Here is a 509,607-nt window from a genome sequence, read left to right as displayed (position 1 = left end):
TTGGTTTACCCATGTGTAAGGTATATCTTGTTTACATTTGTGTAAGGTTTACCTGGTTTACTCATGAGTAAGGAGGCAGTAGGGGTTGTGATACCAGCGTGAAGGAAAAACATTGGGGTGAAGGTTGGGGAGACAGAAGGGAGGTCACCACCCTTTTTTTCCCTGCCCTTCGGCTCTGCTGGGGCTGCACAGCCCTGTGGAGGAAGAAGGTCTTGTTGTGTTTAGTGGCCTCTTAGGCATAGGCAATGAGAGGTGGGGGGTTTTCAGGCCAGATGAGCAAACTGTACCCAAAATGACCTCAATTTTTAATTATCATTGTTTTAAAAATGGCTTAGAAAGTCCATGTGTGCCTTCTAGGTGCTGTGGGAGGCAATTTTGGGATGTTTGCCTCTCCAGCACCACTGAGCTCCCCACAGCCCAGAATAGATGCAGAATAGAATATGGATTTCTTTAATCTCACGAAGAGTAAGATTTGTATGAATCACAATTTGGTTAAAAAGATCAGTGAATACAGTTATTTTAGATACAGCACTGCTGCTGAGCTTGACAGGATTGGCTCTGTATGTTGTCTCCCTGGGACCACTCACTGGATGAATAGAAGCAGCTGTCTCTTCTTCTTCTTAGAGAGGCCATATATATTTCTTGCTCCCTTAAAGGCAATATCTCTCCACGGTTCCCAGAGAGACATTTTCCATTTCCCCTGTGCAAGACCTTTCAATCAAAATGCCAGGGACAGAGTCTGGAGTATATGTGACCCTTTGCACAACAGGAAGAGCAGATACAGATGTAATTAACACATAAAAGTACCTCTCACTCACTGGATGCCTCATGAAGACTGTAACCCTATTGAGTCTTTACTTTACCCAGTTCCCTTCCAGCACGTTTAGATGGGAGAGCCTAGCCCCTGCCCTTTCTGTCACTGCTTTCTCTGAGTGTAGAGCAATATGTCTGCTAAGAGGCTTCTGCTTATATGTAAGTTCTCTGTGCAAGCAGGAACGCTGGAGAATTTGGATAGCAGCTTACCTGGAGAGCCTGTGAACGGGAATCCCTTCTCCACAGATGTTGCTCCAGATGTGAGGGGAAAATAACTACAGAGGGCCCTTCCCTCTCAGCATGTTGAAGAGCAATTGATTATAGTTAATGGGTTAAAAAGGGACGTGGTGGCGCTGCGGGCTAAACCGCAGAAGCCTTTGTGTGCTGCAGGGTCAGAAGACCAGCAGTCGTAAGATCAAATCCACGCGACAGAGTGAGCTCTCGTCGCTTTGTCCCAGCTCCTCGCCAACCTAGCAGTTCGAAAGCATGCAAATGCAAGTAGATAAACAGGTACATCTCGGTGGGAAGGTAAACAGCGTTCCGTGTATAGCCACGCTGGCCATGTGACAACGGAAACTGTCTTCGGACAAACGCTGGCTCTACGGCTTGGAAACGGGGATGAGCACCGCCCTCTAGAGTCGGACACGACTGACTAAATGTCAAGGGGAACCTTTACCTTTACCTAATGGGTTAAAAGTATATGGGTGCATCTGACTTTATCTATTTAACCATCCATGTAGATCAGCAGTTCCCAGCTACTCAGTAGCCCAAGTATTTGTGGATTGCAACTCCCAGAAACCCTGGCCAACACAGCTAATGGGAATTGCATTCCAAGAACACTTGGATTACAGAAGATTGTGAACCACTGATGTAGATCTCACCTTTATAGGTAAAATACATATTGAGAAGCAGTTGGAGGCCTCATCCCCATGGAGAAAAAGAAAATATAAGGGAGTGTGTGCGGATAAGTTGTCTTTGAAACCTCCTACAGTTATGCAACACACTTTACTAATCTAACATTGGGCTTGCAAAGCTGCAGTTAAAATGTCCAAAACCATCTTGTGTAGCTACACAAATGGTTACACTTTCAGAGACAAACTGCTCCAAGTTAAGATATTGCTGCAGCCATTATCAATTGCATGCTGAGTCACACAACTGAGTACTGTATGTGCAACTGACATGTTCTGTGATGACTTGTTAACTTTAGGCCACTGTTTCTTAACCTGTGTTACTCGAATGCTTTTGAACTGCAACTCCCAGAAACCCCAGTCAGGACAGCTGGTGGTGAAGGCTTCTGGGAGTTGCAGTCCAAAACTCCTGAGTAACCCAAGGTTAAGAACCAGTGCTTTAGGCAATTAGTTTCCAAATTGATACCAATGAATCTGACATAAATATGCAAGCAATGTTATTTAAAAAATGAACAAGGATATAGGTGTAGTATCTTGAGTTCTACTGTCCTCTGACCTCATGCTTTTTTCCCTTACAGTGGTCATTTATAACTGTTAATATAGAGTGTTGCTTGTTTTAATTCATGTTTTACATTTGCTGTCTAGTTTCAACAATTCAATCCACATTGCCTCTCTTTTTTTCAATGAGGAATTCGGTCAGTTAGCAGCAAAGAAATCTTTGCTGGAGTTCTTCTGCCTGCATGTTTCTTCCTGGAATATACTCAGCATGGCCATGAATCTCTGCAAGATGTTATTTATACCTTGCAAAGATTGTTGTTTCTTTTACTTAAAATGAACTGCATTCAGCACAATTAATTTGATGTATTAAAGTGTGCAGCTCACACTCTCCCCCTGGCTCTGAAAGAGGTCAGGATGTTTTGTGTCAGACATCTGTCATTATGCAAGTAGGAGCAAACAACACTAGCCTTGATTTTGTGGCAGGCTGAACTCTTTTGGGCTTCCCACACCAAACTGTCACCCGGGGAAGGAATTTTCAGGACTGGCAGCGCTTTGACATAAAGGATAACTCTGGTAACTGGAGCTGGCCATTTATAGCCTTTGGCCTTCAACATTTTTACTAGCGATGTGCCATTTGGTTTGTTTCTTTAAGAGCCTTGTGGCGCAGTGGTTAAGCTGCTGTACTGCAACCAAAATGTGCTCACGACCTGGGGTTCAATCCCAGGTAGCTGGCTCAAGGTTGACTCAGCCTTCTATCCTTCCGAGGTCGGTAAATGAGTACCCAGCTCACTGGGGGGGGGGGGTCAATGTGTAGCCTGCATAATTAAATTGTAAGCTGCCCAGTGAGTGCTTGAAGTACTATGGGGTGGTATATAAGCAGCATGCTTTTTGCTTTAAATCCCAAGTTTCAGAATTCCCAGCAAGCATCAATCAATGCAACTTCCTTTCCATGATGACTTCTAGCCAGACCATTCTCCTAGGTGTGGGTCTGGCAGTGGAACTTCCTGAGAATTCTGGGACCTAGAGTCTCTCCCCCTTAATAAAGGATCAAATATGCTACCTGAATTTAGAGGGATGCAATAATAGCTGTTCAACATATTTCTTCTGTTAAATGGAAAGGAAAATATGAGCCAAACAGAAAGCATGGGGTAGAGATAAGCTTTATTATAATGGCCAAATTTTTAAATAACATTAAGTTAGAATAAAGTGTGTGTGGACCAAAATTCTGGAGACATCAGCTTTGACACTGCCACTGTGAATAAGTGTTGCATGAGCTCCAAAATGCTCACATACCAAATGACATCCTCTAGAATCCTCCCAGAAAGGTTCTTTTAAATTCCTTTCCAGGAGTGATCTGATTTTTAAAAAAAATTATATTGCATCACTGCTCAGTCTTAACAAGAAGAAGGATCACAGTGAAATAAATACAATTTAGAGGAACATCCCCCCACCGCAACTGGAGGGTGTTTTATGAGAAAGAGCAGTTTGTCGTTCCTATAAAGGACATGACAAAATCTTTGGAAAGAAGATCTCTAGGGAAGACACGTTCTTCTCTTGATTTCCTCAACAAGTTTTCCTCTGCAAATATCCACCTGTAAAACAGAAATGAGATTAAACATAGCAAAACATTCCTTTCAACTCCCTTACTGAAATATATTTCACTCTCCTAGAACCTCTGAATATTGCACACCACATTTTTTCTCTGTGTCATTAAAGTTACTCCTCTAACTGCCTTTTCTGATTTTCATCTAAAAGGACACTTGCAGTGTTTTGACCAATTTAAAGCAGATCCCTTTAATTTTGAAAGGATGATAAATCCATAGTTACATATGTCATATGAGATACCATTCAAAGCTACACATGACTTTTACTACACAAGTGTTTTTTCAATATTTTTTTGAATGTGGTCAGATAAGAGCCACAAAGAGGAAGCTGCCAGCCCTGTTCATATTTTTCAAAAATTTATTTACTATTCCAGTTTGTACAGTATACTCTCTGGGCAGTTTACAACACCATGAAGGTTTTTACACCTGGGTTACACAGAGGGGTCCTCTCATCACTTAGTCACACAGCCCTTCTTCACTGACTCCCTGGATGGGTTACATCCAGGGGGTCAGTGCACTGCTGGTTGGGAAATGCCTCCTGTGGCCTGTTCTACCCTAGCATACTTTGAGTCACTTACTCCTGGGTGTTCAGGGAAGATACACACAAGTAGGTTGTTGCTCCTGGTTGCAAACCAACCCTACATAAAACTCAAAGAACCCAAAAATGTTTCAAAACTTGTGAGCACCTTCCAACACTGGATTAGTACATTCAACCTCCCACACCTGTTTAAATGAATCACAGCTTAAGTAAAATATTAGAAGTTTATTAAAAAGCAGAAAATGGTAAAGCATAAGAAAAGTTCCAATAATTCAGCAGTGATTAGAAAAAGCATCATCAGATAAGACATGCAGACTTCACCGAGCTCAAGGCATGACGGGACTTTTCCCACTTAAAACAATAAAGACTAATCTACCTACACTATACTTGCATGCACATAGAGAGTTCTCGATAGCAGATAAAATACAGCACAGTGTGAGCATGCTAAGTCATGATGACCATCCACAACAATGGTGATTCTAACTAGCTACCTTCCTTAAATCCCATCATCCTGCCGTTCACAGTTCCAAGGGCTCTACCAATCACTTTGCATATTTTTTAATTGGCCCTAGCTATACTAATTGTTTAAATTAGCTCCATTCCAAGCTCAACCAAGGTCATCATGCCTTCTCTAATGCTATCTCAAGACAGATAACAGCGGGGGCTGTTTTCCACCGTTCCCAAAATATGCAAGCTCATCTGGTTCAGCTTAGACATTTTAAAAGTTTTAAGAACTTGATATTACCTCCATAGCTGCTGTTCCCTTCACAAACACATTAAAAACACACAAATACAACAAATACCCAACAACTGATACTTAGATAGATAAAACTCTGGCCCTAGCTAAAACCCAACTTTCAATAACATGAAACAAGCTAAAATAGATTTGTGCATCTCAGGAAGTTAATAAAGTGCAGCTTTCAATAATACAGTTTTTACTAATTTCCTAAAAACAAGCCTCTGCTAGAAGTTTATTCCAAAGGGAAAGGGCTATGGCAGTCATCTGAAGTTGATGGAAGGCACTTTTGGCCACAGCAGGTATTCATGCCACCAGAGAGAGAGCTGGGTCCAACAGATCACCCAAGCTGTGTACCTGATCCTTACCTGTATATCTAAAAGTTAGGTAGTTCATATAGGTCAGAGTCCTAGAGGTTGCTTCTTCCATACTCAAGCAAATGGAACTTGTACCATTCTTTAGATCTTGGCCATACATTGTAGGATAAGAGAAAAAACCCCAATGCATATTGACACCTACACTTTTTCCTTTCATGAAGCTTTTCGATTTCCTTCCTTTAATTCAGCTGCTGCCCAAAGGAGAATGCAATCTGAAGCTACTATAAAAACTACTACAAGGAAAAGGAGGGTGATTAAAGTACCTCTTTCAACTACTAAATTAGATACACACCTTATTCCAGACTTCCCTAACCCTAGACATCTTGGCTCCTGTATCTGAAACCTTGAGCACAAACAAGCAGCACTAGCCCTCCTGATAGTGCAAAAATCAACAAGAGCTATCAGCTTAAATCAAGGGTAAATATTATGGTGCACTGGCTGGGTTATGAACTAGATTTAAGAACTAGTAAGGCTTACTGAGGATGTTCACTGTCTCTCAGCCTCACTTAGCAGAACTGCTATGAAAAGAAAATGAAATCAGTAGAACCGTGTTGGAAAAAATAAAGGGGGAGGAGAAAAAGACACAGCCTTGTGTCTGAAGTAGTGGTTTTTGATTCACAAGAGATCACAGTGAAATAAATCTGACAGCCAAGATTCCTTTCTATTACCTCTGAATAGTGCACACCAATGTTTATGCTGAACTAGTATAAAAAGGCATTGATTTTCAACATTTGAACTGTTCTATGCATGTGTATTGTTTTATGCTATTCAGTTTAGACCGCTCCTGTTCTTAACGGAACAATTATTAAATTTCTCCCCTCTACAATATTTTATCTATCTATCTATCTATTTATTTTAAAAAGTAATGTCCACACCTCTTCTCTTGTAACAACATCACGCAGTTTGACTACTCCATCCTTCAACTCTTGCTCTCCTATAATGGCAACAAGAGGGATTCCTGTTTCTTCACAGTACTGGAACTGGCTCAGTAACTTGGGATTTTTCTTATACAGCATTTCTGCCTAGAAAACAAAGCACAAAGCAAAGAAAAGGTTAGCAGGCAGAGGCAGAGATAAAACCCTACTATCCCTTTGCAGTGGTTCATGGAAATGTATGAGTTTCTTAAAAGGAGAAGAATGGTAAGGGTCGAATCTTCTGTGCAAGTTAAGTCTGTCCCCTCCCAATTCAGTCCAGTAATCCACCAGGACACACTGTCAGTTCATGAGACACATCAGGCCCACCCAATGTGCTGCCTTTACCCCAGAATCCTGGATATCAATGGCAGGCATCTATAATGTTACTTTTTGCTGGCAGATGGACTGATGCTCCTAAGTGCCAGGAATATGGCATGACTAGTGCAATGCCCACAGAGGCTGGACTTCCAAGACCATCTTTCCAAAACATGGTGGTCCCTTAACATTTAAATTTAATTTAGATTATGCTAAATCCAGGCTCCTGCCATCTCTGAAGGCTGTATGTATGTCTCTGTAGCTGCTGGGTGCTATGTTTTCAAATAAGGTGGGACAGAATTAGTCATGGTGTGTTGAAATGAGGTGGTCCTTGAATATTCTGGCCCCAAACTATTTAGGACTTAACAGATCAAAATCAGGGTCTCCGAATTAGCCCAGAAACAATCTGGAAGCCAATATAGTTGCTTCAGGACTGGTGCTGTGCAACAGTTCAGTGTGTCCTAAAGAAAGCAGGGCTGGGCAACAGTGGCCCTCCAGATGCTGTTGGCTTACTAACCCCGCCCCCATCTTCACCACTGGAGTTATACCAATCTTGCATAAATTAAATTAATGCTAGCAGTATAATAAGGAAGACCAAAGTGGTACCTAACAGTTTGGGTTCAGTTATTTGAAGACTGGGACCAAATGGCCCTTATTGCTCTTCCTCTTTCCTACTGAACTGCAAAGATAGAGTAAGACCCAGTCTATGTAGCACCATTCCCGGCATGACCCTGATATAATGGAGTTGCACCTTGATCCCTGAATCCCACAGCTCAGACACAAGTTTCAGCCTCTCTTCAAGGAGTTTCTTCTGGGCAGATGCCACAAGGACTTGGGTCTCTGTTGTCCGGATCTTCTCCTCAGAAGCCTGAAGGCAGAAATAAAAGTTTTGGGAAAGAACACAGAATGATAGAAAAGTGAAGCTGGAAGGGGCCTACAGGGCCATCAAGTTCAACCCCCTGCTCAGCATAGGAATACAATCAAAGCATATCTGCCAGGTGATTATCTAAGTTTTTCTTGAATGCCTCCAGTGTTGGAGCACTCACCAACTCCCAAGGTAACTGGTTCCACTGTCTTACTGCTCTAACAGTTAGGAAACTTTTCCTGATATTCAACCAAAATCTGGATTGCTTTAACTTGAGCCCATTGTTGCATGTCCTGCACTCTGGGATGATCGAGAACAGATCTTGTCCCTCTTCTGTAGGACACTCTTTCAAGTATTTGAAAAGTACTATCATATCACCCTTTAGCCTTCTTTTCTCAAGGCTAAACATGCACAGTTCTTTCAGCCTTTCCTCTTGGTTTCCAGCCCCGATCATCCTTGTAGCCCTCCTCTGCACTTGTTCCAACTTGTTAGCATCCTCCTTGAAGTGTGGTGTCCAGAACTGGACACAGGAATCAAGGTGAGGCCTAATCAGTGCTGAATAGAGGGGGAAGATGACTGGAAAGGCAATCATTCTTCTGATACAAGAGCCCAACAATGTGTCTATTACACAAAAGGAGAAGTCTGAGGAGCTGGCTGGTTTTCTGTCTCCATCCAAAGGCATTGCCTCCCTTTTCATAGCTCTTGATGAGAGGAAGAAGACAATACATCCTTAGTACTAGTTTCCATCTTGGGCTTGGGACCTAGATATATGCAATTTCATGTGGTAACTTATTCTACCCCCTTTGACAATACAGCAGCCTTTCTCAACAGATACTACCTGATTCAGACTTTGTATCTGCTGATAACATTATACCACAAGTTCTCACTTCCATTGGAAAACAGAAGCTTAATTTGGCTCCCAGCCCCACTAACATGGATCTAAAGGAAGAATTTTCATGGTTATGCAACTGTTACTTTTTATTCGTATTAAATTTCAATGTACCAACTATGGTTACGAGGTAACCTCAGACAGTTTGAATTATGGACGTACTTATCAACACCTTAGGTGAGTAGGCTATTGAGTTACATGGTTGCTGCTGACCTAAAAAGTCTCTCTAATGGAATGAAACAGAGCAGTTACAAAACTACGAAAGTTATAGCCACATAAAATAAAATCCGGTGGAGTCAGTAACTATTGGTAGTAACTATTGGTTATGAGCAGCTGAATATCTGACTGCAAGCAGCCCTTGGAAAGGGGGGGGGGACAAACAACGGTCCTTACCTCTACTTTTTGTTCCATGATGGAGAAAATCCGCTCAATGCCAATGCTGACTCCCACACAAGGCACCTTCCGCCCCTTGGGGTCAAACATTCCTACCAGTCCATCATAGCGGCCTCCTCCAGCTACACTGCCCACACCAACAGACTCCTCCATATGGTCATTCTTTTGCTGCTGGAGGAGGACAGCTTCATAGATTACCCCAGTGTAGTAATCCAGACCACGAGCCAGGCTCAAGTCAAAAGATGTCTGTGAAAAAGTTTGGGAAGGTACTTAGCAAACAGAAATACTGAAATCCATATGATGAAAAGGGCAAGGAATAGCCTATGCCTCACTTACCTGATCTGAAATGCCAAAAAGGGCCAAGTACTCAAACAGCTGCTTCATTTCTCCCAGGCCTTCCTTAGCCAACTTGTTCTGTGATAGCTTAGGATCCTGGAGCAACTGTTCAATCAGACTCAGCCCACCTAAACAGATGGCAAAAGCAGGACATAAGCCCTTTGTGAAAATGCATCCGTGACACTCCTTGAAGACCTCTTCCATCTAACATCCGGCTACAATTTCCATTCCCTTTTCCTCAGCCAATGCAATTCTCTGTGTGTTGTTTTTAAAGGTATATACTTGATGCTAAATGCTGAATAGGAAAACTGGAGTAGATATTTTTATATCCAAACAGTGAGTGATTAAAGGAGCTGCAGTCCAGAAATGTCTATAGGGCTGCAGTTGCCCCTCTTTCCCATACAAATACAACCTGCGGTCCAAAAATTTATTACACTAACACAGTAAAAAAAAGATTCGACAACTATTATAAATCAGACTACTGAGAAGACAGACCAGCTACTTTTTCCTCATCCCGCAACTTTTCCCGCAAATGCTCCTAGGAAGGTATTTGCTTCAGCACGAAAGGCCAAGACAATGCCAGGGAAAACATGTGGAGCGTCCAATCAGTATTAGAGACCAATGGCGATGTCAGACATTGTGGTCTTAAAGGAAACAACCTGGAAACCTGTCTGCTTCCGGACTCCACATTCTGCCTAGTTTGTGAATGTTCACTTTTAAATACATAAAAAGTGAGAAAATGGGAAGCATATCTACATCCTCTCTCCCTGTGGAAATGCACAACTTCTGCAACAGAAGAACAATTGGTATGGAAAGGCATCCCATTCCATGCCACTTACTATACATGGCATCTTTGTTAGTAGCTAAATGCACAGCATACACATGAGATATCTCAGCCTGACTGCCTTAGCACAGGGCTGGCACCTGCTGTCCTACTCACCATGGAGCTTTACATATTCACCAATACTATCTGCAATCTCTGGCGCGAGTCCTTTCTCTCCAACCATCTCACTTTTCACATCCTCCCAACTCACCTGTAGACAGGATGAGAACTATGTTGACTCATGTGCTTTCATGAGACATAATTTACACAATGTTTTTACCATCTGTAGCATCTTGGGACACATCAGCATCATTTCCCTCCGCTCTAGTTTTACTCTGGCTCCATGGAATCTCTCTCTCCATATTTATAAACCATTTGGCCCCAAATGAAGAGGCAGAATATACTGCACAATCCTTGAAGGTTTCAGTCAAGCTTGTTTCAACAAGATGCAATTAAAAGGCAAGAGAAGACGGGTGCATGATACCTTTATAAGACCATTAAAATCTTACAAACAGATGCTATCTGTTAATTCCATAGAAGTCTTCATTAGGTTAGCATTACAGAGCTGGCAAAAAAACAAACAAACCTAAAACCATACTTCCAGAATTGATGGCCAGATAGGCAAGTCAGATTTCCTTGTTTAAAGAGAGTTCCAAAATGGAAGGCTATAGAATCAACTCAGAGGTTTCAGATTTTCACCTTTGGCTGGGTGGATTAGAGTAACTGTCCCAAACTCATTAGTTGAAGAGATGGCAGGTGGCTTTAACAACACATGCACATCTAATTTCCTTAACTATTAATTTCAAAAAGGATGTGTGTGGAGGGGGAGGGATGTAATGTAATGGGTCAACTAGAGAGTAAATTTACAATTTATTAACAGCAGCAAGGTTAATGATAACTAACTATTGGAAAATAAAATGATTTTTATGAAATTGAATGGTATAAAGGAGCATGGACTATAGCTATTAACAATAAGCTAATGTGTAATGTTAAAGTAATGAAGAGATTTTTAAAAAGGTATACATCCTCTTCAATAGCACAATTTATGACTCATCATTTTGTGCTTGGAAAATTGCCAGCATCCAGATTAAAAATCAAGAGCAGCAGCAAAGATCAAGTTCAGCTGGTACCATGATTCAGCAAAGAAAAGGAAGGTACTTGATGCAGATGAGAAGAAAGAGGAAAGACCTCCACCCTCTGAATCTGCAAAATCCAAGATCTGAAATTTGAAATCAAAGCCACCTCTTTCCAACAATTCTCTTTCAAGATGAGCAAGACTGGTCTTTTTCAATTTGTGTGAGCTATTTTAAATCTGAAGTAGCTGGAATTGCCTATTTAAAACATCATAAATAAAAAAATCTTTGCCCAAACTTCCCTAAATTTGCCACAAAGCAAGAGCAGACTGTTGGCTACAACTGTGTCAAATTTGGTGCGGATCAGAACACTTTATATAAAAGAATGTTGATTTGCTATCCCACATAACACACTATGATTCACAGCAATTACATGGTTTATAGACAATAGATTTAGATACTGTACATCTATTGGAAACTGACAGATGCACGTAAATCTGTTATCTAAAAATCATGTACAGTGGTGCCTCAACTTACAAACTTAATTGGTTCCGGAACTCCGGTCATAACGCGGAATGGTTGTTAAGTCGAAGCACTATTTCCCATAGGAATGCATTGAAATGCAATTTTTTCTGGCCGAAGAAAAAAACACACCAAAAAACCCAAACACTGCAAGACCCATCGGAAAGGCGATTAATCCGTTCCGGTTAAGGGAAAAAAAAGAGAAAAGTAAAGCAAACAAACTGTGCAAGACCCATTGGAAATGCAAAAAGTAAACAAACCATGCAAGACCCATTGGAAATGCAAAAAAAGCAAAGCAAAAAGCAAACAAACAGTGCAAGATTCTTCAGAAATGCAAAAAAGCAAAGCAGAAAGCAAATAAACCCTGCAAGATCCATCGGAAATGGGGGGGGGGGTAAGCAAACAAACCGTCCAAGACCCATTGGAAAGGGGGGGGGAACACCAAAAAACAAGCAAACCCTGCAAGACCCATCACAGCATAGAAACATATTCCCACCACCCAGCCCAAAACCACCTTGCAAAACCCACCCAGAACAGTTTTTTAAAAGCAGAAAGCAGCACCTTAGCTTACCAGGCAGTCCGAAGCCTCCTCCCATCACACTAACTCTAACCGTTGGGGCGAAAGAGCTACAAAGCAGCAGCTTCTTCGCCTACCAACGGTTAGCAATTTGAATTCCCCACATTTTTCCCTGCCTTTTTCTGTTCGTAACTGTAACTTCCAGTCGCAAGTCGAAGCAAAATTTTGCAGCCGGAGCTGGTCGTAACTCAAAATGGTCATATGTTGGGACATTAGTAAGTCGAGGCACTACTGTAGTTGCCATCTGATTCATAGTGTGTTATAGTTATTGCTGCACAAGCGAAACACTGAAAAGGGTCACAAATTGACTTGATAGCACATCATCATCATTATTGACTAATACATAGTCATAATTTTCTAAGGTTGAGCTCACCGAGAAGATGAAAACAATGTTTGCACAAAACGTCTTGAGTTCAGTATTTGATTTCTTACAGATACACAAATTCAAACCTGAGTGTAAATATATCCCCTGCATTTTCTCCGTGTTCTCTTACCTTAGTTGCAGTGGTCAACAACACAGAAAAAGCCTCACCCTCCCCATCCAGAACTGCCAAACCATCTTTGACGTAGGTTTGGAGGGAAGACAGCAATGTAAGTTTGTTTACTTCACCTCTGAGGCGGAGGCAAAACATTCAGGCAGTGTAGCACAACACTGTCACAAAAGTTGGGCATTCTCTCTCTCTTTGTGTTTGTGTGTGCGTGTCAGAGAGAGAGAGAGAGAGAGAGAGAGAGCACAATATAGCTATGTTCTGTTCTTGCTTTTAATGCATCCACATGATCTGCTTCTGGGGATGCCATTTTCATGCTTGGTCCTTACTTTGTCTAGCTTGTCCACAGTAGAGCAAATGGTCCGGAATTTGCTATCTGGAACACCACAAACCGCAAACATCCCATCAAGGATACGTCTGTCATTGACCTACAAGAAAGTGGAATTGTTTTCAGATGTGTTCTCTTGTTTCGTCCTTCTACCACCTTTGAGGTGTAATGGAAGGAAGAGGCAGAGGAAGTCTTCCTAGTTTTCATTTCTTGCTTCAAGAAAGCAATGTAAGCCTTTGTGCATAAAAGGGAGTATCTGACTAAAGCTGTACATGCCATTTGTTTTTTAGAATTTTGAAACCACAGAAAGAAATCAGTTTTTTTTAAGCGCAGAGAGGGAGGATTATGGGAATGATGAATATATAAGCAATACTTATTTTCAAACCAAACATGAACTTATGAACGTCTTTTACAATTGTCGTAATATGAAATGTTTCATTCATAACTGAGCATATAAAAATATTTGGCCTATTTATGAAATTTTAAAATATAAAATATTTGTAAGAATAGCCTACACTAAAAAGAGAGCTGTTTAAAAAAAAAGAAAAGCAAAGTGTGATGCTTATACAGCACCCTACAGCTCAAAGAACCCTCTGGGCAGTTTGCAGTTTAATTATGCAGATTATACATTGCCCCTTTCCTGATCTGGGTTCTCAATTTACCGAACTCACAAGGATGGAAAGCTGAGTCTGGCTACCTGAGATTAAACCCAGATTGTGATCAGAGTTTTGGCTGCAGTACCGCAGTTTAACCATTGTGCCACGAGGCTGTACCCTGTGCTACCTATGCACATCTGTCTTACTTTTTGCGATCTGAGAAGACGGAAAAGAAATGAAAACAGAGGATAGCTTTATGTTTTCTGTTGTTCCTCTACTCAAACTCTTATTTCAGAAATATTTGCCTGGCATATGTTACCTTACCTTGGAGATAAAAACAGGACTGGGAAGAAACACTGTATTTTCATGGAAATGTCAATCACATGCCTATACTATTAAGCACCATGTTTAGAAAATCAAATGAAGGCAATTAACAAACTCTCATTCATAAAAATACATGACAAATGCAAAAACAACAGCATGACTCCAATGAATGAATGAATGAATGACAAATGTATAAAACATCCTGATTAGAAGCAGTACACTATCAGGAAAACTTTCAGCACTTGATTAGCCTGAACTATCCATGTTTTATTAACTAGCTTCCTAGAAACAGGCAAAGCATCTGTGACATGGGAAAGTTTGCTCACACCCATTCTCTGGAATCTTCTGATAAGAGGGCTTAAAGTATGGAGGATCCAGTCTTTGGAAGAGATTGGATAAAGTGTGGGTTCCTTCCAGCCCAACGACTCAGAAGAACTGGACATTTTAACCTATATCACAATGCATTTATTTATGTATTTTATTTTATTTTATTTATATCCTGTACCATCTGGCAACCAAACCACTCTGGGCGGCTAAGGGGGGGGGATTAAAAACACGATAAAAATAAATTAATACATGACAGATAGGGAAATTAAAACAGATGGCAGTAAAGGTGGTAAAAGGGTGATGGAGTGGATGGCAAAAAGAATGGTAAAAGGTAAAAAGGTAAATGTGTGTTCTGGAGGAAATCTAAACATGCCCTAACAAAGGCCTTCACTTTCCTCCCAAACCATGGAAATTCCCATCTCCTTCACCAGGAGGAGAAGGCAGACAGTAACAATGTAACTTTCTGTGGAACATGTTTTTGAAGTAGAGAAGCAGTTGCCAGTCTTTAAAGGCAAAGGGGCAAGTAATTACAATTCACTCTTGCCAGGCATCCCAATCACAAAAAAGGGAACAAATGGAAACTAAACACTCTAGAGACCAGATCTAGGAAAAAAAATGATGATCTAAATTATGAACTCAACTTTGTTTTATACGTTCATGTTCACTGCAAGAAAAAAATTACTAAATGAAAGTGTAGTTCATTTTTAATAAGCAGCTCTAGCTTTATCTTTCTTACCTTGATACAAAAATCTCCTATTTGTAGGGCACTCAGAATCTCATGCACAATCTTCAGACATTCTGCATCAGGAATCATGGCATCATACTGGCCAGCAATGTCAAAATCCTGGGATACAAGTGGCAGAAATGAAAATCTAGACAGCATAAATTATTCTATGAGAATTCTTCATGCACATATTGCCATATTTTGGTTTTCATGGAGTAGGGGGAAGGAAATGACAGTGTAGTATAAGAAAGCCAAGGTCTTTATTACTTTATTTAGTCGATTGCTATCACACTTTTCTCCCTTGTGGCTGCTGAGAGTATAACCCTAATATCATTAAATCAGATTCCAAACTTTTTGGGTGAGTGGGCATACTTTGACATTTGTGGCACTCTCAGAAGCTGGCCACCCTGTAGACTTGCCCATTCAAACAGCACCTGCTTCCTAGAAAGAAAATTTGTGAGTTTGCCCAAGAACTTAACATGCCAGAACATCTCTCTGGCCAATCTGGCTTTCCCACCTGACTAATTTCTACCTTGGTTTCTCTCAGCAGAGATCCATCGACCCTTCAGGAAACTCCAGACTGAGTGGCAGAAAACCTTTCACCTTCCATTCAGTGTTTCTTCAGATTCTGTACAGCTGTGGCACTATCCTTCATTCCAATAAAACTAACCTTCTGTATACAGCCTGACAAGTATAGTGCCTGGGTTTTGTTTTTGTTTTGGTAGCTGGTCCAAGTCCACTCCGAGTGGTGACTCCACTTTGAGTTTGTGCTATCTCTTCATGGTATTTCTAACTGGCTTTCACTGAGACGAGGAAAAGATTCCTTCACTGGCTGAAATCACAGAGGACAGGAATTGGAAGAGGTGCCAAGCTCTCTGGCTGCTGCACTGCTCTCAACTCTGGAATCAGTTCAGTCAGAGGGAAAAGATAATGGACAAATAGATGAGAGCACCTGCTGGCAGGAAAGGCCTTAAGGACTGGCAGATACAAGTGGAGTTTAAGAAGGAAAGAAAGCCAAGTACAACAGATGCCGTTGTAGCACCCTGCATATACTTACACACTGATAGAATTCTCTGTAACGCCCCCTTGTCATTGCTGGATTGTCCCGCCTGTAGACTTTAGCAATATGGTAACGTTTAATATTAGTGATTTTGTTCATAGCCAAATAGCGAGCAAATGGCACCTGAGAAGAGAAGGCTAAGGAAAAACATTGCCTGAGCCCAGCCACAACTGTAAATTAGGAGAAAGGGAGTACAGAAATGAAATGAAATGAAAAAATAAATAAATTTACCCAGCAACAGCTATCAAATACTTCTGACCAAAAACTTTTACAATATGCAGTACAATACATAAAAAGGGGAAAAGATTTTTTTTTCTAGTTTAAAACAGGTAATTATAATAGTTCATTAGGACACTTGTCACCCAACCAATTACAGCATCCTTCAAGACCAGACTTGCTGCATAGAATGCAACTTCTTGGCTGCCAGTGCAAATTGAGCTACAGACTAAGTGATAAATAACTGATTGTCAGCAAGCAGACGCCATACTGCTTCCTCAGAGGTGCAATTGGCAAATGACTGGATGACAGGTGACAGGAATCTTTTTCTAGGATCCATATAAAGGAGACCAAACAACAAACAGTGAGTTCTATCATCCATCTGATTGCAGCCATGGACGCATATTTGTTCCACGGTAGATGCAGAGGGCATCTGTTGGAATCTGAACTCTTTAAAACCTCTCTGGAGCTGTGGTATAGATAGTGCTTCCAAGTAGTATGCCCTTGCATGATTAACTTGAAGCTGAGGATACCGAATAGAGAACTATGACCTGACAACAGCAGCCCTTTCCTGACTGGCATCAGAGTCAAAGATCCAATGCCTAAGAGCTTGAGGACTAAAACAAAGAAACATTTCCATCGATAGATAGTAAACCTTTAACTTATCTGGACACCACTGTGCCCATCCTCCCATATGCAGTTGCTCCAGCCAAGAACACTTAGTTCAGGGAGTATTCATCCATGGTATTTAGCATATGCCAGTATCTAAAATAGGCCGAATCAATTCTGGCCATAATTGAAGGGAGACCCAGCTCAGCCCTAATATGAGCAGGAGTCCCTTGACGGAGCTCCAGTGTCAGCCTTGTGAATTTATTTTGCACAACCTCCAAACTGAACTTGACTTCCTTTCCCTATATTTTTGCCTCATAAAGCATTTATCAACAAAAATCTTGAGGGCAGGATTTGATGATTTCTATAATTCTATGATTTATTAGCTGGCCTCCTCTGACATTTAAAACCCCCTCTTCAGCTGCCCAATAGATCTGGCACTCAATTAGGTTACAATATTTAGGTGGTGCTTCCAATAAAGTTTCTCACTGAAATGCAGGCCCAGATATTTAAATGATTGCATCTGCTCAATTGTATGTCTATCAATTGACCACCAATCTTAAGTTTTTGAATAGTTGATTGTTAATCATTCATTTTTGCAGAGATGGCAAAATTTAATTAAGATTCTTTTAAGGCCAATTTTGTTCTGGGATAACAAAATCAAATCATCAGCATAGAGCACCATCGGATCTTATGACTGCCAACACCTGGAGGGAAAAATGAAGGGGAAGCTATTCCAGGAATCAGGTCGCTAATATAAAAATTAAATAGGGAAGGTGCTAGCATGCAGCCTTGTTTCACCCCTTGGTTGATACAAATTTGTTCTGACACAGCACCTTGTAGGCCAGTTTTCACCCCTGCAGTGTATTGTTTTGATGTAGCTGCTGTATAATCCAGAGGAGTCTTTTATCAATATTTGCTTGGGCCACAGGTCCCCACAATCTTGATAATTAATATAACCTATGAGGATCAATCAAAAATCAATACAGGCATTAGAACTCAAGGGAACAGGTCCAACCTCTCAGAGGAGTGAACAAGAGGTGCAGTGAAAGTTCCACAAATCCTTAAATGAGATCCATTGTTTTGAGAATAGTTTTCATTTTTAGGAGGAAATACTCCTCAGAAGCAGAGTGCAATAGTAACACATCCTTAGCTGCAATGTCTACTGCATTCTTCTGTCTAACAGAAGTTTTAACTATTGTCTTCGTCGTTGTTTAGTCGTGTCCGACTCTTCGTGACCCCATGGACCAGAGCACGCCAGGCCCTCCTATCTTCTACTGCCTCCCGGAGTTCTTTCACTATTGTCTTACAGTCATGCCATCTCTTCCTTCTTTCTATGTGACAACATAACTGACATAAGAAATTACAAATTTTTAAGGAAGGCAGTTGTCCCATCAAAATAATGCTACAAAATATTGCAAACTTGCTTTGCTTCAATAGCTTATCAAATACAGCAACTGAGGTTTCAACTTAATTAGGAGCACCATTTGGCTAAGCTAGGACCACAAGGTGGAAGGATACAGTCAAATCATACCGAAGAGACAGGAGCTCTCCCCCCTGATCTTTCAGATCATAAATGAGCTTTGAATCTTCTCCATATTTCCCTGTCAATGTTTCCTTAAAAAAAAAAAAAAAAAAAGGGGGGGGGAGAGGAGAAGCAAGTGACAGAAAAGAGAGTAAAACAGAAGATAATATGTAAATGTAAGCATCTTAGGAGAAGGCAAACAAAGGTTCAGCAATAATGTTTTTGCACAGTCCTAAACTCTGATAAATTACAAAGATATCTACATTACTGGTATTATTACAGTAGGACCCCTGTATCCACGGGATCAATATCTGCAGATTCACTTATCCACAGTCTGAAAATATTAAAAATACATAGAAATATGGATTTTCTTACACAATACAAGTTAAACTTCTGCACCTGTGCCACCTTCAACCTCAGGACTAGGTAACCAAAGGTATCATTTTAAAACTTTTCATCCCGTTTCACTCCAAAAATACATTGATTCTTCTGATGGATTATAACCTTTCCCTTAAAAAAATATACTCCAAATATAAATTCCATACATCTTTAAAAGAACTATACTTTGTCTTGTCATTCCCCTTATTTTCATTTCACATGTCAACTTATCATTGATTGCTAAACTCCACATTTCTTTGTACCAGTCTTCAAGATTCATTTGTTTGTCACTTTTCCAATTTTTTGCAAATATCAATCTTTCTACTGTGACTATTATATCTTATTCCAATCCTCTACTTTAATCTCTTTCTTAAAGTCCTCTTGCCACTGGTTTTTCATCATAATATCCGGAATATGTCTAATCTGGTTTGTGATGAAATATAATTTAATATTAGATAGTCCAAGTCTTCCTTCTTTTTATGGAACATACCATAGTTTGTTATTAATAATTGTTTGTTTCCATTACAGTAGTTATTTATCAGCTTCTGCCAATCTTTTAAATATGTTTCTCTAATCTCTCTCCAGATCAAATTCCAACAAATTTAGTTGAGGGGTTATTTTGTTTAATCAATTAATTTTGATAAATCTTTTTCTTGTTTGTTTTCTGATAATCCTTTAATTCTTATATTTGACCTTCATGAAAAGTCCTATTGAGTAATTAACTGGCTCTTTAGGTCTGTGATGTCTCTTTCTTGGTCCATGAGTCTGGAGGCATTCCATTTCACCAATACTTTTACTCCCACCAGCTGTTCATCTGTACGTTGCATATGAGACTCGAATTTGTCACTTAATTTTTTACGATCTTCTTGCATTATATCAACTTCCTTATCAAGGTTCTATATTCTTTGGCCTGTAGCTCTGATACTTTCATTAACTTTTGCTATAGCTTCTAGTAACATCTTTGTATCAATAGGCTCTGGGCCAGCCCTGGGTCCACCTTGTGTTTTTTGCAATTTCTGTGCTATATTTTTTTTCTGTTGAAACTTCTGATAACTTCTATAAATTGTGACCAGAGGGTTTAAATACTTTGGATCTCGATCTGGATGTTGATCCTGATTCAGAGGTTTCTCTTTTCCAAACAACTCTACTTTCTCTTATATTTCTCTTCCTTGTCTCATTAATACCTTATTTTATCCAGTGTTATACACAGTCCCATTTATTTTAAGAGTCTCCAGCAATTATTTAAAACAGAAGAGCAATTGAAATGATTCTAGTCATAATCATACGAATCCCCAGCATATAGAGCTCAAGAGCAGTTTAACAGTCCTGCACAAGTCCACCAAATCTTACTGCACCTGTCAGTTTCTCTAGTTTCACTTTTGATTCAGCCTGTTTATCTCTTCTTTTCTTTTCTGTTTATTCATTTTTCAAACATCAAGGAATATTCTGGGATCAGGAAAGAGGCAGTAATCCATGTGTTATAGGCAGTTCATCTATGCATTTCATTGAAACTTCTGGTCAGTATTTCGATCCGTGACTTTCCTCCCTGGTATTCGTAAGAGGTTTTTTAAATGATTTATTACATTCCATTGGGCTTTGTCAGCTTAATCAGCTCTCATCAACTAGAGGGATGTTACTCTTTTAGCCTCGAAGGCACTAATCAGGGGATAGGGGTGTGGTTTCTCTCCTCTTTTTCCTCTTCCACTTTGTTACCGAATCTCCCTCCTCCCAATCACTGCTGTGGGCATTCCACTCTCTCTTTATTTCATTTCTGCTTCTCTCCTACTGCCCCCAGATAACTATACTTTATAAAACATAAAATGTTATTTATGTATAAGTCATTGGATCGTCCTTTTTTCTGCCTTCTATTTCCACTGAGCAGGAGCTCTAGGGAACTTCAGCCTTTTACCATTTTGTTCCAGGCCACGCCTGCGATAAAAATCATGTACTTTTATGTTAGTTGTGTTACTGTTATTTTAACAGTAATTTAAAAATTATATATTAAAAAAAGAAATATGAATTTTCAAGATGTAATTATCAAATCTGGCCACGAGAAGGAACCAAACACTATGCTATATAGGTAATCCACCACCATTTTACTTCGTCCTCCACCAGCTTGAGGCAGCTTCCTCTACCTTCTAGAGCAGCGTTGTAAAACTCAGAGCTGGATTGGCTGGCAAAGCCAGAGGACGGACGCTAACCTAAGTCAAATTGCCTCCTGGGAGAGGTTTCCCACCTTCCACCCTTCCTGCTTTCCAGCCAGCCCCTTCCTCAGCACTCCCAAGCAAACAAGAATATGAATTAGAGAGAGAGAGAGAGAGAGAGAGAGACAGAGATGGTTGTCTTCAGCATGTTGAGGAATGAGAGATTTCAATTTGGTTCCATCGAGATAAAAATTACAGGTATATGATAGTCCTGGGTCCACAGATTATCTTAGCTATAACACAGTATCCACGGAGGGGGGTGGGCTTGGAGCTGATCCCCCATATACATGGGGGTCCTACTGTATTTCTCTTCCACTCTTCCACTTCGTATCAAGAACAGATTACCAATGCTCAAATATAAGCCAATAAGTTTCTGTGGCCGGCATCTTTAGAGCACAGGAGTCCGAACTCTGTCTGTTCTCTGGTGCAGTTTGTGGGATAGTTGATTATTTATAGCTGTGGGATCAGCTTCTTGTCCTTTTCAGGACACTGGATGATTATGGTGATCAGTGTGTTTTTTGTTGTGGGTGTATTGTTGTGATAAAGGGGAGAGATGATCTGTCACTGTGATTGATGGGTGTCATTAGCTGGTCTTTTGTGTACAGTGATCACTGGTCCTTGTGGTTGGGTAGACTTCATTGACCTTTTGCAGGCTGTGTTTTTCAGTACTGGGAGAAACGTTAGGAAGACAAACTTCAAGAACACGGCCAGACAGCTCGAAAAACCTACAACAACCATCAGAACCCTTCCATGAAAGCCTTCAAGAATATATCACCATTTAAGTCTATATCTTCAAAAGACAGATCACACATACAGAAAATGTTACTCACAAAACTGTATCACCCAGAGGGTGTTGGTGAGTTGCTCAAAGAGTTCCTATGGGAAACACATTCCATAACCAGATATGTTCTACCGAAATCTAGTCCTACCCAAAAAGGAGATGGGTTAGAAAAGCATAATTGCCACTGTGTTTAGTCCACGTGGGTAAACACACTAGAAACTTCAGTCTTTCAGAAGTGGGCAGGATCAAGAGGTAGATATTTTTCAATTCCATGTATATAGGGTATCATTTTTTTTACAAGAAAAATCAAAAAGAAATTAATGTAGAGTAACTGGTAAAGATAAGGTAACTCAAGCATCATAAAAATGTTAACATGGAAGTAAACCCCACTTCATTTATGGGATTTACAACCAGGTAAGTAGCTATGTGACTGCAGCCTCAGTGTATAATTTGATAGGAAATATATTCACTGCGGGTACCAGCTGCTTCTGACGTTTCCAACGTTTGCCTTGATTTGCTAGAAAATTACTGATGTGAAGACAAGGTCTGATATATGGACCAGCATGTGACACTTCTATCAGCACCTCCTCTCACCACTACTCTACTGATCCAACCTCACCTTTAGTTCAAACACTGGTGTATCTATTGTCTCAGCTCCGTGGCGCTTGAAGCAATTGATGATGGTGGTGAAGACTTTCTCTCGGATGGCCATCTGCTTGGGACTATAGTCCCTAGTGCCCTAAAAGGATAAAACAAAAGCCATGAAATTAGAAAATGACCATTGCCTATCTACATGTTAAGTTCAGTAAAAGCAAATGGGGATGTCGTACATAGTAAAGTACCAGCCCTGCAGCAGGTACCAACAGAAAGGAATTTGTGATAGCATTTCCAGAATACAGTTTGGGGGTTACTTACGCATAAAGTCTAAAGCATGTGGGACTTTTGTTTTTAAAAAATGAGGTAGTTAAGGAGGGGTAAACATGATACATGTTTTAAAGTTATGACTTGTATACGCATTTTTCAGTTTTGTAACTCTATGCCTGTGATTGCTTGTTTAAATAATCTAATGGTAGATTTAGGACAGTCCACAGAAAATTCTTCACATAATGCATGACAGAGTTGGCAAGAGGGTATGTGGAGAAAGGAAATACCAGACCTCTGGGCCTGCTCTAACTGGAGTGTTTTCACCCACCCACATCTAAGGCTACATACTACCTGTGGGAAGTATCCCAGTGAATTTTTAAAATAATATTAAAACCCAGCAGTTAAGTTACAATAAACCTATTTGGATTTCATTACTAATTCTCTATTCAGTCTGACTTAGGAGAATCTGTATCATTAAAAATGAGATAACTGATCAGAAAGTAAGAGCACATGTGGTGATGGCCACCAGGATACCCAATTGTATGTCAATTGTTCTAACAGCCTGCTCTCGTTATAGTAATAGGTTATCTACGAAAATAGAGTTTTCACACCAAGACAGTCTATGATGAGTGCAAACAATATATTCTATGCCCTCGACATAGATTTTGGAAGATTTTATGTTACCTGTCCCAATTGCTCTTGATGTTGCCCGTTATTGGGCAATAAATATCTGATACATTTATTAATTGTACTGTGGTGTTTGTGGCACCAAGGAAGGAAGGAACCATTGAACTGCCAACTATGAATAGGCAAATTGCTACTGTACATTGGTTGTTAAATAATTCAGTAGAAGCTTCAGTTTTTGATCTGCAAAAACTTATAGGAACAGAAAACTTTACCAACACCCACAGATATCTGCTCTACTATTACCCACCCTAGATTTGGTCTGTGGAATGGATGCTTCCGAGATGGAGCTGCTTTTTGCACTCCGCATAGCCAAAATCGGAACAGATATTTGAGGGAAGAAATGTGCCATTTTGCTATACAGCAGGACCACCGTATCCATAGGATTCGAACCTGCCGTTTCACTTACCCATTGGCTGAAAATATTAAATAACACCCCCAGATAGATGCATTTCTGAAGCGTATTACCAGAAATGACCACAAGAGGGAAACAGAGACTACACTATCGCAGTTCTGTGCCCACACTTTTTAGCATCTGAAGGGGAGGGAGCCTTGGAACTAATCCCCTGTGGATATCAAGGTGAAACTATACAGTGAAACCCTACAACTGCATACAACGTAAATAAGTGTAAGTCACCTTGTAGTACACAACCCATTTGGAAAATTGTATACAGTATAAATAATTTACAATTTTTCCTTTTTGGAAAATCATTAATAATTTACAAAAATAAATCATCGTCGTTTAGTCGTGTCCGACTCTTTGTGACCCCATGGACCACAGCATGCCAGGCCCTCCTGTCTTCCACTGCCTCCCGTAATTGTGTCAAAAATAAATGTAGCCTGCTAAAATAAATGTAGCCTGCTAAATCAACTTGCATGGAGAATTCATAGGCTAAGGCACTGTGTCATATTTTGGATCAGCCTGGTACTGGGCCGGGGCCTTGGCAGGACCGGATGTGGAACTCCCAGCCCCACATGTACGCACCCCCACTCACACATGCAAGCACGCACTGCCCACCACACATGCATGTGTGCCCCACCCACCCTATGTATGTGTACGGGTAAATTTCACTGATTCAGGTGGCCTACCCCAGTTGTGACTTGCCATGCTAAGTGAAAGGATTTCAGCCAAGTCTAAAATTTGATTAAAGGATGCACACAAATGCACTCAAACATTCTACAAATAAAAATGTTAACACTCTAAATAAAGCTATGGCTGTGTCACTCTCCACAGATGACACAAATTCAAAGCCAAGGATTGCTGTGCAGTCGTTAGATCTTACTCACTTTTAAGCAAGCAAGTTGTCATTTCCATTTAGTACAAAAAAAGTTTGTGGATGAAAGTGAGATTTGTTTTCTTCTAAAGAAGCCTTATCAGAATTTCATGTTGTATCACTGACCCCAAATACTTAAGAGCCGCAGAGTGATCATTCTGACACAGTACAATGCCCTCCCTGACAACACCACTGAGAATATCAGGTTGTCACTAGGATCAAGCAGACATTGACGGTGAAGAGTGCCACCCAGTACACCCTACTTACTGGAGCTATACTGAATTTGCATGACTCTGATTTTGGGATGTGTGCTACTTAAAGCTTAGAAGGGCAGCTTTGATCTGGAACTGATAGGCTGCATATGAAGAATGAGTTCTTCTAATACGCCACAAGAACATCTACACCAAAACTCTGTTACATAACCATTTTATTGCCCCATCAAAATAAGGCATAGTCAGACATTCAGAATGTAACAAAAAAACAGTGCACGAGGCAGGGAGCACACTCACTCCATCTGCCTTGATCATGTAGAGAAATGCTCTGCATAGCTGAGGCTTTCCTCTTCAGAGCATCATTTTTAACAAAACGAGAGTGGTGATGAGGGTGGGAAGCTAGCCCTTTCCTTTGCTTGCAAGTTGATGTTTATGTCTGTGCATCTGGAATGCCTGAGGAGGGCTACAGAGAGTAGGTACAAGATGCTTGTATAACCCATTCATTCATTCATTCATTCATTCATTCATTCATTCATATTCATTCATATTCATTCATATTCATTCATTCAGCCCATCTAGCTACCAGAGCTACTCTGGGCAGTTCACAACAGAAAGAACAAATATTAAGTCATGATTACATAAACATAACAACTACTCAAAATTAAGTAAACATAATCAATTAACTAAAACAACAGCAATTCATAAAAGCAAGAAAGCAGAACTGGTGACTTAAGTGCTGAGTTATTTATGTTGTTTAGAACTCCAAGATGTACCAACCAGTCAGGCAGAAAGGTGTACATTTAGAATTAAGCAGTTCGGAGACTAGAAATTTGTTGTATTGTTTCTCTTGCTCTAGAACTAAGTAGAACCGTAAGCAGAGCTCATATTCCTGCCAAAATTTTATCCCTGGTTAAAAACCTCAAGCTTTCTTTATGCCAGTGGCACCAGGTGTTTAATCGTGGTGATTATTTTGTGGTTGCCACTGTTAAAGCAACTAGGAGTCAGAAATCCTTGCTGATACATTGCAAATTACTCAGATCAATCAGAATTTTTCAATCCACCTTCCATCTACACCTGCTGTAGAAATAACAAAGAAATCCCTGTAGTATTTTTGTGTAGTAATGGGAGTAAGTATTTCATCCCAGCAGAACAAACCTGAGTCATCAGAATGGGAATCACATAACAGTGTTTTCAAAGCTGTCAAATTCTCTTTCAGCTCCCGTATGTCTAAAATTAAGCTGAATATGCAAAATAACAAAACTGTCTGCAGAAAAAGTCGCCAATATGCTTTTGCTTGTCACTGCTGGCAAGAAGAAGCAGAGGGCAGTTTACCTTTGGTGTCTTGAGGACAAATTTATGCTTCCCTTCCTCAGGGGACAACACTGCCTTCATTTCCAACAGCTTTGCGACCTGCTCTGCAATCTGAAGGAGAAAAATATTAAACAGTGTAGGTTACACACGCTTGATACTTATTTATCTGACACTTCTGCTTAAAGCAGCCCATGGCTACAACTCTCTGACCCAACTCTCTGTTGCCATTGTCCTCCTATGGATTTTATCATTTTCCTTAAAAACCAATATAATAGCTTTACATGTTATTTTGTAAAGATACAAACCTCCCATCAAGATGCCAAGTAACTTTCCCACAAAGCATAAGATGTGAGTAAAACATAAGGCTCCATGTTCCATCTCCTCAGAGGCATTGGTCAAATCCCACTGTTGACAGCACAGCTTTCATGCCCAGTGTGGAGTGGAGTGGATAGAGTGATGGAAATCTGAGTTCACATCCCTGCTGAGTCATGTAAACTAACTGAGGGAACAGAACTGATTAAGTCACTCATTTAAATATCTTATTTACCTAGAAAGCCCTATTTTGGGTCATTTTTTTCAGTTCTGACTTTACAGCATATAAGACACACACAGACAACAAGGTGTCTACATAATGTGGCTATTTCATTCATTTTACTAAATCCTCCCAAAAAGGAGGTAAAATGACTCCAAAAGTCTGAGGTGCAGAATCCTCATTTCTGAACTAGAAATAAAAGGAAACCAGATTATTTATGAAGTTGTGTTCAGGGCCACTCCTACTAAGTCTTCAAAAAAAAAAAGATGTGTCAGTCTGTCTCAGCAAGCTGGCACCCCCCCCCCCCTTATTTTGGTCAATACCCTCTTAAATCTGATATGATAGATTCATATCTCTGAGATACTTATAACACCCCAGCAAACTACGCCGGACTGTGAATGCCAATTCAGTCAACCAATGATATGCACTCACCATGTAAGCAAGCAAGATGGCAAACATTTTCCTGTGAGACAGGGGATCCTGAACATGAGTTACAACAGATAACAACAGGAAGGCTGAAGTAGCTAATATTACTCAGCAGAGAGAAGGCATGCTTACACTGTGTGCTGAGGATGTAGTCTCTCCCCCACTCCATCTTCCAGATTCTCTCATACTATATGACATACAACATAATAGGGATTTCAAATATTTATGATCTACCCACTGATTGCTCACTTTATCTGTCACATGCTACAAAAGAACCCAGTTTTTTAAAAAGTAACATTTTGATTTGTACTTGACTGGTTATTGAAATGACTGCAGTACAACCTTGCTATGTACAATATAAGGAATACTGAGTGTTGAACGTTTGAAGATTGGTCTGGCTATTATTAAGAAGCTTATGGTGGTATCCTGTCACATTAAAAGGAACCTCTTTCAGTCTCCACACAGGAGATTAAACTAATAATTGAACATGTGAGGGTAGAGAAGGAGACAGGCGTGTTGGAATGCAGCTGGGACTACTGCTGCAAATATTCATTGTTGTATTCCACCAAATTTCTTCTGCTTATGGCAGCCCTAGTAAGGTTTATTTATTTATTTGATTTATATCCCGCCCATCTGGTATATTCTACCACTCTGGGCGGCTTACAGCATAACATATACACAGCAACATAACACAAGAGCATCACAGCTGTATGAGATGTTCAAAGAGTGGTTTACCACCACCATTCCTTTCAGTGCATCTTCAAAGATGAGTGAGGATTTGGACTCAAATCTCCCAAGTGCTAAGCCAACACTCTATCCAGTACACCAGTGGTTCCCAGAAGCCATCACCATTAACTGTACTTGCCAGGGTTTCTGGGAATTACGGTCTAGAGTTGGGAACCACTGCATTACACCACACTGTATCTTGCTGCAATAATAGGAAAAGATTAATTGAACTGGTTTCCCAGTGCCAGAGCTTACCATCAGCAGAACAGCAAACACCGTAACAGCAATTTGCAGCCTGCATTTTTGTATCCACCTTTTAGAAACAGACCTGGCACAGGCATCTGCCATAATTTTGGGGACTCTCTTTTTTTAAACGCACTACAGTACTCATAATATATTGTGCAAAGGCTGATAGAAGACTAGTTTACAATGAAAGCTATTTTTAAAATTGTTTAGTAGTCTAATAAAGATATCACCTACGCTTTTGCATTGTTTGAGAATCACACAATTTTATTTATCGAAATAAACAATTTTCGTTTTGGATTTTATCCGAGATCTCCATTTGACAGCAACATGACGGTAGGTTTATTAACAGAGCACAAATCTCTCCCCACATTACTCAGTGCTGCCTTTGGAGGGGATGAAGGGAGCTGTTTAACTGGCTCAATTTCCAAAATTTCTAGAAGCAAGCGATCTTTCGCATATGTATTTTCTGCAGCTGCCCTGTGTATTGTATAGGTTTGTTTGTTTTTAAATCATTTGGAATTATGGGCGATGCAGGCAACATCCAAACATCCAACTATTTGAATACATTTACTGTTCTGCCCCGAGCTGACAGCCTCGGGAGGTCCCCTCAGCGCATCGACGACGTTATACGGCCACCCATACAGAGCACATGAATGACAGCTGCCGCTCAAGTCCATGCAGGTCGGGTCAGCTTCGGAGCCTTTTACCTGAACCCCTGTTTTGGCAACCCCACGGCCGGCCTCACCTCCTCCGAGCTGGCCTTCTCCTGCTTCAGGCGGCGCACCAAGTCCGCCTGCTTCTTCAGCGCGTCTTCCTCGGCCATCATCGCCGCCACCGCCGCCGCCGCCACCTTCCTCCTTCTCCACCGGCAGCAAAAAGAAACACGAAAGGAAACACCGCCTTCGCCTGCCTTCGCCTCAGCGCGCACGCGCCAAGCATGCGCAGAGGATTACACCGAAGCCGCTGGATCTGCCCGGACGCCCTATTTGCGTCACGTCAAAAGCGCTGGGCCAGGCGACGAATGATGCAAGAGGGGCTTAGGGTGGCGAAAAGGGGAGACTAGAGAGGAAGTGACGTTAACCGCGCGGTATTTTCTGTTCCTTCCCCTCCCTTACCCGCCCACGTGCATCTTCCAGTCAACGGAAACCGATCGGTAACAGCAGAATCCTCTTCACCCCTAGTTAGAAGTGACGTTCGGCTGAGTTGAGGAACGCTTACCGTGCCACCTGCAGTCCTTTGCCCACTTGCTTGGGAGTAACTCCTGTTGAGCTCAGATTCACTTATTTCTGCATCGAAATCTGTAGGGTTGGATCGTTTTGTTGCAACAAGCTAATAAGACCACGCTTTCGGCACCTGTTCTAAAATGACAACGAGGTCTGTCAGTTTGTACCTGAATTAAAAGCATGACTTCTTGTCTCTCGTTTCCCATAGAATTTATTCTCAAGCCTGTTCTGTGGAACTCAAAAGGAGCATCCTGCAGTCACAAGGCTGGCCCGCCGGATCTTAGTGCATACTTACCAGGAAATAAGGACGGGAGATTCCAGTGAGGTTTTCTCCGGAAACCGAAGACTTCCTCTTATTTAATTCTGAGTTGCCTAAGGCAGTGGTTCTTAACGTGGGCGATAATGCCCCCCAGGGGGCGATTTCATTTTTCAGGGGGGCGGTAGAACGAAAAGGGGCGGCGTGGGGGCGCTGGAACAGAAGGGGGCGGTAGGGGGCCCTGGAGCAAGCCAAACCTGTTAAGATGGCTGCAGCCTTTTTACAGTGTGCATGAATATATATTTTCCTCCAATCTTAATTTAGTTTCAGAGTTTTCATCTTGAACTTTTTAGTTCCTGCATTGCGGTTTGTTTTTATGCCCTTTTTATATTTCTTTTTGTGTCTTAAAATTCGCTTGCAACTAAATCATTAAATGTTACTTTTTGGGGGCATTTCATTTTCTTGGAATTGAATTTTGTTTTCAGGGGTCATTGGATTTAAGTGTCTTAAATAAATAAATAGACAGACAGACAGACAGACAGATAGGATATCATCACTACGGGGAGGGGGGGGCGATGATAACTTCTCAATGGCTCAAGGGGGCGTTTCTTTCAAAAAGGTTAAGAACCACTGGCCTAAGGGATGAGGTTAGCATCCCTGCTCTGTCTGACCCCAACTCTTCCAAGAATATGTTTCAGTCAGTAACCAAACCTAACAGTAGTTTATCTTTACACATTTAAAATACCTTTCTCTTAAAAAAAGACCCAGGGTGGCTTACAACAATTAATACAGTATTTAAGTTAGCAACAATGAGTATACAATAATAAAAAGATCATAATATAAATAAAGAATAACAATGAATATAAAAGTGACACATCAGAGGTGTTATTCACAAATATATGCACATTAGACTTTAAATTAAAACAAACACCACTGGGTTCAATAGGACCTGCCTAGGATTGTTATTTTAAACAGGCATGGGGCCGTCTAGCTGCTTTGGTGAGCTCCCAAAAGTAATCCAAAACAGCTGGAATGCAAAAGGTTTCACACACATGCTCTAAAACAGCAATATTTTTTGTAACTCACTGTAAGTCTCTACAAGAGGCCCACTGAATCAACTGCTGAATGGTAAATAGACACCTAATGTATATCTCACTGAGCCAGTGGATCTGCTATGAGCCGCCCAGAGTGGTAGAATATACCAGATGGGTGGGATAGAAATAAAATAAAAAAATAAAAAATATGATTTGGCTTAGCATTATAATTGCTGTGGTTTTCTATCTTTATGCAAGCTATCCTGCAAATAGTTTTATTCTGTGGGATAGGAAACATAAATAAACATGCACAAATACATTCTTTGTTAAAGTCCCAGTTGCTTTATATGGATTACCATGCCGGTTGGGGGTGATGAGAGTTGTAGTCTAACACAGTGGTTCTTAACCTTTGTTACTCGGATGTTTTTGAACTGCAACTCCCAGAAACCCCAGCCAGCACAGTTGGTGGTGAAGGCTTCTGGGAGTTGCAGTCCAAAACTCCTGAGTAACCCAAGGTTAAGAACCAGTGGTCTAACACATCTGCAATGCATCACGTTCTGGAAGATGGCACATCCCCCCCCAGTAGTTTTCAGTTATAAAGATTAAACCCTTCTCGCACAAGCCAGAGATTCTTGATTTCAAGGAACCCAAAAATAAGCGTATGTTCTGAGATGAAGGTCTCAGAATTAAATGGGGCTTATGCTCTAATAAATTAGCACAGCAAAACATAACTTTAACAGATGGTAGTACAGTACCAGTAAACGGCTAGGTACAGCCAAAAGAACAGAAATGATGAAGCTGCAGTTTTCCACAAGTACCAACTAGGGCAGAACTAGTATAAGCTGCTGCAAAAGTAAGGATATGGCAGAGATTTGTGGAAGAAATAGAACTCCTCCCATCTCAGATTATGGATAAGGAAGGTATCTGACTGCTCTGGCAATGCAAAGTCACAGTGGCTGTCTCATTATAGCAAAAGTGTTTAGCAGACACATATAAAACTGTTAGAAAGTAGAGTATTGGATAGATATAAAGACAAATATAGACATACAAAACCACATGGAGGCACTCAGTACTAGAGGAAGATGTTATGATTAAACAACATATGCAGATTTGGATTCTAATTTCTCCCTGATGTGTGAAAATGTAAGGAAGAAACCTAAAGTGCGTATCTAGTTTCTGTATTTAGGAGACTAAATTAAACTGGCTGTGTGGAATAAACATAAAAATTTGACAACTTACTCTGTGACAACTGGGAACAATCCACCATTAGAGAAATACTTGTTATTACGTGCCTTCAAGTCAGAACCAACTTATATCAATCTTAATGGGGTTTTTAAGATAAGTGAAATATCTAAGCTATTTTGCAAGTTCTACACCCCTATAGAGTTTCTGTGGCTAAGCAGCGATTCAAACCCAAGCCTCCTGAGTCGTAGTCAATTACTCTGTCCACTACACCACCACACTGGCTACCCCTAGAGCAAAGAAACTGGCTTTAAATTTACTGGCTTTAAGTCTAGGTGACCTGGGTTTTGTTTTTCTTTAGCCAAGGCTGAATATTGCACAAAGCAGTACTTACAGTGTACAAAACTGTATACAGGATAAGTTTGCACTAGTTAAATTATCAGATACACAGTGTGTGTTGTACACCTGCTATATTACACCGTGGAAAATAATGGACAACTCCTCTTTATGGCACAGAGGATTGCCAATGCCACACAAAGTTTTAGAAAAATTATTCCCACCCTTAGGTCTTCAGTGTGTAAGTTCTAAGGCAGTCATTCCCAACCTTGGATCCCCAGATGTTCTTGGACTACAACTGCCAGAAATCTTGGTGAGCATAGATAGTGGTGAGGGTTTCTGGGAGTTTTAGTCCAAGAGTATCTGGAGACCCAGGGTTGGGAACCACTGTTTTAGAACTTCCACACTGAAGACCAGTAAGTTTACTTGAGAGATTGATTGTTTTGAGTTTCTAACATCCTTTTCTAAATAACATTACAATCATATACTGTAATGCTAAATCTTTTCATTACACTTTTTACCTTATAGTAGCTGTGTTTAGGAATGGGACAAAACATTAGAGACTCCAATGCTTTAAACCAAATAATTTATTAACCAATTATTTAATTATAAATAGGGATTATTAAATATGTTTTAAAACATTTATAACCACTGAAGACATCACTGTACTTCTGAACAAACTGCCTATATTAGGAAGCTAATTCCTCTCGCTAATCAAACTTTGCCCAGTTCACTGTACTCCATTCCCACTTAATTCATACTGACATATGACAATTCCTTGGTTTGGTTACTGTATGCTTTAGTGTACACTTCATTTCTCTCAAGAAAGCTTCTTCAGTCTTCCCTTTGGTCCAAACGGTGCTGTTCCCTAAAGTTCTTCGTCTCCTGTTTGACACTCTGGCCACATGTCTCTCAGAGGTTTCCCTCGCCACATGGTATTATCTTCTCTAAGTGCTTTTTTGAATGACTGTAGCCTTGCCTTGCAGTCCTTCCTTAGCCACCAACCTCTGTTGCTGCTATGAAGTCTTCAGATCTTCCCAAGCACTTCTGGCTGCTTCTCCTGTTGCTCTTCCTGATGGCTTGTAACCAGCTGTTCCATCTTCATCAATTGCTTTTTTCCCTCAGCTTCTGCTCCCAACAGACTAATTCTTGCTCTCCAGCAACAAACTATTGACTACATTCTCAATGAATCTAGTTCCATCACTGCTCTGTTTTAGTGTTATTACTTTTTCAAAGCAGTTATATTCCACCTTTTAGCCAAAAAGGCCCCCAGAGCAGTTTTCTAGATAAGCAGTACACCCTAACAATTTAAAATTTAAGATTAATATTTGCAATCTAAAGTTGTAACACACACAAGAAATAAAAATGGAGGGGGGCAAAGAGAGAAATTAAATTCAGTGCTTATTATGACAGCTGGATGGAATGGTTGAGACAACTTGCTGGAAAAGCTGTAGCTGATTGACAAGTGAAGGCAGAAGTATCTTCCTCCAGTTAGTCTCCTCTCAGAGCCACCACTGTGTGTCAGTAGTCAGATGGTAAATTGCTTCCTCAAGCTGCTGTTCAAATCATCAGCTGGTCTTTCTGTGTTGTACATTCAGCTGAACTATGCATAGTAAGAAAGAATGCCATGTGCAGACTGATGACTAGAAGGAGGGGTTCTCAGCACCAGGTGGCTCAGGCATCTTGAAGTCAAACCCGAGAACGAACAGAAGATCATGGAATGTTCACATTACAGCCAACCAGATTTTGCCAATTTGGATTGCTTCACTATGAACAAATACCTTTGCATTTGGCATAAAGGACTGGATGAGCAGTGAGCAACCATCCATGAAAGCTCATGCCAAATGTGTCAGTGCTTATATCACAGGATTGTTTTTGCCAGAACAGACTAATATGCTCCCCCTTTCACTAAATATATAAGCAAAAACTTGTCTCATACATAGTCAGTTTTACCGCAAAGTAAAAAAGTAGCAGTTGTTTATTCAGTCTGCCAATTTGACTCTCTAAAGCAGTGGCTCCCATCCTTGGGTCTACAGATGTTCTTGGACTGTAATTCCCAGAAATCCTGGCCAGCACAGGTGTGAAGGCTTCTGGGAGGTTTCATCCAAGAACACCTGGGGTCCCAAGGTTAGGAACCACTGCTGTAAAGGTAAAGGTTCCCTTTGACATTTAGTTCAGTCGTGTCCAATTCTAGGGCGTGGTGCTCATCCTCATCTCCAAGCCATAGAGCCAGCATTTGTCCACAGACAGTTCCCGCGGTCATGTGGCCAACGCGACTCGACACGGAACGCCATTACCTTCCCACTGTGGTGGTACCTATTAATCCACTCGCATTTACATGCTTTCGAACTACTAGGTTGGCAGGAGCTGGGACAAGCGACGGGAGCTCACTCTGTTGCGTGGATTCAGTCTTATGACTGCTGGTCTTCTGACCTTGCAGCACCGAGGCTTCTGTGGTTTAACCATGTAACCACTGCTTTAAAGACCGCAAACTTCTCTGGTCCTCAGCAAAAGATATGGTTTCCATATTTTTACAATTCTAGTTTAAAAACAGAAGCTCAGTAATCAATTAAGCTTTATTTCACACACATATTTAGTTTTCTCACTGTGTCCAAATGCAGTAGGTTGAGTCTAAGTAGAAAACACTACAGCAGCCTGTACTTCCCAGGATAGTTTTAAGCATTCTCTATGACAATGAAAAAATTGAAACAGTTAAGAGATTTTGTATATCTTGATTCAATCATCAATCCAAATGGAGACTGCAGCTAAGAAATAAGAAGACTGACATTCGGAAGGCAGCAATGAAGAAATTAGAAAATACAGTATCAAGTATATAAGGATGTGTCACTGGAGACCAAGACCAGCTGCACTCTTGCATTTCCAATCACCATGGGTATGAAAACTAAACAGTTAAGAAAGCTGACAAAAAATTGATTTGTTTGAAATGTGGTGCTGGAGGAGAACTTTGTGGATACCCAGGACTGCCAGAAAGACAAACTAAGCCTGAACTATCTCTGGGGGTAAAAATGTTGAGGCTGAAGCTTTTGGCACAGAAGGCAGGATTCTCTGGCAAAGGCAATCATGCTGGGAAAGGTGGCAGGCAGCAGGGAAATAAGATGACCATATACAAGATGGACTGACTCCGTAAAGGAATCCACAGGCTTTAGTTTGCACAAACTGAGCAGGGCAGTTAAGGGCAGGATATTTTGGAGATCGTTCATTCACAGGGTTGCCATCGGTTGGAGGCGATTTGGTAACACACAACACCAAATTGTGTTGTGACTATCAGAACAGACTGCTGGCAGGAATGAAAGATTGTTCTTGCTTGCAAAGGAGGGAGTAAAGGGGAGAAAAACAAGGGAAGCACCACTACCGGTAATGTCTGCCCCATCTGCTATTAAGTGCATTTCCCCACATCCCCCTCAAAGACCCTTCCCTTTCTTTCTTTATTTGTATCAGAGCATCAAACAATATAAAATTATGGACTTATGAATTGAAAAGTTAGGAAAGGAATGTTGAAAGTAAATTATTTTAAGGATATATGGAATGTTTCTCCAATACATGCATTTGGGAAAAGAATCATTATACTTTTGGAGAGAAATAGGGCATATGAATTAAAAAGGAGGAGGGGAAAATCCCAAGGGTGGTGGGGAGCACTGGGTGCATTATGTATTATGAGTTTTTATTTTAAATTGAGTTTGTTTTTATTACTTGTTTTTATTTTGTTTTCTTTCTTGTATCTGTCACATTATGGTTTATTATTAATTTAAAATAAAAAATGGACATATATGAAATATATATAAAATAAAAATATTTAAATGTTAAGATATTTAGACTATTTTTAACCAAAAGTGGATTATTTCAACAGTGTTATCTTAGCCATTTGCTAGATCTTCTTTTGTACACATGGTAGGGCATACATTGTATGCATGTAAGTGCCACATGGACTGAATTTTATCCTGGTAACCCCATTTTAGCTTCCCTTTATAATGTATTTTGTAACAGAAATATTTCAAGAACCTAATACTAGAATTAATTATGACAGCAATGGCAAAACGTCCCCACTAGGGAGAGCTTTCCCTTAATTCAGTGCAATTGAGAACCTCCACCTTCTCTACATAAAATATACAAACTGGTACATCCCACTACTGATGTTAACCATCATCATAATCATCTTAGAACTGCAGAGCAAGAAGGAAACCTATGGATCATCGAGCCCAACCCGTATCAGGGAGAAATAGTGGGGAATCAAACTTCAAATCTCTGGCTCCGCCGCCAGATACAGTGGTGCCTCGCATAGCGATCACTCCGTTTAGCGATGAAATCACTTTGCGACACATTTTTTGCAGCCCTCTAATTTAAAGACACCTGGCTTAAAATTGCCTGTGTGGTATTTTCTTTTGTTCTGCTCTATGGACATCTGGGGACAAATCCTATGCAGTTGGATTTCCATTTTTTTTTAATTGGCTCTATTCCTATGCAATTTTTCAAGTAAAGCTGTCCCACAGATGCTTTCTTCATGCCAGAAGACACTTTACTTACTTAAATACAGTACACTAGATTGTAATAGTGGAAAGATTTCCAAGTTAAAACTAGGTTTTTGCATTATTCATAAAATCAATGATGGCAGTCAAAATGGGTTATGCCACAACTAGCTATATTTTTACTATTTCTTTTCAATGGCATTGGGTCACTTTAGTATTTTTTAAAAAAATCCAGCAACATGAAAATAGAAACTATGAGAGCTCGCTCCATCAGAGGTTTTCGATTATTATTGGCAATGAAAGTAACCTTGCTGTTGAAGCCATTCTGATCTAAAACAACATTGAATTACCATCTGTAACATGTATAGACATGCAGCTGAAAACGAAAGAGAAAAATGGTTTTGGCTTTTTAAAGTAATATATCATAACTTCCAAATGAATTGGCTACACCCTTTCTTTCACTTCAACTCAACCTTCAGTTGATGCCAGGGTGGAACTCTGAGTTGTCTAATATAGGTGGTTAAGCAAGCGTGAATACCTGAAATAGCTGAGCATCCTTATCATCAAAAGAGCAAAGCTATTTGTTCCAGCTTAAGGAAGTTTTCAGAAGACAATGTACATAGATGGTCACATATTTAGAGTACTAAATAAGAAATAGCCAAAATACAACAGTTTTCCCGTAGAATGCAGTTAGCATGTTTTTGTCCTTTTGGGGGGGGGGCATTCATAAAATATAAGCTTTTCCTTTCAGCAGTTTATATTTTAATAAATCTCACAGAATGTTAGGTTTTGTTCCTGTCAAAAGGAATTAAACCTTGTTCCTTTTTTTTGGTTGCTTCTCCCATATCCACCATTTAATATAAAAGTCGAGGTAATGAAAAATTAGACATTTTAAGCAGTTGTTCTAAGAGAGGCATTTGTTTTCTTTATTACAAAAGAGAAACAACACTGAACAAGCCCAAGTGGCTTTATAGGACGGTGGCATTTCATAAGCTTAGCACAAAGGTGCCAGTTTCCTTTAAAAAATAAATAAACAAACAAACATGAAATGAATGGGTCTATTTCTCCAATCTTCTCTTTATCTCTTCAATGATTTTCTCCTTAGGAATATTTGTCTAGAAGCCAAAAAGAACACTGGATTAGTACAATTCATCAAAATAATGTACCCCCTCTACTGCAGGAAATTTAAATTATTAATGTCTATCTGATACTTCTTTTGTTTAAAGTCCTCTAAGAGAAATATTGCTGATGGACCCTTTAAAAATACCAACCTCTTCCCTGGTAGGGACATCCCGAAGTTTCACAACTCCGTTATTCAGTTCTTCTTCCCCAACAATGGCAACAAGCGGGATGCCTCTTTCTTCACAATAGTGCAACTGCTTCAGTATCTTAGGATTCTTCTTATAAAACATCTCTGCCTGGAAGATGTTCACACCAAAGATAGAAACCAGACATTCACACCCCACGTAGCTTGACACAGAATGCCGGAGAATTATTTCGGTCATTAATGCTATCAGAAAAACCCTAAAGAGAGGCTTTTCACCAAGTCAGGGACTAATGTGGTCCTGAGTACTCAACTCTGCTTCCAATATTGAACAGAATGAAGAATCTGTTTATTCTTCAGATATCTATTTTCTACTAAGCGAATTCCTGTCTTCTTTAAAGTTTGGGCAGGCTCAGAAGCACAACATTACAGTGGTGCCTCGCTTGACGATGTTAATTCGTTCCAGCGAAATCCCTGTAGAGCGAAAACATTGTAAAGCGAAATAAGAAAGCCCACTGAAATGCATTGAAACCCATTCAATGCATTCCAATGGGCTGAAAACTCACCGTCCAGCAAAGGTCCTCCATAGGGGCGGCTATTTTTGGGTGCCTGTATAGTGAAAAATGGCTCCTAAAAACAGCAGGGAGCCATTTTGTACACCCGGCGGCCATTTTGAAACCGACGATCAGCTGTTTTTAGATCGTTGTAATGCGAAAATCGGTTCTCGAGGCAGAGAACGGATCATCGTGAAGCAGATTTTTCCCATTTAGACCATCGTTTTACAATCATCAAGTTATTTCCTCATTAAGTGAGGCAATCATTAAGCGAGGCACCACTGCAGTTTCTAATATATATAAAGGGTAACTTTAACTTTTCAGTGTTACCTTTATGCCAGCATTCCATAATTTGGTGATTAGCTTCATCCTCTCAGCAAGGAAGTCCCGTTGAGCAGCTGCCACTAGCACTTCTGTTTCTGTTGCGCTGAAGTTCTCCATTAACTTTTCAGAACACAAAGAGAAAATATTCCAAAGCAATGAGAATGTAATACCATGTTTATCAACCATGCCATCATTTAACTAGGTGTAATCACTTTTGGCAAGAAAAATCTTCCATAGGTAATTCAACAGTTGAGTCACACATTTTCCTGAGCCAGGTTACTATAACAGACATGTTTGCCAACAATCAGTGACTTGGACTGCAAATCTGCACACACCGGCCTTGGAATAAACCCCATCAAATACAGTGCAACTTAACTGGGAGTAAACATGCACTGTCTTCATATATCCATTTATCCAGAGACAGCTCAAGTCCTTCTGCTGACTGAGCAAGAACAGCAAATGGCATCTCTAATTCACCTAGTCAAGGTGTGCTGTAACCTAAAGTAGCCCTTGGAACCCCTCCCAGTCCCTGGAACTAAAAATGCAAAGAAATCAAGTAATTGACAATCTGCTACCTTTTCCTGATATCAAAATCAGATACCCAGAGTGGATGCCACACTGCTTAATGGTAGGAATGGAGGCTCTGCATTTCTCTCATTGTTTATACCAATTCTGTCCTGATGATAGTCTCTCACTTGGTTTCTTTCTCTTTATAAATACAAACACTCCCTATTATTAGATTCTTCCTACTCGGAACAAAAAAGTACAGAACAGAAGAAGAGAAAAGCAAGGTTGCTTAGCAAAGCAGAAGGTTGGCTTTAGATAAAAACCAACAAAGTTCCTCCTTATATTATTTTTACTGTACATAACCTTTACTGGCAGAAGACAGCCAAAATGAGCAAAGCACAGTCAGTTTACATCTAATGAACTTCTTGACAATGAACTGGCAAAATTTATTGAAAGCCAGCATAATCCCAATAGCATTTTTATTTTGCTTTTGAATAATATTTTAAAAATAAATATGAAAGCAAATGAAACTCAGGTCCAAGGAGAGCCTTGGGACGAGGGCAAGGGGCTGTAATAGCAAAATAAATTGCTACTGGAGTATTGCCACTGCAAGGTTTAGGACTGCTGGTAACAATGTGGCAGCAATTTATTATTATTATTATTATTATTATTATTATTATTATTATTATTATTATTATTATTATTATTATTATTATTATTATTATTATTATTATTATTATTATTATTATTATTATCATTATCATTATCATTATCATCATCATCATCATCATCATCATCATCATCATCATCATCATCATCAAACACTTTCCTTCCTCCTGAAGTTACCAAAGGCTTCTTCAGGGCAAAAGGGAGCCCTAGGGTGTCTCAGGAACTGAAAGGGGTAGGATAGGAAACCGTCCATGAGTTTACATTAAATATTTCCAGTGTCCAATCTGGGTAGTGCCAGCATGATGTTATGCCAACAGGATTTTCCCCTGCTATCACACTAAGTCAAATGCCTGCTTTAAAAAAAGTTTACTTTATTGCTAAAAGGTTCTGAACTCAGATATTAATAGGGATGGCTGGAATAGAATGTCACAGTTAAAATGCTTAGGTTGTGTTAGGCTGCAGCTGACAGGCATAACAAATTAAATATTGGGTTAAATGCCAATTGGGTAATCTTCAGTCCTCTAGATATTGGTGAGTTACTATTCTTATCATCCTCACTAGCAATCACACTAGTGAAATCTGATGGGAATTGCAGTCTAGCAATATCTAGTGGGCTACAGGTTCCTAAGCCCTGGTTTAAATAATTCACACAGTTAATATCCATTACTAATAAGTCAAAATAAATAGTCTATGAGTACAAGCCTCTGCTCCTTCTATAGTATAAACTGCACCCCTTTCATTTTCTGCACATGTGTTAATCAGTATTCAAAATCCCTGATAGTATCATTCCCTTAATGCCATCTGACAGTACATTAAGAACACACCTTACCTCAGTATTCCTCTCTAAGACAGTGAAGATCCTTTCAACACCAATGCTGACTCCTACACAGGGTACTTTTTTCCAATTTGGAATAAATGAAGTTACAAGTCCATCATAGCGCCCACCTCCTGCTATGCTGCCCACATTTAAATGTTCATCTTGGTGCAGCAATACTGCCTCATAGATTACTCCACTGTAGTAATCTAGACCGCGAGCCAAACTCAGGTCCAAGGAGATCTGTGAAACAAGCCAAAGCTCCTGTTAGTATACAAAAGCTAGGGCATCCCAGGTTGCTCAGAAAGACCTAATGCAGTACAATCCCAGCACACCTTGTCTAAGATGTCAAACAGGGTAAGGTATTCAAATAGCAGCTTCATGTCCTCCAGCCCTTCCGTGGCCTGCTTATTCTGAGATAGCTTTGGATCCTGTACCAGCTTCTCAATCAGAGGCGCTCCTCCTGCAGAAAAGACATGGTCAAGTTGGAAGATACATGAGCACTAGTGCACTTTTCAGAGTATATAATCCATCCACCTCAGTGTAGCTCAAAACTAGCATTTCTTGTCCAGTGTAAAAAGCTATGTCAACATACTTTGAATTTTAAACAAACTTGGGTGGAACACAGTAAACACCAGTAGGAAGCGATGTTTCCAAGAAAACATGCGCGGGATTACAGCCAGCCTGGTGGTATGCAATTAGAGACTAAGTATTGGCACTCTATATTTTACCTCCACTGAAACTCACCACAGAGCTGAACATATTCACCAATACGATCTGCAACTTCTGGACAAATTCCCTTCTCATTGACCATCTCATTTTTCACTTCCTTCCATGTTATCTAAGGAGGATAGGTAGTCTTCAATCTTCAAATAAATTTGTTAGTAATACATTATATTCCAAAATCACTACGTACTACAAATAGCTTCATTGGTATATATATGTGCTGTCCTCTGAAGATGCCGGCCACAGAGACTGGCGAAACGTTAGAAAGAACAACCTTCAGAACATGGCCAAAGAGCCCGAAAAACCCACAACAACCATTAGATCCCAGCCGTAAGAGCCTTCGCGAATACATTAAATAGGGTCACTTTGAGGTGTGGCAGAGCATCTTGACCTAGAACCACCAATCCCTGTGTGTGGATGCAAGGATCTTTCTAAATATTAGTCTGCAGTTTCAAGTGGCCCTGTTCAGCTCAATCCAATCTTGGATAACATCATTGTGGAGTTGCTTCCTTGTTTAGCATATATTCTACTAAATCATAGCTGAGCAATAGAAAAAAAATGTATTCCTCCTTTTGCTAGTATGGTTTAATGGTTTACCTTGCCCAGTTTGTCAAGAGTGGAGCAAACTGTTTTAACCTTGGTTTCAGAAAGACCGCATACTGTAAAGATCCCGTCCAATATTCGCCTGTCATTGATCTATAAGAAAAGAAGAAACATTCAGTGGAAATTCAGTAGTTTCTTATAAAATAAGGGCACCTTATAGATAAGGCTCCCAAAATTTTCAGGAGCCCTAATCTAATCACAAGCCGCCACTACTTGGAAATAAATGCACTTACTACAACGTATCATTCCCTATGAAGATTCTTTTCCCATTCCTAATTTTTCATAGGCAGGAGCCTGCATCATGTATCTCACCTGGCCTGCTTAGAAGGGTATCAAATTCTCTTACTCTGATTAGAAAATCTCCAATCTTCAGGGCACTTAGAATCTCATGAATAATCTTCAGACACTCAGCATCAGGAATCATGGAATCATACTTGCCAGCAATGTCAAAATCCTATACCACAGAAGAACAGTTGTCAAAATTCAAAAGCACTACCCTGTACAGTAACTGCAATAGCAGAAATAATTAGCAACCTCCATATCCTTAAGTGGGAACAGAGTTAAAATGTATTCAACCCCACTCCCTCTGACATTTCAGATGAAGAACCCTTTGGTGCTGTCCATGCTGTTGTTTTAAGGGTTATGATTGCATAGCCCTACCTCTCTCTTCAACAGGAGATGAATAGTCTGCAAATACTCACACACTGGTAGAACTCTCTGTAGCGCCCCTTGGTCGTGATTATCTGGTCACGCCTGTAAACTTTCGCAATATGGTAACGCTTCAAATTCGTAATTTTGTTCATAGCCAAATAACGAGCGAATGGCACCTGTCAGATTTTTGTTAAGAAAAATCACAGGCAACTGGGTTTGCTTAGCATATCCTAATTTCACAGCCCTGCCAAGTGAATGTCAATACCCTATGAAGTAAAACTTTTGACAGGATACAGTCAAATCATAGCGAAGAGATAGCAGTTCTCCTCCGTGATCTTTCAGGTCATATATAAGCTTTGAATCTTCTCCCCAGTTGTCCGACAAAAGCTCCTTGGGAAAAAAAACAACAAGTTATGGCAAGGGTTTTAACTTTTAAGCAAGTTATTCTGATTTATGTGTCTGATCACAATTATTTATGCTTTAATCCAAGCAGATGAAGTGGTGTCCTTCAGATGTTATTAAGGTGCAAGCCCCTTGCTCCCTTACCACTAACTATACCAGGCCAGCACTAAAAGGAGTTAGTTCTAAATTCCAAAGGCTATCTACACACTTCTCTACATGTTTAATCTTTGAGAAGAAGTAAAATGTGTGGACAAATTGCCAGCAATGGCAAACGTATGGCACGTGTGCCATAGCGGGCACACAGAGCCCTCTCTGCAGGCACACGAGCCATTAAGTTGCCAGATCCCTAACAAGCCCCCCCCCCCGGCAGCCAAACCTGCAGAGGTGGCTGCTGCCATGGCGCTGGAGCCCTGACAGGCGGCGGGCCAGGATGCGGCGCAGCTGGCGCTGGCAGCAGATCTGGAGTGAGGTCTTGAGGCACCTCGGTGCCTGGGATTCCCCCTTCTGCCACCACTTCCAGTTCCGTTATTTCCAGTTTCGCTGCTGCCCACCAGTCCCCCCCGCCCCTTTTAGGTACTCAGGCCCAAAAAGGTTTGCAGTCACTGGCTTAGCCTATAAGAATGGGCCATGCTTTCCAGCAGAGCTAAGCACAGCTGCTAAAGAAAGCAGAAAGAACCCTTCAAGGAGCTGAAATGAATATCAGTGATGCTCAGCACCCTAATAGGGCTTTTAGGGTGAGTGAGATATTTAAAGAGTGGGCTTTACCAGTCTCCACCCCCACCCTTAGTTTTTATGGCCAAGAGGGCGTTCAAACCCACGTTTTCTGACTAGTCCATCACTCTGTCCACTAGCCCACACTGGCTATTATTATGCTTCTAGTTTCCGAGAAATGATGCATACTTTGTACCAACAGTTGCTGTAAGCATTTGAACTAGTTCTGAGTTCTCTTACTTAATGAAATAAAAATCCTTCCATGCCAAGTTCAAAGTGCTCATGTTGACTTATACAGCCCTTCACAAAGCTGGGACCTCATTACATGTCAGAGTGTCTCTCCTTAACATCATCTACCTGGGCAATGTCTACCTGGATCCATCTATCCAGGCTTTGTGACTGCCAGTGGTCACCCCTAGAGAGATCTGGAAAATAACCACCAGGAACTGGGCTGTTTCAGTGGTGGCTGCAACACTATGGAATGCCTTGCCTGTTGATGTTCTCCAGGCGCCCTCCCTTCTGACCTTCAGGAAATGGGCGAAAGGTGAGCTTTTCAAGGAGGCCTTTGGCAGTATCTCCTCTCCTAAATATTTTTGCAGACCCAGGTGTTTTTAAGTGAGTTTTATTTGCCTTTGGAGTCTTTTTGTCTGCATTTTTAATTGGGGGTATGTTCTGGTGGATGGTTTTTTTTAAAATCAGTGTTAGCCACCCAGAGTAGCACTTTGTTACTAGATGGTCGAGATAAAAGTGCAATCAATCAGTCAACCAACCAACCCCCAATTCTGCATCCAAGAACAATTTGTTTAGTTAGCCAGGGCACAGAATTGTAGATAAGGCCTCTATTATGTTTTCAGTGTCCCTGCACATATAAGGGGCATGGCTCAGATCTGCTGTTCTATGAGAAAAGAGAGAAAACATACTGGAAGTGATAACAGTGGAATCCAGTACTTATTTTACCAAGTATAGGAATTCCAGTGCAGAATTAGTTTCTGTGCCATTTAGCCCAATGTTAAACAGGTCTGTGTCAATGTAATTTAGACAAAATGCATGAACCATTCAAGTAGTTAGCCATGTCCTGCTACGTAAAGTTAAAGAAACCACTCCCAAGGTGATCTTGGGAATGGTTCATCCAGCTTGATGCTGGGGAACGTGTTGGAGCTAACTCCCAACATTATCATCCTGAGTATAAGATGTATATTGTAAACAAAATATTTCATTGGAAGTAAGGGACTATGGATCCACATTTTAGGTTTACTGCAGAACTGCAGTTTTTATGGAAACAACACTAAGATCAACAAGGTCAACATTACACATATTTTCTGCCATCTTACAAGGGTCAGTTTTGCAACACAGTTTGCTGCTTCCATTTTACAAAAGTCAATAACATCCAAGCAGTCTGAGTGCAGAATTTTAGCTTTAAGGAGAAACGGGCCACAGATATGAAGAACTTGTCAGACATAGGGATCAGTTGCACTTTCAAGCACACAAGTAACACAGATTTGCCCTCACCTTCAACTCAAACACAGGGGTATCTATCGTCACAGCTCCATGACGCTTGAAGCAGCTGATAATGGTGGAGAAGATTTTTTCGCGGATAGCCATCTGCTCTGGGCTAAAATCCCTGGTTCCCTGAAAGTCCATACAGAGGAAAAGGTACAGATTTAGAAAAATGTGTCTGTAATTTTTTAAATAAGGACTTGATAAAAATTACATAGCCGAAACAGGAATAGCAGCCAACAGCTGAAGGGCTTCCAGATGCTTCAACTGCATAATACCAAGTATTTGGATCTATGCCAAGTACAAGAATCATGTACAGAAAAATAATAGAAAGTGATTGGAAGAGAGCACAAAATTGAAAAAAGCAGCAGATTAAGCCTGTGAAAAACAAGGCAGAACATTGTTTGTGTTAAACTAAAAGATCATCTGCAATGAAAATAATGCAGCTTGCTCCAATGAAGGGAGAACCAGAGCCAAGTAATGTTTGAAGGGGACTCTGGGAGAGGAAGCTAAACACAGATGGGTGACTGAAGAGAAGCATTACCTTGGGGAGTCTGAGAATTAGTGTTTCTCTTCTTGCAGCAACTTCTACCTGTGATGATGCCTGATCTATCCCTTCATCAGTCACCTGGGAAACAATAAAGCAGATCTGATAAAGGAAAGTCAACACTGAACTTTGTGAGAATTTGATACTGTCATGGAATACAAAGGTCTGCAAGGCAGCTGTTCAACTAGTGAATTTACAGTAACAGATCTCTTGCTCTGTGATGCCCAAGTAATTTATGTTTGTGATTATTTTAGTGGTATAACAAAGGTACCATCCAATCTTGATTTCACATTGCCAATGACTCCTCTTCACTGTTAGAGGGCAAAATATTCAGCATTGTCTGTTCATGTATTTGTATACTGCTACAGAAATTTCACTAAAGCCACTCTAGATCTTATCGACAAATGAGGAGTTTTAAATGAAAATCATCACTGTGTTTAAGGGTAATATTTTGGAATAGATTTATTCCATTTGCTCAAAATCCTGAAAATGTTATCTTGGACATCATCACTGAGCCATGCAACATTTTCAGTCTATGAACAACACATGAAATTGCCATGTACACTCAGCCATTGGTAGATTTTATACAGTTTTATGTATCAATAGATCTCCGAGGCTATCAGGCAGAGAGATCCATCTAAGCCTGGCTAGGTCAAATATTTTTAACCAGAACAGTGATTCCCAACTTTTGGTAACCCAGGTGTTTGTGGAGGGTAACTCCCAGAAGCCTTCACCACTAGCTGTGCAGGCTGGGGTTTCTGGGAGCTGCAATACAAGAATACCTGGCTTACCCGAGGTTGGGAACCACTGAACTAGAGGAAAAAAAGTGAACACTAATTCAACCTGGTACTACATGTATGTATCCAAAGCATATGCTCTACCAACAGCTGATGAGGTTCTCCCATAAGTAGAGCATTACAGACAATGGGAGTGTGTTGTAGAAAACAATACAGTGACTGTGAAGATATCCAAAATAAATATTCCATTAATAACAAAGAGTCATAAGATCAACACTCTCATAGCACAGCACTTGACTTCCCTCACTGTCTATAATCTCTTTGTCCCCAACCCCAGCCTAAATACGTCCCAAATTCTGGATAACATTTCTTGCATCTGATTTAATGGGGTTACGTCTTCAAAGTGCCAAAGAACCTACATACCTGTAGCAAATGAAATAGCAAAGAGGAAAATGCACCAATTGAAACACACCTGGTTTGGAAAATGACTGGAAAATGCCCGTTGGATGCAAAACTGCCATATAGGCTGGTGCTGCCTTCTGCAGGAAATCTTTGGGAGGAAGAGCTTGATCCAATGCATGGTAGGGACTCTACACAATGGAGATCAAGAACTGATGTTTCCTAGTGTGCATGTATCAGATCTTCATGGCCCCAGATATGAGAAGCTGCTTGCATTCTAGTCAGTAGGAGGCATCACTACTGTGTAGACAACATGAAGAAGAACTTGACAAAAACAAAAACTTTAGTGGGGTAGTTACACAGTCATGTTACTCTCATGCCTTGTAAACAATGACTGTATTGCTCAGAGACTGTGATGTCACAGATGTCCTCACATGCCCTGGAGAGTGTATTTGAATCCAGGGACAAAGTGCACATAGCTGACGAGTCTGCAAAGTTCACAGGATGCTTAATGACAGTGCTTTTTGATACAGTGTTTTACTTTTCATACATTGTTACTTTGGTTTATTACATTATTATACAGTACTACTCTTCCTCCATAGACATCAAGGCAATTTATTCCCCCACCCTCTTTTACCTTTTTGCAGTGTAGTCCAGTGGTTCTTAACCTTGGGTTACCCAGGAGTTTTTGGACTATAACTCCCAGAAGCCTTTACCACCAGCTGTGCTGGCTGGGGTTTCTGGGAGTTGCAGTTCAAAAGCACTTGGGTAACCCAAGGTTAAGAACCACTGGTGTAGTCCTCCATAGGTTGTTGGCCTGCATATTTCAGCATCCCTTATTCTAGCAATGCCGGCTAGCTTTGATGCGAGTTGCAATCCACAGCATCTAAAGGGCTGCACGTTACCCACCTCCAGTTTAAGCCGACCGACGTAGCTAGCTAAGAACAACCTAAGCTTTGTGGCAGTGCAACATTTGAAACCCAGGTCTAATTCCATCACTTTGTCCTCTAGAAGAGACCTCCTAATACTGTACCTGAATTATTCTCACCGCTCTGCTCTGCAGATGAGATATTGACCCCATTAGATAGTTTCATTAAAATCAAAAGCTTTGAGCCCATATCGCAGCTGAAACGGCTGAGAGACTAAAGATTCTTAACCGAGGAGAAAACCAGAATCTTTCATTGTGAGAAACCATAGACAAAACTTTCCTACGGAAGAATTTCCGGCTAGAGAAGACACACCTTTATGTGTAGAGAGCGATTCCCTCACCGGCAGTGGGCTTTCTCACTCTGCGGCCCTAGACTTCAATATAGACTAACCACTTTGACTAGGGACGAAGCGTCCTAGTTACTCACATACTGTACCATGTTCTTTTCTCATCAAAGGGATAAAACTGACTGTTGCTCACTAGAAACCGAGCCTTTTGTTTTAGCTGTGATTTAGGATCACCTTACAGTAATTACCTCACTTTCCCACCAAGAATTGTGTGGAAGAAAATACTTTTTCATACTCAGGTCTTAAGAAGCAGTTTTAAAAGTTTTTTTTTTCTAAAAATGTAAATACAGCTTATAATAACACACGTTTACAAATAACATTTATCAATTAATAAAAGTAAGCAGAGTTGAGAATATGTTTATGATCACCTGCAATACAGTTAAGGTAGGGAGAGAACTCGGGGAGAGGCTGAGAGCAGGTGTATGAAGTGGGTAGTGTCGGATTAGGGTTGAAGAGTGTCTGCTCGGCCACAAAAAGACAGTAGGATGGGGGTGGAAACCACTTTCCAACTAGTTCACATATCAGCCCTGTTAAGGTCGCCCCCTACGTCGGAAATGGCTTGACGACACATAGCAGTCCTACCTCCGGAGGACAGTTTACAACCACCCCACATTAAGATATCCCTGTTTCAGATTAGAGCGCTGAAGCTGACAGGAAGGAATTTGCACCCCCTACGATCTGAAAAGCTCCCACTTGGTGTTTCTAGATCACATGCAGCTTCACAACTCTTTGCAGTGCTTCCTAAGGTAGATGCAGACAGCCGTCAAAAAAAAAGGTCACCTATTAAGATAATCAAATATTTCAAGAGGGATCGATTTGCTAATTGTGGATCCAAATGACTCGGATTCTTTGCACAACCATATTAAAAACACACAGGACACCGACAGAAAATGCACTGTGCAGTGCATGCAAAAGACCTCTGCTTCCAGGAATTCTGGAAAGCTGAGGAGAGCTGTGCTCCATTCACAGGCGTGCGAGAATATCGCTATTCCATGGCACATCGTGGTGAAATGAAGGTCTCAGACGAACCGGGAAGCGAAGGCTTACTCTACCTCTTTTGGTCATTCCCCTCCATTCACGTGCCTCCATCCCCGGGCGAAGGAGAGGCGCTCCTCCCCGACCTCTATGGTTCTGGTCCTTCCTGGGGAGCTTCGCGATTGGTCGGAGAGGGCGCGACGTTGGTCGGCTTCCGGGACGCTTCGCAGGCAAGATGGCGTCAGGCAGCGGGGTAGGTGACGGGCTGGCTTTTCTAAAGGAAGCGAGAGCTCTTTCGTCTTCTCTCTTGAGAAATTGTAATGTTCCGGAGAAATGAGGGGTTCCAGGTCGGTTGCCGGAACGGAGATGAGGGACTCTCGCCCCTTCAGGGTGGGATGGGACAGGGATCCTGGCTTCTCGCCCCGAGGAGCCGGCAGATATTTGTCGCTCCAAGACGCGCCAGGAAGCAGATTTTTCTATATCTGCAGCTCAAGTTTATTTACTCAGAAATATTTTTTGTCATTACATGTTAAAAGTCCCGACAGATTCTGGAGGGGTATTCGTGATAGTCTGCTCTGTGCCCGACAAGAGAAGAATCCTGTACAGAGTGCGGCCCAGGCATAGCCACTTTCCATTTTAGGTTGTTGTCAGTTCCTCACATGCCTTGCTTTTTGTCTTCTGGGATAATAGTATGTGCTTGTCTTGCCTCTTTTAACGTAAGGGAGATGACATCTTAAAAATTAGGTGAATTGTGGACCAGGGAACCCACAGTACAACAGTATGGAGAATGAGGTGGATTTAAGATTATTGGACTCAATGAGCTCAGGCAATCTAACTCTGCTTAAGGTGTGATGGCTAGCTGATTTATATGCTTGCAACTGGAGGTATGTGTAGGATGTTCCTGGAGACTATAAAGGCGTGGGTACAGAAAAACTAAGATAAAGATGAATGCTGTAATGTTTTCAGTGTTCATGATCTTAATTTGTATGGGTGTCAGTAAAAAACATTTCCAAAACTATGAACTGGACACTCACGGAAATTACAGGCTTTGCTTTATGGGGAATTGTTGCTATATTAAGTCAGATAAAGTTATTCCACCATAGTGAAAAGACTCCCCAGGATACCAGTGAACATGTTAACTTTGCCTCCCCCCAAAAAGCCTCCTAACTTCAGTGTCAGCATCTGTTTTGTTACATTCTCAATGAAATTCTTTAACATTGAACCCAGTGAGTGCATCTTCTCTATCAAAAAAGGCTATCGTGTTTGGAACTTTATAGTTTAGAAAAAAGGTAAACTTTGTGGGATTCACAGCTACAAATTATGGCGATAGTACTAACTTAGGATGGTCTCAACAGTCATAAATATATTTAGATTCTTAAATTGAATTTGCACCATACGAAGACATGGATTTTTATGCCCATTTATATAATCTAACAATGGAAGCAACATTTGTTGTGGAAGTTCAACAGAACCTTTGTTATAAGACCTGTGTTTGTCTCATAAGCTTGGTCCTTATTTCTACCTTCTGGACTTTTTAACTCTTGCAGATAAAGAAAGAACAATATAAATTTATTCCTGTTTTTTCATAGAATGTATGGGAGACTGTATTAGATTGCAACAATGCATGCTTAAATGATTTATTTCAGTGTTTTTGGTGAATGTGTGTCTTGCACATATGTGGGTGGCTAAGATACAACATTGCAGGGTGCAATTCTCTGATTAAACAAAGCAGTTCTCCACTTGGCAATAAATGGGTTCAGGTTTAATTGGAAGTCTTCTGAACAGTGGGGATGTATTGCTTCAGCCTGGCAAATAATAGTCCTGTGAGTATGTGGACAGCATCAGAAATCAATTGGTGAGCATTGTTCCCTTTTCAGCTTGGATTGGTTCAAATCCTTCCAGGTAATCAGTGAAACTCTGAATGTTATTACTGTATAACCTGATTTTGATAGCCAGTCCTTTATAACTGAGAAGATTTCATTCATAAACAATGTTTGAGCAGGTACTAAAAGGGACATATGAGAAAACTGTTCAGAGTTTGTAGACCTCTGAATTGTGGCTCATATTCACACACTACCTTGTATGACTCTCCTGAGCAATGCTAGAGTTTGTATTGACACCTGTACCTCCACTTTGCAAATCTTTGAGACCAAACACCACAGTCCCTTATGTGAAGATTCTCAGTCATCCTGGTGTGGTCATCTGGACTAAAGAAGCTGCTTGGATGAGTAGCAAAACGTTTCAACCTAACAAGAAAGAAGTCCAGTTGCTATGGCTCAGTTTCCAGATAACCACAGTCCCTTGTTGAGAAGTAGTAGGTAAGGGGGAAAACATCCCTAAACATTTTCCATAAGCCCAATTGAAGCCTGCATGATATCACAGATGGCTGAGATCAGCTCCACTTGGTTTTGCCTTACATCACCCTATTTCTGTTGCCATCTTATGTTGCTCGAGTTGTGCAGGAGCCCCTTTCTACTCTCAGTTCAAAGTAATAATCTGTTGCTGACACCACCAATGAGATAGCCTGAGATTTCCAGTGTCCAAAGGCAGACTGGCACAAAGAGGTAGTCTAGTATACATTATGTCCTGTTTATATGTGAATATAAAGTGATGGGGAAACCATTATTCCCATTTCCAAACATTTCAATATCAGGGTCTCTTTTTGGTTTTTGAAAAATCCTCATTCCTCCTGACGCTGCATCACCCAATTAAGAATAAGCATAAATAGTGAATAATTACTAATTTACTTCTAAAAATCAGTTATTGTTTCAAAAAATGTCCCAAAGGTTATTGGCATATTATTATTTTAATTTTCAAAGTTTTAGTCTTTTTCTGGAAATGGAAATAAAAAAGCTGTGACCCCTTAAAGAAGACTATAATTTTCATTTCATTGTGAGCTTTCATGTTTTAAAAATTCACTTCCTCAGAAACAAAAGTGAGACACACTGAAAGAAGTCTTGGTCTTTAGGGTGCCATAACTCTTTTGCTTTTATTTTGGGCAGAGCTTTTATTAAAATAACTCCACTTTTTAATTTTCTTCTTCTTATTATTTTTATTATTTACAAAGTCTGTCCATACTTGTTTAACATTGTGTCCCCTGGGTTCCACTTATAGTCATTTTTGATACATCTACAATACATATTAAGTCCAACTCTCCACTTTCTTAATATTCAAGAGTAGCTAAATTATTACTTTTAATTACTATTTTAAAACAAACAGAAGAATATTGCAAATCCTTGGTCTGTGGTACAGGCACATAAAATAAGTAGAATTCTTGTAACTATAAGGGGAGCTAAAATAGTTCATAGTTGCATTGCAGAACTGGGTGACATCATTCCTTAGTGTGTTACAGGTATATTTTCACTTAGTTACGCCTTAGATATTGCAACAAGGAATTAATAAAAGTACATTTGTAATTAGTTACTTCTGAGCTCTGCTAGGTGTAGGGACAGGGTAGATATCTGGATTTGTTGTGGGATCATGTCCACATATCCATGCTTCTATTAGGTTAATGGGTAGCAATTTTAGTCCAGGGACTTTTGTATAAAGAACAGTGTGCCTTCTACAGGGTACTGTACATGGCAGATTATGCACTGAAGTACAGTGGGGTCTCTACTTAAGAACTTAATCCGTATTGGAAGGTGGTTCTCAAGTTGAAAAGTTCTTATGTTGAATCTGCATTTCCCATAGGAATGCATTGAAAACCATTTAATCCGTATCTGCTCTTTTCCGTCCATAGAAACTACTGTAGCTTAATTGGCACTATAGGTGACAAGAAATGAAGTTTTATCACTTTCACTTTGAGGTCTGTCCTGTAGTAGATTGTTCTTTTGTGCTATTCTGGGCTTGTTGATCTTTTTCACTTAATTGTAGCCTAAGAAATGGCTGGTGGAAGCCCGTTAGATTCTTTATGATAAGTCAGAGTAGACCTGGTTTGCTCAATGAATTTGATTTAAATTTTTAAAAATCAGTTTTTTGTTGATTTAAATCAAACATTGATTTTTAAAATTTAAGTCGTGATTTAAATCACGATTTAAATTATGATTTAAATTAATTTGATATATATATTTTTAAAATCATTGATTTTTATCCACTCTGCATGGCTGTGCAATATAGCTTAGCTTCAGATGGTGCATTTTACAGTTCTGATTGGAAAGTGAAAACATATGGGTTGTAATGGTTCAGTTTTTTTCTAAAGCAAAATAGGGTTTAGGGTTTATGTATCAATTGTGTAATGCACAGTAGTATCCAGAATCTGAATCTGCTGTTTGGAATGGTATAGTTTCCTCTTTATGATGGAATGAAGATTTGTGAAGTCTGAATGGAATATCTCATCTGTTTCCAATCTGTGGCTCCATATAATAAAGGTGTTATGAGTTTTATCTCAGGTGAAAGAACATATTATGGGAGCAGGGACTAAGGTATCCTTGTAACATTTTAGCCATGAATTTTTTTGCATATTGTAGCACATCATGACATTTTTGGTGTTTCTTCTTTTTAATTCAACGAGCCATATGACCAAAAAATAAATAGCAAGGATATACTACAGTATTTCATTGCAGGATGGTGGAAGTATGCTTGTTTCCTCTGATAGCAACTTGTCTATCAAGTTTCTTATCCTGGTGATGAAGTATCTTTCTGATTACAAGTGAAAAAAGTGAAATAAGGAAGGGAATATTTTGGGGGGCTGGGTTGGGGTGGGACTCACATGTAGCTAGAAGTATATACATTTATAAATACTAAGAAAAAAGAACTGAACTTTGGGAGTATGATTCGCCACAGTGACTCTCAGGAAAAGATCTAGCCTGTGTAGCCTTAGGCAGGCTGCACAATCCCAGAGCATTCCAGAAGAAAGGAGTGGTAGACCACTTCTGAGTACAGTGGTGCCTCGAATTACGAACTTCATTGGTTCTGGAACTCCAGTTGTAACTCGAAATGGTCGTAAGTCGAAGCACCATTTCCCATAGGAATTTATTGAAATGCAATTAATCTGTTCTGTCCGAAGAAAAAAATCACCACCACCCCCCACGAAAAAAAAAAAAACCCACTGCAAGACCCATTGGAAACGTGATTAATCCATTCCAGCCGAAGCAGGGGAGGAAGAAAAGCAAGCAAACCTTGCAAGATCCATCGGAAATGGGGGAAAAGGAAAGCAGAAAGCAAGCAAACCATACAAGACCCATCAGAAATGGGGGGGGGACACACAAAAAAAACAAACAAACCCCTGCAAGACCTATTGGAAATGGGGGGGGAGACCCAAAAAGCAAACAAACCCTGCAAGACCCATTGGAAATGGAAAAAAAATAACAAACAAAACCTGCAAAACCCATCACAGCGTAGAAACATAATCCCATCACCCAGCCCAAAACCGCGATGCAAAACCTCCCCAGAACAGTTTTTAAAAAGCAGAAAGCAGCATTGCACACTCTCTAACCGCTGGGGCAAAAGAGCTACAAAGAAGCAGCGTCTTTGCCTACCAAGGCTTAGCAATTCGAATTCCCTGCCTTTTTCCCCTGACTTTTTCTGGTTGTAACTCGAACCTCTGTTACAAGTACTGTACTGTAGAAGCAAAATTTTGCGGACGGAGCTGGTTGTAACTCAAAATGATCGTATGTCGGGACGTTTGTAAGCTGAGGCACCACTGAACTCACTATCTAGAAACCATAGGAAATGTGGTCATGAGTTAGAATTGACTTAATGGCATACCATTGCCACTACCACGGCCCTAAGATTTTCTTAGAGCCATGGTCCCCAGCCTTGGTTCCCCTTTTAATCCAAGAACATCCAGGAACCCAAGGTTGGGAATCACTGGTCTAGATCTTAAGACTGGTGAGAGAGACAGAGGTAAGAAAAAGAAAGCTTATCATTGGGTGAAGTTCAGGTGGAATGCCAAGCATGGAAATTCCCCTTTTTGCTGTTGTGTTTTGGAAAGCTGTATCTTATCCATCCCAATAAATAAATAAGTAAATAAATAAATAAATAAATAAAATCAAGCTATGCTAAAATTCTGTTACCCCACTGAATCTCATATAAAAAAATGAAAGCTGACCAGATTAGCCTTCCCAATTGTGGAAGTCACAGAGGGAAATCTCTGTTTTGCCTAATCAGAGCTAAGAGATAATGAGGGTTCCTTCCCCCCTAGGTAGACATTCATGCAGCTGGTATTTGCTGTGGAGGGAAAAGGACAAAAGCCAACTACCTGCTTTGCTGCCACTTGCAGGAACCAGCTGACTCCCAGTCTCAGGACTTACCTGGTTCCTTATGAGCATCAGCTGGGTGTGTATCACTTCTCATCCTCATGTTTGTGAGGAAGGATAGAGAGGAGTGGCACTTGGGCCTGTGCCAGCAGCTGAGTGTTACCTTCAGTATTAGAAACAGGACACCTCTGTATATTAGTTTTTTGGGAAATAGGGCTGGCTACTCTGTGAGTAGTATGTTGAACTAGATGGGCTTTATCTTCTTGAAGCACTAGAACCACCATGTTCCTGCTTCTGATCCCATCCAGCCTTCAAAGGCTTGTGGGGAGGATCTCACCTTACCGTGGTGTCACCATTCCTCTTAGATTTCTTCTTCTTCTGTATGTTACCAGCACTAGATTACAGAAGAAAGCTCCTATTCCAAATTGTCTGGAGCTCCAAACTGTGGTACATATAGTAGGAATTTGGGATAAATGGCAATATTTTGTTGGAGCTGGGGTAGATTTGATTTAAATCATGATCTAAATTTTTTTAAATTGATTTTTTTACAGTTTAAATCAAGAACATTGATTTTTTAAAATATAAATCATGATTTAAATAAATTAGACATTTTTAAAAAAAACATTGATTTTTATCCACGCTGGTTGGAGTCCTCCATTTGTCAAATACTGATGGAATATGTTTAATACAGTACATTAAGTTAGCTGGCACAACAAACATATATTTACTGTTAATTACAACAAATGCAATGTTAACACAGACGTTTACATTTAGCATTTCAGTAACTACAGTGTTATATAGGATTTCCATAAATGTGAACATTTTACTGCATTGTTCTTCTCTTGGAACAATCAGAATATATCCAAAGTTGTAATGAAAAGGAAAAAAAAGAAATTTATTTATTTATTTATTTATTGATTTATTGATTGATTGATTGATTGATTGATTGATTGATTGATTGAATTTATATCCCCCCCATCTAGTCAATAGACTACAAAATAAAATGTCAGCAAGTATTAAACTATTAACACAAGGAAAGAGTTGTCTGGTTCTAAAAGTGATATGATGGTGTCATCAGGTAGTTACTGCTGGTTGGTTAGTATACCCCAGAATGAAGGAGCCTCATCTGGATCTGGAAGCAGGGTCCTACCTGGAATGAATGTGTGTGGGGGGGGCAGGGGGGGTAGAGAGAGAGAGAGTTGGCAGTGGTGAGAGATCTCAGTTTTACTTTGCTATGAAGGATTGTCGGGGATCAGCAGCATAGTTACTTGGGGACAATGGCAACTCAGTCACTGGAAGTGATGGGCAAGACATACCATCTTTGGATTGCCCAAATTTTACCTTTATTTTCTGTTCCTGATCTCTGTTGTAAAATCACATCATCTGGCCCACTTTACTTACAGACCTAAGAAACAGGGCTGGGCCCTGGTAAGCCTCTGTGTGCAAAGTACCATTTCTGTGTGGGTACAATGAGAATGTTTTGACCAAGAACCAGATGGCTTTGGCTGCTGTAATTGTCTTGCTGTCACAACAAGTTGATTCTCTCAGGTTTGGAGGTGGAGATTGAAATGGCATGCTCTTTGGGGTTAAGAGTGATTAAAATTGATTTAAGTCAAATTGGTGGAAATCATGATTTTAAATCACTACTCAGAAAATCTTGATTTCATCAGGTGAATCCCTTCCAAAAGTCCACTCTTCGTTGCTGTCATCTTATTTTTTTTCTCAGTAGGTATTTTTCACAATCTGTTCACAGTGCTGACTGCAATAATCTTCTGTAGACAGTATCTGAAAATGTGCACTAGGCAAGAAGATAGTGAAAAACACAAATTAAGGTTATAGTGAGCACAGGTACATTTTTTTTGAGGAAAACACCTGTTTAAACCCGAATGCATTCTGTTCGGTGCCAAAGCATGCACTTTGAGAGAGTGTGATAAGGACTTCATCTTCTGTACACAAAGTAGCAAGACAATCTCTGTGGTTGCCATTTTAAAGGATTTTAATCAGGTTCCCAACTACATCATGTTGAGAGAAAGGAAAAATTCTAGGAATAACTTCAGTGAGAGCTGGAAAATAGGGACGATAGAATCTGTTATTTCTCATTTCCATATACTGTATTGCTCATAACAAGTGCATTTCTTTGGAGAAATGCTAATTCTGATATCTACAGGACTGAATAGGAGGGCAGACAGAATTATTAATTTTACATATGTTGTACAGTTTTGAATTTCTGGTTAAATTCTCTAGCTGTGCAGTAGACGTACAGGAATTCACAGAGGAGAATAGTTTCAAGTTCCCCAGTGTAGTCTACCCTTTTTTTCTCATCAACTGGCACTTACAGTCTCTATAACTCACTTTGAGTCATTAGTAAGAGAAAGAAGAAAAGGTCTCATTTAGTTATACATACTTGAACAGATCAAACAACCAGCTGACAAACAGAACCTCTTTTGCTTCAACACTCTAGAAAGGGGGGTGGAGACAGTGAAAAGAGGGGCAATGCTCTCTTTGGATTCAGAGGCAGGAAGGAACAACAACTCATTAGTGTGGGATAGATTGACAGTCACTCCAGTCAGCCGAGAAAGGTCCCTGGCAGCCACAGGTTCTACTGTCAGCATGTGAGATTGCAGAAAACCCCAAGAACATAAAGGAACCTGTTTAACCCCATAAAATTGAAGCTCTAACTAAAGAACTGATGAACTATAGTTACTAAACTTTTTAAAAAATGTGAATCAGTTGCCCATAAAGTAGAATTATAATGTACAGTATCTTTCCTATTTATTCTACAGTGAGGCCTTTGAGCTATAATATTATACTTTTTTTAAAAGGAAAAGCATTATAACAGAAACAGTAGAAAATCTGATTTTAAAAAACCCAATTAAAAAACACATTGGCTTTTATCCACACTTGTCAGAAGTGTATTGTTGCCTCCTTCCCCCACCCCTGATTAATAATCAAACCTATTTTTTCTTTTCTGTACTTTAACTTTAATGTAAATAATGTTCTTGTTTATTGAAATACTTTGTGGCCCAAATGTACTTTTTAAAAATATATCCACTTGTGCAACTGTTACGGGCAGAGGTCTTGGATTAGAAGTCCATTTTTATGCTGGTAGCTTTTGAGTGCAGCTTGTTTTATGAAGCCGAACACATTCCTGCCTTTTTGTGCCCTGTGATGAATGCGGGGCCTGAGGTCCTTTTTTCTCTCCTTAGCTTATGTCATCTCTTGGGGAGAGATTCACTGTAGCTGCTAAGCACTTGTTAAAAGATGCTGGGGCTTCCAGCAAATCCCTCGTTTGATCACATTGGAAAAGTTTCTTTGGAATCACAAGCCAAGCCTTATTACAGTAAGATCAGAAGTTGAATTTGATTCATTTCTCTCTGCCTGTCCTAGGGACACGGCTAAAAGATCTTCAAAAGGCTACAGCTTCTTTTTATTATCAAGGAGAAAAGTGAAGCAGCTCATAAATTGCCTTCTCTCCAGGCGCAGGCCAACTTTGATTTGCGATAGCAGTGCTTCAGTGCAGTTGAATCTGGAAAATACCCCCCCCCATATTAATTTCTGCCTTGTAAATCTCCTTTCTTCTTTTACCTGAGAAGTGGCTAATGATCTTAGTCATGACATGTTTAAACTGCTTCACAGACTCTGGGAATAAATGAATCAAGGTTTCAACTTGTCTCTGGGGGGGGGGAACTTCCTATTATTTTTTTTACTGCAGTTTGGACAGGTTTCATTTTAAGAATTTGATTCTAGTACTGCACTTACTTTAAATTAGTCTTTCGTTATTTGCGTGGTGGTGTTTTTAAGCTGTTATGAGATCATTCATTTGGCTAAATAAAGAAAAAGATGACAAGAGGATGTCAAGGCATTTCCTGTTTCCCCCAAAGACATAATTAGAGAGAAGAGAGAAGGAGAAAACATGATGTTCACAGACCACTCTTTTCCCCAGCTGCTTTATCAACACAAATTTTAAAACATGTATTTGAATCCACCCTGGGGTGAATCACCACCCACATTCATGTCTTGTAGTATTTCTTTGTACTATTAAGCAGGCTGTGTTGGACTGGCCATAACTCAAGTGCACAGCAGGCCTTTCTGAAAACCTAGTTCTCTGTTCTGAAAGCAGGCTCAGTTCTAGCTGACAATGGTCATCTGTAAGTTTTGTTTTCAGTTCCTGAGTGCTCCTGATTGGCTATCCTTGAAGACTAGATATATTGGGGTATTGCAGCAAGCCAGAATTTCGTGGGACCTTGGCTTACAATAGATGAACTAGTGTGCTGGCTCCCCTTTTCTAGTTGTTCCCACTTGTAATAGGAGCAGCAAAGCTAAACATGGACTTCAGTCTGTATTTAATGTGATATGCGAATGTGATTCCAGCTGGTTCTCTGGTGTGTATCTCATCAGATGCAGAACAATTGCTTCATGTGTTTTTAGCTGTTTTCTTTGGCCTGTTGCAGGAACTGCAGGATCCCACAGGCTGGATTAAAAGTTCTTGGTTTGTTTAGGTACCCATGTTCCAAAAGGGAGTGCCTGGGCAAAAAGTAGCAGCATGTTACTCTTCTATGGTAAGGCACCTGCCAAGGCCTAGCTTGCCAAACAGGCCACTATTTGGATTACTCAGAACAAGACACTGATATGGGAATTCTCTTGTATTTGCAACAAGATTATTGTGTGGCGTGATATGGCATGGCTCTTGCTGTATCATAAAGGTCAACGTACCTGTTTGTCTAAATTTGGCACATCATAGAATTCCCGAATAGAATGGGAGAATACCTTGCCCAAAGCAAATTTTAATGTGTAAACCAGGGACACAGTACTACTGTTTTCTGGCAAGCAAACAGCAGACATATAACATAGATGTAACTTTGCTGAGAATCTTGTATTCTCATCATAAAAACCGAGGGAAATAACATACATGCACAACACAGACATCATCCACTCAACTAGCTCATACAGCAAGTGTGGAAAATTAATGCTTAAAGGTCTTACTGCCAGTAGGTAACCTTTAGGAGAGGGTTTTCAACCTTTTGGAAAGGGGAAAGGTCTTTAGGAAGACTGGGAAACCACTGAATCATGTTGTAATAAAGAAGGGGGCGTGGCTATCTGGGGAACACTGGAAGGTTGACTTAAGACAGGAGTTAACATTCTGCCCAGGACTTGACATTTGCCACCTCTCTCATAGAGCAGTTACCATGCCTTAGTTGCCTGTCTTCCCAGAAACGCAGCTGTGTATATCCAGGTGGAGCCATGGGCTGTGTAGAAAGCAGTAGCCAGAAGGATAAGCGGTCCAAATTCAAGCTCTCGATACCATCTCCCAAAAGACAAAGTATCATACTAGCTAATCAAATAAAGTATTGGGTCGTTCAGCCTACTGGCTGCCTACTGCAAATTTCACTTCACACCAAGCATTGAGGATGCACTTTATTTGTTTGTCTTTGAGTTGTAACTCCCAGAATTCCCTGGGCAGAATTTTGGGAGGTGCAGTTCAGAAATACAAGTTTATAGACCAAATATATTTACCTCCATTAATGCTGACTTCAGCTTTTTTTCTGATTTCAAAAACAAGTAGACTGCCCCAGTGCTACCTGGGAATCCTAGTGTGACAAACCCAGACCTACTGGGATATACCACAGTTTCACTAAGCTGCCACCAACCATTCCCTATAAGAAGTCACACAGACCAGGGATGGATTTTTAAACAAATAAAGGAATAAGGTTTATTTAAACAACACACAGGGAAAATAAAATGATCAAGTGAATAAGATACAGTAACGTGGCTTAGTCTCAATCATGCATACACCAGTTTGGTTCACTCAGAACACTTTTAAATAAAGCACAGACCCTGAACCTATCAGTTCTGGCTAACCATACAGACACCTGAACCTATCAGGTTGGTACTGACTGACACACAGTAGTACCCTGTCTGACACACAGACTCCCACTCCAGCTTCTTCTCTCAGCTCTCCTTCAGCTTCTCCTTCAGCTCTCCTAACTTCTCCACACAGACTCCACATATATATACAGTACAGCCCCTCCTCCTGATGTCCCGCCTTCCACTCCCCATAGGATGGAACTTTCCCTCCAAACCCATGACAGACAGGTAACATCAGTGCTGTATGTAACACCTAGGTCCTCTTGGGATGTATACTTTGGGAGGTGTCCATTCTGTAGTGCCTAATGGGCAGTGGCAGTACACCTCCCAAGAAGACCTAGGACTCCCATGTTGCATTAGGGTGTTTCCTTATTTCTGAAAGCAGAAACAGTTGTAAGAGCACCCATGCAGGTAAATATGCTAGATTGAATTTATGGGGTACACCTCCCAGAATTTTGCCTGGGAGGTGTGCCTTCTTGTTGAATTCTGTGAGATGCAGTCCAAAAATTAAAAATGGCAGTCTCATACCTACCATCCATCCTATCTAGTGCCATTTCAACCCCAGTGATTTGCTTGGTTACATAGGTCTGGTGCTTATTGACTCCATCTCTTTCACCAAATGGCTTCCTTCTCCATCAGCATAGTAACTATACGCAAGTTCTTGAGATTATGCATATCTGTGAATTGAGATTGGAGGACATGGTCTGGCCCATCAGCTAATAATGCTCATACCAGGGGGAAAAAAAACTTTCAGTAAATGATCACATGTTTTGAGCTCCATCTCCAAGAACATTATTCCCTTCTTTTCTGGTTTGTAAATTTATATGAAAATCCTTTTTATTCCAGCAAGCTTTCTGAAAAAATATATTGCTGTATCACTGTGTTTTTAATCTTATGGTATTCTATAGATTATCTTTATTGAAATGTCCCAAATCTTGTAAAATGTTTTATGACAAGCTTGACCCTGAAGGTGAATATAAAGAGTAGGATAACTTAATTTGTTGTTGTTTAGCCGTTAAGCCGTGTCCGACTCTTTGTGACCCCATGGACCAGAGCATGCCAGGCCCTCCTGTCTTCCACTGCCTCCCAGAGTTTGGTCAAATTCCTGTTGGTAGTCCCCTTCTCCTCTTGCCTTCACACTTTCCCAACATCAGGGTCTTTTCCAGGGAGTCTTCTCATGAGATGGCCAAAGTATTGAAGCCTCAGCTTCAGGATCTGTCCTTCCAGTGAGCACTCAGGGTTGATTTCCTTCAAAATGGATAGGTTTCTTCTCTTTGCAGTTCAGGGGACTTTCAAGAATTGCCTCCAGCACACAATTCAAATAACGTAATAAACAATTCAAATAATGCTGTAAGTTGCATTCAGTGAAAAAGTGTGATCAATTTATACTTTAAAATATGAAATGTTCCAGTGTGGAAAACCCTTTTAATTCATTTCCAAAGGAAATAAATTAAGAGATACATAAACATTTTGCTTACAGTTGATATAATATTTGTTGATCTTGATGACCATGACTTTTATAAAGGAGTTCAGGAGTGATAGTTGCTTCTGTTGGTTATCATGCGTATTTGCTTTATTCATAGCACAGAATTATAATGCTTTTATTACCTCCTAATGCACAACTGAAAACTTTGATCCAGAGATTCTTCCGTGCTGCTGTACTAAGCACTACAGAGGGTGTGTGTGTGTGTGTGTGTGTGTGTGTGTGTGTGTGTGTGTGTGTGTGTGTGTGTGTGTGTGTGTGTGTGTGTGTGTGTCCATGCTCATTCTCCTCTTTGTATGTGTGTGTGTGTGTATGCTCATTCTCCTGTTTACTGTGTTTGATAGGCTTCCCTAAAGGTCTCCTCCCCTTGTACCAGTTTGTGTGTGGTATGCCATCCAGGAATTAAATCCAAGTGTGGAAACCTATTTCTTGGAGGATGAGGGTATAATATTGACATTAGCAGAGAGAGAGAGAAATGTCTGTCTGAGATTCTAGGCTCCCACAGAAACGTAAGACTTACAATATATCTGGAAAAGGATGAAAAAAGAAAAAAGAATAAGCACTAAAATTAAAATGCTTGTGTATAAATGCTTGACTAATTTTATTTTAGATTTCTCATTCTATCTATCCCTTAGGCTCAGGCTTAGTAACAATTTAAAAATGTAAAACTTAACATAATTTAAATTTAAAGCTCTTCTCTCTCCTGAATACTCTGGACAGGCAACAATAATTTAAAACAGACGTGGTATTTTTTAAAGCAGATTTTGAAAAAACATAAGAAATGTTAAAACTGTCCCTCTTTCCTTTTTTAAAGCTAAAAACTACAACTAAAGTACTTAATATTATTCTCAAGCACCATATGCTCACTTGATTATAAGTCCAATTGGCCTCCAGTGAGATGGCTTTTCAGAACCAGGTTTGCCGCTGTCTAACAATAGCCCATGCTATGCCTTTGCTGTTTACTGGTTGGCACATAAAGGACAGAATCCAGAGATTAGTCTGTATTGGCTGGTGAGGAGGCAATGGCAACACTGGTGAAGGTTGGGGAATTCCCCCCAGCAAAGACCACAGGAGGCGTACACAGCCAGCTCTAGCTAATGAATGGTTGTAGTTGTAGCCCTGTGCACTAGCTAAGCATGTCAAATGACCCAGTTCTTTTACTTCCGACACTGATGCCAGTGAGAACCTTGCTGTGGTATGAGTATTATGGACTCCACCTGGTCCAAAATGTGGCTGCCAGACTGACTGCAGGTCCTATGAACTCATATCGTGGCTCACCTTCATTGGCTCTCTGTTAGTTTCTCTGCCCCATTCAAGGGGCTGGCCTTGACCTACAAAGCCCTTAACAGGTTAGGGCCTCAATACTTGTTGGAATATCTCTCCTGCAAAACAGTGACCCATCCCACCCACTCCTCGCAGTCCTTGATGTTAAAAATGATAACATGTAAGGAGGCCGAAAGAGATAATGTCAGGACCTGTGTATTTTGGGTTGTGGCCCCTTCTATCTGGAATAAGTTTCCTGCAGAACATTGTCTGACACTGTATAAAGCTGGCTTTACTAGTATTTTAACTAATTGACCTGGGCAGTTCAGATTTGTTTAATTCATTTGAATGCAGGTTTTATTGATCCAGCTAGAGACAGTTTTTTTCATTGCAGTTGTTGCATTTTGTGGGTTTCTTTATATGATTGAAATTTATGGCTTGTGAACCAGCCACACAGACAGACAGACAGATAGATAACCATATAAGAGCAAGATCTCCCAGCCAAGACACCTTTATCATAGTTTAAATCTCTCAGATATAACTCTGTTTTCCCCCTTCTCCTCTTGGCTGTTGCACTCATTTCATAGAGTTATACCACGAGTCTGCCTGCTTGCTGTAGCTACACAGATTTTTAAGTGGTGGCTCCTGCCTTTATTTTGCTACAGTTAATATTGAATAAGCTATATGAGAGTCTTGGTCCATGTGACTTCTGTTTGTTTCACTCAGAAATCAGTCATTATATCTTTTAAAAATACTTTCAGGATAATAATATTGTTTTAAAGTCTTCATCCAATTGACTGCACTCATTAGTATGTTTGAGTGGAAGTAAATCCTACTGTAATCAATGGGACTCTCTTATAATAGTGCCTAGTGTTGCAGCCTGAATCACTTCTGTGACTTTGAAATCCATTGGTTTTGTCTGCTGGTTTATTGTAGTTAAAACTTTATTTTCCTATATGTGCATTTCCTGTTCATAGCCTTCTTCATGTCAGGAAATTTGGGAATTGAACTGAGTGATATGTTGGTCACTAGTACCTTGCAAAAGTATTCTTTAACTCCTAATATTTTGAAGACTCGAACTGTCTTTCTTTGGAAACTGAATGATGAATTCCTGTATTCTTCTGTTGTTTGTAGGCGAAAAACCTGGACTTCCGTAGGAAGTGGGACAAAGATGAGTATGAGAAACTTGCAGAGAAACGACTCACGGAAGAGAGAGAGAAGAAAGATGGTTGGTAACATGTGAACTATGGGACGGCATGATTTGTTTCATTAAGAGTCACTGAATTAGTTTGTAGAAAGTAGAAGTGCATGCAGAGGAAAAATGCAAACAGTGACAGTTGCTGAATATTTAATTCACTGTTCCTCTTCATTTCAAAAAGGAGTAAGAACCATACTACTTTCCTGATACTCATATTCCTGTTTAGCAAATAAAATGATGAAGAAAGGGTTGATCGGCTTTTAGAAAGTAAGGAGTTGGAAGAGCTAGACTTCTTAAGGAGAAGAAAAATAGTGTTTTGCAATTAAAAAGGCAATTTAAAATTTCTAGTGTTTAAAAACATTTTTAAAATCTTTCTGATTGCTCTTAAGAGATTAAATAGTTTTATGGGGAAATATATTGAAAAAGATCAAAATGGATTCATACAAGGTAGACAAATGTCAGATTTAATGAGAAGGGTGCTTAACCTAATGCATTTAGCTAAAGAAACTAACTCTAAAGCCGGAGTAATATCATTAGGCATATTTAAAGCATTTGATTCAGTGGAATGGGCCTCGTTAAAGATATTAATTAAACACTTAGGATTTGGACCTAATTTTAGGCAGGTAATTCACCAACTATACTCACAGAACACAGCCAGAGTTATAGTTAATGATGTATAACTGAGACAATATACCTAAGGCCGAGGAACAAGGGGTTGCCCCTTATCTCCAGTATTATTCATGATGATAATAGAATTATTGGCACAGAAAATCAGAGATGATAAACAGATTATAGAGATAGAAAATAAAGAAAACCTTGTTTGCTGATGGTACATTATTAATGGTTAAAAATCCAATAGAAAAAGAAAGGCTTAAACTACATTTAAATGAACTTGAGAGTATAACTGAGTTAAAGGTAAACTGGGAAAAGTCAGAATGTTTATTGTTGAATCACTTGGATGAGGAGAAAAGAAAAATGAAAATAATATCTGAAGGTCAAATGGGAAATGTTATGAAATACTTAGGGATTAATATTACTTGGAATTTATAGGAAATAAAATAAATTTGGATAGACTGAAAAGAGATAATTAGAAAGATAAAAGAATATCATAAATTAAAGATTTCATGGCTTGGTAGAGTAGCATTATGTAAAATGAAAATAATTCCTAAATTGAATTTTATATTTTGGATGCTTCCTATGAAAATTACAGAAAAACAACTGAAAGAATGGCAGATAATAAATTGCTATTGTAATGGAAATAAACGAGTGAAGATTAATAAAAAATCATGGTATGTAACACAAAAAAGGGAAGTCTTGGATTACCCAATATAAAATTACAGTGGTGCCCCGCATAGCAACGATAATCCGTTCTGGATATATTGTCGCTATCTGGAAACGTCGCTATATGGGGCAGAAAACCCCGTAGGAAAATACTATCAGTTTAATGCGTTCCTATGGGGGGAAAACTCACCATTAAGTGAAGATTCCCCATCCGGCCGCCATTTTCACCGCCTCAGTAAGCGAGGGCATGGCGCGAAAACGGAGCTGGTGGCCATTTTCTTCATCCAGCGGCCATTTTGGAACCGCCGATCAGCGGTTCTGCAAACATCGCAATGCGATGTTTTGCCTATTAAAACATCGCAATGCGATCGCAAAAGCGATCGCAAAATCCGCATCGCTATGCGGATTCGTCGTTAAACGGTGCGCTCGTTATGCAAGGCACCACTGTATATTATATAGCAAATCAGCTTAGACATATCCCAGATATTATTAAAGGTAATAACAATTTAATCTGGACAGAAATAGAAATGGAGGGTAAAGAAGAAATAGTGGAAAGTATCTTGTTTAAACAAAAAATTGGAGAAGAGATTAAAAATATTATTAATCCTTTCCTTAAAAATATGTTAGAAAATTTGAAAAAAAATTAGAGCCTTATTGAGTCCACCAATCTCCCCTTTATCTCAGGTAGTGGAGTTAAAGAATTTCCCTGAAAATCTTTTTTTTTAAAAAAAAAATTAAGAATACTGTATATTAAAAAGTAAAGGGAAAAATAGGTTAAAAGACTGGATGGAGAAGATGAGAGATGAAGAAAATATAAAAGAGGTCTTAGGAGGAGAGTGGATTTCATGGTTAAATATGATTCAATTAGAAAGGTGGACAAGGAAATGGAATAGCAAGGAAGGGAAAAGTAGAAAAATGACAACATTTGAAGAGATTATTGAAAAAAGATTGAAATTAGAGGAAAAGATAGAAAAGGAACTGTAAGTCAAATATATAAATTATTAATGCAAGCTGAACAGGGCACACAAGGATTAAAAATGCAATGGCAATATGATTTAGATGAAGTAATAGGTAAAGAATGGGATAAAATATGAGATCAAAGAATTATGAAGAACATGTCAGTAAGGATAAAAGAAAACTTAGAAGGTAATATGAAGGTGGTATTTAACACAGGTAAAAATGAACATAATAAATAAAAATGTATTGTCACTATGTTGGAGGTGTAAAAAAGAGAAGGGGACGTATATACATATGTGGTGGTCACGTGAAGTAAGAAAGCAAGAATGGAATCAAGTCTTTAAAGAAATAACTGAAATAACTGGATTAAATATTCAAATGTCCCCGTTAATTGTTTTATTGAATTTGGTTAAGAAGGATCAATTGTTGAAAGAAAATAGGGATTTAATAGTAATAATGATTACGGCAGCAAGATTAATTTTTGCAAGAAACTGGAGAAATGATAATCAATTTAGAGAAATGGTACAGAGAATTATGGGATATGGCAATTAATGATAAACTGACATGTGATATGAAAATAAGAAGAGGCCAATCAAAAAATAATGATTTTAAGAAAATATGGAATGTATTTTTGGAATATGTATTTTGGAGAGGGGAGAGGTATACACCGAGAAAAGAAACAATGAATTTTTGGAGAGAAAATGGATAGAATGAAGTTTAATGCTAGCCCTGAAGGTGATGGTGGCACTGTGTGATATGTAATTGTATTTTATTTTGTTTTTTTTTCTGTGTGGTAGTAGGTTTATATTTTGTAATTTAATAAAATTATTTTTAAAAAACAAAATCTTTCTGATTAATGTTTCAGGCAAACCTGTACAACCTGTCAAGCGTGAACTTCTTCGGCACCGAGATTACAAGGTGGACCTGGAATCTAAATTGGGAAAAACCATTGTTATCACCAAAACAACTCCTCAGTCTGAGATGGGCGGGTGAGTTATTTAGAACTTTTACTATACTAGTTCATGTGTCAATTTGGAAGAGAAGATACAACAACAGAAACATTCTGGTGTTGCTCCCTGTGTCTGGAAGTTGTGGGCAGGGGCCTGAGTGGCATCACATTACAATTGAGTCCAGACACGTTAAAGGTGATGGTAGTGGAATTGTGTCAGGGCAAGGAAAGGATAAAGGTTGTGATTGGTGTGGTGGTGATTTCCTTTCCAGAAGAGGTGAAGAACTTGGGAGACCTTTTGATTCTTCTTTTCAATAAGTAGATTGAACAGATACCACTAGTGCAGGGATGAATGAAATTGCAATCTCCAAAATCCCTGCCTTGCCAGCACCCTGCAGCCCAGGAAGGATGGATCAATCAATAAATCAATAAATACAGATCAATTAATCTGTATCTATATCTGTCTATTTAAAAAGTGGGCTGAAAAATCTCCAGGGGAGGTAGGAGATAAATTTGCCATGTTTTGAAGGGGCTTCAACAGTCTTATCATACTCTTATTCTTCATCATCCTGTTGGAATTGTAGAGTTGGAAGAGATGCACTTTTTGACCACTAGAGGGCTTTTTAAGTATCTTTTCCATTTTTGTAAAATATAGCGGGGGGAGCGGTAGATGAGACTGGGAATGGACGCAGTTATCTCCATGTGTGAGGATATGTATCCACAGTCCTCTGGCGTTCACCCACCTCTTTATCAGTGCCTTCTTGCTTTATACACTGCTGTAAGAGAACCTTGCAGTGTTCATTTGCATTTCTTTATCTTCAAGCTTGACTATTGCAACATGCTATATGTGAGACTGCCCTTGAAAATAACATGGAAGCTTTTGCTAGTGCAAATGACAGCTGTGTCCCTCCTTGTAGAGGTGAGGTGTTTGCAAACATATGCAACTGTTTCCCCCCCCCCTCTAAATTCAGTCACTGTCAGTATGCCTCTAGAGTTTGATTCAAGACACCATATAAAATCCTACATGACATTGGTCCTACATGTGTCAGAAAGCACCTCTCTTTGTGGTGACCTCACCATGAGTTTTGACTGGCAACTTCATGCTAGTTGTGAACTCTTTTAACTAGAAGTAGGCGTTTTATATCAACGGCTCTGAGAATGTGACATGAACCTCCTCCTTTTAGAGAATGTATGAAAAGCAGCTCTTCCAGTTAATCTTCAGTATAAGCTGGCTAGTTAATTTTGTGGGTGATCTTTGTTCTAGTTTTTGCACATTTTTGGTAATTTTTATATATTTTTAAAGAATATTTAATGACCGGTTACAGTTTTAAAAGCCCAAATTTTGCTGATTATATAGAGACTGCTTACAGATCAACAGCAGAATCTCTTTAGCTGCCAAAGGAGAAATGTTTTTCAAGGTCTTAGTTAATGCTGTTGTATTTTATTAACCTTAGACAATGTGATTCTTCACATTGCTGGCACAGTGCCTTCATGTACAGTGAACTGATGAGAGGGAGGAAGGGAACAGGTATTGCCAGGAAAAAAAAAGTGTCTGGATGTTTTCCTTTCTGGCCAGTTGCCAGAAAAAGGAATGAGATGCCCTCAATTTTGTACCAGATTTTGCATTTTAGAAGCATGCCCTCATTCAGGAAACGTACTTGACCTTGACCCTCTGTACAGGCTTTGTACTGATGAACAAATCTAAAGAGCAAGAGAGAGGAATGAGCTATGACACTGAAACGTGTTGGTGCTTAAAGCTTGATTCTTCATCTTTCTTCATCTTTATATTCTCCAAGGATATTTCCTGAGTCTCAAGCCATTCCTGGTGCTTGCTTCTCTGGTTACCATAAAGAGGGCAGGGGTGAGAAAGAAGTGAATATTTTAAAAAGGTGACATCATGCCACTACCACTCTTGAGACATTTGCACAAATCTGGGTATGTCTTTTACACAGGTAGCTGATAAGAAAATAGAAGTATTTTAGCTCAGCAGGAGTGTGTGCTGCACACTAAGTACTTGGTTGTATTTAATGGAGGAGTACAAGGATGGGGTGGGGTGGCACTGTGGGTTAAACTGCAGAAGCCTCTGTGCTGCAGGGTCAGAAGACCAGCAGTCGTAAGATCAAATCCACGCAACGGAGTGAGCTCCTGTCGCTTGTCCCAGCTCCTGCCAATCTAGCAGTTCGAAAGCATGTACTGTAAATGCAAGTAGATAAAAAGATACCACCTTGGTGGGAAAGTAACAGCGTTCCGTGTCTAGTTGTGCTGGCCACGTGACCACGGAAACTATCTTCAGACAAATGCTGGCTCTATGGCTTGGAAATGGGGCTGAGCATCGCGCCCTAGAGTCAGACACAACTAGATTCAATGTCAAGGGGAACCTTTACCTTTACCTTACAGGTACAGGTGTGGCAGAGACTGAGGATCCAGAAACCCTGATCCTTTTTGGGAGCATGCAAGTTCCAAGCTGAGATGGGCTTTGTGAGAGTCATTTCTATGGGCAATAATGATAAGCAATGCCTGCAAAGACAGTTGTACTTGTTCTTGATCACTTCTTGAAAGTTCAGTAATATCAACAAATGCCCTTCAGTAATATACAGCTTAAATACAGTATGTGTGGGACAGACATCTAAATTCATGTAGAATGTTTCACATGTCAAATTTAGGAACTGATCATTCATTTTGTTTATTCCAGATATTACTGTAATGTCTGTGACTGTGTAGTGAAAGATTCCATCAACTTCTTGGATCATATCAATGGCAAAAAACGTAAGAATAACTTTGTTTTTCTTTGGCAATCTGTAGAAATAGAATTTGGCTCAAATTAGAAATGGGGAAGGGAGTGAGAAAGGAGACCTTGGTTTTGTGTTAGGAAGGCAGCTGTCACAAGTTGGAAATGTGGCAGCCAACCAGGTTTATTGTGGAAAAAACAGTGTTTCCTTTGTGTGGTGAGTCATTATGTATCTAATATAATCTCATTTCTGTGCTAAGCTTTATTCTTTCTCCTGTTTGCTTCTACCTGCTGGATTAAGTTAGTTGATTTATATTTTATTCAATATTGTGAGGTTTGGTATTTTATTAAGTATTTACCAAGTGGTGCAGTTATTAGTTGTACAGTGGTGCCTCGCTTGACGAGGATAATTCGTTCCATTGAAATCACTGTTAAGTGAAATCCTTGTCAAGCAAAATAAAAAAACCCATTGAAATGCATTGAAACCAGTTCAATGTGTTCCAATGGGCTAAATACCTCAGCGTCCAGTGAAGATCCTCCATAGGGTGGCCATTTTCGGTTCCTGTAAAGCGAGGAATCTGTCCTGAAAACACAGCAGGGAGCCATTTTGCACAGCGGGCGGCCATTTTAGAGCCGCTGATCAGCTGTTTCAAATTGTTGTTTAGCGAAAAATCGATTCCCAAAGCAGGGAATCGATCATCGTTAAACGATTTTTTACCATTAAAACATTGTTTTGCAATCGCAAAAGCGATCGCAAAAACTTCATCATCAAGTGGTTTCGTCGTTTAAGGGTGTCTGTGAATTTCGTTGTATGGTATACTGTGTATATACTTACAATGACAATAAATTATATTATTATTATTATTATTATTATTATTAATAATCGTTAAGCGAGGCACCACTGTAATTGTTTCTATTGCATTTTGAAAGGGTAGATTTGATTGTTGACTGGTATTCTGTGAGATACTTTTGGCACACTTTTGTAGGAAATTGATATGTGAATAATGGACGAGGAAGAGGAAGAATGAAATATCATTTGTAATTTTGGTGAACAAATGAAATTACTTTATTGCCATTTCTGCAGGCTCTTGTCCTGTGGGACTTGCTTGGCACACATTAATGGGTCCTTTCATTCTGTTCAATCTTGGATGAGACATGCCAGAGGATAAGCAGATATGTTTTGTCTTTTTGAGAGCTTCCTGACTCTTTAAGTGTGGAGATGATGCTCCTGGACAGCTGGTGTGAAGATCAAAAGTAGTATGCCATGAGTATTCCTCATAATACTCAGGCACAACTTCCCCTGGCCTTATGTCTTTCTCAAATACTGGAAGCAAACAAACCAGTTGCAAGCGGATCAAAAAAGACTCGCGATAGCCCAGACTGTTCCGTCACATGGCCTGTCACTGATGTGCTTCTGGTTTTCTCTATGTCTGAAAAAGATACCTGTGGATGAACTGCTATGCATTCACCCTAACAGAATGATGGAAATTACAGTTTTCACAAAGTCTAATACTGTACAGTGATGGCGAACCTATGGCACATGTGCCACAGCTGGCATGCAGAGCCCTCTGTGGGCACATGAGCCATAAGTCGCTGGATCGCTACCCCCGTCAGCCAAACCTGAGGAGGCAGCTGCAGCCGCAGTGCTAGCGCCCTGATAGGTGACGGGCCAGGATCCGCAGAAGCTGGTGCTGGCGGTGGCGGGCTGGCCGGTAGTGGCAGGGTTGGACATGACTGGAAGCGTATGCAGAGTGGGGAATCCCATGCCCGGGATTCCTGCTTCCACAGTTGGTGCTGCTGCCATCCACCGCCCACTGGGTTGTGTGGTTGTTTTTTGTTTTTTGCAGTTTGGGCACTCAGGCTCAAAAAGGTTCACCATCTAATAGAAGGGCTGCAGTGTTTCTTTTGGATTGCAGCTGAGCAACCTTCTTCCATATTTTCATAGTCCCAAGATTTGAGAACTGCAGTGCACTGTTCATGGGCTTTCTGTGGGAGCATATCAGTAGCAGCACATTCAATCAGTCTTCATTGGATATGTGCATCCTTGATTCTGAGGCTGTCCATAGATGTCTCTTGTTGAGTACATTTTTCTCTGAGTCTCGTCACTCCCCCAGGGCATTAGGTAAATGCGCCCAACCTATCCCTCCCTTCCTTTGATTATTTCACAGAAGACACCAAGGGACTCCTGCATTCAAAGCAAGGATTCTACTCCTGAGTTATGGCCCTTCCCTTCTGGTTTCCTGCAATGTTTCAGGCACAATTTATGGTTTAGGTTTTAAAGGATAAAGGTGCCTTGCAGCTCTTTGTTGAACAAGTGGTTCTTTGCTCCTTTCCTCCCCTCTACCACTGTAGCTGCTTTTCCTATACCCAAAAGGACTCATTCCCCTTCACCCAAGTGGAAAGCTGAGCATACGTACATACCTCTCTTTGCTTGCTTTTCTTAGGCTAGGAAAGAAGCAGCAGTTATTGAATTGCGTTTTAAATACATTGCTTTGATCCTTTGTTTAATGAGGAAAGTGCATTCTTTGTTGACTTTATCTTTCGGTTCTCCTTATCAGCCATACTGAAAAGGTAATGGCTGTTTCCTTGGGACACTCGATAACCAACTAGAAGTTTGGAAGCTATACTGGCTTTTGTTTTATGCCCTTGTCATCAACACCACCTTGCTTTTAAGAGTTCTAAAATCTTGATAGCCATAACAAAGTGAAATGTCACTGAGTTCCCTGGTTCATTCATCCTCCTTATCTAAACTCCCTTTCTTACTTGATCTTACAGTGGTTGTGTATGACAACCAGGCAGATAGTGGTTGCTTAAACTGCTATGAAGGGAATCTTCTTCTGTGTGGCTTTCTTAATTTGCTGCACTTCACTGTCTGCATAAAACTGGGCTGTAGTTCCTCTGAACTCCCCTGAATACGATGCTGTGTTATTGGCTGTTGCACATGAGCAGCATGGCTTGTAAAAACCAACTTCATGTAATGTTTTGAAAGCACACACCAAGTGGTGGTGGTGGTGAACTGTAGCACTCCCCTGGGAAACTAGAAAACCAAAAACGTTTTTCCCAAACAGCGGAACTCTTAATAGTATTTTTTCCCAACCAGCGGAACTCTTAATAGTATTTTTGCTGGTGTTAGTTGCTTTCTGTTGTATGTGTTCAATTGTTATCTTGGATACAGTTTAGGATGATTGGATGATACTTCTCACCAATCCCTTTCATTCCTCTCTCTTTATAAAGTCATGCAAGGCCTCTTGCCTGCGCTGCTCACCTTGCAAAGAGGGCCTGTACGACCACAGCATGTACATGCCAAGCAACAAGTTAGATGACTGGAGTCCTGACTTCATCTCAGCAGCATCTTCCGGTTTCCCTCCTGCGCCAGCCTTTACTCCTGTCTGGATCCGTTAGCCAGGATCCAGACGGATTCTTTCTCCACATAACCACATAACACCACATAACCTGGATGATGAATACAATTTTCTATTTTTTTTAAGTTTTTTATGTGCTTGCCTTTGTTTTGCTTTTTCCTAAATAAATCTTTTTATGCAATTCTGTTTTCCTTTAGATGTACTGAAGGCTCCATCCCTTACAAAACCTGCCAGTTACATATTTTGTATTACTTCCATAAACATACAGTGGAGTTTCATTCAGTGCAGTTAAACTTCCTTTTCTCTATTAAGGAGGACACAAATGCAGATTTTATATCCTGATCCTTTTTCTCTTTTTTCTAGTCATTTTTTTCTAGTACATTTGCAGATTATAGCAGAGGTGGGGAGCATCATTGGGAGTAGTATTTAATAACTCCTTTCCCAGAAAGTCCTCTTTGAGTTTGGTTGGTGTCAGGGAGTGTTATTCCTCATGAGCCGTTTTTGCTCTTTCTTTCTCCAGAGAGCTCTGTGTTTAAAGCCACACTGACTCAAGTACAAGCTGCAGATGTATCCTTGTGATATAAAGCAGACTAGGTGAACGTTGTCTATATGGCTACCTTTGATTGCTGGTTTTTTGCATCTCCTCAGTTGTGCCACTGGTCCTGTTTGGCATGGGGAGGATAATCAAGCTGTTTTCTCTGGTCAGTGATTGAAAATAAGAATGAGATCCCCTGCCCACACCTTGTCTTTTCATTTATTGCTCCCTGCAGAGCAATTTCCCTGCTTTGAAGCAGCTTGACAAAGGGTCAAGGAGCCTCCTTAGGCATCCAGCAGATTGGATGGAAAATCTCCCAAGGCTGTAATAGGCCAGAGGTTCCCTTCTCCTTGAGTAAAGGCTGATGCCCTAACGTTGCTCTCAGCATGAAAGGCAAAGCATCTAACAAAAAAAGGAAGAATCAAGAAGGCCTACGTGATTATACCTCATGCTTAGATGGCGTAGCATGCATATCATAATTAGCTTCATCAGATTCCGACAGACCTAGAGGGAAGAAGCAGATAGAGTATGAGTTGTTCATTACCAGTTTCTGAGAGTTACAAGTCCAGCAGGCAAGGTTGGCCTCATACCACTTCAGGCATGCAGCATATGAATTTCTTCATTGTTATCACTCAGAGTGTTCTGAGATGCTTCTTTTTACGGAAGTCCTCCCTGCAGATTTGGAAAGGATGTCATTGCTAGTCCAAGAGGCTTAGAGATGGTCCTGAAATGTTACAAGCACCAGTCACTAGGGACACAATCTTAATTTGTTATGCATGGTTAAATATTGGCTAGGCTGATGATGGAAGTAATCAGGAAGAGAGAAAGGCAGAAGATACTTATTTCGCTTCTTCCCTGCTGTGTCAGTCAAGCCTCAACACTGAATAGACTATTAATTAAGAGCTTGGTGATCATGATTACTTATTCCTTTGAAATTAACTCTTTCTCAGAGTAACCTCCGGAGTAAGCCTTATCTGTCCCTACAAAAATGTGCCTGGGCTTTGGTTCAAAAAACTGACAATGTCATTGTACAGAAGAGCATATTTCAAAAAATCATTTCCCACATTGTCTGTCACAATAGCCTAGCGATGAAAATGGTTTCCAACAAATAGCTGCTGCACTGCCTGTAGGCGTTGGAAATTGGGACTGTTGTGAAGAGAGATGTTGAGATAATATGAAGCTAAGGATCCATAGAAATATAGTATGTGCTCCAAAACAGAACAAAGGGTTCAGTTTGGCTGCTGAAAATGCTGGGAAAATTTCTGAGGCTACACTAAAACATTCTTGCTGGTCCCCACCTTTTCTAGATCAGAGGAACCTGGGCATGTCCATGAGAGTAGAGCGCTCCACGCTGGATCAAGTGAAAAAACGCTTTGAGGTGAACAAGAAAAAGATGGAGGAGAAACAGAAGGATTATGACTTTGAGGAAAGGATGAAGGAACTCAGAGAAGAGGTAAAGTGCTGCTGAGAACTGAAACAATTGGATATGGCTTAAAAGAAGCAGCACTTAAAGTTCGTAAGCATTCTGTGGTAATGAAGTTGCTAGGGCATTTTGCCTGGTAAAAAATGGGAGCCCTGCAGGTTCTTTTTTCACTGGTCCAGCATCTCTGAAATGGTATCTGCCTGTGATCCCACATCTTGGTGCCAAAATCATTTTGTCCATTGTCGTGAAATGGTATCTTGCCTGGCTGCTCTTGAGTACTTAGACAGATCTAAACTGCTTGGGAAATATTTCCTTGTGCTGATCTCTTCAGTGCCAAACTGGCCTGCAGGTGGCATTAAAGTTTTTTCCTATTGTTGTTCATTCCATCTGCAGCAACTTTATGAGGGTGTTTAGGAAGAATTTCCAGTAGTTGTGGGAAACACGGTAGTGCTTTCCTTAGCTACATGCGGTTTTCAGAATCAGAATGAATCATTTGTTTATTTTAATTATTAAATGCATGTATATTTGCATATTTTATTCAGGTTATAGAGAACTACCCTTTTTTAAACAAACAAAAAAAAAAAACCTAACATTTTGTCCATGTCCTAGTGAAGGACACAGAAATATTCTCCTCAGTCTTACAGTATTAATATTCCACCTTTAGCCATATGTACTCTCTGTGTATATCTATACATATTTGAACCCAAAAAAGTTCAAGCTGTGCATCTGGGGAATATGTGTCCATGAAAGCTGGTGCTATAAGAAGTCTGTTAAAGGTGTTACACTCTTCCACAGATATGAAACTTGTATAGACATGACAGACCACCTTTTGTAGGAGAGGCAGTCTGGGGAGCTATCATACTCCTAGCAATACTCCCAGAAGAATAACTGGGCAATGCCTGGTTTTGGTAGCAATTCTTGATGAAATCCCCACAGCTTTCCTTCCATACTTATTGTCTGTCCGGTTGTAGGTGAGGACAACTCATTGCTCACCAGCTTTGGAAAAAGAAATGGCAGTTTCACATGGGGAAGCCAGACGCAGTTTTTAAAATGCTCAATAGATTTTTCTCATATCAAGTCAAGGTTTGGATTTCTCAACATTTGTGGATGGCGGCTGTGGAGGAGACCTCTGATGCCCCTGCATGTTGAGCGGGTGTGCAAACAGAAGAGTCCTTTCAGCTGTAGCAGCCTCAGCAGCTGCCAAAGAGTCAGTAGCTGAAGTCACACTTCTGCATCCCCCAACACAAGCCTGGCACCATTCCAGGCCTCGCAATCTCACAGAACGAAACATTTTGATTAGAGCTGTGGAAACCCTTTGATGCCAAAAACCCCCAAAGCCACTAGGAACACAGCTTATGTTCCACTGAGCAGCTGTCACTCGGCTGTTCCAACAGCCATCAGATACTGACATTGTCTGTCGCCATCGTTCAGCACCACAGTTGTTGAATCAGGGCATCAGAATTTGTGTCTATTGCTTTAAAAGCAAAGCTGCATTTTTACCACTGTTAATTTCTAATGAAGTCTTTGGCATTTGTTTCATGGCAGATGCTGATAGTTGTTGGATGATCTAGTACAATCTTTTTTTTGTTTGTTTTGTTTTTTGCATGGTGTGTGTGTGTGTGTGTGTGTGTGTGTGTGTGTGTGTGTGTGTGTGTGTGTGTGTGTGTGTGTGTGTGTGTGTGTGTGTCTCTCTCTCTCTCTCTCTCTCTCTCTCTCTCTCTCTCTCTCTCTCTCTCTCTCTCTCTCTCTTTGGACTGCTGCCTTTCCACTGTTCCTCCGGGATAAAGCAGAGGAGCCAGCAGCCATTTCTCTTCTACCCATTGTTTGTTCTTTAGACCAGAAAGAATGTCGTCTCTGTGGCCTGATTTCTGAGGTTGTGTCTTGCCATTCTAAGACTTCAGTTCTGCAGGTCGGGTTGATTCATTTGGCAGTTGTTTTCCTTTGTTGCAGGAAGAAAAAGCTAAAGCATACAAAAAAGAAAAACAGAGGGAGAAGAAAAGAAGGGCCGAGGAAGACTTGGCATTTGAGGAGGAGGATGAAATGGCAGCTGTAATGGGCTTCTCTGGCTTTGGCTCAACCAAGAAAAGCCACTGATTAGCCTGGAACTTTCCTGTGGATGTCTGTTGTTTCTGCCCAAGTGATGCGTGGAAAAACCCTTGGAAGACTTTACAGAGAATTTGTATCTGAAAGTCCTGGTAGAAGTTGACTCTGAGAGTCAGGCAGCAAGTCCACAACTCCTGTGTGGGGCTGTACTGGGCTTTTCCATCTCTAGTATCCTGCCTGCCTGCCTGCACAGATAGGATCACATTTGCCTGTATGGTGGTAAACCTGAATATCAAATAAAGAACTTTGTATTAGCATCTTCCCTCCCTTAATCTCCTTACAGTACTTTGAGATAAACCAATTTTCAGGATTTCTTATTTGTGTTTTTTAAATCTGTTTCTTTAATGGAGCATGAAGCTGAATGTCCTTTCAGAACTCCACATTTCTTGGCCTCACTTGCTGCTGTCGCTGCCATTTCTTTCTTTACCCTTAGTCCTGCTTGCTTCTCATTTTGTGTCCTTGTGTGCATGAGGGACTTTCTATTGGGTAATTTTTTTTCTCTTAATAAAGTGATAAAAATCTGATGTGTGTGTTTCTTTGGGAATTGTTCTTTCACCGATAAAATGGCTGTGGAGTGGGTCATTCAGTTACATTGAGCTGGAGCATGTTATCTTTGAAGAACCATGGGAGTTTATTATAACTCCGATAGCTGAGCATGGAGCTGTTTGCAGTCTGAACTCGTTGAAATGTCTCCAGTGGATTATTTACAAGGGTGAGAGTCCTGCTTTCCCCACCCCCCTCTCAGAGATACAGGCAGGGGATGAATTTTGCCAGTACAGTATCCTATTGAGCTTCTGATTAGCACAAAGTCCCACCAGTGTTCTAATGGAGGATTGTGCTGCTTTCACAAGGCTTGTCATTGTGCAACTGATCGGTGGGGTTTTTTCCCCCATGGAGATTGCCCATGGTGCAACACTTGGGCAAGCAGCATCTTATATCATTACATTGGTGGGACTTTCAACTCAGCAGAAGTGCAATAGGATGTTGGCTGTTGAGTTGCTGGGGAGGGGAAGGGATGTTTCTGTCTGGTCCTGCTAATGTGGGAAAATGGATGATGGATATGATAATTGTAAGAAGTAGAAAACAGGTATTCTACATGGAGAACCAGGATCCTCTCAACAGGAGTACATGACCTTGGTGGATGTGCATGCTTCCTTGCCGAAAATCTCCAGTTTAAAAACAATTTCCAAGGTTAAAACAATGAATTCTTTTGGCTTAACACCCATATTGAGAATGAATCCCTGATGAGCCTTTCTCTGCCTCCCCTGCTTTCCTTCTGCTAAACTAGGAATGATCTCTTAGTATCTAACTGTAATGAATGCACATCCCTAAATTTTATTGAAGCAGGTAAGAGCTTGGTAGAGAGGGGCGGAGCTGCCTTCCCATCGTGATTCAGGTTGGCGGAGTATTATCTGTACTGCTCCAGCTGCTCTTTGTGCCCCGTGTCATTTTCATTGCTTTCTTGATTTAGTTCTGCCAAACCCGCCGTGACTCATTCATTGCCTTTCTCGGTTTAGGACGATTTACATCTGGTGTGGCTGATTTTCATAGTGCCTTCCTTTTTATATTGATGGGATCATTGTTCTTGCCTTTCTCTGTACCTTTATGGAATATTGAGCCTTCTTTCAAATACATGTAGAATAAATCCTATCGTGCTTTGCTGCTGTTTTAATTCCTTAATCTTAGACTGCTGACAGCTTCATTGCCTCAGATATTTCCACTTGAATTCAGATTATAATCCCCATTGAAGATGCCATTGAAATGATACATAGCCTGTAGCTCTGCCAGCTGAGATACAAATGTCCTTGGAGAGTTGACCCTTTAAACTAAAAAAAATCCTTTTAATGTGCCTTAGATTCCTTCTGTGCACCAAATAGAAATGAGCATTTAATTCCAACCACGTACCTGTCCCTGTTCAAACCAAAAGAGTAAACTCCATTTGAATGTGTGAGAGAAATGAAGCCAGTGACTAAATATCCTACAAGATTTGAAGAGAGGAGGGGGTGCAGAGAATGAAGTGAGATTACAGTGCCGCATAGCTCCTTTCATGGCCATTAAAAGTTTGGTACATTTTAGATTATTTTACCCTAGGTAGCAGCTTTGTAGCTGCTGAAAATCCCCAGTTAAGGAATGTGCATTCCTAGCCCTCTTATCCTGTATAGACATATTTACAAATTGCTCATTATTGCACATTGAACTAATTGAGTTTGGTTAGTGTTGATGAGAAATGGTATGGTCCAATGGATCCCTGATGGAAGTGGGCACTGGGACCTGCTGTGCCCTAATCACAAGTTCTTAGTGTGATCTTGCCAATGTGATCTTTGGAGTTAGTCGCTCCCATTTTACTTTCTCTTCTAGAGCTGTAAGCTACTGTTGCTGGGGGCATGCCTAGGACTGCTGCAATGATAGGCAGTCTTCAGTTCCCCCCTCGCCCTTATGCTATGAGGGCGTGAAATGTGCTGTCTTTAGTGAAGATGTGATGGGGTTTTTATCAATGGCTACTTGCCAAGATGACTGTATATGACAATGGTTCCCAACCTTGGGTCCCCAGATATTCTTGGATTCGAACTCCCAGAAACCTTCACCACTAGCTATGCTGACCAGGATTTCTGGGAGTTGTAGTCCAAGAACATCTGCGGACCCAAAGTTGGGAAGCATTGGCAGATGACCTCCAGTATAAAGCAATATGCCTCTGTATGTCAGTTACTGGAGAATAGGAGCAAGAGGGTGCTACTGTACTCCTGTCCTGCTGGGAGACTTCTCATAGCCATCTCGTTGACCACTTTAGGAACAGAATGCTAGAATAGGTTTACAACATAATTATACAAACAACAACTTGCCCCTTAGCATAGAAGGCTGAGTCAATCTTGAACTGGTTACTTGAACCCATCAGGATCGAATTCAGATTGTGAGCAGAGGCCTGATGGCAGTACCGCAATTTAACCACTGTGCCATGGGGCTCCATCATTGCCTTTTAGTCATAGTACATGGCCCCTGTACTAGGACAAAGCATAAGCACCAAATACTGTAGCATAGCAGGTTTTTGATTAGTTACATTTATATCCCTTCTAGTTTTAGCTGCATTTATATCCCACTTTTTCTTGAGTGAGCTCCAAATGGCTTTCCTCACAACAACGCTGTGAATGTGGTTGAGTGAACATGGCTGGCCAAGGTCGCCCAAGGAGTTCGTGGGGATTTGAAGCCAGGTCTCCAGAGTTCTCATCCAACATTTGAACTACTATACTGTGCTGGCTTTCTTGATGATTTGGTTTCTTGATAGTCAGTTGGATTAGAGGAAACATTTGCATCTCATACAGTATAATCATGTTGGCATTTAGTAAGAATACTGGTTTAATGGGAAGGAATGTACTTGTTCAACAAACTACAGCTTCATGGTAGCTGCAGCACACGTGCGCACGCACACACACACACACTCCCAATTCTTCATTAAAAGCCTTTTACCTAAATTCCAGCCTAAGGGCATCTTCCTCCATGGGGCTTCCTCAGCATCCGCCTGTACATGCCAATATTTCCGCCTGCCTCTCCTGTCCCAGTACAGGGGCCTTGCTTTCCGGGGTGGGGCAAGGAGAGGGGGGAGTCTCTTTGTCTTGGTTACTTGCTGGGAGCAGTGGAGTGTGTAGTGGCAGAGATACAGACTCCTGCTGGATTCCCAGCAGCAGGAGCTGCCTCCAGCCAAGGATGAAAAGCCAGTTTCATGGGAGGAAATAATATTTAGAAAAGAGAGCAAGAGAGAGAATGCTTCCTGCAAAGAGCATTAACCCTTTGCTCCCCTGTGCAGATCGACAGAAGTGTTAACTCTGTTTTCTATTCCTGAAACACAGCCTTTTGTTCTCTGCTGTCCCCAGCTTTATTGCATATACTGAACACGGCTAGTAGCACTGCTGTTTGGTGTCCTTGGCATGCCTGTGCCCCTATGCTGCCCCTTCCCAATTTTGGCCCAGCATTCTTCAAAGACTAGCGGGGTGGTCACCCTATGCCTGCAATTCTGGCTGAATTGATCCTGTCCCATGTATTCTAAATGTTACTGTGGGTCTCCCCCTGCTTTCGTTAGCTGTGCACGAGGCACAATGGGGGTCCTGGGCATGGCATACTGTCTCAGTTGTAGGGACAACGTTTTGCTGTAAAATCTCCAGATCACATAAAGTCAGCATGTGCTGGTGGTGTTGCTCAGCAGGCAGTTGAAGACAGGTTGCATCTGAATATGGAAGTCATTATGGTCATTCATTATACCAAGGACAGCTGGCTCGATAGCTCAGTGGTTTAGGTATGGAGCCAGAGGCTGGGAGTTCAATTTTCCACTGTGCATCCCAAAAGAGCCAGCTTGTGCAGCCCATGGGCAAGCTGCATAGTCCCAGGATGCCTCCAGAAGAAGGGAATGGTAATCCACTTTTGAATGTTCTCTTCCTGGAAAATCCTGGAAAAGGTCACCGTAAGTCAAAATTGATGTGTCACCACATGATTATTATTATTGTATCAAGGAAGGTGTTCAGTGCTGTCCCTGCAGTCTAGCACATGTGTGTGATGTGCGCCATCAAGTCGTACATGGCTTATAGTGACCCAAATAGGGCTTTCAAGGTAAGTTAGATGTTCAAGGTGTGCTTTTACTAGTTCCATCCGCCACCCATGTGAGTTTCCATGGCTAAAAGGAGATTTGAATCCAGGTCTCCTGAATCCTAGACCATCAATCTGTCCTTTATACCCCACTGGGTATCCCATCCTGGTATAAAGGCAAGAAATAACTTCCAAGTTTCAGGCAGTGGCCTGCTAAGCTGAGATCGTGGGCCCACTCCTCTCTCACAGGTACACAAAGCTTTGCATCTGAGCCATAGACCTCTTCCCAGAGGATAGTCTGAACTCTGTCCTTTCCTTTCACCTGTCTCACTCAGCCTTATCTACCCACATTGGTGCCTCTACTCCCAGTGCTGGTCCAGAGGTCCTTTTTTCCAGCTGTTGTGCCTGAAATGCTTTAGCTCCAGAAATGGGGTTATAGAAAGGCTTGGTGGGTGATTTTGAGAGCCTGTAGACATTTTCATTTCTTCTGGAAGTTCAGCTTTCTTTACTGTAAGTAATGGTAGTGTTGAGTTAGCTATCATCCCTCCTGGGGAAAAATAAATAAACAGGGAAATCTATACTTTAGAAACAAAACATTTAACTAGGTTGTGATTTGTTGTTATGTTGGGGCCCAGTCCTGCTTTTACATAGAAAAGACAATTGTTTGGTGACTGGTTCAGCTTTAGAGAGTAACATTGTGGTATCCATGGTCTAGAGAGCAATGCAGGGAACAGACTTTGGAGGCATGAGGATGGAGCAGACCCTAGTGTAAGCAGCCAAAGACTTAAGATTGCTCAGTGCAGCTGAGGGATTTCGGTGGGATGCAAGAGTCAATTGCATAAGCCAATTGCCCGCAGCCGGGTGGGAGGCTGTTGCAAAAATGATTAATTTTGCCTTCTCAATCTATGATGCCTCTGACTGGCCAGCGTGGGATATAAGAGTGGGGTAGCGCCATTTCAGTAGATCCCAGTGGTTAAGGAACATAGAAATGTTGATCTGACCTTTTCTTATAGCTGCATGAAAATGTAACTATAGCTTCTTCAACGTGGTTCTCCATGAATCCACACTAGTGGGTTTAGACAGCGCCTGCGCTGGCCTCTCGGAATTTTCTAGAGCTGTAAGAGAAAAGTAACAATGTTTTAGGCTACCCCTTACCGCGCATGTCTAGCCCGCCAACGGCTCAGTTCCTTTTTTCCGCCAGTGAGTTGGGACCTCTCGTTAGAGCTTTGCTTCTTGGTTCGTTCTAGCGAACTATTTTGCTTCTATTTTCTGGCTACCCTGACTTCGGACCGTTTCTTTGACACCGCTTCTGCCTCTGGTGATTTTGTTTCGGTGAATTGTGCCTTCATCCGGCGTTAATTACCTCAGAAGGCTTCCCGCTGAGGCCTAATAGGCCTTTACGGGCCCCCTGCGGAGGCGCCACGCGCCTACAGGAATCTTTCAATTTTCCCTCATTGGACCTCCTTTCGTGCTCCGGTCGACGCGGCTCTGCTCTCAGTTAATCGGACCCTCCGCTACGGTTGGTTTTTTCCCCCTTTTCTCTTGGTCTATGCCTCCTAAAGAGAAGCCATCCCCCAGGAGAGGACCCTTTCGCCTCTGCACCGCGTGCTCCAGAAAACTTCCCTTCCAGGACGGACATTCCCTCTGTTTGTACTGCCTGGGGGAATCGCACGCGGTGTCCCATTGCAGGCATTGCAAGCAATTCACAAAAGTCACACTCAAGGCGCGCCAGCAACGCCTGAAGTATTTTTTGTGGAAACAGACTTTGTCCGCTTCCCAACCTTCTCAAATGGAGGCTGTACCTTCTACCTCCTCCGTGCGCTCCGAAGTGAAAGTAGTCTCGGCGCCGGAACCATCTAAGGGAAAGGGACCTAAGCAGTCTTCTAAAGACAAGTCTAAGAAAAGAAAGACCCCGTCAGCACTTACCTCCGCATCGGTCTCCCTTTTTTCATCGACCGAGTCCTCGGTTCCACCGGTGTCGGAACATCTGAAAAAGAAAAAGGTGTCGACAAAGTCATCAGCGAGGGCTAAGGAGCTTACCCTCGTTGTCCCATCTATCTCGACTTCGGTGCCCTCTCCTTTGCTCGAGGATTCATCTAGAGACCGGGAATCGGTGTCGGACTTGGCTCCTTCTTTACCTCCTCATCAAGAGCCACCGTCCGTTGTCGAGAAGTCACCGACGACGAGCCACTTAGAGAAGATAGTAGCGGATCTACCGGGCGTCCCTCGCAGCCCCATTCTAACCGGGCTAGGGACGGGATCGCGATCCTCGACACCGGGATCCCCAGGCTCCAAGTCTCCATCTACACCAGTGAGACCTGCTAAGCCTGTTCCGGCCCCCTCTCCTCGGCTTCCAGCATCCGAGTTAGAGGAGGAGCCTGTACCTAAGAAGCCCCGGCGCCACCGCAAACATAAACGCGGTTCTGGCGCCGATAGGCATAAGAGACATCGACGCCGAGACTACTCCTCCTCTGACTCTGAGGATAGCAGAGATAGGAAACGGTCCCGGCGTCGTCGTCGTCGTCGCGACGATTCCACTGAGTCCTCGTCATCGACTTCCCGCGACCGACGTCGACGGCGAAAGAGGTCCCGATACACCTCTTCCTCCTCGTCGTCGATCTCACCCCCTAAGAAGGGTCGACATGGCAAGCGCCCGATCGTGGATGGAAGACATCAAAGCTAGGATTAAAAATCTGCCTTTTGATGCTACGGGCCTGTTTAATGGCTCCACGGATGAGAATCTTGAGAACTTACACAAGAGCAAAAAGACGGCAAAATCCTATGCAGTGCAACAGCAGCCTAGACCCTCCAAATCTCAGTGGAGGCCTAGACCCCAGCAACAACCCTATCAACAGCAGACCTATCAACAATCCGGTCCTTCCACTTACCATTCGTTCCGATCTCAAGCTGCTCCACGCTCTTCACAGGCTTCTTCATCGGCTTCCAGCTTCAAGCCTCAGGCGTACAAAAGGCAGTCCTTCAAACCTGGGGGGAAAAGGTCAAAACAATATCTTTGACTCTCATCATCCCATCCGGTCCATCAGGTCACGCACAAGACTTTCTCCTTACCTTCTGAACTGGAACAAGATTACCCAAGACACCTGGGTCTTGAACATTATAAGCTCCGGCTACCGCCTGGAGTTTATAGAGTTACCTCCTCTAGGCTGGATCAAGCCTACCTCGTTCGATCCCATCCTAGAGGACGAGATTCTCACCCTTCTGGAGAAACAGGCTGTGGGATAGACCTACTGGGATCTATCACACAGTTACTAAGCTGCCACCAACCATTCCCTATAATAAGTCACACAGACCAGGGATGGATTTTTAAACAACAAAAAGAATAAGGTTTATTTTAAATACAAACAGGGTAAATAAAACAATCAGGTGAATAAAATAAAGTAACGTGGCTTATTCTCACACACACAAGCATACAGTTTGGTTCACCTAGAACCTTTAACTTAAAGCACAGACCCTGAACCCATCAGTTCTGGCTAACCAACAGACCCCTGAACCTATCAGGGTGGTACTCTGACCCACAGTAGTACCCTGTCAGACACACAGACTCCCACAACAGCTTCTTCTTCCCAGCTGCTGCTTCGTCCCAACCCAGTGTCTCACAGTTTGTCTCAGCATCTCACTCTCACCACACAGGCATCACATATTTATACAGTACAGCCCCTCCTCCTGATGTCCCGCCTTCCACTCCCCATAGGATGGAACTTTCCCTCCAAACCCATGACAGACAGGTAACATCAGTGCTGTTATGTAACACCTCCCCTCTTTATAAGTTGTTTTGTAGGGGGAAAGCTAAGGTGCTTTTCACCAAAAAAACAACCTGTATAAAACATACAACAACAGTTATACATACCCTATAATACTTACATATACTTACACTCCAAGTTAAACATAGCAAATAGGCATTTCAAACATTTACCATATGCATTACATCAATTTTACCTTTATTAATACAAACCAATTTAAAACCAGGTACATTTTAACTTTTTGTCTTCATTATATACATATAGTCCATGTTCTTTCGCCGTCTTCAGTCTTCAGGTCTTCTTGATAAGGCGTCAGCAACACAGTTCACTGACCCTCTGACCACCTTCACTTCAAAGTCATAGTCCTGTAAGTTCAAAGCCCACCTCATAAGTTTGCTATTGTGGGTTTTCATTGTCTTTAACCATTGCAATGGTGAATGGTCAGTACACAGAACAAAATGTCTTCCCCAGATGTAAGGCTTGGCCTTCTGGATCGCGTAGACTATGGGCAAACACTCCTTCTCCACGGTTGCCAAATGTCTCTCACCTTTTTGAAGTTTCCTACTCAGGTAGGACACTGGATGTTGGTCACCATTCTCATCCTCCTGGCACAGAACTGCTCCTACCCCGCTGTTAGACGCATCGGTGTAGATGATGAACTCCCGGTCGAAGTCTGGAGCACGCAGGACAGGATAGTTGATTAACGCCTCCTTCAACCTCTGGAACGCCGCCTCACAGTCGCTGGTCCACGGGATGCGGTCATCAGCCTTCTTCCTCGTCAGATCGGTCAGCGGAGCCGCAATCTCGCTAAACCTCGGGATGAACTTTCTGTAGTAGCCCACCAACCCAAGAAATGATTTGACTTTTCTCTTGGTGGTGGGTCTAGGCCAATCTCGAACAGCTTCTATTTTGGCCTCCAGGGGTTTTATCATTCCTCCCCCTACCATGTGACCTAAGTATTTTATTTCTGGGCTACCCAGCTGACACTTGCTGGCCTTTACTGTTAGCCCTGCTGCACTTAACCTCTGCAGCACTAACTCCAGGTGTATCAGGTGATCTTCCCAGGTATTACTGAAGATCCCTATGTCATCAATGTAGGTCACTGTAAAGTCACTGAGCCCTGCCAAGGTCTGGTCCATCAGCCTTTGGAATGTGGCTGGTGCATTTCTGAGACCAAAGCTCAGGACTCGAAACTCATAGAGACCAAAAGGGCTGCAAAAGGCAGTTTTTTCTTGATCCCTGGGATCAATTCTTAATTGCCAATATCCCTTTACCAGGTCCAATGATGAGATGAACCGACAACCCCCTATGGTTTCAATCAGGTTGTCTAGCCTGGGCATTGGGTAGGCATCAGGAGTGGTTACACGGTTTAATTTCCTGTAATCGACACAAAACCTAATGCTCCCATCAGGCTTGTCCACAAGGACTATCGGAGAGGACCAAGGACTAGAAGAGGGGACGATTATGTTCTCCCTCAGCAGGGTGCATCCCCTGTGTGGATCCGATGCATCACTCCCTTCACTATCCCCGGCTTGTTGGAAAACACCTGTTGATATTTGCTAAGCAGCATTTTTAGTTCTTGCTGCTGGTCTTGGGTGAGTGCAGGACTGATCTTTACCTCCTCTGGGTTGTATTTTACTTCCCCTCTACCCTCCCAGAAGGGTAATTCAGCTTCCTCACTCTCCGCTGCTTTTATAGCAAATAGAACCCTCTGTTCCCCTCTGTAGTAGGGTTTTAGGGCATTCACATGAACCACCCTCCTTGCTTGGTTCTCCTCCTGCTCTATTAGGTAGTTCAGATCTGACATCTTGGAAATGACCCTATATGGTCCTGCCCATTTGAGCTGCAGCTTATTCTCTCTGCAGGGCCTAAGCCAAAGCACTTCCTCCCCTGGGTCAAAGTGCCTCTCTCTAGCTTTGCGGTCATACCATGTTTTCTGTTTGACCTTCTGCGCTTGCAGGTTTTCTGCTGCCAGCTCTAGATTTCGCTTTAGGTCATTCATCAAGGTGTCTATGTAAGTCACAACGTCTTGTGGGTCATCCTGGGTGATCTGCTCCCAATTTTGTTTTATCAAATCAAGGGGCCCTTTCACCCTTCTCCCAAATAAAAGTTCGAATGGACTGAACCCGGTACTGGCTTGTGGCACTGATCGATAAGCAAACAAAAGGGATTGCAGCTTCTGGTCCCAATTGTTTGGATTCTCTGCCAAGTAAGCCCTAATCATGCGCATTAGAGTCCCATTGAACTTCTCAGTTAACCCATTACTTTCCGGATGATAAGCAGTGGTTTCCTTGTGCTTTATTCCACAGATTTGCCATAAGCGTTTCATGAGCTTTGACGTGAACGATGCCCCCAAATCTGTGATTATCTCTGAGGCAAATCCCATCCTGGACATGTACCCCACCAAAGCATCTGCCACTGTGTTAGTTTCAATATTAGTCAAGGGTATGGCTTCAGGATACCTTGTGGCATGGTCCACAATTGTTAGGATGAACCTGTTCCCCCTCTTTGTGGCCTTGGGCAAAGGTCCCACAATATCCACCCCTATGCATTTGAACGGAGTGTCAATCACAGGCAAAGGGCACAGCTTTGCTTTGGTCCTGTCGCGGTTATTCCCCTGCCTTTGACACACATCGCATTGTTTACAGAACTCCCTGATCTGCTTCCCTATGTCAGGCCAGTAGAAATTCTGTGTGATTCTCTGCTGTGTTTTGTTGACCCCTAAGTGTGCAGCAAACATGTCAGAGTGCCCCCTTTGTAAGATCATGGGGCGATACTTTTCAGGTACCACCAGTTGACTTCTGATCCCATCTCCCCCTTTTGAGATGTTCCTCAGGGTTTCTCTATATAAAATCCCCTGCTTCTCCAGAAATCTCACTGGGGTTTCAGGTGTTATCTGGGCGTCAGTCACCTGTTCAAAGCACTTTTGGAGAGTGGCGTCTGCCTTTTGCTCCTGTCCAAATCTGCTGTCTGTGGTTAAGGTTTCCACCACAGCTTCTGAACTCCCCTCTGCTACCGTCTCTGGCTCATCATTACCCCCCTGAACTGTCCCTGTGGTGGCTTGTGAGCGTGTAATCACTAGCACCCGTTTCACATGTTCAGCCAGGTCATTTCCCACGAGCACGGCTGCTGGCAGAGTCGATGAAATCGCTATCCGCCAATCTCCCCTCCAGCCTTGAAAGTTGACAGGTACCTCTGCTACTGGCAGAGAGATTATCTGCCCCTCAATCCCTGCCACCTTTATGCTCTCATTTGGGATTATAAACTCCCGAGGAATAATATCTGGATGGCACAGGGTTACCTGGGAACAAGTGTCCCGCAGCCCCCTATACTGACGGTCAAGTATTCCTACGTCCACCCCGGCTGTCTCAAACAACTGAGAATCTGTTTTTATCAGCAAGCAGCGCTTTACCTCCACCAGAGGACCATTTTCCTCAGCCTGATCAGCAGAGGTAGCTGTTCCAGACTGAGTCGCTATGGCAACAGGCTCCCTCTGTGACACTGAGCCTTGCTCTTTCTGGACACAGAACACAGCTTTTGGCTTGGTCCCACTAGAATTCTGAAGCACCATTCCTTTTAGCTGCTTCAATTTCTCACACTCTGAGATTAGATGACCCTTTCCCTGACAGAAATAGCATTTTCTGGTGTATTTTGATTCTCTCTCCTCTTGTTTGGGTTTTCCCTCCAAATTCTGAGGGCTTGGTTTCATGCCTGAGGGCTTCCCTTCACCATGGGCCCCTCCCCCTTGCTGGCTTTTCCCTGGTCCCTGAGAGTACTTGCTGTAGGTTTCTTTGGGTTTACCTACAGATTTCCCCTCACCCAAGGGCTTTCTTATTTGGGAGATAAAATCCGCGATCTCTGCGGCTGCTGCCACAGATTTCGGTTTCCTTTCCCTCACCTGGAATTTCAATTCCCCATGCAGGACTGAATAGAACTGTTCCAGGGCTATCAAGTCTTTAAGCTGTTCATAGGTCTCTGTTCCCTCCTGCGACAGCCATTTCTCAAGCAGCCTCACCAATTGGGCCCCCACTTGGGTAAAAGTCTGTTCTGGCTTCTTGGTGAGGGACCTGAACCTTTGTCTCAGCTGCTCTGCATTTATCCCATGTCTTGCAAACACCAGTTTTTTAAACTCTGCGAAATCTTTCATCCGTTCCTCAGGCATCTCGGCATAAACCTCAGCCAGGCTACCACTGATTAAAGACCGCATGATGGTCATCTTCTCAGTTTCCCTCACTGAGAAGTCCACAAACGCTCTTTCCACTAAGGAAAAGAACACCTCAGGACAATCTCCCTTGTGGTACACAGGGAATTTCTTCAGGTCAGCTTTAGACAGTTGGCCTCCCTCAGAATCCCTATTGTTATTATTGTTCTGGTTCATCATTTCCAGTTTCCTTAATTCAAACGCCATTCTTTCTCTCTCCAATCTTTCCTCCCTCTCCATTCTCTCTCTCTCTAATTCAAATTGCCGCTGTTTCTCTCTTTCCCTTTCCTCCATTTCCCTCACCCTCAGTTCATGCTGTTGGGCTATGAGTATTTTTCTGAGTTCTGGGTCTTGCTCTCCTGTGCTGTCACCTTGCACTGAGCCAAATTCATCCTCAGAACCTTGGTCAATCTGGGGGTCTTTCACTTCACTCATGTCTGCTATCTTGCTTCGAGTCAAGGGCATAATCCCCCCTCTCAGAACAGGCTGCTTTAAAAAGTCAAGCCTCAAAATAAAACGACCACTTTTTTCCTTTTACCTCAGAACTAGCTCTCCCTAGAGATTGCTGCTGTTCTTCAGCACTAAACTTGCAACAGTATCGAGTCAGAGCCTACCCCCCTCTGCTGGGCCTCTCAGCTGGCAAGCTAGCTCACTGTTGCTACGCAGTTTTGCCTCAGCGTTTTCCCGCCAAAATCAGGCTGCCTCAGAGCACCTTAATCTAAGTCTCCCCAGTTGGCACGTTCTTCTACTAGTGCACCTCCCCGTGAGGTACACCTAGAAGATTACCTACGCGCCTCAGACTGTCCCTGACTAGACCCCCCTTGCTCTGGGCACACGTGCCAAGGCTTTGCTGGACCGCTGGACAACTGGACCAGTCGTATCCCACACGCTGGACACCAATCAATGTGACAAACCCAGACCTACTGGGATCTATCACACAGTTACTAAGCTGCCACCAACCATTCCCTATAATAAGTCACACAGACCAGGGATGGATTTTTAAACAACAAAAAGAATAAGGTTTATTTTAAATACAAACAGGGTAAATAAAACAATCAGGTGAATAAAATAAAGTAACGTGGCTTATTCTCACACACACAAGCATACAGTTTGGTTCACCTAGAACCTTTAACTTAAAGCACAGACCCTGAACCCATCAGTTCTGGCTAACCAACAGACCCCTGAACCTATCAGGGTGGTACTCTGACCCACAGTAGTACCCTGTCAGACACACAGACTCCCACAACAGCTTCTTCTTCCCAGCTGCTGCTTCGTCCCAACCCAGTGTCTCACAGTTTGTCTCAGCATCTCACTCTCACCACACAGGCATCACATATTTATACAGTACAGCCCCTCCTCCTGATGTCCCGCCTTCCACTCCCCATAGGATGGAACTTTCCCTCCAAACCCATGACAGACAGGTAACATCAGTGCTGTTATGTAACACAGGCCATCCAGGTAGTACCTCAGCGGGACATCCTGAACGGGTTTTACTCCCGGTACTTCACGGTTCCGAAGAAGGACGGCGGTCTGCGTCCCATACTAGATCTGCGGGACCTCAACTCTTACCTCAGGCCTCGTCGCTTCAGGATGGTCACTTTGGAAGGGATCCTTCACCTGCTGAGGAAAGGAGACTGGTTTGTGGTGGTGGACCTCAAGGATGCCTACTTTCACATAACGATACACCGAAGATTCAGAAAATATCTCCGGCTCATGTTCAACGACACGGTATACCAGTTCGTGGCTCTTCCCTTCGGTCTAGCCTCGGCACCGAGGACCTTCACCAAATGTATGGCCCCGGTAGCGGCTTACCTGAGATTGCAGGGCGTCCAAATTTACCCCTACATCGACGATTGGCTCATCGTCTCCAAATCCAAACCAAGGGCGTATCGGGACACTCAATTTGTCCTCAGCACTCTTCAAGCCCTGGGACTATCCATCAATCTCGAGAAGTCTCATCTAGAGCCCTCTCAAACGATGGACTACATAGGGGCACATCTCGATGCAGTGCAAGGCCGCATGTTCCTTCCTCTAGAACGCGTTCACAAGATCAGAAGAGCGGTTCGCAAGTTCAAACCACGACGCACGGTGTCGGCCAGGCTGGCTCAACATCTGCTTGGCCTCATGGCATCGACAACAGCCACCTTGTCTCATGCACGGTTAAAGATGCGCTCCCTACAGATTTGGCTCCTCACCTTGTTCGACCCAGAGACAGACAGCCAAAGAAAGCGCCTCAGGGTCACACCAGAGCTGGCAAGTCAACTACAGTGGTGGACGTTCCTTCCCCATCTTTTGGTCGGCAGGCCGTTCAGACCCATTCTACTTACCAGACAGGTCACCACAGATGCCAGTCCGACGGGTTGGGGAGCCCACTGCGAGGGTCATCAGATCAATGCCCTCTGGACTCCGGAGGAATCCACGCTACACATCAACCAATTGGAGATGTTAGCGGTCATAAAAGCCCTCAGGGCCTTTCTTCCCCTAGTAAGGGGCAGAGCCATACAACTAGTCACGGACAACACCACCACGATGTTCTACGTAAACAAACAGGGAGGCACAAGATCAAAGTCTCTTCTGTTCCTCACTATCCAACTGTGGGAGTGGTGCTACCAGCAACACATCTTTCCGGTAGCCATCCACATTGCTACAACGGACAACCAGCTCGCGGACGACTTGAGTCGACGCTCTGCTCAGACCCACGAGTGGGAATTAGATCAGCAGGTGTTCCTCAAACTCTGTCGGATGTGGGGTCAACCTCAAGTAGATATGTTTGCAACTCCCAGCAACAAGAAGTGTCTGCATTACGCTTCTCGAGCCGGGAAAGGAAAGGACTCCCTCGGGGATGCTTTTATGATCCCTTGGGACGTGAGACTGATCTACCTGTTTCCTCCGCTACCTCTTCTGCAGAGAACTATCATCAGAGCCTTGCGAATGAAAGCGGAGGCAATCCTGATCGCCCCTTGGTGGCCACGTCGACCGTGGTTCTCCACACTGTTTCAGAATGCAGTGGACTACATGACACTACCATTACATCCACATCTTCTCACTCTGGACGACGGGAAGATTCTACATCCCGACCTGGAAACCCTCCATTTGACAGCGTGGAGGATTTCCCATCACTAATTGAAGTCATTGATAAGGCTCGTAAACCAGCAACAAAGTTGCTTTATCAATATAAATGGAGGAATTTCCTGAAGTTTGCCAGGGAACGTAACTTACAGTCATCCCCAGTATCCTTGTCTACCCTCCTGCTCTACCTCAGACATCTTTTTGACTTTGGACTGTCCAAATCTACTCTGAAGGTTTACACTGCGGCTATTGTGGCCTTTCAACCTCAGGGTTCTGAGTCGTCTCGCTGGTTTTCACACCCAACGCTTAAGGCCTTCCTCAAGGGTTTGAGCAACATGAGGCCTCCGTTGAAGAAGCCAGTGCCACAATGGTCTTTGCAGACTGTTTTACATAGCCTCACCAGACCTCCTTTTGAGCCTATGGCCTCTTGTGACCTTAAGTTCCTGTCCTTCAAAACCTTGTTCCTGGTAGCCATCACTTCGGCTAGGAGGGCTAGTGAACTTGCAGCTTTGCGTGCGGATTCTCCCTATCTTCAGTTTTACAAGGATAAAGTTGTTTTGCATCCTGATGTTTCCTTTCTTCCTAAGGTGGTTTCTGAGTTCCACGTTAACCAACCTTTGGTTTTACCAACGTTGTTTCCTGAAGCAGTGACAGATGTTGAGCGCATGCTTCATTCTTTGGACGTTCGAAGGGCACTTGCCTATTATGTCTCAAGGACTAAAGACTTTAGGAAGTCTCCTAGGCTGTTTCTTTGCTTCTATGGTCAGCAAAAGGGTTCAGCTGCTTCGTCGTCCTCTCTTTCTAGATGGTTGGTCTCCACTATTTCGTTGGCCTATGAACTGCAACACAGACCTATTCCTGAGGGTCTTAAAGCACATTCAACTAGGGCTGTGGCCACGTCTACAGCTTTGCTGCGAGGAGTCGATATTCAAGAAATTTGCAGATCGGCTACCTGGTCCAATGTGTCCACGTTTGTCACCCATTACAAGTTGGACCTTCGGGCCAAAAATGAGACCAAGTTTGGAAGGGCTGTCCTTACGTCATTGCTACAATGACGGCCCACCATCCAGTAAGTTTGCTTGCTAATCACCCACTAGTGTGGATTCATGGAGAACCACGTTGAAGAAGGACAGGTTACTTACCTGTAAACATGGTTCTTCAAGTGGATTCTCCATGAATACACACGTCCCGCCCGGCCTCCCCACATGTCCGTCATTGGAATCGAGTCCCAACTCTTCTTTGTGGCGGGCATATGGAACTGAGCCGTTGGCGGGCTAGACATGCGCGGTAAGGGGTAGCCTAAAACATTGTTACTTTTCTCTTACAGCTCTAGAAAATTCCGAGAGGCCAGCGCAGGCGCTGTCTAAACCCACTAGTGTGTATTCATGGAGAATCCACTTGAAGAACCATGTTTACAGGTAAGTAACCTGTCCTTGTGGTGGGGTTTGCAATCATTTTGACTCTTTATGCAGCTAGGCTCCTGCATTCAGACGTTTGCATTTTGACACTTCCTTCGAATACAGCTCTGGATCAAGGACAAGATGACCGAAACACCACTACCCCATGGCAAGCAGCCTCTTGAGCTTCCCAGGTAATAAAAGATCTTAATCTTCATTTGCAGTTTTACGTACAAAAGGCTATATTTTAGTTTTAGCCCATTTTCAAAAATCTGCTGAGCTGGGGTGCTGAGCTCTTCGGTAGGAACATTCTTCTCCATTAGAGAGCATATATGCTAATAGAACGATGCCCCAGTTAGCAGCGGCTGCCATTCATTGTCATTAGGGGCAAATCACTTTCAGAGAGACATCCCAGTCAGAGGCAGCCTGATTTACTTAGCTGTGCCTCAGGAGCATCAAGAGTACACCTTCCCATCTGAGCCATTTAAGAATTGCTGGTGTGCAGCAGCTGGAAATTGGAGAGGCGTTGCAAAATGTTTCTTTACAGAGGCAGCAGGTGTGCCTGCACTGTTAAGGCATCTCCCCATTTCTGGGAGGCTTGGAAGGGAAATGGCAAACCACTCCTGAGAATTTTGTACCTAGAAAACCCTGGCAAGGGTTGTCGCAGGTCAGAATCAGTGACACACAGAAACAAAGGAGGAGGCGGCATTCCTGATTCTGACAGGGCGAGGGAAAACACAGACAGTGCAAGTTCATTTAATTGGGGGGGGGAACTCTGAGAAACAATATTTGACATGATACCTCTGTTAATACTCAATGAAAATTCACAGAGTAGGGAGCAAGCTTCTGAGTACACCAGAACTCTTCTTCAGGCTGGATGTTAAACAAAACTGCTAGGACCAAGACTCTGAGAAAATGTGTGGCTAATTGTGTGCTATTACCTATGCAATATATGAATATTTAGTCTCATCATTTACGTACGAGAGAAACAATAGATGCCCAGGCATGCTTGCTTGGAAGGTAACTCCCATTGTGTTCAGCCCAATCTTTCTTCCAGAGAAAGGTGCAAAGGGTTGCAGCCTTAATTAGGTTAGACGTTGCTTGGTGGAAAGTAATCTCAGGTTGCAGCAAGGCATGCTGGGGTGAAGGAGCAATAACTGCTCTCCCATTGAAAATATAAAAGCTGGCGGTTATTTAAATGTGCCAGAAACAGAACCGAATAACTGCCGGCTTTTATATTTTCAAAGGGAGAGCAATTATGGCTCTTTCGCCCCAGTGTGTCTTGCTGCAACCTGAGATTATTTTGCACCAAGCACCGTCTAACCTAATTAATGTTGCATCGTGCTGCCTCCTTTCCAAACTGTAGTCTGGAGCTCTTCAGCATGCCTAGCAACACATTTTTTTCAACTCTCTCTCCTTTTTGTTTCATTACAAAAATGCAATATTTAGCTGATTAATCATTTATATGAATCAATTTAAAATAATGTGATTGTCCTAAAACATACCCTGATTAATACGGAAGCAGATTCCCCCCATCCATAAAATAGTCTGTTGATTAGTTAGTGAAAACACATTGTTAATCATCAGTTGTGGAGCATCAGTCCTAGTTCTTTTGCTTAACACCCAGGCAAAAGCGGAGTTCTCACAAACTTGAAAGGTTGTTTACTGCTACGTGGTATTTTGGCTGGACCTTGCTGCCAAGGGAATGTCATGCATCTAGGCAGCATACAATGGGTAGATGAATAATAATTTTAACAGTCAAACGATGCATAAGATCCATGAGTACAAACAAAATTCGAGGATGGATAATGCCTTTACTGGATCATTTAAAGGTTATAGATACACTGAGCTTTCAGGTCCTGGTGAACCCATTTTCAATCATAGATGTTAAAAAAAACCCTGAGGTGTTGGGAATGAAGCAAAAGGCTTCTGTAATATGGAATAATAATCATACAAAGTCTTATAGTGTGTCTTGTATTATGCTGTTTTTCAGGCAACATGTTCAAAAAAATGGGGAGGTGAAAGAAGAGGACACTGGATAAAAATTCCAGTAGATATCAGTCTGGTCTAAGATGTGTGCATGATGAAAATTTTCATATTTCTTTAGTTTCAGGTTCTTTCATGGGGTGTCTCTTTCAATTTCTTTTGTTTTTAAGTTTCATTCTACTGCCCCTTTTATACACAAAAGGGAAAACCTCTTTTGAGTTTCCCATTTGTGTTTCACTGTTCATCTCTTTTGGCATCAAGAAATCCATTAGGAATCTTTAAAACTACTCCAAAAAAGCTGGGGCATACTAACAGAGAATCAATCTACTCCAAAAGCAGGCAACACAGTATAAGAAAGAAACATCCTTATCATTAGACTTACCTAGACACTAAGTTATATTATAATATTCTCATATCCCAGTGGCACACTGTCACAGTCACAAAGTTCTCTCTTCTCGGCCCACAACCCACCATTACAGAAGCAACCAAAAAAGTCTGAAACAACACATTGAAAGGCACACCTTTAGAAGAATAACCACAGTAAATTAACCAAATATTTTTTAAAAAACAGTTAAACAGGGAAAGCATTCCTCACACACAGGGGAGAAATAGCAAAACAAAATAAGCACAGAGATGTCTCCCAAAAACCATGAAAAGCAAGCAGGGAAATAAAGGCAAAAATTGCAATTAACTTCCCTGATCTAAAGCTCCTAGAATACGGGGAAATTTCCCTAAACCATTCACTTTTTTTTGAGTCCAGCAGGCAGCAGCAGAAAGGCTAGATAGCATCAAACATAACCAAGAAAGGAAAGGAACCCCCCCCCCCAAAAGGGGAGGGAATCTACAAAAATTGAGGTTGGGAAAAATAATTCCAAGGAAGCATGCTGGTATAGAAGGGCTGCCCAGCACCAGAAAAGAAATCCAAAGAAATGGACAGAAATCCCTCATATAAAATAGGCAAAATAAAGAGAGGAAAGGATCCAAGGTGGCAGCACAGCAGTCAGTGAGGCTGCAACCTAAGATGGAGGGCACTAGGAGCTAGCTCAGTGCACAATAAATCCCACCCAGAGAGAATGACTGAAGCAAAGAGTACACCTCACTAGCTTCCAAGCCCTTTTACAGATTCATAATTCCCACTTCACCTCCAAACATTCTGATTGGCTGCTGACAAGCCCTCACGTTGCTATTTGAATAAAATATTTCTCAGGGGAGTTGACATACAAAAAGACCATGAAAGGTTACATGAAAGAGGGAACACAAAAGAAACATGAAACGTTCATGTATCCCTCTTTCATAAACAATCATCATTAGTGTTTTAGAGGCTGCTTTTGGCATTCACTGCAAGAACTCCAAATACATGAAAGAGTGCCTCTTGTGTTAGAATATAAAAGGTCCATCCTTATTTGGTGTACATGTGAAGGAGAACCAGTTCTGCTGCCTACTTCAAAACACTGCCACTCTATTTTGCTGCATTTTTAAATGTTGCTTTAATTCCACTTCACTTTGGATGGACTCTATACCAAATCTGTACAGCAATATATGCTCTTTATAAAATAAAGTTATATTTTCATAGATAATTTAAGTATTCTGTGTTTTGTACCAAACTGAAGAGAGATTCTTATTTTCTACTCCACTTAGTATGTTTAAAATGGAAATTACCTTTCCTGTTCCTCTTTTTCATTTTCTTTCTTTCTTTCTTTCTTTCTTTCTTTCTTTCTTTCTTTCTTTCTTTCTTTCTTTCTTTCTTTCTTTCTTTCTTTCTTTCTTTCTTTCTTTCTTTCTTTCTTTTCTTTTCTTTTCTTTTCTTTTCTTTTCTTTCTTTCAGTGGTGGCCATCAAGATAAAGTAGAAATCAGCCTTCACTGGGTTGTAGAAATGCCATGGACATAATTCATCTTGATTTTGGAAAACATCTGACAGAATTCACCACAATCTTTTCATAATAAGGACTAGATGCCAGTACCATACCATTGAGTGGATTCACAGCTGATTGGATAACTGTATTTAATGCAGAAATGGCCCAGGATGTTTTGCAGTCTGAAGTGAAGAATAAGATGGAATTTTGTTCCATGCCATGTAAAGGATCTGAATGGACTGGCAGTGGATCCTTTCCTCATTTCTGACGAGACTATCCTTCTCAGTAAGCCCAAAAGAAGCAGGCTAGCATAGAGGATATGCAGCAGGCCATGTGGCACACAGCTCCTTTAATTACTGCCTCCCTACATTTGTCTCCTGAAGCAAACGTCTCCCTTTGCCTAATGGTAGGGCTGGCCCTGTTTCAGTAGCTCTTCCTCAAACTGAAGAGCCATTCTGAGTGGGATGATGAAGGCCCCTGTCACAAACCCAGGACTCTTAGACATTTTTGCCAGTGGTCAAGAGCAGAAACTAGGGCCTTCCAGATTTTGACCATCTCTGATCAATAGCAATGCCAGATTGGTTAGTGAGAGTCCAATACAGGATCTGCATCCCTGCTCTATGGTAAAGCTTGGAGGCAATGAATGATGGTCTATTTGGTCAGATGAGGTCCTGCCACATCTCAGCTTATCCCCAGCCCTCTCATTGCCTCCTGCCTCCTTACCAGAAGCAGAGGAGTATTAGGGCTTCGTTTGTGTTCCTGCCTGCTGAACCTCCAACCTCACATGGGCGGGGACGGTGGGGAAGAGAAGCAGTAGCATGTAGGAATATTTCTAATTTGGGGGCAAGATGTATTTCTTTGCTCTCCAGCTGACTTGTGTAGTGAATTAATTTTTTGGGGGGGTTGTCAGTCAGTATTTGAGTGAATGCCTGCCTTTGGGTTTCTGTGAGAGAATGAAATTACCTGCTTTTGCCTTGGTTTTTGTATGGCATCCTTGGCACTGCCCACCATGGACTGATGGACCTTCTGCCCCATCAGCCACAGTGGGCACTGCTGACTAGAGAGTATCCTTATGAAGTCTCCTGGTGACACACAATTACGTTATGCCAAATGAAGTTGGCTTTGTCATTGATGTTGCTATTGTCATTGTTTCTCTGTCCTGTACATAATACAACTCCATACAGTATGTGGTCTCTTACCTGCAGAGCACATGCTGAGAAGAAAATATAAGGCCCCGACAGCTTCCTAAATACTGTCATTTTGTGTCCTTCACAAAGTTACTGTTGGACTCTCAACAACCCAAACATTTGGCCAGAATTCATAAACAGTCTTCCGGTTTACCCTGTTTTGTCCATGACCTCTGCTGTTTCTCTCTCTTCTTTTTTTGTTTTTGATATTTCCAAAGACAGATTGCATCTGCCTCTATCGGAGATCATCCTCTCCACTTCATGGAGGCAAATGATTGAAGGCTGGAAGAGGTGAGAAAGTGCCCAAAACTGTTCGAAACATATCTGGCCCATACAGTGGTGGGTAGCAAACTACTTGATGGAGTACTAGAGTGAGGTTGCTTTGTTTTTAGCAGGTTCGGGAGAGGGTCTGAAAACGGTGGCTCTCTTCTTTAACCTTCTTCTGCTTAGAAGACGAGGGAAGCAGCAGAGCTGAACGCTGAGCTGGATTAAGCCTTCCAGAATGGGATTAAGCCACCGTCTTTGTCCCTCCTGCCCATCTGCAACCTCTTGGCCTTGTGGTTCTTCATACGGGCCACAGATCTGCAGTTCTTTTGTGGTATGGAAAAGTTCTAAAAGAGAGGGATCCAAATTAAAATTATCCTGGAAGGTAGACACTCTCTGCCCAACCTCCTGAAGACGCATGCTCTCTGTCCTGACCTTCTCACTCCTGGGTCTAAGCATACTCTAGCTATAGCCCTAATTATTCTGTGCAGAGAGGGAAAGAGGCTGTTCTTCTCCGGTTAACCTGTTGTTCAGTGTAACAAAGGTCTTTCTCTGTAAACAGAATAATAATTATGGATGTGGCGGTTGGCTTTCTGCTTCCAGAGGAGTTTGCCCCTCCTACCCATCTGAGTTTGGCACCCCATGCCTTGGTAGCTAGCCAGAGAAAGAGCTACTGCCGCCACATCCGGGCAGGTTCTCTTGGTGGGGTGGCAGAAAGTCAAGGTCCTGTCCTTGTCGACCAGTCTGGGGGGACCAGGGTGTTGTGTCAATACTCTCACAGCCCTCAAACGGAAAGCTAAATGTTCCTACACAGTTAGGAGTTCTGAATGTCAGTTGTGAACTTGAAAAGCTCTGTTCATCTCAGCCTTAGACATAAAGATTAATGAGCCGGTTGCAGAGTGCTTTGTTTGCTGATGAAGCACAATATAACTTAATAACTTCTTTTCTAGCTCTCATTGCTGAGAGAAAAAAAATGATGCAGAATCAAATCTTTTGCTCCATTTTCTTAGTCACCTCTTCCCAGGAGTCAGCTGCCTCACCTCTTCCCAGCTGACACCGTCTCTTTTCCTCTTTTCCCTTCTTTTTATATCATTTGCCACCTGCTTTCGCTTTTGTCCTTCCTTCTTTCTGCTCTTAGCTCCTGCTTCCCTCTGGGCCGTTCTCTCTCCTCAGTTCCTTTCTGAACATTTCCCCTTTCTTTCTCTTTTCTCCAGTTTGTTGCTCCTGCTCCGTCTATTAAATTCTGCTTCCCACCCACGCATACACACACTTGCGCATAATGATGCAATAACATGCTCAGATAGGTCAAGAGAGTGCTATCTCCATAGGTACTTGATCATTTATTCCTTAGAGAATCATCATTCTCTTTTCTCAGAGGTTAGCATTAGATCTTAACCCACAGTTCCTGTACATGATCCTCTCCCTCGGCACAGTTATTCCCCTGAGAAGACTCTATAGAAGGCTTTCGTCATAAGTATCTGTTGTTCTTCTATTCTCATTCTTACTCCTGTTTTGTTTTAGTTTCTGCTCGGTTTTCACACTTTGATATTCTTAAAATTCCAGGAATTTCAGTATTCCTGACTGTTTTTCTTGTTGGTATCATGCTGAAATTACTGTCCAAGCTGAGCCTTATATGCTGTCAGGTTACCAGGTATAGAGTAATCAGAAATGAATTAGCATTCAAAGATTGTGCAGCTTGCCCAAAGCTACACGGGTTGGCTCTTCTTCCAAGAGACACAGAAGGGAACCAAACTTCCACCCTCTTGGTCCACAGGCAGGTCCTCAGCCAGCACTTAACCCAATAGTGAACAGAAAAATCACCTTTGAACTTCAGAATCCAGGGTCCATGCTAGAGGGCTTTGTCAATCTGTCCTCCTGAAGGCGGCCCCATGGCATCCAGAGACATGTCCTACCAAGCATTATTTGCTACAATGTCCCCCTTCCCTCAGCAGTAACTACAGATTCCACCCCCCCCCCACCTGTGTAAGATTCTAATAAGTGTCAAAGAAAGTATCTATGAAACCCAACTCTTGTTTTCTGGAAATACTTTCTCTGACATAGGTATGTGGTGATTAGGGGAAGGTTAGTTCTGTTTGTTAACCAATTTGTAGTTGAAGGGCCAGCCACTTTGGACAGTGTTTTCATCTAGTAACTCAGTGAAAGAGACAGCACCAAGGCTTCTTGATCAAGTATTGGTCCCTCTTGCCCCTTTCTGTAGAGCCTACTTCTCTCTTCACAAGGTCCTTGTAAGACGTTGGACTGGATGGACTCCAGCGAAAAGCGGAGGGCAAATCCTTTCTGAAGAAGAAAGAGACAGGAGGAACCTGAGGAGGCGTTTAGCCTGAGTGAATTGACTTTCTCAATTGTCCTGCCTTCCCCTTTTGCCAGTGCAACCTAGCCCAAGGACTAGACTCTGTTCTCCATTTACTTTGCAGCAAATTGCTTGGAATACTTTCTCTTTGCTTTGGTCTTGGAATGTCTTCTTGCAGCCTCTTTCCTTCTGCTCCTTCCAGCCCCATAACATTCTAGAACTAAAACCCAGCCCACCATAGACTGTAACTTTACAAGCGTTGCTTTTGCAGCATATTCGCGTTGATTTCCCCCACTTTGAACAAAGCCCAGTCATGGAACTGGGTTTTTTGTTTGTTTGTTTGTTTGTTTGTTCCATTGCTTATTAACTTCTTTGGCCTCTCAGGTAACAGACTTTCATTTTAGCTAATGAACTCCTTATTAGAACTTCAACAGCAATCATTACTTTTCTCCAATCCTGCAATTATCTATCTATCTGTCTGTCTGTCTGTCTGTCTATCTATCTATCTATCTATCTATCTATCTATCTATCTATCTATCTATCTATCTATCTATCTATCTATCTATCTATCTATCTATCTATCTATCTATCTATCTATCTATCTATCTATCTATCTATCTATCATATATGTATGCATATATGTATATGTATATATGTGTGTGTGTGTGTGTGTGTGTATACACACTCCTGTATGCTTTGCACTCCCTCCCCTAAGAAATATCTCTGTATGAGTCATAGGCACGATCTGCTGGGATGCATACATGCAAATTCTCAGAGTATGTGTGAGAGAGTTCATATTAGCGTCTGGAGAGCACGCCCAGAACAAACACACCACCAAAGTCCCTGTTAACACAATATGTCCACTAGACGGGAAACCATAGCCAGCCTCCTGGTAAATATGCTTGCATGACGTCGACAAAGCCACACTTCCCCTTTTTAATTTTATACACATGAAGGACTCTACCTTAAGAACAATTTTTGCTAGCTGGGATCGGCAGGTTCTTTTGCTGTAAGTAAATGGAAAGGCAGTCTCCAGAAAGTTTTCAGTGCAGCCCTCTGGCTAGTGGCTGTGACTGAGACCCTCCCAGGCACAATGGAAGACATACTTATTTCCTTTTGCACTTGGCTGCTCTTCATCCCTGACTAGAATGGTTTATTAGAAAATTTTGGCGGGGTGCTGCTAGCCGCGTGCAATGTGCAGGATTTTAATATTTTCTATCCTATCGCAAGGAGACCCGCAGTCCATCTTGTGAGTTAATAAATACAAATACCTCATTGACATCGCCCCCTCGCTCCCCTAAAGGCACCTCTGTTTATCTCACCCAATTTAATGCGAAGAGCGGAAGCTTCTCAAGGGAAGGATGGATGATTAACTCGCGGAGGTACACACACATATCACAGAAACACCTCCACCTAATACTCGTCCCTCTGCGCTCCCCACCTCCACCCGGAAAAGACACTGGAGAAATGTAGGAATGTAACTTGCTGCAATTGACTCTCCACATTAACAGCAGCGCTGTGCATTTCATTCCTATTCCATGCCCTTTCTAATCTTCATATAGATGTTCCCCAGGGTAGCATCAGCCTTTCAGGCATGTCTCAGCTTTAAGCAGTAGATGCCTCCACAAGAAAATAGTAGTACATGAAGTACGTGTGTGTGTGATGGAGTGTGTGTGTATGTGTGTGTGGAATGTAATAAAACATACAAAAAAAAAATCAGGAACGGAAGTGCTTATTCCCCAAACAGATATTGCAATAAAGGTATTTCCCTTACCCCCTAATCATCCGGCATTTGTTTAAATTCCTCTGTGAGTGCTTTCGAGCACATTATTGTTTTAACAATCTTAAGGATTTGGTGTGCATGAAAGTGGAATAATAATATTGGCCAGGCCAGGCTGGGAGCCAGGAGGCAGCTGTGCCAAGGCATCTCAGCTGTAACCTGCAGCACCCCCTGCTATTTCCAGGGCTGGTCCTTTTCCCAGTGCTGCCAATATGCATCAATGCTGACCAGCAACATCCCTGCTTATTCTTGCCCTGGCCACCCGCATGACTCTGCCTGAGTGCATCCGTTCTGACCTACCATAACCCCTCCCTGGGAGGAACATGCAGCATTGCCAGTGCACCGCACAGCGCCATGGCCTGGTGCGCAGGGCTTTTCGCTGATCCAGCCTGGGGCTTCTTCAATTGCAGGGGGCCAGCTGGGCGGTATTTGTGGAAGAGGGGCCCTCCCCGGAAGGAGAGGCTCAGCAGAAAAGGCCAAGTGTGTCTCTCTTCATAAGTCAGTCTTTCACTTAGCAGTTCAGCTCAACCCAGCCTTCATTCAGGATTATGCCATGCTCCAATTTTCTCCTATTTATAGGGCACACCTATTTTTCTGGCTCAAGGAATACATCTTTTTCTTTCTCTCTCTGAGTTATCCTGTAGAGCCATGCAATGTTCAGGATTGTTCTTCACATTTGTTTCAAACGTGTCTCTGTGTGTACCTGATTATGGGATTTAGATCTCCGTTAAAGCATGTGGGCAAGAAGGGTCATGGCACCAATTGATTGGCCTTACAAGAATGCAAGGGCAAAGCGAGGCACTGGCAAGCTCTCTTTTTCCTTCTGGCTGTCATGGACGCTTGCTGTAATATAGTGCAGTGAGCCATTGTTCCTAAATTCCATATTTCTTAGTCCCTCATTTTTGTTCCTTCTGCTGTTTGCCAGACACAGCAACCCTTTTGTGGATGTGCATATGTGTGCATGCACATGGGTGAAGGAGAAAGGGAAAGAATACCTATGTAACAGGCAATGCCAGAATTTCCTCTCTCATTTTGGGATGTCTGAATACAATTTCATTGCTTCTTACAGAGAACCTGTGAGAAGTTAAAAGACTGGCCTGCCTCCTATGAGTCCAGTTGCTGTATTTGAAGCACTTCACACAGAACTAATCCAATTTCTGCTCTACAGATCAGCTCCAGCTCATATCCACAAATGGGCTGCCCCTTTTTAAGTCTGCTTAAAAGAAGATGGAAATGCTTTGTGTCTGGTGTGGAGACAGGATTGTAGATATACACAGACAAAGGTTCGTCAAGAAGAAGAACATGCTTATTTTCAGAGAAAATGCCACCATATCATAGGAAGAACACTTCTCCCCCTTCATCTGTGTAAAAATGCATACCTAGAACTATATTTTAAATTATTTTCCTGTCATAATCCAGAATTAAAAGCCTCTTGGCCTGACCGACATCACAAAGCCAGTAATAGGCAGAAAATGGGGTTGTCATTTGTTGATCTTTCTTCTTGTTCAGAGAAAGCTGAAAGTTCTAAACTCTTATTTTCTTATAAAAACATCATTTATTGTCATTTATGTTGAACAAAGTTGTTGAACAAATTTAATTTTGTGAAGAAAACACAGTGATCGGTGGGGAAATAACTTCCTTGTGAGAAAAAGAAATCAGTGTGTTGGTCTCGTCTTTATTTTTTGGTGGGGAGGGTGTTGAAAGGTGAGCTGGTTTGGCCGTGGAAATCATGTATTTGACATATTCTATCACATAGAGCAGTGGTTCCCAAGCTTGAGTAAGCCATGTCTTCTTTGACTGCAGTTCTCAGAAGCCTCACCACCAAGCTGTACTGGCTAGGGTCTCTGGGAGCTGCCATCGAAGCACACTTGGGTTACCAAGATTGGGAAACCACTGACTTAGAGAGATGCATAGGTCAAATGTCACAAATATCCTAGGTATGGATCACTTCCAGAAAGGAACAGCTTCAGGTGCTCAGAGATCATACAGTAATGACCAAAAATATTGGCACCCTTGGTACTCGCATGTTCAGCTCTTTGGTTTGTGATGGAACAACACACACACACAAAACAGAGAAGAAAAGTCAACTCTGATACAATCCCTCACAGAAATCCAAAAATGCACTGGCCAAAATTATTGGCACCATCTAAATTGTAAGAAATAATTGCTTTTCAAACATGTGATGCTCCTTTAATTTGTATTTAGACACACCTGTTGCAAGTAAGAGGTGTGGGCAATATAGTAATCACACTTGCAACAAGTTAAGATGGAGAAAAGTTGACTCAACCTTTGTGTTGTGTGTGATACCGAGCACGGAGAAAATAATGAAGTGTAAAGAGTTGTCTGTGGATCTGAGAGAAAAGATTGTGGAAAAACATAGAAAATCTCAAGGCTACAAGTCCATCTCCAGACATCTTAATGTTCCTCTGTTCACTGTGCGCAATATCATCAAGAGGTTTATAGCCCATGGCACTGTAGCTAACCTCCCTGGACGTGGACGGAAGAGAAAAATTACTGAAAAATTACAACAAAGGGTTGTTCGAATGGTGGATACAGAACCCAGATTAACTTCCAAACATATTCAAGCTGATCTGCAGACACAGGACAGAACAGTGTCAGCTTGCACTATCCGTCGCCATCTGAATTAAAAGGGACACTATGGAAGGAGACCCAGGAGGACACCACTGCTTTCACAAAGGCATAAAAAAAGCAAGACTGGAGTATGCCAAAACTTATGTGACAAAACCACAATCCTTCTGGGAGAAGATACTGTGGACAGATGAGTCAGAAAGAGAGCTTTTTGGTCAAGGATATCATGGTACTGTTTACAGAAAAAGAAATGAGGCATTTAAAGAAAAGAACCCAGTCCCTACAGTCAAACATGGTGGAGGTAGAGAGGTGAGTACTCATAGTCACAAGAGGTGATTGATTTTAGTTATTTTTTTTTCAAAGGGGGTGCTACCAAATTATTAAATGAAGGGTGCCAATAATTTTGGCCAGTGCATTTTTGGGTTTCTGTGTGGGATTGTATCCGATTTGACTTTTCTTCTGTTGTTTTGTGTTGTTCCAGTGCAAACCAAAGAAATGAACACGTGAGTACCAAAACATTTGCAACTGTAACAATTTTCTGAGAGAAGGGTTGCATTTTCTGACATAATTGCAAGGGTGCCAATATTTTTGGCCATGACTGTATACAGTTTGTGCCTTTTGCTGGGGTATGGTAAAGTTGCGTATGTTTTTTAAAATGTCAGTGAATTTTTTCTTATCCTGGCGTGACCCTAACATGAACCTGGCTAACTGTTGTGGTTGTGATCCATCTGCTTGCTGTAGGATTGAAGACAAGAGATTGAAACCTGAATACTCTCGCCCAGATGTTTAGTTTTTCAGTGAAGCTAATTAATAATGATAGCCAGATGTTTTGCTTCTTGGGTCCCACCTATAATCAGAAAATGAATGGCTCTTCAGAATTCTCCCAGGAGTATAGATTTATATAATTCATATATCTCCCCCATCTTTTTGAGAGGAGTTACAGTATATTCTGTTAATCTCATACTATTATTTATACACCTGGACATTCTTAAGTCTCCACTGTTGTCATTAGGAAGAGATAGATATACTATTTCTATACCATCTATCTATATACTTTTGCATCAGGGAGCAAAAGAAAAGAGGTACTCCAGTAGAGTGCAAGGACATTTTCCTGTTTTAAGCTGCAAGCTGAATGGGGCACTAGTCCTGCTCAACTGCTTTTCACTGGACCACTGAATTGGGAGTCCCCCCCCCCACTGACAAACAGATGACATACACTCACAAAAAGCAAAAAATGAAAAAAGAGATAACCCCTCGCAGTGTAAGCACCCAAAAGCAAACAATGCCTTTTTACTGTATGATTCTAGAAACAATAGTAAAGAAACAGACTGAGATTCCCATGGCCTAAATGCAGTTGCCCGTCTCTATTAGTGTAGACCCAATCTGTGGCTGAATACTGAGTCGACAGCCAATAGACCTGCTCCCGGGACGACCCCCTGGATTTCTGCAACGAGCAGGACCGGGTGGCGGCCAGCAGCCATTGCCAAGTCTCCCGATCCCCACCATAGCCTCACCCAGCTGGAGTGGCAAGGGCTGCTTTTGCGTAGGTGACTTGCAGTTAACTCTGGCGTCTGGCCCTCCCCAATCACCAGGCCAGAGTTGCCTGTTGAGGGCTTGGCTTTACGGGAGAGGGCCACAGGTGGAGCCGGTCAGGAAACACCAGCAACAAGGAGCAAGAAACGGGGAGGAAGGGGCGGGGCGTATCGCACGGGGGGGGGGATCTGCGGCCACTTGGGCCACAAACAGCCAAACGATCACAGAACAGCTACTACTAAGCGAACAATGTCATCGTTTCCGGCAATGGAAAGGAGACAAGCCAAGAAAGAGGGAGAGTGAGGCAGCGGGCCCAGGGACAGGGAGGACTCGCCCTCTGCCAGGAGTGGGCCAAGGTTGTGGGCGCAAAGAGTCTAGAGGGCTTTATAGTCAATGAACTTGAAGTCTGGGGGAGGCCTCCCGCCCGTGTTCCCCCTCCTGGCCCAGAGTCAGGCTTCAAGCCACGCAAAGCCAGTCAATATGGCAGCGGGTCGGTGCGAGGCCTCCTGGTGGAGAGAGATTTCCCCATGGGGGAGGCCAATTTGCAGAGAGGCTGGCTTCGGAGTTGCCCCAAAGAAGGTTGTTGGTGATAGAGATTTGGCCCCGTTGGCTCGGCGAAATACACGCCTCATTCCGTCCTTCGGAGGCAGCGCTGCAACTTGGCCACCATTCCTTTGATCTCTACCCAGATATAAGTGACTTCTGCTTTGGAAGGGACAATCTGCCCAACATTGCAGGATTGGGAGGTGCCAGTTGGGGACCATTGCATGGGAAGCCTCCCCTCAACTACTTGTTCATGGCCTGTGGCTACTGGTCAAGTGAACTTAGGAGTAGTCTCTGATCTGCACTCATGTAAGCTGAAGTACCCTGGCCCTTGCTTCTCTTGTGGGGCAAATGGTGTGACCTCCATCATCTCATTCCCTGGCGACAAAAAGCAGGTGCCTAGGACTTGTGTTCAGATTGCGCCTATGCAGGGTGCATCTCATGTCACTGATGGCTTGTTCTCAGTCGTTTGGGAAGTTAGCTGTTTCCTTCTTCTCCTTGTGTTGATCTCTCTCAACCCTCTGCCCATCAAGACTCTCCTATACTTTCAAAAGAAATGGGACAATGAAAGAGAGGAAAGGAGGCCCAGAGGAGCCTGAATGGGAAGGCATTTGGGAAGATTCAAGCCAAGGAGTGGAGAAGGGTGAGCCTGGCACAGGGCTGCTCAAAGCTCATTACCATGAAGGGAAACTTAACAGTGAAGAATATTTATGGAAACTTCTATCTTGTGATGCTTACCGGATTCAGAATGGAGCAATGCTGGAGCACCCTGAACAAGCAGCTTTCTGTGTGCAGCTGCAAGAACAGCTGCTGTTGCTGTCACTGCTGCAGGCCCTCCTCCAGAACAGAGATTTTTTGGCTAGGGTTGGGAGCTGGGTTTTCAGCTTTCAAGCCTGCTCCTGTGCAACAGAGGAAGAATGCCTTTTCCCAACAAGCCTATGCAGCCTTACTCCCTTCCTGATACATATATACACGCACACCAGGATGATAGAAGAGTTCATGGGACAGATGGGAAGGCTTTCCCCTTCCCCTCTTACCTGCACTTCTCTTTTCTGAAATTAAACACTGTGTTCCAGCTCCCTTGTATGCTGTGCACAATGAGACCACAAGTTCTGTCTCTTTCATACACACAAAATCCCTCTCTCCAAAGTGCTAAGTTTCTACTTCTCCACCCTTCCACCCACAATTAAGTGAGGACTTGCTCCCCATAGTGGCTTTCCTTTTGCCTGCACTCCTTATCAAAGAGTGCTGTGCTTTTCTTTTTCTCATCAGGTCTAGTTGCAATAGAATAAAGACTTCTTTAAAATGGAAAGCTGCTCTTCCAGTGGAGAGCAGAAGCAATGCCACCACAGCTACAAAGGCAGCTTGCCAGAGCTAAGCCACAACCATCCACACATCCTGGGCACCGCATGCAAGTCCACTGGTTAGTCTATGATGGGTCATGAGAGTTCACTCACATGAGAGTTCACTCTCTTCCATGAGAGTTCACTCACAGTGCCTTCAATCTTTCTTTCCCTCCTTCTTTGGCTCTTTCTCCCATTATAGCTTTTTAATAGACTCTCCTATGCCTTTAAAAGAAGTAGGGCTGTGAAAGAGAGTCACTGCTGAATTTACTATACTGAGGCTGACTAAAGAAGCAATGCTGCCCTCTGGAATGATGTGAAAGAGGCATGTAGACAGGGCCTGGCTGGGGTACTTCAACCTGCTTGTGCTTGTGGGCCAGTCTCCCAGGCTTTTCTGACCTTCCCTTTGCATACACCTGGGAGGCAGGAAAGTTTTAAGGGATGGATCATACTTCCACACTATTAGAGAGCAGGCTGGGTAGGTGGGGCTTGTGAGCCATGGAAGGCAGCCCATCTAGGAGAAGGAAAACTCCAATTTCAAACCTCCACTGCCTTGTGGCTATATCCACTGATGGAAAAGGCTTCAGGAGTTAACCTAGAGGCAAAATGCGGAGCTGGAGTTGGCTCTTGCCTTTCCATTGGACCATTTCAGCAATGTGGAGAGGGGGGATTTGCTGCTTGGGTAACAGCCTATCCTCCATACTACTTTACCCAGGCTTCATGCTCTGGAGAGAACACTTCTCGATACAGAGCATGTTACCATAGTCTCTCGAGACTGAAGGATGCCTATGATGATGATGCTTTGCTCCCTTGTCTAAAGTCCATAGTGTCCTCAGTAGATCCCTCAGGGCTTAGCTTTCCTTTTCTACTTGCAAAAGAGGCATATATGTCTTTCTGTCTAACCCCGAGCCCAGCTCCAACACAGTAAGATCTCAGCCTAACTTGTTGCACTGCTTAGTAACTGCACCCTGTGTTTGGGGAGAGAAAGCTGCTCAGGAAGGAGCCCTTCATCTCAGCCAATGCATCACGGCACCCCACCATTCTTCACCTGTTAACCTTCCCCAGCAGTGACATACTGGAGCCAGGGCTTCCTGGTGGAAGATCCAGGACTTTATAAGTAGCAGGAACCATTACATCATGTTTCCTACCAGGCTTCCTAACTCCCTCTGAGCTTGCCTGAATCCTCATCATAGCTGTGTGAAAACAACAGTGTGTTGCTGCAGGTAATTCCTCTTGTAAGGCAAAATATGTGAGGGCGGTTTGATCTTCAATAGGCAATTAAGAACCATTCACTTTTTTAAAAGAGACCGTCTCATTTGCTGACATTGACCATTCCAGCTACCTGCATTTTGGTCTCCCTCTCATGATGAGCACTTGTACTTTCAAATTTACCCCTCTACCGCGCGATATCCTATACCGTATATGGAAGACAAAGAAAGGGCCCCTGCCACATCCTTAGTCCCAGTGTGCTGTGCAAGTCTGGCAAAACGTTGCTTATTTGATTGCTTATCTGCTTTTGCTGCCTGGGTTAGGGAAGAGGCGTTTGCAGAGCGTTGTGCATTGGATACTCTCAAATAACTTGACATGCCTCGGGTACTGTGCACACTGACTTACTGCCTATGGGTGGGAGAGGCATAGATGATGACAGAGGTGGTGCTGTATTTGTCGTCCGGCTCAGGTATCACCGGTCTGGAACCAGCTGCCTCCCACTCTTCCAAGATGCGTTTAGAGAAGGCGGTACGGCGACAGAAGGAACGCATCTCTCCCTTTATCCCTCGGTTGATATCAGTACATAGCTCAATCTCCTCCGAAATCTGCGCCTCTCCGAAATCCCTTAAGTAGATTGTTAACGGATTAGACCCCCCACTCCTTTAATGAAATCTGACTTGGAAAGGTTTTGCTGGGAAAGCTCCGCTGGCTTCCACAATATCCCCTAATTAACGCCAGGAGAAGCTCAGACACCCCCCCCCCCCCATGCCGTTTTCATCCGCCTAAATGCTGGCGAGAAGGAGAAATGCGCAGCCTCGGCGAAGAGGACCCATGGATGGCGGCAGGGTTGTGTTCTGGGCGAAGTGGAGAGGACCGCCACCAGGGTTTCTGCCCTGAACACATCAGGTCTCCGTGAATTTAGGAAGCTAATCATGGTCGGGGCAGGATTACACCTGAAGGAATAAATACCGCGGTTCTCCAAGCACAGCTGAGAAAGAATCCTTTCTAACAGCCTGGAGGTTGCTAGCAGTCAGAGTTGGTGCTCTTGGCCTGGATGGACCAAATACCTTTTGCTCCCTGGGACTGCATGGCAGCTCCAACGCCCTTGTGATTTCTACCCAAGCGTTCTTAGCGAAATAGTTCCTATTTCTTAAATGCAGTAATTCAGATGAATTGGGGTTGGGTGGGATGGTGGGCTGAAAGGCAACTGCTTTCATATGGGGACAAAGAAGGAGAGGGCATTTAAAACGGTTGGCACCTCTTGTCACAACGAGACCGGAAGGCAGTCGAAGTTCTCTGACCCTGTTCGAATCGTATGAACGCTGCTGATTTCCAAATATAAGCTTAAAGGACGACTTGAAAATCGGGATGTTAAGGCTAACCATGGAAGGATCCTTACTCCTCTTCCTCTCCCAGCCTACTGGCATTTCTGCACACCCGGGGAAATCCCCTCTGGGCGCCCGGCACCCAGCAGGAGGCAAGCTCGCAAAAACTGTTTCCTGACCCCGGAGAAGGGAATGGACTCAGCCTACATTTCTGAGCTAGTCCTGAGCAGTCATTTGGACTGCAGTCAATTTATTTCCTCCGCCCGCCCACCTACGTCTGTGGCTGGCGCTTCAGCCCGCGTGGACCACTACTCTGCGGAAAGGTTAATGTAAAACCTGTAGAGCTGCGAGCGACGGGGTGGAAGAAAGAAGGCGCTTCTCTCCTTCGGGCGCTTTTCGCTGTTCTGTACTCGCGCTGTCGGAGTCCGCGCGATTAGCGGCGGCACTTGTGAACTCCTGCGACCCAAAAGCAGAGAAGAACAGTGTTGGGGAAGCGGGAGGTGGGATGCTGGGCGGGAAGCGGGGATCGGTGTTTGTGTGGTGGGGAGGGGAGGGGGGAGGAAGGCAGAGCGCTTTCTCTATGACTCCGCGCCGATGGAATCAGCCTTGATCCGGCTGTCTGGGATGTAATCCCCTTCTCCAGTAATTAAAAAAATATCAGCATTACAAGGCAAACGGTGTGCAGTAAAATGTAATCAGTTCTGTAGGAGCTTAACCATCTGTTAAAGGTTAAATCCATGCACGGAGTCTGATGTCAGGATTCGAAGGATTTGGCTTCCGATGTGTTTGGGGGCTCTTTAATCTACCCCAGTGATGAGGCGGAAGCCATCTGGGAAGCGGGGAATTCCTGGAATCCACAGGCGAAATGAACTTTTGTTTCTCTGGGCAGAGAACCGAGGCTCCCTCAGAGTCCTTTCTTAGAGCGACGATGAAGAGGGAGAGCTAGCTTTGGCACCAGCCCCAACGCGGGTTGTTGTTTGTCAGTATCACCAAATGCTCCGTCACAATCACTTTGTTTCATTAGGGAGCTGGAAGCCAGGCTTGGCTTTGCTGAAAATACCTCGCCTCACAGCTAGGAAGGTATCGCTGACCTTTTCCAGCATGGAAATGATTGCAGTCTCTCTGGTGTAAGAATTAAAAGCGTCCTTCCCTCCCTCTCTTTTATTCTCCCCGACTCTCTCTCCCTGCCTCCCCTCCTTTCCCCACTCCTGGTCTCCCCACCTCTTCATTTTCCTCCGCCTTTGGCCACCAAGGGGTTAACCTTTCCGCCAGTCCTCGGCGCAGCCGCTCGGGCTCGGGCTCGACGGCGCTGTCCACCAATGCGGTGGTGCTGAAGTGGCAGGCGGGTCTTCCCTTGCCGGCTCCCCCTGCCAGCCGAAAGTAGTTGGAAGTCCAAGTCCATTGAGGATGAAGACGCGCGAGGGCAGGAGCGGACGAGGCTGCAGCTGCGGCGCTGCCAGTGCCGCCGCCGCTGCCCAGCTGCGTCCCCACTAAGCCCGCCCATGCTTTCTGCCGATGGTGGCGGCGGGACTCCCCGCTGGCTGGAGGGTTCTGCCGACCTCGGGCGCCGCAGGAGCCTGCCGGGCTGCGCAGGGAGTTGGGGGCGAGGCGGGCTGGCGCTGTTGCTCCTGTTGCTAACTTCTGGCTTGGCTCTGGTTCCGGCCCCGGCGGCTGGCCAGCTCCGCTACTCGGTGCCGGAGGAGCTGGAGCACGGAGCCTTCGTGGCCAACATCGCCGAGGATCTGGGGCTGGATGTGGCTAAGCTGTCGGCTCGGCGGTTCCGCATCGTGTCTCGGGCGGGCAGCAAGCAGCACCTGGAGGTGAACCTGGAAAACGGTATCCTCTTCGTGAACGAGAAGATCGACCGTGAGGAAGTGTGCGAGGCCAGCGGGGCCTGCCTCCTTCACCTGCAGCTGGTGATCGAGAACCCCCTGGAGCTGTACCGGGTGGAAGTGGAGGTGCTCGACATCAACGATAACGCGCCCAGCTTCCCCTGGCAGGAGTACGTGTTGGAAGTGACCGAGTCGGCGCTACCAGGCGCCCGATTTCCCCTAGAGAGTGCTCAGGATCCCGACGTCGGCACCAACTCCTTGCGTACTTACCGGCTGAGCCCCAACGGCTTTTTCTCGCTGGAGGTTCAGACCCGTAGCGATGGCAGCAAGTTCGCGGAGCTGGTGCTGGAGCGAAGCCTGGACCGGGAACAGCAGCGGAGCCACCGGGTCTTGCTCACGGCTTTGGACGGTGGCATCCCCGAACGATCGGGCACAGCCAGGGTGGTAGTCACGGTGCTGGACGCCAACGACAACGTGCCCGTCTTCGACCAGGCCTCCTACAGCGTGAGCCTGCCGGAGGATGCGCCCAAAGGGACGTTGGTCATCCGCCTCAATGCTACCGATTTGGATGAGGGCCCCAACGGAGAGATTGAGTACTCCTTCAGCGGGCACGCTCCGCTGCGCGTGCGGGAGCTGTTCAGCGTGGAGCCTCGCAGTGGGCAGGTACGCCTGAAAGGCCAGCTGGACTATGAGCGAGCCAGCCTCCACGAGCTGTATGTGCAGGCCAAGGACCGCGGGCCCTCTGCCGTGGCCGTCCACTGCCGAGTGCTGGTGCATCTCTTGGACGTCAACGACAATGCGCCCGAGGTGACTCTCACCTCGGTCTCTACGCCGGTGTTGGAGGACGCCCCGCCGGGCACGGTCATTGCCGTGATCAGCGTGCTGGACCGGGACTCGGGCGACAATGGCAAGGTGAGCTGCGAGATCCCCACCGACGTACCATTCCAGCTTCAATCCTCCTTCCACAACTACTACACCCTGGTGACCACAGAGCCTCTGGACCGCGAGGCGGTGGCCGAGTACAATCTCAGCATCACAGCGCGGGATCTGGGCTCCCCCGCGCTGGCCACCAGGAAGACTCTGACCGTCCAGGTGTCAGACATCAACGACAATGCGCCCCGCTTCCTCCAGCCATCCTACAGCGTCTATGTGATGGAGAATAACGCCCCGGGGGCCTCCATCTGCTCGGTCAGCGCTCTGGACCCGGACTGCAAGCAGAACGCCTACCTGTCTTACTCCATCGCGGACGGCCAGATCCAGGGCATGCCGGTGGCCACCTACGTCTCCATCAACTCGGACAGCGGGCACATGTATGCGCTGCGCTCGCTGGACTATGAACAGATCCGCAACTTCCAGGTTCAGGTACTGGCGCAGGATGCCGGCTTCCCGCCGCTCAGCAGCAACGTCACCGTCCACGTTTTCGTGCTGGACCAGAACGACAACGCGCCCATCATCGTGGCCCCGGTGCCCCGCAACGGCTCGGTGGCGACGGAGGTGGTGCCCCGCTCGGCCGACCCGGGCTACCTGGTGGGCAAAGTCTCGGCAGTGGACGCGGATGCCGGGCAGAATTCTCGGCTCTCTTATCAGATCGTCCAGGCCACGGACGCCAGCCTTTTCAGCGTGGCCCTCTACACCGGCGAGATACGCACCATTCGAGCCTTCCTGGAGAAGGACGCCCCGCGGCACCGCCTCTTAGTCCAGGTGCGGGACAACGGCCAGCCGCCGCTGTCGGCCTCCGTCGCCCTGCTGCTCTCGGTGGTGGACAGTGTGCCCGAGGTGCTGTCGGACTTCAGCGAGTTCCCGCTGGGAGCTGAGGCCGGCTCCTCCACCGTCACGCTCTACCTGATTGTCTCTCTGGGCTCGATCTCCTTCACCTTCCTGGTGGCCATTCTCATCCTTACGGCTATCAAATGCCACAAAGACCGGCTCAACCTGCAGGACTACGGCTGCTCGCTCCCGCCGTGCCGGGGCGGCGGAGGCAGTAGCTCCGGCAGCAGCTGCTGCTGCTCGTGCGACCACTCGGGGCCCCCCTCGGACCTCTTCAAGAACTCCAACAACGCCAACCCGCAGCTCTCATCGGGTCACAAAGGGGCCCCCAACGGTGGCGAGGGCGGGGCTGCGGCTGGCCCTCCGGGTTACTGCTACAAAGTCTGTCTCACCCCTGAGTCGGCCAAGAGCGACTTCATGTTCCTGAAGCCCTACAGCCCGGCGCCGCCCAGGAACAACGAGAAGGGTCCCGAGAGTTGGCCCTCAGCGGCCGGGAAGACTTCCCCGCGGGTGACAAAAAACTCTTTGCAATCCTCCAGCCAGGTAACAGGGCGGGGGGGGGGAGGAAGGGGTCTCTCTCTCTCTCTCTCTCGGTGATGTATATGGCGAGGGAAGGAGAGGGGGACTGTGGGGGAGGCTCCCCCGGAGAAAGTGTCGGGAAAGTCTCTGGAAAATGACGAGGAAACTCCCTCCCTCCTTGCCTTTCTGAAAAAATAAAACGACAAGACATTCAATCCGAGCCAGAGCGAAATCTTTTCATTCCCCAACAACTTTTTAAAGATAATTACCCAGCTCTTTGATCAAGTGGCGGCGTCGACATGAGTAACCATCAGACAGCAAAAGAAGGGGGGCAAAACCTCCACCAGGCTTCTTGCCGTTTTAGTTAATTATTTTGAAAACGTCAGGCTCGTTTTAAATTAGTGGGACGAGCGGAAAGCGCTCAGAAGCGCGACTCGAGCGCCCATTAAGGCTGGAGCGACGAGCGCGCCGCGAAGCTGGGACCGGCCCTGTCGGAAAAGATGACAGCTCCCCTTGCCTGACGCCGCCAGCGCCGCCTCCCCGCTCGCTCCCTGCCTGCCTGCCTGCCTCGCCCCTCCTCTCGCGGCTCGAGGTGGAGGTTTGCCGCCCTCCGGGCCACTGGAGACACGCGAGCTCACCTCGTGGGTTCCTCCAGGGCTCTCAGGTCGGGCCTCCAGCTGCTCTGTCTCCTTGGGCCCAGAACAAAAATCTAGGCAGGGGCACCATCAAGGCTCTGCGCGCTGGCTTGAGAGTGAGCCCTCCTGGAACTAGGGGGACGACTCGCGTCATGCACGTCGGGAAAAGCTGCCCAGGCATGGCATCTCCATAAGGGACCTTTCGAGCGTTATTCTTGCCAGGCGTGGAAGCCGCGGGAAATTCTCCCCATCAGCTAACTCGAAATACATGAGCTGGCCCCATTTCTTTCCATGTGCTTGTGCCGGAGAATTTCGCAGGGTAGGGCAGGGGGCACCAGGCGCGACATCCCACCCTGCCCTATCCGGAATGGGTTAAGGCGCAGCGCTGCTCTTGCAGCTGTTGTTGTAGCATTGGCCTGGCCGGGTCGAATCCTTTCCAGGGTAAAGAAGGAGGCCCAGCTGTGTTTGGTCCTGCGCCGGGTTCCTTTAGAAGAGTCTCTTCTACCCTTTGCCATCATTCTCCCGTTTCCTGAGGACCCCCTCCTCCTCTTTTCCTGGCATCGCCTGAAATTCATGCTGAGCTACTGTCAGTGCTGAAGAAAGAGGAGGGAGAGATGCTTTGTGGGGGAGACAAGCGTGTTGTCATTTCAAAGAGCTGATCGGTGGAAGGGTGTAAAAAGAATAGAATAGATTGGCTTCTCCGGGGGTAAGAAGGAAAATATGACAGACTGAAAGAAGAGTTTTTTTATGTCAACATTTGTTAAGCGTATAAATGAATAACGTCTAATTTTCCCGATGAAATACCCTTTCAATAACGCGATTACCCAGAATGGATGAGGATGAAAAGTATAATCCACTTACAAATATATATATAAAAACCACTTTAAACCACAGAACCCTTTTAAAACGAGCACAAGACATTTCTGTAGACAGGTCTTCTTTTTACATTTTCTCTTGGATCGTTGGACACAGTTGTCTAAAATGTTAATGCGATTTCCCTCTAGTCAGTTACAGACTCCCCCTAGTGACTTGATAGACCGCGCTGATTTCCACACCTCTCCCCTTCGGGCGGGGCGAGAAGAGAGCAGCCAGCTCCGATAAGCTGCCTCCCTTACCCGGGTGGCGGGGGCGAGGGGGGAAACAGGGGCAATAATAAACCCCGCCTGGCAGAGATAATAGCGTTCTGAGCAGGAGACAAACAAGCGGTCATGTCTCAGGAAGAGAGCTGAAATGCAACTGTGTTGGTGGAATCTCTGGGGAACGATTTGGAGGAGGAAGCATTGTGTTAATTCATTCCTCTGGAGCTAAAGACAGGCTTTTAGGGAGGGGGGAAGATAGAGGCATGTTTGCACAGTGGGGACGCGCAGAAAGAGGCATTGAGTTTCTCTCTGCTCAGGTTTGCCCCCGGCTTTATTCCTGCAGAAAAACTCCCAAGCCCCCCCCCCCCGCCCCCGTGGAGCGGCTGTCTGAGAAAAAGTTCCCAGGAGAAAAGGGCTTTGCTCCGTCCTGTGGGCCCTTGGTGTGTCAGAGGGACAGGGCCTTTAGTCAGAGCGAGGAAGCCGCCCAGGCAGAAGATCGGAGGCAGCTAAGGAAGGAGAAGCCAAGCGACTTGTTACTTTAAGCCGGTATCCTCATAGCAATAGCTAGACCCAGCATAGAGTAGCCCCATTCAGAAAGGTGAGTCAGTCGGTCTACTCTAGTCGGTTTGACAATAGGGTTGTGGCCTTTCTACTAGGTTACACTTCTGTACTGCTAGAGCCGGAGAGAAATGCTTGAGGTTTTCTTATTTCAGGCGCTCCTCTCCTAAACCTGGATGGGTGAGAATCAGTTCCCATTCCACCCAAAGCGACAAAATGTCTTGGGCCGGTCTTGGCGTCCTTCCGCAGCAAGGGCCAAACCCTCCTCCTTCTCTCCCTCATTTCTGCCCTCTTCTTTCCGCAGCCGAAGCGCCTCCCAAGGCTTCGGAAGACGAAGCCGCGCCAGCGGCGCCTGAGCGCCCCCCCCCCACGGTCTCGGGTCTCCAGTGGCCCGGAACCCGTCGGAGCGTGGCCCTGTCGAGCTGGACCTTGGCTGAGGCGGCCCCTCCGAGCTCGCCTCGCCCTTTCTTCGTATGAGCCCTGGCCTGGTCTCCTGCCCTCAGCGGCGGGAGGGCTTGAGCCTGGCTGCCCTCCCCCCCCGGCCTAGGCCTCGTCATCCCAACCAGGGCGCCACGCTGACAGGCAGGGAGCGAGGGCGGGGAGGAAGGAGCGAGGGTTTTTTTTTCCAGTACGTGACCCCCATACTAACGAGGCCGGCATATTAAGTCAAAGCGCATAACAATAGGCCAATAATTGGGGATTTTCAAAGTAAGCCGAAGCGAGCGGCGCTTCCATTTCACAATCCAGCGAGTCTGACACTGAGAGTTAAAAATCAGAAAGAAAGAAATCACTCCGGCAAAAGCCAACTCGGAAAAAAAAAGGAATACCAATGAAGGCCCTCTGAAAAGAGCGCCCCGCCGCCCCGCGCCTTGGACGGGGCTTTTCGAGGCCTCCCCCGGGCGCTCCCGACCCGGTGAAGCGGGAGGGTGAAGGCGGCCCCGCCAGGTCTTTACAGGCTCTCCGGGCGGCAGTCAGGCTGGACCCGGCGAGTGACTCCCGAGCAATCGAGTTCAAGCCCCAGCCTCGCAGAAACCTGACGGAAGGAGAGGGTGCGCGGGACGTCCTGGCTTTGCCTCCAGGAAAGAGCTTGAGAGACGAGCCACAGGCGAGCGGGCACACAAGCCAGCAGGAGACGTGGCAAACCCAGAACTCTTGAAACCCTTCTGACCGCTAACTAGTAAAAGTCGTGTTTTCTAGTAAAGGAATACATCCCTGGCGTCGTAAGAAGGGGTGCGGCCTGGTCATGGAAGGCCCCTCCTGGAAGTTCCAGGGAGACTCTCCGAAGTCTGAGGCAGGGAGATCTCCGTTTTCCCCCCAATTCTGCTGTATAGTTTAACTGGAGACTCCAGCCTCAAGAGACCAGGTTGCTGCCCTTCCCTGCTATTAAAGCTGTAACTAGACATTTTGACATTCCAGACAGGCTTGATAAAGGAGGAGGACGTTGCGTCCCTCAAAGGAAAGAGAATGGTTATGTCTGTTCTTTTTTAAAGGAAAGCAATAGGGGCGAGAGGTCTTGCACTCATGTTCTACTCACCCACTGGGTTGGCCTCTAAATTTCGCTGCAAAGTTTTGGTGCTCAGAGCAAAAGCCCCAGTTGCTCCTCCCTAGTTACAGCCTTGTCTGCCCTGTTTACTTTCCATAATCCTGGAGGAAAGTTTATGAAAGGTGTATAAATCTGAAATTTAGGAGCCCAGTTAGAGAGTTCCACATAATTGTACAGGGCCATGAGTTGATAACAGACACAAGCTATAATGATGACTGCAGCATCAACAGATAATGGAGCCCTTTGAAAATATTCCCCTGTAGCTAGCAGGTGTACAGTAATCAAATGTGGAGTGGCTGTCAAGTGAGCTGCTTGCATGTCTGAATCAAGCCACTCAGAGCTACTTAGTTTAATCTGTACCTTTAGATTCTACCAGGGTGCTTTGAAAAACACCTGAGATATTTAGAGATCTGGGTTGTTCCTGGACTTACAGCTTGGCCTTTTTATTGACCAGGTCACTGATGCATGTTCAGCCACCGAATGTGATAACTTGCATATGTGAACAAATCATAATAGACAAACCATCAGAGGTAGAATGTTTGTATATTTCAACCCTGGCTCAGACACATCACTCTTCATTGGAGACAGTTCAGATGAAAGACTGAGTCAAGAAGTGAGATCATGTGAGGTGTTATATATATACAAAGTATACCTCTTGGGCATATCAGTGGAGTCTTTTTAATGTCAGTCTGTTGAGCTCTAACATAACTGGCTTTGCTTCAGAGCAAGTGCATCAAACCCAGATGGATTTTAGAATCAAAATTTCCAACAGAGACCACACTGTGAAGAAGTGGATCATAATCCACAAAAGCTCACAGTGAAATAAATTGGTTAGTTTTAAAGGCACCTCAGTACTTTTGTTTTTGTGCACATATATGGTATTTTAACTAAATGAAGAACTACAGTAATAATTTTAAAAGAGCCTTTATGCCATAGCAAATCACAAATCCTATCTGAATCACAATTAACTTTTTTTGAAAGAAAACTCCAAGCCCTACCTTTCCCCAACTCTAGCCAATTATCTGTTCTTTCTTTCAAGTTATAAGCTGCCTTTTAGGGTCAACACATAGTGATAAGAAAAATGATAAAAATTAATGGTAAAAGGTAGCAGTACCATATGCACAAGGGCTCAAGTAGACTTCCAACTCAATTATAGCAAATGTAAGGCTCAGTAGGTAAGTCTTTTGAGCAGATTTGAAAACCAGTAATCATTGATCCAGGTGGACATGAATTTCAATAGTTACTTATACTGGGGGTGGATGGGTCTGTGAAGAAGGTCCTATCCTTTGTGTCCCCCATCCCAGCTGCTCATAATTAAGGCCACTTTATCCCAGTGGCTTCATGTAGTTTTAAAAAGCATGGGGAACAAGATAGAACCTTACAGCATGCCAGTGGGCTTAGGGTACAGCAACACTGTCATAGCACCACCACCTGACACGTCTTCCAGAAAGGACTGCAGCTATTTAATATTATGCCTCTGTGAGGGGGTGCAGGTGCACATTTCTACTGAGCCATCTGGCCTCAGCACACAGGTAGCAGCCAGCCAGGAGGAGGGTGACTTTCCTCAGGATCGGGCCAGCTGGAGGGAGTCTGCAGAAGAGACAGTGTCCTAATGAGAGAGCATTAGAGGAGACGGGGTCAAGGAAAATAAAGGCGGAACAGGGAAGGCAAGGGTTGGAAGAAGAGGAGATGTGGGAGGAGGCCAGACACTGTCTACCCTTGCCAGTTTATAGGCTTGCAACAGGAGTCAGACACTGGAGAATCCAGCCATGCACTTGGACAAAGCTATATTAGCCTGGATACTGCTGAGGCTCTGGAGAGGCAAGTAAGGGAAAGAACCATAAAACAAAAAAAAGCAAACTGCAGAGACTGAGTTTTTATGCTCATTTATACAAGCCTTCTCGAAAAGGAGTGTGTCTTGGACCTAAACTCTCTCCTCCTTCCAGAACCTGGACTTCTGAGGAATTCCAGTGAAACTAACTGGGCCTCCAAGCTGACAAGTAGTTTAGAGATACGTGGGACAGGAAGCAACAGTTAGAACTGGATATGGAACAACTGATTGGTTCAAAATTGAGAAAGGAGTACAACGAGGCTGGATATTGTCCCCTGGCTTATTTAACTTATATGCAGAATACACCATACGAAAGGCAGGACTGGATGAATCCCAAGGCAGAGTTAAGAGTGCCGGAAGAAATATCAACAACCTCCGATATGCAAATGATACCACTCTGATGGCAGAAAGTGAGGAGAAATCAAAGAACCTCTTAATGAGGGTGAAAGAGGAGAGCACCAAAAATGGTCTCAACATCAAAAAAAGCTACAATCATGGCCACTGGTCCCATCACCTCCTGGGAAATAGAAGGGGAAGATATAGAGGCAGTGACAGATTTTACTTTCTTGGGCTCCATGATCACTGCAGATGGAGACAGCAGCCACGAAATTAAAAGACGCCTGCTTCTTGGGGGGGGGAAGTGATGACAAACCTTGACAACATTTTAAAAAGCAGAGACATCACCTTGCCAAGAAAAGTCCAAATAGTCAAAGCAATGGTTTTTCCAGTATTGATGTATGGAAGTGAGAGCTGGACCATAAAGAAAGCTGACCACCGAAGAATTGATGCCTTTGAATTGTGGTGCTGGAGGAGGCTCTTGAGAGTCCCCTGGACTGCAAGGAGAACAAACGTATCCATTTTGAAGGAAATCAACCCTGAGTGCTCACTGGAAGGACAAATCCCGAAGCTGAGGCTCCAATACTTTGGTCATCTCATGAGGAGAGAAGACTCTGTGGAAAAGATCCTGATGTTGGGGAAGTGTGAAGGGAAGAGGAGAAAAGGATGACAGAGGATGAGATGGCTGGACAGTGTCATTGAAGCTACCAACATGAATTTGACCAAACTCTGGGAGGCAGTGGAAGACATGAGGGCCTGGCGTGCTCTGGTCCATGGGGTCACGAAGAGTCGGACATGACTAAATGACGAATTTGACCCTGTAGGACTTGGGGTGGGGGAGAAGGTGGAGGGAACTGCCACTGTAACTCTAATAAAAACTGATTTGAGTCAAGAAGCTGACTCCTGGAGCCTGTGGAGTTATTAACACGGGACCCTGGCTGTGCCAGTGAGAAGGCTGGTGAGAGCACAGCCTCCCATGTTCAATTGTAGACCAACCATGTGGTAGTAAAGAGTCCCTCTGATCATGCATAATGTTCAGCTTCTTCACTGTAGTGGATATGATATTAAGGAGTAATGCTTTCAGGCAATGTTATCTTTGCCACTTTTTCAAAGTTGGCTGTACATCCTCCCACTGATTCTTTCTCAGTTCAAGCCTATGAGAAGGACAGGGCAGTGAGTCTCCCTGTCAGTGTGGCATCTCCCCCTTTGACAGCATAGGGATCTCAAACTATAACTCTGGGGATAGCTAGACTACAACAGGTGGGATTTGGAGCTCCTGCAGAAAAGGAAGAGGTGGGGGACCAATGGCTGCATGGGAAAGAAGGAGAAGGAGGTATCAAGAGAAGAGGAGAAAGAGATAAAAGGGAAGGAGGAAGAAGAAGGGGGGAGAAAAGCAAGTGACATGGAAGAGGAGAAGAACAAGCAGAGGACTAGGAGAGAAAGAGAGCAGAGGAAGGAGACCATTCAATCAATCAATCAATCAATCAACCAATCAATCAATCAATCAACCAACCAACCAACCAACCAACCAACCAACCAACCAACCAACCAACCAACCAACCAACCAACCAACCAACCAACCAACCAACCAACCAACCAACCAACCAACCAACCAACCAACCAACCAACCAACCAACCAACCAACCAACCAATCAATTTTTAAAATAAAAGAGATTTACTGGCCAGTTGGGAGTGGGACCGAGAGAGACTCCTTTACTGGTAGGGAAGTTGGATTCATGTTCCCCAAAGGGGAGGCAACCCTTCAGTGTATACACTAAACCTCAAGGAAGGCCCTTTTCTGGGGAGAGAAGATTTAGAGAAAGGGCAGGTAGACGGCTGGCCAAGGAAAAAGCCTGTTCAGCCAAATTGAAATCTGGAGGTACAGGATCCAAAGGAAGGGGACCACAATCTGACCACAGATCTCTACCAAGTAAATCGACTGGGAGTGTGCTTGTCATCTCAGCTGTGGAAGCCGCTGTCAGGGACACCAGGAGGGCCACCTTACTTAAAGGAAGAAACTGACCTGTGGGACAGTCCTAAAATGGGAACCCTTGAGCTCTGGAGTGAGGGAAGAATATTAACTGATAGGAAAGTTGAAAAGGGGAGGGGAGTTCAGGTTGTTAGAAATTGTGGTTGAGAAGATACCTGTTGTATTGAATTAAAAAAAATGTGCTGAAGCAACAAGAGGTTCTTGCCATCAGTGGGGAAGCTGGTCAGGGCAACCTGGCCCAAACAGAGTCCATTCACAATGGCACCCAATGTGGGGCCTCCTCCATTTGTTATCTTCAGCGTCCCACACTGTCCTTCTCTTTTCCTTATATGCCAGTGTGGCAAAAAGTCAGTATGAGAGAGCCTCGTGGCGCAGTGGTTAAAACGCTGTACTGCAGCTAAAACTGTGCTCACGACCTGGGGTTCAAATCCCAGGTAGCCGGCTCAAGGTTGACTCAGCCTTCCATCCTTCCGAGGTCGGTAAAATGAGTACCCAGCTTGCTGGGGGGGCAATGTGTAGCCTGTATAATTAAAAATTGTAAACCGCCCGGAGAGTGCTTGTAGCACTATGGGGCGGTATATAAGTCCAATAAATAAATAAATAAATAAATAAATAAATAAATATGATTTAGTGGTTAGACCAAAACTGGAGAGATATGGTTTCAAGTCACCACTCAGCCTTAAAGCTCATTGGGTGACCTTTGGCCAGCTGCTCTCTCTTAAGACAACCTACCTGGCAAAGTTGTTGTGAGGATCATGTATGCTGTTCTACATGCCAAGAAAGGATAGAAATGTAATGTACATATTCGTGTGACACCATTCTGTCATGATGCTTGCCCAAATGCCTTCCTAAGCATAGACTTTCCTGCATCAACTTCTTCACCATTAATCTTCAAAATTTTCACATGTAAACCTTATGCTTCCAGTATTTTCCACCATATTGTGTTACCTTTTCCAGCTCCCCAGATTTTTCTGCCAATATAAACCATTGCACTTTTTTGGTTGTTGCTTCCTGACTGTGGCTCCCTCTTTGTCAGCTACCTTCTCACCCAATCTTACATGTCACTGCTTATCCACTAAGATTTTTCTAAGCTGCCAAAACAGATCATCTTAATCCTGCTTGTTTAATAGACCTGTCTCCATCTCTGCGCCCCCCCCCCAACCACCACCACTACTGTCATTAATGCTGGTGCTTATTGTCATCTGCAACAGTGGATATATAGTAAAGTCCATGCTCTGCTCTGTACTGCGTGCTATTCCTCTCTTGTTTCCACAAGCCTGCACATTTTCAATGATTTGGAGGGGATGGTGGGGCTCAGAGTAGGTCACAGCAGCAACAGCAGTGGTAAATAGTTTCACTATTAAAGTGACTGGCTTTGTAGTGCTAAAAGTAGTTCAACTATTTCCTGGAAGCAGTATAGGAGAGGCCTCAGAAGGGCTATATACTCCTCCTGCTGCATTGTTACCACCTGTTGTAGCTGTAACTGCAAACAGCTGGTAGCAAAACTCAAAAGCTGTTTGAACTAGCATTGACCTGCAATCCAGTTCACTGAGGATGAATATTATATCAACATTTCTATTTTCTCTCATTTACAGGCAAAACAAGCCAATACAGATTGGTTACCGTCTAAGCAATCAACATTAAAGAGGTACTGGGCCATTTGGGATAATTTAAGTTTAGAACTATTGTTGCTGAACTTTTTAGGAATATTCACCCTAATCCAGGATATCTTTTTTTTGTCTCCCCCTTTTTTAGTTCACAAAGTCTAGAAGATGTAGGGGGAGTTCGTCGAGGGGCCCAGAAAGAACACGATAGACTGCGCACTTTGGTCACTCCAGTCTCTGGTGAGTGAGCTCAGATGTATCAAGTCCTATAACAGCTGAGCTGATGATAAATGCCAATCAAACATACCTCTCTTTGGTGTGCCATTCTTGCTGTATCTGTATTGGTGGAAGACAACTGTAGTAGGTTTATGTACAGAGACAGGATTGGGCTCATAAAAGCAAGGCCATAGAAATCCTATGGAAACTATGTGGGGCATACTCACTAGAATATTGGACTAGGTCTAACTGGGGAGATAGTTCAGTCCCCATCCAACCATGAAGCATGCTGGGTCATTATCACCCAGTTACTCCACCTAATCCACTTTGTAACATTTTTTGGTGAAGATGAAATGACAGTGGGGGTGGGAGGAATCTGTATGCTAAATTGAGTTCCTTGGTGGAAATATGGCATATAAATGTGATAGAATAAATGTTTCTCATCCCCAGAGGTTTATTTCTCTCATTTGGGTGTTTTTTTACACAACCCAACTATGCCCTAGGGAATAGGATGCACCATTTGTCAAGCCATTGTGTACCATAACATGGTACAAGCCTTTGTTACCACCAAGGCTTTCCTTCTGTCATTTGATACTTTTTTTTTTTTACAGAGCTCCAGAAATCATCTGGGGTCTCCAACAGCGTCTGGACCCCTCGGTATCCTCCCCTCTACCCACAGCACATGTCACCTCTGGATTACCAACACAATGTATATATCCCAGGGACCCCAACTATGCCTGCTAATAAGGATGGGTCCCTCTTCCTGGATCAAGAGGCAAAGAACAGCTTCTCTACTTTTGGGAAGAGGAAGAAAATGACCACCTATTGTGATATACATGACAACATGGTTATTAACAATAACCTGAAATAATCCTTTCTCCATGTGAGTAGGGGAAGCAGGAGATGCCTGGGTGCTGCCCATGGTGCTGATGAGGCTATAGTGAGATTTCTGGCCCTAAGGCACCTGCACTGTTCTGCCTAGCACAAGCTGCCAAGAAGTCTTCACTGTCATTTGCCTTTTCTGAAAACTCAGTGAATTGAGAAGAATCATGCCATTAAGACACCAACAGGGATTTGTAGCAAAACTGGAGGTAACTCCCAGCAGCCTGCAACTGGTTGGTAGTTATTGGAATGAGAGAAGGAATGAAAAGCAAACCAAAATAATGCAGATGAAATTCTTCCTGTTTTATCTGAAAGGACAGGTAGTTGTTTTGAGTGGAAATACCACGTGGCTGGCCACTCAACGTCAAATGACCACACTGTCTTGCATTATGGAACAAAGTAAGCCTGGGTGCTATTGGGGTTAGAGGCTGTGTGTTTGGAAGTCAAAACAACCACGTCCTGGGCACCTCTGTAAGTCTCTTAGCAAGAGCTCCATTTTGTAAATGGTGTAGTTTTATTTCCTTCTTGGCCTGTATGAAAGTATCAAGTGCACCTCCATGTGTTTCTCATCTTATTAGCATACCAGAATGGCTACAGTGTGGAAAATCACAGAAAGCTTAGAAAATACTTGAGCTAAGCCCACAGGGATTTATTATACTCCCATAAGAAGCAGGTTTTGCTTCTTTAGAATTTGTGAATAACTTCTTATGCGCGGATGACGGTAATTCCTAGCATGCAAAAACCAATCCATTTATTTTGTCTTTCACCTGAAGAGAAAAATATTACCTGGTGGTTTATTTTTTGATCACACACATTTGGGTGCAAAGCACAATGTAATGCGTGGATAGGAAGTTTATTCAATTGACCTTAACATTGTGATTGGAAATGAGCACCTTCTAATCTAAAAGGTTTTGTTGTCGTTTTGTGTTGTTAAGAATGGGGTTTGGTGATTGACCTTTTGGAAAGAAAGAGTGTTAACAATGTTTTCTTGCTCACCCTCTCCCTCCATCCTCCTTTCAGTCAGGTTCAGTCAGTGGGCGAAAGAGACTGGCAGAGATCTTACAGAGGCAGCCCATTGGAGGCATGTAGGGATATCTTTCTCTAGAAGGGGGCTGTATTATCCTGTGAGTCAAAACCCCATCAGCCGAGAAAAAGAACAACTGTGGTCTGGCAGGTTAGGGCAGCATGTATACACTGAGCCATAAAAAAAAAAATTCTAACCATAAACAGATCTGAATCTTGCACAAAGAAAAATGTGATCTGCACAAATGATGCATATTTCTGCACTTGTTCTCTTCTTGCACAATTTACTTTGCAATACAGGGGGCGGACCTCTGCCTTCCACCCAAACACTGGGGAACTTATCCCAGCTTCTGAAAATTTCAAGAAGCATTTCTGTCTTCATAGTCACAAGCTATAGCAACTTGTTTTAAAAATCGTGCATCTCAGGAAGCCACATTCTGTATCCATTACCACACAAGTACGATGTTCCTGCATGAAACTGTCCTCATACTTCCAAATTTTTGTAGCCATCATTGGCTGATTTTGTTTTAAATAAAAAGATAGAAACAACGGTAAATACAGAGATTTTTTTTAGGAGACCCAGTTCTGCAGCCAGCAGTGCATTCTGTGCTTTTTCCAGAGCTCTCATGGAAACCAGGTTTGCACAGAGCCCTGAATGATTTTAAAATCCAGTTTTGCTGCCCCTTAAAGGAGCACCATGAAAGACCTAACTAGAATGGACACTTTTGCTCTCTGAAAACTACCAGAGCAAAGCTGGGTTATCTCCCTTTTGTTGGCAACCTTATGTGGGTGGATCTCAGTACAGTTTCTGTGGGAGGTGGCGTTACAGATTTTTAATATGGCTAAATAGGCCAAGCATCTTCTCCTTTGCTTTCCCAACCATAGCTAATTTGAAAGGGAAAAGAGATCTTGAACACAAAGCCGTCACTTATAGAAAATGCATGGCTAAAATAACAGAAAAGCGGGGAAAGGCTCACTTTGAAGGGAAGACCAAAATCACTGTTATCTGAAAGGGGCAGGACTAGACCGCTGGGAGCCTTGGCCTCAGCTATCAGAAGCTTTGCATCCGCCTTTCCCATTCCAGACCATCATTCCTCACTACTACTGTCTTCTGTACTACTGCAGACAATGTGACAGTTGCTGTTTCCCTCCTGTAGATCTGTTGCATATTGCCCTTCATTCTCTTTGTCTGTGGGCTGTGATCTCTGCTATTTGGGGCTTACACTGCAGTTGTCTTTTGCACATGTCTCAGGATTATCACTTGCAACTGGGTTGAGTATAGGGAGTAGGGACGAGTAGGGCTTATTAAGTGCTAGATGTTCCTGTTAGTAGTACACAAAGGCTTATATCCAGTAATAAGTTACAACTTATTTTAATTGTATATTTTAATTGTATTTAAATTGTTTAATCTTTTTTACTGTATTTTAATTGTTGAAAGCCGCCCAGAGACCTTGGGTAGTGTGGGCAGCATATAAGTTAAATAAATAAATAAATAAACTAGAGTAGGCCAATTGAATCAGTAGCACTTATGGACTCAGCAAATCCTCACTGATTCAATGTGCCTACTTCTAGTTGTAACTTACTCCTGGATTTTAGCCATCGTAAGCTAAGACTTGAATGGTGCTACCTTTTGCCCAGAGCAATGGTGTTGCAGACTGCTCAATAGCCAACAGGGCATGATAAGTGAGGGATGACTGAAATAAGCAGTAACCCGAGAGTGCGTTTACATTACATAGTGTATTTTTCCGTGTATAAAACGACCCTTTTTCCTAAAACAAAGGAAAAATTGAGGGTCGTTTTATACATGGAAGGAGGGGGGAGGGGTCAAAGCACTTTGATCCCTGCTTTCCCCCTCCGTGTTTTGTAAAGAAAATGGAGGGGGAAATAATTCCTGCTTTCCCCCTACATTTTTTGTTGCAAAAAGCTGCTTTCCCTCTCCACGTTTTGCAAAAATATGGAGGGGGAAAGCGTCCTGCTTTCCCCCTACATTTTCATTGCAAAACGTGGAGGGGGAAAGTAGCTTTTTGCAAAGAAAGTGGAGGGGGAAAGGAGGAATCACTTTTCACCTCCACTTTCTTGCAAAGAAAGAAATTTGGGTGTGTCTTATACACAGAAAAATACGATAGTTATAAGAATTTAAACCACTGTCATTTTGTGAGGCACTTAGGATTGTGGGATAGAGGGCTCGAATGACTGCAGTGTGCTGAACCATAGCACTAGAGCTTTCAACATTTTTTAGTTTCTCACCAAACTACAAATCCCAAGATTCTATAGAATGAAGGCCCAACAACTAAAGTGGTATCAAATTTACCAACTCTGTAGTGGAAAAACACCTTCAGTCTTCCTGTGTGCGCAGTGGCAAGTCAGGGGACCTTGCTTGTACTTTCCACCAGCGTTGTTACTTTATTGCCCTGTTGGAGAGGGAGCAAAGGTGACTGAAGAAGTTTCTACCCATCAGCTTTTGACAGATCGTATGATAAGTTATTGGATACATGCACAACTTTAGCCTGTGGGATGGGGTGGGGATGAGGGGAGAAAGGGACTCTTTGGGCTCCCAGCTTGTTCCCAGAGTTTCCTCGGTACAGGAACTCAACGGTAGAATGTCTGGGAGGCTATGACGTTAAGACAGCAATTGGTCTACAGCTCAAGGTATTTTCTGTGCATTCAACAGTGTGTGCTTGTAGTAACTACTTCACATATAGATGTTTGTGACTCCACACTCATCTTTCCCACAATTGGCCTTCTTGAGCAGCAGATTCTTTGTTGAACACTTCAAACTGACAGGCCGATTTAAGATAATGCACAGGTGGGAATAATCTTTCTTACAAGATACGGTTTGGCCTGCATGCATGGAGACTGTCTTGACAAGTCTGCCGGATCACAGAAAGAAAATGGCTAGTATTTTTGTTTGAATTATAGCTTACTGCCTTTTGAACAATACATGCAGTGCATGAACAATTCTTTTCAACAAGTACAAGTTTATTACACAGTGTTTGGTTTCTACCAATAAAAATGTTCTTTACTAGTCCAAAATGAAAGCCTGATTATTTATGATGATGATGATGATGATGATGATGATGATGATGATGATGATGATGATGATGATGATGGAAAAGCTGGATCATGAGATGGCAGACCTGGCTGCTGAGGCAATGTTTGCTTTGGGGTTATGGCGAGAGAGCCCCCGAGCTGCAGCTCAGCCAAAGTTTTCCATAAGCACTCTTTTGAAGTGCCGTTACTTGTTGCAATCACAGTCTCAAATGTGAGCAATATTAAACTACTTCATCTTGTAGTTTTCAGTGAAGAGGAAATGGAATCTTCTCCTGCAATCCCCGCTGAGCAACTTTATTGCAGAACGATGGACCTTGAATGCTTAACTTTCACTATGGGTGAAGTTATCTCTGTGCAGATCTGGGAATGGCTGTGGATTGAAAGCCTGTTTATACTCACAGCCCAAGGGCTTTTTGAATAAAAGGGGGAATGCTGTGCTCCTGTGGGCTTTCTCTTCCTGTCTGATACAAAAAAAATTCCAGGAGCAAGATGTCCCCGCTGGAGGTGGACTACATATTGGGTAAAATGTATCCATCAAGATTTTCTTGCCGAACCGGTCCCCAAATTTCTGGACAGGTAGCTGTGAACTTCTAAACCTGCTCTTTAACTACAAAGAGAGAGGCACATCGTAAATCCAATCAGGCAAATGCTGACAATTATTAGTCTTCACGTTATAGTTTTCAAATATTCCGTGGGGCAGAAACATTTTCACTCAACAGAAAGCAAATAGTGATAGGGAGGTTACTTTTGCCTACAATCGGAGTTCAAGGTGGGGCAGGAGGTTGAGAGGGGCACCTGCCATTTGAGAGCCATGTGGGGTTCCTGGGAAGGTGTGTCAACTGTACACTTGCTACCTTGTATGGCTCAGTGTCTCCTTTAGGGCTGGACTTTGGGGCACAAACCTGGAGTAGGGCTCACACTCCTTAAACTAGCACTGGAAAAGAGAGAAGCAGCAGAGGACTGAGATGGTGAGGTCAGGAAATAGGTCCAGCACCAGTACTGGCATAAGGCCTGTCATCATGCAACCTCCTTTTGTCCTTTTTACATCTTTATTGCACCAAAGTGGTTTTGGGTTAGCAATTTATATATTAAAAATATTTTCACCTCACCTTTCTCCATAAAAAGACCCAAGGCAACTTACATTATCAAAAAAGATAGCTAAAAACAAATTATTCACACATTAAAACAGAATTAAACATTGTATAAAAATGTTAAAGAAAAGCATTATTAAAACAGATTAAAAGCAACAAAATACTAACCATCCTGATTTTCAAACACCTCTTAGACAGCCAGTCACTAAAGGAAAACCTGCCTGAAGAAAAATGTTTTCACCTTCTTGTGGAAGGATGGCAAAGATGGGGCCAGCAGCAACATGATGATCAAAACACATGGGCAGGCTCATAATGGCAGATACAATCTTTTAAATAGCTTGCACCCAAACTGTTTGGGCTTTATAGGTTAAAACTAGAGCTTTGAACTGTACCCAGAAATGGATTGGCAGCCAATGGAGCTGCTATAACTAGGGTTATGCAATCCCTGTTCAGTTGTTTGGATACATTGAAGTTTCTTAACACTTTCCAAAGGCAGCTCCATGACAGCATGTTACAGTTACCCAGCTGGGATGTAAATAAGGTTTGTGCCACTATGGCCAGACCAGATTTCTCCAGGAACAGCTGGATAAATGGAGATGGAGGGCACATCTGGATTCTTCATTGCAGGCACTCCACTAGACTCTAGACAAGAGAACCTGGTGAAAATTTTATGCAGAATACATAACTACATGAGAAAATAACCACTTCCTCTAATGGGCTGGTAAGGAGAGGAGGTGAAAGGGTAGGGGAGTGGAGTGACCAGGGTATGAGAAATGTGGGGAGAGGACAGCAGAGCACTGGGGAGAGAAAGCAGAGCACCAAATTCAAAGTACCTAGAGGGATGGGTGGATAGCTCCATATCCAAAGGCACTTGCCCAGGGTCTCACTAAAAGAGAGAAGTATTTTGAGTGTCACTCCAGTTCTTCATTGAAGTGAATGCCTTTAATGTTCATATTTTCCAGTCTGCCTGCTTCCTCCATATCACAAGGGTGGAGAAACCTTGAATTTGGCCCACAAGGTTAACCTATCCAGGTAATGTCCCTCCCAGAAGCCCCACCCACTCAGAAGGAAGAGGGGGTGGGAGAACAAGGAAGTCTCACTAAGGAAAAGGAAGCAGGGAGAAAGGAGGCTTAGGATGAAGCTGTAGCTTCAAAGAGCACTTCCCAAGATCACATTGGTGAGTTCATCCAACATGAGACGCGTGGCTTGAATTGGAGTGTGATGGAATAATAGCCCTCTCCCCCATGGATCTGGAACCACTCATTCCAAGCTTTCACACCTGTTTTATTTTTTTCCTTGAATGCAATCCAGATTCCTCTTCTTTGAATTTCCCTCCTCTCCCTCTTTACATCTCATGCCTTCCCCATTCTCAACCCGATCTCCAGCCCTTGTCTTTCCTGTACCACAGGGGGGAGATAGAGGTAAGGCACTCCCACATATGACATTGCAGCCAATGGCAATGGAGTTCAAATTGTGCAGGACAAAGAAACAGACAAGGCTGACACATCTGGAATGAAGCAGCTGCAAGAACCCAAAGCAAACCATGTTAAAAAAACCCCCCACCCACAACCAGTTCCCAAATGAAGGAAAATAATGATGAAGTAGAAAGGATTGATTCGCGTCTGAAATAACATCATGTAGATCTGTTAGACTAATCTGAATTGATGGACAGTGGAATCACCTCTTTAACTGGAGAAAATTGGATGTGCAAGGAGCCCAGAATCAGTTTCACTCACCTGTATGGGGAAGGCACAGAAGAGGCAAAGTTGGTTTGCACTTCAGCCAACTCCTAGGATTGCTGCTGCTCCCAGCACTGGCTGAGTTCCATTGCCTTCCTGTCCGTATCCTGACTGGGTTGAGTGGTGCGGAAAGTCAACACATGACTAGGCTGGTGTTGGAGGAAGTGCTCTTTCAGGCGCCAGCCAAGTCCAAGTCTCTCTGCCTATTGGAAAATGAGGAAGTAAACAAAGCCTGGTGCGGGACTTGGCTGGCTCCCACAGAAGTCATTTCTTCAATTGCTGGCTGAGTATTTTGTGTGGAGAAAGGAAACATAGATTGGTTGATTCCAAGGGCTTTGGAGTGTCCATAACTGGCAAAACCGGGCCATCCTAACTGGGCCTGGAGGCAGGTTGGTTTCTAGGACCTTGCCTTTCTCCTATCCTAGCAACTGACCATCAAGGATACTTCATGAAAATAGATTTCTTCCCAGTGATAGTCACCACACTTTCGTGGAATATTCTCTGTAGTTCTTTTATAGTTTATCGATTAGGTCTTGTTACTTATTTCACAGCTAGTTCCACTGGAGCCTGATTCATGATCCACCATCTCTGGAACTCTTGGATCCAAGTGATGTGAAAAATTCAAGACAGAACCCTCTTTGTCTTTATTGCACAGTGCCACAGTCTGTTGTGAATGTGTTCTTTGTCAACATTTATGCCAGGGCATTTTCACCATTCTCTGGCACATCTCAAAGACCTGAGTACAACTGTGAGTGGGTAATCACATGATCTGCAGTGTCTGTGGAGCATTACATGGCACTTTTCCTCAACAGGATTCTGACCTAAATGCTAAATGTTAAAACCTAGCTGTAATCAGCACTAGCCACTATCACGAAATGGCAGTCGAAATAAGTTGGTCTTAGCCGGTTTGTGCTTGGGCTGCAGTGAATTTTCATAACAGGGATTCTGAGAGCTGCAAGGAAGCTGTTCAGAACATCTCTCTATGGTATTGTAACATGGCACTGCAGCTATTGGTAGGAGAGCACTATCCTTCAGAAACTGGAAAAAAAAAAGACCCCAAGGGAAATGGCTCCCTTTGAGGTATGTTGGGCACAAGCTGTATTTAGATTTCCTTCTTTGACCTTCTGCCTAATTCCGTGCTTGATGATCTATCCAGTAATTTTAGAACCCTGTATGGAGCATTCCCATGTGTAAACTGCAGACTAAGTACAATGGAATACTTTTTTTAAAAAGATCAGCTGTAATCTTTGGCTGAGCTTTGCATGATTTAACAGCAACGTGTTGGCAATAGAGGGAATATAGAAATGCCCTCCTTTTCTGTAAAAATGCTAACAACGATCTGCATAGCAAAACCAAGTGGAACACCACTAAGAAAACAAAAGAGAGAACTTTCGATCCAGAGGATGAGATGACTATCTTGACAGCAGTCGAGTGTGCATACTTTTCTTGAAACTATTGAAAGCAATTCCAACTGAAGTTGCAGATAAAAGTTCAGACACCTAAATCCTGGGAAAACGTCTGCTTGCCAACATCTAGATGTCAGAGCTAATCTCAGTTGTTCTGATCTGAGCATAAATTGCTCTGAAGGCATCAGTAGCCCCAGGTATGGAAGCCTGGAACATGAGTTATTACCAAATAGCTGCAAAACAGTGGAAAGAGACAATGACAATTTTGAGGGAGAAAACAACATACAGTAAATAGACTGGTAAGGGTTGTGTGTGAGAAAGGTAAACATCGAGGCACTTCTAGCTGAAACTGTATGATCTGCTGATACAGGGTGTGCTACAACTATTTTAACAAAGGAACACATGGATACAGTCCACATTAACCAGGATTACCTAGGAAAAACATTGCAGAAATCACTGTGGAAAGCTCACAAAAATATCAGCCAAATGTGCTTCAGATATGGAAAAAAGCAGAAAAACACAAGTGCAGGGATTATTATGAAAGGGACTGAAATCGGAATTGTAAGTATGGCAGTCTTGTTATGTATACGATGCAGAAACATTTAGAAGAGTGTGTGCTGTTTGTTTCCTTGATTGGGTATCATGGAAAAAAAAGGTTGCTAAAATGATCCATGAGAGGTTGGAGGGCCATTCAGAAAAAAGCTAATCAGGTCAAGGATTTTTAGTGTTACAAAAAATGCACAAGTGACTATGGAAGAACTTGCAAAATTATGAATATGATACAGGTGTTTGAATTGATCAATGATGTGGAGAATGTGAATGAAAAAAAATCATTTCCTGGTTCGTGTGTAATGCTAGAATGTAGGGTTGCTTAATGAACATATCAAGACACTCTTGGCTCACACCAAAGGCTCGTCTTTAGCCCACCTTCCAGTTTTCAGCTGTGGCCTCTCAGATGACCCAAGCGGACGACAAACAAGGCAAGGAAGCAATAACTTGCTTTGTTTGCAAGCTATGAGGAAACTCTCTTGGTTTTCTCATGGCTTGTTTATCTAAAGAAGTACTTCCCTGCATGACACCCAATGATTGTCATGTGGAATTCACTGCCACAAGACAGAGTGATCATAATGACGTTTTTGTTGTTTTGTGCTTTCAAGAGGCTTCTGACTTATGGTGACCCTAATAGGGTTTTTGAGGTATGTGAGATGCTGAAGGAGTGGTTTTACCACTGCTACTCCCCTAGTGAATTTATTTGGCCAAGTGGAGATTAGAACCCAGGGCTCCTGGGTGCAAGTCTAACAGTCTATCCTCTCTATACCATGTTGATTCTCACCACTACATCATACAACTTTAAAAATGATTAGCAGTCAGGGATAAAGTCTACACTTGAAGTCCAGACACTTAGAGTCACACATACGTATAAAGAAATAATTTTTAGAACCAACTGTGTTCAAGGGCTTTCTTTTTCATGCATTTAAAAAAAAAACACCTCTGGGTTGGAGAGTAAAATATTGACAGAACCGGAGACTAGAATGGTTACTGTTTGGAATGCGGTTACCAGAAGCCTCTAGCTAGCAGTCATACTTGCTGGGGGAAGGGAGGGAGGGAGGGATTTAATCACCATTATCTTAGAACTGCAGAGCTGGAAGAGACCCTATGGATCATCAAGTCCAGCCCCTGTCAAGGAGGCAAAGTGGGGAATCTAACTCCAAACTTCTGGCTCCGTAGCCAGGTACCCTAACCACTGAGCTATCCAGCAGGATCTGAAACCGGTTGTCCAAAAAAAAAAAAAAAAAAACCTGGTGTGATGTAATGGATAGAGTGATGGACTAGGACTCAGAAGACCTGAATTTATGTCCTTGCTTAGCCATAGACACTCACTTGGTTGTGTGTGTGGAACTGGTAAAAACAGTCCTTAAATACCTCATTTACCTTGAAAACCCTACTAGGGTTCCTATAAGTCCTAAATTGAGATAATGGGTGGGTGGGTGGGTTATTGAGACTGCAGAAAAAGGACTTCTGAAAAGGTGGAAGGGGAGGAAGTGAGAGGTATTTTCTGGGCTGGGAAGGTCTGTTGCCAGTTGAAGGAAGCAGGATGAGAGGCAAGGAGATGGGAGCAGGATTCGAAGAAGAGGCTTTCTTTTTTTTTTCTTTTTTTTTCTTTTTAAAATAGCTTTTAGGATGCTCACGTCTGGCATCTTCAATGTTTTGTACCTTTGCAGGTTGTAAAGCCTAAAGGAACACATAAAAACATATTATGTTTATCGTCTGAGTGGTGGCTTCTAAAATAATTTGCTCAGAGACTTTGGGAGAGGATGAGATGACTTTCATAAACAAAGAAAGAAGGGAAGATGAAAGGGAGCTTTGCCTAATTACGTAGAACTGTAACTTGTACAAACTCCTAGAACCAATTTGCTCTGAACTTGGGTTTTTGTGTGTGTTTGTGTGTGTTGTCCTACTGACTATTACAAGGTGTAGGGGAGGCTGCATCCTTAATTGTCCCTACTCCTTTTGATAATGACTAGACTCTTATGAAGTCAAATGCCACTGAAATGAACATCATATATCAAAAGCATTTCCAGCCTAGCATTCAACAACAGAGCCATGATTCTTTTTTAAGACACCCTGGCAGCTCTGTCTTAAATGTCTTGCTACACCACGTCTTCATCTTTTTTGAAAGACAACCAAGGGTTAGGCGTGTTTTTCTAAAATATCTCTGTGTTTGAAGACCTCCCAGAGGGGAAAAGTATGATTAAAAATGTAACATGTTAGCCCTACGATCCATTTATTTTTATATCCCTCCCCAAAGCAAGTGCTGAAATGCGTTCCATATGCACTTGCTCTTAGTACCTGGGCTATACAAAACTCATGAGGCTACTCTGAAATATTGTCAGGATGGATGGAAATTAAATATAGAGTGATCCTGCAATGTGCATTTGCTGAATCACATGCCTGAAAACACCATGGAGAACTGAAGCAGACTGATGCTTTCGTCCCATGGATATTCATAAGCCGGGATAGCACACAAACAGCATTGGTGCACTCTGTGTAGGCATTCCACCATTATATAAATCTCAAGGGGGGGCACATCCCTCCTGTGATGCTTCTGGTCATTCATATGTTATGATGACTCAACCCCCCACCAGTGGAGGTTCTGGTCATGTGGTTTACTTGGACATCACTTGCTTTGCCTGGTCAAAACACATATCCAAATGCTGTTTCTTCCTATACCTTCTCCATGTGCAACTCCTGCATCCTGTCTTGCCGTAGTTGTGGCCGGGGAATAAAAGAGAGTTATGCTGGAGGACATTTTTGGTGGGGCCCCTTTGCTGTGTGCTATGCAACCCCTATGCTACCAACCAGGTATGCTGCTATGGAGTTGACATGGTTTTCAGCGCTGGGCTTGGCAGTTACTTTTCTGTGGACTCATTTCTTTAGGCAATGATCCACGGGAAACTATAACTCATATATCTTTAGTTTCCTAGGTCATCATCAGCTGCAACTCCCCAAGCAGTTTTACTCAACAGACAGCTCAATTGTGATAATAGCTGGAGGACATGGAGAAGGGAATTTACTAGCTCCTGCCAATATTTCAGCACGTTGTCTAGCAAGGAGAGACAAGAGTCCCAGGATGTAAAAAAGGTATCAGTATTTTTATTCAAAGATAAGAGCCCAACGTGTTTCAGTGTTTCAGCTAATATATTTTCAGCCATCTTCAGGGGCTATAATGTAAGAGATAAAACAGAAAAAGCATATATGTGAGCTTCTTATTTACAAGGAACAACATATACACATTAATTTAAAATTTAAAACATTTACTACAGGCATTGGTGTGTAATTGTTATAGTTTATAATAAGTATTTAAAATAATTCACAGGAAGAATAGAACCAATTCATGAATGAACATAAGAAGCCAAGGTACATATCACCAATATGGCACTTGTATTGAATATGTCTCTGAGGAATTTTTAGGGGCCGTTTTCCACTCGTTTTTGGATAAATGGTGCCATAGTGGCAGGGGTAGAACAGTTTTATAGATAAAAGTTTATACACTGTCTCTCTTTGCTAGACAGCTTCAGTGGATGTACCAGTCCTTTTTTGTTTTTGTAATATTTCAGCAAGTGCAATGAAGGATGATCCATTAGGGCAAATGGGGCACTGCCCCATCCCTGCCAGTCTACTCCAACCTCATCTGCCCCCATTCTGAGGTGGAGAAGGAGGGCTCTCTACTGAATTCTGAACCTGGTCATACTCCCACCAGAAGGTAGGAACATTTCTAAACCCGGGAGAAGATGCCTTCTTCTGCTTCTCAGATGACTTGTGGGGTGAAAGAAGAAAATTGCCTCCTTGCCTCTCTGTTTATGAATGTGTGGATGCTGGCTTGTCTGCTTGAATGTGGATGAATGCTTTTTTGGATCAAGGTTGAAGACTCTCCCAGTCAGTATAGTCAGCTAGAGGATTCTGGAAGTCAGTGATTTAAAAAGTCACCTTTTAAAACTCACCCTGCAGCAAAATAATGGTTTCTCCAGACAAATGTGTTGATCATTGACCAGGACCATACTGGCTGGAGAATTCTGGAAGTTGTAGTCAAAAATTTATTAAGCTTCCCTGCCTCTGATGAATACGTAGGTTGGTGACTGGCTCTCCCCACCATTGACTGCTGTGCCTTCTGCCCCAGTGACCACAATGGGCATCATTTATCGCTTTATGAGTATCTCTTCATCCATAGGAAGCTGGATGCTGACTACTTGGCAGTCACATAAGCAATTAGCATGCCAGAGTCTTGTTCATTAATGGAATTAATCAGACAAATCACTCTTCCATGTTCACCTGAAGGATGACATTCCTGTAAAGCCAGGGTGATGTGGGACAGAGGTGGTTCACCTCCCCTTGGCATTTTGGCCATGACTGCCATAAAGATTTAGATCCTCAGTTAAGTCAATCTAAATGTCTCTAGGACCCAATCCTGTATTGCCTAAGAAGGCTCACACATTTCCTTTCATAAATACCAATACTCAGTGTCAGAGATTTGCTGGGTAAGAATACTGTGCAAAGATGTCATCTCAAAAGAGAAGATTTGTCCGGGTCTGCATCAGTTCCTATATAAAAAATGGAAAGTAACTCATGGCTTACTCCAATGTACACACATGGAAAGAAAGCACTGCCCATTTTCCTCCCCACACGAGGAGAGAGTTACACAGAGATCAGAAATTAAATCTGAATTTAATTACCAGGGAGTGCTGTTTTCCATCACGGCAACATTTGAGTCTAAGGCACCCTTCCCCAACTATCTTTTCTCTATAATTAATTGAGATTTTTAGGTTTCTGCCAATAATAGTTTTCTTCCTGATAAGTTTAGGTTTATATATAAGAACAGGAAAATTGTAAGGTATGATTGCTCCACACTGCTATTTCTCTTCCTTTTCTTATTTTTTTTTTAATACTCAGCTACAAATATCACATCCCACGTTGTCTACAAAGATAAAATGTTGAAAGCGGCCTTTGTTGGAGCTGATCTTATAACTCCCAGTTTGCCTATAATGCATTTTCAGTCTAAAGTGGTGGAAATGTCACAGGTTCTGTCGGCAGCATTTGCTCTGCTGGAATGAATGTTTCTTGTTAGTGATAATACGAATTAATCAGTCTAATTATTGTGAGATGAAAGTAGACACCTTTGTGTATTGAATAACTTATGACATTTTTGTTCAAAGAGCACAAATCAAGCCCCAGAAAATAAATTAAACATGACCTCCAGTGCAGGCTTCGCTTTGCCTAATGATTCTTCTCCCATGAAATTCAATGATGTACAAATCTCACAGTTAAATAAATGATAGATTTTAAACATGCTTTAAACAATAGCAGCCTTTTTATTGCAGCGATTGGAATTCAAAGAGCTGCGCCAGTCAGTCCCAAGAAGCAGGGCAAACAAGTTCATGCGAAATGAATGGAAAATAAAATATTTGTGCAACCAGCCATCAGAAATACATTCAAAGGGTCTGGAGGCTTCTGTGATAGGGCTCTCCCCCCGACCCCCTTCCCTGCTTCTTCTAGTTTGCTGCTTGGAACATCTACAGCACATTTTTTTTGGGGGGGGAGGGAGGAAACCCAAAGAAGAAATAAAAAGAGAGAGGAATCTAGGAAAGGTCAGGATATAAGTATTCTGATCATATCAGAGCTGCTCATTTGAATAATGCGTACAATAGGGAAACGGCATAAAATGGTTACAGCAATTCTTTATCATACATTTTACTTATTCGGGAAAAAATGTTATTATATATAAAGGAGAGATGAGGGCAGAGAACCAGGAGAAGCAAGTGAGAGTGGAAGGAAACATTAAAAGTGCCAGCAGTGTTTCTGATAGGCTGGGTTGCCTCGGTTGGAAGAATGGCAGTTCTATCTGGAAACAGAGGAATTGGGGTTAAATTGCAGCCTGAACCTGAAGGAAATGATAGGCTGTCTGTATTTGCTCCGGTTGTCTACATGCTATACAAGAATAATCAGACTTGAAATATTTTTTAGCTACTGTGAAATAGTTCAGCTCTGAATTTTTTTTTTTTTTACTCTGGCCCAGAGTAAATGGACAGCCTACCATTTCTCTTCATGATTTACAGAAGGGCTTCCCTTCCCCAGTACCTTCCCTGTAGCCGGCGTGAAATGTAGGGTCAGCTTGTGCCTCTCTGGTGATTGCCAAACCTGGCTGCTTCAGGAGATGTGTCCTGAGAGGCAGTGCTGAGAACTGGGCCACCCGCCCCCACCTTCTTTCCTTTCTCAAAGTAAATGGCACAGCACAACCTACAGAAGTGCTGCCTTGTCCCTTCAGGCCCTCTTCTTTTCCATGCCAACCCCATCCCATTCTGTGAGGGGAGCTCCAGTCTCACAGAATCATAAAATCATAGAATAATTGAGTTGGAAGGGGCCTATAAGGCCATCGAGTCCAAACCCCACTCAACACAGGAATCCAAATTAAAGCAGATCTTAGAGATGGTAGTCTAATTTTCTCTTGAATGCCTCCAGTGTTGGAGCACTCACAACCCCCTGAAGTAATTGGTTGCAACAGTTAGGATGTTTTTCCTGATATTCAGCTGAAATCTGGCTTCCTGTAGCCCATTATTATGTGTCCTGCACTCTGGAATGATCAAAAACAGATCCTGCCCCTTCTCTCTTTTTCAAGTATTTGAAAAGTGATATCACATCTCCCCTCAGTCTTCTTTTCTCAAGACTAATCATGCCCAGTTCTTTCAGTCTTTCCTCACAAGACTTGGTTTCCAGTCCCCTGATCCTCCTTGTTGCCCTCCTCTGAACTTGCTCTAGTTTGTCAGCATCCTTCTTCAAGTTTGGTGTCCAGAATTGGGCACAGCACTCAAGATGAGGCCTAACCAGTGCCAAATAGAGGGGGACTAATACCTCATGGGATTTGAAGACTACTTTTGGTAATGCAGCCTAGAACAGCATTTCTCTTTTTTGCAGCAATATCGCACTGTTGCCTTGTATTCAGCTTCTGATCTACAATAATTCCAAGATCTTTCTCACTTATAGTATAAAATGGTATTCCCCATTTTGTAATTGTGCATTAAGTATTTTTCCCCCAGGTGTAGAATTTTGCACTTCTCCTTGTTAAAGTTAATTCTGTGTTTTTGGCCCAGTGCTCAAGCCTATCAAGATCTTTTTGAATGTTGTTTCTGTCTTCCAAGGTATTAGCTATTCCACCCACATTTGTGTCATTCACAAATTTGATAGGCATTCCCTTCACCACCTAATCCAAGTCATTAATAAAAATTTGAAGAACACTAGGCTCAGGACTGATCGTTGTGATATCCCACTTGTTACCAATTTGAGAAGGAGCCACTGATAAGCACTCACTGAGTATGATTCTGTAACCAATTGTGCATCCACCTGGCACTTGATCTATCCAGTCCACATCTAGTTAGTTTATAAATCAGAATATCATGAGACACTTTGTCAAAGGCTTTGCTGAAGTCAAGATATATTGGTTCTGCATCATTCCTGTTGTCTACCAGGGAGGTTACCCAATCAAAAAATGAGATAAGGTTAGTCTGGCAAGATTTGTTCTTGACAAATCTATGTTGGCTTCTAGTTATTACTGCATTGTTTTCAAGGTGCTTGCAGAGTGATGGTTCTGTATGATATGCTCCAGAATTTTCCCTGGGTTTGATGTTAGGCTGGCCAGTCCCCAGTTCCTCCTGTTTGCCTTTTCTGAAGATAGGGCTAAATTTAATTCTTTTCCAATGATCTGGCATTTCACCCAGATCATTTTTTTTCTCACTCCATCATTTCAAGAAAATTATAGAAAGTGGTTCTGCAATCTCATCAGCCAATTCCTTCAATATCTTTGGGTGCAGTTCATCCAGCTCTGGGGATGTGAACTCATTCAAAGTAGTAAGGTATTCCTGAACTAACCTTGACCAGCACAGCCGGTGGTGAAAAATTCTGAGAACTGCAGTCCAAGAACACCTGGCAACTGATGAAGAAAATAAAATTGAGAGGAGAAGGAATGGACTCACTCATTGAGGACTGTGGAGGGTTGTGGATGCTTTTCAGGAAGCTCTCACACAGGTTTTGTCTGAACACCAATCCATAATGTATACCTTAATTCCCTCTCCTTCTGCTTCCCTAGGCCTTTTCCCACCATTATGCTTTTTTTTTTTTGCATACCACAAATGTCCTGGTTTATACTCCTAGAAGTACACATACCTCAGGTTGGATACCAGTGGTGTATTAGGTAGAGTGTTGGAATACCTACCTAGAACTAGAATTTCAAGAACTGGAAATATCCGACCTGTGGACAAAGAAAGAAAGGTTATTACATATAAATCATCTTGAACTGTTAGCGATAATAAAAGCCTTTCGAGCCTTCTTACCACACATCGAAGGACAAGCAGCACAGCTAGTCACAGATAACACCACGGCTATGTACTATGTAAGCAAACAGGGAGGCACACATTCCCTTTCACTTCTATACTTCACCATAGACCTATGGGGATGGTGCTACCTCCACCACATTTCCCCAGTGGCTATTCACATTTCTACAGAAGAAAATTACATAGCGGATCAACTAAGCTGACTCCCTACATGAGCACACGAATGGACTTTAGATGATCACATCTTCCAGACCATTTGTTATCAATAGGGATACCCAACCATAGACCTCTTTGCATCGGAACACAACACGAAGTGTCAGAGATATGGCTCCCGAGCCGGCATCAATGCCAAATCACTGGGCGATGCTTTCATGATAGACTGGACACGAGAACTACTATACATGTTCCCTCCAATCCCTCTAATCCAAAGATCAATCATTCGAATCCGTCAGTGCCAAACAGATGCCATAATCATTGATCCATGGTGGCCATGACAACCGTGGTTCACCCATCTGAGGTCGATGGCGACAGACATATTCCACCTACCGGCAATACCCAACCTTCTATCTCAGAACAACGGAGCGATCTTCCATTCCGAGATCCAGTCTCTGAATCTGATGGCCTGGAGGATACTCTCACCTTCCAAAACATATTAGACCGGGCTCGAAAGCCATCTACACAAAAACTCTATGAAAATAAACGGAAATCGTTCAAGACATTTACAGAATCATGAAACTTGCCTGCAACACCAATCTCTCTTAAGACAATGCTTACCTTCATTCTCCACCTCTTCGATTTAGGACTCCTCATACTCAACACTGAAAGTGTATATATTGGCTATCGTAGCTCATCAACCTTCTCATTCACAATCAGCAAAACTTTTTCACACTTGAGTTTAAAAAGATTTCTAGGAGGTCTTCAAAATATTCGACCCCCAAGACAACAAATTGTACCTCAATGGTCATTACAATTAGTTCTAATTTCTCTCACTAAACCACCTTTTGAACCAATGGCTACATGTAATGAAAAAATATTGTCCCTAAAGACAGTGTTTCGTGTGGCAATAACACCTGCCAAGTGAGCTAGTGAATTAGCAGCTCTCCGATCAGACCCACCATATCTGCAGTTTCACCCAGACAAGGTTACCATGTACTTTGATGCATCATTCCTTCCCAAGATTGTCTCAGAATTTCATTTGAATCAGCCTTTAATCTTACCAAACTTATTTCCATCTCCCTCTACATCCATTGAGCGCATGCTCCATATGCTGGACGTCCGAAGGTCTTTGGATTTTTACACTAACAGGACAAATACATTCAGGAAGTCCCCAAGATGATTTGTATGCTTCCAAGGTCCTCACAAGGGCGCTCCAGCATCACCACAAACCATCTCTTGCTGCATTGTACAGACTATATCAGTGGCATACGAGCTTTCAGGCAAAACACCTCCTGAACATTTAAAGGCCCATTGCACTAAAACATTATCAACATCTACTGCTCTTCATCATGGAATACAACTACCAAACATCTGCCAAGCAGCAACCTGGTCCAATCCATTGACATTTGTCAAGCATTATCTCCTCAATGTGAGAGCAAAGAATGATGCTGCTTTCGGCAGGGCGATTTTGACATCTCTGCTATCGTGACATCCCACCATCCAGTAAGTGAGCTTGTCAGTCACCCACTTGTGTGCATTCACAGAGGCCATGAAGAAGAAAGAGAGGTTACCTACCTGTAACCATGGTCCTCTGTGAATTCACACAATCCTTCCCTTCCTCCCCTCTGTCCATCACGTTGTCTCTTAATACACTACCTTGACAGCAGTGGGCTATGGAAGAAACTGATGGGATGTCTGGAGAGTGGAGCTTACGCTCCACAGGAGGATGTCTCATTGTCAAATGTTTTTTAAGCTCTAGAAACTTCCAAAACGTCCTGCGCAGGTACAGAACAACCACTTGTGTGACTTTGCAGAGGACCACTAGAAGAACCATGGTTACAGGTCGGTAACTTCTCTTTCTTAGGGTTGCTGATATTCCTTCCTTCCTTCCTTCTCACCGCTTCTCTTGTCCAACCAAGGAGAAGGCATCTTGCCTTTGTACTCTACAGATGAAAAGGGCAGCCATGGTTCCTGACATCTCCAACTTAGTTAAACAAGGACTTTTATATCATTTCCTATTACAAGTGTACATCTCCAATACACACAACCTTTCTTATTTGCTCAGATAGAAGGGTCAATGTAATTCCTTTATAGAGGGGGAAAGTATACTCAGGCAATCCTTCTGAGTTTCAAAGGGCTGAATCCATCAGTTGACTTTGCTCCTGTGCTGCTGCTTGCACTCTCTCCGACAAAAGCAACCTGCCATGCTCGTCAGAACAACTTCCATCACTATTCTTATTTTCAAGAATGCACAATGGCTTCATGCAAGTGCCGGCAGCCTTCCTGGAAAATAAAAATGGGAGAAGCTGGAGCCAAGCCCTTTTTTTGAAGCATGCCCAGCCACAAAGAGAAAGAAAAATGTAAATTGGGGGTGGGGAGAGGTGGGAACATCCTGGAAAGGTGAGGCCTAGATTATGTGACCGGGAGCAAAGGGGGTGTTTAGTTTCTGCTGTGCTCTCTCTCTCTCTCTCTCTCTCTCTCTCTCTCTGTGTTTGTTTGTGTGTGTGTGTTTGTGCATTGTCTGTGTTTTGTGGAAGTAGATTAGTTGATTTTGGTGCTGTGTATGTTTCACCTGGGGTCATGCTTGTGTGTCCTGAAGGGGGCAGAAACAATGCTTTTTGTTTTTGCTCTGCATGGTGTTTTTTGTGGAGAGAGGTGATATGATTATATGGTTTTTTTCCTGCTTTATGTATGTCTCTGAAGTGAAACAACAACAGCAACAACCAGATCTACTGCAAGACAGATCCAACAAAGTAAGAAACCACCACCAGTTTTCACCTTATATCTCCCAAACTGAACTATTTCAACAGCTGACATCCTGTTTGTGCAAGTTATACCACTTAAGGCTGATAATGTTATTAAATGGGTGATTTTTTTGGATATTAAACATTTCTTACTTCTGCCCCAAGATATCTTTACCAGTGGTGGTGATTTAAGGTAGTTAAAGACTTCCTCCTCCTGTCCTGCAATCCCCACTGGTTTCTGATGATGAGGGGGATTGCATGGGACCTATGGTTGCCTTGAGACAGAAATAGGGAATGTTTAATTTACAAAATAGCATCCCAATTGATGGCTTCATCAGCCTAACGTGGTGTAACTTGCACAAACAGGGTTTTAGCCACTGCACCATCCATGATGCGTGGTCCATCTGGACAATGGTACTTAGTGCTCACTGGCCATGAGTGGTAGGCTTGTCCTTTTGCATTAACAACCCTCTAACTAAAACAGCTACTCACCGACAGCAATGCATATAACAGAAGTAAAAACACACTGAAAAGACTCTTGTGACAAATTTGTGGCCAGACATAATACTGTCAGAGTTTCTTGTGTTGTCTTAGTGGCTAGACAGATGCACGTGCTTCAGTGGGAGATTAATCTGTGGGGTACAAAATAATTCAAATGCATAAACTACAAGTATTGATCATCATCTGAGCAGTGCCCACTAGCAAATGGTAGATAAGTGTAAACACAACGATACTTGCACTGATGAGCTGATTAAAACACATGGTGAGAAAGAAAGCATTTGTTCCTCTTCAGGGCACAAGACGTGGAGCCGAGCCTCTCAGCAGATCCCTGTTCAGTTGTTCTCCATGGGAAGAAAATATGGCTGTTGTTAAGGTGTCACAAAATTCTTTGTTGGTTTTGCTGCAACTGATCAAAACAGCTATTTGCCAGCCCCATCCCAACAGAAATAAGAAGAATGAGGGGATTCCAGGGAAGCAAATTGTGACCAGGAAATCCAAAAAACATCTATAGATTTGGGGTTCAGAACGAAACCACAGTATCCCTTGAAAGGCATGAATGTTCATTCTTTCCCAGCAAAGCCAAGAGAAGGAGAAGCCTTGGAAACTCTAAGTGATGTGGCAGGAGAAAGGAAGTGTGAGAGACTGTGATCCATCTCCTCATATCTCCTTGTCTCCTAGTCTGGACAAGGTGTTTCATATAGTTGCTGCTTGAGGTAACGAAGACAGCTCCTTTTGTGTGTTTTTCCCCTCTCCAAAACACTCTCCACCTTTCCACTTCCTAGATAATGTGTTCCTGGCTTACAGAATTGGCTTTCCTGGATGCTAACTGCTTCCTCTTTAGCTACTTGTTGTTATTGTTGTCCTGCTACTCTGTTCTGTCACACTCCACTGAATTGAACTACCTTAGAAGACAGCTGCAGAAGAATGCATCCATTCCTCATTGCTCCTCTTATTCTTGGGAACCAATCTGGCCTTGTGAGCTGCTTTTCCACTTCACTATCCTCACTCAAGCCTAAGAAATGCCTAAAGGAAATTCTTTAGCTGAGAGTCTGTACCTGATGAATCAGAACAGATGTGTTTGCATTGTAAGAGTTGGCTGTAGACAGTTTAGCTTGTGGTGTGTTCTGGGTCAAAGCTGGACGCATATAGCTATGCAGAGAGATTTATGGGCTTCTGACACAAGATGGTTCACATGTTGTTCACTAATGAACCTTCTATGGGGACTGGCCTGGGCTCAGCTTGACCATGTGTGTGTGTGTGTGTGTGTGTGTGTGTGTGTGTAGAAGAGAGACAGACTTGTTGATATGTGGGTGAAAATATCTCAAGTGTCTTCTTTCTGTGGGTCCATGTAATAGAGATGTCCTCAGCGTATCTCAGGTGTAGAGGAACCTTTGGGAGCAACAGCTAAAAAAGCTTGTTCTAAGTGAGCCATGAAAGGTGTTGGGATACTGTGAGGCCACGTGATTCCCCATGACAGTGTCACTTACTGGAAATTGCATGTTTTCTCCAAAGCTGAAGTTCTTATTAGTAAGCATCAAGCTGATCTGAGTAGTTAGATGTGTTCTAGGTCATTCAGGAATGATATTCCTGTTGGGGTGGGGATATTGGGAATAATGCCTGAGTTAAGACAGTGTCCACCTAGGAAGTCAACCTTTTTCTGTCAAGGGCCACATTTTCTCTGGGTCCAAAAGGGTGGGCAATACCTTTATTAAACCAGTAAAATCTAAAATACAGATGAGCTTTAGAGTCCACTATGACCCTTCAACAAGCTAGGCATTGCAATGTTTTAGGGGTTGGGATGAGGAAAAGAAGGTGGGGTGGAATACCTGAACTATAGATCAGCAGACTTGCCCTCCAGGAATTTCTGTTTGTTTTTGAATGGAGCTTATAATTCATGTCTCCCCACCCCACCCCCAGTTTTCTTATTTTAGCAAATTAAGTGATTGAGTCCTTTTTTTCCTGAACAATTGAGAGTTAGAAATCTTTGCTGTTCTACTGAAAACAATCCAGAGATTTACCAGTAGACCCCAATCTGGCTTTTGCTTGCCTCTTCTTTACCGCAATAACTGAGTTATTCGTTCTATTATAACCACTCTATCGAAGCAAAAAGGAAGTCAGCATTATCCTGCTAGACAAGGGTTAAACAACACAGTTCCGTTAAATACCTATTATGCAGCTGCTGATCCTTACTTGTTCAGCTTTCTAGTAAGCCTGCTAACTCGATTTCCTTTTTAAAAAAACCCTACATGGGTTTGGGAGAATGGGAGAAAGAGGGATTTGTACATAAAGAGTGGATAGTTTAAACTTTTTTCCCGCCATCCTGGTTCCAATCTGGGTCAGGGTCTATGCAAACTTACTAGGGAGTAAAAAGGAGGCAGTTTTTAAACCATGCAGTACACATTTAATGTATCATGTAGTTTAACCCTCAGTGACTGCAGATGCAAGGCTATGCTCACCCACGCTAATCAACACTGACATGCATAGCCTGCATCGATGTGATACGCTCCATCTTAGTATTCACTCCAGATGTCCTGGGCACTGGAACTGACTTAAATGTGGCTATTCTTGAACAAAAGAACTTCAAAGAGAGTCATGGACATGAAACTTCTGAATTAATCAAAGCCTTCAGTTCTATTGCCTGTGACTTGAATTGGAATAATGATGTTTTTAAGTTGCACTGCATGTATGGATTAGCTTGCCAATGACTGGACATTTGTGTTATCGTCAACAATAATAGTCTGTGAATGGTCTCCGCTAATAGCATAACTCTTTCTAGCTGTATTTCTTGAGTTTCCTTTATCTTCCTGTTTACAGTCCTCTCACAAAGCATCTGTATACATATACACCCCCACACAACAGTATGTGTGCACATGTGCACACATGCTTTTTTATGGACAGCTCTAGGGTACTGGGAGAGAGAGACAGACAGAAAGAGAGAGAGAGAATCTGAAAAGTAAAATAGTCTAACATCCTGTTGGTCCCCAGCTTTGACCAAGTATAACCATTTCACTTCTTCTTGCCCAAGAAAATCCACAGAGATGCCTCTGGGTGCTCCCAACTTGTACTCAATGGAGCATTCACGTGTCTTTTCTAGATCAAGACAGTCAATCTAGAGGAGACCCTTTTCTGGGAAATTCTTACAAACTCATCAGTTTTATTAGAACAGTTGTGATGCCCAAATTCCCCACAACCAGTACCGTATGTGTTCATCTGGACCCATGTTTTTTAAAAAATGACTCTTCCTTCATATAAATGTTTGGTGTTTGTGATGATGATTCTCGTACCTCTTACATTAATTCTGTGAAATTCCAAGAATTTTCTCTTACTGTATGTAGTCTTTTCTGTGCCACAATGAATGAAATTGCACATATTTCTATGCAGCTACTCCCCAACATCACAAAATCCCTGCAGGTGCCCTTGAGAACACCTACCTAGGTCCTGTAAGCATTCCAGGAAACACCAATGCCACTAGGAATTGTTCCACACCATTGAAAAGCTATCTTCTCCTGAACAATTTTGTCCTTATGGGAGGTAGAATGGTGTTGTTCAAAAGAGAAGAGGATAGGGAATGCTCAGCTCTGGAAAGTAGCAGCCTCTTATGAGGCTGATGGAGCCCATTGCCAAGGTGGTTGTTCATTAAGACAAACTGCAGTATTTCTTATTTGAAGAATAATACATTTGGTTGTTCTGGGTTTTTTGGGCTCTTTGGCCTTGTTCTGAAGGTTGTTCTTCCTGACATTTCGCCAGTCTCTGTGGCCCGCATCTTCAGAGGACAGCACTCTGAAAACTCTTTGGGTTTACAAAATTGTTTCAGGGTTGAATGATTTGATATAAGATGTTAGAAGATTTGTTAAAAGATGAAAGCACATTAAGAATTTTAGGGCATAGTCATAGTCTATTTATTTTTATACCACATTTTTCATAACACATTGTGGTAACATCATAACCTATATATAATACATCACAACATTGCAATTCATATAAAATAATTCAAATATGGACCACATACCAATAGATGAACTAACATAATTGAACATAATTATATCCTTTCTGTCCGAGTAATCAATGCAATCAAACACCTTATTTAACTTCTATTGAGCAATCACAAAGTAAACCATGTTAATTTAGCTATAAGGAAAAAATGTTTGCATGATCACAATCAAATGCCTTTTAATCCCTTAAGGAACTAGTAGTCCTAATAATGAGCTCCCTGTAGCATCTTCTTCAACTCTGTATAGAATCTAGTATTTTCCTGTTTGTTTTCCTGTGTTTTCCTGGGCATCACTGCAGCACGAGATTGCAAATGTTCAACTTTACACAGTCATACAAACACTCATTGTCTAGCAGCTGAGAGAGAAGCTTCAGTGGGTTCCTCTCTGACCTGTTCACAAAGTAGCGGCCATCTTAGCAAGTGGCAAATGTGTTGAATGACCTGCTCCACCAGGCACTTCCGTCATCTATTTCTATCCAGCTGGTCATCCTCAGAACAACTTTTAAAGAACCTGGACTGGATTTTCCCTCCCCCCTTCCTCCCCACTCCCCTTGTGGTGCTATGGACAGAGTGACAAACCAGAACCCTAGGAGACCTGAACTGAAATATTCACTTGTCCATGGAAACACATGGGGAGGATGTGACATTGGTTAAACCATTCCCTCACATATCTCACAAGCTTGCAATCCCTGGTAGGGTCACCACAAACAACAAAGCAACACTAAGGTGGGGGGTTGGACATGGGCTTGGAAAGGAAGAAGTAAAGGTTAATAGTGTTTGCTCAAACTTTTAAAGAAAATTAGGTGTGTGTGTTGTGTGTGTGTTTAGTCGTTTAGTCGTGTCCGACTCTTCGTGACCCCATGGACCAGAGCACGCCAGGCCCTCCTGTCTTCTACTGCCTCCCGGAGTTGTGTCAGGTTCATGTTGGTTGCTTCGCAGACACTGTCCATCCATCTCATCCTTGGTCGTCCCCTTCTCCTCTTGCCATCACACCTTCCTAACATCAAGGTTTTTTCCAAGGACTCTTTTCTTCTCATGAGATGGCCAAAGTACTGGAGCCTCAGCTTCAGGATCTGTCCTTCCAGTGAGCACTCAGGGTTGATTTCCTTTAGAACTGATAGGTTTGTTCTCCTTGCAGTCCAGGGGATTCTCAAGAGCCTCCTCCAGCACCACAATTCAAAGGCATCAATTCTTCGGCGGTCAGCTTTCTTTATGGTCCAGCTCTCACTTCCATACATCACGACAGGAAAAACCATAGCTTTGACTATTCAGACTTTTGTTGGCAAGGTGATGTCTCTGCTTTTCAAGATGCTGTCAAGATTTGTCATCACTTTCCTCCCAAGAAGAAGGCGCCTTTTAATTTCAGGGCTGCTGTCTCCATCTGAAGTAATCATGGAGCCCAGGAAGATAAAATTTGACACTGCCTCCATATCTTCCCCTTCTATTTCCCAGGAGGTGATGGGACCAGTGGCCATGATCTTAGTTTTTTTGATGTTGAGTTTCAGACCGTTTTTTGCACTCTCCTCTTTCACTCTCATTACAAGGTTCTTTAATTCCTCCTCACTTTCTGCCATCAGAGTGGTATCATCTGCATATCGGAGGTTGTTGATATTTCTTCCGGCAATCTTAATTCTGGCTTGGGTTTCTTCCAGTCCAGCCTTCCGCATGATGTATTCTGCATATAAGTTAAATAAGCTGGGGGACAATATACAGCCTTGCCGTACTCCTTTCCCAATTTTGAACCACTCAGTTGTTCCATGACCAGTTCTAACTGTTGCTTCCTGTCCTGCATATAGGTTTCTCAGGAGACAGATAAAGTGGTCAGGCACTCCCATTTCTTTAAGAACTTGCCATAGTTTGCTGTGGTCCACACAGTCAAAGGCTTTGGCATAGTCAATGAAGCAGAAGTAGATATTTTTCTGGAACTCTCTGGCTTTCTCCATAATCCAGCGCAAGTTAGCAATTTGGTCTCGAGTTCCTCTGCCTCTTCGGAATCCAGCTTGTACTTCTGGGAGTTCTCGGTCCACATACTGCTGAAGCCTACCTTGCAGGATTTTGAGCATAACCTTGCTAGCGTGTGAAATGAGTGCAATTGTACGGTAGTTGGAGCATTCTTTGGCACTGCCTTTCTTTGGGATTGGGATGTAGACTGATCTTTTCCAATCCTCTGGCCACTGTTGAGTTTTCCAAACTTGCTGGCATATTGAATGTAGCACCTTAACAGCATCATCTTTCAAGATTTTAAATAGTTCGACTGGAATGCCATCACCTCCACTGGCCTTGTTGTTAGCCAGGCTTTCTAAGGCCCACTTGACTTCGCTCTCCAGGATGTCTGGCTCTAGGTCAGCAACTACATTGTCTGCGTTGTCCGGGATATCCAAATCTTTCCGATATAATTCCTCTGTGTATTCTTGCCACCTCTTCTTGACGTCTTCTGCTTCTGTTAGGTCCCTCCCATTTTTGTCTTTTATCATGTTCATTTTTGCGCAGAATGTTCCTCTAATATCTCCAATTTTCCTGAACAGATCTCTGGTCTTTCCTTTTCTGTTATCTTCCTCTATTTCTTTGCATTGTTCATTTAAGAAGGCCCTCTTGTCTCTCCTTGCTATTCTTTGGAAGTCTGCATTCAATTTTCTGTAGCTTTCCCTATCTCCCTTGCATTTTGCTTCCCTTCTCCTCTCTGCTATTTCTAAGGCCTCGTTGGACAGCCACTTTGCTTTCTTGCATTTCCTTTTCTTTGGGATGGTTTTCGTTGCTGCCTCCTGGACAATGTTACGAGCCTCTATCCAAAGTTCTTCAGGCACTCTGTCCACCAAATCTAGTTCCTTAAATCTGTTCTTTACTTCCACTGTGTATTCATAAGGGATTTGGTTTAGATTATACCTGAGTGGCCCAGTGGTTTTTCCTAATCTCTTCAGTCTAAGCTTGAATTTTGCTATGAGAAGCTGATGATCAGAACCGCAGTCAGCTCCAGGTCTTGTTTTTGCTGACTGTATAGAGCTTCTCCATCTTTGGCTGCAGAGAATATAATCAATCTGATTTCGATATTGCCCATCTGGTGATTTCCATGTATAGAGTCGCCTCTTGTGTTGTTGGAAAAGAGTGTTTGTGATGACCAGCTTATTCTCTTGACAAAACTCTATTAGCCTTTGTCCTGCTTCGTTCTGAACTCCAAGGCCAAACTTCCCTGTTGTTCCTTTTATCTCTTGGCTCCCTACTTTTGCATTCCAGTCCCCTAGAATGAGAAGAACATCTTTCTTTGGTGTCAGTTCTAGAAGGTGTTGTAAATCTTCATAGAATTGTTCAATTTCAGTCTCCTCAGCAATGCTGGTTGGTGCATAAACTTGGATTATTGTGATGTTGAATGGTCTGCCTTGGATTCGTATTGACATCATTCTATCATTTTTGAGATTGTATCCCATTACAGCTTTTCCCACTCTTTTGTTGACTATGAGGGCTACTCCATTCCTTCTATGGGATTCTTGCCCACAGTAGTAGATATGATAATCATCTGAGCTGAATTCGCCCATTCCTGTCCATTTTAGTTCACTGATGCCCAGGATGTCAATGTTTATTCTTGCCATCTCCTGTTTGACCACCTCCAGCTTCCCAAGGTTCATAGATCTTACATTCCAGGTTCCTATGCAGTATTTTTCTTTACAGCATTGGACTTTCCTTTCACTTCCAGGCACGTCCACAGCTGAGCGTCCTTTCGGCTTTGGCCCAACCACTTCATTAGCTCTGGAGCTACTTGTACTTGTCCTCCACTCTTCCTCAGTAGCATGTTGGACGCCTTCCGACCTGAGGGGCCCATCTTCCAGCGTCATATCTTTTAGCCTTTTGTTTCTGATCATGGGGCGTTCTTGGCAAAGATACTGGAGTGGCTTGCCATTTCCTACTCCAGGTGGATTGCGTTTAGTCGGAACTCTCCACTATGTCCTGTCTGTCTTGGGTGTCCCTGCACGGCATAGCCCATAGCTTCTCTGAGTTACTCAAGCCCCTTCGCCACGACAAGGCAGCAATCCATGAAGGAGAAGAAAGAAAATTAGGTAAAATTACAATTTTCCCAGTACACCATCTGTCTGTCTGTCTGTCTGTCTGTCTGTCTGTCTGTCTGTCTGTCTGTCTGTCTGTCTGTCTGTCTGTCTGTCTGTCTGTCTGTCTGTTTCTATCCATCCATCCATCCATCCATCCATCCATCCATCCATCCATCCATCCATCCATCCATCCATCCATCCATCCATCCATTTATTTATTTATTTATATATTTATATATTTATATATTTATTTATTTATTTATTTATTTATTTATTTATTTATTTATTTATTTATTTATTTATTTATTTATTTATTTATTTATTTATTTATTTATTTATTTAAAAATTATACCCCACCTTTCTAGTGGAAAAGCCACTACTCTGGGCAGGTTCTAAGAATGTAACATAAATATACAAACAAAGTTGAAACAATAAACATACAACAGCAAAAACCCATCTTAAAGCCCTCCAGATTAACTAAGTTTGCAAAATTCAAGACAGCGATATGCACGCTAAATAACAGTGATTAAGGCATCAAATGTCAGACACAGACTTCACACTTATTTTTATTTACAGACATTTAATACTGTTTCCGCACCCAAATCAGTGCTCAAGACAGCTACCAACATCAATAAAAACAAATTGAAACAGTAGAATGTTAACATCATTATAATAGATTGGTCTGAGTTCATGTGCAGTTACTGAGGTTTATTGGAAGGAGACTGTGAGAGAATAAGGGACACAACTAGGTATATTGCGTAACCCATGAAAGTATAATTGGGATACTGGAAAAGGGTGGGAAGAAGACCTTGAATGTCTAATATTCGTATTATGAACAGGGTTTGTGTTCTTGCATGCTGAATATAGAGGATTCCAACTCTGCTGGATGGGTTAAGGAGATTCAGTTGATCCTATTATTTGTTGCACTGCTCCATTACAGACAAAGTAGAGTGTTTCAGCACATTGATCTTTGGAATAATGGATCCTTTTGGTGAACATGAGCTATCTGTGATTTCATTCATATGTATTGTTTTAATTATAGCATTATATGTTTGTATCTTTTCCATTTCGTTCTATAATTTTTTAAAAAATGAACTAACTGTTCTGTGGCTGCCTATCAATAACACACTACACCTGCTTCCCACCTTATTTTCATCCATGGTGTGTGGTTGGCCTTGTCACAAGTATTTTGCTACCCCCTGTGCCTAGTTCAGTCTTCTTAGAACTTCACTTAAATCTTATCTGGCATTCTCAGCTTTCTTTATCTGTTCTAATAAAACTGCTTTCATCTCAGCATTTTTTTTTCTCGTCATTCATTGTTTCTGATGCCTCCTCTAATACTTGGAATCACTCCCATATGTTGTACTTTTCTTATTCAATATTTCTATTTCTTGTTTCAATGACACCACTACAGAAAATAGACACCTTTGATGAATGCTAATCAAATCTACCTCAGTCAAATCTATAACTGTACATATACATTTAGATGAGATTCAAAGCACTCTATACCTGATTGTAGTGGGTTGTATTTGTTTTCAGAAGGACTTGGGGGGGATATGGAACTGGTCTTCCCTAAATGCCTATTTTCTTGAGGGAAACAGGTAATTCCCAGAAGCAGGAAAAAAACCTAACCCACCATATGCACAACTTACAGGTTCTCTTTCTGCAAGATTCCAACCAGGAGTGTTAAAAAAAGTACGCTTTGAGTTGCCAGCATTTATCTTGTCACTTTCAGGCTGGCCAGGGGCCTGGTAAGTGTGTGCTTTATAGCTGCCTTCTCCCTACTATCAAGGAGATGAGAAGAGGCTCATGCTTGTGCCTTGACATGGAAAGCCTCTCTGACCTGTTAGGGGAGGCTGATAGAGGGAGGTAAGATGGCTCTAGTGGGCAATCCTCCTCTAAAACCTCCTCAGCTGGTCAGATGGAAAACATGTGTGACCTTGGGGAAGCCAGTTGAGAGAGCAATGGTCCTGGCTGGTCTGAAGATGGAGAAGCTATTATCTTCCTCAAGAGTTAAGAGTGTTGTCCAAAATAGAGCTTTTTGTTACAGAAACACTCCCTAATAAAAACAAATAACACAAGAAAGAAGGAGGAGGAAGAGATCTTGTGGCAGGGTTAAGACTGAGAGACTGACTATATGAGTGCTTAGTCCTCTGTTTGGTTCACTGTGGAGACAGGTTGGTTCACTCCTAAAAACAGCAGTCAGATGATGCCTTTACTGAAGCAAACCAGCACACACGCAGAGTGGTCCTACTCACAGCCCTGTCAGGGCTTCTACATTTTTCATGCAGGTAGAATCACTTTGTTTTGGTCCGTTTTCAGTGTATGTCATATCTGGGAATGAACCAAAGCAAGCCTTCCTCCTTTTATTTGCCAACATGCTTATGCTGTGAACTGCCCAGTGAGTGCTTTGCACTATGGGGCAGTATATAAGTTGAAGTAATATTCAAACAAACCAATACATATCATGAAGTGGCTTAGAAAGAGAGCCATTTCAAAATACTGGCAAATTAATTACTTCCTCGGCTCTGTGGAGAAACTGTGGAAGCATATTTTTTTAAAGTGTGTATTAGAGCCTTTTTTTTTTGCCACGGCCATAAACACAATATGAAAGAATGGCCTTGTAGCCACATGGGTGGTTTCAAAGTCAAACAAACAAATAAATAAATATAGGCCAAATCAGGATTGTATAAGTTGCATAACAAACCTTATAAAGTGGTATGTGAAGAATTGTTTCTGGTCTGTGGCCCTCTTCAAATGTGCCAGGGCCCCCGGGGGTCATATGGTCCCCAATGAGAATGACTATATTTGAGCAGTGAATATGCGCTGCATCAGTTTAAAAACAACATTAGGTATATGTATCACAAGTTAGGTATGTGTAGTAGGTATGTACATATCTGCCTCTGTAATACACACTTAGATTTTTTTTCATTTCTTCCACAGAGCGGAGGAAGTGTTTAAGTTGTCAATATCAGGAAATGGCTCACTTCACCATATTGGCAAAGTGATAGCAAACTGCTTAGGACCAAACAAGGTCACTTGAGGTCCGTATGCCATTTGGATATAAGGATTGCACCAAATGGCACACCAGACCTCCCAGTGACCCTCTTTGATTCATTCATTCATGCATTCATTCATGCATTCATTCATGCATTCATTCATGCATTTTCTTTCTTTCTTTCTTTCTTTCTTTCTTTCTTTCTTTCTTTCTTTCTTTCTTTCTTTCTTTCTTTCTTTCTTTCTTTCTTTCTTTCTTTCTTTCTTTCTTTCTTTCTTTCTTTCTTTCTTTCTTTCCCACCCATCTAACACCAAGCTAGAAAATCATAGGGAAAGGATGTTTCTGAAGGCCTCCTTAAAAGCCTTGGATTTCATGTGTTTCCTGAAGGTCAAGAGGGAGGGAACCGGGCATATATTTGCAGACAACACATTCCACAATGTTGTGGCCACTACTGAAAAAGCCTGGTTCCTAGTAGTGGATTTCCAGGCTTCTCTTGGGTAACCACCCATAACAGCAAAGCCTCAAAAGACTGGGTAAACCGAGTAGATGATTTTAGGGAAAGCTGCTCTGACAGGTTGTTGCTGTTTAGTCATCAAGTCGTGTCCGACACTTTATGAACCCATGGATCAGAGCATGCCAGGCCCTCCTATCTTCCACTGCCTCCCGGAGTTGTGCCAAATTCATTCTGGTAGCTTCGATGACATTGTCCAACCATCTCATCCTCTGTCGTCCCCTTCTCCTCTTGCCTTCACACTTTCCTAACATCAAGGTCTTTTCCAAGGAGTTTTCTCTTCTCATGAGATGGCCAAAGTATTGGAGCCTCAGCTTCAGGATCTGTCCGTCTAGTGAGCACTCAGGGTTGATTTCCTTTATTTATTTATTTATTTATTTAATTTATATGCCGCCCACTCTACCCAAAGGTCTCTGGGCGGCCAAAGGATAGGTTTGTTCTCCTTGCAGTACAGGGGACTCTCAAGAGCGTCCTCCAACACCACAATTCAAAAGCATCAATTCTTCGGCGGTCAGCTGTCTTTATGGTCCAGCTCTCACTTCCATACATCACTACAGGAAAAACCATAGCTTTGACTATGCGGACTTTCATTGGCAAGGTGATGTCTCTGCTTTTTAGGATGCTGTCAAGGTTTGTCATCGCTTTCCTCCCAAGAAGCAAGCGTCTTTTAATTTCGTGGCAGCTGTCTCCATCTGCAGTGATCACGGAGCCCAAGAAAGTAAAATTTGTCACTGCCTCCATGTCTTCCCCTTCTATTTCCCAGGAGGTGATGGGACCAGTGGCCATGATCTTAGTTTTTCTGATGTTGAGCTTCAGACCATTTTTTGCACTCTCCTCTTTCACCCTCATTACAAGGTTCCTTAATTCCTCCTCACTTTCTGCCATCAGAGTGGTATCATCTGCATATCGGAGGTTGTTGATATTTCTTCCAGCAATCTTGATTCCGGCTTGGGATTCCTCCAGTCTAGCCTTTCGCATGATGTATTCTGCATATAAGTTGAATAAGCAGGGGGACAATATACAGCCTTGGCGTACTCCTTTCCCAATTTTGAACCAATCAGTTGTTCCATATCCAGTTCTAACTGTTGCTTCCTGTCCCACATATAGTTTTCTCAGGAGACAGATAAGGTGGTGAGGCACTCCCATTTCTTTAAGGAGTTGCCATAGTTTGTTGTGGTCCACACAGTCAAAGGCTTTTGCATAGTCAATGAAGCAGAAGTAGATATTTTTCTGGAACTCTCTGGCTTTCTCTGTAATCCAGTGCATGTTAGCAATTTGGTCTCTAGTTCCACTGCCCCTTCGGAATCCAGCTTGTACCTCTGGGAGTTCTTGGTCCACATACTGTTGAAGCCTACCTTGGAGGATTATGAGCATAACCTTGCTAGCATGTGAAATGAGTGCAATTGTACGGTAGTTGGAGCATTCTTTGGCACTGCCCTTCTTTGGGATTGGGATGTAGATTGATCTTTTCCAGTCTTCTGGCCACTGTTGAGTTTTCCAAACTTGCTGGCATATTGAATGTAGCACCTTAACAGCGTCATCTTTTAAGATTTTAAATAGTTCGACTGGAATACCATCACCTCCACTGGCCTTTTTGTTAGACAAGCTTTCTAAGGCCCACTTGACTTCACTCTCCAGGATGTCTGGCTCAAGGTCAGCAACTACATTGTCTGGGTTGTCTGGGATATCCAGATCTTTCTGGTATAATTCCTCTGTGTATTCTTGCCACCTCTTCTTGATGTCTTCTGCTTCTGTGAGGTCTTTCCCATTTTTGTCCTTTATCATGTTCATCTTTGCACAAAACATTCCTCTAATATCTCCAATGTTCCTGAACAGATCTCTGGTTTTTCCTTTTCTATTATTTTCCTCTACTTCTTTACATTGTTGATTTAAGAAGGCCCTCTTGTCTCTCCTTGCTATTCTTTGGAAGTCTGCATTCAATTTTCTGTAACTTCCCCTATCTCCCTTGCATTTTGTTTCCCTTCTCCTCTCTGCTATTTCTAAGGCCTCGTTGGACAGCCACTTTGCTTTCTTGCATTTCCTTTTCTTTGGGATGATTCTTGTTGCTGCCTCCTGTACAATGTTACGAGCCTCTATCCAAAGTTCTTCAGGCACTCTGTCCACCAAATCGAGTTCCTTAAATCTGTTCTTCACTTCCACTGTGTATTCATAAGGGATGTGGTTTAGATTATATCTGGCTAGCCCAGTGGTTTTTTCTACTCTCTTCAGTTTAAGCTTATGATGTCGGCGATATACAATTTGGATTTGATTTAATAAAATGTGGCCCATATTTAATCCATATTACTGTCTTGCATCTTTATTCCGGGATTGGGAAGCTGGGGGTGTGCTACAGTAATGTAGCACTAAACCCATGGACATCAGATCCTTAGACGATGGCTAAAACCAAGGAAACGTTTTCTGCACATATCTGAAGATCTAAATATGAAACTAGAAGAAGCTAGGCTAAACCTACAGAGAACAAAAACAACATATCCTGCCAAGTAGATGAATGCTGAAGAGTGTTTCCCACTAAGACAAGATTCTAGCGGGACCATCTGGAAGTCACTTAATAGACTTCAAAGCAAAATAGGATGATTTTAAAAAATCAAGTAAAATAGGGCTACTTGGACACAGGACAAATTTTCAGTGGCTGTGGAGAAATACAGTCAACGCAGCACTTATGTGAATGCAATTTATGCCCCACCATATGTACAAAAGAGGATCTAGCAGTGTAGGCATCCTTCAGTCTCGAGAGACTATGGTAACGTGCTCTGTATGGAGGTCTTCGAACAGTGTCTAGTGTGACTGAGAAGGCCAATTCGAGAGTGACAGTCTCTTCCACATTGATGACAAATACAATCTGTCCCCTGTCCAGCTCCCTGGTTTTGCTTGTTTCGGGACTGCTTCTTTGCCTCAGCCTGCTGGACAAGTGTCTATTCAAATTGGGAGAGGCCATGATGCACTGCGGGCCTCCAGGATGAAAACTCAGACGGCAAGGTTTCCCATCTGTTGAGGTCCATTCCTAAGGCCTTCAGATCCCACTTGCAGATATCCTTGTATCACAGTTGTGGTCTCTCTCTGGGGCAGTTTCCCTGCACTAATTCTCCATACAGGAGATCTTCTGGAATCCGACCATCAGCCATTCTCACAACATGCCCAAGCCAACGTAGACGGCGCTGTTTCAGTAATGTATACATGCTAAAAATTCCAGCTTGATCTAGGACTACTCTATTTGGAACTTTGTCCTTCCAGGTGATACCAAAAATGCATCGGAGACAACACATATGGAAGGTATTCAGTTTCCTCTCCTGCCATGCACAGAGGGTCCAGGACTTGCTGCACTACAGGAGTGTGCTCAGGACACAGGCTCTATAGACCTGGATTTGGCAAATAGCCAACATAATGCTATTGAAGTAGCCTCCTTCTGGTAAAAAAAATATTAGTCTATCTTAACATTTTAATTTGTTTTTAATTTTACCTTTATTTCATATACAGGGTATGTCCATAATTTTAAATTGTGCAACACTCTGATAAGAATAAATAAATAAATAAATAAATAAATAAATAAATAAATAAATAAATAAATAAATAAATAAATAAATAAATAAAGAAAGAAAGAAAGAAAGAAAGAAAGAAAGAAAGAAAGAAAGAAAGAAAGAAAGAAGTCTGATGTAGACCTTGGAAGCATCATCTGATCAATGCAGACCTTGCATGTGGTAGGGGACATTGACCTCAGTTGACCCCAGGTAGCTGTGCAAAAAAGAAATTCATGGTGAACAAGGCCTGAGTCGCTGCAGAATAGAAGCAAGAGAGAGGGATAATCTTAGTGGATGAGCTGTATAGGTGGACATCCTTGGTCCAGCACAGGTGGATCCCACTTTGCCCCTCTGTGTCCCACTCTGGGGAAAAAATGACTGCCAACCTGTATACAGTATCCTGCAGGCAGGAAGGACACCTGAAGCATGACAACTAGTTATGGAGTCCACATGAATTTTGGCCCAGGTAGGCAGAGGCCCAGGTGAGGAGCAACTGGCATTCACTCTGGTGGGAGGGAAGTTGGTATGGGCCTAGATGAGTATGAAGAAGGTGATCTGGGCTCAGATGGATCCATTGGGGATCTCAAAGTCGGCATTTGGGTTTGTGCATGCATTGCTCTTGTACTACCCAGTTGTTCCTCTTGTAAACAACACAGCTGTTTAAGGGTAGGGAGCTACTTGTAAGCTATGTCTGCAGAGAGTCTGTGCAAGAAAAGTATTGTTCAGAATAGACTGTAAGAAGGAGCCTTGTGGCACAGTGGTTAAACTGCTGCACTGCAGCCAAAACTGTGCTCACAACCCGGGGTTGAATCCCAGGGAGGCACGTCAAGATTGACTCAGCCTTCTATCCTTCTGAGGTCTGTAAAATGAGTACCCAGCTCACTGGGTGGGGTGGGGGGGCAATGTATAGCCTGCTTAAGTTAAATTATGAGAGTGCTTTAAGTCCTGTGTGGTGGTATATAAGAAGCACAGTTTGCTTATTTTTTTAAATAAAGAAAATTAATGTGGTATTGGCCAGAAGCTTTATGGTAGTGTTCTATTGATTCTTTTCAAGACCCATCCTGCTGTAGCTTGCTCCTTAGTGCCAGTCCTGCCCTGTCACCTATGTATTACTTTTTTCACCTCATGGAGTGGGTATTGCAATTCATGGAATTCCTGTCTGGAGTCTGTGTGCTTCGGAGTCTCTATGTCATGATTCTGAGCGGACACAGCTCAATCAGAGATCTTGGCTCTAGACAACATTTTGTGGTGTGTTCTGGGTAGAAGCTAAAAGAATGTAAATGTATATAATGATTGGTGGGTTTCCAATATGACATGTTGCTTATAAGGTCATTATGAGGCTACACTGTAGAATCAAGACCGTGAATGTACTGGGTAGACTGGACTGGACTCAGGCTGAAGGCAGGTTGAAAGCAGTTCTTTTCTATGAGTGTAGACTATAAAAGTGTCATTGATTTATCTCACATAGAGGAAAAGCTTTATGACACTACAACACTGGGAGTCTGGGAACCATAGTTTCAAAAATAATTATCTAAGCTCTGTTATCATCTCCCAGTGACTCTATTAAGCTCAGGGAGACATGTCCAATTTTACTGATGTTGAGATATACATGGACAACAGTTGGTGGGGAGAGTTATGGGCAAAGTTACCTTTATTAGAAGATCTTGATGGGCTTCCTTAGCAACAGTGGCAGCCAGCTGCAGAGGCCTGAGCAGCACCGAGTGGCTGAAAGCTGCCATTTCACTTTTCTACAAGTGAAGCTTTCCCACTTGCTTGTACTACTAGAAACCTGGAGAACCCACAAAAAGCTGGATGACAGGGCTTGTGGGGGAAGGACATGGTGCAGTGATGGTTGCCCCTTGGATACCTCTTTAAATCTGTCCAATCCCTAATAGGGATTAGGCAGATTTATGGGGGAGAATGAGTCTCTCAATGAATGCTGGTATCAGAATAGCAATATGCCTCTAGATAGGAGTTGCTTGGGCTACAGAGACAGGAAGGTACTATTGTACTCTACCCTCTTTGTGGGCTTCCTCTGAGCAATTGGTTGATCCCTTTGGGAAGGGAATGCTGGACTAGAAAGACTTTTGGTCTGAACCAGGGCAGCTCTTCATACGTCCACAGTTCATGTGAATGTGGTTGAGAGCAGGCACCGCAGAAACTAAAAACAACAGCTAGATCCGGCATGTGGAGTATCAGACAGAATACTTTTGAAATGGGCCACACTCCCCATTTCCACATATGGATCTTGCCAATGTTCCAGGATTCTGGCAGTTTCTAATGGCTGCCAGATCAACTTCGATGCATTCTATACTGTACAAGTACATGTTCACCTGTGTCAACTTACCTGCAGAACATAATGGTCCCAATTAAATGTTTGTATATGGTCAGCTCCTGAGATAGTCTTGTCTACAAAGATAACATTGTCTATCGCACAATTGCAGCAATGTGTGGTGATCTGCAAAGCGAATGGGTTTGGCTAAGTAGTGCAATTGTGTATGGTTGTCTGGATAGCATAATATTTAAGCTCAAATAGGGAATGTTTTGACCAAAATAGATGCACCAGACCCTGCATATCCAATCCATCATAAGCTATTGCAAAAGGTTAAAGTACACAGTTTGTATTAGCTGATTAGCTGGGTTCACCTTTCATACTGGTTTCTATCAGCACAATTAATGGGGTAGATTTATTTGTTAACAGAAAGATGCTCCTCCATTTCAACAAATCAAGCCAGAGAGAGAGAGAGAGAGAGAGAGAGAAAGAGAAAGAGAGAGAGACAGAGAGAAAGAAAAGAGCATAATTTTAGTAAGCCATGGTGTTTGGCTTTTCATTCAATCACTGCCATGGAATTTGAGTGCCGTCTAGTGGTGAGGGATTTTGCTTACAAATATTATTTTCCCCCTCAATATTGCTTTCTCCCAGTAGTCAGTTATGCATAGCCCTGAATTGCTTGAAAAAGCAAGAACCTACCAAAAAAAAAAGGGGGGGAACTGAAGGTAGGTTTAGCAGCTCATAGCAGTGGTGCTGGAGGAGACTCTTGAGACTCCCCTGGACTGCAAAGAAAACAAACCTATCCATTTTGAAGGAAATCAACCCTGAGTGCTCACTGGAAGGACAGATCCTGAAGCTGAGGCTCCAGTACTTTGGCCATCTCATGAGACGGGAAGACTCCCTGGAAAAGACCCTGATGTTGGGAAAGTGTGAGGGCAAAAGGAGAAGGGGACGACAGAGGATGAGATGGATGGACATTGTCACCAAAGCTACCAACATGAATTTGACCAAACTCCGGGAAGCAGTGGAAGACAGGAGGGCCTGGCGTGCGCTGGTCCATGGAGTCACGAAGAGTCGGACATGACTAAACGACTAAACAACAACAACAAGCAGTGGAAAGTTGTACTATCACATATATTGGCAGCTTGGGAAGTTTCTGAATGCTTGGGCAGCTACAAGTTACTGGTCTCTTTGGTAAATAAAATATGCTTGATGAGAATGACCATCTAAATTGCAAGGGGGTGGTGGTTTAAGTGCTGATGATCTTCCTAAGTACTGCCAAGAAAACAACGGGTTTTACAAAATTAATAAAAATTACCATCTTACTGCTGGACAGAGACAGTCGTCTTCAAGGGGAAGACAGATGTAACCTTTTAGCAGGGCTCACAGCTAGTCCATACACAGGATCAGTCTGACCTCAAGACCTGCCACATGAGCATACAAACCAACCATCAGTTTTGACCCCCAGCTCATGCTTTAGCCACTCTACCTAAAGTACAAGAAATAGTGGCATTTATATGTTTACAGGCATACACTCATGTGAAAAAGAAAGTGCACCCTCTTTGAGTCCTCTGGTTTTATGTATCAGGACATAATAAAAATCATCTGGTCCTTCCTTAGCAGGTTTGAAAATTAGGTACATACAATCTCAGCTGAACAATAACACATGACAGATTACTCTGTGTCGTGATTTATTCTACAAAAATAAACCCAAAATGGAGAAGTCATGTGTGAAAAACTAAATGCACTTTATGATTCAATAGTCTGTAGAACTACCTTGAGCAATAATAACTTGAAGTAATTATTTCCTGTATGACTTTATCAGTCTCTCACGTTGTTGTGGAGGAATTTTGGCCCACTGTTTTTTACAACGTTGCTTCAGTTTATCGAGGTTTGTGGGCACTTTTTTATGCACAGCTCTCATAAGGTACTGCCACAGCATTTCAATTGGGTTGAGGTCTGGAGTTTGACTGGGCCATTGCAGCACCCTGATTCTTTTCTTTTTCAGCCATTCTGTTGTAGAATTTTTTTTGGTATGCTTGGGATCATCATCCAGTAGCATGATCCAATTTTGACCAAGCTTTAGCTATCGGATAGATGGCCTTACATTTGACTCTAGAATACTTTGGTATACAGAGGAGTTCATGGTTGACTCAATGCAAAACAAGCCCAAATTATCACCCCTCTGCCTCTGTGCTTGACAGTTGGTATGAGGTGTTTGTGCTGATATGCTGTGTTTGGTTTTTGCCAAACACGGCACTGTGCATTATGGCCAGACACTTCCACTTTGGTCTTGTCTGTCCAAAGGACATTGCTCCAGAAGTCCTGTGGTTTGTCCAGGTGCAGCTTTGCAAATCTAAGCTATGGTGCCATGTTCTTTTGAGAGAGAAGAGGCTTTCTCCTGGCAACCCTTCCAAAGAAGCCATACTTGTTCAGTCTTTTTCTAAGTGTACTGTGATGAACATTAACATTTAATATGCTGAGGCCTGTAGAATCTGAGATATTACTCTTTGGTTTTTTGCAATTTCTCTAAACATTGCACGATCTGTCCTTGTGGTGAATTTGCTTGGATGTCACTCCTGGGAAGATTAGCAACTTTCTTAAATGTTTTCCACTTGTGAATAATCTTCCTCGCTGTAGAATGATGGATTTAAAATTGTTTGGAAATAGTCTTATAACTCTTTAGATTGATGGGCAGCAACAATTTCTTCCGTACAATCATTGCTGATGTGTTTCCTCCTTGGCATTGTGTTAACACACACCTGAATGCTGCAGACCAGCAAACTGCTAACACTATGGCTTTTATAGAAGTGGGCACACTTGCTGATGGTGAATTACTCCAGGGCATTTGGTTAGCAGCACCTGGCTGCTACTTAGCCTCTTAATTCCTATGGAAGCAGTAAGGGTGTATTCATTTTTCACACATGGCTTCTTCATTTTGGCTTTATTTTTGTACAAGTTCACCCCTTGTCCTATATTTTTAAAATGCTCCCCCCCCGGCAAAACAACTAAGTGAGACAAGGGGAAATATTTTTCATGTTATTGTTCTTATGTATTGTCAAGTTGTTACCAACATTATGAATTAATGACCCCCAAAAGTCCTGTCACTGACAGCCTTTGTCAAGTCTTTCAAATCAAAAGCTGTAGCTTCCTTTACTCCACTTTCCCTAACTTTATTGTGTTTTCCAGTGAGAGATGTCCAAATACAATAACCTCAGTTTAGTCATTTTGGCTTCTAGTGAAAGTTTAGCCTTGATTTGATCGAGAATCCACTAGCTGAAATCTTGCTGCACTGCCCCATGTGCACAACAGAAATGATGTCACCAACCACAGAAGATTACTGCTGATTAAAAGCTTCCTTTGGTGATTTTGGGGTGTATGTGCCATCCCTGTATTGTGCATTAATTGCATGCCCCTTGAAATCACCATAGGAATATATTAATCAATGGCAATTTGCCATTACTGATGACATCATTCCCATGGTGCCCAACAAGTTTTTAGCCACTTATTTATCTATCCAGCAGGCTCGGGTATCTGTAAAGCTCTCCTCAAACACCACATTTTTTAATTAATGAATATTTTCCTGTCAGCTTTCGTCATTGTTTAGCTTTCACCTCTGTACATAATGATAGGGAACATCACTGTATGGATGACCTTGTCTTTGGTCTCCAAGAACATATATTTACAAATAAGGATCTTTTCTAGTTACTTTGCAGGTACTCTTCCAAGTCTAAGTTTTCTTTCTGATTGTAATCTCCATTTTGATTGATGATTGAACCAAAATATAGATAATACCATGTCACTGGTACAGGCCAATAGTTTCCTACATAGCAGGTGTTCCTCTGGTTTGCAATGAACAATGTCGAAAACATGAAGAATGGTTTTTTTGAAGATCTCCTTTTGGGGCAGAAAAGCTTACATTTGTATTGAGGAACAACAAAAATCAAAACAACTTGTTCTCCTAAGTTTTATTAGTTCTGCCACTTTTTTCCATTAACTAATATGAGGAAAGTGACTTAGAAAAAAAGAGTAAGATATATGAGTAGTATAGATATTGTGCTGTGTGTAAGTTAAAAAACTGAGGCCTGGTCTGCAACTGGGTTTCATATTGATTCCTGTACTCTATTTCTACTGCCAGAGATCCTTACTAGGTCTTTTGGCATTTCTTAGACATTCACAAGTGACTTGTGGCCAGAATAGGGGGGATTTTTCTGTGAAATTTTGGGGTGGAGGGCCTCCATGGGATATTCCTAAAAGCACTGTGTTTATATAATTATGTAGAAGTAGTCTTTAAACTAGCATAAAGTAACACTTAATTGTGTGCTCTTTTCACCATTAAAACTCCCATTCTCAAGAACAAGATCATAATATAAGTTTATCTAAAGTGTTCTATTCACCTTTGGAATGGACCTTTTAGAAAGTGTGAGGGCAGAATTTCCCCATTTGAAATAATTTAAAGCAAAAAGTGTGCTGCTTATATACCACCCCATAGTGCTTCAAGTACTCTGTGTGGTTTACAAGTTAATTATGCAGGCTACACATTGCCCCCTCCCCCCAGCAAGCTGGGTACTCATTTTACCGACCTCGGAAGGATAGAAGGCTGAGTCAACCTTGAGCCAGCTACCTGGGATTGAACCCCAGGTTATGAGCACAGTTTCAGCGACAGTACAGCAGTTTAACCACTGCGCTACGAGGCTTTCTCTTGTATAACCTGACTATGCAAATGCCTTTGACTGTGTGGGCCACAGCAAACTATGGCAAGTCCTTAAAGAAATGGGAGTGCCTGACCACCTTATCTACCTCCTGAGGAACCTATACGTAGCACAGGAAGCAACAGTTCGAACTGGATATGGAACAACTGATTGGTTCAAAATTGGGAAAGGAGTTAGACAAGGCTGTATATTATCCCCCTGCTTATTTAACTTATATGCAGAATACATCATGCGAAAGGCTGGACTGGAGGAATCCCAAGATGGAATTAAGATTGCCAGGAGAAATATCAACAACCTTAGATATGCAGAATTGATGCTTTTGAATTCTGGTGCTGGAGGAGGCTCTTGAGAGTCTCCTGGACTGCAAGGAGAACAAACCTATCCATTCTAAATGAAATCAACCCTGAGTGCTCACTGGAAGGACAGATGAGGCTGAAGTTGAGGGTCGAATACTTTGGCCACCTCATGAGAAGAGAAGACTCCCTGGAAAAGACCCTGATGTTGGGAGAGTGTGAAGGAAAGAGGAGAAGGGGACGACAGAGGGCGAGATGGTTGGACAGTGTCATTGAAGCTACCAACATGAATTTGACCCAGCTCCGGGAGGCAGTGGAAGACAGGAGGGCCTGGCGTGCTCTGGTCCATGGGGTCATGAAGAGTCGGACATGACTAAAAGACTAAACAACAACAAACAAACCAGCTCCTGTTTCTCTTGTTCATTACATTATTCACCTATTTCTTTTTTTTCATCCCAGCCACAATAGGGAGCCTAATTAACAATTTTGTTTTTGCAGCTACAGCAATCAAAACACTCGAATGGGGGGAAAAAGCAGTTTAATTAGTGCAATTTATTCCATTGGAAAAAAAAGTCTGCTAATTCTTCAATGTAGACATAAAAACATGTTGGGGAGGGAAGCAAAATTTTGGGATGATGGAAAGAGCAACACGGTAGGGCAGGATAAATGGCATTGTAACCAGATGAACTGGCCACAACAGGGCAGGCAGAGATGGCAGCAATGCATTTCATCAGGTGCATCTATATGATTTAGGTTTCTCCATAACATAAAAACACACATGCACAATGGCCTGCCATAGTTCATCAGAATTGTTTTTATTTCACATCAATTTTTACTTTTTATTTTGTGTCTGCAGAGGTGATCTAGTGCTAAATTAGTACACCAATGCAAGGAGAAAGATCGTCCCCAGTGTAAGGGGGAAAATCTTCACTATGGGAAAAAAAATGGCCAGCCTGATTCAAATTGGCCTTTCTGACCCGTTTTTTTAAAAAATAAAATCACATCTAGCAGTTTCACTTCCATAGCAAATCTTGTACTATTTATTCTTATAGTTGCAGCCGGAGTCTGAGGGTCAAATTCCTTTTCTGGAATAGACTGAAACCGTAATATGGTAGGGGGTGAGTTTTAAATATATTGATTTTAATATTATATGATGTGAAATGTTTCACTGTACTTTTTCATCAGTCATTTGGAAAAGAACATCCAGTCTTACCCTGATAGAGAAAGTGAGAGACAAGAGACGCAAAGGGCAATTTAAGATGTTAAATTCAATTTAACATCTTGTGGACTGGGGGTGTTAGTTGAACACTGGAAAGAGATGGGAGAGGTGGCACAATCGTGATATTCTGGGAGGATCTGCTTATCGTACCCTACTTTTCCCTAAAACAACCATCCTAGTATTAATTCTTACCCTAAAGGCATTATGAGGGTGGATTTTCTTGGTTTTAGTATCTTCCTGTGACATAATATAATCTTGGATTTGGGGGCATTTATGAAACTGAATAACGAAGATCTTTCTCAGTGGACCAGATTACCCTACAATGGATTGCAGATTTCTCTGGACTCTCCAGGTATGTGGATCTGAGTTAATGTTACTTGTGGAAGCACTTGCTTCTAACATTTTTCTCCCAATCAAGCAGAATGCTTTCTTATTATGACGAATTTCAATGGACCCTTTAAAGACATAGTTGCTGAAATAACGCAGAATCTGGTATCCTGATATATGTGGATAACTAGGCACTGGAGGATGGTAACATGGATGGCATATTTTAGGTTACAGTCCTGTGCACAGTTACCAGCATGTACCTTGCATCACAAGTTTGAAATGAGCACACAGAGGTAACCATGTTGAAGGATTGCAAAACTATTCGTCCAATTTCTTCTACTTCGCACATAAAAAAAGAGTTTTATATCCAGAAAACTGCCAAGGTACAGATGTTGCCATGCATATTTGGTTTCTGTTAATGCCACCCTCATTGTTGTACAACACTCTGGAATTGTAGGAAGTTGCACATTTCATCAGGTTGACAAGTATACACTTCCAAATGTTATGATCCAGGACTTTATGCCATCATAAGCATCTGTGCAATAGGATGCTGAAGCGGTAGCTAAATGAGTACAGAAGGTTGTTGATGGAGCCTTTGCAAATCACTGGCAAGGTAAGTATGCACTGTAGGAAACTATACCCTTCATGGACTATTGCTTATGCCTCTTCTATATTTCTGTAGGAGCATTCTCTGTCTGTGCATACTATTTCATATTCCTTTTATTTTTCACTTGCACTTTCAAATGAACATTCATATTCATGTAACTTTGATCTGTATAACAGGCATCTATTTGCACAGAAATGTGCGGCACGCAGATCTTTCTTCTTCTCTTTTCCTTTTGTGAAGTGGTGGCACCAATAAATACATTTGCAACTTTGTGTTTTGTTGTCTCCCTTGCCGCACAGAACCAGGGCAAAATCAGGAGGAGCACTCTCCGGGTTTGTGGCTTTGTAATCTTTGATGCACTTTGTTGAGAATAAGAAATCAGTGAAGTTTAATTTCAAGCTGTTCTGTTCAGTTCTGTCATGCTAGGAGGATCTGCACATTTCGTGCAGACTATTTGTGATCATGTCAAATTGGACTACTCCAAAGTATTCTAGAAATTGGATTTAAATTAGTGCACTTGCTACACAAACTCAGATTTGATATAAGGGTTATTGTAATCTGTGTGAACAAAGCAGATCAAAGAGAAGTATATTGATCAGGAAGAGCTCAACCAGACAAAGCCAATTTGGAATCCAGAAGATATTACTAATAAGGAATATGGAGAGTTCGACAAGAGCCTGACCAATGACTGGGAAGATCATGTAGTGGTCAAACATTTCTCGGGGCTGGGCATAGATGAAGATGAAGTTGCAATAGAGGACACCAGTCCAGCAATTGCTGAAGAGATGCTGGTACTTGAAGGGGATGATGATACATCACGTATGGAAGACGTGGATTAAATGTCTGACTGCTCAAGCAGTTTGGATGTTTCTGTTGTCCTAGGCTTTGAATAAGTTATAGTTTGTATATTATGAATGTTAACCTGCCAAAAATATTTCAACACTTATCTATATTCCCTCTTTATATTTATTTTTGAAGATTTTATACCTTTATTTTTGTTACATTTGCTATTTTTTTCCGTAATGTGAGATGCCATTGTGTCATTTCTTGATACATAACACTATACAATCTTATCTATACTGGCAAGTGAACAAAGCATTGTTTCCTCTCTTCAAACACTTATGAAAGTTCTTATACATATTATATCTTTCAACTCATACACGCCACCTGTGAAAACAAGAGAGGAAGAAACCAGTTTAGAAGCCATTTGTTAGAGACCTGTTTTATGTTGGCCTTACATTTTTTTTTCAAATCAGGTTGAGGAACCACGTTGAGAATGAGAGCAGGTCTTCTCTTCCTCCCCCTCCCCTTCATCTCTTTGATGCTTAGAGCTAGAATTTAAAATGGTCCAGGAAAAACATTCAGGTCTCCCCACTGTTTAAGACCTTCAGAAGCTAAAAGCACATCCACCCTTCATATGATGGAGCTTGTCTTGGATCTATCTGTCTATTTATTCCTGAATGCCAACATCCCCGTAACACATGCAGATACACATAGAATTATTAGTTTAATTTTCTAGAAGGAAGCAGAGAGAACAAGGAGAGCAGGAGGAGAGAGTGTTTTTTTTGTTTTGTTTTACAGTTGTCATGTTGCAAATGAAGCCATTAATTCAGGTCAATGTCAAGGGGAAAATATTCCCAGGGTTTCTGAGCTAATTGGGAACTGGTGAGCAGTGATTTGTAAATATGATGACACAGGGGAAGGAAATAAATTGTTGGTTGATGGGCCAAGCTGTTCCCTAGCTTTGTGTATCTGTTTATACCCCATTTCTTCCATCTGAAACCGAAAACTCATAGAAAACTCAAGGTGAGAGCGGGTTTGGACATTATACAATGCAGTGTGTATATGTGTATTTTTATTTATTTATTTATTTATTTATTTATTTATTTATTTATTTATTTATTTATTTATTTATTTATTTATTATATTTATAATTTATAATTTATTATAATTTATATGCTGCCCACTCTACCCAGAGGTCTCTGGGCAGCTTACAACAATTAAAATTCAATTAAGATACAATAAAAGATAAAATGATTAAAATACAATTAAAATTGCCATCAGGACCCACAGTTGATGTTATTTCAATTAAAAGCCTTCTGGAACAGGAAGGTTTTGACCTGGCGCCGAAATGTCATCAACGTCGGCACCAGACAAATTTCAGTCAGGAGGGCATTCCATAGTCTGGGGGCAGCTGCCGAAAAGGCCCTTTGCCTACAAGCCATCCCTCTTACCTCCTTGAGGGATGGCTCTTTCAGAAGGGCCTCCTGGCTAGATCTTAACTGCCGGGTAGGCTCATATGGAAGGAGGCGGTCCTTCAAGTATCCAGGGCCCAAGCCGTTTAGGGCTTTATATGTCAAAACAAGCACTTTGAATTGGGCCCGGGCAGCAACTGGTAACCAATGTAAATTAAACAGAATTGGCTTGATGTGTTCTCTAGCGGCCCTACCACTCACCAGCCACGCAGCTCGATTCTGGACCAGTTGCAGTCGCCGGACCATCTTCAAAGGCAGCCCCACGTAGAGCGCATTGCAATAATCTATAAGAGATGTTACCAGTGCGTGTGGAACTGTCATGAGTCTCTGCTCGTCCAGGTAGGGCCATAGCTGGTATAATTTCCACAGCTGAAGGAAGGCGCCCCTGGCCACTGAGTCCACCTGGGCTTCCAGAGTTAGACTGGGATCCAGGAGCATCCCCAGGCTGTGGACCCTGTCCCTTAGCGGGAGTGTAACCCCATTCAGGGCAGGGAAATGGTCCTCCAATCTGTCCGGTGAAGCACCTACTAACAGGACTTCCATCTTGTCTGGGTTGTTTCAGTTTATTAACCCTCATCCATTCCATTATCAGGTCCAGACACGAGTTCAGCACAGAAACCGCCTCACCTGGATTGGTGGAAAACGAGAGGTAGATCTGAGTATCGTCAGCATATTGCTGACTCCTCAGCCCAAACCTCCTGATGACCTCTCCCAGCAGTTTCATGTAGATGTTAAACAGCATGAGGGACAGTATCGAGCCCTGCAGAGCAGCTGTCCCCCAGCACCACCCTCTGGACATGGTCAGCCAGGAAGGAGCGTAACCACCGTAAAACAGTGCCCCCGACTCCCAACCCAGGTAGCCTATCCAGAAGGACACCATGGTCGATGGCATCAAAAGCTGCTGAGAGGTCCAGGAGTATTAACAGGGTCACATTCCCCCTGTCTCTCTCCCGGCAAAGGTCATCCTACAGGGCAACCAAGGCAGCCTCTGTACCAAAACCCGGCCTGAAACCCAATTGAAATGGATCCAGAAAATCCGTTTCATCCAGCAGCACCTGATGTGTCCAAATGTTCAAGTTGCTTAATGCAAGGGCAGTTTGTGTTTAGTACTAACCAGATATGAAAGCTCAATGCTGGGTACTACAAAAACAGGTACAGCAAATATGCACAACCTACGCTTTCTGTCTTTAAGCTTCCTTTCCACTACATGATCAGTATAACAGTAAGAAGTATCAGGCCCACCACTATTGTGTCCCTTTTTGAGGTTGCTGTACCAGCTGCTGTGTACTTGACCAAAGAGTTAAGGAATATAAGCAACCCTGGGACCACAACAAGGCAAGGCATGACATGTGGAGCACCAGTGTTGTAATTTATGAGCCTTGCACAAATCTTGTTAGCAGTGGTGCTGGATCTGACAAAAATGCCCCATGGGTGGACACCTGGCAGTGAGCCTACCGTGAGCCCCAACAAGGCCTAGAAAAACTCCCCACGTGTCCCATATGCTCCAGGCAAGACTGCAGAGGATGTGAGACCTAGTGAGAATAGCATTAATGGCTACAGCTGCTGGGCATGCTGTGCCACTGAGCAAGCTGCCCAAAAATCCTCCTCAGCATTAGGTTGCAATAGTTGGGATTATTGCACCTTCCTACGATGCCTTTAAGAGGTTTTGGCTGAGACAGACTTTTCTGGACTAGGATAAATATCAATCAACCCAGTAGCAGCCAGTTGTCCCCCCCTCTGCCTCTCTACTCAAGTCTTCTTTTCTTGTGTGTGTTTTTTTCCAGTCAGAAGACAATTAGAGCTATGTCGTCTGTCAGAAGTATTCAGTCGGCAGGTCATATAGTTATTCATGAAGCTTTATAGTTAGTTAAGCTCTGTTAATGTAACCAGTCATTATTTTTCTACAGAATTCTGTTTGTTTCGATCCATGATGAGTACTGTGAGTAAATGGAACATTTTAATTTTTTTTTCTCTTACCAATATCTCTAAGTGAATTATGGAGACAGTAAGTGTCAGTTGACGAGAACAAAACAAAAAGGGATGGTCTACGGAACAGAGACTTGAAGCTAATTCTCTGTAGGTCCCTGATCTTTTATCCACTGTGTAGTTAAAGGTTTTAAACCAATACACTTCCACAGTCTGCCAATGCTAATATTATCTTGTTCGTGGTGTTTTGCTCAGACTTTGAATGCATTTTCCTAGTTTTCTCTTGTTCCCATTTGCATAACCAGCTGGCCCACAAGTATTTCTGGCCCCTCCCAACCCTTGCTAGGTCTGCTCCTGCTCTATCAGAAGGACTTACCCTCTAATCCTAGGTTTTGGCCCTGAAATATCAGAGAACAGGGTGGTGCTGCTTACCTGGCAACCTCCACCCCCCTGCTTCCAGTTCCCCCCTCATGGTGAGCCACCAGTTGCCAACACCACTACTGAAATCCAGTAATACATTCTGGGGGGGGGGGAACCCTTAACAAATCTTCACACCAAGCTTTTTATGCTGAATCAAAAGCAAGCTCTTATTTCAAATGCATCTGCAACAATAGGAAACATGAATTTTGCAATGCTCCTTGAAGATGTAAAACATTAAGAAGATACCGAGGCTTCCCCTGAAGCCAGTCCCCCATGTGGGATTATTTTCCAAGATAAAGTCATTTACATAGCATCCCTCTGTGAGACATCTTTGGTTTATTCAGTAGGATAAATAAAAGCCTTGCAGGTACTCTCCTTTATACTGCAATATGTGTAGTCGACGGGAAAGCTTACTCAATTTGTTAATATTTAATATGATGCTGGGGGAGGCAAAGGTTGCTGAGAAGGTAACTTGGAGCCTCAAATCTTATTGTCCACTTCAAAGACATTTGTGACATGGAGAAAATATCCTTTACTTACACTGAACAACCTCTTCCTCCCCTTGGTCTCACAAATAGCATTTAGCTGAATCTTTTTATTCATCCCCTCTGTCCTCACCTTTGGAGTTTGCCAAGGAAGGTCTAATTATATATATATATATATATAAAAGAAAAAGGCGACAGTTGTGGTGATGAACTACTTTAATTTTCGTTTGTTTCTCTCCCCAGTAGGAAACACGGGTTAGGAAAAAAGAATGTGCTGAAAAGGCTCCTCAGTCTCATTATTTTGCAACAGAATTAGGTAGGTTCGGATAATAAGAATCCATGTACAAATAAATCCCAAACTTCATAATGTTGGGGTTTTTTTTAATGGCAGGTCAAGCAAAGCTGTGCAGCCCCACTGTGTGTACAGGGCAGAATTCCATTTTAGCTGTCAGAGATGAAATCTCGATCATACCATCATATCTACAAACTAACCTGTGTGTCTGTGTCTGTTTCTCTCTTTTACACACATGTATTTACGTATGCCATATTAATGGACAAGGAATGAATCCCATCTCCAGCATGACAGGGAGAAATGTCTGCTGTTTTTTCAGCACAAATCAGGATTTTCTCCTCTCATGTGCTTTCTTTCAGGTTCAAATAGACAAGAAATGGTCATATTAAACAGGGTGAGAAAAGTATAAGTGGCTGACAAGGTTGTTTTTGTGGGGCGCAGCTCTCTTTTGTCACCACACACCCACCCTGGCAACAAAAGTAATTTCTTGTCCCGGAAGGTGTAGTTTCCTTCAAAATAGGATGCATGTCTTCCAGGCACTGTTTAGCATCTCACAAAAAATATTTTTAAAACATTACTGTATGAGTGGACTTCCAAACACCATTGCTTCCTCATCCTCCTCCATCATCTGCATTTTGGGGTATTTTGTATGGTTTGTGAGGCCCTTGATGGTTCCAGGAAGAGAAAATTCGTCTTGGACCCATCTAAGTTACCCACTCCTCACGTTAAAGGTAGGATGAAGTAACTCTCTGCCCTAAAGCCTTTGTAGTGAATTAACCAAAATGAATATATGGCTCTGTGGTAGGGAGTTAGGACTAGCACCATCACCCAGAAAACTTGGGCAGTAACTAAGACTTCCAGTCCTTTGACAGCATAGAGCCCACCATTAATACCTGCCTTTAAACAAAAAAGCCAAGCATTGTCACAGTGTGAGAACTGGGTCTACCTATCATTTAAATGTCTCATATTGTAGCTCTGGCTTTCTGAAAACTGTGTATGGCTACTAACCCTAGCAACTCAGTGATGCTCCATGATGCAGCCCATTTTAACCATTAAGGGCCTCAAGAGTGTAGAAACTGGGTACAAATAGATGTAGCTAGTAATCTGAGCCAGTTGTGATGGGCATTAGGCAGATCAAAGGCTGGATGGGTTTTTCCTCTTATCTTTTCTAGATCTATATGCATATCAGTACTCTGAGGTTTTTGACTTCCCTCCCACTGAGGCTACTTTGTGTTTCTTCTCCTCATTTTTTAGTTTTATGAAGCATATAATGGTTGCCAACAGATCATGCATGCATGGAAGCAGTACTAGGAGCTTTTCTAAGAAGTTTACTGATTATTTTCTCCTGCATTAGCTATAAATAGATCCCAATAAGAAACAAATAGGATCCTTTCTCTTTTCTCTAATATCAGTATTTTGGATATTTTTCCTCTTCAATAACAGTAAGCTCAATGTCAGGCTACTGTACTCTGCCAATGTAAAATACCAAATAAACTTAGTCAAGACGTCATTTTGCCTAAAGTACTGCCAAAAAGGAGGAATTGGGCTAAAGTAAATCTGCCAAGGAAATTTTCCGGAGAAGGACGAAGGATAACTATACAGCTACCCATTTTGCATCCGTGAGGGTACTTTTCCTGTTGTTTGTTATCTTAGATTCTAAGCTTGAAGGCAGGGCCTGTAGTTCTCATGTGGGTTCACAAACAGCACCCATAGTTTTCTGGGGGGTGAGTGGGAGGTGTTTGCTCTCTGCTAAAATTTACATTTATTTATGTATTATTGTAATGTGCTGTATGCAGACAAACATCCAGCTAGTCAGCAAGAGGTTTAGAGTGACCACTCCTACAGACCATCCAGCTGACTGAGACTCATAGTGCTGTTTGGTGGAACAGCCTGCAGGCAGCTCAGACAGATTCTGATCCTACAATGCTGTTTCTATAGCATTTTGGCATCCAAGAAATGACAATGAGAGACTATAATGTTGCATAAATGGGATCCTAGTTTTTTTTTTTAAAAAAACTTACACTTTCATTACAAGAGGTAAGGTTGTGGCTATGAGAGTCTGTGTTATGCCTACCTGGTAAAGTACCTCAGTGTTACTACACTGATTTTTTACCATGACAATTCAGAACCCACCACAAAATTAGAAAGCAAGCAAAGGAACGTTGAAGATAGCAATACTGGGTGTGAGTGAACTTAAGAGGGCTGGAAAAGGACATGTTACTCTGAAGCTAATAAACTTATAACGAACAGTGTGGTTGCAGCAGTGAGGCAGAACATACAACAAGCACTTGGGGGCTATAATGCAAAGGCTGACTTTTATAATATCAGGTAAAGGTAAAGGTAAAGGTTCCCCTTGACAATTTTTGTCCAGTCGTGTCCGACCCTAGGGGGCGGCGCTCATCCCGCTCTTCAAGCCATAGAGCCAGCGTTTGTCCGAAGACAATCTTTCCGTGGTCACATGGCCAGTGTGATTTAGACACGGAACGCTGTTTACCTTCCCACCGAGATGGTACCTATTTATCTACTTGCATTTGCATGCTTTCGAACCGCTAGGTTGGTGGGAGCTGGGACAAGCGACAGGCGCTCACTCTGTCGCGTGGATTCGATCTTACAACTGCTTGGTCTTCTGACCCTGCAGCACAGGCTTCTGCGGTTTAGCCCACAGCGCCACCACGTCCCCACACGCCATATCAGACTTTTCTGAAAATCTGTTAACATAACCATTATTCAAGTCTATTGTCCAACTACAGATGTTAAGGGGAAGAAACCCAAAGCTATTGTACAAGTATTCAGTAGGAAATTGATTAAACACTGTTCTTTTGTCTGCAGGTACTTCTGTAGGTTGGAGTGGTTATATCATTCACAAGATTGCTAAACTTTGAATAAAGCTGTGTCCCTAATTAAAACTCAGTGTTTTTATCTATCTGGTGAAGAGCAATGGAAAAAGACTGAAAAAAAAAAGAAAGGAGAGGAGAGGAAAAGCCTAGATGGATGATTGATTACACCCTTTAACTTATTAATGACAGATGGGCTTTAAAAGTTAAAGATTTCTGTAGGGTCAGAATCCTATATGCAGCTTCTCAGCAACTGGCATATAGAGAGAACTATTATAATAACCAGTTCAAAGCCATAGAAAGACAAAAAAGATGAAAAACATGATATCTCTTCTGGAAGATTCAGGAAAGCAGAAGAGTTTAAATTAAGAGTAGGAATGCCAAAAAGTCAAATGGAGAATAAAGACTATGGAAACAGTATACTGATGAACCATGCACAAGAAATGCAAGGTTCTTTGAAGAAGAATCCTGCAATTAAGAACTTGTAATTTTGGAAAGTATACCTACCATGAAAGCAATTGGGAGAACTACCGTATTTTTCGCTCTATAAGACGCACCTTTCCATAAGACGCACCGATTTTTTAGGAGAAGAAAACAGGAAAATATAATCTGTTTTCTTTGCTCCATAAGATGCACAGACTTTCCACCCCCCTGTTTTGTGGGAAAAAAGTGAGTCTTATGGTGCAAAAAATACAGTAAATTACCAGGTGTAGATGGGATACTGAGAGAACTGTTCCAAGCTACGGTGACTGAATCTGTCAAAATCCCAAGAAGAATATGTCAACAAATATGGAAACAATGGCCAACAGACTGCAAACATTCTATATACATTCCAACCCCAAAGAAAGGAGATGCCAACAGTATAGTAACTATAGAACTAGTACATTAATTTCACTGTAATGTGATGCTCAAGGTTATGTAATAAAGTATTTTACATATATGGAGCGAGAAATGACATTTGTTCAAGCGTGATTCATAAAAGGAAGAGGTTTTATTTATTTATTTATTTATTTATTTATTTATTTATTTATTTATTTATTTATTTATTTATTTATTTATTCGTTTGTTTATTCGTTTGTTTGTTTGTTTGTTTATATGCCACCCACACTACCCAAAGGTCTCTGGGTGGCTTACAACATTTAAAATACATTTAAAAAGATCTAACAATTAAAATACAATGAAAATATATACTCTAAAAATTGCCATCAGGACCCACAGTTGATATTATTTCAATTAAAAGCCTTCTGGAACAGGAAGGTTTAGACCTGGCGCTGAAATGTCATCGGCATCAGTGCCAGACAAATCTTGCTCAGGAGGGCATTCCATAGCCTTGGGGGCACCTGCTGAAAAGGCCCTTTGTCTACAAGCCATCCCTCTTACCTCCTTGAGGGACGGCTCTTTCAGAAGGGCCTCCTGGCTAGACCTTAGCTGCCGGGTAGTTTCATATGGAAGGTTCATATGGAAGGAGGCGATCCTTCAGGTATTCAGGGCCCAAGCTGTTTAGGGCTTTATATGTCAAAACAAGCACTTTGAATTGGGCCTGGGCAGCAACTGGTAGCCAATGTAATTTAAACAGAATCACCTTGATGTGTCCCATAGCGGCCCCACCACTCACCAGCTGCGCAGCTCGATTCTGGACCAGTTGCAGTCACCGGACCGTCTTCTAAGGAAGCCCCACATAGAGCGCATTGCAATAATCTATATGAAATTTTACCAGCGTATGTGTTACTATCACGAGACTCCACTCATACAGGCAGGGCCGTAGCTGGTATAATTTCCACAGCTGAAGGAAGGCACCCCTGGCCACCTGAGCTTCCAGAGTTAGATTGGGGTCCAGGAGCACCCCCAGGCTGTGGACCCTTTCCCTTAAGAGGACTGTAACCCCATTCAGGGCAGTGAAATGGCCCTACAGCCTGTCCGGCGAAGCACCCACTAACAGCATTTCTGTCTTGTCAAGATTGAGTTTCAATTTATTAACCCTCATCCAGTCCATTATCAGGTCCAGACACGAGTTCAGCACAGAAACCACCTCACCTGGATTGGTGGAAAACGAGAGGTAGAGCTGAGTATCATCAGCATATTGCTGACTCCTCAGCCCAAATCTCCTGATGACCTCTCCCAGCGGTTCCATGTAGATGTCAAACAGCATGGGGGACAGTATCGAGCCCTGAGGAACTCCATGACATAAACACCATGGGACAGAGGAAGTGTCCCCCGGCACCACCCTCTGGACACAGTCAGCCAGGGAGTGAAACCACTGTAAAGCGGTGCCCCTACCTCCCAACCCAGCCAGCTATCCAGAAGGATACTATGGCTGATGGTGTCGAAAGCTTCTGAGAGGTCCAGGAGTATCAACAGGGTCACACTCCCCCTGTCTCTCTCCCGGCAAAGGTCATCGTAGAGGGCGACTAAGGCAGTCTCCGTACCAAAACTCGGCCTGAAACCCGATTGAAATGGATCCAGAAAATCCGTTTAATCCAGTAGTTGCCCTGCCACAACCCGCTCCAACACTTTGTCCAAATAAGGAAGGTTCACCACTGGTTGGTAGTTAACCACCAGCCTTGGGTCCAGGTTAGGCTTTTTTGTATTAGAAATCATACTACAAATATACATTGGCTGCGGGAATGTAGGGACTCGGGAGGCCCAGATTCAAATCCCCGCTCAACCCTGGAAACTCACTAGTTGGGGCGGTGGTGGTATGGAGCTGGTTATTAAATAGCCCACTTACCTTGAAAGTCCTGTTGGGGTCACTCTAAATCAGTTCTGACTTGAAGGCACAGAACCACAAACTAGAGTGTAACAACAAATTTCAAAAGAAAATCACTCTGTGCTTTCTAGATTACAGCAAAGCCTTTGACATTGTAGATTATGAAAAAGTGGATAATTCTAAAATAAATGGCTGTGCCAAAAAAAGAGATTTTTCTGATGTATAATCTATGCTCTGCAGTAGATAAGGGCCTATTGTTAGGACAGAATATGGAGAAACAGAGTGGTGTCATATTGTCAGACAGGGATATATTATGGGCAAAATACTGTTGCATAAAGTTACTTTGGTATAAATTGGATTTGGTGCTGGAAATTATTAATTTAAATGAATTTAAAGTTTCCTGTCTCCCCTTCAGGTTCCGAGGCTCCCTTTCACCCTGGGGAAGCCTATGGGAGCCTTTGGATGAGCTGACGGCAGGGGTGGGGCTTTAATCATAAAAGAAAAAAAACCACTGCTGGATTACTGTTGCTAGGATTGGGTCTCCCGGGGCAATCTAGTAGCTATTTTTGACTATTAAAGGCTCCCCACAATCTGAAGGCTCCCAAAGTTTTCTTCAGAGTAAAAAGAAGCCCTAGGGATCCTTGCAACAGGAAAGAGGGGCATCACATTCCCGCATGGCCCTTGGTTGTTTCACCAGGCAAAGGTGCATGCTACGTGTCTTTCAGCTGCCACCAGTTGATTACATCAACTTTGGTCACTATTAATGACAGAGGTCCAGGCAATGTATCATTTAAGAACCAAGTAGAAATTGTTTATTGTTACAGGTGATCAAAGTCCAGTCAATGCCATTAACTCTCAATTGAAACAACCTTCTCCCTTCTCATCTCCACTCTCTTCTCTCTCCCTCCCTTCTTTTCTTCTCTCCACTTAACTCCACCCTCGCCAACTACTATTGGTGCATGCCAATCTTTGCATAAATATTCATTAGCAGGGTGAATGCTACATCCCTGCCTCCTTAATTAGCTTGTTTTAGGAGGGGAAACTTAATAGTTTGCCCTCATAAACAAATGAAGGTTCATGGAAGAATGCAAATATTAGCCTCCTACATTACTAAGGATACATACTATTTTTACTGTCACTTTACATACCTCTTAGTTTATTAACATCCTAGCAAATTTTGCACTTTAAGTATATCCCATAATTATTACACAAACAGAACAGTTAATACTGAACTCAGATAAAAAAGATTTTTTTCTAGTCATCTGACCTTCTAGACAAAGTGTCCACGACCACAATCTGAGATCCTTTTACACTGTGGATTTCAAAATCAAAGTCTTGCAAAATCAACACCCATCTTGTAAATTTACTGCTGTTAGATTTCATAGTTCTTAGCCACACCAAAGGGGAATGGTCAGTGCAGAGGATGAATTTCCTTCCCCAAATGTAGAGCTTTAGTTTTTGCAGTGTCCATATGATAGCTAGACATTCTTTTTCTTTTCTTTTCTTTTTTCTTTTTTACTTTTTAATTTTCCTTATCAGGGTAGGGTAAGGTAAAGGACAGCTGGGATAGGGGTACCCTTGGAGGGGATGGATTTGAACGGATAGATTACAGATCAATATTTTTCATAGTAATTCTGTACATTCTCTTCTAGTAATAGTTCTATATATCAGAAAATATATATAAACAGTGAGTGAGAGAGAAAAATCAAATTCAGACAAATACATTGTTATTCTAATTATTGATTATGTTGCTGATAGTCTTTATCCATCATTTATTCTGACTCTTCTGTAGCCATACATATAACTATGTATCAGTCAACTACACTGGTGCCTTGACTTATGAATGTCCCGACTCACTACCAATTCGAGTTACGACCATCTCCGGCTGCAAAATTTTGCTTCGACTTGTGACCGGAGCTTTGAGTTACAATCAGAAAAGAGGTGGGGAAAAGGCAGGGAATTTAAATTGCTCATCATTGGTTGGTGAAGAGGCTGCTTATTTGTAGCTCTTTTGCCCCAATGGTTAGTGTGTGCATTCGGAGGAAGCTTGGGACTGCCTGGGACTGCTTTCTGCTTCTGAGTGAGTACATACAGGGTTTTGCAGTGTGGGTCTGGGCTAGGGGGGGGGTATGTTTCTGTGCCATTATTTTTTTTGGTGTGTTCTTTAAAGCCCCAGTGCATTCTGATGAGGCTTGCAGTGTTGGGGGGGGGGTTGGTGATTATTTTCCGGCCCCAGCGTGTTCTGACAGGACTTGCTGAGGTTTTCTTTGTGTGTTTATGATTCCCCCCCCCAGCCCCAGTGCATTCTGATGGGGCTTGCAGTATTGTGTGTGTGGGTCTTTGGGGGATTTTTTTCAGCCCCAGCATATTCCAAAAGGGCTTGCTGAGGTTTTTGTGTGTGTGTGATTTTTCCCCCCAGCCCCAGCGCATTCCGATAGGGCTTGCTGTGTTGTTTTGTTTTTTGTGGGTTTTTTTCTGGCCTGAACAGATTAATGGGGTTTCAGTGCATTCCTATTGGGAAATGGTGCTTCGACTTGCAACCAATTTGTGTTACGACCATCTTCTGGAACATATTAAGTTCATAAGTCAAAGCACCACTGTATTCTATCTGCCTTGTAACCATGTATATAATTGTAACCAAATTTTCCAATGGTCTTTTTTCTTTTTTGCATCTAGCCAATCTGATGGTATGTCCATTTCAGCAGTTTCAAGTATTTTATCTATCACTTCATCTATTTGCAGTGTTCTAGGTTCCTTCCAGTGTTTCACAAAAACTATTCTTGCTGCTGTTATAATATGAATAGTTAAATGTGATTTTTCAGAATCTAGTATATCTGGCAAGATATTTAATAGGAATAGTTCTGGTACCATCGGTATTGAAATTTCTAATATCTCTTGTAGCATCTGATTCACTCCAGTCCACTATCTTTGGACATCTTTGCACATCCACCACATGTGATAAAATGTTCCTTCTTTCTGTTTACATTTCCAACATATATTTGAAGTCTGGGTGCTTATTTTAGTCAATCTTGTGGGGGTCATGTACCATCTATAGAACATTTTGTATATGTTCTTTTTAAATATAAAATATTTAAATACAAAATACAAAATATTGATTTATTGAATGATTGATTAGATTTGTATCCCAACCATCTAGACTACACCTACTCTGGGCGGCTTACAGCAAAACCATGAAAAACAACATATAAACAATTAAAACAACAATTTAAATCAATAATGTTAGTGGCTTTCAAGATGGAAAAAGATAAAAAGATAAAAAGATAAAAAGATAAAAAAGAAAATCAAGTAATGACTGGAGGGAAGGCCTGCCTAAAGAGCCAGGTCTTGTTGCCTCTTAAAAACACCCAGTGAGGTTGCCAGGTGAATTTCCGATGGGAATTTGTTCCAAAGTTGAGGGGCGACTGCCGAGAAGGCCCGGTTTCTTGTTCTTTCTTTCTGGGCCTCCCTCGGCGTTAGGCCACTCAACCACCTTTCCTGGATGTATCGAGTGATGCGAGTAGATCTAGGTGGGAGAAGGTGTTCTGTTAAGTATCGAGGTACTAAACTGTTTAGAGTTTTATATGTCAACATTAACACTTTGAAATCAATGCGGAAATGAATGGGCAGCCAATGCAAGGCAGCCAGAGTGGGAGAAATATGCTGATGTCTTCTCATCCCACTAAGAAGTCTGGCTGTCGTGTTCTGCAGCATCTGGAGCTTCTGCATCAATCTCAAAGGTAGCCCCACGTAGAGTGCATTACAGTGGTCTAATCTTGAGATTACAAGTGCATGGACGAGAGTGGTGAGGGCCCCACCATCAAGATAGGGATGCAGCTGGGCAATCTGCCACAGATGGAAATAGGTGGAGTGGACCACAGACATCACCTGGGTTTCCATGGTAAGCGCTGGATCCAGATGGACCCCCAAGCTGCAAACCTTACTCTTCCAGGTGAGAGTCATCCCCCCAAAGAGAGGGAGTTTCCCAAACCACCTCTGTCTTGTCCTGAGGTCCTGAGGGTGGACTTAAAGACAAGACAAGACTTAAACCTCACTGTATCTTACTATTTTCTTGTTCTCTCTCAGATATGGTAGAGCAAATGCTTGAATTGGCATCACCCAGTGTGGTATGTTGATATACATTTGGTTTTTCACTTTATTCTACATAGACAGAAGTGCCTTCCTTAGTACATGGTTGTTAAATTGTTTAAAATCCTCAGTCGTGTTATACCATAAGAATGCATGCCAGCCCCATTTCAAATCATATCCTTTGAAACATGGCTGCTGCATTTTTAAAGCCAAAACTCGATTCGATTTTGAAACCTTTATTGGCATATATAAAGCCAAAACTCATAACTTGGAATTTGTATAATCCTAAAGGACTGCAAAAAGCTGGTTTCTCTTGGTCTTTCATATCCATGGGCATTTGCCAAAACCCTTTAGTCAGATCCAAACTGAAGATATATGGACATTTCCTTATTGTTTCAATAAGGTCGTCCATACGAGGCATTGGGTAGGCATCTGCCTTGGTAATATGATTTAAAGGTAAAGGTAAAGGTTCCCCTTGACAATTTTTGTCCAGTCATGTCCGACTCTAGGGGGCAGCGCTCATCCCGCTCTTCAAGCCATAGAGCCAGCGTTTGTCCGAAGACAATCTTTCCGTGGTCACATGGCCAGTGTGATTTAGACACGGAACGCTGTTTACCTTCCCACCGAGATGGTACCTATTTATCTACTTGCATTTGCATGCTTTCGAACCGCTAGGTTGGCGGGAGCTGGGACAAGCAATGGGCGCTCACTCCGTCGCGTGGATTCGATCTTACGACTGCTTGGTCTTCTGACCCTGCAGCACAGGCTTCTGCGGTTTAGCTCACAGCGCCACCACGTTTAGTTTTTGAAATTTTTAAAAAGTTTTCTGTCTTAATGATAAAGCTGGGCTAAGGACCACATCTTTCAGGGTTATTTTTAAGTTCTCCCCTGCCTTCCCAGCATAGTAAGTTTTGCTTCTCTTCTGGGTTTTCCTTGACAGTATATAGAACCCAGTTTTCTTTTTTATAGTAGGGTTTTAATGTGTCGACATGGACTACTTTACGGCCATCATCTCCCCTTTGAAGAACATAATTGACATCATTCATTTTGGAGACCACTGTGTATGGTCCAATCCACGCTAACTGCAATTTATTTCCTTTTGTGGGTCTCAACATTAATACTTCTCCAGGATTGAATGTTCTTTCACTGGGTTTTTTGTTGGACCAACTTGTCTACCTTGGGTCCCCTTTAATTTTTCCCCAGCTACATCTAGGGATCTTTGCAAGGTATTCATTAAATTATTCATGTATTCTACAATTGATTTAGGGTCCCTTTCTTTATAATATTCCCAGTTCTGTCCTAACAAATCTAAAGGCCCTCTTACTTTATGACCAAACAAAAGTTCACAGAAACCTGTGCTTTCTTGGGGAATATCTTGATAAGCATATAGCAGTTGTTGTAATTTATTGTCCCAATCATTTGGGTTCTCTGTCATATGCACACATATCATTCTAATTAATGTTCTGTCAAATTTTTCCATGTTTGGGGGTGGTAAGGAGACGACATCACGTGGGAAATTCCACAGACCTGCCCTAATCTCTTCATTAGTTTGGAAGTAAAGGAAGTTCCTAAATCTGTTATTATTTCGGATGCAAAACCCATTCGGCACATATAACTAATTAATGAATCTGCCACAGTTTCCATCTCTAAGTTTGTCAGGGGGACTGCTTCTGGGTATCTGGTGGTAAAATCAATAATGGATAAAATATACTTATTTCCTTGTCTAGTTGCCCTGGGTAGGGGTCCCACCAGGTCCAGACCTAAACATTGGAAAGGAGTTGAGATAACAGGCAATGGGCATAGTTTAGCTCTAGTTTTTTCATTTCCAGTACCTCGCTTCTGGCAAGTATCACAGGTTTGGCAATACTGCTTAATTTGCTGCTGCATCCGTGGCCAATAAAAATTCTGTGCAACCCTTTGCTTAGTACGAGAGATGCCTATGTGTGCTCCAAATACATCTTTGTGTGCTTTTTCCAGAATCTTTTCTTGGTTTTTAACAGGGACAATTCGCTGTTCATGGGGCCCTTCACCACCTGTACAAGGTGCCATTAAAACCTCCCTATACAATAGGTCTTGGTCCACACAATATCTCTCTGGATGTTCAGGGGACAGTGGAATGGGATTCTCCTTAACTTTTTCAAAGCAATCATTTAAGGTGCTATCTTCCCTTTGGTTCCTTAATAAAGGCGGAATTATTAGGATTTTTCATCAGCACCAAGTCAACAGTATCTGTTATTTCAGGGTGTTCCCCTAAACCGGGTCTTTCAATGAGAGTTTCAGTGGTTGGGATTCCCATGCTTCCCTCAGTGGCTACAATCTGTCTCCCCTGAGAGTGGGTTACCATGCAAACACTCTGCACATGCTTTGAGAGATCCAAACCAATCAGGCAAGGATCTGGTATTTGATTTGACACAACTATTTTCCATATGCCAGGCCACCCATGGTAATTCAAGGCTACTCTAGTCATTGGCAATACTACAGAATCAGAACTTATGACTTTGAGGGTGATTCTCTCCTGTTTCATTATATTATCTTTAGGAATTATGTCCAAGTGATAGATAGTTACTTGGAAACATGAGTCCCTAATATCTAGATACTTTTTACCATTGATTAACATCATTTCTCCAGAGCTTTCCAGTAAGTTTTGATCACACTTGATTAAATAACATTGTATCACTCTGCCCTCAGGAAACTCTGGGCTCTCTGCCAAGTCCATTCCCTTAGCAACAGTGCAGCCGTTAGAGGCTTCAACTGCCAATGGCTGAAGGCAAAAGATGAAATTTCTATTTTTATGAGTTTCACATTGGGACCAAAATGTCCGTCTTTACCACAAGCATAACATTGTTTCTTTGCCCTATGTTCAGAGTGAAGGGATTTAGTAGTTTTTCCCTCACGGTTATTCAATCTCAGAGAACGAAGGTCTTGCTTTAAAATGGCTTTCTTTAACTTGAGTATAACTAAGGTTATTTTTACTGAATTGGGATGTTCTCTTATTGACGTCCCAACCTTTTCGGTCAATTTTTACCTCAGAGAATCGAGCATCTTTGATCCTACTAAAAGAATCAGCATATTCAGACACCTGTTGCACATTTTTAGGATCCTTGTCCTTGGCAAGATAACGCAACTTCCCTGGTAAAATTGAATACAATTGTTCTAATCCAAACATGTTTCTCATTTGGAGATGACCCATTCCTGTTCTAGCCACTTCCTAAGATACTGATTTAAACATGCCCCAAGTTGAGCAAAAATACTCCTTAGGTTTCTTTGAAATAGATCAAAATTTTCTCCTGAGATGCTCTGAATTAATCCCAAATCGGGAATACATCATCTTTTGTTAACCCTCAAAATGTCTAGCTTGTTCAAGAGGCATCTGTGAATAGATCTCAGATGAAATTCCTCCTATCTGTTACCTTAAAATTATCATCCTCTCATCTTTAATCCCAAAGTCCCAACAAGTTCTCTCAAAGGAAATCAGGAAAGATTCAGGACAATCTCCTTTCCAATATTGGGGAAATTTCTTTAGATCAATATTGGAGGGATTTCCCTCACTGGAATTATTATTATTATTATTATTATTATTATTATTATTATTATTATTATTATTATTATTATTATTATTATTGTTGTTGTTGTTGTTGTTGTTGTTGTTGTTGTTGTTGTTGTTGTTGTTGTTATGGGCAGCTGTTTCCAATTTCTTCATCTCAATTTGGAACTGTATTTCTCTTTCCCTTTTCTGTTCAAGTTCTCTGATTTTTTCTTTTTCCAATACTAATTGTTTTTTCATAGCTAACACCTTCAGTTTAAATTCTTGTTCTAGCTTCCACTTTTCAAAATCTTGGGAGATTTGGATATTTTCTCCTTCTGAGGCAATTATTATTGGTCCCTCAGTTTCTTTGTCACTTTGAATTTGAGGGTTTCCATTTCCCTCAGCACCCTGGAGCTTAAGCTGTGCATCCATAACCAACTTTTTACTTCGTTTGGGTGGCATAAACAATACAATTTCTTATTAAATTGGACTGGTTCTTTTCCTTCACAAGAGCCAAAAGGACCTCTTCTTGGGATTCCCCAGACCTGGATTCAGAAGCCCCCAAGTTATGTCTTCAACAAGACTGTAACAGGTAATCAGTTCTTATGGCACAGATCCTAACCCCTTTACCCTCCAGACCAAAGAAAATTCAATTTCACACTGGATTATTTCAGATCCAACCACTATGCTTCCCGTGTAGCCTTGGTTGTTTCACCAAGCAAAGTGTCTTTCAACTGTCATCAGTTGATTACATCAACACTGTTTACTATTAATGACAGAGGTCCAGGCAACGTATCATTTAAGAAACAAGTAGAAATTGTTTATTGTTATAGGTGATAAAAGTCCAGTCAATGTCGTTAACTCTCAACTGAAACAACCTTCTCCCTTCTCATCTCCACTCACTCTCTTCTCTCTCTCCCCCTCCTTTTCTTCTCTCCCACTTCACTCCACCCCCAGCAACTCCTATTGGTGCATGCAAATCTTAATATAAATATTCATGAGCAGGGTGAACGCTACAAGGGGAAAGGAAAATATTTGAATTAAATTAAATATTTCCAGTGCTGGGTCTGATTTATGCCAGTTTACTTAACACTACAGGATGTTGCCCTGTATATTTGATCTACTTGTAGAACAAATTGTATGAAAAACTAGACTAAATTCAGGTGAATAAGGAGTGAAAATTGGCAGAAAAGATGCCACCAATTTTAGATATGCAGATGACACCATGTTACTGTCAGACAGTGACAATTATTTGAAACAACTACTGAGGAAGATGAAAAAGGAAGGTGCAAAAGTGGAATTACAGTTGAACATTCAGAAGACAACAACATGGCTAGGGAAGAATTATATAAGTTTAATGTTTACACTGAAGAAATTTAAATTGTTAAAGATGTTTTAAAACATTAATTCAATCATCAACTCAAAATGAAGTTGCAACTAAGAATTCAGAAGACAAATATTTCAAAGGGTAGTTATGAAGTAGAAAATATCTTTGACAGTGATAATGTGTTGGTGGAGACCAAGGTCAAGATCATCCAGGCTATAGAATAGCTGACTGGTGTGCAGAGATGTGAAAGCTGGATAGTGAAGGATATTGACAGGAAAGAAACTGATTCATCTGAAACGTGGTGATGGAGGAGAGCTTTATGGATGTCATGAACTGTCAGAAAAAATGATATAAGTGGGTGGTAGTTTAATAAACCCTGAATATACTCTAGAAACAATAAATGACGATGGCTATCGTGGACACATTGTGAGAAGACAGCACTCACTGGAAAAGGCAATAGTGCTCAGAAAAGTTGAAAACAGCAGCAAAAGAGGAAGTTCAAATGAGACGGATTCACTCAATAAAGGAAGCTGCAGACTTATGTTTACAAGATTTATGTTTACCCTTGATAGGGTTGCCGTACATTGGAAGCAAATTGGCAGCACACAGCAACAATGACAGTCCCTTCCCAATATTCCAGTGTCAGCCGTCAGCTGTGGGTAGAACAATGTATTCCAGACATTTTCTACATCTTGGGAAAGAATAGAGAAGTAAACCTAGTATAGATTTCTTAACAACCATGTTTGTCAGTCTTGGACATATTTACCAGGCCAATTCACTGAAACCATCAAGTATCAAATAATGAAAACTTTTAAAAAAGAGCAAGATATCTGACATAAAAAGGGAGAGAGAGACAGAGAGAGAGAGAGAGAGAATCTGAAAAGTAAAATAGTCTAACATCCTGTTGGTCCCCAGCTTTGACCAAGTATAACCATTTCACTTCTTCTTGCCCAAGAAAATCCACAGAGATGCCTCTGGTGCTCCCAACTTGTACTCAATGGAGCATTCACGTGTCTTTTCTAGATGAAGGCAGTCACTCTAGAGGAGACCCTTTTCTGGGAAATTCTTACAAACTGGAAGATCAGCCAAGGGGGTTCGCACCTGGGTCCAGGAGGCCGTGAACGCCTCCCTGAGAGAGGGAGTGATCCCTACCGCCTTGAAAGAGGCGGTAATTCGACCACTCCTTAAAAACCCTAACCTGGACCCAAGGCTGGTGGTCAACTACCGACCAGTGGCGAACCTCCCTTATTTGGGCAAGGTGCTGGAGCGGGTTGTGGCCGGGCAACTCCAGGCGCTGCTGGATGAAACGGATTTTCTGGATCCATTTCAATCGGGTTTCAGGCCGGGTTTTGGTACAGAGACTGCCTTGGTTGCCCTGTATGATGACCTTTGCCGGGAGAGAGACAGGGGGAGTGTGACCCTGTTGATACTCCTGGACCTCTCAGCGGCTTTCGACACCATCAACCATGGTGTCCTTCTGGATAGGCTGGCTGGGTTGGGAGTTGGGGGCACCGTTTTACGATGGTTCCGCTCCTTCCTGGCTGACCGTGTCCAGAGGGTGGTGCTGGGGGACAGTTACTCTGCCCCATGGCATTTATGTCATGGGGTTCCTCAGGGCTCGATACTGGCCCCATGCTGTTTAACATCTACATGAAACCGCTGGGAGAGGTCATCAGGAGGTTTGGGCTGAGGAGTCAGCAATATGCTGACGATACTCAGCTCTACCTCTCGTTTTCCACCAATCCAGGTGAGGCAGTTTCTGTGCTGAACTCGTGTCTGGACCTGATAATAGACTGGATGAGGGTTAATAAATTGAAACTCAATCCAGACAAGACGGAAGTGCTGTTAGTGGGTGCTTCACCAGACAGGCTGGAGGGCCATTTCCCCACCCTGAATGGGGTTACACTCCCCCTAAGGGACAGGGTCCGCAGCTTGGGGGTGCTCCTGTACCCTAGTCTAACACTGGAAGCCCAGGTGGACTCGGTGGCCAGGGGCGCCTTCCTTCAGCTGCAGAAATTATACCAGCTACGGCCCTACCTGGACGAGCGGAGTCTCATGACAGTCACACATGCACTGGTAACATCCCGCATAGATTACTGCAATGCGCTTTACGTGGGGCTGCCTTTGAAGACGGTCCGGCAACTGCAACTGGTCCAGAATCGAGCTGCGTGGCTGGTGAGTGGTGCAGCCGCCAGGGAACATATCAAGCCGATTCTGTTTGGCTACCTGTTGCTGCCTGGGCCCAATTCAAAGTGCTTGTTTTGACATATAAAGCCCTAAACGGCTTGGGCCCTGGATACCTGAAGGACTGCCTCCTTCCATATGAACCTACCCGGCAGTTAAGATCTAGCCAGGGGGCCCTTTTGAAAGAGCCGTCCCTTAAGGAGGTAAGAGGGACGGTTTGTAGACAAAGGGCCTTTTCGGCAGCTGCCCCCAGACTATGGAATGCCCTCCCGACTGAGATTCGTCTGGCGCCGACGCTGATGACATTTCGGCGCCAGGTCAAAACCTTCCTGTTCCAGAAGGCTTTTAATTGAAATAATATTAGCTGTGGGTCTGATGGCAATTTTAATTGTATTTTAATTGTATTTTAATTATTTTATCTTTTACTGTGTTAAATTTTAATTATTGTAAGCCGCCCAGAGACCTCTGGGTAGTGTGGGCGGCATATAAATTGAAAAAAAAAACTCATCAGTTTTATTAGAACAGTTGTGATGCCCAGACTCCCCACAACCAGTACCGTATGTGTTCATCTGGACCCATTGGTTTTTTTAAAATGACTCTTACTTCATATAAATGTTTGGTGTTTGTGATGATTCTTGTACCTCTTACATTAATTCTGTGAAATTCCAAGAATTTTCTCTTACTGTATGTAGTCTTTTCTGTGCTACACTGAATGAAATTGCACATATTTCTATGCAGCTACTCCCCAACACCACAAAATGCCTGCAGGTGCCCTTGAGAACACCTACCTAGGTCCTGTAAGCATTCTAGGAAACACCAATGGCACTAAGAATTGTTCCACACCATTGAAAGGCTATCGTCTCCTGAACAATTTTGTCCTTATGGGAGGTAGAATGGTGCTGTTCAAACGAGAAGAGGATAGGGAATGCTCAGCTCTGGAAAGTAGCAGCCTCTTATGAGGCTGACAGAGACCATTGCCAAGGTGGTTGTTCATTAAGACAAACTGCAGTATTTCTTGGTTGTTGTGGGTTTTTCGGGCTTCTTGGCCGTGTTCTGAAGGTGGTTCTTCCTAACGTTTTGCCAGTCTCTGTGGCCGGCATCTTCAGAGGACAGCAACCATCATTGCACATAATCTGTGCACAGGAAAATGCCCCAGCATCTGGCAGGTTATTAATAAATTGCATGCAATCTGTGAGAAAGGGGAATCCAAAGGGGTGAGTAAACCATCTGCTCTGCAGCATTAATCCTAATGGTGCCTGGAATATTTTGGCAATGTGATTTACATGGAGAGAGCAAGAGCTTAGCACTCACAGAGAACTGACCTGCCAAGCAGCAAAATATATACATGGGCCAAGTCTGCAATTATTATATGTGTGGAATATTCTGTGAAATACTGGGTGATGGAACATAGTTCATACTAGTACTATAACTGGTTGTCAAAACACAAAGGAATGTTCACTCTTGAAGGGATTAGTTAGCTGCTGCTATTGTTTTGTGGTTCAATTTGATTGGGCCTGGCAAGTTTCCACGTAGTGAACGTGGCTGCTTGTAAAGGGCTTAAAGAGCCATCCGGTGGCAATGGCCCCATTAGAACCGTGTATCTAGATAATGAAGCATAGAGAAATCTCCACATATGGCCCTTTGCCCAGTTGCTGGCTATTAACAGCGCAACTAGATTGGATGTTACATTCGTTTTTGAATTTAAAACATGTAGGTTTTTTAAAAAGATACAACTAGCCCAAGCTGTGGGCAGAGACCAATGGTTGTTTGGATTGCAGGAGGTATGTGTCTGTGTTTATGGGGAGTTTAATCAGTTCTTCCCTTGTCGCCATATTGAGGAAACATCTTCTCCCTGAAGCAATTTTCATGCAGAGGAAGACCTTGACCCCCTGCCACACTGGTCTGATCATATTATGGTGTCAGAGGTCAAGTTATGCATGCACTGAACTCCAAGTTGAGGAAAACGACCAGAAGCCATCAGACAGAATAAACTTGCTCAGCATCCCACTCTCATCTGAAGTGGACTTTCTGAGCAGAGGAGCCAAAAATCCTTTCTTTGGGTGGGATCTCTGGCTCTTCTTCCAATGTTAAAGACAGTTACAAAAATGGATCTTTTAAAATATGTGTTCAATCTTGCTTAAATTTGGAGGCTTTGAAATGCTGCGCTTGTTTTCTACAAACTGATTTAAAATTAAATGCATTTTTAAAAATGTTCAATTTTGATTTACTGATTTTATAATTTTTTTCTCTGTTACTATGAGAGGTCTTTTTCAGAGCTGGAAAATGGCATGGAAGGGAGAGGTTTGAGGCTACCTGCAGGTGAATGACTTAAATCAGCTCCTCCTAACATTTCACCCTTCTGAAAAATTATGAAGAAGTTGATCTGCAACCACATTTTCTTTTTCAGATTTGTATTTTACTGGTGGTATTCATCGTCGTCGTTTAGTTGTATCCGACTCTTCGTGACCCCATTGACTAGAGCAATCCAGGCCGTTCTATCCCCCACTGCCTCGCGGGGTTGTGTCAATTTCATGTTGGTTGCTTCCATGACACTGTCCAGCCATCTCATCCTCTGTTGTCCCCTTCTCCTCTTCCCTTCACACTTTTCCAACATCAGCGTCTTTTCCAGGGAGTCTTCTCTTCTCATGAGATGGCCAAAGTATTGGAGCCTCAGCTTCAGGATCTGTCCTTCCAGTGAGCACTCAGGGTTGATTTCCTTTAGAATTGATAGGTTTGTTCTCCTTGCAGTCCAGGGGACTCTCAAGAGCCTCCTCGAGCACCACAATTCAAAGGCATCAATTCTTTGGCGGTCAACTTTCTTTATGGTCCAGAACTCATTTCCATACATCACTACAGGAAAAACCATAGTTTTTGACTATTCGGACTTTTGTTGGAAGGTGATGTCTCTGCTTTTTTAAGATGCTGTCTAGGTTTGTCGTCGCTTTCTCCCCAGGAAGCAGGAGTCTTTTAATTTCATAGCTGCTGTCACCATCTGCAGTGATCATGGAGCCCAAGAAAGTAAAATCTGTCACTGCCTCCATATCTTCCCCTTCTCTTTCCCAGGAGGTGATGGGACCAGTGGCCATGATCTTAGTTTTTTGATGTTGAGCTTCAGACCATTTCTTGCACTCTCCTCTTTTACCCTCATTACAAGGATCTTTAATTCTGCCTCACTTTCTGCGATCAGAGTGGTATCATTTGCATATCGGAGATTGTTGATATTTCTTTAAGGACTTGCCATAGTTTGCTGTGGTCCACACAGTCAAAGGCTTTTGCGTAGTCAATGAAGCGGAAGCAGATATTTTTCTGGAACTCTCTGGCTTTCTCCATAATCCAGCGCATGTTAGCAATTTGGTCTCGAGTTCCTCTGCCCCTTCGGAATCCAGCTTGTAGTTCTGGGAGTTCTCAGTCCACATACTACTGAAGCCTACCGTGTAGGATTTTGATCATAACCTTGCTAGCGTGTGAAATGAGTGCAATTATACGGTAGTTGGGGCATTCTTTGGCACTGCCCTTCTTTGGGATTGGGATGTAGACCGATCTTTTCCAGTCCTCTGGCCGCTATTGAGTTTTCCCAACTTGCTGGCATATTGAATGTAGCACCTTAACAGTGTTATCTTTTAAGATTTTAAATCAACTGGAATGCCATCACCTCCACTGGCCTTGTTGTTAGCCAAGCTTTCTAAGGCCCACTTGACTTCACTCTCCAGGATGTCTGGCTCAAGGTCAGCAACTACATTGTCTGGGTTGTCCGGGATGTCCAACTCTTTCTGGTATAATTCCTCTGTGTATTCTTGCCACCTCTTCTTGATGTCTTCTGCTTCTGTTAGGTCCCTCCCATTTTTGTCCTTTATCATGTTCATCTTTGCACGAAATGTTCCTCTAATACCTCCAATTTTCCTGAACAGATCTCTGGTTTTTCCTTTTCTGTTATTTTCCTGTATTTCTTTGCATTGTTCATTTAAGAAAGCCCTCTTGTCTCTCCTTGCTATTCTTTGGAATTCTGCATTCAATTTTCTGTAACTTTCCCTGTCTCCCTTGCATCTTGCTTCCCTTCTCTTCTCTGCTATTTGTAAGGCCTCGTTGGACAGCCACTTTGTTTTCTTGCATTTTCTTTTCTTTGGGATGGTTTTTGTTGCTGCTTCCTCTACAAAGTTACGAGCCTCCATGCATAGTTCTTCAGGCACTCTGGCCACCAAATCGAGTTCCTTAAATCTGTCCTTCATTTCCACTGTGTATTCTTAAGGGATTTGGTTTAGATTATACTTGACTAGCCCAGTGGTTTTTCCTACTTTCTTTAGTTCAAGCTTGAATTTTGCTATTAGAAGCTGATGATCAGAGCCACAATCAGCTCCAGGTCTTGTTTTTGCTGACTGTATTGAGCTTCTCCATCTTTGGCTGCAGAGAATATAATCAATCTGATATCAGTATTGCCCATCTGGTGATGTCCATGTGTAGAATCGCCTATTGTGTTGTTGGAAAAGAGTGTTTGTGATGACTAGCTTGTTCTCTTGACAAAACTCTATTAGCCGTTGCCCTGCTTCGTTTTGAACTCTAAGGCCAAACTTTCCTGTTGTTCCTTTTATCTCTTGACTCCCGACTTTAGCATTCCAGTCCCCTATAATGAGAAGAACATCTTTCTTTGGTGTCAGTTCCAGAAGGTGTTGTAAGTCTTCATAGAAGTGGTAAATTTCAGCCTCTTCAGCATTGGTGGTTGGTGCATAAACTTGGATGACTGTGATGTTGAAAGGTCTGCCTTGGATTCATATTGAAATCATTCTATCATTTTTGGGATTGTATCCCAATTCAGCTTTTCCCACTCTTTTGTTGACTATGAGGGCTACTCCATTTCTTCTACAGGATTCTTGCCTACAATAGTAGATATGATAATCGTCTGAATTGAATTCGCCCATTCCCGTCCATTTTAGTTCACTGACGCCCAGGATGTCGATGTTTATTCTTGCCATCTCCTGTTTGACCACATGCAGCTTACAAAGGTTCATGGATCTTACATTCCAGGTTCCTATGCAGTATTTGCAGTGTTGGAGTTTCCTTTCATTTCCAGGCACGTTCGCAGCTGAACGTCCTTTTGGCGTTGGCTCAACCACTTCATTAGCTCTGGAGCTACTTGTACTGTACTTGTCCTCCACTCTTCCTCAGACCGGAGAGGCCCATCTTCCAACATCATATCTTTTAGCCTTTTGTTTCTGTCCATGGAGTTTTCTTGGCAACGATACTGGAGTGGCTTGCCAGTTCCTGCTCCAGGTGGATTGCAGAACTCTCCACTATGACCTGTCCATCTTGGGTGTCCCTGCACAGCATAACCCATAGCTTCTCTGAATTACTCAAGCCCCTTCACCACGACAAGGCAGCAATCCATGAAGGGGGTATATGGTATTCATATTTCACAAAGAACACAAAAAGCAGACAGCAGCCAAACAGAACCAACACAGGGAAGAGGTACATCCCAAGAGCTATGTTTTATTGTTAAAATGCCCAAGTTTAACAACAGACATTACTGCATAGCATCTTAAAATGTGTCTCATCCATGTGTGGGCTGAGATTGCACAGTCAAATGCTGATGTTTTGGTAGCACTGGGGGTCGAATAGCATGTTAAGAGAATCTGTATTTGTGGTGCTTATAATGTTGTCCTTCCAGGCACTTAAAGTTTCATGTCTGAGCAACGCAAATGATGCCTAGGTTACCTTGCAATGACCAGTCAGAAAACAAAAGCCAGCTTCAAACAGGTATCCACGATTCCACAGTTAATTATATGTAATTAGTCCAAAGCGCAGCTTCAAAAATCAAAAAGATTAAAAAAGAAAAAACTTGGAGGCTTTAACTGTCCCAAGGTCACCACCGACAATATCTGCTGCTCTTTAACTGGGCACACTGCCCATTAGATTAGACACCAGACAGTTTCAAGTTTCAAGGTTTCGAGGTTTGCCTCCATTCTTTTGTGCCTGGCAAGGCATTAGTTTCAGTCTATTCAGTCTATCAGCTCTTTTTTTACAAAGTTTTGCTGCTGCTTTCCCCTTTCCAGCTGGGGGATGGATTAGGGCTCCTTGATTTCCTTTTCAAGGGTTTGTGGGGTAATAAATAAGTAATCTCACCCAAGTTGATATCACGGTGCAAAGTTGATATTTACATCTCTTGTAGCCAATGATTTGGACAAGCTGGAAGCTTGTTTTTTCACCTGCTAGTTTGGGGGATTTTTCCACATCAACCACGACACCTGCCAATATCTTCATGAATATGGGTATCTTCCCATTCTTTTGCCGCCTCTCCGGGGTGGCTTAAGCCCTTGGGACTCCCTCACAGGCCGAAAACGCAGTCTCAGGGAGACAAGCGCTGTCTCCCTATGACTGTTCTATTGCTACGTCAAACTGGAATTAATTAGGAAAATATATAGATAAAGGTAAAGGTTCCCCCTAACATTTAGTCCAGTTGTGTCCAACTCCAGGATGTGGTGCTCATCCCCATTTCCAAGCTGTAGAGTCAGCATTTGTCTGAAGACAGTTTCCATGGTCACGTGGCCAGCACGACTAGACACGGAACATCGTTACCTTCCCACCGAGGTGGTACCTATCTACTTGCATTTTACATGCTTTCGAACGGCTAGGTTGGCAGAAGCTGGGACAAGCAACGGGAGCTCACTCCGTCGCATGGATTTGATCTGGTGGATGAACAAGTCAAAGAAACAATGGTACAATGGGAAAAAAACTTTGGATATAATATTGATCTTGAAAAATGGCAAAAGCTGTGGGCTAGAAACTATTAAATGGCAATGGCATCTTATAAAGAGAATTTATACAAAATGTTTTATGAATAGCATTTACCACCTGACAGACTAGCTAAAATGGTCTCTAATTGGTCAAGTAAATGCTGGAAATGTCATAAAAATTGGAACTTACTATTACCTTTGGTGGACATATGATAAAGCAAAATCGTTTTGGATAAAAATACATATATGGCTTGTTAAAATATATAAAAAGTAGATTTTAAGCCAGAAGTGTTTCTATTAGGTATAATACCAGAAAGTATTGTTAAACAAAATGTATATTTAATACTGCATATTTTAACAGCCGCGAGGATTATATTTGCACAGTACTGGAAGAATGAAGAAACACATCCAGGTGAAGAAACAATTGAAAAGATATTGGACTGCGCAGAAATGGGCAGACTGACATCAAAAATCAAAGGAAAAGAAGATTCAGAATACTATTAAGCTTGGCACCTGTTTTATCAATGGCTAGAAGCACGTTGTGTAGATTAAGGGCTTAATATATACTGCAGTTGTATTAACAAATGACTGTAAACGGAACCCAGGTGACACAATGTTAAATAAGCACGGATGGACTTTATAAATAATAATAATAAAAAGAAAACAAAAGCCAGCTAATTTGCAGTATATAGAGGCAAGCTCTTGCTAGATAGACATATTTTATTACTTAAGGGAGCTCCGCTTCTAATAACATGCTAACTACTATCTAGTCTCAGTTGAGAAATTTAGACTCTTACTGCTGTGACCTGACAGCCATTTGGATGGTGGTAAAAACTGTGATGTCCTATCACAATGAAGAGCATCTGCTTCTTTTTGTTTGCATAGCTTTGTTCAGTTAGCGCCAACAATTTTGGGGTATTTACCACTGTAGCTTCTTCTTGATTGGGGCTGCTCCCATTGCTGTTGTTGGTTCCCATTTCTGTTTGCTACTTGCTCTTCAGATATTTCTGCTGCTTGGATCAGTTTGGATCGGAGAAGGACAAGGTTTCAGACTGCAAACTCTGACTCTGGCCCAATGGAGTAGTAGTAGTAGTAGTAGTAGTAGTAGTAGTAGTAGTAGTAGTAGTAGTAGTAGTAGTAGTAGTAGCAGCAGCAGCAGCAGCAGCAGCAGCAGCAGGAGCAGCAGTAACAACAACAACAACAACAACAACAACAACAACAACAACAACAACAACAACAACAATAATAATAATAATACATTGGCTGTCTTCTTGCAGTCTGGTTTTCTGAAGCAGTGCCACTTTCACAATAATAGGAGGCTACAGCTGGTGTGGAGACTCTCCTTTTCTGATGCCATATGTTGTCAATTTAACCTTCACAACTATAGCCTAGCCCCCTCCATTTGCAGGTCACAAGAAGACTTTGTTGGATCTGACCAAAAGTCAGACCAGTCCAGCATAATGTCTCCTTCCCCCCCAAAGACAGGAGACACAGATGATGAAGTACAGCCGGCCACAACTTTGTTGAACATTAAGTCCCTAGCCTGCAGAGGGGCCTCTCTGTAGTGAGGATCAGAACCAGAGAAGCGGGAGAACCACTTGTTCTTCTCTCTTAACATATAAGGGTGAGCTCCTGCCTCAGGGTCATTTTGTCAGCTACAGAAAAGTCCCAGCCAGTTCAAGCTGAGAAGAGCTTTTTGATTCCATCTTTCTCCTGTCCCAAAGGTTGGTCATGTGTAGGGTCAGGCTCTAAGGTTAAACCTCTCTAGAGTGCTTGTACTGTATTCCATAATCTAAAACATATTAGTGTGGGTACCCCAATTGCCAACTGGTGCCCTATGGAACTCACTGGTATTTGCCCTCTCTTCTGCATGATGTGTCATGATTGTGACCACCTATTTCATAATTGAGCCACCTGTAATCAGAGTGGGAAGGGCAAAAAAGTCCTGATCCTCTTTCTTTCAATATGACAGTCAGGAAATCCAGGCCAAAAATCCAGCCCCTAGATATAATCAGCAGACTCAGTCTGGACAAAAAAAGGGCAGTTGAGTGGGCTAAGTAGTAAGTGAAAGAGCGGGAAGGAACATATAATATATAACTTCAGCTCCACCCCAACACAGGCTAGCATTCACAACTGCATTGTCATGCTGGCCTCATCTCTTCCTGCTGGTTGGCAATGCTCTATCTCCCTTCTAGCTGCATCCACAGTGTCACTCAGAGTTTTCATTTCCAAAGTAGCCAACCAGATGCCTTCAAGATGCCTTGGGCAGAGAATCAAGGCAAGCCATTGATCCCAGCGTTGCACCCAGCAGTTGGAATTTCATGGTATATTAACTCTGAACGTGAAAGATGCATGTTGCTATGGTGCCTGGTAGCCACTGACAGACTTCCTCCCTTGCTTTGTTTATTCATCTTCTAAAGCCATCTAAGTTAGTAAACACTGAAAGAGGCAGTGTGTACTGTAGAGGTGATGGGTGCCTTATGTTACCACTGTGGAATGAGTCCTCCTGTCTGCTGCCTATTACAGCAGTAAACTTCGTAAGTTAATTATATGTCCAGAACCTACTGACAACTAATAGCATTTGGTGAACCATGGTTTGGATATAATAGGGCTTGAGATAGTTGGACAGTGTCATCGAGGCTACCAACATGAATTTGACCCAACACCGGGAGGCAGTGGAAGACAGGAGGGCCTGGCGTGCTCCGGTCCATGGGGTCACGGAGAGATGGACACGACTTAACGACTAAACAACAACAACAAGGGCTTGAGAGAAGGAAATGAAAATATATCTATGCATTCACTTCCTACATCATCCATGCCTTTAAATAATGTTATCACAGTTCCCATCCGTCACCCATTTTCCTAAACTAAGAAGCCCCAAATGTTCTCTCTCTCTCTCTCTCTCTCTTTCTCTCTCTCTGTTTTGTAGGAAAGGTGACCCACATTTTTGATCAGACTGGTTGCTCTTTTCCTGCACTTTGTCCAATGTGATATTCTTTCTGAGATGGGGCAACCAAACGTTTACACAGTATAACCATTGTGGCTAAATAAAAAATGTATATTATTATTCTTATATGCCATCAAGTTGTTTGCAACTTATGATGACCCTATGAATTAGTGACCTTCAAAAAGGCCTCTCATTAACAGTCCAGCTTAGATTTTACAAACTCAAGGTTGTGGGCTTCCATTATTGAGTCAATCCATCTTGCATTTGGTCTTCTTTTTTTTCCTGTTGCCTCCAGTTTTCCTTATCATTTTTGTTTTTTTATTGTGAGGCTTGTCTTATGAAGACAACATTCTTGAAGACAATATTTATATTTGGTATCAATATGCTAAATTTATATTCGTTATGTGGCAATTTTATTTTTGATCCATTCCCCACTCCTAATGTGGAATTGTTACATGCCTCTGCTTACTTCTCTTACAAATTCAGTATATGTTTTTATTCATCTGTCCATCATGACAGCAAACCTCTTTTCCTCATTTATTAATGCCTGATCAGCCCCCATGAATGATTGTGCAGGGTTTGTACAGTGGTACCTCGCTAGACGATGACCCTGCTGTACGACAAATCCGCAGGCCATTGACTTTTTTGCGGTCGCTATAGCGATCAAAAACAATGTTTCCTATGGGGGATTTTCGTTTGACGACGATTAGGTCCATGCTTCACGAACTGTTTGTTCTCAAGACAATGATGTTTTCCGGCTCCGCAAAATGGCTGCCCTGTGTTTTCTGGACCCATGCTTCGCAGGGCAGCCATTTTAACAGCTGATCGGTGCTCAGAAAATGGCTTCCCCTATGGGCAATCTTCGCTGGACGACAAGGTAATTTCCCCACTGGAACGCATTAAATGGGTTTCAATGCATTCCAGTGGGGAAACTGTTTTCGCTGGACGATGTTTTCGCTTAACAGCGATTTCAGAGGAATGGATTATTGCGGGTCCCACTGTGCACCACATTTAAAACACTGGAATAATATTTAACTGAATTCAAATTATCTCAATACTAATAAAAATGGTAACATATCCAAGATCATTTGCTGTATTAATGCCACCAGTGTAAGTACACCATCCCTTATGAAGAAAAATTAAAATTCTCCTTATGAGATCCATATGAGTACATTATTTTAAAAATAGCTATAATATTTCATATATTGTTGTATGAATAAATCTGGTTTGGTATAATATATTGGCTCAAGCAGTTCTCATACAAAGTAAATGCTATGTCAAACATTGTAGGTGCATGCGTGACCTAAGCTGAAAAAAAGTTTATAAGGCTACCTTCACATGAGATCCTGTTTACATTAGCTTCACTTCAAGATTGCTCACCACAAAATTTTAGCACAGGAAATCCAGATAGGTAATTATTATATTACATAACTAGGTCAGAGGGTTAGCGCTGGGAATCACTAAGGACATAGCAGAAAGATATTTAAATTAATGTGCCAGTGATAATGGGGTAATGACTAGTTATTAAATAAACCCAGCATGATTTGTAAAAGTGAATCACAAATTATGGTTCCCAGTCATATTAGCGCTCATCCACATTAGCTTAAATCCTGTGATGTGATACAAACAAGGAGGAATTGTGCACCACTATGTGCAACCTGTGGCGCACAGTGGTGATATAGACGCTAGGTGTTGCTGTTGTCCATGACTAGAAAGAAAGACCTGGTAACTCTACCAAAGTGCATTTTCTAGCAGCTCAAGATTCAAGCTGAAAGAAGAGCAAAACAGTTCTGTTCTAGAATTTTACTGCAAATTCAGTGTTCCCAGGTATTTGTTTCTTTTTCTGGATAGCAGTGCTAGAGAACCACGGTTACCACAGGAGGAATGTATTATATTCCAAATCATTTATTTTGCTGCTGATGGAGTGTGCCTTTACCCAGAGAAGGTTGCTGATTGATCTTGAAGGATTTGGAATGCCAAGGATGCTGCTGAGTCTACTGAAGAAGACTGATCTTTAAAAAAAAAAAAGGGGGGGGGACAGCTCGCAGCCAGGCCATTGTGTTGTTAAATATTCTAAAATGTCCGGATGTGTGTTACAGAGCACAATAGTGGACGATCGAGGAGCTGCATGTGCAGACAGTAAGTTGAGCTTTTGGTCTTGTATTCTGTTATCTGACTACAGAAATCCTCAATATTAATGGTAATCCCCCCTTTTTTCTGCTAAAGAGCTAAGAGCTATATTAGTAAGAATGAATCCCTGAATTCCAGATATTGATATAACCCTTTTGCCACTTTGAGTTAACCTCAGACGGTTGAAGGAGGATATAATCTGCTAAACTAGAAAGTACAGGAGTGAGCAGTAGTGAATAAGAGAGCGTGCTTAGCTTTTGAAAAATCATTAGTCAAGGAGAGAAGTTCCATTCACGATTTCTCGTGAACCACAAAAGACAATAAATCTCCTCAGAGATCTGGCATACCACAACGTTCTTGCATTTTACTGAAACATCTATCTACATTGTCAGTTTACCTGAGAACTTGGAGAAAAGTTTCATCATTAGTCAGGTAAGTGAAATGGATATGAACAAAGAACATAGGTGAGATTGGTGGAACATGGTGTCAATCAAGCTTGTAAATATTTCATTGTAGTCCAGAAGGCTGGAGATGCAAAGGCTTAAGGTGTCTGGATTTTAAAACTGGAAACAGCTTCAGTAACTGAGCTTCCACTGACATCCTTTGCATTTCACACCTAAAGATGGATGTTGTGAATGAAAACCATCTTTTCATGTGATAAATTTGCTTACATATCTTTATAGTTTGTCTTGTTGGTACCATGGTAGACTTTGTGGAACTGGACGACGGTGGGGGGAGGGAGAAGGCACAGAGAAGGGGCACTTCCTGATATCTATTCTGTGAGCAATGGAAATCAACCATTAACATTCTTTCATTTAGGAAGGGGCATTTCTGGATCAACAGAAGAGTGTCCAGGGAGAGTGGGTTCTCCCTTTTCCTGGAATGTTGCTATTCAGATCTGGGATGAATGGCAGAAAATACCTACTTATCTAGAAGCCCAAAATGAGCTGTTTTGGATGAAGACATTGAATTAAAACTCTCCATGAATGGGGATGTGACTCTCTCAGACAGGATATTCACCATTTAGCGCAACCAGCATTGCTAAGAGGATCTGAGTTACAACATCCCACAACAGACACAATATTCTGATCATTGACCTGGGCACTGGCCTACACAGGCTAGCTCAAAATTCTATCATATTGTCTTGAATACTATCTTCTCATTCCCAGGATCAGATTTAAATTAAAGCTCAGCCATGAAGCTCATCTACTGCAAGCTGTATTCACAAACGAGACAATGTCTTTAATTTAGGGAATGTTTTAATGTTACATTCCCAAAGCGAAGCGATGATGGCTGAAAAGGATACCATCCAGATAAGAACAGCCATTGTTTGACAGCCTATGAAGAAAATGCAAAAAGAGTCGTTGAACTGTGTGCCTCGAAGAACTGGTCTTGGATGTACCTCTCTCCACCACTCCAGCTCTCAAAGTTTTTTAAAGCAGAACCTAACTCAATTCAAGTTTTCAACAACATCAAGAAAACCTTAGGTGAGACCCCATGGTTAGAAATACTCTAAAGTTAATTTGGTTTGCAACTTTTAGGAGTTTTTTCAAGGTGGGATACTGAAGGCATAACCACAAACATTTCCTTTGAAAAGGAAAAGTAGGAGGCATCTAAAGAATTGCACTGATTACCTAAGGAGGATTTGGATGAGTTGAAATTTACAAAGATTGTTTTCTATAGCTTCAGATGGCACAATCCAGTGCATGAAAGCTATAAGAAAGGAAATACTAGCATTGGTATAACTTCCTGATGGCAGTGGCTGTTCAATACTGGAATCGACTATCTCAGAAGTTGATCGGGATCTCCTGCCTTGGAGCCTTTGAAACAGAGGTTGGATAGCCAATTGTCAGGGACACTTTAGCTGCTTCTTACATTGTCAGAGGATAGACTAGATGACCCCTGGAATCATAGCCATCAGTTCAATTCTATGATTCAGTTATTCGAATACAGTACGTTTCAAAACATGCCCAAGAGAAGCCAGTTTGTACATCCTTCTACACTCATCCTTAAGGAGGAAAGGAGCACATGATAAATCTAGTGGTGTTTTGATTTGAATGTATTTTTTAAAAAACTAGGACATACTGTAGATATTTTAATAAATGGCTGGAATGGTGGCTTCCCAGACCCACTGTGACACTCACAACTAAGACAAAGTCTCAGTCCAGTAGCACTAGCAGCTACAGGATCTCATCGAAGTGGTCAGGCTCATGGTGATCAAGGGATGCAAAATGATGGCTCATCCTAATCCTTTACCCTGACTATTAATTTGGGGATTTCAGAATAAACATTTCTTTTCAGAATCTATTTAGTTTGTGGGCAGGGGAAGGGACACAAGTAAAGGGAGATGACAGAGAATTGAATAGCTCAGTGGTTTAGCTGTCCAATTACACAGCCAGAGGTTGGGAGTTCAATTCCCCACTGTGCCTCCTACAAATAGATCTAATCTGTGTGGCCTTGGGCAAACTGCTTAATCCCAAGGTGCTCCCATAAGAAGGGAATGGTAAACCATTTCGGAGTACTCTTTCCCTAGAAAACCTTGAAAAGGGTTGCCATTAGTTGATTATTGCTATTATTGTTAAATCAAATTATATGTCATTTGCCAGTTTATTCTTTTCTACATGTTTGCTAATAATGCCAGAGTTCTTCTATAGATGGTGAGGAAGGACTTTCTTTTTGTAGAAGCCATGTGATTTCTTCCAGCAAACTTGTTTTTCTGTGTGCTTGGTAATTCCAGCTCTAACAGAGTTTTTCACCAATTCCCCTGTCAGGGAAAGAGATGGGTGCAGAAGGTGAATTAGTATTCAGACCTAAAATGTAGAATGTATTCTGAATGTGCATACCAATGTTCATTCATTCAATTGCAGTTTTCAGGCAGGACATTGCTTTTTTCGCCATCTACTCCCCCACATCAACATTTTAAATGCTTGGCTACTGTTTGAACCTGAAACATGGGATTATGCCCTGAGCATTAATGTCAGTTTTCATTCAGGTACCTCAGAACCCAAAGGATAGAAACAAACATGTGACCATAAAAACATCAAGTGCCCAACTGGTAGATTGAATCCAACCTCTCCCTTTAATTTGGCCAGTTATGGCCAAATAGATATAAAAAGATTCATATTGCAAGGGACACATGCAAATTGGCCTAACAAAACGGAGACTAGATTGCACATATTAAAAAAGGATCCCCCCAACCCCTCCTGGTACAAAGCTAACATGCCAACTCAAAGAGAAAGTTGTGCCAATTTGAAAGGAGAAAAGGAGCAATCTGGGGTCTTCAGCACAATATCAGCCACCACAGCAGGTGATTCAGAACAGGATTAAAGGAGAAAAAATGTAGGTAATTTATTATACTTGGTATATTTCTTTTCTGCTTTTCTTCCTTCAAGTTGCTTAAGGTGGTGTATAGAGGGTCCCCAGGAAGTCTTCCACCCAGACACTGATCGGCCACAAAATTGTTTAGCATCATCAAACTTCTAAATGCCAGTGTGATGTTAAATACAGTGACTGTTCACACAACTTTATAAATACATATGACAACTCAAGAGATTGGTTCATCTAGCTCAGTATCATCTAGACTAACACTGGACTTCGATTTGCTATGGATGAACCTGTTGGCAGGGATGTTTTCTACCATTGACCTAGGCCGTAAGGGAAATACACTGGGGCTTGTATTGAGTTACTTTCCATCTGCAGAATGCATGTGCATGATGGGTGGTGGTGGATTACAATTGACCTCCCATCAATTTCAAAATGGGACCTGGGAGGTATCCCGCATACACCTGGGGAGAATTTGAGCTGGATGCAGGGGTTATGGGACAGTGGTGGAAAGGAAGTGAGTACTGATTTTTCCTTGGTCTTGGTGACAGGATCCCTTGCTTTTGTTTCCTTCACAGCAAGATAATCACAGGACATGGGGAAGGTGAACTGGTAAGTATGAATGAATTTCCTCAGCAGGTCATGATGAGGGGAGCGCATGTGTTCTGAAAAACAAGAACGGACAAATCTCAGAAGGACTAGGGACAACTTTTCAGACATTTAGTGATCCCAGAGAGGTTACATGCAGATTGTGCAGCTTGGAAACAACGAACAGTAGACGAGCCACGCGGACTGCAATGGTGAAGAGGAGGAGCCTAAAGCAGGTTCAGGGCAAAGTCAAGCCCTTGATACTGCCTCTGCTTATAGGTAGTGACAAGGCAGCACTGCCAGAACCATACTGCATCTCCCTGTCAGGGATGGAGGCAAGGGCACATACAACGAGGCCAAAGATCCCCATGTATTGTCAGGGGTTAGGTTAGATGATCCTGGAGATCCCATCCAAGTCTACAATTCTATGATTCAGTTCTATGATTCCAAGAGTATTAAAGAAGTGCAACTAAATTTTCATACAGGTTTCACCTGGGAACGTGCTTAATTCACAATGACCTGGAATTAACAGAATCATCAAACTAGGACTGGTATGACACAAGTTGAAATTCTTACTCAGCCTCGGAGTTCCCTTGGTGACCTTGGAGTTGCTAGCTCTGGTGGTTGTGAGGAGGGGGCCGGAGGGGACCATGCATACCACCCAAAGCTCTTTGGGCACTTTCTCTCCAATGCCCTTGGAGAAATGGCGGAATATGAAACCTGTAAATATAAATAAACAGGGGAAAAAAGAGAGAATCTATTTGCCCTCGGTTCTCACAGCAACAAAGAAAACAACAACAACCCCACACTTCATTCCTAAAGACCATATAAACAGAATATTTTGACACAGTTACTGAACATCCTGAGGGGAAAAAAGCTTGGAATATCAGATTTCCAACAGCCCAAGCAACAGAAGTAAAATGAAGAAGAAAATAATCTATATCATCTACTGGCATATCATACTGACCCTTCAACATAAAGACAGTTGAATTGTTATAATCACCTTCAAAAATACGTATGTGGAATCCAGTAACACATATTCCAGTAAATGTTGTAGCATGATTATGATCAATCTAAATATGAATTTCTGTTCATTCAAAAGGAGGTGACATCAAAACTACTCAGAAATCCTAAAACCTACACATGTTAGGTAAAGGAACTGTACTTATCCATCTAGTCGCATGATGTCGCTCTCTGCTTAAATATCTTGTCAAAAATAAAAGGGGGACGAAAGGGTTTTCCTGTGCTTTGTGATGAGAGATCATTTGGTTCCTTTAAATGGAAGAACAAAAGGGACATGAGCTGCCTGGATGCATTCTTTGAAATTTGTTTTACAAAAATCTTCCACAAAATAAGGGAATTATACAAAACATTTCTGAGATAATTTATCCATGTGGAGACTCTGCAATGGGGAATAGGCAGCTGCTGCAGCTGATTCTGCTCCACACTGCCTGGAAAATGGGGAGCTCCCAGCTCCATTACTCTGTGCCGGAGGAATCCCAGCATGGCACATTTGTGGGCCGCATCGCTCAGGACCTGGGGCTGGAGGTGGGAGAGCTCATGCCTCGGATGTTCCGGATGGAATCTCAAGGAGATGGGGACTATTTCAAGGTAAATCTGCAGAACGGGATTTTATTTGTGAATTCACGGATAGACAGAGAGGAGCTGTGTGGCAAGAGCTCTTTTTGCACCATTCATTTAGAGATTATTATTGATAAACCATTGAGAGTTTTCCATGTGGAGGTGGAAATCAAGGACATAAATGACAATGCTCCTGTTTTCTCAGCAAGTGAACAGTCTCTAAGTGTTGCAGAATCCATACTTGCCAGCACACGTTTCCCTCTGAATGGAGCATCTGACGCAGATATTGGTTCCAATGCTCAGCTCAAGTACAAACTGAGTTCCACAGAATATTTTGCTGTTGAAGGAAAAATAAATGACCAGCACAGTGGATCACTGATGCTCATTTTAAACAAACCTCTGGACAGAGAGAAAATCCCAGTACACCGTTTAGTGTTAACAGCCACGGATGGGGGCCAACCAGAACTCACAGGAACGGTTCGCCTTGAGATCAACGTGATGGATGCAAATGATAATGCACCAGTGTTTAACCAGTCAGTTTATAAAGTGAATTTATTAGAAAATGTGATGGAGGGAATACTGGTTGTTAAACTCAATGCAACAGACTCAGATGAGGGAACGAATAAAGAAATTTTCTATTCCTTCAGCAACAACATTCCTGACAATATTTTTAGCATACAGTCCGACACAGGAGAGATCAGGGTGACAGGGAAGGTTGACTTTGAAGATATCAGTGTGTATACTATTGAGGTGGAGGCAAAAGATAAAGGTAACCTTCCTTTGTCTGGACACTGCACTGTCTTTGTTGAAATTTTAGACATAAATGACAATGCCCCTGAGATGTCAGTGAAACCCATGCTGCTGCCGATACCCGAGGACTCCTCGCCAGGGGCTGTGGTCGCCCTGATCAGCATCTCAGACAGGGACTCTGGATCCAACGGGCAGGTGAGCTGCTCCCTTTGGCCCACTGGCCTTCCTTTCAAACTTGAATCTACATTCAAAAATTATTATTCACTGGTACTAGCGCACCCACTGGATCGAGAGCAGGTAGCTGAGTTTGAAGTGGTGATTGTAGCCCAGGATCAAGGGATTCCATCATTATCAGCTAGCAGCAGTTTAGTGGTACCCGTCAGTGATGTGAATGACAATGCACCTGCTTTTGCGCAACCCTCCTACACGGTCTTTGTGAAGGAGAACAACCCACCAGGAGCTCATATCTTCACAGTGTCTGCTTCAGATCCGGATATGGCGGAGAATGCCCTGATCAGTTACTGGCTGGACGAGAAGCTCTGGCCACTTTCGAGCTACATTTCCGTGCATTCTGAGAGTGGGAAGCTGTATGCTTTGCAGCCCTTGGATTATGAGAAGCTGAAGCTTCTGGAGTTCCAAGTGAGTGTCAAGGACGCTGGGATGCCCCCCTTGTGCAGCAATGTGACCATTCAAGTCTTTGTGTTGGATGAGAACGACAACGCCCCAACAGTATCTGGATCGGAGGAGCCCCCTGTTATGGTGGTAGTCCCTGTCACGGCTGGGTATTTAGTGGGCAAGGTCCGTGCTTTGGATGCTGATTCAGGATACAATGCATGGTTGCGGTATGAGCTGCATGAGATGACCAGCGGGCCATGGCAAGTAGGACTGTATAGTGGTGAGATCAGTACTAAACGTGCTCTGGATGAAGCAGAGGGCAGTAGCAGCCAAACCCTGCTGGTGTTGGTAAAAGACCATGGGAAGCCACCACAGTCAGCTACCACCACACTGAGTGTATCTCTTGTGATGAACACCCAGGCAGCCCAATCTGATGCCCGTCTTCCCAGGATGGGAATCAGTCCAGGACTCCTGGTGGACAATGTCAACATCTACTTAGTTATTGCCATATGCTCAGTCTCTAGTTTGTTCCTGCTTGCGGTTGTCTTGTATGTGGCACAGAAATGCCAGAGGCAGAGAGAGGAGCCTATGGTGTATGGTCCTGGCACAGCCACACTGGTGTGCACCAGTGAAGTGGGCAGCTGGTCGTATTCAAATCGTCACAGCCATATATTGGCAGGAGTGAGTGGTGAGGTTGGTACTAAAAGTGACCTGATGGTTTTCACCCCCAACATACCTATCTTTGCCGAAAATGGGGATGTGGGAAACATGACAGAACTGGTCCCTGATGTATCTGAAGAGGTAAGTCCCTAATATTACCCACTTAAGTTTGTCATGTAATGAAGCACTCTTAACAGTACTAGACATGTCTGAATAATTGCTGGGAGATGATATAATGTCAGTTTTTGAAAATATATTTTAGTTAGAGAAGTTTTTGTCTTTTGGTACTAGGTGAATAACCTTGTTTCGGCTATAAATCAACCATGTCAGACAGAGAGTTCCAACACTGAACAAAACTTGATGAAAGAATCTTTACTGATTACAAACTTTCTTAGCTTATACCAATGTCAGTTATCTATGTCTACATCTATTTATCTCACTATAGATAAGACTGCAGAATATAAACCAGGTCTGACTGACAGATGCAGCATGTGCTACAGAGGTGGTGGGTGCCTTATGTTACCACTGTGGAATGAATCCTCCTGATTGCTACTTGTTGTTTCTATATCAAAGTAGGAAAAAGCTATTAGAATTTCAATGCCTTCATTGTCAACGTTAAAGTTGTGTAATTTGTATGTAGTCATGATTTTTGTCTTAATGTTTGACTGCAGTCCTGCTTTGGGACTTTCATCAAGTCATTGCTGCTTTCTGTCAGTAACATGGTGCCATCCGCATATCTTAAATTACTGATGTTTCTTCCACAACTTTTCTGCTCCCCTTTCATCTGAATCCTCTATGATATGTTCTGCATACAGCTTAACAATGATAGGGACATAAAATGCACCCATGTCTAATATCCTTGCTTATTGGAAATCCTTCTGTTTCTCCATATTCTGTCCTATCAGTAGCTTCTTGTCCACAATACATATTGTGCATCAGGGCAATGAAATGCTGAGGCACACCCATTTCTTTCAGCACCATCCGTAGCTTCTCATGATCCACAGTCAAAGGTTATGCTGTAGTCCATAAAGCACATATCTTCTAAAATTCCTTGTTATGCTCGACAGCTGGTGGATATTTGCAATGTGACCCTGAGTGCCTCTTCCCTTTTGGAATCCAGCTTGGACATCAGGCATTTCTTGCTCCATAATAGGTAAACACCTTCATTGCAGCACCTTGAGCATTACTTTGGTTGCATGAGAATTTAAAGCAATGATCCAATAGTTACTACATTCCTTGGCATCCACTTTCTTGGGATCTGGAATATGTACTGAGTGTTTCCAGGGTATGGGCCGTTGTTTCCTTTTTCATGTTGGCAAATTCTTGTTAAAATTTTGACAGTCTCAATGGAATGAAATAGTTCTATCAGTATTCAATCTACCCTGGTAATTTATTTCTTCCCAGGGCTTTCAGAGCAGCTTCAACTTCACTTTCTAGACTTGCAGGTTCTTCACCATGGGATTTCTCTTCAAAGGAATTTGTCATTCCTTCCTCTCTTCTGTATAGATCTTCAGTGTACTATTCCCACCTTCACATTATTTTCTCCTGGACAGATAATGGTCTTCCCTGTTGCTCATTCAACATTCCTAATCTAGGCTTAAATTACCCTTTGATTCCTTGGATCTTCTGGAAGAGATCTGTTGTTTTTCCAATTTTGTAGTTTGTTTCTATTTTTTCACACTGGCCATTGTAATAGTTCTGTTTGTCTGTATCTGAAAAGTGGCATTCTGGACTCATACCTTGCTTTTGTCACTTTTGCTTCTCACCTATCCTTAACAATTTTGTTTCTTCTGTCATCCATGTAGGCTTTTTTGTTTTTAATAGAAGAATCATCCTTCTACATCCTTCCTTAATTATATATCTGGTTTCAATCCACAGTTCTTCTGGCTTATATCCTATTAAATTTAGTAATGCAAATCTGTTCTTTATGTGGAGTGTATTCCTGAGAAATGTTATTTAAATTATATTTTGGCACTAGGATTCTTTCATTGTTCTTCTTCAGCTTTACTCTCATGTCTGATATTATCAGTTCATGATCACTACCACAATCTGCTCCTGGTCTTGTTTTGGCAAAGAGAACATAACTTATCCATTTCCTGCTACCAATTAAGTAGTCTTTTGATTTCTATATTGGCCATCTGACAATGTCCACATTTACAGTCATCTGTCCAGGTCCTCGAAGCATCTATTTGCAATAAACAGATTTGTTGGCTCCCACAACTCTATGAATTGATCTGTGACTATTAAGAAACACTAATAAAAGAGAGTGAAATTTACCGGGTTTCAGTATAATCTGAAATAATCTCTTAACAAAAAAAGTATGGCATTGCTTCTTAAACTCAAGGCATTTTGTTTATTCATGAGTCTGTTTTCATATGAATTGGCCCATGTAATGGGTAATAATAGATATTAAATATAGAAAAAACTCTAATAACTCTTACTCACAGCCATCCAGAGGTGATTGTGGACAACCCCCCGAGGGTCTTCCACGTGGAAGTGGAGATTGCAGACATAAATGACAATGCTCCCCTTTTCAGAACAAAGGAGGAAAACCTGTTCATTCTAGAATCCAGACTTGTAGGATCTGTTTTCCCTCTAGAGGGAGCTTTAGATGCTGATGTTGGTACAAATGCAGTGTTAACTTATCACCTCAGCCCCAGTGAACATTTCACATTAGATTTCCAGATGAATGGTGATGACAACTCCTTAGACCTGATAATAAAAAAGTCTTTAGGCAGGGAAGAGATTTCTGTGCATCACTCACAGTTACAGATGGTGACCAGCCTGTGCTATCAGGCTCATTTCAGCTCCTGATCACAATTCTCGATGTGAACGACAACCCTCCAGTCTTTAACCAGTCAGTGTACAAAGTACAAATGTTAGAAAATGCCTCCAAGGGGACCTCCGTGGTTAAGCTCAGTGCCACTGATTTGGATGACGGCATGAATAAAGACATGACGTATTCTATTCGTAGTGTAACTCCACCCAAATCAAATTCCATGTTTAGGATAGACGCCAATACTGGACAGATTACACTGAATAGTGAACTGGATTATGAGGACACTAATTTATATGAAATTCGAGCAGAAGCAACAGATAGAGGTGCTTACCCCTTGTCTGGACACTGCAAAGTTTTAATAGAAATTCTGGATGTGAACGATAACATTCCTGAGGTGTCAGTGACTTTCTTATTGACCCCAGTGGCAGAGGATTCTTCACTGGGGACAGTAGTTGCCTCAATCAGTGTTTCAGACAAAGATGCTGGAGTTAATGTGCAAGTGAGCTGCTCCCTTTGGCCTTCTATACTCCCTTTTGAGCTGGTGTCTACTTTCAAAAATTACTATTCACTGACATTTTCCAAGCCCCTGGATCGAGAGAAGGTGGCAGAGTACAGGGTGATAGTGACAGTTCAGGATCAAGGGGTTCCAACACTTTCAGCTACCAGCAGCCTGGTGGTGCCCATTGGTGATGTACATGACAATGCACCAACTTTTGCTCAGTCTTTCTACGCAGTTTTTGTGAAGGAGAACAACCCACCTGGTGCTCACATCTTCACATTGTCTGCCTCAGGCCCAGATGTGGCTGAGAATGCCTTGGTCAGCTATTGGCTGGATAAGAAGCTCTGGTCACTGTCAAGTTACATCTCAGTGCACTCAGAGAGTGGGAAGCTCTATGCTTTGCAGCCTTTGGACTATGAGGAGACGAAGCTCCTGGAGTTTCAGGTGAATGCTAAAGACACTGGAGTACCCTTCTTGTGTGGCAATGTGACAGTGCAGGTTTTTGTGCTGGATGAGAATGACAATGTGCCCGTGGTATCTGGGTCAGAAGATATGACACTTGTCCTGTTGATGGTCCCAGTCCCAGCTGGACATGTGGTGGACAAGATCCATGCTCTGGATGCTGACTCAGGCTATAATACATGACTTCACTATGAGCTGCATGAGACCACTAGAGGACCTTGGCGAGTGGGACTATACAGTGGTGAGATCAGCATTACACGTGCCTTGGAGGAGATGGAGGGCGGCTGCAGCCACAGTCTTCTAGTGCTGGTGGAAGATCATGGCAGGCCAGTATTGTCTACTACTGCCACTCTGAGTTTGTCATTAGTGGCAAGTGTCCAGGGCACCCACACTGTTCATCTTCCTGGAACAGGAGACAACCCTAAGCCCATGGGAAACAATGTCAACATATATCTGATCATAGCCATTTGCTTAGTATCCAGCTTGTTTCTGCTGGTGGCTATAGTATACATGGCTATTAGGTGCCAATGCCAGCTCCAGGAGCCAATGGTATATGGCCCTGGCACAGCTACACTGGTATGTGCTAGGCAAGTGGGCAGCTGGTCCTATTCAAATCACCACAGCCACATCCTAGCACACACAACTGGGGAGGCTGGTGCCAAAAATGATCTGACGGCTTTCAGTCCTGGCATGCCTGTCACTGTGGAGAATGGCACACAGCAGGATCTGCTCTCTGCAATGATTCTCTCTTACAGTTCTATGTATATATTTCTGTAACAATATTTCCACTCCTATTTTAATATCAACATCAATTTTCCTCCAAATATTTTAATGATGGCTTGTGTCTGTTTATTTTGTTTTGGTCTTTCCAAGGTGTCCTAATATATACTTGGGATTTTTCTTTTTCCATCTTATACAAGCTTATAATTGAGATATATATTCTGATTTCAGTATCTATCCAAAGTTTAAGTTCAGTTTTTATAGATTTTTAAATTATTTGAGCCTTCAGTTTTTTCTTCACAACTTTAACACTGTTTCTGATATTTTTTGGATTAGCTATTTTTAAGTATGGAACCTAGAAATTATGCAAATATATAGAACTTGTACAGAATTAACAAGTTTTGAAGTTGCCTGGAATTATTGCAACAAAAGAAAGTCTTATAATGAGATACCCAGATGAATTTAGAAAAGCTTGTCACTGATCGTCTGGCTTCATTCTGGGATTAACCCTTCACTGGTATAATTTCAGCTACGACAAATCACAGATTTCTGTTCTTTACCTGGTAGGTCTATAAATCTCTGTAAGACTCCTGGGGGAGTCAGGTGTCCTTATAAGGTTTTGAAAGCACTGAATCAGAGAAAGAGTAGCTTGTCTGAGGCCATTTGCTGAACTCATGGTAGAGATGTGATGTACTTAGAAATATCCTACTTCAACGTGAGCTCCTTAACCAATATAATATTCTATGTCTTAGGGTCTAAGAAATTTATTGAAGCCTTCTAATAAGCAGTGACAAGCATAATTAAGCAACCACTGGCCATTCTGTTTTTCAACAACCTCAGCTTTTGGTAATGGATGCCCCCCCAAAAAAATACTCAATTTCTATCTTAAAAACTAGGGACTGGGTCATTTTTATGCATTTATTCGACTCTTATTAAAAGCATGCCCAGGAAGATGTTGAATTATATATATTTTGAGGCTGTAGACTTGTGCAGTGCTGCAAAAAGTTTCCATTTTGTACTCTGCACTGTTTAAGATCTACATAAAATAGCTGAAGAAGGCCAGTCAGAAATCTGGCTGAAGTTTCACCTATCTGTGATAGTCCCCATCTTTTTGTTTCTCTTTTCTGTTGGATCATAGGGAAGGAATGAAAATTTGAATTTGGAAGTTCTCGAGGCTGTGATGATGGATTGAATGTGGTTGACCCAACACAAAACTGAAGTGCGTTTCGAACCAGCAAAAGTATTATGTCTTGCAAATATTTTTGATTCCAGTGTAGTTGTATTACCTGTTTTTGATTTCAGGGTCTTTGTACATTCTGACAGCAGAATTGGGTGATGATCTGGGGGCATTAAAGAGTTTCCCCTCATTCCACAGCTCCTAAAGGCATCTCCAAGATGGAAGAGATCTCTAGGAATCCCCAGAACTTGAAGGTGGAAGAAAAAGAAGATTTTAATCCCCCCTAAATAGTTACAGTTGATGACATCATCCCAATTGTACAACATAAAGTTGCACAATAGGATTCTGGCCTTAGGAAAAGTTGGGAAGGACAAAAATATGGTTGCTTCTGTTTTGTGCAGTTGTTCTGGCATGGTTGCTAAGAGTTTTATAGGCTGACCCCTTGATTTGCGTGAATGTCAACGTGGGTTCATGTGATGGAAATTGACTCTCATGTCACTAATATGAAGTGTGAATTGGGCCAGAGTGGACCAGTCCCAAGCAATTCAGACAACACATAGAACACATCACAGTCTAAGATAAAAAGCTCTGGTACATTCTGGAATGAGGCAATGCTGGAACAGAGGAAAAATCTCCACCCTGTACTCAATAGTAAGGAGTAATGAGGGTAATATACTAAGACACATAATACTGGCATGCTCCTTCAATTAAATATGTCAATGCCATGTGCCAAATGTCTACAAATACTCCTCTTCAAGAACAGCTGGTTTGAGAAAACACCACAAAACACTCCACGTTTAATTACCTGAAAATTTTCCGTGAACCCTATGTTACAATATACTGTACTGTACATTAAAACAGAAAGCCTAGGCTCAGGTAACTTCAGTGTAGCCGTTTCAATCTTTTCATCGCATGGTGTCGCTGTGTAATAAAGAATAGTGTCAGAGGCCTGGATAAGTCAGCTCCTCCTTCCTTTGTGCAGAAAATCTGCAGCAAGCGATTGAACCACCATGACTGCTTGACACAGGGACAGAATGGAATATTTAAAACAGAATTAATAGAAATAACTATTTGTATCTATTTGAGGGCCAGGAGGAAATAAGAGTGTCTATCCCTTTGTGTTCTGGCTGGAAACTATTTACAATGGATGCTTGGCAACAACGCTCCTTGATGAAAAGGCAGCTGCTGCAGCTGGTTCTTCTCCACACTGCATGGGAGATGGGGAGCGGCCAGCTCCAGTATTCTGTGCCAGAGGAATCCCAGCATGGCACCTTTGTGGGTCGCATTGCCCAAGACCTGGGGCTGGAGGTGGAGGAGCTGGTGCCTCGGATGTTCCGGATGGAGTCAGAAGACCAGAAGGACTATTTTGAGGTAAATGTTCAGAATGGGATTTTATTTGTGAATTCCCGGATAGACAGGGAGGAGATATGTGGCAAGAGCCCTTTGTGTGCCATTCATTTGCAGCTCATTGTAGATAAGCCCCTGGAAGTCTTTCATGTAGAGGTGGAAATCAAAGATATAAATGACAATGCTCCCAGTTTCTCTGTGAATCAATTAAATCTCTTTCTATCAGAAACAACAGCATATGGTTCTCGCTTCCCACTAAAGAGTGCATCTGATGCAGATATTGGGAAAAATGCCCTTATTGAGTACAAGATTAGTTCAAATGAATATTTTGTTTTGGACACTCAAAATAAACAGGGCAAAAACGTGTTGTTGGAGCTTGTTTTAAAAAAGACTTTGGACAGAGAAGACACTTCTTTTCATCTTTTATTGGTCACAGCAACAGATGGGGGTCAACCACAACTCACAGGTACAGTACAGCTGATGATAACTGTGGTGGACGCAAATGACAACAGACCTGTTTTTAATCAGTCAGTTTATGAAGTGAGTATACCAGAAAATTCAGCTAATGGGACTCTTGTTGCTAAATTAGAAGCAACAGATCTTGATGAGGGCATTAATAAAGACATTTCCTATAGCTTTAAAACACCTTTGCCTTCTAGTGTTCAAACAACATTTGAAATTAATCACAGTACTGGGGAGATCAGGTTGAAGAGAAAACTGGACTTTGAAGAAGTCAGTCTATATGAAATCCAAGTACAGGCCACTGACAAAGGCCATCCACCAATGGAAGGGAATTGTAACCTTTTGATAAATGTTTTAGATGTGAACGACAATAGCCCTGAAATATTATTGAAGTCACTTTCCGTGCCGGTTCCAGAGGACTCCCCACCAGGGACAGTGGTGGCACTAATCAGCATATCAGACAGAGACTCTGGGGCAAATGGACAAGTCAGTTGCTCGGTGGGACCTCCTGGGCTCCCCTTTAAGCTGACCTCCACCTTCAAGAATTACTACTCTCTGGTGGTGGCTGAGCCCCTGGATCGAGAAAGAGAAGCAGAATACCAGCTGGTTGTGATGGCCCAGGACCAAGGGGTTCCAGCACTGTCCACCAGCAGCAGCCTGGTCGTGCCCATTGGGGATGTGAACGACAACGCTCCTGCTTTTGCTCAACCCTCCTACACGGTGTTTGTGAAGGAGAACAACCCTCCAGGTGCCCACATCTTCACCGTGTCTGCCTCAGACCCAGACGCGGGCGAGAACGCCCTCCTCAGCTACTGGCTGGATGAGAAACTCTGGTCTCTGTCCAGCTACATCTCTGTGCACTCCGAGAGTGGGAAGCTCTATGCCTTGCAGTCCTTGGACTATGAGGTGCTGAAGCTGCTGGAGTTCCAGGTGAGAGCCAAGGATGCCGGGATGCCTTCACTGTGTGGCAATGTGACCGTGCAAGTCTTTGTGGTGGATGAAAACGACAATGCGCCTGCAGTGACCGTGCCAGCAGAGGAGACGCCCACCCGGGTGGTGGTTCCCATCACAGCTGGGCACATGGTGGGGAAGATCCGTGCCCTGGATGCCGATTCAGGCTACAACGCATGGCTGCGCTATGAGCTGCCTGAGGGGACCGATGGGCCTTGGCGGGTGGGCCTGTACAGTGGTGAGATCAGCACAGCCCGTGCCTTGGAGGAGGCAGAGAGCAGCAACAGCCATAGTTTGCTAGTGCTGGTGAAGGACCATGGGAAGCCAGCTCTGTCAGCCACAGCGACATTGAGCATTTCACTTGTAGTCAATGCCCTGGCCATTCAGGCTGAAACTCGGTTTTCTGGATCTGGAGGGAGCCCAAAACCGCTGGTGGACAACGTCAATGTCTATCTTATCTTAGCTATCTGCTCAGTATCCAGCTTGTTCTTGCTGGCCATCATTATGTATGTGGCTTTGAGATGTCATTGTCAGGCCAAGGAATCCATGGTGTATGGTCCTGGAACAGCCACATTGGTTTGTGCCAGTGAAGTGGGAAGCTGGTCCTATTCGAATCGCCACAGCCACATCTTAGCAGGTGTGGCAGCGGAATCTGGTGCCAAAAGTGATCTCATGGTTTTCAGCCCCAACATCCCTGTTTTTGCAGAACATGGGGAGGTAGGAAATATGAAGGAGCTAATTCAAGATTCATCTGGACAGGTGAGTTCTTCTAAGAGCTTTAACTACAGGGTTCAATGCTTTTCAGGTAATATGTTAATTTTCTCAACATGAAAATATAAAACTGCACTGGTAATTGTTTTTAGCATGTTTTTGCTTCCTTGTTTCTTTTGTTTATGGGTTTCTCTCATTTGTAGAGTGCCCTTGCTGTCTTTCAGGAATCAGGACAATTGATGTATTTTAAAATGAATCAAAATGAATCATACCATACAAAGTGCATGTCATCAAGTAAAGAAATTATTCATTTCCCAAGCCAATTAATTGTAGTTAACCAGATCTGCTTGGATGTTAGCCGATTTGTGCAAGCTGAAGAAAATTTTAAAAGGGGGTGAGGGCAGAGAAGAACAGAATATTTCATAGCTGAAGATTGTTAGTACAGTTCTTGGCCAGTAATAAAAAGTGTGTGAAGGGGTGAACAGACTACACAATTGTGAGGTCTACTTTGTTTTTAGTAGAACCCCCCATGTCCATTGACTGGAAGCAGGTCGAAATAGACTTTTCCGTTTCAATTGCCTATTTGACAACCCACTCCCATTTGCACACACTTAGGAGAATCACTGAACCCAGTGGGACTAAGTAAACACATAGGTAAAGATTCCCCTTGACATTTACTCCAGTCATGTCCGACTCTAGGGCATGGTGCTCATTCCCGTTTCCAAACCATAGAACCAGCATTTATCCGAAGACAGTTTCCGTGGTCATGTAAGTAAACACATACAAGATGACTAAGTGAATGCCTTATTGTAATTGCTGTTTGAAATGTTGTGGATCAGAAGATTTCCCATTCTCCATTAAAGCAGAGACCTACCATAGCATTAGCAGTAAATAAAAGGGGTGTTATAAATCTGCTGAAATGTTAACAGAAGCACCCATCTTATTCATGCTTTTTTCTGAACAACTGTTATACTGAGGTCTACTGCCCCTGGTTCCAAAGGGGGACATATATCTATCACAACTAGTAGACGTTGATACTCCAATTATGAATCAGTCCAGTCCTCTTTAAAGCTGTTCAGGTTGGGCATTATCATTGCTTCTAGCTATAGGAAATTCCACAATTTAATAAAGTGCTACTTGAAAAGACTGAATAACTCAGCAATTAAATATCTAGCTGTGGATGTTTCCATAATTTCTGCCTCTGGATCTTTAACGAGTTTCCAACCCATAAGACAATGTATCCTATGATCTCATGACTGCTGTGATGATTGCTCAAAAGTCATCTGTTGTAAAAAGAAGAGTCATTGTAAAAAGAATTTTTGAAGTCCTAGTAAACAATGACTACCAGACCACTATTGTCTATGTATTTTTGACACTTGCAAGGAAATTTTAAAGCTCCTTATTCTACCCTCTTGAAAATTTCACTTCAGTTCAGCGAAAATATCTGCCTTGTATCTTCAGCAAAGAAGAGAGATGAAAATAATTAAAGCATCTTTTGAATAATTTCGGTATCCCTGCAATCTTTCAATGTTTCAACTGCCTTCATAACTGATTTTCTGCTCTGAGTGTACTGGGAGACTTCTTTTCTAAATGGACCGGATGCTATTAGCACTGTGCTCCTCCAATCCTTTTCTCCATCCTTAATTGTCTCCTTGAATGTTCTTTGTACAAGTTTATGTCACTTTAGATTTTTCTCATTTGGGCATGTCTCACAGTCTGAAACAAGCCTTTCAAAAATGATGAGAAAACTTAATTTGAAAAAAAGTTTGAGATGAAAAAAGATATTTGACTATGTAAACTTCACAGTGTTTGAAAAAAGGTAGCACAAGTCCTTGATACAATTTAAGAAATGCTGTTCATGAAGGATATTAGTAAAAAACCAATCTCATTTTGTGCCCTTGTACAGTGTTGGATGACAGTGCTAATACATGTAGCAAGTAGTGGTGCAACAGGCAGGGAGCTGGACTGTGTTTTGCCCCTTCTGTCTTTTCTACAGATTGGTAGTCTTAGTCTTCCTTCCCTCTTTCTTGTTTCTTCTTGCTCCTCCACTTTACTGAGAGATCCAGAAGGCAGCTCTAGGCACTTGCATAATAACTCTTCAAAGACTTTCTTCAGCATGATCCAAAAATGGCCTCCTCAGGAAATAATTCCCCCTCCCTCTTGCATTACTGTCAGTCTGAAGACTATTCATTTCTATTTGGCAGTCTTAGGCTGAGTACTAGGCCACTGCATTTTGCCAGAAAAAGTACACATCAACTTCACACATTGAGTTTTGATGGCCAAAATCCCGTAAAAAGAACTGCAACTAGAACAGGCTTATTAAATCAATGGAACTTACATAGGTGTTGACTCATCAAACCCCCACTGGTTCAATGGACCTAGTCTAGTTGTGGCTTACTACTGCATTTCAGGCATTGACATTGATGAGACATTTTCCCAAACAAACATATAGGTTCAGTACAATGTCAGTTATGGCCCATCAGATTAAAGTTGCCATGCCATGCTATGCACACTAGGATCACTGTGGGGGTAGTGATTCAGTCTTGTGAGAATTGACAGCAACATACCCAGCAGGTGAGTGCCCCCACGCCACACGATCACTCTGGATTTCATGCATTTATGTTTCCTTCTGAATTTAGGCGAGTCTGCTGGATTTAGAGAGAAGAAATAAGATTTCCTCAGTTCAACATGGTATTCCTGTCATACTGTTGAATGCAGTAACCAAGAGCTGCGTTGTAGGAGGGTGTAGCTTTGTATTTTCCAAACTTATAGGTTTTATTATGAGATGATTTTTTTAAAATGTTTACTTCACCTATGAAGTAGTACTACGTAAGAACAGAGCAATTACATTAGGTATGAGTATTTACTTCTGTTTTGAACATGGTGATCGTAAGGGAACCACTGACAAAGAATTAGAGTGTATCAGGCAAAAAAGAATTAGATTGTCTTTGTTTCACACATCCTTTTGAATAACAAACAAATTACTGACCTGTGCAGTGCTCTATGTTATATATCTACATCTTCTTCTATATCTATATATCTGGGTAGAGGTAACAGACATTTGGGATTGCCAACATTACCACACATTAAATGTTAACACTTAACATGGTGAAGATCTTGAATTAATTTTGCAGATTTCCTATAACATATATTTCTCCTGCTTTTGGAGGAATGGACTGAATTCCTCTGTATTTCTTATGAGCTATATGGATGGTGTTTTATTGACTTCACAAGACATGGAATATGAATTCTGAGAAAAAGTCTTCCTAAGAATTTTTAAACCTACACATATCAATCAAACGGAAATTGTAAATAAAATATGAAAAATTAAGATGAGGGTGTAATGTCTCAGATCTTAAGAGACTGTTCTTTCTAAATTATTTCTCTTTGCATTCTGTAACCACACCCACTCTGGGCCCATCAATCTAGGGAGACACCTACGGTGTATCTTAAAATACATGTAAAAGTTCATCTAAATGCTTACACAGTCCCCAGCTGAAAAATATGTAGAAACTGGAACAATGATATGGATCAATTTCCACAGAGCTTCTTTCTCACATACCTCAGCCTTCTTCCCTCTACTTTCCATGATTATACATTCTTTATTCTCAGTCTCAAATTTGATTTATAGGATTATGGATCTGTTTTTAAAATTAATTAATCAAAGATGCAAAACAATGCCAGAGACAGTGTTCTTTATCTCAAGATCTTGAGGATAGGATAGAAAATCCTGTCCCCATCAGCACTATTTTGGTGATGGAGATTACTGAAACAAAATAAACTTTTCACATTCTTAAATAAATGTGAAACCTATGAATGATATTATTTCTGCCATTGACAATACAAGATAGAAGCTGCTGGGTACATAATGCATTAAATGAAGTGATCATGGTAACTTCTTCATGTAAATGTAAATAACGAATAATTTGAAGACATTTCCCAATAAATATGTTGTCGTGATTATCATTTAATATGAATTAAAACTGATGACATCAACTGGAGTTTAAAAAAAGTTCTATAGCCAAAATATATGGCAACTGTACTTACCTATCTAGACACATGATGTCGCTCTCTACTTAAATATCTTGCAAAGCATAAAAGGAGGGGAGAAAAGGCTCTTCCTGTGCTTTGTCATCAGAGATCATTTACTTCTTGTTACTAGATGAAGAAAAGGGATGTTACTAGGCTATATTAAGCTGTTTTTAGTTTATAGCTTTGTAAAAAACCCACAGATCCCACGAAATAGATGAATTAAATACACTATTTTGGAGAAGATTTTTCCATGTGGATACTCTGCAATGGGAAGAAGGCAGCTGCTGCAGTTGATTCTGCTCCATACCGCTTGGAAAATAGGGAGCGGCCAGCTCCATTATTCTGTGCCGGAGGAATCCCAGCATGGCACCTTTGTGGGCCGCATTGCCCAGGATCTGGGGCTGGAGGTGGGAGAGCTCATGCCTCGGATGTTCCGGATGGAATCCCAAGGAGATGAGGACTATTTCAAGGTAAATGAGCAGAATGGGATTTTGTTTGTGAATTCACGGATAGACAGGGAGGAGCTGTGTGGCAAAAACATCATCTGTACCATTCATCTAGAGGTAATTGTAGATAAACCCTTGGGGGTCTTTCATGTGGAAGTAGAGATTACAGACATAAATGACAATGACCCTGTTTTTTCTGTCAGACAGCAGAATTTGTCTGTTCTAGAATCAAGGGTTCCAGGTTCCCATTTTCCAGTAGAGGAAGCTTCTGATGCAGACATTGGCATCAATGGTCAGGTGACATATAAGCTCAGCCCCAATGAATATTTCTCTGTGGAAGAGATAAAGAATTATGAACACAGTAAATCTTTGGTTCTGACGTTAAAGAAACCTCTTGATCGTGAAGCATCCACTGAGCATCACTTGTTACTTTCAGCAATAGATAGTGGGCAGCCACCACTCACTGGCACCATCCTACTTGTGATCACTGTGGTGGATGTCAATGACAACCCACCCTCATTTAACCAGTCGGTTTACAAAGTCAAATTACTGGAAAACTCTGCAGTTGGAACACTCATTATTAAACTGGAGGCAACAGATATGGATGAAGGAATTAATAAGGAGGTTTCATACTCCTTTAGTAACCTTGTTGCTCCTCATATAAAGGAAAAATTTAGCATAGATAGTAATAATGGAGAACTTAGGGTGAAAAGAAATGTGGATTTTGAAGAGAGTATAGCATATGATATTCAAATTGAAGCAACAGATAAAGGTGGTTACCCCTTGTCAGGACATTGCAAAGTTCTCATCGAGATTTTGGATGTGAATGACAACAGCCCCGAAATGTCACTCAAGTCACTTTCAGTGCCGGTTCCAGAGGACTCCCCACCAGGGACAGTGGTGGCACTAATCAGCATATCAGACAGAGACTCTGGGGCAAATGGACAAGTCAGTTGCTCGGTGGGACCTCCTGGGCTCCCCTTTAAGCTGACCTCCACCTTCAAGAATTACTACTCTCTGGTGGTGGCTGAGCCCCTGGATCGAGAAAGAGAAGCAGAATACCAGCTGGTTGTGATGGCCCAGGACCAAGGGGTTCCAGCACTGTCCACCAGCAGCAGCCTGGTCGTGCCCATTGGGGATGTGAACGACAACACTCCTGCTTTTGCTCAACCCTCCTACACGGTGTTTGTGAAGGAGAACAACCCTCCAGGTGCCCATATCTTCACCGTGTCTGCCTCAGACCCAGACGTGGGTGAGAACGCTCTCCTCAGCTACTGGCTGGATGAGAAACTCTGGTCTCTGTCCAGCTACATCTCTGTGCACTCCGAGAGTGGGAAGCTCTACGCCTTGCAGTCCTTGGACTATGAGGTGCTGAAGCTGCTGGAGTTCCAGGTGAGAGCCAAGGATGCCGGGATGCCTTCACTGTGTGGCAATGTGACCGTGCAAGTCTTTGTGGTGGATGAGAACGACAATGCGCCTGCAGTGACCGTGCCAGTAGAGGAGACGCCCACCCGGGTGGTGGTTCCCATCACAGCTGGGCACATGGTGGGGAAGATCCGTGCTCTGGATGCTGATTCAGGCTACAACGCATGGCTGCGCTATGAGCTGCTGGAGGGGACGGATGGGCCTTGGCGGGTGGGCCTGTACAGTGGTGAGATCAGCACAGCCCGTGCCTTGGAGGAGGCAGAGAGCAGCAACAGCCATAGTTTGCTAGTGCTGGTGAAGGACCATGGGAAGCCAGCTCTGTCAGCCACCGCGACATTGAGCATTTCACTCGTAGCCAGTGCCCAGGCCATTCAGGCTGATGCGCGCCTTCATGGAGCAGGAGGGAGCCCTAAGCCGCTGGGGGATGATGTCAATATCTATCTCATCACAGCCATATGCTCAGTGTCCAGCTTGTTCTTGCTGGCCATCATTACTTACGTGGCCTTGCGTTGCCGTTGTCAGGCCAAGGAATCCATGGTATATGGTCCTGGAACAGCTACATTGGTTTGTGCCAGTGAAGTGGGAAGCTGGTCCTATTCCAATCGCCACAGCCACATCTTAGCAGGTGTGGCAGCGGAATCTGGTGCCAAAAGTGATCTCATGGTTTTCAGCCCCAACATCCCTGTTTTTGCAGAAAATGGGAAACAGCAGGATCTGCTCTGTGCAACGGTTAGTGACCTCTCTTTCAATGTGCATCTTGTTCTAAATATTTGCTTAGTAATCCTTTTCTTTAGATATATTCATATATTTTCAAAGATTTTGCAGTTCATTATGAAGCTCCGGAAAACAGTAATTCATCTTTCACCCTAGTGATTTTTAAGAAGTTGTGTATGTGTGTTTGTTTGTGTTTTCTTAGAACGTTTCTTGTTTCAGACAATGACTTGGTCCATATTGAGTATCCATGTTGAGAATAATGGAAATATCATTTGTAATATAGTACCAATAACCACAGTATGAACAACTCAGACCATCTAATTGTAGTTTGTTGCTGTTGAAGATATTACGCATAATGTTCTCCTTCTGAACTGTAAATCAACACTCTAGCATTTCTCAGAAACAATGCAGTTATCCTCCATCATGTGTGGTTTAGAAAGCAGCACAAGAATTCTTTTCTAAGTGTTCACATAGGATACATATTTTTCCAAGCTCATCCCATCTTCTTGACTTTTCACCACCATTTAGCAATAAAGTGATGTTCTCTTTCCTGTCATGATATTACTCTGGTTTTTACCACTTATGGAAGGACCCTCTGAAGTTGGGTGTGGAACATACATTTTACCGGCCCAGCAGTGGCTGTGCTGGCTGGAGGATTCTAAGAGTTGTAGTCCGAATAAATCTCTGTATCTGGCCACTACTCCAGGAGTAGTCAGATGAACATCTCCTGCTTGCACCACGGATGGCCACTGGAACCCACGTACGGATCAGAAGAGCAGCCCTACGTAAAGCACATCACAGTCACTAAGCCTTGCAGTCTGGAAGAAAGGAAGAGGGGAATTGTCTTTTCTTCATCAGAGTTGGTGGCATTACCTGTGGATGGCGGTCCCAGCTTTGGGAAAGTGACACAATTCTTAACTATGTCAGCTACCAAACTGACATCCATGTGTTTCATGAGTTTATATAGTAATGGTCTCTCCTAGTAGCACCAGTTATTTTCACCTCCTTCTGCAATGGGCCTCTGACATCCAAAGTTCCCATAGGAAATACGATTTTTGAGGTAATTTCCTATATCCTGCAACACACCAGAATCCCTTCTGGGGGTTTCCAGGTTTCATATAAAATGTTTCATGTACTTTTACTTAAAAGTTGTGAAGGAAAATCTCGAGACCCTAAATTTTAGGGAGCATTCTATCTAGTTTTACCTAGGAGTTGTCATGGTGGGATGGTGGGAGAGGTAGGAACAGGGTAAGTACAGCTTTTGGATTGGCTCATCTTCTGAATTAATTAACCCTTTAGTGAATGAATCTCACAAGTTGTCTGTGATAGCAGTCTCTCTCTTTATTCTTTATTTCTCATCGGTATGCTTCATTCCTCTCAACCCAAAGTCAGCTGACAGCAGTGAAAACAGCAGAAAGAAGAACTTAAATGAGACCCACACCAGTTTTGGAGTGCCTCCTCTCTTTATATGATGCATAGAGGAGATCAGAAGGTGAAAAGCAAGCATCCAGATGTACTCAGCTTGTTGTCTTTTTTCAGTAATTCTTTATAACTTACTTTGTAAATTAACATCCTGCAGTATGCTTCTGTGACTGAATGAATATGTGTCTCTGGGCATATATAGAAAGTCTTTCATCAATCAGTGAATAACAACTGCCAGGCACCTTTTTGTACCTCCTCCATTTACGATTGGGAGTAAATACCTGGAGGATATAATGCCAAGGCAAACTTAGTTCCCTTTGGAAAACAGAAAAGTAGTGTTTGGGAACCCTAACCTTTAGTCAAAGCGACCAACATGAATTTGACCCAACTCTGAGAGGCAGGGGAAGACAGGAGGACCTGGTGATCTGGTCCATGGGGTCATGAAGAGTTGGACATGACTAAATGACTGAATAACAACAACAACCTTTAGTACAGGGTCACAGTAGAGCACATTTTTTGTATGCAAAAGATCCAAGCTTCAACTTATGCCCAGTTAGGAGAACTATAAGATACCTGGTAATGTAAAAGATACCTGGATAGTTGCCACAGTCAGTGTAAATATTATCAGCCTGCCTGATATAAAAAAGTTTGCTTTCAATTCCTTACAAAAAAGGCAAACAGATGAAAAAAAGAATTCCTGAGTTTGTGAAGGATGCTTTCTTCTCTCTACATAGTAGTCATACACTACTACATTAGAGATGCATTAGTGAGGTCATAACTTGCTTTAGGCAGGACTCTTAACCTCTCCCATTTCAATAATTCTAGCAACAAAAAAATCAGTTTAGCTTCTTCTCCCTATCCCTCTCTCCTGACACAATTTAGAATCTGCTTACACCATTATATCAGTGATATTTACATATCGGACTTATTTATACCACAGTTAGAGAAAAATGCCATTCTTGCTTTCTTAGTAAGGGTTTGGTTGTAGTATTGTTAAAGGCAAGAATTATTAGTTGAATTAATCTTCCATTGGATGAATCTTCTCTTTTGAATTGGTCAAAACAGAAGGGACAGTTAAATTATAATAAATTAAGGCTGTAATCCCTTTCAAACTTATTGGAAAGTAAATTTTATTGAACTCAGCTGGGTTACTTCTGAATTAGAATGCGTATGTTTACACAGTTGTTCTTGTTGTTCTGTTCTGTCAAATCAGAACCAACATATAGTGACCCTAACAACATTCTCAACATAAGTGAGATATTAAAAGAGCAGTTTTACCAGTTTCACTTCCTCATCAGTTTCTATGTCTGAGTAAGGATTTGAACCCTTTTCTCCAGAGTCTTAGTCTATCACATTAAACATATCACACATTTGCTTTTTCAAGTCATGATGAAATGATCTATTTTGTATTCATAGCTTTGGGACTTTCGTAATGTACAAATCTAGACTTAATTGTTTTGTAGAGTTTTATGTTTTAGCTTCTCTTTTGTATTTAGCCAAAAGGCGACCACTTCCTGGCAACAAGTTGACCCCCATTTTTCCTTTCAACATCCCCCTTGCCTTGCCAATGTACCGTAAGTCCTGAGGTGAAGGTTGGATGGTGGCTAGGGTGGTTGGTGGGGCCGAAATTACTGTAGCGAGTGGAAGATGTTGACAGGCAGAGCCAGAAGTGGTATTCATGCACACAGGCACATACAGATATTTATACAGAGAGGGAAGCATATTTTCATAGATGTACATCCACATACTGATAGTCAGGTAAGGAAGGGAATTTTCTGACCCCCATTGGAAGGAAGGGGATAGGGAGGCATGGTAACCAGAGTCTGGGGTCAGGTTATGTCTCATTTGCCATAATGGATTAGCCTCCATTGCTGAAGTGAAATCACCTATAATTAAAACAGGGCATTCTGAAATTCAGGTCTGGATTGAGGGATGTGTCTACCACAAACAGTACAGTCCTTTCAAGATAACAATTCTGGCTGTGAGCCTGTGCCTTATTTTCCTGTGCTCCACAAAGCTTTTAATCCTATGTAGTCCATAATGATTTTATGAATTAGGAATTGCTCTGCATGAGAGACAAAGTGTTCAACATGTGTATGTTACTAACATCAGTCCACATTATAGTATTTTCTCCAGCATGAGAATGGAGATTTCATGAAGCTTCAATCCAATACCTATTTTTTTTAGTTTAATACTCCTCATGTAATGTAATGGAAACACATGGAACTAAGGTCCTGAAAGTGTAACTCTCTTCCCCCTTCTCTCCCTCCCTGTATTCCTTCTCTCCTGTACAAGAAAAGTAAATTCTATATACATAGGTACACTTCTAGTCATCACTGGTAATCTCCACTTCTTCAGATAAAGGAGTAGTAAAACAGATGGAGGTATACTTCTGAATATAAAGTTGTTTGGATGTATAGGAAGCAGGCATGATGTGGTCAACCATAGGCGGTTTAGTTGACAACTATATGCTTACTGGTATCCTTGCAGCTAGATTAGATAAAGTGATAAACAAGTATTCAAAGCTTGATAAGACAGGTTTCATAAAAGATGAATGATTATATGTAAATGTAAGAAAAGTTTAAATATAATTCTCAGTTTACATGATGATAAAATATAAATTACATGGTTAGGGATGCCAAAAGGCATTTGATAGACTAGAATGGCCTTTTTTGGTTTAAAATCATGGATGCATTTAATAGCTTTCTTTGATTATAGTTTGTTAAGATTAAGGTTCCACAATATCATAGGCAAAGAAAGTAGTCCACAGCCAACTAATGTAAAAGACAAGAATATCACTCCCTTTAAAAAAAGTTTTAAATCTAATATACAAATCACAAGATGAAGTACCACATTAAATCTTAATCATGTTATACTATGTATAGTCACTGAGAAGCAAACATCATTTCATTTAGCTGGGCATACTGCTTTTCATAATAGGCATAAGATTTTAGCTTTACTGATTTTTATTCAATGGGATGGAATCTAATCTACCAGGAATACTGAAGTTACTAGTTCTGAACGTGTTAACTTTAATGAAAATAAATCATGGAAAATATCTTAGTCTCCCACAACTGAGGATTGGTTATTGGGATGTTTTATGTGGCTGAGATGGGCAGATTAATGAAGTCCATGTAAGGAATTTACCAAAATGCACTTTGTTTAGAATATGATCAATGGATAAAGACTGAAGTAAAATTTTGACTCTGAATCTCTTCAGTTGTACTTAGTTTAAAGAATGTCCCCATAGAGCCAGAAGTCTATATAAATGGCTTGTGTGCCCCTGATTCAAAATGTATTCAGTTTCATATAGCATTGATTTTTTTTGGCATTGTGTGATTCAGGTAAGAAGACTTCATATATTCCTGTTCCCAACAGGCACATCACACACCATGCATTAAAAAATAAAATAAAAGTACCTGGATGATCTAGTTATGTATTTATGATTTGAATTTACAATTCAAGAACTAAAGTAAGGAGCTACAATAACAATCCACAATCATCAGAGGGTATCTGTATTTTTGCTTTTTACCAAAAGTGGAGAGCTTTGAGAAGACAATTTCTGTAAATCAATTGTGTTAACTGAGATTTCCCATTTTGGGACTACAATGACTGATTTTTTAAACAGTGGATAGCAAGAACAAGCTCTCTTCTGAAGGCAGGAGATGGTAAAAGACAAACGTATATTTTGCCAATTCATACCATCATCTGAAGTAAAATGCATAACCAGCACAAACAGGCAATACAAACAAGTACATTCTGAAACATTTGGGGTAGTTTAAAAGTCCAGCATGAATTTGACCAAACTCCAGGAGGCAGTGGAAGACAGGAGGGCCTGGTGTGCTCTGGTCCACGAGGTCATGAAGAGTCAGACATGACTTAACGACTAAACAACAACAACAAAAAGTCCAGCCCTGCATAGACCTTGTTACGGTAGATCATTTGTGAGATTATATATTAGGACATTGATGGCTGTAGTAACAACACAATTTTCCAGGAACAAGACAGCTAGTATATTAATTTTAATTAGTAAAAAGCACACGTGGTCAAAGGTAATGAGGAACACAAACCTGGCAGTACTGTTACATAATGAACCAGTTCTGTTGGGATGGATAATCTCATCTACATTAGGTAAATCCAATTCTAGTCAGTCGGATTACTAACTACCAACTCCATTTTCTCTGGATCCATCTTCAGTTTATGAACTTTTGTCCAGTCCACCAAAACATTCAGTCATGGGCACACACAACTGAAATTCTTGTTTCCAGGCTGAGGTGAATGAAGGAAACAAGACATGACATGACGTATGTATAATGCATCCTCAAAATGTCCTCAGCTTTCAGATGACCTGCAAGTGGTACTACTATCAAGATGGAGTAATCCTACAAGACAACTTCTGAGAGTAGAGCAGAAGTCAGCCAGCACCACCTGATAATGGACTGGATGAGGGTTAATAAATTGAAACTCAATCCAGACAAGACGGAAGTGCTGTTAGTGGGTGCTTCGCCGGACAGGTTGGAGGGCCACTTCCCTGTCCTGAATGGGGTTACACTCCCCCTAAGGGACAGGGTCCGCAGCTTGGGGGTGCTCCTGGACCCCAGTCTAACACTGGAAGCCCAGGTGGACTCGGTGGCCAGGGGCGCCTTCCTCCAGCTGCGGAAACTATACCAGCTACAGCCCTACCTGGACGAGCGGAGTCTCATGACAGTTACACATGCACTGGTAACATCTGGTATTGATTATTGCAATGTGCTCTACGTGGGGCTGCCTTTGAAGACGGTCCGGCGACTGCAACTGGTCCAGAATCGAGCTGCGCGGCTGGTGAGTGGTGGGGCCGCCAGAGAGCACATCAAGCCGATTCTGTACAATTTACACTGGTTACCAGTTGCTGTCCGGGCCCAATTCAAAGTGCTTGTTTTGACATATAAAGCCCTAAACGGCTTGGGCCCTGGATACTTGAAGGACTGCCTCCTTCCATATGAGCCTACCCGGCAGTTAAGATCTAGCCAGGGGGCCCTTTTGAAAGAGCCATCCCTCAAGGAGGTAAGAGGGATGGCTTGTAGACAAAGGGCCTTCTTGGCAGCTGCCCCCAGACTATGGAATGCCCTCCTGACTGAAATTCGTCTGGTGCCGACGTTGATGACATTTCGGCGCCAGGTCAAAACCTTCCTGTTCCAGAAGGCTTTTAATTGAAATAACATTAACTGTGGGTCTTGATGATGGCAATTTAAATTTTAATTTGTATTTTAATCGTATTTTAATCATTTTATATTTTATTGTGTTGAATTTTAATTGTTGTAAGCCGCCCAGAGACCTTTGGGTAGAGTGGGCGGCATATAAATTAAATAAATAAATAAATAAATAAATAAATAAATAAATAAATAAATAAATAAATAAATAAATAAATAAATAAAATCTTCTGAGTACCCAGGTTAGATCAGAACAACTGCAAAACAGAAACCTGCCTACTTGATGTGTCTTGTAACCCACAGGGATCTACATCTCAGGTCTTCTGAAACTCAGGACCTAGTGCACTAAAGGTAAAAGCCAGCAGTGTCTGGCAGGGAGAGAAGATGCACAGTGCTCATCAGCATGAAGAAGGGATGGACATGTATTGGAATACAACACTGTCTTGATCTGGCCCTTACTCTGAGATTTTGTTTTCACGCAATACACACTCTGAAGGTCTACATCCAGGTCAAACTTTGGCAATTATAAAAGGATCGGAAAAAATGGAAAAATTATGAAAGCCACTGAGAGGTCTAGCCAGATTGAATCGTGGTCATAATTGCTTCCTTCTATGTTTGTCATTCCCCTCAGTTTAGTTGGGTTTCAAGGAGGTACATGGTTTTGAGGCTCTCTATTCCAAATTCTGTAACAGTAACTCCACTAGTCATTCAGTCTTCTCATCTAGTTTTCTTAGCTTGGCCTATATCAGTTTTGGGTAGGTGATGACCAGAGAGCAGAATGTGCCTCAGCTTCAGGGTGATTCCTGCATTTTGACTTCATAACCATAACGTCTGGTCTGTGCCCTCAGTAAGTTCCCAAGTGTCTGTGCACCTTCCCCTTATCCTGGAATTAGGTAAATATATGTGTCAGAAATCTATTTCTTTCCCTTCCTCCCCCCCCCCCCCGAGAATTGTTCCAAATCTGTCCATATTGCCTCTCAGAAGGCCTACTCTGTGCTGTGTCTTAGATTAGGCATCCTTCAGTCTCGAGAGACTATGGTAACGTGTTCTGAAGAGAGGACTTGGAACAGCATCTAGTGTGGCTGAGAAGGTCAATTCGAGAGTGACAATCCCTTCCACACTGAAGACAAATACAGTCTGTCCCCTGTCCAGCTCCCTGATTTTGCTGCTTTCGGGACTGCCTCTTCGCCTCGGCCTGCCGGACAAGGGTCTCTTCAAATTGGGAGAGGCCGTGATGCAACACCTGCCTCCAGGCTGAACGCTCAGATGTCAGGGTTTCCCATCTGTTGAGGTCCATTCCTAAGGCCTTCAGATCCTGACCATCAGCCATTCTCACGACACGCCCGAGCCAACATAGACGTCGCTGTTTCTGTAATGTATGTGCTATCAGAAATCAAAATAATGCATAACCTCCCAAGCCCTCTCCTGGGATTTCCCTGGATGCCTCGTTCTTTACTGGACAATCACTAATTTCCAGCCCGAGTCTTTCTGTTACCGACACTGAAAAAAGTTTGAAGAATTCCATTTCCATCCAAATCAGAGCCTAGTGTTCCATCTACAGTACATACAAGCCACACGGATCAAAATGTTGATGGAAAAAAAGCACACACAAAATATCAAAATTACCTTGTTGATCCATCCTCCTATTTCAGCACTGACTTTTAAACAAAAGGCCGTTGAGTTTCCCACATTTGGGGAAAACAAAGAGATCAACATACCTGAAATGCAATGAATAAGCCTTACTCTAAAAACCCATGTCCATCATCATGGTATCTCCATTGCGAACATCAGCTTTTTAGCAGTACTCTCATGTTCTTATGTATATATGTTCTGTTAAGGTAACTACAGTATATTTTAAGCTCTACTCAATGGGAAACAAGCAGAAAAGAATTCCCAGGACCAGAAAACAGGCTGGATTTACCTTTACCTCAGAGATGTGTCCAGAAGTCCAAGATGTCTGGAAAGCTTTAGTAGATAAAATGAAACCATTGGATTAAACCCAATGTTAGTCCTAATTAGAGCAAACTTATTTGAATAAATCAGAATTGTTAGTCACAGGTAACATGCATTGCACAGATTTCAGTGGATGCATTCTAGTTAACGTTTTATTTAGTCAATGCATGTGTATTTGTTTAGACAAAGTAGGATACAGATTTTTCCTTACATTTCTTCTTCTGATCATCTTATACATAATCATTCTGTACTTCTTTGAACATATCATATACATGCTATTAAAGAGATGCTGACTTTTTCACTAAATTGGTTATCTAGTAGAAAAGCAGATTTCAAAGTAGTTCAGGGACTACTTCAACAATCAAGGTAAATCAAACCAACATTATTAAACAGTATCTACGAGAAAAGAAATAGCCTCAAACTAGTAATAAAGTAATTATATTTAAAGGTGAAGTATGGATTTCAAAACACTGGAACAATCTGCAGATAAACAATTCTGTGAAATACCTGCACCCCACCCAAACCATTCGTGCTTCTGAATTCGAACACATGATGTCGCCCTTGCCTGAAAAATCTGTTCAGAAAAGCACGAGAAATGCCTCATTCCACCGCCCATTGAAAACCCAATCATTTGATGGAAGAGCACAGAGGGGGGAAAAATCCAGATGCAACCTTACCGAACATGACAAGATGCAACCTTTGTGTTGTAACAAACCAGATTCCAGAGCCGTTTTCATTTACCAAAGCATGGATTCATAACATCAAGGAACCTTACATGTTTGGCTTCTTTTGACTCGATGGAGAGAAGGGAGCTGCTACAGCTGGTTTTGCTCCACACAGCCTGGTTGATGGGGAGTGGCCAGCTCCATTATTCTGTGCCAGAGGAAGCCCAGCATGGCACCTTTGTGGGCCGTATCGCTCAGGACTTGGGGCTGGAGGTCAATGAGCTGGTACCTCGGATGTTCCGGATGGTTTCCAAAGACCCAGAGGACTATTTTGAGGTAAATCTGCAGAATGGGATCTTGTTTGTGAATTCTCGGATAGACAGGGAGAAGCTCTGTGCCCAAAATCCCATCTGTACCATTCATTTAGAGATGATTGTGGAGAAACCTCTGAGGATCTTTCATGCAGAGGTCGAGATCAGGGACATAAACGACAACGCTCCGATTTTTCCAGTAAATGAACAACAGCTATTTATTTTAGAGTCTAGGCTGCCGGGATCCTATTTCCCACTAGAGGGCGCTTCAGACGCAGATATCGGTTCGAACGGTCTGCTAACCTATATCCTTAGTCCAGACGATTATTTTCAGCTACGTGAGGAGAAGCATGGTGGCCTCAGAAAATCGTTAGCGCTAGTGATCCAGAATGCCCTAGATCGAGAAAAATCGCCTGCCCACCATCTATTGCTCACTGCCACCGACGGGGGACAGCCTGCCCTAAGTGGCACATTACACCTGGAAATAATTGTCCTAGATGCAAATGACAATGTCCCCTTGTTTAACCAGTCAGTGTATGAGGCGACTCTGCTGGAAAACATCACAGAAGGAACCACAGTCTTGACATTAACGGCCTATGATCTGGACGAAGGAACAAATAAAGAAATACTTTATTCATTTAGCAACATGATGCCTTCTCATTACGGACGTATTTTTTCTATAGATGCCAACACGGGAGAAATCAAAATGAAAGGAGAGGTAGACTTTGAGGAAAATAATTTATTTGAATTACAAATTGAAGCTGTTGATCAAGGTTCGTATCCTCTGGTTGGACACTGCAAAGTTCTCATCCACGTTCTGGATGTGAATGACAACGTTCCAGAACTGTCGGTGACCTCTCTGTCTGTGCCAGTGCCGGAGGATTCATCCCTAGGGACAGTGGTGGCCCTTATGAGCATCTCAGACAGGGATGCAGGCATTAATGCTCAAGTCAGTTGCTCACTGCGGCCCCCTGGGCTCCCCTTCAAGCTAGTGTCCACCTTCAAGAATTATTATTCCCTTGTGGTGGCAGAGTCTTTGGATCGCGAGCAGACGGCAGAATACAGGGTGCTCGTGATGGTCCAAGACCAAGGCGCCCCCTCATTGTCATCCTCTAGTAGCCTGGTGGTACCTATTGGTGATGTAAATGACAATGCACCATCTTTTGTACAGCCTTCTTACATGGTCTTTGTGAAGGAGAACAACCCTCCTGGGGCTCACATCTTCACTGTGTCTGCCTCCGACCCAGATGTGGCTGAGAACAGCCTCATCAGCTACTGGCTGGACGAGAAGCTCTGGCCACTCTCCAGCTACATCTCTGTGCACTCGGAGAGCGGGAAGCTCTATGCCTTACAGCCCTTGGACTACGAGGAGATGAAGCTTTTGGAGTTCCAAGTGAGTGCCAAGGACGCTGGGCTGCCTTCCTTGTGTGGCAATGTGACCATTCAAGTCTTTGTGGTGGATGAGAACGACAATGCCCCTGTGGTATCTGGGGAAGCAGAGGCCCCCTTTCCATTGATGCTTCCCATAGCTGCTGGGCACACAGTGGGCAAAATCCATGCCATAGATGCTGATTCTGGATACAATGCATGGCTGCATTATGAACTGCATGAAAGAAATACCGGCTCCTGGCGAGTGGGGCTGTACAGTGGTGAGATTAGCACCAAGCATGCCCTAGATGAAGCAGAAAGTGTAGGCAGTAGCACAACTCTGTTGGTGACAGTGAAGGACCATGGCAAGCCTGTGCTCTCAACCACAGCCACACTGAGTATATCTCTGGTGACAAACACCCAGGCTATTAAGACTGATGCCCACCTTCGTAGGATGGCTGGGAGTCCAAAACCTCTGGAGGACAGTACAAACATCTACTTGATCATTGCCATCTGCTCAGTATCCAGTTTGTTCATTCTTGCAGTTGTTGTGTATGTGGCCCTACGTTGCCAGTCTCTGCTTGCGGATGATGCAACATGTGGCCCTGGCACAGCCACATTAGTCTGTGCCAGTGAAGTGGGAAGCTGGTCCTATTCACACCGTCATAGCCGCAACCTGGCATGTGTACCTGGGGAAGCTGGTGTCAAGAGTGACCTCATGGTCTTCAGTCCCAATATTCCTGTCTTTGCTGTGAATCCAGGGATGGGGAATTCAAAAGAGGTTGTTCCAAATTCATCTGGAGAGGTGAGTCATGCAGAATAATTAAGATACTGATTACCAACAGTCCTCTGTTCCTTTCCAATCTGAGCTGATTTAACTGTAGTATGATACTCCTGCTGCACACCAATGGGGCTAATGGCTTTGTATACTTCAGTTATTTACTGATGATAAGCTATATAAATTGGTTTATTTGAGTAAAGGAAAAGATTTTGAAACCACGTGTTTTTGAACTAAAATTCATGTTGATCATCTCACAAATTAATCAGTGCTAGAAGCAAACTGACTGGTGCTTTGTTTTGGACAACAGTGGGAGGTGAATTGTAGGCTAAAAGCAGTGATACAGCAGGTATGTATACTGGTTTATGATCTGCATACACCCAACCATTGAAAACGTATTGTATAAGGGAACTTTGGGTGTGATTAAATAGCAAGAAATGATTGCTTCTGATTGCACCGGAAAGGGTTGCTTTGCTGGGAGTGAACTCCCACCACCCGTTTTTTTACTTGTAAATTTTTATCAAGTTTCATCAATAAAGATAAAAGAAACGTATGATGATAACAGTCTCAAACAAAATTCTGTATCTTTTCACACAATTATATATCTTTAGATTTTCATCTTTCAATTTCTGTTATGCAAGGCGGATCTTTAATTTAACTTATAATGTTGACCTAGGAATTTCTTCATAGTCCTCATAATGGTTTTTCTAAAAGGCATGGAAAATTAAAGACTGTAAGAAGATATTAACGTTGGAAAACCTGTGGGTAACACCCGACTTTTTCATTTCTTCTTATAATGATACAGTAATGTAAAACTAAAGAATAGAAAGGACTGAATGGCATAAACAAGCAGTTGTGCTCCCATACCCCATATTGCCTCTACTAGTTACTTGGCCTGTGTCCTTGCTGAACATGGTTATGCTAACAGAGGCTTGGTGATGCATTTTGAAATGCAAGAGCTCATCATGAAAGCCCTTGTAGCCTTGCTCCCATCTGTCTCTCTATCTCTGTCTGTCTGTCTCCTGCTTTTCTGTTATTTCTATTCAAAGAAGCTTGTATTGTGATTTTAAAATACTTCAAATAAAAAAATCCCGTTAAAGTCTGCATGAATATCCAGTCTTGCACTTAGTTACTTGGGAGAAAGATCCACTAAATTCAGTAAAGTGTAGTTTTTGCCTTCATAGGTTCAATTTCTTTCCTGTAAAATCATATTGCCATCATTATTATTATTATTATTATTATTATTATTATTATTATTATTATTATTATTATTATTATTATTATTATTATTATTATTATTATTATTATTATTATTATTATTATTATTATTATTATTATTATTAATTCCATTTATATGCCGCCCACACTACCCAGAGGTCTCTGGGCAAAATAATGAAGGAGGAAACATGTGGCCTGGTCAGAACACTTTGGCTGAGGGGTTGGACTGGGACATTGCAAATGAAAGGAGACTTTTAAGGAAAGAGTTACAACTCCAGACAATTATCTGGTTTAATTTATCAAAGGGGGAGGGGTTTAGGGGAGATTTCAAAAGAATTTCTTAATATGGTTTAATACTTTCAGTGTTTATGCACTGAAAGATGATGCTATTATAAAAATACATTTTTTTTTCAGAATCTTTCCATGGCATAGAAAAGTTTGGCTACCCTTGTGGCTGTTGTTTTTCTATTCCCTTGAAAACACCTCCCCCCCCTTCTTCTTTGTCTTTTACTGCCATGAATTACATGAGCTCCTTCCACTGAACCTGCTATCTTTTTCCAGCACGTTGCAGGTTGGATCGCAGCTTATGCTTTTTATTATATAAAGCAATTTGCTTCATAGTACTGAGTTAAAACAGAAAACTCTCCTTCCTATGGAAAACTCAGAAATGATAGGAGAGAAACATTTTTATACTGAATGCCATTTTCAGATGCTTAGCTTGACACCATGTTTTTCTCAGAAAACCCCCATGTTGAATAGACGTGAGGAAATATTGAATATGTCGGGAAAACTGAAGTTATCCCTAGATATTTTAAAGGAGATTACACTTCTATGTAAAGGTAAAGGTTCCCCTTGACAATTTTTGTCCAGTTGTGTCCGACTCTAGGGGACGGCGCTCATCCCGCTCTTCAAGCCATAGAGCCAGCGTTTGTCCGAAGACAATCTTTCCGTGGTCATATGGCCAGTGTGATTTAGACACGGAACGCTGTTTACCTTCCCACCGAGATGGTACCTATTTATCTACTTGCATTTGCATGCTTTCGAACCGCTAGGTTGGCGGGAGCTGGGACAAGCAACGGGCGCTCACTCCGTCGCGTGGATTCGATCTTACGACTGCTTGGTCTTCTGACCCTGCAGCACAGGCTTCTGCGGTTTAGCCCACAGCGCCACCACGTCCACACTTCTAGGTACAAGGATAATGATGATGTCAGCCACACACTACGATGACCTGCTCATGGAGAATGAAATCTACATCAGAGATGCAATAGTTCAGTGGTCCTCAACCTTGGGCCTCCAGTTGTTCTTGGACTGCAACTCCCAGAAGCCTTCACCACCATCTCCCCTGGCCAGGATTTCTGGGAGCTGAAGTTCAAGAACCTCTGGAGGCCCAAGGTTGGGGACCATTGCAATAGTTCATCGATTCCTAATAGATCTAAACTTAAAAATGATTTTTGTTAAAGAGCTGGAAGTTAAAGACTCTGAGCACAGGTTGCTATCCTCTGAAGATACCGGCCACAGAGACTGGCGAAACGTCGGGAAGAACAACCTTCAGAACACGGCCAAAGAGCCCAAAAAACCCATAACAACCATTAAGGACTCTTGTGGATCATTTAGTGTCTTGCCAATAGATCCTGATCTACTTTCTGCCCACCCATATTGTGTCATCAACATGAATGGTGCTTTACAGCATACAAGAGAACACAACTCTGCTCCAAGCCTGACACAAAGGAAACGCGTTCTAAAGGAGGAAAGCAACGTCATTTTTAAGGAGAAAAATGGGATAGAAATAAATAAATAAATAAATAAATAAATAAATAAATAAATAAATAAATAAATAAATAAATAAATAAAGTGTGTAAGCAAGCAAGCAAGCAAGTAAGTAAGTAAGTAAGTAAGTTCACAGGGTGCAAGACAAAGTCCAGAATATTTTGAAACTACATGGTGCAGTGTTCATCTTCCCAATTCATCAGTTGTCATCTTTTCCTTTCTTCTGGAACCACAGTAATTCCACTGACTAGGGTGTGGGTCCCTTCCTTTCTTTTTCTTTCCTGACATGGCAGGTAGCTTCACTCAAAGAGGTTTTTGTACCTTGTTGAGGGTCCGAAAAGAATATTCTTCTGTTCCAGACAATTAAAATGCCTCTTCTTCCAGTGTGGAATGTGTCTTGCTTTGCGCAACATGTAGTTCCTTCTTTTGCAATAACATTTAGCAATGTGTCTGCTCTTTTCTGTGTGTTGTGCAAGTGACCTTCTTAATGTAGGCTGATGGTTAAAAGAAAAGTGCCTTTGGATCAGGCTCTTTTGGCCCAGTCCAGAATTCAGGGAAAGAAAGATGACCAGGTTCATCTGAATCCCTAGAACTGGAATTTCTAAATGGACAGTAAAGTATCTTGAACCAATTTTGACCTATATGTGGTCACTTTAAGTCAATATGTATTCCATCTGGCCAAGAGATGAGTTTCTCATAATTTTTAAAAAGAAAATACTAATATTATACATTTAAGATGTGTGCGATAACTTCTCAAGGAACAATAACAGAGTATATTATAAAGAATTTACATATGAATTACAAGATGCAATTAATTACTGAGTCTAAGAAACAGAAAAAAAAATGAAAAGGAGGACAAAGCTATATGCCATTTATACCAGTTGTCACAAGATGTCGCTGCCCACTGAAAAGCAAAAAGGCTTTCTTGATACAATGCTCCCCTCCCAGCTCTACAGCAAGAAAAGAGACTGAAAGACAACAGGATGGAATCAGCAGCATAAGAACTGGATGTTTCCCAGCTTTTAATGGCAACTCCCAACAGTGGATTTAATTTTAAAAACCAGGAATAAAACCTACCATAGCTATGATTGTTTTCTTCCAGTGCTGCCTAGCAAGACGTCGCCTGCTCCAGCTGTTTTTTCTCAGCATGGCTTGGGGGCTGGGGAAGGGCCAGCTCCATTATTCGGTGCCGGAGGAATCCCAGCATGGCACCTTTGTGGGCCGCATCACTCAGGATCTGGGGCTGGAAGTGGAGGAGCTGATGCCTCGGATGTTCCGGATGGAATCCCAAAGCCACGGAGATTATTTAGAGGTAAATGTCCAGAATGGAATTTTGTTTGTCAATTCCCGAATAGACAGGGAGGAGCTGTGTGCCAAGAGCCCTTTGTGTTCCATTCATCTGGAGGTGATTGTAGACAAACCTCTGAAGGTCTTCCATGTAGAGGTGGAAATTAAGGATATAAATGACAATGCTCCTATGTTCCCTCAGAAGGAACAACATGTCTTTGTTTCAGAAATGAGGATGCCTGGATCATTTTTCCCACTGCAGGGAGCTTCCGATGCAGATATTGGTCCAAACTCTCTCCTCACTTATGCACTCAGTCCTAGTGAATACTTTGCTTTAGATGTTCAGAGGAAACATGATGAAAGCCAGTCACTAGGACTCCTTTTAAAGGCCCCTTTAGACAGAGAGGTCAAGGCTATGTATCGTTTGCTGCTGACAGCCACAGATGCAGGGAAACCAGCACTCAGTGGCACAGCGCAGCTGGTGATTTCTGTGCTCGATGAAAATGACAATGCACCTGCCTTTAATCAATCCATTTACAAAGTCCAGATGGCAGAGGATGTGCCAAGTGGGACATTAGTAATGAAATTAAATGCTACAGATTTGGATGAGGGAACCAATCAAGATGTTATATATTCATTCCAAAACCATGTGCCTGTTAAATTAAAAAATACATTTACTCTAGATTCCATAACTGGGGAAATAAGGACCAAAGAGCAATTAGATTTTGAGGAAAACCATCAATATGAAATCCAGGTACAAGCTAGTGATAAAGGAAGCAACCCGATGACGGGATATTGTACCCTTGTGATTGAAGTGCTGGATGTCAATGACAATGCCCCAGAGATGTCACTGAAGTCTCTGTCAGTACCAGTGCCAGAGGATTCCTTGCCTGGGATGGTGGTAGCCCTGATCAGTGTGTCAGATAGGGACTCTGGGGCCAATGGCCAGATAAACTGCTCCCTGTACCCTGCTGGGCTTCCCTTCAAGTTAACATCCACTTTCAAGAATTACCACTCTTTGGTTGTGGCTGAGCCCTTGGATCGGGAGAAGGTGGCAGAATACAAACTGATTGTAAAAGCCCAAGACCATGGGGCACCATCCATGTCAGTCACCAACAGCCTGGTGGTACCCATTGGGGATGTGAACGACAACACACCAACTTTCCCCCAATCTTCTTATACTGTCTTTGTGAAGGAGAACAACCCACCTGGTGCTCACATCTTCACGGTGTCTGCCTCGGACCCTGATGTGGCTGAGAATGCCCTGGTCACCTACTGGATAGATCAGAAGCTCTGGCCACTCTCCAGCTACATCTCTGTGCACTCAGAGAGTGGGAAACTCTATGCCTTGCAGCCTTTTGACTATGAGGAGCTGAAGCTACTGGAGTTCCAAGTGATTGCCAAGGATGCTGGATTGCCTTCCTTGTATGGCAATGTGACCATTCAAGTCTTTGTGATGGATGAAAATGACAATGCACCGGCTGTATCTGGGCAGTCGGAGGAAGCTCCCATTCTTCTAGTGTTTCCTGTGACAGCTGGGCATGTGGTGGGCAAAATCCGTGCCCTGGATGCTGATTCAGGCTATAATGCATGGCTGCGCTATGAAATACATGAGGGAGCCAATGGTCCTTGGCGAGTAGGACAATACAGTGGTGAGGTCAGCACCACACGTGTCCTTGACGAGGGAGACGTTAGAGGCAACAGTCACTGTGTGCTAGTGGTGGTGAAGGATCATGGAAAGCCGGTGTTGTCAGCTACAGCTACTCTGAGCATGTCACTCATGGCAAGTACCCAGCGTGTCCACACCGATGTTCACCTTCCTCAAATGGGGGGCAGCTCAAAGCCCTTGGGGGGCAATGTCAACATCTACCTCATCATAGCCATCTGCTCTATATCCAGCTTTTTCCTCCTTGCAATCATAGCATACATTGTCCTACGATGCCAATCCCAGGTAAAGGAGGCCATGATGTATGGCCCTGGCACTGCCACACTGGTATGTGCCAGTGAAGTTGGGAGCTGGTCCTATTCAAACCGTCACAGTCACATCCTGGCAGGTGTGAGTAGTGAGGCTGGCCTCAAGAGTGACCTCATGGTTTTCAGCCCCAACATTCCTCCTCCCTCTGGCACTGAAAAGCCAGATCAAATGCTTTGTGATTCATCAGCACAGGTGAGTCATACATTTTAGAGAATTTTGAGGTGGTTTATTATATATAACCGTAGTCATTGTACATTCAGTTCCTATCTTTACAGAAAACGGCTGGTATAATGATAGGAACACAAGGATTTCCTAACGTCAATATGTTTTTTTCTTTGATTGAGTGACTGATTTAAGATCAGTTCAGTTTAAAAACTCCTGGGGCAGCCGCTCACAGGTGTATAAAAGAAGAAGTATATAAAAACGATTATATCAAAACAATTACAGCTAACAATAACTGACAGAAGACAGCAGACTGAAAAAGATTTAGGCAGTAAATAACAACCAGATAGATAGCGTGTTGGAAAATATTGTCAGGAAACAATACTATATGATATTTCTCTGGTACAAGAAGGATATCCGGTTCAGCAGTGGGTGGGTTCTCTGGAAAGGGCATTCCCTAGGCAAGAGCCAAAACTATAAAGCTCCAGGATCAATTCCCCTCACTTCTGAAGGCAGAGGAAGTTGGAAGAAGATAGCTGAGAGGCTCAAAAGAAGGTGGTAGGTAACACCGACAGCTTAAGTATATATTTAAGATTTCTTGCTGGACTAAAAGATGGGGTTGTCTTTAATAATGATTGTGTGCTGTCATAAATTCTGACCTGTGGTGACCCTTTCCAGGGTTTTCTAGTAGAGAGTACTGAGAAGTGGTTTACCCTTCCCATCTTCTGGGGGCATCCTGGGGCTGTGCAGCTTGCCCAAGGCCACACAGGCTGGCTCTTCTGGGAGGCAGAGTGGGAAACTGAGCTCCCATCCTCTGAGTCTGCAGCCAGAAACCCGACTCACTGAGCTATCCGGTCAGCGAGCCACATTTAGATTAGAGATAAATAAATGAGACAAACATCTTTCTCTGCAATTAGCACTTCAATGCCTCACTTATTTTGTGGCATATGTTTATGTTGGTCATTTAGTTTTAGAAGTATTCCCCAGTTGCAAAAATTGAGCAGCCAAGGACTTCAGCAGTGATTCATCTTGTCAACTTTACTAATATATGCTGCTTTTCTAGAAACATAAGATTATAAACTGCTGCCCCTCAATGTGGTATAGTCATATTTGGGGTCTAGTGACTGGGGGCCTCAAATAGGGATGAACTTTCCCAAGTACTTCAGATACACCTATTAAATTGGTTTATACGTTTTTACTGTATATTAATTGTTGTAAGCCGCCCAGAGACCTTTGGGTAGTATGGGTGGCATATAAGTTAAATAAAATAAAATAAATAAATAATCAGATGAGCATTTCATGCACATCCCTATGCAAATCCACATAAGCTGCACTTGTGTATTTCCTTTGTTGGTCTGGGCTACTGGTATTTAATCTAGACATGGTACAACAGAGCTCTTTAAATGTAAGCATGTCTGTTTATCTGTTTGGTCAACCTTTTTCCTCCAGAAGCTATTCACATACTTAATCATCATTGTTATTCTTCACTATAAGGACTGCTGCTATACATGATCAGCAGACATGTGCTGAAGCTAGGCCGTAGCCCTTCCGAGTCCACATGTTTGATTGCATTCTGTTCTAAAATTAAACAACAGGCACCACCACCTCAACAACTGGCAAATATAAGCCATACAAGACTAATATGTAATGTAGAATGTCCTTGCTCAGGCTTTTCTTTGACATATCTCTCTTCATTACATATAAGAGAGCATTCAGGCTTTGATTCCCACATCTCAGGTGGTACAGCCCATCAACAGATCACTTGACAGCCTACTTTTATAATGTCTTTTCAATTTGTTATGCAATCTTCTGTTCTATTCAGTATTTGTGATTTCAGTTATATTTGTGCACAGTTGTTGCTACTGCACAGTCAAAGATGGGGTTTTGTTGGGGGAAGGGGTGTAGAATTGGGGCAATCAGGGAGGACTCCCTCAGTGCACAGATGGTGAAGAAGAGAGCAGACGGATGCAGCTAGACAAAGAGGTAAGCATACAAATATGTAATGATAACAAGCTAGAACAATAGCTATCATTACAGCCTTCTTCTAAAAGGGGTGGAAAAAGTACTTTCTAGTGGGGCAATAATCTTCTTAAGAGCCCTCAAGTCCCTGTAGACATAGGAAAACATATTTTCTTCATATTCGTGAAGTAGATCAGATGATATATTTTAAAACTTTTTTTAAAAATAGTAATACACCTAATAAGATGTGGAAAGTAATAAAATGACAAGAGATCGTTATCATTTAAAAATAAAGAAATACTAATATCTGTTATAATATAACAATGGAAAGTTTAAATTTCTTTTTACTTTTATTGTATACATTAAGGTCCCCCCACCTAAAAGAAATTTTCTGAAAAGGTCATGCCCCTATGAACTATTCACTTAAGACTCTGAAAAATAATAAATCCTCTGGTCCAGTCCAATGGGTTTTATAAAAGAATACCACTAATTATTTAATGTGTCATTCATGGTACTATGTAAGTTTCTGACTGCTTGAAATGATGTCTACTTGATACTTTTATATAAATTATAAAGAGAAATGATACTCTAAATTCTTATTTGCACATTCTGGATTGTTGTCATTACTCTTAATGTTACCAATTATCTCTTGCTTCTAATGAATTGTTTTAATTTATATTATTGTTTTAACTGTATTAACATTATGTTATGTATAGCTGCTGATTTGAATTTTTTTTCAATATAAGCTATACTGAGACTTCAAGAATGAATAGTAATATAGAAGTTATCTAAAGTAAATAAAATGTTACTCTTTGTACAAATTCAACATGTATTATTCATATGACCAGGACTGTATGAGAAGATGTAAAAGCATACATATAACAGAAATTAGGAATGTTAGAATCCTTACTGTAATTTTGAAACAATCAATAGGATGAAATAGCATCATTTTGATTTTCCCTTATGCTCAGAAAGCCTTTGATAAACTAGAAAAGCAATTTTTGGGAGAAAAATCTGGTAAAATCTGGGGGGGGGGGAATATCTAATTGTTGTTATAGAATATTACAATTGGCGAGCACATGATAATAATTTTGATAAGTGATAATTGTTTTTAACTTCATGAAGGCAATTGCAAGAAGTCTCTTTTTCCTATCTATGTAGTGTATCAAGAAAACAGAGTTAAGCTAATAATCAATATAGTACAAAACAGTCATACAGTTAGATTATTTTAGGAGTTAGTGTTCTTCCCATTATTGACTGCATTAATGCAATTCAGGAAATACAAAGCATAATATTTAGCTGTAGTATGGTATCTGAATACACATTTGGAATAATCACTCTATATATGTCTATAGCACAGCAAATCTGAACTCAGCTTGTCTTTATAAATACTAATGCTATGTGAGATTCTGGCTCACATTGGGATGATCTAGAAAGAAATCAACCTACCTACCTCTAGTTCAAGAAATCAAATGGCTTGCTTTGCAGTCAGTTTAATCTTTAATGCAACCTAATGTCTTCACTCTGCACCTCAAACTCAAACCTTTACTCCCGGTCACTTATTCATGTACTCTTTCTCCTCTGCTCCATGTACAGGGGTTTGATGGTGGGGCCATGCTCCAACTGCTAAAGAGAGCAAAAGGAGACAAACCTTTTGCTCACCCCATTTCTGCTCACCATAGGTTGCAGCTGTTGCCTGTGAAGTGGAAAGTGAAGGAGGGAGCTCTTGGTGGAAAGGCAGGAAGCAGCGTGGTTGGGAGAGAGGTGACAGTAGGATACCTTTTCTTTGCCTTGGTAAAAATGAGAGGCAGAACATAATGCTGGAGTTACAGTTATTGTCTTGTATTTGACAGAAGCATTATGAGTTTTTTTCCCCTGTCAATGTTCTTAGCTATCCAGTTTTGACATCCATACATGGTGACCAGAAATACAAGAATGTGGATGATCTTGGTCTTGGTCTCCTTACATTTGATTATCTTTTCTAATTTATTCATTGCTGCCCTTCCTAGTCCCAGTCTTCTGATTTCTTGTCTGCAGTCTCTGTTTGTATTGATGGACCAAAGTATACAAAAACTCTGACTATTTCAATTTCGTCATTGTCAATGCTAAAGTTGTGTAGTTCTGTAGACATGATTTTTGTCTTATTAGCATTCAACTGCAGTCCTGCTTTGGAATGTTCGTTTTTCACTTTCTTTAAATGTTGTTTCAAGTTATTGCTGCTTTCTACCAATAAGATGGTGTCATCTGGATATCTAAAATTATTGGTGTTTCTTCCACCAAATTTCATTCCTCCTTCATCTGAATATAGTCTGGATTTCTGTATATGTTCTCCCTACAGATAAGGGGATAAAATACACCCTTGTCTGGCATCTCTGCCTATAGGAAACCGTTCTGTCTCTGCATATTCTTTCCTAATGGTAGCCTCTGTCCACAATACAAGTTATCCATCAGGATAATCAAGTATGATAATAGCACTTAGCTGATATGGACAGATCATAGACTCTGGTTCTGGCGAAAACCTGGTTCTACTGGTTCAACTCTGGTGAAGACCTGGTTCTACTGGAAGATGATTTTAGTATTACAGTAGTAATTTTACATAAAGGTCAGTAATACATTAACAACTTTCTCTTAATAGGAAGCTGCAGTGAGAACTGCTGAGAATTGGGGTCACTGGAAAACAATGGGCGGCATATGAGCATAGTCAGGAATACTGTGATATGTAAAGAAGCAGTAGAAATCAAAAAAAGCAAAAACAAACTGATGGTGCAAATTTTCTTCTGTGAATGCTGACCATCGGGCCATGGAATGGTTGTCTGTCAGGAAACAAAATGTGAGGATAAAATGGTCTGCAGGAGAAGGACATGGTTGGCTAACATCCTACAGCCCTGGTGTGAGAGTACGTTGCAACATTTTCTTGCAGGCCCCACTTGTAAGGAAATAATACACAACCCTATTTGGCTGTAATGTAGCAACAACAACAAAAAGGGGAGGCTTCCAGTAGCTTATGTTTAACGCTGAACATGCAGAATGCATTCTTGATCTGGAAGTCCCTGGTTGGAAAGTGATCATTATTTTTATATACAGATTTTCCAAAAGATCGGTACAGTACAAGGAAAATAATCAGGTAGTTCAGAGCTTTCTTAATGAATGAAACACTGGCAACAGAAATAATAGACACAGAAACGGCCAACGATTAAGCACTGGTAGCTCCTGTAAGTATTTAGTCCATTTCAGACCTGACTGGAGCACACAGAAAAAGGTCAACATTGGCAAGTGGCTCACCTGTGGATGCCTGTCACCTTTGTTTTTAGTTGCAGCAGAGGTTAACTTGTTATTTCTTTAGTTGTTGAGTGTTGAAAACAATGGAGTGATGATGGTACCTCAAACCTACAAACTGAATCTCAAGAAGAAACATCTGCCAATAACTACTTGTGTTTGTACTTAATAGAAGCATGAGAATATAACACCAGAAGAAAATTACCATATGCATAATGGGATTTCTTAGCACACTGGTGTCCCCTTCTCATCATCATCAGGAATCTCAAGATATAGCATGGGACCACTCTGTACATCCACGCTTCAATGGATCACATTACAAATAATCGACTGGTACAGAAGGTGCTGGAAGATGCTTGATCCACAGATGTATTTATCAGTTTTTGTTCTTTCAGCCCACACTTCTTCTTGTCATCATCACAACAACCCTGTGGAGTAGGTAGGATTGAGAGGACGGTCTGAAGGTCTCCCATAAAAGCTTCATGGTTGAGGAGGAATTTCAACCCAGGTTTTCTCAGTCCAAACCTGAAGCTCTAACTATGATACCACATTTATTATAAAGATTTTTAGTCACCTTAACCATCCTATGTTACTGGTTTTGGATGGCAGTGTCCATTATGAAAGGAAAAGAAAGTACTTGAAAACCACTTACTTGAAGTAATCCATTATCTTAGGTCACACCCTTTCCCATTAACTGGTTAATTGGAAGATTCTCTTGAAAAGTTTACAAATTTCTGTATTTTTCTGAATTATGTTTCTGAGCCATCTTCTCGTGAATTTATTAATAACACCGTAGATCAGATTAGGCATCCTTCAGTCTCGAGAGACTATGGTAACGTGCTTTGAATAGAGGACTTGGAACAGTGTCTAGTGTGGCTGAGAAGGTCAATTCAAGAGTGACAATCCCTTCCACACTGAAGACAAATACAGTCTGTCCCCTGTCCAGCTCCCTGATTTTGCTGGTTTTGGGACAGCCTCTTTGCCTCAGCCTGCTGAACAAGTGTCTCTTCAAATTGGGAGAGGCCGTGATGCATTTCCTGCCTCCAGGCTGAAAGCTCAGATGTTAAGGTTTCCCATCTGTTGAGGTCCATTCCTAAGGCCTTCAGATCCCACTTGCAGATATCCTTGTATCGCAGCTGTGGTCTCCCTCTGGGATGATTTCCCTGCACTAATTCTTCATACAGGAGATCTTTTGGAATCCAACCATCAGCCATTCTAATGACATACTCGACATCAGATCCCTTTGACATCTGAAGTAGAGTGAAACAGGGCTGTGTCCTCGCACCAACCCTGTTTGGGATCTTTTTTGCTGTCATGCTGAAGCACGCCTTTGGAATTGGAACAGAAGGTGTCCATCTCCAGACTAGATCAGATGGAAAGCTCTTTAATGTCTCTAGATTAGAATGATCTCTGACACTCTCTTCCTATATGTCAAGCTGGATGCATTGGCAAATGCATTGGCAAAGCAGCTACCATGTTCTATAGACTCACAAAGAGAGTATGGCTTAATAAGAAGCTGACGGATATACCAAGATCCAGGTCTATAGAGCCTGTGTCCTGAGCACACTCCTGTACTGCAGTGAGTCCTGTACCCTTTGTGCACGGCAGGAGAGGAAGCTCAACACCTTCCATATGTGTTGTCTCCGATGAATTTTTGATATCACCTGGCAGGACAAAGTTCCAAACAGAGTAGTCCTAGAATGAGCTGGAATTTTTAGCATGTATACATTACTGAAACAGCAACATTTAAGTTGGCTTGGGCATGTCATGGGAATAACGCTGTAGGCTAAGAGATTTATTTGATAAAAAGTTTAATAATGCTGAAAATACATAGGAAAACCCATATTGCATAAGATGTTTAAAGGCAGAGCAAACTCCTGCCTCTAGAACTTTTGAGATCTTCAATTTCATTATGAGTTTTAATATATTTGCTTAATGCTTTTTAAATATTGTAATAATTTATTATTTGGTTTTTATCTTTGTTTCTTTTAATACTGTAAGCTGCCTTGGATCGTCTTGGAAAAAGGCAGCATATAAATATTTTAAATAATAGAAAGAAAGAAAGAAAGAAAGAAAGAAAGAAAGAAAGAAAGAAAGAAAGAAAGAAAGAAAGAAAGAAAGAAAGAAAGAAAGAAAGAAAGAAAAAATACATTTGGTTAGTTTTGACAAGGATATAAACTGAATGCCATGAAAGTATACTTCACTGCATATTGAAACAGCAAGAAAAAGGTTAAAGTATGGCTTTGTCTGCACTTCATATAGTCAGTCACATGGTGTCACCATTGCCTCAGTAATCTTCTTGAAAACTACAGCCCTCTTCCTTTAAAAAAAGCATTTGGGGAAATTGTCAGAAGACATCCAGCTGGAATTACAGGATCTGGAGAGAATTCTATCAATGATGCTACATCCTGGATTTCCAAAACACATATGTTAACTACTTTTACAACAAATACTTTAGAAGGATCCTCATTGCAAATCGTTGCAGTTATTATGCAGACGGATTCCTTGAAGCAGCTGCTGCAGCTGGTTCTGCTCCACACCGCCTGGGAAATAGGGAGCGGCCAGCTCCATTACTCTGTGCCGGAGGAATCCCAGCATGGCACCTTTGTGGGCCGCGTCGCTCAGGACCTGGGGCTGGAGGTGAGTGAACTGGTGCCTCGGATGTTCCGGATGGAATCTCAAGATGATGGGGATTATTTCAGGGTCAGTCTGCAGAATGGGGTTTTGTTTGTGAATTCACGGATAGACAGGGAGGAGCTGTGTGGCAAGAGCCCTTTGTGTGCCGTTCACCTGGAGGTGATTGTGGACAAACCCCTAAAGGTCTTCCATGTGGAAGTAGAGATTGCAGACATAAATGACAATGCCCCTGTTTTTTCTGTTGCTGAGCAAACATTGATGATTGCAGAATCAAGATTGCCACACTCTCCCTTCCCACTAGAGAGTGCTTCTGATGCAGATATTGGCACCAATGCTCTGTTAACTTATAAAATCAGTCCAAATGATTATTTCAGGCTCAATGTAGTAACAAATGAAGATGATACCAAATCTGCTGGGCTTGAATTAAAGAAACCATTGGACAGAGAAGATACCTCTGTGCATCATTTGCTACTGACAGCCACAGATGGGGGCAAACCAGAACTCACCGGAACACTCCAATTGATGATCCATGTCTTGGATGTAAACGATAATGCTCCATTATTTAGTCAATCTGTTTACAAAATTAGACTGCCTGAGAATCAAGTTAATGGGACACTGATAATTACACTCAATGCCACTGACTTAGATGATGGGATTTCTAAGGACATTTCTTATTCTTTTAGTAGTCTTGTTTCTTCTAAAGTTAAGCGTATCTTCCAAATAAACGAGAGGACAGGTGAAATCAGGGTTGCAGGACCATTAGATTATGAAGATGTTAATCTGTGGGAAATTCAGGTTGTAGCAGAAGATAAAGGTAACCCTCCTTTGGCTGGGCACTGCAAAGTTGTGGTTGAGATTTTAGACATGAATGACAATGCGCCTCAGCTGTCACTGAAGTCTCTGTCAGTTCCAGTGCCAGAGGACTCTCCATTGGGTATGACAGTGGCTCTCATTAGCATCTCGGACAGAGATTCTGGAGCCAACGGGCGAGTGAGCTGCTCTTTGTGGCCTTTGGGGCTTCCCTTCAAACTGATGTCCACTTTTAAGAATTACTACTCACTTGTGCTGGAAGAACCTTTAGATCGAGAGCAGTTGGCAGAGTATGTACTAGTGGTCATGGCTCATGATGAAGGAACTCCACCACTGTCAGCTTCCAGCACCTTGTTGGTGCCCATTGGTGACATCAATGATAACGCACCTGCTTTTTCCCAGCCCACCTACACTGTGTTTGTGAAAGAGAACAACCCACCGGGTGCTCACATCTTCACAGTGTCTGCCTCAGACCCCGATGTGGAGGAGAACAGCCTGATCAGCTACTGGCTGGACGAGAAGCTCTGGACCCTATCTAGTTATATCTCGGTGCACTCAGAGAGTGGGAAGCTCTACGCCTTACAGCCTTTGGACTATGAGGAGATGAAGCTTCTGGAATTTCAGGTGAGGGCCAAAGATGCAGGGATGCCCTCCTTATGTGGCAATGTGACGGTGCAAGTCTTTGTGATAGATGAGAATGATAATGCTCCAACAGTATCTGGGCTAATGGAAGTTCCTGTTCTGCTGGTGGTTCCCATAGCAGCTGGGCATGTGGTGGGCAAAATCCATGCCCTGGATGCTGATTCAGGCTACAATGCATGGCTGCGCTACGAACTGCACGAAGCCACCAATGGACCTTGGCGAGTGGGGCTGTACACTGGTGAGATCAGCACTACACATGCCATGGATGAAGCAGGGGATGGTGGCAACAGCCGGATTCTGTTGGTGCTGGTGAAAGACCATGGAAGACCCATGCTGTCTGCCACAGCCACACTGAGCATGTCAATTGTGGCTAGCACCCAAGCCATTCATGCTGATGCCCACCTTATCAGAATGGGAGGGAACTCAAAGCCTCAGGAGGAAAATGTCAATATCTACCTGATCATAGCAATTTGCTCAGTGTCCAGCTTGTTTGTGCTGGGGATTACTGTATACATTGTGTTGAGATGCCAATGCCAGGCAAAGGAGCCAATGGTGTATGGTCCTGGCACGGCCACACTGGTGTGTGCCAGTGAAGTGGGCAGCTGGTCCTATTCCAATCGCCACAGCCATATCCTGGCAGGAGTGAGCGGGGATGGTGGTGCCAAAAGTGACCTTATGGTTTTCAGTCCCAACATTCCTGTTTTTGCAACAAATGGGGACACAGAAAATACAAAGGAGATAGTTCCAAATTCATCTGAACAGGTGAGTTATATGGGATCCTTCAGATAACTGAAAGTAGCTCTCTGCTTTTCTTTTTTTTTTATGAACATATTGAAGGAAAACATTGGAGCTTCCCAATATAATGGGGTTTGGTAGTTAGGTCTGCATGAACTATTTATTCATTTTAATATTTGTGGCTTCCTTTCTCACTTACAGACCTTCTCATAAGCTAACCAAGTTAAAACAACAGTAGCAACAAACGAAGATGAGCTAGTAGTGCTAGTGCTTGTGTCACATCTAGGAGACTTGCAACTTTCACTATAAGCAAGACATAGTCAACTACACTTTGTTGTCCAACACCCTGTTACGCAGGTTGTGGAACAGCTAGCCCCATTGCGAAACAGCCTGTACTGCACAAGCTGTAAATTGTCATGCCTCTTGGCTGCTATAAGGGGAATTGGATATTGGGCTTGATAGCTATACAAGGAAGAAAATAAGGTTTCTGAAAAGTACTGGAAGCTTTGTGCTAGCAGAATGGCAGCACTGGCTGTAATTCAGTTTAACTGCACATTAACAGAAGATCTGTAGTGGGGAGCCTTAGACCACACCAGAGTCTGATGGTTTTACAACACAAGCATTGCGTTGCAATGCAAAGGACTGCTTGCAATGGATTTCTTCACTACTTGAATATCTTGCCATCAGTATTTCCAGACCAGTTGGCAGATACAGCATCTTTTCATTTCGTTTCATTTTAAATGTCTTGTCTGCTTTTCAAAGTAGTAGTCATGGTCTTTGATGATCTTCCATCAGTGAAAATAGTGCAGAGGCAAGAGAGGAAGCTCTCCTTTTAGTTTGACCAATGAAGGAATTTTCTCAAACAAAAGTTCCTTGGTTATGTTTAGTTGCATTGTTCGGTGTTTCATGGCATTGGAGAGAAGAGGCATTGTTATTATCTCTTCAATGGTGAGCAAATGGATCTGGCTGAAGTAACTTTTTTTTCAGTATATGGGAAGGCTTCTAGTTCTGTCATGCCATTTAAGGGAATGAGTAAAATGGTTTTCATCAGTGTTCTCTTCCCCAATGTTAGTATGCTCTGCATCACATCCCATTCAGTTTAGGGGTATGACTGTCTTTGAACCCTCCATAACAGATTCGGGATTAAAGAGTACTGAAGGAGATGGAAGAGGATGCGGGTGGGGTAGAATCAATGAGACTTGTGCCCTGCTTTCACTTCCTGGATCAAGATATTGTCTGCTAATAGAAGGACCCTGTCCAGGTGCAGAATGGAAATGTTGGATGCAACTTTGTACATGGAACTTTAGTTCAGATCAGAACTCTTGGATACAGCATAATATAAACAAATATTATTATTAAATAATATTAATATTATTATTCAGCTAATTAGCTCTAATAATACACTTACTGTAATATATGTTCCAAAATGTTCATCCTGGGGAACTTCCACTTTGTATAAATTCAAGGGAGCAACCACATTGATAAAAACGCAGAAAATATTACGGGTTTGGAGTGACCTAATTCACATTTTTTTCCATTGACCACATAACACAAAGGGACATGCGAATCAGTCCAGAGTCTGCCATGCTCTGCAAATCTGTAATTTCCCCCCTCTGTTGCTGGGATCTTTCTTTCTTTCTTTCTTTCTTTCTTTCTTTCTTTCTTTCTTTCTTTCTTTCTTTCTTTCTTTCTTTCTTTCTTTCTTTCTTTCTTTCTTTCTTTCTTTCTTTCTTTCGGCAAGATAACAAGATGAGGAAGGGAAGCCTTGTTCATAATTTATTAGGTTGTTCCTTTGTAATGGTGCCATCTGCAGGGCTTATATATAGAATGGCAAGCAATCAACAAACAAGGTTTTTCCTTTTCTCTGCTTGCGTGGTCAGTTAATGTGAAGAGGCCTGGGGAAACCTGAATTACCCAGTGCAACTTCACAGAAAATGAATTTGAATTTTTCTCACTGGTTAGTCTCAACTTGAGATGGAAATGCCTCTGGGTCCAGATTGTTACAGATGAACAATTACTGCAATGCTTTGTATTTTTTTTTTAATTCCATAGGCACAGAAGAAATATTTTGAAGCAAATTTGTCCTAATTCAAATTTATATAGCATAGGGATTATTTTATTCATAATTAGGTAAAAGTAAAGGTTCCCCTTGACAATTTTTGTCCAGTCGTGTTCGACTCTAGGGGGCGGTGCTCATCCCCGTTTCCTTGCCATAGAGCCAGCGTTTGTCCGAAGACAATCTTCCGTGGTCACATGGCCATTGCGACTTAGACATGGAACGCTGTTACCTTCCCACCGAAGTGGTCCCTATTTATCTACTTGCATTTGCATGCTTTCGAACCGCTAGGTTGGCGGGAGCTGGGACAAGCAACAGGAGTTCACTCCGTCGCATGGATTCGATCTTACGACTGCTTGGTCTTCTGACCCTGCAGCACAGGCTTCTGCGGTTTAGCCCGCAGCGCCACCACGTCCCCTATTCATAATTGGCAAATTATTAATTACCAAAAATGATTTACTCACAATAAATATTTTTTCCTAAGAATGAAGATATTCACGATATTCCCAAAGATGGGGGGGGGGGGACTCTTTTAAAGCAAGAAGTTATTGTTGAAGCTATGCCCATTCAAAAGAAAGAAATTCTAGCAACAGATCAATTCCTTTCTTCACTCAAACAGAAGGGGTGAACTCTACTCTTTGATTCTCCAAAGAGGAAAAAAAAACATTCTTTTCCTGGATTAAGTTTCATAAACACAATGAGACTTCTTTCCCCCAGCAGAATGGTGGGACTAGACTAGTAAAGGTTATGTAGTCATAACCTAGATGTAAGTTAGCAGAGTTTTTGTTTCAGTCCAGGCAGTCCAGTTGAATGACACAGACAAAGACAGCTTCTTCTAACACCAAGTGTATTTACAGTATATGCAGAAGTTCAGCAGTACAAACCAGCAGCCTGACATTAATTAGAAGAGATCCTACATCTTCTCCACATGTCCCCACAGTTATACACATGCATATTTACATACATCCAATCAGTGTGGACATTGCATCATCCCAGACTGCATGATTCAGCACTTTGCACACCTGTCAAGTATGGCTGCTGATTATCCTAGGCCTTGTCCTGCGTCAGTGTGGAAATTATCCTTGACACCCCTCCTAATTTACACCTGAGCAGAATGTATTCCCAATTCATCAGTTAGTTCTCTGTGTCTTTGCACATTCAGTGGTTTTGTTAGAATGTCTGCTACACTCTTTTCTGTTTCACAATACTGCAGTTGAATTAGTTTTTCCTTTACTGCCTCAGTAACATTGTGATATTTAATATCAATGTGTTTGCTTCTGCTTCTCATTTTTTCTGTTGTTGCCATGTGTATACATGTGGTGTTGTCCTCAAACAATGTTATGGTGTGATCCACTTTAATTTTCAGATCTATAAGCAATTCTTTATACCACACCAGCTCTGAACACACTTCTGAAAGAGCAGCGAACTCTGCCTCAGCAGAGGATGAGGCAATGGAACTTTGCTTTCTTGATTTCCATCCCAACAATGTCTCAACAAACTTTGTTGTGAAACCTGGTACTGATTTCCTGTCAGCTATGTCGTTGGCCCAATCACTATCTACATAAACCTTTAATTTTAAATAACTAGAGGGCTGTACGAATAAACATGTGTCAAGGGTACGTTTTAAGTATCTAAATATTCTTTTCTTCCCCAACCAGTGTTTTTGTGTTGGCTTTGCAGTATGCCTACTCAGAATATTGACTCCTACAGCAATATCTGGCCTTGTCCAGTTTGCTAGATGTTGTAAACTTCCAGTTGCTGATTGGTACACTTCTTGTTCTTCAAACTCTTTGCTTTCATCCTCTGACTTTTGAAAATCTGCTGTCATGGGTGGGTGTCTGTATACTTTTGCAGTCCTGCATATTGTATTTTATTAGCATTTCCTCTATCTTTAATCTCTGATTTAGGACATAATCTTTGTCTTTTTTCTGAATTTGAACCCCCACATAATTCTGCATTTGGCCTAGGTTCTTTAGTTTGAACTCTTTTTTTCAATTGTTTTTCAAACAGATCAATTTGAGCTTGTTTTTTTTTTACATAAAGCATATGTCATCAACGTATGCTAGCAAAATATTTTGTTCTTTTCCATTTTCTTGGACATAAAGGCAAGGGTCTGCCTTGGCTATTCTTAAACTTCAGTATTTTCAATGCTAAGTCAAGACACTGGTTCCAATATTATGTAGACTGTTTAAACCCATAAATTGCCTTATTTAACCTATACACCATTCCTGGTTGAGAACTCTCAAACCCAGGTGCCTGAGCCATGTATAGTTCTTCTTGCAGATCTGCATTCAAGTATGCTGTAGTTATGTCAAAGTGACAAATTAGGTAATTTCTTGAAGCAGCCAGAGTTAACCTCAAAGATTCTGCCTTTACTGTTGGGGAAAAAAACCCTCATCATAGTGTACATTTTTTGTTTGTGTGTATCCCTGAGCCACAAGTCTGGCTTTGTACCTATATTCCCCATTGATCTGCATTTTTTCTTTTGTAGACCCATTTACTTCCAGCTGCTTTATGGTCTGGTGGCAATGTGGTTTCTGTAAACACTCCATGGTCATCCATGGATTTTAACTCTTCTTTCATGGCTTGTTGCCATTTCCTTTTCTCTGCCTCAGGCAGAAGCAACACCTCTTCATCATTCTTAGATTCTTGGAACACGTGACAAACTGTTATTCCCCCCCCATGAAACCTTGATGGAGGTATTCCTTTGTTAGATCTTTATGACCTTCTGAGAACCTCTGGTTCTTCTTTAACAGGCTGACTTTCTGCCTCACTACATTCCTCCTCCTCCGAGCTGCTTGGACTTGAGCTTCCTTCAGCTTCTTGCTTTGGAACCACCTCTATTTCCTGAGATTTTCCACCATTGTTTATGTGTATGAACACTTCTCAGTTTGCATGAACCTTGTCCCAATTTTCCTGTTCACAGAAATGGGCTGATCTGGAAATAACCACATTTCTATTTCCATCTAAGAATCTATATGCTTTAGACCCTTTTTCATACCTCAGAAACCTCATTTTTTTGGTTTTGTTCTCCCTTTTCTCCTTGATTCTTTTGGAATGTGCACTCAGGCACTGCATCCAAACACTCTAATATGTTGCAGGGAAGGTTCTTTGCCATATAACATGAAATATGGGGTCTGTTCTACGGCTGAAGACCAAATTCTATTAACTATGTAGCTAGCCACCTGAAACGTCTCTCCTCAGTACAAATTACTCATTTTAACATCCACTAACAGAGCCTGTTTAATGTTTTGCAGGACTCCATTCCTGCGTTCTGCCACACCACTTGAAATGGAGACTAGGGACTTGTTTTTCTGTGATGTATCCGTATCTTTGTCAGCCACATCTGGAACTTTCCAGACATGAATTCAGATCCTCTATCTGTCTGCAGCTGGTCCACCTTTTGGCCATAATGTCTTTTCACAAAGTTCACCCATGCCCTGAAATGATAAAACACTTCTGCCTTATTTTTCATGAGAAAGCAGAATGAGAAACGTGTGTGGTCATTGACCAAGACTAAAACATATTTAGCTTCCCCCATAGATGGCGCTAGAGGCCTTATTATATCTGCATGGACCAACTGGAAAGGCCTCTGTGTTTGTCTGTTACTTTCCTTGCTTATTCTTTGGACCTTTGATTTTGCAACTGTGCATACACTGCAATCCAGAAAATTCTTACAGGGTTTCATTTTCAAACCTTTTGCCATCTTTTGCATTTTTTCTACTACCCTGAAATTAGCATGACCCAATCTCCTGTGCATGAAATGAGCGCACTGGTCATGTGGTGGTGTGTTTTTGACTACAGCATGTGTTACTTTGTTTTGTGTTCTTCCCTTCAGTACATATAAATTATTTTCAAGTTTTGCTGTGGCACACACCCTGTTCCCTTTCTTAATTGTACATGTGCTATCAGCAAATGTAACTGTAAACCCTTCCTTGTCCAAACATGAGACACTTAGGATATTGCAGTCTAAATTGAGCACAAGCAAAACACCATGTAAAGTAGTTTCCTTTCCAAACCTGGAACGTAAATTGTTCCCTCTCCCTCTACTGACCATTTCCTCCCCTTTTGCCAGGCTCAATAGTTGTGATTCAAAGCACCCAGGGAAAAAAAACAGATCTGATTTATGAGTTAAATGACAAACAGCTCCACTGTCAAGAATCCAGGTGTTGACCTTAGAGTCCTTATCAGAAGCCTGTACAAGAGAAATCTTCCCTTGCTTCTTGCCTCCGCTTCTCTGGCTAGTTTCTTTTTCTCTGCAGCTCCTTTGCAAATGCTTTTTCGATCTGCACTTGAAACAGTGTCATACAGCAAGAGCCTCTCCCGTCTGTTCTCTGTCACTCCTGGAAGCAGCTCTCCTCTGCTGTGGGATGTCATTTCTCATTCTGACTTGGGACCTCTCATTCTGTCTTGGGACCTCTCATTCCTTTTTTCCTCTTCCTTCAACAATCCCACTCTGGCATGGATTCAAGGCTTGTTACTAGCACATCATAGTCTTCTGGAAGACTGCTCAGTATCACACAGACTTTGTGATTCTCTGTGAGCTGCATGCCCCTCTGCTCAAGCTCCACAAACAGATTTCTCATCTGCTGTAAGTGTTCTGACATGCTTCCATCACAGTCAAGCGTTGCTCTGTATAATTTACGTGTCAGAGCAACTTTGCTGCCAGCAGAGTCCTAAACATAGACATGGTGCAGAGCTTGCCAACATTGCCTAGCTGAGGTCAGTCCATCATGTGTATTAATTGGATGTCCTCTAAGCACAGAACTATTGTTGTTAAAGGCTTCTAATTTTGCTTTATCTTTTCCTCATTCAGGGCAGTGGGGGGGATTGAAAACAATCTTCCACAAATCCTCCCTTCTCAGCAACATTTCGGCTTTAACTGACCAAGTCAGATAGTTCCGTTCATTTAGCTTTGTGAGAGGGAATCCTCCCATTCCTGCTGCCCCAACTGCATTTTACTGCCTTTTTATCTCTGTCCTCCATCCTTTACCCCTCCTGGGCTCTAAATGGCAGGACGCTCACTTTACTGGACTTTCTCCACTTCTGGACTGATTCCTCTGGCCTCTGTGGTACCCTCAGGCACTCACCGGCTTCTCTGGTGCAAGGCAGATGTCTCTGGGAGCATAACCCCTTGTTGGTGCAAATTAGCAGAGTTTCTGTTTCAGTCCAGGCAGTCCAGTTGAATGACACAGACAAAGACAGCTTCTTCCAACACCAAGTATATTTACAGTATATACAGAAGTTCAGCAGTACAAACCAGGAGCATGACAGCATGACATTCATTAGAAGAGATCCTACATCTTCTCCACATGTCCCCACAGTTATACGCATGCACATTACATACATCCAATCAGTGTAGACATTGCATCATCCCGGACTGCATGATGCAGCATTTTGCACACCTGTCAAGTATGACTGCTGATTTTCATAGGCCTTGTTCTGCCTCAGTGTGGAAATTATCCTTGACAGACTATATTGCAAATTTGCTGTTTTAGATTGAAAGCCTATTGAATTCTATATTTCATTTTGGCTCTTCCACACCACTAGCAATGTGCTGTAGCTGGAGTGCTGGTGTTGGTGGTATATAACACTATACTTTAGTGTTAATTGAAGTGAAGATACAGTATAAGAGAATGCTCCCCCCCCCATTGAAGACAGGTCCTGTATATTGCAGGATGCTATCCACAAGTCTTTCCTTATAGGGTTCTGATATGCTTCTCAAAGTGTTTCACCAGGAAATACATACTAGATGCAGACATGTCCCATCAATAGCTAGTTCTACCGCTAGGGAGGCAGGAGAGGGAAGGTATCAAAAACACAGTTTTTGTATTGTATTCTCCATTTCAGGAAAGACACACATAGAGACTTCATCCTTTCAGAATGTGGCTAGTACAAGTTTCTTTAGTTTTTTTAGAGGTACAAGTGAGAGATACAAATGCAGAATCAGTAACATTATTTGTAATAACAGACATAAAAAAAAGTTTGCCAAAAAGAAAAAAGTGCAAACTTCCCAAGTTGCCAAAAAACTAAAAAAGCACATTGGTTTCTCCAACAGAGGTGACAGAAATCTCTTATCAACTCTAACTGTACAGCAGTTAGAGCCACTATAACAAATTAAATTACATTATGATAAGGATAATATCATTTCTTTTCTGGTGTTACTCTAACTTTTGTTACTTTTATCAACTTGGGGTGCAGTTGTGATCTTAAGGTATTTGATTTATTTTATTTCCCTGTGTAATTAGATGGAAAAAGGAATAATAAAAATGAATCTTGTAACAATTTCCTCCACTTTGATTTTGTAGTTATGGCTGTATCTGTTTAATTCAGATTTTATAAAAAAAAACCAAATAAGATTATTTTAGTTTCTTTTGAGAACCAAGGAAATAAGGAATTACTTAAATCCAGCATCATGTAAATCATGTAAATCCAACATCATGCTAGCAAAATGAACATACCCACTAGTATGGTTGTGCTGAATTACACAAGTTGTGAAAGTGATAGAGTGAACTGAACTGCAAGCATGCAGTCTAATTAACAGACTGCAAGCATATTCACTTGCACCAGAGAATGCACTGGACACCACCCTTATGCAAACTCTCTCTAATGAGTACTCAATAGTGCAACTGATCCTGGGCAAGCATGGTGAGACTACTGGTTACAAGGTCTAACCTCCAACTATTATGGTAACTAACTACTTTTTAAGAGGAATTGGTTCTGAAATTACTTTTTAACTCCACCTCTTCAAGCCCTGGTTTTATATCCAAAGTTTGAAATTAGTGCTGGTGGTTTGTCAGATTCTGTTCACTCTGGATCTTATCATTCTATTACCATATTTAATTGACTGAAAATTCATGAAAGTTTTAGATTCTATATGATACTGAAGATATTTCTAAAATCTTAGTATTTGTGGTCCTTCTTCAGGTCCATAAGTTTATGACTCAGATGTCAAAGATGGTTTGCTGACAAATGCAGGGTTCTTTTCAACACAGTTATCTTGTTTAAATTAATTGACCCTGCTCCAAAACTGTGCAAGGCAGTGCTGGTATTTCAATAAAAAATTGAAAGTTTAAGATTTTAAGGACTTACTAAAGCTACCTGTTTTTAAAAAAAGAGAGGTGGGTGGCTTGAAGACACTCATCTGTGTGTGATAGGGAAAATGCACTGTAGTGGTGGGCAACTAGTGAACAACTTCTTCAACCAGCAACTGAAGCCAAGAAAAATTATAAATTTAATAGACTCCCTTTCTCAAAATAAGGTACACTAGAGTTAGATTCAGAGAAAGCAATTGATAGAATTGAAAGGAAATGTCAAAAATGTTTTATTGCTTATAGAACTTTGACATATTGTAATTGGAATGTATCATTGGAGAGATCTCATATTATAGCTGGAGTTTTCTTTCCTTCTGCTTGTGTCAGACAAAGTCACAACACTGTACTGTAGAAAGTATATTGCAGAAATGCATTGTTTTATAAATGAATTATTATATTTCACCATCCTTCTGTCATTACTGTCTTCTATCCATATTATAAAAACATAGTAATAGGCTGACGACATTCCATAAGGTAAAATTGTGCTGCTGATAGTAGGTTTTTCTGTGTAATGTAGTACTATATATCTAGATTTTTGCAGTGATGTAAACACAGAGATCCAAATTCAGAGCACAAACATGTAGATTAATAGGCAGGACAATAATACACGTTTTATGAAGGAAGTGCAGTACTTTCCAAGCCCAATTCATGAGACAGGTGAGACATTAAATGAGACACTTAAAGTCCTAAATGGTTTAGGACCTAAATAGCTGCCCAGACAACAAGAGTACCTTCACATACTTTTTAAAACAGATTTTTGCCCAAAGAGTGGAATTCCAATTTGAGAAAATTGTTAGTGTTGTTTCTGTCAACAACAATGCAATTACAGTGGGGTCTTGACTTGAGAACTTAATCTGTATTGGAAGGCGGTTCTCAAGTCAAAATGTTCTCAAGTCAAATCTGCATTTCCCATAGGAATGCATTGAAAACCATTTGATCCGTATGTGCTCTTTTCCGTCTATAGAAACTAATGGGAAGCTGCTATTCTGCCTACGACCACTAGAGGGGGATATTTTGTTTCTTTTTTTCTTAGGTCAAGAAAGGTTCAGGGAAGGCAGGGAAAATACAGTCCAGGCAGTACCAGGCAGTCTGAAGACTCCCAATCCACTCTCTAAATGCTGGGAGGAGTGAGGAAGCAGACAGGCACCCTTTTTCACTGGCCAACAGTTAACTGAAAGTTCAAATTTTGCACTTTCCCTGCCTCCCACGTGGGTTTTTTTCAGTTCTTAACTCAAATCTAAGTACTTAAGTCAAGTCAATATTTTCCTATGAGAGTGGTTCTTAAGTCAAAATGTTCTTAACTCAAGGCGTTCTTAAGTCAAGACCCCACTGTATTTTGGTTTCAGCTCGAACATTTGTTTATCCAGGCATTGGCTTCAAGGCCCTGGTGGACAAAGAATTGAGATATAAATATTTAAAACAAATAAATATAACAACAATAGTTTTGTAAATAAATCTGTTTATATGTTATAATAATTGGCTCAAGGGAGTAAGACCTGAAGTGATGGATTCAAACTACAAGACAGGAGGTTTTCACTGCATAGCAGTAAGAGCCATTTGACAATGTGGTGGAGTACCTTGGAGGAGAATGGCTTCTCATTCACTCCAGATTCTTAAATAGACATTGCATAGTCATTTCTTAGGGAGGTTTAGTTGTGGCTTTTCTGTTTCAGGAGAAGGCTGGACTCTCTTCAAGCACTAGGATTTTAATATATTTTAATCACACTTTTTAAACCAGTGTTATGAGAACTATCATTATTATAAAGAAATTGTTAAGGAAGATAAAATATTTTTTCAGTGTCTCACTACAGCGGGACAAAAGCATCTTTAAATTTTATTGTTAGAGTTACTGAAAATTCCTAAAATATGCCCATGGCAATTGAGAAAAAGGACTTCCACAGTTATTTAGTTCTCAAAAACTTTGAATGTTACATGTGTCATCTTATTACATTCAGTAATGTTACTGATTATTAATACTTTATAATATTTCAACATAATGTTCCTCTTTGGGTGTTCAGTATTATTAAAACTATTCTGGATTTCTGTCTTTTTTTGCCATGAAGTTATTTATTATTTTATCTCAGCTGGAAAATTTTCATAAACAAACAGATCTAGGTAACTGCAGTTTTAACATGGGGTTTTTACCAATCTAGAAAGCGCTTTAGATTATGTTCTCTTTTTAAATGTCTTGTCATACTCTTCCACGGTGTAAAATTGTTTGCCTCTCTCCATTTCATCAAATTATTTGACAAAACAATTCCCAGATTGCTGACCATTTAAATTATATTATTATGCAGTTTAGTTACTTTCTTGAACATGTATTCCCATTATTTTCTGTCTTTAATATACAGTGGTGCCTCTCTTAACGAGCGCCCCATTTAACGAAGAATCCGCATAGCAATTTGTTTTTTGTGATCGCAAAAGTGATCGCATTGCGATCTTTTTAATGGCAAAAAATCGCTTTGCGATGATCGGTAAGCATTTCGCTTATCGATTTTCGCATAGCGATGTTTTAAAAAACAGCTGATCAGCCGTTCCAAAATGGCCACCGAGAACAAAATGGCCACCCGCAGTGTTTCCGTGCCCTTTTCTCGCATACCGGGCAGCGAAAATGGCGGCCGCATGGAGGATTTCCGCATAACTGTGAGTTTTTTGCCCATAGGAACGCATTAAACGTGTTTTAATGCGTTCCTATGGGCTTTTTTGCCCCGCATAGCGATGAAACCACATAGCAACAATTTTTTTCAGAATGGATTATTGTCGCTCTGCGGGGCACCACTGTATATAATATATATGTAGAAATTCCTCTTCTGTTCCCTCCAATGTCCCTCTCATATTGCCCTCAAAAAAAGTCAGGCTGCTTGAAGTTGCTGTCAAATTGCCTGACCTCCTTCAGAAATGGAAAGGCTCTAAATACACCAGACTTACCATGCAATATACTCTATGATTATATTGAACAAGTATTTAATTACAAAAATGGCAAAAAGAAATAGATGTGTACTTGTATAGGATGAAAAGGCTTCTGACTGAGTGGAGTGGATTTTTAAAAATTATATATTACTATTGCTGCTGCTGCTGCTGCTGCTGCTACTACTACTACTACTACTACTACTACTACTAACAACAACAACAACAACAACAACAATAATAATTTAATCATCACTAGCATCAGCATTATCAATGGGAAATCTTTTACAACAAGGTAGTAGAAACAATTAGCCTATCTGTGCTTTACTGAACCAATAGACGCTTTTGTAAAAGTTCTATTCCAACGATGTTTGAAATAGGACAATAACTTCTTTCAAAACTCTCTGCCTGGATTACAATATGCCATGGTATTTAACAAATTGAACTGAATTAGTTTGAAAATGTTGATCTGTATACAATAATGCAATACATTTTCTGTGTAAGTATTATCAGAAAAACAGGACTGTATATTAAAGCTGTAATCCAACACACATCTTTTCAGATGTAACTTTCAGATTAATGTATACAGTATAACACCCCAACTTGATTAAAAACAGCAATCAGAAAATGAAATTGTAAAATGCTCATGTATTCAGGAAAATGTTTTCATTTAATACTTATTAGTCTTCATTTATGGATTATTTACATGCAAGTATTTATCACTAACAAGTATTATACTGTTAGATTTGGAAAAATGGTTTGAATTAAATGTATTTTGGATAATCACCACCATTTTAAATATTACAATTAGTCTAAGACTGTTGTTCATATGGAAAATATACCAGTTTTTCTGGCAGTGTTGAGACTTTACCAAAAATGTTGATGAAAATGAGAAAACTATTGTTATTTATTTAAAATATTTTTAGACTGCCTTTTAGGTGAAATCCTTCCCAGGGAACTCCCAACATAGAATTTTACAATATATGAACAGGAAATAACTTTAAAAAGCATTAAACATTAGAGTGATAGGATGAATAGCTAACAAGAACTAGCAGTAACACTGAATGCTATTTAGTCCTAAAACACTCCTTGATCACATTTCTTCCTCTTCCTGATCTTACTGTCCTGCCTTCCCACACTTCCAACCCAGAGAGACATTATGCTGTAGTAGAAAAAGAGACTTTGCCTCTTTTGTGTGTGAACAAATACATGCATTTCTGTACAGAAAGCCATTCACTACTGAAACAGATTGTAGGACAGTAATTACTGTTTTAAGGGGAAATTATGAGCTACATGTCTGTGTTTTAAGCAATCATTTTCTTCAGCTGCAGTTTTGTTTTCATATTGCTTTAGGCACCCTGAAGGCAACAGGTAATGTGTTGATATTTTAATGTTACACACAGGCAACTAATATTGAACTTGGGATGGTTGTTTGGGCATGGAATAGATAGAAAAGAAAAACAAGATGTTTTGAACTGAGTACACATTAATGGAAATGAAGGAGGAATATAGAATGTATTAAAAACAAACAAACAAAAGAACCTCTAGACAACTAGGATCCATTTTTAAAATACCAAATTCATATAAAAATGATAATTTGGATGTATATACTCTAACAAAATTTGTCTTAGATTTTCTAAAGTAAACTGGATATTTGGTATTTGTGGTTTCTTTCTTTCTTTCTTTCTTTCTTTCTTTCTTTCTTTCTTTCTTTCTTTCTTTCTTTCTTTCTTTCCTTCCTTCCTTCCTTCCTTCCTTCCTTCCTTCCTTCCTTCCTTCCTTCCTTCCTTCCTTCCTTCCTTCCTTCCTTCCTTCCTTCCTTCCTTCCTTCCTTCCTTCCTTCCTTCCTTCCTTCCTTCCTTCCTTCCTTTTAATGTTTGGGTATTTTTAGCATGACTTTTCCAAGGGACATAAGATTTATTTATGTTTGCATGGGGAGATTCCCTCTTCTCTACAGCAGACCCATTTGAACCCCTGACTGTTGAGGAATCCCCAGGATGAAGAGGGCATGTGGGGCAGAAAGAGGGAGGACATCAATCAGAGAAAGTCTTCTTGTACAAGTAGCTCAGAGTACACAAATACCTGTACCTTTAGTTCAGGTAACTTAAGTTCATCTTCCAGGTGTAAACATCCTTGGTCACTATGAAATGTTTTTTCCTGTAGGAATTCCAGTAAAAACAGAATCCAGAAATGACTTCTCTGATGTTACAATGTACATCCATTCTCCTCACAGTTTTACATGCTTCACAAAATCGCATTGCACAAAGCAGTGGTTTACTGTGAACTGTCATTGTTTTGGTACTTGGGGAATGAAAGTGGAGGACCTGCAAGGCTGAAAATTGACCCTTGCCAAAGGGTACAGAGTGAATTCAGCACAGAAAACTGACTCAGTTTTTCCAGCTATGTTCTCCTGCCCCACACCTGGTGTCACTGCCGACTATATTCCAAGTCCTGCTCTGAAGTTCCCTGATTTCCAGTATTAAGGATAAAAAATACGCATGCAAGCCCCACTGCACTAAAGAGAAAATTTAACCTAACTCTTTGTACTGCTTCCAGTTCAACTTGTTTTATCTATGCATTAGGTGTGTTTGGGAGTCCTGTGTCTGTCCTATAGCACGTGTTCTGTTCTCAAGACTTCATGTGAGGAGACAATATTTTTCCTTTATTGAATTCAGTTTTATTCTCTCTGATCAAAACGTTAAAGTTGTATAAAATTTATACTAAGGACAAATACAGCTGTCAAAATCCTGTTGCTGATCTTAGTAAATTACGCTAGGTTAAGCCCATTGAACCAATGGCAATTGGCAAGCCAACTGCTCTGTAGGTGCCATTGATTCCAACTTATTATGTTAAGTGAATCATAGGCCCTTTAAAATAGGTCTATTTGAATCAATAGAACTTATGGAAAAGTTGAGTCATCAAATCCCAACTGATTCAATGGGCTCACTCTGGTGAAATTCACTAAGCTAAGCAACAGGATTTGGGCCAATAACAGTTATATTAAAACAGTAAAATCAAGCTTTAAAATTCAGATTAAACAATAAAAGTCAATTTGACTTAGCATAGACGTAGAATAGAAAATAAAAACACAGTGCCTGAGAGCTGACACTTTCTGGCATGGTAGGCCAGAACAGTCAACATGCTGCATATAAAATCAAGTAGAGTACACAGCCACAACTAAACTAAAAACAACTATAATATATCCATAAATATGCCCACTCCATAATTTTAAATCCTTAATCCATACTAGCTGCTTTTGTGCAATGTGAAGTTTACTGGTGTTTATTTTTTCATCCTGTACCTCATTTGAAAGAACATTCACATTATCCTTCTTAATGATTCTCAGCAGTAAGTTTAAATTCTTGATTATAGGTGTTTATGTTTTTCAAATGTGGCAAATCATTTAGTGAAGGGTGTGAAAAAGTTATAGGAAAATTATTACCTACCCCATTATATTGTTACTTTCAGCAAGAAAAAAGTTTTACCTCAACTTGGATTGTAAGACATGCAGTCCGTTCCTATATATGCCAACTCGGGGGGGGGGGGGGGAGATTTCAGAGCTCTTACTTTAAAACCTGGACTGTTTAAGACCTTCCATTGTATGGCCTAAATTGCAACCCTGAATGACTTTTTTCTTGGCTTCTTAAAAAACAACATATGAAACAACAACTACTGTACCTTTTCCCTCTTGTTTTCAAGCAAAGGACCTGTAGAAGCCATTTTTGTGCTAAAAATTGCTTCCAAGTGGCTCTTTCACTATTAAGAAAAAGACTACCTGTGTCTTTTCTGTGTGGAGATGAGGAAAAATTACTGAGGTGATTTTAAGCTGAAAAGTAGTCAGAAGATAGCAGTTCCTCTACTCATGATCACATCAGAACTGTTCTAAAAATAAATGCAGGATTGTTACAACTTCTATGTAATGTCCATTGTGTATCAGAGAGACTAGTAGCTCAGCATTTGGGGGCTACTCATTCCCACATTCCCAAGGAGTGCAGTATGAAGAAGCTTATTGTAAAAGAAAGAAGCTGGATGAGAAAAAGAGGGCCTTGTGCTCTCATAAATAGCAAGGTGTATTAACATAAAAAAAATGCTTTGTACCAGCAACTGAGAGAATTTACAAAATGCCACATCACTCTTGGACATTGACTGCTGAATAAAGTATCACAGCTCTAATAGTGCAGACAGAACTTTCAAGTCACTTCACACCATCACAAATACACAGCTGCTTAACTGCAGTCGCCACACACAATCACATCCATATTTTGGCTGTAGACCAGTGTTGTAGGGTATTTCTTAGAACTAACTGATTAGAACAAGGAATGGGAGTTAAGAGCTGAGCTTGAAACTGAAAAAGCATAAGCACCATATAGAAGTGCAAAATATTTTAACACATGTTTTTACTCAACCGCTTGTCTATTTCAAGATCCACTCACAAGGGGTCACTGTTGTCTAAGGAAAGGTACTCACAGGATGAAAAACGGAGAGCTCCTCCCTCGGAAAGACTGGAAACCTTTCCTGTCAGCTTCACAATAGCGACTCCAAGGACCAAATGCAACAAGCCCTGGTGTCTATTGACATGATAATGTCAGCAGCGATTTGGAAGAATTCCTAGGATCCTCCTGATCTTCATTCTGCCCAAAAAAAGTGGTTTTTCCCCCTGAAAAGAAGAAGAGACTGCAAGGCGTTGTGTCTCGGTCTGCAATGGTTGCCTGGAAAGATGATTCCCTGGCAAAGCGGCTGCTGCAGCTGATGCTGCTCCACACCGCCTGGGAGATGGGGAAGGGCCAGCTCCATTATTCTGTGCCGGAGGAATCCCAGCATGGCACCTTTGTGGGCCGCGTCGCTCAGGACCTGGGGCTGGAGGTGGAGGAGCTGGTGCCTCGGATGTTCCGGATGGTGTCAAAAGGACGCAAAGACCACTTTGAGGTAAATGTGCAGAACGGGATCTTGTTTGTCAATTCCCGGATAGACAGGGAGGAGCTGTGTGGCAAGAATGCTGAGTGTGCCATTCACCTGGAGATGATTGTAGATAAACCTCTGAGGGTCTTCCACGTGGAGGTAGAAATCAGGGACATAAATGACAATGCTCCAGTTTTCTCTGCAGGTGAGCAGGTTTTGAGCATAGCTGAAATTATAACAGCCCCTGGCACAAGATTCCCCTTAGAGGGAGCTTCTGATGCTGATATTGGTACGAATGCTCTGCTCACTTACAAGCTTAGGCCCAATGAATATTTTAGTGTAGAGCAGAGATCGGAGGACCAGCACAACAAGCCCTTGGCCATTGTTTTAAAGAAGCCTTTGGATCGAGAAGAAAACCCTGTGCACCGCTTATTACTCACAGCCACCGATGGGGGCAAACCTGAACTCACAGGCACAGTCCAGCTGGTGATTCATGTGCTGGATATAAATGACAACCCTCCTGTGTTTAACCAGTCAGTTTACAAAGTGAAATTATGGGAAAATGCAGCTAATGGAACATTAATGTTGAAACTGAATGCCACAGATTTAGATGAAGGGGTTAACAGTGAAATATCCTATTCTTTTACTAGTCATGTACCACCAAATTTTTTGAAGATTTTTAGCATAAATGCCAATACAGGAGAAATCAGAGTGGTTGGAAAAGTGGATTTTGAAGATATGAATGTATATGATCTACATGTTTCGGCTGAAGATAAAGGCAATCCATCTTTGTCTGGGCACTGCCAAGTGATCGTTGAAGTGTTGGATGTGAACGACAATGCTCCGGAGGTCTCTCTCTCATCCCTTTCTGTGCCAGTGCCAGAGGACTCCCCACTGGGGACTGTGGTGGCCCTCATCAGTGTCTCAGACAAGGACTCTGAGGCCAACGGGCAAGTGAGCTGCTCTCTCTGGCCTCCTGGGCTCCCTTTCAAACTGGTGCCCACCTTCAAAAATTACTATTCCTTAGTAGTAGCTGAGCTCTTGGATCGGGAGCAGGTGGCCGAGTATGAGTTGGTGGTGATGGCACAGGACCATGGGGACCCATTGTTGTCAGCCAGCAGTAGTGTGGTAGTGCCAGTGAGTGACATCAATGACAATGCACCCACCTTCCTGCAGCCTTCCTACACGGTCTTTGTGAAGGAGAACAACCCACCTGGGGCTCACATCTTCACTGTGTCTGCCTCTGACCCAGACGTGGCTGAGAACAGCCTCATCAGCTACTGGCTGGACGAGAAGCTCTGGCCCCTCTCCAGCTACATCTCTGTGCACTCGGAGAGTGGGAAGCTCTATGCTCTGCAGCCCTTGGACTACGAGGAGATGAAGCTTTTGGAGTTCCAAGTGAGTGCCAAGGACGCTGGGCTGCCTTCCTTGTGTGGCAATGTGACCATTCAAGTCTTTGTGGTAGATGAGAACGACAATGCCCCTGCAGTGTCTTGGCAGATGGAGGAGAAGCCTGTTCTTCTTGTGATTCCTGTGTCTGTTGGGCACATGGTGAATAAGATCCATGCTCTGGATGCCGACTCAGGATACAACGCATGGCTGCGATATGAACTACATGAGGGCACTAGCGGTCCGTGGCGTGTGAGCCCATATAGTGGTGAGATCAGTACCATCCGCCCTCTGGATGAGGCAGAGGGCAGCAGAAGTTATAACCTGGTAGTTCTGGTGAAGGACCATGGCAAGCCTCCGCTTTCGGCCACAGCCACTGTGAGTGTGTCCCTGGTGACAAGTGCCCAGGCCATCCACACTGATATCCGCCTCCCTAGGACAAGTGAGGGTTCGAAGCCCCTGGGCGACACTGTCAATGTCTACCTGATCATTGCCATCTGCTCAGTGTCCAGCTTGTTCCTACTGGCAGTTGTCTTCTATGTTGCCCTGCGATGCCCGTGTCGGGCCAAGGAGGCCATGGTGTATGGTCCTGGCACTGCCACATTGGTATGTGCCAGTGAAGTGGGCAGCTGGTCCTATTCCAATCGTCACAGCCACATCTTAGCTAGTGTGGCAGGGGAGTCTGGTGCCAAGAGTGATCTCATGGTCTTCAGTCCCAGTATCCCTGCGTCGTCTGAGAATGGGAAACAACAGGACCTGCTCTGTGCAACGGTTAGTATTACTGAGGGTATGTTTTCCTTTCTGTCCTTATATACATTATATAATTGTAAAAAATAAATGATCTTAGTTATTCAGTGCTAAACTGGTAATCTAATATCAGTAAGAACCCATTATGAGTCATCAGTCAACCAAGTAATATATGTTACTACATTTTTAGTTCAGTTTTATTGCTACTTTCTTTCTAAAAAATCATATTGAATATGACAGAGCATGTTTTTGCTACCAATTTATATTGAAATGGTATGCATTTGTTCAAGAATCCTAGGAATCAAAGTGACAGTGTTGTAAACTGTTGGAGAATCCTAACCCTTTCACGGAAACATAATTTATTATATCTTACATTGTAATTGAAGATTATAGCTTCTTTTTGTTTCTAACTGTAGTCCCTAAAACATGAGAAATCCTTATTTTATATAACGAATCTGCATGAGCCACTCACCAATCATTTCATTACAAAGATATTTGGGCATGTCTCTTAAAGATATGTTGGTGAGATTTTTCCTTCCCACTATGTGGGGTAATGTGGGGTAATTTCAAAGGGTCTGGGGCACTCTAACCACATAATTACTTTGAAGTCTTACAATAGTGCTTTGTAGTAGATAAGATCACATGAACTCTACAGTTGCACACGTTTGCAGTAAGGAAGAGCTTGCTCCCCCTTGCTCTCTCTCTGTGCTTTCCAGATTTCATATTTAAGTTTTGAATTACAATCTGGAAGATTTAAGTAGTTATTTGAAATATTAAAACCGTAATTTGAAAGATATAAGTATTTGAGGTACTAGGGATTTTGGCCCCGTTGAGGTTTTTCTTGCTCAGAAACTGCTGGCGTATTTCTGAAACCAACATTCTGTGGCTTGTTTGGCTAAAATAAGCAGCGTGTGCTTATACAGTAGAACCCTCCTATTCGCTGGACCAGCATACATGGATTCCCTTATATGCTCCCTGAAAATATTAAATTAAAAAACACAGAAATAAGTTTTTATACTTATTTCACTTCACATTTACCAGAGCAAGCCACTAGAGGGAGCCAGAGAAATTTTATGTATAGTGTTGACTATCTCCACATTTTTCCATGTCCACAGGGGCAGGGCTTTGAACTGCTCCTCCATGGATACCACGGTCCTACTGTATGATTGATCTTGATGCCAAGCTACAAATTGAAAATTAGAAGATATAGATTTGGTTATTTCATTATTTTGCAGCTGCGGTATAAAGAAAAATAAATACAAAATATACCTGTGTAATCTATGAGGTTAAATAGCAATGCAAGAGATTCTTAAGAGGGCCTTAAAGCAAGGCAATCATCTTCTTTCTTTTAATGACTGATATATATTTTTTGTTGGGGGGGGGAGGTTTCCTGAGAAAGAAAATGGCTCTAAAGAGAAGGGAAAACATTTTATTGAACTCTTTGGGACAGTAGGGCTACCAGTGTGAGTAAACTTTTAAGATGGTGAGATCAGAATATATAATTACTTTCCCTAAATAAAGAAGCAGGAGGTAAAGACAGGCACAGCAGCAGTGCATGGTGGGTCAGGTTTGCTCATAGCAGCAAAGCTATGAAGTAGCCGATGGACCTACAGCAGTCTCAAAGTGGGATAAAGAGAGGCAGCCAAGGTTACTTTCCCAACTAATCATTGTCACGTCTTACAGAAGAAAGCTTCAAAGGTAGTCAAGGGTTCTTAACTCATTGCCAACTGTGCAATGCCACAACAATTACGTTGTATCTGCTGTTGTTATCTATGGCCTGGGTGTCCTTTACCTACTAACCATTGCCACTTTCCATGAAACAAAGCTTCAAAGGAAAATAATTGGATATCAAACAGAACTCTTAAGTCATTTTATAACTGTGTGTCCTCAAGTCAATTCTGACTTATGGCAAACGCTTTTTCAGAGTTTTCTAGTTAGTGCACTCAGTAGTGATTTAGATTCCCTTCTTCTGGGGGCATCCTGGGATTGTGCCCAAGGCTATACAGGTGGGCTCCGCTTGCAGGAGGCATGCAGTGGAGAATTGAACTTCCAGCCTCTCACTCAATGAGCTATCTAGGCAGCTCTTAAGTCATTGCCAAGTGTGGAAGGCCACAATGATTCACACAATTTGCAACTTGTGTTTACGAACTAACTATTGTCATGGTATCTTGGAAAAATTTGTATAAATGATTGTCATAAAGTCTCATTCTTATGTCTGAGGAAATGGACTGGATCCACAAAAGCTCGTAGTAAAATAGAGCAGTTAGTCTATAAGGTGCCAGAACATTCTTGTCTTCCTTATTTTTTGTTTTGTTTTGTTTCTTGTCTGTAATACAGGTATAGTTTCTGTTGAATTTCAAGAAATTTAGCACACTTAAACAGTGAGTTAGCCAGCTTATTCACACTAACCTTGCAGACAGTGAGTTGTCTGTTTTCACCCACTATCTCTGGAACGGACAGTCCAGTTCAGCAGGTATATCCTGAAAGTGAGTAAGCTCTAACCATAGTGGGGCAGGGTAGTATGTGTGAGTCCTAGCCCTAACATGACCTTCCTCTGTTGTCTATTAAGCCTTACCTTGTTCAACTGAATGTTCTTATACTATGAAGTTTCTTCACACCATTGCTCCAAATACAATGAAGTTTGAATGACACCCAGATATGAGTGACATTGGAGAGTTGGGACTTTAAACTTGCCGACATGTCCCCACCAGAGTTAGAGCCCTACCTCTTTTTTGGAATTTATTGTAGCCAGAAGGATTAAGAAGAACACTGTGTTGCTGCATTGATTGTGCTTCCCTGGGAAATGAAAAAGTGGCTTAGAAGTATAAAATTAAATGAAATAATAAAAATCTTGAAAAATCTTTGTGCTAAAATGGTTTTAAATCATAATTTTTACATATTTAACATGAACTATTCTGGATTTCTTAGAAATTTAGCCAGGCTTTCTTAGAAAGCTTGGCTAACAACAAGGCCAGTGGAGGTGATGACATTCAAGTTGAACTATTTAAAATCTTAAAAGATGATGCTGTTAAGGTACTACATTCAATATGCCAGCAAGTTTGGAAAACTCAACAGTGGCCAGAGGATTGGAAAAGATCGGTCTACATCCAAATCCCAAAGAAAGGCAGTGCCAAAGAATGCTCCAACTACCGTACAATTGCACTCATTTCACACACTAGCAAGGTTATGATCAAAATCCTACAAGATGGGCTTCAGCAGTATGTGGACCGAGAATTCCCAGAAGTACAAGCTGGATTCCGAAGGGGCAGAGGAACTAGAGACCAAATTGCTAACATGTGCTGGATTATGGAAAAAGCCAGAGAGTTCCAGGAAAATACTTCTGCTTCATTGACTATGCAAAAGCCTTTGACTGTGTGGACCACAGTAAACTATGGCAAGTCCTTAAAGAAATGGGAGTGTCTGACCACCTTGTCTATCTCCTGAGAAACCTATATGTGGGACAGGAAGCAACAGTTAGAACTGGATATGGAACAACTGATTGGTTCAAAATTGGGAAAGGAGTACGACAAGGCTGTATATTGTCCCCCGGCTTATTTAACTTATATGCAGAATACATCATGCAGAAGGCTGGACTGGAGGAATCCCAAGCCGGAATTAAAATTGCCGGAAGAAATATCAACAACCTCCGATATGCAGATGATACCACGCTGATGGCAGAAAGTGAGGAGGAATTAAAGAACCTTGTAATGAGGGTGAAAGAGGAGAGCACCAAAAACGGTCTGAAACTCAATATCAAAAAAACTAAGATCATGGCCACTGGTCCCATCACCTCCTGGGAAATAGAAGGGGAAGATATGGAGGCAATAACAGATTTTACTTTCTTGGGCTCCATGATCACTGCAGATGGAGACAGCAGCCATGAAATTAAAAGACGCCTGCTACTAGGGAGGAAAGCGATGACAAACCTTGGCAGCATCTTAAAAAGCAGAGACATCACCTTGACAACAAAAGGCCGAATAGTCAAAGCTATGGTTTTTCCTGTTGTGATGTACGGAAGTGAGAGCTGGACCATAAAGAAAGGAAACCGCCGAAGAATTGATGCCTTTGAATTGTGGTGCTGGAGGAGGCTCTTGAGAGTCCCCTGGACTGCAAGGAGAACAAACCTATCCATTCTAAAGGAAATCAACCCTGAGTGCTCACTGGAAGGACAAATCCTGAAGCTGAGGCTCCAGTACTTTGGCCATCTCATGAGAAGAGAAGACTCCCTGGAAAAGACCCTGATATTGGGAAAGTGTGGAGGCAAGAGGAGAAGGGGACGACAGAGGATGAGATGGCTGGACAGTGTCTGCAAAGCAACCAACATGAAATTGACAGAACTATGGGAGGCAGTGGAAGATAGGAGGGCCTGGCGTGCTCTGGTTCATGGGGTCACAAAGAGTCGGACACGACTAAATGACTAAACAATGACGATTCTGAATTTCATAGTGACAGCTATATTTGTTTGATATATATGGGATGTAACTACAACAGATAAGTTACGTTCTCATCATGAGATGCAATCTTGCAAAGAAAGAACTTACCACCCTATCCTACAACACCACTGAACTTCCCTTTTTAAAAGACTTCCAAATATAAATATTTGGCAGATGTCCTTGATGCAGATGAACGTCAACATTTGAGAAATATGCACTGACTTATTAAAGCCAAGCAAAGAAGGAGTCTTTCAGAAATGTTTCTTTGTGCACATACTGAAAAATAATTACAGAAGAGAAGACTGCTTGAAGTTTCAACAATCTGCTTTGAAACGTCAGTGTGCTGGAAGGATTTGAGTGACTATGTTCCAGAAATGCTGGTATTGTACTCAAAGTATGATGCAGTCCAAAACAAATGATACAAAGATTTCAATGTCAGATATCTCTGAGAATCGCTGGCTTACTGAAGGTCCTGTTCTGAAACCAGTTTTAGACTCTTTTAAGAATACATTATTGCATATTTAGAAATTCTCGTACTTACATTTGCATACACACTTACATACATTTCATTCTGAGAATACAAAAGCCAAGCATCTTAAAGTTCCTTGATGATTATGAAAATGTACATTGTTTTGATTGGTAAGAATGAAGAATCTTCCATCTACTAGTAAAAATTACAATAGACCCCCCAAACAACAGCAAGCAAATGTTTTTAACACAAGGGGGAGCCATTGACTAAAAAGTCAGATTCTGACAGAGCATGCTCCTCCTTCCAACAGAGTAAAAAATTTGCTCATTGTTGCTTCGGGGGAATCCTGATCCTCAGTAAAAAAAAAGGACCAGCATTAACTGCATTCCAGCCAGGTCAGTCAACATTAATTTTCTTACTAGATAATTTAATAGAGATCATCAGTACTTGCATTTGCCATGTCTCTCCTGCAAAGAAACAGCCAGGTGTTGATGCGATTGCTGCAGCTGGTTCTGCTTCACACCGCCTGGGAGATGGGGAGCGGCCAGCTCCATTATTCTGTGCCGGAGGAAGCCCAGCATGGCACCTTTGTGGGCCGTGTCGCTCAGGACCTGGGGCTGGAGGTGGGCGAGCTGGTGCCTCGGATGTTCCGGATGGTTTCCAAAGAGCATAAGGATTATTTTGATGTCAATACACAAAATGGGATCTTGTTTGTCAATTCCCGGATAGACAGGGAGGAGCTGTGTGCCCAGAGCCCCTTGTGCACCGTTCATCTGGAAGTGATCTTGGACAAACCCCTGAGGGTCTTCCATGTGGAAGTGGAGATCAGGGATGTAAATGACAATGCTCCTGTTTTCTCGGAGCGTGAGGAAATTTTGAGTGTCGCAGAGTCCATGCTGCCAGGTACTCAGTTCCCTCTAGAGGGAGCCTCTGATGCAGATGTTGGTGCTAATGCCCAGCTGAAGTACAAGCTCAGTTCCACAGAGTATTTTGCTGTTGAAGAAAAAATCAGTGAAAGACACAGGAAGTCATTGGTGCTTCTGCTAAAGAAGCCTCTGGACAGAGAGAAAATCCCAGTGCATCATTTACTGCTAACAGCCACTGATGGGGGCCAACCAGAACTCACAGGCACCGTCTACCTTGAGATCACTGTAATGGATGCAAATGATAATGCACCAGCATTTAACCAATCTGTTTATATGGTGAAATTATTAGAAAATGTGATGGTGGGAACATTAGTTATCAATCTCAATGCAACAGACCTGGATGAGGGAATGAATAAAGAAATCTCCTACTCCTTCAGTAAGCATGTTTCTCCTAGCATAAAAAATATGTTTAGCATAGATTCAGGTACAGGTGACATTAGGGTGAAAGACAACGTGGATTATGAAGATGTACACTTGTATGATATTGAAATTGAAGTGAAAGATAAAGGATCGCCTCCTCTGTACGGGCACTGCAATGTCATCATAGAAATTATGGACGTGAATGACAACGTCCCAGAGGTGTCTGTGACATCCCTTTCTGTGCCAGTGATGGAGGACTCTCCTTTGGAAACAGTAGTGGCTCTGATCAGTGTCTCAGATAAGGACTCTGGTAGCAACGGGCAAGTGAGCTGCTTCCTGTGGCCTCTTGGGCTCCCATTCAAACTGGTATCTACCTTCAAAAATTACCACTCACTGGTGCTAAGTGAGCTTCTGGATCGAGAGCAAGTGTCAGAATACACACTGGTTGTTACAGCCCAGGACCAAGGGACACCCGCACTGTCAGCCAGCAGCAGCCTGGTGATACCCATTAGTGATGTCAACGACAATGCACCCACTTTCATGCAGCCTTCCTACATGGTCTTTGTGAAGGAGAACAACCCACCTGGGGCTCACATCTTCACAGTGTCTGCCTCTGACCCAGATGTGGCTGAGAATGCCCTGGTCACCTACTGGATGGATGAGAACCTCTGGCCCCTCTCCAGCTACATCTCTGTGCACTCTGAGAGTGGGAAGCTCTATGCTCTGCAGCCTTTGGATTATGAGGAGCTGAAGCTGTTGGAGTTCAAAGTGAGTGCCAAGGACGCTGGGCTGCCCTCCTTGTCTGGCAATGTGATTGTTCAAATCTTTGTGCTGGATGAGAATGACAATGCCCCAACACTATCTGGACCAGAGGAGAAGCCCATCTTGCTCGCAGCTCCCTTCATGGCTGGACAGATCGTAGGCAAGATCCGTGCCTTAGATGCTGATTCAGGCTACAATGCATGGCTTCGCTATGAGCTGCATGAAGCCAGTAGTGGCCCCTGGCAGGTGGGAGCGTACAGTGGAGAGATCACCACCACACGTGTCTTGAGTGAGATGGAGGGTGACAGCAGCAGCCAGACTCTGTTGGTGCTCGTGAAGGATCATGGCAAGCCAATGCTGTCAGCCACAGCCACAGTGAGTGTGTCACTGGTCGTGAATGCTCAGGCTAACCACATGGATGGCCACCATTTTAGGACAGGAAGAAGCCCAAAGCCAGTTGCAGAGAATACTAATGTTTACCTGATCATTGCCATCTGCTCAGTGTCCAGCTTGTTCCTGCTGGCAATCGTTGCGTATGCAGCCCTGCGTTGCCAATGTCAACCCAAAGAAACAATGACTTATGGTCCGGGCACAGCCACACTGGTTTGTGCCAGTGAAGTGGGCAGCTGGTCCTATTCCAATCGCCACAGCCACATCCTGGCAGGTGTAAGTGGGGAGGCTGGTGCCAAGAATGATCTCATGGTTTTCAGCCCTAACATCCCTGCCTTTATGGAAAATGGAGAGCTGAGGAATGGGAAAGATTTGGATCCAAATTCATCCGGGCAGGTAAATCTCAAAATATAGTTTTCTGTTTCTGTTTATAATGAAATGAGCCAGACCACCTACCGCTTAATTTTTCCTTCCTTCCACACACACACACACACACACTTAGGATTGTCCTATGAAGCAAAGTCACCTGTGTTGAATGCTTTGAGCATTCTTCAGATGTTCTGGTCCTGGACTGCTTGGGGCTTTGAAGTTAATAGCTAGCTATGTGAACTGTAGTTGGAGTAAATGGTACACATTTGGAGTAATATGACCTGGAAAGTGAACTTCATAGTTCCTTCAGGATGCTTCATCTCAGTTGTAAATGTGTCTCTTGCACAATGTCTCTTCAGCTGACAACTCCTAGTTCCAACTTTGTGGTTGCTAAAAGGGCATTTCAGGCCTCAAAGGATCTCTGTCCTAGAGTATGCTACATATCTGCACATTTTTGTGTTCCTCGAGCTATCTGTTACACTTCTCTAAAGATTTATAGCAATACTTCATGTGCTGAGGGAATCATGTATGAGAAATAATCAGAAACAACAGTAACAACAACAAACCAATGGTTTAGAAGATAGTAGATGCATTTGGATGTAGTACTAAACCACAGTTTAGTGGCCTGGGAATGAGCCCATATGAGCCTTGGGCTCCCACTAACCCCTTATTTCTGGTACAATGGTGAGGAGGCAATAAACAATGATGGCTAGTCTCAACTTGGATCCAAGAAAGCAAGCCATAGATATCAGATTATCTTGCCTGTCGTACATACTTATGTCCATTTGCAATATTTCTCTTTGTTACCGTTGGCTGACAGGGATGTTTTGCTGTAATTTTGTTTTTCCTTGGCCCAGATTTCATTTTAAAATGGGTGGGGCAGAAGGAAATTATTTTTTTTCACACTTTGATTCTGCTATTTTCTATGGTTCTTTTGCATTTTCAGGTGTCTGCAATATGATTATTCAATTTCAGGACCTACCACTTTCTTTATTCTCACATAACAGTTCTGCCATCTGCAAAGGGCCAAAGAACAGAACTTTCTCTTCCTGGTCCCTTTCCTGCAGGCTTCCATGCCTGTAAATGTATTCTGGAATATATCTGAAACTTCTGGAGCAGATTTTGAGAGTGTTTAGAGGATATTATAGGCTTGACAGGATAAAAGCCAATGCTCCACATTCTGTACAGTTGTTAAGATAGAGAACTTCTGTCCTCTTGCAAGTCTAATCAGAAAAAAGAAAGATAGACCATACTTTTTAAAAATGTAGATATCCCTTTCTAGTAGCCAGTTCTGCTCCTTCACCATCTCCCTCCTTGCTACAACCACACTTTGCCATGTCCACTTGAAATGGACCATAATCACCCCCTCACATTCACACCCTGCAAAACAAGCTGGATTCTAAGTCTAAGTGTGTATATTTGGGAAGGGTACTGTGCATGGAAAGAAGAAAGCTGTTTATAGAACATCAAAAAGATACAACAGATAACAGGCCATATTGAGATAAAACAGCAGAACAAAATGCTGCCTAGTCTCTTATTCCAGGCAGCTAGACTAATCAGTTTGATGAGCTCTCTTTGAATTTTATGGGCAAATCTGGTGAAATGTCTGATGAAGCAAACTGAATGGTTACTGTTTGAATGAAAGTAGAACTTGAAAATTATGTGGAAAAAAAGGACAACTATATTTGGCCCAAGAGACTGGCTCTTCCCTTGGGAAGAACAATGGAGAATTTAACACCTGGTGCCTGTTTCTGCAATGATGTATTCCAACTCACTGAGCTATCCAGCCAGCTTATATTTATGTGCTATCAGGTTTGTTGTGACTGATCATAACTCTTGCCAGGGTATCTTATGTATAAAGCACTCATAAGTGGTTTACCAGTCCCTTCTTCTGGTATCACTCTAGCACTATGCAGCCGCAGAATAATTATAACATGAAAAGTAAACTGTAAGCTTTTCCAGTGCTCAGAAAGCTTTTAACATTGTTGAATAGCATTTTTGTAAAAGCTGTTGGTGAGAATCCTATTGATGTTCATGTAGGGTTTATGAGATTTCCCATGGCTAAATGCAGCTTTTAATGAGCTCCCAGGACACTTTTTGATTGTTGGCCTTCTCTGTTGCTGCTCCCAAACTCTGGAACTCTCTCCCATGGGAGGCCAGGATGGCTCCCTCTTTGCTGGGTTACCACTATTTCTCTCCTATTAGCATGATTTACCTCCACATCAAAACAAGGAGATTAGCTCATTTATTTGACTCCACATGAAAACTAGCCTCTTATTTGACTAAAAGAAAATCTACAGACTCACTATGCTGGAGAGACCTGTGAAGGCAGACTCTTCACTTTGAGGGAGCATAATCCTGTTATTCCATGCTGTTTATTAAGGACTGGGATAAAGTTAACTTCTGTGGTGTTATGTTTGTTCATTCATTTATTGTTTATTTTCCTCCCATCCCATAAATAAATAAATAGCAAAAAAAAAAAATGCAAATGATCTTGGAAGGTGTCAGTAAATTCCCATATAATACAAATCACATGCTGAAATCCTGTTGTCATAAGTTATACTGTCTAAGGCTGATGATGTCACCAACAACAGCAATTTTCCTGAAATAGAACATGACTTGTACTGCCAGTTGCAGTAATCAAAGACATCCCCACTCCACCTGGACATCTGGTGCTCCCGGTGGGTTCCCAACTCTGAAAGTGATTCCACAGGAGCCTCAGGACATTTAGAAGAGCAATCAGAAATGTTTTATTTCAGAAAAACAACCAGAGCTGATGACGTTATCAGCTTTATGTAGTGTAAGTTGAGCAACAGGACTTGAGCCATTATATTATTACAAGCAGAAGCAATTTTCCATTTTTCATTTTTGGTGCTGGTGGGAAAAGGAATGAGAATTTTGGGAAGACACTGTTGCTTATAATTGCAAACCTCTTCATCCATAGTATTTTTTAAAAAATCATTTCAGTCTTGTGAATTTATCAACCGATTTATGTTGTCTTTAGCAAGCATTCCCACACCTTTATTTCTCTGCTTAGATATCTTATAAGTCCCTTTCCTCTTATAAGGTACTTTAGCATCTTTTGTTGAATCTCTGTATAAATATTTCTAACAAACTATAACTTGAATGGTTGACTTTATAATCCCAGCATTCTTTCAGCTCAACGTTTCTTCACTGAAACAATGACACTGAAACACATGGACACAGAAATACCGTGTAAAAAGAATTTTAAAATTCTTCCTTCTTATTGTTTTTCCCCAGCTATAGCTATGTTTGGAAGGATCACTACAGGTAAATTTTAAAAAGTGAAAGGCAGCAATCTTGAATAATGTGTAAGGTAATGTTTGCAGTCTGTGCAGAACTTTTGGTTAAACAATTAAACCCATGGTGGTACATAAGATAATGTCCTACTTTCTTCATTATATCAAATAGTCTTTCATTGACTCCTCTAAGTTACTTGGATAATGGGTTTACTGTAGAAAAACATGATGAATGATGATGAATGATGATGAATGAATGATGAATGATGAATGATGAATGATGAATGATAATAATAATAATAATAATAATAATAATAATAATAATAATAATAATAATAATAATAATAATAATAATAATAATAATAATAATAATAATAATAATAATAATAATAATAATGGTGACAATAATTCATAAAAGGGCATTCTATTATGTTAAATGCCTTTTTAGCACTGACAAAACATATAAGAACTTGAGCTATGCTGGTTCAGACCAAAGGTCTATCTATTCCAGTGGTTAACCAGATGTCTATGAGAAGCTCACAGGCAGGGCAGAAATACAACAGCACCCACCATCCCATTTCTGTCCCCCAGCAAATGACATAATAATTTCCAAATATTTTCTTTACTAGCTCTTCAGAAAACTGGACTTTCTATTGTGATCATAATCTTCTAATAACTGGGTTAGTTTTTCTGCCATTACTATTGTTAACATTTAAGTCTATATTTAGAAGTCATATGTGTTTATAAGAACCAATCTTTGAGAATATTATTTTTGCTTCCAGCCATATGCCTGGAACCTCTGTGCGCTCAATCTAAACAAATAAAAGTACACATATATATCCATCTGTCATACAGAAAAATGACTTGCGAGTGTTTAGGGGGCACCCCAATTAGTCTCTTATAAACAGCTGGATGGATTTAAACTAAATTTAGGGTGTATAGGATGGTCTGGCTTGAACTGTAGGCTATGTGTTATGCACAAATATAGTGTTGGGCCCCCTTGAAAACACTCCAAATTGTTTATCATAAATGATTGGACAGATTTCCACCACATTTTTGAGGGTATTTTTGGGATGTTGTGACTTAAAATATAAGTTATATGGTGGACATGAAAATCACCTTAGAGTGTTCAGGTTGGACCAGATTTTCACTACATTTGAAGAGTATCTTTGGGCTACTGTGGCTTTTGTAATCTGCACAAAAATCATTTGGGATCCTCTTAGGGGCACCTCAAACATGTAGTCTTAAATGGCTAGTGAGATTTCCACCAAGTTTGGAAATTATCTTTGGAGTAGCTTCTTACTTTGAGTCCCTTGAGAGCACCCCTTTTATTTTTGTTGCCCATAGAGTTATATCTATGGCACATCACTTCTAAAAGTTCTATGAGTTGAGCTCAGAAATTTACATGTTTTGAAATGTGGTATAATTTAATGGAGAGGGCATTCCCAAAAGGTCATTAATTGGGAATTGTTCTGGCTAGGGGATTCAGGGACTCATATTCTTTAAGTAAGAGAAATGAGTAGCTAGGTAAAGAGAATGAAGGGCACAGAGAATAAAGGGCAGGACTCAAGGGATTTTAACCTGAACAAAGAAAAGTCCGTTAGTATTGCAACATAAAATTTTTCTCATTAGCTATGAGTGTAGTGATAATGGGAAACTTTCTAGAATTTTTGCACTGTGTCTCTCTCATCCCAGCTCCTTCTTATTTCTTCTCTTTTCATCTCCAGCAATAGGCATCTTTGTTGTTGTTATGTTCCATCAAGTTGCCTCCAGCTCACGGCGACCCTAAGAATTAACACTCTCCAAAATATCCTGTGCTCAAGAGCCCTGCTCAGTTCTTGCAAGCTCAAGCCCATGGCATCTTTTAGGGAGTCAGTCCATTCCATATTTGGTCTTCCTTTTTTCCTGCTACCTTCCACTATTGCCAGCATATTGTCTTTCCTCATATTTATATATATATATATGTTAAAACTGGAATTTCCTGTTAACTAACCTGATGCTTGAAGTCTGCCATTTTACAACATGCAGATGAAGTTAACAGACATCCATCCCACTGCAAAAAAATGCACTGCATTATGAAAAAGTGACATTTGATCCACATTGAGAAACTATCTAAATAAATCCTTAGATAGTTCGTTATCAGATCTTGTTTGTCTCTAAACACCCTTTCCTTCTTTTTAAGACTGAAATTGCTAATACTGATAAAGAAATTTATGTTATATGTGTTGAATGATTCATAAAAAGTAATCAGATGTCTAGAAGACAGTACATTTTCCCCTTGTCATCTTTCTTTTCTATCTAGCTTTCATACCTATACATTGTGAGTTGAAATACAAGAATGGGGATCACTTGGTCTCCAGTGACACATCCTTGCACTGGATGATCTTTTCTAGTTCCTTTGGCACTTTCATATTTCATTATAGCTAAAAGTCATTTCAAGCCATTGCTACTTTCTGTCAGTAAGATGGTTTCATCAGCATATTGCTGTTCCTTTCACCAGTTTTCACTTCTCCATAATCTGAATCTAGTCTGGCTTTCTGTATGATCTATTCTGCATACAGGTAGAACATATCAGTGGATAAAATACACTTTTGTCTGACATCTTTACTTTCAGGAAACCATTCTGTCTCTCCATATTCTGTCCTAATAGTAGCTTCTTGTCCACAATACAATTAAACATCAGGATAATCAAGTGCCAAGGCACACCCATTTCTTTCAGAATAACCTATAGCTTCTCATGATCTTCACAGTCAAAGGCCTTGCTGTCGTTCATAAATCATAGACTGATCTTCTTCTGAAATTCTTTGGTGTGCTCTAGTAGCCAGCATATATTTGCAATAAGATCTCAAGTGTCTCTTCCTTTTCAAAATCCAGCTTGGAACATCAGGCATTTCTTGCTTCATATAAGGTAAAAGCCTTTGTTGCAACACCTTGAGGATCATTTTGCTTGCATTGGAAACTAGAGCAATGGTCCTATGGTCACTGCACTCCTTCCCATCTCCTTTCTTGGGGAATGGAATATATAGAGAGCATTTCTAGTTTGTGGTCCACTGTTATGTTTTAGTTGGCATATTCTTGTTAGAATTTTGACAGATTTCATATTTGTGGCTTCTATTGGTATTTTATTTACCCCTGATAATTTATTTATTTATTGTGCTTTCAGAGCGTCTTTCACTTCACTTTCTAGAATCAGGTAGCAATTTAATAACTCTAGAGGGCAAAATGTAGAACAGCTTCAGCATTAATTGCAAGTTATGGGCAGATTCATATGAAAAGAGACAATCCTTTTTTTCAAACTGTTTAGACTTTGTAGCTTGAAATCATGCCTTTGCATTGGCTGAAACCCTGTTCATGCAACTATTCCTAGGGAAGGCTGAGAATTTCATCAGTAGAGGATGAGTTTTGGAAATTAAACATCTATTTCTGTCCCACAGCTCCTATGTAATCTCTTCATTATTTGGAAAGCTCAGAAGTCACAGGATGGGAGGAGGAAGAACTCACTTATTACGGAAAATGACTGTTGTCAGGATGACATTTTTAGTAATTAAAGATGTCCTCCTCCCATTGCATAGCAGTCAGATACAAACCCAGATCCACATAACAATAGAATCATCTAGGCCACATTTTATCACCTTGCTTGCAACATTATCATGAGGGACTCTGTCAGAAGCCATGTTGAAATCCAGTATATTGTTTCCACAGCATTTCCCTCATCTTCCAAGCTTGCGACTCAGTTACAAAAGGAGATAAGATTAGTCTGGCACAACTTGTTTTTGAGAAAGCCATGCTGGGTTTTAGAAATCACAATAGTCTTTTCTAAGTGCTCACAGACTGAACTTGTTCCAAGTCCTCCATACAGAGCACGTTACCGTAGTCTCTCAAGACTGAAGGATGCCTAATCTGAACAGATTGAACTGTTCTAGAACCTTTCCTGGTATCATTGTCAAACTGACTGGTTGGTAGTTGTTTGGATGTTTTAAAAAAGAGATGGGTGTATTTAGCTTGGAGAAGACAAGACTGAGAATTGGGAGGATGGGTCTCTTTAGATATTTCAAGGGCTGTCATGTGAAAAATGGAACAAGGTTCTTTTCTGTAGTTCCAGAGGGTAGATTGTGAAGTAATAAATCCAAATTATGAGAAAAGAGATTTCACCCGAATGTAGGAAGAACCTCTTAATAGTAAGAGCTGTACAATGGTTGAATGGTCTGTCTCAGATGGTGGTGAATACTCCCACATTGGAGATTTTAAAACGCAGGTTAGATGGCACCTGTGAGGGGTGCTTCAGCTGTGGATTTCCTGTTTTGGTAAGAGATTGGGCTCAGTGACCATTGGGGTCCATTCGGGTCTTCATCTCTGTGATTATAGGAAAGCTGGAGTGAATGGTAATATGTACCAGCATGCAACTGTTCCATTCATAGTTTAAAATATCAGAATACCAAGATTAAATTATGTGTGGACTTATCTGTTCAGTATTACCATTTCAGTAATCTTCAGGAATGTTAATAGGTTTTGGGGATTTATGGTCTGGTCCATGTTATCTAATCAACAATATTATTAGCATTAATGGGGAGCGGTATCCAAATTGAATGAATGAATGAATGAATGAATGAATGAATGAATGAATGAATGAATGAATGAATGAATGAATGAATGAAATTAAAAGCCTAGTGAAATAGCATTAATGTATCAATAAAAGAGTATATAGTATAAAGTCTCAGTCTTTACTTGTCTTCTGAAGCAAAATAATTTGCTAATCTCAGGTTCCCAGGAATGGGATTCAGTAAGAGTCAAACTATTAATGGGAACAGAGGGTCACCCATGATCATCCAATTCTTTGTGAAGTCTAAGCATATCTTACAAATAGTTTTATTATGGTAGTTGCCTGCTGTCACACTGCAAGGATTGTGCAATAGTCTAGATTGTTTTTTAAATAAGCAAAAATAAAAAAATTATCTAGAGCTTTGAAGGGGAAAATAGAGGGTTATAGAATCATAGCAGGAGATGATGTATAGTGTATGCCTAACATTGAAAAGCTCTATCCTAATCACAAGAACCAAAGGGGAAGAAAATTATTTTTGTACATCAAAGCTAAATTCAAAAATAGAAGTCATAACAAGAACATTCTTGGATAAACAGAAGTGCTATTTCATGGGATGTGTTGACCACTGACATTTGTAGCTATTAGAGTAATTTCGTCTCTTTCAACTTCCATATATATTAGAAAACCAAATAGCCATTCACCAGTTTTGCAAAGAAGTTTGCTTGTCTGAATCAGTATATATGCAGAGAAGTGAACAGGAATAGTTCCATCTTGCAGTTTCAAGATGTAATTAAAGATTGTCCAAGCACTGTGTGTCTGTGTGTGTGCGTGTGTGCACACTTGTGTGTATGTATGATTCAGTGGTGTCCCTAAGATTATCTGGCAATATTCTCCAACAAATTTAAGTAGTCTTTTGGAGAAGACTGTATGTGTATGGATTGAGCCAAAAATATTTGAAGATAGTCTTTAAAGGACACTGCATAAACAATAAATGCCACTGGTTTCATGCATTTCTCTGGCTTGTGGGAAAAACAAGTGCATCTTGACCTCTACATGGAAGAAATAATATCATTTCAGCAGCTGTAAGATTGCATTATTTTAAAACAGATTTGAACGTGAAAAACAACCAGGCATAGAAGCACACAGGACACTCGGGTTTGTCTTCATCACACTGTGAACGAATTTGCAACTGAATATGTACAATACGAACTGTAAAGTTCATTGGATTGTAAAATATTACCAAACATTTGATTTTAATTCCTGGACAGAAAGAGTGGATTTTATTTCTGTGAACAGACAAGCCCTGAAGATATCAGAAGTCCTTTAAAAAAAAGTATCAGGTGCATTAGGGTGTTCATGATTATACTCAGAACTCTTTTCAAGAATCAGCTACTCTGAGATTTAATGAAATGGGTTTGATCCTACATCTTGCTATTCACTGTTGTTCTAAACAATTCACCATCAGAGTTCATAGGTGGCCCAGAGTCTGGGCAAGGGGACACCTCACTTTGAAATCTGGGGACAAAGTGCCCCATATTTAAGCCAAGAGTCATCCAGTAAGAGCTGCATGCATGGTCCTAGCTATAACCTGACCAATACACAGAATTTAACTAGGATGACCATAAAAGTCAAGTGCACACTTTCTCAGACTAATCAGTATTTCTTTGTACCACCTCCATCACTATTTTGCATGAGCCTTAAAGTTCCTTCTTACTCTATGATTCAAATGGTTTGAAATTCAATGAAAAAAATCTCAAGTCTTTTTGACTCTACACAAACATTTAGAGCTGCACAATTCCATTGAATTTCAGTTAAAAACATGGTCTTGTCTTTCAGCAGTTGAGAAACCAGAAAGAAATACAGGTATAACTTTGTACACCACAGTTGTATTTACAACAGAAACAACTGCTCCTTCTTCTAAAACCAGTTTTTCTTTGGAGTGCTACCTACAAATATTTCTCAGTGGCAGTGTGTAGTGTATAGCTTACAAGGAGCAAAGAACATGTACTGTGTGATGAGATGGTCACTCTGTTCAGGCAAACAATCCTTTCCATGGCACATACAAATGCCAGCTTGGGAACTAAGGCAGGATCTCTCTTGGGATGTTGGTGATACAGTACAGTATTTCAAAACTCATTGAAATGTTCTCCTGCCAGAAAGGAAGAAAGAAAACAAAGCACCTTGTGCCAGAACTCTAGCGTAGTCTTCAGTATATCCACGGAAGAAATAAAATAAAACAGAGGTAAGGAAAACTGAAAATAGAACGGCCAAATATTGGTGATTGCTGTAATTAAAGATCTGGAGAATATAACATAGATAGAGCAGCAATGGGCAAATCTAACATTGACTAGAAACATTTCTGTATGATAACCAAGTGATTTCATTCTGAAGATGTTCTCAGTATATGACTTACCTCTAATCAAAATAAGTGACAAGAACCATTAGGAGCTCTTTCAAGTTCCACATGGCAAAACCCACGTTATACTCAGCAGCTTAAACTAGCTACTTTATGAATGTGGCAGTTGAATGTTGATCACTAAAGTTGTTCTTTTTTGCATCTTACAATTTTAAATGTAACACTATTAATTTTAAGTGAATTAAAAAAAAACATGGAGTGACTCTGAATGCATCATGGTCAATCCTGAAAGGAACCCAAGATGAAATATGAGACCCACTCGTACAGATAATAACAATTGAATACAATTGTAGGAATGACACTGTTGAATGGCAAGCACTTTATATAAAAGTTAAGGTGTATTAATCAAATAAAAAGGACCAGCATATTCAAAACATATAAAAACAGAATCTAAACAATTTCCATTTCAAGATGCACTCACAAGGGGTCACTGTTGTCTAAGGAAAGGTACTTGCAGGGTGAAAACGGAGAGCTCCTCCCTCAGAAAGACTGGAAATCTTTCCTGTCAGCTTCACAATAGCGACTCCAAGGACCAAATGCAACAAGCCCTGGCGTCTATTGACATGATAATGTCAGCAGCGATTTGGAAGAATTCCTAGGATCCTCCTGATCTTCATTCTGCCAAAAAAAGGTGGTTTTTCCCCCTGAAAAGAAGAAGAGACTGCAAGGCGTTGTGTCTTGGTCTGCAATGGTTGCGTGGAAAGATGATTCCCTGGCAAAGCGGCTGCTGCAGCTGATGCTGCTCCACACCGCCTGGGAGATGGGGAAGGGCCAGCTCCATTATTCTGTGCCGGAGGAATCCCAGCATGGCACCTTTGTGGGCCGCGTCGCTCAGGACCTGGGGCTGGAGGTGGAGGAGCTGGTGCCTCGGATGTTCCGGATGGTGTCAAAAGGACGCAAAGACCACTTTGAGGTAAATGTGCAGAACGGGATCTTGTTTGTCAATTCCCGGATAGACAGGGAGGAGCTGTGTGGCAAGAATGCTGAGTGTGCCATTCACCTGGAGATGATTGTAGATAAACCTCTGAGGGTCTTCCATGTGGAGGTAGAAATCAGGGACATAAATGACAATGCTCCAGTTTTCTCTGCAGGTGAGCAGGTTTTGAGCATAGCTGAGTTTGTAACAGCCCCTGGCACCAGATTCCCCTTAGAGGGAGCTTCTGATGCAGATATTGGTACGAATGCTCTGCTCACTTACAAGCTTAGGCCCAATGAATATTTTAGTGTAGAGCAGAGATCGGAGGACCAGCACAACAAGCCCTTGGCCATTGTTTTAAAGAAGCCTTTGGATCGAGAAGAAAACCCTGTGCACCGCTTATTACTCACAGCCACCGATGGGGGCAAACCTGAACTCACAGGCACAGTCCAGCTGGTGGTTCATGTGCTGGATGCCAACGACAACCCTCCTGTGTTTAACCAGTCAGTTTACAAAGTGAAATTATGGGAAAATGCAACTAATGGAACATTAGTTTTGAAAGTGAATGCGACAGATTTAGATGAAGGGGTTAATAGTGAAATATCCTATTCTTTTACTAGTCATGTACCACCAATTTTTTTGAAGATTTTTAGCATAAATACCAATACAGGAGAAATCAGAGTGGTTGGAAAAGTGGATTTTGAAGATATGAATGTATATGATCTACATGTTTCGGCTGAAGATAAAGGCAATCTACCTCTGTCTGGGCACTGCCAAGTGATAGTTGAAGTGTTGGATGTGAACGACAATGCTCCGGAGGTCTCTCTCTCATCCCTTTCTGTGCCAGTGCCAGAGGACTCCCCACTGGGGACTGTGGTGGCCCTCATCAGTGTCTCAGACAAGGACTCTGAGGCCAACGGGCAAGTGAGCTGCTCTCTCTGGCCTCCTGGGCTCCCTTTCAAACTGGTGTCCACCTTCAAAAATTACTATTCCTTAGTAGTAGCTGAGCTCTTGGATCGGGAGCAGGTGGCCGAGTATGAGTTGGTGGTGATGGCACAGGACCATGGGGACCCATCGTTGTCAGCCAGCAGTAGTGTGGTAGTGCCAGTGAGTGACATCAATGACAATGCACCCACCTTCCTGCAGCCTTCCTACACGGTCTTTGTGAAGGAGAACAACCCACCTGGGGCTCACATCTTCACTGTGTCTGCCTCCGACCCAGATGTGGCTGAGAACAGCCTCATCAGCTACTGGCTGGACGAGAAGCTCTGGCCACTCTCCAGCTACATCTCTGTGCACTCGGAGAGTGGGAAGCTCTATGCTCTGCAGCCCTTGGACTACGAGGAGATGAAGCTTTTGGAGTTCCAAGTGAGTGCCAAGGACGCTGGGCTGCCTTCCTTGTGTGGCAATGTGACCATTCAAGTCTTTGTGGTAGATGAGAACGACAATGCCCCTGCAGTGTCTTGGCAGATGGAGGAGAAGCCTGTTCTTCTTGTGATTCCTGTGTCTGTTGGGCACATGGTGAATAAGATCCATGCTCTGGATGCCGACTCAGGATACAACGCATGGCTGCGATATGAACTACATGAGGGCACTAGCGGTCCGTGGCGTGTGAGCCCATATAGTGGTGAGATCAGTACCATCCGCCCTCTGGATGAGGCAGAGGGCAGCAGAAGTTATAACCTGGTAGTTCTGGTGAAGGACCATGGCAAGCCTCCGCTTTCGGCCACAGCCACTGTGAGTGTGTCCCTGGTGACAAGTGCCCAGGCCATCCACACTGATATCCGCCTTCCTAGGACAAGTGAGGGTTCGAAGCCCCTGGGCGACACTGTCAATGTCTACCTGATCATTGCCATCTGCTCAGTGTCCAGCTTGTTCCTACTGGCAGTTGTCTTCTATGTTGCCCTGCGATGCCCGTGTCGGGCCAAGGAGGCCATGGTGTATGGTCCTGGCACTGCCACCCTAGTATGTGCCAGTGAAGTGGGCAGCTGGTCCTATTCCAATCGTCACAGCCACATCTTAGCTAGCGTGGCAGGGGAGTCTGGTGCCAAGAGTGATCTCATGGTCTTCAGTCCCAGTATCCCTGCATCGTCTGAGAATGGGAAACAACAGGACCTGCTCTGTGCAACGGTTAGTATTGCTCATGGTAGGTTTCGCAGGTGTTATTTAATTTCTATAAAATGGAAAAAGAATTTATCCTAGTCAATTCAGTATATTTTTTGTGATCTATTGTGAATGTACTTTCTATAAGTGCTCACTCTGAGCCCTTAATTTTCAATATAGATGATCTGCTAAATTATATATTGTTCTGTCACAGCCACTGTGGTATGTGGCATGCAGTTGGCAGTCATTCCAACTAGGATAAACTGTACATGTTTTCTCATATTTAATGCTATTTTAAAATTATTTCTTCCTGTGGAATTCTCTGTGTGACATATTGATAAAATTCATTGTATGTCTATGTTACAATTTACATCTAAGTGGTAAGCATGAAATTATAGTGCTTTGAATAATTTATTAGAAAATCATGATCCCTTCATTGAAAAATACTTGAGGTTCCGTGAGAGAGAGAGAATAATTGAATGACCAGAAGTGAAAATCTTTAGAGATTTAAACTATGTAAATTCAGCGAAATTCTTTTCCTCCTATAAAAAGCTAAAACCACAAAGAATCTTCAGAGGTCCTTGAAGAAGTAGGATTCAGTCCATGAAAGCTCATGTTGAAGAAAATGTGTTAGTCTTTCAGGTGTCTTTGTTGTTTTAAAATAAGAAACTGACAACATAACCCTTATGGAACTAAGGTGTTATAGTGTCTCCCACTGCATACTCTCTGTATAACTATTCCCAACAATTTTACACTGGACTGTCTTTCAAAAAGTCCTGCCAGTTCTGAATCTCTTTACTGAAACAATAACATTTCTTTTTGTTAGTCACAAATCACCACATTATATGTGTAAGTTGAGTTTGAAATATATTCTCTTTTATTCCAAACATTTGTATTTTTAAAACTATATTTGTGGTTGTTAAGATCTCTGCACCTAAAGTCAAGTGGCAAAGGTGAAAAAGAACAATGTTTACTTACTTTTCTAAGTATAAGATGTTGATTGTTGTCTGAACAAAAGCTCTAGTAAAACAATGCAATCCAGATAAGTCTATATCTTAATTCCTTCATTACTTGAAGAATTCCATAAATATTAATTCTAATGGTGAGAACTCTTGTTCATACAAAGACATTCTATTCTGTCAAAAGCCTTCTCAGCTCTGACAAAACATAGTAAAGTGAGTAAGAATCAAAGAAGAGCCATGCTGGACCAGAGCGGAAGCCTGTACAGTCGAACATTTTGCTCACACAGTGGCCAACCAGATGCCTATGAGAAGCTCGCAAGCAGAACAGGGGTTCAACAACAGTCTCATTTGTGTCTCTCAGCAACCAATATACATGAGTAGTTTAGGTATTTCTGATAAATGAATTATGTTAGAATGTTAGAAATAGAAATTGAACCCATGTAATCAGTTGCTAAATTGACATGTATGTAAATCCCACTGATTCAATGGATCTACTTTAGTTGTGACTTTCAATAAGTTACAGACCCTAGTATTTGACCCAGTGTTTCTGGTAATTTTGACAAATTATCCCCTAGGTTGAGGCTTCTCTCAGAATATTCTGTTTGTATTTAGCTTAGAATATTCACACACATCCCTGCGTTTAACTGCTAAAGCCTTCCAGAGTGCAAGAAGGTGCAGAAGGTGAGCATTATAGAAGACTCTCTGTAGACTCATCTTTAGCTGAAAATAAAATAAGTAAGGATCCAAGTTTACCTCCTTTGCTGCTGTGAAGAAGGCCAGTAGACAAACTCAGTGGAATATAGAATAGGGCCTCTGATACTAATAGTAACTGATGGGAAGATTCATATTAAAGGAGACAGTTGTTTAGGACTTTGTAGGTCAAATGAGCACCTTGCATTTGTGTTGAAAAAATGATGAAGTCAGTGATCCAGGAGAGGAGTAATATAGTCTACAAAGTGTAATCCTCACAAAAATCTATACTCTACATATTCTAACAGGGATTTCAAGGTCACCTATTGGAATGCAATAATAGTAATTCTGAACAAGAGATGCTTAAGTGGTGCAGTGGTTAAACTGCTGTACTGCAGCCAAAATGGTACTCATGACCCAGGGATCAATCCCAGATAGCCACCTCAAGGTTCACTCAACCTTCCATCCGTCCGAGGTTGGTAAAATGAGTACACAGTTTGCGGGGGTAGGGGCAACAATAGGGGCAATGTGTACCCTACATAATTAACTTGTAAAGCACCCAGAAGTGCTTGAAGTGCTATGGGCAGTATATAAACAGCACTCTTTGCTTTCTCTCTCTTTTTTTAAAGGAAGAAAAGTATAAGGTATGGGTGATTGTGGCCAGATCTTCCTTCCTTAAGAAAGGGTGTGGCTGGAAAAAGCTAATTAAAAACATTCCTGGCCCTTATTGACCCTCACTGACATTTGATTTATAAGTGACATCAGAACCAAATGCCCCATCTAGTCCAGCTTCCTGTCTCTCATAGTGGCACCACCAGATGCCTCTGGGAGCACACAAGACAACTAAATACCTGTCTCCTGATACCCCTCCCCTGCATCTGGCATTTGGAGGTACCTTTCTTCTAAGCCTGGAGATTATACATCCTCATCATGGCTTGTAATGTGTGATGGACTAAAGAATATACACACAGAGAGAGAAATTGTGCTACAATGGGTTAATTTATTATAGATGATCCTAGCCAGTGGGTGATGAGCTGTAGAAAGTTGCATGCCTCACCAAGGTCTATCCAGCTTGATTACTGGAATGTTAAGTCTGAAAAATAGTATTTTTATTGTTAACCATTAGAAATGGGGTGAGTTACAACTTGCTGTTGAGGTTTGAAGCTGAAATTATTTGAGTTATTGAATTCACATTGGTTTTGAAATAAACACTAGCATTTATGGAAAATGGCATGTGGAGTACCAAGTGTGAACCCTAGTGGCATATTTAGTAGTGGTGCCCCTTGACGTGGTCTTTTCATTGCTTTAAAATTCCCTTCCTCAACTTGGTACATTTTTCATGCTGCAAAGCTCATAATACTGCAGTGAGCAAGGAATGCTGAGACCAATAGGTCTAACACGTGAGATTGGAAAAGGATATCTGTCCTCTTGATATAGATATCTTTTCTCTACTCCCAGAAGAAAAAGTACTTATACAAGAAATTCCCAAAGATAAAGATGAAACAAACCAAGCTTATGCTGCAATAAGCTTTATAGATATATGTTTTAACAACAAAAAACCACATATCTGAAACAATACATAGTATAACCAAAACAATAAATAAAACAAATAAATAAACAATAACCCTTTGGCATAATAACGGTTAATTTATTTAACTGAAACATAGTGCACCCCTTCACCAGGTCCAATATGAATATTTTTAAGTTTTCAATTAATATTTCAAAGCCCCTTATTCCCTCCAGAATTGCAATGTTTCTTCAGAAGGTAAATAACATTTCCCTTTTATTAATACAAATTCCATAAAGTCTCCTCATATGTCCTTAAAAATATTCTTATTTAACAATCCTGTTTTCCCCTTAATATAACATCTTAGCTTATTATTAATAGCTGTATCCCATAGTTCATTATAACATTCAGATATCTAAAAATCATGCTTTATTTTTGATTTTTTTGGGCTATTATATTCATTTCCTTGGAAACTGAGTTCCAAAATTCCAGGATGATTTTGCATTCCCACCACATATGTAAATATGTACCCATAACTTGATCACATCTCCAACATAATTTAGGATATTTAGTATCTATGTGAGGTAATTTTACCACTGTTAAATACAATCTCCAAATAAATGTATAAGTATTTTATTTTATTTTTTCAGATATATTTCTGGTTTCTCTTTAGAATACTCTGTTTTTTTTTTCAGATGGTATAAATCTTTTGCAGTAAGCTTACTAGTATTTAAAAGTGCTACCAAAGTCTGTTCTTGATGCAGCTAGGCTAATGTGATAAAAAAGCTACCTGTGCCAGTTTCTCTGGAGATAGCTATGCTTAGGAAAGAAATAATGTAAATCACCCCAGCTCAGCCTTCCACTGGAGAACAATTACTAGTTTTGCTCCAAATGCAAACATCTAAAATGTTTTTCAAAACTTAAAGATCCACGAGAGTTTGGAAGGCATTAGTTTTCATATAGGTAAATATTCTGTCAGTGTAGTTTAGTGAATGTAGTAAGAAAGCAGACACTGTGAATTATGCAGGACATTAATACCATGTGTGTGCTTTTATTTCAGAAGACTATACTTTCAGGATTATTTTCTCTATTGTCCTGCTAAAATGATCTAAGTATTATTAGCTCTGTTTAAAGCCAGTGTTTTGCAGAAGTTGCATGGATATGTCTCTCTGAGCAGAGAGTATGCACACATGTATTCCTTCAGCAGAGGAAAATATCATTACTATTAACAATTTTAATTAGTGAACATCTTGTTAATATTTCTTGTTACTTTGAAACTTTAGAAGAGTAAATTTCATTTTGTCTGGTTAGCAAAAAAAAAGTCATGAATTTAACATTAATGTGTTAAAATCAATAGGTCAAATCCTGTAATAAATTGCAACAAGTGTAGATCCATTGAATCAGTGTGGTTTTGGTGAGTCAAAACCTATGTAAGTTCCACTGAATCGATGAGCCTACTTCAGATGCAGCTTACTGCTGGATTTCAGCCAATATGTTTTTCTCAAGCTTTGTATCTACCACATTTTGTAACAGGCTTTTCAAAGCCAGTTCTTGATAGAACAAGAGACTGCCCTAAACAAGAGGTATAGAAAACATAAGAAGATAAGAAGATAATAATCACTGTGGCAGGATGTTCCTTCCTCAAGAAAGGGTGCAGCTGGTCTAACAGAGTTGAGCAAAGGCACTCCCACTGCTACCTTATTTTCCAGGCACAGCACCATATTCAGGAGCATTCTGAAGCTACAAACGTACCAGATCTTCTGGAAGGTGTAATCCTATCCAGTATGGATTATAACCTCAATCTCAATGTAACGGCAGCATCTTTATACAGAAAAGACAGTGCAAGAAATTTTGTACTGACTGTATATATGAAAGGTGTTGTGAGGTTTCCATAAATGTGTAGGATTACAAAGCAGCAGACAGATTTTTAGCGTAATGGAACATGGTCTGACTAATGACAGTGAGGTTTTTTTTACATCTGCTAAGGCCCTCATTGAATTGATGAAGGAATCTGTATCCTCACTTGAGTGACTGTCATTAGCAAAAGAGATTTCCTGTGCAGAAAATTTAAATAAGAGTTCTAATTATGACCTACTGAATGATTGGCTACGGGTATAAGTGGTCCAGTAGAAATATTAATGGCTGCATTTGTACATTCTGTTAAGCAAGATCTCCAGATTTATTAAGTGCACACGGCCCGTTCATTCCTGCTTTGCTGCTCCTGCCCATACAAGTGCACTAATAAACCAGGTATTGATGGCTTAGAATTATACATGAGCCTGGGTTGATGATTTATTGTGCCAGTGCATCTGAGATTTATAAACCTAGGTTTAAAATTGACTATAATCCCAGTCTGGCATACTCCTGGATTCATAAGTAGCATATCAGTGGGGGCGAAGATTGTAGCCAAAAAGGTGTCTATTCCAAGCTGTGAGGTATCATACCTGGTTTGTTTACCCAAGCATTCAAGTTTTGTTGTGTGGTTTGGGCATGTTGCTTGTGCATATTGTGATTTAATGTGCCATAAGACTTGGTTTCAAGTACTACATATGTCAATTCAACAATTTAAAATGAGTATTCCTATTATCTACATAATTTTAAATAAGGTTTAAGAGTTTATGGTCCAGTCTGTGATTTTTGAATCAATAATGCTATTCAGAACAAAGGTTCCCATGAAGAAAATAACAGGCTCCAGGCAAAGAAACCCACTTACAGTCCTTCTTCACTTGTCTTCTGCGTATGTATGTATGTATGTATGTGTGTGTGTGTGTGTGTGTGTGTGTGTGTGTTTACATTTATTTAATTAATTTAGTGCATTCCCTGGCCACCAGGCACGTAGGGTGTTGTAGTATATCATCACACCACAAAAAAAAGTACCGTATTTTTCACTCCATAAGACGCACCTTTCCATAAGACGCACCAATTTTTTAGGAGAAGAAAACAGGAAAATATAATCTGTTTTCTTCGCTCCATAAGACGCACAGACTTTCCACACCCCTGTTTTGTGGGAAAAAAGTGAGTCTTAGGGTGCAAAAAATACAGTATATAGACAGAAACAAGAACAGCAAAATTTGTGAGTTGCATTGAAACTGAAGAACCACAAAATAGTACACAGCATCCAAAGCCTAATGGAACATGATCATGTTCAAACTGTGGCTACACCAGATTGATTCACAGCCTATTTCATGCTTTTATTGGGATTAGGTGATCACTTGGAGATGGCAGATTGTTTCCGTGCCAGGGTCCACAATGGCTCCACAATCCAATGTACGTTGCCCCATCTTGGCAGCCCCCATCCCCCATCCTTTTGATCCCATCTTCTGTTGAACCCGGACTATCCCTTTATGCTTCATTGTAAAGCCGGTGGACTGCTTAAAGTATTGCATGGCATTAGAGAAAAGGGACAATTTTCCAAAGGTCTTCTTACCATACAAACATGTACAAGCTGCGCACACACAGTAGTCTGCTGTAGTTGCAATGGAGTTGTTTCTATTTCATATCAGTTTTTATCTTCTTTTTCTTGTCCATGCAGAGATGGTGTATCAGTGCAATGGTGAGGTGATTTAGAGTTAAACTCAGATTGTTTTTTTTTTTAAATGAAACAATACTTTGGGATGAGTAGGGAGGAATATTGGCGGTAGATGGGTATTGCAACTGTTCAAAACATCATACGTAGCTTAGTATGGAACAAGAGTACAACCCACAGTCATGCCCCCCCTTCCTTTTGGAGAATAAAACAACTGATCACAGAGGGAAAATGCCATTTAAATCATTCCAGCTTTCAAAAGGGCGAAGCCCCCAGAGGCAGGCAAAAATACTTGTTTGTTTGTTTAAATTATTTATATGCTGCTTTTCTCTCAGTAGGGGATCCAAGGTGGCGCACAACAGATAAAACAACAAACTGAAAAACACTATTTAAATATCACATTTAAAAAACAATACATACATTAAGATTTTTTTTAAAAAATCAAGTATAAAACAATAATAAAAACATGTAAAAACCTATAAGTTAAAAACCAGCATTCCTGAGATAACTAACTTACTATTTAAAGGCCGGCTTGAAGTGGAAGGTCTTTGCCTGACACCAGAAGGACAAGAGGGATGGGAACCAACTTGGCTTCTTGGGACAGGGTGTTCCAAAGCCTGGGAGCAGCCACTGAGAAGGCCCTCTCTCATGTCCTCGCCAAGTGAGCTTGGGAAGAGGGTGCAACCAAGAGAAGAGTCTCCCCAGAAGATCCTAAAAGTCAAAGAAGACTCATATGGGGTGATATGAACCTTAAAGTAACCTCCTCATCTGAAGCAAAAAGGCTGATTTGCTTTGGCCTTTGCATCATGTGATCAGTTAAAAAATGTTCAAATTCATCCGTTCTGCTTCTGTAGCAAATCCCATACTATTTGCCAGTGTAGTCACAGCCTTTCTAAGCAAAGTTAGGAAGTGTCATCTCAGTTCTTTCTGGAGGAAACCTTTCCACAATAAGGGGACTGCACCTAACAATACATTAATTGGAAAGTACTTTGCTGCGGGCTAAACCGCAGAAGCCTTTGCTGCAGGGTCAGAAGACCAAGCAGTCACAAGATCGAATCCACGCAATGGAGTGAGCACCCGTCGCTTGTCCCAGCTCCCGCCAACCTAGCGGTTCGAAAGCATGCAAATGCAAGTAGATAAATAGGGACCACCTCGGTGGGAAGGTAACAGCGTTCCGTGTCTAAGTTGCACTGGCCATGTGACCACAGAAGATTGTCTTCGGACAAACGCTGGCTCTATGGCTTGGAAACGGGGATAAGCACCGCCCCCTAGAGTCGAACACAACTGGACAAAAATTGTCAAGGGGAACCTTTACCTTTACCTTTACCTTACTTCCTCCTGGTCCTTCAAATCATTGTGGAATGTAAGGACTCTTTTACAAATATTTTCATTAAGATTCTTGACTGCTGTTGCTATACAGTACTATAGATTTGCTTTTTAAAAAAGCAAATGCCAACAATTATAGAGCATTAGAACTAAAAATGGAGCGAGAGATGCTGTATAGAAGGTTGTTCGCCTACAGCTTATAATGTTGTACCATGACAGAAAGAACTAGGTGAGAAGAATTGGAAGACCGATAGAAATCCTATTACAACAGTGCCGTTTAAGCAGATTTATTGATCACTGATGTTTGTCATTAGGCTGACCAGATCTATTCCAGTTTTCCTATACATACATCTCCCTATACATACAGTGGTCTGCCTGTCTATAAACTAAAACATATGAGGAAGGTGTACTTCTTGTACTTAAAGTTGCAGAAGAGGTAGCCATGTTAACCAGGGCAAGCATTTAGTATTTAATGTGTCACCATGTTTTTGTCTTTTAAATTTGTTCTTTTATTTTTATCACTGCTTCTAGAGGCAAGATCCTCATTTTATGTAGTGAGGATCTTAGCAGAATAATTTGGGAACCAGAAATTCATTTAAGATTCCCTACTTCTTTCTCTGATCACACATACAGTACTTACAATCTGCAGTCCAAGCTGTCTTATCTGAGCTGTCTAGGGCAACATGTATGATCTCATGGTGTTTCTATGGCCATTTGAGAACATTTCTCAGTGACTTGGACTGGTGATTTGGAAAAAAACAAACCATGTGTGAACACTGATAGCAAGCACATTTGATGACGTTTTTTTAAAAAGACACTGCATATGTAGTAGAAATCAGTATCAGTTTAATGCATTTCTATAACATGTTGGAAAAGTAAGTACATTTCAATGTACTGAAGGAACCAACTTATTTCAGTAGCCATGTTGTTTCATTTTTTTTTTTTAATGCCTGAAATTTTAACAGGAAAAAGGTGGACATAGAAGCATGTCCACAGACACTTGGATTCAACTTTATGATACTTTGGAAGAATTCACTCATAAAAAAATAGTTGGATTTTTAAAGGTTGATTCTAATTCCTGGAGGTAAAGAATGGATCTTATTACCCTGGGCAGGAAACATTCAAGACAACAGAAACACTTCCCGTAAATGTCTCAGGTGCTTTAGGATGTTTGTGATTGTGCACAAAACATCTTGGTTTCTTCCCTTTGCTGTCTACATATTTCAACACGCAACAGCTCATTGGTGGCTGTAGTCTGACTAAGAGGACACCTCACCCTGAATTTTGCGAGTGAGATCCCCTCCCATTTGGGCCATGTATTGCTCATATAACCAACAGACATCAAACAATAAATGTGACTAGGAAGATCATAACAATGAAATGCCTATCTACTCAGACAACAGTATTTACTTACTTACTTATTTACGTTTTTCATATACCGCCTTTCTTCCAGTAAAGGGACTTGAGGTAGCATAGAGCAGCTAAAAAAATACATATTTAAATCCCAGTAAATTAGATATTAATATTCAAATACAAATAAAGAGCTAAAACATGTCTATAAGGAAAGCAGACTTTATTATAAAGCTGAATCCTAGTATTTCTGCATCTACACAATGCTTGTAATTATCACTATGACTAGTAAACATGTCCTCTGAATCTTGTTTGCTTACAACTCCCATCACTCCTCCTCAATAGCTGTGCTAGCTTATACCCAATCAGAATTGCAGTCTTTCTTTATTTTTTTATTTCTTTATAACATTTCCATAACTCTTTTGTGTGAGCCTTAACACACTCTCTTATCTTGATCAACAGTTCTACGATTCAAATGATTTGACAACCAATGGGAGGGGGAAAAATCTGAATCTGTTAGACTGCCCACACACATTTAGAAATGTATCATTCAAACTCACTTCAATTTAAAAAAAAAAACACTTGTTGAAATTCTGTTGGTGCAGCTCTATGATATCATCAGCCATGGCATTTTATTGCTAATTCAATTTATTTTATTTTATTCCTAATTTCTGCCACACACACCCTAAGTTCTATGGCTTCTTAGGGACCCCTTTCATCCTGGGGAAGCTGGAGGAAGGGAGATTCTCTAATGTTCAAAAATGATGGCTGCTGGGACTGCCACCAATTTTCAGGCATGAAAGACTCTTCCCCCTTCTGTCCTGAGGCTTCAAAGTTTACCTCAGGATGAAAGGTATCTCTAGGATGCCTTGGAACTCAGGGAGGTAGAATTGAAAATTTTTTATTAGCAATAAATTGCTGTAGCTGATGACATCATCAACTTTACATGCACAGAGTTGTGCTAACAGAATTTCAGCTATTGTCTTTTGTCTCTGCTGGAGGGAAGGTGGAGTACCACAGGACATGAAGGATGCAAACATCGTCACATTGTACAAGAACAAAGGAGAAGGGGCGACTGCAATAACTACTGTGGCATCTCTCTTCTTAGCGTTGTAGGGAAGCTGCTTGCCCGTGTTGTGCTGAAGAGGCTCCAGGTGCTTGCAGACAGAGTCTATCCAGAATCACAGTGTGGATTTCGAGCTAATAGATCCACCACTGACATGATATTCTCCCTCCGACAGTTGCAGGAGAAATTAAGGGAACAACAACAGCCACTCTTAGTGGCCTTCATAGACCCTACAAAAGCATTTGACTTGGTTAGCAGGGATGGCCTTTTTAAAATACTTCCCAAGATTGGTTGTCCACCTCATCTCCTTAACATCATCAGATCCTTCCATGAGGGAATGAAAGGCACTGTAGTTTTTGACGGCGGAAGATCAGATCCCTTTGACATCCGAAGCGGAGTGAAACAGGGCTGTGTCCTTGCACCCACCCTGTTTTGGATCTTTTTTGCTGTCATGCTGAAGCATGTCTTTGGAACTGCAACAGAAGGTATCTATTTCCGTACTAGATCAGACAGAAAGCTCTTTAATCTCTCTAGACTGAGAGCAAAAACCAAAGTCCAACTGAAATGCATGTGGGACTTCCTCTTTGCCGATGATGCAGGCATTGTTGCCCACTCTGCTGAAGACCTCCAACAACTCATGAATCATTTCAGCAAGGCCTGCCAAAACTTTGGACTAACAATCAGCCTGAAGAAAACACAAATCATGGGCCAGGGCATGGACTCATCTCCCTCTATTACCATCTCCACACAAGAATTGGAGGTTGTTCATGACTTTCTGTACCTTGGCTCAACCATCTCTGACTCCCTAGCTCTAGATGTCGAGCTGGATAAACGCATTGGCAAAGCAGCTACCATGTTCTCTAGACTCACAAAGAGAGTATGGCTTAATAAGAAGCTGACGGATATACCAAGATCCAGGTCTATAGAGCCTGTGTCCTGAGCACACTCCTGTACTGCAGTGAGTCCTAGACCCTTTGAGCACGACAGAGAGAGAAAGCTGAACACCTTCCATATGTGTTGCCTCCGACGGATATTTGGTATTACATGACAGGACAAAGTTCCAAATAGAGTAGTCCTAGAACGAGCTGGAATTTTCAGCATGTATACATTACTGAAACAGCAAAGTCTACGTTGGCTTGAGCACGTTGTGAGAATGGCTGATGGTTGGATTCCAAAGGATCTCCTGTATGGAGAATTAGTGCAGGGAAATAGCCCCAGAGGGAGACCACAGCTGCGATACAAGGATATCTGCAAGCGGGATCTGAAGGTCTTAGGAATAGACCTCAACAGATGGGAAACCCTGACATCTGAGCATTCAAAGCTCAGCCTGGAGGCAGGCGTTGCATCACGGCCTCTCCCAATTCGAAGAGAACCTTGTCCAGCAGGCCGAGGCAAAGAGGAAGTCACAAAAGCAGCAAAACCAGGGAGCTGGACAGGGGACAGATTGGATTTGTCTTCAGTGTGGAAGAGATTGTCACTCTCGAATTGGCCTCCTCAGCCACACTAGACACTGTTCCAAGGCCTCCATACAGAGCAGGTTACCATAGTCTTTCGAGACTGAAGGATGCCTCTAACAATAACAATGTCTTTCAGGAATAGAGGAGATAGAAATAAGTGCTGATAACTTAATATCGAACAGTTTAAATTTACTTGAAGTACAGAAATAAGCACTTTTAAAACTTTTTAAAAAAAGAGTTTATGAGTTATTTGGAAATATTTCCAACTGGCAAATTCCAGTATACATCTTGGGTGGGGGGAAGCAAAGCATAAGCATCCTGTGATGAGATGAGGGTGAGGGAAGAAGCACATCCCTATCTCTGTTATGTTCAGGCAAGGAAGAGCTTTGACGACAGTTTTGCTGTAACAGTTATGGATAATAAAAGCTTTTTTTTTTTTTTTTTTTTGAGGCTGGTAATATTTCAAAGGTCTCCAAAATGATCTCTTGCCAGAAGGGTAATGAGCATGGAGAAAGAAGATGATGTTATTTGTGGCAGGACTATTGGGGCAATGATTGGCTGTCTGTAAAACAACGGAAAGAAACAGAGGCAATGAAAATAACAAATAGGAAGACCTGGTTTGAGGGGATAGCTGGGCACTGAGCAGAGATTTGCATGATGGGCTACTGAAGTTACTACTGGTGGAAACAATTGTTTATGACAACCAAGATGTTTCAGTTTCAAAGTACAAACAATAACAAGAAAATTAAATCACCAGAATGATTAAGTACTCTTTCACATGCTACATAACAACAAACCTTGATTTTCATCTACATATTCACAGTCTGTTATGATTTCCTGATGTGTGTATTTAATGAATGTTGACAAACACATCTTGGTCATAGTCACTTGTCACATTGTTTGGTACACAATTACAGAGGAACATAAAAAAGTGAAACAATGTGAATATGTGAGGGTTACACATCAAAGAAGCCAAGATATATTCTTGGAGGACATTTAGACTCAGAAGAATAAGTGTAATAATCCCATAAGCAATAATTAATGACAAACAAATTATGCAAGTGTGTATTAATCAAATGGGAAAATAAGTTATTGGAACTATTTGATTAAGGCAGAATGTAAATGTTTTCCATTTCAAGATCCACTCACAAGGGGTCACTGTTGTCTAAGGAAAAGTACTCGCAGGGTGAAAACGGAGAGCTCCTCCCTCAGAGTGACTGGAAACCTTTCCTGTCAGCTTCACAATAGCGACTCCAAGGACCAAATGCAACAAGCCCTGGCGTCTATTGACATGATAATGTCAGCAGCGATTTGGAAGAATTCCTAGGATCCTCCTGATCTTCATTTTGCCAAGAAAAGGTGGTTTTTCCCCCTGAAAAGAAGAAGAGGTGTTGTGTCTCGGTCTGCAATGGTTGCGTGGAAAGATGATTCCCTGGCAAAGCGGCTGCTGCAGCTGATGCTGCTCCACACCGCCTGGGAGATGGGGAAGGGCCAGCTCCATTATTCTGTGCTGGAGGAATCCCAGCATGGCACCTTTGTGGGCCGCGTCGCTCAGGACCTGGGGCTGGAGGTGGAGGAGCTGGTGCCTCGGATGTTCCGGATGGTGTCAAAAGGACGCAAAGACCACTTTGAGGTAAATGTGCAGAACGGGATCTTGTTTGTCAATTCCCGGATAGACAGGGAGGAGCTGTGTGGCAAGAATGCTGAGTGTGCCATTCACCTGGAGATGATTGTGGACAAACCTCTGAGGGTCTTCCACGTGGAGGTAGAAATCAGGGACATAAATGACAATGCTCCAGTTTTTTCAGTAACTGAACAAAGTTTGGCCATTGCAGAATCAAGGTTATCAGGCTCTCGTTTCTTATTAACTGGTGCCTCCGATCCAGACATTGGTACTAATGCCCTGCTAACTTACAAGCTTAACCAAAATCGCTATTTTATTATTGATTCAGGAATTGATGAGGACCACAATAAATCTCCAGTACTTATACTTAAAACCCCACTTGACCGGGAGGAGACCCCCATTCACCATTTGCTACTCACAGCCACTGATGGGGGCAAGCCCGAGCTCACCGGGACAATCCAACTGGTGATTCATGTGCTGGATGCTAACGACAACCTTCCTGTGTTTAACCAGTCAGTTTACAAAGTGAAACTATGGGAAAATGCAGCTAATGGAACCCTAGTTATGAAACTGAATGCCACAGACTTAGATGAAGGGGTTAATAGTGAAATCTCTTATTCTTTTAGTAATAATGTTCCTCCTCATTTTACAAAAATATTTGGAATTAATCCTAATACAGGAGAAGTCAGAGTTGTTGGAAAAGTGGATTTTGAAGACCTTAATTTCTTTGACCTTCAGATTGTTGCAGAAGATAAAGGCAACTTCCCATTGTCTGGGCACTGTAAAGTTTTTATAGAGGTATTAGATGTAAACGACAATATTCCTGAAATTTCAGTGACCTCTCTTTCTGTACCAGTCCCGGAAGATTCTCCTCCAGGGACTGTGGTGGCCCTTATCAGCATCTCTGACAGGGATTCGGAGGTCAATGGACAAGTTATCTGTTCCTTGTGGCCTTCTGGAATACCGTTCAAACTAGAGTCCACGTTCAAGAATTACTACTCACTAACTCTCACTGAACTACTGGATCGGGAGCAAGTGGCTGAGTACACTTTGGTACTGACAGTCCAAGACCAAGGCATCCCATCACTCTCTGCTAGCAGTAGCATTTTAGTGCCTATCAGGGACATCAATGACAATGCACCCACTTTCATGCAGCCCTCCTACATAGTTTTTGTGAAAGAAAACAACCCACCTGGGGCTCACATCTTCACAGTGTCTGCCTCAGACCCAGATGTGGCTGAGAATGCCCTGGTCAGCTACTGGATAGATGAGAAGTTCTGGCCAATCTCAAGCTACATCTCCGTTCACTCCGAGAGTGGGAAGCTCTATGCCTTGCAGCCTTTAGATTATGAGGAGCTGAAACTTCTGGAATTCCAAGTGAGTGCCAAGGATGCTGGGCTGCCCTCTTTGTGTGGCAATGTTACTATTCAGGTTTTTGTGGTGGATGAGAATGACAATGCCCCTGCAGTATCTGAGAAGATAGAAGAGAAGCCCATTCTTCTGACTGTTCCTGTGGTGTCTGGGCACTTGGTGGGCAAGGTCTGCGCCCTTGATGCTGACTCAGGTTACAATGCATGGCTACGATATGAACTGCATGAGTCGAGCAGTGGTCTTTGGCGAGTGGGGCTGTACAGTGGAGAGATCAGCACCACACAAGTCCTGGATGAAATAGAGGGTAGAAGCAGCCAGACTCTTCTGGTGCTGGTAAAGGACCATGGCAAGCCTCAACTCTCAACCACAGCAACCCTGAGTGTGTCATTGGTGGCAAGTGCCCAGGCTATTAAAACTGATACACTCTTTTCTCAGACTGGAGAGAGTCCCAAGCCTCTGAGGAACACTGTCAATGTCTACCTGATCATTGCCATCTGCTCAGTGTCCAGCTTGTTTCTATTAGCAATTGTCTTCTATGTAGCTCTGCGATGCCAGTGCCAGGCAAAGGAGGCCATGGTGTATGGTCCTGGCACTGCCACCCTAGTATGTGCCAGTGAAGTGGGCAGCTGGTCCTATTCCAATCGCCACAGCCACATCTTAGCAGGTGTGGCTGGGGAGTCTGGTGCCAAGAGTGATCTCATGGTCTTCAGCCCCAACATTCCTGTTTTCACAGAGAATGGGGAATTAAGAAGTGGGAAGGAGCTGCTTCCAGATTCTTCTGGAGAGGTAAGAGTACAAACTACCTGTAGAATACTTCAAATGACACATGCATTCTAAACCATCTATTTCTGTGTTAGTAGTTTAGGTTCTGTCTTACTACAAGAATTATATTTTGTTGTACTTTTGAAATGGCATTTCATTTTTCCTTTGGCTGCAGGAAGAAACAGCTAAAAAAACTGGGTGTTATTAAACAAGTGCTTTGTTATGCTCTGTGGAAGAACTATTTTCCTCATCAAAAGGAAATCTGTATGATTATCAGTGCTTCGTGTTGCTTCAGCCCTGAATGAGAGCCACCCCATAACGAGGAGTTCCCAAACTTTTTTCCACTAACAATTCAGCAAATCAGTTGAATTATTTCTTCTCTCAAATGTTTCCCTCAAATCCAGGGTTTGATGCCAAAGAAATCACAACATGAAATCCCCGTACCTCATGTTCCAGGAAAAATCTCCTGGTATTATTTTGTCAGAAATTCATTAGAGACGCTAAAGCATATGCTGGCCCATTACACTTTTCAATGAAGATTAATTAATAACTATGTGGTAATGCTAATAGATGGAAAACTTTGTGTGTGTGTGTGTGTGTGTGTGTGTGTGTGAGAGAGAGAGAGAGAGAGAGAGAGAGAGAGTATGTAAAAGTGAAAGAAAGGAAGACTAACAGTGCGCTTGTGGAGTCATATAACATTGCAATTCAGCAAATAAACAAACAAATAAAACAGGACTAAATTAACAGGGCAGTCCTGTTTTGCAGTCAAGGGCACTCTAAGACTAGAGCGCACTGGTATCTTCGGTGCCCTGTTCGAAGAAAGGAAGGAAAAGTTTTTTCCACCTTTCCTTTTCTCCCTAATGTAGACCATGACCGTGGCTGCTCTAGAGATCTGCCACACCAGGCACATGGCTGAAGGTTGGAAGGGCTTTGGATGCTTCAGAACTAAAGCTTCATCCATTTGACCTGCATCATGGCTGCAGTCCTCCCCATCCTCCCCAAAAAGCAGAGCTCTAAAGACAGAGAGGTGAAGAGCATGGATCTTTCAGTGGGGATGGCAGAGGGTGTGGGGGAGAGAGATCAGAGGCTGGATTTCTCCAACAGAGGTAAGAGCACATCCTCCAGCCCTGGAGGAGGAGATAGAAATATTTCCCAAGACTTCTGGGATGCTATCTCAGGGATGACGGGATTGCATCTTTATAGTTTTTTTTAATAAGAGTTACATTTACTAAAAGTCAGTTGTCTAAGTGCCTTTGGATTAGTTGCTGAAATCATTGAAACAAGAAACAGGTTTACCTCTTAATGAGTAACTGCTGAGGTTTTACTATCTGCTGTTTCCTATACATCTGTAAATAAATGGCTAGAGACATACAGTGTGTTCTAAATTACTCAGAAGTAATCCCCACTGATTTCAGTGGAAATTGCTTCCTAATAACCAAACAGAAACTTGCATTACCACATTGAAAAAAGTGAAAGCTGAATATTCATGGCTTTCCAAGGGGCTACCCAGCTGGTCAAAGCACACTTAAAAGTGGGTGCTCCAAAAACTTTCCCCAACTTCTTTGTTTGAATCTTCCTGATTGGTAATGGTGATTATGGGTTATGTTATGCTGAGTGAGTAGCTTTGTTGTTTGTATAAATAAGTTTTATTGTTGTTGAACTATGTATGATGTTATGGCCAATGGCTTTAAGCCAATCAATAAATAATATGTTACAGTCCACAAATCAAATTAAAAATAATAAAAGAATCATACATTATAATTTTGAATACTGTACTTTGGAATGCATTAAGTATATCAGTGCGTTAAAATGCAATGAAATATATCTGCAAAACTGAATCAGTATAAAATACAGTTATCCAAATTATGGTCTTACCCTGTATAATGGAGGGCATACCCCCTCTTGGACAGACATTTTAACTTGATGAGGGCCTTTGAGTTATCAGGCAATCTGAGATGAATGCTGTTGCAAGTCTAGACACCTATTGGAGTCACCAAAGTAAAAGTGGAAAGCTGAGACACCAGATGTAACCCTTCTCTTCAAGAAACATCAATTACATCAGCAGAAGAGAATCAATCATGTCAATGATGATCAGGGTGGAAAACTGCTGAAGGGCACCTATTGGACAACAACAATAGTAACAGGTGGCACCAGCAGAGAATCTTTCATAGACAACCGCAGTGACAGTTAGGCTAAATTTTGGAAGAGTTGTGTGGAAGGAAGCAATGGCAAATTGCTTCTGAATGCTTTTTTTGTACAATGAGGGAATCCAAAATAAATGCTCATGCTGGAAGGTGAAACTTGAAGGTCAGAAGGTATTGAATTGCCTGCTGGAGCTATGAATGGGTATAACTAGCATTATTCTTAATAAAGCAATTGAACCATCATTCAACTTTGTGCTACAGCTACAAATGCTGAAGAAGAAGAAATTGGAAAGTTTTATTCAAGTGTTCAGGATGAAACTGATAACACACCACAACAGGAGATGCTGATAATCATAGGTGACTAGAAGACATCAGTAGGAAACAAAGCAGAATCAAACATTGATGGGAGCTAGATATAAAGCAGGAGAATTCTGTTAATCCAAGGCAAATACATGCTTGAAGCAACCAAGCAGATGATTGCTTGGATATCAACAGATGGCCAATATAGAAATCAAATAAAATTTGTACAGTAATTCATAGAGATGGAGAAGCTGTAATCTGAAGAAGAACATTGAAACTATAATAGTACCAAAATACAATGTTCCTGAAGGATTTAAAGTCTATGTAAGGAACAGATCTGCATCAGAATGCTCAACTGACCATGACTTAGAGGAACTATGGATTGAAATTATAGGCTAAAGAATTATGGACTGAAACCAGAAATGTAACCAGGGAAGAATGGGAAAACACTACTCCTGTAGCCAAAGGAAAAGAAAAGCCTCAACTGATGACTGACAACTTTCAAAACAAAGACTTTCACAAGATGCGGAGTTGGGAATGTCAGATGTTTATGCTTTTCTGAATGAAGGGAGAGGCACTAAAGCTATGGATTATTCTGAAAGAAATGGGTGGGCCACATCACTGAATGCAGAGAATATTTTTTTCACTGACAAGTGTCAGACAAGGATTTATTTTATCCCTCTATCTGTCCAGTTTATGGGCAAATGTACCATTCAGAAAGCATGATTAGATAGAAAAGAAGGAAAAGTAAAAATTGTAAGAAGCATCAATAATCTTAAGCAAAGCAGAGGGATCTTTTTTTTTTGCAGAAAATATCAATGATTTGTAATTACTGATGAAGGTGAAAGAGGAAAATATAAAAGCAGGGTAACAGCTGAATATTTAAAAAGACAAGAAACATGATTACAAAAATATTACATTACTTCAATGTTGACTATAAAGAAATTGAAGTTGTTGAAGTTTCTGTATCATCAATCGAAAGGGAGACTACAGAAAGTCAGAGACTCAGAAAGGCAGCTATGAAGGAACTAAAAAGGACTGTCAAGTTTAAGGATTTTTTTCTGAGGTTCTCCAAACCTCAGAAACCCTATTTCCAATTCACAATGTATGGATGTGAAAGCTGGACAATGAAAATAGCTGATAAGAAAAAAATATGCATTTATTTGATATGGTATTTTAGGGATACTATGAACCATCGGAAAGACAAATAAAGTGATTCTACATCAAATAAAGCCTGAACGAAGAGCTAAAATGACTGAACTGAGGTTATCATACTTTGGAGATATTATGAGAAGACAAGACTTGCTTGTAAGGATCGTAATGCTACAAAAAGTGGAAGGCAGCAGGAAAAGAGAAGACCTGACATGAAATGAATTGACTTAAGGAAGCTGTGGCCTTTAGTTTGCAAGAAGCAATACAGGTTGTTATGGACCAGAATGCTCTGCCTGTCAAATAAATGGAGATCCTATCTAAGGTCATTGTAAAAATGACAAAAAAGGAGAACATAAAGACCATTTCAGTTTCATTAGGGCTACAAAGGCAAGCTTGATGTGACAGAAAATTTTCTTACAATTGCCTTCAAGAACAGCTGAAGGTAGCATTGCATCATCTTAATGTGTAATCTTTATTGTATCTCTGAACTCTTAAGAGAATTAAGTTTCAATGGACAGGAAAATAACCATTTTCATGGGAAGCAGAATAAGGTCACACAACAGTTCTGAAAGTTCATATCAAACATTCATTGTTTAACAATACTTTGTGTTCACTCTAGATCACTGGAAATGTTAAAGCCCAAAACACCAGTGGAAAGGAACCTTTCCCTAACTACATTCTTCCAATTACTTTGAAGTGAATCAACAAAAGTATATGGTAGCAACTAATCTTGCAAACATTGGAGAGGAATTTAACCCAACACATGAATGTCTTTGCCGCTTGCTAGGATCTCAAGTAAATTTAAACTTGCTTCCAAATATAATAAGGTCTTAATACATTCAGGTGCACCCAACATTGTGCTCAAAAACCACCTCTGAATCTTTTCCAGGCTTCAAGTGTAATAAAGTTGTTCCTATAGTTCATGTTCCAGTTTGGGATTAACCCTACCCTTCCTTGTCTGCCAGATGGCAGATTCAAGTTCTACAAATACCACAGCCATGGTTATGCACTGTACTTAGAATTTTCAAACAAATTTTCAGGAATTAATTATGTGGAAGTCTAAATGAATACATTTGCCCCTGAAGATCTTGGTCTCTTCTTTTAAAAAAGAGAGAGATTTCAAATCAGAATCACAAAAATAGTAATATCTTGACCGGCATACAAGAATTCATCTGTGAGATAGATCAGTAGTATTCTCACTCCACCCATTCATATTGGCATTTCTTATAAGGCCACTTTGCAACCTTGTGGTGTGCACATGCTGTTGCTTTGCCTCACAATTATATGTATGATTTTAGACAAGCCAGAAATCCATTGAAAAAAATATACCTCAATTTTTAAAGGATTTCCTGACAGTCCTTTGGATTACTCTACCAAAATTTAAATAAAAATGATTGCCATTTTCTTTCAACAAGAAAGAGGCATAAGGCACCACAGAAGTATCCTTCCTACAACCTGCCTAGTGGTGAAAATTATGTACACAAATCATTTTCACATGTGAAATACTCTAAAAATAAAATAAAAAAGCGCAACCAATTGCATGCAAAATGGCGGGCAACACTGGACGCAAGAACTACATTTCTTGGGGAAGTATCATATCTCCATGGAACAGCTTATTCTTTTCATTCACAAAGTTCAGCCCCTGGCATTTCAAGTTGCAGCCGATGGGGGAAAACCCAGCAGAACCCTCTGGTCAAGATAGGGCATCCAGCAGAAGACTATGCTTGGGTAGATGAACCAGCAGTTCTTTCTAAGGTACCATTGTGTATCTGTACCAAACTTGTGAGGACAGGGAGAGAGTATGCATATGCATGCCTCGTTTGCTCTCATGTGACTGCGGACCACGTTGTACAGTTTGTGGTAGGAAAATGAAAATTAGTAACATCTCAAAATTCTTGGAAATTATCTTCTAACAGAAAAGGAAGTTATGAATTAGGAGGGGGGGAAGAATGAAAGAAGACATGATATGTGACGGCAATGTTACAAGAAGCATCTGGATACTGTATTTTCATTCTCAAAATCCATATGGCAACAAGGAGCAACGAGTTGAATGATGAAAAAGATTATGATACATAACTATAATGGAGAAAATAACATAATTATAGTTACTTTAGCTTTGAAGTAAATGTGTATCAGGAGAAATATTGCTATGAATGTATTGAAACCATGTGACTAAAGTCATAGAAGAAAAAAAAATCTGCTTTCTGATTATAAAATGCAGTCACAAGGGGTCACTGTTGCCCAAGGAACCATTTAAGCAAGGTGGAAAATTCAGAACTCCTCCCCTCAACCAGCAGTGAAAATTCAACCTGTCAGATCACACTAGAGATCCTCAGAAGGATGCAAGATCATTGGGAAAGATTCAGCGGATTTCACAGGTGCCAGTTCTGACGGACCCTTTGGATTTTGTCCTTAACTCCTTTGAAGAAGAGGACTTAAAATACCAGGAAACATAAGGCAAGATTTTTGTCTCTCAGTTTGCCATGTTTGCTTGGAAAGCAGATTCGGTGGAGAAGCAGCTGCTGCAGCTGCTTCTGCTTCAAACCGCCTGGGAAATGGGGAGAGGCCAGATTCACTACTCTGTGCCGGAGGAAGCCCAGCCTAGCACCTTTGTGGGCCGCATTGCCCAGGATCTTGGGCTGAAAGCGAGTGAACTGGTACCTCGGATGTTCAGGATGGTGTCCAAAGAAGAGGGAGAGTATTTTGAGGTAAATGTCCAGAATGGGATTTTATTTGTGCATTCGCGGATAGATAGGGAGGAGCTGTGTCCCAGCAGTGTCGTGTGCATTATTCACCTGGAAGTGCTTGTGGACAAACCGTTGAGGGTTTTCCATGTGGAAGTAGAGATTGGTGACATAAATGACAATGCCCCCATTTTCCCTGTTGTAGAGCAGCTATTTACTATTGCAGAGTCTAGCATTCGTAATTCACGCTTTCCTCTAGAGGGAGCCTCTGATCTGGATATTGCTGCAAATTCTCTGCTCAGCTACAAACTTAGTCCAAGCCTACATTTTACCTTAGAAGTACTGGAAAATCATGAACACAGTTCATCTTTATTTCTTGTTTTAAATACACCTCTTGATAGAGAAGACTGTCCTGTTCACCACTTATTACTCACAGCCTTTGATGGAGGCCAGCCACAGCTTACTGGTACAGTCCAGCTGGTGATCAAAGTGCTGGATGCAAATGATAACCCTCCTGTGTTTAACCAGTCTGTTTATAAAACCCAGTTATTTGAAAACTCAGATAATGGATTATTGGTAATAAAGCTAAATGCTACAGATTTGGATGAAGGAGCCAATAAGGAAATTACATACACATCAAACAGCTTTTCTCCTGCAAATGGAAAAGAAAAGTTTATTCTTGATCAAGAGACTGGTGAGGTCTATGTGAAGGGAAATTTGGATTTTGAAGACAGGAATTTTTATGAAATACAAGTTGAGGCAAAAGACAAGGGGAATCCTCCATTATCGGGACACTGCAAAGTTTTGATTGAGATTCTGGATCTAAATGACAACATGCCTGATATTTCAGTGATGTCTCTGATGACACCTGTCCCAGAAGATTCTCCTCTAGGAATGGTGGTGGCCCTTATCAGCATTTCAGACAGGGACACTGGTGCTAATGGACAAGTGAGCACTTCCCTGTGGCCTCCTGGAACCCCTTTCAAACTGGAATCCACAGTCAAAAATTATTATTCACTGATATTAGCTGAACATTTGGATCGGGAACAGGTGTCAGAATACAAACTAGTAGTGACAGCACAAGACCAAGGGGCTCCATCACTGTCAACTACCAGCATCCTTGAAGTGCCAATCAGTGATGTGAATGATAATGCACCTGCTTTTGCTCAGCCTTCGTACACAGTCTTTGTCAAAGAGAACAACCCACCTGGGGCTCACATCTTCACCGTGTCTGCCTCCGACCCAGACATGGCTGAGAACAGCCTCATCAGCTACTGGCTGGACGAGAAGCCCTGGCCACTCTCCAGCTACATCTCTGTGCACTCGGAGAGCGGGAAGCTCTATGCTTTGCAGCCATTGGACTACGAGGAGATGAAGCTTCTAGAGTTTCAAGTTAGCGCTAAGGATACTGGGCTGCCCTCTTTGTGCGGCAATGTGACTATTCAAATCTTTGTAGTGGATAAGAATGACAATGCACCTGTTGTGTCGTGGTCAGAGGATAAAACCATCTTTCTGTCAGTCCCTATGGCTGCTGGTCATGTGGTGGGCAAAGTCCATGCCATGGATGCTGACTCAGGGTACAATGCATGGTTGCGCTATGAGATCCATGAAGCAACCAGCGGCCCTTGGCGGGTGGGACTATATAGTGGAGAGATCAGTACCACCCATGCACTGGACGAGGCAGAGGGAGGTAGCAGCCAGAATCTGCTGGTTCTAGTGAAAGACCATGGCAACCCACCCCTGTCATCGACAGCCACATTGACTGTGTCACTGATGGTAAACTCCCAGGCTGTCCAAAGTGATGCTTACCTCTCCAGGACAGCAGGGAATCCAAAGCCACTGATGGACCCTATAAATCTCTATTTGATCATTGCTATCTGTTTGGTCTCCAGCTTATTCCTGCTGGCGGCCATAGTATACATGGCCATGAGATGTCATTGCCAAGCGAAGGAGGCAATGGTCTGCGGACCTGGCACAGCCACGCTGGTTTGTGCCAGTGAAGTAGGTAGTTGGTCATATTCAAATCGCCACAGCCATATCCTGGCAGGAGTGAGCAGTGATGGTGGTGGGAAAAGTGACCTTATGGTTTTCACACCCAACATCCCAGCCTGTGTGGACACTGGGGAAGCGGGAATGGTGAAGGAGTCATTTCCAAATTCATCTGGACTGGTGAGTTGGGAGGGTTGACTTGTAGCCATTCTTCTGGTCTGGAACTGCAGCATGATTTGAATTCCCCCCCCCCTCCTTTAATGATGCATATTTATGAAGTTTGCAGTCCACCAGTGAAACTGCAAATATTGCGGAAGCAGTGGTCATGAGGATGTTCTTAAATTATTAATGAAGGGGTTACGTACACAACACAATTCATTGATAGCTAGTCCTTTGATATTTTGTGATTTTCTCTCAAGAATGTAGCAAACTGGACTATATAATGGCATATCCTGAAGCATGATTGTCTTGTTTTACCAAATTACTTAGGCAACCAAGAGGTTGGTTTTTGCATTTGTTTCAATTTGGATGTTGTGTTTTTGAATGAAAAAGAGTATAGTAAATTCTATTTTTCTGTAAGTGGTGGTCAAGTCTAAGTCAGTCTGCTTTATGGTCTTGTTTTTTTTATATAAAATGTTTAAAAATGGGTTGTAGTTAAAAGAATAGGTTGTTCTAAATTGCTTTTTTGGTAAATAACTGCAAATCTTTAAACCTTTATTTTATGCCTAGCTATGCCCATGTTTCTAAAGAAATATCAAACAGTAGTGTGATACGTGCTACTTGTGCTATAAACAGCAACTGAAGATTTGTTGTTGGTTTAGTGGGTTGAGAGCAGGATAATCTATTAATTATGTCAAACTTTAAACATATCCTTGATAGAGCAGCATATGCCAGCATGACACATAATTTTTTTGCAATTATTGTGTTGAGGAAGAAAGTATGGAGCCCATAGCAATTAAGAATCACATGGTTTTATAATTAAAATATATTACCTTCTTGTTATTTGTATTTCAGGCATGTATGAAAGAGTTTTAGTTTTTTATATGTAAGACCTCAGAAATTAAACAAAATATATGTACTTGCTACAGAATCTAGGTTAGGTGTTGAGGCTTTGAAGCCTAGCATATGCTTGATCATAATTCTTATGCAAAAATCATAGGGGCTTTCCAGAAGACAGAAAGTCCATGTGACAGTGAACCTGTTGGATGGTGGAAAATAGAAATTAAGTATCTTGCGACTGTGACAGTGGTCAGAGAAACCACAAGACGTACCCAAAAGCAAATTATATAATATGTCTGTTTCTGTATGTCTGGGCCTTTGTCTTTGGGACTTTTTTTCAGACTCAAAATGCAATAATCATGGTCTTAATAAATTAACCTGTTGGAAGACAACTTTGTTGTTGATCTTTCAGAATTTTCTAACAGAAAATAACGGTATGGCAGTGTTGATTTTAAATAATGGGTAGAGTTCAGTTGCCCCATGGTGCCTGGTAGGAAAACAGCTGAGCTGTGTGGTCTTGGACAAGCTACATGATCCCAGGGTTCTACCAGAAGAAACCACCTCTGAGTATATCTAGAAGACCCTGGAGGGTGTTGCCATAGTGTCAACTTAAGGACACATAATTAGTACAGTTTTATTATATTTATCATCAGATTTGCTTTAAGTACTTCTAATTATTAATGATAAAGTACAATTTGAAAGATACATCCTTGAATATCCTTGGATTATGGCAGTTGCCATTTCAGAAGTGTGGATAGTCTTTTAAAAAACACACAAAACCCTGTCTATAGAAAATATCAAGTGTGATTTGAGAGATAGTGGTGGGCTGGATGATTATTGTACTGAAAGATTTGAGAGATAGTGGTGGATGAAGGGAAATGAGGACCCCATGAACCAGCAAAGGAAAAGCAGTTGTATACCATGTAGTCCATGTTGTTGTTTAGACTTATTTATATATTTCATAGAATCATAGGATCATAGAAAAGTGAAGTTGGAAAGGGCCTATAAAGCCATCGAGTCCAAACCCCTGCTCGATGCAGGAATACATATCAAAGGATAGCTGCCAGGTGGTTGTCTAAGTTTCCCTTGAATGTTGGAACACTCACCACCTCTCAAGGTAATTGGTTCCACTGTCGTACTGCTCTAACAGTTAGGAAGTTTTTCCTGATATTCAGTCAAAATCTGGCTTCCTGTAACTTGAGCCCATTGTTATGTGTCCTGCACTCATACATTTATATAAAAAGACCAAGCAAGCTAGATTTGGTTTTACTACTCATGAAGCTTTCAAAACAGAATCAAAATCCCAGGTTGTTGTATTTGTCAGAGCTTGGGTTGTTTGACTTTTTCTCTTTGGTCTTGGTTGATCTACACTCTTAACAATGAAGATTGGTTGATGTTTAATCTGTTGGATTGTTCTCAACTAGCATTTTGCACCGGAAGTCATTATTTTTCCAGCTGTGACTCATTAGATTGTTAACTTCCAATTGGTATGTTTAAATATTTGTGCTACTAATGACCATTAATGGTCTTCATTGCACCTAAGTGGAGGTCTCTGTAGTTTCCATCTGTGTGTTTTTAAATCACTTTTCTGGAGAACCTTAGGTTTTGTTTTGTTTTTCATTCCATTTGTTGAACTGATAGGTCTGCCTTCAAATCCTTGGGCATATTTCATGAGATCCTTTTTAATCACTGTGCTATTAAGGAGGGATGTGACAATTAAAATATCTAGGAATTTCATCTTTCCTTTCAGCTCACAACATTGCCCTGTTAAAATGAGAATGTTCTGCAATGAGGTTTGTGTTGTGTAGTGCTGTATGTATAGTGACTCTGTTATTTTTTCCATAGGGGGAAATATATTTGAATTTAAGAGTGAGAGCAAGAGAGATGGAGAGTGTTCTATTCTAGCAGTTCTTAACCTTTTCTTTACCACAGACCCTATTTAAGTATCTTTTGTTGCCGTGGATCACCAAGATTTAACTCAAGATTTCAAACCCTAAAGTACATCAAATGTCTCTCATGAAGGGTCTTATTGACAGATATTTCTTGCTAAAACTGTGACACTTTTTAAGATGGCTGGAAGAAGCTTCATTTTGCTCTGAACAGAATGCACCCTCATCAACACCATCAGTTCTTTTATGTTTCAAATTCAGCCAGTGATCCATTCTCAGGCTCAGCCAAAATGTATTGTTATGGAATTCACAGTGATAATATCAAACATTCATTTTACCTGACAGTAACCAAATGGTTTTATTAGCAGAAATTGAAGAAGAAACACAATTATGAAGTCCGTCCGAATACTCACTCACACTGATATTGACTGACTCTGACTCTTTCTTCTTGTGGCTTCTGACTGTCTGCGCAGTGGCAAGAAATGTCACATGCTGTCTCTCTGCCACTCAGGATCATTCACTTGCATGAATTCACTGTGCTTCCTTTCTTTCATTCATTCATTAATTCTTTATTTCATTCTATTTTAAATGCAAAATATCATAAAATTTCTTCAACCCTTCACGGACCCCCTGTGAGGACATTGTGGCCCCCCATGGACCTGCAGACCACAAGTTTATAACCTATGTTCTAATCAATAGAACTTTCACAGTGTGTTTTGTAAAGGAACACAGGGAAGAGATTCCACTAAAGAGCCTAAAGGAAAGATACAATGGGATAGCCTTTTTCAGTTCTTTAGGTTCTGAGCTATTTAAGGTTCAAAAATTTAAACCTAATTAAGCACCTTAATTGGACTCTAAAGTAAACAGCAAACAATGTGGCTTTTTCAGAGTCAGTGCAACATGATCTCATTTGGCTATACCAGTTAGAGCTATGGGAACTTAATTGCTCACTTATGGAAAAGTATGGATCATCTTCAAGATCTGCTCCATAAATGACACATGGTAGTCCAATCACCAGAATCACATTATACCTTGTTGTAAATGGCAAAGCAGCTGAAGCCAGTAGAAGGCATTCTCTGCTCCTAAGGTACAGTGATTCCAACTGGCCAGAAGTCAGGAACATCTTAAATATCTGCATCTTAAGAAGGAATACAAGACTGTCTATTGTACAAATGTGACGGAACTTGTCGCAGATTATTAGCTAGTTGTGAAAAATGCCCCTGTCCATTGCCAAATCCTGGGCACTCAAGTTCAAGATTAGGATACTAGTAACTTGACTATTCAAGGAAAGTGCCACTCCCTCCAGCACAACTTAAAACCCAATTTTTTCCAGTTTGTTTTTTTGACTAGGAGCAGCTCTCTTTTATCTGGATTAAACTTCAGTTTATTTACCTTCATCCAGTTGATTACTGACTTCAGATGCTCATGCAGCTTTCTCTCTTTTGGATGGAAAAAAAGAAATACATTTGGGTGTCATCAGCATATTGGTTACTCTAATTACCAAAATGCTATGGAAACTCACCGAGCAACTTCATGGGAGGCAGAAAAAAGCCTCTAAGTTGACACCTCAGGGGAGCACCATAGACTAATGGCCAAGGCATTGGATAAAACTTCCTCTAGAACAAATGCATCAAGAAAGATAGGAATCACAGTGAAACAGTATTTCCAAATCCCATCTGAGAAGGATGCTGTTAGCAGTGAAAGCAACAGAGAAGTTCAGCAGAATTAACAGGATCAATTTTCTTATTCAATTGCAAGAATAAATGATATGAATAATTGAGTATACTACCAAGGAAAACATGCAGTATCTACATCATATACGTAGGTAATGGCAAAAACATGTTCTCTGATAACTGAGGAAGAATACAGGAAACTCTCCTGCATGGAGGAACATCCTCAGAAGTGATGGCACATGACAACAACAACAACAACAACAACAACAACAACAACAACAACAACAACAGATCCAATTAGTTATTGGCCTATGATTCTTCAAAATTAGTAAAAGTATTCAAAATGCACAAATTAATTTTGTGTGGAATAGTGTTGGAAAAGAATGCAAGCAAGCTGCACATGGATTTCAGAGTAAAATTATGGAATTCATCTAGGTTTGACAGAAAATAAAAGTTCAAAACCTATGTGGCATTTATACCATTTGTCACAAGATGTCGCTACCTACCTAAAATCAAAATCCTATTTCCAGACAAAGATCAAAGCCCCTCCCAGAAATACAGTAAGAATAAGAGACTGTGGGAGAAGCCCAGGATGATGGCATGGCTATGGCAGTAGAAGAACTGGCTATTTCATACCACTTTATGCTGACTCTGGAGAGTGGATTTCAGTTTCATTTTTTTAATAGGAGTCAAACCTTCTACTAGCTATGACTGTTTTGCATCAGTGGCCCCTGGTGAAGAGCTGGATGCTGCAGTTGGTTCTGCTCCAAACTGGCTGGGAAATGGGGAACAGCCAGCTCCATTATTCTGTTCCAGAGGAATCCCAGCATGGCACCTTTGTGGGTCGCATCACCCAGGATCTAGGGTTGGAGGTGGAGGAACTCATGCCTCGGATGTTCCGGATGATATCCCAAGGCCATGGGAACTATTTTGAGGTAAATCTTCAGAACGGAATTTTATTTGTTAATTCACGGATAGACCGTGAGGAGCTGTGTGCCAAGATCCCTGTATGCGTGATTCATCTGGAGATGATCCTGGACAGACCCTTGAGAGTCTTCCACGTGGAAGTAGAGATCAAGGATATCAATGACAATGCTCCTGTATTTCCAGCGGCTGAGCAAATCCTGATGATTTCTGAATCTAGACTTCCAGATTCATCTTTCCCACTAGAGGGAGCCTCTGATGATGATATTGGTTCAAACTCTCAGCTCACCTACAGAATCAGTCCAAATGACTATTTTACTTTGGATGCTCACAACAATGAGAAACATGGTGAGTCCTTAGTTCTTGTTTTAAGAAGACCTCTTGATAGAGAGGTAACTCATGTATATCATATGTTACTTACAGCCACTGATGGAGGCAAACCAGAACAAACTGGAACTGCACAGCTGATAATCAATGTGCTGGACATAAATGACAATGCACCATTTTTTAATCAGTCTGTGTATCAGGTAAAACTTTTTGAAAATGCAAAAAAGGGAACATTACTAATCAGTCTTAATGCAACTGATCTTGATGAGGGAGCTAACAAAGACATTACATATTCTATTCGAAACGTTAATCCACCCAATATAGCAACATTGGTTAATTTAGATCCCAACAGTGGACAGATGAGATTAACTGGAGACATTGATTTTGAAAGTATAAGATTAGGTGAAATTGGTGTAGAAGCTACAGACAAAGGTGCAGCCCCAATGAAGGGGCACTGCAAAGTTCTGATTGAGGTGCTGGACGTGAACGACAATGCTCCAGAGGTGTCCATCTCATCCCTGTCAGTTCCAGTGCCAGAGGACTCCCCACTAGGGACAGTTGTGGCCTTGCTCAGCATTTCTGACAGAGACTCTGGTACTAATGGGCATGTCAACTGTTCACTGCAGCCCCCTGGCCTCCCCTTCAAGTTGTCGTCCAATTTTAAAAATTATTATTCTCTCGTGTTGGCTGAGACCTTGGATCGGGAGCGGGTGGCTGAGTACAAGCTGTTAATAATAGCACAAGACCAAGGCGACCCATCCCTTTCAACCAGCAACAGCCTGGTTGTGCCCGTCAGTGACATTAATGACAATGCACCCACTTTCACTCAGCCTTCCTACACAATCTTCGTCAATGAGAACAATCCACCCGGTGCTCATATCTTTACAGTATCTGCCTCAGACCCAGATGTGGCTGAGAATGCTCTGGTCAGCTACTGGATAGATGAGAATCTGTGGCCACTCTCCAGCTACATCTCTGTGCACTCAGAGAGTGGGAAGCTCTATGCTTTACAGCCATTGGATTATGAGGAGCTAAAACTTCTGGAGTTCCAAGTGCGAGCCAAGGATGCTGGGCTGCCTTCTCTGTGTGGCAATGTGACCATTCAAGTCTTTGTGGTGGATGAGAATGACAATGCCCCTGCAGTGTCCAGGCCAGGGGAGGCCCTCACCCTGGTGGTAGCCCCCATACCTGCTGGACATGTGGTGGGAAAGGTCCATGCCTTGGATGCTGACTCGGGTTACAATGCATGGCTGCGCTACGAGCTACATGAGGCAAGTGAAGGCCCCTGGCGGGTTGGGTTGTACAGCGGAGAGATCAGCACCACACGGACTCTGGATGAGGCAGAGGGCAGTGGTAGCCATAATCTGCTGGTGCTTGTGAAGGACCATGGCAAGCCTACACTGTCCATTACCACCACATTTAGTATATCACTGATAGCAAGAGCTCAGTCTCCTCACATGGATGCTCATCCTTCAGGATTGGGAGTGAGCCCAGGGGCTTCTGTGAACAATTCAAATGTCTACCTGATCATTGCTATTTGTTCAGTGTCCACTGTATTCCTGCTGGCGATTGTTGTATATGTGGCTCTGCGATGCCCGTGTCAGCCAAAGGAGGGAGTGATGTACGGTCCTGGCACAGCCACTTTGGTTTGTGCCAGTGAAGTGGGCAGCTGGTCCTATTCAAACCGTCACAGCCACATTCTGGCAACTGCAACTGGGGAGGCTGGTGCCAAGAATGACCTCATGGTTTTCAGCCCCAACATTCCTGTTTTCACAGAGAATGGGGAACTTCACAATGGGAAGGAGTTGGTCCCAAATGCATCTGGGCAGGTGAGTCACGAGGAAAGTTTCCTTACTGTTTTCTCTGTGTTGATAACATTACTCTATTAAATCAATATATCTACAAAAATATATATATTTCAATCCTGGAATTGTCTCCAGGGAGTGAATGAGCATGCTTCTTGTTACCAACAGAATTTTCAAAACCTTTCGGAAACAAAAATGTCTGTACTCGTTTACAGTGCATATGCCCCTTGGCAGAAATCCAAAAGATCTTTTGTGGTTTAGAAAGGGTGCACCTTTTTGTTGCTGAAATTGGGAATGAAGTGAGTTGGGGAATTGGTTTTAAGGAATTGAGTTTAAAGCAGTTAGCTTCTGGATGTCATTATTTTTCACAGCTAGTGTTTGCTTACCTTTCTGTTATTTGATTGTAAATAATTAAATAAGTAGTTACTATACCCAGTATGATATAGCCTATGGAGTGATGGACTAGGACTGAGAAGGGTATTACCAGTGCCACAGGGGAGAAGGAGTAGTACTGGCGAAACCACTTCTTTGAAAGGGAGAGAAACCACTCACTTACTTTGAAAACCCTATTAAGGTTACTATAGTAAATAATATGCAGCTTGATGGCACATGACATACACTTCAATAAGGCCAGGTTGTCAATAACCAGTTTAAACTGTGGGAGAATTCATTTGCTAGCAAAAACTAGGTCAGAACTTGGTCTATGCTAGGCTGTTGAGTATTCCAACCCAGGTGAGCAATATTTAGGTGTTTGGCAGGGGGACTCCCAGAACAGAGAAATCTGTGATTTGGAGTCCAAACTAAAATGAATGCACATGTCTACTATTGACTTGTGTTTAGCATGTGATCTATTAAGACCTCCAGATTCTTAGTAGACCACAAGCTAAACACAAGGATTGCCAAGCCAGCTGTCATCCTATATTTATGTATTTGATTTTTCTTGACTACATGTAAAACTTTACATTTATCCCCACTGAAACTCATTTTGTTTGCTTTGTCTCAATCTAGTAAGATCATCCTGAATCCTGATTCTGTCTTTTAGAGTATTAGCTCCCTGCCCCTCCCCCAAGTTTGGAACAACTTCCATGACCATCCCCTTTACAACTTCGTCCCAGTCATCACAAATATTCTCTGAACAGTTCTGGGCTGAGAACACCTAAAAGTAGCATTGCCTAGCTCATGTTTTACCAACTTGGCTAGAAGAATATTGTTTCAGTTTATCTTGCCAAATATTTAAGTTGCCATAATGTTGCTAAAATAAAGATATACTATATTCATGGTGGTAGTATCAACTACCAACCTTGTGACTGTATCAAAGCAGGGAGGGAGAGAGAGAAGTTTAGTCTGGTAAAACTAGTGTTAGAAAAATCCCTACTGAGTCTTAGTAACCATGTTATTTCCTAAATGTTTACAGATCAGCTGTTTAACTGAATGGTATATAACCTTTCTTGATATGGATGTTAAGCTCCTTTGCCCAGATTCTCTTCTTTTCTACTATTGAAGATGGGGCAGAAGCATTTGGCCACCTCCTGTTTTCCGGGATCTCACCTGTTCTCCAAGAATTTTCAGAGACTTTAGACAGCAGCTCTGAGATTAATCTTCATGTTCCTTTAGATGCAACTCATCTGGCCCTGAAAGCTCGAATTCATTTAAAGTAGCTGGAAACTCCATACAACTTCATTTTCATTTTGATGGATTTTCAACAGCAGCTCCATAACTGTGTCCTCTGTTCTGCCTGCACTGAGTTGGCCACTGTTTTCTTTTTGCGAGAAGACAGAGGCAAGTTCTGCATTCTCTCTGCCACTTATTAGGATTTCTCCATCCTCTCAATGAAGCAGACCTATGGCTTCCTTCCTTCCTTCCTTCCTTTTTTTTTTTTTTTTTTGGAACTCTGAATATAGTTTTTTTTAAAAAAACATTTTGCTATTTTTAATGTATTTGTTACATTTTTATCTTTAAACATTTTGAGCTGTAGCCCATCTAATCTTGTTCCTATAATAACTATAATATTCCATAGTGACGGATTTCTGCATCCTATTTTAATCCATGCTTTTAAAAAAAAATATTAGACCACTTGAAAGCTCCTTTTTCAGTCACCCTAGTTTCTTTAGATGCCTCCCACTTGTCTTTACCATAGGAATTGTTTATGACTCATCCTTTAGAAACTCCCATCCAGCATAGACTCCCTTTGAGTGTTTGTGACCATGCCACCTCACCTAGTAGTTACTTAAACACATTGAAACCAGCTTTCTTAAAGTCCAGAGTATGGGCTGGCGCCTTCTCTCTTGTCCTTCTGGTGATAGGTGTAGATCATCTTTCTTAAACAGGCTTTTAACAACTAATTGGGCAGTTTTTTGATCTGGATATTATTATTATTATTATTATTATTATTATTATTATTATTATTATTATTATTATTATTATTATTATTATTATTATTATATTAGCAGCAGCAGCATTTTGTGTGTTTTAAGGGTTTTTAAAAGTATGTTAATTTTTTCAAGTAATTGTTTTAATACTGTTGTATGCCTAATTGTTGCAAGTGTCAATATTTATTTTAATCACTTGTTTTTGGGAAGCTTGTGCACCTCCTTGGAGCCCTTAATTGGGGGAAATGTGGAATAGAAAAATAAGTAAGTAAGTACATTGTTAAAAAACAACAACAACCCCAAGTCAGCTAATTTACTACTTAAAGCGTTCCCTTTCCCAACAGAACAAATTCTGAAAGGTCATGGTTACTTCCACTATTCCCACCTCACTGAACAATACTTCCCTGTTAGTAAGGACCAGATCCAGAGTAGCCAATCCTCTAGTTGTTTCTTCACTTTCTGGAAGATGAAGTTGTTATCAAGACAAGTGAGGAATTTGTTGGATCATCCTGTATTTATGGTCTTAGCATAAGCCTGAATGATCAGTTCGCACAGACTGTTGCCAGCAACAGGAGTCTCAAACTGTTCTTTATCTTATCTTCCTTTTTAGATTTTAATGTGAGCAACTTCTGTCTCTAGGGTAATTTAACTCTTCCAGTTGCAACAACAGGTTAAAAGTTTTCATTCTAATGACAGGTCCATATATGAACTCTGTTTCCATAATGCAAATAGGAATGAAACCATTCCTTAGATTTTGAAACCTCTTGTCCAGAAGGAATAGCTGATGTTGAACTACAGCGAGCATGAAAAAATGGGGCACTTTTTGAGGCAGGGGAACAACTAGAGATCTGTAGAAATAAGGCAAATTAAGAGTTCAGTATTACAGATTCAGCTTAACGAGGAAAAGAAGTCTTCTGTTAGTAACTTGGTGAGGATACAGCTACGAGTTTAATATAAATAAATAAATTAATAACAGGAACATCAAACTAAATAGTAACACATTTTCCTCAGAACAGAGTCTGTGAATTTAATGTCTGGGTTGTGCAAAGATCTGTGCCTCTCTATTTTTTCCTTTCCTTTGCTTTCCCATATCATCAAGCACTTTGTGCTAATTATTGTTGCATACTAAGCTTGTAACATCTAGAAACACTTTCCTTGTGTCCATTACACTTTGATACATTGCTTCTATGTTGATACAGTAACATTAAACTGTCAGAATATTTCTAAACGTTTTTAAAAAATCTGTTATGGCTTAATATTGTATTTCTGTAAGAAACTAGCCCAAATTTTGTCCTTAGATTTAAACCTACAGTTGGTACCTAATAACCTGATGAAAGTGAGATGGGACTGGGTCGAAATGTTAATTGGTTTGTCCTCATATATATTTTTGACATCTTGAAGAAACAAAAAAGAGTAGGCTCTGGTTTGTATGTTATATTTTTTTCAATGCCTATGATTATTGCTTGTGATATGTGTCTAGTTGCTTACTGGGATAAAACTGGTAATCTGGGGACTGGGGTCAGAAACTAGCTGCTTCTTCCAGATTTTTTAAATCTTTTCTCATGTTTCAGGGTTACTGTGTGGCCCATGAATGTTACTGTGTGGCCCATAACTTTCATTTTCACTTTCCAGCTTAGCTCGTCTCCTACCTGGTGAGCTTCAAAATACTTCATATTTCTAATTCAGATTTTTTTTTTAACAACCCTTATACCCATGTTAATCCTTCCTTTAATATTCATGGTAACTGTCCTGTTTTGTTTTTCTGTTTTGTATGGGAATTCTAGCACAATCCTGTATTTAGTAGGCCTTAAATTACCACCAATCTCACACTATCAGATTTGGACAAATTAAGAATTTGTTAGGGTTTTATTTTAACAACAATAATAAAATCCGTCAAATCATTTGGTGAACATACAACTGTGATCCTTTTAAAAACCCAACCTAAGTAAAAATCAGTTTTACTCAGAGTTGGTGGATCAGTCTTGTAGCAATAATATAAAAAAAACCTTTGCTGGCAACATTCTATCTAAATCATTTATAGAATAGATTATCCATGTAGCTGATTTAGTAAAGATTTACCCAATTCAAAGTTATATTTAAGATGGCCCTTCCATTTGTCACTACACATGCTTTGCCTGTTGAGAGTGAATCTTTAGTTTCAAACTTTTATGGACCATTGCACTAGATATTATACTTATATAATCATACAGATTAAAAACTACAGCAGAACAGAAAACCAGGATTGCTAAATAACTGTGTTTTGAATAGTCGCCAAACACAGGAGAAGAATGGTGAAATAATAATGTTAAATAATGGGCCATTTAAATATGGGCTGAGAATTACAGATCAGGATGGTACAGCTAAGAAAGAAATAAAAAGCCATTGGAAGAAGCTAATATCTAGTTAGATACACAGTTTGTTTTTAATTCACAATATTCTTTCAAGTTACAGTTTTGAAATAAAACCATGTTCTGGAGAAATCTGTATATGGAATAGCATTCTGCTACCTAAAGGCTTCACTGTCTCTTCAAGTTTAGATTGTGCCCTCATTTGAAGGGAGATACTGTATTCTCTTGGTCCTTCTTTAGCCAGCAGACAGGGGCTGAAATCCTGTTGCATAACTTACACTGTGAAAAGCTAATGGTGCCAAAAGCAGTAGGCATTTATCTGAAATTAAACATCTTTTAAAACTTTTCTCCTGATTCTCCTGAGCTCCTGGATAATCTCTTTCATTGTCAGGAGGAACCTGTGGAAATCACAGGATGGGAAATTTCAGTGGAAATTGCTGCCATTAGCAAAATCATGATTTTCAGTAATTAAAGATTTCTTCTTTCATCCCAAGGCTTTCACAGGTTCCCAGTGATGAAAGGGGTTGCCTGAAAGCTTTAGGAGTGGTCAGAAATGTTGAATGTCTGAAAAAATCATTGCTCCTGATGACATAATCAACCTTACATGGCCTAATTTAAGGCAACAAGATTTCAACCAGTAGAATATGAAAGCAGGCCATGTTCAGTTGTTGTTATCTATGTGGTTGTTAGCAACACAACCAGATCCTTACTGTCACTGTCACTTTCTTCTTGTAGAGGGTGAAATATCCAAAAATGAAAAACTCCTGCTCATGTATAGGCTTCTTGCTTGTGTGTACAGCCTACTCATAAGTTAGAGTTTCCTATCTTCAGACATTTCAATCTCCATAAGGGGAACAAGAAAATGGAATGGGGAGAGACTGGCCGTTCCTTTCTTAGCATGTTGATAGCAAGCTGGTACTGTAGGTGACAACTGGCTAGGGCTTATAATACTTATTGGCTGTTATACTGAATGTTGTTGGTAGTTCCCAAGAACACATATTTTGTTAGATTTCTTATTGTTATTCAAAACTATTTTGCATTTAAGTAATTTTAGATCAAACAAATTAAATATACTGGTTTGTTCATTGCTGTAATATCAATTAAGAAGGAATTTTTTTGCAGCAAATGTCTTTTTGTGTCATGGAAACAACTTTAATATGATATGTTTTATATTCATGCTTTCCATATCTTATCTATGTTTGCAATGCCTTGACAAATGATGAACATTTATCAGAGTTTTATAATAAATGAACTCATGATCTATGGTTTCTCATAAAAAGGTAAAGGTTCCCCTTGACAATTTGTCCAGTTGTGTCTGACTCTAGGGCTCATCCCCGTTTCAAAGCCATGGAGCCAGCATTTTGCCTGTAGACAGTTTCTGTGGTCACGTGGCCAGCGGGACTAGACACGGAACGCCATTACATGATCTCTGGTTTCTCATACACAGCTATATTTCATCCCTTGTCTTAATTGTTATGGCATTCAGATAATATGCTTGAAAGCCAAATTGTAGGCAATAACCTTACTATAACCCTTTTTATTTATTAAGAGTTATTATTTAGTTCATCTCACCTCTCTCTGCCTGCATGGAGAAGCTACCCTTGTATAATAGCCTCCCTTGCTTTAAGAGTCCCACTTCTGGATTCAGCATTACAATAGAGAGGGAGGCGGCTGGCATGTTTTGCTTCACTGAGTGCATGTGGGCTGCACATCCTTAATGACAGAATAGGGCTTTCCTTGCTTAAGAAACTACTTTTTAGCCCATAACTAACAACTGATTAGTGTCTAGGGGGCGGGAGTTTGGGATTTTTCTGGACTACAAATACAACATTTCTCCATTCTGGGAGATCTATGTACTTTACACATAGTACAAACACCTAAATATGACATATCTGAGAGAAAGGCTTAAACCGGAAGGCTTTGAGGCTTAACTAGGTCTAGCTCCACCCAAGTGTTCTGCTCAGAAAGAAAGCAACCAGCTAGCACCAAGGCAAGGAATGGGAAGCTTAGGTAAAACTAGACTTAGCTAATCTTCAAAGCCTCCCAGCTTAGACCTTTCTATGAGGTGCTTCACGCTTGGGTGTTTGTAACGTGTCGGTAGACAGAACTCCCAAAATGGAGAATTATGATATTTGTACTCTTGAAGATCAAAATATCCCATCCCTATTAATGGCTGCACTTTTAAACTGGACATTTTCATAAGGTTTCAGACATCCCAGTTAGTGTTCTGTTTGAGTTACATGTGATAGATGGTATAAATGTTGAATAGATTGCTCCAAATGTCTAAATCAGATGAAGGTTTTTAAGGGCAGTAAATTCAGCAAAATGCTAACCATTTTAGAAGTTGCTATTATTGATTGATATATACAGTTTCTAAATCAAAGAATCTGGGTGATGCTAAATCATAATTAACTTTCTCATTAACTGATCAAGTTAATTTCATTCAGCATCAGACTGTTTGATTATGGCCAAAGAATACTTATGTCAACGAGAAACAGAAAACAAAACAAAAGCAAAAACAAACACCATTTTGGTACTTTAAAGACTAACTGCTACATTTTAACGTAGGCTTTTGTAGAACATTATCCACTTCTTCAGACATATGTAAGAATTAGAATACAGAGACTTACATGATAAAACCTTTGTGCAAGTTTCTAAGATACAGTGGTGTTGCGTTGCAACCGCTATTCCACAAAAATTTATTTTAAAATATAGCAGTTAATCTTTAAAGTGCCACATTTTTTGTTTTATTTAGTGCTTCTTGTTGAAATGCTTGCGATAACAGCCATAACTCCAAAAGCTAAGAATATTTATTACTTGTATTCTAACCTTTACCTAAGGATCTCAGTGTATCTGATGTAGTCAGAGAGGGTTGTGTCTCCTAAGAGGCCCCAGACACAGAAACAAAGTAGGCAATTATTTGGAATACCAAAATTCTGTTAACTCCAGCCAGTGTATAGTTACTTTAATGGGAAATTACTGTCACACAAATCTAGGAACTACAGAACCAGTTTGCAGAAGAAAAGAGAATGTTTAGCAAATGTAAAGTTTAAATCTTGCCAAATTCAGGGGCCAACCATATGCTCTGTTCATGTACCTATTTATTATTAGTTTTATACAGTGCACCTTCTTTTCTCACAAAGACTCACAAATGCCACATGATTAATCCTTTTTGTTATTTTCCAGATCACCAAACACTTTACTGTGATTTTTATAGGAAGCCTGTGGCTACAATCTGTAGTATCACATGGATCCATTCTTCCTATGTTAATTGCATGTTGATTCAGTGGTTCTGTTCTGATACAGTAGCATGAAGCTTTCAGATTTTTCAGTATGTAAGGGAATCCTGATTGCATTCCTTTGTAATGATAGAAATCAAGATTTTTGTACCTACTTAACACAACAGAACAGCTGTGTTTTCTTTGCCTAAGTCAGTTTCATAAGGCAACAGTGTATGGCCCAGCAATGGGGGTATGAATTTAATTTCTCGTAATGTGTGTATCTCCTTGCCTTTCACTGGATTTTGCTTTTGGTGTTGGCTTTACATTACCAACTTTGCCCAGACAGCTGACTCATCTCAGGTTCACAGCATTCCCTCGATGTAACTGCCTGGAGAAGCTTAATTAAGGATTCATACTTAATTAAGGATTCATAGAATCCAACTACTGTACAAGAATTGGCTGTGAGTTCCATTCATAGAAACAAAGTGCAAGATTGGACAATATTGTTATTGAATCTATAAAAAGTTACAAATAAAATTAACTGTTAAGTCCTTTAGAAGTCTTCATCTTGTGGAAATGGTATAAAACTTGGTGTTAAGGGATATATTTAAAGATTGATCCAGAGGTAATGCCCATGGCTCATGAAACCAGATTGTCAACAACAGAAAATGAGGTTTCAGATTCCATATGTGACAGAGGTGACATCCAAACAAACATGCCTTGGATCAATGTGGTCCCTTTTCCAGAAAGATTTGGACTTACTCCATATAAGCTTCCTCACCTATGATCAGTTTTTCTTCAGTGTAGTCCAGGTAGAGTTTTCACATAAGAATATATCCCCGTCCTCTTTTCACTTTCCACCCTTCCCTCTCATGCTCCCATTTTCATCCCTTGTCTGCCTTTTTCCCTTGATGTTGCCAGATATCGGTAGTGGAAGTTTCTATTTTGTAAAGAAGTGGGCATTGGTTTCTTCCTAACACGGAAAAGGGTTTGTAGAGGTTGGAGGAGAGCCATTAGCTCTTTTTTTTCTGATAAAACAGCATGTTACATTGATGCTGCCTGTTACGAAGTAGAGAGTGAGAGGTGGCAGTGCTGGGGTGTAAATCTTTACTTCCTCTCCTCAGTACTTTGCTCTGCAGACACCCTCACTGCATGAAATCACAGCTGACATCACAGTTCTAATTGTACATGGCCCCATATGCTTGTTCATGACAAAGGAAAAGAAAGGGATAATCGATCTGGAACTCAGCTTAAAAACAAAAGAAAGCAAACCAATTCCCAAGCAACGGAAAAGTATCCTGAAATAAAAGGGAAGTAGGAAATATTGATTTAAGACTCTGACAACATGTGAATCTGTTAAATTAGTCTGAATCAATGAACAATGGAACCACTTCTTTACCAGGGGTATATAAGATGTGTGGGCAAGATGAAGTCTTTCGCATCTTGAAACAAAAGCCTGGCTCTTCCTTCTGCTTCTCATCTGCCAATTATCTTCAGTGAAGCACAGATCTTTTTCATAGTCTTCAAGCAGAAAAATATGAGGTCTTAGTCTTTACATCAAGTACACAGTAGAATACATTTTAGTATCTACACTAGGTTACAAAGTCTGTTAAAGCCAAATTGGCAATCATGCCTAGAGGGTTGGGGAAAATGGAATCATTACTGAGATCCAGTCTCATTGGAAATGCTTCTTCTCATGGCAGTGGACATATTCCTAGATGGTGAATCATAGAATCCAGTGCTCATTCGAAGACTGATCAGCTGGTATTCTGTTCCATCCTATTAAATGTGGGATTTCTCTAGGAAACTGGTCTAAATCTTGTATCCTTGAAATGTACATATTTGTTTTATGTTGAATAACTTAAGGCTGGAGGGTTGAGGCTTACTAGATATTTTATGATTTGGTCCCTCCTGATGCTTGCCTCTGAAGTCTTAAGAACAGAAAGGGTTCGTTCTGCTTTGTTTACTCCTCTCTCTCTCTCCCCATCCCCCTCACCAACACATACTGCCTGTGATCAGTCTTCAGGCACTAAGTGCAATGAATCTCACAGTGTCCATGCATGCTTCATCTGGGAACAGCAGGTCAGAAGTCAGTTGCTTGTTCCTGGCTTTGGAAGTGTAGCCTTCTGACTCAAACCAATGTAATGATGTTGCTACACTGGTAGCCTTTGCTTTCACTTGCCAGCTTCAATTACTGGCTCACTTGCAAATGCTTATTTATTTTTCCCCCTCTCATCTTAATTCTTATCACCCTTGTGCCCATATTTGTCATTTCTCTAATAACCTTGGTAACTGGGTTTTTTTTTCCTTGTTGTTGTGTGCTTGGGAGTTCTAACAGTGTCCTGTATCACAAAGGCTTTGAAATACAACTGGTACTGTGCAAGCTAAAGTGTTTACCAAAAGGAAAAGGCAGTGTAATGTAGCAGTTACAGTGTCCAACCAGGACTTGGGAGATCTCGGTTGAAAATCCCCACTCCGCCATGAAAAATCACTGGGATGCAATAACAGTAAAGCATGCCATTAACATCTTATGTATGATCACAAGCCATGTTTAGCTTCACCGTAAGTCAAAGGCAACTTAAGGGAAGATAAATAACAACATTCCTAGCAAGAGACAGAGTGGTAAGGGGGCTTCAGATGTTAGGTAGTAGGCTTAAACCATGTGAACACCTGTTTGTGCTTATTCCATCTATTTCAAAATGAGACTTAGGTGGCAGCTTGTCTAGACTATGGGACATTTAGTACAATGAAGCTTTTTTTTAAAAAAAAAATCCTGTCACACCTTGAGGGTTAGATGAGAAAAAAGGAGGTCAGTAATTCTTGAATGCTGACACTGGGTTTCTGACAGTTCTGTTAAGAGCCTCACAGGTTTGAATTTGTTTCCATCAGACCAACTTAACTGAATCTCCTCTCAGGCATATTATTTGTAGTATATTAATTCCAGATCTTGTAATACCTTTGAACCAGCATGCAGTTCATGTTATGTGGTTGTCTTTTTCCACTTTTCTGGTTTACTCATTGGAACTTGAAGATCTATCAAGTCTGTTACCACATATGCACTCCCCGACTTGCTTCAAAGCTTCTTCTCTGCCAGTTTTGACTGGATTTCTTTTTAGCAAAACATCCGACACATTTTTATATGCATTTTAAGTGGATTCATTGATGCATGGAGTGCTCCATTAACTAAAGCGTGTCCACATTTTAGAAATGTCCACTGTTTTCTGTGCATTTTTCATGTGTGCAAGTGCCACAGAAAACATTTTTGTTTCTTTCATGGAACATACTGCGAGTCCCAACCACTGTGTCAATTTCTGTACTCCATCATTGCAGAACTGAGTAAAACTGTTTGTTTGTTTTGTTTTTTTTGGAGGGGGGAAATTGGTAGAGGGAATTTCATACACAACTCTATGTCACCTCAGGAGGTCTATAAACAGATCCAGCTATTATCATCAGTGTGCTACTGTACCTATTTGTGGGAGGAAAAAAAGATCTATGGACAGTGCGTTTAAGTAACACATGTCTTTAAGGTGTCACGTGTTTTTTGTTTTGTTTTAGTTTGTTTTGTTTCATTGGATTTTGCCTGACATGTCTGATTGTAATGGGGAAAAAGATGTGTGTATAATTGTCTGGTGATCACGAAGCAAAGCAGATGGAGAACTAGTCATATCTGTTGTGGGTTTTATTGAAGTATAATATTTATTATGGTATATATTAATGCAATATTTAGTGACTCTGTGCAGGAAATGTACTATTTCTGTCCTGGTCAGCTATGGCAGTTTGTGAGATGACTAATGAGCAAAATTGGTGAAGATAAAATTATATTCTCTTTGCTATCTCTTTTCAGTTCATTTCTTTGCATGCTCTGAAGTGTACTTCCGAGCATCTCTGTGCCCCAACTGTTGCATTAGGAATTCACCCTCAATGTTTCTCAGTTCCTCTGAAAGGTGTCGAAAGACTTCACTCTATAACAATAGAGTAGCCTTCTATATCTCTTCACCTCCACTAAGTGAGAAACAGAAACATGGAAGCATGGTAATAAATTGTCTTTACATGCTAATTTAAGGTAGAACTGTTTTAAGCTAATGACAGCCTGATATATTAGCAATGTTCCTCTTTTAAAAAGCACAGTAGAGCTTTTATGCTGGGAGTGGGGAGGGTTGTCTTCCATTTTTGCTGGATTTACTAGTCAAGATATTTTGAAAGATCAATGTAGCAATTGACAAAATAGCATGAATAATGTTGAAATTGGATCCTTTAATATTTTTGCTGACATATGTAGAAGAGATGTCTTTCAGCCATCATGAATTGATTTACTTGCTTATTTGATTTATATACCACCTCATTAGTGCATGTACTACTCTGGATGGTTTACAAATTAAAAATTGCACATTTCAAAGATGATATATAGCAATAAATATAACAGCATGGCAATTAAAGAAAATATCATTAAAAAGAGAGATACAAGAATAGAAAAAATATTAGTATTAACAACATCTGGAAGGTTCAGTTGTTAAAGGCAGCTTTGAATAGTACTATTTTTAACAGTTTCCTGAATATAAGGAGGGAAGAAGACTGCTTTATCTCCACTGTTCCTAAGAACAGGGGCACCACTGAGAAAGCCTGATTCCTCTAGTCTTTGTCTTTCTGGCCCCCATCAGTGTGGCCACATTTAGCATCATATGCTTGAAGAATGAGTGAAATGGGGAGCTGATTTCTGGGAGAGTCATTCCAATAAGTACTGTAGTCTAAACAGTTAAGAGCTTTATAGGTCATAACCAGCACCCTGAACTGAGCATGGAAACTGACAGGCAGCCAGTGAAGGCACAGCAAGACTGGGGATGTTTGATTGAATTTACTGATCCTAGAAATCAGTCTGGCCACTGCATATTGGACCTGCTGGTTTTCATGCCAAAACAGGTTTCATATAAGATCACTGGGGAAATACCAACATTTATATAAAATTGCACAGTGCAATCAGACAGTCATGACACCCTACTTTATTTATTCTTCCAGTCATTCTGTGAGGCATTTCTGTAGGTTAATCACATACTGGGGAGCAGGAAGGGGCAGTCTACAGGGGCAAAGAAGGTTACTGTAAGTGTGCCTAGTGCCCTTAGTATGTTCATTTCAGATGCTTAAATGGGGGATTTATTTATTAACAGCTCTGTCTTTCAGACAGTATACTATGTACACAGTATTGTCTGTACCAGTGGGAGATGAATAAAAACAAATTGAGCATTGTTCCGCATTTCAAAAATTATACACAAGAGAAAGAGGGAAAACAAATGTTCAGAACTGAATTTGCTTTATTAATTATTGTTAATGAACCACATCCCTCATAAATTGTAACTCACATATTTAACATATAGTTATATTTCATTTTTAATGAAATCCTACCTGCCTCTTAACAAATTTTAATAAAAAATTAAAGAAATTGACTGAATATTGGCTGAAATCCAATAGTAAGTCACAACTAGAGTAAGCCCATTGAATCAGTGGGGGATTTGGTGAGTCAACTCCTCCATAAGTACCATTAATTCAATGGGCCTACTGTAGTTGTAACTTACTACTGGATTTCAGCCAATGTTCAGTATATTGTTTTAATTCCAGCCACTATATAATAATAAGCTTAATAACAATAAATATCAGAGTCATAGTAAAAAAAATGGTCACACAACCATTGTTGGGAGAGAAAAAAAGGAAGAGGCACATATGGTCCCGTAGCTTCCCCCTCCGGCAACTGTCCAAAGTGCTAGATTGTCCTGCTTTTGTCTCTGCATAGGAAGTGGCTAGCCCTCATGAGGGGGCCCCATTGAATTCCTGTTGCTGGGGTGTTACCAGAAGGCCTCTGTGTGGGTTGTAGTCCTGCATTCGTCTGGATTTTCTGCAGCGGTTCTCCTCCCCATGCGCCTGCTCCCTCTCGCCGTAACATTTCTGACCGTCAGCCGGGACCTAAACTCTCCCTCAGCTTTGGCTTCTCGCGCTTTTTCTGTTGTTCAGATCCATCACCCTTTCTCTCCTCGCTCTCTTAAGCACGGACCGGGCCCTCAACCTCCTGGAGGGAAGACACTCCCGCAGCAGCTCATCGCGGCCCTTGAGGTCCCTGCCTTTCTCTTTGCCTTTCCTCACGGTCCAAGTGGAGTCCTCCCCACCCACCCCACCTTGGTATGGATCTGACGCGGCTGGCGTGCTGCCTCGCGTGGCTTCCACCCGGCTGAACTGTGCCTGTGGACGCCGCGCCACCCCGTTAACCAGCGGTTCTCGGAAATGAGGGCCGAGTCTGCCAGGACTGAAAGGCGATGCTTCACCTGGGAGATGCTCCATCTCCTGCGTTTTTTCCCTGGAGACCTCAACCTTTTCCTTAAAAGCCTCTTAGTGGCAGGGAAGTTGCCGGTAGAGCGAAGCGCCACTCTTTCTTTGTTCTGCCAAGAGCTGCATTCTTGGAGCCATTTTCTCCCTTGGCATCCTCTTCCTCACCATCGCTTCACGTGAGGAGAGCGAAGCGAAAGTGAATCCCCTCCGGAGTCGGTCTTGAAACCTGAAAGCCTTCGCTTTGGAAGCAGAAGCGGCGCCCAGGCTGAAGCCAGGCCGACTCTGACCGAGCAGATCCGCGCGCAGCCGCCGCCTCGGCCGCCCTTCCCTCACCCCTCCCGCTGCTCCCCTTCTGGCTCTTCCTCCTGCGGCTGGCGCGTCTGCCTGCCTCTCGCTCGGGCCCGCTGGAGAGGCTGCCCAGGCTCGCTCCTCTTTGCAGCGGGGGTGGGTGGGTGGGGGGAGGGCAGGATGTGACTGGAAAGCGGCGACGGCGACGCTGCGGTCTGGTTCGACGTCGCCGTCGCCAATGGCAGTGTGGCGGCGGAAGGAGGAGGGGATGTCGCCCCTGACACCTGTTGACGGCGCTCCCGCCTGCCCGCGTAAAGGCGCGTGTCTGTGTCTGAGGCCAGACAGCGAGAAGGAGACCAGAAGGACTGAGGGAAAGGAACGTCAGCCTGTGGGAAACGTTTCCTCCCCACAGCTGAAGCCTTAGCCGGCCTGACACAGGTGCCCGAGGAGGCTGGTTCGCCCAAGTTCCGCCGGAGCTCAGGGGAACACCGAGTGAGGGCGCCTTTTCAGACGGCCCCGGGGGGCGCTAATTCTCGGCGCGTGTTGACCGGAAAGCGGGTCCCGCGGAGTTCAGGGAGACTTCCTCCCGAGTACGTGTGTGTGTGTGTGTGTGTGTGTGTGTGTGTGTGTGTGTGTGTGTGTGTGTGTGTGTGTGTGTGTGTGTGTGTGGAATAACTTGGGTTGGGCTCGGCTGTCCGAACGCGTTTTTCCGCTCTTGGCTAGAACGGGCGGCGAGGGGCCCCTTCTTTTTCCCCTCACGGTCTCGGGTCCTGGCAGAACATTGTTCGGGTTCGGAAGCCTGACCGGGGCAGGAGGGTGGGGGACTGCCGCGCGTTCCCCCCGCGGACGCCCAGAATCTGAATGTGACCCGAAGAGGGAGGCGGCTGAGGAGACGCTTTGCTGCTGAGAAGTGTCAAGTGAACGTTTGCTCCTGACAGCCTTACTGAATGCAACGGGGTACTGGGAGGGGGGAGGCTCTACGTGGAAGGGAAAGAAAAAGAAAAGAAAGCCCCGAGGACGAGGATGGCCGGAATAAATTGGCAGACCGCTCCCACTGACCGCTACTTGGGACATCTCTCCTGCTGGCTTACCTGCCCCGAGCCCGTGCCCTCGGGGATGGGAAGCCCATCACCTCGGCTGCCATTATGGGGCAGACACAGAAAACGAAATATTGGCACGGATATTCTTTTCACGCAGTCCTTTCTGGTGTGTTGCCCTCCCCCCCCCCGGCCTAAGGGGGCTTTTCCACACTGAAGGCCTGCAAGCGAAACTACTCTAAATGTCTCACGTGTGAATATCATCGGATGCTAGAAACGCCTGTATCATCGAGGCAGAATCACCAGAATGGAGAGGATGAGATAGGCTGAGGCTCCCCTGCGAGTAGAAGCCTGGCAGCAAACTTAAGATTTGTGGCGTTACCGGGTTTCTGTGAAACAAAAGAGGATTCTTGGCCAGGAGGGCTCGAAGAAAGAAACTTAACTCGGAACTCTTGAAGAAGACAGGAGATGACTGTCCGAAGCTACAACTGTGGAACCACTGTAGTCCCATTGGCAAACGACTTGACCAAGAACACTGACTCGCTTTAGCACTGAAATCGCCCCTTCCCCGGGGCGATTTTTTTCCCAAAGGAAGTTGAGGGCGCCCTTTCCAGAGGGCAAAGGTACAGACTACGGAGCTGCTCCGGTTTGAAGAATCCCTGGCACGTGTGGCAGCTGAAATTCTGGGAGCTAAGAGAACTGTACAGGTGAGGTCAGCAAATCGAAGTTCTGGGCTGTTCCTTTCTCGGCACAGGAACCGAAGATCTGTAACAAAGCGTTATCTACTTAGCAGATCTACTGTCTTCTATGGACCCCATACCCTGATGCTGTGTTCTGTAGCAGAAAGTTTCAACGAGCTAATTGTTCTCCACGTTGCTAAGAAGCTCAATAAATTCTACACTAACTTCTGTAGGAAAAGCGTGTATTAAGAACAAGCATTTATTCAGATGAAATCTAGACTTCTTCCTACTTGGATGAACAGCTTTCCGAGAAAAGGCACCCTTGCAGAGACCCAATTGAAAGTAGCAAGGATGCTATTCTTCCTGATCTGTTGCCGACACTGAGCATCCTGACAATCGGGCATCCCATCTAATATCCTGAAAACATACGGAGGAGACAGGGAGTCCAGTTTTGGAGGGGGGGGGGGAAACACAGCCTTTTAAAAAAAAAATCAAGGCTTCTGGACCTATCTTAGTTTCTGTTTTCTCAAACCTCCTCTTTGATCTTCACTCCCAATAACATTAATTTGTGCACCCGGCAGCGACACATGATAGAAGGAAACAAAGACACTGGACTCCATAATATCTCGCAAGTAATTTCTGGTGTTTTGCCGTTGGTTTCCCTCCCTGGGCCTGAAATGAGAATACAAGCAACACTCGGGGGCTTTTTACTGTGGCTTTACTTTGGGAAGAGGACGGACACACAATCCACCACGATTACTTAACGATGCAATGGAATAGTAGATCTTGTTTTAATTTTGTTAATGTTTTTATTCATTTTCTGTTTTGTTTGCATTTGTGTTGTTGAACTGTAAACCGCCTTGAGTCGTATTCATTGGAGAAAGGCGGGACGTAAAGACGCAAGCGCGCGCACACACTTGACTCTGGCGCACAACCCCAGTTCCTTCAAGTAACTGCGCTTCATAGTAACGAAACCATGAAAATGGGTTAGGATGATGCAAGCCTCTGAGCTAGTCTTTACGTACTCCTCCTCCAATATCTCCTCAGAATCAACTTGAACCCAAGGCTAGTGTCCCCTAATAATTTATATTCCAAAATAATGAATAGAAGAGTTATTGAGGCCACATCCTTTGTCCGCTCAATTGATGTCAGTGAAGACGCTGAAGCTGATTTACACGCACGCATCCAGCAAAGCCCCCTTCGTGACAGGTGCTTAGAAGCTGCCCAGCGAAGGGGGCAAGATGGGGGGAGAGGAGGGGGGAGGAGTGGCAGAGGGCAAAGGCAGCCCACTCCGCGCGCTCTCGGGGGAAGCTCGCGTGAATTCTTTATATCCCAAGAACGCTCCTGCTGATCTCAGGTCGCTTCGATTTATATCCATCGATTCCCCCCCCCCCTTCCAGGTACGTGCCGCCTCTCACACACAGCCCTCTCCAGACCGCTACAGACCACCACGGGCTGTCTGGGAAGCGGCGTGGTTAGCCTGGGCGTTTTCCGTTGCGGGGAAACGAAGAGCCGGGGCGGGCGGGGGATCCAGAGGTTTTCCCAAGGAAGCATGAGGTCTCCTCCTCCGCAGTTACCGGAGGCGAAGATGGGAGAGGCAGATCCCATCCCCCTTCCCCCCCCCCCCCCCCGCCAGCAGCTCGTTTCCCTGCGGATCCAGCAGCCGTCGTCGGTCAATGTCTGCGCGCCTTTCTCGGCTCAATTTTCCATTTCCCCCCTGACCTACTGATACATTAGTATGAGCCACTCCGGATCTTGCCATTCGCGTAGAGGCTCCTAGGCGGCGCTGTGCGGCAGAGTGGGGCCTATGTGTGTAACCGGAGCGCTTTCCCTTTCACATGATCTCATCCGGAGCCGAAGGCAGCCGCTGCCTTGGCAGAGGACTAGCTCTCGCTGGCTCAGCACAAGAGAAGCGAGCGGCGGCGAGCCATGACTCCGGCCGGCGCCTGGAAGAGCAGGTGCTCTCCCCGCACGGTTTTTTAGCCGCCCTCCAGTCCGCTTGCTTTGGCTCCGTGCGGAAAACGGGATTATGTTACCATTGACTCGATCTGCAGGGAGCTGAGCCGGAGGAAGCCAGGGAAAGAAGAATGCGGGTCCATTTAATGGTGTGCTGCCTTATTTTCTATACCGTGAATGGACAAGTAGAGTACTCCATCCCCGAAGAAACGGAGAGCGGCGCGCCTGTCGGGAATCTGGCGAAGGATCTGAGCATCGATGCAGCATCTCTCCCCTCCCGGAAATTCCGCATGATCTCCAGCTCAAGTAAGCAATATTTTAGCCTCAATGCAAGCACCGGAGCTTTGTTTGTTCTAGAGCCCGTCGACCGGGAACAGATCTGTGCACTAAAACCCACCTGCTCTCTGAATTACGAACTGGTGCTGGAAAATCCACTGGAGCTTTACAAAATGCAGTTTAAGATCTTGGACGTGAACGACAACGCCCCCACCTTCCCGCTCCGGGAGTACCACTTAAACGTGGCCGAATTCCTGGCCCCGGGAGCCCGCTTCACCCTCCCCAATGCCCAGGACCCCGACGAAGGCATCAACAGCGTCCAGAGCTACACGCTGAGCTCCAACGAGCATTTCCGACTGGAGATGCAAACGCGCGGGGACGGGAGCCGCTATCCGGAGCTGGTGCTGGAAAAGCCCTTGGACCGGGAGCAGCAAGCCACGCACAGGCTGGTCATCACTGCCAAAGACGGAGGGAGTCCCCAGAGGTCCGGAGACGCCCAGGTCGTGGTCACCGTCCTTGACACCAACGACAACGCCCCTGCTTTCGAGCACTCCGTCTACCGGGCCAGCGTCTCGGAGAATTCCCCCAACGGCACCCTGGTCACACGGGTGCACGCCACGGACCTAGACGAAGGTCAGAACGGAGAGGTCCGATACTCGTTCAGCAACAGCACACCGGTTCAGCTCCAGAAGATGTTCCGCATCGACCCCCAAACGGGGGAGGTCAAAGTCAACGGGGTTTTAAACGTCCAGAAGCCCCTGCTGGAGATGTTTATTGAGGCGAGAGATAAGGGGGTCTTTGGGATGTCCAGCGTTGCCAAATTGCTGGTGGAGGTAACAGATGTGAATAACAATGCCCCGGAAATCACCGTCACCTCGCTTTCTAGCCCCATCCCAGAGGATTCCTTGCTGGGCACAGTGATCGCTCTCTTGAGCATCACAGATGAAGACCCTGGAGAAAACGGGAAGGTCATTTGCCAGATCCCCACCAACATCCCCTTCCAACTCAAGTCCTCCTTCGACAGTTACTACAGTTTGGTCACCAGTGGCCTTCTAGACCGGGAGCGGGTCAGCGAGTACAACATAACTGTCACTGCTTCTGATCTGGGCTCCCCTCCCATCGCCACTCAGAAGACACTGTGGGTCCAAATTGCAGATGTGAACGACAATCCCCCCAAATTCCTCAACCAGATGCGTGAAGTTTCTGTAACAGAGAACAACAGGCCTGGGGTGTCCCTTTTCCACGTGTCAGCCTCTGATCCAGACCTGGGTGAGAATGGTCGGGTCTCCTATCTACTCAGGGACATTGACATCCAAGGCAGCTCCTTGTCCAGCTATTTGGCCATTGATGCCAACACTGGAGTTGTTTATGCAGAGGGCTCTTTTGACTTTGAGCAACTTCAGAGCTTCCACTTCCAGGTGGAGGCCAAGGACAATGGTTCCCCACACCTGGCTTCTGCTTTTATTGTCAGCATTACCATTCTAGATCAGAATGACAATGCCCCCATCATTTTGTACCCAGGGGTGAGGAATGGCTCCATGGCAGTAGAAATTGTGCCCCGCCTGGCAGATGCTGACTACCTTGTCACCAAGGTGGTGGCCCATGATCCAGACAGTGGACAGAATGCTTGGCTTTCTTATCACCTCTTGCAGTCTTCCGACCCCAGTCTGTTTCGGGTTTCACCCAATGCTGGAGAGCTCAGGACTAGTCGCTCCATGAGGTCTAGTGACCCCATCAAGCATAAAGTAGTGGTTATGGTGAAGGACAGTGGGGAGCCCCCTCTCTCCTCCTCTGTGACATTGGGCATCTTGCTGGCTGATTCTCTCCCTCAGGCACTCCCAGACTTTGATGACAGCTTGGAAGCGCGTGGGCAGCAGCTGTCCAAATTGAACTTCTACTTGATCATAGCTCTGGCCTGCCTTTCTTTTGTCTTCCTTGGGTTTCTAATCTTCCTTCTTGCCATCCGACTTTTCCACTGTAGGACTAGCCCTTCCCGTGGGTGCTGCTGTTGCCCCATGGATGAATACGAGAAGTACCGCTACAATGTCCGCATGCTCCCAAGCTCTCATTTCACACCAGAGATGGTTGAGGTGGCAGGAATGGGGAAACTTACGCACACTTATTTGTATAGGGCGGCCTTGGGTGTTGGGCCTAGCAATAACAACTTGATGCCCAATGGAGATGTCGGAAATCTTTCCAAGGGGGCAGGATTATTACAAGTGCCAGCATCTTGCATTCAAGTGCAGAAGGTGAAGAGTGACCACTTTAATGCCATTCTGGTGGTAAGCAGTTTTTTTTTTAATTGATGTTTGTCTTGGTCATGTCAAGGAGGTGTATAGCAAAAATAGATGTTTGGTATATGCTTATATGCCCCAGTTATATACCGTTTGTTTCAAAATAGATTGTGTTGGTTTTAAGAAGAAGGGGATAGATAGATGTCTTTACATCCACCAATTTGCATAACATGTGAAAAAAAAGACAGAATAAAAGAACAATAAACAAATAGAATATACTGTATTTGCTTCTCATATTTTTTCTTCCTCATGATGATAGACTTCAGAATTAATGACCAGAATGAAAGAACTTCATGTAATATGTACTGAATTTGTAGAATTATGTCATTCTGGTCTGTGGCTTAGAAGGTTTTATTAGAAAGATATTAAGTAAGTTCATGGAGGATAGACCTGTCAACAGTTATTAACCTTGGCCACTAAAGGGAAATGTTCAGAGGGTATGTTCAAAGGAATGCCAGTTGTTGGGTATTGAAAATAATTGGGAGGACTGTTCCATTTGTACTTTGCTAATTTCAGAGGTTTGCCATTTAATATTAACTTATATTTAAGGGACGTGGTGGTGCTGCGGGTTAAACCGCAGAAGCCTCTGTGCTGCAAGGTCAGAAGACCAGCAGTTGTAAGATCGAATCCACGTGACAGAGTGAGCTCCCGTCACTTGTCCCAGCTCCCGCCAACCTAGCAGTTAGTCACACTGGCCACCTGACCATGGAAACTGTCTTCGGACAAATGCTGGCTCTATGGCTTGGAAATGGGGATGAGCACCACACCCTAGTTGGGCACGACTGGATTAAATGTCATGGGGAAAGGGGAACCTTTACCTATATTTATTTGTTACATTTATATTCTCATTTTCCTTTACTTGAGTGTATGGGACTCCTCCCCAATTTATCCACATAACATTTTTGTGAGGTAAATCAAGCTCAGAGAATCTTTGACTGGACAACGGTCATGTAGTGGATTTCATGGTAGGCATTTAAATCCAATTTCTCTGAGTTGTAGTCCAACACAGATCATGATCCTACATTACTCTTTCCTGGAAACAGGATGCTGGACTTCATGTATCCTTGGTCTGAGAAGGGATCTTCTCATATTCCTATATTCTGCAACAGAATTACTGGTTGGTAAATTATAAGGCCAGCTGTTAGGGAAATTACTTTGGCCAGTTAAAATTTTGGTTCACACATTTATTTTACTTTGGATTGTCACCAATTTACTTTACTTCAGCTCTTTCACTTAAAAAGATAGATTTAAATTCTTTATCTTGTTTTATTTTAAATTAAAATGGCAATATATTGTTCCATTTCATCAACAGAGATGCATATAGGTATTATTTTAAAAAACGTGTATCTTCTTAATTTTTTTTCGCAAAGAAAAAGATCCAAAATATTTTTTATTTGATTGACTTTACTTAGTGAAATTGTTAATTCATTTCAGAAAAATTACTTTCCGTAATCATAAACCACTACCTTCAAAGATAAAGTTGAGGGCCACCAATGGAGCACTGCCTTTGTGATTTCAAAGGTAAGGTTGAGGGCCACCAATGCAGCACTGCCTTTGTGATTTCTGGAATTCATTCAGAGAATACTAGACTAGCTAAATGTCAGTCTGATCCAGAAAGTCATGTATTTCTGTCAACAATACTTTATACATGTTTCCTGGCAAAATAATTAGCATATGTCTGTCAGGAGTATAATACAATAGGGCTGTCTGTGCCAGAGTAGCTGAATTTAGGTATCAGTGCTTTTGTTTTTGCTGAATCAAGAGCTTGATGTTTGATATCTATTACTTATCCTTTATGTTTATAAATTTCAAGGCTGTAAAAGAGGGATAAGCAAGTGGACTAAAGCAGTGAGTTGCCTTAACTTACTTTCAGTGTTGCCTCACAAAGCATCACTAGAAGAATTCAACACATCAAATAATCTAGGCCAAACTGTCAGACTTCCCCAGCCTGGTGCCTTCTAGACATGTTGGGTCAGAGCTTCCATGCTGCCAATCACCATACCTAGGTATGCTAGCCGGGGTAACTGGTAGGCACATAAGTTCATTTTTGTTTGGACTCTAGATCACAGAATTCTCCATTCTGGCAGTTCACCTCCCTAGTAATGGGGGCTGTAGTACAGCACACTTGAAGGAACCCAGGTTGAAGAAGGCAAAATTGCTTTATTGATGGATTTGCAACCATTTTCTACAATCCACTTGCACATATAAGAGACCCTTATATTGTGCTTTTTAATGTTTGGAATGCCTCTAACTATCAGCAATTAAAAAATAAACTCAGGGAGATCTAATCATAGATATCTCATGTCTTGGCTCTTTCTGGCCTCAGATGACAGGCATTTACACATGACTAGATGACCTGATACCCATGGAGTGAAGTGGCTTGAGTTTTGTGCATACACTCCGTTCCCAACAAAATTTCTTTGAAAAATGCCGTGCTGGTGCAACCAACTTCCAAATCAATATGCCTAGAATGAAATGGCAGCCTGCCTTTGCCTGATTCTTTTAAATAAATTAAGAATATATTTATTCTACACTACACAGTGGCAACAGTTTGATATGGCTTTAACTGGTATTGCTTCATCCTAAGGAGAGCTCTAGTACTATGGTTTAGAAGCAGGGGTGGGCAAAATGCGGCCCTCCAGATGTTGGTGAACTGCAACTCCCATAATTCCTAGCCCATACAGCCAATAGTGTGAGGAGAGTTGGGCCTAGCCCACCCAGTGAGGAATGTTGGGATTTGCAGTTCAGGAACATCTGGAGGGCCACACTTTGCCCAGGTGTCGTTTAGAGGAGTATACTAAAATTGGCTGGCAAAGAATTTAAATACCTTGCCCCGCCAAACAAAAATTCCCACAGTGGTTCAAATTTTATCAAACTACTATTGTAGTTGGATTTCTAGCTTGGTGTATTGGACAGACTAGGACTCTGGAGAACAGGGTTCAAATCCCCAGTTGGCTATGGAAACACACTGTGGGAGTAGAACTGGTAAAACCACTCTTTAAATATCCCACAATTTGAAAGCTCTATTAGGGTCACTGTAGTCAGTTCTGACTTGATGGCACAGAATATACACACTATTGTATACCATAGATATGCCTTGAGTTGTGATGATCAGTTTACTAACCCGGAAGTATAACAGCAAGAACTAGCTGTTGAAAAATTTAGAAGCCTTTGTATCAAATATATATTTTTCAGGCATAGGTATTTGAAATAGAAGTAGAATGTAAATTATGTTAGCTAATAATAATATTTGTCATATAAAATTATGTGTTACTGTACCTTTGTATACATAACCTTATCGGTTGACTTTATGTTGTTGAGGTCTTAATTAAAATTTCTGTGGGCCACCAGTGCAATTTACTCTGTTTTAAGGCATAACTAATTTAGAACATTGCTTTGTACTTATATGGTGCTTTAGAGTGTTTAAAACACACCACACACATTATCTTGTAATGTTTGCTACCATTCTGAAAGAAAGATTATTGTCATTGCACATTGGGAATGGTGGTGACAGTGGTAAGAAGGAGTGGCTATTTAAGGAGATCAAGAGATTTCATGGCTGAAAAGGGATTCAAGCTAGGGCAGTGTGATTCATAGCCCAGTGTTATTTAAATTACCAATATAATTTTAACAGTTACTGGCACAGGACACATTACTTTAAATACATTGCTAGAACATGCATCATAATATCATTGCTTAGAAGTAACTGCAGGGACCCAAATCATATTAAGAATGCAGCATGGGGACATTATTTTAGCATTTTCCCTTCCTATAGTCCTAGTCTGAAATTTAACCAGATCTACAATTTTCCTTGACAAAAATATCACATGAAATAGATGGATCCCTGGTTTTGATAGTGGAAATTGCAAGCACAGTTGACCTGCACAGTAGAAGACTGGGTTTCTGATGTAATAAAGATGCAAACTGTGAAATGAGAAAGCAGTAGTGTTGTCTCCATGGAGTTGAGAAATAACAGTTAAATTCAACATTTGATGAAGTTTGATGCTCTGAAATGAGGGTTGTGACTATCATCAAAGCATCAGCCATACATAATGAAAATCTTATGTTGCATGTGGAGGAAGGTTTTGAGGCTGACTGGCAAACCAGACATTAAGGGTAATACATATTCACAGCTATGAACACGTTTTCTCCCAACAGTGAGCTTTCCTGAGAGATGCATGCCTGAACAATCAGACTTACAAATTAAACCTATCCTTATGTTCTAATGACCAAGGACAAAACACCTATCTTCTCAAAATACAGAGATGAGGAAAAACATGTGCTTAGAAAGCAGACATCTTTCACACACTTACCTTGATGGAGTACGTCATCTAAATATGTGCCAAGCTTCTTGTGGTGGTTCAGATGAGGCTATAGCTGAGACCAGGCTGTAAGTGTTAAAGGGAATCAGCCAGGGAGTGCAACTGGAAGTGATGACTAATCACTACAGCCCCATATAGGTTTGGCTCCTGTGCTAAATCAGTGCAGGAAACAAGCTGTTGTGAATCACTCCCATTAAGGTCTGGTGGTAAAGAGACCTCCAGAAGGTTTCACGAAGCAGTCCACAAACAATAGCATCCAAAAACAACAGTTGCTTCCTGCACTGATTTAGCACAGGAGCCAAACCTATATGGGGCTATGGTGATTAGTCACTGCTTCCGGCTGCACTCCCTGGCTGATTCCCTTCAACACTTAGAGCCTGGTCTCAGCTAAGCCCTCAACTGAACCACCACGTCATGTAGTTTGGCCTTGAGGACATATTGGACTCAGCGAATTTGCCCTCAACGAAGATGTGAACCAAGTGCTTCCTAGCTGAGACATTATGCTGTTCACTGTCACACTGCCTTAATTATTTTCTTATATAGGGTGCTCATTAAATGATAGTTATTCAATAATTATTAGCTTGTTGGGGATGTAATTTAATTAAAAGGTGAGATGTCTTCATAGTGCAAAATGGACCTGCTTTGTTTCACAAATGCTAGGTTAGGATCAACCAAAGGAAAGAACTAAAAGCTGTGAACAGATGTTCGATAGAGCAGCTTTTGCTGAGGCTGATGTTGCGGAATGAGCTCTGCTTCTCCCTCTCTTTCTCACTGGTACTAATGCAGGCCCCTGCCTCTAGAATGAAAGCTGGCTGAAGCATGGGAGGGAGGAGTGCCAGGAATGCCCATCACTTATTTCCTTTCAATCACTTAACGTAATTATCTGATTAAAACAAATGTGAGGGAGCTGTGACCTTCCAGATGTTACTGGGTTCATGTTCCCATCAATACATATCATTTGAATGGGATAGATTTAGGCACATGCTTGCATCACACTCTGAAATCTTACAAAAGGGCAAAGCTAGAGGCAATTTAAAAGTGTGGTTGCAGCCCCCAAACAGTAGCCTCTGGATGCATTCTCCCTCCCACTCTGTATTATCTAGATCAACTTCCCTCATACACTGTTGTAATCACACTGACTATTATCCCACCTTTGCACCTCTACAACATTGGTTGTTGCTGGCACAGACATGAAATGCCTTGGCATGAGATCAGTGGAACATTATCACCTTATAGCTGCAAGTTACACCATGTAAGGCTGATGACAAAATCAACTGTGACAATTTTGTGGAAATAATTTTTTTTTCTGTTCCCCTCTGAAGGCCCAGAGGTTTCCATGAAATCCTTGTCCTAGTGGGGACCATGGGTATGAGAGGAATCTTTAATTTACAAAAATCACCACTGCTGGGATAACTTTACCAATGGCAGCAAGTTTCAAATGTATTGGACTCCCTCTCTTCCTGGCAGCCCCCAATGGCTTTCCCACAATGAAAGGGATTTGACAGGAACTTTGGGACCTTTGGGAGTAGAGCAGAAATGTTTTATTTCAAAAAAATAAAAATAAAAAAATGCCATGGCTGATGATATCTGCCTTCCATGGCGTAATTTATGGTAACAGGCTTCCAGCCTACAAACAGAATCAGTGGTATATTTTGTGTGACTCACAGGGTGAATTTTCTTTTAGTAGAAATGAAATCAGGAGGTTCAAAAGTGGTGCAGTGTTCTAATCGATTAAATATACAAACATATCTTCTGGGATGAATTATTGAGCACCTTCAGCTACAAGCATTCATTACTCAGTGAATATTATGAGAAATAAATAACACACCAGTTACAGTGGTAGTGGTAATGGCACTTATGGAAGTAAAAAAGGAAGCATTAGCTTGGATCAATACAAAACTTATTCCACTTTTCTCTCTGTGTCTCTATGTGCAACTGCTTGCTTTTTGTGCTGAAATTTACACTTATATTTTAAAGATGCAATCATAAGTGTACTTACTTGGGGAAAAACCATTTTAACAGTAGGATGTCTAACTGATTAGGCTGAAAATATTTGTTCACCGTTGCTATACCATTAGATTTTATGTTTTTTCTTGCCTCTATAAAGGATGAAACAAGCTGCAGTCTTTTTAACTTAAACAGTAAATGAAAGGAAATAAAAAAATGACTGAAATGTAGTGGGCACACCTATGTCATGGAAATGGTTATGATGTCATCACTTGGCACCATTAATAGTTATTTTATTTTAATTTAAACCTTTCTACCCACCCTTTCTACCCATGTGGTGGTGCTGTGGGCTAAACCGCAGAAGCCTGTGCTGCAGGGTCAGAAGACCAGCAGTCAAATGATCAAATCCACGCAACGGAGTGAGTGCCCGTTGCTTGTCCCAGCTCCTGCCAACCTAGCGGTTTGAAAGCATGCAAATGCAAGTAGATAAATAGGGACCACTTCGATGGGAAGGTAACAGCATTCTGTGTCTAAGTGGCACTGGCCATGTGACCACAGAAGATTGTCTTCGGACAAAACGCTGGCTCTATGGCTTGGAAACGGGGATGAGCACCGCCCCTTAGAGTCGAACACGACTGGACAAAAATTGTCAAGGGGAACCTTTACCTTTACCTTTTTACCCACCCTTCAGGTTCCCAGGCTCCTTAGGGATCACATTTGCCCTAGGGAAAGCCTTGGGAGCCTTGGGACCGAGGAGAGGGGAGCCTTTAAAATCAGAAGATCTCCACCAGATTACTGTCAGCAGTCTCAATTAGTGATGGGACCACTGGCAACAGTTTTCCTTAGAACTTGAAGGGAAGGTATAGGAAATTTTATATTAAATCAAAATAAATATTAAGGGCAATAGATGATGACATTATCACCATTTACGTGGCATAGTTGCACCAACTCAATTTCAGCCATTATTTGCTGTTAGTTAGATATGTTGAGATCTTAAACATTTTAGCAATATCACTTGGGTAGAATGCAAAAGCTTCAGTTCTGCTTGTCAAAATGGAATGTGTGATCCTGCAGTGTTTCGTCTCTGAAATCCAGGCCATGCCTCTAAAAATAGAACTGTAGACTTTCAGGAGAGGGAGAGGGAGCTGAACTTCATGTCATGCCATTTTCTTCATTTTGTGCCCTATGGTGTGGGAAAAGGCAACACAGAAAGCATGTCACAAGCTCTGACCTTAAAGCCAAAAAACTAAAAACAAAGCAAAAACACACACTTTATATGACAAAGAAATCAGAATTGTGTGACCTGGATGAATTATGTAAATTGGTCATGTTTGGCATGGATTGGCTTATTTTGCGTAAGATTCTTGTTTCTGGTGAGCAAGAGGAGGGAAAGAAGTTATGCAGAACCCCAAAGCATTCATTCACCTACTGAATGCCGACGTATGTGCTTTCCTCTTCCCTTGGCTTCAATGATTTCAGGAGCCATCACCTATAAAGTGTCAGAACTATTTCCCCTATGATATTAGCCAGACATTTTATGTATAAAAGACAAAAGGACGCCTGGAATTCTGAGGATCTTTTGTCTCATGGGCATGATGCCTTGGTGCTGAATGTGGCCCATATAATGCTATTTCCTCAGCTAGTAACCTTCCACCTATGAACTTTTTAAATACCTTTCTTCCAGGTGACTGAATGAGGTTTAGAAGGGAACGTCTGCAGCTCAATGCCACATCATGTGTAAATCCTCAGATTCCTAACCTTTTCTATATAATTTCCATACTTCACCGTGAATGATTCCTTTCAGGGTTTCTAGCGCTAGACTCAAAAGAGATCCCATAGCTCTGTTGCTCTTTAGGGAATCCCAGAAACTGCAGTTATCTATGATGGCTCCTCTTCTACCAGGCAGAGACAAGAGGCTTTCAAGCTGGTGCTAAGGGGCATTTTACTGAAAGGCAAAAAGAACCATTCTCCAATCCTTGCAGCAAATGTTTTGTCTAATCAGTTCTAACGTGGGGAATCCTCAACAGTGGGGAAATATCTTTTCACTCTTGCCTCTTCCTGCCATCTGTTCCTGTATTTCCAGCTGCTAATATTCACTCATGATGGTGACTTCTTTGCTTTCTCTCGATAGCCATCTAGACCTTTCCTCCCATCCTTTTCCCAAACTAATATGTGGACTATTCTGGTGTAGTCTTACTCCCACTACAATTTATAAGACATTTCCTCCAGAAACCTTCCCTAGGGTGTGGGGCGGGAAGAGGGAGTCCCTGACTGCACAATCCATTGCCTTGTTAGGTTTGAACCCTTTACTCATCTTTTTAGAATTCTTTCCCCATCCTTCTTCCCATGTATCTCTTGCCTCATGTCCCTCTTTACCCATCCTCCAGGATCCATCTTGTTTGTCCTTGTTTGGTAGTTTTTGCAGTACTCTACCTTTGTATGGGCTTTGTTCCAATCTTCTTTCCTGGTCTTGCCTCTGAAACATCTCTCAGCAAATAAATAATGAAACTTGACAAGAAAGCATCGTCACTTGTGTTTTAGAGCTGATACACCAATGACATTGTGCGGACAAAGAAAATGAAACTTTCTGCAAACTCAGGAAGAGAACAAGTGTATTGGATTACTCTTGACTAATTCTTAAAAGGTTATGTTCAAAAAACCAAGAACACTAGGAAGTTGATTAAAGGACAACAAATATTTAATTTCTGGTTGACTAATTGGAACATTGTTGACTAACATTGTGAATGCATCCTGGGAGGGGTATCCAGTCCTCAACTGGTGCGTTAGATGTCCTGGACTAGAACAGGCTACAGGATAGAAAGGGTGTGAAATGGTGATTGCACAAAGCAGGAAAAATTATAAACAAGATGCCTTAATTTTATTTCCCACAGTTTTATGCAAATCATATCCCTACCTGACTCAAATTTTATAAAACAAAACAAAGCAGAAAAAAAACAGGAGCTAGAAGGTCCAGCACAAAGATGACTTGTGACCATAAGCAAGGGGTGGCCTCCCAAAATTTTGGGCTAGGCACACCCCTGCTCTGTCCAAGAACTATTCTAGTTGGCACAGAAAATAAGGGGGATTGGGTCCCCTCTTCTACCCTCTTCCTAGTGATTTCAGCAGTGATTTGTCAGTGATCTGCTAGTGGGTTATGACAGTGGTTTATGAGTCAGGTATACAAGAATAAATGTTGCTTCTGCTTTTTGATCATTCAAATTCAGGGTTACCCATAGGAATTGACTTGGATTCAGGCTAGACCAAAGGAAGTCCTTCAGTATACAACATGCAATTAACAGATAGTATTCATCCCCACAAGATGTGATTGTGGTCACTAGCTTAAGAGGCTTTTATAAATCTGGAAACTGATCTTTAACTGTTCTGTATTAAGAAAGAGGTTAGCTCTGCACATCGAATGCTGAAGAAAAAAGTGGGGAGGGCAGTCATCTTTGTATATTTGTATATTCCCAGAGTTATTTGTTTGGCCACTGCAAAGGTTCACTGTAGGACCGGATTCCCCTTTTAAGCAGAACTTATATGAAAAAGCAGTATAAAATTAAATGACACTGACAAAATCTGATCTGGAAAGGTATTTCTTACATGTTCATTTCACTCCTGTAGTGTTTTTTATGGTTTTCTTGAGACATGTTTAAGAAATGTGGCTTCTTTGATACAATTTTAATATATTCTTAGTTACTTCATGCTTATATATTTATACTAATTCCTTGTATATTTAGAGTTCTTATATATATTGGTCATCATGTGGCAGAGGAAGATGTGCATGTAGCCCACTTTAATTTGTACATCTTCCAAGAAAAACATAGAATAGTTAAATATTGGTGACTATTAGCTCTGATAGACAGTGAACTGATGAACAAAAGCATTGTATATGCTAGCAGGAAATGCTTTCTGTCCTTTTTCACAGGCTTCTCAGAGACATCTGGCTGGTTACTGAGTTGAAAGAGAAAATTGAAATACCAACACAATCTTATATATATCTTCCCTAAGTAAAACTCATTGGATTCAGTAGGGATTATTCCCAAGTAAATGATGCAGCACTGATGCCTTGCTGAATATTTGGTTTCACCCACAAGAGTTCTTTCTTATGTTCTGAAGACATGCATGTTTTACTTCTCCAATACTTCCAATATGTTTGGTATATATTAAGATCCACTTTTCTGGATATAGTGTAGCATCCACAGCTTCCACGCCTGACCTTGGTGAGTCTGATTACTGTGGCTCAGCTTGTTCATCTGAAAGTTTGTGCAGATTTAAATAATTGATTAAACTCTCTGGTATTTAGCCCATTTATTGAGTAGGAGCTACAGTTTCCCTACTTTCGCTGAAGTAAGTGAAAAGGCTTTTCAGTGTCCTTGTGTTTACTTTACAAAGATGTTCTTGGCTGTTGTTTACATTTCCACACCCTTCCTTATTCACAGTGTAGGGTCTTAAAACCCATTTGGTTTCTTACTTGCACCTGCTTGTGAGCACTTCTACACCTTTCTTCTACGATGGCCCCTTCTTGACTTGATGAGAGCTTTTATTGCCTGCTGTATCTTCCTGTGCTTGTCACTCTCACCAGGTGCCTGTTTCTAATGCACTTAGCTAGACTGCAACTTATAAAGTCCTTATAAAGTCATAGGTGCGGCCCACATAAGCATGGTGTAGGAACTGTAGGCATCCTTCAGTCTCAAGAGACTATGGTAACGTGCTCTGAATAGAGGACTTGGAACAGCGTCTAGTGTGGCTGAGAAGGCCAATACAAGAATGACAATCCCTTCCACACTCTAGGAACTAATATCCATAGAAAGACATAGTGTAGAAAAGCTAATGTTAGCATTTGAATTTTAGAGAGAAAAAGATTTGTGAATGGAAATAGCATTTGTAAGAACATCAGTAGTCCAAGTACGGAATCCTTTTCTGCTGTATAAAAACAATGGCATGTACATGTCAGAAATTTAGAAGTATATAAAAGCAACAGAATTATCCATCGTATTCCATTGCACTAATTTTGAAGTCATATTATCCTTGTACATAATTCAGTAAGTGCATCAAAATGTGGCAAAATTTAGACCCCGAGTACCCTCAGAATACTTCTGAGTATTTTATGTGTGTGTTTGTTTAGTTGTTTAGTCGTGTCCGACTCTTCGTGACCCCATGGACCAGAGCACGCCAGGCCCTCCTGTCTTCCACTGCCTCCCGGAGTTGTGTCAAATTCATGTTGGTTGTTTCGATGACACTGTCCAGCCATCTCATCCTCTGTTGTCCCCTTCTCCTCTTGCCCTCACACTTTCCTAACATCAAGGTCTTTTCCAGGGAGTCTTCTCTTCTCATGAGGTGGCCAAAGTATTGGAGCCTCAGCTTCAGGATCTGTCCTTCCAGTGAGCACTCATGGTTGATTTCCTTCAAAATGGATTGGTTTGTTCTCCTTGAAGTCCAGGGGACTTTCAAGAGCCTCCTCCAGCACCACAATTCAAAGTATTTTATACACATTGCTATTGTTGTGCTGCAATTGCAAATGTTGTTCAACCTCACCAGACCTGCTTGGAAGCTCCTAGACACTCTATCCTATTTTCAGCACATGCTGAGACTTGGAGACATGGGGCAGGTCCACTGACATTCAGCCAAGCAAGTAGGGTTTGCAGACCACATCCAAATGAGCTCCCATTGTAGAATGTAATGATTCCCACTCCCCTCCACATTAGTAGTGAACTCTGAGCTCTGATTGACCAAATCCTCCACATCAACTGAAGTATTTTAATTTTATACTCACATTAGGGGTACATTTTGACTTACAAGCAGCAGTAGGAGTAGAACCTAGTCACAGTCACATATCTGATGGAGAAATGCGAGAGATCAGAGACAACAGGTGCAGCGTCACAACATTCACCTAGGATTGTTCTGAACACTTTTATGATGATGCCTGTAATCTAATCCACTGCAGGATTTTTTAATTTTTATTTTCATTTTTATATCTCCGCTCACTGATGAGAAAGATTTCATTTTCCATTCCGCTTTTCCGAGATAGTAGCAGTACTGTGAGCACTGACATTTTGTCCTGGGAATTTCAGAGTAAGTAATATTCACTAATAATAGAGAGCTGTCATATAGCTTCGAAGATTTCTGTATGAAGCCTTAAATTTTATCTCTGGGAGACATAAATTTGCTTCTCCATGGAAACAGCTGAAAAGCCTAGTTTCATTTTGGCTCAAAGAAGGCAAACTGGTGGATGATTGGCATATGGGCTCACGACCTATATTTCTCTGGCAGTACTCTTCTGGAAGTGGAAAGCATTATTTAAAAAAAAATAAAGTAAGTAGAGTAGCTGGGTGAGGAGGCAAAAGATCGATTGGCAGTACGATTAAGCATTTAATGATGGTGCCCTTGAGTAGGATTCTTGATAGCCTGTAATGGACAGAGCCAGAGGCTACTGTTCAACAGCAGTTGTTGGCCTAGTGCAGAACAGTTGTTCACCTAGTGTCCCAGGCCATTAAACCTAAATACAAAGAAGACAATATACAACTCTTTTGGAGAAGAAAAAGAAGCAACTGTATTGGTCATGGCAGCAGTCCTTGGTCAGCATTGGGAATGGGATCTGATGCATCAAGAGATCCAAATGCTCCATAATTCCAACCACTGACCTATTCAGTAGCTGCTAAAGGTTCCACCAACAGTGGCAGTCCTCTAGAGACCACATGGGTGTATATGACTCCCACCAACCTGAGAGCAGGCCATACCAGCAGGCCCCTGAGCTAGGCTATACCATGGCTCTGCCCCAAATCCTTGTATGGGAATCATTGAACAACCCAGGTGAGCAGGCTCCTGCTTGCCACCTGCATACCATCCAGATCCAACCCCAGTGCCACAAACCACCACAAGAGCTGGGCATTGCTTTGCTCTCAGTTGCCATCCTTCGGTCCTCCTGCCTGCAGTCAAATTCAAAATTTCCTGCCAGCCAAACAAAGGCCGTCAGGGAGAAAAGCTTCCCTGCAGGCCAATAGAAAGCCAGCGTAGTGGGGGATTCCTCACATCATCTTGCCTTCCCACAAGCTCTGGTCTCTTCTTGTCTTGCCACCAGCTTTGGGTTCCCTGGGAATAGCCAGGGTCTGGGAATAGCTGGGGTGCCCCAGGTACATCTGGGTCCCCATTTTCAGTGTGGGTAGTGTCTTAAGAGTAAGGGTGGACTACATAATAAAAGGAATGCATATTGTTTATCATTAATCTGTTTTCCTGAAGGTGCCTCAACATGCAGCAGTATGAACTTGAACTGTTTTCTATTTTGCTCTGCTTGTATTATGCATAAGGTTTTCATGTGAGAGATGCATTGAAAATATGGTAGGGAAGGGAACAGAGACAATTCACAGCAGTGAAACTCCTAAAGAAAAATTGTACTTAACAAAGGATGAAGACATTTTGATGCCTGAGCAAAAAATCAGAATGCTTGCTCCTCCCAGTTATAGCATTGAAGTAGACAAGTGATATTTTACTGCCCTTTTAATGTTGCCGTCTAAGGATATTGTCAAGAGATGGAATCTTGTAAAGTCAGAAACAAAAGTCCAATTGCTTTGAATAGAACTGGATTGCAAATATTCCAATTTTTTAGTATCATGTGAACTTTACATTGCAAATTAATGCAGCCAAGACACAAGTTTACCACCTCACAGAGAATTAAAACTGTATTTGCAAGGATGCATATTTATTTTAAGTGGTCAGATATTTTAGAATGACACTAAAGAACAGTAACTGAGGCCCACTTCACATGAGCATTTTTGCTTGTATTGGAACAGGGTGATGAGCATATTAGAATATTCACTTAATAAAGCACAAAGGATCTACTAGAAGCATTCTCTGAGGAAAAGTACAGGGAATCAGTTCATCCCTTTGGAAGCATATTTGAGCCTGGTCTTGTGTGTTCTGTAAGTTAGTCAAAGTCTGTTTAATTTGGAATTGTGGAGCTTATTAAAAGAAAGCTAAATAAGCAGAACACTGTTTAGTCATCAGCGGGCTGCTGCAGGTGGTTTCAATTGATCTGGTGATAGGAAACAACTTTGTTGAAGGGCAGCTGAGAATCCAGACATATTTGCCATGTCAGAATATTCATAAAATTTGCTCTAGTGCTGCAACAATGTTCAAAACACAAGCAGGCAAATCAACAGTCTGTAACATACAAATATTGGAGATAGTGCTATACAGCAGACACTTGCCTCTGTCATCTTAACATTAACAAATGAATGAATAAATCCAAACAATTGTAATGTTCCTGGAAAATGCTCAGCCTCCATTTGTGCTGCATCACCAAAGAAAATAAATTCCAATATTCTAGGAATAGCTATTTTGTTTGAGTTCAGGAAGTGGGCCATTGCCGTTGCTGTGATCAGTTTGGGAGCATTGTGTAGCTATGACCTTATGTGACCTAGGAAGGGACAAGGCTTGAAGATCTGTCCTAATGAGTGTTGTTATCTCTTGTGCCAGCTGTCATTACCTCTGCCTTGTCTACGATCAGCTCCAATTAGTTTGTCCACATGTTGTCCCGAGCACAGCCAGAATATGTGTCAGGAGCATTAGATGAAGTGAGCATGATAGGGGGTTATATTTGAGAGAGACAAAAGAACAAAGGCACTAGCATTTAGTTATCACTCAAAAGGGTAAAGTTGTATCTGTGAGCTGTACCGCTTCAGATTGCTGGCTAGGGGCTTAATTGAGGGAATGCTCCTCCCTTATAAAAACCTTTCCACATTCAAATCTAAAGGCTAGATACAAAAGATTTGAGCCTGACCTCCTCTGACAAGTTTTATTTGTTTTTGTTTTTTGGTGGGTGATTGGGTGGGTGCAGTAGCTGTTTTTTGGTTATTTTGAGGAAGTCTTAATCGTGTGTGCTCACAACCAGCAGACAGATGCAGAAGGGCACAGATATAGTTTTACCCCCCTGAGTGACAATTAGACCTTGATGGTATTAGTTTAAATTCTATTGACCTCACATTGTGTTCTTAATCTATAGTGGCATCTAACCTAAATCCAAATCTCATCAGAAGCCCCTTCATAGAAAACAAGCTGTAAGAATAGGACTATTATACTAAGACTAATTTCTAAAACAATAACTAAATTAACAGTAACCGAAATGACTTATAGGGCAAAATCCTGCTGGCGTGAATTTGCACCAGCATAACTTGGCTCAGGAGCTGGACATTTTTAGTTTAAACTAATAGAAAGTTTCCTAGGGCAAAAGGGAAACTTTAGGGAGCTTCAGAGCTCACAATTTTGTGTGTGTGTGTGTGTGTGTGTGTGTATGTGTGTGTGTGTGTGTGTGTGTGTGTGTGTGTGTAATAGGAAGCTTTCCATTTGTTTAAATTAATTTTTCCAGCACCTGAGTCAAGCTACACTGGTGTAAATTGCTGCCAGCAGCATTCTGCCCATTATATATTAACAGCCAGATTTCCATCCAGTTTGTCTGGCACATTTGTACCTATTCACATGCATGGAGATACATACAAATACAAATGTAATATAGGGCTTGTGAAATTTAAAAGTACTGGACTAATGAACTTTACATCTGCATTATGATGAGATTTGAACTGAAACATGACACTGGGAACAAATTAGGACAAACGATCAATGTAAGAAAGATGCACCTGCACAATAAACTGATGCCAAAAGCTTCAAGCAAGGAAATAGTATGCATAAACAATCTAGTCCAGCATAAAAGAGGATTGAAGCATGAAACAAAATGTCTGATGCAGAACAAGGAATACAAACCAGCTCAAGAGAGAAGCTTAGACTTATATTTAGAAAGAGGGAGAACCAGAAGCTTTATGAGGAGATTATCAGCAGTGAAATTCTACACTGTTCAAAGCAAGCCCCCCGTATTTACTATTCTATGAGCCTTGTTCTAGTCTAAAATTTTATATTTTCATTTATTTATTCAGCATTTTTATATTTTGCATTTTAGATTAACTTTGTACAAGGTGGCTTGTGTTAAAAAAAACTCTGCATGGATGTTATCACTTCTTCATGCAAATGGGATCTGATATTACTGAATGTTCCTTAATAGAAACAAATAAATAAATGCCTGCATATAGAAAAATATACATCAAGGACGAACTAGCTTTCTCTCCTTGGTGTACTGGATTTCTATATGAAAATTCAAATATATTCAGTCTTCAGTTGTAACCCTAATCCCAGACTGCAGTCAGAAAGAGTAAATTCTAGACACTGGCTTACTACTCTTGTGAAAATTGGACCACACAGGTGACACTACAAATGCATGCAACTTCTCCTAGCATAGTAAACCTGTGAAAGTTTAATGACTACTACATGTATGGGTTAATCTTCATCATTTTAATTTTCTCTAAGATAAATATAGAAGATGCAGAAAATGACATGAAGTGAATGAGTCTCATAATTCAGTTATATAAGAAATATGGCATAAGTTCTGAGTTTTTAATGGCAGTTTCCTTCCTCTTTGTGTTATTTTTCTTCTGCTGAATCTGTTAATTCCAACAAGAATAGAGCCATTAAATCATTGCGACCTACATACGTGTTGACTTAATTGGTCATGCTCGTTCAACGAGTCCAATTTATTTGGGACTAACATTTACTGCCCAGCCTTTGGTTCACTAAACCAAAGATATCCCAACAGCTTCAAACTGTAACCTGTAATTGCCCCCTCTTTTTTTTGCAGCCCGAATCAGATAGAAAAACAGCAATCTCACATGAATTTGTCTTCACCCTGCCTGCCTTACTACTATTATTATCATTATGGATAATATTCCTGGTACCCCAGTTTAGTGATGTTTTAACTGTGATGATATGGTTTTTATTTTATTGTTGCCATAGTTTGGTTATTGTCATTTCTATTTGATTTTATTTTTTGTGAACCACTCAGAATAGTGCCACCATATATGAGTAGAAGGCTGTGTCCCAAGTTGGGCAGTCTCCTTGTAATCTGCAAAGGTGAATTGTAACATCGAGCAACATCCATATTTGAATTGGTGTATAGATGCAGTTATTGGCTTGGTTAACAAGTGCAGGATGTCCAAAATGTAGTGTCTTGAAGAGATAAGGGGACATGGGAAAAGCAGGGGAAGGTGGGTTTCATTCTTTAAAAAGCAGTAAGTACTGTGGGAGAGAACTATCAGAAACATTACTCCGTATGCAAACCAACATAAAAGGCACCATGCAAATATTTTTTTGTGGACACCAAGTACCTCTAGAGAGATTTCCCATGGACTCTGCCATAGCTGAGGAGCTGGCCTCTCTGGCAAGAGTGAATAGTACAGAATTTGTAAGACTTTTGCATTTGAGTGGAGCCTGCACTCTGGCATCTGACAATCTATACTGATGTACATTTTAAACCTAGCATTTGTTTTATTCCTTTTTTATTTGGTTAATTTTCTTGTTCATCAAGGGACCATATGGATGAGGCACTTTTAAAAACAGATAATCCCATTAATCATTCATCCCTATTCGCATCCTGGCTCCTTTTCATAGACCAGCAGGAGAGGCCCTTTGTTTTTGAGGGGGAGAGAGAGGAGGCGTTTGGGATCAGCAATGTTGACAGGCCTGACTCAGGTTCCTCTTTCCCTTTGCTTGCTGTCACAGGCTGGGTGGAAGGGGAGAGGATGGAGACCTTGGGATGAAAGACAGGCCCTAGCCCTTCTCTGCCTCCTTTGCAAGACGTTTCAGGCGCTGATATTTGTAGCTCAAAGCAACCTCACCCCAGTCGGGAAGGTTGGGAAATCCCTTGCTTGAGACCGTAGGGCCTTCACTGCTGGAGAGAGGACTGGCACACGAGCTCTCCTGACTAAGCATGAGGCAGCTGCAGATGTTTCAGTGGGAGGGCACGTGTCCGGGCTGGATCCTGCGCAGCCTTTCCTGGGGAGAGGTGGGTGGGTGAGTGGGGCAAGTAGTCTCCCAGTCGCCCCTAGACACTGCCCTCCCCCCTTTCCAGTATCCTTGCTGTTTTCCCTCCCTGCCACGCTGCCTGCCTGGCCGGTGGCTGCTCCTGGCTGCCCGCCCGCTCCCCTCGAGGTCGCTGTCCCCTGCTCAGGTGCTGAAACGGAGCCAGCCCCAAGCTCGGCGCGCCCCTCCCAGCCTGCGCACTCCCGGCAGAGGTGGCCGCGTCAGCCTCGGAGGAAGGAAGAGGAGGAGGAGAAGAGCGGCGGCGGGGCCCTCCCCGGAGGAGGGGAAGGAGGAGAGGCCGCTGCTGCCGCCGCCGCCGCCGCCGCGGGGCCAGACCTGGCGACAGGGCGACATGAGCGGCTGGGCGGCCTCGGCGCCGCCCAGGGGCGCAGGAGCCCTGGCGGCGGCGGCTCCCGAGACTCGCGGGGGCGCCCGGTAGCCCCTTCCTTGCATGAGTCTCCCCGCTGAGGGTGGCGCGGGGCCCCCAAGAGTGTGCTTGCCGCCGGAGGGGGCAGCAGCTTCGGGGCCTCTCTTTCCCCACCTGCCATGAGCCTCTCCGCTCCCTGGAGGCGCCGCGGGGCGGAAGCTCTCGGCTTCCTCCTCCTGCTGCTGCTGCCGCTGCCGCCGCTGCCGTTGCTGGTGGTGTTGCTGAACCCGGGCCCCGCGAGCGGGCAGCTCCGTTACGCGGTGCAGGAGGAGCTGCCGCGGGGCTCCGTGGTGGGTGACGTGGCCGACGATCTGGCTCTGGATCCCCGGCGCCTGGAGTCGAGGGGAGCCCGGCTGACCTCGGGCAGCGGCAGACAGTACCTGTCGCTGGAGGCGGCCCGCGGGCTGCTGGTGGTGAAGGAGCGCATGGACCGGGAGGCGCTGTGTGAGGGGAGCCCGTCTTGCTTCCTCAGCTTGGAGCTGGTGATCGAGCAGCCCGTCGAAGTGCACGACGTGGAGGTGGAGGTGCTGGACATCAACGATAATGCGCCCCGTTTCCTCCGACCCGAGTATCGGCTGGAGATCAGCGAATCCGCCGTGCCGGGCTCCCGCTTCCCCATCGAAGGCGCCGAGGATCCAGACGTGGGCTCGAACTCCGTGCGGAGCTACCACCTCAGCCCCAGCGAGCACTTCGGGCTGGACCTCCGGGATTTCGAGCGGGGCAGCAAACTTCTGGAGGTGGTGTTGCTCCATCCTCTGGACCGCGAGCACAGTGCCTACCAGCGGCTAGTGCTCACCGCCGTCGATGGGGGACACCCTCCCAAGTCTGCCACCGCCCAAATCTCCGTGCGGGTCCTGGACACCAATGACAACCCACCAGAGTTTGATCGCAGCACGTATACAGCCACCCTGTTAGAAAACGCTGCCCGAGGCACACTGGTGGTGAAACTGAACGCCTCGGATCCTGATGAGGGCTCCAATGGGAACTTGCTCTATTCTTTCAGCAGCTACACTCCCCAGAAAGTGCGACAGCTCTTCAGCGTGGACCCAGAATCTGGAGAGGTGAGAGTCAATGGCACTTTGGACTATGAGGAAGCCTCCTCCTATGAGATCTTTGTGCAAGCCACTGATCAGGGTTCTGTTCCTATGGCTGGGCACTGCAAGGTGCTAGTCAACATCCTGGATGCCAATGATCATGCGCCGGAGGTGGTGCTGACTAGCCTCTACAGCCCAGTCCCAGAGGATGCCCAGTCTGACACCGTGGTGGCCTTAATGAGTGTCATTGACCAGGACTCTGGCCACAACAAGCAAGTCAGCTTGAGCATACCTGCTAACCTCCCTTTCAAGCTTAATTCCTTCAAGAACTCTTACACCCTGGTCACTCAGGGGCTCCTTGACCGTGAAAGGACTTCAAGCTACAATGTTACTATCACTGCCACAGATGCTGGGATTCCACCCCTGTCTTCCCACAGAATCATCCAGGTGGACATCTCTGATATCAATGATAACCCACCACAGTTTGAAGAGCCCACTTACTCTGTTTACATCCCAGAAAACAACGTTCCAGGGGTTTCTCTCTGCACTGCTAAGGCCATTGATCTTGATGCCGATGAAAATGCCTACATTTCCTATTCTCTACTGAATGGAGAGATCCAAGGGCTACCTGTGGCTTCCTATGTCTCCATTAAATCAGATACTGGCAGCCTTTATGCTGTTCGCTCCTTTGACTATGAAAAGCTGAGGGAGTTCCGAATTGTTGTTCAAGCCCAAGATTCAGGGGTGCCACCTCTCAGTAGCACAGTCTCTGTGCATATCTACGTGGTGGATCAGAATGATCATGCCCCACAGATTCTGTACCCTAACTCAGTGAATAGCTCAGAAGCAATGGAAATGATCCCCCGCTCAGCTGGTGCCGGATACTTGGTCACCAAAGTCATAGCCATTGATGCAGACTCTGGGCAAAATGCATGGCTGTTCTTCGACCTGGCTCAGACCTCAGCTCCAGATCTTTTCAGAGTGGAGGTTCACAGTGGGGAAGTTAGGACTACTCGGAAACTGGGGGAGGACATTGTCACTGCCTTCAGCCTTACAGTCATGGTGAGAGACAACGGAGAGCCGCCCCAGTCTTCCTCTGTGTCTATCAACATTGCTGTGGTGGACAGAGTGTCCAGAACTGTTCCCGACACTCGTAGGCATATTAAAAGTTCCCGAAATTACTCTGAAATAACACTTTATCTCATCGTTGCTCTCACCTCTGTCTCATTCATATTCCTCTTGACAGTCATTGTCCTTGCTGTGATCAGGTGCCACAAATACAGTGTGCATCACAACTCCTGCTGTGGGGGATTCTGTGGAACCCCCAGAGAAAGGTGCCCTGTTGAAATGTACAAGCAGGCAAACCACAACCTTGATGCCAGAATGCCACCCGGATTACAAGTCCAGCCCCATTTTGTTGAAGTCCGGGGCAATGGATCTCTCTCCAAGACTTACTGTTATAAAGCCTGCCTGACTCCAGGGTCTGGAAGTGACACTTTCATGTTTTACAATACTGGGGGGCCAGCAGGAATCAATCCCCCGGCTGTGATGACAGAGAGACATCTGACGGGACAGAGTGGGCAGAGCTCACAAAATCTGATTGTGCTTAAGAGTGAGCCCATTACTCCAAATGAGGTGAGGACCAATTGCCTAAATGACCTAAACTGAACCACTTGCCATTTAAACCTAAATAATTTAATGTGCAGAATGTTGGGGGAACTAGAATGTTTAAAAGAGAGAGAGAATACGAAGGTGCATGCCTTTCATTATTTTCCTACGTAAAATCTGTGCTTTTAATTCCTGCTGATAGGCAAGGTCAGCAGAGGGAATTTAAAGTATCTTTCATTCAGATTTTTCTATCACCTTCCTAGAGGACTGCATGGTAACAGAAAACTTTAATATGAGAACCATTGCATGGAAGAAGGGGGGGGGAGTAAAACTCATCTGAGAATACTTCACAATAGCAAGTGATAGAAATGGGTATTCCTACTTCAGTGAGGGTCACAACATGTGCAGGCAACTGTGCACAGGATTACAGCTTAAAACACTAAATAATTCACTCTTAAATTGCATTTTCTAGATCACTAGTAAGATATATTTAGCTTTTATACTCATGTTCTTCCCAGAAGCCGGAGAACACATGAGAGGCATTTAAGATATTGTTTTTACTTAACAGATAGTATTCCCTCTTCTTTCCACTCTTCTCCTGCCTCCTCTCTTACCTTGTAAGTCTAGTGATATATTTTGGTATGGTGACCCAGTTTACCAGATAACTCTGCCTCTCGTAGTACAGTAAGTAGCTTGTATCCTGCTAGTATACAAGTGAAAACTGGTTAGTACTTTTTGCCTGATCATCGAATGATCATGTTCTCTTGTATTGATACACTGATGACTTTCATTTTCACCAAAACATTCTGCAGACCAGTTTGTAAATAAGCCTGTGTAATGTTTCCATTTTATGCCTTCTGGAAACACAGAACTACGACGCCCTGTGTTTTCCTTGGTGGCATACAGTTTTTCTAAAAAGTTGTATTAGTTGCTTATTAGTGTTGAGTTAATGAATAACTATAATGACATTTAGCAGTTTTAGGGGACAATGCCACATCCATTTATCAGGGAGTACGATTGACTTCAGGCTCCCTGATAGTTCCTTATCTTTCAGTCAGATATTTCTAAGTAGACATATATAGGATAGTGTTGTGTATCAATTGAACTCATTGTTTCCAAGCAGACCTTAATAGCAGAAAATAAAATGTTTCATCAGTTTAGTAAAATAAAATAGAAGACCAACTTTTGCTGAAAAAAAATATGACCAACCTTTGCTGAAAATAAAATTAATGCCATTGAGAACTGTGCAACCAGTTTTTAAAATGCACAAAGCAATATAAGTATTCAAAACCATTCTCATGGCACTGTGAGATAACAATTGTTTTAGTGTAGTTTTTCTTGCAATTTATATTCCCATCTTAAACAAATTTCAGTTACATCTTTTGGAATATGTTGTATATATTAAATTAGCATTATGCTTGCTGAGCAACAGCAAGGATTATGCCACAGACAGTATTAATGGGCTGCTTTGATGGATAGCCTACCGAAACTATAATACTAGCTTGCCAACTTCAGTATTACCGATGTGAATCAACAGGTTCAAGTCCTGTTCAGATTATGAACATATATAAAAACCTTGTGAAATAGTATTCTTGCACAGAATTAACTAGTTTTCTGAAAGTAGGGGTCACTTAGATGATATATTTGTGGTTCATTGTCTCAATTCTAGTCTCTTTAAGTTCTGGCAAAAATTAGGGAGTGGGACTGCCATCTGTGCCCCGGCTATGATGCTGGGATTGGGGATAAACTCTTCTTTCCACCTCATTTTCCTGATAAAAATCCTCCCACAGGATATTTGCAATATTAGGAATCATTTAAGGCCATTTTCTACTATCATGGGACTAATCTGGGTTGGGTCCTCAGCAGCTGCAATCTTCCAAAGTTAAGGAGATGCAGGATCAAGCCATGGATAGTCAGTGCCCTCCCTGTTCAGCTGCTCAGTTCCATGTCTGCAATCACTCCTTTGACGGAAAACTCAAACAATCCTGGGCATTACAGGATCGTATTGAAATGGGAGCACTGAGAAACGGAAGTATCAGCATGCTTTAGGGAGTGTTAGGTTTTGCAGCAGAACAATTCATATTTAAGAAAAAAAATCCTAAAGAAGGAGAAACCTCTCTGTCTCATAGTACTAGTTTGCAGAAAGGACCTATGGAACCACAAAATGACAAACTTAGTATTTCCATCTTGTTAATGTAGCCCCACATTGCATGGCTGAATAAACATGCTATTTTTACCAGAAGATCTGCTGCATATTTTTTGTTTGTTCATAATGGAAGACATTATATCATCATGGAAGGTTTATACTTCATACTTCATTTAAAAAGGAGCAGCCGTGCTTGTTTTATTACGTTTGGGTTTTTTTTTCATTGCTCAGTGGCTGTTGGGTTTGTTTTCCTATTTGGTATTGCAGTTTCCTCACATGGCAGGCCAGAACTACCAGTGGGTCTCAAATACACTTTCAGGTGGGCCTCGGGGGGGGGGTAGCCCACCAGTGCATCCGGAAGGAGAAAGGAATGAATGAATGGAAGGAACATGCAGTGTTGGGGCATGGCTTACATGTTGAGTATGAAAGAAAGGGAGAAGAAATGACTTTAGATGAAGAAGAATACTTTAAAAGGCATGTGGAGGCAGGAGGAAAAAAATATACGATGAAAACAGAGCCTCTGGATCAGCAGACGTTGCTTGAATTGGGAGGCTGAGTCATGGTATGTTAGGATGGCTATATATACATCACAAAAAAGAAGGAAAAGTGAGGACATTGGCTTGCTTATACGTACAGATGCAAACCTAGAAATGATTGTAATAATATATACAGAACTGCAATGTATCTTGCTTGAATAGGGAAGGCAGTGATAAGGTGACTCACGTACCTGCTGATTCTGCTGTCCAGGTGCTGCTAACTGTGAACTTCAATCTCCCCAATGGCACTTTTATCTTTCAATCAGATGTGGATTGGGCAGTCCTTCTAGGGGGGAACTGTTCTTGCTAAAAGAAAACATTTAGTCACTCTGTCTTTGGTGTCAGTGTCTCTTGAGGAAAGCTAAAATATGGAAATCCCCGCTACAAAGATTGGCAAAGATTTTTGCAATTTCCAAGGAGGGCTTAGGTGTTAATATAAAATAATGTCGGTAATTGCCAACAGATTTTGCCACAATCAGCCTCCAAGAGCTGGCATTTTGTTATTGGCTTGGATCCTACACTATCATTTTGTGATTTGGTAGGGTTCAGTCATTTTTAACTTTCTCAAGGGAGCTTGTGTGGTAATAAATCCGATAACAACCCCCCCCATCCTATGTTAGTATAACGGGATGATTATTGTTTGTTTGTTTGTTTGTTTATTGCCATATTTTGGCTGAATCACACATCTCAAGGATTTGGCGTGGCTGGCACACCAGTTTTAACTGTGCAAATCCTGGCCATTGCAGAAACCTGGGGATCCAGGCTGAGGAATGAAATCCAGGAGTACGCTTAAACTGCAGGCCAGAGTTTTCCGGAGTGTAACCCCCTCCATCCCACGTTGCATTTCTAGTCCCTGATCTGTCTTTCAACTGACCAGGAGCACTTCTGTCTTGTCTCGATTAAGTTTTAGTTTGTTTGCCCTCATCCAACCCATTGCTGATATCAAGCACTGCTTTAAAACCAAGACAGCTTCCTTGGAATGAGAATGTTCCAGCAATGTGATAATCTGAGAAAGACAACATATTCTGGCAAGGATACTTTGCTATTTTTCTTTGTGTTCCACCTCTGTAGGGATGTGGGACAGTATTTTACATGATCAGCAGTCAACATCAAGGTCAACATCAAGGTTAGTTTTTTCAGAAAACGCTGAGCACGCTTCCTGCATAGGATCATTGTCAGATTTCTCAGAAAGTCTTGGCAAGCTAGGGAGCTGGAAGGTGAATTATTTGGGAAACAGATCAGAAAGTATGTGGTGCTTGTACAGAAATCTGAAGAGTGATATAAAGTAAATAGCAGAGACTGCAGTTACAAACCACTTTAAACCACTCTTCAGATTTCTGTTGACTTTGTTGTCTTGACATATCTTTATTATCTCTCCCACACACACACACCTCATCTCCTGAAAGTTTGACAGGCCTCTCTGAAAAATGCCCAAGGTCAGATATTGAGCTTTTGGACCACAGAGTTTTCTGACAGTCTTTCAACTTGAGCTCTGTTCAAAAGGAAGATAGGAATGGAGAGTCATGCCACAAGTAACCCTTTTCTCTGGTACTCACAAATGTAGAGCACATGCCAGCTGGTATTGCTACTTTGGATGCACTTCTCTACCCATAAAGGTGTATATGTGACCCTTGCATGATTTGGGTCCTAGGTCTGAAGATTCTTCTCTTTGCAGATGTTTATGTGAAATGTATAGGTACTGAGGGAAGGACTATTTGGCACACATGATGTTGGGGCCAGAGGTACTCAGCACAACCCCTGCTCACATGGTCAGGTTGTGACGTACTATTATACAACATTAAAATACTTTAATCACTAGGGATGTGCTCTGGGTTCAGTAATTATTCAGTATTTGTCAGTTTCTGAACTGATCCAAACTGAAGAAGCCCAAAGCGTCCCTCAAATAAAATGGGGGCTCTCCATAGCACCAACTATTGCTTTAGCACTTCAGGTGCTAAAAAAACTGAACTGTTTTTTTAAAGCGCTCACTGGGAAAATGAAAGTAATGCTGCAATCAAAGAAGCAGGAAGCCCAAAACAGAAGAACTGTGTCTGCTGAAGTGCCAGTGAAAAACCCAAGCTTTCCTGTCACAGAGCCCCCAGGAGGAATTCCCTGTCCCTGTGATCGGCAGATATTTTTGAGGGAAGCATGTTAGAGAGAATGCAGTAAGATTACTAACTGAATTTGCTTTAATTTTCAGGCAGTAGGGTGAGTGTACAATGGATATATTTTTCTTCTTTGGTTTTAGGCAGCTGCAGATCTCAATTCAATCAAGTGAGTCATTGTGTGTGTGGAATTTTTGCCATCACATATGAGTAAAGTAGATCACAATAGCATTAGGAACAGGATTAGAGATGGGGATTATGAACCCAAAAAACACACCATGAACCAAGCTTGTTTGTTGTTCACGGTTTGGTTTGTGCAAGTCATTTTGCCAAAACGAAATGAAGCATCAGTTTTTTCCCCTGCTTCATTTTGCTTCTGCAAAATGGATGCCCCCTTCTCGTTACCCCCTGTCAGGTCCCTACCTGGTTCTGCCACCTCTTTCTCCTCCTCCTCCTCCACCACCACCACCACCATTTTCAGAGACAGTGGCCAAGCTTCCCTTCTGGGAGCCAGGCCTGCTGTTTCTGCACATGCACAGGTAGGGAGGTGACATGGACAGTGGGAAGGAGGTGGCAGGTGGCAGAGGGGATGGAGGCATTAAGTTCTCCTGCCCCAGGCACAAACCAGAAAAAACAAACCACAAACTGGTCCACTTTTTTCATGATCCAGGAGTGGTTCATGGGTAGCCACAAACCATGAACCACCCTGAGACATCATTTTTCCAGTTCATGCCCATCTTTAAACAGGACCTTAGCCATCCTTGTTCACCCTTTTGTGCTTTACTTTTTTAATACCCTGCTGTCAGCCTTTACTTTTGCTGCTATTTGTCTTTTTTGTAGCCACATCACAGTGTTGGCTCATATTTAGCTTGTGATCTATGACCATTCCAAAATCCTTCTTGCTCGTAGTTTTGCTGAGCCAGATATCCCCCATCTTGTAACTGTGCAATTGGTTTCTTTTTCCGAGGTGCAGTACTTTGCACTTAACCCTGTTGAATTTCATTCTGCTGCTTTCGGCCCAGTGCTCCATCCTATCAAGGTAACTTTGAATTTTGTTTCTGTCTTCTAGGGTATTAGTTATTCTGCCCAATTTTGTATCATCTGGAAATCTGACAAGCATTCCCTTCACTCCTACGTCCAAGTAACTAATAAAAATATTGAAGAGCACCGGGCCCAGGACTGAGCCTTTAGGTACCCCACTTGTTACCTCCTTCCAGTTAGAGATGAATCCATTAACCCTCACCCTCTGAGTATGATTATTTAACTAATAATCCACCTGACACTTGATCTATGAGCCCACACCTAGTTAATTTGCTAATCAGGATATCATGGGCCACTTTGTCAAAAGCTCTGATAGTATTATAAGAAATCCCTATAATCTTTCCTTTCCCACATGCCACCTGGTCAGTTCATGTCTGTGGTATAGACATGTCCGAATTAAGGAGCAAGAGTTGCATGCAGAAGACAGCTATGGATCTGTTGATAGAGAAGACTGAATAAATGATTCAGATCAGAGAATGGGCTCTGTGTATGCTACTGAACGGTCTCCCTTCATGACAGTTCCACATGAATAGTTACTTTTTCCCGATAGGTACAGCTTGGAGAGACAGTACAGTGGTAGTGACTAGCGTTGGATGAGGATTTGTGAGATCCAGATTCAAGTCACCATTCAGCCAGGAAGCCCTCTAGGTAATTTTGGATCAAACACCCAAACTTGTCTTGTGAGGGTTAATGTGAGGATAAAGAAGGGAGGAGAAGGAGTGCTGCCCAGAGCCCACTGAAGGAGAGGTGGGATATAAATAATAATAAGCATGTGCCACCACCAGTAAAAGGGCAAAAAGAAGGCAGAGAAAGTTCCTGATGATAAAATTGGTAGGAATAGGGGGCATATCCCAGTGAAGATTTAGGGCACGTGTAGGACATTAGGAACAGCACTGAGAAAGTGCAAGGGGAAATGGCCAAATGACCACCTCTGATCAAGGTTGCTACTTCCTCATTCTTATTGCTGCCTTGCTAAAGGAAGATCAGAGTACTTTTGATAAGATGGAAAAAAGAGGCAGCAGCAACACTTACGTTCTAGGAAAGAAGTAGAGGCATTCCAAAAAATAAATATTTGACCAGAATGTGGACCAATCCACACCTTTTAAAACTATATGCAGGCTGTCACTTTGCTATTCTGAAGGGTAAAAAAGAGTTCCAGAGGAATAGCAGACCTTGAGCACTGAAAAACTGTAAGCACAACCATAGGTATTCCCATGAGAAAGACAAATGGGACATTTCAAGAATCCAGTGTGGCTTCAGCCTCTGTGAGAAGAGGCACGCACAGAAGATGGAAGGAGGGACATGTCACTAGGGAAGAGCACAGTGCCGTAGATAAACCTGTAAATATGGCGTCAAGAAAACAAAAAAACCCAGAAGCAGCTGAGGCTTAGAGGGGGTGAAAAAAGCAACAATGATGCTTTTTTAAAGCTATGTTAGGAGCAGGGAGAATATCAGGGAATGAATAAGTTTGCTGCTGAGGAAAGATGGTGATGGGACGAAAACAAAACCACTCTCAGCTTCCATCACAGTTTTCGTCCACAGGAGAAATTGTTTTAAACTTCCAATAAGTACAACAAGCAATATAAAGAGACACCTGAGGTAGATAAGCAGATGACTGAAAGGCAAATAGGTACTTTATGTTTCGAAAGGCAGTTAATTACATTCGCCAAAGGAACATTCGTGAATAATTTCAAAATTCTTGCCTGAACTCCGAAAGAATTACGAGAGAAAAGATGAGGTACAAAAGACGGGAGGGGAGGGGGAATAGGGTGGATCTAGGAACATATAGACCAGTTTGACATCTATACTGAGAAAAGTAACAGAATAAATTAGTAAGTGCTCACTCAGTGACTGCATCAAAAATAATGGAGATTACTAGGTAGGAGTCATCAGAATTTTTTTTCCAGAAATAAATAATTCCAGAAGCAACCTCACAACTTTTCTTGATAGAGTTACTAATTTGGTAACTCAAGAGTGTTGTGAACATCTTGATTTCTTCAGAGAATTTGACATAGTTTGCCATGATATCCTTGTTGACAAGATGGTCAAATGTGGGCAGGCTGATACAATGCTTAGGTGGATTCATAACTTGCTGGGCATTTGTATTCAATGAGTGCTGATTGTGGCACAGGGCTCTCCTGAAGGGAGATCTTGAGTGGATGGCCAAGGGGCTTTATCCCAGACTCAGTGCCATTCCACATATTTATGAATGGCCTAGCTGAGTGTGTAGAGCAATGAGTATGTAGAGTATGGGCTATCAAATATGCAAGTAACAAGAGGGACAGCCAACACCATAGAAGACAGGATCAGAGTTTAAAAGGATCTCAAGAGGCTGGGAATCTGGATTGAAGCTAGAACAAGATAAATGACGTGCACTAATGTACAAAACATCAAAGTCACAAGTGAAAAATCAGGGAGACTTGGTTTGGCATTAGCACATGTAGAAAAAAAGAAATCAGATATCTCAGCATTTCAAAAGCTGAAAAATACCCATCACTTTTTGAAGTACTGTGCACTCTTGTGCAGCAGCATTAAGAGAAGAATAGCATCTAGCTCCTGGAAAGTAACCACTCAAGATGTTGAATGACCATTAGGAAGGGCTGAAAGAACTCAGTATGTTTAGCTTGGGGAAGAGAAGATGAAGGAATCACAGTACTGCTGTCTTCAAATGTCAGAAGCACTAGTGGGACTAGATCTAATGGATGGAACTTGCAGGGAAGATGATGTTGGCTGAACATCAAGAAAGATTTCTTGATGGTGAGAAATATTTGGCTGTTGACAAAAAAGCTTTGGAAGCTGATGGGCTTTGTTTCCAAGGTTAGGTAGTTATAAGTAGCATTTCAAATACTTTTTAAAAAGGTTTGAAAATATTTCTGTCTATGGTTCTTGGATATTATTGCTGGGGGTACATATCTAGACACATCATTATCCTATTCTCTTAATAACCTAAAGGGATTTTAACATATATTCTGTATGCATCTGCTTGTGTGTGCACATGTATTTAGTATGCTGTTGTCTTAAACTCAAGACTTGTAGTATTATGGTTTTTATAAATTAACTGAAGTATCATTTTTGATACTTTAAGGCAACAAGAAGCAAAATGTTGATTTTGAAGTCAACTGCAACAGTAACTATTTTGCGGAGATATTGAAATGATAGCTGTAACTAATCATTTTTCAAAGTATCTTGCCAAGGTCTGATGTGTGTGGGATTAGTGTATACATTCTTGCTGGCGATGCTGGCTGAGTGATAGTATAACCCATAACAGTTATAGTTCAACGATGTTTGAGAACCATGTCCTAACTATGACCTCTTAGAAGAGTTTTGTCTGTCTGCAAATGACTGCTTTAAATAGACCAAGTTAGTTATGTGCAAAAAGGAAAAGAAACACTGTGGGGCATTTCAGCAGCATTAGTAACCCAATGTCTAGCAGGCAGCAGAGAGATTGTTGGTGGCACTGCTGGGGCAAAAGATCAAGGCACAGGATTTAATGAATGTCTAGTGTTATAATTCATCACTGCTCGATGCATAGGGCAGCCAGGGCAGGATAATCACCTACGGGGAGGAACAAGCTCTGGCAAGCTGTCTTGGCTTTGCTGCTGAAACTCTGCAAGACTAATGCCAGCATTTCTTGCAGGAGGAGAGAAGAACTCCTCCTGCAACGTTGCCAGTGGGCTCACCCCTTCCAGAAAATCCGTGCCATAGCTTGAGTGTTTTACACTCTCTCTCCCATCAGTGAAGTGCTGAAATGACTTATGGCTACAGGCAACATCTTCTGATTGATTGGTTTATCTACCTTTCCTGTCCGTTGCTGTCCTCGGCTATAGAACAGCTCGCTCTGTTTGACTTGGCTGTTACGACAACTCTTCCAGTTCAGTGGAGGAATAAGCCACCAGAGTGGCACCTGGCTTCACAACATAGCCTTCAGCAGGAATGAAAAGTGGAATATTATTATTGGCCAGTTGGCAAAGTGAACCTTTGCCTAGAAACAGTAAAATCTGCCGTCCTCTGCCACCATTTTGAATACTCAGAACAACTGCTTGCTATAGGAGAGGGCCAGCCATTTTGGCACTGCAGAATATTTGTTACATAGACATCCTGTCTCCCCTTCAATGAGTCCAAGGCCATGTACACATCTTCTGTACTTTATCCTCCCAATGATCCTTTGAGTTAGGTCAAACTGAGAGAGAGAGGCAAGTCCCGTTTAACCCAGTGGGTTTTCTGGTTGAGTGGAGACTTGAACTTGGCCCTGGATTGCTGTACTACATGGCTAACTAGGTTTTACAGATCCAGAACACATTCATTTGGGGGGGGGGGAATTTGGATATCCCTTACTCTGTCCCATCGCCGTTAATGGAGAAGCATGCAAGTTCTTTTTTTTTCAATGCCCTTTCCACAGTGGTTCTCACACTGGTTCCTTGCTAAGTTCTGATCAGTATATCTGCTGTCCTCTGGATCATCTGGATGACTCCTTCCTCTGTCAGGTCTCAACCAAGCAGTATTTCACACCAATGTTGTTGGTGCATGCATTCGTCTTTTCCCTTTGCAATAGTTAGATACAGCTCTGGTTACCTCCCATCACCTGGATTGGCCTTCTCTTTATCTGTTCCAAAGCTTCTGCAGCCATAGCACTTTTCTGCATGTTCCAGCTGCAGCAGCAGTGTTCTCTGATTCTGTTGAAGACAGAGCTACAATGTCTTCTTTACAACTTGCCTCCATAGATACCTAAGAACCCAGTATAGCACTTGTAATCTGTACCATCCTGTGCTCAGCTTGCATCTGGCAGGTAGTCTTAGCTTGAAGTCCACTGTTCCTTCCAAATTCTTAGCCACTCTTTCAACAGACATCCAGTCACTCTGTGCTGATGAACTAGCAGTATTCCTACAACAGTGGTTGTTTCAATTCTAGTAGTGGTACTGAGGTGCAAAAGTTTTCCTACAGCTGTTCTGTGGTTGCTATTGTTTGGCAGAGGCTTGCCTTCCTCTTTGACTTTCAAAGACTCTTATCATAGGAGTTGTCATAGTGTCAGTATCTTGGAGACCTAGTGTTTCCAAAAGTTCAGTGCTCTTTCACTTCTGCTTGAGAAGACAGGATTCAACTGCTTCTTTCTCAGCCTGAATGCCTATAGAGTGTGTGAAATCCTGTTGACAGAGCTGTACGTACACTGTAAATGCTGATGACATCACCAGCAGGTCAACTTTATTTTTAATTCAGTTTAATTAAAGGTTTCCTATCTGATCTCCTCAGGGATCCTTTTTGACCTTAGAAAGCGTTTGGGAGCTTCAACAGTGGGGTGGAAGATGGGGTGGGGAAATCTATATAATCCAAAAATTGCCACTGGAAGTCCCATTCCATTTTGTAGATATTAATGGCTTCTACCCACCCCCATCCTAAGGCCCCCAAAGCTTTTCCCAGAAAAAAAAGGATATCTAGGGAAATTCTGAACTCAAGGGGTGGGGAGGGAATAGGAAACTTTAAATTAAATTAAATTACAGATTAACATTGCCTGCTGATGACATCACCAGCATTTATGACGCACAACTCCAGCAACAGGATTTCACCTGTTGCATTTTAAAATTGCATTTCCACTTCTTTCCTAAGGTGTTATAGAACCATAGGATTGTAGAATAATCAAGTTGGAAAGGGCTTATAAGGCCATCAAGTCTAACTCCCTGCTCAATGCAGGAATACAAATCAAAGGCTATCTGACAGGTGCTTGCCTGATTTCTCTTGAATGCCACTATTGTTGGAGCACTCACCACCTCTCAAGGTAATTGGTTCCATTGTTGTACTAATCTAACTGTTAGGAAGTTTTTCCTGATATTCAACTGAAATCTGGCTTCTGTAACTGGAGCCCATTGTTGTGTGTCCTGCCCTCTGGAGCAGGTTAAGAGCAGATTCTGCCCCTCCTCTGTATGACAGCCTTTCAAGTATTTATAAAGTCATATCATATTTCCCTTCATTCTTCTTTTTTCAAGGATGAACATGCCTAGTTCTTTCAGTTTTTCCTCATAGGGCTTAGTTTCCAGCCCCCTGATCATCATTGTTGCCCTCCTTTGAACATCTTCCAGTTTGTTGCCATCCTTCTTGAAGTAGGGTGCCCAGAACTGGACACAGTCCTCAAGTCCTAACCAGTGCCGAATAGAGTGAAAGTAGTACCTTGCAGGTTTTGGAGACTATACTTCTGTAATGCAGCCTAAATAGCATTTGCTGTGTTTTGTAGTCATATCCTACTGTTGGCTTATATTCAGCTTGTGATCTACGATGATTCCAGTATCTTTTTCTTTTGTAGTACTGCTGAGCCAAGTACCCCCATCTTGCAACTGTGTTTGGTTTCTTTTTCCTAGGTGCAGTACTTTGCACTTAGCGCTGCTAAATTTCATTCTGTTGTTTTCAGGCCTATCAAGATCTTTTTGAATTTTGTTTCTGTCTTCCAGAGTATTAGTTATTCCAACCAATTCCATGTCATCCTCAAATTTAATTAGCATTCCCTATTTTCCCTGATCCAGGTCATTAATAAAAATGTGCAAGAACATTGAGCCCGGGACTAAGCTTGTACCGAACTTGTTACCTCCTCCCAGTTTGAGAAGGAGCCATTAATCATCAACCTTTGAGTACAACTCTGTAGCCAATGTTGTATCCACTTGACAATTCCTATATCCAGTCCACACTTGCCATTCAGAATATCATGGGGCACTTTGTCAAAAGCTTTGCTGAAGTCAATATATATCTACAGATTTACCTGTCTATCAGGGAGGTTATCTGATAAAAAAAATGAGATCAGATTAGTCTAGCAGGACTTGTTGGCAAATCCGTGTTGGCATCTAGTTATTGCTGCATTGTTTTCTAAGTGCTTTCATAGTGACCACTTAAGCATCTGTTCCAGAATATTCCCTGGGACTGATGTCAGGCTGTAGTTCACAGGATCCTTTTTGCTCTTTTTGTAGATAGTGATAACATAAGCCCTGCTCCAGTCATCTGCACCTCACCCATTTCCCATGGTTTCATGCAAATAATGGACAGTGCTTCTGACAGTTCTTCAGCCAGCTCCTTGGATGTAGTTCATCCTGCCATGGAGATTTTAATTCATTCAAGGTTGTGAGGTATTCCTTGACTGTTTATCCAGCTACAATCTTGTCCCTTCCACCTGCACTTCACAATTGTCTGGTGGGTCATATTCTGTCCTTGGGAAAGACTGAGCTAAAATAGGAATTAAGTACTTCTGCCTTTTCTTTGCCTTCTGTTATCATTTTTCTTTCTCCATTTAGTAGCTGAGCCACTATTTCTTTTCTCTGTCTTTTGCTACTTATGTACCCAAAGAATACTTTTTTTTGTTTTTGCTTGTAGTGTCTCTAGCTAGCCTCAGCTCATTCTCAGCTTTTGCTCTTCTTATGCAATCCCTGCAATTCCTTGCTATACTCTATTCTCTTCTTTTGTGGCCTGGCCTTCCTTCCACTTCCTGTTTGTTTGTTTGTTTGTTTTCACGTCTTCTCTGAGCTTTTTGCTGTCTTCCACCTTTTTTTTCTTGTTGGAATTGTTTGTAGTTGTGCTTTTAGAATTTCCCGTTGTAGAAACTCCCACCCTTTTTAGACTCCTTTTCTTGTTAGCATCTCCTGCCATGGGACCTTACTTATCTTTGTTCTGAGTTTATTAAAATTGGCTTTTTAAAAAGCCAGCATATATATGTGGCTACACTCTGTTTTGGTTTACTTTGAAATCAAGATTTCTAGTAGAAAATGGTCACTCTGACCCAGGGTTCCCCTTACTGCCACTTCCTCCACCAAGTTGTCTCTGTTGGTTAGAATCAAGTCAAGGACAGCTAGTCTTCTAGTTTTTCCCCTCCACTGTTTTAATTAGCCACAAATGTCAGGAATTTCTTGGATGAACCATACTTGGTAGAATTTGTCTACCAACAGCTATCAGGATAAGTGAAATCTCCCATCGTGACTACATCATGCCACTTTGAAATGCTTGCAATTTGTTTTTCAACAGTTTCATCTGCATCCTCTCCTTGATTGGGCAGTCGGTCCTTGAATTCATGGTCTGTCTGGGTTGCAACAAACAGATCATCAACACAATTCAAAATAAATGTTGGATGGCCATTTAATCTTCTAGTATTTGAAAGCATGGGTCTGCCTCATCTTGCTTGAAGCCTTGCTGTAGCAGAATTTTGTTCAGTTTTTCATTCTAGGCTCTTATAACCTGTTTTGGTCCATAATAGGTCTTTCTTCAGTTTGCAGTTGTTTCATGTACAGCTGCTTTGCAATCTCTCCATGAAGGAGTGCAATTTTGACATCAAGGTACTTAACTTTCATGTGCTTAAAGGCAGTAACTTTAGGAGCATTCTTATGCTGAGCTTGACATTGGGTGAAGGTTTCATCTAAGTATTCTCGAAGGCTTTCATGGCCAGGATCTGATGGTTGTTGTGGGTTTTTTGGGCTCTTTGGCCATGTTCTGAAGGTTGTTCTTCCTGACATTTCGCCAGTCTCTGTGGCCGGCATCTTCAGAGGACTGGAGTGGGAACTCTGTCCATGCTCTGTTTCATCTAAGTTTTCTCCATACTTGTTCAAGAAACATTTGGCACTAAAATTGTCTTTTAGCATTCCCCTTCCCCTTCTGTACTCTGTTCACCTGATGACCCACTTGCACCCGAAAGCTCTTTTGTTTGGTGGTAGCTGGGTTAGGGTCCACATCTCTTTTGTATCCAGTGTTTCTATCACTTCCTTTGCATCTCTCTCCATGTAGCAGCTTCAGCTGCTGACATCTTGTCAGTCTTCTCCCTGATGGCTGGTCCAATAGATGCCATCAACATTGCAAGTTAGGATAGATGAGGAGCTGGCACTCCTTTTTTGAGCTACAGTCAGGCTCTGAGGGCTGGCTGTGGAACTTGGGGCAGCATCAGTGCCTCTTCCAGTCCAACAGTGTCAGTATCCCAGTTTGTGTCATCTTCTCTTTCTGTACAGCTCCATTCTCCTGTATCATTTTTTTTCCTGTTCTCTGTTTGAGTCAGGTTGTGAAGGGCTTGGCACTGCAATGTCAGGGAGAGGCTCAACATAGTGCCCTTCCTCTAATGAGTTCCCTAACAAAGTCCCTCTTTTATTAGCTCTCCTTTGTTCTTCAAAGTAGATCACCACTCTCACACTGCCTTCACCTGTTCACAAGTCCATTATTTTATAACCCTTGCTTACAAGAGCATGCTAATCAAAAAAGCCTTTTGTGTTCTACAGTCTAGCTTAACCCTTTTCTACTTACACAAATAGGAATATATTATGCTTTCAAAATCTCTTATGTGCCCCAGTGTTTAGCGCTCTGCCATGTATAGTTGAAATTGGGTCTTCGAGGTGCCCTTGGTTGTCTATCTATTCTGGAGTTATGTTCCAGTCATGATTGCAGTGCCCTGTAGTCTGCTGGGCAGTTCTGCATCTGCTCAGCAAGTGGAAAAATGCATCTTGTCATCTCTAAAAGAGATCTTCAGGCTTGTTTACATGGATCCATTTGAAGCTAACTGGTGTAGGCTAAATAGGGTCACTTAAGGTTGGCTAGAGGTCTGATATGTTGTTTGGTGCTATCTTTGCATCCAAATGGCATACTCACCTCATTCGACCTTATTTGCTCCAGTTCCTTTGAGAAAGGAAAACAAGTCTTTCTTTGCTCTTCTTGTCTTCTCCCACTTCTGGGAGGAGGTTTCCTTTTCCTTTTTGAAAGTAATGCAGTGCATCAGCTTAATACACTCTAATACAGTTTTAAAAACCCTTTTATTTTTTTTCTGCCCCTCCATAGAGCATTTTTTCCTCCATCCTCTACTGTGTAGAGTGGCCAATATTTGGCAGTGGATTTGATTACAAACAGGTTCTCCAACTGACGTGTATGAGAAAAGAAGACACCCCCTCTCCTCCTGCTTCTGGGAGAAATTTTCAATTTTTCTTTGCTTTTTTCTAAGTGATGCAGTGCATCATTGCTGTCCTAACACAGTTTTTTAAAAAAACCCAACTTTTATTTCCCCTGCCCTTCCAAAGAGCAGAGGAAATGTTGAATTTTCCAATATCATGAAGTGGTTAAGCTATCTTAAGACATTTAACAATAATGGGAGATTGAAACCAGCTGGCAAATTAAAGGCAGGAAACTTTGCTTTGGTTTACTTCCATCAATCACATGTCCTGGAAACAAACCAAAATGGAGAGATCCTATTTGCACACAAAAAAGCAGCTGCTGATAGGGACCCAGAAAGCTGTTGGTAGGAATACTCTGGTGATGGGCTGGTTGACTCCAGAAATTATGTTATGTGATTACGTGAAAAAAAATGAGTGAATGAGCCCATCCTTACAGAATACTAAATAGCAGGACAAATGCCTATCTGATTGTACCTTTAGTCTTCTTTTTCCTGCTCCTATTTTCTCAGGGGTATGTGGCACACTCTTCCTGTGCAAAATACCATATTTCTCTGGGAAGGTTTGTGGTGTGGTGTGAGATGTACTCATCACAATTGTCACTTTGAAGGGCTTTGGGCTTTTTTTTTCCAAATTTGTTGGTCACCATAGCCATGTATTTCTTGAGTATCTTGTAAATCTCATTTTTCTCCTTTAGTGCATACATAAAACGATCCCTTGAGAAATTAGCCACAAAGATTAGAATACATTGGTTTTTCCCTAGTGATGGTGTACTATGTAGTTGATATGTCACTATGTATTAGATCTAGCATCATGGTGCTTCTCTCACAATTCCTAGTAGGAATAAAGATCCAACAAATCTAATGAAGATTTGATACAGCTTTATCTGCTTGTGCTCTTTGCAACATGTGGGTTTACCTTGATGCCTGTAGCAAGGTTCTGATTCTGTAGCTCTAGGATCAGGTTTTGGGTCACAATTTCAGAAACATCTATGCCATACCTCAAGGCTCTTTCCCCCTTTCTCTGCATGTGTTTCAGCTGCTTGTTGAGATGAAAGACTCTGTTTATAACTACCATCACATCAACAGGCTTGGAAACAAAGTTCTCTGGATTCTTTTAAATTTGTTTTAAATATTGATTTTACTTACCATTTTAATATAATACTTGTTTAATTCTTTTAAATTATGAAAGCTTCCTTGGGTCCTTTTAAGGAGAAAGATGGGATAAAATAAAAATATTTGAAATAAATAAATATACTTTGGGGTCTCACTGCTGTTTACCAGCCTGTGTTTAGAATCAGCCATTAGGCACTGCCTTTGCTCTCTGCGTTCAACACCTGTACAGCTACCATTGATTAAGCATTGCCCAGGGCAGGGGGAGGGATAACATCTGGCTAGATGGCCCTTCCCACTACAGTTGTAGCAACAATGCAATTTGCTTTGGAAATGGTTTTCTTTTTGGAGTCCCTTCCATCCAGTAAGTGATTTTGGTCACTTGCATTTGGAGCTTTCACAAGTAAGCGTCTTTGCTCAGTAATTCCTTCCTTGAGGCACTCAATGCATTGTTGAATTCCTCTCTTCTCCCCACATCCAAAATAGAGAGAAAACACCAACATTCTCTCCTAGTATTCCCAAAAGGAATCCCAGTTTTTGCTGATCATTCATGTCAAACCTAGTCAGATTCAAATGATCAAATATAATAATCAAAGCAATCATATGTTTCTCATGATTTCTTTTTTTGAATCAAGCCTTAATTTTACAAGTTCCCTTACCCAGAATGTCTGTGATTTGAAACTGGCAGATCTTTAGGATGTTTCTGATGTCTTCAGCATCCTTTTTGCAGTTTTGCAATTGTTAACATAGTTGGTCATCTACCAGACTCTCAAATAACATTGCCTTGGCTTTTAAAAAAAAATCACTATTCTTTCATTGTCCAATGTCTGTATATTGTTCTGGCTCTGGCTGTTCAGTTCAGAAACATGCATCTTAGACTTCTAGAACAATCCTCAGTCTGCATTACCATTGGGGGGGGGAAGCATTATTTAACCTTGGAATTTTCCCAGTAAGGCATAGCCATTCTTTATTTCTGAGCACAATGTTTGGTTATCAGAAAAAGTTGGAAGTAGGGGCAGATAGAGGAAAAATTGAAGACTGAGAGGAAGAAAAGATTGGTTAGCTGTTATCTCTCTCGTGGGCAAAAAAGCACTCTCATCTGGGCCTATGACTTGGAAGTATCTAGTTATTTCATTGTTTAATGCAGAAAAAAACATGAAGAGATCTGCCCAGTCTCACCCCTCCCCTTGGGAGAAAAAGATTGTTCTGAATGCTATTCTTGGTTTTTTTAAAAAAAAGACAAACCTTTCACTTACAATTCACAGCTTTGTTCTGTTATACTATACAGTATATCATGGTGCTAGTTCTCCTCATGTCTTATCTTTAGAGCACTGAGGAACTGCAACTAACAAAAGAAGCAACAAGAAAGAAGGGAGAGTTGCAACAATTTTGCTGCACTGAATCAGACAGAGAATCACTGTGCACAAGATGTACAAAAGAATGCATGGTAGAGGAGGGAGTTCAATAATGCCCTAAAATATGCCATCAGTGTCCACATATTGTAGATCACATGTATACAAGTGTGCATGTACCCAAGTCTTGAATTCTCCTTTTCTCCTTACTCCACAAACATGAGCTTGTTTACTAATTTAGTGACCAGCTGGATAGGGCTTCTGTGAGCACTATTCCAAGGATGATTCACACTGGCCATCTTGCAGAGTTTTAAATTTCTGGTAAAATTAACTCACTGTGAGACATTTTTTTAGGAGAAAGAATTTTCAAAGTCGTTTCACTTACAGTTGTTTGAGATTACAAACTTGCATATACTGCTTTCTATTGCATACATACATATATTGCATATGTAGCAGCAATCAACTGAACAGATCGTCAGCAACAAACAGCTGCCACCAACTGATGAAAAAGAGGAATAGAACTCTCAGCAGAGAGGTGGGTCTGTCTTTGAATTCAAAAGCTGGCAGGAATGATTGGTCAGATCTGGACAGATACACAGTCACCCCAGCTCAGAATAGCCCTTCCCAGCCACTCAAACTACAGACAGCATGTGGGGTTGTAAATGTAATTCCAACTGGTCAATCAATATTAGAAATGCTATGAAATGTCATGATTTTTTTTAAATCAACCCCCCTTTTTTAAAAACAAAATCTTCAGAAGTGTTTTTTTTTTAACATTAGATCCATATAGGATACAGAATTGTTTATTTATTTACTGTATTTTTATTTTGCCATTCAACTTAAAAAAGGAGGCAACTTTTGCTAGGCAACAAACGAAACAATAAAACTATTAAAATATGACAAGAACCCAATAAACATCAAAACAGTTTAAAAGGCCAGTTTAAAGAGATGGGCCGTAAAAGTAGCAAAATGAAAACCAGTCAAACTTTGATGGGAGGGCAGGCCATGACTGGGAAATGTGTGCCTGTCAAGAAGATCTCTACAGGAAATGGTGCTCTCAAGAGGGCCTTTCATAAAATTATTTACATTTGGACAGGCTAACAACGAAACAGGGAGTCTCACAGTCTGCGTTACATTGCCAGACCTTGAAGCATTTGGAGCTTGAAAGGTTAAAACCAACACATTGAATTGGTCCCAGAAATCAATTGACAGCCAATGCAGGACTTTCACTTTCATGACCACAATACCACATACCAGTCAACAGTTTAGCTGCTACAGTTTCTACTAGCTGAAATTTCTGAACACAGTTTAAGAGGAATCGCGCATGGAGGGTATCATCATAGTTAAGACAGCATAACCTGCCACGTCAGGTCGACTCAAGAAAGATGACAGCTGGCACCCTAAACAAAATTGTGCAAAAGTCCTCCTCATTACTTCTGCACCTTGGTGTTCAGGGACCGTGTGGGTCAAAGTGTATTCCCAGACTACACACCTCATGTTTTGAAGGGAAACAACACCTTCCAGAATAGGTTGAATCCCAGTTCCAGAGCCAATTTGTCCACTTCTGTTGTTGTTTATTCGTTAAGTCGTGTCCGGCTCTTTGTGACTCCATGGACCAGGGCACGCCAGGCCCTCCTGTCTTCTACTGCCTCCCGGAGTTGGGTCAAATTCATGTTGGTCGCTTCGGTGACACTGTCCAACCATCTCATCCTCTGTCATCCCCTTCTCCTCTTGCTCTCACACTTTCCCAACATCAGGGTCTTTTCCAGGGAGTCTTCTCTTCTCATGAGGTGGCCAAAGTATTGGAGCCTCAGCTTCAGGATCTGTCCTTCCAGTGAGCACTCAGGGTTGATTTCCTTCAAAATGGATAGGTTTACTCTCCTTGCAGTCCAGGGGACTCTCAAGAGCCTCCTTCAGCACCACAATTCAAAAGCATCTTCGGCAGTCAGCTTTCTTTATGGTCCAGCTCTTACTTCCGTACATCACTACAGGGAAAACCATAGCTTTGACTATTCGGACTTTTGTTGGCAAGGTGATGTCTCTGCTTTTTAAGATGCTGTCTAGGTTTGTCATCACTTTCCTCCCAAGAAGCAGGCGTCTTTTAATTTTGTGGCTGCTGTCACCATCTGCAATGATCATGGAGCCTAAGAAAGTGAAATCTGTTACTGCTTCCATATCTTCCCCTTCTATTTCCCAGGAGGTGATGGGACGAGTGGCCATGATCTTAGTTTTTTTGATGTTGAGCTTCAGATGGTTTTTTGCACTCTTGTCTTTCACCCTCATTACAAGGTTCTTTAGTTCCTCCTAACTTTCTGCCATCAGAGTGGTATCATCTGCATATCAGAGGTTGTTGATATTTCTTCCGGCAATCTTGATTCCGGCTTGGGATTCCTCCAGTCCAGCCTTTTTCATGATGTATTCTGCATATAAGTTAAATAATCAGGGGGACAATATACAGCCTTGTTGTACTCCTTCCCAATTTTGAACCAATCAGTTGTTCCATATCCAGTTCTAACTTGAATTCATATCTTTCCCCAAATTTCTGAATTCTGAGAGTCAAGACAATTATTAAAGAAATTAAGGAGACACTTTTTTTTCTTACTGTGCCAAAAAGTTTTATCTGTTTTATGCAGATGTCACCTAGGTCTGCTGCTTTGCCATTTTTGTAACTATAAGTTTTTCTAGTTCACTTAAGCTGAATAGTCTTTAAGGTCTTTGGTCTCCAGTTGCTTGTTTCTTTCTAGTTTAAGTTCTAATTTCCTGTGGTGATGTTCAGATCTGTCATTAAGGAATTCACAGGTTCTTTGATTTGTGTGGCTTTAGTTTAGTTGTTAAAAATTATCAGGGTTTTTAAAACTACTTCTTGACATTTATTTCTTCCATCAGTTGTATCCAATGTATGTGTTTTAGTTTCTCAGAATAAAAAAAAAAAAGAAATTAATCACTGTCCAGCCAAAAGGTCTCTTCAAGGGATTTTGTTCAAATGGTGAAACAACAATTCATGTGGGTGACTATTGCCAATATAGGGCCTTGGAGGTAGTTGGATCTGCCTCCTTGGGAATGGATCATCGGGAGGACATTTTCACTGCCTCAGTGAACTAGCCATAGGTCTCTGGGACTTAAAGGATGTTTGCTATGATTCCATCCAATGTTGTACTGAAAGTCTGCCTATTGACTTTTTAAAAATTATATTTCCTGTGAAATTGTACTGTTGATGGCTTGGCTACCAACATAAGAAATCAGCTTGAACCCAAAATTATGGACTTACGTTGCTTATTTGGAATTGGGGTACAGACTGACTTCATAGGCTGTTGGGCTACAAGCTCACTAGCAATGATCATCTCCAGGTTACAGCCACATTGCCATCTTCTGCTATTGAAAGAAGGAGGAACTTTGTGATAATGAACAAGGGCTACTTGGGATATTCCTGCCCATTTTAGCACAACTTCTTCTACCAGCAGGCCTTTGTAATCTTCCAACATAGGGGCCCTTCAGCAACAATGGCAAAATGGTGTATGTGACAAACAATACAGAAACTCAATGGTGAACTGAATAGCCTCTGTGGACCTCTGTAATATGAGCAGGAGCTCTACAACTTGCTAGGAAATGAAAACACAAGGGCCCTTGTGAACACGTCAGTGTGGCATGTCCTGAAGGCATGAGCATGAATCCTAAGATTTCCACATTGCCTATTCCCTAGGATTTCAGGTCCAAAGCCTGGGAACAGAGAATGGACCCAACATTTGAGTACCTGAGTCTTGAGACCTGGTGCCATCCTATGAACCTTGTCCATGTTGATTGGAGCTAATGGGAATTCTGATCCAGCAATATCTGGAATTTCTCACTCCTAATATAGTGGATGGTCCTTGATTCACATTAAAATCAATTTGGCTAGCCAATTTAATATATGTTGGTTGATAGTTACTTCCATTACTTCCCCTCTCGTTTATTTCTTGTATGTACATGTAATATCGTCTGGTCTTGTGGAAAGAATAGGTTTATGCAACAAGGTGAATGAAAAGTTTTTCTTAAGTCCTGTGTAGAAAGAAAGGTAGGACAATTAACTTTTAAATTAATTATGATAAATAATCATGATCGGAGACATTATGATAAAGAAGTCGTGATCTGAGACATGTGTGGTGCAATGGTGATTTTTCTCCTTTGCAGACATTCATTACTGGTGTAAGGAACCCTGGGCTCAAACTATATGTTACACTGAGTTTCATGATTTCTTGCTTCTGGGAATTGCCGTTTTAGCTCAGGGCTACATAATTAAACTAAGTCTGGGTGGGGGAAGGGATTGACGAGAGAGGCTTGACTGTCTTAAAAATCATTTTTCAAGCAGCATTCCCATCCATGACTGAAGAGATCCCTCGCATCTCCCTCTGCTTATTTTTTAGGGCTTCACAAAACTCTTTATCATATGATGATATAGAAAGTTATTATCAGAGCTGAGATTTGAAAATGGTCATAGGCTTTTGTCCCCCCATTTCTTCCTTCTGTGTGTCTGGCAGATTTCTGTTAATATACAAGCTGTGCAGATATGAGAAAATGTCTGCTTCTGCCAAAAATCTGCTGCAGTCGGCAAGCCTCATAGAATGTAGTGCAATTCTCTGCAGTCCATAAACCCCAGCAGAAAAACCATCACAGGCAGAGAGTGTCTCAAATTCACTCTTCACAGGAGGCTGCACTTAATAGGAACTCGGAGAGACAGCTACCAGTAGAAGAGGGTGGTTATCTCACTTCAACAGGATAAACAAGCAAAATGGATTTTTAAAACAATGGAATCTGTCTTTCAGCATATTTTGTTGTGTTCTTTACAGCTGAAACCTACCATATCTACTTAGAAGTTCTGAAGTAGCTTAGTGATGAGACTTTGAGACATAATTTCTTAACACTCAATTTTTCCTCTCCCTGCTGTGGGCTTTTTTTTAGTTTTGCATGTAATAAATTACTCATGGCACATATTTATTTTTTCCTTATAATTATTGGAATTTTTTTTATTTGCTCGTAGCAGGTTGCATCCCACTGAAAAACGAACTGAAATATATGCATGGTTGGATATGTTGTTTTTATTATAGTTGTCTTTAACATTGATTTATAATGAAACTTCATTATCTGAAACCCCTTAGAATTCTAAGAATCATGGTAGCATTTGGTCAAATCCTTCATTTTGTAGTAATAAGATCAAAATAGATGTGATGGGGGCAATCGTATCTCATCTTCCTGTAAATGACCATGGAAACCTTTGTAGAACAAAAGATGCAGGTGACTGAGGGGAGCTGAGTACTTTACTCTCACTATACTCCTACGCCCTATTATTTTAAGCTCCTTTTATCCACCCAGCTCCAATACCCTGACTAGGATTAAAAGAGAAAAGTGCCCAAAGCAAGGGCAGATCATGACTAGGGCAAAGAAAGTGACTCCACCCAAAGGTGTGGGGGTGAGATACCTCCTTTGTTGTGGTACACAAGCTGCTCCTGACCGGACGTGATGGCACATAACGAGGTTAAGAAACAACTCACACACACACCTCTTGTATTGTTAAAAGCAGATCCCTATTCCACATTGTAACTGCAAAGGAGGAAATAATGAGCATGGCTGTGCCGTCATATATCATCGTAATGTCCTTGGAGGTTGCTAGTGGTGTTAGACATTAGTACCATTGCTGTTATGAACAAAATCTAAAAAAGAAGTGGCAAAAGTTCTCTGCGTATTTTTTACTCATGGGAATAAGTTTCAATGTGATTTTTAATGAATTGATAGATTTGTGTGGTATACAATTTTGTTTTAGAAGTAAAATACTTCTGTAAAATTAGAAAAGGAGACTGGGAAATGGCCAACTTCACTAGAGCTGTAGACCATGACAGAATACTTGGCGTTAAGTCAAGCTGCTAGCTCCAACTCAAGGAGATCCGCTGAATCAGCTGTTGACAGCTATAACAACATTTAACATAAATGTCACCAGTTTGATGGGTCTGTTCTAGCTAAGTCTGGCAACTGGATTTAGACTAGTCTTTTGTAATCAGCCTAACAAGCACTGTTTGCAATGTTACCATCCTGTGTGAAGTAGCAACTTAAGAACTAGTATCAGGAAGCAGAATGCATAGGGCAGGCCTTGATATTATGGACTATACAAGCAAGACATAAGATATTTTCTGAATAACCACACAGCATTTTTTTTAAATTATTGGATCAGCTGAAAACCTACGTACAGTAGTTTACAGTGACTCTAGTTACATTTACAGTGCCTCTAACTACAAAAATGTTCCTATGAGATATATAGATATATAGGGCTTAGAATCTGGCAATTTAACAGTATGGTTATGTGGTTTTTTTCGCAAAAAATTCAAATGATGCTAGAGAACTTTGGATGGAACTCTAAATTGGAATGCATCACTTTTAAAAACGTGTTTAATGACAAATTAATATTGATCCCTCTAATATTGATCTCTTTTGTTTTGCAGCCAAAACCACCCAATCCTGACTGGCGTTACTCTGCATCTTTAAGAGCGGGAATGCAAGGGTATGTACTCCTGTATCCTCATGATAAGCTTCTAAACCTTTAAACAGCATCCTCTCCCTGTTCAAATAGTAGGGTTGCATGATTGAAGAGTCAGTGGAACAGAACAGGGCTAGTGTTCTCCTTTCTAGGCTACAATCCTGAAGTAAGTTACAACTAGAGTAGACCAATTGAATCAGTGGGGATTTGTGATTTAAATCCTTTGTAAGTTCCATTGAGTTACTGGGTGTACTCTAGTTGTGACTCACTGTTGGATTTCAGTTAGTGTGGGGCTCCACGTGCTTTAAAGCAGTGTTTCTTAACCTTTTTGAAAGAAACGCCCCCTTGAGCCATTGAGGAAGTTATCATCGCTCCCCTCCCTGAGGTGATGATATCTTACCTACCTACCTACCTACCTACCTACCTACCTACCTACCTACCTACCTACCTACCTACCTACCTACCTACCTACCTACCTACCTACCTACCTACCTACCTACCTACCTACCTACCTACCTACCTACCTAGTGTCCCTCCCCACCCGGGTCCAAGGCAGTGCTTCACGGGTTGAGGAAGAGGACCTAAGAGACCCTTTCCTTCTACCCGATCCACACTCAGTGCTCCCCTAAAGGAGAAAGGTGAGACGTGGCAGGTAGAAAGAGCTGGATCATCTGGCGGCAGCAGAAGCACCAGATCTACTGCCAGCACTGCGGCTGTAGTCGCCTTCACAGGTTTGGCTCACTCCAGCGCCCCCCTACCACCCCCTTCTGTTCTTTCACCCCCACACCGCCCCTTTTCGTTCTACCGCTCCCCTGAAAAATGAAATCACCCCCTGGGGGGCATTATTGCCCACGTTAAGAACCACTGCTTTAAAGCACAATTGAATAGGACTCCTGTTCTGCATGGAACCCTGGTTGTAGTAACAGTAGAAGCCAACTGAATAGGGACTAGGTACCAAAAAGAGCATTCAGCACATGTGGGGCATAGTTTTGAAAAAAACACAACTTACAAAGGTGAGCAACTGGGTCAAGAAGTTATCCCTGTTTAAGGAATTTGCATAATAATTTTTTTAAAAAAAATGTTTTGTTAGCAATGAAAACAGTTGACTTCCATGATTCTGGCTTCTGGTTTTGCATACAGTAAAAAAGAACATGACTTGAAGTCTATAAACATACCTGTCTCCTTGCCGTTATCACTTAACTTGATATCACCATAAAGTGTGGCAACTAAATTTGCTGTTCCTGTGTTCACCATATGATGTGTGAGGGAAAGATTATGTGAAAGGCTTCCTGCTGTTCTCCCTTTCTGCTCTCCAAAAGCATAAGGTGCAATCACTGCTGGGTATTGTGCATTACAGGAGAATATTTTCTGTATGGGTATGCTGAAGGATGTCTAAAACTGACAGGGCAGTGTTTCATTATTTACTTCAACAGTAAGGCATAAACACTGCTGAGAGTTAGTGATTTCCCAACGATGTTGGAAATGTCACATCTCATTAATGGAAACAAACCATTTCGGAAAGGCAACATTTGTGCAACATGATGTCCCCGAATTAAGTTGTGGAAGGCAAATAAACCACGAAGGTCCACAACTGCAAAATTTGCAAAACTGGAGCATCAGAGGTCTAACTTTGCAGCTACTCCAGTACATGAGATAGCACCATTTTCTGCAAATTTCAAATAATGGTACATTTTGTGTATTTCGGAGATACATAGTCAAGAATAGCAGTGTTAATTTTATGACATGGGGCAATATTATTTTGTGAGAACAGTATGATCTAATCATTGTATAAATGTATTTAGTGCTGTGCACATGGAGGAGGCAGGAGCCTTACGTGGAGGACCTGGAGGACCTGAACAGCAGTGGCCAACAGTGTCCAGTGCAACAACAGGTAAGGGAATGAACTGATTTTTGTATCAAAAGGACAATGGGAACTATGCATCTTTTAATAAAGAAGTGCTCTTTATCTTCATTGGAACCACAGTTCCTGCCTAATTGTTCATAACCCTCTTTCAGTTCCACATTTGTAACCCGAACACACTCTTTACACAAGCATTTTAAAAGGAATATGAATAGCAAGCAAGCAAGCATGAAAAGGAACAGCTGGGCACCAGATGGATGCCAGATAGTAAGCTGAATTCTAGAAATCTTAATCGGAACATAATTTGGGAATATTCTCAGCAGGAGTTCTGCCTTGAAGAAAAGTTATTTGATGGTAGTAATGGTAGTAATGAATTGTTTTACTGATTTTTCATAAAAGGTTATACAGAGAGTATTTGTCTCTCTATCTATAAATAAATCATAAATAAACTTACATTTAAAAGTGCCCTCCGTGAAAAATGTCTATCTCACACACAGGCATAAAGTAACTATTCAGAATGTCATTTATGTTCCCTTTCCTATTGTATAAGCTCAGATAAAGTGCTTTTACATTCCTCCTCTTTCTCTGAAGAGAATTAAGAATGAGATTTAATACTGATCTTCCCTGGCTGTCGGCCATATGAGGTGAGACCAAGGTGGGCTGGACTTCAGCAGGCATACTCTAGAGCAGAGATCTTTCGCTTCTGCTTGAAGACATAATCAGCAGGATGTGAAGAGAGGAGGAGAAGTTGCAGATGTTCCTCATGCCCATATGTGTACTATGGGCAACCATCAAACAAAATTGTGCAGCTCTTTGAATCTGCACATATGGAAAGCTCACAGTTGTAGGTTCAGGCATATGAAACAAAAAAGCCTAAACACGCCATCCTTATTCCTTACTGCAAAACAGAAAGAGAAGATTTATTCCCCTTCCAGGATATCCCAGTCCTCAGTCCCTTGGGCAGCCCTCCTCTACTTGTTGCTTAGCAACCCATTCCTTTGTTCTTATTTTTTTAAACCCTTCTTTCCTTGCAAAAGGTGCAAAAAATAGATGGTGGCAAATAAAACCAAACAAAGCAATAGCATCCAAATATACAACATAAAACTACAGCCTAGCAAATTTAAAGACATAAAAACAAGAAATGGCAGAACGAGAGACAAGAGGTTTGAGTCAGATCCGAACTGTTGACAAATAATATTAGGCCAAAAATGGACGTTACAGACAAGACTGTAATTAGAGCAGAAAGCACATTGAATGATGTGAAAGTAGACTTCAAAGGAATCCTATGCTTAAACCTTGCAGATCAGTCACCAAACTAAGCAAGTTTATCCATGTAATCCTGGAGACAAGAGGTGCTGCAGATGTTCACATTAGTTAAGAATTCCCTTCCAACAGTCATGGGCTGTCTCTAACATGTGTTTCTGGCCTGTGTGGTAATCAGTCCTGAAAATCAGGCTGAACCAAACATCCCCAGCCCACTAAGCCTGGTATTTATTTTTTATTTATTTTATTTATATCCCGCCTATCTGGTTGGTTAAGACCACTCTAGGTAGGCCTCTTTCTGGCTGGCATGGTGGAAGAGAGAGGACTTTGGCCAGAAGCACACATTCTTTGCCAGTGCACTGTACCACTGGCTGACTGAATTCAGCAGAAGGGGCAGAACGCCCATCATCTTATGCTTGACGATAGGATTGCCAAATTGAATGTAGGACTCTGCTGTTGTGTACTGGGCCTGTGCAGCCTCTTCTATTGTCTCTGCATCTCAGTGGAAAATATTACCTCTTGGTAATTACAGGCCTGTCGAGTATCAAATCTGGCAGCAATAATTGGTGGAGATATTAGGACTGTGAGCCTGTCTTCACAGACTTTTGAATAAGCACCAGTGAACTCAAAAGGGACTTATGTCTGAGTAAGCATAGATAGGATGCACTGTTAAATGCAAACCTAAAACAGTTTTCAAGGTTATCAAGGGACTGTGTACACAAAAGCCTATTTTCAGAGTAACAATATGGGTCATATTTTCAAATATATCCGTCTACCTTGTGTTATAATTATAGCTTTCTTTTTCCCAGAAGCACAGGCTGCTTCTGTTACTCCTTTCTGCTCTGGTGCCCAAGTTCATGAATTCCTGTCATTCCCTTTCCCTGTCCAATAAAGATGCAAAGATACATTTCTCATCAGGCAATTGACCCATTTCATGCAATTCCACTAAAACAAATGAACCAAACATTTGCTTTTGCAATGTCATTTCTTCTGCTACAGTGTTACACCTGTGTCTCATCTAGCATTAATCAGCTGCTCATTTTCAGCTACCATTTCTTTGGCTCTGACTAGAATAAAGTGCCTCTGATTCCACTTTTAAACGTGTACTCCATGTAGCTCATTTGATCTATGTATTTCTAATAGGTAGTTCTCTAGATCATTCATTTAATTTTATGGTCCACAAAACCTTGGGCCAGAGTGTTTCAGGCTGGAGGAATCAGTGACTTAATCAATGAGAGCTTCAAAAGTTGATGTCATAATAAGTTTTAAGAAGGATAAAGAAGTTAATCGTTAAGCCAGCAAATCCTTAATTCCTTGAACACAGCTGCACTCTGAATGCGTGTGGCAATCGCAGCAGTTCTGTACCTTTAGCGTTAAAGCCCATTCTCAGTTACAAGGATCAAACTTCCATCGGATTCAATGGGAGTTTCACCTAAGCAAAGAAGAGCAGACTTTATCCTGTTGATGCTTATTCTTTTTAAGCTAACGCCATGCCCTGAGTTTCACTCTGGCGTAAAAAGAGTGCTCCAAGCTGAAAGAGAATGGCTGAACTGTTTTTTTTTTTTTAATCCAATGGGCTGTAATGTCGCTGCCAGAATATGAAGCAGAGAAAACAGCTAAGATCAACCCTCTCCTCTTGATTTATTGAATAACTGATTTTTCTCCATCACTCTTTTAATGTCAGGGGCAACAGGAGAGAGGCTGTTATCTAAAGTTGCATTCCTTGGCTTTGGAATATTAGCAAGAAAATTCATTTACATTACTTTCTGTTAAAATGCACCTTCTTTGGCAGGAGGGACTATTAAACAGGACTAATTGTGCTATGCTAAAAAAACACCCTGATAGAAGACCTGTTTTACTGAATAGATTTGTTTCATTTCTAGGCTCTATTTAGATTGGATTTTGCACATTTGATCTATTCAGTTAATTCAGCTAAGCACAGAGGATTAAAGGGCAAACCAGGGACTAGGAGCTATCAAGCAAAAGAGAAACAACATCAAATTTTTCAGAAATGGCACTGCTCAATTGATAAATGGAAAATTGCTTTCCCTTTTTCATCCAGCAAGACTGGTGATGCTTTCCCCCGATATTAAACAACAACTATGGGGAAGCCCTCTCCAGCATCCAGAGACAGTAGCTTTAGAGGGGAGGCAACAAAAGGCAGAGTCAGGTCAGCCTGATACTGGGCAGGCCCATTGTCACTAGCTAGTGGTATATAGCCAACTGGTAAGTCAGTTCTTCTCATCAGTCCTCCCCAGCCATTGCATCTTTTCGAAGCCACATATTAGTGTATTCAGTTGTACTTGATTTCCAGTAGTAGCTGCATGCCAAAATGGTTGTTGCATGCAAATAAATGTCTTCAGTACTTCAGTCAAGAGAGGTGCAGTGTATCAAATGCAGCAGCAGGATGCCATTTCATGCCATGTTGCTTTGTTGCAGGGATCCTTCTGTCTTCTGCTTAAAAATGACTGGAGCCCACCACTGACAAGCAGTGGTATAAAGAACTTTATTTCTCTTTCTCATTTCATTCCAAGTCGCCTCTAGCCGTTGCTTCCTAGAGGGGGAAAAAAAAAGAAATCCAGCTGAAATCCAGTAGTAAGCAACAGTGGAACTTGTGGAGGACTTGACTCACCAAATCCCCACTGATTCAATGGACCTACTCTAGTTGTCACTTACTACTGGATTTTACTCACTGCCTCCCTTATCTGAGTCAGTTGCTTTTACACAGGGTCCAGTTTTCATATTGCAGATAGCACCTTGTTAAAAGCTCCTATCTCATCAGTGTCCCAGAGAGAGGTAATTCTCAGAGATCTTTGCTTCTGAGCAGTCATATTTACAGATAAAGGCTATGCATACTTCCCAATGATCAATCATAAAACAAAGCAAGCTAATTTGGAAGCGGGAAGGAAAAGTTCCTGCTGTGAAAATGAGATTTATTCAGCACGTAAGGGATTCCATCTTCTAATTGTGTAATATCTATAATAAACCAGGACCCCCTTATCCACTGAATCATTTATCAATAGTCTGAAAATATTAAAAATATTAAAAGAAAAAAATGCAGACAACTATTTTTACATGTATTACCAGAACTGGTCACTAGAAGGAGACAGAGACCATGCTATACACACTTGTCAGTGAAGAATACATAGCATGGTTTCTGCCATCCTCTAGTGGCCAGTTGTGGTAATGCATGTGAAAATATTTTTTTGTTTTTCCCCTTTTACCCATGCCTCTAAGTATCCACAGGGAGCCTTGAACCAATCCCCAATGGATATGGGGGTCCTACTCTATATAGTTTGACCCTGGTTCCTTCTTCTTCCCCAGATGAACATGCACAGTACCAGATTGTTCTTCTGAGGCAGAGGAGGTGGCTGTCGCCACTGCCAGAAGGCAGTGTTTTTTCCCCACCCTCGGCCTGCCTGTAGTTTTATTTTGCTTGGTGACCTACAAATTAAACAATTAAAACACAAAATGCTAGAACAAAATAACAATTTAGCTCAGTTCTATCTATTCTTCCTCTTCTTTCCTTCACACTGATTCAGCCATTTTGTCTGTCACCCATTAATTCTATTTCGTAACTTTCCTTCAGCTTCACCTGCTACAGCCTTGCTTTCTCTATTCACTTCTTGTCCTCATTTGTACCAGTCCACTACCTATACCTGTACAGCAAGCTGGTAGTGCTAGAAAGTTATTTTTAAACTTTAGAAGGCTATTTTCACATGCAAGCATGTTAGTATTATAGAGTTGTTGTTTTGTTACTCATGAAACATTGTGTTCTATTTTTGTGGGTCTTGGGACCCCCACTGTCCATCTCTGCTGGTTGCTGATTATTCTACACACTGCATTGAACACATACTGGTGACAGTGTGCAGTGTAGGATTACTTGCTATGTTTTTTTTCCAGATAAGTGAGATATGCTCTGATCCAGATGTGGCCTGCCATGTGCATAATTTTGGGAAACTAAAATGCCCGTAGACTAAAATGGGAGGAGGGCCTGGGGGTTAAACTAGATGATGCAGTTACACCTCAGTGATCAGTGTCTCATCGCTAGTCCTGACTCGAGGAGGCCCACTGACTTAAAGGGATTTGCACCATTTGTTCAGCATCTGTTCCTTAGCTGAGATTAGCAAAAGAATGCTGGTCATTAGAACCAGTACCTACATGGTGAAAGACAATTGACAAACTATATGCTTTCCTTTATTGTTATACCTTTCATTCCAGCAACCTTTGGTTTATAGTTGGTCATCTGAAAACAAACACAGGTTTAATTTATAAATGTGGTGATGGGTGAAGCACTTGTCTTTGAGAAAATAAGACTGTAGAAGAAAGAATGGGCTAATCACAAGGAACAAGCATTTTGGTTGTTGTGGGGTTTTCAGGCTGTTTGGCGCACAACAACTGTCGAATCCCAGCCGTGAAAGCCTTCGAGAACACAATAAGCATTTTCTTTAACACCCCCTGACTCTTAATTGATGTTAATAGACCCCCTTTTATTCTCCATATTGGGTGATTTAGAGGGAAAACCTCCATTTCCCATGGTTTGAGTCCAGATTGGGTCCTTTCCCACTGACTTGTGGAGGAGATATATGGCACCCACAGTGGTGCCTCACTTGACGAGGATAATTCGTTCTGTTGAAATTGCTGTTAAGCGAAATCCTCGTCAAGCGAAACGAAAAAGCCCATTGAAATGCTTTGAAACCGGTTCAATGTGTTCTAATGGGCTAAATACCTCAGCGTTCAGCAAAGATCCTCCATAGGGGCGGCCATTTTCAGTACCTGTAAAGCGAGGAATCCGTCCTAAAACACAGCGGGGAGCCATTTTGTACAGCGGGCAGCCATTTTAGAGCCGCTGATCAGCTGTTTAAAAATCGACGTCTAGCAAAAAATCAGTTCCGGAAGCAGGGAACTGATCATCATAAAGCGAAATTTCCCTATCTAAACATCATTTTGCGATTGCAAAAGCGATCGCAAAAACTTCATCATCAAGCGGTTTCATCATTTAACGAGGTAATCATTAAGCGAGCCACCAATGTATTTAATGTAGTGTGCAGATCAGCCCCATGTTCAGTAGAGCTTTTTAAAGGCAGTGCTCCTGCCACTTTCCTGACAAGTCTTCCCTCCAACATTTTGAGCTTTTCTCCTCCCCCTGGAAAGAACTGCTGAAAATCTCCTTTTCTGCTTTCCCACTATAAAAACTAGGTCATGAAAGAAAAAAGCCTTTTCCCATTCAGTTTTTAGAAATTGGCATGCCCTCCCCATGTATATCTACAATTTTTGTACAGGCTTGTTGGATGTTTACCTGCAAAATGCAGAACAGCGCTTAGGTGTACTGAGCAGAGTCCAGTTCTCTGAAGCACTTTTGTCTCAGTTCGGTAACTTAATTACGTACACAGTATTGATCGAAAGATGCTGCATGCGCTGTGTACTCTCCAGACAAATGCAGTCATTACTTGTGTTCACTCTGAGAATGTAATGAAGGATACAGAACAATTATAACAGCAGTCAGTAGTATCCTCATCATTCTGGGGATTTAGTTCCCAGAAAACCAGCGTTCTGGCAGTGGAAGCAATGAAAGCAACATCTCTTCTTTTGCCTTATTTATTTAGATTCACACACATCCAAAACTGCCCCTTCCCACTCTGAACAACAAAGAATCTTGTGATGTATTAAAGATTAACAAAACCCTTGAGTTTTTTGGCATAAACCTCAGGCATAAACAGATTAATTTGATGAACTTACTAGTTAGAGTCAGTGTACTGTAGACAGAGTATCACGCTAGGACTCATGAGATCTAGATTTAGATCCTCAGTCGGTTATGAGACTCACTGGGGACTGAAAATGGTAAACCTCTCTTTGAACATCTCACATACCTCATAAAGGATTGTCATAAATTGGAAGTGACTTGATGGTGCATAACAACAGTTCAGTTCTTAATTAATCCAATGCCTAGTTCCACTCCATCATCTCTTCCTTACCTGATGACGCAGGAATTTGATGGGAGATATCCCTGTCCATGTGTAAGTTATACATGTGAACAGGAACTTTTCATAATCAGACTCCCATCTTTTTGTGTGTAGGGCCTACAGGCATGCAGAAACATCTCCTTTTAAGACTCCTCCATCATTGTTGACAGAGGTAATCGGGCTAGGTGTTCCCCTCCAAGCATGTTGAGTAAAACTGAATTCATGAATAGTGCATATGTCAAACAAAGCATGTTAGGTTATACTGCAACAAACATGTTTGCACCTGGTGGAAATCTTTTCAGCACATGTACATAGCTCAAGCAGAGTAGCTGAAAAGATGAAGAACCCGGGGCTTGTAGGCACCCATTGGAAATTGTCTGGCTGAGAGCAGTCCTTTGGCACATGTATGTAGATAAACCCATCCAAGAAAAAGCAAGCAAGGCTTGCTTGGTTTCTGCTTATTTGCCACATTGCTTCTCTCTCTCTCTCTCTCTCTCTCTCTCTGTTCAGTGGACAAATTAAAACAGACCAGCTGGGACAGTAGAATGAAACTGTAAATGGCTTCATTTCATCCAGCATATGACTATAGCACAGCTGGAATACAGTTTGTGGTTTGTGGTTTGTGCCTTGGACATGCTCCAATAAAGCTACTGATATTTCAAACATATTTAAGTACATTTTAAGTTGCTACATTAAACAATAGTAAATAGTATAATTTGGATTCAGTTTGTCACTAGGGAGAGAAGTGCTCCATTATTACGGGTCTTGTTTTGTCTTTTGTCTGCCTACAGTTTCTCTTCCTTTTTTTTTTACTTCAGTGGTTTAGGTATCTGGCTGGGGAGCCAGAGGTTGGGAATCTGATTCCTCAATGTGTCTCGTATGAGTAGAGCCAGCCTGTGTGACCTTGGGCAACTGCACGGTCCCAGGGTGCCCCCAAAAGAAGGGAATGGTAAACCAGTTCTGAGTTTTCTCTACCTGGAAAATCCTGGAAAGTGTTGCCATTAGTCAAAATTGACTCGATAGCACACGCTTCTCCTCCTCCTCCTCCTCCTCCTCCTCCTCCTCCTCCTCCTCCTCCTCCTCCTCCTCCTCCTCCTCCTCATTATTATTATTATTATTATTATTATTATTATTATTATTATTATTATTATTATTATTATTATTATTATTATTATTATTATTATTATTATTATTATTTAGTATTAGTATTATAAGTATTGCTATTATTATTATTGTTGTTATTATTATTAGTAGTAGTAGTAATATTATTATTAGTAGTAGTAGTATTAGTATTAGTATTACTACTAGTAGTAATAGTAATAGTAATAGTAATAGTAGTAGTAGTAAAAACTTCAGGCACAGTCAAAATCATAAAAACATTGACTGGTATTATATAACAGATACAAATTTTAACCAAATATCTGTTAAATATCGACACAGTATGTATGCTGTTCCTAATATTGCCCTTTTTTGTAGCTCTGATGGTGTGATGATGATTCATTTTGAGTAAGGAGTTAGTATGCTCCAAGCTGCCCATAACACTAAGCACCACAAGGAAGCCATTTTTGGCAGGTGATTTGGGATTTCATGAAAAGGCAATCAATACTTAATGTAATTGATGATTATTGTATTTTCAATTCCTGAAAGGAGGAGTTGCTATTTGTTGTTCCACCCTTATGCAGCAAAATATCTAGGTCTGACTTCGAGTATGTACACCGTGTGACTGAGTGGGATAGGATCATACAGAGGCTGTTCTAAAATACAGGCAACCCCCCTTCCTCCTTTTTGCATGCAATTGGGGCAGACACAGCTTTAAACAAACACATCCTCTATGTGCAGCTTGAGCATCAGATTTGTACATACATTTAGGTTATTGCAGCAGGAAGCTTTTTAGCCTAATCACTTTTATGACCGTCTTCTGAGTGATGCTTCCATGATCGCATTCCAGGCAGCACTCAGATGATAAGGGGGGCATTCAAGCTGGGGAAAGAATTGTATTTTGGCAGCAGTAATATATGATGGTTTCAGCAATGGCAGCACAGAGAACAGAAAAACAGAAGTATCTCATTGGGAAAGTGTGCCTGGATCAGGCACAAGAAATAAGCTGCAACTGATTCTCTGAAAAGGTCATATAAGACAGTGAGCTAGCAGAGGTCACCTGTTAGAACAAAGAGATGAATGGCAGGAAAGAGAAAACTGTTTTTTTTTTACCACAGGCTTAAGAGACATAATTTAATTCATTCTGTCTTAAAATATGATGTGTTAGTACTAGAGGGTATTGGCAGACATTACTGGTAGGCATACTTGAAATGCTAGAATAATGTGTAACGGCTGGCAAAATGCAGTTCTTTCCCTAGCTAGAACAGTCCACTGTGTTTATTTTAAAAGGCGCCTAAAGAGCAGAGATACAACTAGAATTGGGGCAACTAGGGCTTAGAGGATGCAAAAAAAAAAAAAAAGGTGCTGCTGGATGGTTGTGGACCTGTATGTATGCCACCTCCACTCTTCCTTGGGTAGAAGGAAAACATAAAACTAGTGGGCTCAGCACAGAATCAATATAGCCCCTGTGCATTCAGGCTTTCCTCCAGCATTTCCCAGCATGACATGGCCAGCCTGACATGACTAAGGATTAACCAAGAGGCCTTGGAGCTCAAACTGCTAGTAGGAGCTCTGAGAAGGCAGCACGCAAAAATGACCAGAGGGTGCAACAATTGTCTTTTGAGGAAAGACTACAGTATTTGGGGCTGTTTTGCTTAGAACAGTGGTTCCCAACCTTGGGTAACCCTGACTGCAACTCCCAGAAGCCTTTACCTCTAGCTGTGCTGCCTGGGGTTTGCTGGGAGTTGCAGTCCAAGAATACCAGGTTGGGAGCCCCTGGCATAGAAGAAAGGGAAGTATGAATAGATAGGGCAGAGTTATACCAAGCTGCAGGTGGGGTGGAGGAAGTGAAAACAGAGATGCTGACTCCCTGTCATAAAACACTAGGTACTAAAACTAAATGCTGACTCTCAGGTCAGATAAAAGGAAGTGCTTCTTCATGTGGCACTTTGGTGCAGCATGTTTGAGGGATGGCCATCACTTTAGGTGGCTTGGAAAAGTAATGGACAAATGCATAGAGGATATAGATACTGTTAATCATGGTGGGTATAAATTCCCCTCAGTGCCAGAATGCCTTTGTGCTCCGGCTGCTGAAGAACAGGAGCAGGCATCTGGAATACCATTTTGGAAACAGGTTGCTGGACTAGATAGGCTTCTTTTGGTCATATCCAGTGGTGCTTGTTTGAAAGGCGGCTATTCATGTCTCACAGTTACTTAATATTCTAAATTAGCCATTTACACATTCAGCATGCTGATTTTTTTAGTAGGTTACATTGTCAGTATTGACCCCCTCCCTCCCACCTCATGCAATAGTATCCCTTTGTTGTCTTACCTATTCCACTGTCCCTAAATAGTACTATGCAGTATAGCTCATAATATTATTTTTAATAAGGCAGAGAAAATTCCCATGCCAGCAGCATTCGCCACTGGTAAAGTTGTTCCCAATTATCCAAATTTGTGCTTGACAAAATTAATGCAATTTGTGCAAAACTGCTTCTGCATCATTGCATGTTCTTTTAAGGAGCAGCAGTATGGGAGGGATTCCTTTTCTCCATTTTGAAAACAACCAGCCAGTTCTTTTGTGCTTGTTGCATGGCTTGCTTCTTACAGTGGCAGGACATTTACATTGTTGGAAAATAGTTTAGGAAATGGCAGAACCATTGGCAAGGAAGAAAAGAATAATACCCTTTACCTTGTTCTCAGCTGGAGGCAAGGAAGCTTGCAGGAGTTTGAAAAGGTCTCAGTAAGGTATCTTCTTCAATTAAGACAAATCTACAAAAGTGAAGAATTTCACTTCACAGGCCCAGGTACACTCAGCTTCAGCAGGCGGTTTGCCTCCATCATGCATCTTCAGAAGCCTTGCCTGACTTTGCAGACAAGCTGTCAGGTCACGCGAGAGAAAACACTCCCATGTAAGCCACAATAATTGGCAGTCTTAGCAGGCAGGCTAATGGGTCAGGGAGTCTGAGTCTCTTGGAGGTTGAATTCAGGTCATGTTTGAAGCACAGCTGGATACCTAGTGCCCCTGGAAGGGTGCACTTCCATTGTAGGCTTTGTGTTTTCTAAACTGGCAAAGTATTCCAACCAGAGAACCACAAAGCAAAGTTATGCAGTAATTGTACTGCAGTAGGACAGAAGGGGTAATGATTTTCTAGATAATTTCCTTTTAGCATTTGCAGAAAGAAGCACATATGGAATGAAAAATACGAATGTATGAGACACTGCAATTAACTTCACTGCTTCTTTATCTCCCCTCCTAACTCATCACACAATAACCGAGAGAAGCTCATGTGATATTACATTTGTTTCAGACAGCTCAAATGCTGCATCTGGGTCCTTTTTAGATTAAAAATGGGGTCAATCCAGACTGCAGGCCTTCTCTCCCCCCCCCTTTGATAACACCAGTCAGGGGGATTGGGCTTGCTTTATATGATATTAGCTTTTGAAATGACTGTGAAGCCATTTCCCTGAGACGAAATGCCCTATTTGTGGCAACTAGTCCACTGTGTGTTCCAGGTCACTGGAAATAAGATGTAGGTGTCTCTGCCTGGGGTAATACTTTGAGAGAGTCCTGCAATGGAATATGCTGACATCAGGAAAGGCACCTTTCTTGACTCTTCTGCTGAAATATATATAAATCACTGTTTTAAAACAAGTGCCTTGGGACGCAGGGAACGTGTGATCTAACATTCTAAAGTGTGGAGCAAATCGCTTTCTGTGCAGTGTGAACAACATTCTAAGGCATCTGTGTTGAGGGCAGAAGCACATGTTCAGATACATTCTACCACATTTATAGCAGCTGCCTGTCTTCATCCTTAGAATGGTTATCAGTCTTGACCTTAACATTTCTTACTTGCATGTGGGACAGGAAGCAACAGTTAGAACTGGATATGAAACAACAGCTTGGTTCAAAATTGGGAAAGGAGTACGACAAGGCTAGATATTGTCCCCCTGCTAATTTAACATATATGCAGAATACATCATGTGAAAGGCTGGACTGGAGAAATCACGGGACTGAATTAAGATTGCCAGAAGAAATATGAATAAGCTCAGTTATGCAGATGATACCACTCTGATAGCAGAAAGTGAGTAGGAATTAAAGAACCTCTTAATGAGTGCAAAAAATGGCCTGAAGTTCAACATCAAAAAAACTAAGATCATGGCCATGCGTCCCATCACTCCCTGGCAAACAGAAGGGGAAGATATTGAGGCAGTGACAGATTTTACGTTCTTGGAGTCTGTGTTCACTGCAGATGGTAACAGCAACCATGAAATTAAAAGACGTCTGCTTCTTGGGAGGAAAGCGGTGACAAACCTTGACAGCATCTTAAAAAGCATAGAATCACCTTGCTGACAAAGGTCTCCATAGTCAAAGGTATGGTTTTTCCAGTAGTGATGTATGGAAGTGAGAGCTGGACCATAAAGAAGGCTGACCTCCAAAGAATTGATGCTTTTGAATTGTGGTGCTGGAGGAGACTCTTGAGAGTCCCCTGGACTGCAAAGAGAACAAACCTATCCATTCTGAAGAAAATCAACCCTGAGTGCTCACTGGAAGGACAAATCCTGAAGCTGAGGCTCCAATACTTTGGCCATCTCATGAGAAGAGAAGACTCTCTGGTGTTGGGGAAGTGTGAAGGCAAGAGGAGAAAAGGATGACAGAGGACGAGATGGTTTATTTATTTATTTATTTATTTATTGGACTTATATACCGCCCCATAGCGCTACAAGCACTCTCCGGGCGGTTTACAATTTTAATTATAAAGGCTACACATTGCCCCCCCAGCAAGCTGGGTACTCATTTTACCGACCTCGGAAGGATGGAAGGCTGAGTCAACCTTGAGCCGGCTACCTGGGATTTGAACCCCAGGTCGTGAGCACAGTTTTAGCTGCAGTACAGCGTTTTAACCACTGCGCCACGAGGTTGGACAGTGTCATCAAAGCTACCAGCATAAGTTTGACCCAACTGCGGGAGGAAGTGGAAGACAGGAGGGCTTGGCGTGCTCTGGTCCATGGGGTCACAAAGAATTGGACATGACTTCATGACTAAACAACAACAAATTTTATTAATAACCTGGATCAGGGGATACAGGGAATGCTTGTCAAATTTGAGATGACACATAATTCGGTGAATTAGCTTATACTTTGGAAGACAGAAACAAAATTCCAAATGATCTAGATATCCTTGAGCACTGGCCTGAAAACAACAGAATGAAATGTAACAGGGATAAGTGCAAAGTCCTGCACCTTGGAAAAAGAAACTAAATGCACAGTTACATGATGGGTTACTTGGCTCAGCAATACTATGAATGAGAAAGATCTTGTTGTTGTTGTAAATCACAAGCAGAATACATGGGAACAGTGTGATGTGGCTACAAAAAAGGAAAATGATATTTTATGATAGATTAGCAGAAGTATATGCTGTAAATCCTGTGAGGTACTAGTTCCCCTCTATTCAGCACTGGTTAGGCATCAATCTTGAGTACTGTGTCCAGTTCTGGACACCACGCTTCAAGAAGGATGCGAACAAATTGCAACATGTTCAGAAGAGGGCAACAAGGATGAGCATGAGTCTGGAAACCAAGCCTTATGAGAAAAGACTGAAAAAATAAGGCATGTTTATCCTTGAGAAAAGAAGACTGAGGGGTGATGCGATAGCACTTTTCAAATACTTGAACAGCTGTCATACAGAGGAGGGGTAGGATCTGTTCTCAGTCATCCCAGATTGACACACAACAATGGACTCAGGTTAAAGGAAGCCAGATTTTGGTTGACTATCAAGAAAAACTTTTTAATTTGTAGAGCAGTATGGCAATGGAACCAATTGCCTCAAGAGGTGGTGAGTGCTCCAACACTGGAGACATTCAAAAGAAATTTAGACTACCACCTGTCAGATAGTCTTTGATTTGTATTCTTGCATTAAGCAAGGAGTTGGATTTGATGGCCTTATATAAGCCCCTCTAAACTTAATGATTCTATGATTCCATTATTTTATATAATTGCATTTCTTTGCAAGTGTGACGTTTACCACTTAGCCCCCGTTTGTTTCCCCAAACAAAGGGCTCACACTATGTCTTCCCACCAGCAGATCAGAATTGGGATGTTCCCCCTTTTTTTCTCACTGCCACCAGTGGATTTCCCTTATCCACAATAAATAATGAACTTTCTTCAGACACTTGTCAGGTTGCAGGCAACAGAACTGATTTATTGAAAGGTATTAACTTTAGTAATAATCAGATATGTTCTTTATTCAATGCATACAATATATTCAAATATATATCTTGCCACCTTCACCACCTGCTCTGTTTATCTTGACCAGCGTATCTCTGTTTTTATTTCTTCTTACTATCTCCCTGACTATCTATCTCTGTATCTCTCTGCTTCTTTCTGCTTCTCCATCTCTTCTGCCAAACCTTCTTATATCCGCTGACTCCACCCCTCCACTCCTCTCATAGGTTCATGCAAATGAAACCAGACTGTGAGTGACAGGAGTGATGTGGGACAACTGTCACAGCAAGTAATATAACAAGTTACATCATTACTTTTCCCTGTCTAATTAATGAAATTTAATATTATTATTATTACTTGCTATTGGGGAGGGCAAAAAAAGTTTGTTGGGCATTCTGAGGGGATTTTCTTTTTCAATCATAAGAGGCAAGTGATCCTTTAAATACCCAGTCTTAATAAGTAAATGTAAGGAGTTGAAATCACAGTGAGAATTGCTAATGGTTCATTTCAAAATGTAACTTCCAAGCCCTGTTTCTTGCCAGGTTGTAAAAGACATTTCAGTGATGTTGCTAGACAAAAGGAGCATTTCAAGCATTTGGAGCAGATAATAACCTCAGTCTTAAAAGTTGATTTCTCATTGATGACTAGGATAGCTTACCCAATGCCATGATGTCATCCCATAATATCTTTCTCAGCTCCACTCCCATAATGTTGAGGACCCTTAAAAGCCAATTGTTTTGAAATGGGATAGGAGTTTCATTTAAAAAAAAATCACTCAGACATGTCTCTATGGAATACTGAGGAAGGCCATTTATATAATCCTCCACAAGACGCATGTGGACACATCCTTTTATCATTTAAGCAAAGACCTACATTTAAGACCCAGGGAAGACCCTCTTTTTTGTGGAGATGGTACTTTTTCCTATCAGCAGCGATAAGTGACAGGTCACTGATTGTTACTGCAATGCAGTTTTGTGACACAGAGACCGCAATCCATTTCTGGATTCAATGCTACCCACCTTAGTTTCCCTTGGATTGTGAATGAGAAGGGCATGAGACAGTCATAATGTTCAGCTGTACTCAGACCAGTGATCTAAAGGTGAAAGGCTCCATATCACTTCAGCTGTTGAAATCTGTAGAGACTGAAGCTGCACAGAAAACACACCTAGTAATTCCAGACAGTGCTTTGCTCCCCCAGAATAGCTGGCTTACACACTCTGTACTGGAATAACAGTCTGCCACGTACAAATGGAGCTTCCAGATGAGAATGTCATTGCCTAATCGGGAGAAACATATTCAGGTCAAGTGCCAGATGCAGTTATGCAGGGGAACAGGGTAGGTTCTTGCAGCCTTTGGGGAAGGAGCATAAGACCAAACTGCTAAAAAAGAATGGAGATGGGTCTGTAGAGATCTGAAGGAAGCCTTTGGTTGATATTTCTTTCTGATTGCTCAGGTCCTGTGTTTCTCGACCATGAGCTGTTCACTCACAGAGACACAGATCTCATATTGACAAGCATTTCCACTTCTGGCAACAGGCTACTAAACATACTTGCTGCAGAAACCTAGACAAACACCTGTAACTGAAGTGCAGCAATGCATGTTGAACCTTACACACAATGTGAAATAGTGTGTAATATAGGAGAGCACCCATTTTGGCTGTGACTTTGGGGTGTTCAATAGCCCATTTCCTGATTTCTAATTCTTGATGGGAGTAATATAGCAGTGAAATATTAATCAACACAATTATTCTCTCTCTCTCTCTCTCTCTCTCTCTCTCTCCTTTGAATATTTGGAAGGAGCTTATGCTGTCAGGTCAAAACACAAATCCAGTCCTTGGCATGTCCTCCAGTTAAAAGGCGTGGAGGTGACATGACTGGAAAGAGCCACCTCATTTTCAGGCCAGAGAGAGCAACTGTGAGTCAGAAGAGGCAGCACTGGGCAAGGTGGATCTATAGTCCAATTTAGTAGAGAACAACTTCATATGTTTACATTTATCGGCCCATATTAATCATGTTAAATCATCGTATCCCAAGTATTTTGAGTTTCTCATTTTTAGTCATACAGAAGAGTGAACTGTCAGGAGTTTTGTTTTCCTCGGTGTGCTTACATTTCATGTCAGTAGGCTTACAGTCCTAGGCAGAAAATACACATGTTGATTGGGCGGGGAGCACACACCCTTTGATTACTATATTATTTCAATTTAGCTCTACCGGCTTGTTGGTTAAGTTTGTTCCGGTGCCTACAGATGCACTCTATTTTTGTTTAGTCGTTAAGTGGTGTCCAACTCTTTGTGACCCCATGGACCAGAGTACGCCAGGCCCTCCTGTCTTCCACTTCCTCCCGGAGTTGGGTCAAACTCATGTTGGTAGCTTTGATGACACTGTCCAACCATCTCGTCCTCTGACATCCTTTTCTCCTCTTCCCTTCACACTTCCTCAACATCAGGGTCTTTTCCAGGGAGTCTTCTCTTCTCATGAGATGGCCAAAGTATTGGAGCCTCAGCTTCAGGATTTATCCTTCCAGTGAGCACTCAGGGTTGATTTTCTTTAGAATGGATAGGTTTGTTCTCTTTGCAATCCAGGGGACTCTCAAGAGTCTCCTCCAGCACCACAATTCAAAAGCATAAATTCTTTGGCGGTCAGCCTTCTTTATGGTCCAGCTCTCACTTCCATACATCACTACTGAAAAAAGCATAGCTTTGACTATGCGGACCTTTGTCAGCCTGGTGATTCTCTGCTTTTTAAGATGCTGTCAAGGTTTGTCACCGCTTTCCTCCCAAGAAGCAGACGTTTTTTAGTTTCATGGCTGCTGTTACCATCTGCAGTGATCACAGACTCCAAGAACGTAAAATCTGTCACTGCCTCCATATCTTCCCCTTCTATTTGCCAGGAGGTGATGGGACGCGTGGCCATGATCTTAGTTCTTTTGATGTTGAGCTTCAAGCCATTTTTTGTGCTCATTAAGAGGTTCTTTAATTCCTCCACACTTTCTGCTATCAGAGTGGTAATATCTGCATAACTGAGGTTATTGATATTTCTTCCGACAATCTTAATTCCATCTTGGGATTCCTCCAGTCCAGCCTTTCGTATACAGTGGACCCTCTACTTAATTAATTAATCCGTATTGGAATGGTGGCTGCAAGTCGAAAAGTCTGTAAGTCGAATCTCCATTGACCTACAATGCACTGAAAACCGATTAATCCCATAACCAGTGGTTTTTATTCTATTTTTATTCCATTTTGGTTTTTTTCTGGTCTGTAAGTCGATTCTCTGGCTGCAAGTCGAATCTAAATTTTGCAGCCAGAGAAGTCTGTAACTCGAAAAGTCTGTAAGTCAAGCCATCTATAAGTCGAGGGTCCACTGTAATGTATTCTGCATATAAGTTAAATGAGCAGGGGACAATATACAGCCTTGTCATACTCCTTTCCCAGTTTTGAACCAAGCAGTTGTTCCATATCCAGTTCTAACTGTTGCTTCCTGTCCCACATATAGATTTCTCAGGTGGTCAGGCACTCCCATTTCTTTAAGGACGTGTCATAGTTTGCTGTGGTCCACACAGCCAAAGGCTTTTGCGTAGTCAATGAAGCAGAAGTACAGTGGTGCCCCGCATAGCGAGGTTAATCCATTCCGGATTAACCTTCGCTATGGGGAAACATTGCTAAACAGAACGGAAAAGCCCATTGGAACACATTAAATGGGCCCAAAACTCACCGTTCTGCGATGTTTCCCCATCCGGCCGTCATTTTCGCACATGGTGCGAAAACGCTGCGCGCGGCCATTTTGGGTGTTCCGGCGGCCATTTTGGGTGTTCCGGCAGCCATTTTGGGTGTTCCGGCAGCCATTTTGGGTGTTCCGGCTGCCATTTTGGGTGTTTTGGCGGCCATCCCCCAACATCGCAATGTGACGATCGGTAAGCGAAATGCTGAACGATCGTCGCAAAGCGATTTTCGCCCTATTAAAACATCGGTATGCGATCGCATTAGCGATCGCAAAATCCGCATCGCTATGCAGATTCATCGTTATATGGTGCACTCGTTATGCGAAGCACCACTGTAGATGTTTTTCTGGAACTCTCTGGCTTTCTCCATAATCCAGTGCATGTTAGAAACTTGGTCTCTAGTTCCTCTGCCCCTTCGAAATCCAGCTTGTACTTCTGGGAGTTCTCGGTCCACATATTGCTGCAGCCTACCTTGTAGGATTTTGAGCATAACCTTGCTAGCGTGTGAAATGAGTGCAATTGTATCTTAAGTGGAGCATTCTTTGGCACTGTCCTTCTTTGAGATTGGGATGTAGATTGATCTTTTCCAATCCTCTGGCCACTGCTGAGTTTTCCAAAAGTGTAGCACCTTTACAGCGTCATCTTTTAAGATTTTAAATAGTTCAACTGGAATCTTGCCAATTTACTATTTACTAATAGTCCATCTTTGCACAAAATGTTCCTCTAATATCTCCAATTTTCCTGAACAGATCTCTGGTTTTTCCCTTTCTATTATTTTCCTCTATTTCTTTGCACTGTTCATTTAAGAAGGCCCTCTTGTCTCTCCTTGCTATTCTTTGGAAGTCAGCATTCAATTTTCTGTAACTTTCCCTTCCTCCCTTACATTTTGTTTCCCTTCCCTTCTCTGCTATTTCTAAGGCCTTGTTGGACAACCACTTTGCTTTCTTGCATTTCCTTTTCTTTGGGATGGTTTTCGTTGCTGCCTCCTGTACAATGTTACAAGCCTCCCTCCATAGTTCTTCAGGCACTCTGTCCAGCAAATCAAGTTCCTTAGATGCGCTTTATTACCAGAGCCTAATTCTTCAAAAAATATTACTACTCTATGAGTATTCTGAATTCCTCGACCATGCTTACTCATGGTCCGTGATGCACCGTTTCTACACAGACAAGACATATGACATCAGGGTAAGTGAGACTATAACGGCATTAAATTAAGATAACAAGGAAATCTGCAGCAGTTCAAACATTGTGAGAACACTGCCTAAAGTGAGTGCTTGAATCTCCTTGTTCAAAGACGGTGTACATCCAAGCTGGCCCTGGGTTGCTTGGAAGCACTGCCTAGATTGCTTCCACCTCTTCCAATGATAACTGGAGCCAAATCATACAATATCTTGTGTCCCCAAATCCGTAATCTCACCAGGTTGCAGAAGTTAAAATGTAGAAGTGGATTTGTTCTTTAATAAACTTTGACAAATTCTTTTCAGAAAAGGTGATGATGGATGGCCCATAACTGCGCAACACAATTGTGAATTTAACTGAGGCCGCAACCAGAACTTCATCCATTTAAAAAACAAAACAAAACAGAATATAACTTGAATGTGCCCCACCGCCCAGAGTGGTAGAATATACCAGATGGGTGGGATATAAATCGAACAAACAAACAAACAAACAAACAAACAAACAAACAAATAAATAAATAAATAAAATAAGAAGCAATCACCTTGCAAAAATTAAGTGAACAGGTGAATGAGGGTAACTATTGAACCCCTGTGGGCATTCATCCAAATGATCTCAATGGAAACACATGGCAAATACTGCCTATTGAACACAAGGTAAGGTGTCTCATATGCCAACTGCTAAAGGAAGCCAGTTTAGTTGAATGTAATCTCCCCAGTACTACAATTGGAGTAATGATACATTCAAGATCACACCTTAAGGTACGATTGCCTTGCCACAGGCAAGGGGTCATTTCACATTAAAAACATGCCAGTGAAGGGGGAAAAGCTACAAACCATTATAAGGAAAAAGCAATAGTGAAACAGATAAACAATAAAAAGCAATAGTACAGAAAGAAAACTCTTAAGTATAAAAGACTAGCTCTAACGCAAAAGGATAGAGCAAAGCAAAGATACAAATTAAAAACCCAATCAGCTACTAGAAACAGTGGCAGGTTCATTCTGTCTCTTAAGTCCCCACATCCCTTGGGGGTTCACAGCCACATGAACTGCATAGCACCTTCCAAACTGAGCTATGTCAAAACTAATAATGGCCCATAATCTTTTAGACTTATAAGACACTTGCCTCTTGGCTAGGATCACAGCGTACTCCTTAAATGACAAAATGTTTGAAGATTAACTCACTAGTTGGTACATTGATAAAAAGATCACTCACTAATTGGCAAAATGATAACATTTGTGTCTTCAAAGGACTTCGTTGATGAGTAAATTGGTAATACAGTGAGTTCCCAGGCAGTAGTATCTGATATCACTGATTTTTGCCAGCACAGCTGTATAAGCAAATTCCTTTCTTGGGTGATAACCACATGACTTCATGATGAACATCTGTCTTCCAAGATAGTAAATTGGCAAACATATACTCTTCCCAGACACAGGTCAAGAAAAGGACGTATGAAGAGATATGAAACTGCCAGATAGAACTGCGAAAGATAGTCTTATCTTCTACTTAGGTTAAGAAAGACCCATAAAAGCCTAAGCAAAGAGGGAATCTTATGCATGTAAAACTCTATATATCCAATATATGATTTATTGAAACAGTATATGGAAACTTATGCATATAATATGATAATCACTCCTAGTCTCTAAGATCATAAGGGGAAGGACTTCTCAAGATATGGCAATTTCAGTGGCTGCTCCCAGTCCATAGTATTTTATGCCTCATGAGTCTAAGTTGACTCCCTCCTTACAGCCCTAAAGCTGGCATTTGGTCTTTGCTTACACTTGCAGGATTGTAGTTTTTTAGGGGGATGCAGCATTTTTTTTTAAATTACGCTTTTAAATTTGCTTTAACTAATGCTGTTTTTCCACAGTGTAGGTTGAATCATGTTTCAATGTTAATATTTTTTTAAAACATGCATTTTTTGCTGTTGTACATCACCTTGAGTTCCTTCCATGGGAGTAAAGCAGGAAATCAGTCAATCAGTCAATCGATCAATCAATCAATCATGTATCTATATGCACGTAAGCTAGGGCATAGAGGAATACTGTGGGACACCACTTCATGTCCTCAATATAATGATCTTCTAGATATGGCACTATGACTTCAGGACAGTATGTTGGTTTTCCCAGTGCATATAAAGCATTCTTCCCTCTTCAACAGAAAAAAAAATTGGGAAAGCTTTAATTTACAGTTGACCTCCTCACTCAGGTATCACAACTGACTCATTTCTCCTTCTGTAAGTAGAAGTTAATAGTGTCATTTTATCTGTCTACATGTATAACTATCACATGTGCCTAATGACATAACACATAGCAGCCTTAAATATCTGTTGGCTATATTCTTGCTGTGTTCAAAGTAGATCTGTAATGATTATAATTCTTGCACTTTCAAGCCCATACTGAATTTTCAGTTGCTGGTTGCTTATTCTGTACATAGTTTTGGATGAAGTGTTTGCTATTCTTTGTGTCAGCAGTAAGTGATATAATTAGATATTCATTCATTTATTAAGCTGCTGCTGCATGTGTATTCAAGCTGAGAATCTGGAACTACAGCTTGCCAGTTTACCATTCTTTGTGCTTTTGTCTTAGGACTTAGGACTCATTATTCTTCATCTGTTGTAAATATATCTATGATTCGGAGACTATTCAAAACATAATGATAATTAGGGAGGCGTGTAGGTCCCCGAAGGCAATGTGTGTGCCCCAGTAAAGAGCGCTCAGATTGGAGTAACCTTTCTTCTGGTGCCACTCCAATCACATTCTTCTCTGGGTCAGTGAAATTATTTGTGTTTTTGGAAGACAACAACAACAACAACAACAACAACAACAACAACAACAACACATTCCTGCGGATGGGGCAAAGATGAATGGCTATAAGACGAGAGAGGCCACACAACACCATCAGTTTCTGGAATGCTGTAGACACCTGATTTATGCCCACAAAAATCCTTCTAGCCGGTGTAGGAAGACCAGCAATCAGTGGAATCTGCAGCGTCACAAAGAAGAACAAAGGAGAAGAGAGGGGAGGAAAGACAGACCTTTAGTGCAGTAATTCTGACCCAGCCAGTTCAAGTACATGCAAGACAACAGCAGGCATTTATCCACATTCATAGACATACAGTACTCTATTACAGTAGCAAGCTATCTAAGCTAAACAAGGAAAGGAAAGGAAAGGGGTGGGGGAATTCTAGAAAGTCCTTCACTGCACCTTAACGGCTGACAGAGTAGTTTCAAGGGGATGTACAGTATAGTACATGGTGCCCTCAATTTGAGCCCTCACTTATGCTGCAGTGGCTGGAGTGTTGAAAAAAAAAGGTCTTTTTTTGGGGGGGGGGGATTCAGCTGTCACGCTCCTTCTCTGTTGGACCCTGCAGTTCAATCTCTTGATACAGGTTATTTGTCTTTCGCTTTCCTCGGTTGAAATTGCTAATTGTCTTTGATTAAATAGTTTTTGATTCCATGAAGGTTGGGTAGAATAAAAAGGAGAAGCTCTTTGCCTCATGCCATGGTCACCCCAGAGTCACACAAAAATCCCTCGTTTGTTTAATTTTTGCACATTTATCTGAAGACAAGGAACATCCGTGCTAATAATATAGGAGGCAGGCCAATGCTTAGCTGTGCACTTCTGCAATAGCTGCAGTGCTAGCTGCAAGATTTTGTTCTTGCAAAAACAGCTTAGCACTTACGATCTATGAACACAGATTGAGCTCCTGCAATAAAACCCTGCAACCACTGCAAGTCTAAAATCAAGGAATGTGTTTTCAAGAGAGAAATAGATGGCATACCCATAAATGGATAACTTTTACAAAAAATTAAGAGGAATATATTTTTGACCTCATTTTTTCTAGCTCCTCTAATCAGTTCAAACAAATGAAGTTAATTCATCCATCTGAACAGCCATTCAGCTGTCTGAAGACAAAACCCCTTGCCACCAAACTCCAGTTTGACAGACAAAATCTTTGTTGGATGAAAAAGCCTGAGGGAACAACAATATAATCTTTCAGCTGATTTGTTTAGTTCTCAGCTCCTAGGGTTTGATCAATGACTAAGAATTTTTGAAAGCATTCTTTTTTTTGTTACTCTTTTTAATTAAATCAGTTTATGGAAATTAAAAGAAAATACTGTATACCTTAATATTTCTGGTAAAGTAGGGCCATTTTCTTAATAAGAGAGGAAGAAAATATGCTATTAAATTGCACAGCTGGACATCCAAATATTTTGTATCATTCAGCTGGGTAAAACTTGAGAGTACTCGTTTCTTTTAATAAATGACTGAAAACTTTCCTTTGTATGAACTGATATATAGTACCTGGGAAGCTTCCCATCAGTGGTCCTGATCCGACCAGATAGGCGGGATATTAAATAAATAAATAAATAAATAAATAAATAAATAAACAAACAAACAAACAAACAAACAAACAAAAAAACAAAAAAACAAACAAACAAACAAACTTGGGAAATAACAACCCGTAATTATCATATTAAGCATTAGAGTAACAGCATAAACATCCAATAAAATCTGGAGGTCCTTTTGTTATTACTAGGAAGTGAAGAGTATTGACAACTTACTTTTCTTTTGTGAGACAGGCTATTCTGATAGGTCAGTTCAGCTGCTTGAGAAGTCACTAGGCTCTTCCCATTTCCAGCATGAGAAACAATGGCTGTTTTCATTAAGGTTTCAGGCACTTGTACAGAATGTCCCTCCCCAAGATGGCTGTCTGTTATGTTTGTGAAGCAAAGCCAACACACACAGAAACGCAGTGACCCCAGAAGGACTGGTGGACAGATCAGACAAATTGAACCAACCCATCAAATGCTTCCAGTTTTTTAAAAAAATGCACTTTTATCTCTTCTGTATAATTTTCCAATTTATTGTTTCCATCTTGCCTTTATCCTGGTCTGGTAAAATATTCCTCCTTTGATTTTTTTCAGTATCCCTACAACTAAGGTTTTATTCTTTTTGTTTTGTTTTGTTTCTTGGATCTTCTGAAAGAGATACTGTGCTTTTTTTCCTTTTTGATTGTTGTTCTCTTCAAATTTATTTTGACTGATTAGTTTTCTTTGTCTCTATGTGCCAGTCACTGAAAAGTCACATTTAGGATTCTTACCTTGTTTCTGTCTTATTTTACTCTTGCTTGTCCTCTGTTGTTAACCAGTTCAAGATTTTCCTCAGTCATTTTTCAGAATTTTTCTTTGTCATTTACTAGTATTTTTGCATTCTTTCCTGGAAGTATATCCAGGTACATTTCATCTTTTTTTCAGGCTTGTAGTCAAGTGGGTTGAGTAAAACTGTTTTAATGGTTTTAAAACTCATCAGAAATGTTAATCAAATTATATCTATTATTGCTTTAGAGTTCTTCAGGTTTACATTTTTATTTTGAATTTATTTTATTTTGTTTTTTATTTTATTTTGCTTGTTTTTTATGTTAACAATTCACAAACTGCACCATAGTCTGTTCCTGGTGTTCTTTTGGTCTGCTGCTGATCCTTTTTCATTTTCTTGTTCTGATTATATATATCATATTTGATTTTCATATTGGTCAATTGTTGGCCTCACAAAATATTCTGTGTTGCTGTCATGCTTCATTTCTAATTCCTAGGACAAATCTTCTTGTCACATCTGGTTTGGCCTTATTTCTCACTTTTCTGTTATTCTGCCTGTGATTAACAGAGCATTCAGTTTTAGTATGTGATCAGTTTCTTCCTAGATAAAAAGTTCTCATTTGTTTCTTCTTTAGCATCTGTAGGTGCATGATGGACTTGAATGTTTATGTTGTTAGACTTTCCATAGAGTCTGATTGGTATTATTTGGGCAGATTCTAAATTACAGCCCCTAACTGCTTGTGCTACGTCCTGCCTCACTATTAGAGCCAAACCATTTCCTCTGAATTTATCATTTCCACAGTAACTATCTTATTGAAAATGTCATTTCCCAATTCATTTTCATTTGCTTTTAGCAAGTACTGCAGTAGGAATATTCCGTTATTTGCTTTAAAGTTTTGAGTTATCTTGAGTAATACATTGCATATTCCACTTCCCAATTCTACGTGCCATGCAATATCAGACTTTCCTCTAGAATTTATTTGCATTAGCAGCTAGATGTCCTTTTTGCTTCATTTGCAATAGCGCTATTTGTCCGTTTCCTTTATGCTTCCCCAATGGCTGACTGAATGCCATTCCGTCTGGAAATCCTGTCTTCCGGCACTATCTTGTTTTGTTTTGGGTTCTCTCATTAAATAGTTTTTAAGGATATAAAACACTCAAGTGATTTACCATTGCTTTCTTCTGTGTAGTATTAACATGAGTTAGCTTGAGTGACACTCCTGTTTTCTATTGAAGATCATGTTTTCTATCGAAGATCCTTTGTCAGTATTACCTTTTGCTACAGCTGCTTCCTAGTAGCTGCCCTTCAAAGATTTTTCTGCTGCCATCACCACTGGCACTATCTATTTCCTTTTGCTGTGCAAATGCATAGCAAAGAAAATGGATGCATAGTCTGATGTCTCAGCTTTGATCATTTTGCCTTTAGTGTCCCTGCTAAGAATCTAGATTCGTAAAGATCTGTCCTGATGTTGTTGCTCTTAGCATTCCTGACACACTAAAATCCCTCACTGTGTTAAGATGTGCTTCCGGTTATAAAAACCGTGGGCAAACAGTGCAAAATTTAAACAGGGAATAAGCTGAAGTATTCCATTTACAGGAAACCTATATAACATTTAGCTTATTTGAATGTTTTTATTTTGTATGCAAAAGAGAGGATGCTGCAGTAATAATTACAGTACTTGAATGAGGCAATTAATAATATAAAGAGAAATATTAACTTATATTTTGGTTTAAAGGGATTTAGTGGAAATGAAAATATTAATTTGTATTTAGGCATACACCAGAGAAATGTTTTGCAGAAATAATAATAAAATTACAGTTTGCAGAAAGAGAGATATTGTTGACAGGTGACTTTAATGCAGTATGTGATGCTGCGAAGGACTGATTTTATAAGACAGAAACATTCTGCAAATAAAGTAGCAGTATCTTTTTAATAGGGTTGGAAACCCTCCAGTATTTAGATATTTGGTGTTCCTATAACTTCAAAAAAACTACATTTATTTTTTCCAGTTTTCATTAGCAGACTTGGTTTGATATCTGCAACTCTTTGTACTGCTCACCTGTTTGGGATAAAGTGGCCAGGCACATTTAGTGGATTAACTGTGTGTCATTTTTGCATGACTTTTACATGGACTGTTTACATGAAATCTGCAGGGTGAGGATATGTGTTGCAGAGATGTGGGCTTATGTTCAGGCCAACATCAGGCCCAACATCCCCTGATTAATGCTTGAGGTTAGCTATTCGTGCACCAGTTTTAATTCATGTAAGGGAGATTGTCCCTTGCTTGCATCCATTATAAATGGAGAGGCACCCAACCCACATCCCGTCTCACATCCGGAGACCCAAGGTGATAGTATAGAGTAGAGTGACTCCAATGAGTATCCCTTTATTGCTCCTGAAGGGCAAGGCCAGAGAACTCCCTCTGGGTGCTCACCAAAGCATGAACATTTTCCCTCCCCCTCATCCTGCCACAATGACCATCTCTTTATTGGGCATTGGCCAAGGCAATTCCCCTCAATCCATTCTGCCTCAGTGCAGGATAGGGAAAAACACCCCTCCATTAACATGGCAGTTTGGAAGTGTAGGTGGAGTGACAGATGAAGCAGGATTGTTGTGGGAGTGTGCCACTAGTTTAAATGGCCTGTCTCCCCTTGCTCCCACAACAACACACCTCAGTGTTGTGATGCTTCCTCTTTCTGGCCTCATCCTTTGGAGAAGCAAAGAAGTCTTTTGTCAGCAGCTGTGTGCCCTGCATGGTGCTGACAAGAAGCCAATTATGTCAAGAACTGAAATAGTAGATGTAGGTGTTAGAACAGAATAATCTTGACCCCTTAGTATATCAACAGGAGGTTCAAGATAAGCTATATATGGTTTTTCAATGGGAAATACATACCATTATTACAGAATAATGGAATTTAAATACTGTATCCCTACTGAGATATTTGGAGGAGTATGTACAACATCAACTTAAGATGAGGTAATAGGACATAGTTTCCATAAAACCAAGTCTTGCATCTTCTCTTGCATTTAGCAGTCTAATCAGAATGTAGTTAGTAACAGAAAATCATTGCAATTTTCATCTGAGCAATGGTATGTGTTGCTGAGATGAAGAAGAGTAATCAGTCTGCACCGCCCCAGTGATGGTGATGATGATGGTGATGATAGCATTCTGTCAAGTCAGTACCAACTTATGATGACTCTTCTCAGGGTTTTTTAAAGGTACGAAGTATTAGGAAAAAAACCAAAGTTAATGTGTCAGTGTAGCAGATGAATATAATTTGTCAAATGTCTGCAATATAGACGTGATATAGAATTGCCTTTTCAATTATTATTATTTTTCCTTCTCCATAGTAATTGTGTGCCATCAAGTCAATTCTGACTTATGACAACCCTTTTTTGCTTATTAGTCATGTGTATATTTCAAGAGGAGCTTTATAACTTCACCTGTTATGCAGTAGTTACATTAGCACCAACAGTATCCTTGCTTTTGTGGGAATTTTGAGCCTGATATAACTTTATCTCTGCAAGCCCTCATTTATGGGGTGACGAAACAGCTAGGGCTTTTAATCATTCCAGTATTTTAATGTATCTGTATAAAATACAGCCTTGAATTGACCCTTTACATTGCATGAACAGATCAGAGATGGAGGTGAAAAGGAGTATTATCTCAAGACAGCAGATTATGAAAAATAATTAAGCTCTTAAAGAAACTGGTGAGAGAAATCTGTATTAATTTCTCAAATCATAGCCACTCATTTCCAATGTAAATGGGATTCCCTTTCATAACAGTAATAGTGGAATCTGCTTGTGCAAGTGGATATTTTTGGACAACTTGAAAAGGATATCTTTCTTTCTCTCTCTTTCTTTCTTTCTTTTTTCAGCAGCAAGGAAGGCATTATGAGAGCCACAAGCTACAGCTTTTTTCTCCTTACCCTTTCATCACACCCCACTTTTCCTCTCCACTTTCAGAGTGCTCGCTCTAACCAATATATTAAAATATATAACGAATATATTTAAAAAATAGCTGTCACCATTGCAACTAGGGATGGGCATAAACTGCTGTTTTGGTGGTTTGTGCTGGCTTGTTTATTGGCCAGACAGGTGTTCAGTGCTTCAGTGCCCTGCCTCCTCAGAGACAGTGGCTGGGCTTCCCTGTCCAGCCTGCTCCAGGCGCTGCCTCTGAGAAGTTAGGTCCCTGCCAGAGGAGGTGGGGCTTTGAATCACCAAACACTTGTTTGGCCAGCAAACGAAGTGGCATAAACTGCCAGACCAGCATTTGTGCCCATCTCTAATTGCAACCCGTTGACCTTCTTTTAATACTTAATATTTTCACCCCATCACATTGCCTCAGTTTTCTCTTTCTATTCACATAGATATTCTCTCACACACACAAACACATGCTGAATGTGGCCTCCTTTCCATACAGTGTTGAGTTTACACTTCTCAGTTGAGAACTCAGCCTACCCTACCAAGCTGTTTTCAGAGTTTTCTTTTGGAAGCGCTGGGAGCCAGGCAGTAACTCCTCAAACCTGTATGGTCTCACTTTTGTTTCTAGAGGAGTTTCTTGATAGGGAGTTGAAGAAAACATGATGTGCACTCTCCATCAGGCTTGTCAGGTTTTATTAGCTGCTACTCATCACATTTAATGAATGCTTCTCTTTCTTATTTTAAAAAGAATTTGTCTCTTAGTTGTAGTACATTGATAAAAAATAATAATCATGATATGAGATCCTTATGAGAGATGACAGAAAATAGCCGATATAGGTGACTCATGACTCACATATTGTGTGGAGGACAGGAATCTTTCTCCTTTTTGGCTTTCTGTCAAATTAGTCCTACCTTTACAGGAAAGATGCAGATTTCTCTGACTGCACAATAAATAATGAGAAAACAAAAGATTGGTAGGTGGGGAAGGAAGAGAAGATGAGCATGATGATAAATACTCCAAAATCCATAGTTTATGACAGTTCCCAGTCCAGCGGTCCTCAATACCCAGAAGTAGGAAATTGAACCCTTATGAGCAGTCCTTCCTCCTGTCCCTTGAGCACCCGTGGACTCCCAGCAAGCAGTGCTATAGCATCTATATAAAATGGTACTTTGGGGGGCAGCCATTTTGAAATAGAATTGTGGAAGAAAAGATGATCCTTGGGAGATGGCTAAGGTGAAACAGGATAAGAGTATTGAAAATTAGTGACTGGAGGAAGAATGTTGTTGGCCCTATTTGCCCCAAGACCCCAAATTTTGACTGAAAGTTCTTTTTAATTTTTTTTAATTTTTTTAATTTTATTTAATTTTTAAAGAATTAAAAAACCATATTACAAATAATAAATACAAAGCTATTGTGGGGGACTGAAAGTTCTTAAAGCCGTGTAATGCTGATCTTACTTTAGCATCAGCTGCCTAAAAGTGAGATGGCATTATAGGATTGTCTGGCCTATATCTGTCCTTTTGAAGTCTAACATTTACCTCTGTTTCTCATCACAAAATAGGTTATTACAAGTATTTTAGCTCTTATTTTCTCTTGTTTCTCATTCCTAGCATCATCTCAACTATTTAAAAAAAATCTCATATCATTTAATTCAATAATATACCTACACTTCATCATAGTTTTCTCAACATGATATTTCACTGGACTCATTGATTAATAAGAGCTTGGCTTGTCTTAGGAATATTTATATCCTAATAGATATGGAATTGAATTGTTAGACTGCAGTCCCATGAGCACCCATTGCAGAGTAAGGCACACTAAACTCAATGGGAACGGCTTCTGTGTGGAAAGATGCTTGGAAATGTACTATTAGGGATACAGTTCTATAGCTAAGCAGACATTGCTTCCACCTACAAAGAAAGAAGACTGAGGTTGAAAGATCATGGAACGTGTGACTACAGAACTGAAGCAAGCTGAACTGACTTATCTTTTACCCTCTTATTTGCCCTTGCCACTATGTCTCCCACAGCAGTGATGCTCCTTCCAGTGGTCACCAGCCAGATGCTACCTGTTTTGCTTTGTGTAACTTCTCACTCTGCTCTCCATTGCATACTGTTTTTCAAAGCAGTTTATAAGACTTTTATCATAACATATTACTCTTCAAAGTGGTATATGTGATAGTCCATTCTGAAGACTCCCTTTTTTAAAATCCAGGTTAATCCCACGTAGTGATACTACAATAAGGTAGCATAGCTCAGAGGCATTATGGGAAATAAAAAATTATGACTGATAAGAGGACCAAGACAAGCATGGTTTGCTGCTTCTCATTTTGGCTCCAATTTGTAAATCAGTATCTTTCACTCGTTATTTCATTGCCTGAAAATGGTGCAGTGGAAGTCAGCCGAATCCAAAGGGTTTAAAAAACAAACACCCCCCCACACACACATTGTTTACCTGCACAGTGACCCACTTGATTGATACTGGAAGATTACCAAGGCTTAGTTTTCATAAGGACGTGAACTGTGCTACTGGAGACTGCCATGGCTGTTCTTATATTTGATTCTCTTTCTGAAGTGAAGCAGAAAACCTTCACTACACACAGAGAAATGAGCATGCCATGAAAGAAGAGGTCTAGGTTGATTTCTCTCTTGTAGTTTTCTATAAGGGAGGGAATTATTTTGCACAAATATACCCTCATTAATGTGAGCTACTACCAGCACTCTGAAGTAGTAGATTTTTCTCACAGATGTATCCGTGAATCATCTTCTTCATTTAGTGCTGGGAACATTTTGGTTTTACAGATATTGAAGAAGAAGGGCCTTTCTCCTCATGGCTATCCATTGGCCACCCCATAAATCATCTCCTCCTATTCCCATCATATCCCGCTGTTACATTGGGCTGATGGGAATTGGGGTTCTACAAAATCTGGGGAGGAGCCCAGGCTTCTTACTCCTGCTGTATGAAGGCGCAATTGAGACAGAGGTCTAATATTAATTTCAAAAATCATTTGAGGTGTGAGGAACATACCATGTTTCCCTGAAAACAAAATAGGGTCTTATATTAATTTTTGGTCCAAAAATGCATTAGGGCTTATTTTCAGGGGAATTTTAATTTTTTTTCATGTACAACCATCTACATTTATTCAAATACAGTCATGTCATCTTCTTCTGGTTGCTGCACAGTGATGGAGGGTGGGTTTTCACTTAACTGGGGCTTATTTTTGGGGTAGGTCTTATATTACAAGCATCCTGAAAAATCATACTAGGGCTTATTTTCAGGTTAGGTCTTATTTTCGGGGAAACAGGGTGTCTCTCCCATGCCTAACCTCAGAGTTCTCTTGCTTTAAGTGAATGTGCCCACAGATATACACATGGATCCAACTCAGTTCAAAAGTTTAGGGCAAATTAGGACAAAATTGGTTGTTGTAGGTTTTTTGGGCTGTTTGGTCATGTCCTGGAGGTTTTTCTTCCTAACGTTTCATCAGTCTCTGTGGCCGGCATCTTCAGAGGACAGGAGTTAGAACTCTAACTGTGTTCTGGTGTAGTGTACGGGATAGTACAAAATAAGACAAAATTCTTTTTTCTTCCTTTAAAAATGATACTTTCTATGTTATATATTAATCAAACAGACATACGAGGAACAAGCATGTCTGCCCTGTCACACTAGGTTTCACCGTGAAAACCATGGCCTAAATCTAGTCGCGAGTCTCAACTTGGGTCTTTTCAAGGAAAAAGGCAGAGTAAAAATATTTCAAGTAAATAAAATAAGTAAACTGACTAAAACAGACCCATAGAACCAATTTACATTGGTGTTGTCTTACCATTCAGTAATTGATTCAGTGGGCCTATTCTGACTAGGACTAGCGATTGGATTTAAATCTCTCTATCGCTCTGTCAAAAATTCATAAGAATTCAACTGCTGCTATAGCAACATCGGTCAAAGCAGTGGGTTCCTGGAATGTTTAACTGAACCTACAGCAATCTAACTAGAATGCATCATCTTCATTAGCAAACATTAATTAGGAAACGATTTCAGTGCCTGGTAGGATGGAAAAGTCACTCAAACAGAGCCAGTAGATAATGCCAGTAAAGAAAATTCTGGCTTGGACTGGGGTGAACCCATAAATTGCAAGAGATACAGGAAAGAGTAAAAGAGGAAATTGACTAATGTGATGAAGGATAGAAAATCTTGGGAAATGGCTGAGAATAAAGGGATATCAAGCAGTAAAAAAGTAATTATTTACTTCAGTAAGAGAAAAGAATGATGATGGAAAAGTGAACAAAAATAAACAGGGGAGCCAAAGCCAGACTAAGACCATGATGAGCTAGTAGGATGTCCAAAGACTGGATTTCCATGTTTTAACAAAAGAAAAGAAAAAAGGGCTCCCCCCTCATTTCATATTCATTTCTTGATTCGCAAAAGAAAGCCTCTTAAATATGAATGACTCATGTTAACAAAAGGTCATTTCTACCTCCCTTAGGTATATGATGAAATACAAAAGTTTCAATTTTGTTTGTTCATTTTGTCCTTTCGTTTAATTTTTGTTTCACTTTTGTCTGCTAAATCACCAGGGGAAATTTTTTCCTTCAGTACCTTTGCCATGATTGTTTTCAGCAGCTTATCAGAATGTCCAAAATACTCATGTAATAAAATAAAGTTAAAACGTACATATGAATGGAAAATGTTTGCTGTTGTACATTGTATTATTAACCGTTCAAAATAATAGTTTCTAGCATGTATACAGAATCATGCCATCTATGCATAGCATGATGCTTTACTATGGCATACATTTACATGCATGGCCCACATGTGAATGTCCACATGGATATTTGTCACGTAGAGAGCTCCTTCTGCCAGCAGTTGTTAACAATAAATAGGTGTGGTTAACACAAAATAGGCATGGTCACAGGAGGATTCACTCAACAACACAGTAAGGCTCAACTGCTTTATAAGATTATATTAGATTAGGACAATGTGAGACCTCTTTCATGATCCTAGATGTTCCCTCCTTCTCTTCTTTATTTGGGCCTCAAACATTAAGGCCAAGTGTGGTTGTTTGAAAGGTTATTTTAAAGGAAACACAAACACTGCACAACCTCATTCCTGACCATGAGGCACAACCATTCAGACATTAGCCTTCCAGTTTCCTAGTTTGGAGAACAGGAACAACTATGGTCCTAAAATGGTAGGGTGTTTTTTTTTATCCTTAAATTCCCTTTGCTTTTGAAAGGAAATTAATTTTATTTATTTATTTTATTTAAAATTTTCTAACTCACCTTTGTCCCCAAAAGGACCCAAAACTCATTACAGTGTTGCCATCTTTATCTCCAAAGGATAGACATCTGTTTTCTTGCCATCGGTCTGTATAATACAGGAGATTACAAATATTTAGGTAATGGCAATCATGATTTTTAGGGGATACCCTGTATTAGTGTGGTGGATAGAGTGATGGACTAGGACTCAGGAGACCTGGCTTTGAATTCCTGCTTGGCCATGGAAGCTCGTGTGTAGTGTGGGTGGGTGGTTGTGTAACTGGTAAAGCCACTCCTGAAATATCTCACTTAACTTGAAAACCCTATTAGAATGGCTATAAATTGATGGCTCATATCAAAATAATTGTTTTATATCAAGGCACACACTTAACATTTTTCCAGGTATACACTATCACAAAAAATTAACGCTGGTCACCATGTTTGGATTAGCTAAAAGCCTGTGTTTAGTATCTTGCTATCTAAACATGGAGTGTAAGGGAATATGCTTAATCTTTCCTCTTGCTTTCACAAGCTCCCTATCACATGCTGAACCTCACACTGGTTACAAGACTGATCATGCCTCAGGGAGCTTTCTAGGACAGATGGGGATGATTACATGATTTCCCATTTGCTCTGCATTTTGGCAGGAGGGTACTGTATTTTTCCATGTATAAGATGCCCTCATGTATAACAATCCCCCCCTTTTCTAACCCATAAAATCTTTCCTCACAAGAAAGTGGAAGGGGAAAGCAGGAATCATCAAAGCACTTTGATTCCTGCTTTCCTCCTCCACTTTTTGCGAAGAAAGTGGAGGAGGGAAGCAATTTCCTCGCAAGAAATTAGAGGGGGGAAACAGGAATTATCAAAGCACTTTGATGATTCCTGCTTTTCCCCTCCACTTTCTTTCCCCCTCTACGTTCCTCACAAGAAAGTGGAGGGGAAATGAAAGTGGAGAAGGAAAGCAGGAATCATCAAAGTACTTTGATTCCTGCTTTCCCCCTCCACTTTTTGTGAAGAAAGTAGAGGGAGAAAGCACTTGCCTCACAAGAAAGTGGAGGGGGAAAGCAGGAATCATCAAAGCGCTTTGCTTCCTGCAAAGAAAGTGGAGGGGGAAAGCAGAGATCTAAGCACTTTGGTCCCTCCCCCTCCTTACTTCCATGTATAAGACGACCCTCAATTTTTAACCTAAACATTTTAGACAAAAGTATTGTCTTATACACCGAAAAATACAGTATTTAGGCGCACTCTTTTAAGCCATCTTTTGAGATAACCAGACATTCTCTTTGTTCTGAGTTAAACTTTTTAAAGGAAGATGAGGTCAAAAGCATCTTATTGGATCTCTTTCCTGAAACCGAAGATTTGGGTTACACATGGAGCCTATATTTCACATTAGGATGGATTGCAAGTTGAAGATTTCCTTCCACCACAGGCCTGAATGATATAGATCGATAGTTTTCCCTTAAATTAGGGGAAAATATGTGAAAATTGGAACAGGATGTGCTAAATCTGCCAGTTTTTAGCATTTTCGCAGGTGCTATATCTCTGGCAATTTTAATCTGATTTGTCTGACATTTGGTTCATGGAAATCATGGATGCCTAATTTCAGACTACTGACTCATTTTTATAGGCAATGGAACTTGAAATGTCACAATGAAGGGATATTTTTACAGCTCTCTTTAACAAAAGATTCACTGGTACAACCTAGTAAATTAGAAATCTGGGAGCCGTGAATGAAGAGTTTGAATCCCTCTATGCCTTCTGGGATAGAAGCCAGAGGATGTGTTAGTGGAGTTACCTGCCCTGCCACATGTGCAGCCCTGGGAGAGATCAGTAAAGTAGTTCTGAGTACTGTACCTTACATCTGATAAACCCGGGGAGGGTTTCCACTATTTGGCATCAGCTTCATAGCACAGACAAAGAAAAGAGGCACAGTCTCTTGAAAAGAAGGTGGAGCTTTTACAGTGTGAGCAGTTCAATCAAGTAAAGAAAACCACTGGTAAAATATATGGCAGGAAATTAACACATCAGACATTCAGGCACAAAAAAGCAGCAGAGATTCTTACAATATGGCACCCCCCACAAAATAATATGGATATTTTTCTCTGAAATGCGGTTTATAAAATTATCTGGATGGTTACATTCATTTCTGACAATGATTTCCCCCTATAGCAAGAGACAATTACTGTACATCCCAGACAATGGATGCATAATAATTCTTTATTGTCTTCACTGTACAGTGTGCACAGGGATTTATCTTCATTTTTTAAATCAGAAGTGGGAATGAACAGGCAAAAGCTGTGAAAGTTAAAGCAACAGATGGGTTGGCTCCCCAAGGAGCCACTCACTTGTTCACCCTCATTCCCACCTCCCTCAGGTATACATGGGATATAATAACTTCTTAGTATTGTATGCTAATTGCACTGCAGCAGAGGTTTAAGGGGGGAGGGGAGAAAAGAAAGGAAAGGGTGTATTCTTATCTTCAAATTAGGAGAAGAGCAGTGTATTTTTTTTCAGACTCCGTAAAGAAACCTTCTTGGTATACAACTCAGCTCACAGAAGAGGATTCTGACTAGAAGTAAGAAGCCGCAACTGTTCACATGCATGCAGACTGCCTAAGTGATTCTATAGTAGAGTCAAATGTTATCAATTCCCATGATTATACAGGCAGTTTTCCAATTGCTGCGGCCATGGAAATTGCACCCAGCTGTATCTGCAAGCCCCAGAGACTTGCATTTGGCTCATGTACAGAAGAAAATGTCTTGCTCTCCCTGAAGGAATTGGTGTCTGCCCCCTGCCTGCCCTATCCCTGCCCGCAGCCATGACAGTTGGGTTCTGATAGGCTACTAGAATAGTGGAATTTCAGGCCCCTTACTTTGAGCCTTAGTTAAAGGTCATATTCTTCAGATCTTCACCATCCCTGGGAACTAGGGTTGCAAACTGGCATTCAGCAGAGCTTTGTGATGCAGAAATCTTTAGCTGAAGCGTTTAATGGCAGGATGATAAGCATGATTGCTAACGAATTGCGGCAGATTGTTACCTTGAAAGAGCTTCAAAAACTGGCAGCCCTGTGATATACAAGTAGAGCTCCATTATGAGCAAGCTTCACATTTCCATACAATCTAATGTATACTTCTTATCTAAACTCCTGTTACTTCTAAATATCCCTTAGTTTAAATTTTTGATCTTAGAATTCTGCTAGTTGATGGCCATCTAGCCCTGTTCAGTGGGGCAGCCATATTTCTAGGTGGAGCATGGGAGGCAAAGTACATGTTGTTGTTATGTGCTGTCAAGTCACCTCCAAATTATCGTAACCCTCTAATGAGCAATCTTCAAAATGTCCTATCTTCAGCTCTTATAAACTCAAACCTATGGTTCCTTTAGGGGGTCAGCTCATCTCGTGTTTGATCTTTCTCTTTCCATGCTGCCTTCTACCTTTCCCAGCATTATTGTCTTTTCCAGAGAATCTTGCCTCCTTGTGATATGACAAAAAAGGACAGCTTCAGCATTTTTGCTTCCAGAGGTAGTTCAGGCTTGATTTGCTCTAGGATCCACTTGTTCATTTTTCTGGCAGTCCAGGGTTTCTGCAAAGCTCTCCTCCCAAACCATATTTCAAACAAATCAATTTTTCCCCTGGTCAGCTTTCTTTTCTGTTCACCTTTCATACCCATACCCAATAACTGGAAATACAAGAGCGTGGATGATCTTGGTCTTTGCCTCCAGTGACACATCCTTGCACTCAATTATCATTTCTAATTCCTTAATTGCTGCCCTTACTAGTCTCAGTCTTCTAATTTCTTGGTTGCAGTCTTCATTTGGATTGGTGATTGAACCAAGTTTTCAAAATTTCTGTTTTAATTTCTTCATTATCAGTGCTAAAATTGGGTAGACCTATAGTCATGATTGTTATCTTCTTAAAGTTCAATTGCAGTCCTGCTTTGAAGAAAGAAGTGCATAATGCCAGACAATTCAACACTCAAACACACAAACACACAAACACGCAAACACACACACACACACACACACACACACACACACACACACACACACACACACACACACACACACACACACACACACACACACACACACACACACACACACACGGACTGGATGTGAGGACTAGAACAGTTGAAGGCAAAGGATGGGTGCATACAGAATATCAAGGGCTTTTGGGGTTTGGTCCAAATTCCGTATTCTGTCTAAATGAGAGAAGAAAAGAGAAGAGGGGAGGGGAGGGGAGGAGAGATCTTTGATACAGAGAAATTACACTGCTAGTGTAAAAGAAGGTTTGCTTTTCTTATTTTCTCTCAGAGCACATGAAGTTGCAAGATTTGTGTCCCTAGCTTATCACTTGAGACTCTTGATACATGGGGCAGTCCTGCCATGGGTCAATCAGAGGCAACCATCTCTGGAAGCAGGAGGCAAGGAGTGGTGACATCCAGGACTCTCCCCACTGAGAGGGTTTTTGCTGCCACTGCTGCCATTTCCTGTTCGTGGTCCGGCTGTGCTTCACTTGGGCTTCATTGTTGTGGTTTCTGTCCTGCCACTCACTTTAGTGGTAGAGGATCCTCCTTTGGCCTCCCTGGCTACCATCACTGCCATGCCTCCCCCTTTCTCCTGGTTGGCTCACGCTGACTCTGACACAAGCTCCTTGGCCAGCATCACTAGAGTTGCACACTGGGTAGTCAGACGACTCTCTTTGCAAAAACACCCGTCCTTCAAAGTGAACAATGCATTCTTAAGTAGATCTGGTCCTCTGCATAGAAACCATGACCAGCTGTTTTGAACTGCTTGTGCTTCTGCAAAGAGGCCTGGAGACCACTAACAGTGATGAGAAGGAGCAGTCAAAAAGTGAGAGGAAGGGGGTAAAGAGGTGTCGAGATACCTACGGGTGAGGTAGGGGCTGCAAAGTAAAAGCTAAGACTGATGGGAGCTGTAGTCCAACAGCTGAAATTTTTTTTACAGTTATGCAAAAGGTGTAACTTTTGGAAGTGAATTGCTGTCAATTAAGGAATCTCCTTAGGTATCATCTGTTCCATGCTGACTTGTGTGATTTAACTTATGGCAGTTTCTTAACTTAAAGCAAGTTGCTGTCAAATGGTATATACCTTTTGCATAGCAGTGCAACAGGATTTCGGGTAATGTCTGAATGATCACAGGTTGCTCACTCCTGTTACAAGTAGAGGTACATGGATGAGTGTGTGTGTAGAATACTAAGACTGAAGGTCTGGTCACAATTAAGACATCGTTAGGGAAGGGATTAAATTTAGAGACAATAGGCATGCCAGAGAAGGCAATGACGTTGTATCTCTTTGTCTTCATTCCAAAGCATGGCTTCTAAGATGGCAAAAAGGCTTCTCCAGTGCTCTTCCCATACTAGAATTAAGACTCCATTTCCAGGTAGACTACTGTGTCAAAAATAACATTATCTGGAAACTGTGGGAAAGATTTCATGTTCTAAATTCACTTGTATATCAGGTTGGTACTAAACATGCCAGAACAGAGCCTGTACTATACAAACAATTCTAGTCATTTTCATTTCGGAAGCAGAAGACAGTAGTTATTGTGGATTAAAGGACAATGGTGGCATATTTTATATGGACTATTAGAATGCAATAGCCCCATACTTACACTACATTAATCACCTTGGCTCAGGTTGGAATTCCATACATAAGTCGCACTGAATGAAAAATACTTCTTTTTGAGTAGAGACAGGTATAAAATTGCATTGCCAAAGGACTGCATACGAGCTTTTAAAAGCAGCAGATTACCTTGAGCAAACTGTTACTTCATTTTGTTTACTGCATCTCTATATCAGAAGGAAGATATGGATCGAGAAAGCGAGCAAGGATTGCTTTGATTCCTGGCTTGTTAGTTAAAGCTGTGGTTAGCAGGGTGTAACGTGAATTTTTCAGCCTCTCTTGCATCTTTGCTGTCAGTTCCAATATTTATTCTTCTTCATGATGAACAATAGCAAAAGATTGCATGGCTATTTTAATCCAGAAGAGACTTAAGAGAAGATCCATGCATTCAGAAAAATTCCAGAGAGCACAGGGGGACACGCATGTACACCCATTTCTCAGCATGCATTAATGTTTGTGCTCTGCTAGCTGATCCAGAATTAGTCGGCAGAATGTAGGGCTCCTCTGTAACTGTGAATATTCATCATGCTAGCCAGAAGAGAAAGCTGAAGCCAGCCCAGAATGAACAAAGACAGGGAAAAAGATAAATCAGACTCTGCATTTTCCTGCCAGCCTGCTTTCCACTATTGTGTCTTCATAATGGCATTGTTTTCCACTAACCCTTAAGAAGTCCCATTCATAGCAGATTCTGGTGATGGCTTGAACAGTAGAGTTGCCAAGAAAATTTCACTCGAGTTACACTTCAGGTAAAAGCACTTAGCTGCGTAGCTTCGTAAAAGAACAAGGTGCCAAAATCCCTACAGAAGAAGAGAGCAAGCAGTGAGTGAAAAGGTGGGTGGGGCTTCATGTGAAAAAGCTTCTGTCGGGGCACGCAAATATACATAAAAGTCTTTCAAACATCACTGTCATGGGAAGCAGAGTCTACCTGGTAGAGCCTGTACAGCTTCTCTCCTTGAAATGCTCTTGCATTTACAAAGGCTTCCCTTCTTACGACAAAGATTTATTAAAGCAAGGGAAGGGAGAGACATGAGGCAAAGGCAAAACATGGTGCTTTATAATTTAGCCTTTATTATGCAGAGTGAGCCTCCACCTGTTCCTTGGAAATGACAGATTGTAAGTACATGGCTGTGTGGAGAGACAAGAGCATGTACACACTGTGAACGCCTCTCCCCCTTCCCTCCAAGCCCTGTCAGTAAGAGGAGGATGAAGAAACTCTTCAATCTGGTGTTGCTGCTGCCATAGTACTGAACTGCTGCCTGAGTGACACATTGCTTTGTGCTCAATACGTAGACATCCTGTCTGCCTGTTGAGACATCTCAGTTTTGGGCTATTTTTACCTGTCACTCTGTATTGTCGGCTTCTCTCTACTTCCGCTTCATTTAAAATGGATTACAAGCAAAAACCATTCTCCACTCAATAAGGTTACAGAGGTTGCACTTCAAACAAGAGCATCTTTATAATCAGGGCAGGTATTATGTTTGTAAAGAAAACATCACAATTCTCTGCCAAGGAAATGTCTTTGGGCAGAATCCAGCAAGGGGTTATGCACCCACCTTGCTGAAACAAAAGAACAACAGCACAAGCTCAGATGCTCTAAAATTATGCCAAATAGTCTCAAGGCTCAAAATAGTATCTGCTTAAAACTGGCATATTTTAAGATATTTCATATTTTAAATTATATTTTACTTTTTCAGAATGACCAAAATTAAGTGAATTGCATGCCACAAGTTACTTTTTTGATGAGAATAATCGTTGCACATCAATGTTTGGATGACATATATATCCACAGCTTTTTTCCCAATTAAATTATGCAAATTGACACATTGGCTCAAATCCTGTTGCTTGGTGTAGTAAGTTGAAACCAGAGAAGCCTCCTTTGAGTCAATGGAACTTATAGAGGAGTTGATTCACCAAATTTCCACTGAGTCAGTCAGCCTACTCTAGTGGGACTTATTATGCTAAGCAATAGGATTTCAGCTACTATGTTAAAATTGGCTTTTCCACCCCACTTTGTATATTCTAGTCTGAACTCCCAGTTGGATGTCTGATGTGATGTAACTATTAACTCATTGTTGTAATTGTTATAGCAGAGGATGCTAGCCATCATCCGTCCTTACACATGGGAGGAGGACTGTGTAAAAATGTATCTTATAGTACTATCCATATAGGCTGCCCACTCACCATAGCACAGCTGGGCTTGGTGGCACACTTCCTTTCCTTTGGCACATCCTTCAGGATGGTAAGTAGGTAGGTTAGGATGCTGTAACTAATGACAGAGTGGGCAAGGCACAGACTGTGGGTTGCTTGCAGTCTGAAATCTACTCATCTCTATTTTGGCAAGCCCCTAAGACTACTCTGCCTACTCTCACAATTTTTATTCATTTATTTTTAATATAAACAAAGAGAATCACACTCCTGGAGGTCTCCAAGGAGACCACGATTCTTCTTTGAAATAAGGTGTGTGGTTCCTGTGTGCCTTATTATAAATGAAAAACACATTTTCTGGCAAACTGAAGTTGGTCACTTTCACTTGTACTTGTTGCAGCAAAGGGCACCAGCCAACGTCCGTTCCTACACATTATCAGGTCCTGAACGAAAGAGGAGGAGGGCTTGTCAGCAAAGGGGGAATGATGGCCCAGGAAGTTGGTAGCAGCTTTGCCTACAAACTGTAGGTTCACTGGATTTTCATAGCATCTCCCATCCTGGGTCACTGCTCATTTCTCCCCTGCTGAACAAATGCATACAAATATCTACAGAAGCCTGAGGACAAATAGTTCCTTGGCATTAGTGGTCTGCTTCCCATCTCCAGATTTAACAATAGATCAAACTGACATAATGAGAAAACAAAGCCAAGATTGACTGTCCTGTGGGTGCAGTAAGACCGCTGCTGTTTTCCCCCCCCCCCTTTCACCCTCCCTCTCTATATAGCAAGTAGGTAGTGTGACTGCTCATATTTGCTAGATGAAAAGAAGACAAACTTACCACATAAACACTAGGGTGGAGTGGATCACCCTCAATGGCTTGCCAGCAAGCAACAACTAATAGTACACCTGGTCCCACCTTGCTGATAAATTCAAAGCACCCTTTTTCTGAGGTGATCCTGAGATTTAGTAACCTATTACTAACTATTGCACAGAACAAGCAGTGGTGGCTGATGGCTTTCTGTTTCTGTTTGTCACCTTCTCATTTACCACATCATCCTGATCCGTTTCAGACACAGAAATGAAGAAGCTATGGATCTAGGTCAGAGTTGCTGTTGCCAGTTAGGGAGGTTGTGGACAAAGGCACTATTATCTGACAGACAGAGTTCATTTAGTATTCAGAACGTAACAGTTTCCATTTTGTACAACAGGAGAGAGAATTGAATCATGATTTGTATTAGGCCAAGAAACATAACATTCAGATGTCTGATTTATTATCCCAATTTTGCAAGAGGGATAATGGAAGTAAGAAGGATACACAGTCCCCAGTCAGAAATATTTAATTAAGTTAAAGAAAAGGGCCAAAGATATATGACAGAGTCTTGTGTATTAAAAGACATTTCTGGAATACTGGAGTTACCAGAAAAGCAAGCATTAGCAAAGTCAAGTCAGCTTTATATATTGCTTGTACTATATAAAAACAAAACATTAGATGACAGATATGAAGAACATGGAGAAGAAAGATAATTCACAATGAAGTACACAAACTAAACTTTATTGTATGCCCTAACAAAATATAAACTAATAATCTTGTTTTCAATATTGAAAATGTATAGATAGACATATATTTTCACCATGCAGATCATATTAATCATATAGTAATAAAGTCTGCTTTTTTAAAAAAATTGCTCGTGCCAAACAACAAAAGAAACATGTCACACTTCCCTGTTAAGATACAGCAATCTGAACAAATTTCTTTGCAGCCCATATAAAATAAATAACTGACCTACTCATTAGGCAAACTGCTGTACAATACAATGCTTTGCTTGGATGTATACTGCATGCTCAACAGATCTCACTCTTTTGACACTATGTTTAGGATGGAAGCTTTAAGGCTAAAACATGCAATGTATTAAAATTGCAATCTTGGTGGATGGATTTATCTCAGCGGGACTTATTTATCAGTAGGCACGCAGATTGCACTGTCACTGTGTGAATAGGTTTGTTTTTACTGTTATTTAAATCACATTAATGGAGGGTGTGTGTGTGTGTGTGTGTGTGTGTGTGTGTGTGTGTGTGTGTGTGTGTGTGTGTGTGTGTGTGTGTGTGTGTGTGTGTGTGTGTGTGTGTGTGTGTGTGTAAAAAGCTAGAGCTACAAAAATTATGTAGAAGCAGAGGAGTTAGTCTTTCCCCTGGAAGTTGTTATTTGTGTTTGCCATGGTTCTGCTCTCTACAGCCTCTGCTCCATAACATAACAAAACAAAGACATATTAGGTGCATTCCTACATTTAACATCTCTCTTCTTGCCCTTCATGCTGCAGGACCAGGACTTCAGGTTATCATGACAAAGGGCCTTTAATGCTGTGAAAGGGATTTCTTGATATGACTTGCCCCTCAATAGACTGGCTAAATACCCCAACACCACCCTGTGTCTGCCATAGGAACTTTCTTCAGCAGGGCAGGTGGTTGCATTCTCATTTTCTCAAACATTTGCAGTTTCAAACCACTTATTTCAAAGAAAGCACCATTAATCTTCATGAGGGATAGCAGAGCGAATGTGACAGAAAGTGCAACTAGTTTGATGTAGCCATCCATGAACTAGGTCCCACTTTGGCAGGTACATGAAGGCAATGCTCATTAAATATGAAATTAGACACATATCTATACTGTAAGTTCTTAGAGACACAGAAAATGTCTGTTAGTATGAATTTGAGTTACGAGAAAGAAGATTGGGCCTAAACATTAGGAAGAACTTCTTGACAGTAACAGCAATCAGTGGACTGGCCTGCTTTGGAAAATGGTGGACTCTCATTCATTGGATGTTCTTAAACAGAGGTTAGTTCTGTCCAGGATGCTTTAGTTGCGGATTTCCTGCTTTGGCAAGAAGTTGAATTTAGTGACTCCCAAGGTCTCTCCCAGCATTACAGTTCTATGATTCTATGCATGTCATGTCCCAGTTACATAGTATGGATGTACTAAAACATTTCCAGTTTTTCCATTCACTCAAGTCACCGCCCCAAATCATGTTAAATTTGGCATCTGCTGTCATGACCAGATAATCTAGCATGCGATCCCTTGTTCCTTTCATCTTCCAATGTTTTTAAAGAGCACAAAGCATATAATATTTCTCTTCAAATTAGAAAATATGACCTGTCTCTGTGGAAAATCCTATGTGTGATCTGACCCTTATTTAAGATGAGCCAAAGTGCATGGTTACACTATAAGGAGCAGGCTCACTCTTGCGTGATGCTGCCGTAAGATGTTAATGTTTGCATTTCCTTCTTCTAGACCCTGAAGGTGGCGAGGTGTCCCCTCCGGTCGGAGCTGGTGTGAACAGCAACAGCTGGACCTTTAAATACGGACCTGGCAATTCCAAGCAGCCTGGCCCCGGTGAGTTGCCAGACAAATTCATTATCCCAGGATCTCCCGCAATCATCTCCATTCGTCAGGATCCGCCAAACAGCCAAACTGACAAAAGTGACTTCATAACTTTTGGCAAGAAGGAAGAGACCAAGAAAAAGAAGAAAAAGAAGAAGGGAAACAAGGCTCAGGAGAAAAAAGAAAAGGGCAACAGCACCACTGACAACAGTGACCAGTGAGCAGTTTATACCGAACAGTCTACTTAGCCAATTTTTGTAATCTTGGAAGATCTCTCCTATGTAGCAACTCCCAGCTTCTTCCTACTGTTAACCAATTTCCTGTATGTGCAAGACTTCAAAAAAAATAATCTGCAGGGAATTCACCATGTCTGTCTAGATTGCTTAACAGGTTTTGTCTTGAAAGCTTTATTAAGCCTGGTGTTAACTCTTTTTTTTCTCCACTCTGGCTTGTTTTCAGAATTTAAAAAGCAGACACAAGTTTCTTTTCTCGTACGCTGAAAAGGAGACTCTTCGCAATACAGCCAGTGCGAGGTTGGACTCTTTGCATTGTGGTTCCTGTGATCCTGTCCTGATGACACTTACGTGGGTGGGGGGGTGGGGGTGGGGTGAGGCAGAGGCGAGTTAAACGTTTTCGGTATTGTGCACCCTGTACCCGATTGGAAACTCTTGTGTGCTGATTAAATGGCTAGGTGATGCAAGATCAGATTCATAGGATGCAAAAGCGGTTTGTTAAAACACAAACAACCTTTCTTGCAAATTAATTGTGCAATGCTGTGTAGCCTGGAGAACTACTTTGAAATTTGCAATTAGATTTTTCATACTCCATCAAATCTAGTGTGTAGTATGTTGGAGCTTTTATATATTTTATATACACACTCCAGGAAAAAAAAAGACTCACTTGGACAAGTCTTACAAGATACTATGAAGTATAGCTTCTTTCCAAGCCATTGGCCATATTGCCACATATTCTCCTAGCAAGGATGTCCCTCAGGGAACGTCTGCATGGCAACTTCCCACACTCTTGGCTCAGTACTTTACTGAGGTGTGTGGGAAATCCTCTTTTGAAGGAAAAAAAAATAGTGCAACAGGAACTTTGTGGGATTGGGGATTCCCTTGCTCACATCTGGTATTCAGCTGTGTAGACAGAACTGGTCATGCAACCCAGACCTTGGCATGCATGTACTGCAGGGAGTGGGATGTCAATCAAAGGTGCACCCGATGCCTTTTGAAACCACTGTGCAGACATGCCCTCAGAGTTTAACAAGGGAAAGAAGGGCTGACATCTCAGGAATGTAACTGACTGTGATGTTTCCTTTATGTCCTTGTTTCCACTCTATTTAACATTCTTTTGCACATAACGTCTCTGAAAAGGTCAGAGTATTTTCCATATAACACATATGCAAAAGTACAGACAAAAAAAATAATGACAAAGAAAAAAAAATAAGAAACCTGATCTATGCTATTTGTGATTTGATATCTTTATTTATAAAGGGAATATAGCTGTAAATGAAGAAGAAGTAGGATGTCCTTTAACCCCAAATGAAGTAAATTTACAGCCATTAGAAAATATAACTGCTGCTATTAAAGTGCTTTAGAAAAAAAAATGCCTGAAAACATCTGTATTATATCTGCCAATCACAGCTTTATTCTGTCAGATCACTGATTTGGGGGAGGGGGGGTCTGCCTCTTGCATGCATTAAGAAATACAAGATTTTTCTCTTTCTCTTTTTGCATTTCTTATTCTGCACTTTGAGTACACAACATTTGTAAACAAATCTTCATCCGAGGAAGCTGAAGTAAACCCTTTCTCTCACGAGCAGACCTACTAACCTGCTAGCTCTGTGCAGTGTCTTCGTGTAATGATCTCCCACATGACCTCCTTGGGTTTAGTTGGACTTCTCTTGAATTTCTGACCCTACAACTGACTATCACTCATTATGTAAAACTCAAGTACTGTATGTATGCTATATGCTCTTATAAGTATCCTGAAATATTTATTCTGTGCTTGTGTATGTGAATGTCAATGAAATTATTATCTAGCGTGGACATTAAGCTTTACTGTTGAATGTAAATCCATTATTATTAATTTTTTTTGTACGCTTGTGAACACGTGGAGTAGTGTTAATATTTTTAAGCACTGTTAGTTACCAGTTTTTGTGTATGAATTGAAACACAAGTAAAATATCTTTCTTTAATCAAGCATTTAGTAAATCACAGGATATTATTTCAGAAGTGGGGAGTTATGAAGTGAAGAAATTTTGGCTCCTGGTAAATGCACAGCTGATATACAGACTGTACTGAACTAAAACCATTATGTGTGTGTGACAGCAGATGGTATGTGAGGGAATGCTATAATATGATTTAACTATGGTTTTCCTCCACAGAATAAAGCTGGGATCCAAAGTATACCTTTTAAATATTCCCACATACCAAGAACGATACCAATTTTGTTCCTCTCCACAGACTATAATTGCCACCATTTTGTTCTGCTTCTTTCAAAGATTTTTGAAAATTATGGGAGAATCATCATTCTTGAGATCTCAGCCCTCACTCTGCCTGCTCCTCACTGGCTGCCTCTTTCAACTCTATAAAGGTTAGGTCCGCAATCCCATATAATCTTAGCAGGGAATAATCCTTACTGAACACTTATTTCTAAGTAAATGTTTCTGTGATTGGGCTGTAAACCTCTGAAGATGATGGGGTGGATGAGGTGGGAGAGGGGAAGTTAAGAGATGCCTGTCTCCAGGAACAGTAAAAACAGTCTGGAGTTGTTGGATGGAATTTGAGTTCCTGTGAATCTGTGGTAACAATACCTAGCACTATTGGGGTATTAAACATTTAAGATGTGTGCTTAAAACAAGAACAATGGAAACAAGAGAAAGCCTATTATGGCTAGGTCCCTAGTACAACATTCCCCAGCAATTCCATGGTTGAGCAGGGAGAGTGGGATTCAGGCAGTGATCCTCTGTATGGACACTGAGTGTGTATATTTTTTATCTATGGAGTGCTGGAAGGTCTGTCAAATGGGGTGGGATATGAGAAGCTTCCACTGATCTTTGTTTTTATGGTTGTCTTCTATTGCACTCTGCCCTACCCTCCCTGTTGATGCTACCCCAAAGTTGCTTTGAAAAGACAAAGGAATCTCTGACATAGGAGTCAAAGGAGTCTCTTACAGAGTGCCTAGAGCTTACCAGTTTTACTACATTTCCCAGAACCCCCCAAGAAATATACCCTGAGGCCATACTAGCTGGGGGATTTTGGGGGCTGTACTGTCCCTTCCCCCAGAATCCAAACTCTATGATTGCCAAGAGCTGTAACAGAAAAGGAAGATTCGGGACCTTGTGGCTCTCAAATACTAATTTATAGCTCTTATTGTCCTATCAATGAAATCTTGGTGGTGCAGAACAATTCTTAAAAGTTTTAATGTTCATTCAATATTTGACCAAAGAGAACATTATGGAACCTTGTAGAGTGTTTTAATATGATACCAAGTTTTCTGAACATTCCATTCAATAGGCTCCTCCTATGTTTGAGTTTTGTGTACTAAAGTTGTACTTCTCAAAAAATGTAATATGGAAAAGCCTCACAGATGTTACTGAGATTGCTGGTCATAAGAAGTTTGAAAAATTTAGACTGCCCCCTTTATTTCTATCATGTTTGGTTGGGAATAGGTTCCATTCAGCTCCCAAGAATGTCAGTTTGGAACTGGATAAGAGAATAAGGTTCTTTCAAAGCAAAGTAAAAGAAAAGAAAGCAAAGAAAAACAGTTTCAAAAGCCAATGTTGTGCCCTGCTGATCCATGCTGTTCTAACAAGAAATCTCTCTTACCACATGTTCAAGTATATCTTTGCCATAACTATACCGTGAAACGTTTTCTCAGATTAATTTCAATGCACATTAAAGGAAATGTGATCCCTTCCAATTAATTTTTCATATGTCTTAGTCTTCAAAACCAAGGTCCAGATTTAATAGTCAACCATTTCAAGAATACATTCTTGTTTATATAATGTCTTTACTCTTATATTTTGGTGGAATGCAGTGTGGCTATTTAAGGAATTTTAAAGCATGGTAACATACACAAGTGGTGTTCTTGATGTTACAAAGTCATTCCTGTATACTGATTTGTATTACTTGTAACAAAACAATGAAATCTGGGAATTATTCAACATACCTATACTATATTTCCTCCATACCTGAAGAAGGAATAATATTAGTGCTGTGAACCTCTACAAATACATCTGTGATGGAGCATTCATTTCTATCTCTTACTGTATTATGTGCAATTGTTTCCATAAAATAATCACAGAGATCCTATAGAATGAATTCATTTATTCATCTTAATCTTGTTTGTAGTGTTACGGGTCTAGTAGGAGAAGGCTAGAGTGCAAGTGGAGAAGAAACCTGACAGATTATAATTGAAAAGTTGTCAGGATCGCAACTAACCTTTACCTTGCCAGGGTGAGGGCTGCCAGTCGAGCTCACCTCGCTGACCGGATAAGCGAAGCTTCAAATCAGCAGGTGGAACTTTTCCATATCATTTGCAATCTATCCAGAATTGGTCTAAGTGATAGGCCTCCTACTAATATTTCACCTGATCAATTTGCAGCATTTTAAAAATCTAAAGTGGAGGCCATCCACTCTCTCCAAACCCTCTCTCCTTTTTTGAACACGGTAGATTGAGCAAAGACACCCAGCACTCTGCCTTGCCCAATGAGACTCAATCTCTTTCAGCCTGTGACACCAGATATGGTGGACAAAGCACGTGACCGCTGTCGTGCCACCACCTCCTCCCTTGACGCTTGCCTGGCCTGGCTAATCAAAGCAGCCAGGCCTCTAACAACTGAATGGGCCACGGCAAGGAGGAGGAGACCCATGAGGCCCATTAGGAAGAAACCAAGTTTGGCAGCAGACAACATTGGCAATTATAGGCCCGTCACCAATGTTTCTTTCCTCAGCAAAGTGGTAGAGAGGGTGGTGGCTGACCAGCTCCAGGCCCTTTTGGATGAAACCAATGCCCTGGATCCATTTTAGTCGGGCTTCAGGCTGTGCCACAGTACAAAAATGGCATTGGTCACCTTGTTTGATGACCTGTTGATGGAGGCCGACAGAGGCAAAATGTCTCTGTTGGTCCTTCTTGACATCTCAGTCACCTTTGATACCGTCAACCACGGTATCCACCTGGGGAGGCTCTCCAAGCTGGGAATTGGTGGCCTGGCTCTGATCCTTCTTGGAGGACCGTCCCCAGAGATTACAGCTTGGGGAAAGTGTACCGGCTTGGTAGAATCTTAATTGTGGGGTCCTGCAGAGCTTGCTTATCTCCCCAATGCTGTTTAATATCTACATGAGGCCACTGGGTCAGGTCATCAGGGGGTGATGGGCTTCGTGTCATCAGTATGCTGGTGACACCCAGCTCTACATCTCCTTTTCTCCAACATCAAGGGATGCTGTTTCGTCCCTTCAGCGCTATCTGAAGGCCATATTGAAATGGATGCAGGTGAATGGTCTGAGGCTGAACTCAGACAAGACGGAGGTCCTGGGGGTGGGAGGCCCCGACGTTGGTGGTTTCAGAAACTCCCTCTCCTTTGGAAGGGTGATTGTCATCATAAAGAGGGGTTCACAGCTTGGGAGTCCACCTAGATCCAGCACTTACCATGGAAACCCAGGTAGCATCAGTGGTCCGCACCACCTACTTCCATCTTCAGCAAATTGCCCAGCTGCATTCCTCTTTTGATGTGGGGGACCTCACCACTCTGGTGGGGTCCCGAGATTAGATTCTAGTCTCCAGATTAGACTACTGTAATGCACTCTACATGGGGCTACCTTTGAGGTTGATGTGAGAGCTTCAAATGGCACAGAACGCAGTGGCCAGACTTCTTCCTGGGGTGAGAAAACATCAACATATCTCCCCTACTCTGGCTGCCTTACATTGGCTCCCCTTTCATTTCCACATTGATTTCAAAGTACTAATGATGACATATAAAGCCCTAAATGGTTTAGGACCGCAATATCTGGTGTAACACCTCCTCCCGCTTAGCTCTACCCGAATCACTCACTTTAGTCAAGATGGGCGGCTGAGGGGCCTAATGCTAAGAGAGGCCCAGGGAGAAAGAACAAGAAAGTGGGCCTTCTCAACAGTGGCTCCTCGCCTCTGGAACAATCTCCCCCCAGAAATTTGTCTGGTTCCCTCGCTGGGCGTTTTAAAGAGCCAACTGAAGACCTGGCTCTTTCGGCAGGCCTTCCTTCCTGTCAATACCTAATTTATTTCACCATCTTCAATTATATTAATGTTATTATTTTATTTTATTTATTTTATTATTCTTAGAGAGTTGTTAGCTGCCCAGAGTAGACTTCGGTCTAGATGGACAGGGTACTAAATAAATAAATAAATAAATAAATAAATAAATAAATAAATAAATAAGTAAACAAACAAACAAACAAACGAACGAACGAACGAACGAACGAACGAACGAAAGAACGAACGAACGAACGAACGAACGAACGAACGAACGAACGAACGAACGAACGAACGAACAAACAAACAAACAAACAAACAAACAAACAAACAAACAAACAAACAAACAAATAAATAAATAAATAAATAAATAAATGTAGTATTCATAGTACAATCTTGGTTAGGTTGAGATTCAGAAAAAAGATCTCTGAACAATATGCATTAGAAGCATTTGGATGATTTTGTTTTACTTTATTCAAACTCTCTCCTTTACTCCCAAAAACTAAAGCAGCAAATAAATGTCTCTTTCCCCCATTATATCATCACAAAACCCATGTGAAAATTGCTGAGAAGTGGTGACTAGCCCTAGGCCATACAGTGAAATTCATGGCTTAGTGACATTTGAACCCAAGAGTCTCTGATCTAATTGAACACTATATTTGGATGTTTAATCTGGAAAGCATGGGCCTGAAAGAGTTGTGGTAACATGGAGATTTGTTCAGGCCCCATCTTCCATATCATGACCCGTCCAAAGATCTTGGTGTGTTCAGCACAAAGCTCTGCATAGACACCATAAGCATGTTTAACTGAGTGCATTTACAGCATTTGTGTGCTTGGCAACTCCGATAACGAAATGCTACGCATGGCAACTACAGGAGTCCAGATGGGATGGGGATATGGAGGTGCCGCTTAGATGCACACTCCCATTTTTGCCACCTTTTCAGTCATACACACCTTCAGACTGGGGGCCTGACTAAGGCTTGTAACCATCAAATCAGACTAGGTCAGTGGCTGTATTTAGTTATGTGGATAAGAAAACTACACCCATACAGTCACTTCAGTAAACACTCTTTGTGGAAAGTCATATTTAACAAAAATGTTAAATGTTACTAGTGTACAACTGGATGGCAAACAGGCTTATTCCAATGGCAAATATGATCTGAAATATTAATCAGGCTAACCTCGTTGTGACTGCAACATTCCTAAAACTTCTTCAGCCATTCCCTGAAGCACGTTGTGTAATTATGAAGGCAGCCAGGAATATGGACTCAAGTCCTGCCCTCCTGAAGGAGGAGATCTGCAAAAGCAATGGAACTACAGTAGTTGATCCATCATGTGGAGCCCTCTTTGGTGACAGTCTAAAGAGAGCTCCACTCTGCCTTTTGATCTGTCATTTGCCAGTTCCGTTTTGAGAAAGATGCTAACTGAGAATGGCGACAGAGGAAGCCTGTCTCACCACCTGTTTGTAAGAAGAGAAAGTCAGTGCTATTGGGCCCACACACAAATAAAAAAATAAAGATACAGTGGTGCCTCGCTAGACAGTTACCCCGCATGACAGGTTTTTTTTGCTAGACATTGGCTTTTTGTGATCGCTATAGCGATTCGCAAAACAGTGATTCCTATGGGGGAATTTCACTGGACAATGTTTGGTCCTTGCTTCGCAAACCAATTTTCGCTAGATGACAATTTTGACAGCTCTCTCCGTGCTCGCAAACAGATGTTTTCGGGACCTAAGCTTTGCAAGACAGCAATTTAAACAGCTGATCGGCGGTTTGCAAAGCAGCTTTCCTATGGCCGATCTTCGCTACACAATGATGATTCTTCCCCATTGGAACGCATTAAACAGGTTTCAATGCATTCCAATGGGGAAATGCTTTTCGCTAGACAATGATTTTGCTAAACAGCGATTTCAGTGGAACGGATTATCATCGTCTAGTGAGGCACCACTGTAATGGCACGGGAAGCCCTACCCAGGGCTACCCATAGTGCCAGACTGAATGCCATTGACCTACATGTGATCAGCATTAGCCACAATGGATGCTCCATCATGCCAAGTGCCGATATCAGACCTTCTTAGATATCACACATCCACACATACACCAAACAGCCTAAAATTCAAAGGATTCATTTGAAAACTAAGGGGAAAGTAAAAAATCATTTTCTTCACTGACTGTGTAATAAAACAGTAGCAATCATTATTAGAAGATTCAAAGAGAAATTGAACAACTGCGTGATTCATTTGAATCCCAAGTCAGCACTAGCAACATGCTATTAACCTCATACTGCTTTTAAACCCATTATTTTTATAGCAGTGGGATGGGAAGTCTTCATTCAGTCTTAGGTTTTCTTTGTTTCTGCACACCTGAAATGGGCCATCTTTTCCAACCACTAACAAAGATAATGCATATCTTACACTTAGCTTGTGGCTCTCTGTGTCCGGGAGTGGGTATGTGCGGCACTCAGACCTTTAGATGTTGCCCATACCAAGACCAAAGGGAATGCAACCTGCTTCACAAACCACAGAGAAAACATTTATCTTCCAAATGGAAGGCAGCAAAACTGCTCATATGGATTGTTGTCTTAATGGACTCCTGGGCCAGAGAGCCCCTGTTGTTTGCTTTACTGACAGATGTATTATTAAACTAATTTGAGCAACAACCTTGTTTTGCAAACAAAGCATAATTTTCTATGGTAATGCAACATGTTCATGCCGTGTGTTGGTTAAGACACTGGCAGTACAGAAAACACACTGAATGTACACATCATGCTCTGGTCATGAATGTCTTTCTATAAAGAGAGTCCCATCAAATACACTAGAAATAAATCAATAAGCAAGGGGCTATAGTTATCACTTCACTGTTGCATTTCACAAAGTCACGTGCCTTTCAAACCAGATCGTTATTAATGATGCAGTATATATTGATCACATGGAAAACCTCAGCAAACAAGTTCATGTTGAAATAATTAGTGCCATAAGATATGCACAGGATTTGCATGGACTTCCTATAACATCAATAGATTTTATTTTCAGTAGCCTGTTTGGTTGGTTGCATGAAGTGCAATCCTCATCTGCAGGGCCCATGCCAGACGTGAAAATGTGCTGGGCAATATGCTCCCCAATAACACCTGGGATTTTCCCCTTTCATGGGGGGGGTTTAAATATGGTGGCAACTCCTTCAGCACTTCACCCGGTGGCCAAAATTCTATTAGTGTTCACATAAAGTTAGTGGAGTCTGCCACTGTTAACTAACTAGGTGCCAGGCTGTATCGTGGTTGTGTGCCTGGCCACATCCCCCAGTTACACGGTTGAGATGTGGTCTGGCACCTATTCAATTACCCATAATTAGCTAAGGCCAATTGTGCTAATCTTACAAGCACCAATATGATTCTGGCCATATTCTGGCTAGTTATTCCAAGTGGCCAGCAGCAGGAATAAGTGAGAAGAAGCAGTAGTACTGAGCCTACAAGAGAGAAATAAAGGCAGGGGCACCAGGGTAAGCTTCACCCAACACTCCCATTTTCAGTGCCAGGCTGAATACCATGCATGAAGCATTACCCACAGTGAACTCTTTGAGATCCATGGGCCTTGCCCTCTGCCCCATTGTGCCAAGTGCTCATACCAGACCCGCTCAGGCACCATATTTCCACACACACCTGGACAGAACACCATGAAATGAAAACAGTCACAGAAGGCCTGTGATTTTAATTTACAGAACTCAGATTTCAATAGGTTAAGAACTCAGACCATGATAGGTTTCAGGTAGCAGTCTGCCTAGATTTGCTGTGCAGATTTTGCTGTCCTCTTACTCTACAACTGTTAAATTGGCCTAGCAGACATAGGAAGCTACGTAAAATAAGGATTCTATGCAAATTTGGTTTGATTTTTTTTTTCTGGTAAATGAACTGCGGAGGACTGCAGGATCTGACACAGTCTGTCTACAACCCTGAGTGCTGTGGTGCTTCTCCCTCCATTACTCTTCCCATGACGTCGTGGTCTTTTATATTTTGTGCCAGTTAAACAAGATATAAGATTAAATACACGGCCTTCAACTACATGGACAACATCTGCCCATGGAGGTATTTATTTATTTATTTATTTATTTATTTATTTATTTATTTATTTATTCATTCATTCATTCATTCATTCATTCATTCATTAACTCCCTCCCCATTTCCTCTTATTGGATCAAAGATCTGCTGTCTGTGGACAGAAGATTCTGTTCATTGATGATGCCTCTTTCTGATTTGTGGGCATCTTCTCTTCCCTCCAGTTCTCGCACCACAGCTCAGTCTATTCAGTAGCGTTCCTGACCATCTGTTTGGCATGCTCATGATGATCGAGGGGAGGGGACAATCTGCTCCCACCAGCCCAGCTGCACATATTTTATCCCGATTGAATTAATTACATTAATGCTCAGAAGTCATATGAATTTGGAAAGCTAACTGTGTTGTCGTTATGACAACATATCAAGTCTGTTCTGAGTTATGGTGACACTATGAATGAGTGACCTCCAAAAGGAGTATTGGTTAACAGGCTTACTCTGGTCTTGCAAACTCAAGTCTATGTCTTCTTTTATTGAGTTGATCCATCACAGCTCACTGTTCCCCTCTATATTGCGATTCAAATACCATTTCTCTTAGATGTTCTTCTTTGGTGTACACTGAGGTTCAGCACATGCCTAGTCAATATTCAGAAAACCAGGCAACCAATGCCACACATTCAATCTGTAATTTATTTCTATGAACCATGTGACCGGGCCATCTGATATTTGGTAAGTACAAATTCTATTTCACCAGTTGTGTTGACATTTTCCTGCAGTGTTTTGTATTTTATTTATTCACTTCTTTAGTTAATTGATTTTTACCCCAGCTTTTTAACTACCCAATCCCTCCCCCACATATGCAATTTACCTGTCAAATATTCTATTGCACAAAACTATGAGGGACAGCTAATTATTGCAAAAAAAAAAAAAAAACACAAGATTTCAAAGGTTCTTTTGATTTTGATTTTGACATTTCAAATTGCTGACAACTTCTTAAGGCTAGGAATGCCAAATGGGATTAATTAAAAGGAAAGGAAGGAAAAAGAAAAGGAGAGGGAGAGAGACAGAAGTGGCATCTTAAGGACTAATTGCTATATTTTAATGTAAGCTTTCATGGATCAAATCCCCTCCCTCAGACATTACAGTGAGCCTATATGACTGTTATAATTGTGCATGGCCCCATGAACAGATGGGGATACAGATGATAGACAGTGTGACAATGGCTTATTAGTAATGGAATAGGACTATCACGCTGTGAATGAAGGATTCATTGTGATGTTGCAGCCCAGAGGTGGAGAGAAGTGACTTGGCTCACCCTGTATTTGCTCGAAAATCACACAGATATACTTGATTTGGTCTGTTTTGGCACATTTGTCCAAAAACAGCACACAGGTGTATTATTTATATTCCAAATCAAATAACCTCTCAAAATCTAAAGAAGAGTCCCAGAACCCTGCGTCGGTAACTATTTAAATTATTTTTTTTTAAATGGCTAACCCTCCAGAAACAATGAATTAAATGTGAAATGCTAATCACTGCTCAGTCCATTCATATTGTTGACATAATGATTAAAATACTAACTTCAGAAGTGTTGTTAAAATAGTACACAATGATGCACAGTTGACTAATTTTTAATAAATTTCATGTTTGGAGTACCATGTCTGGGGGGAAAAAGCATTAAGGGTGAAAATAATAGTGCCACAGTCTGTACTATGATGGAGAAGAAGGGTGAGGTCATTTTCTGTTGCTTCAGTGGTTAGGTCTACGGTAGCGCTGGTGAGTAAACATTGTGGAGAAGATTTTGGCTGAATGCACGGTGAAGCTTCCCAACGCTGAGAGCTGTTCAACAGCCTGCTTCAAGAGGTGACAGATTCTCCTTCGCTCAAGATATTTAGGCAAAGCCTGAGCAGCCATCTGTTGAAGATGCTGTTCTGCATCCTACATTGCAGAACTTGCATTGAGCAGGGGGGTTGGATTAGATGATCTCCCAGTAGCCTTTGAATTCTATGGTTCTTTCTTGTGGGCTTCCCTTTGTGTATGCTCATGTCTTTTCTTTTTACATGCTTATCTTACAGCAGATGATCCCAGGACACTGAAGCCTATACATGGTTATACTGCTGAATGTTTCCAAATCTTAGTTTTTCTAAGGTACGTTTAAAATCACTAGGATTGATGTTGTTGTTTTAAAAAAATGAGCCAATGGTGTAAACAATATGAGTAGAAGGACGGCAAGCAGCCTTTTAAAGTATGGGAAAATTTGGAATGGGAGATACTGCTGAAAAACAGAGGGAAGGTAGATAGAAAGCTGGGAAAGGTGAGGTAAGAAGAGGGAAAGAGGAGAAATGGCAAAGAACGACACGTTCAAGAATACAGGTTTAATACTGAGACCTCACTATGATTGCTATTGGAACTGGCATGTGTATTAAGTGACAGTGCTTCTTAGGCCAAAACTCTGTCCTGTTTAATGTTTATACAAAACATGCCCTCCAGACAATTATGATCCCAAATGAATGTTAACATGAAGGCATCCTGGTCCTTCAGTTTAGAAAGCACTATCAATGTCATTGAACCCTGAAACAAGACCTTTATTTAATTCTGTAAATGAAAAATTTTCAATTTAACTAAAGCTACTTTGCACAATTTCATGTTTTTAATATATATACTTTTAATCTTCAGTGACTTCCTTTTTCAAAGAGAAATATTTAAGTTTACACAAATCTGTATTACCCTTGCCACTTTTATTCCTCGATATTTCCCTTAGTATGAACAAGATATTTCCATTTACCGCTGTTTCTTTTCCTGGTGTTAGCTAGGACTTGCTCTTACTTATGTTGTTCTCACTGATTTTATTTTGCACCTAAGCAATCAGAGATCCCCAGGGAACCATCTGTACAAGTCAACACAGTTTTTCATAAAATGTATGTATGTATGTATGTATGTATGTATGTATGTATGTATGTATGTATGTATGTATGTATGTATGTATGTATGTATGTATGTATGTATGTATGTATGTATGTATGACATTGCATTACATTTATATACCACCTATCTAGTGGCGAGCCACTACTCTGGGCAGTCAGCCATTACTCTTCCTGGGTTTAACATCATTAAAAAGACCGAGAGCAAGATTCTCTTGCTGTGATACTGAAAAGGATGAGATTTAAAAAAAAAAAAACATCTGAGCATTTTTAGTGTACCTGCATGCCTTCAGATTAAAATAGCTGCTAGACACTGAAGGGAAGCACATCTAATTGAAGCTGACAGGTGCTGGAATTCAAAGGCCAGGTATAACTCTGGGGATCCAATCTTCCATAGGGCACATGGAGGTTAAAGGCATCTCCACAACATGAGTGGTTTACAATGAGTGAACACTGCTGATGCTGGCAGCATCAAAATGCACTCCACTTGAATGGGTTCCTAAGTCCATCTATGACCTTCAGGTCCTTAACTAAACACACATTCACAGAGATGTGAGTTGGTCTATAACATTGTTGCACATGCAAGGGTGCATGGCAACAGTTCAGCAAGCCAGGGTGAGGTTGTGCAACCTCAAATTATGTGTCCTTCGCTTAAGAGAACGAAGATAATTCTGAAGACTGCTGGGGCATGATATCCTTACATGCTCATTATGAAATTCTCCACTGACTCAATTTTTGATATTTGTTGTTTGTGTTGGCAGATTTACTTTGTGTAGGGCACAATAGATTAGTAACTTAGAGGCAACCAAGATGTGATGCCATTTGCATCTTTACTTTGATGTGTGCATGATTTTTTTAATAGCAATCACAAAGGTAATGGGTGACCTAGATTGGAGCTATGGAAGTATACCTTTTGCCCCCATTGTGGTCTTGCTCAGAATCAATTCTACTCCCTTCTTACTGTTTACAAGGGGAGGACAGCTTTCACTGGTGACACACACAAAAAGTTAGTAAATATGGATAGAGAATCTAAAATATGCACAGTGGAATACTCCCTGGTTCCCTCTATTGGCCAAATCTGATATTGGATCTTGGAAATATGTACAGTATCAGCATACAAAATACAAACTTCCCTTGCCATTTAGGATACAATACATGGAAACTGACCAAAAACCTAACACCCCCCCCATCAAAATGTCTCTCAAATGAGTTTAAGAGTAATTTTATCAATACTACTTGATACACCTAAATATCTTGTGTGTTACTTGTTGAACAAAAGTAACACTGTAACTGCTTATTACTTATCACCCAAAAAGTAACTAGTTATAGATAATTATGTTATTAATATTTACTTCCAAGCTGTATGATAATCGCTTAAAAGCAACTCAGAGTTCATTTTTCCTGTAAGAGGACAAGAATGAATCTAGAGAGTAAAAGAAGTATTCTGTTGGCCTCCTTGAAATAACACCTTTATCCACGTAAATAATCTTTGAAAATCTGTGATACCCTGTAAACCATTTATTTCTACAAACAGAATCAGAATAAGTCATTAAAGATTATAGCAATGTGGTCTACATTCCACAACAAGAGAACACGTCTGCTACCAGAGGCTGCAACAACTTGAGGAAGAAGGGTTTAGCTGCAGTTATTTGCATTGCTGCAGTTCAACAAAATTTAGCACAGAGAAGAGGGAAAGCTTCCCCATATTAGCAACAAGCAGGTCTGTTGGTCATGCATATTCACTTTCAATTAGTCCAATGAACCCATTGTGCACTGGTGCCCAGAACTCTTGTTTAAGTGTTCATATAATAAAATGAGGGCTTACACAATGCAGAGAGTAGGGTGCTGGGGTTGAACCTCATGGCTCCAGTGCCCATGTCCCCATGAGTACAATTCACATTAGTATGTACATGACTGGAATGCTGTGCATGATTTAGGACTCTGCTTTATCAGGATCCCAGTTCTAGTGCAGCCAGTTTTTCAATTCAAGTGAGCATGACTTGAACTCTGCTTAAGATCTTGCTGCTCGACATGGAAAGTCTGGGGACCAATTTGTACAAGGCTACTAGATTATACATCTGAATATGTTAACATAAGAATGTTCATGAAAGTGACTGTTTCCATAGCCTCCTAGTCCTTATAAAATATTAGGAGCTCCTTTAGAACGAAGTATTAATGGATGAGTTTCAATTGTTGTGCTGCAGGGTCAGAAGACCAAGAAGTCGTAAGATCGAATCCACGCGACGGAGTGAGCTCCCATCGCTTGTCCCAGCTCCCGCCAACCTAGCGGTTCAAAAGCATGCAAATGCAAGTAGATAAATAGGGACCACCTCGGTGGGAAGGTAACAGCGTTCTGTGTCTAAGTCGCACTGGCCACGTGACCACGGAAGATTGTCTTCGTACAAAACGCTGGCTCTATGGCTTGGAAACAGGGATGAGCACTGCCCCCTAGAGTTGAACATGACTAGACAAAAATTGTCAAGGGGAACCTTTACCTTCAATTGTTGAGACCTGAGGATGTGGACAGGGTGCTTGGATCTGTCCGTTCTACCACCACTCTGCTCAACCCTTGCCCATCTTGGCTAATTGGAAGATCTGCCAGAGGGGGTTTGCACTTGGGTCCAGGAGGCCGTGAATGCCTCTTTGAGAGAGGGAGTGGTCCCTACTACCTTGAAAGAGGCGGTAATTTGTCCACTCCCTAAAAAGCCTAACCTGGACCCAAGGCTGGTGGTTAACTACCGACCAGTAGCGAACCTCCCTTATTTGGGCAAAATGTTGGAGTGGGTTGTGGCTGGGCAACTCCAGGTGCTGCTGGATGAAACTGATTTTCTGGATCCATTTCAATCGGGTTTCAGGCCGGGGTTTGGTACGGAGACTGCCTTGGTCGCCCTGTACAATGACCTTTGCAGGGAGAGAGACAGGGGGAGTGTGACCCTATTGATACTCCTGGACCTCTCAGCGGCTTTCGACACTATCGACCATGGTGTCCTTCTGGATAGGCTGGCTGGGTTGGGAGTTGGGAGCACCACTTTACGGTGGTTCCACTCCTTCTTGGCTGACAGTGTCCAGAGGGTGGTGCTGGGGGACAGTTACTCTGTCCCATGGTGTTTATGTCATGGGGTTCCTCAGGGCTCGATACTGTCCCCCATGTTGTTTAACATCTATGTGAAACCTCTGGGAGAGGTCATCAGGAGGTTTGGACTGAGGAATCAGCAATATGCTGACGATACTCAGCTCTACCTCTCATTTTCCACCAATCCAGGTGAGGCAGTTTCTGTGCTGAACTCGTGTCTGGACCTGATAATGGACTGGATGAGGGTTAATAAATTGAAACTCAATCCAGACAAGACGGAACTGCTGTTAGTGGGTGCTTCGCTGGACAGGTTGGAGGGCCATTTCCCTGTCCTGAATGGGGTTACACTCCCCCTAAGTGACAGGGTCCGAAGCTTGAGGGTGCTCCTGGACCCCAGTCTAACACTGGAAGCCCAGGTGGACTCGGTGGCTAGAGGCGCCTTCCTTCAGCTGCGGAAATTATACCAGCTATGGCCCTACCTGGACGAGCGGAGTCTCATGACAGTTACACACGCACTGGTAACATCTTGCATAGATTACTGTAATGCGCTCTACGTGGGGCTGCCTTTGAAGATGGACCGGTGACTGCAACTGGTCCAGAATCGAGCTGCGCGGCTGGTGAGTGGTGGGGCTGCTAGGGAACATATCAAGCCGATTCTGTTTAAGTTACATTGGCTACCAGTTGCTACCAGGGCCCAATTCAAAGTGCTTGTTTTGACATATAAAGCCCTAAACAACTTGGGCCCTGGATACCTGAAGGATCGCCTCCTTCCATATGAACCTACCTGGCAGTTAAGATCTAGCCAGGGGGCCCTTTTGAAAGAGCCGTCCCTTAAGGAGATAAGAGGGAGGGCTTGTAGAGAAAGGGCCTTTTTGGCAGCTGCCACCAAACTATGGAATGCTGTCCCGACTGAGATTCCTCTGGCACCGACACTGATGACATTTTGACGCCAGGTCAAAACCTTCCTGTTCCAGAAGGGTTTTAGCTGAAATAATATCAGCCGTGGGTCCAATGGCAATTTTTAGAGTATATATTTTTAATTGCATTTTAATTATTTTGCCTTTTTATTGTATTTTAAATGTTGTAAGCCGCCCAGAGACCTTCGGGTAGTGTGGGCGGCATAATAAGTTAAATGAATGAATGAATGAATGAATGAATGAATGAATGAATGAATGAATGAATGAATGAATGAATGAATAAATAAATAAATAAATAAATAAATAAATAAATAAATAAATAAATAAATAAATGTGGGATGAGGCATTGGTGTGACTTGGTGAGGTGAGGATGTCTAGATCAGTGGTCCCCAAACTTTTTGCCTCCATGGACTGGTTTATTGTGTGGGCAGGGTGTGTGGGGGGGCATCTGTGCATGCATGGGAGGGGTTGTTGGAGGGGCCACACATGCATGGGAGGGGCATGCATGCATCTTTGTATGCGGGTGGCAGGAGATTTGTCTCTGTGGCCCGGTCCTGGGAACAGACTGGGACCAGACTGTGGACCGGGGGTTGAGGACTCCTGGTCTAGAGGACAAACTGATAAGAGTTGGAGGAAACTTTATAAATAACCTAGTCCAGGACCCTACTCAGTGCAGGACCCCCAATTTAGGATGTAACAATAATACTTCTGACAGATGTCTGTTCATGCATCTGTCTAGAACCTAAATTCCTCCAAGAAAAGAAGTCTCGGCAGTCTGTTCTACTGTTAGTCAGCTTATGTTGTTAGGAAGTTTCTCCTAATGTTCAGCCAAAATTTGCATCCTTGCAAATTCTACTTATTGATTCCAGTCAATAAAAAGACAGCAACCATATCTTCATTTTCTAGGGGGAAAAACTATCCAGCTGTTTCAATTGCTCCTCAAAGGAATTGGTCTCCAGACCCCTCCAGCTTGTCAGCATTCTTTTCAAAATGTGACACCCAGTACAGTACTAGATAGATACAATAATCCAGTTCAACCCAATCAGTGTAGGAGGTTCTGGTGCTCACTGGAAGGACAGATCCTGAAGCTGAGGCTCTAATACTTTGGCCATCTCATGAGAAGAGAAGACTCCCTGGAAAAGACCCTGATGTTAGGAAAGTGTGAAGAAAAGATGAAAGGGGATGACAGAGGATGAGATGGTTGGACAGTGTCATCGAAGCTACCAACATGAATTTGACCAACTCCAGGAGGCAGTGGAAAACAGGAGGGCCTGGCGTGCTCTGGTCTATGGGGTCACGAAGAGTTGAACACAACTAAACGACTAAATAACAACAACATGATCTGGATGTTGTTGTGCTTCTGTTAATGCAAGTTAGGCTTTTTATAGCAGCTGTAGTGCACTGATGTAGCAGTCCTCAGTAGTAATGTTCAGAATTTTGAAAGAATGTTATGATTTTTCACACCAATTGACCTCTACAGTGGATGAGGTAATTAGCCAAGCTGGTGACAATAAAAGAAAGTAACTTTTGCAAGGACCCGAATATAAGGCAGCCCATTAAAGATGTTTTCCAGGGCACCTGATTTAAATTTCTGAACCTACAAAACCCATTTCACTGAGGGCAAACTGATGAGGCTGAGGGAGAAACTGGATGTTACGGGAATGCATATTTCATACAGTAAACCCAGTTTCCTTCCCACAATGGGATTTCTCTAGGGATCTCTGTCTTAGAAGTCAGACCAGCAAATTAGGTCCATGTTTCCCTATGAAGGACCAATCATAAAATAAAACATACTAAATGCAAGATTGAGGAAGATCACATGCTGTGACATACATATCTGTCACCTCTTGAGAAAGCACTTTTTTCTGAAAATGTTCTAATCGTATTATCTGGCTTGACCCTCAAAGACACAGTAGGTTGACCAAAAAACTAAGTACAATGTAGATCTTAGCCTCAAATGCTAAATCACATTTCTTCTTCTACAAGGCTCATGCAGTCGCATATTAAGCAGCTCTGTGAAGAGATCATATGCAGACACTGAAATAGGCACAAAGGACCCTCCATGACAAAACCTGAGACCATGGGGTGAGCCTCTCGTAAGGTTACAGTGGTTCATCCAAGTAATATCACATGATGTGGGCCCGTCTGCTGTCATACAGCCAGGACAGAAAAGGGTTGAGAGAGGGGTCAGAACTGCTTTTGGGCGTCATAGTAGTGGAAGTGAACATTAGGGGGATGTGATTAGTTATCCAGCTAACTAGGCAACATGGCAATTCAACACTGCAGGCAGAGTCAACCTACAATTTTGGCAATGATAAGCTTCAGCATCACCCCAATTCCCACTAAATTCCATGCTGCCTTATATTGGAGTTTTTTACAACCCCACATGCTGCTTCGAGAAGGTGTGGCTGGGAGGGACCGTTCTGGGCTGGGTGACTGTCAATCTACCCAGCACTAACCAATTGTTCCCTCCTGCCTCTTGAAATCAAAGAGAGCCCTGCCTCTCTGCTCTGTGCTTTCTCTCTCTCTCTTTGTCTGTTGAAGACAGTTAATCTGTTGAGGCCTGCCGTTGAAAGCAGTCATGTTTTTGTCAGTGTATTGTTTGACAATATGAACCTTGGGAAGCTGAGGTGGTCAAACAGGAGAAAGCAAGAATAAACATCAACATCCTGGGCGTCAGTGAACTAAAATGGACAAGAATGGGCGAATTCAATTCAGATGAATTTCATATCTACTATTGTGGGCAAGAATCCCATAGAAGGAATGGAGTAGCCCTCATAGCCAACAAAAGAGTGGGAAAAGCTGTGATGGGATATAATCTTTAAAATGATAGAATGATGTCAGTATTAATCCAAGGCAGACCTTTCAATATCACAGTAATCCATGTTTCTGAACCAACCACCAATGCTGAGGAGACTGGAACTGAACAATTTTATGAAGATTTACAACACCTTCTAAAACTGACACCAAAGAAAGATGTTCTTCTCATTCTAGGGGATTGGAATGCTAAGGTAAGGAGTCAAGAGATAAAAGGAACAACAGGTAAGTTTGGCCTTGGAGTTCAAAACGAAGCAGGGCAAAGGCTAATAGAGTTTTGTCAAGAGAACAAGCTGGTCATCACAAACACCCTTATCCAACAACACAAGAGGCAACTCTATACATGGAAATCACCAGATAGACAATAATGAAATCAGATTGACTATATTCTCTGCAGCCAAGGATGGAGGAGTTCTATACAGCCTGCAAAAACAAGATATGGAGCTGATTGTGGCTCTGATCATCAGCTTCACATAGCAAAATTCAAGCTTAAACTGAAGAGAGTAGGAAAAACCACTGGGCTAGTCAGGTATAATCTAAACCAAATCCCTTATGAATACACAGTGGAAGTGAAGAACAGATTTAAGGAACTAGATTTGGTGGATAGAATGCCTGAAGAACTTTGGATAGAGGCTTGTAACATTGTACAGGAGGCAGCAACGAAAACCATCCCAAAGAAAAGGAAATGCAAAAAAGCAAAGTGGCTGTCCAACAAGGCCTTACAAATAGCAGAGAATAGAAGGGAAACAAAATGCAAGTGAGATAGGGAAAGTTACAGAAAATTGAATGCAGACTTCCAAAGAATAGCAAGAAGAGACAAGAGACAACAATGCAAAGAAATAGAGGAAAATAATAGAAAAGGAAAAAACAGAGTTTTGTTCAGGAAAATTAGAGATATTAGAGGAACATTTTGTGCAAAGATGGACATGATAAAGGACAAAAATGGTAGGGACCTAACAGAAACAGAAGGCTTCAAGAAGAGGTGGCAAGAATACACAGAGGAATTATATCAGAAAGATTTGGAATGTGGTGCTGGAGGAGGCTCTTGAGAGTCCCCTGGACTGCAAGGAGAACAAACCTATGAATTCTAAAGGAAATGAACCCTGAGTGCTCACGGGAAGGACAGATCCTGAAGCTGAGGCTCCAGTACTTTAGCCATCTCATGAGAAGAAAAGACTCCTTGGAAAAGACCTTGATGTTAGGAAAGTGTGAAGGCAAGAGGAGAAGGGGACGACAGAGGATGAGATCGTTGGACAGTGTCATCGAAGCGACCAACATGAATTTGGCTGAGCTCCGGGAGGCAGTGGAAGACAGGAGGGCCTCGTGTGCTCTGGTCCATGGGGTCACAAAGAGTTGGACACGACTAAACGACTAAATGACGACAACAACCCAATATAGTAACACATATACATTTAAATTTGATATGTGGTAAGTCATTAATTAGTATTTAATAAGCACGGTAACTTTTGTGCGACTTTCTTTTTATTGCAACATGAAATGGCCACCAATCTAGGCCAAAGGTTGCTAGGAAGGCGTCTGTGATTGCTTAATTATGTCTCTGCATGTGGACAGGATCTCTAATCAAAACATCAGAATCTATCTTATTAATAGGAGACAGTTCTTGTCCACCTTACTCTTTTGTGGTCCACCACTCCAATTACTTTATTCAAGTAAATGAATTACTTTATTCATTTCCAGCATTGGAGTGAGGCTGTAACTGACTGATGGGGTTGCGCAGGGGACAAGTGAGCACCTCTCACCTATGTGCCTTTTTGTTTTGACATAAATAAGGTAAAACATGTGAAAAGTAATGACTGCTGCTGTCATGTCTAAATAGCCACAGAGTCAAAGTTACTGTCACAACACTGCCAGACTAAAACTTCACAGACGCTCAGAACACAGTGAATGCAGTTTATTATGATGGTCCAACAGCTACGATCTTTTGTACAGATAAGAGTCAAAGTCTCTTTTTAATTTCCTCCAAAATATTAGGGTCTTTTAAAGTGACCGCTGAAGCTGACAGTGGCATTGTGAAATAAAATGACAAGATTAGTTATAGTTACAATCTTTCATATCTTTACTTTGTAATATTTGGGAAATAGGTATTTGTTTGGATATACAGTACATTTGAGAACTGTGCCAGTATTGGCTAACTGCAAAAGAGTTTAATGCACATGTTCAAAATGAGATTTCAATAAAATTCTTAATTAAAAATTAGCATATATATATATATATATATATATATATATATATATATATATATATATATATATATATATATATATATATATATATATATATATATATATATATATATATATATATATATATATATATATATATATAGCACCTGCTTCTGTCAGTCACTTAATGAGTCCATGGTACAGTTCAAACCAGGGCTTTTTCTGCTTCATAGCTGAGCATGTAATGGAATCATTAGACTAGATGCTGATATCTAAAAGGAGTGCACCCTTAAGAGGAAAGTGTTCTGTTTTAGAACAAGTTTGCCTCAATCTACATTTGACACATTAGCTTATTTTTGTTTAGCAATCAGACAGTTGGTAGACAACTGGGCTTTGTTTGCATGTTTGATATTTCAGTCCTGCGGCATGAAAAATGTGCAAGCCTAGAGGGATAATATTGTAAGAAAAATAATACATCTACCCTAATGTGGCATTTGATCCTTTAGGCCTTCTGCGATGGCAGGATTTTTAAAATTTAGTTTAGTTTAATTCTGTTTAATTCAAAATACTGTATATTAGAATGCTATATTGGTTCCATGTGTGATGCTGTAGATGTAGACTGGATTTAGTTTTTTGCTTATACAAGGCAGTTGTCAACCAGGATAATTGATAAGTGACAACCTGTTTATTCATGTGAACAATATTTTTCAGATCAGGGGAAAGCATTTAAAATGTGTATCCTAGACATTTTTAATTGTAAAGAAGTAGTGAGAAGACTATATATCTTAATCTAAAGGATCCTCCCTCCCAAGCCCATTACGTGCTAATTTTGAATTCCTATCAAATACTGGACTCTTCATAGTAGGCTCAACTTGGCTTCATACAAATACACACCTATGATGGAAAAGAGATCATAACAGTAGAGGCCTCAAAGTCTCCATTGCTATCGCAAACTTTAGAAGGGTAAAGAAGCTTTCAGTGTTCTTTGGCTTAATCAGCTCACCCAAAAGAAATGGAAAATTATAGGTTCTAGGTTTTCTGACCATAAAGAAGGGTGACCACCAAAGAATTGATGCTTTTGAATTGTGATGCTGGAGGAGTCTCTTGAGAGTCTCCTGGAGTGCAAGGGGAACAAAATTATACATTTTGAAGGAAATAAACTCTGAGTGCCCACTGGAAGGACAGATCCTGAAGCTGAGGCTCCAATACTTTGGCCATCTCGTAAGAGAAGACTCCCTGGAAAAGACCCTGATACTGGGAAAGTATGAAGGCAAGAGGAGACGGGGATGACAGAGGACGTGATGGCTGGACAGTGTCACCGAAGCAACCAACATGAATTTGACCAAATTCCAGGAGGCAGTGGAAGACCTTGGAGGTGATCTAAAAGGCCTGGCATGCTCTGGTCCATGGGATCACAAAGAGTTGGACACAACTTAACGACTAAACAACAACAAAAGCTTTCTGACAGCAATAAGTGGTTCTTAGATAACATGTGATATCCCAACAGACTGAAGGTGGGCAAATACTGTTCTCAACTTCAGAATGGGAAGAAAACATCACTCAGGGAATGTCTGAGCAGTTGGCTTGGTGTTGACGCCAGACAACCTTCTAGAATGCAGTTGATTGGCATGCAGTGGATTTCTCAAAACCAAATCATGCCAGATCAATATTTTCTCCCTTTTTTTGATAGAATTACACACATCAGTGGAATGCTGTGGATGTACTGTATTTTTTTAATCTCAATAACATTTTTGAGAAGATCGCTGTGATATTATTTCCACCCAGGCTGGTAGAGCATGGCCTAGATGATGCAGTTAGTTGGATTTCTAACAGGTTTACAGTCTATACCCAAAGAACGTTCGCCAATGGAATCTCATCACCCTGGAGAGAAGTCATAAGGGGATAGTGCTGCAGGATTCTGCCCTTGAACCACTGATTTTTGGATTAAGAGTGTTCGCGACAAACAGATAGGCGGGGTATAAATGGAATAAATAAATAAATAAATAAAAGAGGCAATGTTCATCAAATGTGCAGATAAGATCAAACTGGGAGGGATAATGAACAACTCAGAAGGAGTTGAGATAATTGATTTAAAATGCAGTGAACTGGTCTAAAACAAACAAAATGAATAGGAATGCGAATACTAAATGTAAATTTCTGCATTTAGGAATTAAAGATTAGATTGACAAATATACAATGAGTGATGCCTGGGTTGATAGCTAAATGTGTAGCAAAAATCTAGTGTTCTTAATAGACAGTTGGCTGAAGAGCCTCAACATGATGTGATAGCAAAAAAGACCCAATGCAATTGTAAGTTGCATTATATAGTATATGTATCTGCTTCATTCAGACATCACATGGAATACTATGCTGAGTTTTTGCCACCACCTGAGAAGTCTGAACAGGCTGGAACATATGCAGAGAAGAGCAACCAAGATGGTAAAGGTCCTGTGAGGAATAGTCAGAGGAATTGGGTATGTTTATCCTGGAGAAGAGCAGACTGAAAGGTGACATGCTACTTCAATATTAGAGGGACTGTCTCTGCAAGAAACTGAGGTGTTAGGCTGGAAGGAACTAATAAGCTTCAGTGAGAATAAACTTAAAGAAAAGGTACAATAGAAGGTAGAGGGCTGCATATTTTGGAACCATTCCACCCATTTTTTTCAGGCGAAGAAGAAATTACCCAACAGATTCTCAGAGGTGAGGCTGACCATTAGCACTGGTTATAGAACAATTTTGTCTCACCACACAAGAGGCAACAGCAACTTTGCGAGCAGACTGAAAAGCATTTTGTTTCCTCCATAGTGCCCTCTACAAGTGCCATCCTGGGCAAAGTAGGTGGGGAAACAGCCACCAACACAAAACTGCATAATATGGCCTGCAAAAAACTCCCCCAAAGTGTTGATTCTCCCATCAAATAAGCTTCAATTCCTCTGCCTCATTCTCAGAGTCTTTTATAATTTATTTTGCTGGTACCTTTAGCTTACCGTAACATTGCAAGGTACATGTGGGCACTGGATCCTTTAGGTTTTAAGTGTAGGAAAATGTAGAATCTGCCAGTTGTCAAATAAATGATGGTATCATGAAGTACAGGCCATCCAAAGTTACACCTCCTGTCTGACTTTGCAATCTGAGTCTAGATTCACCTCATACAAGCAGACTTGGCATAGACATTTGCCTTGATTTTTTTCTGCACTATCCATAATAGGGTGATGTACAGCCTGAGGAAGTGGGATTTACCCAGAAAAGCATGCAATTTGTGTGATTTTTTTTAGTGGCTCAATAAAGATGTCACCTAAGTCTTGCATTTGTGTAATCCTGAACTACAAGTCCTTTCCCTAACTCTTTCTGGACTGTGGAGGATACCATCAAATGGCAGCTGAACAGCACCACTTTGGACTCTCTCAACATGAGAGTGGCTGGTCACTTGCATTCACCTACATTTATAGATAAATGAGAGATGGTAAGCAAAAGAAGAAAAGGCAGTATATTTTAGGATAGTTTCCTTTTTTTATGATTTATGATAACACCACTCACCAGAAACAAATATAAGTGATGTTGGCTTTGTCTGGCAGATAATTCCTTGGAATCAGTACATAGGTGAAGAGAAAGAATGTATTAGGGCTATTGCAAGTCTAGTTAGAAAAGAACAAGGTCTGCTGACTACATCTACATGACTCAGACCAAGAGGAGGAGGTAGTGGAATTGAAGTCAAGCCCAAGAACATTAGAAGGATTCAAGGAATGAACAAATGAGAGAAGACAAGATGAAATACTCTGGGGGGGCTTCTATCTGCCTCTGCCTCTATCACCTTCTGTAGAAAAGATTTGCTCATGCAAGCGTGATTGTACACATCTCTCCGCTTTCAACGGGGGCTTCAAGAAATACCAACATATGACCTAAGAGTGTGTGTGTGTGTGTGCATAGATTTACAGCCTCAGATGGCAGGCCTGCTTTTCTTGTTCAAGAACTGAATTAAGAATTGTAGGCAAGCTCCCCCCTTGTGTCTTCTGTGGGCAGGTGAGATGAAGAATTACCTATTGTTAATAGTTGGTCATAGATAGAGGCTGTAAGCCTCAATTACTGTTTCATACAAAAACAGACTATTAAGTTACTTCCTAAGAGGCTGGGCCTCTTAGTGGAGAGGAACAAGGCATACCAGTGTATTGCTATTGCAGCATCTGCATGTTGAGGAGACTCTGAGATCTCCAAGCCCAAATCAGACACAATAAATTAATGGTAAAATAGGTGTCAAATAGGCAATGTGTTTCAAGAAAATGAAAAGATTGTTCGGAAGGCATTTTGTCTTGCCTCTTTAGTGTGTTGAGGGGCAGGAGAAGTGAAATTAGTTTTTTTTTTCTGACTCTGCTAGAATATCACTGTTGTCTTGAATCAATTAAATTGAATTAACTTTTTTCCCCTTTGCCTCTGTGTGGTGTACCAATTGAAACCACAGCTGCAGGCAGTTTCTCAATCAAGACTACACACAGGGCAAACAAAAAAAAAGTTTAATCTAAGTGATTTAGTGCATCAGGGATAGTCTAGTACAGGCCAAAAAAAAAATCAATTTCACTTCCAATTGGATAGCTTAGTGAGCGTTTTCTCAGTGCCTTCCTTTAATACCAGTTGGGGCTGTTCACCCTCGTCTCACTTTGTGTATTGGCTGGCTTGGTGTGTGTGTGCACTTGGTGTGTGCACACGCGCACACACACGCGCACACACACACACAGAGAGAGAGAGAGAGAGAGAGAGAGAGAGACCCACCCACAGGCATCCATAGCAGTCAGGAGGAGGGAGAATTCTACCCAATTCCTTTCACCTGAGTGTTTCCCCCCCTCCTCTCACTCCTACTTGCTTTCTCTGCATCCCTTCCATTTCCCTCTCCCTTCATCATTTCCTAACACAGAAGGAGAGAGAGGGCTACCATTTTTTTCTGGCTTTCTTGCACAGTAGAGAAAGAGCTCCTTTGCAGCTTTGTGATGCCAATCCCTTTTTCTATTAAATGTCTCTTGCCCTCTCCCCCCCCCCATTTCAATTGACAGTGTTCAATTGAAAGGGAAAATGTTCAATTGACACTTGACAGTGGAAGGAGCCAGAGGGTTGCTTGAGGTCGATATGCCATTTGGATGCAAGGATCGTGCCAAATGGCATATTGATCTCCCCAACCTCAAGTGACCCTATTTGGACCATCCCAGCCTGCACCAAAAGGGCCACTGTAGATGTGCCTTCAATGTGGCATAATAAAATCAGTCTGATTTGAAATGTCAGAGCCAGCAATGCAATAGATGAAGAATAGAGTTTTGCTATGGGAAACTAGAATTCAAATTCCTGTCTAATCATGAAATGAACTGATGATGAGTTTCTATATCTTAGTGCAGTTTTAAGTATAAGACTGATGTGCAGCTAGAAGAAAGACTGAAGGTTTAACCATTGCCTTGAGAAGCCATTTATAACATGGACTTTGGAGGTGAAAACTGCAGAACTAACCAAACTGATTATGTGTTGGTTAAATTAAGATACAGATGCACATTCTGAACCCAATAGAGCATTAAACCTAAAAGTCCATGTAATTAAATTAACCTTCATTTTCTTATATATTTATGTATGCTTTTTAATTTTGTGGGTGAGTGTGCATCACTGTATCACAGCAGCCTGACATGCCAGGTGACTATGTAGATCCACAATTTCATTTGTACTGTTTGTAAGTACTTTGCAATATTTTATCAGATTTGTAGGGAATAATCCATCATGTGTGAATCCTACTCAGCCTAACTTGTCTTAATTAAATCTGAATGATCCAGCTGGCACCTGTTCCAAAAATGTTTTCTGACCATTTCTCTCCCCCTGTCCTTGTGATCTTTATGTTGCTGAAGCTGTCCACATAGATATATGTGTGACACAAGGTACTCTGTAATTGATTTTAGCTGCCACAGATATTTTCAGTGCGTATGCTAATATTGCCCCATTTCCTCTGGCACTAGCTGTAGGATTCTGGGATAAGGTTTTCTAATTTTGTACAGCTGCTTAATCTTCAAATGCTCTCATTTTTAAGTACCTATTCTGGCAAGACTCAGATTCCTTCCAGTGGGTTTTTTGAAGCCTGATTTGCATGTATAGATTCCACTTCACATGTTCAGGAGATCATTCTTAATTATGTTTTACTGTAGCATCATTGTTCTTCTGCTGACTGCTTTACCAGAAGCCTGACACAACCCAATCCAGGTAGTATTTACTGAATATCAGTTCAACAGTGCAGCTTTATTTACACAGACACAGTGGTGTTCAGATCATTGAGGAATTCTGAACAAGCAGATTCTCGTAAATCAAATGGGGTAATCACAGAATGCAACAATATTCATAGTAAAATATTCATATTATTATGCATGAATGCTTACTTACGAACTCTGAATATGTATGCTGTGGATTCAGTTCTTTCGAGGGTATTCTTGTTCTATTAAAAGCTGAATATCAGAACTAGAAGTTGTTGTTTAGTTGATTAGGTCGTGTCCGACTCTTCGTGACCCAATGGACCAGAGCACGCCAGGCCCTCCTGTCTTCCACTGCCTCCTGGAGTTGGGTCAAATTCATGTTGGTAGCTTCAATGACACTGTCCAACCATCTTGTCCTCTGTCGTCCCCTTCTCCTCTTGCCTTCACACTTTCCCAACATCAGGGTCTTTTCCAGGGAATCATCTCTTCTCGTGAGATGGCAAAGTATTGGAGCCTCAGCTTCAGGATCTGTCCTTCCATTGAGCACTCAGGGTTGATTTCCTTTAGAATGCTGTTTTGGTTTGTCATCACTTTCCTCCCAAGAAGCAGGCATCTGCAGTGATCATGGAGCCCAAGAAAATGAAATCTGTCACTGCCTCCATATCTTCCCCTTCTATTTGCCAGGAGGTCATGGGACCAGTGGCCATGATCTTAGTGGTTTCTTTTTCTTTCTTTCTTTCTTTTTTTTCTTTTTTTGATGTTGAGCTTCAGATCATTTTTTTTGCACTCTCCTCTTTCACCCTCATTAAGAAGTTCTTTAATTCCTCCTCACTTTCTCCCATCAGAGTAGTATCATCTGCATATTGGAGGTCGTTATTCCATCTGGCATTGAGATTGATCCAGTCCTGCCTGTCATATGATGTCTTCTGCATATAAGTTAAATAAGCAGGGAGACAATATACAGCCTTGTCGTACTCCTTTCCCAATTTTGAACCAATCAGTTGTTCCATATCCAGTTCGAACTGTTGATTCCTGTCCCACGTATAGATTTCTCAGGAGATAGATAAGGTGGTCAGGCACTCCCATTTCTTTAAGGATTTGCCATAGATTGCTGTGGTCCACACAGTCAAAGGCTTTTGAGTAGTCAATGAAGCAGATGTTTTTCTGGAACGCTCTGGCTTTCTCCATAATCCAGTGCATGTTGGCAATTTGGTCTCTAGTTCCTCTGCCCCTTTGAAATCCAGGTTGTACTTCTGAGATTTCTTGGTCCACATACTGCTGAAGCCTGCCTTGTAGGATTTTGAGCATAACCTTGCTAGTGTGTGAAATGAGTGCAATTGTACGGTAGTTGTAGCATTCTTTGGCACTGCCCTTCTTTGGGATTGGGATGTAGACTGATCTTTTCCAATCCTCTGGCCACTGCTGAGTTTTCCAAACTTGCCAACATACTGAGCGTAGCACCTTAACAGCATCATCTTTTAAGATTTTAAATAGTTCCACTGGACTTGTTGTCAGCCATGATTTCTAAGGCCCACTTGACTTCACTTATCAGAATATCTGGTTCAAAGTCAGCAACCACACTATCTGGGTTGTCTGGGACATCCACATCTTTCTGGTATAATTCCTCTGTGTATTCTTGCCACCTCTTCTTGATGTCTTCTGCTTCTGTTAGGTCCCTACCATTTTTGTCCTTTATCATGTCCATCTTTGCACAAAATGTTCCTTTAACATCTCCAATTTTCTTGAACAGATGTCTTGTTTTTCCCTTTCTATTATTTTTCGCTGTTTCTTTGCACTGCTCATTTAAGAAGGACCTCTTGTCTCTCCTTGCTATACTTTGGAAGTCTGCATTCCATTTTCTGTAACTTTCCCTATCTCCCTTGCATTTTGTTTCCCTTCTCTTCTCTGCTATTTCCAAGGCCTCATTGGACAGCCACTTTGCTTTTTTGCATTTCCTTTTCTTTGGGATGGTTTTTGTTGCTGCCTTCTGTGCAGCGTTACAGGCCTCCATCCATATTTCTTCAGGCACTCTATCCACCAAATCTAGTTCCTTAAATCTGTTCTTCACTTCCACTGTGTATTCATAAGGGATTTGGTTTAGATTATACCTAACTAGACCAGTGATTTTTCCTACTTTCTTTAGTTTAAGCTTGAGTTTTGCTATAAGAAGCTGATGAGCAGAGCCACAATCAGTTCCAGGTCTTGTTTTTGCTGACTGTATAGAGCTTCTCCATCTTTGGCTGCAGAGAATACAATCAATCTGATTTCGGGATTGCCCATCTGGTGATGTCCATGTGTAGAGTCTCCTCTTGTGTTGTTGGAAAAGAGTGTTTGTGATGACCAGCTTGTTCTCTTGACAAAACTCTATTAGCCTTTGCCCTGCTTCATTTTGAACTCCAAGGCCAAATTTACCTGTTGTTCCTTTTATCTCTTGATTCCCTACTTTAGCATTCCAGTCCCCTATAATGACAAGAACGTCTTTCTTGGTGTCAGTTCTAGAAGGTGTCGTAAGTCTTCATGGAATTGTTCAATTTCAGCCTCTTCAGCATTGATGGTTGGTGCATAAACTTGGATTACTGTGATTTTGAAAGGTCTGCCTTGGATTCGTATTGAAATCATTCTATCATTTTTGAGATTATATCCCAGTACAGCTTTTCCCACTCTTTTGTTGACTATGAAGGCTATTCCATTTCTTCTACACAATTCTTGCCCACAATATTAGATAGGATAATCGCCTGAATTGAATTTGTCCATTCCTGTCCATTTTAGTTCACTGACACCCAGGCTGTCAATGTTTATTCTTGCCATCTCCAAAGCAAAGCAGCACACTTTGCTTTGTTTGACCACATCCAGCTTCCCAAGGTTCATAGATCTTACATTCCAGGTTCCTATGCAGTATTTTTCTTTGCAGCATCAGACTTTCCTTTCACTTCCAGGTCCATCAGCAGCTGGGCATCCTTTCGGCTTTGGCCCAAACACTTCATTAGCTCTGGAACTATTTGTACTTGTCCTCTGCTCTTCCTCAGTACGTACCAAGTTGGACGCCTTCTGAGCTGAGGTTCCCATCTCCCAGCATCATATCTTTTAGCCTTTTGTTCTGTCCATGGGTTGTTGTTGTTGGGGTGTTTTTTGTTTTTTGTTTTGGCAAAGATACTGGAGTGGCTTGCCAATTCCTGCTCCAGGTAGATTGTGTTTAGTTAGAACTCTCCACTATGACCTGTCCGTCTTGGGTGTCCCTGCTCTGAATTACTCTAGTCCCTTTGCCACGACAAGACAGCAATCCGTGAAGTAGAAGTAGTCAGAAATTAAACTGAAATCAAAACAAAAATTTGATAAAATATAGTTGCTTCATCAAATAAAATGTGGAAATAAAACTGAAGAGGGGAAAAAATTGCAAAAACTTTGCCTGTCATACAGTGGCAGAACCTTTATCACTGTCCCACTCTCTATTCCTGTCCCATTAAGATAAGCTTTGTTCTTGCTGTGATGAAAACAGAACATAATACTGCCATGTGTAAGGAGACAGACTGTTTTCTTGAAGCCCATCTCTTTGGCAGTACCCATTTATTCCTTGTTGTCCTACCATGCCCACTCCCACCGATATGTGCCACTGATCGCTTTATCCTGAACAAGTGCAGCCTACATCAAGTGCTGCATCATCTGGGCAGCATGCTGCTCTTCTGGGATGAGCATACCACTCACACCATTTTTGCAATCCTTGGGCTGCAGTCCTAAACTATGAATACATTCCATTAACCTTAGTAATGTTTATTGCCAAGTCGATTTCTATAGGATTGCACTATTAATCTATTTTATCCACTGGCCAAATGTCAGCAGAATAATGGAGAAGGTGGATTAGGGATCACCCCACACCATCTAAGTACAGGGAACCGTGACTTACAACATCTTGATGTGTGACCCTCCCACTTCTGCAGTCCTTCTAAAAATAGCCAGCATACCTCCCTACTAGTGTCCAAAACTTGCATTCATAACAACTGCAGCAGGTGTGTTTTTATGACACCGAGTACAACAGCAGTGGACATCAATGGGGAGAGAAGAGAACAGGTACCTGAGAAAAGAAGTTAGAGGGGAGAACAAGGGTACAGAGTACAGGAGAAAAGAGAAAAAGTCAGAGAGGAGAAGAGAGTAGCAGTCAGAGGTGACAGAAGTGGAGACCAAAGGGAGAATGCAGCAATCAGAGGGGGAGTATCAGAAGATTGTCAACTGTTCTTTTGTCTAAAGACAAACCAGAAGGGAAACTACAGAAGTGTCCTCCAGCTCTGTCAGATTCCTCTTCATGTGCCCGTTCTTGGCTGCAATATTAGTTACTCAACAGGCATGCAATGGAGAACCTGCTAAAGTAGTGGGGTGTGGACTCACAGTTTCCTTTCCACTCTACACGTAGGCAACAGGATTCTAGCCAATGCGTCTCAAAGCAGATGCACACTTTATTTTCATTATTTGCTCATTTTAACACATATAATTATTCCAGGAACATATCTCTAATTTTAATAGAGAGGGAAATAGGGTTTGACTTAATGACAGCTTCCTTTCTAACCTTAATGATGGAACCAATTAGATTGGAAGTGCAGGGAGTCTGGTGTACATTTAGTCTTCACTAATGGGATTACTACTGATCGGTGATGTGTGGAGGCATGGATGCAGATGACATTAAAGCAAAACTGGCTCTGAGAGGATGCTTCTGGGACCAATGCTATTGATGTATCTGGAAGTAATGTAAAGAGAGTTTATCCCATGAATTCATGCACATTTTTAAAAATCTGCAAAAACTTGGTGCAACATACAGAAGGCTTAAACAGTTTGTGAAGAAAAGCCACTTATAGTGAGATAGAACAAAACAGCCAGAAACCATTCTGTATAAACTGCATTGCATACCTGGCAGCATTGTTAAGCTCTGCAGGAATCCTCTTATTCTGTTTGGTACTCAATTCAGAGAGTTGGATTCAGGGCCTGATGTGGTTTAGAGCCAGTCCAACCTAATCCAACCCAACTGAAACACAGAAATCTAAATCCTCTTGCTTCACATTGGTTTGCATGGGGAAATTAAAATTGCTTTTAATTTGTTTTTTCACAGATATTAATGAAATTGGAAAACTCGCTTGCAGGAGCAAGCGAGTGACCTGACTCGAAGATGCATATGAAAAGAATAAGACCAAGAGGATACTGGTGGTTTGGGGAGGGCTAGGCATGCAGTAGAGGGATGTGATGGTGCTGTGGGTTAAACCACAGAAGCCTCTGTGCTGTAAGGTCTGTAGATCTTCAGCTGTAAGATTGAGTCGAGTTGAGCAGAGATGTCCAGCGCTCCGTCTTGCCCGGTAACTTTTGACACCTTTCAGCCTGTCACGCCTGATTCTGTCGCCAGGGTGCTTGATCGCTGTCGAGCCACCACCTCCTCCTTGGACCCTTGCCCGGCCTGGCTAATCAAAGCAGCCAGGCTGACAACAACAGAATGGGCCACTGCAATAATAAATGGGTCTTTCCTTGAGGGCAGGTTTCCTTCTGCCCTCAAGGAGACACTCATTAGGCCCATAAGAAAGAAACCTAGTTTGGTGGCGGACGAAATTGGCAATTATAGGCCCGTCGCCAATGTTTCTTTCATGAGCAAAGTGGTGAAGAGGGTGGTGGCCGACCAGCTTCAAGCACATTTGGATGAAACAGATGCCCTGGATCCATTCCAGTCGGGCTTCAGGTTGCGCCACAGTACAGAGACGGCATTGGTCGCCCTGTACGATGACCTGTTGAGGGAGGCTGATAGGGGTAAAATGTCTCTGTTGGTCCTCCTCGACATCTCAGCGGCCTTTGATACCGTCGACCACGGTATCCTCCTGGGGAGGCTCTCCGAGTTGGGCATCGGTGGCCTGGCTCTGGCCTGGCTCCGTTCCTTCTTGGGGGACTGCCCCCAGAGAGTACAGCTTGGGGAGAATGTCTCGGCCTCGTGGAGTCTCAATTGTGGGGTTCCACAGGGGTCGATTATCTCCCCAATGCTGTTTAACATCTATATGAGGCCGCTGGGTGGGGTCATCAGGGGGTGTGGAGCTTTGTGTCATCAGTATGCTGATGATACTCAGCTGTACATCTCCTTTCCACCTACCACAGGAGATGCCATTCTGTCCCTCCAGCGCTGCCTGGAGGTTGTACTGCAATGGATGCGGGAGAATGGGCTGAGGCTGAACCCGGACAAGACGGAAGTTCTGTGGGTGGGTGGCCCTGTGGATGATGGCTTCGGCGGCCCCCTCATGTTTGGGGGGGTGGCCCTGGCTGCGAAGAGTGGGGTCCACAGTCTGGGGGTACACCTGGACCCAATGCTCACCATGGAAACGCAGGTGGCATCGGTAGTCCGCACCGCCTTTTTCCACCTTTGGCGGATTGCCTGGCTGTGGCCTTACCTTGACACGGGGGCGCTCACTACCTTAGTACATGCGCTCGTAATCTCTAGATTAGATCACTGTAATACGCTCTATGTGGGGTTTCCTTTGAGGTTGATGCGGAAACTTCAGGTGGTGCAGAATGCAGCGGCCAGACTCCTTACTGGAGTGAGAAAATACCATCATATTTCTCCTACTCTGGCCATGCTGCACTGGCTGCCCATCCATTTCCGCATTGACTTCAACGTGTTAATGCTTACATATAAGGCCCTAAACGGTTTAGGACCTCAATACCTGGCAGAACGCCTGCTCCCACCGAGATCTACTCGGATCACCTGCATGATCCAGGAGGTGAGGCTGAGGAGCCTAACACTGAGGGAGGCCCGGAAGGAAAGAACACAAAACCGGGCCTTCTCGGCGGTGGCTCCTCACCTCTGGAATAGCCTTCCTCTGGCAATTCGTGCGGCCCCTACGCTGGGCACCTTTAAGAGCCAACTAAAGACATGGTTGTATGTTCAGGCCTTCCCTCCTGTCAATACTTAATTTCTTTTTTATTTATCCTTTGGTTTATTATTGTATGTGCCACAGTTTGTTTGTTAAGTCTTTATGGTTTATTGTATTTTTTTGTATATTCTATGGTTTATTGTATATTTTTTTGTAAGCCGCCCAGAGTGGTCAACCAGACCAGATGGTTGGGATATAAATCAAATAAATAAATAAATAAATAAATAAATAAATAAATAAATAAATAAATAAATAAATAAATCCACGTGATGGAGTGAGCTCCCATCACTTGTCCCAGCTCCCGCCAACCTAGCGGTTCGAAAGCATGCAAATGCGAGTAGATAAATAGGGACCACCTCAGTGGGAAGGTAACAGTGTTCTGTGTCTAAGTCGCACTGGCCATGTGACCACGGAAGATTGTCTTCAGACAAACGCTGGCTCTATGGCTTGGAGACAGGGATGACCACCACCACCCAGAGTTGAACATGACTGGACAAAAATTGTTAAGGGGAACCTTTACCTTTTACCTATGCATGCAGTGGCTGGAGGAGAGGTACAGATTAAGGGGTGTTGGCCTAGGGCAGCGATGGTGAACCTATGGCACTTTTCTAAACTAAAACCTCAGTATTCAGGTTTAATTGCAGTCTTGGCACTTTGAAATAAGTTGGTTTTGTGTTGCAGTTTGGGCACTCAGGCTCAAAAAAAGTTCGCCATCACTGGCTTAGGAAATGGATCCCAAACTGAACTCCCATGCCCCCACCACTCCCAGCAGGAATTAGGCAACCAGATAATTCATTCCCATCAGTGAAATCGATGCATCCTCTGTGACTGGAAAATGCTGGAGAAACTCTTGTCTGAGGTGGCAACCTACAGCACTCTGGTATTTTCCTTGTAGAGTACTGTTTTCACACACTTTGAAGATGCGTGGTTTGGCTTTCTTTCAGCTTTATTAGGTTTGAGGTTCAGCTGAATAGGCTACGGAGCCCTCCTGTTGCAGCTGTAGCCTTCTGATGCCACTAGCGTGACTCCGTCGTACGGAATCCAGAGATTTAAGGTTTGATGACATACTCAGAATTGTGTGAAGTACCGTAGTAGAAGCTTCTAACAGATAAGTCTGCTTTCAGAAAGGACCAATGTCAATTTGGTCTTTTCACATGGCAGAAGCCCAAGGGTTGTTTTAAAAAGTGTGCATTGGAGCTATATAAAAACCATACCAGGGCTTCTCTTCCAGCCATCCAATGATGGGAGGCTTCCCAGCTACTGAACAGCACCAGGTTGAGGCTCAATATGTGGGGAAAAATAGAGCCACTAGAGCTGCCCCTCAGGGAACAGTAGGCTGCCTGGCCAGTGTGGGCATTTTTCTGGTGACTAGGCAACCAGTGCTCACCAGCCAGTGCCTAGCAACTAGGAATATACTGTATTTTTCGCTCCATAAGACGCACCTTTCCATAAGACGCACCAATTTTTTAGGAGAAGAAAACAGGAAAATATAATCTGTTTTCTTCGCTCCATAAGATGCAGACTTTCCACCCCCCTGTTTTGTGGGGAAAAAGTGTGTCTTATGGTGCGAAAAATACGGTATATATTCTATGCTTGACAAGCAAGTGATGTTTCTGCCCTAACCCCAGCACAGTAGCAGCATCAGGAAGCCTCCCAGTGCTGGACAGCCACAGGCTGAGGACTCCACATCCTGTGTTAATGTGAGAATGCACATCAAATCAGGATGTGTGAAATAGGCAGTTTTCAGAGAAACCAAAGTTAAAAAAAACAAACCCTACAAAATCCTAGGATTTGCAGGTTGGAGCCACAGCAATTATAAGGGTATCAAAGCGCCATAATTGTGCGAGCCATTATGTATAATTACATTTCAGCTATTCTATTTATTGTTTAACAATAATGGAAGGGTTCTGTGGTGGACACCAGATTCTCTGTGTAAACGTCCTTGCAGGTGTTTCTTTGCCCATGGACACACATGGAATTATAGGTAGGTCAGCCATCTCAAAATTATTTTGGAAGTGGCTGACCCAGCATTTCTCTGTAAAAGGCAATGTGCACAATCAAGCTGATTCATGCATGGGGGAGTTGGTGAAAGTGCAGCATGTGGACAGGAATTTCACATGTAGGAGAGACAGGGAATGCTCTTATCCATGGCATCAGGACAAGGAATCATTTTATCATTCTTCTATGTGTGCCTCATATGCTGCTTCCACAAGTTTTTGTTGCTTACCATAAAAGAGAGGAAAAGAGCTCCATGGTCTTTGTATAAAATCAAAAGGAAATGATGGGTGAAACTTTTATTATGTGGTGTAGTGGAGAAAGTGATGCACTAGGATTCAAGAGGTTTGATTCCCTTCTTGGCTATGTAAACTCACTGGGGCAGTGGCACTAGTAAAACCACTCTTTAAATACCTCATATACTTTGGAAACCCTACTAGAATTACAATGTTAGATGCAACTTGACAGAACGTAACACAAAATACGTTTTTTGTTGTTGTTGTTGTTCACAAAAAACAGAAGATAGTTTTCTACTTCACAGGAATCTTCATCAGGCTGAGTAGTACAGCACTGGCAGTGGTGGAGAAGAAACTAAAATGTTTTCAAGTCCATAGCCAGATGTGTGAGCCAGGTTTCCTTGTTTCAAGCAAGTTGTAAAATGGGAAAAGAAACTTGTTCTCCACATCTGACCATGGATTTTGGAATTTTGATATGTCTTCCTCCTCCTCCTCCTCCTCCTCCTCCTCCTCCTCCTCCTCCTCCTCTTCTTCTTCTTTGCTGTTGACACGCTTTTTGTGTTCTTAGACTTTTACCTTATCCTTTCATCTTCCTTTCCCCAGGCTATATTTATTTAACTCTCTTTCCTCATATTTAATTTCCTTCAAGCTCTTTATCTCCTGTGACTCTTTCTCTTCATTGATTTTGCTACATCGGTAGACCGCATTTGAGTTACTCTGAAGCGGATATTACAGGAATGAAGCCAACATTTTCAAAACCTTGGATTTGTAACTAATTAAAAGTGTTACAACTTTTATCACAGAAGTTAGGCAATAACATCACAGGCACCGTACGAAGCACAATGAAAAGTTAAAGGTGGATTTGAAGGATCAAAAGCAAGCATCAATGATTATGACAATGACGTTGCAAGCAGCAATGAGACTGCCAAAGCCAGCACATGAACAGTAGATAATTTTATGAACTGGTCAACCGGAGGTAGCTAGCTGAGAGTAATGAAAATCTATGGGGAGAACTCTTAACTTACAGAGTCATCACAAGTCAGAACATTCCTGCTTTGAAACCTGTTGCTGCTTTTATTCTTCTGGGACAATCTGAAGATCAACATATAATCCAACGGTGCCTATTTACCAGACTTTCTCCTTATTCCTGGAGCCAGGTAACTTACAATCCATTTCTTACTTTGGAGGGATGTTGCATTAATATGCTTATTTGAATCAGTTGTTCACATTACCACTTTCCAGGGCCTAGTTCCATTCCTAACATCTCCCAAAGTTAGATTTTTGAATAGGAGATTACTTCACCTCAGCCGTAGTGCACATGTTTCTCAGGCACGGTGCAATGCCCTGCCTACCATTTCACACCCTGTGGCTATGCTAGTACACAGCAGTACAAGAGAATTTTATATCTGTCTGTCTTATAGAAACAACACAACTATGTTTGCCTTTTAGGGCAATGGAGGAAAGGCTATTGAATGAATGTAAATAAATAAATACAGCATGTTGCCATGGATTACCATCTTCAGCATAGTGGTAGTGGGAGGTCAGGCAGTGAATGTGGTATGAGAAACAATAGAGGATTGTCACAAGTATGTTTATCTTTCTATCTAGGAAATTATGGACTAGATATCAGAAAAACGGTGATTCGTTTTGATTCATGATTTTTCAAGGTCAACAAATCATGAGTTATAAATTTATGAAGTTTTATGACAAATCAATGAATCAATTTGTCAATTTGGGGTTTTTTTAACTTTAAAAACCCACAAAACACACCAAGCACCTAAAGACACCAAATTCACAGGGAAGCTTCCCCTGACTCGCTTCTACAAGCCCTGCACATTTGGTGATATTTGGGTTTTGGATGTCCGAGTTATACACCCACAAGTAGGCCCCCCACAGGAAAGTCCCCCCAGCACCTCTTTAATCCCTCCAAGTTTGATGAAGATTATGTTTCAGACATAATCTTCAAATTTGGTGATGATTATACACCCACAAAGTGGGTACCCCCAGGAAAGGACTAGATATAATGGCTTATTAGTGCTGTTGCTTGTTAGGAGTCATGTCCCTAAATAAAGTGGTTGTGAATTTACATTTCCTTTACCCCATAACATTAAAAAAAACGCTCAATGTTTGAATAGGAATTTGAAGCTGGACCTCTCATGCTAAAATCAAATACTATCTTTACTTACCAATAGTTGGGTGACATTGTTATGGGCCTTGATCTGAAAAACTAAATTCAGTTTCAATTTGTGACGTCAAATGTTACTATTAACAGGCTGATCTACACATTTACATAGCTTTCTAGATATTCACAAAGAATAGTTCAAATGACACATAACATTGCTTAAGACCATGGTGCCTTTGTGTTAGTGGTAATAGGAAGGGAAATACATGGTGGCGGAGAATGAACAGGTTCATAAAGGAGCTGATGGCGAGATTATTGAGTTTTGTTCTCTTTTCCAGTCCTTTCCACTGACTGGAATGTTCTGGTTACAGGCTGTAAATTAGGGTGCATGTGAGAAAGAGTTACTGTCAATATGTTGAGCACACATGTCAAAACAGCCCTTCAAGGATTCCAGTTATGAAACTTGTCATCTAGAATGGCATGGACGATATGATCCAGTTTCATGGGATGAGTTACAGTTGAAATTTGAGACAATGAGAAAGGAGTGTGGCTCCATCCGCACCTTTCCGGCTGTCAAAAGCTAACACAAAAAGTTTGATTGGGTGGGTCCAGGAAATAATTAAAGCGAGGAACAGCAGGTCTTCTATCCTGAAGGACGGGGTGCATAAGACTCCTCCTGAAAACAATGTCTCTAGATCCTGTAGACCACATTAGCTGTTAGCTAATCACAAATATTGTCTTTTCAGGCAAGGTAATTGATTGATTGATTGGTAGCTGTGCATTTCTAGCATCTGTTAGATGAATCTGATTTTCTGGACTCATTTCAATCAGATTTGCAGTCAGGTTTTAGCGTAGAAGCCACCTTGTTTATCTTGACAAATGACTATGGCTAGAGACAAATAAGAGAACTGTACAGTTATTGAGTCTACTGCACATCCTGGTGGCTTTTGATACAATTGGCCATGATATTACCTTCCTGAACCAACTATGCGAATTAAGAGCCTGGAGCATGCTTACAATGGTCCCACTTTTCTCTGTATGTATGGCTGGCACCAGAGAGCAGCTTGGGAATTGCTACTTAGACCCATGACAGTAATTATGGTGTCTTGAGAAAGTTCTGTCTCGTCTTTCACATGCCATGACATTTAACATGTACATGAAGCTTTGGGATTTAGTGTTCAATGTTAACAGAATATTGATGACATAGGGCTGTATTTCACCTTGGCAAATAAATCAAGCAACAGAAGTCTGGGCCTGGTAGTGGGAGGAAGGAGGGCCCAGAACAGTTATCAGAAACTCAGTCCCAATAAGATGGAGACACTGTGAGTGGATGGCTTTCTAGTCCAGGGACAAGAGATTCAGTCTGTTTTTTTTTTAATTGGATTACCATCCTTTTGAAAAATCAGGTGCACAGTTTAGGAGTATTCCTTGTTGCTGCTTTGCAAGTGGAGGTTAAGGTGTCCTCAATGGAATGGAGTACTTTTTATCAGCTTAGACTAATTTACCAGCTGGACAGGGTCAGCCTAGTAATGGGTGGTTGGGTAGCATTCAATTTAGGTGGCTACATTAGATGTAATGTACTGTATGAGGAGCTGACATAGAAGATAGTTTATTAGAATAACACTGATCCAAATGCAGCAAGCAAGATTTTGATTGGCTCAACTTTCTGAAATATTATTTCCAGTTTTGATAAATTTGCACTGATTACCAGAATATTTCCGACATTAATTCAAGGCGAGCCTTCTGACTATTGAAGATTTTCATGTCTTAGGCCACAAAGATTAGGGCTCAAGAATATTAAGGATTCTCTTATCAGGCTGAATACTTGTAGCTCAGGAAGTTAGGTATCAAGCCATTGAAATCCATGGTGCATGGGTAATGGAACACCATTCTCAAAAAAGGACACTTTCCACCCACCATATTTTCTTCTTCGTAGAAGATAAAGATATCTCTGTTATAACCATCATTTGAAATACTTGATGGCTTAACACTGGTAATGACAATGTGCCATGCCATTTTTCCATTTCATTTTATCTGATCTATAGTCTGTGTTCAGATATTACTGAACACACATGCACACGCATGCACGCGCGCACATGCACACTAGAGGTGGGGGTACCCCCATCTCTAATGCACACTTTATGTATTTTCTTGGCCTTGATTTTTAAGTTGCCTTGGAATAAGTGTTTATGAAGGGTGGGATAGAAACATAAACCTGCCAAAGCAATGAGATTATCAGGGATCCTTTTCTTCCATGTCCAACAATTGTCAGCAATGCATTAGGAGCTGATGCTCAAATGGCCTCTGTGTGGAGCTTCCTAACGTTTAGGTGAAATCTCTTGCTCATTTAATTTGAATGTATTACTTTGGGTCCTGTCTTCTAGAGCTACAGAAAAGCTCGCTCCATCTTCCACATGACAGCCCTTCAAATATTTGAAGAAAGCTATCATATCACTTCTCAGTCTTCTCTTCTTCAGGATAAACATATGCAGCTCCCTCAAGCATTCCTCACTGGGCTTGGTTTCCAGAACTTTTACCATCCTGGTCTCCCTCCTCTGGACACATTCCAGTTTGCTAATATCCTTGTTAAACTGCAGTGCCCACATCTGGACACAGTATTCCAGATGAAATATGAAGAATGCAAAATGGAGTGGTAACATTGCTTTTCTTCTGGTCATGCAACTGAGTTAGCCCCCCCTTTTTTGTTATTGTTGATGTATCACACTATTGATTCATGTTACGCTTGTGGTGTGCTCAGACCCCTAGATCCTTTTCACACATATTACTAATAATCCAGATGTCACCCATATTACATCTATGTATCTCTTGCTGTTTTGCCTCAGTGTTGAAACGTACATATTTCTGCTGTTTGCTTGTTTTGGACCTATTCTTTATTTGTCTAAATCATCTTCAATCCCGATTTCATCTTCTGGAACATTAACTACCCCACAAGTTTGGTCATCTGCAAATGTGAGGAGCAATTCCTCCATGCCCTTAACCCAAATCACTTTAAAGATGTTGACAACAACTGGCCCTGGACAGAACCCTTGGGGATCCCACTTGCCACTTTTCTCCAGGATGAGAAACCATGGGTGGGCAGTATTTGTTTACAGCCTGTCGGCCAGGCAAGATGAGTTTTGCCAGGCTTGTCTCTTAGATGGAAGTCAGGAGTCTGGTTGCTTGCCAAGAACTGCCTGGCTTAGCATCTAAGAGCAATGTTCCTGGCAAAACCCATCTTACCATGTACTTTGAGACTTTAAGGTTTCTTCTTTAAGTTCTTCACACTGGTACAAACCTGATGAAGTGGTGTTTTAATCCACAAAAGCTTGTTTGTTGTGTGATATTTTTTTTTTAGTGGTTATAAAGATATCACCTATTTTTGCATTTGGATTTTATTTTGCCCGGACCACATGACTAAGCTTTACTTCGAAACAAATCATGTTCACTATTGAGTTAAAATAAACATCCTCCTCACAGCTGTTTAAAATAATTCACTTTCTGACCAAAAAAAGGTGCAACTTCGTTGTATCAGTAGAAATTTTTTAATCAATTTTAAGCGTGCTAAACCCGACACAAAGTCAGGAGTATTACAATGTGTAACCGAGTCCTCGGTTGAGCACCATCTTCCATTTGGGGGAAGAATAAGGCAAAATAGGTGTTCAGGAGTTGTCCTCCATTAGTATTTCTCCATCAGGTACACTCAAATGATTGATCATTTCCTTTGCCTGCCTCTTTTTACAAGCACAGCTGAACAACCCCTTTTTGTTGTTTTAACTTTCTTAAAAGCCTTTCTGATCTTCCCCCTGCAATTGTTGGCTACATTGCTACTACAGTAGTTTGTATGTTTCCTTGGTGATCTGCTCTTCCTTTCATCTCTTATGTATCCCCTATTTAAATCTTAGCTAATCTAAAAGCCTTTAATGCAGCCATCCCAGATCATCCACATTTCTTTCTGCTCGGAATTGTTTACAAATGTGTCTTCTCATTCTGGTCTTTGATACGTCTTTGACCCACATTCAATGTGCATTTCTGCTGAATCCCACTGCTTCTTTTAAGTACCTTAAAAACCTTCTATGGAAGGCTAGACAACCCTCTAAAGGAGAGGGAGGAGGGAAAGTTTCATTTCTGCTGGCACTGAATATCAACGCGTACCACTGGGTCTTGCCTACATATTATCTCTTTGACAGCAACTTGCAATCTTGCTTGGTTTTATTGGCTGAAATGAGTCAGATTTCTCCCAAACTGACCAGTTCTTGTACTATCATATGAGATACAAGCAGTGTTTATTAACAGTGATGAAGATGGGTTAGAAAAGCAGGGTGGGAAGGGGTGGGAAATCTATAGATACCTCATTAATATATTTTCTGATGGTTTCATCAGTTGTTGGGACTTGACAGAATCATGGCCCTTTCCCAACATCATGGAGACCTTTCAAGGTTTTTCCCACATTTGTGAGAGAAACTAGCCCTTTCTAACCTTAACAAGAGCCTTGTGGCACAGTAGTTAATCTGCAGTACTGCAGTCAAGATTCTGTTCATGACTTGCATTTGATCCCCATGGGGATCAGGTAGCCAGCTCGAGACTGACTCAGCCTTCCATCCTTCCAAAGTCAGCAAACTTCAGTACCCAGCTTGCCTGGGGGACAATGTATAGCCTGCATAATTAAATTGCAAATTGCCCAGAGAGTGCTTGAAGCACTACGGGGCAATATATACGTAAGCAGCACACTTTGCTTTGCTTTAATAAAGCACATGGGGTTAATTTCTCCAATTGCCTCCTCTGGAAAGAATTCCGAGCCATCTCTTAGTCTGAGGATGGACAAGAAACCATGCTTCAGCTTCATAAAAAATTTAAATTAAGGACTTAATAGTGAATGCTCTGCTGGATACTAGCTCTTAGTCTGGGGTTTTGTTGCCAACTCAGCACCGGGTTCAGTGATACATAAAAACAGACTCTACAGCACAGTATAGTGCAAAGTTCAAGATTTTATTTATGACAGCTCAGAGAGTGAAGCCAGTGCAGTAAAATAATCACGTTCTCATAGGTACAGGCAATTTCCCTAATGCCACCATCCCTTTAATTGCTTTGCTTGTGATAAGACAACCCATATCTTATGCATTTAAATCCTGGCCCCCAATTCATACCTCAAGCAGCTAGTTCAAATCAATGGCACATGTAGCAGCTGAGGCTGCACACATTCTGTTCATCCCAGAAAAGTACTGTAGCAAGTGCAGTACTCAACTATGCAGCTAAATCCAGCTACTCTACTGCTCCTCCCAGGCAACACATAAGTGGTATAACTGGCTACAACAGGGCTATGTCCACACAACTGGATGGGATCAGAGATAATCTGCAGAACTCCCATGCATAGTTCCTGATCCACCATCTTGCATATGGCTGGATCAAGACACTACATTTGCTTCTTCCTGTACCAACAATGGCCTTGGAGCAGGGAATAGATTTTTTCCTTATATTTCTTATTTTTCTCATGTGGAATGTCAAGTCATATTTGAATTATAAACATAACCGTTTCTGATTACTATCATTAGTAATCACTTTTTCCTTGCAATATTGGATGGCTGAAAGTTGCTTTGATCATCCAGGTCTACGGGGGCACCTTCGCCATACTTTATCAACAGGAATTGACCCATTTCGAGTGGCAGCATGACTGGGGTAGGGATGAAGGCAAGATTAAAAAATCCTTTATGTAGAGCTGAAACAGCTAGTTCCCCCTCACACACACAGTATGAGAAGAACTTAATTTTTCAAAATGCAGTATAATTTATAATTAAATCAGAAGGTAATTTGACAGGATATGTAAATGTGGTGCTGGTGAGACTTCTCTGCTTATAGAAAAGGAATAGGTTGGCTATCTTTAGCTGCATCCTGTGCAGTAGTTTTTTTTAAAGAAGCTCTTTGTTAAACATGTTAGATTTTCATTTGCTAGCAGACTGTGAAAAATCTAAAGAAATATTTATGACAAAGACAGGGAATAAAACAAACGTAGTTTCCTGGAATTTCACACTGACCTCTTTCTCTTTTTGTGAAAGAGCTGCTATGCCGTTTGAATGTAATCCTTGATTTTAAACCAACGGACAGAGGATGAAGATGTCAATCCAGCAGTGCTAGAAGACTTTTCTTCATTTCACATTAGGATGATGGTTGATCTCTCCCCACCTACATGGCAGATTTTCACATTTCTACCAGAAAAGATGCAAGCCGGGAATCTGCAAAGCTGATCCTATCTGTTTAAGTGCTGTTGAAACAAAAAACAGAAGACTGATTGTAATTTGCTACACCTCCACTGCTCCTTATCTGGGTTTTCAGAGATAAGATCATTAACATTACTCCCCACTTTCCTGCTAAATCCACCTTAGCGCTCACATTGTCTTTGTAGACAGGTTCCTGAGAATGTGTCCATGTATTTATGTTAGTTTATTTAGGGTCCCAGCTCACACAAGTTTTTCCTGCATGTAGAATGGACAGATTGCCCTTTCTAAACAAGAAAACAGCCACATTCTTCTTTGAGGCATCACCAGATTTTTCAATATAACGGGTGGAATATACACAGAACATTATTCCTGCTAGAGAAGGTGCCATTCAGTGCCCAAAAGACACACAAGCGGCCTGATTCTGTATATGTGTACTCAGAAACTGAATGCATTGGGTTTTTCTTTCATATTAGTGGGTGCATAAGATTGCAGCCCTTAGATTTGTCGGAAAACCCAGACTGTATGTTTTTTGTCATCACGTTTCACTGAGAATCCTTCTCTAATTTGGAAATGGTGTTTATTGAGTCCATGGACAAAAGCGTATTGCTTCTAAGAAGGGAGGCAGGAGAGTGGGAAGCCTGCCCTCTGGTGGTTTAAATTAGAACACTTTCCTATGTCATGACAGGAACTGAGTAACAGTTCCACATTGAGGCATTAAATAATTCTGTTTATAAAAAAACCTGTATGATTATACCTGGTGTCAATTTACCTATATAAATTTGCTACCATGCATTGATCAAAAGACAATGGCTTCTCTTTAGTCACTTGATAAAATATTTCGGCTCCTCATTGAAGGTTAATTTTGTGTATGTTTTGTTATATTACTATATTTCCATGGTAGGAATTTTCTAATACTTGCTTTCTAAACAGTCAGTGGCCAGAATTCCATTGGTTAGTTAGACTGATGTAAGTAAGTGTAATGGTGTAAATCACTATGTTGGATTGGCACGTATGCCTTGCTATGGACCACCTCACATATGCTGAAGGATATAAGTGGTGATTTGTTAACTAACAATAACTCATTACTACAGTTTATGTCACTGCACTTATATTGCTGGAAATACCCCAAAGGATTCTGGCCAATAAATATGTTTTTAAATGATTTCCCCTCCCCCACAACATCAGTGAATGACATGAAAGACACCATTATGGAGGAAAAAACACTACATAACAAGATTTGAAAGAGTAGCAGCTGAAATAAAGTATATAGGGATGCTAAAGAACCATTTAAAAGGACTGAAAAATCAGTCAAGGGGTCTTAAGTAATAACCAAGTGCAAAATCTTACATTAATAATAAAAATAATCTTAGAAGCGAAGAGCTCTACAATTATTATTCAAAAATACCAGGCACAGACAATCAAAAGTATAAAAACATTGGCTGGTATTATATAACAGATACAGTACAAGTTTTAACCAAAAACCAAAATATTGGTTAAATATTGGCACAGCATATATGCTGTTTCTAATATTGCCATTATTTTCTAACTCTGATGGTATTATTTCTGAGATCTGCAACTGCTTATAATATTATGTGAAATTTCTTGATCTTGTTCCCAAAGCCCCGATGACTACAGGGACCACTGAAGTGTGTTTCACTCACAAGTGAAATGTTTCAGTTGCCAGGTTACTTTGTTAGTTTTTCCAATTCTTTATTTTCAACTCTGGCATCCTCTGGAATTGCAATGTCAATGATCTTGATGTTTCTTCTTTCTAGCACTACTATGTCTGGTGTGTTATGTTAAAGGTTTCTGTTGTTTCTTATATTGAGCCTTTTTTTCTGTTGTTTTCAAGATATTCTCCATTTTCACAGCCTTAAGTAATTTTTCTCTGCTTGTACTGATATAATCATTTTTCCTCCTCCTGCTGTAGCTGTTACCCGCTGTTTTAATTCTTCCATAGTTTCAACAATTGGTTTCCTTTCCAGGTCATACATTTTGCATAGTCTCGCTTTTACTTTTTCATTTTTAAGTTTTGAATCTTTCAATTGTTTTAAGTTGCTAATGTCTGTGTGTAATTTGTTTATTATTTTTTTCAGCCAAATTTGCCATTTTGGGGAGCCACACGTTTTCTGGGGGGTTTGCAACTTGTAACCAAGTTTCATGGTTGTTATGGTAGCTGTGCTATACATGAGCTGGTTTGTTTCCTTTAGTGTGTTGGTTGGGATTGTTCTGATGACAACATTTGCATCATTCATTAGATCTTTTACTGGTTTATTTTGTAATTGGTACCTTGGTCTTTCTGTGTTCTGGCTAATATGTGCTACTATTTTTTCCCCTCAGGGACATTTGCCATTCTGTCAACTCATAATTTCTGGGTTGTTCCATAAGTTGTTCCTCTATTGATACATTTTCTTCCACTATTATATCTACTTCTGCCCTCCATTTGTCTTCCGTATTATGGTCATTTTTCTGTGTTGATTTTGCCACTTTTTCTAGTTCTTGCAATTCCAGTTCTGAGAACAATTTACTCTGGATGATAAACCTTCTCTGTTCCATTAATCATTGTTCAGTTATGTCACTACTTGGGTGTTTCCTTTTCCACATTTCCATCATTCTTTTTTCAAAACCATGGGCTGTTGGGTTTGCCTTGTAATAACATTTCATAATTTCTCAATTTTCTGCAAGAAATTTTGTGTTTACATTGTTCCAGTAGCTTTGTAGCAGCCTCTCCTGGTCTCTCTACAAGGTCTGCTGAGTGCTGTAGCCCTTTTGTCACCAGATGCCCAGGGGCTATATCATCTGACATGGTCCTTGCTGACCTGGGCAATGACCGATCTGGTATGGATTTCTGTTTATTTATTCTCATCATAATTGATGGTTGGTATACATAATCAGTCTGGCTTCTCAGCTGAGAACTGTCTGGCTTGGGAGACACTTCAGCATAGCTCTCAACCTCAATGAAGCACGCAAGCCCCTCTGCCTCAACAAGGCCTGTGCCTATGGAGGGGATATGATGATAATGAGGATGGTTGTTGTTGTTGTTGTTAATGTAGGATTTCACACCTGATAATGACTTACAAATCCTTGACTGATATTCATTCATTTTAATTGTGCCAGCCATCCTATTGTTATTATGTAAAGTTATAATCAACATTACTCATAGCCTGAAAGCCTATTCCTCTACTAACAAACCATTGTCACTTTGACCATTATCTGTATTGCCACCTGGTCATTGGGCGATGTATAAATGTAACAGTCATACATCTCACTCTTATGTCTGAGGAAGTGGACTTGATATATGAAAGCTCACATTAAAATACAGCAATTAGTCTTTAAGGTGCCTCAATATGTTTGTCTCTTCGTGTGTGTGTGTGTGTGTGTTTGTTTTGGTCCGAAACCTTCCACAGACTAACATAGCTACTTTTTCAAACAAACAAACAAAAGGAAAAAAAACCTAGCTCAGTGAGCTAGGGCATGTGGCTGCAGAGCTAATGGTTGGGAGTTCCTTCTGCCTTGTAGGAGAAGAACCGAACTGTGCAGTTTGGGGCAACGTACCGGTTCCAAGGCACCACTAGAAGGAGGGAAAGGTCACTTCTAAGTACTCTACAGCTAGGAGACACTGGAAACAGTCACCATAAACTGGAATCAGATTGGGAACTCATTGTTATTCTTAGTAATTGGCTGGATAGCTCCATGAGATGGAGCATCTGGCTATGGAACCAGAGAAACAGCAGCCTCTTTGGGTTTGGGCAAGCTACGTGATTCCAGCACAACCCCAAAGAAGAGACTAGTAATACAGTTCTGAGCTTTCTGTATCTAGAAAACCCTGGAACGTGTCGCCATTAGGTCTGACTGACTTGATGGTACATGATGATGATCATGATAGGAACTGAAACTAAGCAGAATTACAGGTTATTTTTAGTATTTAAAAATTAAATCAAACCAATCTATGGCTTAGAATACCCTTGACCGGGAACAAGCAAATAGCAAAATTTGTGGCTGTAATCTGTTGCAGAAGGCCCATACACAGTTTATAGATAAATCTTCCAATTTATAACTCCCCCTACATTTTCTTCTTACATTTCTCCTTCTTTTGACTCTTCAGTCCTTTATCATTTTAAGGTCAGCCTGCCATTTACCAGACCACAGAAATCCCTTTGGAAATTTCTGTAACTTGCACTAAATAGGTTAATGTTCATTTTATTGTTAATTCCAACCATTTATTTGAATGTGGCTGAAATGTGCAGAAATACAGTACATGAGTTTCTAAAACTCCGGAATACTCTTTCTTCCTCCTCCTCAACTTATGGTGAAATACAAACATATACTATTGTTTATTTGTTTCAACTACTTATTTCCCACCTTTTTCCTGAAATGGCTCCAAGGCAGCTTACAGTATTAAAAATACATAAACCAACAATAGCTTAATTCCTTCTCAGTTGCCTGAGTATAAAATAGATCTATGTGCTTTTATAAAGCTATACAATTTTGACCTATTAATCACTAGGTATTTGGTCTTGAGTGGCATTCTCAATGAGGAATTAATAGAATCCAATTAATAAATACATCTTTTGTTTAGGGGGAAAATAACATCTTTTGTCCCTCTAGAGATTTTATAGTTTTCAATTTGGTGTAAGTACTTTAAAAGCCAAAGTTAAATCCTTAATGCCTAATCTATGAATAGATTAGCTCATAGTTCCTTGAACAGTTGTGCCATCCAGCAGAATGCCAATTTCAAGATGGTTTACAATGTTATCTCGCACACAGCATCAAGAACAATCCTCGAAAAATATCAAGGATTGAACTATTTGTGGGTTTTGACATATTCTTGAAGTGTAGTTTCAGGGGTATCATACAATCAAAAGTCCTTGTTTTGGTCTACAATCTCCATAATCTATCAGACAGTAATCAGTTCTATGGTTTTCCAGCTTTGTATGCGTTGTTTGCAGGCAGGTTTGTGAAGATTCCAGTTGTTTGCAAATGAGCTACAGCCAGATTACACCTGGTAAAACAGGGATTTTAGCAACTTTGAGAGAATGCACGGAAGCAGGGGGTTTCATATCCTGGAGTGTTTATCTTCTTCAGGCAGTTGTCTGAACCATTCTACGGCACAATCAGAAATAAGAATAGTGAAAGCTACTAACTGTGTGTCTATCACCCTTCTCACTGAATCCTTATTATAGGATAAAGGCAGAGCACAAAAGCTGTACTTCTTTGTTCAAGCGGCAATCTTTGATGTGCTATGATGCAACATGCCATATTGGGGGCGGGGTGTCAAAGCAAGTGCAGGGTAAAGGATATGGTGTCAAATTACAACTCAGAAGATCTGCACTCAAGTCCTGACTTAGAGATAGAAACCCACAAGGGAGAGGTGTTGGCAATGATAAACTACTCTATGAACATCTTTCATGCCTTAAAAACTTTATCAGGGTTGCCATATGTCAGAAGCAACTTGATAGCATGCAATGACAATAACATGATGCAACTGCACTTAGCTCATAGCATGTTCGTTCATGAGGCCTCTGAGGGACAATCATGGGTAGAAAATTAAGGGTTCAGGAGTTCAGGTTCTGAAGCACATTTAGCCAAAGACATTTCCAAGTAGGTTTTGACAGCCATCCTGAGAAAGTGATGTTTTTAAGCTAGAAATGTCTGATCTTGCTGGTCTGAACTGGCAAAGAAACTGGGTGTTGGGGAGAATGTGTTAAACACTGTTCTGGCCAGTGAATGTGCCTTTACTTTTAACATGGTCTCACACTGTGTAATAAACTGACAAACCTCTCTGTGAATCCACCCCCAGTTCCTTCTGCAAAGCTTCTGATGCAATGGTAATCTTGTAGTACTAGTTTCATACATGAATGTTGTTAAGCATGACCCCTTCTTGTTTTAACAAAAGACAAAAACATGAAAGAGGCTCTCTTTTGGATAATCCTCATTCGATCATTGCCAACAGAGAGCCTATAAAAACTAATGATTTTATGTTTCCAAAAGAGGGGTACATGAAAGGTTTATATTTCTTTCATGCTTCTCTCTTTCATGTAATCCTATGGTGATCTTAGTGTCACCTTTTGATTGTCATATTCACTCGGAAATTTTCATCCAATAGCATCGAGTGGGCTATTCCAAAGACATGATAGTGTGACCAGTGAAGGGTGTCAGAAGCTCATTAGAATGTCTTGGGGGAGAGGGAATTGGATCTATAAAATCCAGTGATTTTTGCTTTAGTCCTCTTTGCTTTGGCCTTTGTTAGATCACAGTGTGCTGAGATCCTGGTGTAGCCCATCTTGGATTGCTGCCCACCTGCCTCCATCTTGGATCTCTTCCCTTTCCCCCCCTTTTTTCCTAATTTGGGCGAGATTTGCCCTCATTTATTTGAATTATTTTAGTGGCCAGCATGCTTCGTTTGGATTATATTTTGGATTTCCACCATTGATTTCTTTGAGGTTCCCCTACCCCTTTTGTTTCTTTTGTTTTATTTCCATTTTTAATCCTTCCCTTTATTGGATTATTTTTGTTATTATCTGGCCTACCTGCTGCAGTCTGCAGGACTCAAAGAAGAGAAGAGAATGCATCAAGTGTTTAGAGTGGAGAGAAAAAAAATTCTTCATCTTCCAGTAGTTTTGGTTTTGTGGGCCTTTTGCTTTTTTTTCTTGGTTTGGGGGAGGGTATTTGGGTTTCTTATTGCTGTTTCCCCCCCGTGTGGGATGAATGAATGCTTTCCCTGTTTTACTGATTTATTTATTTATTTTAAATGTTATTTGGTTAACTTACTGGGTGTTTATTCTGTTAAAAGTGTGTCTTTTGGTGTTTTGGGGGTGGATCTTTGCTTCTGCAGGTATGTGGGCCACAGGGGTGGACTATGTGACTGTGGCAGTATGTCACGGGGCTGTGTGAGTGGTTGTTGGTTGGGCTCAGCTTGAGGCATTTCTGTCTTGTTCTTGCTCTTGTGGTGTTGTTGATTGCTTTGGTGAGTTGGTGTCTCTCTGTGCTAGACCAGTGGTTCTTAACCTTTGTTACTCGGATGTTTTTGAACTGCAACTCCCAGAAACCCCAGCCAGCACAGTTGGTGGTGAAGGCTTCTGGGAGTTGCAGTCCAAAACTCCTGAATAACCCAAGGTTAAGAACCAGTGTGCTAGACCAGTGGTTCTTAACCTTTGTTACTTGGATGTTTTTGAACTGCAACTCCCAGAAACCCCAGCCAGCACAGTTGGTAGTGAAGACTTCTGGGAGTTGCAGTCCAAAACTCCTGAGTAACCCAAGGTTAAGAACCAGTGTGCTAGACAACCAGTGCCTGGCAGTTTCTTTATCTTTTCTCTGTTGTGCTGCCCAAGGGTCTCCGCTGTGGGTAGCACTGAACTCACACTGTTGTTTTGGCTTTTATGATTTTTGTGTGCTTCATGGCTTTTAGAATTGGTTGGTGGAATAGAGTTCTTGGGAGCTTTTAAAATCTCAGCAAACTTAAAGGGGAAAACATGAAACAACCCAAAAGAAGCAACCCCTGAAATAACCTGAAATGAAAGACATAGGAAAATGTTTGCCATGCGCTTCACTATGTATTATCTTACTTGATAAAGTACTTCCTTTTCCCTGGCCTTTTGAAAGCCACTCCAGTATCCAAGTTGAAAACCTGAACTCTAATGCAGATGGACTTTTCAGCATCGATGAGAATAAATTCAAAAGCACATCCTCACAACCACAAAACATAGCTTTGAATGAAAGAGGAAGAGAATGAAGGAGAAAGGGAATGAAAGATTGGTTTAATTTTCAGTAAGTAAATCTAAGGACAAATCAGAATAGCTGCTAATGTAAGTCTATGGACTGTTTGGTTCAGTCCAATGGACAGAGAAATCCAGGGACTATGCCTGTAAAGTTTCATTTTAGGAAAATGTTTCCCACTCTGGGGGTCCCGATCCCGAAGGGAATCACAGAGTGTTTTCAGGAGGTTGTGGGTTGCCATACACAGTAGGACCCCAGTATTCATGGGGAATCTATTCCAAAAAACCCCACAGATACTGAAACATGAAGATTATAGCAAACACTATACATAATAGTCTGTTGGACCTAGGACTCCCCTGTACCTCTAATTTTTATCTTGATGGGTGGTCCTACTGTATATGCTGTAGCCCTTCTTAAATAATTTCTTCCTTGATCTTCTTAAATAATTTCTTCCTTTCCGAGCTGTATATTAAAATTAGCGTTGATATGGATGTATGAGAAACAGGTCCTTTGGGGGAGAAAGAGGCCTCTACTTTCTGAGAGGGGTTGACTTTACCCCTTTAAAAAGGACTTTTTATGCAAATATGGCAGAGGGATGTCACAGATTACTTGGCTATTATAAAAGGGGGTTGCAACTCGAAAAAGGTTTGGGAATCACTGGTTTAGAATGAGAGAAAGATGGATGAAAAAGGAGATCCTATTCTCTTGGGGGGTAGCTGCAGTACTGTTAAACTGCTGTACTGCAGCCAAAACTGTGCTCACGACCTGGGGTTCAAATCCCAGGTAGCCGGCTCAAGGTTGGCTCAGCCTTCTATCCTTCCGAGGTCGGTAAAATGAGTACCCAGCTTGCTGGGGGGGGGCAATGTGTAGCCCGCATAATTAACTTGTAAACTGCCCAGAGAGTGCTTGAAGTGGTATGGGACGGTATATAAGCAGCACGCTTTGCTTTTTTGCTTTGCTTATCACTTTGATTTAAGTAATAGAATATTGGTGCATGTATAGTGGAGGAGCAAGTTATTGTTGGAATATAAACACTAGCTTTCTTTGCATGCCTAATTGCTCAAATATGGATAACAAAGGATATCATATAGAAGGCAGAGAGTATTAAAGTAGGAAGGACTTTCTCCTCAATGCTTGCTTCTACCTGCAGCCTAAGGAGGGACGAAGCCTCTGGGCTGCAAGGTTGGAAGACTAGCAGTCATAAGAACAAATCCACGCAACGGAGTGAGCTCCCGTTGTTTGTCCCAGCTCCTGCCAACCTAGCAGTTCGAAAGCATGTAAAAATGCAAGTAGATAAATAGGTATCACCACGGTGGGAAGGTAACAGCTTTCCGTGTCTAGTCGCGCTGGCCATGTGACTATGGAAACTGTCTTCGGACAAATGCTAGCTCTACGGCTTGGAGACGGGGATGAGCACCGTGTCCTAGAGTTGGTCATGACTAGACTAAATGTCAAGGGGAACCTTTACCTTTACCTAAGGAGTTACTGACCTAATCTGTGCTCTGCTGCAGTGCTACCAGCCACATGGCTGCTTGTGAGCCTAGCTGAAATCCTGTATATTGACTTGTGGAACCGGCAAGGGTGTAACTGGTTCTATGCAACCCTTGTTCTTCTAGAGCTGGTTTCTCAGCACTCATCCCTTTGTTTTGCTCCCCAATTCGCCCGCTATTTTGGAATCTCACCACCAGCCCATCTTGGACTCTAGCTGATGCCTGTGTAAACTGGTGAATTGAATTAAAAATGAAATTTGACACTGGCTCAAATGAATGCAATTTGTCTTCAGACATTTGCCTTTGAAATTATTGCCACATTTTGACTTGGTCTTATTTCTAGCTGGGCAGCTGCATTTGTCCTACTTCAGATTCACAGCTCATCACTTGTCATCAGTAACGGGTATAAAACCTTGAAGGTGGTTGTTTGACATCTAATTCTGCTCTTGCTCCTGTCTCTGGGTTGCCTATTTCCAGCCCCACAGAATTAAGCACGTGACATGTTAATTTCTGCTGAGCATAGAAAATGGAGGCAGCCGTTTGCTGGTACAGAAACAGTGAATGGTAATGCTTAGGTGTTGATTGATTGCATTAGGTGCTTTCAAACATACCAGATGTTAATGCTGGAGAGTGGGATGAGGGCTCTGAGCAGAATGTAGCCTCTCTTTTCATGTATCTTCCATAACGTAACCGGCAACCTTATATATATATATATATATCTTTTTGAAATGGAGCAGGTGATTTGGTCAGCACCCCTGATGATGTCAGGCAGGCACCACAGAATGAAAAGATTGCCATCTGGTGGTTTCAAGGAGGATATAACTACTGAGCTTCAAAAAAAAAGGCGATTGTTTAGAAATATATGCACATACACACATATATAGGGTCTACAAAGATTTAATCATACAAAACCAATGTCACTTTTTTAGACAGGAATGTTTACACAGTTGTCAGCCTTTAAGTTTGAAGTTTTCAACTGAAGAGCATTTTTTCTGGTAAGATTCTCATGGACTTTGCATTAATGGATAAACATTTATACTTAGGAAATCCACTAGTGAAGCCTAAAGGTGGATGATTTAATTGTAAATAATGGGAGCAAGCCCCATTAATCGCTGTAGGAATTTAGCCCGAAGAAATACAAAACATGTGGTCCATGTTACCAGAGCCCACAGGCCTTGACCGTACTGAGACAGATAGGGCAACCGAAACTTAATTTGTGCTCAACTGATTGAAAGCATTTTTAACTGCTATAAGCAACAAAAACAAAAATAGCCACCCAGATGTAGCAGGAGCAACTGGCTTCAGAGCCTGCCATGTTCCTGCACGGATGAATTTGGCTAGTTTCGGACACTTTGCTGTTTGAGGAGGTATGCGGATACGACCATTACTAAGGTCTGTAGTATCTAAAGCTTACCAAGTTATGTATCACCTGAGACAGACAATCCAAACCATTCTGGAACAAAATATAAAGCAATACAGTAATACATTAAATAACTAACCATTTGCCCTCCTTTCGTGACATCCCAGATCAACTGCCTAAGGCAGCACTTTTACTCCACTTAATTGAAGCTAGTTGTCCTAATTTGCTTCGACTCTGTTCTTGCCCCTGGAATGTTTGTTTGTTTGTCCATTTGTTTGTCCATTCATTTGTTTGTTCGTTTGTTTTTTACACTTGTATCCTGCTAGACTTAGTGGGACCACTACTCTGGGTGGACATTACAAAATAAATATAATCCCTACCTCCACTACACATTCCTCACCATAATACATAAACAATGCATCCCAAACTCATAAAGACATGAACTAAACAATCTAAATAAAACTAAATGGATGAAATCAAATGATGGTGGCAGCTGACACTGGGTCAAATGGCACACTTATTGAGTGGGGAGAATATCCTTAAATACTTCCCTATATAGTACAGTTTTTTAAACAGCCTTTTAACACTCTGGAGGGAGGAGGCCTGCCAGACCTCTAATGGAAGGCTATTTCAAAGTGGAGGGGGCCACTACCGAGAAGGCCTGTGTTCTAGCTGCAGCCTTCCTTGCCTCCCTTGGTGTGGCCACATGCAACAGTAAAGCCAAGGCAGATTGAGTGGAATGGGCTGCATATCTGTAGGAGAGATGCTCAAACGGGTATGTTAAAACTGATACCTTCAACCTGGCCCGGAACAAAACAGGTTGTGACCTGATGAACTGATAGTTGTAGGACCTTCCCTATAATCTTATAGGAAAGGTTCTAATTATGCTTACTTATGCCTTCATGAGATATTGATTCTGGTATGAATTGGCTGGAAACCCATTTAAACAGTATAGTCACGAATATATATACAAAAAATAAGTAAATCTGTATTTTTTTTTATTTTGCGTTCTTTCAATGTTGCCTCTTTCATTGTTATATATATGTTTTGTATTCCAGTCCTTTATATGAAAGGAAAGCATCTTTCTGGTTTCCTGTTTGTTTTCTGGCACTCTAAAGACTCAAAAGAATCCTTTAAAACTACTTCAAAATAGCAGAGGGAAAGCAGGCAATGGTATATGAAAAAGAAAAATCATTTTCAGACCTAGGTGAGTCACTAAGCAGTGAAAGCAGTGCCCACCCTCTCCAATGCACACTGCCATCAAAGTCCATAAAGAGGTGTTTCTCCAATGAAGATTCCCTACCAGCAGCCCTATACACAAAAAATATATCACTTACCATCAATCAATTCAAAAAGCAGTAAAGTACCCAAATATGAGAAAAGAAAAAACAACAGTATGAATTTAGTGCCACCCACTAAGCACAACAAAAAAGCAACAAAAAGCATTCTTCAGGCATGTGCGTAGCAAAAGACAAAGAAAAGAAACAGTGGCTCAGCTACTTGATGGAGATGGAAATATGATAACAGATGACAGAGAAAAGGCAGAAATGCTCAATTCCTATTTTATCTTTTCTCAAAGGACAGACTATTACCCTCCAGACAAATGTCAAGTGCAAGTGGAGGAGATAGTATTGAAGCTGGGGATTGATAAACAAATAGGCTCAAGTTACAGGAAGCCAGATTACATTTAACATCAGGAAAAACTTCTTAACTGTAAGAGCAGTATGGCAATGGAACCAATTACCTTGAGAGGTGATGAGTACTCCAACACTGGAGGCATTCAAGATAAATTTAGACTACCACCTGTCAGATAGCCTTTGATTTGTATTCCTGCACTGAGCAGAAGGTTGGACTAGATGGCCTTATAAGCTCCCTTCATGCTTCATGGTTCTATGATTCTAACAATGGTAAAATAAAAATGGTAAGATAATGATATAGTCATTGATGAACTTTTCCCCACAAGATGTTCTTTGTAATCAGTTGTAAAGTGTGTGAATTGCCCCAAACAATGGATGACCATGAGAGCAGAGTGGATTCTGATTTGCCTTAGAAAAGGGAAGAAAAATATCTGGGAGATGCAGTAGTATACAACATTTGTAGCATTTATATCTGGTAGTGCCCCCAAAAGCCTTGGCTTATATTAAGTCCTTTGATATGTGTGTCTAGCATGTGTATATATTTTATCACAGCTATTTCTGAATTCTTGTCTTGTAGTTTCTTTTTTCTAGGATGGCCAGTTTCAAATTTTCTGCAGATAATTTTTACTTTTTTACCTTATGTTTACTTTTTACGTGTTGTCCTCTATTCAGCACAAAACATAATCCCAACCAGGCATGCTGGCACAGGCATATTTCCTGACAACAATAAGACTAATCCATAAGAAAAAGATGAAAAATTGCAAAGGATCCAAGATGTAGGCACAGCAGGCAACAGTCCAAGATGGAGGGCTTTTAGGGATTAAAACTTCCCACATATACCTAGGATTTTACAATTAGCTGTTGACTGTCCTTCTGACACTATTGGATGAAAAAAGTTATAAGATTATTTGACAAACAAAAGGGCACCAAAAGGTTACATGAAAGAAACATGAAAATTTTCTGTGCTGCTCTCTTATAAGCACCAATCATTTCATGTTCAAAGGCTCTCTTTCAACAATTACTAAAGGATCACAGAGGCTTTTCATTTGGGCACAAAAGTATCATCTCCTAAGAATGGGGCTTCTATTATTGTGGCCAACTGTTGTACATTCTAATGTGCACCACCCTATGTGCTGTGGTTTCCTGTCTTCCCCTGGTTATAAGGTAAGATCTAAAGGCTGCATAAGGCCCAGGGCTTTGGCTATTGGAGGGATACTTCCAAAAGAACCATTAGGGTTTTTTTGATGTCATGACATTCTGGAATACTACAAGACTGTGGATGATCTAAAGTCTTGGTGCACATGGCTTTCCATACTTGTGCCAGCCGAACCACTCCTACTTGCACCTAGAACATGAACCTTCCTGTGTGGTTCATTGCTACTGCTGAGCACAGTTCCTCTCAGTGACATTATACATGGTGTCAATTCCTTTTCTTCACTAAGGTGATGAAGATAGTTCAAAAAGATTTGGCTGGCAATCTCTGATGCCTTGCTACATATGCTCTAAATCTAAGGCAAGAAATAATCCCTAGCCAAGGCAGCCCATGGACACTGTCAGCAAGAAAAACTATTACTGATATGTTCCCTGCAATGGGACGTGGTGGCGCTGCGGGCTAAACCGCAGAAGCCTGTGCTGCAAGGTCAGAAGACCAAGCAGTCGTAAGATCGAATCCACGTGACGGACTGGGCTCCCGTCGCTTGTCCCAGCTCCTGCCAACCTAGCGGTTCGAAAGCATGCAAATGCAAGTAGATAAATAGGGACCACCTTGGTGGGAAGGTAACAGCGTTCCATGTCTAAGTCGCACTGGCCATGTGACCATGGAAGATTGTTTTCGGACAAATGCTGGCTCTATGGCTTGGAAACGGGGATGAGCACCGCCCCCTAGAGTCGAACACGACTGGACAAAAATTGTCAAGGGGAACCTTTACCTTTACCTTTTCCCTGCAATGATTGAACTGAACCATAAAAGCACATGGTTGTGACAACCACTAATCAAAGAGGGACTAGTATTTTTTACATGATGCAACCAATGCAGAGCTGCATACAGTAAGACTGCTGTACCAGAGAGGGAATGGTTCTAAGCACCCACCCCCGCAGATACTAAAAAATGTGCATGGCACACTCTGTGTAATGCACCTATAAGGACAATAAGAGGCTGGCTGGCAAGAAAAAAGATCTGCAAGGCAGAGGGAGTTGCTTCCCTCTGTTGGTCAGTTTTGGTAATTGCATTGTTTAAACACATTCTGGGTTTTTCAATTTAATATTTTTAATATTTTAGGCTGTGGAAACCACAGATATTGATCCCATGGATACAGGGTTCCTACTGTAATCCATAATTAAGATTAATAGGGCCTTAACAACTAAGACTTTATCTCTCATCTACTATCAATGAGTAGTTCTGGGTGGTGTTATTATAAAGATATTATTAGTCTTTGTGTAAAGAAAGAAGTTGAAATCTTGTTTTGTAACTTAGGCTTGTGGAAGGATGATGACATCAGCAGAAAGTGGTGATTTCTGGTAATTTGGTACTTTTTCTCTCCAACTTTTCTAACTCTTTTGTGACCATACCAATTCTTTCACATTTCAGAAAACTGAGTAGCTTCACAACTGGAGGTAATAACCCACTATTTGTTTTAAGGACATAACTTTAAACTCAGTAGAGACAAAGCTGCTGCCTTTCAAACCCAACAAACAAACAAAGCAGGTTGCTTCTTTCTCATGACCAGTAGCCAAACAAAAGCAAGGTAATTATTTGGGTGAAAGCTGTTAGAGGATAAGACATACTTTACTGTTTAAGCGAGTTCTACTTCTAGTTGTGAAGGTATCAATTTGTTTGTTTTCCCCACCCCCCTCCTGGGACGCCTGTATCTCAGCTGGCAGATTGCTAGCAACCCTAAACCAGAGCAGGATTGAGGACGATCTGTAGCCTGAAGGTTGCATTGCAATGGAGCCACTTGCGTGGAGAATGAGAAAGACCAGCAACCATGTTGAAAATGAGACTGTTTGTCCCAAAGGAGAGACCCCCTCCTTCCTGAACTCTGCCTCTACTTCCACATCTGATCTGTTGATTGTACAAATAAAAAAAATTGCCTCTATTTCCTATTCCCCTTTCAACCAAGGAAGAATCGTAACAGGACCATATTTTCATAATGTGTAAACAACTAGGGTACCCAGATGGTGAACAATTAGCCTGAAATATTTCTTCAGTAAAAGCTGGACATAGTAGCTAACCTACTGGTGATCTATGTCTTGTTTCTTAATCTTTTCTTAACCTCTTGCCAATGGTTTGAAAAGTTACCTTTTTGTGTATAACAACCAGAATGGAACCATGCCGGCTATGGGTTCTCAGAGACATTGTTCTAAATCAGTGGTCCCCAACCTTGGGCCTCCAGATGTTCTTGGACGACAACTCCCAGAAGCCTTCACCACCACCTCTACTGGCCAGGATTTCTGGGAGTTGAAGTCCAAGAACATCTGGAGGCTCAAGGTTGGGGACCACTGGTCTAACAAACCTATCTTCTCTGATCTCTGGTCTTGACATTTACTGAACCTCTTCTCCCCCTGCTTTCACTGATTTAATCTTACCTCCAAACCAGCAGCTACTTCACTTCCCACAGGCATCCTTCATATCAACGAAAAACATTTTCCCTTGTCCTGAGCCATCCAGTGCAACTTGTCACAAGTTGACAAGCCTTTCAGTAATTCAGTAATCTCAGTGACTGAGCTTAAAGCATATACTTTACTCAGCTCAAAGAAAGATGATAGCAGCTTGTTGCTTGCATACTATAATACACTTCTACTCTGTAAATCCAAATAACTTTGGTTTATAAATATAAATATTATCGTTTATTTGTATAATTGGCTGGGCATAAATTTTCATTCGGGTCAGAGGAAGCCCCAACCATATAGAAGGCCAAAGGATCCCCGGCCCAAATTCAGTTTAGTTAAGCCTGCGTAACACCAACTGTGCTTTAGCTTAAATGTCTTAGCAATTGAAGACAGTAGAGCCTTTTAATCACACACAACCTTTGTGCAGTGAAATTCATTCATTCGTAATGACGTGTGGGTGCAGTTCTGGGTTTGACCATTCTGTGTCACTGTAGCCCAATACGATGTTGAGTATGAGCAAGGAATCTGCAGGAAAGCAGAGCAGATATTTAGGAAATGGCGACTAAGCTTGCTGCTGCTCAAATTGTGTCTTATTTTACTCCAGGCCATTTTGAAAGAACCTGAAAGCAGTTGAGCCTCATCCAGAAAACTTGACTTTCTGCACACCATAAAAGAGAGGCAGAAAACGGTAAGCTCTTGCTCTTTTTTTCTACCTTTGTCTAGTGTTCTCTCTCTCTCTCTCTCTCTATTTCTCTCTCTCTTTAGATCCCACAGACCTGGAAGAATTGTTGTCTTGACTTCTGGCATCTTCCCTATGAAACATATACAGATGAGTGAGTAGTAAAATTCAAGATAAGGAAATATGTGCAAATATTGAATGAGTTAGAAATTAACCATGAAGCCACAATGAAAAAAATATCTTGGATTATTTGTAATGAAACATTTGATCAGAACAGTTGGAACACTTTGCCATCTGTGCAGCATCTTCAGTGTGTGGCTATCTGTGCAAGAAAACCTGCAGAGTAAAAATGGCCCCAAATGGTAAAAATTGTGATTTGGATTGTATTGCAGAAATAGATTTTGAAAAAAGAAGAAGCACAGGCCTTGCCTGAGAGTTAAAGGGAGAAACAGCTACGCCAATAAAGCAACACTTCAACAGAAAACACAGCGTTCAATTTTTACTCTCCATCCTGAAGAGCAGAATTCAAGGTGTCAAAAAGAGTGACAATGAAGAATGTCAGTGTACAAGATATTAGAAACAGGGTCAGGGTGTGTGCCTGCAGCTTTCAGAACTGGACAGATTGCCTAAAAATGATTCCATGAAAAGATGCTTACATCTGAGAAAAATTTCACTACAGTCCGAGGAATCAGTGTTTGTTCAAACTGCCTGAAATCCAAATAGCTGAATATGGAATGGAAGGACAGCTGCTCAAGCATTCCAGGCAGCTTCTCCTTGCTTGTCCACTGGTTGCAGGATCAACATTATGATGAGAAGCCTGGAATTGCATACCGACACATGTGATCAACCTGTACCTCTGTGTTTTGGGAATAGGACATGGGCCAATAACCTGAGTTCATGACCGGGTATTAAAACATATTTTCTTTCCCTCCAGCTCTCAGAGAAGCCACATCCTAGCTATATCAAAGTTCTAGCATTACCATTCATGATAATGGAATTATATTAGTCTAATTGCTGGAGATGCAGGATGAAGTTTAGGGACCAGGTTCTGCTGTTTGTTGGGAAATGACTTGCACAGCAGTGCCCTTCTTTTGAATAAAGGAATGTGTTTTTGTTCAGTGGTATGATTCGGGATGCCATCCAGTATTTTGCGCCCAAAGAGGGGAAAGGAATGCCAAAACCGGAAGGGCAAAGAGTCCAAAATCCACTTATAAGGCCTAGCAAAAGCTAGCAATGGATTACGTAACAAAAGAGGATGAACAGCATAGCCATTAGGCAACACAGTCCTGGACACAAAGAATGCAGTCTACAAAAAGGATATGTTTCAAGGATTATAATGTGTGTGACTTGAGAAAGATGCCAGCAGAGTCATAATCAACAGCACACTATCCTTTCTTCTCTTTGCTAAAAGGGATACACCATATTCTTAAGGGCAATGAATCAACCAGACCTTGTCCTCTTAAATACAATCCATACCACATCTTGTTCCCATCTCTTCTTTTTAAAGACATGGAGACATGTTCTTTCCTTGCAGACAGCTGTATACCATCTGGCTTAATAAAACAGAAGTTTACTTGTAATTCTGGCTCTTTTGAGAGGCCAAATGTGCACCATTCATATGGACCTAGTGCCTGCAAAACCTCTTTTAGAATATTCAAGACATAAATATTTTAGTGGGAACCCATCCCCTCTCATCACAACTCGTGCTCAAAGGGCTTGGTTCCTTTTTTTCCAGTTGATTCACTTGATTTCTGCAGCAGCTCAGGACCAGGAGAGGTAATCCTCCAGAAAACCAGCTTGGTAATCTCATTGAACTTGTGTTCCATTACTTTTTTTAAAAAAAAATATGTCAGTTACTCATATTAGTCCTGTCCATTATTATTGTTTTTGTTGCTTCAGCTTATATCCCACCTCATAGTGCTAAAGCAACATAATAATCAAACAACATTCCCCCCCCCCCCAGCAAGTTTGCCAACCTTGGAAGGATGGGAGGCTGAGCCATCCATGAGCTGGCTACCTGAATCCATCAGTTTGTGAGCAGAGGCTTGACTGCAGTTTTAGCCCTGCAACTTGGGGTTGCTGACAAATCTGAAAAAAAATCTGTTGCCAGTTACTCTTTTCATAGGGTACTTTTGTCAGGACCAATTACAGGCCAAGGATTTCTCGTTTAGGAAGGGGGTGGAGTTCTCATATTATGATATCAAAGCTGATGAAACTGGGTTTGTGTATAATGCTGGTTCTGTTTCTTTTGGAATGAGAGACTTATCAGTGCACCAAACATGGGAAATAATCAAGATGAACTAGAATTTTTAATACATGAAGGCAAATAACATTAAATAGGTGTTAATGAAACCTGGTGCGATGAGACTCATGACTGGAATGAAGTAACTAAGGGCTATAACTCATGCTTCAAGCAATTGAACAGGCGACTGTACATGTGGACATCACCAAATGGTCAATACAGAAATCAAATAGACTACATAATTAGGAGCAGAAGATGAAGAAGCTGTGTTCTCTCTGATAAAACAAGACTAGCATTAGGCTGTGAGACTGATCATGAGTTGCTAATATCAAACATTAGAGTAAAGCTGAAGAAGAACATTTGAAGAATCCCAGTGCTAAAATATAATTTAAGCAACATTTCTGATGAATCTGAAGTCCACAGAAAGAACAGATTTGCATCACTAAACACAATTTACTGTGAACCAAAAGAACTGTGGATTAAAACCAGAAATATTATTAGGAAGAATGCAGAAAGACAATTCCTGTAGTAAAAAGAAAATAAAAAAACTAAATGGATGATGAAAGAAATACTTAAAATTCTCAAGGACTAATGAGAAGCAAAAATAAATGGTGGCAGAGGTAGGGTCAGAATCTGGAATGTAGCTTTTCACCGAACAACAAAAGATAACAAATGAGAGAAGATAAAATAAATGAAAGAGAAATGTAAGTATAGATTAGGAACCCTGAATGATCAACATGGAAGCACATTATCTGATCAGATAAAAAAGGTGGAAACAGTATACTGAAGACCTGTACAGAAGATATATAAGGATGACAAATACCTTTGAAAAAGAATCTTATGATAAAAGATTCTAGAAAGTGAAATGAAAGCTTCTCTGAAAGCACAAGGTCAGGGATAGATGGAATACTGATAGAACTATTTCAAGCCACAGGGACTCAATTTGTCAAAATCATAACAACAAATGTACAATACAAAACAACTGCCCACAGACTGGGAATGGTCCACAGTATACACTCTAGTCTCCAAGGAAGGAGATGCCAAAGAGTGGAGTAACTATAGGATCATTGCCTTAAGTACTTCACATTTAAAAAATAAGGAGTTTATCAAGCAAATAAAAGAAAACATGGACTTCTTCTTCAAACAGAACATGAGGCCAGAAACACCAATGACAATGGTTTGGGAGGCAAGTAAGGCATTTTTTAGAGGAGCAGCCGTAAGATTTGCATCAAAACAAAAAAGGGAAAGACAGAAAAAATATAAGATTTTGGAAAATAGATTAGCCTCAGATGAACTACAGCTGAAACAAAATCCATCAAATACAGAACTGAAAGAGAAGATAAAGTTTGTACAATACCATATAAATATATTGCTCACTGAGGAAACTGCAAAGAAGCTTAAATTTGCAAAGCAATTTTTTTTGAAAACGCAAATAAG

The 509,607-nt window shown here is 41.6% G+C and overlaps 6 protein-coding genes, 3 long non-coding RNA genes and 1 pseudogene across 35 annotated transcripts; 7 read left to right on the top strand and 3 right to left on the bottom strand.

The window, feature by feature from the left end:
• Positions 1–3,363: 3,363 nt before the first annotated feature.
• Positions 3,364–29,255, bottom strand: HARS1 (histidyl-tRNA synthetase 1). 2 transcript variants are annotated; one of them, XM_072998386.2, is made up of 13 exons: positions 29,235–29,255; positions 26,108–26,197; positions 22,361–22,480; positions 18,375–18,470; positions 16,026–16,151; positions 14,981–15,088; positions 12,999–13,097; positions 10,127–10,220; positions 9,187–9,314; positions 8,851–9,096; positions 7,455–7,571; positions 6,350–6,496; positions 3,364–3,811 (listed from the first exon to the last, which is right to left on the bottom strand). In XM_072998386.2, the coding sequence occupies exons 2-13, from the start codon at positions 26,165–26,167 to the stop codon at positions 3,752–3,754; spliced, it is 1,401 nt and encodes a 466-aa protein (XP_072854487.2). In that variant the 5' UTR covers positions 26,168–26,197; positions 29,235–29,255; the 3' UTR covers positions 3,364–3,751. The 2 variants fall into 2 exon arrangements, with proteins under 2 accessions (XP_072854487.2, XP_072854486.2); XM_072998385.2 differs by lacking the exon at positions 29,235–29,255 and adding an exon at positions 28,762–28,951.
• Positions 6,475–15,659, top strand: LOC140706796 (uncharacterized). The gene is made up of 2 exons (XR_013544699.1): positions 6,475–6,613; positions 15,516–15,659. It is a non-coding gene; the product is annotated as an uncharacterized LOC140706796 (long non-coding RNA).
• Positions 29,256–37,430: 8,175 nt separating the features above from the next.
• On the bottom strand, positions 37,431–49,374 carry LOC110082091 (histidine--tRNA ligase, cytoplasmic). Of its 4 annotated transcripts, none has more exons than XM_078392511.1 (15): positions 49,264–49,374; positions 47,010–47,236; positions 45,798–45,881; positions 45,266–45,385; positions 42,938–43,033; positions 42,694–42,819; positions 42,339–42,446; positions 41,987–42,085; positions 41,411–41,504; positions 40,999–41,126; positions 40,679–40,906; positions 39,716–39,748; positions 38,680–38,793; positions 37,803–37,949; positions 37,431–37,646 (listed from the first exon to the last, which is right to left on the bottom strand). In XM_078392511.1, the coding sequence occupies exons 2-15, from the start codon at positions 47,115–47,117 to the stop codon at positions 37,590–37,592; spliced, it is 1,542 nt and encodes a 513-aa protein (XP_078248637.1). In that variant the 5' UTR covers positions 47,118–47,236; positions 49,264–49,374; the 3' UTR covers positions 37,431–37,589. The 4 variants fall into 4 exon arrangements, with proteins under 4 accessions (XP_078248637.1, XP_078248638.1, XP_020655020.3 ...); XM_078392512.1 differs by having other exon boundaries at positions 47,010–47,233; positions 49,264–49,344; XM_020799361.3 differs by lacking the exon at positions 39,716–39,748.
• Positions 49,364–79,054, top strand: ZMAT2 (zinc finger matrin-type 2). Of its 2 annotated transcripts, none has more exons than XM_020799365.3 (6): positions 49,364–49,439; positions 65,129–65,222; positions 68,296–68,419; positions 71,072–71,145; positions 76,312–76,457; positions 78,378–79,054. In XM_020799365.3, exons 1-6 carry the CDS (start codon positions 49,422–49,424, stop codon positions 78,519–78,521), a joined length of 600 nt encoding a protein of 199 aa, XP_020655024.1. In that variant the 5' UTR covers positions 49,364–49,421; the 3' UTR covers positions 78,522–79,054. The 2 variants fall into 2 exon arrangements, with proteins under 2 accessions (XP_020655024.1, XP_020655023.2); XM_020799364.3 differs by lacking the exon at positions 49,364–49,439 and adding an exon at positions 49,459–49,533.
• A 5,072-nt stretch (positions 79,055–84,126) lies between these two features.
• LOC144588934 (uncharacterized) lies at positions 84,127–86,131 on the bottom strand. The gene is made up of 3 exons (XR_013544700.1): positions 85,991–86,131; positions 85,029–85,089; positions 84,127–84,217 (listed from the first exon to the last, which is right to left on the bottom strand). It is a non-coding gene; the product is annotated as an uncharacterized LOC144588934 (long non-coding RNA).
• Positions 86,132–114,788: 28,657 nt separating this feature from the next.
• On the top strand, positions 114,789–130,410 carry LOC110082127 (protocadherin-10). Its single transcript, XM_020799424.3, has 4 exons — positions 114,789–117,596; positions 127,140–127,192; positions 127,300–127,388; positions 127,976–130,410. Exons 1-4 carry the CDS (start codon positions 114,957–114,959, stop codon positions 128,233–128,235), a joined length of 3,042 nt encoding a protein of 1,013 aa, XP_020655083.3. The 5' UTR covers positions 114,789–114,956; the 3' UTR covers positions 128,236–130,410.
• A 76,355-nt stretch (positions 130,411–206,765) lies between these two features.
• Positions 206,766–445,786, top strand: LOC110082095 (protocadherin alpha-C2). Of its 21 annotated transcripts, XM_078392504.1 has the most exons (6): positions 206,766–207,192; positions 211,083–214,839; positions 396,804–396,862; positions 398,641–398,729; positions 443,496–443,597; positions 444,045–445,786. In XM_078392504.1, the coding sequence occupies exons 2-6, from the start codon at positions 212,500–212,502 to the stop codon at positions 444,083–444,085; spliced, it is 2,631 nt and encodes an 876-aa protein (XP_078248630.1). In that variant the 5' UTR covers positions 206,766–207,192; positions 211,083–212,499; the 3' UTR covers positions 444,086–445,786. The 21 variants fall into 21 exon arrangements, with proteins under 21 accessions (XP_078248630.1, XP_078248620.1, XP_078248621.1 ...); XM_078392494.1 differs by having other exon boundaries at positions 443,496–445,191; XM_078392501.1 differs by lacking the exons at positions 206,766–207,192; positions 211,083–214,839 and adding an exon at positions 245,109–248,548 and having other exon boundaries at positions 444,045–445,191.
• Positions 215,356–219,215, top strand: LOC110071447 (protocadherin alpha-3 pseudogene; annotated as a pseudogene).
• On the top strand, positions 220,703–255,791 carry LOC144583061 (protocadherin alpha-8-like). Its single transcript, XM_078392505.1, has 2 exons — positions 220,703–223,854; positions 255,755–255,791. Exons 1-2 carry the CDS (start codon positions 221,479–221,481, stop codon positions 255,788–255,790), a joined length of 2,412 nt encoding a protein of 803 aa, XP_078248631.1. The 5' UTR covers positions 220,703–221,478; the 3' UTR covers position 255,791.
• Positions 445,787–505,307: 59,521 nt separating the features above from the next.
• LOC140706794 (uncharacterized) lies at positions 505,308–508,843 on the top strand. 2 transcript variants are annotated; one of them, XR_012086658.2, is made up of 2 exons: positions 505,308–505,937; positions 506,321–508,779. It is a non-coding gene; the product is annotated as an uncharacterized LOC140706794 (long non-coding RNA). The 2 variants fall into 2 exon arrangements; XR_013544697.1 differs by having other exon boundaries at positions 505,764–505,937; positions 506,015–508,843.
• The last annotated feature ends 764 nt before the right edge of the window (positions 508,844–509,607 follow it).

This window comes from Pogona vitticeps, chromosome 4 (genome assembly GCF_051106095.1).
Source record: "Pogona vitticeps strain Pit_001003342236 chromosome 4, PviZW2.1, whole genome shotgun sequence".
NCBI lineage: Eukaryota > Metazoa > Chordata > Lepidosauria > Squamata > Agamidae > Pogona > Pogona vitticeps.
This window is presented reverse-complemented; position numbering and strand designations above follow the sequence as displayed.

Coding starts and splice junctions, on each gene's coding strand:
- LOC144583061 (XM_078392505.1), top strand. CDS start 221,479: ATGGATGCTTGGCAACAACGCTCCTTGATGAAAAGGCAGCTGCTGCAG. Junction 223,855..255,754: donor TTCAAGATTCATCTGGACAG/GTGAGTTCTTCT, acceptor TAATACTGTAAG/CTGCCTTGGATCGTCTTGGA.
- LOC110082127 (XM_020799424.3), top strand. CDS start 114,957: ATGCTTTCTGCCGATGGTGGCGGCGGGACTCCCCGCTGGCTGGAGGGT. Junction 117,597..127,139: donor CTTTGCAATCCTCCAGCCAG/GTAACAGGGCGG, acceptor TCTCATTTACAG/GCAAAACAAGCCAATACAGA. Junction 127,193..127,299: donor AAGCAATCAACATTAAAGAG/GTACTGGGCCAT, acceptor CCCCTTTTTTAG/TTCACAAAGTCTAGAAGATG.
- ZMAT2 (XM_020799364.3), top strand. CDS start 49,507: ATGTTCCGGAGAAATGAGGGGTTCCAG. Junction 65,223..68,295: donor AGAGAGAGAGAAGAAAGATG/GTTGGTAACATG, acceptor TTAATGTTTCAG/GCAAACCTGTACAACCTGTC. Junction 71,146..76,311: donor TCATATCAATGGCAAAAAAC/GTAAGAATAACT, acceptor CACCTTTTCTAG/ATCAGAGGAACCTGGGCATG.
- LOC110082091 (XM_078392511.1), bottom strand. CDS start 47,117: ATGCATTGGATCAAGCTCTTCCTCCCAAAGATTTCCTGCAGAAGGCAG. Junction 45,386..45,797: donor TAATTCTCAGACTCCCCAAG/GTAATGCTTCTC, acceptor ATGGACTTTCAG/GGAACCAGGGATTTTAGCCC. Junction 42,086..42,338: donor TTGGAGATTTTCTAATCAGA/GTAAGAGAATTT, acceptor CTTTTCTTATAG/ATCAATGACAGGCGAATATT.
- LOC110082095 (XM_072998379.2), top strand. CDS start 369,635: ATGAGCCTCTCCGCTCCCTGGAGGCGCCGCGGGGCGGAAGCTCTCGGC. Junction 396,863..398,640: donor TTAAGAGCGGGAATGCAAGG/GTATGTACTCCT, acceptor AAATGTATTTAG/TGCTGTGCACATGGAGGAGG. Junction 398,730..443,495: donor AGTGTCCAGTGCAACAACAG/GTAAGGGAATGA, acceptor TCCTTCTTCTAG/ACCCTGAAGGTGGCGAGGTG.
- HARS1 (XM_072998385.2), bottom strand. CDS start 28,842: ATGATGGCCGAGGAAGACGCGCTGAAGAAGCAGGCGGACTTGGTGCGC. Junction 16,152..18,374: donor CTCTTCGGTATGATTTGACT/GTATCCTTCCAC, acceptor TTCTCTTCTCAG/GTGCCATTTGCTCGCTATTT. Junction 9,097..9,186: donor TTTTTGGCATTTCAGATCAG/GTAAGTGAGGCA, acceptor ACTTTTTCACAG/ACATCTTTTGACTTGAGCCT.